Below are 515,376 nucleotides of genomic sequence, written 5' to 3' on the forward strand. Positions count from 1 at the left end.
GAGGAGGGGGTTAAAGAGAGAGTGAGAGAAGCTCAAGGAACCATCTATGAGGTCAGTGAAGTCCACTGTGGTGAAGAGAGGAGGACATAAAGGACCTTCTTAGTAGGTAGAGTTCCTGTCACTGTTTCATGCACGGTGGTGATTGTGTTAGTCTCCATAATAAACTACCACAGACTGAGTGGCTTAGACAACAGAAATGTGCTCCCTTATAGCTCCAGAGGCCAGAAGTCTGAAGTCAAGGTAGGCGCAGAGCCATGCTCCTTCTGAAGCCTTTAGGGGAGAACCTTCCTTGTCTCCAGCTTCTGGAGGCTCTACATGTTCCTTGGCTTTGGCCACATCTCTCCCATCTCTGCTTCCATCTTCACGTGGCCTTCACCCCATATTTCCCTCGGTGTTTTTCTCTTCTATCTCTTATAAGGATACCTGTTATTGGATATAGGGTCCACCCTAATCCGGAATGATCTAATCTAAAGATCCTTCACTTCCTTTCACAAAGATGGTGCCGAAGCTGAAGAAGGAAGCCACTGCCCCCCGCAAAGCCGAAGCCAAAGCGAAGGCTTTGAAGGCCAAGAAAGCAGTGCTGAAAGGCATCCACCGTCACACACACACAAAAGATCCACAGGTGACTTACCCTCCTATGACCCAAGACACTGCGTCTCTGAAGGCAGCTCGAATATCCTCACAAGAGCACCCCCAGGAAAAACAAGCTTGACCACTATGCCATTATCAAGTTCTCCCTGATTCCTGAGCCAGCCATGAAGAAAATAGAAGACAACAGCACACTTGTGTTCACTGTGGATATCAAGGCTAACAAGCGCCAGATCAAACAGGCTGTGAAGAAGCTCTAGGACCTGGACGTGGCCAAGGTCAACACCCTGATCAGGCCTGATGGAGAGAAGAAGGCATATGTCCAAATGGCTCCTGACGATGATGCTTTGGATGTTGCCAACCAAACTGGGATCATCTCAACTGAGTCCAGTTGGCTAAATCGAAACATAGACTTTTTCACCATAAAAAAATTAAAAAGTTAAAAAAAAAATCCTTAACTGAATTATATTGGCAAAGACCGTTTTTTCCCCAAATAATGTCACATTCACAGGTTTGTGGAGTTAGGACATGGACGTATCTTTTTGGAGCCACTATTCACCCGCTTACAGTGATGTACATGGTTCTTCCACCCCTCCCTCTCTCCCAGGCCCAACTCCCAGGTCATTAAAATTAGGAGGAACTTTGCTACAGTTGACTTTGCTGCTATACATTTTGTTTTGCAAACAGAAAAGAGAAGTTGAGTTTCACACTGAGTTCAGAATGGTAGAGAGAAGCAGTGACTGACATGAGGCAGAAGCAACTATGAGATGTCTCTAGGATCTCGAAGAATCTAGGCAAGGCTTTGACGACCCCAGGCCACAAGATGGGGAATTCGAGCCAATCTTAGCTGGATCCCAACTAGGAAGTTCCAGCTGATATCTGTGTTATAAGGACATAAAATGTGATCATACGACAGATTCTCCTACTTTGTAACCTGCTCTCCTTGCTCAAAAAATATTGCAAACATTTTCGCAAGTCATTAAATATTCTTCAACAACATGATTTCTAATAGCTGTATAGCAGTCCATCAAATGAAAGTACCGTCATTTATATAACAAATCCTTTATGGTTAGCCATTTAGGATGCTTCTATGTTTTACATATGATAAATAACACTGAAATGAACAACTTCCTCTATAAATCATTGTGCACATCTTTGATTATTTTCGAACGGGCTCATCTTAAATAACCATGAACAATTTTGCGATAGCAATTTCTGCTCATTGTTTTCTTTATGAACGAAAAGTTTCCCTTCAGGCAAAAGAAAAAAAAAACGGAGAAGTTGTTCCTGGAACATCTGGCTTATAGTGTAATTTACTTTTGGTATTCAGCTGTGCTCCCAAATTTTGAAATGCTGTCTTCCTAATAGGCTCATCCAAGATTTAATCTCCCTTCTGGAGACACAGATGCAAGTGTGTTTCCTTCTGTGAAACTTCAGCCCGGGAGCCACGACTATATGAGACAAGCCATGCCAAACTGTACATTGGTTGCCTTCGGCCCCTGCTTCTCAATTTGCAGATCCCAAGAAAAGGGACAGAAACCGAAAGAAAGGAGCTCTTGTTGAGACCAAAAAGATTCTTGTGACAATGGCTGCCATTGAGAACTCTGATATACCAGGTCTTTTACGGAGATTATCTTTATAACCAACATGAGGCACAAATTATTATCCCACTCTTGGTCAGAGACTGTGGCTCGGTCAAGTAACCAGCAGAGCTGGATTTCCACCCAGAACTTAGCTAACTCAAAGCTACCATACTGTCTACTAGTGGGGCTCCCACGTTTTTGAATTTTGAACACTGGTTAAGATTTCAGACCCAAATCTGGGGAGACATGTAGGCTTGCCAGCTTTTAATTTTGCCAAGTAAGGGCATCAACACAGAAACAACAACTAAACTGTGGTATCCTCTCACCACCATTTCATTCACCCAAATATATTTTAATGCCAAAAAGAGAGGAAGGCTATAATCCTTGAAACTGATGAATTCCATCTTATGAACACTCAGCTGATGTGCTTACTGGTGACCATCATCTCACCGTGGGCCAGTGAAAACTGGTTACTATCTCTGGAGCACATTTAAGAATTGCTTCCAGAAGTTGTATTATCATCAGTGCCTTGGCGGAACGGTTGCTCGGGCTTGGCCACCCCACGTGGAAGGAGGTACGCGGACTTCCTTCTGCCTAGTGAGAATGGGTCTTTCTTGCCGTTATCCCCCTCAATTCAGAGTAGAATTTTCACACTCTGGCCCTTCCCACGAGGGAGGAAAGGAAGTGATGACAGAGGATGTAGACTAATTTCAAGGCATTTAAGGGAGAATAAGAAAGGAGAGTGATTTGGAGGCATGGGCAGAAATATTTTTATACATGTTGATTCCTTAATGTATTCATGAGAAATAGAGCTGTATAGGTAGAGAACCCGTGTCAGTAAAAAACGCGGATAAGTCAAAATACAACTCAGGGATCTTTCAAGCTGGCTCTTTACTAATGTTATTGGGTTGGGGTTTTTTGTTTTTTGTTTTGTTTTTTTTCTTTTTTGGGTACTTTTAAAAACATTTATTTATTTATTTATTTATTTATTTATTTATTTATTTATTATTTTCACCTAGCCAGCATACAGTACATCATTAGTTTTTTTTTTTTTAAAGATTTTATTTATTTATTTGACAGAGATAGAGACAGCCAGCGAGAGAGGGAACACAAGCAGGGGAAGTGAGAGAGGAAGAAGCAGGCTCATAGTGGAGGAGCCCGATGTGGGGCTCGATCCCAGAACGCCGGGATCACGCCCTGAGCCAAAGGCAGACGCTTAACCGCTGTGCCACCCAGACGCCCCAGTACATCATTAGTTTTTGATGTAGTGTTCAACGATTCATTAGTTCTGTATACACCCAGGGCTCATCACCACAAGTGCCCTCCTTAATACCTATCACCGTTACCCGATCCCCCCACCCGCCTCCCCCCTCCCTATTGTTATTGTTTTGACACACAGTGTCAAAATAGAACTCAGGGATCTTTCAAGCTGGCTCTTTACTCATGTTATTGCTTTGATACACAACGTAGGAGAGGCAAGGGAAATGGGCTAATGAGCTTATGTTAATGTGTGTGTGTTTGACTTTTCTGTCCTTGATGCTGTTTTGTTCTTTGCTGTGGTTTGCGCTGAGAAGAGAGAGAAATGAGCCCAAGAACAAGAGCACAGACAGAAATATCAGGATTTAGCATGCCATCTCCTGTTCACAGAATCTAGAACTTATTCCCTACATCTCATGAGTATGAAATTCTATTGTCTTAGGAGCAGGGCCCTATAGCTTTCTCACTTTGGTTCCCAAATGGCAATTCATTCCCTGTTGACAGTTAGTGACAAAACTTTTGCCATCTGCGGGGTGCTCTCTGAAGAGTGAAGACAGCATAGAAAATTTCTCATAAAGCTAAATTTATTCAGTATGAGACCACATTTCATTCTGAGACTGTGTGCATTTTTGGGTTTTTTTTTTTTGTGTTAAAATACCTTTTCTTTTGTAGACTGTTGATAGTTGATTTTTAAATGCATTCTCACTTGGCAAAGTTAAATAATGGAGACTCAATGTACATCTCTCTCCTTTTAAAAAGATTGTCCTGGTTATGAAGTACGAAAGTTGGGAAGTACTGATCTAGGCAATTTTATTTTTTAGTTGCAGTCCGATTATTTAATTACACACCCAGGAAATTATCAGCCAGAATCACACCAAAGATTTGTAAGAAGATTACACAGTATAGAAACTAAAAAATGTAAAACATTTCTAAACTTAAAGGTAGGATAACTTTCTCTATAATGCTAAAATCCAGATTTGGATTTTATCAGCAAACACCTTTGATGTCATGAGCATATTTATAGATTAATTACTCTGAGAAGCGCTTCTGAGCTCTGAAAGCCCTAAGCTCCTAATTTTTGTCTTTTTTAAAAAGAGAAAATGTCTTCTGAAAACCATGGAGCAGAGGGGAAACTGATTCTCTTCATGGCTCTTAGAAAAAGAGTGGTTTGGGTAATCTTAGAAGAGGACTGGACAGTTACTAGGACCTAACATGGCTGACCAATAAGTAAATATGTCGGATTAGGATGACCCTACCGATTAGTGGAATGAGTAAACACAGATTTGGGATTCAGCATGGGATTTGACAAAGTCACTTTTGATATCATTGTTGGCAAGATAAAGAAATGTCAGATGAGTAATATCAACCTGAAAGATTTCCAGAGATATGTCTCTCATAGCTATATTGTAATTGTCTGTTTACTGGTCTGTCTCCCGAATTAGAATTTAGGCTTCTCCGTGAGGACAGGAACCAAGTCATTTTACTCACTGTTGTATTCTCAGCACCAAGAACAGCACCTGGAACATCATGGGAACTCTGTAAACATGTGGTGAAAGAATGAACGTCTTATGAAACGTCTTGCTTCAACACTTATAAAGCTATGGAACATTCCCTTGGATTTTCCCATGATATGTCACCAGGAGGAAGGGATAGTGGACCCAATCGTAATAACAAGAAATTTAACAGGGTTTTAATTTTGATACAAATAAAATATCATAGAAGGACAGGGAGAGCTGAGCCTTACCAGATGGTATAAGAAAGACTTAGGAACTTTGCTTCTGCTAATGGCAAGGAAGATAATTAGGATCGCTTCTCTTGCTGAGAGCTTATCCAATAGAGCCAGATAAAATATAAAAACATATTTCCTCAAAGACATCAAAATGCTGAAAGAAAACAAATGCTAACTTGAACTTCTATGCCCTTGAAGTTAAAATATCCTTCAAAAATGGTGAAATGAAGACATTTCCAGAAACACGAAAACAGATTTTATCACAAGCACCCACGTTAAAGAAATACTCAAGAAGGGGGCCCCTGGGTGGTGCAGTTGGCTAAGCATCTGATCCTTGGTTTTGGCTCAGGTCATGATCTCAGGGTTGTGAGATCAAGCCCTGCTGCGGGCCCCAAGCTCTGCTAAAGTTTCTCTCTCCTTCTGCCCCTCCCCGTAGTCTCTCTCCCTCTCAAATACATAAATAAATCTTAAAAAAAAAAGAAAAAGAAATACTAAAGAAAAATGACCTCAAGGGCAAGCATGGAGAGAATGGGAAGGAATGAGAAGCCGCAAAAGGGTAACTACCTTGTTGGAAAAGCCAAATGAATGTTGACTGTATAAAACAAATGTAATAACATCCTGTGGGGGTCCCTTTATAAGGACTATAACATATAACTCAGGATGGTGGGGCGTGGTGTGCAAGGGTTCAAAGGTCCTGGCCTGATCTACAAGGGAGCAAAAATACCAAGTCATGGTGGACGTTGGTAAGTCAATTAAGCAACTGTTTAAAGAACCACAAAGAGTGCATGCATGTCAAGGTAATGAGGGGGATGGGTGGAAGAATAACAAAGAAAAATTAATTCAAAGGAAGTCAAGAAAGTAGAAGAAAAGTAATAAAGAATAGAAAAAACTAATAGAAGGTAACCAGTAAAAGGATAGCTTTAAACTAAACATATCAATACTTACATGAAATGTCGATGAACTAAGTTGTTTGCTTAAAAGACAAAGACTGTTATAGGGAAAAAGAAAACAAGTACCCTAGTATCTGGTGCTTTGAAGAGACATATCTTAAATGTAAGAATACAGCATAATTGAAACTAGAGGGATGGAAAAGACCTAATTGATATGCAGGGATAAGTGGAACCAACCACAGATTAAACATTCTTTCTAAGCACATGTGAACGTTCACAGAAATCAACTATGTGATGGGTCACAGAGCAAGACTCAAGCTATTTCAAAGGACTGAAATCACACATAATATACTTTTCAACATGAGTAAAGTTAAGCTAGAAAGTGCAGTAAGATATCACTAAAATTTCCCATACAAAATTATAAAATACATTTTTAAAAAGATTTTATTTATTTATTTCAGAGATAGAGAGAGGAGAGAGAGAGCACACAAGCATGAGCAGGGGGAGGAAAGATGGAGAAGCAGACTCCCCACTGAGCAGGGAGCCCAACTCGGGGCTTGATCCCAGAACCCTGGGATCACGACCTGAGCTGAAGGCAGACACCTAACTGACTGAGCCACCCAGGCACCCCTGAAATTATAAAATACATTTCTAAATAATCCATGTAACAAAGAACAAATCCTAGCAGAAATTGTAAAACATTTTTCATTGAACAATAATGAAAATAGTACACACCAAGCATGGCGAATGCAGCTCACACATACTTAACAGTATTGCACAGCCTCAAAATGCATATAGTTGAAAAAAAAAAAAAGGTTTAAAAAATCATCCATCTAAAAAAGTTAGGAAAAATTTGATAAAGCACTTCCCAAAAAGAATATCACATGGCCGATCAACATATGAAAAGGTTTTCAAAATTATTAGTCATCAGAGAAAAGAAATTTAAAACTCAATTAGATCCAACTGCAGACCTATCGGAATAGTTACAATGAAGAAGCCTGACAACATCAAACTTGAGGAAGGATATGGAGCAACTGGAACTCTCAAAGTCTACTTGGAAATGGTGCAATCATTTTTTTGGGGAAAACATGGCACTAAAGCTGAATTCATGCATATGCCATGGATTCCATAGTTCCATTCCATTGAATGTACTCAAGGGCAGTGGATACACATGTGCTTCAAGAGATGTTTATAAGAGTATTTATAGCAGAGGCACCTGGATGGCTCAGTCAGCCAGGCATGACTCTTGATCTTGGCTCAGGTCATGATCTCAGGGTCGTGAGGTTGAGTCCCGCCTCCAGCTCCGTGCTTAGCATGGAGTCTGCTTGAGATTCTCTCTCCCTCCCCCTCGGCCCCTCCCCCAGCTTGCATGCATGCATGCACTCTCTAATAAATAAATAAAATCTTAAAAAAAGAATATTTATAGGAGCACTATTCATGATAGCCAGCAAAGTAAAGAACTCATTTTCCCATTAATACAATGGAGAAACAAAAAGAGGTATATTTATGCAACAAAATACTTTACGGCAGAGGTTCACAAAATGCTTATGTAAAGAACAAGATGGTAAATATTTTTGGCTTTCCAGGTCTTATGATCTGTTTCTCAACTAACCAACTTTGCCATTGTAGCAGGAAAGCAGACACAGAAATAAGTAAATAAATGAGCATGGCTGTACTCCAATAAAACTTCATTTACCAAAACATGTTAACAGACCAGGTTTGTCCCATCGGCTGTAATTTGCCAACCCTTGCTTTCTGCAATAAAAATGAGTTATCCATACAACATGGATGAATCTATACAGTGTTGAGTGACCCAGCTGACATTAATATCATATGATTCTGTTTATATAAAGTTTAAAAAAACAGGTGAAGCTAAATTATGCTGTCAAAAGTCAGGATAATCGTTACTTTTGAGGAAGAGAGGAAGGAGAGTAATTGGGAGGGAGCATGAGAGGGGTTTCTGGGGGTTGCTGACAATGTTCTTCTTCTTGACAAAGGGGGTGTTAAAATTTCTTTCATTCATTGGGATATATACATATATTATTATACATGTAATTATATAAAAATTTATATACATATACTGCTACATATGTATATGTATAAATAAAACTACTATCCTCAGAATTTTTTGTAAATTTATTCTAAAATAAAAAGTTTAAATTATATCTTCATATGGAAGTATAAATCTAAAACACTAAATTATATTATTTTAAAATTATTAGTATTTATCATACTTATATATTATTAAATAGTTAAACTTTTAACTTCAGAATAGCTTTAGGCTTACAGAAAAATTTGAAGACAGAATGGAGTTCCTGTATACCCACACACACTTTCCCGTTCTCACAGCATCTTCCATTAGTATGGGGCATTTGTCACAGCTAATGAACTGATTCAGATACATTCTCATTAAAGTTCATACTTTATTCAGATTTCCTTAGTTTTTACCTGATGTCCTTGTTCTGCTCCAGGGTCCCATCCAAGGTCTCGCACGGCATTAACTGCTCCTGGCTCCTTAGTTTCCTCTTGACTGTGACCATTTCTCAGAAGTTCCTTGTTTCGGATAACCTTAAGAGTGCTCATCAGACTTTTGTAGAATGTTCTGCAATGATAAAGTGGCCATTTTCATCACATGACTTATCACTGTCGATGTTGACCTTGATGACCTGGTTGAGGTTGTGTTTGTCAGGTTTCTCCAGCGTCAGATTACTCTGTTCCCTGTCTCCATGCTGTGCTCCTCAGAAGGAAGCCACCTGTGCAACCAAACTCTTTCAGTGTGAGTTCTGTGTCACTTCCTTGAGTGCAGAATATCTACGTAGGTTACTTGGAATTTTTCCATGTGGGACATTTGTCTCTTTTCCTCCACTTATTCATTTATTACATCATTTATTTATGTCAGTACGGACTCACGGGTATTTATTTACATTTATATTTTGGGCAATTTCTCCACATGTATTTTACAACAAAAAAATTTAAATGATGAAATTCCTACAAAAACTGGGAATTTTATTTGATAGCAAACACAGTGAGAGTCAACTGAGCAAGAGTCAATTGTCAAAAAAGCGAACAAGTCTTCGGACACATGAGTAAAAATGTAGCTTCAGGGCCAGGGGAGGTGATAATTTTGCTCTATTCTGAACTGTTTGCACTCTAGTGAAAAATACTGTGCCCGGTTCTTGGTCCAGCTTTTCAGGGAAGAAGTAATTGGATCCCATTCTAAGAAAGGCCAGGCTGCTAAGGATCCTTGAAACCCTATACAGTACATAAGATATGAGACCTATTTGGAATTAATGATAATTGTGGAGTTTCGGTCTTCACCCCACACGTGTCAATGACAGAACAAAGACTTGATCCAGCACCAACTTCTGGTTGTCTTCTCCTGGCATTTTTCTCTCCCACTGTATGAAATAGATAATGAGATATATAACATTTACACAATTAAAAATCAACACTTAAGACATTAGTTATCGTCTATAAGTGTGAAAATCACAACAAAACTTGTGTTACCAGCAAGACCACCCTGATGTCTGTGAGACAGATGATCTCTTATTACCTGTCCCACCCTGTCCATACCTTGAAGTTTGGGTTACCATGACTTCAACACGTGGTCATTGCCTGCTTGGTGAATCACGCCATCACCATGCCACACTCACCATAATGACATGTTCTTCAGTTACGGCAACAACATCATTTTTTAAGTGTTTGAACTCCGTTTTTTTTTTTTTTTTAAGATTTTATGTTTATTTGAAGAGAGAGAACACAGAGGGAGAGAGAGGGAGAAGCAGACTCCCCGGTGAGCAGAGAGCCCGATGTGGTGCTCGATCCCAGGACCCTGAGAGCAGCCGCTTAACCGGCTGAGTGTTCCAAGTGCCCCAAGTGTTTCAACTCTTAACCACGTGGTTACTTCGGGCACTTTGCGCCAGATAAGACACATTGTGATGTCTATGAGGGGCAGTTAAGAGAATGGAGGACTCTCAGCCTGGAGCAGGAAGAGCTCAATCTTCAAATACCTGAAAGAAATAACGACTAGATGTGGTCTGTGTGACTCCAAGTGGCAAAGAAAAGACAGATCCCAGGATCAAACTTGGTCTAGAGGAGAACTTTATAAGAATATCCTCAACTGGAAAGTCAGCCTTCAGAGGCTTTGCTGGGCCTGTGATCAGCGGTGTACTGACAAGATGACCACTTGGTGGAGATGTTACAGAGAGAATCTAATGCAAAGTTACTTCAAACTCCCTTCCAAACTCAAGGGCCACTGGTTCTAAGAAAGTGTTCATTTCAGGATTCTCAGAAATGTTTGTTTGTTTGTTTGTTTGTTTGTTTTGGCCCAGGTTGGGACTCCTTTCTTATGGGCAAGATATCTTGTCTGCAAAGGTGACTTCCGAAAGGCGCTCTGCCAGCAGAAGGAAGTGGCACACTGAGCTGCTGGCATCATTAGTGAGAATAACTTGGTCCACTTGGCTCCTTCCCCTGGGAAAGTTAAGAAGAAGCTTGCAAAAAATGGGACACTTGCAAGCAAGGATGGTGTCAAGGACAGCCCTAAAACAAAATGATGGGGATAAAAAGGAGATACAAATCAGCTCAGCCAGATGGGGGAGGTCCTCGTTCAGAAGCAGAGCAGTGCTCAGGTGGACCAGGACCCTAAGGTCCTCACGCAGGGATCAGAAGGGGTTGGGCTAGTTCTCACTGGAGAGTTCTGCAGCTCCATCTGTCTGCCCAGCTGGTAAAAAGCCTTCCTTTCCCCCACCACCCAAGCCCCGCTACTCACTGCTCCTGCGGCAGCTACACTCAGGGTCAGAACCTGGGTCCATACTCTCCACTGCTGAATTCCCCCAAGGCTGGTGCGGAATGTGCCGCCTAGAAGGCGCCCAGGAAAGATGTGCTCTTTCCTTTATTCCTTCAAAGGATGTTAATTACGTGCATGCCATGGGACAGGCACTAGGCTAGGCATTTGGTGCACAGTGAATAAAAACCAAAAAACAGATATGGGTCTCACCCTCATGAAGTTCAGTTCATTGTCTAGTAGGGGAGACAGAACAGTCTTTTTTTTTTTTTTTAGATTTTATTTATCTATTTGAGAGAGAGTGCGTGTGCACATGCAAGGGAGCACAAGCAAGGGCAGCAGCAGGCAGAGGGAGAAGCAAGCTCACCGCTGAGCAAGGAGCCCAACGCCGGACCATCTGAGCCACCTAGGGTCCCCTGAACATAGTTTATTTTTAAGACAGTTCTGTCTCGGGATGCCTGGGTGGCTCAATCGGTTGAGCATCTATCTGCCTTTGGCTCAATTCATGATCCCAGGGTTCTGGGATCGAGCCCCATGTCTGGCTCCTGGCTCAGTGGGGAGTCTGCTTCTCCCTCTCCCTCTGCCTCTCCCCTGCTCATGCTCTCTCACTCTCTGTATCTCTCTGTTTCAAATGAATACATAAAACCTAAAAAAAAAAAAACCCTATGTTCAGAATTATGAATGGAGCTAAGAGCAGGGAAGGGGTGAATATGGTGGTGATGGAAGAGATTCATGCTGGGTGGTAAAGTGACAGGGAAGCAGGTGTCTGAAGGATGGCAAGGGGAAGAATGAAGAAATGAATGTGTGATGATGGGACTCGCAAGAACCTCTCCCTCTGCCCAGAAGAAAAGGGCTAAGAGGCAGCGTGTGCTCCTAACAGTGAGAAAAGTGGCTGTCCTCCTGTCAGCGCCAGGTGTCTGGGCATGTGCGTGGCTCTGTCAGTTGAGTGTCTAATTCTTGGTTTTGGCTCAGGTCATGATCTCAGGGTTATGAAATCGAGTCCCACGTCAGGCTCCATGCTCAGTGCAGAGTCCACTTGGATTCTCTCCCGCATCTGCTCCTCCCCCTGCTGGTTCACTCTCTCGCTCTGTCAAATAAATAAATCTTGAAAAACAAACAAACAAACAAACAAACAAACAAAAAAACCCAGCAACAACAAAAACCCAAACCCTAGGGAGCTGGGTTCCCTTTCTTTAGAAAAGGAAATGGAGCCTCAGGAAGGGCTACTAAGTGGCAGAGTCAGGGTTTGAACTCAGTTCCACGGGGCTTTGCAACTCACCATCCTAATATTGTGCACCCCTGCCCCGTCAGGGGGCATGGAGCAGCCCTACCTAGACTTCCGTGTCATGGCAGCTTTTGGCCTCTCCTTGGGAACCCCAGGACTGAGCCGCTGAGAAGCCAAGTGGGCTGCCACCGGGAGAAGATTTCCTTCATTTTCGGTGGATGTGCCCACATCAGGAAACCCGCAGGGGTGTTTGACCCCGGCCCCGGTGTGGGAGTCACTGGGAAAGTGCCAAGGCCCACAGCAAGGAGCCATCACCAGTCCTGCACCCTCACCTGGAAAGCCATCCGGTACCAGAGCTAGCCTGACGGAATCCTCCCGGGGTGGTGAGTCCATGAGGCCCAGGAGAGGTTCCCGCTCCCGGGATGGGTATGCACGCAGCCGACAGGAGGGAACGGGGTGTGCGGAAGGAGGGAGATCTCAGGTCTAGTCAAGGGAATTCCAAATCCTCACCGATGCTTCCTGGCCTGGAGCCAGCAACATCTGCCCACCTCAGGTGTCCATGTGGCTGGGCAGGCAGAGAAGAGGAGACATTGCCCCACACAAGACCAAGGTCCACAAATCGTTGCTTCCCACCTGTCAGGGCCTGGAAATGGCCCTGAGCCCAGGAGGGCCGCCTTTTAACGGAGCTGGCCGAGGGGAGGTGAGCAGGGCTCATCTGAGGGCAGAGACAATTTCCCCAACTCCCTGTCCAAAATGCTCTCTACCTTCCTCCATGATAGACAGCTGGGTACGTTTCCCCCAAAGTCCTGCCTCCCCCACACCCCTCGTCAGTGGAGTCCTTGCCCTCTTCCTGGCCCTTCAGCCCATGCTGACTTCTGCCATATCGGGAGACAAGTATATATCCCATTGGGCACTTTATTCTACTCCTGAAGTTCTTCCTTTCCTGTTTCAAAAGCACAAATTGGGCACCTGGGCGGCTCTGTCAGTTAAGCATCCGACCCTTGATTTTGGCTCAGGTCATGATCTCAGGGTCCTGGGATCAAGCCCGGCGTTGGGTTCTCCCCTCAGTGGGGAGTCTGCTTGGGGATTTTCTCTTGCTCTCCCTCTGCCCTCCTCCTTCTCCCTCTATGAATAAATAAATAAATTAATTAATTAATTTAAAAAATCTTAAAAAATAAAAAGCAGGAATTGCCAGCATTTATAAGACTCCTTCTGGTGTGCCAGGCGGGATGAGCTAAGCGCTTTACCTTGGTACCCTTATTATTTTACAGCTGAGAAGGGGTGTAGAGAGGTAGACCCTCCTGACTTCCTAGTTAGTAAGTGGCAGGGCTCAGGTTAGATTTGAATACAGGTAGTCCGACTTCCAAGTGAGATCTTTTCTCGTCTCTCCAGATATGCCAACACCCAGCCTTTATCAGAATTCTGTGTGCCTCTGCGCCAGGTGCCTAGCACACATAAGATAAGCCATAAGCCCCGGGGCGGTGCTCTCTGGGGCTGTCGGTGTTGTCACTGGTGGTCAGTAAGGTGGCAAGTCTCCAAAGTGTGGGCTCTTTGTTGAGCCAGTGGGTCACGGGCATGGTCAGAATGCACCTGCTCTTTCATAAGGAATGTACCCTCTGGCGGCCGCAGTTTCCCTCTCTGTAAGTGAGTACAGTGATCCACCTTGGAGTGTTTCATGAAGTTCAAACGAGGCTAAAGCAGGGAAGGCTAGTTCATAACATACTGACTGTGTTTTATTTTTTGCCTAAAGCAGGTAGAGGAGAGGCTCAGAGCCACTGAAACAAGGCTGCTTGACTCCACTGCTGTGTGATCTTGAGCAAGTCTCTGGTTTTTTTTAAAAAGATTTTATTTATTTATTTGAGAGAGTGGGCGGGGGAGAGAGCACACAAGCAGGGGAGGGACAGAGGGAGAAGCAGACACCCCGCCAAGCAGGGAGTCCGATGCAGGATTCGATCCCAGGACCCCGGGATCATGACCTGAGCCGAAAGCAGGCACCTAATTGACTGAGCACCCCAGGTGTCCCTTGAGCAAGTTTCTTGACCTCTCTGTGCCTCGGGGTCCTCCCTTATAAATCACTAACGACGATACAACCTCCCTCATGAAGATACCGTATTCAAAGAGACTGGGCATACTGATGCCTGAGTCCCAATGCCTGGAGCCGAGTGTGGCAGAGAATAGGGTCTCAAAAAAGAGAACGAATGAATAAATAGTGGAATGTGGCCCCTGGCCTAAACGATATTGACCATTATAACTGTATTACTGTTGTTCGTATCTCTGCCTGGCATACCTCCTTTCTGGCAAGACCAGCACACTTGTCATCTGCCAAGAATCTCTTCCTCTGTATTCTATCTTCCCTCACCGTCCAACACTTCAGCCTGACACAGGCGGGAGATGGCATGCAGACACAAACAAAATCAGAACGGCCTTCCCCTTCCAGATCTTCCGAACCTCTCTGGTTGCCTGCATTTACGCACGTGGGCACACACGCACACACACGTGCCCATGCTCCCCCCCCCCCCCCCCCGTCCCCGACCCCCAGTCCGAAAAAGAACTTGACAGTCACACTTGGGCTCCTAAAGCAGAAGTTTCCTGTGAGCTAAAAGGTTTTGTTGTTCACCGTTCAGATTGAATTCTGTCAATTATTATCCAACTAGTTATCTCACCAGAGGTCACGAAAAAATAACATGGGTGCGTTTGTTGTGGGTGTGTGTACATGTCATGTGTGCAGGTGGCGTTGGGGGAGCTCTTGAATAGGAAGTGCTCTGGTATTTATATGAAGCCACTCACCGGCTTCAATGACCCACTGGAAAAAACGTGCCTGTAGGAGTGTGCTTAATCCATTCTCATTCGAAGGGTGCCGGAACTGCCTTCTCCCCCTCCCTTCTTGCCTCTCTGTTCATATAACCCAGGCTGCCTCCAGCCAGCCTTTGCCCACTTGCCTCACTGGTCCCGAGAACGCAAAGGTGCAGCGTGTCTCTGAGAATGGGCACGTCCTTCTCTGGGACCGCGTGGCTCTGCCTGGCTGTCACCGTAGTGCTGGGAGGACTAGCTCTTTGCCATCTCAAGAGCCCAGGGCGGGCTGGCAGAAAGGTGGTCTGCCTGGCTGGCTTCTGGGGAGGGGCTTACCTGCTGCTCAGCCTGCCCCTCTCCTGGGGCTTGCTCCTCTGTCTCCTGTGCTGTTTCCTCACGTACACTTACCTGTCCGGTCAGGAGCTGTTACCTGTGGAGCAGAAGGCGGTGCTGATCACAGGTAAGTGGACGGCACTGCAGTCCTCACTCAGGGCAGAGTCTGGTACTGGCTTTGCCATCGCGGGGCTTTCTCAAGTTAGCTTTGAAGAGAAAATACTTGGCACATCCCAAGTGTCTTTCACTGTAGTGTTTTGGTTTGCTTTTTTTCACGAGAGGAGCTGGAAGGGGACAGAGGTAAGAGGGACTGACGAGGCGAAGCGCACCTCAGCCATGATTTTGTTCATCCCCCAGGATAAGGAAGAATAAGCAAACCTCTGGTATTTCGTGTGCTTTGTTGTACCCAGGAAAGCCACATAGGTTTCTTCAGGCTTAAATGGAATTTTGCTCTGAGATTAGGGTTTGGCTGTGTTCTAGGCTTGGGCTCTTCTTGTTCGTTAGATGTGCAAGAAAGCCTGCAAAGCCAGCCTCTCCTTGTACTTTGCTGTACTTTTTTTAAATATCGAAGGGACTCTTACCCGGGTTGGAAATTTCACGGTTTGCCTGGCTGCGGTCACGAAACTGTGGCTCATCTGAACCTTTTGTCTTCAAATCTGTCATTAGACCGCTGATGTTTCTTAATTGAATCAGGCTGGCAGTGTGTCTCAAGGACAGTTAGCTGCCTTGTTAGCTCACCTGCCAGCGTTTTTCTTCTTCTGTGTTTCTTTTTCCACTGCAAGTGTGAGGCCAAATTAAATTCCTCCGTGTTGTAAAACTGGTTTGTTTGGTTGTGAAGTTTGAGCTCGGATGGGGCTTTAATTAGGATTACCCACCTGATCACCTAACCCAAAAAGTCCTGCCAAGGTGGGGCATCCATTGCAGAAGCATTTACCCCCGAGGTCATCACCCCACACGCGGTCCCAAGGCTGTGACCCGCTGGGATGAAGGCAAACTTGTGTGGACGGAAGCAAATCGGGGCTCTTCTCATTTCACTGAGAAAGGCACTGTCAAGTGACTTGTCCATTTTGCCTTTTACAAAGTTAACCCAATAATGAAATTCTCTCTTAAGATAAAATGCAGGTTGGCACTTGTCAGAGTTTTGGAATGCAAGGGAAAACAAGCTGCTTCATTGGGGCGGGGAGGTGGGGGAAAAACCCAAACAGTTCAAAGGTAGAAAATACAGTTGATCAGTGGGATGTTTATCTAATGAATGTCTCGTATCGTCTGGAATCATGCATCTGGAAAATGGGGTGCGTTTTTCCACTTTTTCACTAGAATTCTTTTTTTTTTTTTTAAGATTTTATTTATTTATTTGACAGAGAAAGAGGCAGCCAGCGAGAGAAGGGACACAAGCAGGGGGAGTGGGAGAGGAAGAGGCAGGTTCTCAGCGGAAGAGCCCGACGTGGGACTCGATCCCAGGACTCCGGGATCACGCCCTGGGCCGAAGGCAGACACTTAACGACTAAGCCACCCAGGCGCCCCTTTCACTAGAATTCTTATGGGGGGCTGAGCGAAAAGCTGTAATAGCAGTCTAAAATTCTCTCTTCTACATGTAGTAGCAAGTACCCCTGGTCTTCAGAATAATTGCAGGTTTTTATTTATTGTACTTTCCCACTTGCCCGAAAGAAGATGGAACAATTAAGCATGCTCAAAAAAAAAAAAAATAAATAACATTCATACTGTGCTTGACGATAATGGGACACGATCTCTTGGAAGTCCAAATCGTCCTGGAAAATCAATTTCAGGGAGCAGTACTTCTCAGGTTAATAAGTACAAATACCAAACTTTGGGGTAAATTCTGGCCAACTTCAAGGTGACTGAGAAAACAGGAATTCTCTCTTGTTTATTTATCTTGTCAATGTACTTTATCCTCTGTTTTTGAAGATGTAGGCATTCAGAAACGCACAAAACACACACCCAAGTCAGTTAGCCTCCATCAGCCTTTGAAATGTCCTGACTTGTGTTTTGTTGCATGTAAAATGACTGATTCGGTTAGGAACTCAAGCCCAGTGACTAATCCCTCCATGAAATGCTTAGCAATTAGACAGCTTAGAATTAAGAAAGGAGCCATATCCATTTAAGGATGAATGCAATGTCCCCTTAAGGTTCTTAGTCATTTTCACGAGGGATGCCACAGGTTTGGTATAATTCTAGAGAAGGTTTCCAGACCTTTGTACTAAATGGAGAGACTTAAAATGAATTCATCTAGTTAGAGCAGACCTCATTCATTAACAAACAAGTCACCATGACTTGGGATAATAATCTTTGTTTCAGGTCGGCTTATAAGTGGGTACGCACTTGAGTGTGGTTGAAGACCTGGGGTAGTGTACTTCAAAAGCCTCACGTTTTATACCTTTATCTGCTGATTCAAGATTTGGAAACTTCTCTTAAAGAAATAATCTGAAATATGGACAAAGGGTAGACGCCAAACAACACGGCATATTCACAACGCTGTTCGGCGCCACCATTTACAATCATGAAATATGAAAAGGGATAAAAATGGTGACAGGCTACCATCTATCCTCTGGGTGTAACAACAGGCAAGCATTAAAGATGACAACCACAGGACTGTGTCACAAAATGAGAAATTAGGCTAACGGGAGACCCAGGGGCTCCACGTGCTTGAATAAGACTGTACCCATGTCAGAGGGATAGGAAAACACTGAAGGGAATTATGAATGGGTGGGTTTGAGTACTTGGATTCGTTTCCCCCCTAGAATTCCTCCAATGCAGTTCTATTCCTTATATGATGAAAATATTTTAAGAAGAGATCACGTTAAAAGATGAAGTCCATTCTAGTGCCTATTTAATTACGGACCCAGGTATAAGACAATTACGAAGACAAGTTGAAAACAGTAACTTTTTTCTTGGAGTCCCTTCCTTCACTTTGCTAAGATAGTCAAAGGTCTTTTGTCTCAGAGACATATAATTATAGTAAAAAGAAATAAGCAAGCATAGAGCTTCTGAAACGTCATATTTGTCTGTAAGGCACCTGAAGTTACAGTGGCCGTTCAATTTTTTTTTAAACATTTTATTTATTTATTTGACAGAGAGAGAGAGACAGCGAGAGAGGGAGCACAAGCAGGGGGAGTGGGAGAGGGAGAAGCAGGCTTCCCGCTGAGCAGGGAGGCGGATGCAGGGCTCCGTCCCAGGACCCTGGGATCTTGAACTGAGTCGAAGGCAGACGCTTAATGGCTGAACCACCCAGGCGCCCAGCCATTTGATTTTTTTAATGACTGTGAAATTAGTGAAGAGCAAACCATACGTTTGCAATAGCATCTCAGGCACAATATAACGGAAAAAAAAAATGTTGAAGTCTGACAGGCGTGGGTTTGAATCCTGCATTTAGCTTTCCTTAGGCTGCATTCTCCAGAAGCAGGGCTTGAGATGAGGATTTGTGTGAAAGGGATTTATTAGGAAGGTTTCCAAGGGACACTGGTCTGGGAGTAGGGAAAATGGGCAGGGAAGAGGAGGAAGACAAGCCAGGGTGCAGCCTCAAGGGGAATTGGCTGAGGGTCATTTTGGCTTAATCGCCTGGGCTGATCTGGGGCCAGTGGGGGTCACACAAGAGAGCTGTCCCCATGGAAGGCCAGGGGGCTGTAGTCCCAATGCCCTCACACCTGTCAGTCATTAGTTAAGGGCTGGCATCCCACCTCAGGGGTGGGGAGGTGGGGAGGCTTAAACTCCTGGCACTTGTGGCTTTCCATGTCCACTGGCAGAGGGAGCGCTGGTGTCCTGGGGCAGCCCTGGGAGGAAGTTGCAGGTGCTGGCTGCTGAGAGGGGAGAACTCCATGGATTAGAGCACGCAAGAATGGCCAAAGGATCTGGGGCAATATGACATTACCTGTTACACACCTCTTAGTAGCTGTGTGACCATCGGTACCCAGATTTGGGCTTTTGAATTTCCATTTTCTCCTCTGTAGACTAGAAATGACACTTCTCTCTCTCTCTCTCTCTCTCTCTCTCTCTCTCATAGATGGCTTTAGTGGGTGAGACAGAGGGAGAGGGAAAGAGCGAAGGAGGAAAAGAGAAAGGAAGGGAGGAGGGAGGTGATTTTGTGCATCAGGTGGAAAGGGGAAAGGCTGAAGAGTGGGGTTAGGTAGAACAAAGAAAAGTCTGATAAAGAAATGGAGAGAAAAAACATTCATTCATTTATGCAACAACTATTTATTGAGTGCTCAGTGTGTGCGGTGTACTGTCCAGAAGCAATGGGGGGAAAAATTAAATCCCACGCAATTGCTGTGTTGTCAAGTGATGGGATCAACGTTTCCAGTTTCCCTTGACCTTTGACCACTGGGTTTCTCCTTCTCCTCTGAGGTGGTGCGTTATCCTTCTCAGCCTACTCTTTGAACTAGGTGGAAAACACAAAGGTAACTTTGATTTTCTGCCCTCGGGCCTTTCGTCCTGGCCCCTCCATCTTTCCCAGTCACCTCGATTCAGCATCTGTTGGGTGCAGGGCACACACCTGGAGGGCTTCACAGTCTGCTGGGAGAGGTGTGGCCATACCTAAGCTCGGCTGTGCGTTGGCTCACAGAAGTGCCTCCAGGAGGAGTCCCGAGCTCCTGGAGCCCAGAGGTGGGCGAGGCTCTTGTGTCGGAGGCTGGGGAAAGCTTGACCCAAAAGGGATCTCATTAGGAATTAAAAAGTAGCTTTCTAGAGGGAAAAGAGGAAGGTCTTCCAGGCTAATTGGTTAAGCAGCTACCGCACAACACAACTAGCACTCATTAAAACTTGTTGAGTTGGATAATTTTTAATTGGAATTTTCAAAAGAGCGTACAATGGGGGATGGGTGAAAGGCTGGAAGAAGGATCTGTGTTATGTGAAAGTCCTTATTTTATGCTCCAAACAAAGGGTCCTAGGTGGCTAGTGACCCCTTCTGGGACTTATTAAATTGTCCAATTAAGGTTCTAAAACTGAATACTGTTGGCATGTGCTTGGGATTTGGGCTCCTTTGGAGCTAACATTAGATTACTAAGATGGATAAATATTGACAGCGGGCCATGGGGCTAAGAAATAACATCTCTCTGTGCTCAGAGCTTTACTGTTATGTTTGATTCTCGCAACCCTAATCACTAACATCTTGTGAACAAGGGCACTACGCGTCCAGAGTCACTGAGCTCCCAGGTAGCAGAGGTGGGCTAAAACCGGGTCAGACCCACCTGCCACCCAAAGCCATGCTTTTTTTTTTTTTTAAAGATTTTATTTATTTATTTGACAGAGATAGAGACAGCCAGTAAGAGAGGGAACACAAGCAGGAGGAGTGGGAGAGGAAGAAGCAGGCTCACAGCGGAGGAGCCTGATGTGGGACTCGATCCCAGAACGCTGGGATCACGCCCTGAGCTGAAGGCAGACGCTTAACCACTGTGCCACCCAGGCGCCCCAGCCAAAGCCATGCTCTTAACCACTGTCATTACCGGTGTTACTGACTAGCCGTGGTGTCTAGGATCTAAAATGTGTTCGTTCAATCAGCAAGTCGATGTTGAAGATCTATTCTGTGTACAAGACTCTGCTTGATGCAGATCTTGGAAATTGTGTAGATGCAAGAGACCCAGATGACAGAAGATAAAATGAAGGGGCCACGGAGTACAGACGGAGGCCCCGGTTAGGTTTAGAGAAGGAGCCTGGAGAAACATGGGCCACATAGTGATGGTTGATGCTACGAGGGAAGAGGTCGTTGAAGTCCATAGTAAGGATCGATACGGTCGGTCGCGAGCCTATAATCCAGTCAGCCTATGGAATTTTTTTTATATGAGCACATACCCTGTTTTATTATTCAGTTTAAGCTTTACCTTAGCCCTCTACAAAGAAACACAAAAAGGTATTGCTAACCCAGGTAATGTTGTGGAAGTTGGAATGGTGATTTTATTAGGCATTCTAGATGGCATGTTTTGATTAGGGGAATGAAAGCCCCCCCCCCCCAGGTCTCTTTCCTGCCCATGTCCTCCTTCTCAGTCTGAGCCCAGGAGAACTAATACAATGTTAATGAGCGAATGAGCCATAAGCGAACAAACCAAGCTGGTGTAACATCCTCCCCTTTTTGTGGTCATTGGCTGGATAGAATGACATTGCCTCAAGCTGTCCACGTGCTTAGGTCCTTAACTCTGCTCGTTCTTTTTGCTACGGTCACCTGTGTAGAAAGGACAGCGTGACATGGCCGAGCTCTGAAGGCCCCATTGTTCTACAGTGACTTAATCATCGGCTTGTTTTGGACAGAGATCTGCGATGACTTGGTTCTAAACGCTCCTGCTTACCCAGGATGTGGAGCAAACAGAACATCCTCTGGCCCCGACCAGGCTATTAAAACTGCTTTCCCCAGGGTCACAGGTGTCCTAATCCCTGGAACTTGACTTCCATTCCGGCGCTGCTGACCGTATTTTCCTTCCTGACATGGCCTCCTTTGCCTTCCAGGATGCTACATTTCCATGCTTCCCCCCACTGCTCTGTCCCTTGACTCCTCCAAGTTCTTCTTCCTGCCCCCCACCCCTCATAAGATGGCCCGCACAGCTCTCTCTGTCCGTCTTATCCCACTACACTCTCTACCATGGAGCTCCCACGTGCTTCTGTGCTCTCGACAGTCTCGATGTGAGGCCTGCTGGATCGGTGTTTTGTGTACCTGACACTCTTTTGAACTCCTGGCTCATGCTTGCAGGATTTTAAGCTAAAACTTTAAATCTGGCATGTTCTAAAACAAACTTTTCATGTTCTCCCCTAAACCTTTTCCTTTTCTTAATTTTTCGGGTTCTTACCTTTCCCCCAATTCTGTCTATTCTACCTCTTTCCATGCCTGCTTCCATGTCTTTATGTCGCCACTTCCTGTAGGTTCTTTTTCTCCCTTACTGATGATTTCTTCATAAAGTCATTTTCCTTGGTCTAGCGCCCTATGTGCCAAACCTCCCTACACCCCCAAATTCCCTGCATTTCCCTTTAGGACCTACTTACACCTCATACTCTCTTCCAGTTTCCAGGTATGGCTCCCCCTGCCACCTATATTCGGGTGACGATCAATCTCCGTGTCCTCCCCAGACTGGTTTCCTGCACTCTGCAGCCCATACCCACTTCGTCCTATCTCTCCCGAAATGTACAAAAGTCCACCTGTCCCTGACTGCACTCGCTAATGGCCCCTGAAATCCTGCCGTCCGCCCAATACTCGCTACTCTGTTGACGGCACTATCCCCATCCACCTTTCTGCCCAAGTCGGAGAATTCATAGCCACCTTTGAATCTTCCCATCAATCCACCCAAATCAGAAACTGGAGAGTTCTCCCTGACTCTTTCTTCTCTTTCTACCTTACCCAGCCAGTTTTTATTCATAACGTGGTGACCTTTCACTGCCTTTCGAATTTCTCCCCTCCTTTTCCTTCCACTGCCACTCCCGGTATTCAAAGCTTCTCAAGTGGACTCTTGTAATAGCGTCTTGGTCATTATCACTGCCCCTCATTTCTCCTTCTTCATCCTGTATCCAGAATAACGCTTCTCTAAAATATAAAGCTAACTGGTCCACACATCTGCATTAAAATGTCTGGTGTGCAAATGTCCTGGACAATAGAGCTCATATCATATACTACATCTCTACTCTCCCAATATCCAGGAGAGCTATGCATACCTATTAGCTTTTCAAAAAGTTGTAAGCTATCCAAGCCACTGTACTTTTAAAAAAAATTTACTACCTTTAAGACAGGTCAGGAGGTAAAACCTGAGTTTTTCAGAAGGTTCTTGGTGCAAACAAGTTCTTATCTCAAAAAATGATCACATTATCTGTCTATACCCTCAAGGCCATAGCTGCTTTGTCAATTGGTTTATGTCAGTCTCAACCTTAATTACCCTACAGAGTATAGAATTCTCTATGCTCCCAAGGATGAACCTTTTCAAGGTGCTGCTCCTTTGCCCCATACCCCAGCTTTTGGACTTTGGTGTTCGATGCTAGGCTCTCTGAGTCCGGAATTAGATTAGATCATAGGGTGTCAGTATGTATGTGCTAGGACATGGTGTGGGAAAAGGTTCTGAGGCAAAGCCATTGGCATCCGGTTAGCAGGTAGATGGTTCAGATAGTTCTGTTGTACTGAACCAAAAAGACAGAGGCAGATGACCTGGAATGAGGGAACTCAGTAAATCCAGGTCCCAAAGAGGACAAGATGGGGGCCAAGTAAGCAGGGAGCAGTGATGGAGTGGAGTGGGGGAACCTGCCCGGCTTGGACGATCCAGTGACCCCTGGGACTTCCATCCCACCCATCATCACACAGTGGTGTCTCTTCTTAAACACAAGACTCACTACAGGCAATACTCTGGCACTCCCTGACTCCGCTACATCATGAGATCCTTCCTCCGTGCTCAGAAATACCAACTCCCATTAACTTCATGCCATAAGCAGGACATTGGAAAGATATGTGTCCACTGAGAAACAATTCTAAAATTCAAGAACAGAAGCCATTAAGAACCTTGTGTTGAATGCAGAGGACTCAAGGTCGTGGCCCAGGGGCATTTTAATTTGAGTCAGTGCCCAACATGGCTTTAGACCGAATAGAACCCAAATTCCACTTTTATAAGTCAAAGGCTCTGATAGGTCAATGAAACACTGGAAAAGGCCTGGGTTTCATTGAATCCTATTTTCTAAAGACTTGTGTTACCTGAAGTCCTGAGGCCTACAGAGTCAAACCAAACCCAGGCATCACTAAGAAGGTGATTAGAGAGGTATGTGGGTGGCTCAGTCAGTTAAGGGCTGACTCTTGATTTCGGTTCAGGTCATGATCTCAGGGACATGAGATCGAGCCCACGTTGGTCTTCAAGCTGGCTGTGGAGCCTGCTTAAGATTCTCTCTCTCTCTCCATCTCCTTTTGCCCCTCTCCCCGCCTTTCCCTCTCTTAAAGAAAAAAAAAAAAAAAAAGGATGCAATTAGAAACAAAACCAAAATTCTATTCCTTTCTTAAAACAGAGCCATAACATATGTGCACCTAATTGCAGGTCTGGTCACTGTCATTTGCGGTGGGAAGGAGGGTGCAGTGGTTAAGACCACACACTTTAGACAGTGACCACTCTGGCTACCAACTCCTGCCTTGCCACTCACTAGCTTTCTGACCTAGGTCAAGTGAGTTAACCTCTCTGAACTTCAGTTTCTTATTTGCAAAATGGAGCTAATCATAAGACCGATCTCCCTGGGATTACTGCCAGGATGGAACGAAATCACACACATAAAGGGCCATCTGTAGGTGGTAAATCTCATCCTGGGCCAAACAGGGCTGCCTGAGGGTACTGATCAGATAGTCAGAAGATAAGGCTGCTGGAAGAGCCCCCCAACTCTGGAAAGAGAAGAAAGCGAGGGAGCATGATTGCAACAGGCCCTGGAATATGAGACTGAGGAAATCACCCCCTCAGAATCCTCCTTCCCAGCACCCACACCTTCTCTCCCTTACAGTTTGAGAGCAGCTTTAGACTCAGCGGCAGGAAGTGTGTGTTCACACAGATAGTAAACCAATAACCATCTGAGGGGAACATCATTACAGGACAACAGTGTAGGGATTGGGGTTTCACTGCATCCTATTGCCCAGGCAGGGTTCGGCCACGTGCAAGGGGTCTCCCCTCACTCGCTCCCCTCATTACAGGTCAGTTGTGATATTGGGTTGGTGGGGGGAAGTGGTGAGGGGGAAAAACATCTCACTCTGCTATTGTGGGGTTTACACAACCAGTCATCTCCCATTGTTCTTTTCAGGATCACCCCTTTCATCCCGTGAGGTTGTTTGAATAGCCCCAGTGATGGAAAACTCACTACCTCCTCAGGAAAATCATTCTGCTCTTATACAATTCTAATAGTTGTAAATATCTTCCTTCTAATGAGCCAAAATATGCCTCCTTGGAACATTCATCAATGCACTTAGTTCTGCCCTTGGAAGTCACATAATCTAATTAAAGCACTCTTTTGCATGAGAGCCCTTGAAAAATGTGGAGACTGTATCGTATCATGGCCAAATCTGCTTTGAGCTAAATCTTCTCATTCCTTTTACCATTCTCCCCATGGCTGGGTTTCCAGAACTTTCATTATTCTACTCAGTCTTCTCTGGACCATTTCCAGTTTCTTGTCACTCCTTTGAGAAGTTGACTCAGACTTAACGTCCTATGCCATCTTGGTATGAGCAACACAAACGAGACTGGAGCTAATGAGGTGAAATGAAATTAGAATAAATGCGAGGTTCTTCATTGGATGTTGTTGCTTTGTTTGGTGGAGTCAATCCATAACAACCCTTTCTCCCCAGCTGGGTTCTGAACTGATCAAGATAGGGAAGCAAGGCAGGCGGGGATGGAGACGTCAGCTTTATTCCCAACAGAAGCATTGGAGAAAGTTCTTGGACGTGTGGTGTTCATGGTGTACCCACTCAGGACAGGGTTGAAAGTCTCAAGCCTCGCCCGCAGGGAAGGGCTTGCATTGAAGGGCTACGCCATCCCAGCCCAGCGGCATGGGCGTTTTGCCAGCTGGGGGATCCTGAGGAAGAGCAGAAAGCTTCCATGTGACCCTCTGGCCTCTTGAGTTCTCTGGGCTACTCCTCAGTCCCGACTGAGGTGGTGAGTTTGTGAATTGTTCTGAATTGTCCTTTTGGCTCTTCTCCTAGAAAGACAGGAGACCTTTTCATCGACTGAAACATTCTTGTCCTTTTTTGTCAGACTCAGCAGCTACTTCGCTCCACCTCCGCGGGGGAGGAGAGAGCAGGCGCTAGAGAGCCGTCCGGAGTGTCACACCGATAGAGATCCTTCCATACCGAAGGAAGCATAGCAAGTGGGGAAGAAGTGTTCCCCCTACTACTGGGCTCTGAAAACCAGCTCTCTGGATGGAGGATGCTGTCTCAAAACCGCAGCTTGTATGACAGAGGTCCAGGGAGGTGTGACTGCAAACTTAAATGGGGGTCAATGGCGAGCTGTTTGCCCACAACCTCTTCCCCCCAACCCCTACAAGTCCCCCAAGTCGGACTCTTGGTTTCACTTCAGGTAGTGATGTCATGGGTTGTGAGATGGAGCCCTGCGTCTGGCTCTGCGCTCAGGCGGGAGTCTGCTTCAGATTTTCTCCCTCTGCCCCTCCCCCACTCATTCTCTCCTTTCTCTCTCTCTCCCTCTCTGTTTCTCTCCCTCTCTCAAATAAATAAACAAATTAATAAATCTTTAAAAACAGAGAAACACATACACAAACCTTCACTCTTAAGATGCACAGTATCTAAATGAAAGTATTAGACCACTCACTGGCTCTGGGTCCTTGAGTGAGCTGCCTCACCTCTCTGAGGTTAATTGTCCTCATACGTAAAGCAGGAATCATGACTAGTACCTGTTTTCAGGATCAAATAAGATTATGATATATGTATGCTGTGTGGCACATAGTAGATGATTCATGAAATATAATGACTTTTCCCTTTTCCTCACCTTGTCCTGTCTAGTAATCTTCTTGGCAAAGAAGACACAAAAGAGGAGTTTGGTAGCTCTGCCTTCTCTACTGTTCATGAATGCCGGCTCCCTGGCCTCATGCAGTGGTGTCCTGCCCCTTTGTTCATTTGTATTATGACCTTTCACTGACTGCCTAGTCCTCTTTCTGTGGTTAACTGGCTTCTGCAGGCCTGTCTAATCTGGGCGTCGTTATTGTTGCTTTTTAAAAGATTTTATTTATTTATATGAGAGAGAGAGAGAGCACGATCGGGGGAGGGACAGAGGAAGAGGGAGAAGCATACTCTCTGCTGAGCAGGGAGCCCAACTCAGGGCTTGATCCCAGGACCCTGAGATCATGACCTGAGCTAAAGGCAGATGCCTAACGACTGAGCCACCTAGGTGCCCCTAATCTGGGTTTTTTTTTTTTTTTTTTTTTTTTTGTCTACAGATGCTTTTCTCACAGGTGAGTAGGGCTTCTCCTGCATTGGGACCCTTGCTTCTATGCTATGTCTATGTGGGTCTCTTGCGCTGCTAAACTCTGGCCTCATCTGAGTGTTCCCTGTGTAACCACTCTGGTCTCTTGAATTTTCTCCCTTGATTCTTCTCAGTCTTGACCCTTTTCTCTGAGTTGTCTTTTCAGTTTTTCTATTGGAAAGAGAGTCTTTTGAGGGCATTGAGTTATAAAGATCTTGCTTTGGGCAAAATGTCCAGCAACCTCCTTTCCTTCTGAGTCTCCATCTGTGTATGGGCCGTAGTGGGGGTGGCGGTGCTGACGGACGAGGGTGTGTAACTGTTCTGACCTGTGGCAGGAGACGCAGTTGCTTGTTTTCACCATTAGCGTGTTTTTTGTTGTTCTTGTTGTTTTGTTTTTTACATATTGAATTAAAACTTATTTTAAAATGTAAAGTTTCATATATCCTAGGAAAAAATGAAAATTCGAAAGTCATAGAATTAAGTAATGAGTCTTCAACATTATAAAGCTATTTATAACAGTAATTAGAGACGTGGTGCTGTCTTACCCTTAAAAAATGTTACAGAATTCAGATTACAACTTGGATCCTCAATTATTCAAATGTCTTGTCTTACACAACAAGGGTTTGGTCAGTTTTGAGATAAAATTCCTCCAGGTACGTGGTCCTCGGGTCATCCAATAACACGGTCCGTCAGCTCACACAGTGGAGAGCCAGCTGCTGTGGTAATTGCCCAGTGCTTGTTCGGCTCTTTGGCCATTGTTACGTAGCCATTCCAGCCCCATTCTGGACCCCTTCCTTTCTCGACAATCCAAAATGTATTGTTATTTGAATCTGTTCCTTCAAAGCCATAGCCAACCACCAGAATACCAGGATCCAGGTTTTTGCTGCTGCAGCCTGGATCATAATAAATGCCTGATTTATAGAACTGGAACGATTAAGGGTCTGCAGCAAGCGCAATAGAGATGGGCTCTACAGTTGCCCTTTTCACAGGGGCTGACGCAGTTCACGTTTTACTAACCACTTGTCGATTGTCTACTGCGCGCACTTGAGATACAATGGAGAGTAAAGATAGACAATGTCTCTGCCCTCATGAACCTTCATTCTGGTGAAAGAAGACATACAACAAACATACCGATAAATAGGTGAGGTACTGTCAGCACTGAAAGACTTTGAAGGCATGGGTAATGGCTTTACTGTATATTAAGAGCTACCTTTTATTGGAGGCTTCTATGTGTCAGGCACTGTGATTAGCATTTCCATGCCTAATTTCATTTAATTCTCACAGACACCTTATCAGATCATTTCTTTTAAATATGAAAAGCTTTAAATATGCAAAAAGTAGAATGAATATCGACAACATACCCAATATGTATATTTGAGAACAACTATGATCAAGGGATCCATGAGATAATTTCTATTACTAATCCCACTCAGAGATGAAGAAATTGAGGCTTTCAAGAGATAACTAAGGTCATATAACATAAAATAAGTAAGAGGCAGTGCTAGAATTCAAGGGATGACACATGCAGTGCAGACAGGGGAGTGGCAGGTGCCCCCCAGAAGAAAAGGGGTAACGACTACCAAGTATTTCTGCTAAGCTGCCCCAAGCATCTTTGACTTTCACATTCAGACCCAGGGTCCTATGGCAAAGCTGGCTTTCAGCAATAAAAGGAGAACTCTGTCACCCAGCAACGCTTGCCTTGGCAGCTCCAGAGAACCCTAAGGACTGAACGACCAGGGACCTCCCTGGGTCTGATCTCCATTAGCAGGGTATTATGTGTCCAATGAAAAGCCATCGGTGCCCCGTGCAAGATGCCTTCTCATTTCTCATGGACTCAGTCACTGTTTTCCAAATATTCCCAGCTGTGCCCAGGGGCTGTCACTTGGCTACCTTCAGGTTATTACTTCAAATCTACCTTGTGTATTGTTGAGTTTTATGACGTTTTTGGTAGTGGGGAAGGGGGATTAGAATCCATCCATTCATTATTTCATGAATAATTATTGAGCGCTCTGTGCCAGGTACTGGGAATACAGTAACAAATAGCACGCATTCATTACACTGAATACACTTCTAGTGTAGTGGGGGAGATAGAAAGAAACCAGGACATTACAAGGCAGTGCAGCATGTGGGCAGAGTGAGAGGAGAGAAGACCACCCAGGGGGCTGGGGCAGAGGTCATGGGTTTAGAGAACAAGCAGTGAATTAGAGGGACTTCACGGGAGGAGAATCAGAGGACTTGCTGGCTCATTGGATCCAGGTAGAGAAGAAGAGAAGAGATCACCACACACTGGACTTGCCCTCCTGTAATCCTCATCGAAGGCCTTTGTAGTTCCTTTGGCCCATCTGTCTTGCCAGATGGACGGTGGACTCCGCGAGGGCAGCAACGTGCAAAGCAGGGTGCCCACAACAGCCTCAAGGAATGAATCCATGAACAGATGAATGTAGAGAATAATTCTGAGGCTCTGAGAATGGTTCTTACAACTAAGAAACAATCGATTTTGAGAGACTGAGGGGGAAGATGCTGACTTGGAAGAAAAGATAAAGCCTTTTGTGTGAGAGACATGTTAAATTTGAGATGCCGCGGTTGTATCCAGCTGGAGAGGTCCAGACGGATTTGGAGAAGGGAGGCTAAAATGCAAGAATGAGCCCAAGACTGGAGATACAACTGGGTTAATCTTCCACATAGGTGGGAAAAATGGAAGCTAAAATAATGCGTGAGAGAAAAACACAGATATAGATTAGGACAGTGGAGGAACTGAGCAGTGGAGTCCACCCAAATCTACGGGATGGGATGTAGAAGGTGGACCTGCAATAGTGTGGGGTTCCAAGGAAGAGAACGTCTCCAAGGAAAAGAGTGACAACATTCAATATGGAGGAGAGGTGGAGTGGGATGACAAGATAGCTCTGGCTTCAGTGCCCTGGGAAGTACCGATTGGAGAGAATTGCTTCAGTAAAGGGTATGAGAAGGAGCCCCAAGGCCGAGACAGTGAGGAGACGGTGTTAGTGGGGAACCCTGGAGTCTTAACAATACTGGTGGAAAAAGCAAGAAGCGGGATGGGAGATGAGCTCTAGGGAATAGTAAGATCAAAAGAAGAAATGTGAAGGACGGAGAAATTTTGGGGAGTGATTTTGGAGACCCCAAAGGAAGGACTCAATGAAGAAGGCCATGACAGTGCAAAAGAGACTGTGGTAATTGATAAAGCAGGAAGTTGTTGCCGAAGGGATAAAGAAAAAGTAGAAGCCCTGAGCGTCTCAGCTTTTGTTCTAGTTAGTTGACAAGACGGATATGCAAAAAGATTGGTTAAAAAGGCAATTTACTTACACAGCGAATCTTCAATAGTTTGGGGAGCCAGTTACGGGTATAGGGTAGTGACGAGAATAAAGGGAAATAAGGCGTTTCAAATGCTTGATACGGCACCTGGCTGCATAGAACATAATGGGTGACTGCTACTGAGGAGACCGGAAGAGACAAAAGACAATAATCAGAGAAAGCATCACGGTGGAAATAATACCAGCTGTTTCCTGGGCTGGAGCACGTAGTCTCCATGCTGGGCTCGTATCTCTCTGTATCAAGTTAAATTAGATCTCTCCTGTTGATGCCCCTTTCATCACCTTTATCAACCTTGACGAGCATTTGTTTAATATCTTCCTCCTCCTAGGGACTTGCCTTTGGTTTTGCTGTAGCTTGCTTGTCTCAGAGTGCCACGCTCTGCTATTCCTTGCTATTCCTGAATAAATCCGTTTGTGCTGCTAAAACGACAACAACAACAACACTCCTTCCTCGTTAAACAGTTCTTGATTGGGAGAAATGTTGCTTCTCAGGGGACATATTAGCGTTGTCTGAAGATATCTTTGGTTGTCACACTCAGAGGCGTGGGAACATGCTCTTGGTGTCTAGCTGGTGGGGGCCAGGGATGCTGCTGTATACCGCAGGTCAGCCCACCCCAAAGAACTGTGTGATCTCAGGTGTCAATGCTGCTGAGTCGTAACACCCTGTGCTACAGTGTGAGTTCCCTAGATCAGGGCCATTTCATTCTCATTGATCATGGGATCCCCAGGGGCCAGGCACAGAGCAAGTTCCGTGATGGGCACCCAATAATAATAAAAGGAAATGGGGACTGGACTGGAGCTTGCAGAAGAGGCCAGGTCCGAATGTATTTCTCTTCTGCTTTGAGTACACAGGGGTGGGGGTGCTGGCAGTTACTTAGAAAGAAAGTTCACAAAGGAGACTGAATATATTCTATCCCCAAAGGGATGGAAAAGATGAACAGCCCTGGGGCTTCACCAGGAGACTGACGCAACAAAAGAGTCATAGAACAAAGGGTCTGGAACCACACGTAACACAAGAACACCCAAGACTATGAGCAGTTCGTTGTTTTGACAGATAGAATTCAGCCAACCACTGAAGCAGTGAGACAGAATTTTAAATAGACACAAAGTAGAGAGTGTGTCTTGGGTTATGCCCAAAGTGAGGCTTCTCAGCCCACTGCGGGCTGCCGAGAACACCTCCACCTTGGGAGTCTGGTGGGTGTCAACCATCGCTGTGCATTAGAAGTACCTTTAAAACATACTGATGTTTGGACACCAGCTCCTGGAGCTCAGGTTTGCCTGATGTAAGGTGTGTGTCTCGAGCACTGGTGTTTTTTAGAGCACCCCCACCCCAGGGGAAGCCAAAGTGTAGCCCCAGATGAACCACAGCTCAAAGCGTTATATAAGCAATTCCTCTCTCTAACACCTTACGTATCCAATCCCGCCAAGCGTCTAGGAATTTACGGGTCTGAAACTGAGCTCTTGATTTGGGACCCCCTCCTACTTCCTGTTGGTGAGCCATGCTACCCAGCCCCCTGCAGAGACCAGAATCTCTGAGAGTCACTGTTAATCCCTGTTTCTCCTCCTTCTCTCTCCATTTCCAACTCATTCCCCCGCACCGTAACCGGTACTTCCAGAATGCGTCTTGATAAACCCACTGCTCCCTTTTTCCGAGGCCTCTGCGTTAGTCAAAACTGCTGTCATTTCTTCCTGGGCTACCCTGGCCTTTGGGATTCCACTCTTGCTTCTCCAACCCGTTCTCTGCAGAGGAGACAGAGTGCCCCTCTCTGATTAAAGACCCATCAAAGGCTTTCGACTGTAAAGAATAAAAACCCAAACTTCTGCCCACGACCAGAGGCCCTGCATGATCTGGCCTCTCTTATCTCTCTCCCCTCTCCTGTACTCATTACCTTGAAACACCAAGCTTTTCCTGGGAATTACTAGCCTTTGCTGTTCCTTTCACTTGGAATGCTTGGGTGGGGAACCCCTTTATAGGGGTGTTCACGCGTTAGTCTAAATCAGGGTTTCTCAGTCTTGGCTCCATTGACATTTTAAGCCAGGAAATTCTTTTTTTGTTGGGGCTGTCCTGTGCATTGTAGAATGTTTAGAAGCATCCATGGCCTCTACTTACTAGATGCTAGTAGCATCTCACTCCCCAACCAAAACGTCTCCAGACATTGCCCCATGTTCCGTGGGGGCAAGATTGCTGGCCAGTCGAAAGACTACTGGTTGAAATTACCTTCTTGAAGAGGTGTTCCCTGGTGTCCAGGCTTTAAGTCTCCAGCTGGCATTCTCAATCTCCATATTTTTGTACTACTTTCATAACACTCTTCTCACCTGGAAATGAAATATACATTTATTTCTCTAGGAAGTGTCTGTGTCCGCACTCGCCCCACTAGACTTCCTTGACTATTTAACCCAGTTCTGTACTACCAGCTTCTAACACAGATGCACAGAGCACATACTCAGTAAACATGCACTGAACAGATGCATGTATGAATGAGCAAGCTGGTACTGCCGGGCATGCAAGTGCCTCCCCTCAGGGAGCAGGGTGATCTAGCTTGGCATAGAGAGCGTGGGCTTTGGAGCCAGTGAGTTCTGGCTTCCTGGCTCTGTGTGACCTGGGACAGCTTACTTAACCTCTCAGAGCCTCAGTATAGTCATCTGCAAAATGGGGGTGCTATCCTTGAGCATCTGATTGGCTGTGTAGTCCTTCCTACTCTCTCCCAAATCCCAGGTGATTTTGATGCTTTTTCACATGCCCTTGGCTGCTGGTGCAGGCCTCCGTCAGAGCTCACCATCACCGAGGATGGCAATCCACAGTGTACCCACAGTGCCCAAGCATAATGCAGGTGCTCAGCCCATGAGCTCTGCAGAGTATAACCAGGAGTCAAGTTGTATCTGTGCTTTAATCGCAGCACCACGGTCAGTCTGCAGAGATGATTCTTATGGGGCTCATCCCTGGGGCAAATGACCAATCCCAAGTCCCTCCTTGGTGGGTCATGGTGCTGGGGAAGCCGCAGCCCTCTTTGTTGTAGGTTCATGTTCAGGTGGGCATTCTGGCTTCTTGCAGAAAACTGGGAAGCTAGGCGAGGGTCTTCTTACCTCTCTATTTCTTCCTTCTTCTCTAGGCTTTGGTCAGAAAAGCTCATCTTCATACCTTCAAAATGGTTCTAGCAAAGAGCTCTCATGAGCAGAGTTGACAATGAGTTCCCGTTTGCTCACAGCACTAGCTCTCTCAGGAGGCATCCCTTTGAGGTGTCCTATCTGCTCAGAAAACCTCTAGAGGAGGCTTGCCCCGGGGTGTGCATTTCCCTTGGAACTGGCTCATCCCATTTCTGCTAGGCAAAGCTGGGATCTGAATCTAGGTCTTGTCCATTCCCCTATTTTAATGCTCAAAATCCACATTCCAGGGGAAAAGCATCCTTTCCCTCAGCCCAGCCTAGACCATATGCAGTAGAGAAGGGGTAGCCCCATCTGTAGCGTCCTAGGGCTGCTGTAACAAAGGACCACAAACAACGGAACAGTTGTTTTACATCGTTTTAGAGTTCTAAAGCTAGAATTCCAAAATCAAGGTGTCAGGCAGGGGTTCTTTCTATCTGAAGCCTTTAGAAGAGGATACTTCCTTGTGTCTTCCAGCTTCTGGTGGTCCCCAGTGATCCCTGGCCTGTGGCAGCATTCTTCCAATCTCTGCCTCCATCTTCGTATGGCCCTCTTCCCTTCGTGTCTGCATCCAGATGTCCCTCTTCTTATAAGAACACCAGCCACATAGGATTAAGGACACACCTGGCTTCACTTTGACCTCATCTTAGCGGAGTCCATCTGTAACTACCCCATTCCAAATAGGGTCACATTCTGAGGTAGTAGAGATTAGGACTTCAACATATCTTATTAACTTATGACACAATTAACTTATGACATTCTCCCAAACCAAAGCAAGATCCCATTAGCAGAAGAGGGGACGGGAGATGAGCAGATATGCTGGTTGTGGGTGAATCCATACTGTACCCTCCCTTCCCCATTCATCTTCCCCTCTCTGCTCTCAGTCCTGGGGGCCAACTTCAGCCAATGGAGAGCATGGGGCAGAGGTTCTGGGAAGGGGAAAATGTGAAATCAGATTATTCCCCTTGGGACCGTCCCTTCGGGGTCACTGTGAACTGCCCAAATCCCTTGCCTGAAGGTCACTGTTTACCCTTTTTAAATTCCAGCAACTCCCCTTCCAGTAATCCCTCCCCTTGCTCCATCAGGCCTAGGAAAGTGTATCCTGATTTTTCACGTGTGCAAGGTACTCTAACCCCTCCCACACCCTTTACTGAATTTTCTTGCAATCGCCCACCATGCCATGTCCTTGCTCTAGGGATCCTGACTGATGCATCAGGAAAAACAACAGATGTCCACTACACTTCCAAGAAATGTTCATTCTACTGTATTTCCTCATTAAATCAGCATTTGACTAAATGACAAGACCTTGGTCACGACTTCCGTTTCTCAGCGTTACTTCAGGGCTGCATTGTCATCATTCCTTGATTAAAGGTTCTTTCTAGGAACTCGTTTTCCTAACAGCAGAGGTACAGAAACCGGCAGAATCAGGGAGTTAGCGTACCTGGACTGTAGAGAAAAGAAGCCTAACCAAAAAATATTAATAGTGGGGGAGATTTGGAAGAGGCACACAGTCCACAGGTGAATATGAACGCACCCCTCGTGTGGAGTTTGCAGAGGAGGGAAGAGGTCATTGAAATCATTACCATTTTTCATTCTCCTGAGTTAAAACAAACAAACAAACAAACAAACAAACAAACAAACAAACAAACAAATGACAGAGATTGCCAACTAACACAATTACCAGCATAACCAATAAGAAATTTAACAGGGTTGGGAAAAATTCAAAGTGCCAGCCATAAACTCTGAGTTCCTGTAGTCCCTTCATGGCAGGGACCGGGTCCATCTTGGTCATCATGTGGCCCCTAGTACCAAGCTCAATGTGGGGCAGAGAGAAGCTGTGTGAATTCATGAGTGAGACACTTTGGTCGGAGCTGGCTTCTGAAGATGTTCTAATCAACTCTGAGGCTGTGCACAGAAAACTCTTGATTGCGTGTGCTGTTGCCCCTGGAGAGGAAGCTTATCTCAAGGTCATTGCTAGATATGGAGAGTGCCCAATGGGCACAGTATCCTTTTTACATTACACAAGGGAGGTTCTAACCTAGGACGTATAATCATAGATAGAAGTTCGCATTTTGATTTAATTAAAAACTTGTTCGTAATAATCAAAGTGACTCAGATATCAGGGAAAGTCACTCTCCCCAGCAGTCTCCATATATTGTCTGCTTGAGTCCCCATCATACACCCTGTGAGAGGTCCTCTGGTGCTCTCACAACATGTTTGCAAATTCCTGAGCTCATTTTCCTCCAAGTCACTTCTGACCCTGATTTTTAGTGAAGGTGATTTCTGGTTCTTTCCCTGCTTTCAGCCAAAACACGTAAGAGTTCTTTTTCCTTAATTACCCTAACACACACACACACACACACACACACACACGCCCCAACTGGAAGTAGAATCTTCCTGAAAATTCAACGGTCTTCTGTTACAGCAGATGCTGTAGATATTAGACTGCCCCATTCTTTTTTATATTGTACTTTTTATTGAGCTATAATTCACATACCATGAAATTCACCCTTTAAAGTGCACAGTTCAGTAGTTTTTAGTATATTCATAAGGTTATGCAACCATCACCACAGCCTAATTCCAAATTTTCATCACCCCCAGAAGAAACCTGTAACCATTAGCAGATTACCCATTCTTAAAATGTCAGTAATTCTGCCAACTTGACTTCCCAACCTCCCCCGCCATATTGGTCTCCATTCCCACCTTACCTTGCCTCTTCGGGGAAATCACTCTTTCCTTCCGCACTGGTGTCTTTAGTGGAAAGAGAATAGTATATGGCAATGCTGTCCAATAGGAACACGATGCCAGCCACATAAGTAATTTAAATTGTTCTAGTAGTCACATTATTTATTTATTTATTTATTTTTTAAAAAAGATTTTATTTATTTATTTGACAGAGAGAGACAGCCAGCGAGAGAGGGAACACAAGCAGGGGGAGTGGGAGAGGGAGAAGCAGTCTCATAGCGGAGGAGCCTGATGTGGGGCTCGATCTTAGAGCGCTGGGATCATGCCCTGAGCCGAAGGCAGACGCTTAATGACCGCGCCACCCAGGCACCCCTAGTAGTCACATTTTAAAAAGTAAAAAAGAAATGGCTAATATTAATTTTAATAGTATGCTTTATATAACACAATATATCCAAAATATTATTTCAATGCATAATCAGTATAAAAGTTCTTAATGAGGTGTTTTTCAAGGTACTAAATTTTTGATGAATTGTTTGTATGTCGCTTCCTTACAGAAGTCCTCCATGATTTGCCTCTTCCCTGACACCTCAATCATTCATCACGACACTTGTTTTCCTTTCCATAGTTCCTTGTAGCGCTTACCACAATTCAGGATTTTCTTTTTTACATCGTGCACATACTACCATCTATATCACACACTGGATGGTAAATTTTGTGAGGATGATGCTATAGATTGAACAGTGTTCCCCCAAAATTCATCTGTTGAAGCCCTAACCCCCAGTGAGATGGCATTTGCAGGTGGGGCCTATGAGAGGTAATTAGGTTTAGATGAGGTCATGAGGGTGAGGCCCCAGCAAAAGGATCACTGTCCTTATTAGAAGAGATACCAGTGGGCTCTCTCTCGCGCTTGCTCTCTCTTTCTCTCCCTCTCTCTGCCATTCAAGGATATTGTGAGGCTAGCAAGGTGGCTGTGGCCAGAACGTGACCATGCTGGCACCCTGGTCTCTGATGTCTGGCCTTGAGAACTGTGGGAGAATGGACTTCTGTTGTTCGAGCCAGCCAGTCTTATGGCAGGATAACCATAAGATGTGGATTCGCTCACAGTTGTGGTTGAGGCAACAAATGCTGAAACTCAGTTTTCTTGTCCGTGTAATGGGGATGAACAAATTGATCCTAGAAACCATTTATTCATTCAACAGATACAGAGTGCCCAGTGTATGCTGGGCACTGTCCTAGGTGCTGGAGGTTGAGCAGGTCACCAAGTGACGTTCTTGCCCTCACCTAGTGTGCATTCTATTGGGGAAAACAAATATTTAGAAATTAGTGGGCCAACATGTAATACAATGTCAGGCGGTGGTAGGAACAATGGAGAAAAATACCGTGATGTCTTAGATCAGGTGTTTAGCACAGTATCTCAAATAAAAGTGCTCAGAAAATGGTTTCGCTCTTTTATATCACTCTTATTATTCCAGGTGTGATGTACTACAGTATCTAAAGGGATCCTTTATTTTTTAAGAAATATTTTATTTATTTATTTGACAGAGAGACATCTAGTGAGAGAGGGAACAAAAGCAGGGGGAGTGGGAGAGGAAGAAGCAGGCTCCCAATGGAGCATGGAGCCCAATGCGGGGCTTGATCCCAGGACCCTGGGATCACGCCCTGAGCCGAAGGCTGATGGTTAACAACTGAGCCACCCAGGCACCCCTAAAGCGAGCCTTTAAAAATTTAAGCTAGTCCATATCACCCCTTTGTTCAAAGTTTCTAATGACATCTCATAACACTTTGAATAAAAACTATAGTCTTTGCCATGGTTTAAAGTAAGGCTGCTCAACCTTGGCACTGTTGACAGTGGGGCTGGATGCTTTGTTGTGGGGCTGTCCTATGAGTCACGGGATGTTAAGCAGCATCCTTACACTCTGTGCACCAGATGCCAGTAGCACCACCCAACTGTGAAAACCAAAAATCTTTCCAGAGATCATTAGATGTCCCCTGGGGGACAAAATCACTGCCTTTGAGAGCCCTTGGCTTAAAGACCCCACACGAACTAGCTTTGAACTACTGCTCTGATTTACCTTCTATGATTCTCTTTTGACTTACTCTGCTCTGGCCAAAATGGCTTTCTCGTTCCTCCTCCAACACCATGTCCCTGTCAGAGAGCCTTTGTCCCTGCCCTTCCTTGTGCCTGGCGTAGCCTTCCCTGGGATATCTGTTCAACTGTTCCCAGCTCAGGCTGCCTTCCTTGACTTCCATAAAGAACATGGCATTTTCCTCCCCAGTCACTATTCTGCTTCATAACACTCACCACCACTTGACACCATATGCATTTTTTGCATATGGAATGTGTTGCATCTTCCTCTGCAGTGTAAGCTCCACAGGACAGGGACATGTATGGTTTATGTACTGCTGCACCCCCATGATCTAAAACAGTGTGTAGCACATAGTAGGCACTTAATAAATATATTGAAAGACTGTGACAAGTTTGAAAGGAATGAATTAATGCATGAATGTATGACGATTAGAAGCCTAGGAAGGAACACACAAGATGGAAAAAGCAGGACACAGCTAAGATGGTGAAGAAACCAGCCGAACTAGAATAAAAGGAGGTCTGAAAGTTGGGCTTGGTTGGGTGTGAACAAATCCAGCTATTGTTGAAATCCAGGCTGGGTACTTCACCTATTACCTATCACACAAGTAGGAGCCAGAGTAGTTTCACAAAGAGGGGAGAGATGTGATAAGGATGGAGTAGAGATGAGATGCCTGAGTCCAACTGGAAAACAATGCAGTGAAAACCTGGATCCAACTAGAAATTAACATAATAATTTGTGGCAGGGGGCAGGGGTGGCATATGGGTTTTCTCTCTTGTGCCAGCTCTGCTTGGTTAGGAGTGTTGGGGCAAGTAGGTTCTAGGGGAGAGTGCTTCGATTTAACAATGTCCATGGTGGCATCAGAAGGGTGTGGTGGCAGAAGCATCAAGGGTTTGCCACCCCTGTTGGATCCAGGAACCACGTCAATGGGAAAATGGCGGTGATTGTTACTGAGACAGAAAACAGAGAAGTATAAATCAGGGATCTTTTGGGTTTCTGCATAGCATTTTAGTCAAATTTGGCAGGTAGCGTCTTGTACCATTACATGGTAGAAGCAGCCGGATGAGATTTGGGCTATATGTTGGCACGAATGTCATCCTGTCACTCAGGAAACACCTTTCCTGTGAAAAAGACCAAGGGAGATGTTATTAAGGCAGCCCTTCGTAGATGAAACTATAGATAATGATAGGGAGGAGGAGCTAAGCCACCTCAGGATAATGGGGCAGGTTAGCTACGTCTCTAGGTAGTTTTCCCTTCTTTGTGTTATGTTCGTCTTAAGTAAATTTACTTTTTATGTGACAGCGTGGTATTTTTTATGTAGTTGCTTAACATGTTTTTACAAGTATAACTTTGCTTGTAACCTTTCTTGTGAAATATATAGTTGGAACCTTAAAAAAAAATTCCACTAACCCAACCACATGAAAAGAGGAGAATGAGCAAAACAATTGAGCCTCTAAAAGGACTAAAGTATGACTCCTTTTATTTAAGGTAAAAATCAGGCACAACTGATCTGAGCAGTTAGAAGTCAGGATAGTGGCAACCTTGGCCATGGGAGATGACTGGAAGGGGGCACAGGGAGGGTTTTGGTGAACTGGTAATGATCTGTGTCCTGATCTGGGTGCTGGTTGTATAAGTGGATTCACTCTGTGAAAATTCATCAAGGTATACACTATAAAAAGCCAAAAAACAGCTGAGAGACTTCCCCTACAATGTACACAGAGCATTGATAGTCTCAAAACCATTAATGCCTTGAATAACTCCATCAGGTGAACTATACACTAGTTATTGACTTATAAAGATGGACTATATTCAGAGGAAATGTGATAAATGGAAAACAAAAAATAAAACCAAAACCATGTACTGTAGAATCTTATAATTCTCATTGCACCTCTACTCTTGTTCGTTGAACGATGTTGGAAACATTATATTCTTTGAAGCTTGGTTCCCTCATCTTTAAAATAGGAATGAAAAGATATACTTTCATAGGAGCCAACTGAAAGAACTCCAAATGGCCAAAGTTGGAACAATATGAGCAACAAAATGGTATTGGATTATAACCCAAAGTATAAAATGAATATCCATGAGTCCATAATGACAAAATAAATAATGGAATGAATTAATAAATGAGGGAGAAAAGACAAATCTCCCATGAGGAAAAATTCCAAATAATTCATGTAGATACTTCATTCTAAAAGAAGGAAAGAGGGGCGCCTGGGTGGCTCAGATGGTGAAGCCTCTGCCTTTGGCTCAGGTCATGATCCCAGGGTCCTGGGATTGAGTCCCGCATCGGGCTCCCTGCTCAGCGGGGAGTCTGCTTCTCCCTCTGCCTTTCCCCTGGCTTGTGCTCTCTCCTGCTCACTCTCTCTCTCTCTCTCTCCCTCAAATAAATAAATAAATAAATAAAATCTTTAGAAAAAAATAAAAGAAGGGACGACAGCTCCTCACTCCTTCAGTGTGAGCTCTGCACAGAGACTGCCTTCTCAACAGCTCTGTACAGAAGGGAAAAGAGAGTAGCTTTATAGTAGAGAAACCTGCCAACATTGCTTCACCCAGGTGATCAAGGGTAACATCGACACTCATAAGTCATGCTGATAGTATGTACTCTTCATATGGTGTGATGAATGGCACTTTATCTCTGTGATCTCCTTGCCCAAACCCATAACCACAGTCTCATTAGAAGAAAAACATCAGACAAATTCCAGGAGAAGAGATCTTACCATACACCTGACCAGTACTCTTTAAAACCATCAAAGATAGCCAAAACAAAACAAAATAAAACAAAACAAAACAAAACAAAACAAAAAAAGCCTGAGAAACTGCCATGGCCAAGAGGAACCCAAGGAGACCTGACCACTAAATGGAATGTCCTAGAACAGAAAAAGGACATTAAGTAAAAAGTAAGGAAATCTGAATAAATATGGGATTTAGTTCATGGTAATGTATCCATTTCGGTTCATTGATTATAGAAAATGTCACATACTAATACAAGATGTTGATAATAGGGGACACTGTGTGGGGGGTATACAGGAACTCTATACTGTCTTCCCAATTTTTCTGCAAATCTTAAAGTGTTCTAAAAAATTAAAATCTATGTTTGTTTATTTATTTTAAAGATTTTATTTAAGTAATCTCTACCCCTAACATGGGGCTCAAACCTACAACCCTGAGATCAAGAGTCACACATTCCACTGACTAAGCCAGCCAGGTGCTTCAAAACTTAAAATCTATTTTTTAAAAAGACCCACTTTACCTTGAGATCTGGAGCGTGTGTGTGTGTGTGTGTGTGTGTGTGTGTGTATTTTTTTTTTTAAATAGGCTCTACCCCCAGCATGGAATCCAATGCAGGGCTTGAACTCAAGACCCTGAGATAAGACTTGAGCTGATAAGAAGTTTTAGGCGCTTAACCAACTGAACCACCCAGGCGCCCTGATAGTAAATACAAACGTAAGGCTCTCAAACCTTTGAGACCTAGTTCCCTTAGGTGGTGCAAAATTCATCAGGGCCTGCCTGTCCACCGATTGCCACACCAGCCTTGTACTGGTTCCTACATGTTCTACGAGTAAAGCAGATTTTCAACCAGATTCAGTCGAATGCTGACTTAGAGTCATTTGTGTACTCTAATTTCATCTGTGAATATAAAACTTGACAAACCTTTAATAAGTTTGGTGTAGGTTAAAAAATGAATGGATGAAAATGATCGTTAAAAAAGGATCTGAATTTCGGGGGGGGGGTGTCTTTTTGTGGCCCATCAGTACATCATTGGTTATACTTGGAGAATTTATTTTTATTTTTAAGAAAGTCATTGAATACCTATTACATGTTGACCACTGTGATAACACAGGGATATAAGAACAGTATCTGTGCATAAATTGTCACTTCATATTCTACTAAGAGAATTTTTTAAAATGATTTATTTATTTATTTATTTATTTTAGATGGGGGGAGGGGCAGAAGGAGAGGGAGAGAGAATCTCAATCAGACTCCCTGCTGAACACGGGGCTCCATCCCAGGGCATTGAGATCATGACCTGAGCCAAAATCAAGAGTCAGACACTTAACCGACTGAGCCACCCAGATGCCCGTCTACTAAGGGAATTTTTAAAAAAGCAATTCAGTCAACAAATACAATCACTTTTGAACTGAAGGAAACAGTGAAAAGGCTGAGATAAAGATTAATGGGGTGTGTGATTTGGGATGGGGGATGGTGCAGGTTGGGTCCCCTGGGAAATGGACTCTGAGGCAGAGCCTGCAAGGTGTCTCCTCGGGAGTGTCCGGGGATGTGCACTTGGGGGAAGGGGAGAAGGAAGCAGGCCGGTCAGTCCCTTGTCAGAAGCATCCCCCACAAGAGGTAGAGGACGTCTGCTTCATTTATTTTTTTAAAGATTTTTATTGCTTTATTTGAGAGAGAAGAGGGGGTGGCAGAGGGAGACAGAGAGAAGCACAATCCTGTGCTGAGCATGGAGCCCGAAGAGGGGCTCAATCTCGTGACCCTGAGATCACCACCTGAGCTGAAACCAAGAGTCAGCCGCTTAATCACCTGAGACACCCAGATGCCCGGGACATCTACTTTAAACACAATAGTCAGGAAGGTCTCTCTGAGGTGGTAACATTAAGCTAAGGCCTGGAGGATGAGAATAAGCCAACAAGGCCAAAAACAAAACAAAACAAAACAAAAAGAGAGAGAGAGAGAGATAAAGAAATATTGTATGTGTGAAGGTCCTGAGGTAGGAAAGAATTTAGTATGGATACCTCTGACATGAGCCACTAAGAATAATAAGTTAATATTCTTTTTCCTCCCTGAGGTACGTCTTTTCTAGGTTCCTAATAACTGACTGCAGGTTTCCTCAAGCCACTGGGTGCTTCCAGTGCTGGGCTGGAGAGGCAATTGTTAAATATTTAGAAATTTGGGGAGCTGATTGTTAAACCATTGGCAGCTTAACAGTGTCTTAGCTCAGGTTGCTGTAACTAAATCCCACAAACTGGGCAGCCTATAAACAAGAGCAATGTATTTCCCACAGTTCTGGTGCCAGCAAGGTCAGGCTGGGGGAATGGCTCTTTCCAGGCGGCTGGCTGCTGATTCTCCTAGTATCCTGCCCCCCCCCCCAACCCCTGGCAGAAGGAGAGCAGCCTAGCTCTATGGACTCTTCTGGTAAGAGCACTAATCCCATGCACGAGGCTCCAACCTCATGACTTAATCACCTCGGAGGCCCCGCTCCTAATGCCATCACATTGGGATAAGGGTTTTATTTATTTAATTTTTAAAATTTTTTTTTATTATATTATGTTAGTCACCATACAGTACACCCCCAGTTTCCGATGTAAGGCTCGATGATTCATTAGTTGCGTATAACACCCAGTGCACCATGCAATACGTGCCCTCCTTACTACCCATCACCAGCCTATCCCATTCCCCCACCCCCCTCCCCTCTGAAGCCCTCAGTTTGTTTCTCATAGTCCATAGTCTCCCATGCTTCATTCCCCCTTCTGATCACCCCCCCCTTTCTTTATCCCTTTCTTCCCCTACTGATCATCCTAGTTCTTATGTTCCATAGATGAGAGAAATCATATGATAATTGTCTTTCTCTGCTTGACTTATTTCACTTAGCATTATCTCCTCCAGTCCCGTCCATGTTGCAGCAAACGTTGAGAACTCGTTCTTTCTGATAGCTGAGTAATATTCCATTGTATATATGGACCACATCTTCTTAATCCAGTCATCTGTTGAAGGGCATCTCGGCTCCTTCCACGATTTAGCTATTGTGGACAGAGCTGCTATGAACATTGGGGTGCATATTTAGGGTTTTAAAATACAAATTTGGGCGACTATTATTGCTTCAAAGCCTTTGAGGGGACAGAACTAAGGAATATGTGATGTTTAGAAAGGGGAAAATAAATCATGAATTTGTCCTGATACTTTCAATTGAAATTTAAATATTTTCTTTCTTTATTTGAGAGAGAGTGAGTGAAGGTGAGCGAGAGCACGAGCGGGGGGATGGGGAGGGGCAGAGCGAGAGGGAGAAGCAGGTTCCTTACACGGGGCTCAGTCCCAGGACGGCAGGGTCGTGCCTGAGCTGAAGGCAGACACTTAACTGACTGAGCCACCCAGGCGCCCTTCAATTCAAATTTAAGATGACAAGACTTTTACTGAACTCCTTTGATGCTGAACATCTTGGTTCCTAATAAGTTAGCGTAATACTTCATTTGCTTTATTGCTGATACTCACATGACAGTTCAAAATAATAAGAATTACAATAATAAGGCTAACAAACGCAATTTAAAATTTTCGTCAGTCTTCACAATTTTAGCTAACAAGTGCAAAAGAACTGACAGAAGTAGAAAAAAAAGTGTTGTTGTTGTTTTTTAATCTTGAATGAAATGTGAACAGAGGCAACAATCATTACTGTTATTCGTGGAAGCTAAGCCTCATGTGAAAGGTCGATGGGGAACTTGGAATTATATGGTTGGGTTGACAGCACCTGAATTCTCTGATCAGTCGTCATCATGAAAAGTGGGACACGACTCATCCTTGTGTCTTTTGGCGGTGCAAAAAGGAGGCACCCCAGCACCACCTACAAGGCAGTCCTGGGTGGGGGGGAGTGAACCTAAATCGAACAAAGCCTCTAGATCTAACTTTACCAGAAATACAGAGGACAGAGGAACAAATTAACGGACAGCACAAGGAAGCAATTCGGGGAATTTAGGATGTGGGGTATTCAAAAGGACAAGCGCCGTGTGTCTTCAACAAATAAATGTCCTGGGAAAAGGGAATAGAATTTTGCAGAATAGATGAGACTTAAGAGACATGAAAACCAAATGTGATGTGTGGAACTTGTTTGCACCCTGAATCAAATAAAAAAAATAGTTTTGAAATAAACAGGGAAATTTGAATACACCCTGGGTATTAGATGACATTAAAGAAGAATTGTTCATTTTAGCAGACTTATAATGACCATATACTTGGGTTTGAAAAGTCCGTGTCTATTGTTGGTGTATACTGACATATTTACAGGCTTATGGATAACATGATATTAAGGGGGGGGGAATTTGGTTTAAAATGCAGGAAAAAGAAAAAAAGTGTGTGGGGAGGAAATAGATAAAATATTGATAATTCTTATAGATGGAAGACGAGTACATAGTCCATTATACAATCCTCTATTTTTTTGGTAGGGAATAGTTTTTAAAAAATTAAAATGGCAAGGAATGGTAAAAACATGAGCATTCTAGGCAGAAAGTCCAATGTCGTCAAAGATGTGGGTAAGGAAGCACAAGGGACATTCCAGGTATGGCTCTGTGTGACATTCAGCATGCACGTGGAAGGACGGGGGAGATAAACTTGGAAACGTAGATTAGAACCAGATCATGTAGTCTTTGCTGCTGGATTTAAGAACCTGAATTTTATCCCATGGTCACTGGAAACATTTGAGCTGCGAAGCAGAGGAAAGGTAAGCTCAGGGACAGAAGTGGGCACTGTGGGCCAGACAGATGGCAGGAGGGGGCTAGCAGGCTGGGGAGGACAAACGGTGAGTGCAGGGAATACATACAGAGCAAGGTGACGAAAAAGGCGATGGTGCCTGACGCCTCCATTTAATTAGCTGGGCGTTTTGTCATTCGGCAAATATTTACCGAGCAACTACGGAGTGCCCAGCACTGTTTTGGGCACAGGGCATAGAACAGGGAACTAGACAGCACAAGAGAGTCCCTGCCTGATCGAGGTGACCTTGTTCCTTCTCTTTCCTGCCTGTATTCTTCTCTGATGGAGTGTTTACTAAAGAAGGGACTTGGAGTTCCCTGTAAATATAAGCTATGGCCATAGTTTCTAGAACTTCCTATGTTTAACATTCACCACTCTGTATTGTAATGATGTATCTAATGTCTGTCTTGCTCCTGGGTCAGCATATCTCAGCCTCGGCACTACTGCCATTTGGGGCAGGATGATTCCTTGTGGTGGGGACTGACTGCCCTGTGTGCTACAGAGTATGTCAAGCAGCATTTCTACCATCTACCCACTGGATGCCAATAACACCCTCAGAGTTGTGACAAACAAATGCCTCCAAATATTGCCCAATATCCAGGGGTACAAAGTCACCATCAGTTGCCTGCCTCAGATCAGTGTTTCTCAACCTTGACTGCACACTGGAATCGTCTAGAGAGCTTTAGAAACTGTTGCCAGTCCTTGGCCCCATCCCAGACTAATTAAACAACACTGTCTGCACACGGGGCCTGAGCACTGACATTTTTTTAGAGTGTCCCAGGGATTCCAGTGGGACTCGGGATTGAGAAGCTCTGTCTCCTAGGTAGCAAGCTCCATGAAGGTGAGGAGATGTCTCCCTTTTATGGTGGTATTTCTAGGACCTAACACAATGATCTCTGAATGAATGATGTATGTGCAAATGAGTAAATATGTAGAGAGACAGGAAGACATGTAAAAGTGGCATTTGGGGACAGCTAGGGCACCACCTTTTTTTATGGTCATGGATACTAACTGTTGGATAGTCTTCTTTCTATTTCCTGTCTTCGTGTGAAGGTGGGCATGAAATAGGGATTTAAAAAAAAAAAACTACTCTCCAAACATCTGCAAAGACACCCTTAGAGGAAATGGGACTGAGAAGTCTTGGCCCAGTCCCCTAGTACTGCCAACAGAGAGTTTTCCCACCCTAATCTGGATACTTCAGTTCCCTCTTTCTAATAACTTCTGGTCCTGGCCAAGGATTTCTGAAATTCTGATCATTTCAGCTGACCGCACATTCCCACCAGCATCAGTCTCAGGGACGTCAGACTTATGGAGAGTCATGTCCGTTGTTTCTTAACTGGTATAATCTCAACAGATATAATATGAAATTTTGGACAATTGTGATGTCATCTTTGGCCGCACCTGGGAAAGCATATCCCCAGCTTGGTAGCAATCTGATGGTGGGCTGAGCTGAGTTGACCTGGCTCTTTTTGTCATGAGATGCAGAAAAGGAGATACGGAGACAGCTGTCAACATCTTAGGATGGAAGGCAAGGGTACTGAATGGAGGTGAGGATCAGAAGAGAAGACATCGGTGCTGGGTAACTGCAAGGAGGGGGTTGCCAGTTAGGAGAATAAGGAATTCCAGAAGGTGAAGCAATCAGTGACAGACTGGGGGTGGCAGCAGGTAAAGTTCAGGAGAGGCATCGGGACTGGACTGTAGTCTGGGAATACAACCTCTTGTTCAAACCCAGCAGAGTTTGACTGGTTGCTTATTTTGTGGCCAGGCCAGGAGCTGTTCCCTCATACACCCCTGAGAACAAAGCATTGCATTTTCCCTTCTGGAAGAGGAGCTCTCAGTAGTTTGTGCTGTTGCAAGACGACAGGAGTCTGTCCTCTGTGAAGGGAGCTGGCACCAGTGATGGGGACCCTTCTCTGGCAGACAGCTCTCATCATTGGTGTCCCCACTTTGTGCATCCTCCTCCCCTCACCCACCCTACCCAAGGTGCTCAAGGAGACAACAACTCATAGCAGTAAAAGAACATGGCTTTAGAAAGAGCAAATCTGGGTTCAAAAGACAATTCTGGGCACGACTGGGTGGCTCAGGTGGTTGGGTATCTGCCTTTGGCTCAGGTCATGATCCCAGAGTCCTGGGAGTGAGCCGCATGTCAGACTCCCTGCTCAGTGGGGAGTCTGCTTCTCCCTCTCCCCCTTCCCTCTGCTTGTGCTCGCTCTCTCATCCTCACATACTCTCTCTTTCTCGCAAATAAATAAATAAAATCTAAAAAAAAAAAGAAAGACAATTCTGGCATATCCCAGCTGTGTAACTTTTTGGCATCTCAGTTGCCAATCTTAAGATAGGAATAACAATAATATTCATTCATAAAGGTTATGTTCCAGGAAAAATGCATTGATTTCCATTAAAAAATTGACTTTTCCCAAGGCCTCACCACCCAACAATTATTACCCTTTATGAATGCAACAGGCACAGGAGGTGGGTGTTGGTGGTACAATTGTCAAGTATTTGCCCTTCTTGGATTTGGAGCTGAGCCTTAAATGGCCCTCAGGGAAGTCTTAAGTGCACTAGAGTCTTATTTTATTTATCTACCATTTTATCATACCCTGATCTATTTTATAGGGAACAGGCAGTGTCAACATGAGAGTGGCAATCTGATGGACTGCTTAAGTCTTAAACAAGGGAGAGGAAAGTCCTTTCCTCCTTAGTTTTCTGCAGGTTTCAAGATAAACAGCTCTTGACCCAGATGACCTTTGTAAGTGGGACAAAGCACACTAGCGGTTGGCTTGAAAGGCTACAGGGGTGGGGCCGGTATCATTAGTGAGGAATGCTGGCAGTGGCCCCGTGCCCAGCACAGAGCCCTGCTCTGAGAGTATGGCCCATGGAAGGGAGCAACCATCGGGATCCTCGCCTTCAACTCTTGGGCTCCTTGTAAGATATGCAGGCCTGGAGTTGGCCCATCTCCTGGTTAATCCAGAGAAACCACGGACCTGGATTCCCAGGTGAAATCACCTGATTCTAAATGTGAATTTAGATTTCTACAAAATACCCTGTGCAAGCAAAATGCATATTCAGACCATGTCTTCTAAACATACATAACAGATTTTCAGTTTGCGTTTGTGCATTCCACTAAGAGCAAACATCCCAGATGTTTATATCCTGAGCCCTGCCTAGGTTCCAACCAAATTCTGCCATGTCCCAGCTGAATGACTTCATCCTCTTGTGTCTCACTTTCCTGCTCTGTAATTGGTGACAGTAAAAGGACTTCCCTCTCAGAGTGGTTGGGAGGATTTAATGAGTTAGTATGTGGAAGGCTGGCTGGAACTTGGTAAACATGGAAGGCCCCCGCCTTGTCTTTGGGATTCCAGAGTACAGAATGGTTATCCTGTCTCAACAGGGAACGGCTCTTTCCCGGGGCCCTCTGATACCTGCACAGGCCCACACCCTTAACACAGCAGGGCTAAGACAGCCTGATCGTTAGCACTGTAAATCACAGAGGAAGTCTGGGTTAGAGTCACACTTCTGATAACAGCCACTTACAATGTGCTGGGTCTTGTGTAAGACATCCTCTGTGTGTTACCTTGCGACATCAGCCTGGGAGGGAGGTACTGTCACAACCCCACGTCCCATACAGATAAGTGAAGGATCCACACAACTCCATGGAACATTCCTGAAGGCTCATACCTAAAAGAGGCAGATGAAGACAGCCTGGGTCTTAACTGAGATGTTTAGCTGATTCTCACTAGACACAAATTCCCCATCTACCAGTATGTGCATGTAAAGACCTGAAAATCAGGAAGGATGACAGTTTTATTAAAAAAAAAAATCTATATAATAATTACTGGGAACAGGCACTGCTAAGAACATCACAAATATTAACTGATATAGGTACCATTATTAAGCCCATTTTATAGATGAGGAAGCCGAGACACAGGGAGGCTAAATAAACTGACCAGGGTTGCACAGGTAGGGATGGTGGGACCCAGGCTCACCACAGGGTCTCTATGCTATGCTTCCTTACAGGTAAGGACAAGCAGGTGGCCGCCTATGAACTTCGGCTTTATTAATTCACTATCGAATAAAAATAAATACAGATTTAGTAAGGAGAGACTTTATTTGAAAGGGTTATTGTGGGGGATGGAATTATTGCAGTATGGGGAACACTCTGACTATAGGTCTGCAAGTATCTTAAGAGTTAGACGAAGAAAGAATGTTGCTTTCATAGGGGGGAGTAAACCTGTCCCCACAGAACCAGGTTAGGGGAATTGGGATGGACAGGAGTGCCATGACCAGACAGCAGAGGAGAGAATGTTCTCCCTGTTCTCAGGAGGGGCTTTGTGCTGGCTCAGGCTGAGGGTTGGCCAGGACCTGGGGAAAGGAGAAAATCTGTACGGAAGTTTAATTAACAAGTATTTTGTTCCAATGATTCATTGGCACCAGGCAGTTCGGCTAGTCATTTATGAAGCAATGAATGGAAGTTAGGAGGGCTCGGGTCTGGTCTTATTGGTAAACAAGGAGGTCGTCCATGAGTCTTATCTAAGTCACATGGGGAAGGTGACTTCTTTGCACTAAGGTGTTTCCCAAAACACAAAGAGTAGGGGTATTTCTGTCTGCCGTTTCCAGGATCACAGGGCCTGGCAGAGATCAATGTGTCATCACTCAGTTTGCATCCAGTACAGACACACCTCCTTTTAGTGTGCTTGGCTTTAGTGTGCTTTGCAGATAATGTGATTTTTACAAATTGAAGATGTGTGGCAGCCCGGCACTGAGCAAGTCTATTGGCCGCATTTTTCTAACAGCATCTGCTCACTTCATGTCTGTGCATCCCATTTGGGTAATTCTCACAATATTGCAAACTTTTTCATTACTATTTTATTTATTATGGTGATCTGTGATCAGTGATCTTTGATGTTACTATTGTAATTGTTTTGGGGTGCCACAAAGTGTACTCATATAAGACGGCAAACTTAATTGATAAAGGGTGTGTGTGTCCTGACTGCTCCATTAAATATCTGTTCCCCCATCTCTCCCCCTGTCCTTGGGCCTCCCTATTCACTGAGACTCAACAGCATTGAAATTAGACCAGTCAGGAGTCCTATGATGGCCTCTCAGTGTTCAAGTGAAAGGAAGAGTCCCCCATCTCTTACTTTAAGTCAAAAGCTAGAAGGGATTAAGCTCAGTGAGAAAGGCACGTTGAAAGCTGAGACGGGCTGGAGCCAAGCCTCTTGCACAAGTTAACCAAGTTATGAGTGCAAAGGGAAAGTTCTTGAAGGAAATTAAAAATGCTACTCTAGTGAACACACAAATATTAAGAAAGTGAAACAGCCTTAGTGCTGATGTGGACAAAGTTTCAGTGATCTGGATAGAAGGTCAAACGAATCACAACATTCACTTAAGCCAAAGCCTAATCCAGAGCAAAGTCCTAACTCTCTTCAGTTCTGTGAGGGATGAGAGGTGGGGGAGCTACAGAAGAGAAGTCTGAAGCTAGCAGGGGTTGGTTCAGGAGGTTTAAGGAAAGAAGCAGGCTTTACAGCCTAAAAGTGCACGGTAAAGCAGCAAATGCTGGCGTAGAAGCTGCAGCAAGCTCTCCAGAGATCGAGCTGAGACAAGGAAGGCAGCTGCCCTGAACACAGAGTTTCGCTCAACAGCTGGACTGGTGTAGCTAGAGAGGAGAAGTCAACGCCTGGCTTCAAAGCTGCAAGGAACAGGCTGACTCTCTTCTTAGGGGCTAATGCAGCTGGTCACTTGAAATTGAAACCAGTACTCATTTACCATTCTGAAAATCTTTGAGCCCTTCAGAATTATGCTACATCTACCCCGCCTGTGATCTATAAATGGGACAAGAAAGCACGGATGATAGCACATCTATTTACAACAAGGTTTACTGAATACTTTAAGCCCATTGTTGAGCCTTATTGCTCAGGGAAAAAAAAGTTTTCTTTTCAAAAGAACTTTTGCTCGATGACAACACACCTGGTCACCCAAGAGCCCTGATGGAGATGGACAATGATATTAATGTTGTTTTCATGCTTGCTAACACAACATCCATTCTGCCTCCCATGGATCAAGAATTAATTTGGACTTTCATGTCTTATTATTTAAGAAATACATTTTGTAAGGCTAAAGATGCCCCACAAGTAGTGATTCCTCTGTTGGATCTGGGCAAAGTCAATTGAAAACCTTCCAGAAAGGATTCACCATGCTAGATGCCATTTAGAACATTCATGATTCATGGGAAGACGTCAAAATATCAACATTAACAGGAGTTTGGAAGAAGTTGATTCCAACCCTTATGCATGACTTAGAGGGGTTCAAGACTTCAGGGGAGAAAGTCACTGCAGATGTGGTGGAAAGAGCAGAAGAACCAGAATGAGAAGTGGAGCCTGAAGATGGGACCGCATTGCTGGGATCTCACAAAAAAACTCTCAAGGGGTAGAGGAGTTGCTTCTTATGGATGAGCAACGAAAGTGGTTTCTTGTGAAAGTGGTTTCCACTCTGGGTGAAGACGTTGTGAAGATTGCTGAAATGACAACAGCGGATTTAGAATAAGACATAAACTGAGTTGATAAAACGGCAGCAGGGTTGGAGAGGATTGACTCCAATTTCGAAAGAAGTTCTACTGTGAGTAAAAGGCTATTAAGTAACATCATGTGAAACAGAGAAATTGTTCTCAAAAGGAAGAGTCAATCGATGTGGCAAGCTTTATTGTTACCTTATTTTAAGAAATTGCCACAGCAACCATCACCCCGCTTGGTCAGCAGCCATCAGCTTTGAGGCAAGACCCTCCAACAACAAAAAGATCACGACTTGCTGAAAGCCCAGATGATGGGTATCATTCTCTATCAAAAAAGCATTTTTTCAATGAATGAATTTATTTTAAGCAGGCCCCCACACCCAATGTGGGGATTGAATTCACAAGCCTGAGATCAAGAGTCGCATGCTCTCCTGACTGAACCAGCCAGGTGCCCCATTAAGCTATTTTTGAATTAAGGCATGTACATATTTTTTTAGACATAATGCTTTTGTATATTTAATAGACTTCAGTATAGTACAAACATAACTTTTATATGCACTGGGAAACCAAAGCATTCATTTGATAGCTTTACTGTGGTTTGCATTACTGTGGTGGTCTGGAACTGAACCCACAGTATCTCTGAGGTTTGTCCATATCTATTATATGCCAGGCTCTTCCTAGGAAATTTCTCCAGAGAGAGTTAGGTCCTGGATTCACGAAGCTGGTCAAAGGCACTACCTTCAAAAATATCTTCCAGATTGTTCTCTGCTCAGAGAACATGGGGTCAGGATCAATGTGTCTCCTTTTTCTCTCATTTAGCATGAAGTTTTCAAGATTCACCATTGCTGGAGTGTGTATCACAACTTTATTCCCTTCTATGTCTGAATAATATATCACTGTATGAATACACCACCTTCTGTTTATCCATTCATCAATTGATAGACATTTGGGTGGACAACATTTTCTCACCTTTGTCTGTACATACCCTGGCTGAGTTTATGTGCTGCATGGAACCAAGGGCCACAGCCTTCATCTCTGCCCTGCAGAACGATTCTCTGTGCAGAGAGGGAATGTGCTAGCACCTGGTAGGACACAAACCTGTCAGGGGAACTGGAAGCTTTAAAATTCATGCCCCAATATGTCCAGCGTGACAACAGGAAGCAGAAGCAAAGGGTGTGGTACTTTACAAGTGGGAGGGGCCCTCCATGAATGCCTGGCCTCACCCAGCAGAGCTGTATAACCCAGCTCCTGACCTTCACTCCAATCTGGTTCTAAGTTAGTTATTCTTAAGTTAATCATACCCTTCTTTGCGGGTCCACAAGAGGACCATTCTGGAGCTGGCTTCCCCATACCTCCTGTCTCTACTTATACATGTAAAGGAGAAGTTGGCTGGTCCAGCAAGATGAAGAGGCATGGACTTGGGTTTAGGCTCTAGCAAAGAGTCCAAGTCCACTCGGACTATCTCTGTGACCATGGTCTCTCTCCTTTTCAGGTTTCCCATGTGTGAAATGGGAAAGGTAATCTTGACTGTTGATACTTGGAGGATAATTTTGCAAGACATTGTAGATCACCAGTGCCACTGGGGTTTCCAGAAAAGGGTTGCACACATTGTACCCACTATCTCACGAACTTGCTATTGTCCAGGATCTGGCCTCATCACTGTAGACTCAAGTTGGATTTGTCCAACTGTAGGTCTATTTGTACAGGGCAAAGCCACATTCCCTGGGCTCACGAAACTGTTATACACCTATATTATTTTATGTTGGAAGAACCATAATTCTAATATGCTAATTTACACCAAGGCAGAGATTGTCACATGGCCCAGATGCACGTGTGCCCCAAATGCCACTGTCTGTTCCTCTGGCCAGGCCCAGATGGTGAACTATGCATACACAGGGGCCTGTCTCCTGTGCACAGATGCACATGGACACACAAGGAGGAAGGAGATGGAGCAAAAGTTAAATGCAATCAGCATTATTTATAGTAGCCAACTCATGGAAGCAACCCAAGCGTCCATTGATAGATGAATGGATAAAAAAGATGTGGTGTACAAACACACACACACACACACACACACACACACCACGTGTACACGCTGGAGTATTATGCAGCCATAAAAACCAGTGAGAGCTTGCCATTTGCAACAACGTGGATGGACCTAGAGGGTATTATGCTAAGTGAAATAGACCAGACAGAGAAAGACAAATACCATTGGAGTTTAATTATATGTGGAATCTAAAACACAAAACAAACGAATAAACAAAAAATCAGAAATAGATCCAGAGAACAAAGTGGCAGCTTCCAGAGGGGAGGGGGCTGGGGGCTGGGCACAATGGGGGAAGGGGAGTGGGAGGTACAGGCTTCCAGTTATGGAAGGAGTGAGTCACGGGGATGAAAGGGACAGCATGGGGAATGCAGTCAGTGGTATTGTAATAGTGCCGTGTGGGGACAGACGGTGGTCATACTTGTGGTGAACGTAGCCGAAGTATAGAGATGTGGAATCTATATTGTACACCTGAAACTAATGTAACTTTGTGTCAACTATAATTTTTAAAAAGTTAAATGCAATCAATTATAGTAACTAGGTGCTTTCATTTCATAATAGGGGTACCTGAGGAGCAGGAGTGCCCATACTTTTTGCCAAGGCTGACACTCTTTCTTGGGCAGTGCTCGCACACACCAGCCACATTGGCTTCTCTGTTGTACCTTTCTCGACACTTATGGGGCTAACCAATCTCCATTCTAATGGGAATGACCTTTAAAAGAAGAGAAATTAAGGGTGTCTGGCTGGCTCAGTTGGTTAAGTGGCCGACTCCTGATTTCAGCTCAGGTCATGATCTCAGGTTCTGGGATCAAGCTCCACATTGGGTTCCCCACTGAACAGGGAGTCTGCGTCAGGATTCTCTCTCTCCCTCTGGCCCTCCCCCCCCCACTTGCTCTCTCTCTAAAATAAATAAATCTTGAAAAAAATAAAAGAAGAGAAATTATACAAGAAAAATAATTACTTTCTTATAGCGAAATGGAAGACATTATAAATCAGACCCCCTCCATCCTGCCTCTCCTCCCAAGGGCAACTTTCACATTTCCATGCAGACAGGTAGAGAATTAGCTCCCTCCCTTTTTGGAGGGTCTAAGTTGGATTCTATATAACAAGTGCTATACTGTAACTTATTTTGCTTAACAAGATATTGTGGAGCGATATCCATGCTAGTTTATATAGTTCTTCCCCTTTTTTAAAAATTGCTATGTCATATTCCATTATAGGGACCGTAATTTATGTCATCATTTTCCTATTCATGGACATGTAGGCTAGTCCCTTCTTTTGCTGTCATATACAGTGCTGTAAAGAACATCGCTTATGTGTCTCTGAATATATGTTTGTTCTCTGGGACAGAGAGTGAGACTCTTTGGGGCAAAAGATATGCACATTGAAAATGGTCACAGATTTCAGTCCTTTACATTTATCAGCAGTGCGTGTGAATGCCTGCTTCTCTATCCTTTTGTTTTATTTGTTTGTTTATTTATTTATTATTTGAGTATAGTTCACACAATGTTACCTTAGTGCACAACTTAGTGATATGGCAAGTTTATACATTATATTATGTTCACCACAAGTTTAGCTCCCATTTGTCCTGTTACAAATATCACTAACTGCATTCTTTATGCTGTGCTTTTATCCCCATGACTTATTAATTTCCTAACTAGAAGTCAGCACCACCCATTTTGTCCAACCACCCCCCTGTCGACAACCATCAGTTTGGTCTCTGTATTAATAGGTCTGATTCTGCTTTTTGTTGGTTTACTCATTGTTTTTCTAGATTTCAGTTATGAGTGGAACCATTTGGTCTTGGTCTTTCTTAGTCTGACTTCTTTGATTTAGCATAGAACCCTCTAGGTCCATCCATGTGGTCTCAAATGGCATGACCTCATTCTTTTTTATGGCTGTGTCATTATTCCTCTGTGTATGTGTGTAACATATTTTCTTTATCTATTCATCTATTAATGGACATTCAGGTTGCTTCCATTTCTTGACCATTATAAACAATGCTGCAATAAACATAGGGATGCGTATACCTTTTCAAATTAGTGTTTTTGTTTTCTTTGGGTAAATACCCAATAGTGGAGTTATTGCATCTATGGCATTTCTATTTTTAATCTTTTGAGGAACCTCTATATTGTTTCCACAGTGGCTGCACCAATTTGCATTCCCATCAACGGTGCATGCATGTTCCTCTTCTTCCACATCCTCACCAACACTTGCTATTTCTTGTCATTTTGATTTTAGGCATTTTAACTGATGTAAGGTGATATCTCATTGTGGTTTTGACTTGCATTTCCCTGGTGATGAGTGATGGCGAGCATCTTCTCATGTGTCTGTTGGCCATCTACATGTCTTCTTTGGGAAAATGTCTATTCAGTGCCTCTGCCCATTTTTAAACCAGACTGTTTGATTTTTGGTGTTGAGTTTGTCCTTTTGCCTTCTGATGGTAATCATCCTCCTCTTAGGGACAGTAACACTTCCATTGAGCTTACAAGCAGGTCTTGCTAGCTTGGAAGTCAGATGGCTTTTCTGATCACTTACGTACTGATCCTTGAGTTGATTGTCAGTGTGCTCTCTGATTTCCTATATATTCCAATTCTCAGGTAGATGCCTGACTATAGCCCCTGACTGCTGATAAGAGAGACCCCTCAAGGTTTACGGTAGAGACCACGTGACACAGCCAATGTGAAGACGGTTTCTAGGGACACATCAACTGTTACGTGTTTATTCTGCTATGACGCAATGGGTGATTTTTAGGTCCATGTTGCCTTCATTCAGAATTTCAGATATCTATTTTTTGCACTTGTGGGCGTAAAATGACTTGTCCAGGGTCCATCATATCCTGCAGACTGGGTTGGGTAAACTCCCATCTCAAATTTTGAGAGATATGTTACATATTATGTCATCCACTTATTTACGCAAAGCAATACATTTAGGGCTTGCTTCTGGTTTCTGTTGCAAGCTTCTAAGGTCGATGTCTGCTCAATGGTTTGGGAGAAGGCCATCGTGAGGGGGAAAGGTCTGAGGAGATGAGACGTGCAGGTAGGTACGAGCCACCACCTTTCATAACCTAGAAGGACCTCGGAAGCCTTTTGGTGTTGACTTGTGTCCACTCTGAAGCAGGACCCGGCATTTTGTTAGATTCCTAAAACCCCAAACCAACTCCAAAGTATTGATTTGTAATGAATGACTCACTGAAGATTTTATGGAGTGATGGAGGTTACATCAAATATGACACAACAGAGATTAATAGAAAAATCTCCAGTAGATGTCTTCGTTCTCCCTCCTCCTTAGGTCTTTGGCCACCAACCAGTCCTAGACCATCCCTCCGTCAGCAATTCTCCTTCTACTTATGCCACCATTCCAAATTCTACCTTACTTTTCTTCTTTTTATACAGAGAAATATGTATAAAATGGGCTTCTCTGCCCATTTTCCCACTTAGCAGATAAAGAAACTTCCTCAAGTCCCACCCTCTCCAGAAAACCTGGAGAATCATACACCGTATGCAATGTTTTCTTTATTAATTTCTCCTGCCACTTGGGTTTGAACCCACTTTGTATTGCCTTAACCCCTTGCAGGTGGCGATTCCGGATTTGGCCATGCTGTGTCCAAATATCTGGATGAGCTCGGCTTCACAGTATTTGTGGGAGTTCTGGATGAAAAGGGATCAGGAGCAGAGGAATTGCGCAGGACCTGCTCCAAGCACCTCTCTGTGCTCCAGATGGACATCACTGACCCGCAGCAGATAAAAGACGCCCACAGCAAAGTGGTGGAAAAGGTGCAGAACAGAGGTACTGCCTTCACCTGTCCAAGCCCTCAACTGCCCCCACGCTCCTCACAAATGACCGACACTGGTTCCAGCCTCTCCTTACTGCTCCCCTCTAGTCCATTCTGGCTGCCGACCACACCTTGAGGACACCTGTACCGGGCCCTATCACATGCCAGAGCCTCTTGCAGACATAAAGGTGGTATGCGTGAGTCAGGAATGGCCCATCCTCAAAGAACTTGAAGAATTTTTAACCCATTCGTCCAACATCTGCTTGGTCACTCTCCCGTTACTTACCCTCACGCCCGCACCCCTCATTGCTTTCCTCCCACTAATATTAACATCAGACTTAAAAAAAAAAAAAAAAAGGTTTAACAATCACTGTCTTCCTTTAGCCACAGTTGCTTTTCTTCCCCTTCCTTTGTAGTCAAGCTCTTTGGAACCCCACTGCCCTGTTTTTACTTCTTCACCTTCAATCCCATATTGGCTAACTGGACTGGCTGAGCTAATAAATATCATCCTGAACACCAAGCTCTTTACCTCTCAGCAATATTAAAATGTGTTCATTACCTTCCCTTGTCTTAACTTTGGGGTCTCAGTCCCCTACACTGCCTCCCTAGTTCTCTGATCATTTTTCTGCTTTTCCTGCACGAACCCTTTCCTCCATTCCTCCCATAGTTGTGAATGTTTCCAAGGGCTCCATCCCCAAACTTCCCACTCCACATTACCTGGGCTAAGCTGTTCTCTCTCAGTGCTAGGAACTCTCAACACAGCTGCACATTAGAATCACCCGGGGAATGTCTAAAAATACCCATGCTTGGGCCCAAGAGGGCCTACATAACTTGGAGGACCCAGCTGAAAATTATGTGGGGCCCCTTGTTTTAAAAAATGATTAAGACTTTAAGATGATGCTAGCAGAAAATCAAAACAAGCATGAGGCCTTTCAGAAGCACAGGGCCCTAGGTGGCTGCACAGGGGCACACCCATGATGCCCACCCAGCCTGGGCGCCCTCCCCCAACCAATTAAATCAGTGTCTACATGCAAGGACTCAGCTGATCCTGCAATAAGGGGGCTGCTACTATTGCTCTCCTTTTGCTAGGAATGTCAGCTGTAAAGAAGATCCTATTTGGGGGTCCAGGCCTCAGTATATTTGGGAGCTCCCTAGGTGATGCGGATATTCTGCCATAGTTGAGAAACAGTGAGATGTATGCCAGTCGCTTCCAAATCTGTATTACCAACCTAGCCCTCTTCTCAACATCTGGACTTCTATGCATGTAAAATTGTCTTCTAGGCATCCCACCTCAGTTTGTCAAAACCTGACCTCATTATCTTTTCCCCTGTTGCTGGTCTGGAAATGAGCTTAACCCTGCTATATCCCACAGCTCAGACGCTGGTACTGCCATCTAGTCTGTCATCCAGGCCAGCAGCCTGGGGGTCCCTGAGACCTGCAGCTTACCCTCAATCACTGAATCCTATTGGTCCTGAGTCCTTCAGTTCTATCTCCTAGACCTTTATCATCCCAGTCCCTTTCTGTCATCGCCAGGCTGCTATGGCTTAGTGCAGGCCTTCACCTTCCACCCGCACCCCCTCAATAGCTTTCCTTTCCCATTACTTTCCAATGGACAGTAATCTTTATAGTGTGCACTTTTACAATGTTGCCCATCTCCTAAAAACCCTTGGACATACAGGGCCTCCATATCTTGGGTTCCTCCCATGAGCCAGGCCTGTGGTAGGTGTTTCGCTTTCTCTCACTGAATGGTTCAGTGGTTCTCTATCTGCCACCAAATAAAATCAAACATCTTCACAAGGATTTGAGGGCTTTCAGGATAACAGCTCTGGCCAAACCCTTAATTTGCAATACCTAATGGTCTACTCAGTAAATTCTGATTGGTTTCCAGAATAGAATGTGCTAAATGTGCCACATCATTGCACATCCAGCTTCCCCTTACCCAAATTTCCCTCTTGTCTCTATTCTGTTTTTCTAAGACTCTCGCCTTTCTCCAACTGCAGACTCTACTCCCATAGGAGACCTGGCTCAAACACTACATCTCTTGCGTGACCTTCCTGGTGATCCAGGTTACGTCATTCCCTTCCTCTTCTGGACACTCACTTGTTTGGCCCTGCATACACCTGTATTACTGCATTATTATAAATATCTGTCTATCTCCCATTCCTCACCACTAGGTTCCTTGAGAACCAGATCCATGTTTCCATTAGGATTCTTTCAGATGCCAGTGACAGGACCCAATTCGAAATTGCTCACGCATGAAGGAATGTATATGCTTAATTGAAAAGACCAGTTGGCTTCAGGCATGTCTGGATCCTTAAGCAAGGTCATCAGGGTTCAGTCTCTGTTTCTTAGCTCTGCTTTCTCCCTTGTTGGCTTCATGCTCGTCTCTCTTATGAATGTGACTTCATGGTGTCTTACTCAAGTTGGTGTTTGATACAGGCCCCTCTAGTGAGGCCCAGAGGGGCAGCATTGACCATATTCCATATTGAATGATAAAGCAATGGGTTCTAGATATGGAAATACCATGCCAGCATCCAGGGATGAAGGGGTCTGGTGAGTATAATTTCCAGGGAGTGAGTCCACACTGTCTCGTGGCCAGAATTCTGGAGAGCAATCCTCTTGTGAGACAGAACTGCCAATACACCGTCTACCTGCTTTCCTTGAGAGTCTCTTAACCTCAGCCTCTCAAGCCAAAGAGAAAGGGAAGCTGGGAAACAAGTTGAAAATCACTGAGAAGGATGTTTCCTGAAGAACCCTCTGGGACCTGTTGATGAATGACAAAATCTGGCCCTGCCCTGTGTTTCTATGCAGCATATTATTACATAAGTATTAACCTATTTTTAATAATTAATATTATTTTTAAACTTAATAAGCCCAGCAGGTATGATGAGCTTATGGGCCAGCTTAAAATTCTATGGCAGGGGTTGGCAAACTATGGATCTGGTTGATTATTATTTTAACATTTTATTTAGAAAGAACTGTAGATTCACAGGGAGTTGCTAATAAATGTACAGAGAGTTTCTTTGCATGCTTTGCCAAGTCTCCCTCAATGTTAACATCTTGCATAACTAGGGTACAATACCAAAACCAGGAAACTGGCATTGGTATAATCCACGGAGCTCACTTAGATTTTGCCAGCTATATATACAAGTGTGTGTGTGTGTGTGTGTGTGTATAGCTTTGTGCAAAAGCACCACAATCAAAACACAGAACTGTTCCATCCCCACCAAGCTCTCTCATGTTACATTTTTATTTTCATTTATATTATTATTATTTTTTTTTCTTTTGAGAGAGAGAGTGCCAGCAGGTGGTGAGGACTGGGGAAGGGGGGCAAAGGGGGAGGGAGAGAGAGAGAGTCCTAAGCAGACTCCACGCCCTGGGGAAGCCTGACATGGGGCTCGATCTCATGACCCTGAGATCTCCACCTGCGCTGAAATCCGGAGTGGTACGCTCAACCGACTGAGCCACCCAGGCGCCCCAGTTTTTACATTTTTAAATGGTTAAAACAATCAGAAGAGGAATATTATTTTAACAAGTAAAAATTAAATGGAATTCAAATGTCAGTGTCCATAAATCAAGTTTTCTTGGAGCCCTGCTCCCATTTTCATTCATTTACAGATGAAGTCTGTGGCTGTTCTTCCACTAGAATGGCAGAGTTGAAACAGCAGTGCCTGCAACTAAAATACTCACTATCTGGCCTTTCCTAGAAAAAGTTTGCTCACCCCCATTCTAGGGCATCCTCAAGCCGCTGCCTGCTTGTTGCCTGTCAAAGGTGTGCATCAGGCTGAGCGAATTAAAACCATCACCTGGAGGGGCTAGCGCAGGCGTCCTCTGCTCCCACCACCATCCTCCTAATAGCTGTTGAGCTCTTACTACGAGCTTGGCATTCTCTCACTTCATGCTCCCAGTCATTACTGTGTGTAAATGTCAGACCTCCAGCTCAGGTGCGTGAGAAATGTAATTTTATTTTCTACACCTCAACTTTGTTTCTATTTTGAGCCATCTTTCTGCCATGTGGCAAAAACCATTCCAGTGTGAGCTTCACCTCATTCCCCCAGGGCAGTATCTAAATTCCTGGGGATGAGACATTTCACCACAGATTATCAATGCCTCCTGCTGCCCCTGCGAAGATGTCCAATGCTCTGTCCAGTCCCTGTGCAATTTGGCTGCCACCTACCTCCTTGATGCCATCAAAGGCTGGACCTCCTGCCATTTGTGTCTCTGTTAGCACTGAGGCTCGTTCGGCTTCAGTACATACCATAGGCTCTCCCACCAGAGCGGTCATGTTCTGTCACAGATGCTGAGACTCAACAACAATTTCTGATCACCAGTTTCTGATTCAACAGGTCTGAAGCGGGGTTCTAGAACTTGCATCTTTTTTTGAGAAAGAGAGAGAAAGAAAGAGAGAGAGTGCACACATGCAAGAGGGAGGGGGAGGGGAGAGGGAGAGGGAGAGAGAGAATCTTAAGCAGGCTCCACACCCAGCACAGAGCCCAAAGCAGGGCTCCATCTCAGGACCCTGAGCTCATAACCTGAGCCGAAACCAAGAGTCAGATGCTTCACTGACTGAGCTGCCCGGGCACCCCTGGAATTTGCATTTCTAAGTTCCCATTTGATGCTGCTGGTTCTGGACCACATCTTGAGAATCATTATTCTAAACCATGCTGAGCCTCAGGGAACTCAGAGAATCTGCTTCAGGTCTGCCTAACTAAACATACCCCAGATTTTGTCACCTCTGTCGGGTAAAGAGGACCCAGGTCACTCACCTTTGCTACAGGTCCTGCCCCCTGAAAAAGATCTGGAGTTCTTGTATTACCTCTTTCCCCGCCTGTTAGGGCCATGGTTCCCAAGCTTGCTTCTGCATTGGAATCACCTGGGAAATTTTAAATTCCATGTCAAGGTCCCTTCTCTCCCCTACCCCAGGATTTCTGATCTAATTGGCTGGGATGTGGCTGGGCACTGGGGGGTGGGGGTGGGTGTTAAAAAGCCCCCCAGGTGGTTCTAATGAGCAGTCAAGGTGAAAACCACTACTTGGGGACAGAGGTTCTCCAAGTGCGGTCCAGACCTGTGGCATCAACATCACCTGGGAACCTGGTAGAAATGTAGATTCTCAGGCCCTATCCCAAACACCCTAAATAAGATTCTCTGGAGGTGGGGCCCAGCAATCCGTTTGCACAAGCCTTCCTGGTGATTCCGATGCAATCAACAGGAGTAGGCTGGTTGGGGAAGGGACTAGGGCTCAGGGACTCTGCAATCTTAGTTCTTGGCACCTCTCTAGTTTTCCTGTTTCCCTGGATTAGGTGATCTTTTCTAGCCTAGGAATAAGGCTTGTATATCATCCTGCGTGGTCCTAAAGATATTAGACTGTCTCTACACAGTCCTTTGAGGGAGAAACATGATATAGGCTCTTATTAACCTCCCCCTTGCTGTGTCATCTGGTCCCAGAGAGCGCATATATCTAGCTGTACCTAGGAAAGTGCTTTAAGGAAGAGAAAATACCTCCCAAAACCCATCGCTTAATATTTCAAATTTACTCCCCACACAACCCCCCGGAGTAGGTAGTTTTAAGTATTCAAGGCGATTAGGGTCCAAGAGTTTGAGTAATCTGCCTAGATCCTAAATCTCAAAGGGGCCCTTTAGACTCCAGAGCTTCAAGTGTTAAAAATCCTCCTGCTCTTCAGCATCACTGGACATCAAAGCCATTCCTTTCTGTCCTCAGGACTGTGGGCTGTGGTCAACAACGCTGGGATCATTGGCTTACCAGCCGACGGGGAGCTCATTCCCATGACTGAGTACAAAAAATGCATGGCTGTGAACTTCTTCGGGGCTGTGGAGGTCACGAAGGCATTTTTGCCTCTTCTTAGGAAATCCAAGGGCAGGCTGGTGAACATCAGCAGCATGGCAGGTGAGTTGGCCTTTTCCCACAAGGTTGCGCGATGCCTGTTGTGCAAGACGTGGCTCGTCGCATTCTTTGTGGGCCAAACAAGAAAGCAGGACACACTCCTGCAGGGCTGGGTCAAGATTAGTCAAATTGTATGTTTACCGTTGATCTTAATACAATAAAACCTTGCCTTTCAAATCCTTTCATGTACAAACTATTACCTCTTAACTCATCTATTCATTACTGGGGTTTTAGGGTTCTACATATCTTCATAGGACATAAACGTCATAGATTTGGACAGGAAATCCCACATAGAGTTACCAGTAATCTGTTTTCAACCCTCTTTGAACTGGGTGCACTGTTGTTTCCTGTGAGATGAGTAGGCAAGTGTCTCCGCTGTTGGCACTGACAGAGCTCCCAGTCTCAGTTGGCTGCCCACGAGAGCTTTCCCCAAGATCCTTCCCGTCATTTTGCAATCTCAAGACAGTTGAGTCGGGTGTGACATTTGATGACTCATCTTTTTCCATTTCAAAGAACAGTCAACAACTTAGTCCAGGGTTTAACAACCTCCTTTCCATAAGCAATGCCCATGTATGCCATATCACATCCTTTCTTCTAGGACAGGTTTTATTTTCCAGCTGGGGTTCCTCAGATCCTGACTTGGCTTTGGGAATGTCCATGGAGCTGTCTTTCAGGCTGCTGCATGGGTGAAAGGGAAGCCAAGGGGGTGGGGGCTTGGACTCCAGGATCCTGCCTTTGAATAGAAGAACACCGCTCTTTTCTGTTTGATCAGTTGGGTCCAAAGAATATTTTCTTTTTTTAATGAGGCATCCAATAGTTATTTTATTTTGTTTCACTGTTTTTTGAGGGGATGTTCTTTGTATTAACTAGGCAATTATCATTGTCCACCATATCTCCTTTCCTGGCTTTCACTCAGCAACTTCCTTGAACTTAGCTGCTATGTGAGTGTATGTGTGTGTGTGTGTGTGTGTGTGTGTGTGTGTGTGTTACTAAGTTGTTGGTCGGCCTGCGGAGGAAGGAAGTGAGGAAGGAAGAAAAAGAGGGAGGGAAGAGGAGAAAGAGGGTGGGGAGAGAGAAGTCTAAGGTGGTAAAGAGCAATGAGTATTATATTTTAAATTGTATGAGGAAGTATTCCATATCCTAAAGTATTTCCAATTTCTTGCTACCTGTGGAAGCAAACAAATCCTGGGAAAACACATCTGCAATATTTCACCCTTATCTTTCTCCAGAACACCACCTTCAAATTTTTACATCTGTGGAAACCTCACCTTTCTCAGTGCCCTGGCACAGCCTGGTACTTCTGAACAAGTCTCCCATGTTCCTTGCCTCACTCATTCAACAAATATTTACTGAAATAACTGATCATTGCCTGCTTTTTGACACATTGACAAGAAAGTTTTTCTCTCTCTCTCTTTTTAAGATTTTATTTATTTATTTGACAGAGAGAGAGAGCACAAGCAGGAGAGCTGCAGGGGGAGAGAGAGAAGTGGGCTCCCTGCTGAGCAGGGAGCATCATGCAGATCTTGGTCCCAGGACCCCAGGATCATGACCTGAGCCGAAGGCAGACACTTAACCACTGAGCCACCCAGGTGCCCCAGTGTTTCTCTTTTCTCTCTTTGTTCTCAACTTGGAGCAGCTCATTCAGGAGATTTTACTTTAGTTATCACCTAATGTGCACACTACTTGCTATGGGCCTGGTGTCTGGTGTATAGGAAGCTCAATGAATAAATGAAGATATGCAAGTGTGAGAATAAATGAAACATGGATGAATGAATGAAAGAGTGAAGAATTTACAGTGCAGAGGATGCCCATTCATACATCTTCAACTTGGCTTCTAAAGCTCTTTTTTTTTTTTTTTTTAAGATTTTATCTATGTATTCAGAGAGGGAGAGAGAGTGTGCTTGCTTGTGTGAGTGGGGGAGGGGCAGAGGAGAGAGAGTGGGAGAATCCCAAGCAGACTCCCGCTGAGCACAAAGCCCCATGCAGGGCTTGAACTTAGGACCCAAGATCATGACCTGAGCAGAAATCAAGAGTCGGACACTCAACCGACTGAGTCACCCAGGCACCACTTTAATGAAATTTTTAAAAAGATTTATTTATTTATTTGAGAGAGAGAGAGAGCACGAGAATGTGAACAGGGGGAGGGGCAGAGGAAGAAGAAGAAAGAGAATCCCAAGAAGATTCCATGCTGAGTGCAAGGCCAGATGTGGGGCTTGATCCCACAACCCAAGATCATGACCTGAGCTGAAATCAAGAGTCTGACACTCAACCGACTGAGCCACTCAAGGTGCCCTTCTAAAGCTTTTTCTAAGCCATGACTCAGTACTCTCTTCTCATATATTTCCACTGGAGGGAAATTTGAGTGTTAAAATAAATCACATACTTTCACTCTTATTCTCACCACGGATGTGCAAATTCTTTACATCCAGCCTTACTATTTCCATTCTGTCATCTTATCATCATCACCAAGTCTACATGTCGGAAACCAAAGTTGTTATCAGCAAGTCTAAGCTTGCGCCCCTTCTTTCAGTTCTTCCCCTTGTCTGTTGAATTTCAGAGCTTTGAGCTTTCATGGATTTGTTTCTCCCTCTGCCTTTCCCTCCTTTTTCCCACCCCGTCAGTCACCGAGATGTACGGAGTCTTCCTTTATTATATTCAGTTTTAAATCCTTATGTCCCAAAGAAATTCCAGAAATAAGTTCATTTGTAGGACTCAGAAACCACCTATTTTATAAAGTTGTTAAAGCAGTAGCAAGAAATCAGAACAGATGGGAAGCATATGTACCTGATAAAGCAGGTGTTTGTGAAAAGATCGGAGCAAAACTCTTAAATGATGCTTATAGGTTCCTTCCGTGATGAGGAGCAGAGAAGTTCAGCAGAAAACAAAATAAGGGAATCCGTAGCACTTGGCTGACAAGAATTTTGCAAAACAATGGAAAAGATTTTGAGCAGGGTGATGCGGAGCTGGAATGTAACACAGGAAAGTGAAAGCATGTATGAAAGCCAATATATAACCAACCACGTTGAAGTTAGCAGCCAATTTAATGCCAACTTGATGCGTCTCTTGGCAGAATTAATAATATAATAGCAATTATGGAAAACATGCTTATCTGGGAATTCATCCCTGGTATTTTTCTCATTTTGAAATAGGGGTCATGGAGAAAGAGAGACAGGTAATCAGTCACTGGTAAGAGTTCTCTAAAGGAGCTTACGGTAGCCCTGACCCATCAGGTTGTCTTGAGCCTGACCCTACCACCCTCTGCATGACAAGAATTTCAGTGGGATAGGATTTATCACTGAAGTTTGCATCGGCCAGGAGGAGCTGAGTTGGGATTGATCATTCTGTTCCAGTTATCCATTGCTACATACCAAATAATCCCAAATCAAGTGTCTCAGGCTGGTGTGAGTAGGTAGGTAACTGGTTTGGTAGACAGTATAGTGGTTCCTCAAATCCATGCACATCCTAATTCCTGGAACCTGGAATATGTGACCTTACCTGGCAAAGGAGGCTTTGCTGGTATGATTGAGGTAAGGAGCTGGAAACAGCAAGATTATCCTGCATTATCTAGATGGTTCCAATACAAGAGTCTTTATAAGAGGGAGGTAGGAGGGCCAGAGTCAAAGAGAGATTGGAAGATGGGGGAAGGGACCCGGAGCCAAGGAATGCAGGCCCCTTACAGAAGCAGAAAAAGGTCAGGGGAACTGATTTTCCTTTGGTGACTCCAGAAGGAATGCAGCCCTGCTGACACCTTGATTTTAGCCCAGTGAAACCTCTGACCTTCAGAACTGTAAGATAATACATTTTTATTGTTTAAGCCATTAAGTTTGTGGTAATTTGCCATAACAGCAGTAGGAAAGTAATACCTCCGGGCCTATCCCAGTTTCTTTCAAGGTGGATGGCGTTGTATCTACCCACCCCCATCGCCTTCCGCACACTAGTGGGGGTGAGGAGATGGTGGTGGAGGGGGAGACTGTAGGGCTGGCCTTCCTTTCTAATACCCAGCACTGGCTCTCCTATCAGAGCTCACTCTATGCCCAGCCTTCCAGGCACTTCTGGAGGATATCTTTTGGCAGTTTGAACTCCCAGACAGACATCCTTCCAAGTTAGGCATCAATTCTTTTTTTTTTTTTATTTCAACTTTATTTGGCCAATGTGTTCAATTCCAATATTGCAGTAGAAATGCCTGAAGAACTGTCAACATTTGATTCAGCTTAGGCAACAAGGCGCCAATTCCTGCGGCAGTGATAAGGACATGCTTTGCAATCCTCATTTGGCTCTTTCTCTATGTCAAATGATTTCTGTTGAATAACTTACCACATGTACCTAATTTCCAAACATTTTACTTTCTTGAAACCTTAACCCACTCACGCAAACCAGGGTGCCGTGTACAGCATTTTCTCCTCACCCTTCATGTCGTGTGGAATCAACACTTCACACTTCATTGCATTCCCCCAAAGGCAAAGCCAACATCAGATTGGCTCAGATCTTTAGCATAGATTTTATTAAAGATTTTGTGCACCTGTCAGAACGGCTAAAATTAACAGCGTAAGAAACAATAGGTGTCGGCGAGGATGCGGAGAAAGGGGAAACCTCTTGTATTGCTGGTGGGAATGCAAACTGGCGCAGCCACTGTGGGAAACAGTTTGGAGGTTGCTCAGAAAGTTAAAAATAAACTACGCTACGCCCCAGCAATCGCACCACTAGATATTTACCCAGAGGCTACAAAAATACAGGTTCGAAGGTGTACATGCATCCTGATGTTTATAGCTGCATTATCAGCAATAGCCAAACTATGAAAAGAGCCCAGATGCCCATCAGCAGATGAATGGATAAAGAAGATGTGGTATATATAGATGATGGAATATTACTCAGCCATCAAAAAATGAAACCTTGTCATTTGCAACGATATGGTTGGAGCTAGAGTGTATTATGCTAAATGAAATGACTCAGCCAGAGAAAGACAAATAGATTTCACTCATATGTGGAATTTAAGAAACAAAACATGAATATACGGGGCAGGGGGAAGGAGAAACAGAAACAAGCCATAAGAGACTCTTAACAATAGAGAACAAACTGAGGGTTGTTGGAGGGAGGTGGGGGGTGGGGGAATGGGCTAGACAGCTGATGGGTATTAAGGAGGGTACTTGTGATGAGTGCCGGGTGTTGTATGTAAATGAAGAATCACTGAATTCTATTCCAGAAACCAAGACTGCACTGTATGTTAACTAACTAAAATTTAAATTAAAAGATTTTGTGCAAAGATCGAAGAAATGGTTATATCCTATACCACAAAACTCATTTTATTTATTTATTTTTCCCTCCCTTCCTTATTTACTTATTTTTGGTGCGAAAAGGTGATTTTATTAAAGCACAGGGACAGGACCTGTGGGCAGAAAGAGCTACTGCTCTGCAAAACTCATTTTAATGAAAGCCCTTGTAGATGCTTCTTTTCTCCTCCCCAAGATCTTCAGCTGCTAGCCACCTCTCCTCTGGTTGAGTAGTGTCCCCCTCACCATCGCTGGCTTCACAGTCTTTCCTCATTCATCTTTTGAAGGTTCATCCGTCTTGTAGCATGTATCAGAATTCCATTCCTTTTTAAAGCTGAGTAATTTCCCGCTGTATGCACAGACCACATTTTGTTTATCCATTCATCAGTGGATGGACATCGGGTCGTTCGTGAGTAATGTTGCAATGAGCATTCACGTCCAAGTGTTTGTGGCCACACGGAAAATTCTATGTAAGAGTCAGCTATTACTATCACTTTCTGTGACCTTGGTTGTCAGGTTAAGCTCTTTGCACTTTGATTTTTTTCTCTTCTCAAAAAGAGTTAATGAGGATAATAACTGAACCTACCTCACAGGATAGTCGGGACCATTAGATTACATCAACATTACATTAACTAATGTTAAAATACTCAGAGCAGTGCCTGGCATGTAGTGGATATCTAGTAAATATTAATAATTGTTATGAAGCATTCCTTATGCTTCAAGCATTTGTTGGGTACTATCAGACACATGATCCCAATAACCCTGCATAGTATTAGTATTCCCATTTTGCAGCTGTGAAAAGTGAGGTTCAGAAGACTTATGTGACTGGCCCTCCAGCTAGAACTGGAATTTGAGCTTCGGCTTCACGTTCTAACTCACGAAGCCACAGCCTCCCCTGCTGACTTGGCTGGTTCAGGTGTCATGTCAACCACAAGGCCAAGAGTCTCAAGGGATCTTCCCAAAGGTCTCACCTCCACCATCTTGCTCTTCCTACTAGCCCCACCGCTGGATGCGCACTCCAGCCTCAGCCCCATTCCCAGGGGGGAATGAGGTCAAACAGCCTACATCTAAATCCACTCCTGTGGTGGGGAAGTTCCAGGATCTGGGCAGGGAAGAAACCTAGCTTCTTTAAAATTCTTTTCTAGGAGATACACAGAAGGGTCAACCACATTATAAATACGCCCTTCCCTCCCCTATCCCGCATCCCTGAAGAAAGGAAGAAGAAACAGAAAGAGTGAGAGAGACACCATGTAGCTATGCAGGTAGAATCAGATTTCAAAATGAAGAGGAAGCCAGCCACCCAGCGTGGAGACAAACTGCCCAGGTTCTGGTACTGTCTTTACCACTGACAACTGAGAGACCCAGACCAAGGTCCTGAGCCCCTGGGTGGAAGTGTCCTCTTAGGACGATGGGCATGAGACCTGCTGCTTCTGAGGGCCACGGCGAGACCACATGCAATGCCACACGCATAAGCAGGAGCCCCACACCTGGCAGATGGCAGCCTTCAAGGGCCTCTCCGGGGAGGGGCTGGCTGTATGTGTGCCTGTGGCTTGCTATCCCGCCACGTACTGGCACCACCACCCCTGACGGTGACACTGAGTTACCTTCCATCCTGCTGCTCCCTGTCACACGCTAGCTAGCCCCCGGGCAGGTAACTCCCAACAGGTCACTGTGGCTACCTCAGACCACACCTGCTCCGGGAGAATCTTAACCCTGTCAGCCTTTTCATCATCGCTCTCACAGACACGGAAGAGCCCTTTAACCCAAGCCCTGCAAGGCAGTGGGATAAATCTTTAACCAAGTTGGAGGAACTGGGAGGTGGCTCTGATTGATTGTACAAAGGGCAGTTGTTTGAGAGGTCTAAAAGCCTTTTCTGGCCAGTTTTCCTGTTCAATTGCAGAGTAAACAGTTGCAAGCTGTGCTCCAATAAGACCGGTTGAAAACAAACATTATAAAACAACTCCGGCCTCAGGGATTTGGAGCCAGTTGTGGTTTGAATTCTGCTCTTCTATCCGTAGCCGGGTGATCGCGCCAGGTCACCCCACTTCTCTGCGAGTCCGTTTTCTCATCTGCCTGCGATTGGCTGATGCGGCCCCCGAGTGTAGGGCGGCGTTTCTCAACCTGAGTAGTGCTGGTATCTGGGTAGAGGCGAAGTCTTTCTACGTGGGGCTGTCTGATGCACTAGGATGTTCCACGGTGACTGTGTTCTCCACCCCGTAGATGCAAGGAGCGCCCACCCCCAGTGATGACGAATCTTCAGATGTTGCCGCATGTCCCCTGGGGGCAGGGGTATGTGTGTGCATGCGCAAAATGGCCCCTGGTCTTGGCTGGAGATTTAAATGCATTGTGGGTTCTGAGCGCTTAGAAAGTCCCTTAGTAAAAGGGACAGCTTTGCTGAGAGACGGTAATATTTGCCTAGCCCCACGGAGCTATTTAAAATGCGTTAAAATTACTTTACCCCAAAAGTAAGTGCCCCTAGAAATTCTTACAAGTCTATAAATTATAGGTATCCCACAGTTCAGCCTTGAAAGAGGTCCTACTTCGTCCAGGGAAGTTGACTATGGGATCAATCCTGAACTTCTTGCCAAGCTGGCCGCCTTAAGAAAATCATCTGGCAAGTCATTTAGCCAGTCCCCCAGCGGCTCATTGACGTGACAGGAGGCCAAAGCTGAGATTTGCTTCCCTAAAACGCTCACAAAATAACCAGGGCTAGTGTAGGGCAAGGGGAGGAGGCAGAACCAGATTGAGTGAACTTCTCCACACTGAGTTGAATTAGATGCTCTAATGGGTGCAGGAGGCAGATATTAATTCCTTTTCTAGATTAAGCACCCTAGCCTGGGGTCATCCAGACCCTGAGCAATAGAGTTAGTGGTGGAAACTGGGTTTGGCTGTTTTACTCCAAGTTCTATGTTCTTCTCACTTTTCCAGACTGTCCAACAAGAATATACTAGACAAATGGGGCATTAAAAACACAGACCCTAACTCTAACATATTTAAATGAGGATTAGGAAGTGTTAACAATTTAGGGATGTCTCCTTCACCAGCCTTCTCAAACACCAAGGTACGCGGTGATCCCCTGGGGATCTTATTAAAATGCAGAATTTGAGTAGACTTAATTGGTCTAAGATTCTGCATTTCTTTTTTTTTTTTTTTAAGATTTTATTTATTTATTTGACAGAGATAGAGATGGCCAGCAAGAGAGGGAACACAAGCAGGGGGAGTTGGAGAGGAAGAAGCAGGCTCATAGTGGAGGAGCCTGATGTGGGGCTTGATCCCAGAACGCCGGGATCACGCCCTGAGCCAAAGGCAGACGCTTTAACGACTGAGCCACCCAGGCGCCCCCCTGCATTTCTAAGACTAGTTTCTGAGTGGACGCTACGGGCCCCTGGACAACTTTTTCAAATTCTAGATGCATTAGAATCAGCAGGAGGGTTACTTAAAAACAACTGCAGGAAATCAAAACTACAGTGAGAGAGCATTTCATATCTACTAGGATGGCTTCAAAGCAAAACAAAACAAAAACCAGGAAACAACACTTGATGGCAAGGGTGTGCAGACATTGGAACACTCGTGAGTTGCTGGTGGGAGGATAAAATGACCCAGCCTCTATGGAAGCACTTGGCGATTCCTTAACAACTTAAACATAGAATTACCATATGACCCAGCAATTTGACTCCTACATATACTCAAGAGAACAGAAAACAGGTGTTCAAACAAAAACTTGTACACGGATGTTTATAGCACTCATTATTCATAATAGTGAGAGGTAGAAACCACCCAAATGTTCAGCAACTAAAGAAATGATAAGCGAAACGTCATCTATCCATACAATGGGATATTATTAATCCATGAAAATGAATGAAGCACTGATATATGGTACAGAATGGATGAACCTTGAAAAGATTATAGTGACAGAAACCAGGCACAAAACACCACACATGGATGATCCTAGTTATATGAAATGTCTAAAAGAGGCAGATCCAGAGAGATGGAGAGCATATTAGCATTTGTCAGGGGCGGGAGGAGAGAGAATGAGAAGGGGCTGCTTAATGGCTATGGTTCTCTCCCTCCCTTCCTTCCTTCCTTCCTTCCTTCCTTCCTTCCTTCCTTCCTTTCTTTTTCTTTCTCTCTCTCTCTCACAAGATTGTTTATTTGAGAGAGAGCGCGCGAGCAGGTGAGTATGGCAGGAAGGGGCAGAGGGAGAGGGAGAGAGAAACTTAAGGAGATTTAGTGCTGAGTGCGAAGGCTGACGCAGGCCTTGATGTGGGCCTGTCCCAGGGCTCGATCTCACAACCCTGAGATCAGAACCCTGAGATCACAACCTGAGCTGAAACCAAGAGCTGGATGCTTAACCAACTGTGCCCCTGATGGTTATAGGGTTTTCTTTTGAGGCAATGAGAATAAGCTACGTAACAGCAGTGATGGTTGCATGGTATTGCGAATGTACTAAATGCCACGGAACTGTATACCTCAAAAAGGTTAAGTGGTGAAATTTTATGTTATATGTATTTTACCACAATAAGAAAAAAAAAATTATGCCCACCACCAGATTTCTGATTCAATAGCTCTGGAGTGGGACCTGAGGATTTGCCCTTCTAACAGCTTCTGGGCTGCTCCTGGCTCCCAACCACACTTTGAGCAACAAGGTCCCAGACTTTGACTTTGATATTCAAATAGTTTGTCACATCCCCAGGGACTGTCAGATTACAAGGAACAACCAAATACTATGAGTCTCAAATTTCTGCTAACCATGCCTGAAGGAGATTAGTAAACCTGCCTCTCTTGGGGCCATGTGCTTGGTCTGTATTTTCAGCTTGGAAAAGCTCAATAAAAGAATGGACCTTGTTACTTGAGTTGACTCCAGAAGATGTTAGAGGTGGGAGAAACTGGCTGGGAGCCCTCATTACATTTTCCTAAAACAAGGTCATCTGAGTTCTGGCTTGGGAAGGTATTAGAGAATGAGACAACTGTTGTGGGCATGGGACTTTGGGACCACCCCTTGTTAAAGAACAAAAATGCAACTGAGCAAATTTCTAAGACCTACTTGGCCTTATTAACTGATTCATGAATCAGGCAGCCCCCCATCTAGCAAGTAAAGGGGAGCTCTGAGGAGTTGTACAGAACGGAAGGTTTTTATAGGAAGGAAGGTGGGGCGTGGGATTATTAGCAAAAGAAAGGATTGTTTCAGATAAATTCACTTTTTCTTAGGGGTAAGAGTAGAGGGTCTTATCAAGACTTCATCTTCCTTTGGGGGTAGTAGTGGGGAAATGGAGAGGGCCCACATGACAGATTACCTCATTGGTGTTGACCAGAAAACTCCTGACTGACCCAGTTAAGACTACATTTCTGGAGGATGTTCACACTGTAATTAGGTTAGCTATCAAGCCTTCCTTTGGTGATGTGGCTTAGCATAAGTGACTCCATTTTGGGCCTATGGTTTTTCTTTTTGCCACCCTATAAACATGTCCTATGCCCAGTTCCACTGTGGAGTCCCATAATTCAACTCAATTCTGACAATATGTACCTGGAGATGACATCAGATCCTACAGGTTAAGGGCTCAGTCTTACAAGACGTCCCTCCACCCCCACTTCAGATTCCAGTTTGTCATCTGTGCTTCTGGACCCACCAGGTGTAGAATGGAGGTTTCACTGACCTTCTCCTTGGGTTCGATTAATTTGTTAGAGCTTCTCATAGAAGTCAGGAAACCTGCTTACTTACTGGATTACCAGTTTATTACATAGAATATTAAAGGATACAAATCACCAGCCAGACGAAGAGATACTGAGGACAAGGCATAGGGAAAGGCCAGGGAGCTTCCATGCTCTCAGAATCTACATGTTCACCAGCCTGGAAGCTCTCCAACTGTCCTCCTTTTAGGTGTTTATGGAGGCTTCACTACACAGGTGCTATTAATTAAATCTTTTGGCCAGTGGTGATTGATCTCAATCTCCAGCCCCTCTCCCCTCCCAGGGCCTGGGGGGGTTTGGGGAAGAACTGAAAGTTCTGCCCCTCAAATTACCTGGTTGGTTTCCTTGGCAACCAGTCCCCACCCTCATTAACATAACACAAGACATCTGCTGCTGTCATCACTTAGGAAATTCCAAGGGTTTTAGGAGCTCTGTGCTAGAAATGGGTCCAAGACCAAATAGGTATCTCTTATTATAAATCACAGTATCACACAGCCTCAGGCTGAAAGGTTGCAATATTTCCATTCCCTGATGTCTTAATAGGGCATTCACTTGCAAAACCCTTTGACTCCCATAATTCCTATGTACCCGCATGCTAGCTTTCTAAAACTACATCAACAGTATCAACGACATGAAAGCTGAGTTAATTCACTTGCCAGGGAACAAAGTCATTGAATATTTCCCTGAGACAGATAAACTGTGTGGGGGAATGTGGAATCTTCGGGGGAGGGGGTCATTACAGTCATGGTGGCTACACTAAGTAAGGATAGAAAGCGTGCAGTTAGAAAGTGTGGAAATGATGTGTTTTGGAGTAGTGCTGGGGTCTGGAGTGGACAGCCAAGAAGAGTTCTTGAGACGTCTTTGTTGCAAAAAAGTGGTTTTAGTAAAACAGGGGGACCAGACCCAGGAGCAGAAAGAGCTGCCGTCTTGGAATTGTGAGGAGCAACTGATGATATACTTTAGGGTTGGGGAAGTAAAGACAAAGAGAAGTTCTGAAGGGATTTTCATATGCTAAGGAAGACTCCTGGGATACTGGAGGCCTTGCCAGCGTCAAGCTAAAGTTGTTTTTCCCTCTAGCAAGGCTTAATATTAACATTAAGTTTGCTGGAAGAGCCTTACACTCTGCCTGCCTCAAGCATTTGTCAATGACAGTGGGTTATAAGGACCTTTAATTTTATCTACATTTCCTCTGCTTTTGTTTCCCACATCAGAAAGAGTCCATACGTCTATACATGGTTGGTTAAAATAAGTCCCATTGTTGACTGGGTAAGTAAGTCACCCCAAGTGTTTATTAGAATTAGCTACTTAGAATCTGCTGTGGGAACCCTAACATTCAGTTTTGATATGTCCTAAGTAAGTACTGCGCTAAGCGCAAAGTTTTGTTTTTACATTAGCTGCGTCTGTAATGGGGGTACACGTGGGGTGGAGTGAGAAATGATATAGTTTTGGAATATAGGTGAGGTTTGGTGGGGTGAGATCTGGAGCTGATGGCCAAGAAAGAATTCTGGAGATGTCTTTGGTGCAAAAAGGTGGTTTTATTAAAGCACGGGGACAGGACCCGTGGGCAGAGAGAGTTGCTGGACGGGGTTGTGAGGGGTGACGGGTTATATACTAGGGAGTTGGGGGAGGTAAGGAAAAGGGAGGTTTCAAAGAACCTACAGAGGATCTCCAAGATACTGGAGGCCTTGCCATTGTCAAGTTCAGGTTGTTCTTCCCTCTAGTGAGGCATTAACATTAAGGCGGTTGGGAGCTTCCTGGAGGAATGTCACACACATCCTACCCAGGAGGGGGGGGGTTTGTGGGGTGTCAGCTTGTGGTTTGTCCTCAGCTTGCCTTCTGCTCCCTCATCAGGAAAGAAGTATGCCGTCACTTTAAATGTGGTTGCAGCCTTGGCAGATATTTCTAAAGCTCTAGCTCGTCCAGGAGGCTTTTCTCATATTTTAAGATTTCAAATAAGCCAGACTTACTTTTTGGCCTCCAATGGCAAACTTCAAAAACTTACATTTTTAGTTTTATTTACCAAAGGTTTAGAAGACTTTATGGACCTTTATTCAGCCAAAGACCTACACGGGACCTAAGCAATTCTCCCTTGTTAAGCCTGTCTTCAAGGGAGTATGTATTTTTTAAACCTTTATTTGGAAATAATTACAGATTCACAGGAAGTTGCAAGGATATGTACAAGGAAGTCCTGTTTACCCTGCAACCCACCCCCCTAATAACATCTTGCATAACCACAGAATATCAAACCACAGAATACCAGAATGTGGAGCAGCCACTCTGGAAAACAGTATGGCGTTTCCTCAAAAAGTTAAAAATAGAGCTACCCTATGACCCAGCAATTGCACTACTAAGTATCTATCCGAAGGATGCAAACATAGCGATTTGAAGGGGCCCCTGCACCCCAGTGTTTGTAGCAGCAATGTCCACAACAGCTGAAGTATGGAAAGAGCCCAGATGTCCATCAACAGATGAATGGATAAAGAAGACGTGGTTTGTGTGTATATATGTATATGGAATGTTACTCAGCCACCAAAAAGAATGGACTCTTCCCATTTGCAACGGCCTGGACGGAACTAGAGGGTAGTACGCTAACTGAAACAAGTCAGTCAGAGAAAGACAAATACCATATGATTTCCCTCATGTGGAATTTAAGAAACAACACAGATGAATACAGGGGAAGGGAAGGAAAAATAAATAAGACAAAAACAGAGAGGGAGACAAAGCATAAGAAACTCTTAACTCTAGGAAACAAACAGGGTTGCTGGAGGGGAGGTGGGTGGGGGATGGGGTAACAGAGTGATGGGCATTAAGGAGGGCACGTGATGGAATGAGCCCTGGGTGTTAATGAAACTGATGCATCACTAAATTCTACCTCTGAAAATAATAATACAGTATATGTCAATTAAATTGAATTTAAATTTAAAAAACAAAACAAAACAAAACCTATGTCACAGACATTGCCGCAGTACACAGACTTATTCAGATTTCACCAGTTCTATCTGCATCTCATCATAGTTCTGTGAGCTTTATCACATGTAGAGCTTCCCGTAGCTACTAACACAATCAAGACACAGAACGGTTCCATCACAGGGATCCCCCAAGATACCCCTTTTTAGCCACATCCACTCCCTCACCGCATTCCAATCCCGACAACCATGAATCTGTTCTCCATCTCTATAATTTTATTTCAAGAATGTTATAGAAATGAAACCATACAATATGCAACCTTTTGAGACTGGCTTTCACTCAACTAATTTGAAAGGAATATATTTTGATCCAGGTTTATACAGCTCACAAAAACTCTCCTTCTTCCAGCCCAGCATTAGAAAGTATCTTTAATTCCAGTTCCCAAAACACAACGTATCTTACCCCCCACATCTGTGAGATTTAGATCAAGGGCAAACACTGCCAGGTCTCTATTCAACCTCTGAGATCATATACTCCTTCTACAGCCAAAACAAGAGATTAGGTTTTTTCAGATCTCAAGCTGTTATTAGCATTTACATGTCCAGAGGATAGAAATATACGGAAAATTTTCAGAAATGTTCTCTAGAAGTATTTAACCACCCTGTCTGCACATTAGAATCACCTGGGGAAGCTTTTTAAAAATTCCAGTGCCTACGATGAACCATAAACCAATTAAATCACATGGGAATGGGGGGAGGAATAGACTTTCTTTAAAGCTCCCCAGGCAATTACAGCTAGCTACTAAGTGTGAAAACTATTGCTCTAAAACAATTAGCTGCAATAGATGGTCTCAAAATTTGGGCTCACAGGAGTAAACCAGGTTCACCAGGGGAATGTGGGAACACAAAAGCCCAGGCTCGTTCCTCTTTGAAGGACCCTGACCTCTGGGTGCTTCATTAGCCCCCCCAAGTGATTCTGATCCCCCCAAAGTTGAGAACCACTGACTCAGAAACACTGTCCTCACACTAAAATGACCTGCAGAGTTTTATTTAAATACTGATGTTCAGGTCCTCCTGCCAGAATTTTTTTATTTCATTGCTCTAGGGTAGGGCCTGGGCATTAGTTTCTTTGCTTTTTGTTTTGTTGTATTTTAATGTTCCTAAGGTGATTCTAATGTGCCCACTGAGTTATATACCGTGGATCAGGAATTAAAAAACAAAATTTAAGGGGCACCTGGGTGGCATGGCGGTTAAGCGTCTGCCTTCGGCTCAGGGCGTGATCCCGGCATTCTGGGATTGAGCCCCACATCAGGCTCTTCTGCTATGAGCCTGCTTCTTCCTCTCCCACTCCCCCTGCTTGTGTTCCCTCTCTCGCTGGCTGTCTCTATCTCTGTCAAATAAATAAATAAAATCTTTAAAAAAAAATTTTTTAAAATAAGCACAAAGTGTATTTTCATCTCTCTGGGCATTCTGGTTTTATTTAATGTCAGCTAGGGGATGAGTATGTAAGTGTCCAAGACTTGGCCTTCTTGGAATTACATCAGTACTCTGTATGGTCATTAAAGCTGTAACCCACACATTTACCCAGGGTCGTGCGTTCCTTACCAGTTCTCCTCGGTCCCCATAGATAAGCCCCCTGTTTTGGGAGTCAAGTTTTCCCCTAGAAATGGAAATAAACTTACCAAGTTCTTGGCAACCTCTTGGCTTGCTGCCTTCTGGCAATAGGATTTTAACCTGAATGGAGCAAAACCAGAAATTAATCAGTCTATCCGGACAGGCAATGAAGGGGTGCGTAAGGTCAGGAAGGGAGCATGTCCTGAGACCCTGTGAGGCTCTTGGTTAGTGAGACTTGGACTTTGCACTTACTTCATCTTAGGCCCCCCAGGAATCTTAGACACTACTAGGAAATGTTAACAGCAAGGTTGAATCTATGACGTTGAACCTTACAGAACTGCCATTTTGTAGGTCAGAAATGGTCTAATAATGGCAATTTCGCAGGGTTCAATGTAATACAAAAGACAAATGTGTCTTAACTGTTTTGTCCAAAGCATATTTTGTTTAGATTGATAATATGGGATATGATAAATTCTTAGCACCTGTCATATCATCCATAACACCGAATGTCACCATGAAAGCACATATTCAGAAATATGTAACCAAAACCCTAACATAATAGTTCCAGGCTTAGTATTCAAAAGAATCACTTGGATTGGTATCAGTTGCAGATTCTGATTCACTAGGTCTAGGGTGGGTCCTAGAAATCCACATAAACAAGTACTGTTGTGAGAGCCTGAAACAGGTGCACTCACTACTCTAAGAAATACCAAACATATGGAACCTTTTGGGCTATTGAGAAATTCTGAAAGCCTTGAGTAGCAGTAACACAAGAAGGCTCTTATAGCGAGCTTTGTGCCAGGCACTATTCTGTTAATATATTTGACCTTCGCAACAGCTCCGTGATGCATATGCTATCATCATTCTCAGTTTCCAGATGAAAAGACAGAGGTACATAAACATAAAATGACTTTCCTAATTTTAATTGATTTTACTTATCAGTGACAGAGCTGGAATTTGAACCTAGGCAGCGTTGGCTCCAAATCGGCTCTTCGCCACGGCCCTCTGCTAACTGACACGGTAGCCAGCCAAGCTCCCCTCATCTGTAAAATCGTGGAGAAGTGAGAAGGGTGTAACTCTGTAAACTGGGTTGCAAATTAGAACAAGTTGCTTTAACTTCTTGGGCCTTTCCCACCAGTAAAAGGAAAAAGTCGGGTTTGGAACTCTTTAACAGTCTGTGAAACTAACACTTTAAAAAGTATCAGCTGGAGGTGCCTGGGTGGCTCAGTCTGTTAAGGGTCAAGCTCTTGATCTCAGGTGTGTGAGTTTAAGCCCTGAGTTGGGCTCCATGCTGGGCGTGGAGCCTACTTAAAAAAAAAAAAAATCAGCTGGTTATCTGAGGCAAGACAGGAACCAGAGTTTAATGGGGTTTTGTTTGTTTGTTTTTTGGTTTTTTTCCCCCTGCCCCCTCCAGAGTTTAATGTTTGATGCCAGATGCTATATTGAAATTTCATCAGTTAAGCCTCAGGACTCTTTCTTTTAAGTGACAGGGTCAAACCTCAAACTAACAAAGACAGAAGAGGGAAAAGGAATTAATTATCTCACCGACTGACCTGAACTCTTAAGATGGGATCATCATAGCTCTTCCCCCCACCTCCACTCCTGCTTCCCTTCACAATCCCCAACTTACAACTCTGTTCTCCCGTTCTTGCTCCTCCAGAGGAGCTCCTTTTCTTACCTTCTCCAGTGTAGTAGCAGAAATGACTCCTGGGAGTTCTGGTTTTCCACCATTATCATACTTACAGAGCCAGGAATAAACAATAAGGTCATCTCCCTTCCACTGGCCTCAGGACTCTGGCTCAATTGAGGTCACATGCTCAGCTCCAGCCCAATCTCCTAGTCCAGGGAATGGAGTATTGTGATGGGTCAGTCTGCCTCTTTCAATGAGAAAGACAGACCATTAATTGATAGTCTTCCTACAAAAACAGGGAGGTAAGGGTGAGTATTTCCCAAAAGGAAATTATGTGAGCCAGACCAAAGTTTTAATAATCATGTACGAATAAGGATGATATTTGAATTTTTCTAGGTCTCTTTTCTTCCATGCCTATGTTCTCCCCATCCCCCCCACAAGTTTTATTGAGATATAGTTGACATATAATTTTAGTTTAAGGCGCAAAATATACTGATGTGATATGTGTATAATTGCAAAACGATTCCCGCAAAATGTTAGTTACCACCCATCACCTCACATAGATACAACTTTTTTTTCTTGTGATGAGAACTTCTAAGATTTACTCTCTTAGCAAATTTTCAAATATACAATACAGTATCATTAACTATAGTTACTATGCTGTACATTATATCCTTGGAACTTATCTACGTTATAACAGGAAATTTATACTTTTTGACCACCTTCACCCATTTCACCCCACCCTCCACCTCTGGTAACCACCAACCTTCTCCTTACATCTATGAGTTTGTTTTTGTTAGATTCTACATCTAAGGGAGATCATACAGTATTTCTTTGCTTTCTGACTTATTTCACTCAGCATGATGCCCTCAAGATCCTCAAGGTCTATCCATGTTGGTGCAAATGGCAGGATTACCCTCCTTTCTAATGGTGGAATAATATTCCATTGCATATATATACTAAGTTTTCTTTATCCACTTCTCCACTGGTGGACACTTGGGTTGTTTCCATGTCTTGGCCATTGTAAATAATGCTGCAGCGAACACAGGGGTGCAGATGTTATGCTCTTTTTTAATTGATAATTTTCAGATTATCCATAGATTTACCTAAAGTATTAAGAAAGAATAGAGAGAGATCTTATGTACCCTTTACCCTGTTTCCTCCAATGGTTAAATTTTGCAAAACTATAGTACAATACTATAAGCAGCATAATAATAATGATAATCTACCAGTGTTATTCAGATTTCCCCAACTTTACCTGTACTTGTGTGTATTTGGTTCCATACATTTTATCACCTCATTTTCCTTTTAACTGCATTGTATGCTTTCAGATCAAGGCTAGATAATCAGATTTAAGGCATGGAAATAGCTAATATCTCTACTAGGATTGTTCTTTAAGAAACCAGCTCATGATCATTGCAGTCATGCTTTCTTAGTGTGCAAAAATGAATTCAGTGTTTTATAGGGGTCCAGGAAGAGGTAGCAGAAAGCCTATCAAAGAAACAATGGTTTGTTCTACCCACTACAGATCAGAAGGTGATGCCTTCAGTAACCCCTAATAAATGATCTTTAATAAATGTTAGATGTGACTATGAGCCATATTTTGTTGTCTCAAATACACTGCCAACTTTAATTTGAGGATAGAGGTAGGACCCAGGCCAAGAGAACTCAGGGCTAGGAAGATGTTCTCCCATGGATGAAACATACCTAACTAGAAGAATAAAAGAGACTCTGGCAGGGGAAAGGAATCATTTGCAAAGTTCTGAAATCAGAAGAACAAAGACAAGCACATATAGGAAACTGGACCCATGTTTAGTTTGCTGAGAAATCACCAAAGGCTGGGAAACCTGGTGGGACAGGGATGCCTGTTAAGAGCAGGGAACACAGGAAGTCTTCCACCCATGCCTAGATAGTTGCACAAATGTCCTGGGGGAATTAGGCAGAGAAAAATACCCGTGAAGTCATCTTTGCCTGTTCCTGATGTGTCTATGGTCTCTGGAAGCCAGGTGCTGGTGTTTTCTTTCTTTCTTCCTCCCTGCCTTCCTCCCTTCCTTCCTCCTTCCCTCTTTTTCTTTCCTTCTTTCTTTCTTTCTTTCTTTCTTTCTTTCTTTCTTTCTTTCTTTCTTTCTTTCTTTCTTTCTTCCTCCTTCCCTTCCATTTCTTTTCCTTTCCTATCCTTTCCTTTCCTTTCCTTTCCTTTCTTTAAAAAATTGAGATATAATTGACATACGATAAACTGTTCATACTCAAAGGACACAATTTGTGGGGCTCCTGGGTGGCTCAGTTGGTTAAGCATCTTACTCCTGGTTTCAGTTCAGGTCATGATCTTGGGGTTCTGGGATTGAGTCCCACATCGGACTCTGCTTTCCATGGGTCATCTGCTTCCTCTCTTCCTCTCCCCCAGCTCATGCATTTTCTCTCTCTCTCTAAAATAAATAAAATAAAATCTTTAAAGTACACAATTTGGTTAGTTTAGACATGTATGTACCCAGGAAACCATCACCACAATTAAGATAGTGAACATGTCCATCATCCCCAAAAGCTTCCTTGTCCCCCTTTCTAATCCTTCCCCCACCCCACTGCAGGTAACCACTGATCTGTTTATGACTGTAGATTGGTTTGCATTTTCTAGAATTTTAAATATATGGAATCATATAGCACATACTGTTTTTTTTCTTTTTTCTTTTATTTAATTTATTTTATTTTATTTTTTTTTAAGATTTTTTTTTATTTATTCGACAGAGAGAGAGACAGCCAGCGAGAGAGGGACCACAAGCAGGGGGAGTGGGAGAGGAAGAAGCAGGCTCATAGCAGAGGAGCCTGATGTGGGGCTCGATCCCATAGCGCCGGGATCACGCCCTGAGCCGAAGGCAGATGCTTAACCGCTGTGCCACCCAGGTGCCCCTGTTTTTTTTTTTTCTGGTTCTTGCATTCACCATAATTATTTTGAGACTCCTCTATGCTATTGTGTGTCAAGTTTATTCTTTTTTAAAGATTTTACTTTTAAGTAATCTCTACGCTCAACACAGGGCTCAAACTCACAACTCCAAGATTAAGAGCTGCATGCTCCACCGACTGAACCAGCCGGGCGCCCCTCAAGTTCATTCCTTTCAATGAACTTTTTAAAATGGCTGAGTTGTCTTGCATTGTATGGCTGTGTCTGAGTTTGTTTAGCCATTCACCCAGGGCTTGCTTCTTTGCCTAGAGAAATCTTGGCCAAAGCTGGTCCAGTCATCCTGGGCTCCCCATGAGGTCCCCTGCCTGTTGTGAGCCCTCACTGTCTTCAGCCCTTCCCAGTCTCAGTGTCTTCCAGTTCAAGAACATCAGGAACACATCTGTATTCATTTCCTAGGGCTGCTGTAATAAATTACAGGGACTTGAAACAACAGGAATTTGTTCTGTCACAGTTCTGGAGGCCAGAAGTAAAATTAAGGTGTTGGCAGGGCCAACTCTCTCTAAAGGCTCTAGGGAAGAATGCCTTTTTGACTCTCCCAGCTTCTGGGGGCTCCAGGCATTCCTTGGCTTGTGGCAGCATCCCTCCCATCTCTGCCTCCAACCTCACGTGGTCTGTTCCCCCGTTTCTCTGTATGACTTCTTTTCTGTCTCTTACAAGAAAACCCATTATTGAATTTAGGGCCCATCCTGATCTGGGGCGGTCTCATCTTGAGACCTGTACTTTAATTACATCTGTAGAGACTCTTATTCCAATTAAGGTCACTTGACTTCTCGGGATCCCTTTGCTTCTGCTTTCCATAGCTCCTCCTGAACACGAGGTGCAATGATAGATCCAGTTTAAAGGATCAGTTTCTCCCAGCTTCTAAGCTAAGTGTGGTCCAGGTGCAATAAAGAGCATCATCCCAGCCCTGAGTAGCCTTCCTAGAATAGGCCCTTTCTCCACTCCAAAGATACCCCGCGGTTTCCTATGGTGTGCCTTACTCCTTGTTTTGACAAGTATTAGATCCAAGTTGTTCAACCACAGGTGCTGGAATGGGCTGACCAGTACCCCTCCTCTGGATATGTCCACCCAGAATCTTAGAATAGTGGTTGGCCAAACTGGAAGTTCGGCGGGGGTGGGGTGGGGGGGTGGGTAGAGCCTCTTTATCTCACCTGAATCACATTTAGCTTAGAAGCCAGGACAGATTGACGCTTGGTTGTCGTTGGACCAGCTGTGATGGAGCAGCTATGGAAGGCAGAAGCAACAGAAGCCAGACCATGGTTGTGACCAGAATAGGCACTAACCTGGGTACAGCGGGCCCTTGCCTGCCCTTTTTCTGCCTTAGTCACCACTGATACCAGTTCCTGAAATGCAGTAGGTCCTGTTTAAACACTTAGTAGATTGGGTGCCTGGGTGGCTCAGTTGGTTAAGTGTCTGCCTTTGGCTCAGGTCATGATCCAAAGGTCCTGGGATCGAGCTCCCTATCTGTTTCCTTGCTGGGCAGGGAGCCTGCTTCTCCCTCTCCCTCAGCCTGCCATTCCCCCTGCTTGTGCTCTCTCTCTCTCTCTTTGTCAAATAACTAAATAAATCTTAAAAAGAAAGTAAATAAACACTTAGTGGATGAACAAATGAAAACATTGGACTGATTTTTTTCTCTCTTATTATTCCCATAGGAGGGGTCCCAATGGAAAAGCTGGCAGCCTATAGCTCATCCAAGGCAGCTCTGACCATGTTCTCAGCAGTCCTGAGACAAGAGCTTTCCAAATGGGGAGTTAAAGTCTCTGTCATCCAGCCCGGAGGCTTCAGAACGAGTAGGTGTCTAAGCCCAAGAGCCCCTCAGTGTTCACCCTGAAAGGGATGCTGAAGGTCCTTCTGAAGTGGTTTTGGAATCTAGGTGAAGTTTGGTGGGGTGGGGTCCAGAGCCAATGGCCAAGAAAGAATTCTGGAGATGTCTTTGGCGCAAAATGGTGGTTTATTAAAGCATGGGGACAGGACCCATGGGCAGAGAGACCTGCTGCACGGGGTTGTGAGGGGTGACTGGTTATATACTTGAGAGTTGGGGGAGGTAAGGAAAAGGAGGGTTTCAAAAGGATTTTCATAGGTTAAAGACTCACAGGATTCTGGAGGCCTTGCCATTGTCAAGTTGGGGGTTGTTTTTCCCTCTAGCAAGTCATTAACATGAAGACGGTTGGGATCTTCCTGGAGGAACATCACATGCATCCCACCCAGGAGTGTGGGGACTGGGGGACTGTTGCAGGATGTCGACATGTGCTGTGTCGTCAGCTAGCCTTCTGCTCCCTCATCACTTTGTTCTGACAGAGTTCAAAGTGAACCCCTCAGTGGTTGGCCAAAGAGGGGTTGGGATGGATGGGCCTCTTTTAAGAATAAAGGGGCAAGGGCCAGGTTCTTCAATGTTTGGTTGCTCCCCTGGGTCCTTCCACAAGGGAATTAAGTTTGTTTTGTTTTGTTTTTTTTTAAAGATTTTATTTATTTATGTGACAGAGAGACAGCCAGTGAGAGAGGGAACACAGCAGGGGAGAGGGAGAGGAAGAAGCAGGCTCCCAGCCGAGGAGCCCGATGTGGGGCTCGATCCCGGAATGCCGGGATCACGCCCTGAGCCGAAGGCAGACGCTTAACGACTGCGCTACCCAGGCGCCCCGGGAATTAAGTTTTGATGTCATATGTTTTTCAAACACTATCCTCTCTTCTCTGAAACATATGACCTGCCTCCTTTCTACCCTGGAAGGAGATGGCCTTCCTCTCCTCTCCCCTCTCTGAATTTCTGAACCTTGAGCAAATGCAGACTGCCCCTGTGGCTCAGTCCTAAGCTCTGGGCCATCAAACTTTTTTGATTTAAGTGAAGATGTAAAAAAAGCATGCTTATAAAAAAAATAGGAAGAAAATTAGGGGCGCCTGGGTGGCAGAGCGGTTGGGTGTCTGCCTTCGGCTCAGGGCGTGATCCCGGCGTTATGGGATCGAGCCCCACATCAGGCTCCTCTGCTGGAAGCCTGCTTCTTCCTCTCCCATTCCCCCTGCTTGTGTTCTCTCTCTCGCTGGCTGTCTCTATCTCTGTCGAATAAATAAATAAAATCTTAAAAAAAAAAAAAAAGAAAATTAAAGGAAAAAAAAAAGCATGCCTAATAAAAGACCACAAACTGGGAAGGATTGCTAACACTAAAGAACAAACTCTGAAGATCTGAATGTTAACAAAACCCACAAGATAAAATCTGAAAAAAAGCCCTGAACTTTTGTCCTGAAGCACTTGGCAGCCTGGATCCCACAGAGTTGTCCAGGAGGAGCACGGCTCAGTTGAGGAGTGGTTCTGGGAGGGAATCAGAGAAAGAAACCAGTGGCACACAGGTTGTCAGGCTAGACCACTGCAGCTGGAACGGGGGGAGGAGGAAGCCTTGAAAGGGGCTTCCAAACTGGGGGCTCCCTGGGCAAGGAGAAGAATGGAGCAGAGTTGTTGGAATAGGAGAGTGGGCCAAAGGCAATACCAGATGTGACAGATTGAGAGACTGGGACAGAAGGCGTGGCAGAGAGGAAAGCCGGCTGACAGGTAACATAAGGGGAAAGTGATGAATTTGACTTTGAACCTGGCGGGAAGGTTGAGGGTTTGATGACACAGCCAAAGAAAACTTCCAACACAGATGTAAGACTCCATTTGGACCAGAAAGCAACCCTGCAGTTAAGTTACAGTTTTGAGGATTCACCAAAATTGTTAGAGCTAACATTTTGAGGGAGCTGGTCTTAAAAGTGCTAGTTACTTTCCATACATTATTCCCTGACGTTGTTGATTTTATTATTACTACTGTTACCAGTAGTAGTAGTAGTAGTATTTTTAAAGATTTTATTTTTGGGACCCCTGGGTGGTTCAGTTGGTTGAGTGTCCAACTCTTGATTTTGGCTCAGGTCATGATCTCAGGGTCATGAGATTGAGCCCTGCATCAGGCTCCACACTCAGTGAGGGGTCTGCTTGAGATTCTCTCTACTTCTTCCTCTGCCCCTCCCCCCAACGCATGCATGCACGCATGCACTTTCTATAAATAAATAAATAAATAAATAAATAAATAAATAAAATCTTAAAAAAGAAAAAGATTTTATTTTTAAGTAATCTCTACACCCACACTGTGGGGCTCAAACTTTCAACTCCAAGACCAAGAATCGCATGCTCTATCACTGAGCTATCCAGGTGCCCCTTATTTTTATGTTTATTTAAAAAACTTGTTTATTCATCTGTTTGTTTGTCTTTAAAGATTTAAAGAAATTTTTAGATACTTTCTACACCCAGTGTGGGGCTCGAACTTACAACACTGAGATCAAGAGTTACATGCTCCACTGACTGAGCCAGCCAGGTGGCACACCCCCCCCATTTTTTAAAATTGAGAAATATATCATATACAGAGTTTAACAAATTACTATAAAAACTCATGCACTTAACACCCAGATCAAAAAGTAAAGCATTGCCAGCCCCCAGAAGCCCCCATATGATCTCTAGTCTTAGCCCTCCCTGTCCTCAACATGTACCCACTTTCTTACTTTTTGTAACAACTTTTCATTTGCTTTTCTTTACAGTGTTACATCCATACATGCATCTCCAAACAATAGAATTTGGCTTTACTGGCTTTTGAACTTTGAATGGAATCAGCATGTATATGTTCTCTTGAGTCTGGCTTTTCTCATTCACCATCATGTTTTCACGGATCATCTATGTTGTCTGTAGCTGTAGCTAATTTATTTTCATTGCTATTCAGTATTCTGTGAACATGCCACAATTTTTCTATTATTGATGGGATATTTGGGTCACTTTGGGACAGGTATGAACAATTCAGCTCTAGACCCTTTGACACATGACACATACCGTGGTGTACGTGTATGTGACTTTTCCAGTGACACATTCCCAGGAGTGGAATGACTGGATCATGGAGTTTAATTACCCTCAGCTTTATTGGATAATACCAAAATGATTTTAAAAACATTGTTCCAATTTATACGCCCATCCTTCCCCTATATGTCTTAATCCACACCACAGCCCTGAGGGATAGGCTTAATCGCCATCATTTGCCAGGTACGGACATTAAAGTAGGGTGGGTGATCTGTACCCCAGTCTAGGTACGTGGGACACTTTGGTGGTGGGCAATCTGAAAGCTAGATCCCCAGGTACAGTGCTCAGTTCTTTAGACTGCCCTCAGTCTAAAGGTGATTCTGATGGGCTCTCTGAAGGCAAAAGGCCAGACAGTGGAAGGCTGAGGACTCCAATTTGGAGAATGATGCTCAAAGCCGGGGTGGGGTTAGGGGTGGGGATACAAGAGGAGGAATCTTCAGGGAGACAAAGAGCCTCTGGAGACATTCAAGGGGACAGAACAGATATTTTAGTTCCTGCAATAAATAGCTAAAACATGTTTCATGATTAGCAGATTTTAAGCACTTTATATACATAATCTCACTGAATCCTCACCTATGACGTAGACATCGTAATAGTCCCATCTTGTAGGAAGAAAACTGAGGCTCAGACAACTTAAGAGCCACAGAGGTGGTATGAGTCAGAGATGGGATTTGGATCCAGGTCACCCTAACAATTTCATTGTGTGTGGCCCCAAAGTGCCAGGGGTTGGGTTTGTGGGTGTCAAAAGTGGCAGATGAAGGTTGACAAAAGTCTGGTGGCTCTGTCACCGATAAAGAGAGCTTTGGGGACTCTGCACAGAGTACCCGTGAAGTGGTTAGAAAGTCCACGAGGTGTTTAGAGAAGGAGGAAGTGGAGAGGAAAAGGAATCCCTCAGCCTGGGAAAGCAGAGACTGGGGGAAAGTTAGCTGGAGGAAAAATAGTTCACACAACATGCTGTCCAAGATCCAGAAGCCTCTGGAGTAATTGTCAGGGTAATCGTTTCTTTAAGTGTGGTCTCGTGCCGTCATGAGAAGAACCAGGCAATTGCAATCCCTTCGCATTTCTGTTAGTTTAATGGGACGTCACTGGCTTACATTTCACAAACAGTCTCCCCAGCAGACCTGATATCCTGGAGTCACCCAAGCTAGTAAACCAAGGCTCATCCCACAGCAATCCCAGAGCGATCACACACTTTGCAGGAGGGAGCATGGGGTGCTGCAACCTTTCTGGAAAGTAATCTGGCAGTAGGTATTGAAATCCAAAATGCAGGTGTCTTTTGACCAGCTAACCACATTGTGGGGGCTGCCTGCAGATGTAAAAACAGTGAAATACAAAAGGATGGATTGTGCAAGGCTATTTATGGCAGTGTCACCGAAATGTTGAAACCTAGGAATGACTGGAAAGACCTTTGATAGAGAAGTGGTGCCTAAAAGCTGTTCAGTGGGAAATTTCTGCTGCTCTGGTTTAAATCTGTAGCCATTGACTATGAGAGGCAGGTCTGTGATTTATTACTAAGCAAACAATCACATCTTTAAAAACATGTATAGTATGATCCTTTTTGGTTTTTGTTTGTTCCTGGTAATATACAGTTAAACCAAAGCCTTCTATGTGTATATATGTTTGTATGAACAAGGAGGGAATATAGAAAGACATAAAACTGTAAGTTACCTTAGAGGAGATTAATTTTAAAAACATATACATCTCATTATTTACTTTATTTTATGTAATGAGCAGGCATTGCTACTATATCTTAAAGTTAATTATATAATTAAATTGTATATGATAAGCAACCATTGCTTCTATATTAAATGTTTATATTTATTTAATCACAGATAATTTATATGTTAAAATTTAAATGTACATTTAAATTATATTTATTATAATTTGTTTAAAATTATATTTATTAAATAGATAAGATGATAGTCAACATTGTATATTTAATTTTATACATAGAAATAGGTATCACTTCCATATTAAAAATTATACATGGTGAATCTCACAGTGTAATATATGATTCCATTTACATAATGTCCAAATCCAGGCAAAACTGCTCTATTCTGTTAACTTGGGACAGTGGCTCCTGGGAAGGGGGCTGGGAGTGGGGCTTTTGAGGCTGGTTTGCCTTCTCCTTCTGCTGCACGAGCTATTCGGTTTGTGGAAAACCAGTCATGTGTGAACTTGTCCATACATATGTTGAAAAAAATACATTAAATACCATTTAAAGCGCATTTTTTAAAAAAAAGGTGTTTGGGAACGCCCATCCTTCCCAACAGAAGCCAATTCCCAAGGGCCTGCTTCTCTGGTGGGGTCGGACATGCCCGATCTGGCCTCCCCACTATCTGAGTCCCCCTTCTTCTCGCATCACAGATATCGCAGGCACGAGTGAAATGTGGAGCAAGCAGGAGAAGGACATCCTGGACCACCTTACCTCCGATGTGCAGGAGGATTATGGCCAGGACTATATCCTTGAGCAACGGAATTTTCTTAAACTCATCAACACGATGGCCAACACAGATATGTCCCCTGTGCTCCTGGACATCCGACATGCCGTGTCTGCTAAGAGCCCCTTTGCCTTTTATGCACCAGGGCCAATGGCTTATTCATTGCTCTGCTTTGTTTCCTTTAGTCCTACTGGCATATTTGATTATTTTATCAAAAAATGGTATCGCTCTATAGGGGCCTTGCCCAGAGCGCTTATTAAGTAGGCCTAACTGAAGAATAAGCCACATGGGCAAATATGTGGGAAATGTTAGTTTTGGAACGAAAGGGAAACTTGAACTTCCCATTAAAGTTGTGGTTTCCTACCTCGCATTCCTTGTGAATTCTGTTGATTGAATAGGACTTAGTGGTGAGAAGGCTGGTGGGTAGAACGGACCACCATGAAGGGCGTTAATCGAGTGCCTGCTCTGCATGGATACATTTCAGATATTCTCTCATCTAGTTCTCATCAGAGAACCAAGGTAGGTAACTCCACCTCTACTTAACAGGTAAGGGAATTAAGGATCAGAGAGGGTAAGTTCCTAGTTCATTGTCACACAGCCAGCAAAAGACAGTTAGAATTGAAATCCAGGTTGGACTTCACTGCTTACCAGGAGAGGAGGAGGAGAAAGAAATGGTGGGAAAAATGAGGTAGAAAAGGGAAAAGAGGAGGAGGAACTGGCAAGGACCACAGTCAAATGGAGTTTTTCTCACGGTGAATTGATATCCTGCTGTACCTACTGTATACAAGGTATTGATTCTTGTGTGTAATCAACGTTCTGTGCACCTCGTCTCCCTTCCTCTACCTAGAGCCCTGGAGATAATAGGATGAGGTCTCCCATCTCAAGCAGAGGGCCTTTTGGTAGACCCAGGGCAAGTGAGTGGCTGGTTTGTTGACCATAGTAACCATCACTGTCACCTCCATCTGAGCATCCCAGAATGGAAAAGCCAGCATCGTTACCTGGAGAAGACAGAAAAAAGGGAGCAAGGTCAGATACCAAGAGAGGTGGGGTCAAATTCACCTGGGGGAGGCAGAAGGGGAGGAGCTGGTGAACAGGGCGCACATAAAAGGAACTAGAAAACATAGCAGCTGACATGAGGGTAGCAGAGGTCCAGACATTGCAAACCTCTCTTTGTCCTGTTTCCTTTCTAGAATGCACAGGTTCTCTTTCTGTTTTCCAACCTCCTGGATATTTTAGGAGAATAGAAAAACTGACGATGTTCTGTGGTTTACCCCAAAAGAAAATAATAAATAATAAGGTGGTGAGATAAAGAGTTATGAAATTATTCATATGATAAAGTTTTAAGGGCTAGTCATGCCAACTGCCCAGTAGTTCTCCATAATTGCTTTACGGCAGAATGGAAAGAAAGGAAAAAAAAAATTCAGGGTTTAGCCATTGAGTTCCCAAATAAGTACTTTTGGAGATAACAAGTTGTCAACACCAAAGCTTTCATTTGCATGCCTCAGATCTTGAGAGAGCAAAGAGTTTATGTAACCAGAATTTGGAGGAGGACTGAGGATTATGTGTTTCACTGTAAACCAGTGGTTCTCAAAGTGATCCCTGGACCACAGCATCAGCATCAAATGCAGATTCTCGGGGAGCCTGGCTGGTTCAGTCGGTTAAGTGTCTGCCTTCGGCTTAGGTCATGATCCCAGGGTCCTGGGACTGAGTCCAAAATAGGGCTCTCTGCTCAGCGGGGAGCCTGCTTCTCCCTCTCCCTCTACCTGCTGCTCTGTCTATTTGTGCTCTTTCTCTCTCTCTCTGTCAAAGAAAGAAAGAAAGAAAGAGAAAGAGAGAAAGAGAGAAAGGAAAAAAAAGAAATGCAGATCCTCAGGAGCCAATGTAATAATATTTTAGTTTCTTATGGCTCCGGTAACAAATTATGAAAAACTTAGCAGTTTAAAAAAATACGTTATTATTTAACAGTTTGGGAAGTCAGAATTATAAAATGGCTCCTACAGGGCTAAAATCAAGTTGTCAGCAAAACTACGTTTCTCCTGGAGGCTCTAGGGGAGAATTCATTTGTTCCTTCTTCCAGCTTCCAAAGGTCTCCTGTATTCCCTTGCTCATGGCTGCATCACTCCAACCTCTGCTTCCTTGGTCTCCTCTCCTCTGACTCTGCTTCCTTTTTATAAGGGCCGTTGTGATGGCACTGGGCCCACGCATAATTCAGAATAATCTTCTTATCTCAAGACCTTTAATTTAATTGCATCTGCAAAGTCCCCTTTGCCACATGAGGTCACATATTCACAGGTTCTGGGGATTCATGTACCATTATCATTACTAGGGACCTTTATTCTACCGAATCAGAAATTCTGGGGGTGGGCCCAGCAACTTGTATTGTACTGAACCCTCCAGGTGATGCACACCCATGTTTGAGATCTCCTGCTCTAGGCCACAGAGTAAGCAGGTTGGCCACAGAAGGAAGGGGAAAGCTCTTTGAGTATAGTGGGAGGGAGCTGGAGACATCAGGTGAAGCAGTGCTGGGCAAATACACCAGCCCTTAGGAATCCAGTGAGGGCCCTACTTTCTGTTCTGATGAAAACTCCATGATTCATGGGGGGAAGGTGCTAGATATAGACCCAGAGGGTCTGAGAATCCCAGATTAGAGAAGCTCCTAACTGGTTCCCTCCAGGAGGGCTTCCATACTGCCTTGGGGTTACCTGGGAGGGAAGTATTCCACAAGGTGGTCTATTTAGCCAGAGAAAGACTGAAAACCTCTTCCCACCATTCCCATCCTGACTCCTTTGGGTCTGGGTGGAAGTGGGGAGGTCTGGAAAAGTCACTGAGGCTCCTGGAGACAATAGGGAAAAGAGCTAAGAATGAAGTATGAGGGTGCCCTTGGGGCAGGTGGGGTTCTGCTGCAGCAGAGGCCAATTGTGGACAGCCTTGGGCTGGGGGCTAAAGTGGGATGAGAAATCCAAGGGAGTAAGAGACGATGTCTCATCCTTGGTGCTGGGCAAATACACCAGCCCTTAGGAACCCAGATTCTGAGGACGAGAGAAGGCAGTGGGAGAATCTTGCATGCCACCGCATGTTCATTGGGAAGACACTGTTTTAAACTAGTAGAGACTATTACCTGAAAGTATCAAGAAGCATTTAAACATATTCCTTTTCTTTCTTCCTTTCTTTCTTTCTTCTTTCTTTCTTTCTTTCTTTCTTTCTTTCTTTCTTTCTTTCTTTCTTTCTTCCTCCCTTCCTTCCTTCCTTCCTTCCTTCCTTCCTTCCTTCCTTCCTTCCTTCCTTCCTCCCTTCCCTTCCCTTCCCTTCCCTTCCCTTCCCTTCCCTTCCCTTCCCTTCCCTTCCCTTCCCTTCCCTTCCCTTCCCTTCCCTTCCCTTCCCTTCCTTTCCTTTCCTTTCCTTTCCTTTCCTTTCCTTTCCTTTCCTTTCCTTTCCTTTCCTTTCCCTGTCTTTTCTTTTTTAAAGGTAGACTCCATGCCCAACATGGGGCTTGAACTCACGACCCCAAAATCAAGAGTCACATGCTCTACCCACTGAGCTAGCCAGGTGCCTCCAAACATATTTCATTTTTAGCACAATACCTAAAGTACCTATAGTTTACCTATAGTTTACCTATAGTATACCTATAGTTTCTCAGAAAACAAGAGAGACAAGTATTACATACAAAGCACCTCCATGCCCTGACCACGTCTGCCCAGTATTGGTGTCCCTGATTTACCATAAGAAACCAGTAAGAGTTGGGGCGCCTGGGTAGCGCAGTCGTTAAGCGTCTGCCTTAGGCTCAGGGCATGATCCCAGCATTCTGGGATCGAGCCCCACATCAGGCTCCTCCGCTAGGAGCCTGCTTCTTCCTCTCCCACTCCCCCTGCTTGTGTTCCCTCTCTCGCTGGCTGTCTCTCTATGTCAAATAAATAAATAAAATCTTAAAAAAAAAAAAAAAGAAAGAAACCAGTAAGAGTTAATGGCAGAAGGAAGCCCCCAGTATGCCCACAATTTGACCAGCATGATGAACAAACAGGCGATTCAACAATAGGACTCTTGGCAAAAAAATATTTCATCCTCCCAGTCCTGCTCTTCTGCTCAAGGGTAAGTTACGAGGTACGTGTAATACCTGGTCACACAGCATCACACACAAATTGCATACAAAACCTCACCCACTCCTCTTTATCTCTTCCTTTTCTACAGTTTCCCAAGGCTGGAAGCAGTAAAGTGGGCAATCCTTACAACATGCCCAGGATAAGGGGGAGGAATTAGGGAAACATCCAGTAAAAATATTTCTTTATTACGTAAGGAGCTGATAAATGCCTACAAATAAACCTCACTGTATTATTTGAATGGAACATTAATTTCATCAGTTTCATTATATTGGTGGCAAAGACAATGTTTTAGAATGCTGTTCTGGATGGTGTAATTCTGAGGAAGAATAATTTCTGCAAACAGCTCCGTGGAGTGGTGGTATCTCCTGCTCAGTTAAAGTCCCCAGTCTGGTCACACACAGAGGTCCACTCGGGGGCTTAGGACCCCTGCTCTGGAGTGGCTCAAAAAAAAAAGTGTTCCTCTACCCATTTGTCTTGTAACCCAATATTTCCCTCCAGGATCTCAGGCTTGGGGATGACCATGGCAGAACAGGATGGGTGTTTCTAAGTCTTGGTTCAATTTCCAGCTCAGAATTCCACATCAAGCAATAAGAATCACAAAAGGAAGAGAGATTGGAAACTGATTTGAAGGCTGAAAATAGGGAGATTTCAATATGTTTATAGTCTGAATTTGCCTTCTGCCTGCTCAGTATTCCTTCTGGGGGGATTTTATCTTCAAAAGACCGCACCTCCTCACTATAGGGGTAGTCATGTGACCTAGGCTGGCCAATCAACTTACACCCTTGGCTTCAGAGATTGGTTCAGGGGTAGGCTCCCGAACCAATCTTGGCTCCCAGTGGTGGAAGAATTGCTAAGGCAATGGGAGAAAAAGGGTAACCATGTTGACTGAAGCTTCTAGAGCCCACCAAGAGCCCACAAACAATGAAGCCAGGATAGAGGAAAATAGAGCAGAATGGTGAAGGGAAACCAAGTTCTAATAACACAGTTTGAGCCACTTCATCTAGCTACACCTGCAGATCTACCATTTAGATTGATTTCCAAGTTGAGTGAGCCAATACCTTTCCTTTAAACTATTTCAGGTTGGCTTTCTGTCTTTTGCAACAGAATTAATTCATGACAAATACATACTTTAGGGAAGAGTTCAGTGAAGAATGAGGAAAATAATGCTTGGCAGAGAGAACAGGCATGGCTACAGTGTTCTAGGGCAGAAAGAGATTGATGAGACTAAAGAAAGTAAGACAGAAGTTAGAGTGGGTATTACCATTCAGTGGCTCTCTCCCACAGAAAAGCAATTTTTCTATTAAAATTTCTTTTGAGGTTTTTTTCCACACAGTCTGTGTGCGTGGTCCCTCTGGAATAAGGTGAAACAAAATCCTTGCTGAGCCTCATGGTGCAAACCAAATATTTCAGCTGATCACTGGCAGTCCTAAATTACTGGAATGATGTTCGGCTAGGATAATAGTGTAAGGTACATTGCGTCTAGGGTGATAAGACATTCTGTCCTGGTTCATCATCAAACTTATTTACCATATTGCAAAATGTAGAGATGACTAAAGTGAGAATCCCAGCTTACCATGGGAAACAGGAAGATTAAGAAGCAAACTCAAGGCTTTTGTCCTAAATTATTTTACTTTCAGGATATTCCATTCATGTTCGGGGTGTTCTAGTGACCTGGTAATCATCCCATAAATTTAACCTGTTTACCTCCACTTTCTGTGCTTCCTTCTGTTTTCATACTAGGTAATGATCCATTGATGGACATAATGTAACCTCTCTCTTTGGCATTGTCCTGTGTTCTCTCTCCTGACAATTCCAGATGAATTCCATACAGAGTAGGTCCTAACTTGAAACATATATTCTTTGGTCTGAGTGCGATTTCTAGGTAAGACTTACATATTTGCGCAAAAAGATTTCATTGATAAACACAAAATTCACACTTTCATCTTAAATACCCATGGTAAATAGCAAAACAGGTCTGAAAAATCACAAGAGTCTAGGCCGATACATGTCATTGCCATTGTAATGCCGGATTTTTTGGGGGGCGGGGGGGGCACTGTCCAGCATCTACTTGCCTTCCTATTTGGAAGCCACTCCCTGTGTGCGAGATCTTGGTGGAAAACAATGCTTTTCCTCCAACTACAGAAGCCAGAAGATCTAAATCTTGCCTCTGCCCACATCTCAGCCTCTAGGATTTGGGTATAATGCACAAATGTTATGACATTCCTAGGGCATGGAATGTCAATTGAGGCATATGAAGAGTGATGGTGGCAATCTCCCACAATGATAGTTGTATTTCCTGTTGCTTAGCCCTTTGGAGACATTTGGTCTTGTCAATCGGTTTTTCAAGCCTGATCCTTCAACCTTTCCTTGATGATGTGAAATAAAATAAATAAATAAATAAATAAATAAATAAATAAATATTGTTAAAAGATGGAGCTCAGAGTCTGTTGCTTGCAACCATAAGCATTCTAATTTACATCTCTGCCTCCTCCTCATTACCACAGCATTTTCAAAGACCCACTCCCAATACACAGCTCCACATCTTCATGGGTTCTCAGGGTGAATGGCACCAAGGAAGATGCAAACTTTACGAAGAGCGATAGCATGCGTGTTTTCCCTGTATACCATGCCGGTGGCCCTCTCCTCCTCTCCTGCTCTGTCTAGGGCTCTCTCCCACCTGTACAACCGCAGCAGGATGGGGCCCCAAGCAGGCCCTGGATTCCCATATCTTCTTTTTGGTTTCTACTGAGAAACATCTTTATAGCCACCAGACAGAAGGCTTTGGGCTATGATGTAAGGGACAGGTTGGGAGAGATGAAAGGAAGAGGATTTTGGAGGGAACCCTTTTCCAGGGAGGCTTATGCAAAAAGCTGGTGGCTCTACTAGTCTTTCTTTGCTTTAAAGTCAAAGGGCCACTCTCTCCTCCCCTGCACAGTGATTTGTTTTTGTTTCATGTTTGGAATATTTGTTATTATTGCTTCAAATATGTCACATTCTTGATGTCTGAGTGGTCAGGTGGTATGCTGTGGGCATTCTGGAGTTGCACAGGGTTATGGGTTGGATGTGTCCCCTTAAAAATTCTGATGTTGAAATCCTAACCCCCAATGTGATAGTATAAGGTAGGGCTTTGGGAGGTAATTAGGTCATCAGGGTGGAGCCCTTGTGATGGGATTTGTGCCCTTCACAGGAAGAGAAAGGAGAGAGCTTGCTTTTCTCTCTCATCATGTGAGGATACAATGAGAGATAGCCATCTCCAAGCCAGGAAGCAGACTCTCTCCAGTCACCAGATCTGCCAGCACCTTGGTCTCGTCCTTCTCAGCCTCCAGAACTATGAGAAATAAATGTTTGTCACTGAAGTCACTCAGTCTGTGGTGCTTGACATAGCAGACTGAACTGACTAAAACACGCTGGCTTGAGTTCCAATCTTGAGTCACACGTGCCATCTTAAAGTCAATAGCTAGATGACCTTAAGTAAGCTGTTTAACTTCTCTGCATCTTAGGGTTTTTCTTTTTCCTCCAAATGTAGGGGCAGTGGTAATGTTAATCTCATGCAGTTGTTGTGATGATTAAATAGGATAATTATGCAAAGGATTTAGCCAGTGCCTGGCATTTAACATGGGCCCCCTAAATGGAGTAATAGTGGTTGTTTAGTTACCCTTTCCACAGGAGTGCATTTACCATGAACGCAGGTCATATTGGTGTGTCCTTCCTAGGTAGAGGTCAGATGGTGGGAAGGCTAGTATCGCTCTGTGTTTTTGCAGCCAGGACTTTAGGAACTTTCTGATCCAAATGGGACTTTCAATGCCATTTGACTAATGCTCCTCCCACAAGAGCACAAGGGAATCTTTCATGGACAGACAATGAAGTTCATACTTCTACTCTTCCTGATAAGAATCCCTACTGTCTTCCCTTTTTTTAAGCTAACAATCATTTATGACTTGTTATGTGTCAGGAACCATTTAATCCTTACAATAACCCTATGACATATGTACTATTATCATCTCCATTTTTTTAGATAAGAAACTAGGCTTACAAGGTGAATTTGCCTAAAGTCACACTTCAAAGCTATTATGTGGAATTATTTATTTATTTTTAACTGTGGTAAGATATACACAGTATAGGGGTGCCTGGGTGGCTCAGTCTGTTGTGCATCTGACTCTTGGTTTCGGCTCAGGTCAGGATCTCAGGGTCCTGAGATCAAGCCCAGTGTCGGGCTCCGCACTCAGTGGGGAATCTGCTTGAGGTTCTTTCCTTCTCCCTCTCCTACCCTCTGTACCTCCCCCCTGCTCCAGTGCATTCTCTCTCTAAAATAAATACATAAAATCTTTAAAATATATATACACAATATAAAATTTATCATTTTAACCATTTTTAAGTGTACATTTCAGTGGCATTCAGGATATTCACAATGTTGTGCAACCATCACCCCTATCCATTTCCAGAATTTTTCATCATCCCAAGGATTGAGCTTTTTAAGCCAAGTTTGTTCAACTTCTAATTTGTGAAAGGAACTGTCATGCAGCAGTTAAGAGCACAAAATCCTCCAAGGTTGCAATCTCAGTTCTGCCTTAATATCTCTGAGATCTTGGAGAAGTTACTTGATTTTTGTAGTGCTTCCATACCTTGGTATGTACGCGGAGAGGGTGATTATCAATGGTACCTATCTCATAGAGTGGTTATAGTATTAAATAATTTAATCTATATTAAGTACTTAGAATCTACCTGGGAAATAGTAGGCACACAATGAGTATTAGTTATTATTACTCCATATTGCTAATTATAGGGCGCTGTAGTAATGATGGGTGGGGAGCTAGAACATGAGCATTGTGTGAAGGAATGAAAGATAATGATGTGCAGACTGGGCTTGGGCTTGGGGTGATATATTGCTTCCTGACATAACACTGATGGGGCTTCGGGGCGCCTGGGTGGCGCAGTTGTTAAGCGTCTGCCTTTGGCTCAGGGCGTGATCCCGGCGTTCTGGGATCGAGCCCCACATCGGGCTCCTCCGCTGGGAGCCTGCTTCTTCCTCTCCCACTCCCCTTGCTTGTGCTCCCTCTCTCGCTGGCTGTCTCTCTCTGTGTCAAATAAATAAATAAAATCTTAAAAAAAAACCCCAAAACACTGATGGGTTTCATTAGGTCACTAAAATCTCTGATGTTGAAAGGCAACAAGATCTCTCTCATCACTAGATCACCAGGTAGCCTGAGCAGGATACTGATAATGCATATGTTCATCTCTACCTGCAGAGTGGATTCCTTGCAGATGGAGAGCCTAGGATGAGCTGGAGAATGCAAGCCAGTGTAGGTACCTTATTCAAATCCCTCTCCTCCTCTGAACTCCAGGCCAGGAACACAGAACTCGGGACTTCCGTGCCACCTCCCTCCTCCTTCCACAGGGGCAAGGAATATTTTTCAGAAGATATTAAAATCTCATACAAGTACCCAATGAACACACACCAAAGTTTTATTTAACTCATTAATGAGAGGGCCAGTGGAGAACTAGAGAATCAGCAAAAGCTCTGGCTTAGCCACGAAGAAAGACCTAAATAAATACCATCTCTCATTGAAGGAAGGTGAAAGAGCAAAGAAAATTTGAGGTCAAAGGGAGTTATTTCTTTTTTTTCCATCCTAGACAGATATTCACTTGTTCTTCCTAAGTCCGGATTTTATAGATAAGCTTCATGGCTTCAGAGCTCTTTATCTCACGTTGCTGGGTTGTTTTGGCTGCATTGGGTGTAGAGATGTATGTTAAATGTGTGAGGAACTTGGAAGTGGATGGGGAATTTGGTTTTAGTTATGGTGGGTGCTGCTAGTGACCTTACAGAGGTGTGTGGTCCATCCATCTAGTAAATGGACCTGCTGTAATCAAAAGAAATGGGAAGATTAGGACCCAGGAAGAGAAGTAATCATCCATTGTCACCTACGGTGTGTCAAGCTTCATTGAAGCCCATTGGAAGCTGTCAGAGAGTGTCTCCCCCAGAAGGATCATGAGACTTCCAGGTACTACTGTGTAATGAGTTTCCTAAGGGAGCTATAGCAGGGCCTATGTAGTTCTTCCAATAAAGGCATGTCCATCTGTAGTAAGAGAGAAGACTTAAGCAGTGGGTCCGTGTCCTTTGTTGAAATGTTCTTTCTTATAATTATGCACCTTAAATTGTCAAAATTTCCTGCTTGAAAATTACACTTGACATTTATACTTCTATGCAGAATTGGGAAAAAGATGGTTCACCCATGTGTCAAATAAGGCAAAAAGAACAATAATTCAGTGTCATTTAATACCATTTGGGGCAGCTATACTAATACCAAAGTAAACTCTAAGGGAAAAAGTATTTCATACATTATCTATCCCACACACCGCAACTGGAGCCCGAAGGTTTCTGCTCTGTGACTCCTGGCTGCTCCACCTTCTCTGATCTGCTCAGGTCACTTTGCCCACCCAACCCATACTGTTAGCAGGCGGGGTTCCTGATGTAACATCAAACCCTAGCTTTTCTTTTTCATCTCTCACCCACTGCATTAATAACTCCTTCTCCCACTCAAGTTTTCCCTGAGCTCCTACCTGTGTCAGGCATGGTGCTAGGCACTGGGGGCATATCTGGGAACAAGTCAGATGGATCCCTGCTGTCCTGGGAAATGACAGTCTGATGGGGAAGACAAACATGCAGCAAATCAATAAATGGTTGTTTGATGTGAACGTGTGATCAGTACTATAAAGTGTGAGTGCCCAGGGAGCTCCAGAAACCTATTACAAAGGGTTCTTGATTTTAGCTGTTTGCTACCAGAGCTCCAACCACCAAGCCAACCACCACTGGCTCTTCTGAAAAGAAACCCATAAATAAATTTGTTGATAGTGGGCCCCAGGAGGTGTAAGAAGGACAGCTCTTCCCTGAATAACTGCCTGACACCTTAGGCTGCTCAGGTCACTCGAACTCAGATGTCCGCTGCTCCCACACTCTTGAGGAGGGACTCTAGTCCCCGTCTGGCACCTGCTAGGGACACATGATGCTGCGGGGCTTGATCTTAAAGTCAGCCCCAATGTAGGGGCTCAGCACCCAGGTCCACAAGCCCTGGACCACAAGGAGGAGCCAGTATTGTCTGAGGTGACAAGCCACAGAATCAGTTTCATCCAGGAATTGGTTTTGAAACACCAAGACACAGCCAGGTGGCAGAGGTCCAAGAAGGGGTGAGGTCATCTGTGGCCAAAACTGAGTGTATCATGGAACTTGGGCTCAGGGGCTGTGACTGATTTTACATTGTTGCTGAACATGAGATAACAGGCCTCATCGAAAACTGGCTCCTGCCTTTAGGCTGCCTTCTTTCAGATTTACCCAGAGAAGCCTGTAAAACTTTGCCATCGCCTTCTGGGGCCTCAGGACCCTGAATCTAGCCAAAGCCAAGGTCCCTCCTCATCTTCCCCAGGCTAAGTTTCAGGGTGGATACTAGCCTTTACGGAGCCTTTCACAAATTAGCAAACAATTTAACATTGTCTGCCAGGTAGAAATAGTCCCAAGGATTCATAGCTTGGTAAGGGGGCTGAACGCTGGCTATCAGGCCCCTCTTACTGCCTTAGCAGGGTATACTGTGAAATGCGTAACCTGCGTAAGCATGCCTTACAGTCTCCAAGGATAGTTTCCACCCCATCCCTTCTTTAGAACGCATCCTGCAATGCCCCAGTTAGTGCCAGATTCAAGAGGATGAACAGTTGCTCCTAGAGAAGAAAATGTAGCAGTCAGCTTTGACTCTAACTCCCTGAGAGGCCTTCTGCTCTAGGGGCAGCAAAAATGATTTTGGATCCTGAGTGGCAATTCATCAGGTAAGGAATAATAGCACAGACTCTGCTAAGACACCCAGAAGACAGGCCAAGCAAGTTTGGGGTTCCAAAGCCCAAACTAACAACGAGGAGTTGTTGCTCTTACCTCTTGCCTTGCTGTCCTCAATATCTTGCAAGATGCAGCCTAGCAGGCATTTCCAGTGAAAGAGGACGAGGAGACTGGGATGGGAAGACAAGAGAATGCGTGGAGCAAGTTGCTGGAGGTGCTTGGAGGAAACGGTGCAAACATAAAGGGGAAGTGGCTCAGCAAGGATAGAAGAGTGAGTGAGCATGAAGGATGGGGGAAGGCTGTAGAGCAGGGGGACGAGGAATCTTGGCTGGACATTTTACTTTTTCCAAGTTGGAGTTAGCACAATCCAGAATGCTGAAGGTGCCGGAGGTCTAAAGTGGTTCTAGAAAACCTCTCTGAGGAGGGAACATTTGGGCTGAGGGAGAATGTTGAGGAGGAATTAGACATAATCATTTCTAACAGAGATTTTTAAAATTGAGTATTGTTTTATGTAAGATAAACACACATGCACGCATGCACACACACACACTCACCTCAAGTATGTGGTTCAGTGAATTTTGAGAAATGAATGCACCTGTGTAGCCCACCCTGGTGAGAGTAGGAATCAAGATTCACTTTTGTCCCTATGGATATCCTATTGTTCCTACACTGTTTGTTGAAAAGACTCTACCTTCCCCACCGAACTGCTATGACACCTTTATAAAAAAAATTACTGACTGTGTAGATATGGGTCTATTCCTGGATTCTCTTCTATTCCATTGATCTGTTTGTCTATCCTGTGCCGTTGCCATGTAGTTCTTATTTCTTATTTTTCTAAGTCTTTTATTGAATAAGGTTTTTTTTTTTTTTTTACCTCTTCTTTTTAACTTGACTGTATTCTATTTCAATTCCTTTGATGGTTACTCAAAATTTTTATCATGTATACTTAACGTTCTACTTTAAAAAATAATATTCACATAAATTTGTATTTCTAGTCTTTTCTTGAATAAGATGAGGATCTTAATATAATTTAACTTCCCTGAAAATGTTGCCTTCCCATTTTTCATGTTTTTTTTTCTGGTATTATTGTAAAAACCAGATAATTAGACTCTTTATAATCAATACACATTTAAATTATCTAAATAATTACACAATTTACAATCAATGCATATTTAGATTTTCCAAGCAATTTTTGCTGATTCCTGTCCTAATTCTTCTTGTATGACGCAACTTTAATTTTTCTAAATTCATTCTTTAATACTTCTTTCAGGGAGGGTCTGTGAAAAATAATCTCTCTTGACTTCTGGGTATGTGAAAAAAATTTCAATCTAGAATTCTATATCTAAATGACCTATCGTCAAGACTGATTCTGTTTCTAAACCCGAGTTCAAGGTCTACCTCCTAAAGGGTTCATCTTGTCCAGATCCTCACATGAACTACAGTTTTTTGTTTTGTTTTTTTTTGTATTTTTTTGGAAGATTTTTTTAAAGAGAAGTTTTAGGTCACAGCAAAATTGAAGAGAAGGCCCAGAGATTTCACATGTCGCCCTTTTCCACACTTGCATAGCATCCCCCTCTATCAACATCCCCCATCAGAGGGGAACATCTGTTACAATTTATGAGCCTGCATTGACACATTTTTTTAAAAAGATTTGATTTGATTGATTTATTTAAGAGAGAGAGAGAGAGAGAGAGAGAGCATGTGCATTAGCGGGGGGTGGAGCAGAGGAGGAAGGAGAGAGAGAATCCTTAAGCAGACCCTGTGCTGAGCATGGAGTCTGATGTGGGGCTTGATGTCATGACCTGAGCTGCAATCAAGAGTCTGACGCTCAACCAACTGAGTGACCCAGGTGCCCCTGCATCGACACATCATAATCACCTAAAGTCCACAGTTTACCTCAGGGCTCACTCTTGGTGTCGTATATTCTGTGGGTTTGGAAAATGTATCATGACATGTGTCTATCACTGTCGTATCATACAGAGTATTGTCACTGTCCTAAAAATCCCCTGTGTCCCATCAATTCATCCCTTTTCCCCTCTCTCCGAGCCCTGGAGACCACTGATTTTTTTAAATTACTATTATTTTTATTTTTAAGTAATATCTACACTCAACGTGGGGCTTGAACTCACAACCCTGAGATCAAGAGTCTCATGCTCTACCAGCCAGGCACCCCAACCACTGATCTTTTACTGTCTCCAAAGTTGTGTCTTTTTTATAATGTAATATAGGTGGAATACAGTATGTAGTCTTTTCAGATTGGCTTCTTTCACTTAGAAATATGCATTGAAGCTTCACAATATATTTTCATGGCTTCATAGCTCATTTCTTATTAGTGTTGAAGAGTATTCCATTGTCTGGCTATATCACAGTTTATGTATCCACGCAACTACTGAGGGACATCTTGACTGATTGCTTCCAAATTTTGGAAATTATGAATAAAGCTGCCATAAACATCTGCAAGGAGGTTTTTATGTTGACATAAGTTTTCAACTCCTTTGGGTAAATACCAAGGAGTGTGATTGCTGGATCATATGGTAAGGGTATGTTTAATCTTTAAAATTTTTTTTTTCGGGGTGCCTGGGTGGCTCAGTCAGTTGAGGTCTGCCTTTGGCTCAGGTCATGATCCCAGGCTCCTGGGATCGAGCCCCACATTGCACTCCCTGGTCAGCTGGGAGCCTGCTTCTCCCACTTTTCCCTGCTTGGACTCTCTTTCACTATCTCTGTCATCATCTCTCTCTCTCTCTCTCAAATAAATATATAAAATATTAATTTTTTTCTGTGAGCATACTGACACACAATGTTACATCAGTTTCAGGTGTACAACATACTGATTCAACATCTCTATATGTTATGCTGTGCTCACAAGTGTAGCTACCATCTGCCACCATACGATGCTATTACAATGCAGAGTAAATTTAATTTTCTAAGAAGGTACCAAACTGTTTTCCAAGACGGCTGTACCATTTTGCACTGGGGCCACACAGTTTTGATTTCTGCTTATTACTGAGGCTAAGTTCCCCTGGTGGCCACTGGAATATTCACCTCTTGTTTCTAGGTTTGATCTATGTTTTTGAACTTGGGGAGCAGTCCGTTTAGACTTGGACACAAGCACTATTGAGGCAGAGAAAACAGCATGTGCATAAACCCTACTAGTAGTGCAAGGAGAGGAACTCATGAGGTGAGATCTAAAGGCAGGTCCAAATTACACAGGGCCAGTGTTTATTCTCAGTGTAATGGGAAGCCATGGAAACATTTTCAGTTCAAACATGATCAATTCCCAGAATTAAACATTAATTTGGCATTTATTGCTGGCTTTCTCCTTCACTTTACTTATCCAGCTTCTCAGAGCCCTTGATTTACTTTCATACACATATGTCTGCTTCCACAGCCTCCAAGCATTTACATTTTGAGAATGCCTTCCATAATACAAATACAAGTTTCCAGCATTAGTCTGCAAAAAAAAGAAGAAATCATGTCAAAGCACTGGCTTTTCCCTGGGTAATAAATTGCATGACTCATAGGAAGCAAAAAAAAAAAAAAAGTAATTTGCATGAGATTTGACCAAGTTTAGTTAAATTAAAATTTATCAAGTAATTATTCCACAAATGTATTACAAGAAAAAGAGGGAGATGGAGTAGGGAACATACGGATTAAAAGAAACTTAAAGAGGGGCGCCTGCGTGGCTCAGTCTGTTAAGCATCTGCCTTCGGCTCAGGTCATGATCCCAGGGTCTTGGGATTGAGTTCCAGACTGGGCTCCCTATTCACTGAGAAGTCTGCTTCTCCCTCTGCCCCCACCCTGCTCTCGCGCTCTCTCTCACTCTCTCTCAAATCAATAAATAAAATCTTAAAAAAAAAAAAAGAATCTTAACTAATGAATCATCGAACCTTGCATCAGAAACCAGGGATGTACTGTATGGTAACTAACATAATGTAATAAAAAACATTAAAAAAAAAAAAAGAAACATCCTACATTGCTTGGGTTTTCTGCTTCTGATTAAAGAGGACTGGAACAAAAAAAAAAAAAAAAGAAGAAGAATCTTAAAGAAATATCAACCAGTCACAATATATAGACATACCTATCAGCCATCTATCAGTCATCATCTGCCTGCCTGCCTGTGTATCTATACTTACCTTATCAATAATACTTGTTTACACACCTGGTTCAGAGATACTGTCTTACTTTGAGTTCTCCAGAAGCAGACCCTTGATTGAGGATTCAAGTGCAAGCAGTTTATTTTGGAGGTGCAGGAAACCCGTGTAGGAGAGTGAGGAGAGAGGAAAACAGCCAATTAGCTGCCTAACCAAACAAGTCAGCACTGAGGGCAACTGGAGCTCAACTGCGGGGAAAAAAATCTCTAAAACGGTGTTAAACACATACCTCCAGAGGGTCCCTCCTGAGTGGTGACGGGGTGTTTTGATACTAACTCTGAACAGTGACTGGTGGAGGCTGCTCCGAGAAGAAGCAGTCCCTGGCACTTCGAGCGTGCTGTGCCCAGGCAGAACACCAGACAGCATTTTCCTACAACTTTGGGAAAGTCCCACGGAGAAGTGGATCCAGTTGGCTGGAGCACCATGAAGTGGGGATGTAAGGGAAATGGGCAAGGCACCAAGAGTATCTGCCCCAGCGTGCACCTTACACCATCTTGACCTGCTTGTGTTTTGCATTTGTGCCCTCCGTCCAGTCAGTGCTTCTTCAAAGGTGGTGGCGAGTCACAGTGTAAAAAATAAAAACTCACAGCTGGAGGATTAGTGAGACAAATGACAGTCCTTGCTGCATTATTTCTCTCTCCTACCACTCATTCTAGCGTCCTTTCCCTTGTCAGCACTTGTGGTGATCTAGGTTGCCTTTCCAGGGAGGTAACTCAGAGCTTCATGTCTGGAAACTGCAAACCTTTGGTTACCGTGCCCTGGTGAGGTGACAGTGCGTCCAACGCCAATTTTTTGTTTTCCCTGGACATGGAGACACTAAGAGGAGTCCCAGTGAGTTCCTGGAGTACCATACATACTCCTGTCTGTCCCCATTCTTCAGCAGCAACCTTAGACTCCTGTGGGATAGTCCTTGAGAATTACTCCTGCTGGTAGAGTGACTCTTTCCTTTGCCTGCTGGCCTTGTTCTGTACCTACCCTCCTCGTGATGACGTGAGGTGACATGCCTACATGATGAGATGGAATGAGGAGAGGCACTTGTGACGTATTGCTGGGCTGCTACTGACCTTCTGACCATACATCAGAAGGAGGATTATCTGCTTCTGGACTGCCACTGACTACAGGTAACTGAAGGAAGCGTAGCCCCAGTATCTCTGTGCTGACTAAAAAGGATTTGTCTTAGTGGTTGACAGAGTGTTGAAACAAAACAGACCTATGTGGTGGAGATTTAGCGGTCCCAAACTTTTAAAGGAGTTCCTTTTAGAATCTTCAGCTTGAAGCTAATCTCTCCCTGGTCCTCCTCGTGGGTAAGTTCAGTAAAGAGCTTTCCATTTTTCCTCCTCCCTTCCTTTCTTAAGAGTGAAAGTATTTACCATTCATGCAGGAAATGAAGAGTGAGTTTATATTAGAATTTTTATACTCGGAGTTGATTTAATATGAATTGGAGTTTTTGGAATAAGACAATAATAATTCTTTTTTATTTATTTACTTATTTTTTATTTTTAGGTAATCACCACACCCAACACGGTGCTCAAACTCACAACCCTGAGATCAAGAGTTGTATGCTCTACTGGCTGAATCAGCCAGGCACCCCTAATTCTAACACTTTTAAGTATTAAAGCCAATAAGCTTCTGATGTGCATAGTTCATATTCATATGAAAGCTTTTCTTAGCTTCCTAATTATTTCTTCCCACCTTTGAAATCGCTGATGTCTACTTAGTGACCTTGTTTTTTGCGATCTCTTCATCTATGAGAAGCAAGCACAGGGAGACTTCAAGCATTTCTTAGTTTTGCTCTTCTGCTCTTAGGTATAAAGTATGGAAATACTTAATTTCTCATTTGAAAATTGCTGTCAATTCATGAGTGCTGGAGGGTGTTTTGAAGCCCTCTGCTATCACCCAGCTGTCTCTGCCCCAACATTAGGATAAATGTCCTGGCCTTTCTTTTTCCATTGTGGCTCCTGACCCAGTGGGACCTGCTTGATTCCTGCTGGAGGCCTTCAGATGCTCCTGCCACTTTTGGTAGTGATGATAGTAGCAACCTCAGAATTGTGCACTTGACCATTTGGACTGTCATTTCTAAAAATCCATTGGAATGTCAACTTTCCAGAATCAAGGGGATCCAAGCCTTAATCTGTTCAGCAATTCTTCTGAAGGCAGCTGCAGTGTTACCACAGTCCTGAGTCGGGATGGGCCAGCCAGCAACCTAACATTCTGGCATTATTTTCTTCCCTTGAAATTTCTCTCCAGCAATATCTACATTGTAATTTATCCTATTTGAGGGATTTCACCTGGCTAATTCCGAGAAACTTTTTCCCTCCTTCCAAATCTTGTCATCCAATTCACAAGGGCAGGGGTGGGGGAGGCAGGGCAGGGAATCACAGGTATTCAAAAAAATCTTCCCAAACTCACTAGCAGCCAGAGAAATGCAAACAAACGCTGAGATGCCGCACTTGTGCATGTAGGAGTGGCGAATGTTTTAAAGTTGGTATTTCAGTAGGCATTGCTACAAGGCAAACTACCCCCAAACTTAGCGACAACACCCTTAAGATTCTTGGAATCTCCTATAACAAAAAGGGTCTAGGAGATGCACACTCCTGGTATCTTCGGACATCTCAAAATCAGAAAATGGTTTCATAGGTGCACCTTGAATTTGAGGGCTTACTTCAAAATTTACCCTGAGACTGAATTTTATTGACAACACTCCAGATTTGATCTCTACAGGTCCTTATTTTGAGAACTGTTTGCTTGCTAGGAAAGACCAGCCTGCCTCTCAACATTTCTCTAAACTGCTACATTACTAAACGGTTCCTTCTATCGTTTATCTCTGTCTTGTACTTTACCAGAGGCAGCCCAGAAGCAGCCATTTGTCCCTTTTAAGGTGCTTCCTGCCAATTTCCCTGGCCAGATCTTACCAAATGTGGCGAGTCCTGGAGTTCATTTCTGGGAAGAACCAGCCTCGGATGCTTTGCATCTTACATTTGACAATAGTGAGCAGAATTTGGTACCTGGATTAAATAAGAAGGGAGCAAGCGGTTCATCGCAAACTAAGGGTTTTATAGTGAAGATCTCCTGGGGAAAATAGTGTATTCTACTTCATTAGTCTTAAGGCTTGAAGATTTTGAGTTTGTGAATATATGCCTGCAGATAGAATTATCTTGCAAAATCTTTGAGGAGTCCAATATGTGTTAGGTGGATTTTCAAAAGAGTCACTAAAAATGTTTATATGAGGTTGGATAAATAGGAGAAAATTTTCATTCAATTCACTGTTATCTATGAAACACCCTTTTTTTTTTTTTTTTTTTTATAAATCCCTGCATGAGGAATGTGGGGTTGGAACCAGACAAAGTGTGAGGCATAGTCCCTGCTTTCAAATTAGGTAGTATTTTATACAATGATCTAAAAGTATGTGGTTACATACTGTTATATTTCAAGTGAGCACTCATTAAATAATTGCTTTTTCAATTTTTTCTTCTACCATAGATTCACATGTACATTCTTTCTTAATATTGGATTACTAATACTGAGAATACCCTATTTACAAAATTAGCCTTTTGTGTTATAAACTGATGGTTAATGTGAATTTAACTCATATCATCTGTAAAAGCAAGATTATAAAAAAGGAAATAATTGAAAATGTAGTACAGTAATACTATGTATAGGTAGTATAGTAGGATTCTGAAAGATTCTGTTTGGAAAAAAGTATGGTCGTATTTTGGGGCCAGGCTATTTCCTGCCTATTTCCCAATTCTATTCTTCTGCTTCTCTACAGGGTGACATCAGAGAGCAAGCATGGGTTTTGTCAGTAGATCTGGATTTGAATCCTGGATCTAGCACATAAAAGCTGTGCGGCAGTCGGTGAGTCACTGAAGGTCTCTGTAACTCAGTTTCTTCATGGGTAAAGCAGAGATGGTAACTTTACAACCCCTGCCACAATTCAGTGCCTGGCCAAGTGTAAGAACTCAGTGTGTGTTAAACAAATGAATGTCAGAGCTGTTGCTGGCATATGGCTAACATTTAAGGGCAGATCCCCTCCAGAGGCAGGGTTGTCACAGTGGTTATTCATTTGGAGAACATTCACCAGAACTGCTTCCACCTTGCTTTATTTTCCTCTGGGTAACATCTTGGTCCAACCGCTGTCAGCTCCCTTCGTGTTTAAGTGCCTGATATGATCTCCAATGATCAAGCATGGGTTTCTGCTTCATGCTCTTGATGGAGTTCAGGTTTTCTGATACTACTGCATCTGGAATCCCGATACCGTGGAATTCAGGTCTGTGGGTTGAACTGCAGACTTGACTTGTTCCTATGTTATTCTCCATTTTTGACTTGTGGCCAATCCCATGAAGTTAAATGAGAATTGGAGGCAGGAGCAGAGACGTGTCAGGTTTGAGGACAGAATCCATTTGACACAGATGTTATATATGCTAAAGTGACCAACCGACTGTCAGGGACAATAATTAGGGCAGAGGTCAGACAACGGGATGTGGGTGTGAGAGCCTGCTGTGGGTGGGAGAGAAGTCACAGTAAGTCATAGCCTGCCAATATTTGTCAGATTATATCCTCTTTACTACCTGAATGGTCTTGTTTGATTCTGCTGCAATTTTGCAACAATACAGGGTTACCCCTGCTACTCCTGGGCAGGCAGAGTTTTTTTCCCATCCAGACAATGCTGATGGAAGAGATACTAGCAGGAGATACCATTCAGATTAAATATGCCTTAGGGAAAACACTGTGACTTTGCAAATCTGGGCACTCCTACTTCATAATGAGTATCCTAAAACCCAGTGCACTTTCTCTCCTGGGACCAGTAAAAACATAGGGCCCCAAGGAAAAGCAGCAAAATATGGAAAGAAACTCTAGGATATACAAGGGAGCTGCTGACTTAGAAATGGTGACTTCTTCGTGCAAATGATTTCTTTGTCCAAACAGAACTAAACAGGGTACACTTATGGGTTAATGACTTTCATAATGATTAAAATAAGAAACTGATGATTGTTTTTGACCCATTAAAGCCAATTTCTTATGGTTCAACTTAAGACATTACCATATTCTCAATTAATGACTGTTTTTTTAAAGTTAGCATTTGGATAAAAGTTCCATTACTGAATTGGACAAATACTATTATTTGAAAGTGTAAGAGAATAGAAAAAGTATACGAATAATATTTATTACAGAACAATTTTTATTAATAAAAGCTTTCAACAAAAACCCATAATTCCACAAACTAACAGAGACTTGGAAGCATGCAAGTACTTCAGGCTGGAGAGGCATGTTTGTTCTTGACGAATTTATATATGATAAGTCCTCATGACATCCAATTAAAAAATGTATGGATAAATTGGCTTGGCATGATTAATAATTTAAAGTAAAATACAGACATAAGGGCAACTTAAACGTTGGTTTAATTTATGTGTGTCAATTCAAGGTCAGCGACTAGAAAGCCCTATTAATAAGAAATCTGAGGTCAAAAAGATCTTTAGGAAGCAACCACATACCTCTGTATATTTGAAGATCGAGGGCTAAAAATCCATTCCTGATGAACACCATTAAGCAAAGGATGTATAACATCCACGACACATCTGTTTCAAAAATGGCATATTTCCAAAATTATCCATTTCTTTACAAATAAACATTATTGTATTAGTAACTACAGAGAAGACTTCAGAATGATGTCCACAATATGCTAACTCTCACGAGGCTTCCCCGAGCTCTGTCTCAAAGCATCCACTTTAATCCTGGGGCTTTAGAAACATCTTCTTTACTTTAACTGTTGGTTTGATGTGTCCATTTTCATCTTCTTCATAGTTGGCACGGTCTCTTTTTTTGGCAAACTTTTTCCCAATTGTTCCCACCAAGGTCTCATATCTGTTAAGACGGTATGCAGCACAAGTTTAATTAAACAAACAAAAAACAAGGGAAGAGTCAAGTCTTGTCAGGACTATCAAATCAAAAAGGCAACAAGAAATATCAAAATGATGATTAAAAGAAACTGATTTAAAATTTAAGAACTTTTCAATGGGGGCGCCTGGGTGGCACAGCGGTTAAGCGTCTTCCTTCGGCTCAGGGCGTGATCCCGGCGCTATGGGATCGAGCCCCACATCAGGCTCCTCCGCTATGAGCCTGCTTCTTCCTCTCCCACTCCCCCTGCTTGTGTTCCCTCTCTCACTGGCTGTTTCTATCTCTGTCAAATAAATAAATAAAATCTTAAAAAAAAAAAAAAAAAGAACTTTTCTATGAATGATTAAATTCTTCACTGTTTTGTTTTTGCAGTATTCTAAATAAACTGAGACGTGTATCTTAAAATATGTATTAGAAGCAGAGCAGCACTGGACAAGAGCTCTCAACTGCCAGCCTCTGACAGGTATGAACTGCCCCCAGCCCAATTTAGAGAAAGCAGAAAGTCACTTTCCCGCTGGGGCACTCCATAGAAGACTGTGGGGAAGAGGAGCGCCCATGTAAGAGCCAGTGAATGCTGGGCCCAGATTATAACGTGGTTTTGAGGTGACTGTTACCTTCTGGCCATTTCTTCATCTGACACATCGAGCTCCACTGCCTCACCTTCAACTTCTTCAACTTTGTTCTTAGCATTCATCTGGAGCATTAATTTCTGAAAAATATAACAGCGCTTTCAGGGCTGGACCAGGCTTATTGAAGAAACTGGTATCAAATGTATTTGAAGGTAGAGAAACAGAAGTCACAATCTAGAGGACTAAACAAAATTTATGAAGGGGTTCTCTGTAATACCTTCCTCCACAATGTGCCAACAAAAGTCAGCTGTGAATGGAAAAAATAGTAAGACAAAGCCCCACTAGATTAGACTTCCTATTAATGAATTTAAATTGTATTTTAGATCGTAAATCTTATTTGTTACTTACATCTGAAGCAGGCACACTGCTAACACACTCTAGTGAGTGGGGGAAATAAAAATCAAACTTTCAGATTTCCTCCAAATTTCCCACCTTTGAGCCAAATGGAAGAAAACTACACCCAAGAATGATACTAAATGCAGTTTTTGGTGGTGGTGGAAGGGGGGTGGCAAATTACAGGATGGACGGGCTGGGAGGCTGGCTTTGACCTTATGGGGAGGACCGGCTTCATTCCACAACATGAGGGTGGATAAAGCATTCTACACGATGTCCATGTGCCACATTCTCACCTCCATTTCTTTTTCTCACATTATTAACCCTTTCTTGATCATTACCCCCTGACAAAAAAATTTTTTTTTAATGTACAATACCTTCTTTTTTAGCAAAGGCAGGATGAGGAAGGGAAAGCAGAAGAGAAACCAGTTTCAATTAGCTTTTCCAACACTTAAAGGACTGAAGAGAAAATAATTCTAGGAATACAAGCTCTGTGAGGGCACAGAATTCTGTTTCCTGCTGCATTTCCAGTGCCTCAAGAGGGCTGATGAACCTCAGGTACAGAATAAGTATTTATTGAATGAATAAGCTCCATGCTGGGTGTCACTAAAAACACATACAATACTAAAAACACGTTCTAGGGGCTCCTGGGTGGCTCAGTCAGTTAAGTATCCAACTCTTGATTTTGGCTCAGGTCATGATCTCAGGGTCCTGGGATTAGGCCTGTGCTGGGCTCTGCGCTCAGTGGGGAGCCTGCTCAAGATTCTTTCTCTCCCTCTCTGTCTGACCCCTCCCCACTCTCTCTCTCTCTCAAATAAATAAATCTTTTAAAAAAGTAGACTTTTATAAAAATGTGTTCTAAGTACATTCTGCTTATAATGAAGTAAGTGCTCTCAAGTTGGTATTTTTTTACAACCAGGTATACATACATAACCCTTACGTTTCATGACAGCTCAGATCTGCAAGCCAAACAGTTCAAAAGCTTTCCCCAGAGAGAATGTATTCAGTGTTACAGAGCAGCTGCCATGAAAGCCATCTTCTAATAGCCTCCCACATCAGGATCCTTTTCCCACGGTATGGGACATATCCTGGAGTGCTTGCCTGCGCCCAGCCCTAGTCCCTGGGCATCACACACTCATCATCTTTGCTCCCCCCTGACTCCCCCTTCACCCCACTGCCTTCTCTCTTCCTAATCTAAAGCTTTAAGCAGGCTAAGCCGAGGAAAATACCTATTATAAACAAAAACTTTTAGTGTTGACTTTGTGTAAACAGAACACCTTAATTATCATACACCCTCAAAAAAGGGGGAAAAAAAAAAAAGAGAAAACCCATAATCTTTAAATAAACTCGGGCGATTAACTTGGTTAACTATGATTCTCTATAGGCATCCTCAGAGAAGTGGTTTTCAACCAGGGGTAGTTTTGCTTACCAAGGGACCTTTGGGAATGTCTGGATACATTTTTGGTTGTCACAACTGGGGTGTGTGTGTGTGTGTGCACGCACACTACTGGTATCTAGTGGGTAGAGGCCAGGGATGCCCCTGAATACCTAAAAATACACGGGACAGCCCCAGCCACAAAGAATTATCTGGCTCCAGAAGTCAGTGGTGCCAGGGCTGAGAAACCCTGGCTTCAAGTGACAGTTCTAAAATGCAGCGTTATATCATATACCTCCATTTCATTAGTAGAGTACCTGACAGGATGGCTTTCAGTACATGTGCCAGAATTCTAATAAACGAAGGTCTGTGCTTCTCTACAAACCTGACCCAGGAAAATTCAAATCAACAGCTCATAAGGTGAATATTTACTTTTCAACAAACTTTCCAAAAGGTTCATTTAAAAATCTACTTACAAGCTTGGATTAAAACCTGCCCATTAAAAAGTCAAATTACTCAATTTTTAAGTCACATTTTCCATTAGAAAAGATACATTTACAGGCGCCAGAAAATAATTTTTCATAATAGCATCATATGAACAAAATCTGGATGTTCCTGTGAAAGAGTTGAGCTGAAACTCTAACACTCGCAGGGCACTGTCAGGGAGCGTGTGCTGCTGTATGAAACCATCTACTGACTCCACCATAAAACCAGGCTGCAAGGGCTGCAATTTCTTTAAATAGCTCCACTGGTATTTCAAGACTTATTATTTTGTATATATGAGAAGAAACGGTACCTGGTGGGAAAAAAACCGAAACCCAATTATTAGCAGAAAGAATTCAATTGGAAAATTTTAAAATTTGAAGCAATTATATTTAATACCTCAACCTCAGGATTAAATCCTCTGAATGACATTCTTCCATAGAGAAGATCTTCACATAACAAGAAACTCTGCTCTTCTATTATGAAACACCTAAGCGGGAAAATAAACCTGTATTAATAGCATGTCTACTTATAACAAAGCGCTGCAAATAAAAGTCAAGATTTCAAATGAAAAATCGATCTCACTTACGGTTCTTAGTAGAATCGAGTAAAAGTAAGGTAAGACTTTGAACACAGGGGTAGAAATAAAAAACTGATTACCTTGGCCGGCAAAGGCATTCGATGACAAGAGCTGGAGGCTGTAGGCACAGCCTCCTCTAAATTACACATTTAATTTGCATAAATGCCTACACAATGGAGAGACCTAGACTATTTATAATAAACCTGGATTTTTCTAAGCTGAAGCAGTTTCCTTGACGTTTACATCTCCCAACCCCACCAATTCTTACTAAGTTCTTATTAAATACTCTGAAATTGGAGTCCCAGACAGCTTTAAAAGAGTGTATTAGCTGGTGCTCTTAGCTGTAAACAATAATGACTGGCTTCAGCAAAGAAGGAATTCATTGAAAGGATACCAGGTATCTCACAGAATCACTGGGAAAGCTGGATGAGCAAGAATGGAAACAGGCAGAAATAAGGGTAAGCTAGGTTGTTGCCCCAAAACCAAAACCATGAAAAAAATCTACCCTAGTAAAAATGACTCTGCACCTGAGGGGGCTAAGCTCTGGACAGCAGAGGGCACTGGGAGGCCAGTGTTGCCCTGGAAAGAGGCTGCAGGTGCAACATTTCGGTCCCTAAAGGAAGTCTCCTCTGAGTCACCAGTTTATGACCCCAGTCCCAGGTGAGCATACCTGACCATAGTCTGAAACCATAAAACCATCAACCGTGAAGCACATTAGGAAAGTAAATACCTGGCCTTTAGGGCTTCTTTGGCAGAAAGGAGGCACTACTTCTTGTGTCAAGATTCACTCATTCACTCACTCAGCCAACACTTACTAAGCCAAACTGTGTGCCAGGCAGTGTTCTAGAAGCTGGAGAGTCAGCCGCAAATAAGGGTCTCTGCTCTCATGGAGGTCACATTCTAGAGTGGTGCCAAATGATAAATAAAAGATTTACTGCACAGTGGGAAAAAAATGAAGCAAGTTATTTCACACCTGGCCATAAGAAAGCAGCTGGTACCAAACTAGTGCTCCTACTGCAGCCAACGATAAAATAGGACTAAGTAGGGAACGATGAACAAATCAAAGCACAGGGTTGTGGTGCCTGAGAGAAAAAAACCAAAGTAAGTTTTCTGAGTGAAGGCAATGGATGTACAACTTCTGACTGGAGGCAACTTTTAAACTGTGGAGCAGGGAGTGGGAGCTGAAACTGAGCCCAGTCTCACCAAACTGAAGAGAGAGACAAACTGAAGTTCAGAGCTGCAGAGGGGGCTGAAGTATATGGGTCAAGATACCAGAGAAAGGGAGATACATAAAGAGATTCTGGGACCTGCATACATGGTCCCCTTGAATGTCTGGCCGAATACTAGGCTGTCTATGTGCAGGGCAAGTCCAACAGTGTCAGGGGAAAAAAAACAATTTCCAGAGAACAATTACCTGGTGCATTAGTTTCCTAGGACTGCTGTAAGAAATCACCACAAAATTGGTGGGTCAAAGCAACAGTACTTTATGCTCTCAATTTTGGAAGTCTACAGTCAGTTTCACTGGACAAAATCAAGGTGTTTGCAGAGCTGCGCTCCCTCCAGAGGCTGTAGGAGAGAATTCATTCCTTGCTTCTGCTGACAGCTAGGAGTCCTTGGCTTGTGATTGCATTACCCCAACCTCTCTCTCCATAGTCACACTGCCTTCTCTCCTATCTCCCTTTTATAAAGATAGATGTGATTGTATATACGGTCCACCCAGACAATCCAGAGCAATCTCCCCATCTAAAGATATTTAACTTAGTTACACCAGCAAAGTCAATTTTTGCGATATAAACATAGGTTCCAGCGACAAGGACCTGAATATTATTTGGGGGACCGTCTTCCAGCATACCATATCTGAGAATGAAAATATACCCTAAAACTATACGTTGAACAAATACAAGACCTTGCACAAAGGAGGGAAATGTCTGAGTTGTGTCTATCTAGAGTGGAGCAGCCAAGCTGAATATCCTGCAACAATGAACAGAAAGGTCACACCTCAGGAGTAGGGCACATCTAGGAGAAGTCAAGGCTGTAAAACAGGGACCAAGCTGATTGGCATGCAAATTAACTGCCTAAGGGAAAATTCAACACTTCATTAAGGAAGACAACAAAATCCAGGTACTAAACAATGCCATACATAATGGGAGACACACAATAAAAAGTTGCTAACATGTAAGGTGGCAAGAAAATGTGACCCATAAACAGAGGAAAAACAAATTATTAGAAAAAAAAGATGACGGCATTAATAGAAAAGGACCTTAAAACAGTTATTTTTTTTTAGATGGGGGGAGGAAGGACAGAGGACAGGGGAAGGGGGGAGAGGGGAGAGAGAGAGAAACTTCAGCAGGCTCCATGCCCAGCATAGGGCTCAATTTCACAAGCCTAAGATCATGACCTGAGTTGAAATCAAGAGTTGGACTTTTAACTGAGCCAACCAGGAGCCTCTAAAAACAGTTATAATAAATATGTTCAAGGATTTAAAGGAACACAGGAATGTAATGAAGACACAAATAGGGAACCTGAATTAAAATATGGAAACTATGAAAACTGACCAAATAGAAATTTTACAACAGAAAAAACAGTATCTGAAGTGAAAAATTAGAATAGTCTTGTATCTATTAAAGAAACTGAATTCATTATTAAGAATCTTTCCAGAGAGAAAACTCTAGATCCAGATGGCTTCACTGGTGAATTTTTTTAAAAAAGATTTTATTTATTTATTTGAGAGAGAGAAACAGAGATAGCAACAGAGATAGTGAGAGAGAGCACAAGCAGGGAAGAAGAGGGGGAAGCTGGCTCCCTGCTAAGCAGGGAGCCAGAGGCAGGGCTTGGCCACGGGTCCCTGGGATCATGACCCGAGCCAAAGGCAGACTCTCAACCTACTGAGCCACCCAGGCACCCATTCACTGGTGAATTTTATCAAAAATTTAAGGAAGAAATAATACCAATTTTACTCAAACTAAGAAATGAGGAGGGGACACTTCCCAACTCATGTTACAGCCCAAAATAAAGACATTATAAGAAACCTATAGAATATGCTCTATGAATATGGATATAAAAATAATTACTAAAATATTATCCAATTGTAAGAAATATATATATATATTACACACACACACACATATATATATATAAGAAATATATATATATATATTAAGAAAGTAAGAAATATATATATATATTACACACACACACATAAAACATGAATGCCAAGGGGTGTTTCAGAAATGTATGGTTGTTGTGACATTCAAAAATCAAGGTAATTCCCATGTTAACAGAGAAAAGAAGAAAAATCATATGATCATCTCATTAAAAGAGTCGTGACAAAACTCAACATCATTTATGAAAGTCTTCAGGAAACTGAGAAAGGAAAATCTCTCATGCTGATAAAGGACATTTATGAAAACACGTGAAAATTTATGAAAAATATTTGACACACAGAGAGAGAGCACAAGCAGGGGGAGCGGCAGGCTCCCTGCTGAGCAGGCAGTACCATGTGGGGGACTCGGTCCCAGGACTCTGGGATCATGACCTGAGCCAAAGGCAGAAGGTCAACGACTGAGCTTCCCAGGGGTCCCAGAAGTATGTAAGTTTTATCTCAAGAAACCAAACCAAACCAAACCAAACGCTATACAAACACTGAATTCTAGTTAACGATATGCATGTGCAACTTACTCTGAAATACACTAAAAATAAAATGGATTGACATGTATAGAGGAATGGATAAATATGTAATGTAAGATGCTAGAAAAAAGAACCATCTCATTTTTAAAAACGGGCAAAAGATTTGAATAGGGACTTCACAAAGGGAGATATGGAAATGCCAATAAGCACATAAGAGTTCTTTAACATTATTAGTCACCAGGAAAATGCAAATTAAAAATCATGAGATACCACTAGGATGACAGAATAGATAAAATTAAAAAGGTAACACCAAATGTTGGAAGGACATGGAAAAATCAGAACTCTTCTTTCTTAGTGAAAGTGTAATAAAACGGAGCAATCACTGTGGAAACCGGCCTGAAAGTTCCTCATAAAGTGAACTATACGCCAACCTTATGACGCAGCAATTCCACTTTTACCGAAGAGAAACTGTAAGCAGAAAGAGTTAAGGGTCCCTCCACAAAAAAAGACAAGACACAGCACAACACCAGAGAAGTCAATTTAGGCCCCCAGTTATTTTCCAGCACTTCTAGCTTGACTTTGTAGGAGGTGTCAGAATCACAAAGAAATGCAAAAACCTCAGTAGTTAAAGATTAAAAAAAAAAACAAACAAAGAGAAAGCAAAAACTAACATTCTACCATGCCAGGTATCGAATCAGAGACAATAAACCACTGGTAAGACTCCCTGTGCTGTTTCAAAAGTAAGCAAGGCCTTGCATCAGGAGCCCAAGACCCCGCCCCATCCAGTTTCTGCCAGCTCTAGGAGCACTCCCATTAGCCCCTTCCCCTGGTTGGACAGTTACCTCAGCTTCACTGTAAAGTTAGTCTCCGCCCTCAGAGGAGCACAAGCTTCATTAACATAACAGGATACATATATAGGCATGTTTTTTAAGTATGCCTACACGACCTCCTGTCTTTACACGTGATGACAAAGCTCCCCTTTCTGAATATTCATCCTAACCCTAAATAAAAGAAACCCACTAACCCTCACTTGGGAGAATCATGGCTTTGGAAGGTATTCCCCGTCATCTCTATTTGCGGCAAAACCTTCCCTTTGTGTGACAACTCCACCCAGAGTAGTCCTTATCTGTAACTCAGCAAGGAGTGAACTCACGTTAGTTCAGCTACAAAATGAAAACAGGATTCTATCCAATTCATTCAAATTTTTTTTAATCTAAAGAATTTATCTTTGGTTGCTGTATGAAAAGTGGTCTGGGCGGGCTTCTTGGGTGGATGACATCTGAGCCAAGTTCAGAAGGCAATGAGGAACACAACATGATGCCTGGGGAAGAACAGTGGGGGACCCGTTAAAGACCCTGAAAACTGAGTGTAAGGGGCCCACCTGAGAAACAGTGTGGAGGCCTCCGTGACCTGGAAGGAGTGACAGAAGGGAACACTGGTAGGAGATCAAAATTATTTTCACGGTGAGACTAAGATGTTGTCTTCTTGGTTGACACACAAAGGGTGCAAAAGCAATTGAGTCAGAGCTCATCTTGGCACGAATGAAAGTAGGGACACCATACATGCTAGTAGTCACTGTTGGTTTTCAAAGTCTTTTTTTAGAAAAGGGAAAGAAGCCAATAAGAATGTTCTCGATGAGGCAGTAAAAAAAATTAATTTTCATTAATCTCGATCCTTGATTACACTTTTCAAAAATATTCTGCATGCAAAATGGAAAGTACTTCTGCATAGTGAAGCATGATGACCATCTTGAGGAAATGCACTTGTGTGATCGAGTTCTGAGTTGAATTAGCCACTTTTTTCATGGAACATTAGAACTATGGTTATTCAGACTTGGGTACCTGGCAGAAATTTTTCTGAAAATAAATCAAATGAACTTGTTACTTCAAAGGAACAACTAACAGTACTTGTTGCCAGTTACAAAATTCAAGCGTTTGAGCAAAAATTAGAATTCTGAATAGCTTGTTTATGTCATCTTCGGCTTGAGAGCTTCTCATACTTAAAAGATTTTTCTGATAAAACCCATGGTAATATTAATGAATATGGTTTTTGATACTATATAAGGAAACGAGTTAACATTTAGAAAATCTATACAACTCGCTGAACTAATATTTTCCAAATGAGAAATACATGATGTTATGAAATCATGCATGGATAAAAGATCTATTCCAAATGCAAGGCAGACTAATGATTATGAAAAATGTATTGACACTTTGAGATTCCATACTGCAGTTAAAGAAGCTACTAGTTATTGGGTTTTGGAGTAGGGTCAAAAAGTTATCCGAAAAGGCTATTTTAATACCCCCCTTATTAAAAGATTTTATTTATTTGACAGAGAGAGAGAGCAAGAGAGGGAACACGAGCAGGGGGAGTGGGAGAGGAAGAAGCAGGCTTCCTGCTGAGCAGGGAGCCCGATGTGGGGCTCGATCTCAGTACCCAGGGATCATGACCTGAGCTGAAGACAGATGCTTAACGACTGAGCCACCCAGGTGCCCCTACTCTTCCCCTTTCAATTACATCACCTGTGTAAGGGCGGATTTTCTTCATGCGCCTCAACCAAAACAATAGACTACAACAGGCTGCGTGCAGGACTTAAGAGACTCTACCCAGAGAATCAACCCATCTTCTGTTAATGCCAGACATTAGAAGATTCACAAAAATGTAAGATAATGCTATTCTTCTCATGAACATTTTTTGGTCTTAGGAAACAGTTATTTTCCTTCCTTCCTTCCTTCTTTTCCTTCCTTCCTCCCTCCCTCCCACCTTCCCTCCCTCCCTTCTTTCCAAAGATTTTATTTATTTATTTGACACAGAGAAAGACAGAGAGAGGGAGAGAGCAAACACAAGCAGGGGGAGCAGCAGAGAGAGAAGAAGGCTCCTCACTGAGCAGGGAGCACAATGTGGGGCCCAATGCCAGGACCCTGGGATCATGACCTGAGCCAAAGGCAGATGCTTAACCAACTGGGCCACCCAGGCACCCTGGGAAACAATTATTTTTCATGAAAAATGTGTTATTTATATTAACAACACGAGTCTGCCTTTAAAGTGAGCATTTAAAAAATTTTCTTGTAATTTCTTACACAGTAAATATCGACATGAAAGAAACCACACAAATAGAAGCTCTTCAGGGGTTTAAGTAATTTTATAAAATGAAAGAAGGTTCTTGAGCCCAAAACTTTGAGAACCACTGTTCTTTGGGTTCTTCTTTCCTTGGCTCTCTAGTTCAGCCAGCACCTTCAAGACCCTTTAGGAAACCCCCTCCCTGAGGGCACACATTCTCCAGAACCTTCTTCCTTTTCCATAAACATGGGATTCCCTCTCAGTTGCCTAATCTGCAGCTGATAAAACCTCATCCCTCTCCCAAATCCATCACCCCTCAGGAAAGCACCACAACTACACATTTTATGCACTCACTTAAGACAAAAGACAGATCCAAAGGCTAGGAATGGATGCACAGCAGGACCACACTCCCGTCAGAGGGCTTTCCCAGAGGTTTCCACTGACACAATAATATAAAAAGGAGCACAGGTATTTTGTTATCTATAAGCAATTTCAATAATTAGGAAAATTAATTAAATACAGAGTTAGCAAAACACTAAATATTCTAAAACTTAACTGTAAGCATTACATATTTTAATATCCTTATTTCTGTTAATAAGGATCCATAATTTTAGAGCCAAAACACATCCAGGATATTATCTTATTTCATCTATTTTTAAAGATGAGAAGCTACTACTCAAAAAAACAAAAAAAACCCAAAAAACAAAAAAAACCCCAGACTTGTCTTAAAGCCACAAATAACATGCATGGCAAAGCAGGGGAAAAAAAATCACTGTAGGGAAACAATTCTCTATAGGTTTCTTCTGTGAATGAGATACTAACTGCCCTTTTGGTCTGGAACATCTTTTGAGGGATGTGTGAACCACTCTGAAAGGCAGAGCTATTGTCTTCCTTTGGAGCGAAGTGCAGACTTGCTTAATGTCCAATATAAAATGTCTTTCTTGGGGGCTCCGGGCAAGTCAGCTTGCAGTCCAGTATTAAAGATACAGGTTTCCAGGGTGCCTAGGTGGCTCAGTCGTTAAGCCTCTGCCTTCGGCTCAGAGCGAGATCCTGGCGTTCTGGGATCGAGCCCCGCATCAGGCTCCTCTGCTGGGAGCCTGCTTCTTCCTCTCCCATTCCCACTCCCCCTGCTTGTGTTCCCTCTATCACTGGCTGTCTCTCTCTCACTCAAATAAATAAAATCTTTAAAAAAAAAAAAAAAAAGATACAGGTTTCCTAAACTGAAGACTGCTCAGCTGTGACACAAACCTATTATGGGCCACACATACAGGTGGGCCTCGCCACATCATCCCCCATAAAATTTGAGGGACGAGGGGGAAATGATGCCAAAGAGCTGCTCATACTGTCTGCTGTGGTGTGAGGAATGAAGTCCTGTGTCTGACCCAAAAGTCTTGTACCTTCCACCATGAAACCGTGGCCCACTAACCTGTTCATTTACAAGTAGGGTACAGTCTCAGATCTCACAATTCCTGACATTCATTAGGCCACAATATGCAAGCACAAGAAGATGGTAGCCAAATATACTTTTAAAGCAACATCCTATGGCAAAAAAGCAATTAAACTGGCTATTGTCTGGACGGGAGCACATTCTTTGGAGAAAAACAATGTGGCAAAAATACCACACAATCTTTGATCTGGTAAATTCTACTTGCAGGAATTTATACCAAGCATTTTCTATCAGGTTCCCTGGAAACAGGCTTTGAGACAGGATTGTGCACATAAGTATTGTCGGCCAGTGCTATTTGGGAGATGCCCCTCTATGGAAATGAGGACAGCAGGACTGGGCGGGAGGAGGTGACTTGCAATGTGGCTACACTAAAGCCTCAGCCTCTATGAGGAGCTCTGGGGGGTGGGGGGCAGGGTTCAGAAGGCCCTGCTGGTGTTCCCAGTTGAGGCAAAGCAGTTAAAGCAGTTCCTCACCCCCCTCACTGCTCAGGCACTGGCTAGTGGTAGCCTCTCAGGGGAGCTGTGGACTGAACAGCCCTAATGTCCTCACTGAATTACAAGGTGATATGGCTGACATCACAGATGGCAACCTCTAAGACTTCCAGAGCACATACACTGCAAAGCCTCCAATTTCAAAAAGAGCAGTAACCTTCTGGAATAATTCAGATGATACTACCAAGGAAAAACTTGCAAATACAAAAGAGCAGGAAGGAATGGGTGAATTTAATAATATTCAAGTATAAGGCAGTACACATGCCAGCAGTGTTTATTGCACTTTGTGCCTGACATGTTGTGGTAAGGGCGTCACATACCTTAGCTTATTTACATCTCGAAATGTATGTGATAGACACTGTCATCGTACCCAATACACAGAGGACAAAAGAGGAGATACACACCTTGCCCAAGGTCACAAGTAAGCAAGTGGCAGAGCTGGGCATCAAACACAGATCTGCCCGATTCCGGAGCCCATGCACTTAATTAACCAATCCATGCCAATGGCTCCCTATTTGGGGTATTAAAAACCACACATTCTGAAGACATACCATCCATTTTTCTCTCCAGATTTACTTCTCATTATTTCCCCCCACTCTGTATCCTGGGACGCTGATTTGAATGTTATACGTAGAAGGGGTCCTTTGCAGTCTGGAACCAGGCTTCCTTCCTGTGGGATTACCTCAGGGTGGCTATGCCCTCTTAGGAATAGCAGCTCTTGTAAGATGTCTTCAGATTCAGTAACCACTCCCTCCCCTTGACCCTCTGGGCCTGGAGTGGAAATTGCTCCCACCACACAAGCTATGGGGTATGCACTGTCCTTGGTGGCTTCCCTGTGCCCTACTCTGTTATACTCTCAAATTACCCAATTTGACAGTGTCACCTTTTCCTGCCAACGACTTAAACCTAATATACACATCTATACACAAACAGGCACTGAATGGTGGCAAAGGTTTATTATTTACTGCTAGGGTCAGACCCTATACAGTACAACATACGTATTACAAATACATATGTTGAAATCTTAACTCCCATAGATGATGGTATTTGGAGACGAGGCCTTTGGGAGGTGGCTGAAGTCAGGCGGGTGGGGCCCTCATAAACGGGATTATCATTTTACAAAAGAGACTCCACAGACTTCCCTAGACCTGGGGCACCTGGGTGGCACAGTCGGTTAAGCCTCTGACTCTTGGTTTCAGCTTAGGTTGTGATCTTGGCATCACGGAGATGGAGCCCTGAATTGGCTCCACACTTAGCATTGAGTCTGCCTGAAACTCTCCCTCTGCCCCTAACACCCCACTTCCCACCCCACTCACTCTCTCAAATAAATAAATAAATAAATAAATCTTAAAAAGAAAAGAAAAGAAAAGAAAAGAAAAGAAAAGAAAAGAAAAGAAAAGAAAAAGAAGCCCCTAGCCCCTTTCACCAGGTGAGGACCCAGTGAGAAGGTGCTGGTTATGAACCAGGGAGATGGCCGTATCACGAAAACACGACCTGGGTAGCGCCTCAATTTTAGATTTCCAGCCTAGAGAACTATGAGAAATAAACTTGTTCTTTTTTAAAAAAATTGATATTATTTATTTTTATTTGTCAGAGAGAGACCAAGAGAGAAAAAGCCTGCACAAGCAGGGGGAGTGGCAGGCAGAGAGGGAAGCAGGCTCCCCGTGGAGCAAGGCAGCGATGCTGGACTCCATCCCAGGACCCTGGGATCATGACCTGAGCTGAAGGCAGAGTGCTTAACTGACTGAATCACCCAGGCGACCCTCTGTTCTTTATAAGCTACGAATTCTGTGGTATTTTGTTATAGTAGCCCAAAAGGATGGAGACATTTGCCTCCTAGGAAAGGAATCTAAAGGTCATTTTTCTGGGAATATGTTATGTTGGGGGGAAAAATACTGAAAACAAGACAGAAACCATCCTGTCCCTCAATAAAAGTAAAAAAAAAAAAAAAAATCTGGAATACTTTGTGCAAGATTAGTCAAGGCATAAAATTAAATTATAGCTCCTTACCAATAATGGTCCCTTCCTACACCATCCTGCCCCCCAAATCCACACCGTCTCTGTCATTGTCTTCCCCTTCCTCATGGCCACCTTGCTTCCTTGGAGAAGCAACAGAGAAAAGCACACAGAGAAGCAAGCAGAGAAGCAAGCAGAGAAAACAAAGTACCTTCCTTCCAGAAAAGATCCAGAGAAGGTCAGCCAAATGAACAAGGGAATACAACATGTTAAACACAAAAAATTAGGTATGGAAAGAAAAAAAAAACATAAATGTGCCTGAATAAGCAGCATCTTCCACCATCTGACAAAGTTTAAATAAAACTACCATACCACAGAGCTCACTAAGGTAAGAACACCACTGAGGAGACATGATAGCTTTAAGAAGAATTTAGGTAAAAATCAATGGATGATATGAATCTATCACTCCTTTATTCAAAATTATTCTCAAGCACCAACCACGCTTAGAGGTGGAAGACGAACAGTCTAGTATGGTATCCCAGCCTTAGCCGTGACCAGTCGGCTGACTGGGCAAGTTACTCTCTCAAGCTTCAGATTCCTCATCTATAAAACAGATGGAATGACAGTAGCCAGCTCCTAGGTCTGCTCTGAGGATTACATAATTAAGAGATTTAAAGTGCTTAGCTCTCAGTTCCTGGCACATGTTAGACTCAATAAATGTCAGCTAAGATGACTGGTATTAAAAGCAGTAAAAATTAAAAAAAAAAAAAAAAAGAAAGAAAAAGAAAAAGGAAAAGAAAAGAAACACACCAAAAACTCTTGACTTGCTTTTAAGAAGCCCAGATTAATGAAGAACGCTATTATTCAAACAAAACTGGAGAGGCCTAAAGTACACACCTTCTAACTTAATCTTCAAACTTCAAACTGTGACAAGGAGCACACCACAGATTCTCATAAAAGCTCCCCAGTTATTACCAGAGATGAGTGGGCTAGATTCCTTTATTCGTTATAGAAAAAGAACAATGGTATCAATGAGGACCAGTAAAAATGTATAAATCCAAGAAGAACTTACATAGATTTAATAATTTTAGAAAATTATTTGCAAAGCTAATTGAAGAAACTGAACAGATATTATTTTACAGGCTTTGTGTCACTGGAATGATGAGTCCCATTTACAGGGATTTCCCTCTGAAGGCCCAAAGCATCATTAATATAATTTCTAATTAACCTACTCTTTTTCTTTAAGCTCTGGCAAATCCAAATACCAGTGCTCTTCACTAATGATTTTCTTTTCTTCCTCTTCTAGTTGCTTCTTGGTCTCCGAGTCCAGTCCCCTTTGCATGAACTGTCAAAACAAAACAAAATCAGTGTCAGCAACTAGTTTTCTCAACTTAGAGTTGAAGAAAACTCCAATAACTTTATTCCTCCATGTGCTTCTCTCATTTCTTCAGGAATACCATCTCAGGGGTGAGGGTGGAGGTGCCGGGACCAAAGTGGCTTAGCTCTGCCCTTGAGAACGTCACACCAGGATGGCAGGAGCCCACTAGAGCACATAAAAAGGAATGTGGACTTCCTTCAGAAGACTTCGGAAAGATCTTTGCTGTACTTTAGTTTGTCTAATTTAGTAAAAACAAACAATAAAAAACTGTATTTGATAAGCAGCTCATAAATATTTCAGTTTTACATAGTAGCCAGTCTGGAAGGGCTAAGACAAAAGACACAGATCAGGACAGGCAGGTAGAGACGGGAAGTGAGAGCAGAAAGAGGAAAGACTCAGTACTTTCTGAATCTCTTGATGATCCACGAGCCCACTGGTCTTTGTACTTGTTGTTCTTGGTCTGGAATGCCTTTTCTCATGCTCCTCCACCTGGGCAATTCCTAGCCCTTCTGATATATAGGAAAAGCTACTCCATCTCTGTGAAATAATCTCTGACACATTTAAGCCAAATTGGCATGTCCTGGCTTTGCACCATACTCTAGCAATATAAGACAGGGGTACATAGGATCTCCCTGTACGTTTTTTGCAACTTCCTGTGAATCCACCATTATTTTAAATAAAAGGAAATGTTTGCACTCTACCTAAAGTGTTTTATAGTCTTCATCCTTTTATCTGTGTCTATACTCTTACCCAGGAAAGAACTGGCAGTTTCTGGAATGCATAACTTGTACTTCCTAGTCCTTCTGCCTCTGCTACTCAACATCATGTTTCCATTTTCTACCTGGCAAAACATTCACTTGTAAAGGCCCAGAGCACATGTCCTTTGGGCCTTCCCTGACTGTTGTTTGGCTAAGCTCTTCACAGACCTGTTCCCATAAAAGAACATCTTTCCCTACGTCTAAGAGCCTTATAAGCACTGGCTTATTGTTCATTATGCTTCTTCTGTGTCTCCCAAAAGACAGAGATTCGGAATAGCAGACCATGTCTCTTGCTCATCTTTTATTACTAGTACTCAAGCTGCGGCTGGTATATAAAAGTTCAGTAAAGGTTCTCTGAGGGTGGTGAAGCGTCTGCCTTCTGCTCAGGTCAGTCAGCACTGGGCTCCCTGCTCAGCGGAGAGCCTGTTTCTCCCTCTCCCTCTGCTGCTCTCCCTGCTTGTGCATTCACTCTCTGTCTCTGTCAAATAAATAAATAAAAATCTTAAAAAAATAAATTAAAAAATAAATGTTCTCTGCATGTAAATCCAGACTTCTCTTATTTTTGCAGACTCTCTTTCTTGGATGGTTCTCTTTAAACCCAGATGCCTCATTTCATCACTTATATTCTTGGTGATACAACTCACCAATCCTACCCAACTGCCTTTTTATCTCCTATTTTTAGTCAAGTAGGTATTATTTATGGAATATAAAATAGCTATATATGTATGTGTGCGTGCATGTATTATGTACCCATGGGAAGGCTAGAACACCCTGTAGAATATGAATCAAGCAACTCCAGATTTAGGTAGCAATCCAATTCCCTGACTCTACAGGATCTAAGAACTATCTATTAAAGCTTAGTGATTTGCTTTACTCAAAGTGAGGGCCTACAGCAGGTATCACAAATTACAGTCCTTAGGCTGGACATCAATTGTTGTAAATAAAGTTTTTTTTTTTAAGATTTTATTTATTTATTTGACAGAGAGACAGCCAGCGAGAAAGGGAACACAAGCTGGGGGAGTGGGAGAGGAAGAAGCAGGCTCCCAGCGGAGGGGCCTGATGTGGGGCTCGATCCCAGAACGCCGGGATCACGCCCTGAGCTGAAGGCAGACGCTTAAAGACTGTGCTACCCAGGGACCCCTTAAATAAAGTTTTATTGGACCAAAGATATGCTCATTTGGTTCTGAGCTACAAAGGCAGAGGTGAGTAGGTGCAATAGTGACAGTATGGCCCACAAGCCTAAAGTATTTATTATCCATCTCTTTACAGAAAGAGTTTACTAACTCTTTTCTTAAGAGCCCCAAAGAGCTAAAATCACAAATAAGTGTCCTCTCTACAATCATTCCATCACACTGACAGAAATAACACCTACATCCTTCACTTTCTACTTGCCATCAGGTTCACTTTCCAGTCCCCAACAAGTGACCAAGTCAGAGGATTTCAGGTACACTTGAAAACAAATGTATTAGTATTAAATCCTCAACTCTTTCATTCTTGCTCTATACTGAGCTCTGGCTGAACAGCTACGCTGGATACAGCAACCTAATGCAGCTGCTCCATTCATTCTCACAGGATACTCCACTCTATCTGTATTTTTATTATCTCCTGCTATCCTGCCAATAAATTCTCGTCAATGACTGAGGCTGCTAACCCAACTAGAAAATCTGTGTAATTTCTCCCCCTCTCCTTTGCTTCCAAAGTCCCGTTGAGTCTTCCCCTCAGTGGGGTAGGGGTTGACACTTTTTTTAAGGTAACTTCTTCCTTCCTCTTTAGTCGGATCTTTGGTCTGAGTCCTAATCACTCAAGCACATCTTCATTTGATGTGCCTGCTTTGCCAATCCACTCTACTTCTCTGATTACAAACCATAAGTCAAAAGAAGAATCTGTTGGGTAAAAATTCAAGTTTTGCTAATATGTATGAAAGAAGTACTTTAGAAACTGTAAGTTATATGATTTACCCTCCATCCTCACTCACCCTATTCATCCCTAGTTACACCCTAGCTCAGCTACAAATCTGGCACAAGCAACATTTACTCTCCAATCTGTCAAAACATTCTTTATGCCTTTCTTCCTTTTTTTCTGGAAATTACTCTCTAACCATGACCAGTTAACACTGTGCTGTAGTGTTCAGCAACAAGCAGTACCAAGTAGCAGTTAAGAGCAGGGGCTTTGGAGCCAGACTGCCTGAGTTTGGTTTTGTCTACTACCACTTGTTAGCTATGTAACTTTGGCCAAGTTACTTAATTGTCTGTCTCAGTGCTTCAGCTGTAAGACAGGTGTAATAACCGTATCTACCTCATAGTGTTATCAGATGGATTTTATGGGCTGATATATGCAAAGCACTTAGAACAGCTGTCTGGAACCTGCCAAAAACTATAAGTGTTTGCTATTATTATTATTCAAGTTTTTAAGGCCTGGCTGTTTTCCCTGTTTTAAATCCTGTATTCCTTTTTAAATACCCTTGTCTTTTTTTTTTCCACTTTAAAATTATTAAAGTGATTCAGTTTAGAATCTAAAAATCAATTTTGCTTAAAGTCAATGACATTCACCTTAACTGTTCTAATTCTATTCCTACCGCCATTGCGACCAGATCATCAGAACTTCTAGCTTCTGAATGCAATTTTGTCCCCTGTCAGGTCCCTCTTTCATCAATGTATTCTCCACAGGGCAGTTAAAGTAACTTTGAAAATTAAGAAGGACAGCTAAAATGCTGTTAATCCGTGCTCAATCGCTTCCCCATGTTCACAAAGGAAAAAAAAAATCCTTAATCTGGCCAAAAATCCTCACCTGTTGTGGCCACTGGCTACTTTTCCAGGCCCACTTTTTGCTACTTGCTTTCCAGACATGCTGAATTATCTTTAGTTCTTGGAAATCCCAATGGATTTCTTGGGGTTTGCGTCTTAGACTTCTGAACTCGCTTTTCCCTGGGTTTACCTTGCCATGCGCCCACCCTCCCATCTACCCTTCAATCTCTACTTTAGGGCCACTTCCCGCAGAAGCCAAGTAAGCGCCTAGGGCTTCAGGCGCTCCGAGCATCACCGCACTCAGTGCCACGGCATCCTACTTGCTTACGTGTCTCTCTTTCCTATCCCACCGCGGGCTTTATGAGGGAATCCCCCGGATTCACAATCCAGTTCCTAGTGCCTGAGGCAGAGCAAGCGCTAAACGAATGAATGAATGTCCAAGCTGGTGGCCCTCGTGCCTTTCCTGGTGCCTCCCTTCGTCTGCCCCCGCTGCCCCGGCCAGGTCCGGAAGCCCAGGTACCCCTGTTTCCCCACCCGTCTCCCCGGCGTCCCCGCACCTTCATGCGCAGCAGGTTCTTGGACAATTTCGTCTTGCGCTCGGCCGCCATATTGGCTCCTTCTCGGAGCCGCGATTCACCACCAGCTCCCAATGCGCACGCGCAGTAGTGCGTGCGTCGTGGCGTCATCTCACGCAACTCACGTACTCCTGCCCCGTGGCCCCGCCCCCGTTTCTGGCGCCTTGGCGCGTCCCGGGATCTCCGCTCGTAGCCTCAGGGAGCGCTCGCCTCACGGAGGAACTCGGGGTAAGAACACTGTCGACCAAGGAGGGGTGAGAGCGACTTGACGTGGGGAGGGAAACGTCTAAGGAGGCCTCAGTCGGAGGAGGCCCAAGTTCTGGCCCCTGAGAGCGGCAGGTGGCGAGGGTCGCCGCGCGTCGCCGACCCGGTCGAGCTGGTGGGACTTTTGAGACGCTCGTCGCACCGTCTCGGCTGGACCGCGTCTGTCACGCGTTTCCGTCGCGGACGGCGGGCATCCCCGGCCCCGCACCACGGCCCGCGTAACTGTTCCTCCCACGTTGAGGACACTGAGGCATTTGAGGGCTGCTCCGCTGGCCCGGGAATCGGAGGGAGGGAGGCGGGTGCAGACTGAGGCAGTGCGGGCTCTGGAAATGCGACGGAAAACCGTGCTGGAGTCACCGTTTGCAGCTGTGCGCGTCTCTGACTCTGAATGAGCGTTCTGTGAAACAGCCCGAGACGAACTCGCGGGCACGAGAACGGGCGGCCACCTGTCCCAAAGGACAGCTTCAGTGCTGCGCGGCCCACCCGAACACGAGGTCCACACGAGTCGCGGGAAAGCACCGGCCCTGACGCCGTGCCAGCGGCTGACTGCCCCACGCCGCGTTCTTGGCTCTGGCTGCCTCGCCTGCGTGGTTTTACATACGCCTCCTACATACGCCTTCTTACAGCTCGGGACACCATGGTGTTGTTATCGTGTCCTTAGGGACCCTGAGACCTCGGGAGGGAGGTTAAGGCACTTACCACTTTCGCACAGCTAGTAAGTGTGAGAGCCCAGAGTCAGAAAACTTGGTGGAAAAAAAAACAAGACAAAACTGTGGCCGTGCCCTAGCAGATTTTCTCAGTGGAGTCCATACATAAAGTCATTATGATATGGTAAGTGGTTATAGAAGCTTATTCATAACTGAGTGTGAGACACTGGGCTACATGCATAAAGACAGGCGACCTCCCTTTCCTGCAGCGGACCTTAATGGTGAGTGCCATGGAAGAAAAAATGATGATGTGATACAGTGACTTGTGGGGTAACTTTGGGTACGGTGGTCCAGGATGGCTTTTGTCAGATGATAGTGCTAACTAAGGCTTAAAAGTTGAGAAAAACCTATTCTACGAAGAGTTGGAGATAGGGTGTTCTAAGACGAGGGGATAGCAACTGAAAGGTCCTGAAATGAGAACAAGACGAGAGTTGTCATAATTTTCCTAGTGGGAACAATAGAGGTAATCATGTTATGGGTTGAATTGTGTTCCTCCGAAATTCGTCAGAGTTTTGTCTTGGAATGTGACTGTATTTGGAGATAGGGCCATTGAAGAAGTGATTAAGTTAAAACAAGGCCCTTTGGGGGTAGGTCCTAATCCAGTCTGACTGGTGTCTCTATAAGAAGAAGAAATTTGGGCACAGAAAGAGACCCCAGGGTTGCACGCATCCAGAGGGAACACTATGTGACAACATAAGAAGATGGCCATCTGCACACAAGGAGAGCGACCTCAGAAGAAATCAGTTCTGCTGACACCCTGATCTTGAACTTAGAGCCTTCAGAATTGTGAAAATAAAGTTTTGTTTAAGCCATCCTGTTCGTACTGTTTCTTTATGGTAGCCTCACCAAATTAATACACCACATAATTAGCGATAGATAACAATTGTAATAAAAAGAACCCTGTAAGAAAAGTATGGGGTTTATGAGGGCACAGCAAAGGCACCTAAACCTTTCTGGCCTGGAGAATGGAGGGACTCTTAAAGGCGTGACATTGTAGTTGAGATCTGAAAGGGAACCATTTAGCCTGGAGACTAGGCTTCCAATCAGTCTTAGTTTTGTGCTACCATTACCCCCATGCATCCATGGGACACATTTGTAGGAGTTCTGACGATACTAACTCCATCTTTGTCCCTTCATCTTCCTTAGTTCATGTTACCTTAGTCACCTGTCTTGGGGTTCTATGTTCCAGCCCCCTTGGAGATGAATATACATACCTTAGAAATGCCCACAAAGGCTGGGATGAGGAGAGGCTTGTTTTGGCCTCCCATGAATTTGTTAGAGATGATGGTTTCTCCCCTTCTTGACACAGGTGGTGCCATTGGATCTAACTAAAGGTTAGCTGTCAGGTTTGTGCAAGCCCTTTGAGGTGCGTTTGAACCCTTTGATCTCAGTACAATGCCCCTCTGCATGTCTCTTCCCTTTATAAAATCTGTAGGTTAAGGTCTGCATTTTTCAGAGAATAACTGCAGCTGCTGTGGATTGTTCACTACCCAATCACCCTTGTCAGTAAGTCACCCTGAATAAAACTAAACTGTGTGGAGTGACCTGCTTTGTTTTCCAGTCTCAAAGTGCCTTGTCAATTTGGAGGACACTCTTCTAACATTTCAACCTGCAAAACTGAAATTCTGTACCCATTAAACAATAATTCCCCATTTCCTCCTCTTCTGTCACTACCGTTCTATTTTTTATCTCTGAATTTTGAAAGAAGTTCTGGGGGACCAGAGGTGAAGAGGTGACCCAGTCTGCTATCTGCATCTAGGAAACAGTGCCTGCCGTGAACTAGATCTTGAAGGATGAGCACATGTCTTGACAACAAGAGGAAGACAATTCCTGGCAGAAATAAGAGCATATGTACATCAGCTAGGGATACTAGGAGCTCTACACCTTCCCTAAGGACCTCTGTTCTTACCAGTCTACTTGCGCACTGGACTCCGATTCATTTTCATGAAACATTGGCTTCAACTTGTCACTCTCCAGCTCCAAAATTTATAATAACTTCTTGTCTGAGGGATAAAGGTAAAATTCTCAACCTGACACTCAAATTTCTACATTTTCATTTGACAATAAAAATACTTACAATTAAAACTAGTCACCGAAGTCTTTTCCCACCCATCAAAATGTAAGAAATGAGAAGTGACTTAAGAGTAATAATGTAATTTTAACTTTGAATTAAACCATCTGACTGGAAAGATAACTCCTTGATTGCTCTGTTCTACTAAATTATAGAATACAGAGGCTAAGTCTCACACTCAATGTGTTGATTTAATTACAAAGCCAAGGAAATGTCATTTGGGGGGAAGAGAGAACTTCTGTAGGTCTTTACACAATTCTGAATCCGTTCATAATGGAATTTGTTGGAAGTGTGGAAACTTACCAGTTCTTCCAGTTACTAGGTACATCAAGAAAAGTTCCCCTGAGTCTCTTCACTCTTGTAGCAAATCTTATCTAAGGCTGTGCAGCCCAATACCGTAAGCCTAGTCATATACAGCTACTGAGGAACTGAATGTTTATTTTAGTTAAATTTAAAAACTAGCAGTGTAAAATATTTTCTCATACACATTTTAGTTTTGGAAGGACTGCATTTCACTTTAACCTTTGAAAATTTGTCCAAGTTGAGGTGAGCTATACGTGTAAAATACATGGTACATTTCAAAGACTTGGAACAACAAAAAGCAAAATATCTCAGTGTTTTTTCATATCGATGACGTGTTGGAATAATGGTTCAGATGTTTTGGTTTAAATAAAATATAACATTAAATTAATTTCATCTTTTTTAATGAGGCTGTGATAAAATTTAAAATTACATGGCTCATATTTCTTCCTATTTTTATTTTTTTGCAACTGTCAAAAATTGATAATGGCTTCTTAAATGGGGACTTATTAGAAGAATACTGGGTAGTTTCTAGAAGTAATAGTGGTCTGAGAACAAGGCCAAGTTAAAAAGTCAGAAACGAGGGCAGCCCAAGGATCTCGGAAGCAGGAATTAACTTAGCGCCACTGCAACAATGACAAACACGAACTGATTTCTCTGCTCTTAGGACACTCAAGCTTTCAAAGTCTAAGACAGAGTCAAGACCTGATTACAGTTACTGTAGGACTATACAAAATGGGGGAGGGTAATTCTTTAGAGAGAAACTGGGTGCTGTAACCTAGAGAAGAGAGAATGTTTGTAATAGCCAAAACAGCAATGTCAAGTACAAATACCCATTTGAGGCAAGAAGGAAGAGAGTTCTGTTGACATAGCCCTGAAGGACAAATAATTGGTAGAGCCTCAAGTTGGGAAACTCACATCCAATATCAAATCTACCCTTCCTCTTACTGCTCACCTGGTTCTTTTGATAAGCTAGTATTTATCGGCTGCCTTTTATATGCAAATTGTGACTAGGTCAACCCACCAAAAAATTCTAATTAGTATAATGCTCTTAGATTTAGTTACTTACCAAGTCCTTTTACCAATTACTTGTTTGTGGATATCTTGGTTAAGTTAGAACTCAGTACTGAATGTTGCTTTACAGGACATCCACGTAAATAGTTCCTAAACATTGGTTAGATGTGGTTATGACAGAATTATCAGGAAAAATTAAAACACTTAAAAACCAAAAATCATTCCTTATTCCTGGATGATTCTGATGATGAGTCAGGATTTGGAAACTGCTGAGTTAGATGAATCTCCTAATTGTGTATACCAAATTGCAACAACTCAGTCAGAATTCAGGTTTGTGAACTTTCCATTTAACTTCTTTATTAGCCCCTATTCATCCTTTCTTTTCCATTGTCATAAGCCTATCCCTGAATTTAATGGCTAAGTCTTACTACTTTATGATTGTATGATAGCCATAGACTCCTATTTTTTATACCCCCTGTCTTTTTTATTCTTTAACAAATATTTTTGAGCATCTGTTTTTGTTCCTGGCCCTTTGATAGGTGCTAGGGAAACTACGCCTCCCCTTAGGACATGCCATAGACAAGACATAGGTCCTAAAATATGAGTTATGGCAGGGAACCTAATCTGGATTTGAGGAGTTTGGAGAGACTTCCTTGGGGAAGTGACTAAGCTGAGACCAGAAGGGAAAGGGCTGAGAGGAGTGAAAGGAGTGTTTCAGTGAGGTGGAAAGGGGTTTGAATGATGCCTATGGTATAAGTGACAAGTCTGGAGAGGCAGGCTAGGGCCAGATCTCTAAAGGCCATATGTTAAGTCGGTAGGATTTTCAAAGACACTGTGAAGCTATTGAATTGTTTTAAGGAGGAGAAAGACACTTTAAAATTGTACGATGGAATTATGTCATTCTTGAGATCACCGGCTGAAAGTGAAGGAGGGAAATGGAGAAAGGAAAAACAAAAGTCTTCTCAAATTCTTCTAGATTACTCTTACTAATTTATCTTTTAGACTAATTTCTTTTTTAAACTAGTTAATCCTATTATGAGATAAAATCCAGGCTGATGGTCAAGGCTTCCTATACCTGTCCTCTAGGCTTACCTCCTAGCCTTGTCCTGTATACCTCTATTTAGTGTCCTCTAGCTAAACTGATCTAAATAGTGTGCCTCTAAACATTCCACATTTACCTGCCTTGTAAATATTCTTACTGCCTTCTATTTCTGGAATGATGCCTGGCATGATGTCTTTCAACTTTTCAAATCCTGCCCATCTTTCAGAACCCAATTCAGATTTCGCCTTCCTCTTACATCAACTGAAAATGATCATTTCCTTTTTCATTCCAAATGCCAATAGGGCTGTTTTATAGTTTCAGTGTTTAGTTATACACTACCTTTTATTGTTACCTAACATGACTGCAGGTGCAGGAAGACGGTTCTGAGTTTTATAGTTATCTGAATCTTTCACAGCTTCAAGCAGTTAATATACTTAATAAATACTTATTGAGTGGATAAGTGAACTCTTTAAAATGAATGAGACAGCATCTTTTAAAATTATTCACATTCTTTAATAACATGTAAGCCCCAGAATACCTAACCAATTCTATCTAGCTGAATTGACATTTAAATTTTTTTTATTTTACAAAACAAACAAAAAAAGTGAAAGGCCAAAGATGTGGTAATGAAACCAGCTTATTTTCCTGTACTAATTCTGTTCAAAATATTCTGTTCAGTTAAAAGATGTATCTTTGGACTTTCCGTGGAAGTTTCCAAAGAAGCCAGTTGCCTTGGGGATTATGAAAAGGAAAAAAATTAAAAATATGACCAATTTGTACAAATGAAGCCACCATGTCCAAACCTGAAAGACCTTTTTGAAGGATGGAGGAAGTCCTCAGAAAGAAAAAGAATGTGGAAATAAAGTATTAGGGGAACATGTATGATTGTGGAAGGGAAGCCATAGCTAAGATGGAAGTTTATTTTCCCCAAGGGGAAATTATGTGTTTACTAATAATATGGAGGAACAAAAGGAAGATCTTAAAGCAGAGAGCTGTAGAGACTAAACAGTCTTTTTTTTTTTTTTTTTTTTTTTTAACCCATGGCAAGTTCTTTTTACTCATAAAAAAGGAGAGAACAGGTTATAGAAGTCAAAGCCAGTAGTTGAAAAGGAGGCTGTTGGGAATTTGAACTAAACCATTTGTGCTAGGAAAAACAAAACAAAAAACCCAACCCAACAGCCCTCTTTAAATAAACTTTATATTTTTTGAATTGTTTTAAGAAAGATATGTGTTTTTGATAGTAAAAAGGCACTACAAGGTGTTATAATCTCTTTCCTTTGTTGGACATGCCTGCGCTGTTTAGTTTTTCTCCATTTCACCAGAAGATTTGGCCATGACCTACAAGCACCATTGGGTGGCAGCCTAAATTTGCAACCCCTTAAGAAGTGAATTCATCCTTGGCATTGGGTTCTGTGAATTTCACCTTACAAATGACAACTTTGCACAGATGTTTTTAAATGAAGTGTTGAGTAAAATTTTCCTCTTCTTTCTGACAAGAATGTGTGTCAGACAGAGAGCAAGAGAATACAACAAAGCTAAGAAAATACCTAGTGACCAGATGTCTGGAAGAAAATCCTCTCTTCTATTAAGCCATTTTGCTCCTGCACATCTACTCTCAACAGCTCAAGAGCTATGGAACCCTCTTAACTCTGTGAGGATCAAATGAGATAACATGTGAAAACACCTTACCAAATGTACAAAGCTGTGTAGATGTGAAGGATGATTATTATATCATGAATCCAGGTTGCTTTTCTAGCACTTTTATTGGCATAGTTGTTTTTTAAATGGAGTAGCCTATATGAATTAGCAAACTCAAACCCAAATCTATAAAAAATATTGCACATCTTTAAAGTTCACTTAAACCTGAATCTAAGATCTCCTCATACTTCTGGGCTGGCAGGAATTAATTAAATATTTATTAGTGCTCTCTTGGCCCAAACATTGTGCAAAGGCTCAAGGTCTTAAATGCTGCAGAAGCATAGGTAAAAATTCCTCTGGTCACTGATCATTAGATCTCACTGGATAATATGGAGATGGCCATTGTTCAGCCAGCTTGGTCCTTTTAGATTCTGCTCCTCCACTGTTTATAGTCCATGCTTGGTGTTCAAATATCTTTGAAAGGACTGGGGGTCAAATGTCAACCTCTCTGGGTGCACCTCATAGATCCTTCTTCGCTTTTCCAGATTCTGGGTCTCACTGGGCCTTCTGAATCCTGACCTCTTTCCAATATTGGCAAAACTTTAACTCTTCCCTTTGTTGTCCTAGAAGGTACTCTGGCTATCCCATCTGTCTCCAGGATATATATATATACCTCTTTAGTCAGTGTAGGCTTTGACAAAAAAAGGAAGAGCTGTAGAAAACACGCAACTAGTAATAGGCTCTGTGCCCTATAGACAGTAAGGGTTTGGTCGCCTTCTTGGAACTATTGAGGTGTGCAAGAGCAAAACAGAAACTAAAATCTCAAAAGTTGTTCTGCCCCTCTGGCTTTCTATCAGCTTCAGCAGGGCAGAATTTTGGTGAGTGCATTCTGGATCAAATGTGTTCTGTCTGGGTGAACAGAGCACACATTATCTTCTTGATTTCTTGATTCTACATAGACTAGAGAACTGTTTTCCTTTTTTCATCCAGCTGCAGTAATTCCAATATAACAGAAAAAGGAAAACTCTTCCTCATTAACTCTAAAAAGCAACAATTATAATAGTTTATAATTTACATTTGTTGATAAATACCTCATATAACATCAGTGAATATTGCTTCTCTGGGTTGGTTATTATATTTGGATTTTTATAGTAACATTCAAACTACAAGGAAGCTAAGTTGCTTTCATTTTTGCTGCTTAGGGGATGGGCATTAGGAATGATTAATTTTGTTGATTAATCTAATCAGAAATTAATTGCTATGGGGCACCTGGGTGGCTCAGTCAGTTAAACCTCTGACTCTTGATTTTGGCTGAGGTCATGATTTCAGGGTATGAGATCAAGTCCTGCGAGGGGCTCTGACCTCAGTGGGGAGTCTTCTTGAAATTCTCTCCCTTCCTTCCTCTCCCCCCTACCGTGCTCTCTCTCTCACTCTCGTGATGAGAGATAAATAAGTAAATCTTAAAAAAAAAAAAAAGAAAGAAAGAAAAGAAAGAAATTGGGGCACCTGGGTGGCTCAGTCATGATCTCAGGGTTGTGAGATTGAGCCCCACGTTGGACTCTGAGCTCAGCACGGAGTCTGCCTGTCCTTCCCTTTGCTCCTGCCCCCCCACCAGTCTCTCTCTCTGGAATAAATGAATAAAAATTTTAAAAAACTAAATGCTGTAAATTGATTATATAGCTTTTTGACATTCAGTAGATAATTTTTAAGGATAGAAAATAATTAAAAATTTTTTATTACTGAAAACTTCAAAAATATTCAAAAGTACAAAGAAGAGAAGAGTCTAACATTAATATACTCACCGACCAACTTTATTATCAACTCATGGCCAATCTTGTTTTATTTATGTTCCCCAAATTTCCTTCTCTCCATTCTTCTTCCAATTATTTTGAAGCAAATCCTAGGCATTATATAATTTATCTGTAAAATTTTTGTAGGTATCTCTAAATGGTAAGGACTTAAAAAAATGCAACATAATCAAAATGTCACACAAGTTAAACAATGATGAAAGAACACTTTATTTTATTTTCATCATTTATCTTATTCGTTTTCTTAAAATTTAATATTAAATTTATGTCAACAGTATAAATCTAAACATGTTAACATATCCTGAAGGGTATCTAAGATACGTTGTCAAGTGAAAGAGAAAGTCATAGAATAATTTTTATAACATGGCTCAATATGTATTTTTTTAAAGATTGTATTTATTTATTTGACACAGAGAGAGACAGCCAGTGAGAGAGGGAACACAAGCAGGGGGAGTGGGAGAGGAAGAAGCAGGTTCCCAGCAGAGGCACCCGATGTGGGGCTCGATCCCTGAACTCCGGGATCATGCCCTGAGCCAAAGGCAGACGCTTAACGACTGAGCCACCCAGGCGCCCCTCAATTTGTATTTTAAAAATTATGAATAACTCTATCTATTTTTGTTTAAACATGTAAAAGGGTTAGAAACATACCTCAAACCAAGAACTGTTGTTACTTTTTAAAGTAAGAATAATCAGAGTTGGTATTGGGGATGGAAAAGGACTCTCACTTCTAACCTATTCTTCAGTAGTTTTTATTTTTTTTAAAGATGCATATTACTTTTGAAACTAAATTTTCAAGAAAGAATTTATGAAAGGAAGAACTTAAAAATAAATTATGTCAATATGTAAAATGAGAGACTTTCTTAGGTCAGAATGTGCTGTCCAGATACTGTCTCTCAGTTGAATAATCTTACTCCTGGGTTAATAAGAGTGGTAGTTAGCATGTATAGTGTGCCTGGCTATGTGCCGGTCACTTTTAACAGGTGCTTCCAATCTGATACTTCTCACCATAACTCTTTGAGGTGAGTATTCCCATTTCACAGATAAAGAAATGCAATGTAGAACAATTAAATAACTTGCCAGAAGTTTGGAAGAGGCTGAACAGGCTTGGAACTGAGGTCCAGGGATTCCTTGCCCACACTTTAATCACTTTAGTGAACTTCCACTTCCCTTGGTTCTGAAATTCTCACTGTTACAGAATGAATTTTGTTTTTTCAGTTTGTAGTGATTTGACTGGTTTGTTTTTTAATTTCCATATTGGCCTCAACAACTCTATTTTACTATAAACTCAATGGCTCAGGCAAGACAGAAAGGTATTTCCTTTCATTTCCCCCCTCATCCATAGAGTCTGACTGGCCCGAAGGACTAAGGGGAGAAAGAATCCAAAAAGAACTTCATGCTTTCCTGATTCGAGATACATTTAAATAACAGGCAGATGGTTCTTGTCATCAGTCGCTTTCTGTGCAGTTCTCCAGCTGCCTAACCTTTCTTTCTTGGTGGAAAAATGTCATAAAGCTCTTCTTAATTTATCTATTCCATAAACATAGGGCAAAGAGACTACAAGTGTATAAGAACAGAAGTGCCCAACACTTTTATTTGCAATATACTCCAAATCATAGATGTAAACAAGCTGTAACTATCCTTTTAAAAAAGTTATGGATTAGTTCTTGCATACTGTAGTAGCAAATTTATTTTTCACAACTTGACCTTAGCACCAACAATGCGTTGGGCTTGTTTTTGGTCATTTTTTTTGTTGTTGTTAGGAATAACACATTTATTACTTAAAAAGAATGCAATAAGAAAGCAAATTTGTCTGCAAAACAATATACCTCCATACATGCAAACACTATGATACATAAATTCTTTTTGTATTCACATTATTTTATCCCTTATCTATTGGAGACAATTGAGAAATTACTGTGTGCCCAAAAGAAAAGTCTTTAACTCAGAGAAATTTGATCCTTACAAAATTCTCCTGAAATTATTCAAGTGATTATTTAAGAAGATGAGTAGTTTGAATTTTTCTATCCTTTGCGCACCTTTGCTCTACCATCCCATCAAGGATCATAGGACCTCCACAGACTAGGCTGAGAAAATGCCACTGACAAGACAGGCTTCCAGAACTTAGACCACTTGATGTCCCTCTTTACACACAGTGAAAAAGTGCAGCAAGTAGGAACTTCACTGACCACAGGAAGATACTGTCCAATCCCACTCATATTATTAAAATAAGATTCCGGACTTTAATCACTTAGATTTAAAATTTTGCCCTTCGGACAAGCTGAATGGTAGGTCACTTTAGTAGATAGTTCACACTCTTTAGAGAAATAAATTTAATATTGATTCTTCTGCAAATGTATAGCTCTACTCTGTGTCTGTCTAGATTCTCCAAAGAGGATATTGAGGACTCTCATAAATACTCATAATTATGTTTGGTGAGATGGTTTAAAATAATTCAATTCTAACTCTTTTAGGAGGCTTAGACAGAGTAGAGATTTTTTGCTCTGAAGGGGGGAAAAATTTTCTACTGCCTAATGTCCAAAAATATTGTAGCATACTTTGGGAGATCTTTAGTTAATTTAGAAGCCATATTGTAGCTAACCCTGCTCTGTAGCCTGCCTTCTAAGTAGGTTTCACGCCAGTGTCTGGGGCAATTAATGAATTTAGTCTAATAAACTGCAATCTTATTCCTCCAAGGAGTTATATTTTTCCTGTGGCTTATATACCATTGTTGGCTTTTTAGTTGCTTCTTTCTCTGGATCATCTTGTAGTTGTTAGTAGAGTGTCCAGATATGGGTGTTTGGTCGTGTATGAGAAGTATAACTTTAATATACATTTTTTGGCAGAGGAGGATGTCTGTAAGGTCAAGGCTTTCTTGACATTTTAAGTGTTAGATTTGGAAAATTTCTACCCAACTTTCTGTTTAACTCATTAGGAAACTAGCTCTGACAAGGTCAAGCAATTAGTGGCAATTCCAGGACTAGAGAGGTTGTAATGCACTACGGTTAAGTGCTTTGGTTCTGACGTCCCATGGTCTGGATTTGAATCCTGCTCCTGCCACTTATGAGCTATATGACCTTGTGCAATTTATATCACCTCCCTGTGCCTCAGTTTCCACATCTGAAAATGGATGATCATAATATGTAGTTTATAGGGTTATTATGAGGATTAAATAAATGAATTATGAATTAAACACTTGGTGCCTGGTATATAATGAGTACTGAATAAATGCTATTAGAATTAGAACTCATGTCTCCTACCTCTCAGTTGATCGCTTTATAGTTGCACAACATTGTTTCTCCTGATATCCCTTAAAGATATTAAAATATTTTAATAGTGTTATTTCTTATTAAATATTTCAGTTGATTAAATATTTCAGAAAAGAAAGCATATTTAACAAATGTCATCTTGACCATTTTTTTCCATGTGAGAGATGAACAGGTAATAAATGAAGAATTTGGAATGAAATGAAAAATTAAATGATGTATGTCTGAGTATATTCAGGTATCACATTATATAATAAATTACTTTTTAATACAGCCATGATTCCTAATTTGCATAAACAATTGGGCACTTTAGTGGCTTGTTAGATAAATTGGGCCCAACTAACCAATACAAATGTATTACAAATGCATATCTGGAATGTGAAACTGTTACTGGAAACTCATTGGAACTGAAATTTCCAGTAAAGGGAACCCTTGATTTTTCAATAAAAGAGGAAATATCTATTCTGGGTTCATGTAGATGATATGGATTTAGCAATGATTTGTTCTTTGATTATAATCACTTAGTGCCTTTTAAAGAGAGATTCATGTCTTTGTAGCTCTCTGTGAAGACATAATGTTATAGCAACAATGGCTAATCTTATATGCTTGATACTGTCTACCAGTTAGACCGTTAGTGCCACTTCTAAGCATTGAGATGTGTGCAGTGAGTTGAGCTCTATTTCTATTCTTATTAGGTACATGTGGCAGACACTCTGGGCTTCTTGCTCCCCTGTCATTCTCACTAGCCTTATTTTTTGCTAGTAGAATCCTAATTTTTCTCAGGTGGCCATGTGCTTTAAGGGAAGTTGGGATTTCCCTTAGCCTTGAGGGGAAGTGCATCTTAAGTAATCCAAATAGACATTCTGATTCTAATTATTACCCTTCCAGTGATTGCTCTAGACATGGGTATGTGACATAATTTTGGCCAGTGAGAACTGAGAGAGAGTTTTTGAGGAGGAAGGTGCTTCCATGTAAAATTTATGTGTATAAGGAAACACTTGTGTCTCTGATTGTTGTCATCTTTATATGTTGCCTGGAATTGCAGAAGCCAATCTTAGCACCTTGAAGAGGTGCTAGCCTCAGGGGAGAAGCCAACATGCTTATATTTGCAGATAGACAGATGTGAGGGATCTGGGTCCTTCTTGATGTCTGTGAATTACCAGGTGAACTCACCCTGAAGCTACTCTACCTCTGGACCTCTTATTTTCTAATATAATAAAAGACATTATTTAAGCCAATTTTACTCAGCTTTCTTTTTTCAATAGAAACATGCTAATTGATGCAATGTAAAATCATCTAATTATAATTCTGGTCTCTTTGTATTCTTCGATTGTAGTTGCCAAAATGAGCTCAAGTCTGAAAATTGCTCAGTAGGACCAGACATGGGCCTCCTCGTGTGGTTTCATTTGCTGATGACCACTCTCTTGATAAATGTAAGTATTTAAACTTCTCTTAACCAGTGACATTTCTTTATACCTTGAGTTAGTGTTTTAGGTACAATCGTATAAATATTAAATGATACAATTATTAATCTCACAGGGCTCCATTTTTGTTGCAGTTTCTTTTTCCTCTTTTAAGGTCTTTGGTTACCTTCATTTTGGGACACAGTACACTGAAGGAGGCCAATACGAATGGGGAATCACCTCAGTCAGCACAAGGAATGCTGTAGACCTTTTGTTACCTTAGCATAGCCATCTCCTGTGAGCTGACATACTGTTTTCCAAATAAAAATGCTTCATTTAGATGTCTTAAAAATGAACTTTCCTCCTTCTTTTAAAGTCATGAGCACAGAATCATGCAATAACAGCTGAACTTTAGAAGACTGAATGTATGTGAATTGGGATTAGTTTTGTGATAAATGAAAAAAAATTAATTTGACATATATTTAAGATATGTTTAATTTTTCTGCTGGGTGATTACTGGACAGTGATTAATTAATTCATGTAAATCACCAGGGTTGCGGTTTATAGGTACCTTATAAAATGAATGCATTTGAATAACGATCAAGCCTATAGGGAGGTCTTACCACCTTTAGAAAATGTTCCTCAATTAATTTCACTCCTTAATAAGATACTCCATTTTTGCTACCATCCCTTGACATGCCCTTACTGTGTACAGTTACTGACATAATAGTATCTACCTTTACTTTGTGAGTAACTCTTCTTTGAATGTTGTGGTTTTATCAGGAGATTTATCATCGGACCCATTAGGGGACCAAATCGTGAAAGTAGAGGATGGGGTCTCGGTTAAGGGTGACATTATGCAGTCAGGTATTTCGGTCTAGGCAAAGCAAACTGTGAATGAACTGAACAGATGGGTCTGTTCAGAGAGACTCTTAGGAAAGTCGCCAGGTGGGGCCTGAGCCTTTGGCATTGCCATATAATTATTTCTTCTTCTCTTGGTAATAAATCCACTAATAGACTGTGATCATTGTTTTTAATCAAAGAACAATTTCCGTTTCTGGCAGACAGGCTGCAGTACATCTACAGTGAGGAGGAAAATAAGAGATATCTACAGAAAGCTTTAAAAATACCCATTTAAAAGCCTATTAATTTAGAACACCTGCCAGCCAGCACTTTTAAGTAGGTATATCTATAGAGAGAAAATGGGAAAAAAAACTTGTTTTTTCCTGTTCCATATAAGGCAGAACAAAGATGTAACTTGATGTTACTATGTGTTTCTGATTTCTGCCCATACACAAGTAAAACCTTTTTCAGGATTCTGTCTTCTTGCTGGGAAACCTTCCTCTAATTCATTCCTACAGAAACTCGCCAGTAGGGGGTGAAACTCCTTTCCACTATCCACTCCCTAATGGAGCAATGCTTGCTTTGGATAATAAAAATTCTCACCTTTAGGCAGAATCCTGAAGTACTATGAGTTATATTGAAATACTGTTTGGCATTGCATTTGATAGGAGATAAAAAGTGCATAATATTCTTTTATGAGTCTTTATCTTCTGGCTTCCTGAAATTTCCTCCCCATCACAATATAAAGAATTAAAGTACAGTTTATGTTGGAGATGAGAGACATCCCTAATTTTGGAGAATACTAGAACAAGACCTACAAATTCTATCTTTAATGGCATGCATGAGGCCCACAGCCTCAGATCAGTGGTGAATCACTAGCTCCTTTGGTGAATAAGAATGAATATTTGTGGGGGCCAAAAGGGTTATGTAGCTATTGTGCCAGAATCTATAAGCTTGATTGCTTTTATGCATCTTATGAAAAGTGAAATAATAAAGTCTTTTTGAAAATTTTAGTATGTCTCACGTGTAGTAAGGAGTACCAAGAAAATTGTGTGTGTGTGTGCACGTGTGCACGCATTGTGTGTGAAAAATCACAGGGCAGAGCTGTGGTCACTTGGTCTGCCCTCCTGTCCTTCAGGAGCAGCTCCTTCAAGTGCTGAAAGCTTCTAAGTTCTGTTTCGTTTTAATAAGGGTGGTGAAATTCTCATGTATAAATACACATGAGATATATATTATCTAATTATATATTAATATTAATTATTATATAATATATAATATAATATATTATCTAATTATATAATAGATCATATTTGTTTTCACATTTCAGGTATTCTTAACATGGTTTATAAACATTTTTGTCCAGTTTCTACCATATATTGTAAGACCTTTGCATAAACAGGTTTTCTGTATTCCAATTCTTTTATATTCTTATAGGTGACACCCACTGCAAATTGCAAGGATTAAGTAAATCCTGATAACTTGCCATTTTTAACTAATAGATAGGATAGTGCTTTAAAGGTTACAAAAAATTTCAGCAATTAACAGCAGGAGTTGTCTTAAGCTCTTTTCTTTCCTATTTTAATGAAGATTTTTTATAGGGATATTACAGACAAACATTATATTAGTTTCAGGCATGTAACAATAATTTGATATTTATATATATTGCAAAATGATCACCACAATAAGACTAGATAACATCCATTACCAGAAATTTCATTTTAGTTTTCCTGTCTAGTCAAGTAAGATGTTAAGTACAGGAGGGAGGCAGGGTCTCTGGGGTGTCAAGATTTCTTTTTTCCCTTGGCTCGTTTGATCCATTACTTGCCTTCTATCTCCAGAGTACCCACCTGACCCATAATTAGCATTTAACGGCAACCATGGGGCCCAGAGTTTCAGAGATACTCAGGGACCCAAGGCTGCAGCTGAAGCAAGAAGGAAACACACCAAAATAGATAGATCTGCCTTAGTTAATGAAGATCACAGATGGAAATACTATTTTTCCCCCCCTGTGGACATGGTGGGATTTTTTAGAACTGACGCTATTAATCAATCTGTCCGAAAACAGAAACAGTTGCAAATATGTAATATAGAGTATCAGTGGAATAGAAAACAAACCTTTAACTAAGCCTGATTTTTTTGAAGTTGGAAAATGTTGCCAGCCTGTTCTTTATGTAATTGAAAATGTTTAGAAGCTTTCCTGAAGAGTTGATTAATATATCAAAATCAAAAAAGGCAATTTTGAGTCTAATTTTGTTTGTTTACCGTGTAATACAGGATTCTTGGCTTTGAAATTCTGCCATGCAGGGTGAAAAATGACTGTCAGTGTGAAACAAAGTAGTCTATTGAAAAGAACATTGTGTCTAATAGGGAACAGCTGATACCAGCCCAATGCTCGCTATCCGAAATTACAATATCTCAATCAGTCTGATTGATTCCTGTGGATAAAGGAGAGTCCAGATGTGGCCAAGGGTGGCAAAAGTGTGCGGAGGGAGGGAGTCTTTTGCCTCACCCACCTCTTGGTGCAAGAATCTTAAAATGGGGAGTTGATGAGGAGGTACTCTGGTGTAGGCTGGAGGAACTAGGATAGTTTGGGACCTTGATAAGCTGCATAGACTGCAGTTTCCCCACAAAGGTAGAAGTGACATTGTGAGGGAACAGTTGCATAGCTTCTCTAGGAGGGCCTAGAATTTTACTGTGCTCCCAGAAGCATTTCCAAGGGCTTCTTGATTTTCTAAATCTGAATGAACTAAAATAGGTAGTTACATTTTGGTATTCAGCTTTTGGAGGAAGACACCATGGTTCAAGAAAACTTAACTGTGTGGAGAGGTGGGGGCTTACTGGCTTAGTTGGTAGAGCATGCAACTCTTGATCTTGGGATTGTGAGTTTGAGCCACATGCTGAGTGTAGAGATTACTTAAGAAAATTAAGAATCTTAAAAAAATAAAAATAAAAACTTAACTGTGCTAGAAAAAAAAATGAGTGAACTCCAACCAAGAGTTTCTGCCTATTCAGTTAAAACAGGAGTACTCAAAGAGAGAAGAATGCCTGTTCTAGAGTGATTTTACATCTTCCCTTTTTCAGGAAAGTGCCAATTTCAAATATTTTCTCATTATTTCAATCATTGACATCTCCCAGAAACTCAATATTTTGGTGGCTAATAGCACCATATCTGCTAGATGGTCTTTCAAACCCAGAAGCAACACAGACGTCTTTTTATTGGACTATAGATCTTGGCTTGGGGTTTAGAAAATAAGATCACTGTATGTAGAATGAGGTTGTACTGAAAAACAATCCGCAGATCAACCTAGTTTCTCACCCCTTTGGGTAGATACTAAAGTATCTGGGCCAGGTTGTCTTGTAGCCCCTGCTTGAATATCTCCCCTGGTAAATTGGGAGCTCATAGCTCAGAAGGCATCTGATTATGAGTAAGCTTTGAATCTGTAGCCAAACCTATTTCTTATAGCTTCACTCATCAGGGGCAACAGAGAATGTCCTCTTAGTTCATTGTGATGGTTCTTCAGTTATGCGGAGTGCTACTTCATCAAGTCAGTCCTCTCCCAGGCCAAGCTTCTCCACACCCTTATGGAGCTGACATTCGGAAGGAGAAGGCTACCACACAATGTAGGGACATCATTCACATAGAATTTGTTGGCTCTGCAAGACATACATACAGAGACAGACACACACACGTATGTATCATAGTATATATAATATTAGATAGTGGTAGGAGCTAGAGTTTATAGTATGCTATCAGATAATGGCAAGAACTATGTAGAAAGATAAAACAAGATACTCAGGGGGCAAATATTATCTTATATCAGTAGAAAACGTCTCTAAGGAAGCGACACTGGGGAGAGTCCTGATGGAGGGAGGAAGTGAGCTATGTGTGAAGGGAAAGGTGGTAGTCAGAAGGGTATTGATTCATAAATTCAAGCATGTTTGGTATGAATGGTCAATGAAGCATATATTTCCTTAAAAATACTGTCTTATCCATTAGGTTCCAAGAAGAGAGACTTTCTAAATATGCTTGCCCTAATTAGTATAAACCACAGATAGATGTGAGCTTGTTCAGGGCTTTGGGGAGGCACGTAATTTGTTTTTGTTTTTGTTTTTTTAACTATTTTAAAATATTTAAATTCAATTAATTAACATATAGTGTATTGTTAGTTTTAGAGGTAGAGTTCAGTGATTTATCAGTGCTCAGGGATGCCTGGGTGGCTCAGTCAGTTAAGCATCTGCCTTCAGCTTAGGTCAGGCTCCCTGCTCAGTGGAGGGCTTGCTTCTCCCTCTCATCTCTGTCCCTCCCTCCCCCAACTCGTCACTTGTGCTCTCTGTCTCAAATAAATATGTAAAATCTTAAAAAACAAACAAACCACCCAATGCTCATTCTATCCCATGCCCTCCTTAATGCCCATCATCCAGTTACCCCATCTTCCCACCCCCTCCAGCAACCCTCAGGTTGTTTCCTATGATTAGGAGTCTGTCTTATGGTCTGTCTCCCTCTCTGATTTTGTCTTATTTTTCCCTCCCTTCCCCTATACTCCTCTGTTTTGTTTCTTAAATTCCACATATGAGTGAAATCATATAATTGTCTTTCTCTGATTGACTTATTTTGCTTCGTATAATACTCTCTAGTTCCATCCACCTCATTGCAAATGGCAAGATTTCATTTTTTTGATGGCTGAGAAGTATTCCATTGTATATATATCACATCTTCTTTATCCATTCATCTGTTGATGGACATCTGGACTCTTTCTGTAGTTGGCTATTGTGGACATTGCTGCTTATAAATATTGGGGTGTGGGGAGGCACAGAATTTGTATCTCCTTGTCCATATGAAGGCCTTTCTCCCTCTGGTGTTTCTCCCTGAATAAATGTGTGCCTTCATGGAGTATAAAGCAAAGGGAACCAACCCATCAGCCAGACCAATCCTCTTCGTCAACCCTGGTGATGCACAGGGTGATAGGAACCTCAGACAGGGTGCTCTCACATCCCTACCTGTGGGCATGGCACCCCACTCTCACCTGTCCTTACACCTATGAAAAAGAGGCATGTAGGATCTTTGTGTTTCCCCCAATGAATCAGTCCTGGTTCCTAGTGATCACCATGTCCTATTCTGAGGACTCACAAATCATCTGCCTCATCATTTTAGAGTATTACTGTGTTTCAAAACCAAGCTTGCACATCTGTAGATCATGGAATACATGTTTTCCCCCCCATGTTAAGAAACTGGAATACTATTTTTCTAGCTCCACTGCCCCAGTAACTTTTCTGTTTTCCCTGATTCCTTAAAGATTACTGACAGGGATTCTTAGATTACATCTGCAAAGTCTCTCCATACTCTGGGATGTAATTTGTTTAGGCCTGGAGACTTGAACTCATTTAAAACAGCGAGATGGTCTCTTGCTATCACCTTACTTATCTCATACTTCAGTTTCTTCTAAACTACATTTATTCAGCCTTCCTGAGTCTAAAGATCATTCTCCTTGATATAGAAGATGGAAATACAATAGAAGTTGTGATATATGACTTTCTCTTTGTTGTTTGCTAGTGTTATATCATCTGCCCCAAGCAATGAAGTGTGTTTTTTAGGTTCATCTTTTTTACTTTGATTGTAGCTGATAAGGGGTGAGTGTGTTTCTGAGTTTGTGGATGAAAGGCTTAAGCATATTTTACATAAGCATATTTCACAACGGTGCATTGAGGGATTAACCCTCCTATCATGTTATTTCAGTTCAATATTCCTATGCACATTTTATCTTGTTTTAGTATGCAGTTATGAGCAAGGGCTCTGGAGCTATACAACCAGGGGCAAATCCTGGCTGTTCCACTTACTCTAGCAGTAAGACCATGGGCAGGTCAGTTTACCTGTCTGCATATGAGTTGCTTGTCTGTAAAATGGAGATAACGCTTACCTCATAGAATTTGAGAGGAAACAATTTAAATTTTTCTTTATTTTTTTTTTTAATTTTATTAATTTATTTGAGAGAAAGAGACCGTGTAAGCAGTGGGGGGCGAGGGACAAGCAGACTCCACACGGGGTGTGGAGCCTGATGTGGGGCTTGATCTCACAACCCTGAGATCATGACCTGAGCTGAAATCAAGAGTCAGATACTTAACCACCTGAGCCACCCTGGTGCCCTGAGAGTAAACAATTTAATACACATAAAGGGCTTACAATAGTGTCTGGCACATAGTAAGTACTTATCACCACCACTACCATCATCATTTCTAATGTATTCCTATCATCTTTCAAATATATTTTAAAAATTCTGACCTCATCAGAGAGTTTACTGGTGAGCCACAGTTTGTCCTGTGGTTAGGGCACATTCAATCCAATTTTTCATATCTTGTATCTCTGTGTTTCTAGTGTCAAAGGGTGAGACTTGGTATAAACAACAAGGATGTGAGACTCTCAAAGACCATGAATCAACAAAGAAAGGTTAAATTACATTTAGTGTACACATGGCAGGAGCAAAGTGAATGGACACATTTTTATAAAGACTCTCATTTGAGTCTGGTTTGAAATAAAAAGGACTTTCTTCTTAATCAGAGATTCCAAGTTAACCTCTGTACCCATTTCCAAGCCTTCTAACCTAGTTTGAATGATGAAGGAAAACTTACCCCAGATGGGGTCAACCAAATCCATAATACCTCATAGGAATCATAAAATATTGTTTCATAGTAGTATGGAAAGGCAAATTTGCAATCACCAAGGGAACCTGAACCTATCATATCTTTGGGCCATGTTAGGACCATTGGAATCTTTGATAGGATTTAATTGGTTGCTATACAGAAGGGTTCTTCATCCCTCTGCCTTTATGTTTTCATAATGGATTACCTTTGGCATAACAGCCATTACATTTTTGGCCTTCTCTGACTGGAGAAAGAACTAAACACACTTAAATCTTGGAGCTCTCCTTTCTACAGGATACTGATACATGTTAGAAACTTACAGAAGCAGCCACTGCCTGGGTGGGGAAGGTCCTACAGTAGTGTAGGGATGACTGTGATTGATTGGTGGCTAAATCTGCCCAATTGAGAGACAGTGTTAGCAAGTCTATTTGTACCCAGACCTCAAGCCAAATTCTGTAATTAGTTTTGTCAGTAATAATAACAGAACTGATGTTTTGATTTCTTTTTGTCTCCTGTGTCTTGTTTCTCAATAGATTTTTAACTTAAGAAGGGGTGAGAGATATTATTTATTGATTCTTTCATACATCAAATAAGGCAAACAAGAATAATGAAGGTAAGCAATATTCATTAGCTCTTCTCTTTACATGTAAGCAAGATGTGAACCAAGACAGTCTTTAGGCAAACTGTACAAAAATCTGATTGACTTCCCCCTGGGAAAATCTGCCCTTATTTCTATCTTTCATCACGGTCAAACAAATAAACAAATCTAGAAACCTATGATGAAAAAAAGGAGCTATTGGCAGCAACGAGGTAGAGGGAAAAGCTAGATTGAATTGATTGGAAAATGACTCTCAGGATTAGGGTGGGCCTCCTATTATTTAGAAAGGAAGTAGCAGAGTGTCACTGTCCTGGGGCAAAGGGAAAGTTTGAGCAAGATCAAGAGCACAGGTAATGTAGATGCACAGAAACTTAGATTAGAATTAGAATTTTCTTAAAATGGTTGTCTTGTATAACAATCCATGCAGTGCCTAGGTACATTTTTAGTCCCCCTACCTCCCTTAACAAGTACATACCAAATTTTATTCTCGGTGAGCTAGAGAGAGCTAAGGAGTTAACTAGAGGTGGAGACAAAGTACAATGTGGCCTGGATGTACAGGAGATGGGCTATGGATGCTGAGAACTGAAAAAGTTGGACCAGGTTTAAAAACTAATGAGTGTGTGGGGCGCGTGGGTGGCACAGCGGTTAGGCGTCTGCCTTCGGCTCAGGGCGTGATCCCGGCGTTATGGGATCGAGCCCCACGTCAGGCTCTTCCGCTGTGAGCCTGCTTCTTCCTCTCCCACTCCCCCTGCTTGTGTTCCTTTTCTCGCTGGCTGTCTCTATCTCTGTCGAATAAATAAATAAAATCTTAAAAAAAAAAAAAAACAAACTAATGAGTGTGGGGCACCTGGGTGGCTCATTTGGTTTGGCGTCTGCCTTTGGCTCAGGTCATGATCCTGGGACCCTGGGATGGAGCCCTACTACCTCTACCCCCTGCTTATGCTCTCTCTCTTGCTATTTTTCTCTCTCTCTCAAATAAATAAATAAATAAATAAATAAATAAAAAACAAACCCAAAACAAAAAACTAATGAGCATGATTGAAACAGATTGACCGGAAGAGAAGACCCTGGATGTGCTAGGCAGAACCTTCCAGTAGTAGAAGGAAATGAGCAGAGGAGAAATTAGAGTTCTCAAGGTGAAGAACCAAGGAGAACTCTGGTGAACCACAAAGCTAATGCCAGGACAACTTGTAGATAGTGAAGATTCTTTAGGATTCAGATGGAAGATTGGTTTTCCTCGGGGCCAAATACCACAGTAGAATCTAAATCCAAAATTCATGAAATACTTATTGATCAACTGCTATATGCCTATCATAGTACTGGGCACTGGTGAATGAATGTTGAGCCAATATGACCTATGCTTGCTCACATGAGGCTTACAGCCCAGGGGGAGGTAGAGCCAATTAAAAAGAAAAAGTGCAAGTGCTTCGTGGTGCAGGGTGCTATGGCAACACAGAGGCTGTACCTGACCTAGGAGCTGGGAGATAGGTTAGGGAAATCTTTATGGAGAAAGTTCCATCTAAGCTGAGACCTGAAGGACAAGTCAGAATTAGGCAATCAAGGAAGAACATTCCAAGCAAAATGGGTAGTATGTGACAGGGCCTGGGGGATGGGCAAGAAAAAATTAGGCATTCAGAAACCTACAAACGGGTTGACACCATACCCTAGATACTTTTTTTTTTTTTGTAGGTAATCACTTTGCCTGAAGTTTGAGTCTGAAGAAAAAAATGAAAATGGGCCTTAGCAAGGTCACCAGTAGAGAATGTCCCTTGGTGTCTGTTTCTTGGGGTATAAGGGATGGATCAATTAAAAAAAAAAAAGCATTTAGGGGGGCTTCAGGTGAGTGGAATGGGTATTGTGAGATGTTCTGGATGCTAAGGCAATGGGCAAAGGAACAGCATGCTGCCAAGTCCAGAAGAAAAGAATAATACTGCATAGGAAAGTGGACCTTGTGCATAGCCAGGAAAAAAAAAAAGACAATTTAGTTTTATATGTTACATTTTAATAATAGTCATTTGTAACGGCATAATGAAATTTGTGAACAAAAGTTCATTTCCAGAAGAATAATCTCTAACTGATATGCAATGCCTCAGTAGGATTTGGCCAGGTTTTAATTTTAGCTTGAATAAATAATGTAAGATACTAGGCTGGGTGAGATAAAAGGAAATCTCTATACTTTCATCTCTCCATGATGGAAATAATAACTACTTTATTTCAAAACAAGTTTCCAATTAGTTTCTGTGAACTATTATTATCCCCTTTTTCCAGATACTGTAGCTCATTTTGAAACTTAATTTTGATAATATATAAACATTTTAAAAACTTACTCTACAGGAATGACAGTTATATTTGGAGAGAGGAATGCTGTTGGGCTATAACTATATTATTTGGGACTGTTCTAAATAATAGTAAAAATAATGAAAAAGAATTAGTCAAAATGTAATCTCTTTCATGGCTATTCATGACCTGGTATGGACTTATCTTTAGGCCATTTTCTTTAAAATTGTTCAGTGGACTTTTTTTCTTCAGAACTAGTAATGCTTCACTTGAGGTTATAAACTCTCTTATCCCCATTTTAAAGAGCTGGCATTATTTAAATAATCAATGAGCTCATTCAGTAAACACTTGAGTACTAACTGTTTGAACCAGACACTGGGCCTGGTGCTGGGGCTTATGTAGTGAATCAGGTAGCAATGACATTTGCTTTTGAGGTGCTTAGTTTAGGGGGCTGAGAAAGTCTGAAGACTCTTTGGAGAAGAGGTCTTACAGAAATAAAGACCCATATTTTAATTTGTATTTTAAGTCAGGACTTGACCATTATCTATAAATCATTCCAGATGGATAAACTGAGGCACAGGTTATTCAGGCTCAACCCATTAGTAATAAAGTGGTGATTTCAGTTGAAAAATTGGTCCCCTGATGAGTTCTTCACTCCCCAGGCCCCATAAGCTCACTTTCCTACAATTGCAGTGTTCCATTCACTCTGTTTTTCTTCCCTCGATGCAGAAAGACAGACTGGTGATGCTGTTTTTCAGATGAAGAAAACAAGGCAGGGGAGTTTACCCAAGGCCACTTATCACTTTTATGGAGGAGCCAGCATCACAGCTCCTACCCTTTGAGTTTCCAGGCCGTTGCCTAGCTACCAAACCTCCCTGCCTCTTCCACTGCACAACATCCAAGCAGGCACTTAATAATCATAATTGATGGTGCTGGCTGAAAGGGAGAGCTCAGAGTGATTCTGGGAGTTTATGTTCACATACCAATGGATTTTATTCTTCTTGTGGTCAATAACCTAAACCCATTTGTTTTAGATAGCATCCCTGTATTGGTCCACAATGAAGCTTTCTTATCTACATTGATGATTTCTCTTTTCTCTCTTTCTCAACTGTTCTTTCTGGGGGAATCCAGTGGCTGTTTACAGGTATCACACACTTAAAAAAAAAGTCTGTCTTAAAAAAACAATGTCTGGCTTCCCACAGAGGGGTCTCACTATAGCAGTTTTAAGGGATAGAGTGCAGTTTGGTGAAAGTTGAATAAATTCCATCAGAAACTAAGATTTCTTCTTAAAGTGTTAGCTCCATTAATTATTTAACTATGTTAAAAATATTTGAGCACCTGTTTTTTCCAGATACCAGTGGGAATAAAAAGATAAATTTGTTTATCCTTTCAATTATGATTTGTTGAGTGCCTGACATGTGCCAAATACCATGCTAATTCTGGGGATTCTGTAGTTTTCCTTATGTTGCACATAGTCCAGGGGGAGTCAGACGATCTGAAATGATCACACAAGTAGAAATCTGCAACTTTCATAAGTGCCTCGAAGGACAAGCACATGATGCTGAGATTGCCCATTATGGTGGCTTTAACAGTCAGGGAAGTCTTATCAGGGAAAGTGATGTTTGAGTTAAGTTCTGTTGAATAATAGAGGGAACTAGACAAATAGGATGGAAAGAGCATTTCAGGCAGAGGAAACAACATGTCCAAGGGCCCTGTGGTGGGTGGGAACATGTGCAATCCAGGAGCCCTAACACTAGTATGGTTGGAATGAAATAAGAGGTCAAGAGGCAGCTGGAAAGGCAGGTAGAGGCCAGACCGTGCATAGTATCAGACACCTGTACTATATTATCTCATGGCCTCAAGGCTATGGTGGACAGTGCCATCAGCTCCCACCAATTCTGTGCTGACCTCATTCCAAGTGTGCCTGAGGCCTGTCTTGTCCCCAGGCCTGGGGCCCTTAGAGGAGACCACTGGCAGTCGCATGTGAACAGCTCTCAAGTGCCGGGGAGTTAGCATCCACAGGGAACCCCCAGTTATTGGTGGATGAAAGTCGATTGGGGAATGCTTCTCCCCTTTGTCTCTGGTGGACAGTTTTGAAATGCATTCCCCACGGTCCCTCAGAAGTTCCCATTGAATTGACCACAGTTGCTCACAGTGGTGGTCAACTTGCTCATTCATTTCCTCCCTTCCTGTTTCACTCACTTTCCCTAATCCATGACTCCTATTCCTTGGGGTCACTTCCCAAATGAAACAGCACAGGAAAGCGTTTGTATTCTGCTGTTCTGGGGAAGCCAGATAGAGATACCATGTTAAGGAGCTTGGAATTTTGTCTTTGTCTTAAAAGCAATGGAAAATGATTGTTTTAAACAGGGTGGTGACTTGGCACTTTTGCACTTCGAAGTGACCATTTTGGCTGCAGTGTGGAAATTGGATTGGTGAAAGGCAAGGGTAGGTGAGGATAGAGCAGTTCATGGGCTGCCGTAGTCTAGGTAAACATAGTTGGAGCAATAAAGATGGAGAAAAATAGATTTGAAATATATTTAGGGCCTCTAATTGACAGGACTTGGTGACAGATTGGCTATGGCAAGTGAGGGACAAGGAAATATTTGAAATGACTCCTGGGTGTCTGACTTTCTTAGCTGAATGGAGGATGATGCTGTTCACTGAGTTGGGGTACTCTGGAAGGTCAGGTGTCGGGGAGGGAGTATCAGTTAAGGTTCTTCATGAACCTAATACAAACTGGCTTAAACAAAAGGGGAATTAGTTTACTAACAGAAATGAGAGAAAAAAAGGTTAAACTGGCTTTAGGCATGACTTATTTAGGGGCCAAAAAATGTGACAAGGATCAGTCTCTCAGCTCTGCTTCTCTTGGGTACCTTTAGCCGCTTAGGGGAGCAAGATGACCACATTCTCAGACCACCCAGTATCTGAAGAGGGTTTTTCTCTTCAGGAGCCCAACTAAGGCATCAATCTGACTCGTTTGCTCTGACTGGATTTTATGCCTACAGGCCAAGAGACACCCTGTTTAGGGGGATGGAATATGTGGATTGGTTTAGGTTAATCGCTACCTACTCCTGGTTGTGGTTGAGGGTGGGGTCATTCTCATGGAGGCTAGACTGGCCAAGAGTGGGAAGGGTGAAGTCTGTGAAGGAAATCTGGATGTTGCTGCTGTAGGAAGGGGAAAATGGGTGCTGAGAAGGTGACCAAAAAAGTTCTCATTCCCAGGGAGAAATTTCCTGAGTTTTGTTCTGAACAAGTGTTTGAGGTTCCTTTAAGACCTTCAGAAGACAATGGATGGCATGGACTTAATTCAGAGGAGAGTTCTGGGTGGGATAATATACCTTGGGAGTAATTTGCATAAAAATAGCCATTGAAACTGAGGGAATGGATAAAATTAACTAGGAGAGGAATACATACTGAGAGGGGAAGAGGACCAAGGACCAAGTGTTGAAGGATTCTAACACTGAGTTGGAATTCTTTTAGGTAAAGGGGAATTGATCTGAAAATAGAAGAAGGAATAAACAAAGAGGTAGGAAGAAATCTTGGAGGTCTGACTCATTGAATAAACAATAAATGTGACACACGATAGCTGCCTCCTTGGAATTCACAGTCCAGTAACCTGACTTGAGTTCAAAACTGATGGTGATGTAGAGAGAACTTCGATTTTCCCAAGTTAACTATTGTATTAGAAGCATGAATCCCCAGCACATCCAGTGGGAACACAGAGAAGAGAATGGCTAATTATTCTTGGCGGGGAAAGGGATCATGTGAGAAGAATCTTGAAAGATGAACAAAAGTTTGTCATTTGGAGAAGAAAAAAGCTCAGGTCCAAGTTCAATTTACATAAAGGAGTCAGGAAGGAATCAGAACTAAAGCATGGCAACTTAAACTCTGAGAACTTTAGGAGATAAGCAAGGACCGAGTAAGGGTATGTTGGCTGAGGAGGAGAAGCTGGAGGTATCATATAGGTCATGTTTGTGGATGGCTTTTTATCTTAGGGCTTGACTCTACCACTCCACTTCAAAAACCAACTTGACTGGCCTTTATCCTAGATTGGCCGGTTGGTTGACACACATGTTGGTTTTTTTGTTTGTTTGGCATTACAAGGACTCTAAATCTAAAAGGATTTTATGGCGGATATTGACTAGTTGCTTTCTGTTCCTTCCAAAGTGAGGACAGGAATAAATGATTACATTTCAGCAAAGGCAATTTAAGTTAGACATTAGGAAGTGTTTTCTTATCAGTGACATTTATTTTACTTGTCTGCATCAGTCTTAAAATTTATAGACTCAGTCAGACAATGATAATAACAGCCAAAGAAAGGAAGGCTGTACAATAAACAAGCAAACAAACAAACAAAAAACCAAATAAGTAAAATCATTAAGTTTATCGGGGATGGGAATGTTAAGGAAATTACATCTGGAGCAATCACAGTAACATCTCCAGCTAGCTAAGGACATGTCTCTAAAGGAATTATGATTTAGGGATCTGATTAGCCAAAAAGGTTTAGGGTACACTTTCCAGGCATTCCAGGCAGAGAGTAGCTGTGATAGGCACATTAATGGCCCCTCAAAGATGTTCACGTCCTCATTTGTACAACCTGTGAATATTAAGGAAGAATTTAGGTTGCAGATGAAATTCAGGTTGTTAATCAGCTGACTTTAAGATACAGAGATTATTCTGGGTTACCTTGGTGGGTCTCATTTTAAAGCATAAGGGTTCTTTAAAGTAGAGGAAAGTAGAAGAGGAAGTCAGAGAAAGATCTGAAGATGCTATGCTGCTGATTTTGAAGATGGAGGTAGGGGCTATGAACCAAGGAATGCAGGCAGCATCTAGAAGCTGGAAGAGCAAGGAAGCAGATTCTCCCCTAGAGCCTCTAAAAAAGAAGGTTTCAGCTCTGCGAACACCTTGATTGTAGCCCACTAAAAGTCATTTTGGACTTCTGACCTGCCGATCTATAAGATAATAAGTTTATGTTTTTTTTTTTATTTTTGGTTTTAAAACTTTTTATTTGCATATGAAAAAAATTGTGCATTCCAATAATTAAAATCATTTTAGCAAAAAAGTAGCACTCTGATTAAACCGCATTTTACAGCCTGCAGGCACCTTGGGCCAGCTTGGTTTTTTTTTTTTTTTTTTTTAAAGATTTTTATTTATTTATTTGACAGAGATAGAGACAGCCAGCGAGAGAGGGAACACAAGCAGGGGGAGTGGGAGAGGAAGAAGCAGGCTCATAGTGGAGGAGCCTGATGTGGGGCTCAATCCCGGAACGCCGGGATCACGCCCTGAGCCGAAGGCAGATGCTTAACCGCTGTGCCACCCAGGCGCCCCCAGCTTGGTTTTTACTCTAGATTTCACTGTTGTCCCACCTAGCTTCTTCCTTCACCAGCATGCAAGTTCTTTTCCTTCCCTGCCACCCAAACAGACAGATGGGAGAGGCAGGCGCAGCCTTCATTGTCAGTAGTTCTTTGATATGAAAAGGGGCAGCACAGTCATTTAAATTTGATCCAACCTCTTTGCATCTTATAAAGCTAAATAGCTAAAAGAAGTAAAATAAGGCAAAGCTTGTGGAATGTACAGTGAATATTGGTAGTGGATGCCTCATTATGATTCACCTGCTTACTTCTCCCATTCAGTTGTTTCTTTTGAAGGCAGTGGATTTTTGTCTTGCATTTCTGTCTTCTTCAGTTTTGATTTATTGAATTTCTCAGTCTTAGCTATATTGTGTTTATCCGACATGGTTGCAGAGGAAGTGGAGCGAGGCACATGAGCTAGCGAAGTCTGGTCTGCAGTGGCCACTGAGTCTAAATTTGTGTTGTTTTAAGTCAGGTGGGTGAGATGGTCTAATGGATGAAAGACGTAGAATCAGTTTGCTTCTGGGATAGAAAGAAGCTAGTTGGAAATAGGGAAGGCCATGGACTCTAGATGTTATTATTATATATCTTGTTAATTTTTAAAACCTTTTATTTTGGGATAGTATTTTGGGCCTTTTAGAAAAGTTATAAAAATAGTGCAAAAAAAATTCCTGTGTACTCTATATAAGTTATCTAAATGATGACATTGTAACATATTTGCTTTATCATTTTCTCTTTCTACATAAATATATAAATAAAACATATACTATATAAATATAATAAATATTCTCTAATATTTCGCTATGTGTGTGTTTATATATTATGTTTGTGTATATAATCCCCTTTTTGAACTGTTTGAGAGCGAGGTGAAGATATGGTATCCCCCTTTTCCCCAAATACTTCATTGCGTGATTCTTGAAAAATGTAACTATTGTACAGTGATCAAAATCAAGATATTAAAAATGACACAACACTATTAGCCAATCTAAAAGCTTATTCAAATGTTGTCAGTTGCCCCATTAATGTCTTTCACAGCAGAGAGAATATTTTTTTCAGATTCAGGATCTGACCCAGGATCACATGTTGCATTTGGATCCCATATCATTTGTCTCCTTTCATCTGGAGCAGTAATTCAGTCTGTCTCTGTGTTTCATGATTTACACATTTTTATTTTTTTATTTTATTTTTTAAAGATTTTATTTATTTATTCGACAGAGATAGAGACAGCCAGCGAGAGAGGGAACACAAGCAGGGGGAGTGGGAGAGGAAGAAGCAGGCTCATAGTGGAAGAGCCTGATGTGGGGCTCGATCCCATAACGCCGGGATCACGCCCTGAGCCAAAGGCAGATGCTTAACCGCTGTGCCACCCAGGCGCCCCCTGATTTACACATTTTTAAAGAGTACAGGCCATTTTGTAGACTCTCCCTCAGTATGGGTTTATGTAATGCTCTTGCGTGATTAAGATTCAGTTTATGCATTTTTGGCGGGAGTACTGTGTCCTTCTCTGTGCATCATATCAGGAGGTACTTGCTTAAGTGTTTGGCAGTTTACTTCACTCTAAAGTTACTATCATTCTCTTTATATTTAATAAGTACCTTGTGGGGAGATCTTTGAGACGATACAAATATCTTGTTTCTCATGATACTTTCACTCACTAATTTTAGCATCCATGATTCTTCTCTGAAACAAGTAATTCTATGGTGGCTGCCATTTAGAAAGTTTCCAATTATTTAAAATTTAAATCTATGTCTTTAAGAGGTGGGGATTTTTAAAATATAACCCCAATACCTTTGTCTCATCTAGAAGTAAATTAATAGTAATTCCTTAATTACAAATTTTAAAGACTTTTATTTTGAGATGATTTTAGACTTACAGAAGAATTTCAAAAGCAGTATAGAGGGTTACTGTATACCACTGATTTTCTGTTAAATCTATAGATCACATTGGGAAGAACTGGCAATTTAATAATAGTGTGTCTTCCATCTATGAATGTGATTATTTGGATCTTACTTGTTTTTTTTTCTTTAGTGTTTCATAGTTTTCACCATACAGATCTTGCATATATTCTGTTATATATATAACATGAATGACATATATGAAACTAAATTTGATTTTTGGAGGGCTATCATAAATGCTATTTTTAGGGGCACCTGGATGGCTCAGTCATTAAGCATCTGCCTTCAGCTCAGGCCCCAGGGTGCTGGGATGGCCCCGCGTTGGGCTCCCTGCTCAGCTTCCTGCTCTCCCACTCCCTCTCCCTTCCCCCTGCTTCTGTTCCCTTTCTGGTTGTCTCTCTCTCTGTCAAATAAATGGATGAAATCTTAAGAAAAGAAAAGAAAAGAAAAGGTATTTTTAAAAAATTTGAATTCTAATTTGTCATTGCCAGTGTGCAGAACTGATTTTGTATCCTGCAAATGTGCCAAACTCATATACTAGTTCTAGGAGGTATTTTTGGTGTATATTTTGTGATTTTCTACATAGGCAATAATGTCATAATATGAATGGAGACCATTTTCTTTCTTTTTCTCCAATTTGTAAGCCTTTGATTTTCTTTTGTTGTTTTATTGTGTTGCCTGGAATGTGCCCAGTATGATGCATCCAGTTGGTGTTGAATAGGAGTGGTGAGAGAGAACATCCCTCGCTTGATCTCAATGGGAAAGCATTCAGTTTTTTGCCATTAAGCATGATGTTTTTTTCTTCTTTTATTTCTGTTACCATTGTGAATTATGTTGATTGATTTTCAAATCAGTATTCCTGGGATAAACCCTCCTTGGTTGTGAGGTACTATTTTTTTTACATAATGTTTGATTTCATTTGCTAATATTATATTCTCACTGACCTCTCTCACAGGTGTCCATCCAGAGGCATTTACCCTAGTAAATGAATGGCCATGTCTCTTCTCTCCTTATAGATATCTGCCTCTTCTTGTGTTTTGGACCAGTTGGTTGCCCTGAGACCTCATTTTCCAATGGGTTTGAAAAAAAAATCATGAATTTGTAGTTGTCTGTTTTTTTTTTTTTTTGATTGTTGTTGTTGTTTTAAGGGTAAGAATTATGTTCTATGTAGCTCTCTATCCCTGAGTGAAAACGAGAGGCTCCACAACTTTTTTCTCACAATTGTTTGTTTGAGTCAGAATCCCAATCAGATTTGTGTATGTCCCTTAAGTCTCTTTTGGTGTATATTTTCTTCCTCTTTTTCTGTCCTTTTGTTTTTACTTGCTATTTTTTTCTGTTATTGTTGTCAAAGATACTGGGTTGTCTATCTTATAATGTTTCCCATAGTCTGAATTTTACTGATTGCATCCCTGTGGGATGGCTTAATATGGTCCTCTGTCTACTGTTTCTCCTGTAAATTGGTAGTTAGATCTTGAGATTTCATTAGAATCAGGTTTATTTTTCTTTGAAAATTCATAATCTGGATATTTGTGTGTGTGTGTGTGTGATTTATCAGCTATTGATGTTCAGTGCTTACCTTTATTAACTCATTAAGGCTTTTATTTTATTTTTTAAAAGATTTTATCTATTAATTTGTCAGAGAGAGAGAGCGAGCATGCATGCGCACAATCAGGAGGAGTGGCAGACAGAGGGAGAGGGAGAAGCAGACTCCCCACTAAGTAAAAAGCCTAATGCAGGACTCCATCCCTAGACCCTGGGATCATGACCCAAGCCGAAGGCAGACGCTTCACCTACTGAACCACCCAGGCGTCCCTCATCAGGGCTTTTAACAAGTCTTTTTTTTTTTTCCTAAGCTGTAATGAAGATTACAGTAAAAATCTGTAATGAAAATTCTGTGATGAAGATGAAGAAAATGAGGCTCAGAGAGGTTAAGTGACTTTGCTAAGTCAAGATAGCCAGTTAGTAAAAGTTGTAGCCAAGCTTGGAACCTGTGTTCTAGGAATGCAAGCCCTGTTTGCTTTCTATAAGCATATTGCCTTTCTAGACATTGCATTATTAAGCAATAGGAAGATCAATTTTCCATCCCTAGGTACATGAGACATATTTATCTTTTTAAGGAAGATTGAATTCTGTTTTGCTTAGAAGCATAGGACCATACCAAATGATTATTAAAAAAAATTTCCCCTCAAGTTCTGGGTTACATTCTTTTTTATGGATACAATTAAATTTTTTTCATGCTAATTCTAGTGTCTAGAATGGTGTCTAAACTCAACTCTGAATCCTGAGCACATTTGGGCTTCTGCTTGCTTCTCTAGTGCTACAGAATAAAAGACAACAAAACAAACAGATGTAGATTAAGTACTATAGAGCAATTTGTTTTTTATACTGCATTCAAGACTTGCTACTAAAATTTCTCTTCAGCTTGGAAAGAGAGAGAGAGAGAGAGGAAGGAGAGAGGGAAGGGATAATGTTGTGATTGGTTTTTATCTACCACCTAAATTTTTCATGAGTTTGTATCTAAGGATATAGCATCTCTCTTGGGGGGCAAGCAATTCCATGAATTATTGGTTAGAGTTTTGTGGAGACAACTGAAGAAAAAGACATTTTTAACTCTATAAAAAACAGATTTATCATGTTCAAATCAACCAAGGACAGCCATCTATCTTGACCCAAGCATTCACTTTTCACCACAAGTGGATGTCCTCACGTAACCATCCTCTATCATCTGATGCATGACTGTGCCTTTCCTGAGCTTATTTTCCAAAAGAGGACAGAACTTCCCATTCTGCATTTCCTGAAATCTCTATAATTTATTAAATCTATAATAATAAGGATTATTATTGAAACAACTTTCAATCTATTTCAAATCCAATTTTTAAAAAATTATTTATTTATTTATTTATTTGAGAGAGAGAGAGTGAGTGAGAGAGAGCATGAGAGGGGAGAGGGTCAGAAGGAGAAGCTCAGCGCTGAGCAGGAAGCCTGTTGTGGGACTTGACCCTGGGACTCTGGGATCATGACCTGAGCCGAAGGCAGTCGCTTAACCAACTGAGCCACCCAGGTGCCCCTCAAATCCAATTTTTGAATTAAGGAAGGATGAATTTGGCTTTACCTTTTAACCACAGGGTTCTGAGAATCCCCAAGCAGAGGAAAGGCTCTGCCTCCTCTGCTTTTCCCACCCAGACCCAGAAACCTAAATGTGAATGGACTTTTTGGCCCATATTGAACATTTTGGCCTGTGTTGGGGCAAATGGAAGTGTTGGGTTCTGTTTGGATATAGGAGAAAATGGAGCAGAAACCCAAAGAACCTACCTAACTTTGGAAACAGTGTCAAGAGTCGAGCACAAGGACCAAAGTGAACAGATGTAAAAGCAGGAATTGAATTTAGATCCCTAGAACTTTTAGAATATTAAGGTGTTGTTGTGATTGTCTGGTCCAACCCATTTTGGTGAGATGACTTACCCAAAGTGACAAAATTGCCACTGGCCAAACAGATGTTGAAATTTTGTTCTCTTGAGCTGTTCCTTGAACTTCTCTTCCCCCAGCATCTGAAATTCAGAAAACCTGGGCGTGGGGTCTGGCTCTGATGTTAACTGTATCTGTGATCTTGTGCAAATCACTGGTTGTCACTGAAACTCATTTTCCCCATCTGAAAAATGGGGAAAATAATACCTTTCAGGTTGTAGTTGATTAAATGGATTTGAAAGCTCTTTGTAGAAGTAAAGCACATGGAGAATTATTAGATCTGTGAAATCAAGCTAAGTCTAGTCAGATCTAGTCATATTCCTTAGGAAATTTCATGCTAGATCTAGACTTGACCTCTTCTGGAACACCTTCGGTGTGAATCCAAAGCCCATTAATATTTCACGCAATAACAGGCGGTGAGGCAGTCAGCCACCACCTCAGTAGCATCATCCCCAAGGGCCCACTTGTGGTCTGGAAGGAATCTGACTCTTGGAAATTGCTGGAAGGATTATGTGGGCATCCTTTAGCATCTTCTTTCTGCTGTGAAAAAAAAATATTAATAGATTTCACTACTGTCTATAGGAGTGTTCACCAGGGATCTTTGGGAAGAGTAATCTTCACATTTAGAAGTATTTTCTCATTTTGGATAATGGGATGATGAGGTGACAAATGATCTTGGCTACTTATGATTCTAAAAAGCCTTCAGACTGAATAATGTTTGGTGAATTAGACATAATGGCAGCAAAGAAATAACTCATTTACTACAAGGTCCACTTAGTTATTTAATCACTTTAACTGTCATAGAAATACGCATTCCCATGCAAAGTGGTGAAAAGTTAGTAATGGCATAAAATGCAGTTGTATAATGACAGCTCTCCTCTATAAAGTGAGAGCTTCATTCTGGACAGTTCTGTGATTGAGCCAAGACTCTTCGTGGTGTGTACATTATAGAGGAACAGTGATTGGTATCCCTCACTTTGTCCCTAGATTATTACACATTGTGGAACAGAGAGGCATAAAATTGGCAAGTTAGACCTGGATTCTGTTTGTGCTTAAATGAGATCATTAGCATGAAAATACTTTGGGAGAATACTGGAGTTATTATTGGAGTTATTATTACCTTAAATTTTTAGATACTTTAGGCCAAAGAATAGAATGAACACTATTAGCCACATATTCTGAAAATATCACCAGAAAAACCAGTCTTAGAGTTATGACAGGCATCAAAATGCCCCATTTGGATTCTGGTGTCACCTGAAATCATTAGCAAAAAGCATAGTTGCCAAATCGTGTTACGGTTGCCAGGTGTGCAGGCAGTGATGTGGGGCAGCCAGTGAGGAGTGGATCAATTAGAGGGAGGTACACAAAGACCTTGAAGAATGAGAGGAATTTAAGTGGGGGGAGCAGGAAGGCAGATTCCAAGCCTGTTTGTGCTCCGAGAAAGTAGTCAAGGATAATGGCTGGAAGTGTATGGTTCTGAAAGTTGGGCCGGTCCTAGTGTTGTATCCTTGCCCTTCTTCTGGGTCCCCAAGGAATTTTTAACAATGAATCAATTTGAGGATCTTGCTCAAAGATGAGCACCGGTGTAGTCGTGACACAGAAGATGCCGGCAGTGGATGGTGAAACTTTTCTCTCCTTTTAATCTCATTAAACTGTAAAGCAAGTGTTCTCTCTCCTAAGAGAGCTGTAGTAATTGCCATTGTCCTCCTGGCTAAGCTCTGCTTCTTATCGAGCTGTGACAGAGAAAGTGTCTGTTAGAGCTGTGCTGTCCAGTAGAAACATAATGCAAGCTATGGATGCAAGCCACAAACACAACTTAAATTTTCTAGTAGCCACATTAAAAAAGTAAAAACAAATCTGATGAAATTATTTTAATATATATTTTACTTGACATCATATATGTAATCAATATAAAGTTATTGAGATAATTTGTATTCTTTTTTTTTTTCAAAACTTGTCTTCATAATCTAATGTATATTTTACTTTTTTAGCACATCTCAATTTGGACTAGCCATGTTCCACGAGCTCAGCAGCCACGTATTGCTGGTGGCTACTGTACTGGACACCACAGAATTTTCTTCTTCCTTTGAGGAGTGGCCCTGCCTGAGTTCAATTCTGTATTTGAGGATGTGTTTCCAAAGTGTCTGGGTGCTGTGGGGGTATCTGTCCATACCTAATGACCCATCCCAGATCAACTCCATGTGATTTAAGAAGTTAAAGTATTTACCAGAAGAATTTGTATGGATAATAGTTTTGTTAATTTTGAAAAGGAAAAAAAAAGTCACAAAAGAAAAGGTTGGTAATTTACCACCATTAAAATATAAAACTTTTAGATAACGAAAAAGCCAAAATTATCATTAAAGACGGGAATCCAACAGATTGAGAGAGATGTTTGCATTTATTATGAGACAGGTCTTAAAGAATACCCAACCATATAAAAAACTCATTCAGGGGCACCTGGGTGCCTCAGTTGGTTGAGCATCCAACTCTTGATTTCAGCTCAAGTCATGATCTCAGGATCATGGATTCAGACTCAGGTTGGGCTCCCCACTCAGCAGGAAGCGTGCTTGGGATTTTCTCCTTCTCCCTCTGACCCTCCCCACCAGTCAGGTACACACATGCTCTCTCTCTCTCTCTCTCTCTCTCTCTCTCTCAAATGAATGAATGAATGAATGAATAAATAAATAAATCTTAAAAAAACCTCATTCAAATATAAGGGATAAAATTAATACCTCATTTGATTTATGAGATATAATACAGTTTATGGAAGAGCAAAAAAAGAGAGCAAGTATTCAATTTGTTTATTCCTTAAAGAAAAGAAAATTAAACTATCATTAAAAGAAGGTAATTTTTTATACTTATTAGTGAAGCAAAAATGATGGTGCCCAGTGCAGGTAAAATTATAGTGAAAAGAATACATTGTTAAAATCCTTTTGAAATGGGATACGACACAATAGAACTAGAACCTTAAGACTATTCTTTCTTTCACCTGTGATTCCATTCCTGGCTGTATATCCTAAGGAAATAATCTATCAGAAGTAAAGAAAGTATATGTTTCAGAATGTTTATTTCTACTTGTCTATAATAGTGGAAAATTGGGGGGTAGGTAAGCAAATGATACTAGATCACCTTAACCTATAATTATGTACCCATTTAAGTGGTAATTATAAAGATTACACAGAAAAATGTCTAAGGCATATTAAGTGGAAAAGAAGAATGTAAAATTTCAAGTACATTTTGAATACAACAATATGAAACTATATATGTGGACAAAGACTAGAAGGGAGTATATGAAAAAAGACAAAAACTATGTAAAAGGTGTAGGGATTATGAGTAATTTGGTATCTTAGTTTTACAAATTCCGAGAGACTGGATCAGGGTAGTAGGGAAGGATCATATGCATGTATCTCTTCTCCTATCCGAAGTCTCATGAAATATAAGAAATGTGAGAAAAGAAGTTAAATTTATAGTCATCCCTGAAAACCTGAAGGAGCATGAAATGAACTAAGGTGATCTGTGGACTTTGGGTGATTCAGAAGTTCAGTATAAAATCATCCTTGGTAAAAGATGGAACATTCTGGTGGGTGGTGTTTATAAGGGGGAGGGTATATGAGAAATCTGTGTACCATCTCTAAATTTTGGTGTAAACCTAAAAATACTCTAAAAAAGTTAAGTCTTAAAAAAAAGGAGGTAGAGCTGAGAGTTTAGACATGGGATGGTCTCTAGGATGGTGTTGCTAAAGTGAAAAGAGCTAGTTGTAGCATAAGTAGTATGGTCTGATCCCCTTCGTGTAAAGAAAGTGTTCACCATATGTAAGTAAAGCCATGCAAAAATCATAGGAAGAGCGCCCAATGAGGAGTATGGATGGGATGGGGTCACTCATGTTCTAAAATATGTTATTTGGGATATTTGAATCTTCCACAGGATGAACATATCCCCATGTAAATTATGTAATACAACTTGAAATGAGAGAAGAAATGACAAAATTTTACTAATTTGTTACCTTTTTACTGTTAAGAATATAGAGTAATACTTTTCTATGTATAATGAGACATGGGAATTTAGAAATCATGAGGGTGCCTGAACATGTCCCTTTACAAAAGGCATCTTTTAATACTGGCTCACATTTCCAAACAGGTTGGGCTACTTTTTGGGAGCATGGTCTCCAAAGCAGTTTCTGATATCTGTCAGGATTTCCTCATTGGGTCCCCAACCCTGGGCTAGAGCTAAGGGGCCTTCAGTTTCCAGGCACAGGCTGGCAGTTGGCAGCGTTTGCTCAAAGGCAGGCTGATGTCCTAATCAGAGTGCTTTGCCTCTAGCACTGGCATTTCAGAAACATTGACAGCCGAGGAGAAAGCAGCAGATAAGCAGCGTATCACTGGCCAGAATGGGCCTTCCTATTTTTCAAATTAAATTGAAACATATGCCCAGTTGTGAATTTTAAACAGTGTTATCAGGATGTTTGACAGCTCATCCAGGAATATAATATGGTTCTTTTGAGGAGGCAGAAGCTATAATCCAAATCTCAAAATTCCTCTCTATCCATTGGTAAACAAGGGGTTATAGGTTCCAAAAACCTGGGATTGGTATGTGTGTGTGTGTGTGTGTGTGTGCGTGTGTGTGTGTGTGTGTATGTACACATGCATGCCTGTGTGTGTGCACGCACACATTCATGTGTGTACATGCATGTGCCTGTGTGTGTATGCTACAGCCCCAATCTAAAATATTTTATGCTGTTTTCCTTGAGAATCATGAAGATATCCCCCAAAGATAAAATTTTGGCATCAAGCTACATTCGCAGGGTGATGCTGAGCAGGATTGAGGGGTAGTGGGCAGGTGTGCTGGAGAGAGCATAGGGAGCAAATTCTGATGGCATTTATGCTGTTTAATGATTTCGAATTTCCATTCTAACCATGCATCATCCATCCATCCACTCAGAACATTTGTTAAAGAGCCACAAAGACATATAGTGTACTACTGAATGTAGAAAGCAATGTAAGTATCAAACTTCCATGGAATTATTTTTGAAAATGATTCCTTTCCAAGAATCTTTTAAATTTTAATTTTAACACAATTTTTAAATAACTGATGTATTTATGGCTGTAATTTTGTGTTCTTGAAGGGACTAGCTCGCGTCATCAAGATGTTGCCAGTTTATACATCCTGTGTAAGACGTTTGGGGCTGAGACAACTGTCAAAGAAGGTGGTGTTTGTGTGTGTGGTTGTAGGTATGTGTGTGTGTGTGTAGTTGTGTGTGTGTGTGGTTGTGTGTGTGGTGGCGAGTATATATGTATGTGGTTGTGTGTATATGGTTGTGGTTGTGTGTGTATGATTGTGGCTGGGTGTGTGTGTATGTGGGGGTGTGGTTGTCCGTGTGTGTTGTATGTTTGTGGTTGTGTTTGTACGTGTGGTTGTGGGTATAGTGTTGTATATGAGTGGTGGTGGTGGTGGTGTGTGTGTGTGTGTGTGTGTGTGTGTATCTGGTGAGGATAGGAAAGGCCAGGATTAGGTAAGAGCCACAGGGAGAGCTTCCTTTTCCCCCCTTCTTTCCTCCTTCCCCCTTTCTTCCTTTTCTCTTTTCCTTGCTATTTCTGCCTTCTCTTTTCCTTTCCCCATTTTATTCTATGTCCCTTTTTCACATCCACTATTTTGTTCCTTTTCCCTGTCATCTCTTTTATACACAGTTATGGAATTTTTTTTTCAGTGTTTTATGCTTTTAGAAAGCAGGTTTAGAAGAAAAACTCATGTGAATTACTATAGTGCTTCAAATCAGATTTGTTTTAGGAATATATCCCAAGGAGCTCTGACAGGAAACATTCTTAAATAATTAGTAAGTTATATTAAAAGGAATCATTATGGGGTTTTTTAGAAAGAAAAAAAATACTTTTTATTCCCACAAAATAATGGTTTTACTGGAATTATCTTTATTTACCTGAATACAAAAAAATTAAAACATTATAAGAAAATACAGCATTCAGTAGAGTCTCATATTCCCAGTTCTCAGTTTATTTTTCTCTCAAGAAATACCTGAATTCAATTGTGACATTAAATTCTCAAAGTTTACTTACGTATTATTAGTGCCTTATTTGAGATTTTGTTGCTGGTTTACAGTAATAGAAGGTATTAGGTGTGAATAGATTTTAATTGGCAGCTAGAATGGCCTGTTGCCTAAAATCCAGTAACTGAATGCCAAACCAGAACATAATAAGACTGTCTAAACTGATCAAAACAAAGATTTCATTATATGTTAGTGTTTGCGGCTGCTCTCTCCAAAGAGGATGTTGCCCTAGTGGGTTGTGTTGGTTGTTCAGGGGAAAGAAAAAAACAAATCAAGTTTAAGATTATTAAATTGTCTGACCTTCTGCTTTTTATGTGAAATGGGGAGAGTAGTAGTACTTTCTACTTCATAGGTACTCATACTATTATGAATACAACATAAGAAAGAGATGAAGTGTGTGAAAAATGCTATCTAAATATTAGCTATTATTCAGTGCTCAGAACAGAGGTCATGATTCTCAAAGGTTTTGTTCCAAGTTTCATGTTTATGTTTCTAATTTATGGTTTGTTTGTGGCAGCCATGAATAGCCACTGAATTGATGAAACCTTGGTATGTTTATTGAAAAATTTCTGGGAGAATAGTAGTATATTTATTTAAAAATTTAAATGTCCATGGTCATTATCTTCAAAGAGTCCCTGAGACTGTGTTTATTGAGGAGAGCCCATGCATTATCATTCATTTTCACATTCCCGTCACAGTGCCTGGCTCAAGGTTTATGCTCAGTAAATACTTGTAGCATGACTGGATCTATAACTCCATTTGTGGAAGAGGATGGTGGTCCAGTCTATTACTAAACAGTTAATACCTGGGAATTGAGCACAGAGAGTCCAGAATACTCCCAATGATCCTTTATCTTTAAGTCAAATGGAAACCATGGTAGAAGAAGATTTTGGAGTGGCTCCTCTTTTATCTTCAGCTTCTGTAAACTCCCAGACTTTCAGGGCTCTTAGGTTCTTCAAACCTGGCGTTTGGGGGTACCTCACATACCCAGTCCTAAACTGTTCTCTTTGTATCTTCTTTCTCTTCTCCCTCCCATTCCTAACCTCTTCACCCCCAATTTCTCCCCTTCCCAGGGACCGATTTCTTCTCCCTAGCCTCTGCAGCAGCTTGTCAACCATGCAGTTCCATTTGGCTTCACTCTACAATGTGCGGTGGTAGTAGTGGCGGTGGTGGCAGCTTTTGGTCCCAACAGTTAGACCGTTTATATTGCCAGTGTTGATCTCCTCATCATGTGGCCACTCTTTGTTATGGTGTTGATAGAGTTTCTGTCTCTTCTTTCACATTAAGTTGTATTACCAAATCCCCTTCTGGTACCCAAGCATAACGTGTGCCATGCCTGACAAGGAGGATAAAGTTGGGATCGGGCTAGAGAGAAGGAAAAGACCATCGCATCACAAATAAATGAACATATTAACATTTCAGCACAGAGAATATTCAATTAAGATCTAAAATTTTGTTCCCTGTACACAAACCACCAGAGCTCATTATTTTCAGTGGAAGCTGAAGTTACCAGCGCCACTGAGGTTGGAAGAAAGATCTTTTCTGGAAGCTGAAAGTAAAGAGAGTGAGTTGTGGAAGCAGGCAGAGTTCCAGGCTCATTGGTCGCTAGTGAAGGGGTCAGAAAGCACTGCCCAGTGGAAGAAAGGAAGGAGAGAGGCCAGTCTATGGTGGTGACAACCGGCAATTGAATTCCTTGATGAAGTTTTTCTTCCTCAAAAGCCTTCCCATGAGCAGCACAAATGGGCTCCTGACTCCACCACAGCATGGCTGTGGAATCTTAGGCAAGTCTCTTGAGCTCTCTGAATCTGAATTTCTTAAACATAGAATGAGGTGACACTAATTGATAATATCTGCTGTGCCTCTTTCATAGAATTGTTGCAATATAAAAAGGGACAAAAATAAATGACCCAAAGAATTAATCAAGTGCTTATCTTAAGCCAACAGGTCTCACATAGAAAAGAAATTATGGGCCAAAAGCCAGAATTAACATTCATTTGTAGGTCCCTGCACCAAAAAATATGTCTTTTTCCTATATTGGAAACTTAACCAATGTATTTAAAAATGATTTTCATTCTAAGTCCCTTCAACCCAGAGTTGAGCCAATAAGTTTTTGTAATAAATACAGATAACAAAGCAAAATTGGATCTTTAAAATATTCAAATTGACATTATATCAGGTTTAGGTCTCAGACATTAGCTTGTGATGAAGCATCCTTTTCAGACACTCACTGTTGTCTGTGTCAGTGTTTTTAATAACCTCTTACAAGTGCAGCCAGAGTAAGCTCATCTCTCAGGATGCCTGCCCTCTTCAGTGTGGGCCCTGGCCATTAGTGCTTAGGAAGCACGGCTGTGACACAGTCACCCTCTCCCTGTTTATTGCTGTCCTTGCCTGTCAGCATTCTGACAGGGTGGCTTTGTCATTCCATGAGCTGGCTCCTTGACTTTAACATGAAGCCTCAGTCACTTTCACTAGTCTCCAGACACCTGGAATCTGGCCTACTTAGCAAGGCCAACCACACCTCTCCCAACTCCTCTCCAGGAGCTTCCCACAAAGGCCAACTTTGGAGTGAGGTTAGCGCTAGACTCATAGCTTGCAAACCTGGCTTTTGATTCTGGCCCCTTGTTATGCAGGGAGGGACCTCAGCATTAAAGGGATGAAAACAGATCTGACTCTCAGGGAAGTTGAGATCCAGAGCTGGTGGGCCCAGAGACAGCCAGGTATGGGCAGGGGACCTGCCAGGGGGAACTGGGAAGGAAGGGGAGGAGGTGCAGGTGGCAGTGATTATGACCAGGTTCTGATAGCAGGAAAAGCAGATAAGTGCAATTAGCTGTAGACTCATAAATGTGGCTATTCTTGCTGCAGGACTGTGAGCCACAAATGGAGGGGTGACCAACAGACTGGACAGTGTGACTTGATAAGACTCCTTGGAGGTAAGCTCAAATGGATTAATAGTGAAATACAATCTTATTAGCAATAAGAGGAACCTGGCCATTACTGAGTTGTATGCATAATGATCAGTTAAACCTTATGATGATGTACTTAATTCTGATTTGGAAGAGGACATTTCCTCTCCCAGGGTATGAAAGAATGTATGAATATATCAAATTGCTTATTTTCCCTCTTTCAGTTTTGTGGGTAGGAGGATGTTGCATCCAAGTTAAGGAATACCACTGAGCTCATTTTGTTGAAAAGAAGGGGCTATTTCCTTGGTATGCTTGGGGTTGGATGGAGTCTCTATCCACAAATAGAAAACCAACTAATGAAGTCAACAGCATAAAAAAATACCATCAGTAACAGATAGATACAGATAAAATATAGTTAGCTCTCAATTGTCTGTGTGTGGCTTACATTTTTGTAAGTTAACTTATGGCTAATGAATACAAATCTCTCATGGCTGATTACAGTTATGCACAGGATGGAATGCAAAGTTGTTGCTAAGTTGGATTAAGCCAAATGCAAAGGATGCAAAATTCATAATGAAAGCAGTTGGTTACTAACAGATCCATTCTTTATTCAGCAAATATTAAAGAGCTCCTACTGTGTATCATTCACTGGAGAAAATATACAGGCTCCTTAAACTCATGGAATGGACACTCCAGTGCAGCCTAGATGACCCTACAGAAAAAAGAGTGATCAAGAAAATGATTATTGATCCACTGATTCTCAAAGTGTGATTCCAGATTAACAGGATCAGTGTAACAGAGAAGCTTGTTTGAAATGCAAATTCTCAGTCAGATCCATTGTAGATGGATTCAATCAGAAGCTCTGGGGGGAGTAGCCTAGGAATTTGTGTTTTAATAAGTTCTCCAGGTGATTCTGTTTCTCAAGGTTGAGAACCAAGCCACGCTGTGCAGAGAGGTTAACACTGCAAAATGTAGCTGAAAGAGTGCAGGTGTTTCGTTTGGATCGTGTGGTAGGGAAAGGCCTCTCTGAAGAGCTGACATTTAAGTCAAGACCTGCATGTCAGGAAAACCCACCCATGGTTCCAGACAGAGGGAACAGAGAGGACAGAGACCCTATGCTGGGAATGAGTGGGGCACGTTTGAGGAACAGAAAGGTTGGTATGACTAGAGCATAGTGGTCAACGGGGAGAGTGGTTCAAATTATGATCAGAAGTATAGGCAGGGCTCAGGTGGGGGTGGACAGGGCTTCTCAAATTTGATGGGCATATGAAACACCTGGGGTTTCTGTTCAAGTGCAGATTCTGATTCAGTAGTTCTGGGGGTAGGGACTAGGATCCTGCATTTTAGCAACTCCCTCCACAATGCTATTGCTACTCGTCCACGGACCACACTGTGGTAGTAAGAGTGTAGAGTTTTGCAATCCCAAAACGCAATCCAATACCAAAGCTCTGTGGGTGTGTGTATGGGTGCGCTTAGGGTTATTTGTTTTAAATTCTCTGGTCCTGGGCACCTGTGTGGCTTGGTCAGTGAAGCATCTGCTTTTGGCTCAGGTCATGATCCCAGAGTCCTGGGATCGAGTCCCATATCCAGCCCCCTGTTCAGTGGGGAGTCTGCTTCTCCCTGTGCCCCCCCACGCTCATGTGTGCTCATGCGCATTCTCTCTCTCTCTAATAAATAAATAAAATCTTAAAAAAAAAATTCGCTAGTTCTGGCTAGTCGAGCTTTAACTTCACCTGGGGCATTGCTCAGTCAGGGGCAGTTGATTGGATCAGGTTTTAACTGGGACAATTGAGAAGTTTTTGCAACTACTTTAAAAAGGGAGGGTATAGTTTAGTGCTTAGTGGCAGAACCTGGGTAGGTGTGGCTTGTCTGGGTCTCAAGTAGGACAAAGGAAGGATTGCTTACTTCAAAATCCAGCTGTGTCATCCTCTCCCAAACAGGTCCTGTGGTCTTGGAAATAAGCTAACAGAGCCTTTTCCTTATGCTGCCTTTTGTTCAGGGTTTCTCTCCCTGCTCAACTCCTGCCTCTGTGGCCTTTGGACTATCTAATCCTTACCTCTCTCCCAAGTCCTAGTTTCCCATTGGTGATCCAAAATGTGCAGATGTTTAGGTTTGCTCACCATCCATTAACTCCTTCTTGAGTACCAAGACCTTGAGATTGGCTGAGGGACATTCCCTGCTGGGACCAAGGCTGTGAACCTTCAGATGAAGCCATGTCCCCCAAAACACTATCCACCCAAATTGTTTTGGACACAGTGTGGGAGCCTCTTGTGTTTCCTAGCCTCATCATAGGTTCCTGGCAGATTCAGTGTCCTACCTGTGCATCCCATGGCATCTGACAATGATGTGTCCCTGATTTTTGGTGTCACGGGGACTGCCCCACTATATGGCCTTTCCCACCTGCAGTGGCAGGAAACATTCTCTTGGGAATTAGTTTTTGCTCCTTAGCTCTCTGCTGCCCTCTGCTGGGTCTCAGGAGCCAGAGCCCTTTGCCTTGCTCTACTTTGGAGCTCTTTTGCGCTTTGAGTGCTAACTACCCACCAAGTCCTCTTCCCACATTCATTTCTTTCCTTTTCCCATTCAGCAAACAATAATGAGGATATTCTATGTGCCAGGAATTGCACAAGGCCCTGGGATACAAAAGTGGACAAACAGTCCCTGTCTCTTAGGACCTTATTGTCCAGAGTTAATACAGAAAGATAAATAACAATTAGAACATGGCTTGAGAAGGGCCAGATGAGAGAAAGGCAGAAGAGGAATGAAAATGGGAGAAATAAAACCCTTAGCATTGCTTGCGGAAATAGGGAAGGCTTCAGTGGGATGTGGCATTTGTATCAGGTTTTCAAGGATGGTCAGGAGCAGGTGGGTTGCTGGGGTCTTAGATTTACAGATAAGGAGGGATGGAAAAGATACAACTAATGAAATGACATTTTGGTTCACTTAATAATGAGCCATCCAGAGTATTAGAGGACGATGTCTTAGATCATTTAAATTCATATTATCTTTGCCTTGAGGTTTAAACACTAGGGTCTTTTTATAAGTCCTGCTACCTTGTATCTAACCAAAAAAATACCCAAGAAAAATAAGCACCAGGGTTTTTCTATTTAAAATCAGGGAAAAAGGGGCGCCTGGGTAGCGCAGTCGTTGGGCGGCTGCCTTTGGCTCAGGGCGTGATCCTGGCGTTTCAGGATCGAGTCCCACATCGGGCTTCTCCGCTGGGAGCCAGCTTCTTCCTCTCCCACTCCCCCTGCTTGTGTTCCCTCTCTCGCTGGCTGTCTCTGTCAAAATAAATAAATAAAATCTTAAAAAAAAAAAATCAGGGAAAAAAACAAAAACAAAAAACCCAAAACAGCAGCAACAACAACAAAAATCTCTTAAAGAAAGAAATAGGTTTCTGTGAATTTCTATATTTTTTGAAACCTAAGAGATTGTATGCTCTGCCTCTCCTAAAAGCTGAGGAATATTTTCACTCTTGTGTTATTTGGAATTTCTGTGCTATATGCCAAATAATAACAGTAAATACATTATCCCCAGAAAGATGTTTTGTTCTTGTTGCTGGTGAAAAAAATTAGCTCACTAACACTTCACCCCCCAATTATGCTGTTCTTTCACTGGAGCGCTGCTCATCAAGATAACTGACAGCTTCAATTGTTATTTGTAAAAAGCTGACATCCAGGCTGGGCATCTTGCCTGCAGAATGGCACCAGCTGAGGATGAATGGTAAGTTAAGGAGCCTACCTACCTTTCTTCCCCTCCCAGCCCCCTCAGCAGGAAGTACAGTAAACAGCATCTGGCTTAGTAACTTAACCGGGGAGGCATTGGAACTCCAAGGAAGATGAATTTATTACATCCTTACCTGGATAAAAAATGAAAATGGACTGTTCTCAGCTTATTGGTTAAAGGAGCTCATGTCTTCTCATAGAGCATGGCCCTTGCCTTACCTCTTTTTATGTCCCTGTTTCATCTCATAGGATATGGCCCATGGTAGGTGCTTTTAAAATGTTAGTATAATTGAGTTGAATTTTATTGCCCTCTGGACAGAAGCACCATCCTTATGTCTTCCTACTTGGTAGTGGTCCTAGAAAAGAGTCTCCTTAGCCGGCTATTCCATGGTGCATGCATAGACTTGGCACAGGAATTATGGAGGGGCCCTGTTTCTTTACACTCACTCACTATGTTTGCTTTTCTGAATCTTCAGGCTGCCCTCAGTTCTTGAAAACAATCTTTCTAGTATGATTCAGAAAACCACTAATAGCCTTTGCCAGTCCTTCCTTAGGATTCATCTCTCTCCTGTAATAATTCATTGGTAACTGAGCTGTGGCCACAAAGATGAGACAGATAGAAGAAGACGTCGTTGCAAACCATAGAAAAGTCTATTTGTCCTGGAGTATGAATGCCCAGTGAAAGAAGTGTGATAAAAATTGAAGAGAAGACTCTTATGGAAAATCCATACCCCAACTAGAAGGGCAAAATGAGTAGGTCTGAGGGATTGAGCTTACTACTCAGAGAGCTTCTTGAGCGCCTGGGTGGCTCAGTTGGTTAGGTGCCTGCCTTTGGCTCAGGTCGTGATGCCAGGGTCCTGGGATCGAGTTCAGAACAGGGCTCCCTGCTCAGTGGGGACTCTGCTTCTCCCTCTCCCTCAGCCCCTCCTCCCCGCTCATGCTCTCTCTCTCTCTCTCAAATAAATAAATAAAATCTTAAAAAAGAGCTTCTTATACTTCTATAATCATAGAATATGGGACTGGAGAGTCTTTAAGAATCATGTTTGAAAATTTGTGCTTTTTATCAATGGCGTATTTGTATTTGTTCAGCCACAAGAAACAGATATTCTGACTTTCAATGGCTTAAAGAGAATAGGGTTTTATTATTATTTTTTTTATGCAAAGAAGTCTGGTAGTATTGGTTTAGTGGCTCATATATGTCAAGACCTATCATCACTGCAATTCTCTTGACCTTTCTCTGTTGCCCATTGCCTCACAGTTGCAAGAAAGCTGCCACAGTGTTAGACCTCGTGGTTATATTCAGGTTAGGAAGAGGGGGTGGGGTGGAAATGCTTGTGGCCACATTTGTGCCTTTTATAGGAAAGCAAAATTCTTCCAGAAGTTCTTCGTATGCTTTCCTCTTATATCTCTTTAGCGAGAACTGGACACATAGAGCCTCCCCTAGACATAGGAGGAGCAAATAAAGTGGGGACTGGATCCAGGGCTGCCATGGACAACATTGAGGGCCTGTTAGCAAGAAAGAGGTAGAGGTGCAGGCAGTAACAGTGTCTACCATAGATGGAGAAGCATATCAGTTCTTAACTGGTGAACAAAATATTTTTAACAATACCTCAATGTTCATATGATGTATGCAAATGAATGCTAGACTGTTATGCCAATTATTATGCCCAATGCCCTGGCAGAATGTAAAACAGATATCGGTTACCTGGTTTTGACCAGTCTGGGTACCTGCAAGTGGCTCTGGTAGTGAGGTAGGGTCATCCCAGTGAGGTTTATTTGCATTTTGAGAGGCAATACGCATTTTTGCTTGTTACAATTCTAATACCTAATGGTATTGAGCTATATAATAGACTCTTGGCATCTGTCCTGAGACTTTCAAGAACCATCTCAGATTTATGAAAAATACTGGTGAGCAACAAACTAGCATCAAAGTGCAGGCACTGGCACATTCACCACCTAAATGACTAATTCCCCACACACTAGCTCACAGTGGGAGTGATTCAAATTAGTGCCTTAGCAAAACTACAAATTGCTACATGTCATGGTCCTCCAGGATCTCTCACAAATCATCAAAACCATGAATGTTAAATTTGCAGATGGAAAAATGCCTACTGTGCATTCTTCAAAATGCTTTCATATCATTAGTGAAATATTGCAGCATAATGACAAGTTTTTGGTGTTTAAAAAATATCAAAATGGCTACAGTTTTACTATGTTATTTTATTAAGAAGTGATAAGAAGCCATTGTCTTCTTCTACCTGTGCCCTCAGACATTGTTCCACCTGAGAGATGACCAGGCTGAAGGTTGAGTTTCCTTTGTCTTATAGGCTTGAATCTGTCCAGGTAGGATAGTTGGGAACCAGAGTCCTGCTTAAAATAAATGACCCTGGGATAGCTGGGTTCAGGCCATAATAGGCAGGCAGGTAGCCAGGGTAAAAGAGAAGCAGAAAAAGTTGGGTTATCTAGCTCTGAATAAAGAGAGATGGCTAGCATCAAGGAAAGGGCTGGGAGTCTCCCACCTTTCTTTCTGCACCATCCCATAGTCCCTCTCAGACTTTCTTCTTTTCTTTTCTTTTTTCTTTTTTTAGTACCTTTCCTCATGGACTGCACTCTGGAAAAAAGGAGTATACTAAGGTGCCTGGGTACATATATCCATACTCATATACATACTTCTACCCATACTCATACCTATACCTCTGTATGTGTATCTATTGGTTTTAGACCAACAGAATTTCTGATATAATTATACTTACAAAAATGGCAAGGTATATCAAAATATGATTGGTATCACAATAACAGATTTTATCATCTAAATGTAATGTGTTCAACAACTCTGTAAGACTGGAAGTCCATGCTTTACTTTAGGCATTTCCTTGGTGTTACACACAATGTTCTCTTGGAAATTTGTGGCAAGTGAAATGTATAAGACTAAACAAGATCACATGTGAGTTTTGTTATCAGCTGAAAAACATTCTTACACCTAATCATACCTTGCCTTTTAGGCATTGTCCTCAATGATTCATATATTTTGTACATGTTCTTTCATTTTGCTCTTTCCCTTCGGAACATAGCACAGGGTTGACCAGCTTGAAGTCAATGAGCATCTGATTGAGGCTAATGACTTATCACTTTCCACAGGCCTAATGATTTCTATCTTTGTCTCAATTGTATTACGTTAATAAGACCTCTGCTTCTTAACATGGTATCAGCACTTTCATTTTTCTTTTCTCCACTCATTTTTGTGACCTAATTAGGAAAAAACACAATAAAATATTCATATAATTGCACAAACATTGCTTTAACCTTAAAAAATGGGATGCATCTGGGCAGCAGTGCTACTGTGAAATAGCCAACCATGTACAGATGCAAAAAAGTTCTTATGGAGTTAAATCAATAAGGTATCAATGTATGGATTGCTTAGAAGTTGAATGCATGGAAATGAAACACAGCCTATCACAATTTTATAGTTGGCCCTCAGGCATTAGACTGTGTGTCCAAAGCCGGGACCAGGAGCCAGTACTCCAAATTAGTGTTCTTTAATTTATCCATCAGATAACTTATTGAATACCTATTATATGCAAGATGCAGTTCTGGGTGGTAACACTCTGTTTCATGTGATTCTGAACTGGAGCCCTTAGTGACAATCCTCTGATTCCCATTTGAGTTTCATCTTTGTAACCCCTCTAATTAGCTCTTTGTCTTTTTTGTCTGATTTTTTCTGCAGTGGTGCTGCTTTTGAAAGAAACTTTCTGCTTATAACATGTGCCCTCTTAGATTTTTCTATCATCTGGGAGTAGAAGCGAGGCCATATCAGAGTCCAAGCATCTCTATTAATGTGGTTGCATTATCCTGCAATGCAGACTAGGAATCTTGGAAGAATCTCTCTTGAGTGATAATGACAAATGTTTGCAGATCCTGCAGCCAAGCATAAAATTTAGCACTTCCAAGTGATGACCAAATGGCAAGAGAAGTTCTTTCCTGTTCTACCTCTAGTCCCAAGGTTGTTTGTGAAGTTGATGGTCTGGTAGGAAAAAAACCCCACTGTGTCTTTCATGAAGCGGCATGGAAAATGAGTTTTCTTTGTAAATAGTCACAGGTTGCATTGTTAGAAGTAGGCACCGAGGTAGAGTTTAATGTGCAGGATGTTTATTAGAAATCAATACCTATGAAAGGAAGGAGGAAGAAACAGGGTTGGGTGGTGGGAAAACTTGAACTGAGATACAGTCCTGGCAAAGCTTTGCCTCACTCCATCGAGGAGTCTGAACAGATGTTATCCATCAGAGTTGACTCTCAGTGGCCTGAATAGCTGAGTGTTTACACCACACCTCTATTAGTTACAGAATGTGGGCTGCTCTTGGGCAAGGGTGGGTCTCTGTAGTTGAGGCATACCTTGACGGAGCTGATAGCTGGCGCACAGTTGTCCCTTGAAGGGGTATATGGCTATGCATCTCTGTAAGATAAATATCTCAGCAGACTAGGAATAGAGAGGAACTTCCTCAATTTGATAAAGACTATTTATGAAAACCTACATCATACTTAATAGTGAGAAATTGGTTTCTTCCCCCCTAAGTTGGGGAGCAAGGCAAGAATGTCTTTTCTCATTGTATTAGTCAAGGTTCCCCAGAGATACAGAACCAGTAGGATATGTATGTATCTAAAAGGAGATTTATAATGAGGACTTAGCTCATGCAATTATGGAGACTGAGAAGTCCCATGATGTGCTGTCTGCAAGCTAGTGGTATAATTCAACCAGAGTCCAAGGCCCTGAGAACCAGAGTTGCTGATAGTGTAAATCTCAGTCTGAGAGCCAGAGCAGATGAGATGTTCCAACTCAATCAGTGAGGTGGGGGTTGAGGGGAGGGTGGGAGATGGAGGGGAGTGGGATAGGGTGGGTACAAATTCTTCCTTCCATTGCCTTTTGTTCTGTTTAGGCTCTCAAGAGATCAGATGATGCCCACCCATGTTGGGGAGGGCCATCTACTTTACTTAGTCCACTGATTCAAATGCTAATCTCATCTGGAAACACCCCTTACAAACACACCCAGAATAATGTTTAATCTGGGCATCCTATGCCAGCTAAGTTAAGACATACAATTAACCATCACACTCACCAGCCCTATTAGCATTGTACTAGAAGTCCTAGGTAGTGCACTATGATAAGGAAAAGGAAACAAAAGGTATATGGATTGAGAAGGAAGAAGAAAAACTGTTTTTGCTTTTGACAACATGATTCTCTAGAAAATCACCAAGAATATACCAAGAAACTCCTTAACTAATGAGTGGTCTAGCAAGTTCACAAGTTAGAAGGTAATATACAAAAGTTGATTGCTTTCCTATATACCAGAAATGAACAATTGGAATTTGGAATTAAAAAAAAAAGTTATTATAACACCTTAAAATGATATACTCAGGTATAAATCTAACAAATATGTGTAGAGACTACATGAGGAAAACTACAAAACTCTGACTTAAGAAATCAAAGATCTAAATGAATGGATAGATATTCCATGTTTATGGATTAAAAGACTCAATATTGTTAAGATGTGAAATCTTCCCCACTTGATCTACAGATTCTATGAAATTCCTATCAAAATCTCAGCAAGTTATATTATAGATATTAAAGAACTGATTCTAAAGTATATATGGAGAGGCACAAAACCCAGAATAGCCAACACAAAGTTGAAAGAGAAGAATAATTTGATTTTAAGATTTACCATAGTGCTACAGTGATCAAGACCGTGTGATAAGGTGAAATAATAGATAGGTTATTGGAACAGGATACAGAGTGGAGAAATAGACCTAATATAGATATGGATGGTCACGTATAGATATATTTATAGAGGTGTGGAGATACCTGAGTTAGTACAGACATGTATTTCCTTGCCCGTTTAGTTACCTGAAAGGGCCTAACAGCACCCACCTCCCCACCAGTAGTAATGAGCAGACCTGGTATCTAGATCATGGTTTTTAATACCATTTTCCAATACAAGAAATCGGATCTTCTGAGACTGAGGGCAGGAAATATACCGGATGAGCCTAGGGCATCTGGTAATGCTAGAAAGTAAAAAAATGCTAAACAGGGGCGCCTGGGTGGCGCAGTCGTTAAGCGTCTGCCTTCAGCTCAGGGCGTGATCCCGGCGTTCTGGGATCGAGCCCCACATCAGGCTCCTCCGCTGGAAGCCTGCTTCTTCCTCTCCCACTCCCCCTGCTTGTGTTCCCTCTCTTGCTGGCTGTCTCTCTCTGTCAAATAAATAAATAAAATCTTAAAAAAAAAAAAGCTAAACAAACAATCCTCCCCTCCCCCCACATAGTGATGGGGGACATGTCAAAGGGACATAGGAGTCCCAAGGGAAAGAGATTCCAATGACCAAAGCTGGAACAATTTGATCAAGAAAACAGTATTGGAATATAACCCAAGGTATAAAATCAGTATCTGTATTCATACTGATGTAAATAAATGATTGAATAAATAAATAAATGGAAGGGAAGAATACAGATATGTCCTATGCAAATGAAATCCAAATAATTTCTGTAGATAATACACCTTCGAGGAGGCGGAGCCTAACTCTTGATTCCTGTGGTGTGGGCTATGCATTGTGATTTCTTCCCAAAATAAAGTATGGAGAAGACGGGATGGGGAGACAGTAACATTGCAGTGAGAAATGTGACAAACACAACCTCAGTCAGATGATTAAAGCGAAAATTAACACCAATAACTCATGTTGTGTGTAGACTTGATATGATGTGATGACAGTGGCACTTAACGTCTGGGGTCTTCCTCCCCAAAATCTATAACCCTGGTCTTTTCATGAGAAAAATATCAGACCAATTGCATTTGTGGGACATTGTACAAAAAACCTGACTAATACTCCTTAAAACCATCAAAGTTATAAAAAACAAGGACATTCTGAGAAACTGTCACAGCCAAGAGGAGCCTAAAGAGACATGAAGACTAAATATAATGTGGTGTCCTGAATGGGATCCTGGAACAGTAAAAGGACATTAGGTAAGAACTAGGGTAAACTGAATAAAGTATAGACTTTAATAATAATGTATGAATATTGGTTCAGTAATTGTGATAAATGTGCCACATTAATGTTAATAGTAGGGAAAACTGTGAGGTTTGTGGGAACTCTATACTATTTTAAAAATTTTTCTGTAAATCTATAACTGTTCTAAAATATAGAGTTTATTATCAATTAAAAAATGCATGGTAGGCATTGTGGCAGGGACCGGGATGAGTAAGACATGACCCTGTCCTTAAAGATCTAAAGTTTGTGAGTCCACAGGAGTGTTAACATACAGTTTAGTGTTCAAGTCAGGAAACAGATGCATAAGCAGAAGGCTTTGGAAACTTGGGGTCTTCTTCTTATTATTTAATTTTTACTTTTAAATTTTTATTTACTGTTTAAATTTTAAGTATGCTCCATGCCCAACATGGGGCTTAAACTCACAGTCCTGAGATCAAGAGTTGCGTGCTCTACTGACTGGTCTAGCCAGGTGCCCCTAACCTGGGGTTTTAGAATAGTTGTCTGAAGACATCTATTCCACATCCTCTGAAAAAGCCAATGTTCTCCCTAAAATATCTGTGAATACCTGGTTTGGCAGTTACCTTCTGATTTCTAGGTCTGATTTTCTGTTGTGGGTGAGCTCATGCACTTTCTCCTCCCACTAATGTGATGCGGCCAGGAGCAAAGGTCAAGAAAGAATTCTTGAGACATTTTGCAGTGCAAAAAGGTATTTCCATTAAAACACAGGGACAGGACCTGTGGGCAGAAAATGCTGCACTGGGATTGTGAGGAGGGATTGATCATATACTTTTAAATTGGGGGGTGGGTAGAGATAAAGGAAGTTTCCAAAAGGATTTTCATATGTTAAAGAAGACTTTTATGTTCCTGGAGATCTGGCTATTGTCAAGCTATGGTTGCTTTTGCCTCTAGCAAAGCATTAACATTAAGGCACTTGTGAGTTCCTTAAGGAATGTCATATTCCGCCTGTCTCAGTATTTGTCAATAGGTGGCAAGTTGTAAGGAAATTTAATTTTATCTATATTTCTTTTGCCTCATCACTGCCACTATCCTCTGCTTGTATCTGTGCTATGGTACGATTTCCTGCAGCTTGTTTTCCTTCTTTTTTGGCCACCCACGTGTGTTGTCAGGCTTTATTAAAGATTGAAGATATGGAAGATACGTGTCTTAAAGACAAAAAAATTAAAAGTATAGATTTGACATCCTGTTTTTAGAACTTCCTTGGCCATTCCACTGTAGGGAGCTTCTCAGTGATGCTCCTAATTTGCAGACTCGGCTTTCTGCCTTTTCTGGTCCTGCCTCTCTTATCTCTTTATCTACCTCCAATACTCTGGATGGTTTCTTTGGCAGCAAAGTTTACCTCTCTTTTCATGTCTTTTTTTTTTTTTTTTTAAAGATTTTATTTATTTATTCGACAGAGATAAAGACAGCCAGCGAGAGAGGGAGGAGTGGGACACAAGCAGGGGGAGTGGGAAAGGAAGAAGCAGGCTCATAGCGGAGGAGCCTGATGTGGGGCTCGATCCCATGACGCCGGGATCACACCCTGAGCCGAAGGCAGACGCTTAACCGCTGTGCCACCCAGGCGCCCCTACCTCTCTTTTTATGTCTTGTTCTTATAAGGCAGGTTTGGGAAATCACTTCCTCTACCCTGAAGCAGACTAGCAAAATATGTTTCTTAGTAAAGACAGGTTTTTCTAAAAAGCAAACAAATAATAAAATTAAAAAAAAAAGTAAGGTAAAGTAAAAGGAAAAGTAAAGTAAAATAAAATAAAATATAAAATGAAATTGTAAGAGGTGCCTGGGTGGCACAGTCGGTTAAGCTTCCGACTCTTGGTTTCAGTTCTGGTCGTGATCTCAGGGTTATGAGAACAAGCCAATGTCAGGTTTTGTCCTCAGCCCAGACTCTGCTTAGGACTTTTTCTCCCTCACCCTTTGCCCCTTCCCCCGCACTCCTGTGCGTTCTCTTCTGTCTCTGTCTCTCTCTAAAATAAATGAATAAATAGTAAAAAAAAAAAATAAATAAATAAAGTACTCTCCTTCTCCTTCTGTCCCCCCCCAAAGAAATAAGTAAATAAATCTTAAGGAAAAAAAAAAAAGAAATCTCAGGTGCCAACTGTTAAAATAATAGTTTCTATATACTGCTGCGTCAGGTCAGAAAACAAATTGAGTATTGCAAAAAAGAAAGAAGACTTGCTAATTAGGTACAGGAGAGTACCATCTACCTCAGTTGCAGAACATAAATTGGGATGATTTTAGCTGGACACTGCGAAGAGGGAATGTGTAGTCTCTCCCTGTCTTCTCTCTGCCTTTCTGTAAGGAAGTGCCTGCTTCGTTCTTCTCTCCTCAGAGTTCTTAGACAGCTCATCTGCTTTCATCTGGTCCATTGCAACACCCCAAAGGGCAGTTCAACTCTTCCTTGCTGTTGCTATTTGACCTAGTTTAATCAAAGCTTCCCTGATGGCTCATCAGTCAGCTTTCACCAGGGAAATAGAGTCAGTTTCCATGGCCGTGGCTAGAGGTGCTCACAAATGTTAGTTGTTATCACTGTATTAGGGTTATTATTCATTTAATTGTTTAGGACATTTTCCCTCAACCAGCTGCAGCCACACTCTATAGCAGTTATGTAAGAGTCTGTACTTTTATACATTCCTCTTCCTTCTATTCTGACTCTTTTATCCTGAATTGATTAAGAAGATCCATATTTCCTTAAGTGTCTATCTCAGTTGGAAGAAAGGTCAGGGAGTGGACTAATCATGACTTTTTGTTGCAAGCTATAAAACCCCGAATTCAACTAGCTAAAGCAAAAAAGGGAATGAATAGTGGAGTAGTTTCAAGATCAAAGGCAAAACTAAAGGATTCAGAGCAACTTGACAAAATATTTATGTATGTCTCTCCGTTTCTCATTTTTTTTCCTTTGACTGCTATTTGCAGGCAGGTCCTTGCTTACAGCTGCAAATTCCCATCCTCCTAGGGCAGCCACCCCAACAGGAAAGAGGCTGTTTGTAATGTCTGTGAATCAGATATTACTGCAGCCCACCTGGAGTCACACACTCTCTCCTTGGATCAGCTACTGTTGCCAGGGGTGCAGAGACTTATGACTGACCTAGTCTGAGACCCTTGCATCTCTTAGGGCAGTGCTTTAGGGCGCTATGACTGATGGCATCAGAATGACAGGAGGTGGATATAGGGCAGACAAATCAGTCTATGTCCACTACTGAAAGGATGCTACTTTTTCATGCTGGGATAATGAGTGTAAATAGATTTCAGGAAAGGCATTGGGAAGAGAGGAGGTTGGTGGGTCTTACAGGTAGAAGCCTTCCTTCCTCATGACCACTTAGCCTGTGCCCCTTTCTCAGAAGCACAAGAAAGCAAAACTCACCTAGGCATGATGGATTGTGTGGTTTGGAGGGTATGAGGTCCAGGTAAAGTAGCTTGGAAATACCTTCAGGATCAGTAGAGACTCTCACTGGGTATGGGGTCTCACCTGGACCTAGAACCTCAGCAGGGATGGGTGTGGTATCTTCTGTGTGCTTCTACTTTTACCACTAAAACCTCTGTGCAGTAGGCTCCTCATTCTGAACTGGTCTGGAATCTCTCAGCTGGCCACCATTGGTAGTACTCTCATTCTGGGCTTTCACAAGTCTGAATAAAGAGTTTGAAAAGGTCTTTATTTTTCTCCTGTGCCTGAGAGGTTGGAGGCCCCACTTCCTGGGGGCCATTTCGAGTTCTGAATAAGGAAGTGGCTAAAGTGGTAGCATATGAGAGTCTTTTTTCTTCTTATTAATGGTTGCAGTGGATTATAAAATGAAACCCAGCAGGCTTGGAAGGGCTTGCATCTGTTTCAAAAGCACCAGTACATTCAGAGGCCAAAGAAATCTTTTGAGAGTGCACTGTAAAGAGTGTTGTCGGTAGTTTTTGTTGCTGTAAGCCCTGGCAGGGATTCTGGAGCAAACCGATGCCATTTCATTTTCAGTTCCAATCACAGTCTAGTGGAGTCGAGTCAGAGTCTGGCTGGGGTCTCTTCTTAGGCTAAGGAGAAAGCTATGCAGGACTCACTCAGAGAACATTTGTGGCAGGCTTTCCTGTGCAGGACCAGGGTCAAGGCCCTCCAGGCTGCACATCCCTGCCTTCAGGGAGCTCACAGTCTAAACAATAGAAATTCATCAGTCACACACAACTATAGTTTAGGATTGAATAGCGAGGGAGGTAAATCCTGAGGTAACCCTGAGGGAGATAAAAGCCAAAGACTTGGGTTGGAGGAGAGACACTTTTCTTTTAACCAGGTAAATATGAAGGGCAATTGGAGTAGGGATTAGAGAGGGGAAGGATAACAATCTTGTCACTGGGGACCGCTCCTTGGAGTCCAAAGAGAAACATCAGAAAGAAATATCAGGAGTCTAGTTGCCAAATCTTGTAATACTTCAGTGATTTCATGATATCTATCAAATAGACAATGAAACATCTCAAGATTGGCTTAGAGCAGGGTATTTTGAAAGAGCTATATACGAATTAAAATACCTTTCTCCTTATTATAGTATTTCACAATACTTTTCAAATCCAGACTTCTTTCTTCTTTCTCCATAAGTCCCCTTCATTTAAGAAACTGGAGGAATGGTACAAGGGGTGAACCTGCCAATAAAATCTTTCTCCCCTGTTAGGAGAGAGTAACCACAGATCTCTTCCAGTAATCTTACCTTCTTGTGACATTTGGATCCCACTCATCAGCACTGAAAAGTTTCCAGATAGTCTAGGCTAGAGTTGCCAGATAAAATATAGGACACACAATTAAATTTGCATTTTAGATAAAGAGATAAACAATGAGTAATTTTCTTATGTAAGTGTGTCCTGGCTTAATCCAGGCTTGCTTGGCATCTTGGCACTAAATGAATAGTTTGTTTTCTTCTCCATATCTAGCTATATTAGATCAAATTATTATCAATGTCACATGTTTGTCAAAACAAGTCCAAGTACCCCAGTCCCTGTCCTAGCTCCCCATAGTATAACAGAAGGGGGACTCAAGGCAGAGCAGGGGAAAGACACTGGCTGAGCATATATTCTAACAAGAAGTTAATCTTGGGAGCATTTAAAGTCTGATTTCCATTCTAAACTCCATCCCAGGTTTGGACCTTGGTCAGGGCAACTTGTCCTGTTCTCTTCCACTATCCCCTTAGTATTCATAGAACCACCTTCATGTCCAACGTATGCAAGGAGAGAGCAGAGTAATTGAGCAGAGCTCACACTAGAGGCTGAGCTCATGGGAAGTAGGACCCAGAGGAGAGTGAATGAGGAGGTTGACAGGATGAATTGAAATGAGGTAGGGCATAAGGCAATGAGTCTCCTCAGCTGGTTATGAATTGTTGGCCTTATGAAGGGGGATACCCTGAAAGTATAGAATTAAGGGCCCACAAGTATTGAAGGAACTGGGGCTATGTTGACAAAAGCAGTACTTCTTAAACTTTAATGTCCAAACAAATTACCTGGGGATCTTGTTAAAGTGGAAATTCTGATCCAGCAGTTCTGGGTGGGTCCTAAGATTCTGCATTCCTAATAAGCTCCCAAGTGATGCTGATACTTCTAGAACATGGTTCACATTTCAAGTGGTCTTAAAGAGAAATTGCACTGGACATTTGTTAAAAATGACAAGGAAGACTTTATTCAATGAGGAAGAGAGTTTGAATTCAATGTTGAATCCAGCAAGCGTGGGTGGAGATTTATAGCCTACAGGCAGAGTGAGGGAGAGGTTGGAAAATTACTAAGAGGAACTTGATTGGGTATCAGGGGGCATTCTTGCTCAACTGGCTTAGAAGGATTTGTGCTAAAACCACCAGGCTTTTTACTTCACAATAGATTGTCAAATTGTGAACATTCTCCCCTCCCCTCCGATCAGGATCATGCATTGCTGTTGTTTTATAAACACTGAGACAAAATTCAATACCTCAATGTCTTTCCAAAGAAGAGGGCCCAGTGCATGCAGTGATTTGCCCATTCAGCAACAGGGAGCTCAGTTCAAGGTCATCTCATCTCAGGGGCTTAGCCACAGTATTTCCGTGAGGCCATGATGGGCAGAGACTCTTCTCTTTTAACGACTTTCATAACCCTCCCCATTATCTTTCTCTGTAACCTATTCCCAGTAGACAGACAATACCTGGAAACCCTCTTCTGATTCTTCAGGGAATCCCTGCAGGCTCTCTTGGGAGGAGAGTTGTCTAACTCTTAGGGAAATATGGGCAGAGGAACATGTTCAGGGGTTCTTTTTCTTTTCTGGTTAGGGCATGAGAAGGCTTAGCAGAGAATGCACAATTAAGGAGAGGCATCTCCCCAGGGTCTGGGGTCATCCTCCTCGCTTGCTACCTCACCCTCCTTCATCCCATGCCACTTTCCACAGCCCAAAGGCCCCTGTGACCCTTTCTTTCCCGCATTTGCCCAGGATTTGTTTTATTTGTCCTTTATGTAGAACGTGGTGACTTTGTTGCTTTTAAAAATGGAAGCCAGTCAGGATACAAAATCAATGCTCAGAAATCAGTTGCATTTCTATACACAAACAATGAGACTGAAGAAAGAGATATTAGGGAATTGATTCCATTTACAATAGCACCAAAAATCATAACGATATCTCGGAATTAACTTAACCAGAGAGGTAAAGGAGCTATATTCTAGAAACTACATATCACTCTTGAAAGACATTGAAGAAGACACAAAAAAGATGGAAAACATTCCATGCTCATAGATCGGAAGAATAAACATAGTTAAAATGTCTATGCTGCCCAGAGCAGCCTACACTTTCAATGCCATCCCGATCAAAATACCAATGACATTTTTCAAAGAGCTGGAACAAACAGCCCTTAAATTTGTGTGGAACCAGGAAAGGCCCCAAATCACCAAGGAATTGTTGAAAAGGAAAAACAAAGCTGGGGGCATCACGTTGCCTGATTTCATGCTATACTACAAAGCTGTGATCACAAAGACAGCATGGTACTGGCACAAAAACAGACACATAGACCAATGGAACAGAATAGAGACCCCAGAAATGGACCCTCGGCTCTATGGGCAACTAATCTTTGACAAAGCAGGAAAAAACATCCAGTGGAAAAAAGACAATCTCTTCAATAAATGGTGCTGGGAAAATTGGACAGCTATATGCAAAAGAATGAAACTTGACCACTCTCTCACACCATATACAAAGATATACTCCAAATGGATGAAAGACCTAGATGTGAGACAGGACTCCATCAAAATCATAGAGGAGAACATAGGCTGCAACCTCTACGACATCGGCCACAGCAACTTTTTTCATGACACATCTCCAAAGGCAAGAGAAACAAAAGAAAAAATGAACTTGTGGGACTTCATCAAGATAAAAAGCTTCTGCACAGTGAAAGAAACAATCAACAAAACTAAAAGGCAACCTACAGAATGGGAGAAGATATTTGCAGATGACATATCTGATAAAGGGTTAGTATCCAAAATCTATAAAGAACTTATCGATCTCAACACCTAAAAACAAATAATCCAGTTAATAAATGGGCTGAAGACTTGAATAGACATTTCTCCAAAGAAGACATCTAGTTGGCTAACAGATGCTCAACATCACTCATCATCAGGGAATACAAATCAAAACCATGATGAGATACCACCTCACATCTGTCAGGATGGCTAAATTAACAACACAAGAAACAACATGTGTTGGTGAGGATACAGAGAAAGGGGAGCCCTCTTACACTGTTCAGGGAATGCAAACTGGTACAGACGCTCTGGAAAACAGTATCGCATTTCCTCAAAAAGTTAAAAAGTAGAACTACCTTATAATCCAGCAATTGCACCACTAGTTATTTACCCAACAGATATGAAAATACAGATTGAAAGGGATATATGCGCCGTGATGTTTATAGGAGCATTATCAACAGTAGCCAAACTAGGGAAAGGGCCCAAGTGTCCATCAACTGATGAATAGGTAAAGAAGATGTGGTATATATACAATGGAATATTACTCAGCCATCAAAAGTAGTGAAATCTTGCCGTTTGCAATGATGTGGATGGAGCTAGAGAGTATTATACTAAGTGAAGTAAGTCAATCAGAGAAAGACAAATACCATATGATTTCACTCATGTGTAATTTGAGAAACAAAACAGATGAACATAGGGGAAGGGGAGAAAAGAGAGAGAGGGAAGCAAACTGTAAGAGACTTTTAACTATAGAGAACAAACAGGGTTGCTGGAGGGGAGGTGGGTGGGGAATGGGCTAAATGGGTGATGGGTATTAAGGAGGGCACTTGTAATGAGCACTGGGTGTTGTATGTAAGTGATGAATCTCTAAATTCGACTCCTGAAGCCTATATTATACTATATGTTAACTTATTAGAATTTAAATAAAAATTTGGAGGAAAAAAGTATTTTTCTTCAAATGAATAAAACAAAGATATGGTAAAAAACACAGAGTATAAGGGTTATACAGTGAAAAGTATGCTTCCTTCCCACCAAACGTCCTTTCTCAGAATATTAGCTACTTTTAACCAGCTTCATATGTTTTCTTCCAAAAATATTCTCTGTGGGGCGTCTGGATGGCTTAGTCAGTTAGGCATCTGACTCTTGATCACAGCTCAGGTCTTGATCTCAGGGTCATGAGTTCAAGCCCTGTGTTGGGTTCCACACTGGGTCTGGAGCCTACTTAAAAAGAGACACACAACCTCTCTGCATATATATAAGCATCTGCATATATGCATGCCTGTGTATGTTTATATATGTAAATTTGTATGTACTTATTTTTAAACAAATGATAACATACTTCTCCATCTTTCTTTCTGTTAACTCTGTAGTTTAGTGATTATCCCATATCAGCATGTTAGATCTTCCTTATTCTCTGTCACAACTACACATTATTACTATTATTATTATTATTATTATTATTTTAAAAAGATTTATTAATTTTTAGAGAGAGAGAGAAAGAGAGAGGATGTGGGGGGAGGGGAAGCAGACTCCCCGCTGAGTGGGGAGCCTGAGGCCGGGCTCATTCTCAGGACCCTGAGGTCATGACCTGAGCCAAAACCAAGATTTGGGTGCTTAAGCGACTGAGCCACCCAGGTGCCCCATAGCTACACATTATTTGATTGTGCATCATCACATACTAATTACAATTTATTTAGTCTTATTTCTAATGATGGACATTTAATTTATTTCCAGTGACTGGCTACTTCAGGTTATGCTGCAATGACCGTCCTGAGCATTTGTATATCTGAGCAAGTAGATCTGTATCATGAAATATCAGAAGCAGGTTGTCTGGGTCCAAGCATATGAGTACTCTATATTTTAGTAGAAATTACCAAATTGCCCTGTGGAAAAATATCAACAATTTACATTTGCACCAGCATGGTTTTTCCATAAACCTTCACCAATACTGTGAATCAATCTGTGCTAATATGAATTTATAATCTATCTCATTGTTTGGTTAATTTTATACTGCTATAATTCTGAGTGAGCTTGAACATCTATCTCTTCATAGGCTTAAAAACCGTATTTCTGTGCACTGCTTGAGTATGCTCTTTTTCCATTTGAAAAAGCATATATTATAAGGGCTGGCCCAGATTGTCCTGGCTCAGCAAGTCCACTCTCCCCAAGGCTTATCTGGGCTCCGTCTCAGCTCCTCTAGCTCCTGTCTCTCTGTTTTCAGTGTCTGGATGCCACTCTGGCAGTCATAGAAACCCTAGGCTTCATATCTGTTCCAGTGCACCCATCCATTTGCCCCTGATAAGTGAAAGCTGACTGCACAGTTCTGTATTTATTTATGGCTTTTCTTCCAGCTACAAGAAGTATTTTATTCCTCTTCACCCAATTCCTGAGAGTTGGTGTGAAGCAAGTGTCTTCTCAATTTTATAGGATAGCAAATGGAGATGTGAAGACATTTAATTGGTTGTCTGAGCACCTAGTGAGACATCTGCCAAGTCTATGAGTATAAGATGTTTGGCTGTGTCACTGGGTGGAGCATGGTGCTAGGAGTGTAGAGATATGTACTTTCTGCTTCTGGTTTTTGTATGGATTTCTTGAGAGAGATTGGGCAAAGTATACTGCATCTCTCAAGTCAGTTTTGTCATCTGAAGGCCTTCAGACCAGAGCAAAGTTCTGACACCTGTGGAAAGAGGAGGAAAGAAGGATTGGGTAGGAAGAACTTCAGCTAGTAGAGCAAATCTGAGAGAGACTCAGCTGTGGGGGGATATGGGGAGATTCAGAGCAGAGATTACCCAGTGGAGGATCATCACATACAGAAATTGTTGGGCCCTAATACCCCTGTGTTGTGCAGTCATTGACTAGGAGCTGTTCAGGCAGACATTGGCCTTGGCTTGAATACTAGAGTACCTCCTAAGACTGCAGTTGGAGGCTTTCAGCTACCTGCACTCCTCGTGGCAGTCTGTCCCTTGCAGGGAGCTCTGTGACTGCCACAGCTGGTTTGTTTGGGTGGTTTCAGTCAGAAAAAGGGGATGGTATGCTGGACCCCTTCAAAAGCATTGCAGGTCTGGAGACATAATTACTCTAGGATTAAGTAATATTTTACTTATCTCCTTCCTATATTTCTTCATTTATTATTAAAATTGCTTGCTGGAGATAATCTGTTTTCCTTTACTGTGGAACATATTGTATATAGAATCTGCATAATTCGGTGCTCATCTGGACACAGGGGAGGGACCAAGTATCAAAACAATGAGAAAATCCCATATCCTTAGATGTTTATGGGAAGAGAGGCACAATATGCCCAGATATCCCAAAAGGAAAGAGGTACATGGAATTTTTCAGTGGTAACCCTTCTTATTTGAGTTTTCTCAGGACCCTGAATGTCCATATAGCAGACACTTTTGGTGTCCCATATCTCATGCCTATTTCTGATTTCAGCCACAGCTATGGAGGACAGTTCTATGGAAGCTCAGATTCACCTGGTAGCATCGTACCTGAAGCAGAGAGGTACAGAGTTCCTTTCTGTGTTCTGCCCTTGGGTCCTTTCTGAGCTGTCAGAGTCTACTTGGGTCCTGGAAAGCCTCCCTGGAAATGTCAGGGAGTTGATGATGTGTCTGAGGTCACTCTCAACCAACAGGTGATGAGTGTCTGTGGATGAAGGCCCAGCCCCTTGTCCTTCAGGTAGGCAGTTCTGGGAGGCACTGTGTATTTATCTCTGGAGCTCCCAGGAGATGGAACCCCTTTGGCCAACAGCTGGAACCCCAGTTATGGGGTCCCTTATTTGGTCTTTTCCTTGTTGCTTGTCTTACTTTCCTTGGTTCCTCATTTCCTTCAGTCACCTGAGATTGCCTCCAAAATAAACTACCTACACCCACTCTGTTTCAGGCTCAGCTTTCAGGGGAACCCAAACAGGGTTCACAGGCCACAAAACCCTGAAAGATGGGAACTAATAACTTAGGCAGCTATTGGACCTTTTTGTGAACTGTGAGTGAGGAGGTAGTGGACTTCTCTCCTTTCTGCTGATACCTTCTTTATATCTCTGTTAAATGGTATGGTGAGTTATGGTGCCTTGTTGGGAGTGGCCTGGAATTACTAATATTAGGGTGGTTGGTGCAAAGAAACAAAGAAGATTTGGTCAAGAACCCATGATTCCCAGGTGATCACCACATATGAGGCAGCCTAGATACTCTTTACTCCCTGCTCTAAACTAATATTCTCTTCACCTGGCTTTTCTTTAGAAAATCTCAGCCTGGGACCATTTCCTCCTCAATAGACTCTATATAAAACTGGGTCTGAACTATGGAGCTACTGTAGACATCAAGGTTACATTGTTCTGAATAATTGCCAGGTACCCTCAGATCTCTTGCTTCTTGACTCTGCTTACACTTGTGATCATTCTTAATTTTGGCTTTTATTTATGTCTCTCCAGTTCTGTCTTCGACAAGTTCAAGTAGGACCCAATCACTAAGGCTTACTTAAAAATTAAAAAAAGAAATTAAAAATTGTGGTAAAATACACATAACATAAAATTTACATCTTAACCATTTTTAAGTGTACAGTTCAGTGGCATGACGTACATCCACATTATTGTGCTACCACGACCACCATCCATCCACAGAACTCTTTTCATCCTGTGAAGCTGAAGGTATATATTCATTGCACAATATCTATCCATTTCCCCTTCCCCTGGACCATGGCAGCCAGCATTCTACTTTCTGTTTCTATGAATGTGACTACTTTAGGTACCTCATGTAAGTGTAATCCAACAGTATTCATCTTTTTGAGGCTAGCTTATTTCACCTGGCATCATGTTCTCAAGGTTTATCCATGTTGTAGCATGTATCAGGATTTCCTTCCTTTTTATGGATGAGTCATATTTCATTATAAGTATATACTGCATTTTGTTTATCCGTTCATCCATCTATGGACACTTAGGTTGCTTCCACCTTTTGGCTGTTGTAAATAAAGCTGTTATGAAGATGGGTGATTAAGACTCACTTTTGATGCCCCTTCCTCTGAGAAGTCTTCCCTTGTGCTTTTTCTGTCCTTAATAGATGGGGAGCAGTGATGTGGCAGTGTTTCACTCATCCTCATATCCCATTGACAAACAGAGAACCTATCAGATATTGGGTACTTAAATCAATGGTCGTTGAATTCCTTGATTCCCATGCATTATTTTCCCCAAAACTACAGAGATCCTGAATCACCATAGCAGCTTGCTCCAGCTTGCTACCTGGTTCTCACCATCCTCCACCGTCTGTAGCCATCCTGAGTATCTGTTAAATCAGCGTGTGCTCCTGGACTCAGTGTCTCTTGCTGCCCTCTGCCATCAATTTCTGCCTAAACTCCTGGTCCTGACCTAGAAATTCTGATTTAGACTTGCCATTAGGCTTTCTTGTTGAATCATCCTCATCTACTGACAATAAGGAACAGGATTGTGAGGGGATTAAATGAGATGGTGTGTGTAAAGCACCTAGCAGATGCGCAATAAGTAGTGATCATTAATATTACGCATAGCATTCTTTATTATATACAATTATATATTGTGTATATATATGCATATATATTTCATTCTTTTTACTTATATTCTTCTTCAAAAAATCATTTAAGTCTAATGATAATTCAAAGTTACATGTATAAAAGAATTATTGAAATAAGACCAAAAAAAAATCAAGAGTAATGTTTTCGAGACAGGAAAATTATAAAATCAGAATCCTAAGTTAAGGTTAGCTGTGGTACTTAAGCATCAAATTGAGCTCTGATCCTGCAGTTGCACCATAGAGAGCATGAGAGACCTGAGTTTGTCACCTACCTCCATCTCCACAACAGGTCCAATCCCTTTTCCTGGGGAGGTGGTAACCATACTCTATAACTCTCAGTGAATCCACTTCTGACTGGCTATAAATAGGAATACAGAAAACCTGGACCACTACAGCACTGGTTTGGACCATTCCTTTGTACATGGACAAAAAAAAAAAAAAAAAAAAAAAAAGCAAGAAACACCTCCATTATCTCTTTCTTTCATATTTCAGAGAACAGAAGAAAGAAGATAGACGCCTTTGTCTGAGTAATGAGTGCTAGTAGGGGACCTGACCACTTCTTTCAATGTTTGCTGAAGAGAATGGAGTAGAGCAAGGGAGAAAGGGATTACAAAGAGAGTGTTTGCTTCTCTATTATACTTGTTGGAAAGGAGAGGTTAAGATAGAATAAGGGAAATAACTCCTTTTTGGATCAGAGTATAACTGTTCCCTTTGCAATGGTCACAGTGTTCAGAAGACTTGCCTGGGCAAAAGAGTTATGAGAATGGTAAAAACAGCATATGCGTGAACTGATATTGCTATACTGGGTAGGGCCTCAGAGCTGATGCAAGTTTCTCAGTCTAATTGGTGGATTGCTCTCCCTGATCACTAATACCAATACTTAGTTCAGGCATTTATCTTCCCAGTGTCTTTTCCTATGAAGTGTTGCTTAGGTATGAAGCAGTATCTGATAAGAGCAGATTGAGCAGTTTGTATCACCAAGGATGTCAGAATACTTCTCATCTCCCTATTCAATAAATATCACTTAAAGCATGTCTGAGGGCACTTTCACTGCTATGGACTCAATTGTGTCCCCCAGAATTTATATGTTAAAGCCCTAACCCCCAGTATAACTGCGTTTGGAGACAGAGCCAAAAGGAGGTAATTAAGGTTAAATGGAGTCAGAAGGATAGGGCCCTGATCTGATAGGATTAATGTCCTTATAGGAATATACACCAGAGTGCGGCTCTTTCCTCCTTCTTTTTTTTTTTTTTTTTTAAAGATTTTATTTATTCATTTGACAGAGATAGAGACAGCCAGCGAGAGAGGGAACACAAGCAGGGGGAGTGGGAGAGGAAGAAGCAGGCTCCTAGCGGAGGAGCCTGATGTGGGGCTCGATCCCAGAACGCCGGGATCACGCCCTGAGCCGAAGGCAGACGCTTAACCGCTGTGCCACCCAGGCGCCCCTCTTTCCTCCTTCTTCTCCCTCTTCTTTTCTCTCTTTCTCTGTCTCTGTCTGCCTGTCTGTCTCTCTCTATATATATCATACTGGGACACAGTGAGAAGATGGCTGTCTTCCAGCCATGAAGAGAGCTCTCACCAGAAACCAGATTACCTGGCATTTTGGTCTTAGACTTCCCAGCCTCTAGAACTGTGAGAAATAAATTTCTCTTGTTCAAGACATCCAGTCTATGGTATTTTGTTATGGTAGCCTGAGCAGACTAATATACTCACTGTGTACCCAACTCAGGGACCAGGAGAATTACACCTTCACTGCTACCAACCTCAAGATTACCTGTGCGATCATACCTGGCTTACATGTTCTGCTTCTTTCCTGATCATCCTCACCCAGCTTCAGTTAGTCAGAGCCATAGCTCTTCTCTATGACGTGAGGTCCTCAACCAGAAAAGGATCAGCTCACTCCCAGCACAAGGGAGCCTGTGGACTATCCTGCATGGGCAGCTCTAGGTCTGCTGAGACAAGAGAAGGGGCCTTGATGCTGCTCAGTCTCCTCCATGTATTGTAGCTTCTGGAACAACAGTTCAAAATACACTATTAGTTTCTTATACTTCTGTATAGGAGTTCCTGAGAATGGGGGAGGAAATAATTACCTCTGGGCATTCTAGGGTTGTAGCCAAACTGTCTTCTGTATCCTGAAATTCCTGGGGAGCCTCTTTTATCTTAAAAACATTCTTGGTATTTTGCCTTATACTTCATAATATTTTTGTGTTAATTTTAATATGCTATGTTTCCCCAATCGAGTGTGAATGTGTGTGTGTGTGTATATGTGGTGTAGTGTAGAATTTGTACTCATGGGATTCACATACTTTGGCACAGCTCAAGAGCCCTTAGGGGATATGCATGCCTCAGTCTGAAAAATACAATTTTATATAATTGTTAGAAAAGGGATTGCTTTCTTGTTAGCTTGGCAGAATAAGGTGACATCAACCTTATATATATCATAGTTGCCATAAATGCCTATGGTGTGCCAGACATTGTGCTATTTGATTAATATTGTGGCCACCTGTAGGGGTAGAATGGACTCCTATCCCAAATTCAGTTTGATGTTGACTGATGACAGCACACACACCAAGAGGGATGAAAAGATTTATTACTTGTGTAATACAGAATTCTGGGGTGAGCAGGGCAGGCATCCTAAGCTGATCTGAAAATGGCTTGTGAGAACAAGGAGAGGAGACTGGTTTGGGGTTTTTACTGTGGTTGGGGAGTGGGGCCTCGGTGAGGGGTGTCAAAGGAGGGAGTACCTGGGCTTTCCATCAGGTTGTGTAGAGGTGAGGCAGCAGCGGAAGGTGAGGGGTGAGCTTAAAAGCTCAGAAAACAGAGCCTGATTATTGGAGTTTGATGTTTGTTATCTTACTGAATTATTATCACACACCAGGAGGAGGGTTCTATCATGATTCACATTTTACACATGAAGAATTGAGGATCAAAAGTGTTAGTTAAGTGACTTGCCCAAAGTCACAAAGTTGGTAGACGTGCTCAATTCAGGCCCAGGGCACTCAGATCTAGGTCTATGCTCTTAGCTACTGCAGACCCATCAGTCATAATACCTAACATAACTTGTTTCTCATTTCAGGCTTTTTTTGGATATGTATGTCTATGTTCTCCCCATTCCAACAGTGAGCTCCAGAAGAGGAGGGACCAAGTCTATTCCATCTTTGTGACTCTCCCAGCCCCAACTAGGACCACTGTGTTCTATAATGGTAGCTCAGTGGCACATGTTAAACTGAATCGAGTTCAAATTATAGTGTTATCCCCAAGGAAAAAAGGAAACATCCAACTAATAGAAATCATTAGAGTATCAATGGCCACCTTTTAATGAGCACTAACCATGTGCCAGGCATGTATTAGGGGCTTCACATAGTACTTCCAAAAAACATGCACAATTAGTGGATTGATGCTGACTTAGAGGGAGGATAAAATTTAACAAGGATAAATGTAGAAATCTGCATTTTGGCTTATACATCAATTACGTAAGTAAAACTTGGGATGGACAAGCTGAAGAGAAGTTTCTGTTAAAAAGAACTTTAAAACATTGTTGACTTGATTGCTTACTAGGTCAAACCAGCCATGCAATGTGACTGGTTCCTTAGAAGTAAATGCATTCTCAAGCTGAATTCATGGAAATTCAGTGTTTGGAGCGAGTGGGATGATAGTCCATTGAATTCCGTACTGGATCTTCAGACTATTATATGTGGTTATGGACTGCAAGTTTTAAGAGGGATATTGATAATCTGAAATTTATGCAGAGAAGAGATCAGAGAGGGGAAACCCTGAGATCTATGCCACCTGAGGGCTGGCTAGAGAAGCTGGGACTCCATTTGGGCCCAAACTAGAGGATACTCGGGGATGGGGATGACTTGCCAACATCTGGAAAGTTATAACTGAAGCCCCACCAGGGATGGACTCTCTTCAGTTCACAAATGTATCCTTAGCACTCAAAAGATACCTCATACAAAAATACAGATTTGATAAAAAAAAAAAAGTACAGATTTGACGTTAAATGAACGAAGGGCTGAATTGCCTAATGGGTATATCTGGTTGATTTCATTTGGTAACAAGGAACAGAGGTGCTTACTTTGCACTTAAATATTGTTCAAGGTTAAGTGGACTTTACTGTAAAGAAACAGGACAACAGTGTCCAGTAGAACTCTCTGTGATGATGGGAATGTTCTTCATTGCGACTGTCTAGTGTGGTAGCCATTAGCCACATACGACTATTGAGCACTTCAGATATCTAAGTGAAACTCTGAATTTTTAATTTTAATCAATTTAAATTTACATTTAAGTCACTAATGGCTGCTATATCGCAGAGCAGATATAGATTTCAAGGACAGGATCTGAAGGGTGGTTCTGGATTATGGGTGTCTCTAAGTGATGGCTTCTGTCAGACTTATTCTCTGCCTTGTTCTCTCCCTCTCTGTTTCTCTCTGTGCTTGTTCTCCGTTCCCTTTTCTCTTTTGAGTTCCTCATAAATGTTCTTTGTGTAGTATTCACCAGCATCTGGCAACTCTCCACTGTGTGTCTTATTTCCAGTTCCTGGTACAGCTCATCTTTATAGAACATCTGGATTGGCTACCTTTGGGTCAGGTGTCTTGTTGAGTCAGTTATGTCTAGGCCTAAGGGTAGGGCCCTGCAGTATGAACACAGCCCAATAAGTAGTAGGACTGTGGGTGAACAGATTCCCCTAGAGAAGGTTGGGGGAGTCTATCGGCAGAGCAAACAGTGATCGGCATTGCTAGTAGAGATAGCGCTTTTGTGGATCTCCAGAGGGCAGTGGAGTTTACAAGAAGGTAGATTGCAACTTATTCTCTGCAGAAGCTCTTTCCCTTTAGGGGGCTTCGAGGATATTGACTCTTCTGGCTATTCTCTTGGTCCTCAGATGATGCTCCTCATCTCCCTATATGTGTGCATCTTGTTTACCCAACTGAGCATTGGGCTTTGAAGTCAGGCTTGGCTTCTACTATTAACCAGGTGGTAATCATGGACAAGCAACTTAATTTCTCTGTGCCTCAGTTTTTTTTTTTAACGGCAAATAAAAATTATATTACTTACTGCATAGGATCCTGGAGGCTTAAGTGATATAAATGATATTATATCATTTTGCTGAATGTTCCAGCCAAATAGTGCTACCACATGATAAACACGTATTACCTTTTAAGAATAAGATGGGAACTCTACTTGTTGTTCTGGATTTTATATTAAGTTTTATCCTACAACTGTTTTGTTGACGTAGGGTTTGACTATCTCACAGGATAACATCTTTCTCTATGATGTATTATTTCCTGATCTTTTTGAGGTTGCAATTCCTTCCTTCATTGTTTCTATCCCTCTTTCCTTCCTTCCTTCCTTCCTTCCTTCCTTCCTTCCTTCCTTCCTTCCTTCTTTCCTTCCTCCCTCCTTTCCTTCCTTCCTTCCTTCCTTCCTTCCTTCCTTCCTTCCTTCCTTCCTTCCTTCCTTCGTCTTTTTGTAACAGCTTTACTGACATATAAAGCAATGCTATACAATTCATTCAAAGCATACATTTCATACTGTTTTGATTATTTTAGCTTTGTAGTATACCTTGAGATGTGGAATTGTGATACCTCCAGCTTTGTATTTCTTTCTCAAGGTGAAAGGGAGTGGGAGATACAGGCTTCCAATTATGGAATGAATAAGTCACAGGAATAAAAGGCATAGCATAAGGAATATAGTCAATGACAGGGTAATAGTGTTGTATGGTGACAGATGGTAGCTACACTGGTAAGCAAAGCATGTTTAAACTTGTTGAATTACTATGTTGTACACCCAAAACTAAGGTAACATCATGTGTCAACTACACTCAAATAAAAAAAAAAAAAACGAATGGCTTTAGTATATTCACAGGGTTTTGCATCCCATCACCATGATCAGTTTTAGAATATTCCTTTTTTAATTTATTTTTTTATTATTATGATATGTTAGTCACCATACAGTACATCATTAGCTTTTGCTGTAGTGTTCCATGATTCATTGTTTGCATATAACACCCAGTGCTCCATGCAATATGTGCCCTCCTTAATACCCTTCACCGGGCTAGCTCATCCCCCCACCCCCTCCCCTCTAAAACCCTTGGTTTGTTTCCCAGAGTCCATAGTCTCTCATGGTTCATCTCCCCCTCTGAATCCCCCCCTTCATTTTTCCCTTCCTTCTAATGCCCTCCATGTTATTCCTTATGTTCCACATATAAGTGAAACCATATAATTGTCTTTCTCTGCTTGATTTATTTCACTTAGTATAATCTCCTCCAGTTCCATCCATGTTGATGCAAATGTTGGGTAATCATCCTTTCTGATGGCTGAGTAATACTCCATGGTATGTATGGACCACATCTTCTTTATCCATTCATCTGTTGAAGGGCATCTCGGTTCCAACGTTTCTATCACTCCAAAAAGAAACCCTGCACCCATTAGCAGTCTCTCTCATTATGGACTGAGTATTTGTGTTTCCTGCATATTCATATGTTGAAGCCCTAATTCCCAATGTCATGGTATTTGGAGATGAGGCCTTTGGGAAGTTATTAGGTTTAGATAACGTCTTGAGGGTGGAACTGCCATGATGGGATTAGTGTCCTTATAAGAAGGAAAAGATACTAGAACTTGCTGTCTATCTCTCTGTTTGTATATATCAAGGAAGGTCATGTGAGGACATAACCCGGAAGAGGGTCCTCGCTAAGAGCTCGACCCTGCTGGCACCCTGATCTTGGACCTCCAACCTCTAGAAGTGTGAGAAAAAAATGTCTGTTGTTTAAGCCACCCACTCTGTGATATTTTTGTTGTAGTGACTCAAACTGACTGACACCCCATGTCCCCTCACCCATCCCCCACCCCTGTGCATGGCATCTAGTAATCTACTTTCTGACTCGATGGATTTGCCTATTTTGGAAATTTCACATAAATGGAATCGTCATATGTGGACTTTGTGACTGCCTTCTTAGCATGATGTTTTCAAGTGTCATCCATGTTGTAGCACGTGTCAATGCTTCATTCCTCTTTGTTGCTGAATATTATTCCATTTATGGATTTATCACATGCTGTTTATCCATTCATCAGCTGATGGGCATTTGGGTTGTTTCTGCCTTTTTGCTATTGTGAGTAATGCTGCTATGAATAATTGTGTGCAAGTATTTGTTTGAACATCTGATTCTAGCTCCTGTTGGTAGATACCTAAGAGTGGAATTGCTGGGTCATATCATAACTCTGTGTTTAATATTTTGAGGACTTGCCACAGTGTTCTCCGCAGTGGCTGCTCCATTTTACATTCCCACCAGCAGTGTCTTGTTTCTTTCTTTGACTTATTATTACCTCCACCTGCCAGCTCATTTGTAAATAGGGACCTCATGGTCTATTATTGATAAATGTTTATTTAAAAAACCAAGTAAAGTGAAATCTAGCTTCCTTTGAAAAATTCCTGGCACATACTCAGATAATTGTGTTTTACTGAAGAAACAAAACAAAATAAAGCAAAACAAAAATAGATTGGGTGGGGAGGCAGCAAATGTTAGCCGTTACTGTTAGGTTTACCTAGACTCTAAACTCCTTGCCATCAAGGCCTAAGCCTTTTTTACCTACATTTCCTTCATGGGATTTAGCAAGGGATTGGGATAAATGTGCATTTATCATTCTTCCATTTGTTCACTTAATATTTCATCTAGGGTTATTGTGTATGCCTTTATAATGGTGTGCAATGAAAAAAAGAGGAAAATCATTTAAATGCCGTAGTCAGTCCACCATTCTACTCAATGAAGGTGGGCCCACAGGCAGTAGATGCACTCAAGCCTGAAACAGTGAATGTAGGCTTGAAACCCGTGGAAATTATTTATGAATAATTTTAAGGGCTTGTCATCCTTTGACAAAAGAAGGGAGATACATGATTCAGGTAGCCAGCTAAGTTGGTGGTGATGGGTTTTCTGACAAAGAAATGGTGGAATTAGTGGAGGGCCAAGAGAAACTTTGAGCAAGGGGGCATGAGAGGAACTGATAGGCTTGACCTCAGAAGACATTGTTGGGAGATTTAAGATTGTAAAGAGCAAGTCTGACTTTTTGTCATTTTGCCCTTACCCTGCTAATAGCCCTGTGTTCCCTTCAAGGAGATGTTGGAACCTGGCAGAAAGTCATAGAAGATAACATCCCTACTTTCGGTGGTGGTGGGGGGGCGGCTTAGGGTCTACTATGGAAAGCAACAAAGTCATATAGCAATTGCAAAACCACATGAAAAAGGAAAAGATAGGTGTGTGCCCAGGGTTGGGAGTAATGCAGAGTAGGGAGAACCTGAAGGGAGGTCAGGTGTATTAGTTTCTTGGGGCTGCCGCAACCAGTTTCCACAAACCAGGGCCTCCAGCAACAGAATTCATTCTCTCACAGTTCTGGAGGCCAGAAGTCTGAAATCAAGGGGCAGGCAGGGTTATACTCCCTCTGAAAGCTCTAGGGGAGAGTCTTTTCTTGCCCCTTCCAGCTTCTGGTGGCTCTAGGCATTTCTTGGCTTATGGTTGTATCACTCCAATCTCTACCTCTGTCTTCATACGGACCCTTCTCCTCCCTGTGTCTCTCCTCTATCTGTCTTTATGGACACGTGTCATTGGATTTAGGGCCCATTCAGATAATCCAGAAAGATGTCATCTCAAGATCTTTTACTTAATTATATCTGCAGGACCCTTTTTCCAAATAAGGCCACATTCACAGTTTCTGGGAATTAGGACGTGAACATATCCTTTGGGGGGCCATCATTCAACCTTCTACATCAGAGGAGGCTCCCTGAATGCAGTAAAACAGTGGTGCTAAATCTTGACGAAATTAGGTACGTGAAAGGGTGGAGAAAGTTCCAGAAAGAAGGGAAGAGAGTGCCAGCGTGTGCAAAGGTCCTGTTGGAAGAGATTCTGTGGTCATTCATGGGTACTGTGATACTCTTGGAATGTAGTTGGTATGTGTGGGGGCACACTGTGGAGTGAGGAGAAGGGAGCAGTTTTGGGCCATAGAAGTAGGCAAGGTCCAGATGTCAGGATGACATGGTAAGGAGAACATGTAGACACTACTAAAAAACTTTAAACAGGGAGGTGATGAGCTGATTGGGATTTTAGAAAGACCACCCTGGACTCTGTGAAGGGTGGGATGCAGCAAGGCTGGTGGCAGAGAAACTAGTTAGTAAAACTTCTGTTCGGTAAATGCACTTTGACTTAAGTCTGCCCTCGCCTTACTTCTATTTGCCTACATTAGATCATGATTTTTGCTGGGCTGTTGGATGCAATTTAACATGCTAAGCCAATCTATTTACTTGTAATGCTCATCACTAATAGGAAACAAGATGCTGGCCTCACAGGGGAAGCTGGCTCGGCTCAGTTAACAAAGTCCTTTGCATTGATGATGAAAGATTGTAAATAGATTGAGCAGGTTGATGGTGTCAGTTCCAATTTGTTGAGCCACCGAATCATGTTGTCAACAATTAGCATCTACAAAATATGAACACATATACATCACCCTTTCAGTAAAAGAATGAGGAACTCTGGCTGTTGCTCTGGATTTGCCACAAAATTCTTCCTTATCACTGCTTTGTAGTTGCTGCTGAACTTAGGTTTGAATAATTTAAGAATATTTACTGAGCCCCTTCTAGTCAGGCACTGTGCAGGGTGTCCAGAATGCAAGCAGGGAGGCAAGTCAACAGCCTGTGCTCCAGGGAGCTCATAGTCTAGAGAGGAACAGACAAGCAGACAATGATAAGGCAGTGGGGGTCGGTAAATTCTGTACTAGTGGAAAGTGGGGGCGCTTTGCATCACCTAAACATCCTGCAACAGGGGCACAAAAGGGGAGGCTTGCAGAGGCCTTCTCTGTTTCTGTTTCATGCTACAGTGCTTGACTGACTTGCAGTTGACAGATTCCATGGTTAAAATCTATCAGTTTTTAGCGACACCCCTGGGTACAGAGCTCCTCTCCTGGGGGTTCTTTAGGTATCCTCTCTGTGCTATACCTCTGCATCCTCTCCTACTGTCCACTCCCTACTCCCTACAGTGGGATTAGCCCCTCCCCCAACCCAGGAGGTTTCTTACAGAGTGGCAGTGGATTTCTTAAGGTCCATATATTCATTTGTTCATTCAGCAAAAGCATGCTGGCTGCTGACTGCTTGCAATGTTCAGTGCCAGGTAGTGGGGTTACTATAGGTACAAATTAGATATGAGTCCTGCCTTTAAGATGCTTACATTCATGCCACTCAAAGCAAGGGTAGTCCATGGAGAGGTAGTAATAAGTCAGGGTGACATTTCACTGGCAAGTGGCATTGCTGTCACTTGGAAGGGCCTTTGGTTGGTGTGGCAGTGTTGGGAAAAGCAAGGCAGGAGGAGAAAACATTGAAGCTATGCTTTGAAGGGTTTGAGTAGGTGGAGGTGGTCAGTGCTCACGCTGACCTGATTCCTGGTCTGGAATCAGACTGCCTGGGTTCAGACCTTAGCCCCAACACATGCTACCATGAGATTTTGGGCAAAGGTCCTCCCTCACCTGCCTGAGCTGCAGATTCTCATTGGTGAGATGGGATATGAATTGCTCACCTGCCTATTGATGCTGTGGAGACTTAGGCATTTGCATGTAGTTTTCTGGGCACAGGGCCCAGCATGGAGTAAGCACTCAATTAATACCAGCTGTTATTGCTCTTAACCAATCCTTGTGAGAGGAGGGACTTTCCCGACACCGTTTGCTTTGAAAGGGCACCTAGGACCATATATTACGATTGGAGATTGGAATGGAGGGTTTGGTGGACTATTTCTCTAAATTGTAAACTTGCCCTGTAGCAAGAAGGGGGAAAAGGTGAGCCAGTCCCACGTCCAAAGCCCTTTTATAGGTACTTTATTTTTTCCTGGCTCTTGGGCTGGGTTTTCTGCCTGTTATTATGAAAACATGGACTGGAATATCTCTAGCCGAGAGGTCCAGAGCCCATGGGAACTGTCAAAACTGGGATTGAAACATAAATATGAAATGACAGGCAGCTTCATGTGCTGTTATTAAACTTCACAGCTAGAATTTTTAAGAGCAAATTATCATGTAAAAATATTCTTGTTATGTTAAACTGGAAATGAAAATAACTTATTTATTTGCTTAGATCAAATCGTTGGAAGCAAAGTTAGGCTGTATTTTTTTTTCCTGCCAAATGCTTTGATGCATTCCTTTAACCAAATGGTTTAAATATGAATGTTAGTTAAGATGCATCAACCACAGTGAGGTTATCAGCCTCCTAAGGATTGTGTCCTTTCAAATGGTTCAGTGAATAGAAATTTAGAACAGGAGTCAGAGGATTCAATGTTTTTGGCATTCAACCAAGAGAATAATTTCCTCACAGGTAGTATGGGTAAGCTATAGATGATTGAGAAATGGGCTTATTTATGTGAATTTAGGCACCCCCTTTGTGTACCATAGTCTTCAGGAGCCTGTGTGGGTGTTACCAGGATCTGGGACTCACCTTGATGGCCACCAGATGTCACTGTTGAGTCACAGAAGGACAGGCAGAGGTGCTGAGCATCCTTCCAGGGGAGGACTTTTAGGAAAACTTCACCTGGCCAAACAGCTCCTTCTGTTCTTCCTCCCACCCTCCCTCCCTCTCTTTTTATTTCTTTCTTTCTTCCTTCCCTTCCCTTCCCTTCCCTTCTCTCTCTTTTTAAATACCTCTCAAGATCAGGAGTCCAGGGCAAACTTAAGTCAGAAGAATACGTAAGAGTATGGAAGAAAATTAGAATATTAGGGCAGTGGGAAAATAAATGGAGTATTTGCTCCTCTGTATTCTAGAGATTGTCCTTGTCATTCAGTCACTTTTGCATGCCTGGTCTCTCCCCATTCCCAGCCCACAACTAGGCAGTAAGTGCACTGAACTGGTTAGACTTGGCAAAGTCACAGAATGTCAGAGCAGGAAGGGCTTTTAAGGGTCATCTAGCAAATGCCTCAAGTGGAGGGACACTAAGAGGGAACTCAATCACCCCAGGTCACAGTTACCTTTAAACTGAGAATCTCTCAAAAGGCAAATGAAGGTATAGGACATTGGTTCTCAAAGTGTGGTCTCTGGGCCAGCAGCATTACTAACTGCTGGGAACTTAGGAGAAAAGCAAATTCTTGGGCTCTATGCCAGATCTATTGAATCAGAAAGCCTAAGTTGGGAATCAGCAATGTGTTTTTTTTAACAAGTCCCCTAGAGGATTCTGATTGGACTGAAGTATAAGATCTATCAATAGGAGTAGGAGGGCTCTAGTTCCTCCTTCCTTGTGCTATAAGCATCTCTCCAGGCTCTGGGCTCTAAGTGCAGCCAATTCTCAGCTTCTCATTGGAACTTGACCTCATCTACACATTCCCTGAGAGTTAAATGTATTATCATGAAAACATAAATCTGAATAACAATGATCAGTGGATAATTTTAAAATTCTCAATCTCTAAGAAAATTTTTGCCAAAACATTCCAATCCCAAGGGTATATATATGCTTTGTTTTACAAAGCTCTTAGTATTTTCATTTGCCTTTCACTTTTCTTTTTTCCATTCCAGGAGAGAGAAGTTAGTGTTGTTAAGCATCTATGTGCTTCCACGTATTCTTGGAGTTTTCATGAGAAGTCCCGCAGAAGAGAGTTCCATCATCACCATATTTTTTATAAGCAAGAAATGGCCAAGGTCACACTAGTGAGGAAGCGTGTAGACAGGGAAGATTTCAATGGCTCTGCTTCAAGTTAATGGAGCTTTATTTCCCTCCCAGCCTCTCTTTGCATTTTAAATGGACCTTCAAGTCCCAGAACGGAGGCGTGTAAGAATTCCAGATATCCCTGCTGGAATGTGAGGACAGAGATTTCTAGGGGGTAAGAGACATTAAAGAAAAGAGCCCCTTTGATTCCCTACAAGGTGCACCCCTGTAAGATATCTTCTACCGCCCATCTTCTGTGCTTGAAAAACAGTTATATCCTGGTTGGGTCTCCCACAGAGAGGAATATTCTTTAGCTTCAGCCCCCACTTCATGACATCTTTTTTCATATATGTTCAGGACTGCTTGCTCTTCTTTGCCATGTGTTCTTCTAGGGTTTAACCTCAAGCTAGATTAATCAAACATATCCTCTCACAGACAAGGTTAGACTGGCTTCCCCACAATTTCTAGCGGTCTCCTATCTTCCCTTGTTTGTATATAGGGAAAAAAAATACTCGTTCATCTATTTTTGCTACTGTAGTTCTTAGGAAAAGCCTGATCCACGCAATGGTTTGGCGTGCACTAGGAAACTACTACTTAACCCTTGTCTTGCCTTTTCAAGGTCTACCTTGTATTTTCTTACAGCAGAAGCTATGGAGGGATTGTGATGAAGTTGTGGAGATAAAGGTAGATGCACAGTAATGACTTCCAGCCTCTGCTGTCATTAGCTTTTCCTCCCTAGCAGACACATCTTTAGAGTTCTAGAACATTTATGTTGTTTTATGCTTCATCTCATTTTTAGGCTTTCCTCTTTTTCTGTGCTATTTCTTTGTGATATAAGACTTAATTCTGCTTTTTCATTTTTGAGCACGAATTTCATTTCCCTTTACGTTTAGGCATCCACTCAGCCTAACTTATCGGTGTGGTTTATTCTGCTGGGAGAACTGATTGCTCATGAGAACACTGTTCTCTTTGCCTTTTTCTCATTTGTTATTCTTTAAGTGTGGACTTTGGAGTCAGGCATGCTTGTCTCAAATCTTCACTTTGCTTCTTGCTGGGTTGTATGAACTTGGGTGAGTAACTTCACCTCTCAGAGTCTCACCAGAACCAAGCCAGGCTCAAGAACACACGTTCAGACCCTGGACCACTGGGTCCTGGTGATGCCACAGGATCGCTGCAGGGTGTTGTGTGGGTGACACAAGGAGGATGGACTCCTGTTCTCCCCAGGAGGCTGGCATCTGAGGGGCCTGGGGCAATTTCTCTGGGGTGCATCAGAAGTGATGGTAACCAAGTGCAGGAATGCTGCTGCCCCAGGGTGGGACTATTCCTGGCCCAGCCATTTCCTTCCTCTCTAGTTCTCCAGCATGAGTCCCATTAAGTCCCCTCCCACTCTCTCACCCATCTCCATCCATTTCTTTCCCCAGAATTTGCTTGGACTTGGGACCCTGATGGGCAGGGAAAGTAACTGGTTAGACTCCAGACAGCTCACCTGCTGTGTTGTGCTCCCTAAAAGCATTTCCTCTTTTGGTTGCCTTCAAGTGGTGTCCTGACAGAATCAACCTAAAAACATGAAAGTATATACATTTATTCCAAGATACTTTCAGTTGGAAAGCACTGCCAGCAGAAATCACCTTGTTGGGTCTTGCTGTTTTTCTTACCAGCCCATGCATTTGAGTGGAGGTAGGCACCTTAGTGTATTTGTCTTACTGTTCCTTGCCTAAGTGTAGTGGTAGGTGCTTAACAAATACCAACTGAATGGCTGATGAAGGTAAAGACCTGGTTTCTGGGCTTGGCTTATGTGATCTTGGGCAAGTCACTCAATTCTCCGAGTCCGTTTTGTAGATAATTGACAATTATCCCTGAGTTTTAGATCAAACTCTCTAAGAATAACCTCTGACATGTAGATTCCAGTGACTTATTAAGGAAGTGGTCCTATCTAGGAGGTAGGTGGTGAGCAGTAAAGGACAGGGAGGAAGCAGAGCAAGGGTATGATCACAAGCAAAGTCTTGCAGAGGGAAGCTCTAGCCTAATCCTGCAAGGAAACTCTTGAGTATGGGTTAAGCCTCCTAGTCCTCTCTGAAGCAAGGGGGATGGGAGTTTCATACTCCTGTACCTCAGTGACTGGCTAGGAACGGGGATGGGAAGGGGCAATGTAAATTCCCAGACACTTCCAGTTCTCTACCCAACTGGGCAGAATGGTCCCCAGTGGCTTGAGGGAAGTTCTCCAAAACAGCTGCAGTCTGTGTGTAAGAGTAGAAGGGTGGGGTGCTGACATTACGCTACATCCTACCTCATTTGCATTTCCAATACATTGGTATCAGATGAGAAAATATGTGGAAATGCTTGAAAACAGTAATGTTCCATTCCAAAGTAAATGGTGGTTTTTATATTCGGTGAATTTTTTTTTTTTTTTTTTTTTTTAAAAGAGAGTCTCAGGCATCTAGAAAGACCCAGAAAAAGGATGTTCGTGTTAATCGCACATTCTGGTTCATAAAACGTCGCCTTTAGATAAAATTTCATGTCCTTTGAGAACTGGTAATCCAATGCCAGTTTTCAAAGAATTGTAATTTAAATTAACACTACAACTACAGGCAAGACAATTTAATCTCTGTTTGATGCTTCAGAAGGCATTTCCCAATCTTGTAAGGCCTCAGGGTCGTGATTATCATTGCACAGTAGACAGACACCACTGCAGTTAACAGACTGGCTAGGGGAGTGGGGACATGACATCTCTCTGTTTTGTAATGGGAGAGGTGCTGGCTGTTGCTGTATTTACAAATGGATAAATGTTGGAGTGCTGACAATTTTTTGGGCCCAAAGCTTTGATTTCCTTTAATTGTTTGGCTGAGATGGGCCAAGACAGGGACTCTTACCTGACTTAATTAGATAATCTCAACTATAAAGACATAGACTCTGTGACATGGGTAAACAGAATTTTGCTTAGCAGTTTCTTGCCATGTCCCTAACAAAAGCTTCAGGGTAGTTGTGTCCTAACACACGCATTGCCTCCTCCATCACACAATGGTTATGTTTGAGTTGTCATTTTAGTTGTTATTTTACATTGTATAGGGAACAATATATTTCCCTAGGCCTGGAGGGGGGGGCAAGGTGGGGTTTTTCTTGATGGACTCTTCTGTGAACTTGTCAATTGCCACATTTGACCATAATTGTTCAAAATACCCTTCCCTTCCACTACCAGCCATTTGAAACCACATTATTGATGCATTTTTGAGATCCTGCCCCTTCTCCTGTATTGCAATAGGCATATATGGGTATGCAAGAAAAATGTAAAACCCCCAAATCTGGGGGAAAATATGAAGAGGAAAAGAGAAGAAATATCTAGAGCCACTTAGGAATGGGGGGCAGAGAAGGGACAAGAAAAGGGAAAACCCAATATTGGACCCATTTATGTGTCGTGAAGAAGAGGGATGCTCCTGTGTAATATTCCAAGATTTCTTGAGCTTTTATAATTGCCGTTTGTTGTTTTCATTATTTTCTTTTTATTTCCTTGTCGTGAGTGGCTGGCAGTAAAACCAATGCATTTACTGACTTATTCATGAGACATTTGCCGTACACTTTCTGTAGGTCAGGTACTGTGCTGGGCTCTGAGGCTGTGGTAATAACTTAGACCTGGCCCTGTCTTCAAAACCCTGAGGAAATCAGAGTTGAGAGGGGTGGTGGATACATTAACACCCAAGGACAGTGAGCCTTGCCCATCAGAGGGAAAAGCCAAGGGCTATGAGACCGTAGAGGAGGGGGCCAAATGGAAGAGAGGGAGAGATGTTCTCTTACACAGCAACCCTAGTGGGTGAAGACCCTAGCCCTAGAAAGCAGGGAACAGAGAGCCAGCTGACTCCTTGAGGCATCTAGAAATGTTCATGGACAGAAACACAGCTCTGGCTGTTGCCTGGGAGAGAACCAGTAGAAATCTCCTTGTAGGAAGTCCTGATGAGATCATGTGACTTGAAGAGGCAGTGCTATTCTAGTGAGAGGCAGATTATACAATGGACAATGATAATGGCCAGACTACATATACAAATAGAACCCAATTACAATCTCTGTAGCAATTGGCCCCAAATAGCTAGGAATTGATCAATGCCTCCCTAATTTTGCCCCAGTTTCCAACTTAGGACCAAACAGAGAAAGTCAAATCTGCTCCCCTAACCAATTGCATAGGATGCCCTGTTTCATTACACACCCATAGCTTTTCCAGGCCAACAGCCTGCAATCAGAGCATAGCCAAAGTCTTCCCATTTTTCACTATAAAGCTTTTCTGCTGCCCTGCCTGCCTCTGAGTTTCTGCCAAATGCAAGTGATGGTGGCTGACTCCCTGGCTATAGCAAGCTCTTCTTGGTTCTCATCTGAGTGGTCTTTGTTTATTTCTAGTTTTTGATCAAGGGCATATCAAAGCGTGAACACAAGTGCTGACGTTCACTAACCGCTCAATAAATGTTATCTCCTGATGGGGCACCCCCACCATCCCAGTGACATGCCTGGAAAGCTCCCTGTTTTCTTCCAAGTTGTCAACTACCCTGGCTGAAGTGGAATGGAACTTTATAAAGTCTGTTACACTCATGCTAGGGAAGGACATCTGCAGCCCTGAGGGGACAGAGAGTTTGATGGGATAGCAGGTGAACTGCATCAGCAGGGACTGGACCGTGCTCCAGTACCATGCACAACAGCTCAAAGGCACTTTCAAGAGCTGTACAGAGAAGACCAAGGAGGGGAAAAGGATGCCTTTCAAAGGCAGACATCTGGTTCCAAGTCAGCAGTGTTTCTTCCTCCTCCAAGTGTGCTTTGTTATAATAAAGTTTCCGATGAGCTGTGTACAAATCACACTTCTATAATTCGGGTCCTACTTCCCCTATGATTTACACTTTCATTTAAGTGCTGATTTATCATCATTTCTTCCCCTGGCAACCATCCTTATGACTTGCCTCTTAATTCTAGACTCCCTGGCAGATAATTAATGAGCTCTTAATACGGCTTATGGGCACCAGAGGGAACGCACTATTTAAAGATTCCTTTTTTTTTTTTTTTTTTTTGTAAAGTGAAGAATCCCTTTGTCAAGCAAAAAACAAAACAAAACAAAAACCCAGAAAAACCCAAAACAACAACAACAACAACAACAAACCCCACACATATCACATGCATTTGGTAAATGTTGCCCTTTTGAACTTGTGGACTGTTTAAAGGCAGTTCAAGAAGTTTGGTTGAATTGAGACATGATACTTTAGAGGTTTAGCTACCAGCCATCCCTAAAAGTATTCAGGGTAGGAAAGAGGGTCTTATTAAAACTTTTAATTGACTAATTGATATTCTTTTCTTCACTTGTTAAAAAAATATTTATTGAACACTTACTCTGTGCTAGGCCGCACGCTAGGCACTGGAGATACAATGGTGAGCAAGACACACATGGCTTTTGTGCTTGTGGTGCTGCTCACAGCCTGTTGAGGGAGACAGATAGTGAGCAAATAATTGTTCCACTACACTTTTGATAAATGCTACCAAGGGACCAAAGTGGGAGGCTGATGAGGCCTGAGCTAGATTGCAGAGTGAGAGGGACCAGGGAATTGATATTTAAACTGAGCTTCAAGGATGAGTTAGAATTAACCCAGGGATAGGGCACTCCAGGCAGAACAAAATATACAAAGATCCTGAGGAGAGAAAGAGCCCAGCCTTTTTGAGGGATTGGGAAAAGCACTCTGAGTGGAGGAGAGTGATGGAGGTAGAGAGCAGGAGAGGATAAGCCTGTCAAATAAATGTGGGCACCATGGTGGCAGTTGTTATGGACTAAGTGTTTTGAATTGTATCCTTAGAGCAATGAAGAAATTATTAAGAGTTCCAGGCAGGGAAGTGACATGCTCAGATGTCCCTTTTAGAGACAGAATTTTGTGTCCCCTATGGGGAATGGATTGGATGAGATAAGGAAGGGATCAGGAGGACCTGTCAGGAGCCCATGGCCTTTGTCTGGGATAAAAGAAGTGGTGTTCAGTAGTTGTTTCCATCAAGCACAACCCACAGGAGAACAGGGTAGTGAGTGTTAGGGTTTGACTCAGTCCATTTCACAAAAGAGAGAAGAGAGATGCGTTAGTTCAAGAGCAGTTAGCAGACTGCCTCCTCCCAACAACAGGGGCCCACTGCTGAGTGCAGCATCTTCATTCCAGCCCTTGGCACTACCCCAGGTCAGTCCTAGCTTCCCCAAGGCAGGCACAGATGCAGGCATCGCTGACAGCTGCTCTGATGTCCAGCCAGCAGGCTTTAGAGAGAGGGCTTTCCTCAAGAGCTGACTTGGAACTGGGATCAGGATGATGGTCTCTGTACCTGGGCTTGATAAGGAGATTCTTCCTGATGCAGTCCCCAGTCTTCAGGGGAGTGTTTAAATGTCCAGGGCCCCCAGAGCTTATCTTCATGGCCCTTCCATCAGCCACCAGCCAGGAAGGAGTTCTTAAATATCAGTGGGCAAAGCAGTCTTTGGGTGGGGGGTGGGGGGAAGCTTCCCCAAAAGGTAGGTTCTTGGGCCCTATTTCCAGGGATTCTCTTTCTGGTTTGTGTCTTGGAAATCTGCATTTCTTAATAGGCTATACACATCCCTTCCCCATCATTTCTAATTCAGGTGACTTTTAAATCACTTTAAAACTCTGGGATCCTTTGTCCAGCAGCTCAGGCCTCCAGGATGCGGGCTTGCCTGAACTCAGCAAAACAGGGCCTCTCATTCCAGGCAGTCACTAATGCTTCAGAAGTTCAAGAGACTGGGTGGGATTCATGAAATGGGGGATGGCTTCAGAGCCAAGACTGAACCTTCCTGCTCCCCCAGATTGCCTAATTCTGAGACTTGTCAGGTGGTTTATAAACCTGCCCATTATTCTCCAGAGATTCTGATTCAGTGTGGCCGGACTAGCAGGAAGCTTGTGACTTTAGCAAGTACCTTAGATACTTGCTAAAGTACAGGTTGGAGACCTTAGTTCTGGAGGCTTATGGACAGGTCTGGCCTTCAGGCCCACAGCGAGCCCCAGGTATTCTCTGCGGACCTCCAGCATCCCCAGGTGTCCTCAGGTCCTTTGGTTCTGAGAATTTTGCTGGACCCTGGGCGGGGTCTGATACATCCTCTGGCTTTGCAGCCAAGCCCAGGGAAGGACCAGTGGAGGCAGCCATTTCAGGCTCGGGATACCCAGCTGAAATATATTATCCGTTGCTGAGGCCCATCCCCACAACAGCTTCTGCAAACCTGAGAAGTGAATAGTTTCAAGTATATACACAGTGGAGTCTGGCAAATCTGAAATCTACAGGCAGGCTGTGGGACTGCATTCTCTTGGGGAGCAGCTAATGCTGTAATGCATTGGTGGGATTTCTTTTTCCTCTGACAAACTTCAGTTTTGCTTTTAAGGCCTTTCAACTGACTGGATGACATCTACCCAGATCATTGAGGATACTCCCTTTTACTTAAAGTCAAACTGATTTCGGATGTTAAATATATGTACAAAATATTTTTGCAGCAACATCTAGACTGTTGTTTAATTGAATACCTATAGCCTAGCCAGGGTTGACACATCATAAGGGAGCTTGAAATAAGGCCCATATTTTGGGTTGAGACTGGTGTTTTAGGAGAGTGTGGGCCAGGTTAGAAGGAGAAAGTAGAACATGTGAGTAGAGTGCCTTGGGCAGAGACTTGGCAGACCCGGGTAGTCCAGAAGGAAGTGGAACTTCCTGTTAGTGGGTGACAGCCCAGGGAGTAAACTAGGGGGTGAGTGGATGGCTATTGGCTGGCAGGGAAGCAGGCAGGTATTGATAACTGTAATCCTAGGATTCTCCCTCATTATTCCATTGGTTATGTTAATGTTGGTATGGCTTTCTATTGTCCAGAGATGGAAAGTCCAATCTTGATCAATGTCCTGCCTTAGGGATTGGTATCTAGTATTCTAACAAAGATTAAAAGGAGAATGTTGACAGGTAACCTTTTATTTGTGTGTGGAGTTCTCTGAAAAAGTTAGATATCAAAAGAACATATAAACAGCAGAAAAGTAATAAACAAACAAACAAACAAACAAACAAAAAACCCCTTATTCCCCAACTCAAAAGAATAGACCTGAACTTAAAATTTCATGCTGACTGCTGGGTGTTGAGTATTTGCTATGCATCAGGAACTCTGCTAAGCAGTCTGGTTACATTTTCTCATTCAGTATTCTCAACAACCCTCTGATGTAGATATGATGATTTCTTTCATTTAGAAAAAGGGAAAATTGAAGTTCCGAGAGGTTAGGAAACTTCCCCAAGGTCACGTGGTTACTACATGGCAGATCTGGGGCACAAACCCAAGTTGGTCTGACTCTAGAGCCTCTGTTCCCGTCTTACTTCATCTAAAGCCTAGAAGAACCAAAGCTTCAGAAAGATACTAAAAGACAACTAAAAAGAGCTTTTCACTACCATTCGGGAGAGAAAATGGATGAACAGGGGAAGGACTGCTTGGGGGACATTTTAACAGATGAGAGAGAAAGCAGAGTTACTTTATTGTTGTTTGAATTCTGTCTTGTCTACCAGGGAGAATGATCTTGCTATGGGAAAAAAAGTAGAATAAAGGAGAGGGAGTCAGGGCTCAGTGTGGGTGTGAAGATAGGAAGCTATGCACGGTTCATAGACGTGAGCTCAATTCTGCAGGCTTAGATGAAGTTCTACTTGCAGGTCTGTTGGAACTTGGAAGCATGAAATCTATGGTGTTGCTTGTTACGTAGGATACAGAGATGTTACTTTTGAACCTTTCCCTTTCCTTTTGTCTGGTATCTGCTCCTTCTCAAGATATGACACTCGTATTGGAATATTTTTTTTTTCTTTCTCCACATCTGTTCCTTGAAAGCCCTTTGTAATGGGAAGCATATGTCAAACACAAAGGGTATATACACATATATATGGCAAAATTCTTTTTTAAAAAAAGATTTTATTTATTTATTTGTCAGAGAAAGAGAGCACAAGCAAGGGGAGCAGCAGGCAGAGGGAGAAGCAGGCTCTCAGCTGAGCAAGGAGCCCAATGCAGGACTCCATCCCAGGACCCTGAGATCATGACCTGAGCTGAGGGCAGACGCTTAACTGACTGAGTCACCCAGGTGTCCTATGGCAAACTTCTTAATGAGTTAAGGGTTAAAATGTCCCCCCCCCCCCCCATTTGTCCTTCTTGTATGAGCACTACCCCTAAAAGAATGGTGTATAGCAGAAATAATTCATGTAACAAGAAACAAACAATAAGCTTTTATTGCTTCTGTGTCTTGGGCCAGGCCAGGGTAGGCTGGATGGCTCTGCTGATCTTGGCTAGGCTCACTCACATGTCTGGAGGTCCATGGGGGTTTGGCTGCTATAGTCTGGCTTAGGCAGGGTCAAAAAGGTGATATGGCTCTTTTTCATTGGTTTCTCACTCTGCACACTGGTCTAGGCATGTTTTCGTAGTGGTGCTAGAGGCACAAAAGCATAAACAGAAACAATAGACCTGAGTACTTGGAATTAGCACACAGCACCTCTGCTGCATTCTGTTGGCCAAATCAAGTCATAAGTTCAGCCCAGAATCAAGAAGTGGGACGATAGACTCCACCTCTTTAATGAGAGGAAGCAGAAAATTATATGGCAAAGGAGCCATGAATGCAGGTGATCTCCCACAGGTACCTGCTTTGTGCCAAGTGTTGCTTTAGGAGTATAAGGGTAAGCAGTCTTGTCCTTACACTTGGGTTTTCTAGTTTGCTGAGGTCAGTACTGCCAATACTGAGTCATTCCTTGGGCCACAGGTGAAGTTTTGGCTAATGCATGAATTTCTAGTGTGTTCTTAGTCCATGCTGGGCACATCTTTTTTACCATCCTCTACTCATGTGTATACCTGCGGCTAACTATAGCAAATGGTTCTCCAAAGTGGAGAGCAAAAACCCTCTGAGATTTGTCCCAATAAGCATTCCTATTCCTAGCACTTGCTGGCTATTGTCTCATTATTTTTCTTAGAACTGTCAGAGAAGAGGGAGAAAATCCTTGGTGTATATGAGTGGGGCAGGGGAGGTGAGGGTGAGACAGGGGGAATACCAGGAAGATGCAGCGAAAGTCAGTAACTCAGATCTCTTCTTCTTCACAAAGATAGACCCGATGAATCACACCACTGATTCTCCCCTGTGATGTTTCCTTGATTGAAACACAGTTGTTGGCAATCTTCATTCTAATTCCATAAGAATAGCAACCTGATCTGCTTACTTTCTTCTGTATACCAAATGCCTTACATAGTAGGCATTCTTTAAATGTTTGTTTGTTAAGTAGAAAAAGGAGGGGTGATTGAAGACTGACTATAGACAGATTTTGAAGTGTTCAAAGGAGGAGGTAGGTTGTCGTAGATGCTACCAGCCAGTGAATTTGACACTAGTGAACGGTGCAGTGTCAGATGGAATTATTAGACAGCTGGATTATGAGGCGGTGGAAAAGGAAGCTGGGATTGTTGGGAGCCAGAATGGGTTCACCAAGAACTGGTCGTGTTGAACCAATTCTAATTCTTTTATGATTAAATTATGGTACTGTTGTAACAGCCTGGAGGCATGAAGTGCATGATGCCCAGCAAGGCAGCTGGCATAATATTTTATAAAACTCCCATAGTCAACAGGGCGAAACAGGGGTTGGATGAGTTAACAGGTTGATTTACAATTGAATGTTTAACCACATATGAAGATTTTTCTACTAATGTCGATTTTATTTTTTTGAGGGGAAAAGGGAAGTTTCTCCACCAGCACGTTGCAGGGCTCTCTTTTCCTTCTCTTGTTAGAATTTATCAATGGCTGAGATACAGTTGTAGTGGGCAAACCTGTTAAATTTCCAAATGATTGAAAGCTGGAAGGAAGGGGCTTATATATTGGATGACAGAGTAAGGATTCCACATCATGTTGACAGACCAAGATGATGGGCTGAAACTAAAAGATGAATTTGAATAGGAATAAATTGACAGCCGAGAATGGACCTTGAAGAGTAATTTGCAGAGGTATGAGATAGCAGAGCCCCAGCTTAACAACAGCACACAGTCAATTAGAGCTGATTCTGTGACATGGTAAAGAAAAAGCTCTATGCCTAAGCTGAATTAATAGAAGCAGAGAGTTAAGATCAAGGGAGATTATAGTCCCCCTGTCTCCTGAATTTATCAGACCACAGCCATTCAATAAGACATTTAAGCACCTCCCTGTATCAAGGTCTTAGTGGGCACTTTACTTGTTAAATAAATCGGTGTGAGTTACAAGGAATTCCTACCTCCTCACACAGAAGGTTTCAGAAAGCCCCTAGCTTAGAGCTGGGCACTGAGCAGGCACCATACAAACGCCAGGATTCACAGTATGGCCCAAGCTCTTATTTTTAGCCTGCGGAGTCAATTTGCATTTTACTCCTTCACCATTTCTAATCCCAAGCCTCATCTTACAAGTAAATGGATTTATTTGTTTTGAATTTTTTTGTTTTATTAGTCAGCATTCCTGCTCATTTGATAGCATGAGGGCTCTGTGTCTATTCCTGTTTATCCCTTTATCTCTCTTCTTTTTGGACGTTGGTGTCATTCTCTCCTAAGGTAGAGAGCTTGTTCCATATTTTTGTGGGAAATAGAAGGAGCTCAAGATTACATTATTCTTATGGCTCATAGTTTTAGAGCAAGAGAGAGACCTCCTGGTGTTTATGTATCAGAGAAAACTAATTGGTCTGACTTAGGCCTTGTGGTCACTCTGGAACTGGCCACTTCTGAGTGTTCACCCCTATAATGTCAGTAAGGTGTGTATATATGTGTGTTGGCATGGGGGGTTCTTTGAATAGTAATTTTGCCTCATGTAAAGCACATGGAATTTCCCACAGCAAAGAGCAGGAGTACTATACCCAAAGAAATGGGGGAACATATGCTAGAAGGGCAAATATATCTATAACTCTTTTCCTGAAGAAATGGCTAAGGTATTTATGGGTAGGAGGAGGAAGAAGAAATATGGCTGAGGGGCCGCTTCATCTTCAAATGTGCTAATCAGCTCCTGAATTGAAGGAGGAAGAGCAGCCGCCATTCCTTTTGGTCAAGCATTATTTTAAGACTATAGCAGAGGACAGCTTTAGATTCAGGCTGAGGTTTGCTGCTGCCTTCTCCCTGCTTGAGTCTGGGGTTTGTACTCTCCACCTCTCTTTTCCTGTTGTTTGGGTGTGTGAAAGAACATCCTGGGGGACGCCTGACGTCCTCAGGTGAAAATCCTAACGAGGAACATAGTAACAATGCCCTGGTAATTTGCGAGGAAGTCCTGGATCTGTTCTGCTGACAGTCCAGAGAGAAGCAGGAAGAGACACACTCACGTTCAGCTCAGCTCCGTTTCTGTCTCTGCAACCCATGACTGATCATTTTGAAGGCTCCCACAGAGCAAAGAAAAGGGGACTTTTCCAGCCTCACTTTTCCTCGGCTAATGGAGGAGCTGGAGGACCTGTTGTGGGGTTATGTACTCCCTGTGAGTGGATGGGAGCATGGATTTTTGGCTCTAGAGAATCTGCTGCTCAGACTAATTTGCACACCAGGGTCCCTGAGGCCTTTCCAAACCATCGCATCCTCTGCCTCTTGATTACCTGGGCTGACAAGGGAATGCTGTGTGGGCACCCAACAAAGTTGTTAATCTTGATGTCACCTGTTTTGGCTGTGGATTTCACTCTAGGGCTTGAGAGTCATTTTGCAGAAGATATTCAATCCTAATGATGTTTATCATGACTGATATTAGAATGGGTGATATCTGTAAGGCTAGCTGGACTGTAGTTGGAAATTATTTGGTATCAGAAAATTGGCCTTCAATGAAAAGGTCATTGCAGATTATACACAAAATAAGTGAGCCACAGGAGATTTGGAGTGATTATTTGTACTCAAGCTTAGGTCCACAAATGCCATCTTTTTATTTATTTTTTCTTGCCTCCTTGAAAAGCTGTACATCATTTGCCTTTCCATTTATCTGTGAGGTATTAGGAGTGAAAATCCACTGCAGTTTATCTGCTTAAATTCTAAGAACCTATCATACCTCATTGCCCCTAAATTGAGAAGAAAGGTATACAGTCAGGTATTTTTATATTTTTTATTTTAATATAGATTAAACAGGTAGATAAATAATATTCATAGATTCATATAAGTGCATAAAATATATTCAAGGATATACTAATATATATGCATTTAAAAATATACTGCATATATGGAATATATATTTTAAATATATGGCATATATTTTATTTTCTTGCAGCCTTGTGAGATAGCATTATCCTCATTTTTATAAATGAAGAAACCAAAGAAATTAGGCAATTTTCCCAAGCTCATGGGGCAGTAGGGGTTCTCAGATGCTAATAATGGAAACCAATCCTGATTAATTTCAGCAGAAGATAAAATATCAAAATGGTATTGGACAGTAGCATCTCCATGACGGCTGGGGATACATACAGGTCTAGAGACCATACAGCCCGGAATAACACTGCCAATGGCCCCACATCTGCTACCTGAGGTCCAAACCCTGAGATGTGTCCTGCCCACAGAACACCAGAGAGAGAGAGAGAGAGAGAGAGAGAGACAGTGCCTCGGCCACTGCAGCCTCAGAAAGACAGGTGAAGCTGAGGCTGCTGCCTCTGTTAGAATGGGTGCCTCAGGCTCTGCTTCTTTGGCAGACCTGTTTCCATTTCCAAGTTTGGGTGTCTGAATCTGATGGGAGGATTTTTTTTGTTTTTGAAAGGAAAACACATTTATAAATGGGAAAAAGCGGTCTCATACACGAATTCCAAAACTTGGGGAAGTTCAAGGTTATTATGTAGTAAATTGTTAGAGAGGCACTGTATTATAATCAATAACAAAAAAGGACAAATAATATTGGTTGGGGGGAGGGATGTCTGGGTGGCTCGGTTGGGCATCTGCCTTTGGCCCAGGTCGTGATCCCAGAGTCCTGGGGTCAAGTCCCTTATGGGGTTCCTTGCTCAGTGGGGAGACTGTTTCTCCATCTTCCTGGTGCTCCCCCCGCTTGTGCTCTCTCTCTCTCTCCCTCTCTCTCTCTTTCTGACAAATAAATAAAATCTTAAAAAAAAATATTGGTTGGGGGGAACCATGAGAGTTTTGGGCTTGTGACAAAGTGGAACATCACAGGGCATCCTTGCTGAAAACAGATCCACAAGGTAACCACTTAGATGTTTTTAATTTTTTCAACCACACAGGTAGTTCATGAATGTTTTAAAAAAATTAAACATTACAAACATGTCTCAAATGGCCTTGACCATTGTTAGCAGCCCCAAGGGAATTCCTCCATATGAGAAGCCATCACTCTTCTTAGTACAGATCCTTTTAAACCTTTTTGTATGTGTCTTCACCCAAAGCTTCTATCACAGACAATGGGTAGTGTTGTTTTGTGTGTTTCCTTCAGCACCATGTCTTAGAGACCCCTCCATATTGGGACGTCCAGGTTTACCTCATAGTTTATGTACTGTATAGCATTTCATGATATGACCACATACAGCAGCTTCCTCTGACGGTCCTCTGCTGATATACATCTAGGACATCTGTGGTTTTTTGCTATTGCCAACAATGTTCCAGTGAACATTCTTGAACGTGTCTCTTTGTGGACTCTGTGTGTTTCTCCAGGGTGGCTATGAAAAGTGAAATTGCTGAGTCACAGGGGATGCACATTTAAATGTTAATAGATCCTGGCAAATTGCCCTCAAAAGCTCCTGTACGAAATTATGCTCCCACTTGCAGTTTTGAGAGAACCATTTCCCCACATCAATGACATTAGCAGACTTCTTAATTTTTGCCCATGTGAAGTGCTTTTTAATTTGCAAGTCCCTGAGCACTGGTAATGATGAACATCTTTTTGTGTATTTGTTCACTATTTGTATTTCCTCTTTTGTATATCTCTATTCCTATTTCTCTGCATCAGTGTCCTATTGTATTTCATTTGTAGACTTCTGAGGATAGGAATGGTCTATCCTGTCCCCTGTTGTACCTCCCATGCCCATCTCGGTGTGTTATGAAGTAGTTGCCCAAACACTTGTTGAAATGATCCAAGTGAGTCATCAGAACCTTTAACCTAAGCATGACCTTGCACTTTTTTTTTAAAGACACAGTCTGAAATCTCTCTCTTAGAGTGAGCATTAAAGCAGAGTATTAGGCCTTTTATAGAAAAATCAGACCCCAATCACTTTTGCTGATAGACAGTTGTCCTAGAACATGAAGTCAAAGATCTCCAGGCACTTTAGAATTCATTTAAGCTTGTGTGGGGCCAAGATGGCCCTGCGCAGTGGTTTTTCTGACCATCACTTTTACCTGATCAAGACTATCCCTGCATTCAATAAAATGTGTCCCCTTACTATGTGCTTTTTTGAGAGGTAATTATTAACATTGGAAGTCTAAAATACTTTAAGTACATGTCCAGAATCTTGGCTTTCCTTGAAAAACAGTAGACTGGGGGACACTGGGCCTTTTAGAAGAGGGCATCATCTCTAGTTTACCATAATCCTTGGCTCTTTGGCTTCTGAAGACATTTGAATCTTCCCCCTCTGGTGTTCAATATAGTTGGAAGATAAAAGTAAACCTATTTAAAAATAGAGAACAGAAGGGGCACCTGGGTGGCTCAGTCGGTTAAGTGTCTGCCTTCGGCTCAGGTCATGATCTCGGGGTTCTGGGACTGAGCCCCATGTCAAGCTCCCTGCTCAGTGGGGAGTCGTCTTCTCCCTCACTCTCTGCCCCTCCCCCTGCTCATTCTCTCTGTCTCTCCCTCTCTCTCAATAAATAAAATCTTAAAAAATAAAAGAGCAGAAAATCAAAACTATGAGGCATTGTGGGATGTGTATAACCTGGGTGATGTCATATTGACTTTCAGAATGATTCTGGAGGAAGAAAGGGCCTTGTAGGCTGGAGTGGTCACAACAGATATATTGTGAATTAGCTGGGCCTTGAGGAGTGGGCAGACCTTGCTGGGTGAGGAGGGGATGAGAGTGAAGGAAGGCCAGAGGTAGCGGTGTTAGTGGAGGTTCATAATACTGAAGAGGCTGTTGTGGAGAGTGTGTGCATTTCCTTGACCTGAAATTCACAAAGACTAGGAGCATTCCTGTTGTTCAGGATAGGCTTAAAGCCTGCAAAGTGGAGTGGGAAATTTTGTTTGCATTTTTCCCCAAATGACTTGTACAAGGAGATATAGGGAAATAATGTTAGAGATGTGATTTGGGGACAGACCATAGAGGGCCTTGGCTTCCCAGTAAAGAGTCTTGATCCTGTAGGTGTTGGGGAGTCTTTGAATTTAACTTAGAAGGTGATTTCAGTTATATACAGGATTTTGTAACAGCTACCATTTATTACTACTTTTTATGTTCCTCACAGTATGTGGAGCTTTTTTAAAAAAAAATTGAGGTGAAGTTCACATAACATAAAATTAGTAATTTTTAAATCTTCAATTCTGTGGCATTTAGTACATTCACAATGTACTAACCACCACCTTCAAGATGTTTTCATCATCCTAAAAGGAAAACCCATAACCATCAAGCACTCACTCCCTATTCCCTCCTCCTCCCCCAACCCCACTAGTCTGCTTTCTGTTTCTATAGATTTATCTATCCTGGATATTTCATATAAATGGAATCATACAATATATAGCCTTTGGTGCCTGGCTTCTTTCACTCAGTGTAATGTTTTTGAGGGTGGCCATATTTTAGCACACCTCAGTACTTCATTCCTTTTTATGGCTGAATGATATTCCATTGAATGGATGTGCCACATTTTGTTTATCCATTCACCATATCATCCATTGATGGCCATTTGGGCCATCTCCACCCTTTGGTTATTGTGAATAGTGCTGCTATATTCATTCATGTATGAGTATCTGAATATTTGTTTTTAATTTTTTTGTGTAGAATTTCTGACATAAATTTCTGGCAATTTTATGTTCAATTTTTTGAGGCTATGCTGATCTGTATCTTTTCTATTAATCTTCTCACCAACTAGTGAGGAAGGGGTATAAGAAATTAGAGGCAAGAAAACTGAGGTCCAGGGAAGTTAAGTGGCTCTCCTAAGGTGGCGTAGCTGGTAAGTGGTAGAATTGAGATGTAAGCCCAGGACTGGTTCTGATTTTAGAACTTGAGCCTTTAACCATTATGCAACCCTGCCTGTCCTACAGCACCTAAGGAAGATGGTATCCTGCATCAAGAAATGGGTTTGTTTCCTCGCTCAGGGAACTGTTAATTGAAAGAAAAATTTTATTCTTGCTGCAGGAATTTACCTAATGGCAAAGCTACAAAGCCACCTATTGTTTGTTGAACTGAACAAGAGTTTTACCATCAAAGAGAAAGTGAACACAGTCTCTGTGGGCACTTTTCTGCTCACTTGTACAGGCAGACATCATTGCCACATGGAAGTAGCAGGGACACATTCTCCCAGCCTTTCCCTCTTTCAGTGTCCTTGTGGCCATCCCTTTAGTCTGTAACTACCTCTAAGTCCTTTGCCCCTGGGGGACTAGTGATTTCAATTACATTGGAACTCTCAAGCAGTGTATCTGACATCTGACTCTTCATTTCATGTAAGGCTTTCCTACTGCTTGCCAGGGAGAATCCAGAATAAGTGGTGTTCATTAGGATTAATATCCATTGAATGGAAATGTGAAATTGATCACTGATAGCCTTATTTGAAATGAGGCCCCAGGGTGACTGAGAAGTAAGACAGGAAAAACAAAATCTCTGTTGGGTTCATCACAACTGAGACCTGGTAACTGCTGAAAAGTGAAATTGATCTGTGAGATACATGATTGCTAGAAAGTGCTACCATCAATGTGGGGGCAGACAGGCCTCAAAATCTCTGTTGTATCTGCTACCCTAGAGAGGTACTGAAGAGCCTAGCTATATCCCCAAATGTTCCCATCTTGTTCTACAGTGGCATCTTTTCTCAGCCTACAACGGGGGGCAGGGTCACTTCAAACACCTGAGTATGTTAATAGCTGGCTGCTTACTAAGGTGTGCAATATTGAAGCACAAAATTGCATTTCTAAATAACTTCTTAACCCCTTTTGGTATATGGAAATCTGTTGTTCATCTCATATAAATAAAAGCCTCCAGAATGTACCATGATTTATATATCAATGTGTGTATCGTGATTTGTACTTAGCCATTAAGTTGGGCATCTTTCATTTGCTCTTCTAGACCCATCAGTGAGTTCTCTTGCCCTCTGGTTTCTCTAGTACTAGCAGGAGATTGGAAGGAAGGAAGGACAAATGGAGTTGAGCATATTTGAATTCCTAATTCACATCCTGATGGGACACAGGTTAGTAGAGGTTGTGTTTCTCTGTGGTGGGCCACAGCTCCCATCAAGTGACCCTATCCCAAGCTACAGATTTTGTTGAGTTCTGTTAACCGTTCCTCCATTTGTTGTCCCTTTAATACTAGGAGTGGTATTAGCTTCCCACTTTTTGCTGGCTCTGAGAGTCTTTGTCCTTGTGGGTTTTCTTCACCTGGCCCACAACTTTATAAAAAGTTCTTATAAACCCTCTCTCATCCTCTTTAGCATGCCGTCTGTTTCCTGCCATGACCTTTTCCAGGACCCAGTACCCAATATCTCCTGTCCCTGTGGCGGGCATCTGATAGTTGATAGAATGAAGTAAGAATCCTCAGGCTGGAACAGAATGCAGATTGACTAAGCATCAAACTGTGGTACCATCATCTTGTGCCTAATGAGACTGGACCAGAGAACAGGAGTTTTGAGAACAGGAGAACAGAAGGCTGAGGAAGTTGTTCAGGAAATGGAAGCAGTAGAGGAAACTAGAAGAGAAGTTGCCTAGGAGGAGGCATACAGAATAGAAGAATTAAAAATAACCTTCTGACCAAAGTCATTAACCTGTAGCAACTTTAGGGCCATTTGGTGAGATGATCTGTGGGTTTCAGCTAAGTGTGTGCAGCTCACTTTCATATGTGCCCTTATTGCTAGAGTAACTTTTCCCTTTTCTTAGTATGCCTTGAGAGGGGGTACCTCCCATGTGCACATAACTAGGCCATCTCCCATCCTTTCATTCAAGGATTTGAGCTCCTTGCAGGTTCCTGGAATGACCCAAGTCATTTATTACTTCTGTCCTTTCTCACTCAAATAGTTCCCTTGGACAGCTTTTCCACCATGGTAATTCTTAATCTTTCTATAAGACTTGGTCAACTATGATAATTGTTAATCTTTCTTTAGGATCGCCTGAGAGGCTCAGGAAGCCTTACCTACTCCCTGGTCTGATGGAGATACCCTTCTGTACTCCCACAGCCTCATCCTAGTTTTCTCCCCTACTCCCCCACTGCTGCAACATGAAATCTGTCCAGGAGGATTTTGGTTCCACTTACCTGTGCAAGCAGTAGTTTAGTCATTGTGATTAGGGGAAAGAACGTTAAAAATTCAAACATTTTGGAGATCTCTGGGGACAGTGGGATTAAAAAAAAAAAGAAGACTACTGATACTTTGAGAGTGGGAAAGGAGGCCCTAGAAGTTCTGAAAAATTATAAGGTGAAGACATGTACTTCTAAGTATGAAACCAAGCTTTTATACATTAAATAAGATGGATTATATCAACATTTGCTTCAAAGGGAAGCAAAATCCCCTAGGATAGAGGGGAAGGAACAAGTCTTAGGGTAAGAGGACATTTTCATCAAGATCCACTAAGCTTCTTGCCCTCAGGAGGGCCCAGATAAATACCTGTGAAGAAAACTACATGTATCTGTTCATCATGGTGTCTGTTGGAAGTCCTCAAGACCGCTCCTAGGTTTGGTGATTTGCTAGGAGGATTCACGAACTCAGCATATAGTCATACTGATGGTTATGATATATTACAGCAAAGGTTACAAAGCAAAATCAGCATAAGGGAAAGGTTCATGGGGCAAAGACTAGAGGAAACCAGGCACAAGCTTTCCAGAGTTCTCCCCAATGGAGTCATACAGTGTATGCTTATTCTTCCCAGCAATGAGCTGTGACATGTGAAATCTTGTCTACCAGGGAAGTTCATCAGAGACTCAGTGCGCAGGGTTTTTATTGGGGGTTGTCACATAGGCACTCTCTGCCTGGCACATGCCCAAATTCCAGACTTGCTGAAGGAAAACAGGTGTTCACCATAACCTGTATTGTTTTCACAGTTTAGGCACAGTGAGCCCTCTTCTCAATTCTGGGAATGGTGGGAACCTTCTCCAAATCCAAGTTTGCAGATGCGAGCCAAGGGCCAACTTGAAAGCAGGCCTAAGGATAGCAGTCCTCAATCCAGCTCACGTGGTGTAATATTTATTACCCATGGTTAAAGTAGGCATCTGTGTAGTTCCAGCAAGTACATTTTCCTTCTCCTTAGATCCCATGAAGAATTGGGGCTTCCTGGAACATCAGCTTAGATTTCTTTTTTCAGATACCTTAGCAATGATTTCCAAACCTCAAAGGCACTGCTAACAGCTGGCTTTAATTAGATGGCTACTCACAACCCTCTTCCCCTTTGCATCCCATCCTGTGGGGCTTAAGTCCAAGTTCCCAAGAGCCATCCCTGTTGCATATAATAAGACTCATCTTTCAGGGCTTTGCCAGGAGTTAAAGCCCATGTCACGGGAGGGCTCTCCATCAAATAAACTCTTTTTTTTTTTTTTTAGATGTCATTGGTTTTACTTTTTATTTTTAAAAAGAGATTTTATTTACTTATTTGTCAGAAAGAGAGAAAGAGAGAGAGAGAAAGTGCAAAAGCAGGGGGAGCAGCAGGCAGAGGGAGAAGCAGGCTCCCCACTGAGCAAGGAGACTGATGTGGGACTCAGTCCCAGGACCCTGAGATCATGACCTGAGCCAAAGGCAGACAATCAACTGAGCCACCCAGAGGTCCCAAATAAACTTTTTCCGCAATGCTTTAAATACTGCCCCTCTTTACCAAGCATTCTAGTCATACTATCTTGGTTTTTGCCTAGCCATGCTAGTTATGGTCCTGTGGCTCCTATAGCATGTAGTCCATTCTCTCTAACATGTCCAACACTTGCTCATCAGGTTAGGTTGAGCGTTAAGTCTCGGTGTTGGTCTGGTAGCCAGCAAAAGAGGTGGGAGCATTGTTTTGTTAGGCACCTACCCCATCTGAGGTTTTGCTTATTCTTCAAATAAGAGAAGGGGACTGTCTTCCAACAAGAGGGAGGAGGACACTTCAGCAAGCCCAGAGAGTTCAGTGGGATCTTAGGGTTAAAGGTAATCAAGTGCATCTTCCCAGATGGCCTCACCCCAAGTCTTGGAGTCCCATTCCTTCCCATTAGGGTCCTGCCTTTGGTGTAGGAATCCAACCTTCTCTGAAGTTCTTTCACAGCTAAGTGCTGTGTATTTTCTTCAGCTCTCTTTTCATGCTGGAGAAGATCAGGGTTTCCTTACATACTGCCAAGGAGGCTCTCTGACACAATTTGCTCTAAATTGTTGAATGACTGCCCTGAGGCTGTCATTTTTTCTCAATGCATTTGCGGTATTTACCAACAGCCACCCAAATTCACAATCCTGATCATTACTGTATCTCTTCTTCCTCCTCTCCAACACTGGAGATGTTGCACAAGGCAGTGCATCCACTTTCACTTTAGCTATCCTGGTGAAAGTCTTAGCAGTTGTGCCCATGTGCCAGGGATGGATGATGCTTCATCTCACCCGTGACAGGCTCCTTACTGCTAGGCAGCCAATCAGTGACCCAACTCCAGAATCTCTTCCTTTGAGTTTGGTTCTTAAGACTGTTCCTTATACTAACTTTCTTAGGTCCATGTAGGAGGCAGAATAATCACCCCAAAGATGTCCCTGTCTTAATCCCCAGAATCAGCAAGTTTGTTACCTGGCATGGGAAAGAGGACTTTGCAGATATAATTAAGTGAAGGGTCTTGACATGGGAAGATTAGCCAGGATTATCCAGGATTATCCAGGTGGGTCCATTGTATTTATAAGAATCATTGTAAGAGGGATGCAGAAGGGGTCAGGGTCAGAGAAGGTGATGTGACAATGGAAGAAAAAGTTGCAGTGATGCAGGGCCATGAGCCAAGGAATGCAGGCGACTTCTAGATATTGGAAAAGGCAAGGAATGGGTTGTCCCTGAGAGTCTGCCAAAGTAGCACTGCCCTACCAATGTCTTGTTTTAGCCCAGTGAGATCTGAGTCAGATTTCTGCCCTCCAGAACTGTAAGATAATACATTTGCATAGCTTAAGCTGCTAACTTTGTGGTAATTTATTACAGCAGTGATAGGAAACGGATACAGTTGGGTTCCCTAGAAACAGAGCTTGAGTCAGGGATTTGGGTACACATGATCTATTGGGAGAATGCTTTCAAGAGATCCCTGTAAGAGACTGAGGGAGACAAGATGAAAAGGATCGATAAGCAAGGGTGTGGCCCTGTGGCCTTGGCCTTGCTCAGAAGTTACACTGCAGAGTTATTCTCTCTTGAGGCAAGGAGGCTGCCCTTTGATTCTGGTTTCAGGCAGTCATTGGCACCCCTGGGTTGGTGATGGTGGTGGGCTTGGGAGGGGGAGGCAGCATGTCCCCTTCTAGATGACATGACTCCTGTCAGCAGAGTTTTTCTCTGAGAAGGGAGGCACCTGTGACCTGTTAGCAGCCAACACAGCAGCTGGCATGGGTGCACAGTCCCAGAAGTGGAGACCCTTGTACTGAGCAGAATTTGTACACTCCAATGAGACCACCTGATATGCCAGACCAGAGAGTTTAAAAAAAATGTAATCAATGGTGGCTTTCCTATCCTGATTGCTTTGGCCTCCAAATGCACGCTCAGTCTGACTTCGATGGAAGCAGGGAAGTGAATTCAGCTGCCTAGTAACCAGTTACTTGGTGGCTTTGCAGACGTCAGCTGTTTTACTGAATTTTTCCAGCTTCTGTTTTAGTTTATCCACGCAACCTTGGCTTGCCCTAGTTGATTGGTGGTCTTGCAGTTAGCATCAGGCCACTGGCCCTATCACATCTGAGTGAGAAGCCCCTTGAACTAATTGACTCACCGGGGAATTTTTGGCTGGTCTGGGGCCTCCAAGGGGGCAGCGCTGTGGTCCTTGAATACTAATTGTTCGTCTGTCATCTGACTTGATCAACACAGGAAGTGGGACACCAGTAGACAGTCTCCAGTGGAGATAGGATTTCAGCCTTAATTATTTTACCCCTTGACGGCACAACGAACGCATCCAAACTGATGGAAAATGGGATTCTTCACTGAGCCGCATCATGCCCCAGATCCGTAATTTGATACAAAAGCTTCACACAAATTGAAATTAAAATGAATTTTAGATGCTTCCTCCCATCAAAGCAGTTTGCACCAGCAGGCTTCTCTCTTTCATGAGTTTGCTATAGAAATAGGAGGAACTGGGCGGCTCTGCTGTTAGTGACTGTGGAAGTAACACAATCTCCCTGCTTGTCAACTGCAGGCAAGAAAATGAAATAAAATGAAAACCAATTGGAGGTCTAATTATCCTTTTCAAAATGACTTCATCCTGTAGAGTGGCCTACTGAATACATAAAAGACACCTTTTCTTTTTCTTTCTTCTTTTCCCCTTGGGTGTTTGGGGCCACACTAACAGAGGGGTCACACTGGGATTCAGGAGATGAGGCACTCAGTGTTTGAGTCTAATTTACCTGCTTTATAACACCCACAGAGGGAGTGGCTTTCTGCCAAGCATTGTTGAAGCACTTCTCACATAGTGACACATTTATTTCTCATAAATACTCAAGGAGGTAGGTACTGATATTGTTGCTATTTTAGAGAAAACTAAGGAACAGAAAGGTGAAGTGATTTGCTCAAAGTCACACAGCTTGTAAGCAGCACCACAGTTGGAATTTGAACCTGGGTAGTTTGGCTCCAAGTTCAGGATCTTAATACACAATGTTCTTCCTTGTAATGAATCTGGTTGGAGTTTGGTTTTCACAAGGAAAACAAAAATCTCCCATCTGTCCTACCTCCTAACAGCCTCATTGGTAGGGCAGGCCTTTGGTCACAGCAGGGGCAAGAGTGCAGATCCAGGTGTGTTCACAGCACATCCCAAGGGTCATCCTTGAATGTGGAGCCCCCCATATTCTCATTCACAAAAGGGTCGTATTATGCATACCGTTCTAGCTTCTTTCTTTTAATATGACAACTTGGAGTGACCTCATTCTTGCTTACATCTGCCTTGTGTTTACCATGTACGCTATCCGTAATTTAACCAGAGTGCTGCTCCCAGATATTATTCTTGGGGCAGATTCCTAGCTGTAGGTTTGCTGGGACAAAGGGCATACATAGTTTTAGGGGATAGTTCTTGCCTCATTGCTCTCCCGACAGTTTGCTTCAATTCGTATTGTCCCCCAAAGTGGGTGGAGCACCTGTTTCTTCACACCTTGCCAGTACCGTGTATCAGGAAACAAACATTGCCTACGTGATAGGTAAAAAAATGCTATCTTGTTATTATTTTGATTAATTATGAGCTCAGCTAAGCATCTCTTCATCACTTATTGGCTAGCTGTATTTATTTTTCTGTAAACTGCTTACTTGAATGCTTTGTCCATTTTTTTCCCCAGTTGAGTTCTTTATCTTTTTCTTACTGATTTGTAGGCACCTCCTTCATTTTTTAAAGCCTTGGAGGGCTCTAGCTCTTTAGTTTATAGCTGGCCTTGTACTCTAGCCTGGAAAGACGGTTGAACTAACTTTCCTCTTTCTTTTCCTTTGCTTTTCTCCCCTTTAATCTTTATTTCCGAGTACAGTGCCGTGCACCCTGTGGACACAATAAACATGTGCTGATTGACTGTTTTATTTAACTGATTTTTATGGCTTCTTTCCTCTGAAGAGCTCCACAGACTTTATAGTCATTAACTCGATAACCCTCAAAGCGCTCTAGTGTGGCAGCTGTAATTACTGTCGGGGTTTTTGAGATCGTGAAACAGAAGAGCCGGTATTCTCCAGAATTATTCTTTGAGGGCCTCAGAAGGGAGCCTGGGGGGAGTTCAGCCCCTTCACAAGCTCTGGACCAAAAGAGTGTATGAAAGGGTCCCAGTCAGAATGATTGCAGATTGGTGGTGGGTGATCACTGGGTCTACTAAAGCTTTCTCCAAACCCCCTTCTCTAACTGTTCTTAGAAGAAAGTAAGACCGAATAGCAGTTATGTGTGCCTGGTTCAAGTCCTAGTTTGTCTTCTCAACAACTGTGCGGTGATGGGCAATAACAGTAACTGACATTTATTGGGCTCTTCCTCTATGCTAGACTGCATGCCAAACATTTTTCTTGCACTGCCTCACTTGGCCTTCAGGGCAATTTTGGGATGTGCTGAAAGGTTAAGTAACTGGCCAGCAATGCATGGAACTCACTGTTGCTCTTCGCAGTGGGCCGTTGGTGCCCCTGAAAGATATGTCTATGTCCTCATCCCCAGAACTTGTAAATGTGACTTTATTTGGAAAAAGAATCTTTGCAGATGTAATCAAATTAAGGATCTTGATATGAGATTATCCTGGAATATTTAGGTGGGCCTTAAATCTAATCACAAGCATCCTTATAAGAAACATACAGAGGAGATACAGACACAGGTGAAAAGAAGGCCATGTGAGGAGTCAGTCTCCTGATCTTTTTGTTATGTGGTTACCTATGAATTAGCTATTTTCATTTCTTTTTGTGCATCTCCCTTTGTTTTACTTTTAATACTAACAATACTTACTGTAAACTTATCTTTTTATATTTATTATTAACTTAGTGTAAGCCATACTTGTAACTTCCCAAGAGCACTCCCAAGTTTGGTGATTCATATGGAGGACTCCCAGGACTCAGGATATAGTTGGACTCATGGCTGAGACTTAGTATAGTGAAAGGATACACAGCAAAATCAGTGAAGGGAAAAAGTGCATGGGAAAAAGTCTGGAGGAAAACAGACACAGGCTTCCAAGAATTCTCTCCCAGTGGAGTCACATGTGATGTGTTTGATTCCCCCAACAACAAGTTTTGACAACATGTGTGAAGTGTTGTCTACCATGGAAAATTGTTAGAGACCCAGAGCCCATGGGTTTCACTAGGGGCTGGTCACATAGGGACCTTCTGCTTAGTATGAACCAAAACTCCAGGCTCCCAGAAGAAAAGCAGATGTTCAGCATGAACCATATTGTTTGTACTAACAGTTTAGGTATAGTGGGCACCTTTATCAGTTTTGTAGTGGGAGAACCCTCCTGAGGTCTGAGTTCCCAGGTGCCAGTCAAGGGCCAACCTTGCAAGCAGAGCTTTCTAAGGATAGCAGTCTCAAGCCTGCTATGTTTATTTTTTGCATGGCATGCAATAAAGGTTAATTATTTCTAGACATTATTTTATTTAATATCTTACAGGATGGAGAGTATTATTATTCATAATTCAGGGATGAAGAAACTGAGGTTGTAGGTGTTTAAGAACCTCACCTCAGATTGTCACTAGTAGATCAGAGCATAGGAATGTTGGAATGTAGCCACTATGCAATAAGCCATTCCCATTACAGGGAAGGGCGTTAGGGAAGAGAGGAGTTTTTCAAAGTGGCTTCTAACAGAGAGCGTGTAGGCTGAGATATGCTATAGCCATCCCCATATCTCAATGACTTATAGTAATCCATTTTATTTTCCACTCAAGCCTCATGTCTATCGCAGGTCAGCCTCGGGTGCTGTTCTCTATCGTCCTCACTCTGGGACCCAGCTATTGGGATAGCCACTGCTGCTAGTGACTGGCGTAGGAGGAAAGCACAAGTGCAGATGGTGCTCTTAAAGATTCCAGGTGGAAGTGTGATGTACATCATGTTTATTGGCCGGCAGAAGCCACGTGATCTCACCCAGTTTCTCAAGGGGGTGGGGAAGTGCGATCCTAATAGGAATGTTCATTGAACAGCACCAAGCACTGCACAGCAGCCAGACAACTTTGGCTTCTGGTTATTGCACCTCTCCTCTAAACCCTCTGCTGAGCCATGCCCTCTCTTGATATAGGTATGACTGGAAACGTGGTTCCAGTGGCCCACAGGGTGTCCCTGGAGTCTAGCAGCAATGTCATGTGTCTGTCTACTTTGACCAAAGACAGCAGATACCATGCTAGAATTTACAACAATAGTGTCTTTGGGGCTCCTCCTTCACGAAGACTCTGTCTCACCCCTTTCCTTTGCCAGCGAGCCGAAACCATCTGAAAACTGGAGGTGGAGAGAAACCTCCTGGCTCAATCATGCTTTTTGAATCCCTGCCAAATGTTGCCTAGACATCTAAAACCCTGGGTTCCTTAAAAAAGAATTCCAGGGGTATATTTATTAGCAAGCATGAATTTCGACAGATTTTCATGTTCCTCTCTCTTGGCAGGGAATGCAGGGATCTCCTGCCAGTTTCTGACAGCCTTGTCGCTAGGTGTTAAGTGAAAAACATCATCAGCCCGGTCTATTGATAGGTTCAAGTGACAGTGTATGTTGCCAATCTCAGCCAAGAATCACTTCTGACAATTTTCCCCTCCATCGCCGTGCTTGGGCAGGAACATCCCTCCACCCCCCTTCCTTAGGAGTTTAAGACACTGTAACCATATTAAGGCTGCATATGTCTGCATGGCTGCAAGCAGTAGGTTTGTGGAGGAATTAAGCAGGGCATATGGCTTCCGGCGGGCTGCCTGGATCGCTGAAGCATCGCCCAGCCCTGTGCCAAGCAGTGCTGTTGAAGCTGCTGTGCCTGGTGCTCCCAAAAAGAGGAGTTTCAGCCAAACTTGTTGATTAGTGCTCACTGAGGCTGCCAAAATGCTCTGCCTGCTTGGTGAGTCTGGCCCCTCTTGTGGACAGACCTTTTCCTGCCCTCTGCCACCACCTGGGGATGGCAGTCACTGCTTGTCTCCAATTCTTAGCCTGTAGGTCATGCAGAGACCCCTTTCCCCTTCCAGCTCTACTCCCTCCTGTTCCCTCCAATCCATTCTCCATCAGGAACTCAGAATGATGTTTTCAGAATACAAAGCTGATGATGACCATAATTATAATAGTAGTAGTAGCTATAATATTATTATTATTAGTAATAATAATGATAATAATAATAATAATAATAAAACTTCACTAGATTCTCAATGATGCTAAATGAAAAAACAAACTTCTCAGGATCCCTCCACAGTCCTGCCTGTCCCCAGCTCTCCTCTCCTGCCTCATCCACAATGAAGCTGCTGTTTTCTCTCCATGCTCAAGCCACACCAGGCTTCTTTAGGTTCCACTAAAGGCCATGTCTGTCTCTTTCATGGGGCCTTACACATGCCCATTCCTTTACCCCCACCAAGTCTCTTCATCCAGGTTCAGTGGCTCTCAACCTTGGTTGCACATTAGAATTGTCTGGGGTACAGGGGAAGGGATTCTTTTCTTTTCTTTCCTTTTTTTTTTTTTTAACATTATTTATTTTAGAGAGAGAGAGTGGAGGGGAGGGACAGAGGGAGATGGAGAGAGAGAGAGAGAGTCTCAAGCAGACTCCCTGCTGAGCATGGAGCCCGACCAGGGACAAGGGCCTCGATCCTATGACCCAAGATCATGACCTGAGCCAAAACCAAGAGGCAGGTGCTCAACCACCTGAGCCACCCAGGTGCCCCAGAGGGATTCTAAAAATACCTCCAAAGATTGAATTTTCTTGGTCTGGAGAGAGGCCTGGTAATCATTTTACGAGTGCCACATCTGGTTAATTGCTGTGTAGCCATTGGATCTCAGCTATGTGGTTCTTTCTTCAAGGAAGACTTCCCTAATATCCCTGATTAGGTCAGAACATTCCTATTTTACACTACTGAAGAATTACTTGCCCACCTTCCTTCATAGTACTTAAGAGTCTGAATTTTAGGGGCGCCTGGGTGGCTCAGTCTGTTGAGTGTCCAACTCTTGATTTCGACCAAGGTCATGATCTTGGGCTGGTGGGATCAAGCCCTGCATCAGGCTTCGTGCCCAGCAGGGAGTCTGGTTGAGATTCTCTCTCCCCCCTCTCCCCCTGCTGAGCCCTCCCCCCCGGCTCCACACATGCACTCTCTCTCTCAAAATAAACGAATAAAACTTAAAAAAAAGAGTCTGAATTTTACACTTAATTGTGGGATAATTGGATTAATATTTCTCTTTCTTGGTGGACTTTAAGCTTCGTGGGCTATGGTTATGTATTATTTTGCTCACTATTGTAAATCCAGTGCTGTCACAATGACTAATGCCTGAGAGGAGGTCAATAAATAATGGTAAAATAAATGAATGATTTTGGGGCAGTTCTAATATCTTCAGGGTGGCCCACGTAATCCTATTTAGATTTAGGACTATCTTCTGATCAGGGGCTTCTTCTTTAGTTAGTTGTGAGAATCCCAACCAGTCTCTTTAGTGACCAAGAGCAGTGACAGGGACAGGGTGGACCAGGAAGCGTGAAGTGGTATGGAGAAGTAGGTGGGCTGGTATGAGTGGTGGTCAGATCCTATAGGGCAGAAGTAGAGGTGAAGCAGGGACACGTTGGGGGAACGTCTGGGCATAAAGACATGCCTTTCTGTGAATAGCCCATGAATCAGGTGTCTAGGAATTCAATATTCTGACCCAGAACAGTATGCTTCCACTATCTCTGAAAAAGAAACAGGCATTCAAACGGGATGGATAGAACAGATGTGGTTTAGGAGGAATCAACACTTGAAGATGGGTGAAGGTATCTCAAGAGAATGTGGAGAATCACTGGATGAATTCAGAGGTCACAGGTCACCACAAGTTACATGCCAGAGGAGACAATTTTCGGCTGAAATTGTGAAACTGCAGCATGCGATCTCTCAGACATAACAAGGGGTAGGAGAATCACTAGATATCTGTAGAGGGAAAATGTTCTGATTTCCCAGAAAGGGAAAAATGGTAGAATCTTGAAATTGCAAATAAGACCTTGTGGAAGATACCTGGAAAATTACAGAAGGATTTAAGTAGAGGTTGTGATTGTTAGAAAAGAAAGCAAGAGTCACCAGATTAGCATAGGTTGGCTGAGAACCAGTCTCACTGAACTGACATTATTTCATCTTGTATAGCAAGGCTACTAGGTGGAAAGGTCATGTTGAAAATATATATGTGGCATATTTTGATTTCAGGGAGGCATTAGGTAATGTTTCCTCTAAGGTAGAAATTAGTTGAATTTGTAATTGACTAAACTGCCATATCTAAAGAATACCTCACTTTGGAGGGAGGCATCCTAGCATTGCACTAACTTCTAAATTTATCCCTGTATCATCTTCTCTCCCTTCTTTCTCTGCAGATTTCTCTCGCACATTCTCTTCCCAGTTCCCTGTGTGTCACTGATTCTCGAATCTGTATTTCCTTACTTCATTTTTCTCCAAAGCTACAGAACCACCTTTCCAGCTGGAAATCCGGTTTATTTCCAACTAATAAGCCAAAATGGAACTCATTATGTCTCTTACTCCTCACCCCAAATCTCAGTTTTATCTTTTTTTAGGCATTGGAAATGAAGAATTTGCTCTGCAACCGGGCATCAGGATCTTTCTTATCTTGGGCCATAGCTTCTTTTAGTCTTCAGTTTTGTTTCCAAGTAGACTGAAGAGAGGTTATACACTGTCATGATCATCACCACTCCTGTCACCAACACCGCGTCTACCACCACCACTACCCCCCACCACAACCACCTCCACACCACCATCACCATCACTACCATCACTGTCTTCAACACTATCAACTCTGACAACATTGAAACAGTTTTTTTGCAGCACCAGGGTGGGAAAACACATAGAAAACACAGAGAGTGAAACTGAGATATAGCACATTACCAATGTATTCTGTCATTGGATCCCCACAACCCAATAAGGTAGGTACTACCCTTATTATCACTTCACAACTGAGGAAGCCTAGTCACAGAGAAGTTAAGTCTCCAGATCATACAACTCACAAATTCAGAAGCAGGATTCATATCACCTTCAGACAGTTCACCTGCAGAGCCCATACTCTTAACCATCGCTCCTGACAGAGAGAGCTCGTAGATGAAATTTTCCTAATTCCTCAAAGAATTTTTAAATTTTGTGCTACTAAATACATTATATCATCATTGGTTGTGTAATTCATTGTTTCTGTGATTAGACTGAGATTTTTAAGGGCAGGGATTTTCCTTTTATTTATCTTAGTACCTTTAGGGCCTAGCACTGTGCTTAGCATAGAAGTGAATGTTAACAAGACGATTACTGTGTTGTTAAGGGGTTTGGATTTTATCAGGGTTCCTTTGCGGGGTTCATTGGCAACAGAATTGCCTGGGAAATTTAGAACTTGTTTTAAACATGTTTTAAGGTTTCATGCAGACCACCTGAATCAGTCTCTGGGAGTGGGGTTAGGTAATCTGTATTTTAAACACATTCTCCAGTGATTTTTGTATTCTCTCATTTGAAACCCACTATGGCCTCTTCCAGGGCTGAGATTCTATCATGATGATTTTAATTTTGTTCACATAGGACAGTAAAAGATGCCATGGAAAAAATGGTTCTGGGAATATATTTCTAACAGCATTTGATTTCCGGGATTCTATATTCAGCTGTATTGTTTTTGTTGTAAGTTTCCTCAAATCTTTTGTGGAAAGAGCCAAGCTATATAAATCAATATGAATTAATAAAATTAAGCTATACTGTTTCCCTAAGTCATCAGACAATGGAAGCCTCAGTTAACACTGCTGCCCTCATGGCCACTAAAACTCTGACCCACCGCTGACCAGAAGGCATTTCTAGCAGAGGAAAGAATGGCACTGTAGGCCGGGAGTTTTCTTAAGTACCAGGGGGTCAAGCCATGTAAAACAAATTACTTCCCAACTTTGTGTTCTCTTCCTGGAATCTTCAGATGTGAGATTGGCCTCACAGAAAAATCCCTCACTCTGAAGTCAGCAGACCTGAGCTTATATTCTGTCACCACTCTTTGGTCAAGTGGGTTACCTTTTCTGAGTTCATCTGCATATCATAGAAATGGTTGAAAAAGCCTCTTTGGTGTTTGTAAGGGCTGAGAACAATGAATACTAAAGAGCCAAGTAGTTGGGACTTGCACGTGGATATTGCTCTTCTTCCTCCTTTTACTATTATTTAAAAATTATAATCATAATTCTATTATTTTTCTTTCCCCCAAGTAGGAGGAATAAAATAATTGAATCCTTACTACTGGTCTTGGAGCCTGATAGGCAGCATGATGATAAATTAAGACTTGTGTTACCTTCCAGAGTCAATAATTTATCTCCTTGAAATGTCCCTCAAGGAAGCTCTAATCATGCATTGTCTATATGACATATTATCTGTATTTTTAACCATAGATTTTGAAATAAACCTATGAGGTATATTGCAAAAATGGCCATAATATATTCCTTGTGATATGACTTTGTGATTCTTTCCATCGAGAACTGATATCAGGAATTTCCCATCCATGGGAATTCTGGGAATCTGGGCTGGCCTGTGACTTGCCTAGGCCTTGAACTCTTGGAAATTTGTCATGGTCATGTGGCAAGAAGGATGGTCAGGATGGTCAGATGGATGAGAGACCTGTGGCCCAGTCACCTCTGAAATCTTCTCAATGGCTAGCCAACCACCAGATACATGAGTGAGGCCATCCTAGACCAGCTGGTCACCAGACAAGCTGCCATCTGCCCACGGACTCAATTCTCTTCTTTGACTTCTTGATGCTCTATGTGAATCTGAGTCATGGATGAGTTCATGTTAATCCCATGATCTTACCATTTCTCAGTTATTTACCCAAAATGTAGGTATTCAGTTGCTGGGAACATAAGTGGTTCCGATAAGTGGGAACATAAGGCCCCTAGGTTCTGCTTTTAGTCTCGGAAGTTGTGAGCTAACAGCATTTATCTGTTACTTATTCAATGTCTAAGTTCCTACTACATATCAACCATAGTATTGGGTGCCATGTTACCCCTAAAACTACATTTCCTCTCTGAGTTGTTAAATTGGATCTTGTTGACTTGCTTTTGCCTCGTGACTATCTTACCTGACAAGGTGATAGGGTAAAGTATTGCTTAGTTCTAGGTAGCTTTCTAACTTGCCTAAAGATTGTGATACAAACTCTGGGAAAAGACATCCTAAAAAATACAAGAGAGGGAGGACCAACTCATGTTCTCATCATATCCCACTCACAGTGGCTTCTGTAAGTGTTTGTCTGGCTCAACCTGTTAGAGAGAAAATTTTCAGGCAGATTAAATCCTGCCTGCTGAACTTCTGAATCTCAAACCCAGTACAAAACATCTCTTCAGTCATTCAACTCTGAGCCAGTTTCAGGGACACACGTGGTGGGTTACTTATCTCATGAGTAACTGCACTGTGAAGCTACACCCTATCACAGCCTCTCCCACAGGAGCTGGGATCACAGCCCAGAATGGAATATCTGAGATCTTCAGCATATTATCCAGAAGAAGCTTTTGTGGCACCTATCTTTTCTGCCATTTGTAGTTGGCAATAGCCAGGCCAAAGCAACTTGGATTGACTACCAGGTGAATAATGGGGTGGACGCTTCTGGGAGCTTAGGTACAATTTTATGTTTTACTGCATTGTAAATCAGGAGGCGGATGAAGACAACAGTGACTTATGCTATATTCCTTCACCTTATTGGAGGATTTAACACACCTTGGAGCAGGAGGCTTTGGCAAGCCTTGAGTCAGCCTGACTGCTGATAAGCAGGGCAAGGGCCTGAGGATTGTCCAATGCAGCATGGGCAGGTTAAATAAGCACAGCTTTTTTAAGACCTTTCTCTCATGGGAATATCTGTGTGCAGAACTGCTCCTTTTAAGATTCATTCAACAAAGACCCATTCACGCTATCATACCCTCTTGACTGAATGGTTGCGAAAGCTTTTTAACAGGTCTCTGATTCCATTCCCACCTTGCACTACCTGCAATCTATTCTCCACACAGCTGTGGAGAGACTTAGAAAAAATTGCCCCCTGCTCCAAACTGTCCAATGTTTTAGAATAAATATAAACTCCTTGCCATTGCTTACAAGACCTTACATGACCTGGCTCCTACTTCTTTTGACAGCATTTTCTGTTTCCCATCAACCTCTGTGTTGGAACCACATGGTATTCTTGTTCGTCTTCCAACCTGCCAAGCTTCAGGGCCTTTGCACTTGCTGTGCCTTCTGTTTGTGATACTCTCTTCCTCAGCTTTTAGCATGGTATATCTCCATACTTCATTCAAGTCTTCAGTAATGTGTGTCTTCTCTTCAGAGACCTCTTCCATGACTGTTCTACACAAAATAGCTCCTGCCTTCCCACCATTGTCCTCATATCAATCCTCCCCCGCCATAGTACTCTTCACTACTTGGAATCCTATTACATTATTCTCTGTTTCCTTGTATATCATGTATCTCCCCCGCTCAAACATAAACTCCAGGAAAGCAAAGGCTTCACTTGTCTTGTCTGCTACTGCAGCTATAGAACCTTGAATAGGGCCAGGCTCATTGTAGGCCCTCCATTATTGAGTGGATGAGTGAATGAAATCCAGCAGTACTATTGTGACACATAGACACATGTTTAATTCATTTACAGGGTATTGTGAAAATGCGTTCAGTAAAGGTCAAACCTATGTTAAATCTGAAAGGAAAATTCATCCATCCGTCCATCCACTGATCTAACAACTATGTATCGAGGACCCTTTATGTGCTTAGTACTCAGGATACAGAGTCATGATAGACAAGTCCTTGTGGATGGAGAGTATATCTTAGCTACTGTTAATTGAACAAAAACAATGTGCCATGAGCTCTGCTAAGTGCTTTCTGTATCATAGCATGATTTACGTGATGGAGGTAGGTGGGGTAGGAAAGGCAGCCCAGGCAGAAGGAAAGGCATGAGTGTATTCATTTTCTAGGGCTGCCAGAACAAACTACCACAAGTTTAATGACTTAGAACCATAGAAATTTATTCTCTCACAGTTCTGGAGGCTAGAAGTCCAAAGACAAGGTGTAGGCAAGGCCATTCTTCCTCCTGAGACTCTAAAGGAGAATTATTCTGTTAGTTTCTACCTTCTGGTGGATCTTGATGTTCCTAGGCTGATCGTAACATCACTCTAATCTCTGTATTTTGCCTTTTTCCCTGTGTCTTTCTTCTGTGTCTATGTCTCAATCTCTCTCTGTTTTCTTTAATGAAGACACTAGTCATTGGATTTAGGGCCCACCTTAAATCCAGCATGATCTCATCTAGAGATTCTTAACTAATCTGCAAAGGTCCTATTTCCAAACAAGATCATATTCACAGGTACTGGGGGTTAGGAGTTGGCCATATTTTTTGGGAGGACACCATCCACCCCACTACAGCAAATAAATACCGTGAGTGTAAAAAGAACACCCTGGAGAACATGGGATACTGAATCCAGTCATCTGGGAGGACAGAATGCTGGGTTGACCAGGACTCCCTGGAGAAACTCATTAACTCACAGGCAAACAGTCATGTAGTGTGCTGCACTCAGAGGGGCTCCCCCCTTGTGTTAGTGCTCTGCTGCCGTTGTCTTGAAGCCCCAGGAGGCCACGCTCTTCACTCCAGAACTTGCTTTGAACAGAGAAGGAATGCAGTGGTCTAAGAAACATGAGTAACCAAGGAGCCCTATCTTTCTTACTCATGTTACTTCCCTATATTAGGCAACCACTTACACTGAAAATGATGATACAGAAAGGAAAGGGAAAGATTGTACAACCTGTAGTTCTTATCCCGTCCAGTCCTTCTGTATTCATCAATAAGCCAGAGGTAGAGCGTTTGTAGAAAGTATGCTTATCATGAAGCGAAATAAAAGCAGTTGAGTTGGTTTGGTGCAGTGTTTCCACAGTTATGGCAAGAATGAAATTCATATGCACGCACAAGCTACAGAATACGAAGTGTGTAATTTTTGTGATTCTGCATACGAGTTTAAACACTCCCATATTTGCATTTTAAACTGGCACCGCACAATACAAAGATGAATGGTAAAATTCATGCTAATAATTTAAAATTTTAATTTTTCTTTACTTAGAATGATGTTAAGTAGCATATAAAAAGCACCACCACAAATTGAAAGATCATGGAAGAAAGGAAAGAGTTTTATATTTTAGTGCCACTAACAACATGGTTTTCTGCTTTTTGAGCAAGAGGCCTTACATTTCATTCCACTTTGCACTGGGTCCTGCAAATTATGTGGCTGGCCCTGCAAAGACAGCTGTTGGGCAAAACCTGCAAGCGCCTGATGTAGGTTGCCCCTGGAGCCCTCGCTCTGCTAGGCTGTGACTGCTCTGCCTCCAGCTTCACTTCTTTGACAAGCAGTGCTTGCTTCCTGTTTTCTCTCCCTCTCAGGTCACTGTTGTTGTGATGATTTTAAAGCAGATTCTGCTCTTTCCCCACTTCTGTACCCTCCCCTCCCACCACTGTTTTCCTAACATTTCTGGCATTTCAGGGATACAAACAAACCCATCAAGAAACTACCAGCACTGGCTGGCTTCTGGCGTCCTGCTGTGAGAGCTACCACTGTAGAACCACAGGCAAGGGCTGCCACCTCTCAGCAGGATGCATTTTCTCCAAATTGGAGGGGAAGTGGTCAAAATAGCTCTCAGCCTCAGGAACCTCTTCTTTTTAGCACGGCAGTGGACAATCTCACCCTTGCTTTCTGAAAAGAGTTTTGTTTCTTCAGCCAAGCCAACTGATGAGAACACCACGCACAGCCCACCAGAGTGCTGGCTGAGAACCTGGTTCTGTAACTATCATTCTTCATTCTGCTAGACAGACTCTCCCTCCCCAGCTCTTCTGATGTTGAAAGTACTGGGCAGAAATTTCAGCACGATTGAGAAATCGTGAAGACTAGGCTGTTCTTTTCTTTTTTTAAAAAATATATTTTATTTATTTATTTGAGAGAGAGTGCTAGCAGGTACAGGGGGAGGGGGAGTGGAAGGGGCAGAAGGAAAGGAAGGGGCAGAGGGAGAGGCAGACTCCCCGCTGAGCAGGGAACCCGATGTGGGGCTCGATCCCAGGACCCTGAGATCAGGACCTGAGCTGAAGGCAGGTGCTTAACCCACTGAGCTACCCACATGCCCCTAGGCTGTTCTTTTCTGAGTGCAGATGATGGGAAGGGAGTCGGGTATAGAAGAGGACGTGTGGAAAGGAGTGTTCTCAGACCAGGACACATTTCCATTCCATGGGATGAGGGGCAGCCGTTGCTACACTTGACTGCCTCCCAGGCCTCCTCCCTGATAGAGATGTGTGACTACTTGAAACCCTGCTCAGGACTTGGTGAAACCGTGGCATTTTCTGGGCTTTTGTTCTTGTTCCTGTTGACTGCCAGTTTGGGTCCTTGCCAAACCCTGGCTGAGAATGAGGCTTTCAGTGCTGTTGTATTGGCAAACATGGCTTTCACTAACTAAATAGTAGGTGAAAGGGAAGGCTAATATTTGTGGAACATGACTTCATCGCAACTGTAGGGCTTTCCTAGGTGCTGCCTAAGTGCCGAATTGATGCAGAATGGTCCAAACTTAGGCCACCTGCAGGTACTGTGCCAGGCCCTGTGTAGCTTCTTTCATATTTATTTATTTAGGAAGAGAGAGGGAGCACATATGCAAGCAGGAGGCGGGACAGGGGCAGAGGGAGAGAGAGAATCTCAAGCAGACTCCATGCTGAGAGCAGAGCCTGCACTGGGGCTTGATTTCATGACCCTGAGATCATGACCTGACCTGAAATCAACAGCCAGATGCTCAACCAACTGAGCTACCCAGGCACCCACCTTCCTTCATCTTATTCTCATCAAGTAGCCATGTGATGTGGGGATTATGACCCCTGTTTTGTAACAGGAAACTGAGGCTTACAAAGCGAAGGCAATTAATTCAAAATCATATAATAAGAGAAAGCAGAGTTGAAGTGTTTTCCAGAGCTTTTTTCCTTCTATATCATTAGTTCTTTCTACTATGTTACATTGTCAAATCCCAAAAGCCAGATTTCTGCCCCCTCTTCTTTCCTTTCTCTCGTTTCTTTTTTTCCTTTTTTCTTCCTTCTGTCTTTCTTCCAACCCTCCATGAGTTAAGCCACATATCTGTCCTTCTGTCCTTCATCATGAACCTTTCCAAAAAAGAAGCTGAAGTACTGATTTGTCCTTCTAGAATTTAGGTACCTTCTGAATCTAGTCCTGGTAAGAATTATTCTTTGCTTCAAAATCTCTGTAACATATCCAGACTGATTTCCTCATTGTTTCCTGAACATAATACATGCAATCTTGCTCCTCCTTACTTCCCCCATCATATCCTTTCCTGGCCATCACCACACTCATCTTCCACTATTCTAGCCCACAGTGATCTATCATTCCTGTCACAAATGGTAGCTAACATTTATAGAACATTTGCTTTGTACCAGTTACTGTTAAAAGCATGTCACTCATATTTATTTACAGTTTCCTCAGTCCCAGGAGGTGGGTGCAATTGTCGTTTGTGTGTGTTACTGAAGGAGGAAAGAGAGGTCTGGGCTGTTAGTGGTGGGTGGGGTGAGTAACCTGCCCAAGGCACATGGGTAATGAGGAAGTTGTATTACTTTTCATTGATCGTGTCATTTGTTGCTGCATTTCTTGAGATGGTGCTTTGAGATAGCCAACTGTTTCACATGGATATGTCTTATTTTCCCAAGAATATGATCTGTGGTTTGAGAATAGGCATTATATCTTATAATTCTTTATGTGTTTCCCAAAGTTAAAAGTTTACTTGCTGAGCACACAGTGACCCCTAACATGATATAAAACACCCAGACGTCCACATGCCTCATTAAGCTACTAGAAAATGCCATTTGGATACTTAGATAACAAATGAAAAAAATTTGAATTATAAGAATGTGGAACTAGAAGAGAGATGAAAAAAAAAAAAAAAAAGCCCAGCTGTATTAGTTGAGGTAAAGCTAGCTTTTGTAACGCACAACACAACTACTGATTGTACGGTACCAAATGTACAATTAGGATTTATTTTTTGCTCTTGTCAGTGAGCCTTCCTGACTGGCAGATGGCTTTCCTCCAAGAAGTGACTCGGGGCTCCAGGCTTCATTTATCCTGTGGTTCCACTATCTTTCACATGAGTTCTTGAAGACGATGATGTTTGTCTGCATCCACAGAGGGGAGAGAGGAGCACAGAAGCTTCCATGTGTGAGTTGTGGATGTGGTACCTATCACAGGCCAACCTGGGCTGTGGTGCCCATCGCACCCATACACATTCCATTGGCTGGGACTCTCACATGGCACAACTCCCTCAAAGAGGGTAGGAAGCACCTGGGTGGCTCAGTTGGTTGAGCTTCTGACTCTTGATTTTGGCTCAGGTCATGAGGATGGCTCATGCATCCTCAGGATCCATGGCTTGGGATCGTGGGATCTTGCTCCCCCTCTACCCCACCCTCTGTGCACACGCGTGCTCTCTCTCTCAAATAAATAAATAAATAAATAAAATCTACAAAAAAAGAGGATGGGAAATGTAGAACGTGTTTCATGAAACAGAGAGACTAGGTTTAGTGATCTTGCAACCATATCTGTGTCAGGGATGTTTAACACATTTGTTCTGCTAACTCTTTGGGGTTGGGACTGGTTGTTTGGAATGAGGTGTGGAGAAAGATTTTGAGGCTGAGTCCATGCTTAGAGAGAAAGGGTATGAAGGTTCATTTGTTTTGTGTGCCAGGGTTGGGGAAGGGGGAATGGCAACATATACATCACTACTTGCTGTCCCTGATTCTAGTCTGAGTTCTTCATTTAAACTTTATTAATTTATTTATCCTACATATATGGGACAACTGCCAAGTGGTAGAGACAGAGATAGGTAAGTCATGGGATCCACCTGTGTGGAGGCCAGGTGGTTCAGGAAAGAATTTATGATGGAGTGTGGTCTCTGTGGCAAAGGGACAAGTACAGAGTCCTGCGGGAACACAGAGGAAGGGGCTATGGAGGGGAAGAGAGTCCAGGAGTCAGAGACATGCTGAAGCTCACACTGTGACTATGCAACAGGTGCAGGGCAAGAACTCTAGGAGTCCTCTATAACATGGGAGACTGCCTGCTGCCTCCCAGGACTGGTGGGGTTAATGCCCACAAAGCTTAGTGCAGCTACTGTCCCAGAGTCAGTACTAAACGCACACCTGCCGCTGTTCCTATGCTTGTTCAGGAGATTCAGTCTATCTACTCCCAGCAAATGTGAAATGTTCAAGGGCCTGCTATGTGCTTTATTCATTTAGTCAACAGACATTTATTGAGCACAGCTACCATGTGCCAGGCACTGTTCTGGGAACTGGGAGTAAATCAGTGCACAAAACAGACACAAATCCCACCTTTGCTGAACTTGCACTTTGGTGTGGGGAAACAGATCATAAATATAATACATAAGGGAGTCAGAGAGTCCGTGAGCAGGTGGTGAGTGCTATGGAACTGGCACCTGGTAAGAAGGATTGGGCATGCCTAGCATGGGGAGTGGTGGCAACTAAATTTAAAAAGGGGGTGGTCAGAGAAGGCTTCACTGCAAAGTTGACCCTGGAGCTACTTCCTGTAGATGTGCAAGACCTGATTTTGTCCTGAACTCCCAAGGTAGATAGAATCATCCCCATTTTGCAGATGAGGACCGTGAGGCTGATAGAGGTGAAGCAGCCTGGCCAAGCTCACCTGAGGGCTGGGATTCAAACCAGGCACCTCTTTAGGCTGAGAAGAAAGCAGGTGGAAGGGGTGTGAGTCCATGGTTGGTGGGCTGGTTTCGAGCATAGGGTTGGATCAGGCAGCGGATTCCAATGGTATCTTTCTCCTGCCCTGTCCTTAATCATACTGTGTTCCTGTGCGGTTTCTTTACTTTTGCACACCACCCCTCTAGATGTAATGAATAATATTTGGAGCTGCAAACCAGAGAGCATTTAGTGGTCATGAAGGCTTGATAAAATGTGTACATGGTTTTAAATATTCCATTGTAATGCATGGTAAGGCTCGGTTAAAAATGAGAGCATGTAAAAGCTTGCCGGATTTGATTGATGACACGCCATCAATATTGATGGCCACGAGCACATTGGGAAGTTGGGATGCTGTATTTCTGCTGTGTCCTGCTAGCATCCAAGTCTGTAGGGATGATATATTGTGTAAAAGCCTGGGTATCACACTGCTGTTACACTGACATTAAGTAATGATAATGGGGCTCAGCCTTAGTTTGAAGTAAAATCAGTTTTGAGTGAAACGTGAGTTCACAGAACCTGTGCTGGTGGGGAGGGGCTGTTCCCAGGACTTTTGCTCAGGGGGCCATTCATGACTATGACGACATTAGCCACCTCTGCATTTGGGGCTGTTCAGAGGTAGGAGGCCAGGGGAAGTGCTTGCTCTATGCATGAGACATCACTCCATGAGATGATGTAGGCAGAGACCGGAGGGGTGTGTCAACAAGCCAAGCAACAGCATGGCCTGCTGGCAACACCAGAAGCTGGAAGAGGCAAGGAGATCCTCCTCTGCAGCCCTCAGAGGGAGTGCCTCCCTGCCAGCATCTTGACTTTGGACTTCTGGCCTCCAGAAATGTGAAAGAAAAAGTTTCTATTGTTTTTTTTTTTTCTCTTTTTCTTTTTCTTTTTCTTTTTCTTTTTTTCTTTTCTTTTTTTTTTTTTTTTTTTAAGATTTTATTTATTTGACAGAGAGAGACAGCCAGTGAGAGAGGGAACACAAGCAGCGGGAGTGGGAGAGGAAGAAGCAGGCTTCCCAGCGGAGCATGGAGTCTGACGTGGGGCTCGATCCTAGGACCCTGGGATCACGCCCTGAGCCAAAGGCAGACGCTTAAAGACTGAGCCACCCAGGTGCCCCAAAGTTTCTATTGTTTTAAATGAGCCAGTTTGTGGCAATTTGTCACAGTAGCCCTAGGAAACTAATAGAAACACTTTCTAGCTGTGTGACCTTGGGCAAGTTACTGAAACTTTCTATGCCTGTTTCTTCATCTGGGATGGTAATATTTCCTATTTCGTAGGGCAGGTGTGAAGATCAAATGAGGAAATCCACATGGAGAACACAGAACTGTGTCTGCCATGTAATAAATGCTCAGTAAATTTTGTTGTTGTTCCTAGCCATTCTCTTTCCCTTGTTATTTAGTGCTTCCATCTCTGTGTTAGGCTCGTTACACATGGCAGTATCATTTCCTTTTCTAAAGTGCCCTCAGAGAGAGCAAGGTGGTCTAACATTACCTTCATTCTACAGTTGCAGAATGGCTCAGAGAGGTGATGTGATTTTCCAGGGACACACAGCTGACGTGTGGGAGAGCTGGACTTAGAACTCAAAATACTCTGGCTTCAAACTGAAGTTCTTTCCACTAATAATGACGTCCATGTGCCAAATGCTATATTATGCATTCTTTCTAAATTTTTACAGTAATCCTATAAGGTAGGTTTCATCATTACTCCATTTGACAGATAAAAGAACAGAGACTCAGAGAGACTTGGTAAGCTTCCCTAAATCACATGGCTATTAAGTGGTAGAGTCAGTATTTTTACCCATGATAGGCTAAATAATGGACCCAAAGGTAGCCAGGTCTTAATCCCTGGAACCTGAGAATGTTAATTTATAGGGAAAAGGGACTTTGCAGATGTGATTAAGGATCCTGAGCTGGGGAGGTTACCCTGGGTACCTGGAAGGGCCTTACATGTAATCACTAGTGTCTTTATAAGAGGGAGATTTGATTGAAGCAAAGAGAAATGATGTGGTGACAACAGAGGTAGAGAGAGCTTTGAAGTTGCTCTGCTCCTGGCTCTGAAGATGGAACAAGAGACCATGAGCCAAGGCATGCAAGAATGCAGCTCTAGAAGCTGAACACTGTAAGGAAATGCAGTTTCTTCTAGACCAGCAGGACTGTGGCCCTGCTAACACCTTGGTTTTGGCCCAGTGAGACTTATTTTGGATTTCTGGCCTCCAGAACTGTAAGAAAATAACTGTTAAAGTCACTAGGTTTATTGTAATTTGTTAGGGAAGCCATAGGAAATGAATACATTATTTACCTTTGTGACTCTAGATCTGTTTGTTAACATCTCTACCTCTATTCAACATTGGTCATCAATAAACTCATGGCCTTGATGTGTCTGCATTGGTAGCAGCACTGGACACTGACAGCTGTCATGCAGACTGCAGGCAGGGGCCATCCCAGGCTGCTCCTTCAGCGTCACTGTAAGCAGCAGTCTGAGGGGTCAGTGTTTCCTGCTACTGGTGGCAGAGCACCCAAAGGGGTCTGGGTCCTGTATGCACCATTAATAGATCTGGCCGCTGGTCCCAAATATTTCTTCTTCCTCCCAGGAAGCCTTGGCCCTCAGCAGCAGCCTCTGTCTTAAGCCAGGCTAATGTGGTAACCAGACAGGATACTAAAGAAGCTCAAGTTTAGAGCTTAGGACCAGGTGACCTTCAATGCTGGTTTCTAGCTCCTACCTTGTTTCTTGGGAAGGAAGCATGATGCAATAGAAGGACCTTGAACTTCAGAGTCGGACCCAGCCTTAAATCCCAGGCCTGCTGTTGACTGTGTGCTGACCTGGGGAAGGCATTTAATCTCTCCAGACCTCCGCTTAATGTGTAATGTAAGAAACACCAAGTGAGAGGAGCGCTTGGCACATGATTGATTGGGGAAAGGCAGTTTCTTTCTCTTCTCTTTATTTATTTTGTCACCAGTTATGGAACCTGGGGACCTATCTTTGACCTTCTGGGTTGCAGTCCTGACTCCATTACTTAACTGGGTTTTTCCTAGATAGGTGTCCTGCCTTGCTTGGTCTGGAACTCAAACTCAAGTCATGAGCAGGCCCCTTGCTTGCTGACATCCGTAATTCGTGGTGATGCTTTCTCTACATTTTGTGGTTGTTGGAATGTTTTCTGGAATTCTCCTATGCCCATCTGCTGAGACCCTCTCCTGTGTATTAACTGGGAATTTTTGGCGTCAAGAAACAAAAGCCCTCACTCAGCTAGTTTGAACAGTAGAGAGGATTCTTTTTTTCCCCATAGTTAGAAGTTCTGGAGGGGATGAAAAACCCTGTTTTTTTCTTATCATTTTACTCTGACAATGTTTGCATAATGACTTATCTTTCAGCCTCGCCTTTCCAATGGTAGCAAAATGGTCCAAGTACCACATCCAAATATGTATCTAGCAGAAGAAAGGTCTGCTCTCCCTTTCTTCCCTCCTTTCCCACTGCCCCTCCTTTCCTTCTTTCTTTCCTTTCTTTCTTCCTCCCTCCCTCTTTTCCTTCCTTCCTCTCCTTCCCTCTCTTCTTTCCTTCTTGGGTAAAAGAAAACCTTCCCCAGATGCTTCCCCAAGCCCTCCTGTCAAGTCTCATTGGTCAGCATGTGTCACAGCCTAACCAATCACTGACAGAGAAAATGGAGCACCATGATTGGTTTAGACCATGCATAATTTACTTCCTGGGAGGAGAACTGGGGTCCACCTCTCTTGAGGCACATGGCTTTGTAAAGAGGGAGTAGCTACCAGAGCACAGCTGGAGCTTTTTCAGGAAGGGTGGATGGCTGTTGGGTAGACAGCCAACAGTGTTTGCTTCATGCATTTTTTGGCATATGCTTGGATTTCCCCCTATGCATCAGAAGTTCTGTTTAATCTTAAATTCAGAGATGGAGATCATAGTACTCATCGTAAATGCTAACTTGAATTGACTGGTAGTAAATACCTAGAATAAGATGTAGAGCATTCTGCCCACATCTGGACTCAGTGGGGATGACAGCCGTGATTGATTAACAATGTCTGCTGGTATGTGTGTGTGTGTGTGTGTGTGTGTGTGTGTGTGTGTGTGTGTGTCAGGATGGTACTTAGCAGGAAAATTTTCTTCCTTTAAAAAAATTTTTTTAAAGCTCTAGGCTTTGTCTTCCTAGACTGTTGCACTTCCCAAGAACTGCTTGCGAATCTAGTATTTAGAAGCCATGTTTACATATTTCATAGGCAAATATGTTGCAGAAAATTGATGGGCCATTTATAAACAGGATCCTTGTCTCTCTGACTCCTGACTCTCATAGCCCCTGAGAAAGGGCCAGAAGTCTCTGGCTTCTTCTTCCCTGAGTTCAGGCAATATTCAATAGCAAACTGAAAATCCAGGGAGGCTGCCCTCCGCTGTTCATGCCATCAACACAAGGCTGGTGATCCAGAGGTGGCAGATGTGACTGAAACAGCTCAGAGTGTTTGTTCATCTTCAAAAGAGGCACCTGAAGCCCATCTTTCTTGCCCAAAGACATCTTTCCCACCAAAGGAAAATTAGTATGCTCTTGTAATTCTGCAATTCTGGGTCAGCCAAATGAGCAGTATTTTAATTTTAAAATCTTAGCCAATTATCAAGAGGGTGGCTTTCTTCTGGGTATCAGCAGCACCATCTCTGTAACAGCCTTTGCTTCCCTCCTCCCTGCTTATCTTCGGAGACTGGCTGAGCCCAGCTGCTTGGTAGTGCCATCTCCGCAGGCATACTAATAATGGGGATTTTTATTCCAGACAAGTTTTCATTATTTTGGGTTTTTGTCTGTTTGTCACATGTCCAACTAATTTCTCTTTGTTTTTGAAACAAAGGGTATCTCTAGGAAAATGGAATTGCAGTGATACATTTATGTTGTTTTTGAATTCCTCCTTCCTCCTCCCTTTCTCTCTGTATAGTAAATGAAAAGTAGGTTTTTTTTTTCAGGTTATGTTCGACAAATCTCTGGACACAGTCAGATAATTTTGCATTTCTAGACTCAGTGAACCACATGACAAAAGTTAATTAAACTGGCTGGGATAGGAGTATCTGCTGGTAGATCACATTTCTCAGAATAATCACAACCGACTTAGACACCTGAACATTCCTTGTTGTTGTTTAATGAATATACCATTTGGTACTTAAAGATACCTGTAAGCCGCTGTTGTCTTAAATTGTCATTAAAATCATTAAATTATTCTAGATACTCATCGAGTCGTTGCTGTTTCTCTCTCTCTCCAAACCTCAGGCTGAAAAATTCTCCATGTACCCCAGTCCATATTACTTATGGTTATATTGTCTTGCTACCTAAACAGAATGATTTTGTCTTACCACTTTCCTTGGGGATGGGTCCAGGCATTATTATTTTGAATTTGTCCATATGATTCTGTTGTGCAGCCAGGCTGGGAGCCTCTACTCTAAGAGTCCCACCGTGTAGCAATCAGGATGTTTACAGTAGCAGCTACTTAAGTCTCTCTGACCCAACAGTGCAGGGCAATTTGTTGATCTTGTTACATGTCCGTAGTGGGTTGGCAGGGGCTCTGCTCTGCATTTCCTGCCCTGACACCCATGCTGATAGGGCTCACAGTCTGGAGCATCATCTGTGGCTGTGGCATGGAGAAACGAACATAGCAAATCATGTGGGCACCTAGTTCATCTTTTGTGAAAAGTTACATCAACTAGCGTGTATACTTAGAAAGTATGTGGCACGTAACTACTGTTTATTAAATACTCACTCTTGGTAATATTATTATTGCTATTCTAATAACCTTTCATTATGTTAACATGATTAAAGTGTACAATAAGGGAATGGGGGGTTTCACAATCTCTGTTTGCAGACTTTAAGAATTAGACTAGCTTTTATCCTGTTTCATTATATTATTCATCTTCTTTGGATTGAAGGTCTTAGTCTAATTGAACTTCAGAAGTTTTTTTCCCCCCATCAATCACTTAAAAAATCTAAACCCCAAGGCAGCAGTGAGACTGCCTGATGGTTAAGAAAAAAAATCACAGACAAGATTTCTAGCATTCCACATCAACCCCAGGTGACTTCCCTGATGAGTATGTCAATGAGAGAGGTATGGAAGTTAAGCCAAATAGATTTGAGATCTGGAATTAGACCATTGGATCAAGCTTTCTGTACATCTGTATCTTTGACAGCCCCCAGGGTAGATGTGCATCCAGGAAGAAGCAGCTTCTGCACTGTGTGTGTGTGTTGGGAGCCTGGTCTAGATGGTGCTTGTAAGTAGGAGAGGAAGCACCTAGGTCACACTATGAAGGAGTTGTGCATGGTAGGGTGGTTAGTGTGAAGATGCGGCTGTCCTTTTTTGGAGCTATTGCATCAGTTCAGAGAAACATTTGTAACTGTACTCCCCTGAACGTATGCAACTCCTCATCTGTATCCAGCACACCTCTTGTGCTGGGAGGTCCTAGCCTTAACATGGCTCTGAGCCATTTGCCCAATAGTTAGTGGAGATGTGATGTACTTTGGCCCAGAGTACCAAAGCAAAGTAACCTCAGCATAAGAGAAACAATGATCTCATAAGTAAGTACATCCATTCTAATAATTGAACCGGACTCCGAGAGGGAATCCTCACGATCCTACTAAGGAAACTTTTTACAAAGAGCAAGTCTACGATTGCTGATGGAGAATGCCATTTTGTGAATGCATCTCGCCCCAAACTAGGCCTGTACATCACTGTTAGTTCTGATTAGGACTGTGCTGAAAAATGAGGTGAGCACGTACAGCTTGTGTAGAGTCTAAGGCCTGTGACTTGGGGACAATGAGCATCATAATTGCATGCAGTTACCAAGCACTTGCTCTCTAGCAGACATACATTTTACATATAATAATTCATTTGTTGGTCATCTTAGGTAGATACTGTTAATGTCCTCATTTTCCAGGTAAGGCAATGAGGCACAGAGAGGCTAGGCCACTTGCCTATGTTCTTACAACCAGAAAGTGGGAGAAGATGCACTCAGGAAGTCTGACTCGAACACACAGACTCTTTGCTGCTATATGGTTAACTGATGATGTGGCGAACATGGAGAGGCACTGTGAAATGAGTAAGAAGGGGCACATAGGCAGGTACAGTCAAGGCCTTGGTGGTGAGGAGCAGAAACCCTGACTAGGAAAGGGAAGGGAAACAGAGAGAATCTCATGAGGGTTTAGGGCAAGGAAAACCGCTGAGCCATGGGGCAGCTGGAATGGTCTTACTCTTTTAGCCCTTCTTGGATCATAGATTGGAGCTCATGGAGTGAATTTTTGCTTCTCTTTGCCTGCTGGATTTTTTCTGCAAGCCGGCTCTCTCAGTCTCCTCACTTCTCTCTGTAGCTTTAAGTGGAACTCACTGAAGCCCTGGTTCTACAGACCTCTTAACGCCAGAGTCTCCCTCCACTGACAGTGGGCTGTCACTTAAGTCAAGAGGGAGAACCTGATTGGCTCAACCCACCCAATAGATTGGTTTCTCTTGAGTCAGCTGACCATCACCATCCAACTTCTATAAACATCTAGGTAGTGAGGGGGAGGTCAGAGAATAGAGGTTTCTAATTTTTTTTTTTTTAAATGCAGGGAACCCTTTAGTAGTCTGATGAAACCTGTGGATTTCTCCTCTGAATAATGTTTTTAAATGCCTAAAAATATATGTTAGATGCCAAATGCAGCCAATTCTATTAAATTATAATGATCAGAATACTAAATAAAACAAAATTTGCAATGTGTTTTTTAAAATATATACTGATGAGATATAGTAGCAAGTCTCACAGCAACTATAATTTTGAAGAACTGGTGAATATAAAAGATATTTTGATGTATCTGCAAAGCTTGTGTTATACAGAAATATCTGTGACTTGTTTTGGTGACAAACTCACGGGCACTGTTAATGCAACTATGGTCCATTGCCTATGTTCATTATTGAGGGAAACGCTAAATTTCAATGAGAAGATACTGAAAGCAAGGATGTAACATTTTTTTTCCTATCCAAGTTCGTTGTCACCTGAATCTTGTTTACAGACTCCTTGCTTACTCTGTTGCAGTATTTCTCAAAGCTCTGGGCCACCTGCATCAGAATAAATGGGGGGGGGGGCTGCCAGGTGGGGAGGGAGGCATGAGTAAATGTTCCTTTCTTAAGGTTCAGGTTTTGAAAAACTGAAATGAACTAATTTTTGTTGCTCTCCTGCTGTGTATCTTACATACACTAAATTTTGAGAGCAACTGATGTAAAATAACTAATTTAAAACCTCTTAGTGTCATTCTTTTTAACCATAAAATGGGTTTGGGGCATGAGCTAACCCGGTCATATAAAAGTAAAATATGCAAACATAGCTTTTGAAATGTTTAAAAATAACATGGTAATGCTGAATGCGGGCAATTTCAAATGCTTTCTTCAAAGATGACATTTGGTTCTTTGAGCTTAAGAGTATCTCTGCAATGGGCGGAGGCTAATTGAATTATGTGGGGCTAAAGAGCAAATATTTTTCTGAGAGAATTCTGAAGCCAGCTGCCCACTGGTGTGAGGACCTGGCTCATTTGCATGTCTGACTGGAGACCAAAGCAAAGGGTGATGTGTCATATGAGGTAAAATGGGCAGAGGAGGACACAGTACCAGCCCCAGAGCATCAGGAAAGAAGAGGCTGAGCCATTAATACTAATCTGCGGGGTGCAGGGCCTTGCTGCTTGTGGCTGGAGGCAGAGTGCAGGTCAAGAGAAACCAGTATCTGGGTAGACAAAAAGAGCTCAGAGTTATTGGGTGTAAGACACCACAAGTCTGCTGAGGTGAACTAATAGCAAAAAATGGAGAGAGAAGGAGCACTCTCTGTAAAGTGGAATATTGGCCAAGAGCAGTGACAGCTATGCACTCATAATGGAGAGAGCACTCTGGGCTTCTTGCAAAAGGATGCTTTTCTCTCTCCTGTGGCTTTGGGTCTGGGAATACTGTGGAATTTTCTGCTTGGGATTCAGATTGCTTCAGTGATGTCTAGGATGTAGGACCTCTCTTCTGATCACAGGAGATTTTGCACCTAATAAGGAGGGCACTGAGAGAAAGTAGACGTTTAATAAGTAGGGAAATGACCACACTGTCAGATTTTCTCTCTCTATGCTAGTGGCAGCATAACACAGTGAGTGACAGCACGAGGTTAGACTAGGCCGGGAGTTCCAGCTTTGCCTCTTACCAGCTCGATCATCTTGGATGGGTACTAATCTTTCTGTTCCTCCATTTACCCATTTGTAAAATGGACATAATAATAATAATAATAATAATGATAATAATAATAAGAGTACCTCTTCATGGGACTGTTATGAGGTTCGAGCCAAGTAACAAATGTAACACATGTAAAATGCTCAGGATCAGTGCCTGGTATATTGTAAGCAGTATATACATTAATGTGTATGTGTGTGTGTATACATTAGTAGATATATATTTGTTTTGTTGAATAAGGAAATTTTGGCATTTCAACAACCTCATTAATTTATTTGATGAACTATTGATTTGTTAGCATGCTCAGTAGAGTTCTGGACCGAGGTTTGAGGTCCCCACTCTATCCTATTTTGTTAACTGTGTTTGACTCCGGCTTTACTGCTTATGGATGCTTAGGCAGTCTAATTGAGCTCTCTGAGCTCCTTCATGGAGTAGCTGGAAGGAACATGTATAAGGTCTTTTGGCCCAACAATGGCCCCACTGATCCAAAGGAGACAGGATTCCTCTCCAGGAGTTAGACCTTGGCTATAAACTCACCTTTTAATTCACTTCTTTAAATCTGAAACAAACCAGATTTCAATGGAATGGTGTAGAGTTTGGGTTAGTCTCCAAGTTTTTCTAAGATTTTATTTACTTATTTATTTGAGAGAAGGAGCGCACATGTGAATGCGAGTAGGGGCAGAGGGAGAGGGAGAGAGAATCTCAAGCAGACTCCCCACTGAGTGCGGAGCCCAACTCAAACCTCTATTTCATGCCCTGAGATCATGACCTGAGCCAAAGAGTTGGACGCTTAACTGACAGCCATGCAGGCACCCCCATTTTCCAGTTATTTTTAACGTATTTATTTCTAGCAAAACTATTTGGAGAGAAAAACATTGAGGAACTGATAAATGAGTGAGTGAGTAGAAGAGTAAAATGATAAAGGGATACTCAATTTGTATTTTAAAAAAGGATTTCTTAAACTCAAGTCTCATGATAATCATAGTAATAATAGTAGCTTATATTGTTTGAGCACATACTCTGTGCCAGGACTTATGTCAGAAGCTATGCATCTAGTATGTAATTTAATCTCAAGGAGTTAGGTGCCTTTATTTTAAATATGAGGAAATTCAGATGCTAAGCCAGATTATGTGGTTTCCCCAAAATCACACAGCTGGCAAGTAGCAGAAGTGAAATTTGAACTCCGTTAAGCTCCAGAATATTTGCTCCGAAACCCTATACTTCTGTATCCTGCTAGCCTAACATCCCACATAGCCTGTCAAGAATCTCATCTAGGGGTTCCTGGGTGGCTCAGTTGGTTAAGCATCTGCCTTCGGCTCAGGTCATGATCCCAGGGTTCTGGGATCAAGTCCTGCATTGGGCTCCTTGCTTAGCCGGAGCCTGCTTCTCCCTCTGCCTGCTGTTCCCCCTGCTTGTGCTCTCTCTCTCTCTCTCTGATGAATAAATAAAACATTAAAAAAAAAGAGAGACTCTCATCTGGTTTCCCCTCTACCACTCCAGGGACAGGTAGTTTATTGTCTTCAGTGAAGCTTATTCCATTGTGAACATAGTTACTTTGGTGGAAAATTCTTTGCTCTTTGAACTGGAATTGCCTTTAAAAGTAAACCAAAAAAAAAAAAAAAAAAAAAACCCAACAATCCTAGGTACATACCCAAGAAAATGGAAATGTTATGCTTAAACATATTCATGAATGTTCATAGCAGTATTATTTGTAAAGCCGGCATGTGGAAACAACCCAAATGTTCATCAACTGATAAATTAGTTAAAAAAAATATATGATCTATTCCTACAATGGAATATTATCCAGCCATAAAAAGGAACTAAATACTGGTACATGCTATGAATACTGAACATATCATGCAGAGGACAGAAGCTGGTCATAAAAGACCACATGTTATATGATTCCATTTGTTTGAAATGTCCAGAATAGGCAAATCTATGGAGACAGAATGTAGATTAGTAATTTCCAGTGGCTGTGATGAGGGAGGAATGGGGAGTGACTGCTAGTGGGTACAGAGTCTCTTTCCGAGGTTGTTAAAATGTTCTGAAATTAGTGGTGATAGTCATACAACATTTTGAATATAATAAAGACCACTCAGTTGTATGCTTTAAAATGTGAATTTTATGGCATACGAAGTACATCACAAAAAATGATATAGGAAAGAAAATAACTTTTTCTTTCTGATTTAAAAATTAATGATTAAACCAAACAGATCTATATATATTTGAAGCTGACCGGCTTGACTTTATTGAAGATTCTCTTCTCCAAGAAAAAGAGCTCTGATTTCTTTAGCCATCTGTCTTATGATGTGATTTTGATTCCTGGCCTGAACTGATTTCTTCCCCAAATGCCCCAGGTTGACAGTACTATTTTTATGATATCCCTTTCTAGATCAAAACACGATTCCAAATGCAGTCTCATGGGGTTAGAGTAGAATAAAACCTGCCTCTGTCTCCCTGAAGTCATTATATGATTACCCTACATTGTTGGTATTCATGGGTTGAACACTCTCAATTTTGACTGATTACCGTCTGTGATTCATTATTTTTTTTCCTGAGAAACATTTAAAAAGTAGATTTTGTTGTTCTTTCGGAAAAGGTGAGTTGAGTGCTTAATTAAAAATGAAAACTTTAAAGAACAAAACATTATACTTTTTGTAGATTGCAAGAGAAAAAAATTGCAATTCTCAGCTCTTCCATGACACATGCCATTGCTGTGACTTTGCATCTCCTTCCATCAAGAGGTAAAGTTTATGTTACCATCTCTTAAATTTGGGTTGGTCTTATAACTTGCTTGGCCAGCAGAATGTGGCCAATGTGCCAGTGTGCCAGTTTTGAGCATAGTTCTTAAGACCTTCATGCTCTGGCTAATTTTGCTGTCTTGGCTGCCATGAGAACAAACTTGAGCTTCCCTGCTGAAGGATGAGATACAGGTCACCCAGTTGCCCACGTTGTACAGCTGATAGGCAGCCACACTTTGAAGTCAATCTTCCAACTTGACCAGTAGCTGGCTACAGATGCATGAGACCCTAGCGGAGACCAGAAAAGTCATCAAGCTGAACTCAGACCTAATTGCCAATCTACAGACGTGTGAACTAAACACTTGAGTGTTGTTTTAATCTACTAGTTTCGGGGAAAGTTTATTATGCAACAAAACCTAAATGAGGTGTTCCATTGGCTGGTGTATAGGAAAACGTAAAAGACTGTCACCTCAACAACACAACTACAAGTCACTAAGCAAACAAGAGCAACAAAGTCATACTTTTCTTTAAAGTCACCAAAGAGCTGTGGATGCAAAGTGATATAGCTCAAAAGTCAAATAAAGGAGAGAAATTCACAATACTGAAAATACCCAGTTTACCCAAATTAATGTAAGAAAAGAAAAAAGGAGCAGGTGGAATAAATGGAGTAAATGGAAAACAGATCCCAAAATGATGGACTTAAACATAACCTCACCAATAAACATATTAAGTATAAATGAATAAAACACTTCATATACATGGCAGAGTTGTCAGATTAGATAAGAATATAAGACCTAACTATATGACATTTGTGAAACATTTTAACTATAATGACACAGGTTGAAAGCAAAAGGATGGGAGAAGAGATACCATGTTAACATTAAGTTTGAGAAAGCAGATGTGGCTATATAAATATTAGACAAAGTAGACATCGATTTTAGAAACAATTCCTAGAAACAGTGTTTAACATACAATAAAAATTAGAGGACTTGCAAAAGATAGAAAAATGTGAGTTAACCAGAGGCAACTCAGATATTATAATTTTCAGATAACAACTTTAAAATAACAATTTAGTACAAATGTATAGAAAATGAGTCCATGAAAATATATAGAAATGAGTCATTTCAATAAATGAATAAAATGATGGGGAATTTCCAAAGAGAGTTGGGACCTATAGAAAAAACCCCAATGGAAATCCTAGAGTTGAAAAATGCAATGTCAGTAATAAAAACTTCATGTAAATAGAAGCTACAAGAAAATTACCAAAAAAAAAAAAAAAAAAAAAAAGAATGGGAATTTAACAAATTTAACAGAACTGCTCAGAGAATATCATGTAGGATAAATTAAAACAACAAAACATCTTTCTAAGATATTATAGTCAAACTGACAAAAATGAAAGTTAAAGGGGAAATATTAAGATCGGACATGAAAAATACATGTACATTAGATCCATGGGAACAATGCAAGATTTGAAGATGCCTCCTTATCAGAAACAGTGGAGACCAGAACACACTGGAATGGCATCTTTCAAGGGCTGAAATAAAAGCAAAACTCTCTCTATAGAATCCTGTATCCTGAGTAAACATACTTGAAAAACAAGGGCAAAATAAAGATATTTTTAAGTGAGGGAAAGCTGGACAAATTTGTTGTCAGCAGAACTGCACTGTAAGAAATGCTTAAGAAAGTTCTTCAGGCTAGAGAGAAATGATACAAGATGGGAACTCAGGTCTATAGTAAAGACTGAAGAATGTGAGAAAGGCTAAAGATGCACGCAGCCTGAAAATCTAATTTTTAGAAGAAAATTTTTAGGCATACTAAATATATAGCTAAGCTTTAAAAGACTCCCAACTGTTTGAAACAAACATTATAGCCATGTGTTGTGAGGTCTATAATAGAGATGGGAGAAAAAGATACGTGCATATTGGCACAGAGGACAGGCAGGGAGAAGTGGAATTATGCTGTCGTAGGAGTACTCCGTTGTTAGTGAAGTCCTAGAGTATTATTTTAGGCTAGACTATAAGAAGTTAAACTTACATGGTTTAAACTCCAGAGCTGTTCTGTTCAACACACTACCCACCAGCCACATGTGGCTACTAAGTAAGCACTTGAAATATGGCTGGTGAAGCTAAGGAAGTGAATTTGCAATTTTAATTATTAAAATTTGAATGAAAAACTAAGTGGGGTACACATTTTTCTATGAAACACCATTTTATTGTTCTTGTGGAACTACCTTTCACTTTATTTTGTTTGAAAAGGTAGTTTTATTTATTTGTTTATTTATTTATTTAAAATTTTTTTTATGATGTTATGTTAGTCACCATACAGTACATCATTAGTTTTTGATGTAGTGTTCCATGATTCATTGTTTGTGTATAACACCCAGTGTTCCATGCAACACCTTTCACTTTAAATATGACATCCTGTGGGTATAAAATTCAGATCAGATTTCAAAAGGCTTCGTATGAATGTAGAGTATCTCAAAACTTTTAGTTGTTACATGTTAAGTGACAATATTTTGGGTACATTGGATTAAATAAAATGTATTGTTAAATTAATTTCACCTTTAAAAATTTTGTCAATGTGACAACTAGAAAATTGAGATATTCTGTCATTATTACATGTGTGGTATACATTGTATTTCTATTAGTGCTACTCTAGAGAAATTTCTAAAAATGTAACAGAGTGATATAGCTCAAAAGTCAAATAAAGGAGAGAAATTTGCAATACTAAAAAATACCTAATTTACCCAAATTAATAGAGGAAAATAGGAAAAATGGAACAGATGGAATAAATGGAGTAAATGGAAAACAGATACCAAAACGATGGACTTAAACATAACCTCACCAATAATCAGATTAAGTATAAATGAACAAAACAGTTCATGTACATGGCAGAATTGTCAGATTAGATAAAAATGTAAGACCTGGGGCTCCTGGCTTGCTCAGTCAACTAAGCGTCTGCCTTTGGCTCAGGTCATGATCTCAGGGTCCTGAGATCGCGCCTCACGTTGGGCTCCCTGCTAACAGGAAACCTGCTTCTTGTTCTCTTCTCTGCTTGTACTCTCTCTCTCAAATAAATAAATAAATAAATAAATAAAATCTTTAAAATAAAGGGCTTACCTTAAAAAAAAAAACAATTTCTTAAAAAAAAAAGTAAGACAACTATATGCCATTTGTGAAGCATTTTAAATATAAAGACACAGATTGAAGTCAAAAGGATGGGAGAACATATACCAGGTTAACATTAGGTTTAAGAAAGCAAATATGGCTATATAAATATTAGACAAAGTAGACATCAAGACAGAAGAGTAATACAGAAATAATGAAAGATATATTAATTAAATTGCCAGTTTGTCAGGAATACTCATAGTCTAATATGTGTATGCATCTATTAAAAGAACTTCGATATATATGAAACAAAAAATGACATAACTGAAGTGATAAATGGAAAAATCCAGAATTGTACTGGGATATTTTATTAGTGTTCTTTAAGTAATTAATAGAAAAATAGAATAAATTAACTTCATAAATGTGGTAATAGAAGTGCTGTAGAATGAATAGAGATGGAATTCACAAATTGGGATATTCTCAAAAGTCATCAGCCAATATCCCTAAAGAATTCCAAGGACCTATTCTGTTAATGTGAATAATTTTTTTTTTTAGCTGTTACAATAGCTGCATAGTGATTTTAAGCTTATACAGTCAGCTAATAATTCTAATTTCTTTTCCTATGTGCTCTGTTAAGCCACATTTGCATAATTTATATTGGGGAAGATAGTTTGGAGAGAACCAATCTTGTCATTACTATTAGCAATTTGGATTATACTTTTCCTGACTATTGTCTATGTATTTAAATATAGATATCTAGCAATAATTTGTAAATATAATTCCTCAATATCCTTTAAAAATTTTATCGGGTATCTTAGAGGTCTTTTTATGTCGGTATATAAAAGATATATGTTATTTTTTTTTTAACTCGTATATAGTATTTCCTGGTATGGATGTTTTATACTCTACTTAGCAGTTAATCTGTTATTGCACATTTGGTTATTTCCAGATTTTCACAATAACAAACAATGTTGCAGTGAAAATCCATTTCTCACTTTTCACAGGTGGGTGAATTTTTCCCTAGGGTTGATAGTCAACAACATGGAGCGATATATGCATTCTAAAGTTTCTTAGCTACACCCAAATTTTTCACAAAACTAAGTTAACAATTTGCCCTTCTACAAATAGAATAAGAGAATAGCATTTGCATTTTCCTGATCATATAGTGAATTTGGGCATTTTCCCAGGTATTCACGGGCCATGTATTGAATACTCTTTTCAATGAATTACTTTCTCGTATCTTTTACTCAAGTTTCAGTTGGGCTGCTTGCCTTTTTCTTGTTCATTTGAGAAAAGTTTTTAAATACGTGTATTTAGATAATAATCCTTTGTTATTTGTGGCAAATAATTTCTCCTTGCCTGTCTCTTGAATTAACTTGTTTATCAGAAATTTCTTGTTGGTGGTATCTTTATTATTCTGGGTCTCTTCAGCCTTTTCTTTCCATGACTGCTTACAGATATTTCTTATGACACATGTGGGTTTCTCTGGGCATCGCCTTGCTTCTTTGGACGTGTGCTAGGGGCAAATTTTGGCTGACTTGAGTCAGCATTTCTGTAGGAAGTAATATTTGACTTGAACAATTGGCTTAACTCAGTCTTGGTGACATCTGCTTGTTGCTGGCTGGTTGGTAACATCCACCATTGAATGTGATGGCTGTGGAGCCCCTTCCCTGTGCCCACAGGAGTGTATGAGCAGATGTCTCAGCTCTGAGGCCTCCTTAAGCATAGTGGTTGCTGCTGGCCCATGTGGTGTGGGCAACTTGGCTCCCTCACTGACTAGAGATTGGTTTTTTCTAAGCATGTCCCACCCTAAATGGATCCTTTTAGAAGAAAGTGACTGGCAAGACTTGCAATCTTGGGATATCTTTTTGGCTTTTGGTAGAAGACTGAATAATGAGACTTTAAGGCTAAGTGGTCTTGCAATTATTTTCAAACTGGGGCCTGTTGGGCACTGCACACACACACATAAACAACTGTTTGTTCAAGTAGAAATCTGGGAAATGGGACAGAATCTCAAGTGTGTCACTGTTCAAGTTCTCAGGTACTTCATGAACACATTCTCATGATAAAAGCGCCAGCAACCCAGGAGTGGAGTAGAAGTCTTCCTCTTTTCTCCTGCCCCTCTCTCCAGAGGTAACCACAGATCATAGGTGGCTTATATCTTTCTAGACACACAGAGGTGCTCTTTAACTGGTGCTCACATTGTACCTGTTGTTCTGTAGCTTCATTTCCCCCACTTCATTATTTACATGCTCTTCTATAAGTTACGTATCTTTCTGTGCATTAGATCTTCTCCCTGCCTTCGAAGACATGAGTTTAGTTAGGGAACAGACCGGTGACGGTGTCACATCTTGTAGTGTGCTCAATGTACAGAGCAGATAAGGACATACAACCTTGAGCTGAGAAGAGAAGTGAATAGTGAAGTTGTCCTGGAACAACTAGCTGATGTCCAAGGTGACCACTGATAGATGTGTAGGAAGTGGATGTGGAAAGCTGGTAATGAACTCCCATAAGATACCCAGGTCCTAACCTCCTGGAACCTGAAGATATTACCTTATATAACAAAAGGAGCTTGCAGATGTGATTAAGCTAAGGATTTTGAGATGAGGAGAGTATCCTGTGTTATCCTGGTGGGTCCTAAATGCAAGCACAAGTGTCCTTACAAGAAGGGGGAGATTTCAGATACAGGAATAAGGCTATGTGAGCAATGAAGAAAATGCTATGCTGCTTTGAAAACGGAAGAAGGGACCAGGGGCCAAGGAATGTGAGGAATGTAGCTCTAGAAGCTGGAAAAGGTAACCAAATGGATTCTCCCTTAGAGCATCTGGAGGGAGCATGGCCCTGCTGACATCTCGGTTTCAGCCTAGTGAAACCAATCGAGGCTTCTGGCCTCAAGAGCCGTTAGAAAATACATCGTGTTGTTTGAAGCCACAAAGTTTGTGGTAATTTGTTAGTGGCAAAAGGAAGACCAAAAGTGACCAAATAGAGAAACACTTTAGAAAGAGAGAACAGCTTGTATGCTTTCTGGCAAGAGAGCAAGGTCTGCTCTTTAACACATGTTGAAGAAAAGTGGAGAGATGAAGAAAAGAGAATTGAGACTGGACATGTAAGTAGGGGACAGATCATACGGGATCTGGAAGGCACACCAAGAGGTTGATTTTTATATCGAGGAAAATAGGGAGCCAGAGAGGGCCTTTGAGCACTTAAAAGCAGATTTTAGTGTTGAGGACATCACCACTGGCCTCTTTTCCTTGCTCTTAGAAAAGAAACAGAATTTGGTTGCCTAGATAACAACTCTTAGTTTTCTTACCTTTTTATTCTCATAAACATTCTTCCCTCCCATCCAAAACTCTCTATCCTATAAAGAGCTGAACTCTCTCCTCAGACAAACCTATACACCATATCTTCAAGGCTGCAGGCAGATCATTTCTTTTTGGGCTTCTAAGGGGGCTGTTTGAGTTACTGCAAGGGAAGGGAGCTCACCTGAGCTGGGCTGTGGCCCAGAGCAGGCTGGAAGGAGGAGACAAGAGTTGAAAGCACTTTACTTCATGAAATCCAAACCAGCAATATCTTAGGGCCAGCTGCTGATGGAGGACAAAGGGGTAGAGAGGCCAGTCTCTGTTCCCAAGGCCTGAAGGGTGGCAATCTATCATTGGTGCTCAGATTCCTTTTCAGGGCTGAGGTCATTAATAGAAAAAACACTTCAGGTATCCTGGTTCTGTAAGGATTGTAGTTTTCCCTCCAGCAAATTTCTAAATCTCTCTAATGATTAAAGCAGACAGTCACCAAACCACTCAGTAGGGGAGAAAATAAAGATAGCCTTCAGGGTTAGGCAAAAGAACAAAAATACACCTGAGCAGGAGGCCTGTCAGGAGGTAGGAGATTTTTCTCTTCTCCTTTTAATAGTGGCTGTTGACTGGCAGAGACAAGGCTGCAGGAGATGGGAGAGTTTCTATTACTAGGGCTGCTTTCTCCAAAGGAGAGGAGTTGAAATGAGCAAACAGGGCTGTTATTGGGATGAAGGGGTCAATGGGCTTCCCATGCCTTCCAGCAACTCCATCTTATTTTGCGTTGGTCACCATGTCCCATGTAAAAGGCATTAAGACTAGCATGGGAAATAAGCATCAGCATCCAGTCTAAAGAGCAACAGCCCACTAGATATGATTGCTGTTTATTATTATTGAGTACACATAGATTGATTCTGCCCATTCAAGATCACCTGCCCATTTCCTCTGGTAATAGCACACCAGTTTTTCTCGGGGAGGCACCTCTTCCCCACTCCCAATGTGTGTGGTTTGAGTGGTCGGCCTCAACAGCTCTAGATCTCATTGTGTGCTCGAAACTGAAGCCAGGCCATTGGGATATGCTGTCCCTCAGGCCTAGAGAATGGTTCAAGGATGGGCAAGTGGTTTGAAGTGATCCAAGTAAGACCATCCTGATTTTTTGCTGAAACTATAGGGACTCTTCTGCTGGAATTACTGAAAGGATAGGATGTGAATTTGGAGCAGCCAATGGCCATCTTGCCCCAAGAAAGAGAGAGCTTGGCTGAGAATAGAACAAGATCCTAGAAAGATGAAACAAGTTTGAGATTCTAGATGAGTTCATCTAAGCACTGAGAACGAGCTGTGCCTAAAGCTGATACTCCCAATAATCTCTATGTTGTTTAAGCTGGTTTTGAGTTGAATCTATTCTCTGAAATTGAAAGAAACTAATTTTCATTTATTTTCACACCATTATAATTAATAGCTTTCATTTATTGAGTAGTTACTATGTTACACCCTGTACTAAGCACTTTTGTTTAAAAAAAGAATTAGGGAATATCATGGTTTAGAGGAACCCTAGAACCATCTCGCTGGGGCATTCTTACCCAGAATCTTTGGACTCGTGGATAGTCCCTCCTTATTTCAGAGAGCTTTTTAGACTCTGGCTTTTATGTAGAATCTTGAGTACTGGGTATTTTTTTTTTTCCCTGGAAAGAGGGTTTATAACTCTTATGCAATCCACCTATGGTTTTGGCCCTAGATCCTCTTCTTTAAACCACATAGAATCTTTCCTCTTGTCATAGGAAGATTAGATTCCAGTCCTTATTCCTCCACTGAATGAGTTTGGGGATATTGACTTGCTACTTCTCCAAATTCAGCAGAAGGATATATGGAACTGAATGTGTGGTTCTCATGAAGCTTTTACAAATGTAAAAGAAGGTGCTTTAAGTCAATTTCTCTTTTTTGGTGGCTGCTTTGGGCTTTGGCCCCGATACCAATTCCCATTCCCAACTTCTTTGAGACTCAGTTTCCTCCCACAAAAAAGAGAGATTTCAAACTGCTGCCCTGTATGCTTTACAAGGGGATATGCTGAGAGCATGACAGTAAAAATGCTCTTGGGCATTCACACTGGCCTCCTGGCCCTGCCTCTGCTCGCATTCTTCCTTACGAGGTGTTTGCTGCTTCTAGGCTGGTTGCTGCTTCTAGTCTGGGGTGTCTGCTTGCTTTCCATATTCCCAGCAGCATCACTGACATCCTGGCTGGCTTGTGTACATGAGAGCCTGTTCATTAAGTTACTCTATATAGTTCTTAACAAACACATTAAGGAAACATTCAGAATGTCGCTTGCAGAGCAAATGAACAAAAATAGATGGGCCATCTGATATGTAGAGAGATCTTCTCTTAGCTAGTGGATTTTATCTCCCCTAACACAAGGCTAAGGCCTCCAGAATGAGTTTGTTCATTAATGTATTTATTCACTCTTTCATTTGTGTGAGTATTGAGGAATTACTCTGTGCTCAGCACTGTGCTGAGAGGATGGGGGTGTGAGTGACAAGCAGTGCCAGATTCATATCCTCCAGGAGCTCACATTCCAGTGATGAGACAGAGACACGCAAATAGATAATTGCAATTCAATGCAGTGGGAGATAAGACAGGTGTTAGAAAAGTATGGTGGGAAGACAAAAGGGGAAAGTGACTAAGTTCTTGGGTGATATGTGGGAAGGCTTCAGAGAGGAGGTGACATTTGATATAGGTTTTGAAAGATGAGGAAGAATTTGCCAGGCTGAAGAGGCAAGAAAGTTCCACTAGGAAAGAGGAGGCTTCTCTGTGGACTGTGGGGCTGTGAAGAAGCAGAGTCTTCCTGGGCTAGGCGCCTGCAGTGCGGTGGGGATAGACACAGGTACAGTTGGGAGATGGCTGGGCGCTGGCTGCCTAGGAGTGGGTCTTGTGTTCTGCAGGCCCACGGTAGTTTTTTTTTTTTTTTCCCAAGCAGGCAAGTGGTGTGATTAAATGTTTTAAGGGAAAGGAATGAAGAAATATTGGCTGTAGAAGTAAAAAAGAATAAAGGAAGGAATCCACTGTTCTAAAAGTAATGAATCTCAACTCAGGCTGCACAATAGAATCACCATGGGACCTTTCAAAGGGACCCATGTCTGTCTGATCCCTCTTCATGCCATTTGAATTGCTGTTTCCGGGGGTAGGGTCTAAGTGTCCTGCTTTGTTTTGTTTTGTTTTTTAAGTTTCCTCTGTGATTCTAATGAGCAGCTCAGGGTTAAGAACTACTACTTTAGGGGGACCTGGGTGGCACAGCGGTTGGGTGTCTGCCGTCGGCTCAGGGCGTGATCCCGGCGTTATGGGATCGAGCCCCACATCAGGCTCCTCTGCTATGAGCCTGCTTCTTCCTCTCCCACTCCCCCTGCTTGTGTTCCCTCTCTCGCTGGCTGTCTCTATCTCTGTCGAATGAATAAATAAATAAAATCTTAAAAAAAAAAAAAAAGAACTACTACTTTAGGGCTTCTTGGATGCACTTGAGTATGCTGAGTACAGATTACAGGGCACCAAAGGCCAGAGATTCTGACTGAATAAGGCTGTAATTTTAAAAACTAAACTTAATTTTAGAATAGTTTTAGATTTACAGAAAAATTGCAAAGATAGTACAGAGCTTTCCCATATATCCCATGCCCAGTTTCCCCTATTAATAATATTTTACATTTGTCACAATTAATGAACCAATATTGATATATTCTTATTAGCTGAAGTCCATACTTTGTTCAGATTACCTAATTTTTTAGCTAATGTCCTTTTTCTGTCCTAGGTCTCCATCCAGGATATTATATTACATTTAGTTGTCATGTCTCCTTGGCTGCCACAGTTTCTCAGACTTTTCTTGTTTTTGATGAACTTCAGTTTTTAAGAGTACTAGTAAGGTATTCTGTAGAATATCCTACAATTGAGATTTGTCTGATGTTTCTCATGATTAGACTGTGGTTATGTTTTTTTTTTTTTTTTTTTTTTTTTTTTTTTTTTTTTTTAAAACCACAGACGTATGGTGTCATTCTCATCACATAGTATCAGGATGCATACTACCAACATGACTTACCACTGTTGATGTTGACCTCGATCATGTGGCTGACATCCTATTTGTCAGGTTTCTCCACTCCAAGTCACTCTTTTACCCCTCTTTTCTATAGTGTACTCCTTAGAAGTCACTGTGCACAGCCCACACTTAAAGAGTGAGGATTATGCTCCACCTTCTTGAGGGTAGAATATCTATATAAATAATTTGGAATTCTTCTTTATGGGAGGGTTGTCTATGCCTGCCTGCCTGCCTGCCTTCATGCCTGCCTGCCTTCCTTCCTTCCTCCCTCCCTCCCTCCCTCCCTGCCTTCTCTCCTTTCTTTCCTTGATATGGACATACATTTGGGTTATATCTAATACTACTTTATTTATTTTTTTTGCTCCGATTATTTCCACTTTGGCCATTGGGAGTGCCTTTGGTTGACTCTGTGTCTATTTGATATATCTACATCATTGGTTTTGTTTGTTTGTTTGTTTTGTTTTGTTTTTGAGTACGTCCTCACCACAAGCAGCTCAGGGCTCATCTGTATACACCTGCTTATGTTCTAGAATCAACCATTTTCCCAAGGAGGCCTGTTTTCTTGTATTGGAGAATGATTTTAGAAACCAATCAATATTTGAGCACTAGGTTTGCTCATTGCTCCTGGGGTGTCGTTGCTTCTAATAAGCCTGTATTTTGTAAATTTTAATGTTTAAGTCAATTTTTTTGAGGTGTACTTTACATACAATAAAATGCATCCACTTTAAGTGTACATTTTGGTGAGTTTGGACAGATTTCTAAACCTATAAACTCCCACAAGTAGAATTGCCACCACTCCAACCAAGGTTGAAAACATCCCCACATTCTTGTGCCATTTCCTTTTCACTCTCCACCCCATCTCCCCATGCTCCAGGTAACTACTGATGTTCTTTCTGTCACTGTAGATTGAATTTGTCTTTCCTGGAGTTTCATGTAAATGAAAACTTACAGTAAGTACTTTTGTGTCTGGCTTCTTTCCCTTACCATAATGTTTTTGAGATGCATTCATGTCGTGTTTATTAGTAGCTCATCATTTTCATTGTTGAATAATATTCCATTGTATGGATATCCCAATTTACTTTATCCATTCACCAGTTATTGGAAATTTGGGTTGTTTCTAGTTTTTGGCTACTATGGATAAATATAACTACATTTCTACTAACATTTCAGTGATTCTGATGCTGATGGTATGAAGAACCCCATTGAGAAGAGTTTTAATGTTATTTTGTAAGAAAGTCCCTTCTGGTATATCTCATCACTCTTGTGTAACATGTTCAGGCTAGCTTGGATCCTTAAACCCTGATCCCAAATTGGAGAAAATATAACTTTTGTCTTCTGTTAACTCATCTGTGATTTAAGTGATTTCATTAAACCTTTCCTGGGTCTGAAGCTCTCCAGTGTAAGATATTTCTCAGCTTTTGAAAGTGGTCTTATATCCTTCAAGTTTTTTTTTTTTTCTTAAACTCTCTTTGTGCTTGAGACTCTACCTCTAAGTTCTCCAACCAGCCTGAGGATTGCCTTTGTATTTTTCCTTTTTTCCTCCTCTTCTCTGTGAAAGAAGTCATGTCAAGCTAAAGTTATATTTTTCTTTTCTAAAACAGTGGGCATATACTCCCCTTTTGTGCTTCATGTTTTATTACTAAGCTTAGTGGAAAAATGAACCACATTTACTTTTTAATGTTAAAGAACAGAAACTTACAAGAGCAACAGAATATGATTGAATTCTCATCTTATTCATCATGCATCTTGTCTTCTTGTTTAGCTTCTCTGTTGCTCCCCGCAATCCCTTACTGCTTCTATATGTTAATATTGTATCAGCCATGATAAAATAGAACCCCTGAATTTCAGTTTATTTCTCACTCCTGTCAAACTCCAGTGCAGGTTTTCTGGTTGAGCAACCTTTTCCTAAGTGGTGATTCAGGGGCTCAGGCTCCTTCTGTCTCAGGATTCTGCTATCTTCACTAGGTGACTCATAAGTTGCTATGAGGGTCCTTTCCATTCAAGACTGCCAAAAAGGGACAAAAGCCTGGACAGCATCTCATGTTGGAAGTTCTTGTGGGCCAGGCTTAGAAACAGCTCTTACCACTTCTGCCTATGTTCTGTGGGGCAGACTTAGTCCCGTGGCTACACATAGCTGCAAAGAAGGCTCTATGCCCAAGAGAAAAAGGAAACCCTGGCAACAATCATGGTGATGCTTCTATCCTTCTGTTCTTAGCCTTAGGGCTTCCACTGAGCATGTGTGCAACACAGGGCAGGGGAGATGAGCATTTTCTTGAGTCTTTTGTCAGCCCTCAGGGTCAGCCTTTGCTTCCGGGTTCCTTGGGGGGAAATTTTGGGAAAAAAAAAAAAAAAGTTAACATAATGTAAGTTTCACAGGAGTAAAAGTCTTGTCTCCTTTATTCCATCTTGCATTCCTGTATATAACATAGTTCCTGGTATTGCATGGGTGCTCAATAAATATTTACTGAATGGATTTTTGTAAAATGAATTTATGAGTTAAATTTTATCTTGGCTGGGTGCCCCTGGAGTGTATTCAGGCCACCAGCAGGTGGCAGTGTGGTTTGAAGTGTGCACACAGGAGCAAGGGAGGTAAACTGCCTGGTGGCCTTGCTCCTGCTGGATTATGGGTGCCACATCTGGGGTGGGTATGGGGTCAGTGCACTAGAGTAATAATTATTGGGCGTTTACCATGGGCTGGGGCTACCCAAAGAACTGTGCTATATTGACCCTGTTAATTCTCCCAACAACCCTACGCAGTTGGATAGGTTGCTATCCTTATTTTGCAGGTGGGAATGCTGATTCATGGAGTGGTTAATTTATCAAAGATCATGTAACTAGAAAGGAGCAGACTCAGGATTTGAACCCAGGCAGTATGATTTGGTTAGGTCTGAGGGCTCAAGGAAATTTCTCACCCTGGGGAGGAGCTGGTCAATGTTCAGGTCAGGGGACCCTTTTTGGGCATTAAAGGCAAAACAGGGGGCTGGGGAGCACAGGGTTAGGGGCCCCACCATAGTTAGGCCCTGCCTTACTGGGAGTGGTGAGGCAGTGGGGGCCTGGAGGGAGACCAGAGCCTCCAGGCTGGTTTGGTACCAGCTACTATAAGGAATAGTGGATGCCAAGCAGGGACAGACTCACAGATGTGTGTGTGGGGATAGCCGTGAAAGACTAGAGTTGGGGACATGCTGGAAATTCTGAAGAGGGGATTTCAGCTATATGAAAGGGCTGACTCACAGTTTCCAAACTATATCAGGAAGAACTCTGAGCTTTTAGGAGACTTGGGTAGCCTGTGGTACTGATGGGGAGAGAAATAGGGAGGGTCCTGGGCCCTCCTCTCAATATCAGCTGATGAAAGGCTACATTTATCTCTTTTATGTATTGGGACTCCCTGTAGGAATTTGTTTAGTTTTTTGTTTGTTTGTTTGTTTAATATATACTAAGTCTCTGCTTTGGAAACTATCTAAATGTCTCCTAGAATCCTCCTTTTGATATCTGAAGTGGAAATGGTATTAGAAGTCCTGCTGACATAAAGATGGAGTATGTTCTGTGGGCTCACTAGAGAGTCCACTTAGATGGCTTAGGTTGAGGCCTTTGCATCTTCTCTTTCTACCCTCACCGCTTGCCCTGTCCCACACTCCTCCTCAGACATCATGCAGAGGAGAAATGGCCGTGGTGATCCCAGCCAGAGGGAAATGTGAACAGCAGCTCACAAACCTTCTGGTTTGGACCACAAAGTCTTGTTTCCATCCCAGCCTGAGCCCTACACAGGCCCAGCTCAAGAGCATGCCCGGCTCATTATCTGAAAGAAATGGCCTGAGTGGTGGCCTGCGGAGAGTGAGGAGGAAAAGGAGAAATAGTCACATTGATTTATTTGGGACAGAAAGATCCACAGACTGGGGAAACAGGGAGAGAGCAATCATAAAGCTGGCTCAGTTCTACAACCTGCCGAGGGCAGAGACCATCACAGTACATGGTAGAGAAGGCAGACGAGGTGGACACGGGGAGAGTGGTCCCTTCCTCCTCATCACAGAACAATAAAGCTGGAAGTCAAGGATGAAATAGATGGGCTCAGAGCCCCTAGGACCTCCGCTAATGGCAGGCCTAGCATCTACCTTCTGAAAGGCTGCCTGCATTTGTATTGATGTGCTCCCTGCAGCCGCTCTGTAGGAGCTGTTTGATAACAAAGGCTTGGAATGACAGGCTTTTCTTTCCATGTCAGCCCCGCCACTCAGCTAGTTGTCAGTTCAGCCAGGGCCAAGAGGCCCACCTTGCCTGCTTCCCCTGTGGGGCTACTGGAACCTCAAAGGATGGAACTTTCCAGCTGGGTGACTCCTGGGTTGCTTCTGTCTCTGGGATCAGAGTCTTCTTAGGACAGCTCTGGGACTGTGCAGGCCCAGTCTGTGGGGTGTGAGAGGTCAAGTGAAGGGGACTCTGCTTAACCAGGTCCATTTGGGGACTCAGAGACCCCATGGCCCATTTCATCACATACCAATTCTGCAAATTGCTGCAAATCAGAACAGGGAGAGGCACTTTTATTTTATTTTTTTCTTTAAGGGTTGGAGAGGTTTTTACTGTATAAATTGAAGCATCTCCCCAGGTGGTACTTTCTGTACCTCTGTGAGGCTGAAGGACATGCAGGAATTGCAGGAACTTTGCTTCCCCAACAGTTCAGAAATGCAGTAGGTGGCAGAAAAAGAGCACCCACTTGAAGAGTCTAAAATATTTTGCACTGAAAACCTTGTGCCTGGAGATTTGTGTTTGAGCCACATACAGTGACCTGGCCAAAGAGTTGATACCCACACCTGGGCTGCTTTTGTCCCATGGGATTGGGACCCTAGGAGCAACATGACTAAAATATCTGAGTATGGGTGCATGTGGGGAGTTCAGGGTCACAGGATCTGTTCTTGGTTCTGGATTACCATTGTGTGCTAGGGCACAATTGTTTCTCCTAATCCTGAAACACTGGGGAGCCCTGGTCCTCCCTTCCCAGGTGTTTATTGATCATTTTCTACCCTGATTGGGGTTGGGAGATACAGTTGCAGCCTATGGGTAGTAATTAAGAGCCAAAGAACACCTGGATTCCTAGCTGATCTCTGGCTTTTGAGCTGTATAATCTTGGACATATCTCTTAACTATTTCAGACCTCAGTTTCCTTATCTGTCAAAAGCGAATGATAATGGTCATACATTGGATATTTTTCATTTGTCCCGGCAGATTCTTTCTCCTCATGCTGAGAAGGTTGACTTATGTGGGCTGCATCACTGGGCTTTCTTGTCCTGTGGGGTCTGAATGGTCCATCGAATGGGAGTTGTCAGCAGGAAATTGGAGAAAGGGAAGAGAGTGAGGTTGGAGAATTTATTCCACCAGCTCCCTTCTTTCTGAGTCACTATGAGTTGGTTTCATCCCCTTTCCTAGCTAGGGTTACTTTCTCTAGGTGCTGGTAACTCCTCCTCCCTTTGCAAGTTCTTTCAGACCCAGGGAAGTGATGGCTATTTGCAGTTGCCGTACCTGTGCCTGCTGGCCCCCGGGACACTGCTTACACCTTTGTAAATGGTGTTTTATTAAGCTCTCCTCAATTACCTCACTTGAATGTGCCATCGGAGTCCTGCCAGCACCCTATAGAAACCTCTTATAATGATACCATCAGAGGGTGGCCACGATGATAAAATAAGTTCATGCATATAAAAAGCTGAAAATAGTACCCGACACATAGGATGGCTTGTTAAATGTTAGCCACTGTATGAGTCTTAGTTCTCCTTATATTATTGTGCTATCTCGGAATAACAGAAGCACTGTAGATGATTGGGGTGCTTGATTTCATGGCCATTTGGCTATTCTATCATGTTTATGATAGCTACATGTTCTTTCCCCTCTGAGGTTTGGGTTGATGGGTAGGTGAGCATGTGTCACTCCTGAGCTTACCAGTCCCCTACGCACACCATGCTTGACTATAGCTGCTTTATATATGTTTCTCTTGAGCCCTTTGTCATGACTGAACCTAGTCCTGAGGCCCAAACACAGAGATGGGGAGCATAACCCATTTGTAGTGATGTTCATTCAGTCACACAAGACTGAAGGGTATGGTTGGACAACCATTCCCACTTTGTGGTTTCAGAACATTTCTATCACCCAAAGATATCCCTCATGCCTGTCTGAAGTTACTCCCTCCTTCTCCCCTACTCCACAGGCCCTGAGCAGCTTTCTGTATCTGTAGATTTTCCTATTCTAGACATTTCATATAAACGGAGTTATACAGTATGTGGCCTTTTGTGTCTGTCTTCTTTCACTTTCATGTTTTCAAGGTTCATTCATAGTGTGACATGTTATCAGTACTTCATTTCTTTTTATTACAGAATAATACTCCATGGTATGGATATATCACATTTTATGTATCTATCTCCTGTGGATGAACATTGGGATTATTTCCACTTTTTTGGTTATTATGACTAATGCTGCTACAAACAGTTGCATATATTACATAGGTTAATTATTCGTTGATTGTTATTGTTGACTTGTGTGTGTCATTAGAATTTAGGCTTGGTGAAAGCCCAGTTTGTTCTATGTTGTATATAAAAAAATATATCGGGGCACCTGGGTGGCTCAGTCATTGGGCGTCTGCCTTTGGCTCAGGGTGTGATCCCAGAGTCCTGGGATCAAGCCCCACATCGGGCTCCCTGCTCTGCTGGGAGCCTGCTTCTTCCTCTCCCACTCCCCCTGCTTGTGTTCCCTCTCTCACTGGCTGTCTCTCTCTCTGTCAAATAAATAAAATCTTAAAAAAAAAATATATATATATATATATATATATCAATACATATGCAATTAGTATATATATATACAATGAGTATACATATACTATATATATCATATGTATATTACATATATATAACTGACTGTGTTTGGCATTTGGTGGTTTGGAAATCCACATTGGTAGAGAATACTTCTCAAGGGTGTCCTGGAGGCTCTCCCTGAGGATCACTTGAGGGGTGGGACCAGGGAATTTGCATTTTAGCAAGCATTCCAGGTGATTCTCCCTGATGTTGGAGAACCCCTGAGCCTTCTGTCTCTTGGAAAAGCCTGCCCATGGATGGTGAAATGAGGGAGAGTCCCTCATTTGTTCCTGCCCAAACATTTTACTTTTTCTACTTTGTTTATGAGAAAAATGGAATTACATTCCTCCCCTACTGATGGTCCCGTGTGGGACATCTCTGTCTGGGTCAGGTTGAGGCTGCAGCATTTTCTAAAAGTAATTCCAGTTTTCTTCTTTTTCTCTGTATGTCAACTCTCTCACAACTCATCTGTGAGGTACAGGTTTTCCTTTGTTATGGGGGACCATGGACAATTGAAGAGGCAAATAAAGAGGGAGGCCCAGAGACTTGGACGTGACCATGGGGAGCCATAAAGCCTTGGGGAGGGTAAGCAGGGTTGGGCGTGTGAGGACCAGCAGTCTGCATTAGCAGGAAGGGGCTAACAGGTACCCCTGTAGAGGCATTGAAAGGCAGTGCTTCCATATTTCAACATACAGGCAGGCTTGTAACTTTCCCTTGTCTTGTATTGAACCAGACACTGTTAGCTTGCTTTTCAGCTGTGCAGAGATGTACACGACTGTCTTTTCTGGAAGAAGTTGCTGCTGGTTTTTAGAGGAAAGGTTTGCTCTTTACTTTGATCTGACTTCTGAAAGAATAAGGCATATTATTTTTTACAGCAAAGGAGACTTCTAAGAACTTTGAGTATTTAAATTTGAAGTCTCCCCTCAGCATGTGAAAGCAATATTAGTGTCAGTTAGGTGTAATGGATGAATAGTTAATGTAACAAAAGACAAAAAATCTGAAAAAGATCCATATCCAAATGAAAACACATGTTTGAACTAAACTACTGCCTTTTTGCTACTTATTTTTTATTTGATAATGAGCATTAACGACATATGGGCACCGAGAGGCTCTGTGGGTTAAATAAGGCATATGTCTACCTGATAATGCATGTGGATCCAGCATAGTGCTTAGCCCTTTTCTCTCCCACAGGATCCTGAAACAGGATGAGGAAGAATGGCATGTATCTGTGTATTATACAAAGTAGAGTAAAATGCCATTTCCCCCCGTATGGCCCGTATTGTGCGTCCTCCTCTATTAGCACTTATATCACACTGTAATAATTTACTTTCTCGAAAGTTATAAGCTATTCACTGGGTACCTTACTCTGTGCTGGGCACTGTGGTAAACTCTTCATATAAGATATTTCATATGGGGACACCTGGGTGGCACAGTGGGTTAAGCCTCTGACCCTTGGTTTTGTCTAAGGTTGTGATCTCCAGGTTGTGATCTCTGGGTCGTGAGATTGAGCCCCATGTCAGGCTCTGTGCTCAGTGCAGAGTCTGCTTAGGACTCCCTCTGTCCCTCCCACACTCTCTCCCTCTCTCTCTCTCTTTCTCTCTCAAATAAATAAATATTTGTAAAAAAAGATATTTCATGTGACCCTAACCACAGTCCTATGAAGTAGAAACTATCATTCATTCTGTTTTACAGAGGAGGCAGCTGAGGCTCAGAGAGAAGGATGCCCCTTGTCCCAGGTCATGCACTTAGCACGTGGCAGAACTTTGAAAGGGGCTGCTTGTGGCCGACTCCAAAGCTGACTCTCTTAACCAGTCGCTTGGTTCCAGCAGTTCTCAAACTGTGGTCCACAGAACTGGGGTTCAGGAGAGGGTTCCCTGAAGCCCTTTCAGAAACAGTCAATGAAGTCAACATTTTTTCATAATAATATCAATTCATAATTTGTCTTGATATTTGCACTGTTGGATAAAAGCAGTGGTGACTAAAAATGTAGGCACCTGAGCATGAATCAAAGCAATGTTACCAAACTGCATTACAGATCATTGAATTCTTCTCTGCCATATACAATTAAAAAATTGATTGTTTAATGTTTGATATTATGTAATGGAATATTTCAATATTAGGAAGAGCTGCATTAACTCCTTGATCTGGTACTTTCCAAATAACCAACTCATGATGTAACAAAATCATTCATGTATAGAGATCCACTCAAAGTTTATTTTTGTGTCTTTAATGGAATTAAATTAATATTTAAAAAATTTCTCAGTCTTAATTTCTAAAATGGCAAATACTGATAGATATATCCTCATTAACAAAAGCCCTTTGGGTCCTTAATATTCCTTAAAATTGCAGAGGGATCTGGAGAACAAAACGTTTGAGAAGTACTGCCAGAGGCAGCTGGGAGCCATGGCAGGTTCTTGGGAAGAGAGTAATGTTGGTTATATCTCTTAGAGTAACTAAATTCTATGCCCTTTTTATCATGAAAAATGTCTCTGAAAATCTCCACCATTGATATAGTCACTGGCATATGTTAAGCCAGTGAACTGGGTCAGATGAATTCATTTTTGTTGACTCAGACCTAAAGCTCTGGGTCTGTGAGAATTGCCTTGTGGGTAGCACTTAGAAACTGATGGTCCACTCTATAGAGCATTTCTTGTTTGCCTGAGAGCTACCAGGTCTGAATATCTGGTCCTCGAACAGTTTGGACCAAACTGGAGAAAGCTATCATCCCTGCGGGGCCTTCATTTTTGGGGGATGTGCAGTTCATGTGTAACCAGCAAATGAAGGATCATAATCCCATGTACAAGTTGGGACAGGCCAATCTCATGGAAGAGAGAAGGTCATGTAAGTCAAATGTTCTAGTGAGATAAGAAAACCTCCTCTCCCCTCCAACCCTGAACTGCTGGGTAAGACAAGGAAACTTCGGGGGGTTGGACTTGTTGAGAGTAACACAGATCTAAAAAGCTAGCTGCTATTGAGTGTCACTGAGTGCTGTTGTTATTCAGTGCTTATCTTCTGCCAGAAATTGTGCTAAGCTCTTTTTAGTTATTATCTCATTTAGCCTCTTTAATAATCCTGCCAGTTAAGTATTATTACAATCTTCATCTTATAGCTGAGAAAATTGAGACCTAAAAAGGTGAGTGGCTGAGCCAGGCTTTGACTCCAGTGTTGCTTTTCTCCAAAGCCTCCAGTTCTTGTTTGTTCCATTTCCCCCTTTAAGTGAAACGAGAAAGTCAATTGGCTAGATGGCAGCTGGAAAACATTCTAAGTATAAAAAAAAAGGGAGAAAGACATAGAGGCAGAAATGGGGACACTGTAGAAGGGACTGGACATGGAATGGGAGGGGAGGGGGCAGTTGTGTTTGTTGCTGCTGCCGGAGTGCCTGTGCACTGAGTGCCTTATGCCCTACAGGGAGATACTGACCTGAGGCCAGTCCTGCATGTTGCTGGCTGCTCTTCAAGATGGAATATCACTCTATGGAAATCAGATAAAATCAACACCCTGATTTTCACGTAGTCAGAAGTTTGGAGGCCAGACAATGGGCCAGAAGACTCCAGGCATAGTGCTGAGAAGGGGGTTGGACAGTACATCCCAGCTGGGAAACACCCATGGAAGATCATGGGGTATGGCAGAAGCAGAAGCAGCCACAGAAGGGGACTTGAGTCCTAGCTCTGCCCTGTGGGCTCAGCATTGTTCTCTGCCCCAGAGTCCTCCTGTCTAAAATGCAAATGGTCATACCACCTTGGAGGACTGTCGGGAGAGTCAAGGGAGGCAATGTGTAGGAAGTCACACAGTACTCAAATCCTTCTTTCCCTCCCCCACGTGGTGCCTGGTGAGTTAATTCTGTTTGAGCCTGTCTCCACCATCCCTACTTTCTTTAGATTATATATATTATAAAACATTTTTTGGGGTAGTTTTTTAAAGACACCATTTATGGAGTGTTAGGATATCATTTGGGAACTAGATTGCCTGGGCTTACCTAGTGCTTGGTAGCTGCTTGGTTTTAGGCAATACACTTAACTCTCCTTGCCTTACTTGCCTCCACTATAAAGCAATAGAACAAAAGCATCCACCCGTAGGGTTGCTGTGAGGATGAAATGGCATGAAACTGGTTGTCATGGAGCACAGGGCTGAACACATTCTATGAGATCAGTAACTGTTCCTTATCCTCACTGTGGCTGATACTTGGTAAGCGTCATTCCAGGCACTTTCTAGACACCAATTTGTTGAGCCTTCAAGATGGCTCAGTGGGACAGGCACCATGATGCCCCACTTCACAGATGAGAAAACCGGGCTTAGGAAATAGGTAATCAGGATGCAGATGTAGACCTGTGGAGTTTTCTCTTCTGTCTCTCCACCATGCCACACTGCAGGCTCCCTCTTTTGTTTTACTCAGTGCTGTTACCCACTTGGCTGTGGCCTAAGTAACTTGAGAACCAGACTGAGGTGCTTTTTATTTTCCCATTTATAACCTACCTTACAACACTGAAGACCCAACAAGACTGTGCATGTGAAAAGACTGTGCAAAACTTGGAAGCACTCTTCAAAATATTTGTTTTTTATTTATGTTGGCCCCCATCAAGTTCCAGAAAGGGATTTGAAGTAGCCTATTAGTTGTCATTAGAGTGATGATGATTAATGATTATAATAACAAGACAGGCGTAATTGGTTCAAATTGTGCCTTTTGAAATGGCCTCCATGGAGGCCAAGTGGTGGGGAGGGAAACGGCAGCCTCTGCCTCAGGGAGCTGAAAAGATGGGCCTAATTGGTTAAAAGCAGCTTTGCTAATTGCTTTGGCAAGAGCCTGAGAGAAAGCTTTGGTATGATTATACATGAACCGGGGTCCCTAGAAGGCCTGTGATTTCAGGCTAGATGTATTTCTCAAAACACAAGCAGAAAAGAGAACAGATGTTCAGCCACTTGACAGAGATTTAATAAGACACTTAGAAAAATTACCATGTTCACTTTGCCCCTCCTGACCTCTGGGTTGGAAGCTGGAAGAAGGCCTGTTTCAGGCGGCTGATATTCTGAGCTGGAACCTAAAGAGGCATGTGCTATACAGTTTTCCATTTATTTGACATCCTGCTGTTTTCTGCTCCCCCAACCCCCAAGGATTTTCAGTGGCTGGAGGAGGAAAGGTAACAGGACAAGGAAGATGCTTGATTATGAACAGCATATGTGCTTTAAATTTCGGTTGAGGGTAGGTAGGCTGTGACTGAGTTATTGAAATATTCTACTTGGGGTGCAAAGGAGTATCGTCAAGCCAGCTCATAGCTCAATGTGGTAAATCTCTGTGGCATGAGCTGAAGCACTCAGGAGGGAGAGAAGCCCAAAGGTGAGATTTTTCTGAAAAGAAATTCCCCTTGTAAATGGTGTTAATCACAGCACAGAGACTGGCAGCTAGAGGGTACTATGGGACTCTGCTCTGGTAGGGGGAGGCCAGGGAAGCCTGTCAGGGGCCACCAGTAGCTGTGGGAGGTCGAGAGTGACCACCCAGCTTCAAAGCTGACTCAACAATTCATTGGTTATATACTCATGCAAATCACCTAACCACCCAGAGCCTCAGTTTCCTCAGTTATAAACTCACACCTCTAAGGGCAAAGACATGGGCAGAGTTAACAGGGAGTCCAAGGTGAAGGTGGGCAGGGGAATTTGTATGTTTCCAACAAAGGCATGGGATGATGACCAGTGGTTCAAGGTGCTTCATGCAAGTCTATACAGATCTGTCCCTGCTATGCCCCCCCCAGCCGTGGGCCAGGTACTGTGCTAAGTGTGGGGAATTCATAGTGGAGAGCTAAAAGTATAACCTGTATTCTCCTGGAGCTTATGGTTTAGAGGGAGAGATGTTTTAGACATGTTCTTCAAAAAACCAACTGAATATATAAAAACAAATTGTGTTAATTGCTGAGAAAGACCAGCATAGGGAGCTGCTACAAGGGGCCAACTATAATTGGGCCTCTGAGCTAGCTAGGAGGCGGGGGAGGCAAAGGAAGGGTTGCCCTGAAGAAGGGACATTTGAATTATGTGCTAAAAAAGGAGAATGAACGACCAGAGGTAGGATGGGGTGGAGTGGAGGGATATGGGCAGGAGTGCATGGGTTGATCTGAAGTGTGTATCAGCACCTTTGAGTGCAGCCCTGCTGTTCCTACATGTCCGTGGCGAGAGTGGTTGCCTTCTCTCCAGCCCCCATAAAGACAACCAGTCTATCTGCTCTAGTTCTTTGATTGGCAGTATGGGGCTATAGACCTGTGTATGTTGGTCCACGAAGTGTTTTGATTTTTTTTTTTTTTTTTTGGAAGAGTTGCTACCATTTAATCTTTGAAAAAGTCACATGCTATTTTGGAGTTCCAGTCTCTCTTGCAAAATCAAAAGATCTGGCAACACTGGCCTTCATCTCTACATGACAACCCCCAAGAGGAACTGTGTAGCAACTTTTGAATGCAAAATAGAGACCCCACAATCCCCTTCTCTCTGTATGCTTCCTTCCTGGCCCCTGCAGGCACTTGAGTTTGAAACCCCTGATCTTGGCTCTACTGACAATGGTCAAATGGGAGAGAACAGATCTCCTTGGTTCTCTGGGACAGATTGGTTCAAATTAAAGTCCTGACACCCAATTAGGAAGACTTTTTTTTTTTTTAACTTCCTCCTCCAGGAAAGATGCCCATCTCTCCATCTCTCTTCAAATGGGGCATGCCTGGATGGCTCTTAGATGGGTTTCCTTTATTCTTTCCCTTTCTCCTCTCCATATCTTTAAAAAAATAGCAATGATTTTGTCAAAGAATGTCTTAGGCAAAATCCCAGTGTAAGGTACAGATCAAAGTGACTTTGCTCAAACTGAATTGGGTGTGTCCATCCTGGAACACTGGCTGCTTGGCTTTCTCTTGTTCTCCCCAAGGTAGCTCTGGGGCATCTCTAGGGGGACCCAGGGTTCCTCAGAATACAGTTGAAAGCCCCTCCCTAGAGTGCTAAGGGAGAGCATGCTGCCTGTTGGAGAAACAGGGTAGAGCTAAAAAAATACAAGACAAAAGTACTGTTGGTTCCTCAGTTTGTAATTTGGGGCCAGCCTGAAATTGGATGACATGCAAAAGACAAATCTAGGTGTCTACTCTCCTGTCTCCCCCATCCCCAGACCCCTCACAGCAGGGATTTCCAGACAGCTCAAGTAGCAGCTGGCGAGCATTAGAGTCAACCCTGCAAGTGCGCAAGGTCTCTGTTTTGTGACTTTGTGACTTGGAGGGGATCTGGAACTGTACCGTACTTAGGAGTGTGTGACTTCTTGTGGCATGCGGCATAGAAGGGCCATCACTGTCTTGCTGTAGCTTTGAAATGAAGGCTGGCTCTCCTTTACCTGGTGAGGTGTGGGGACACAGAACCCTGGTGCTGGAGCACTGAGCGCACTCTGCAAGAATTGCCCAGAATATTCCCGGCAATGAGAGGAGGTTTCGGAGCTTCCTTCGCTTAGTCTGGCAGCTGCACTGTCACGTTATTACAGATGCTTGTCACTGAAGCATCACTGTCTGCAACCTTGACATGCACTGTTTCAGATTCATTTTTCAAAATTGCTTTGAAAGCCCAGGGCCCGTCCCATCCATTAGAGGAACTCCTTTGTGACAGGTGCTAGGGGTGATGGAGATGGCAGAGAACTCCGTGTGCACTGCAGACACAGGAGACACATGCAGAAAGACACAGCCTGGCTGGGATAAAGCCACCACGGAGGCTTGCAGGTGCTTTCCTCCTTCTCAGAGGAGGGCATCCTGCTTCTCCAGGGCTGCATGGCCCCTACCTGCAGAAATAGCTTCCTGGCGACTGAGCCTGCACACTCCCATCAGGGCCAACTTCTTTAGATCTCATTACTTCACCTGGCCACGCTGTATGCTCTTAGGCAAGCTGCTAAGGCTCTTTGGGTTTCTATTTCCTTATCTCTATAGAAAAATAATATAATCCATCTCCCAATCTCATCTGTATAATAGAAATCATATTACCCACCTCACAATCTCATCTGTTTAATAGAAACCATATACCCACCTCTCAACGTCACCTGTACAATAGAAATAATTATACCCCAAATACTTAATTTTGCTGCGAGAGTTAGAAATAATACACCTAAAATGCCAAGCAGTGTACATAATATATAATAGGCTCAGGAACTCCTAGCTTTCTAGAGGCTGGAAGCTTCACATTGTTGAGCCTCCAGGTATGTTTAAAAAATGAAGAAATTTCAGAGTTCTTACAAAAATGCTACATTTTAAATGTTTACTTTGGACAGATGAATGCTTTTAATAAACATACAAGAATAGAAGGACTGTGTAAATAGCCTCATTCAGGGTGACCTCAAAAGTGTAAATCCACACTCATAAAGAGATGGGGTGTGGGCCAAATGCGCCATTCCCCATGTCCATTATGGGCCTTAAGTAAGCCCTTAATAAATGATCCTCATTATAGCATGATATAATGATATTATATCTATCCCTTGAGATTATAAACAATGTTTTCATCTCCATCTGCCTGAGTCTTTCTCAGCTTTAAAACAGTTTGTGATGGACCAGTGAGCTGTGGTGGGGGAAGCTGGGATGGGCAGGCTCCAGCTTTAGGCAGCTGCTGAGAGCTGCTATGCCCCAAATGGGCCCCACATGTGTGGCTGTGGAATTTTTTTGTACTGAATGTTACAGGTTAACCCGCAGACCAGATTCAGTTTGTGCTCTAGAGGATGGGATAATTGGGGGTAAGGAAATCCCTGCTGGTTACAAAATGGCCCAGGCTGGATGGGGTCAGACTGACACTCTTTCAGCTGTTGCCTTGACAGCAGGGCAACTCCCACAGGGACATCCAGCTAGATTTCAGGTGATGGCCTTGTTAAAACAGCCTTCTCCTTACCTGAACTAGTAATCCCATACTTTGCCATTGGTGCATATGTACATGCCTTTTTAAGGAGAAGGGACTTCCATTCTTGGATTTTGCTGAGGTGGAATACCCAAGTCTCCAAGTGCTAACCCTAGGGAGGAATCAATGTCTTATCACAGACCTAGGAGAGCATAAAACACCTCCTTCTTCTTATGCAAGGATAGGAAGCTGTCCTGATCCAGGTTGGAGAAGACAAGTGTTCCAAGTCAACCGGGCTACCTTGACTTGTAAGTTCTCAGACCTTCTAAAGTTTGGGTATCAACCCTCATTGCCAGAGGCCAGTATTCATACTTATGAACTAAAAGTAAGAATCATAGTTTGGCCAATATTTGAATACTCATAAGGACGACAGGGATAGGGTATTTTAAAATGTGGGCCTCTTGAGAGAATCCAAGACTCATGACCCCAACATGTAAAAGTGAGTGCTTGGAGCCTGTCTACCTGAGGTCTGGACTACCAATAAAGAGCCTACTCTTTTGGGAGTTAATTTTGGGACCACTCAGTACTTTGTAATCACTCCTTGGACACATCTAGAATTTACTGTTAAAATCAAATGGAACTTACTACAAAGTTAATTTGAGATTATATTTAGTGATATGCTTTATCATTGTTGTAGTGAGTGGTAATTAGGAATAAAATGGGAAACAATTCCCATAAAAGATTGTGATTAGCATTGATTATGCAAACAACCTAAGCTTTTCTACTTGCACCTTGTTGCTTCTTCCTTCTCGCTAATTAGCATTAATTTTGCCTCCTCTCATGCTCTGAAACACAAATTCTAGTTCTAATTCCACACCCAGACTCCCTTGACCTGTCACTCCCTACCAGTGGCGCTGGACTGAGGATCAGAATACTGCTTTTGCTGCCCATCTGGCCGGACCCCTCCCTGGTTTCCTACTTCTAGAATCCTTGAATTTCTTTCTGCCCCTTGCCTGCTCTGGGTGGCAGATAGAACAGGGAAGGCTTCCAGGGTGAGGCAGCTAGTGACCCTGGTGTTGGTGAGGGGTGAGACGGGTCCTGAGGTCAAGTCTGGGAGAGGGGAGGCTAGATTAGGGGAGGAATAGCAGCAACCATCAGCTGGGGTCTTCCTGCAGAAAATATCAGGAGCATTGGATCTTTACTGTGTCATCTAAAAGTCCAGACGAATTAGGGATAGAGCATCAGCTAAGAGGCAAAAAGAACAGCCCTATCTTCCTCTGTCTACAAACCTCTCCACTTGTTATTTCTGATGGCCTGGAATTCCTAACTGGAGCCAGACATTGCATCGAACACTAAGAGAGCTCAGGCTTATGCTATAAAAACTGATATTGTCCACATGCTGATGTGAAGAGTTTCAGGCTCCAGGCTGATTGCCACATTAGATCCTTGTGCTTTTGGGTCAAGGTAGGGATGAGAGAACAGAGGAATGCTTAGTGTCTGAAGGGGTGGGGGTGGGGGATGCTGAGTGGAGGAGTGACCCAGAGGGAAGGGGCCTGGAGGTAATAAAGATGAAATGCTGAAGTCTGCAGAATTTATCCCAAGATGATGCCAGTGTGCTGCTTTTGCCTTGTCTAGTTTGACCACTGGGGAACTACAGCTGAGACCAGGCCCCTGGGATGCCTGTAAGGCTCTCCAAGGCTACACTGTCTTTCTGGAAGGTTGCAAGTCAGAGCACTTCTGGCCCCTTCCATCTGACATGGGTAGTGAAAATGTTTGGAAGTGGAGTGGGTGGAAGGAGATGGTATGATTGATTTCTCCACCTCAGAGGTAAAAAGCAACCCTCACTAGAACATTGCTGTTCTAGATAGAGAACACTCTATCCCTTAAATCTGTCTTCTACTTGAGCTCTGAAAATGTAAATGAGATCACACCATGCCTGCATAAGGACCATCTGATGGTTTCCCAGTGCTGTTAGAATCAAATCCTAGCTCCTTCTTTCAAAATGCTGTCTGATCTGATCTTTGCTTCTCTTTTGATGTCATCTCCTATTCCTCACTTCATTTGTCCATGCATCTGTTCTTCCTTCTACTCATCCGTCCATCCATGCATCCATCCATGCATGCATCCGTCCATCCATGCATCCATTTGCTTTGACTCAGACACAGTGGCTTTCTTGGTATTCCTTAAGTCCTTTAGTTCATTCCTTCTCTACATTGCTGCTCCTTCTGTGGGAATACGGTTTCCCTCACACCCACACAGCTCACTTGTTCCCTTCCTTTATTTGGGTCTCTCTTCTAATGTCACTTTCTCCAAGAGAACTCTCCTTCACCGTCCAGGATTGTGACTGGAAGGGGATTTTAGGGGCTTCTGAAGTATGTCCCTCTGTTTCTGGATCTGAGGCTTCTAAGATTTTTGTGTTCACCGTATTAATATTCATTCAGCCATAAACTAACACACTTCTCTGTGTGTATGTTATGCTTCAACAGAAACTTGAAAATAAATACCCTCACACCCATCTCACTCTTCTTACTTTGCTTTATTTTTCATCGTGGCACTTATCATTACCTGACATTGTCTTATATTCTTTTTTTAAAAAGAGATTTTATTTACTTATTTGAGAGAGATAGTGAGAGAGAGTGAGCGAGCATGAGAGTAGGGAGGGTCAGAGGGAGAAGCTGACTCCCCACTGAGCGGGGAGCCCAATGCAGGGTTTGATCCTGGGACTCTGGGATCATGACCTGAGCTAAAGGCAGACACTTAACTGACTGAGCCACCCAGGCACCCCATTGTCTTATATAATTGTTTGCATTGTCTATCATCCCATGCCACGTATAAATTACATGAGGTTAGGACTCAATCTAGTTTTCTGCTCTGTACCCAGTGCTTAGTCTTGTGGCTGGCATGTAGGAGGAAACCAGTCATTGTTGAATGAATGCATGAGTAACTGGTTGGATACCTTAAGCACCTAGAAGATGTAACATAGAAACTGGGACCAGGCCATCTATTTTATCTGACACTTTTAGTTAGAAGGGTCTGAGACAGCCCTCAGCTCCCACAAGGGCTCCTCTTTCCTCTTGGAAACATCTGACCTGCAATCTTGACTTTGTGACTCAGAGCCTGGTTCCTTTCCTCTAGTTGCCTCTTAACACACTGGTCTCGTATGTGAACCTTATCACCAAGGACTGAGCTTAAAGCATCCATGGCCTGCCAAGTCAGTTGCCAAATAACAAAATATCTTAGAAAAATCTTGGGCCAATGAGTCATTCCCCAAAACTCTCCTTCATCCACAGTGAATGTAGTGGGTAAGAACACCAGCTTTGAGGTCCAGAAACCTGGGTTTTAATCTTAGCTCTACTTTGTTCTAACCATGTGATCTTAGACAACGTATTTACCTAGCTAAGCCTCAGTTCCTCATTCAGATAATAGGACAGGTTACCATACCTGCCTCTGGGTTTGTTCTGAGGATTAAATGAAGTGCTGTGCATTAAGCCCTTGGCACAATTTTTGAATGTTCTTAAGCTTTCAGTCATTGTTAGTTCCCACAATGTTATTATTGATTATTATGGATATCTGTGTCCCTCTTATAATATTATAATGCCACATCTCTTTCTACTTTGTACCTTTGAATCTCACCACTGCATCCCTCACCATGCATCTGTCTTCACATGAAATATGATATTTCAAGAAATGAACTTCTGATTTATATTTTTTAATTAATTAATTATTTATTTTTAAATTAATGATTTTTTATTATATTATGTTAGTCACCATACATGACATCCCTGGTTTCCGATGTAAAGCTCGATGATTCATTAGTTGCGTATAACACCCAGTGCACCATGCAATACGTGCCCTCCTTACTACCCATCACCGGTCTATCCCATTCCCCCACCCCCCTCCCCTCTGAGGCCCTCAGTTTGTTTCTCAGAGTCCATAGTCTCTCATGGTTCATTCCCCCTTCTGATTACCCCTCTGATTTATTTTCTTATATCTTAAACAAACCGGCATGTTTGAAGGTACTTGGAAAACCATAAAGGGCTTCATAGATATACTTGTGCACTCAGAGATTTCTGTTTGTTTGTGCATCAGCTTATTTTGGAGACAGTATGATAGAACAGGACTCCTTTGGGTGTTGGTTGGAGTGACAACAAGCGATCATTTCACTTTTCAAAGACTCGGTTTCCCCATTTGGGCATTAGGGATAATAACAAGGCCCACCTACAGAGTGATTTTGTATGTCCTTGGAGGTGGTAGATATGAAATCATTTGCAGGAAGTATGGCAGAAATTCAGATGTCCTCCCCCAAAACTCCCCTTCTTCTCCATCTCATTTGTGATTTAATTATATCTATATAATGTAATCTATACATCTATTTAATTATATCTCATCCAAACTTTTTCCAAACACTTTTTTTTTTTTTTTACTAACTATAGAGAGATTTCTTTAAAAAGTTCTTCTACCTTGCCCACTGACCTTATCAGCTTTTGTCCTGAGGACCATGGAGGGGGCCCCATGGGGTGGGCAATCCCGTGCAAAGATTCTGCACTGAGCCTTGAGCTGCTCTGCACAGATATTCTCTCGATGTTTGGTGGTATTCTCATTCCCTTAAGCTTTTCTATACACAGCACATTAGGCCATCGTAATCATAGCAGCTGATTGATTTTAAACCATGGGTGTCCCCATTGCTCAGAAAATATCCAGTAAGCACTGGTTGACTGACTTCTGAGTTAGGAAAATTAATGTGTCTGGAAAGCAACAGGAAAAAGTGTATGCTATGTTTTTGGTTTTGATTTTGTATCTTTAGTTGTCTAGAGAAGTGGATTTTTTTTTAAACCCTTTTATATATGCTGGAGTTGACTCTCCTCTTCTATAGTCAGTGGACCTCTGCAACCTAGTGGTCAGACTGTGGTCTGAATTGGCAGGATCAGCAGCTGCTGCAAGCTTTTTAGAAATGCAGAATCTCAGGTTTTAGCCCAGGCCTACTGAATCGGAAATCCGAATCTTCATTACCACACCAATCCCATGATTGTGGTGCACTAGAAAGATGGAGAAGAGCTATTTTGTAGTTCTGTGGTCCTGGCTGGATCCAGCAGAGCCTAGGCCCAGCATCAGCCTTTTAATGCATTGGTGGCCTCTGGGCTCTGGGGTGACATGCGGAGGAGACATGGCACAACTGTTTAGAAGACCACCCACTGAAGTCAGATAAGACCTTTGTATCTGTGGAACCCTCACTTTTCTGCCTGGTGCCAGATGCTTTTGGCCTGACCTCATTTTCCTCGTCTCTGTAGGTCTGTGGTCCCTATGGATACCAATCACCATAGCTGCAATGTTGTTATCTCTTCTGATGCCCCAAAAGCCTCAAGAGCTTGCTGACTGATTCAGTTAGAGAAATCCAAGTAACAAGAAAGGAAGCACAAATTAGTTTGTTTTTGCCTTGCTTATCTGTCTAAAGAAAGCATCTCTGCTCTTTCAAATGTCTGATAAATGGACTTGATTATCCTCTTCAAGCAAACACGTGGTTGAGCGGTGGGAGTTGTGGGTTGTTGGAAAGTTTGCTGTCTGCCAGCACATCCTTCTCTTTCAGGTTCTCTTCTCCATCTTGATGACAGAAATTTTCTGAGACATGGAACCCCCTGGTGCAGGTTTCTCTTCTCTGCTCCCCATGAAGACATGGCCTGTGTAGAAGTTGGAGTGTCTGAGAAGGGATTGGTAATGACTGGGATTGGGGATCAGCAGAGCTATCCTTTGGTGTCAGTTTATTACTAACAGGGTTGTTGGTTTGTCAGCTTGATTTTTCAATTCATTCAACCCTTCCTCATTTAGCAGATAGATATTAAATTCACAGCATTGTGCCTCAGGGGCCATTCTTCCTGGGTTTGTATCCTGGCTTCTCATTTAGCAGCTGAGAGGTCTCTGACAAGTTATTTAACCTCCCTGTACCTCAGTTTCCTCATTTATAAAATGGGGTTAATAAAATTATCCTTTTCTTTTTTCTTTCTTTCTTTCTTTCTTTCTTTCTTTCTTTCTTTCTTTCTTTCTTTCTTGATTTTATTTATTTATTTGAGAGAGAGAGAGAGAGAGAGAGAGAGAGTGAGAGAGGGAACACCAGAAGGGGGAGTGGGAGAGGGAGAAGCAGGCCTCCCACTGAGGAGGGAGCCCAATACGGGGCTCCATCCCAGGACCTGGGGATCATGACCTGAGCTGAAGGCAGACGCTTAAAGACTGAGCCACCCAGGTTCCCCTAAAAGGATCCATTTCAAAATAAATAAATAAATAAATAAAAGGATCCATTTCATAGGGTTTTTTTTCCCCTGAGGGTTCAGTGAATTAATATTTCCATATATTAACTGAATCATTCTTGGCACCTAGTGGGTACCATTTAAGTATTTGCTGTTGTGTTAATACTGCAGGTTGAGCACATTGCTGGGTAGCAGCATAGAGCAAGGGCCCTTTTTTGACAGAGTGCACCTCTGGGGAGATGAGCAATACAGCACATTGTACCAGTGTGATATTTATAAGAAGTGCAGGGAAAGAAAGGGATAAAGAAAGGGGGGGGTAATCAGAAGGGGGAATGAAGCATGAGAGACTATGGACTCTGAGAAACAAACTGAGGGCTTCAGAGGGGAGGGGGATGGGGGATCGGGATAGGCTGGTGATGGGTAGTAAGGAGGGCACGTATTACATGGTGCACTGGGTGTTATACGCAACTAATGAATCATCGAACTTTACATCAGAAACCAGGGATGTACTGTATGGTGACTAACATAATATAATAAAAAAAAACATTAAAAAAAAGAAGAAAAAGAAAAAAGAAGAAAAAGAAAAAAGAAGTGCAGGGAGAGACATGCAGGGTGCAGTGAGGGTGAATTCAGGTGCATGTGGCCCACTAAAGGCATGACCAGGAAGTTGTCCCTTGAGGGTGACATTTGTTCTGGGCTTCAGGAGGCTAGGGGATAGCCCCAAAGGATGGAAGTAAACTGGTGTGGCTGGAAGGCAGACAATGGGGTATGGGGAAGGCTGAGAGCTGAGAAGACAGGTAGATCTTCAGATAGAAATTCTTCCTTAGGAATTTTCAACTTTTAATGAACTTCAGAATTGCCTGGAGAAGCTGCTTAAAAATGCAGAACCTCTGGAGGTTCTGATTCAGGTAATCTGGGATGGAAGTCTTAATTTTAACGAGAATCTTGGGGTGGTTGACATAGCAGATTCATAGAAGATAGTGCCGATAGCATAGTGAGGCCCTATTAGGAATATGTGTTTTTATCTTAATCTTGAGAGAATTGGAGAACCACTCAAGAAGTTCTTTGGTATAACTGTGGTACAATTTCCATACAGGGCACATTCACATTTTTAGATTCTATGGATTTTAGCAATAGTTAAATAATAGTTATGTAACCACCAACCTGTCACAATCAAGATCTAGAGTATTTCCATCAGCCCCAAAGTTCTCTCATGCCCTTGACTAAAAAGTCTAGGCCCTTCTTTCTTTCCCAGCCCCTGGCAATCCCTCATCAGTTTTTCTCCACAGACTGCCTTTTTCTCAGTGTCATATGAATGGAATCATATAGCGTGTAGTCTCTTGTGTCTGGCCTCTTTCACTTAGCATGATGCTTTTTCCATCAATCCATGTTATTTCATGTGTCAGTAGTTTATTTCTTTGTATTTATGAATAATATTAAATTGAATGTGTGTATCAGTTTGTTTATCCATTCAACAGTTGATGGACATTTAAGCTATTTCCAGTTTTTAGAGATTGTGAATAAATCTGATACAAATGTTCTTATGCAGTTATTTTTGTAGACATGTTTTCATTTCTCTTGCATAAATACCTAATAGTGGAATTGTTCTATCATATGGGATGTACGTGTTTAATTTTTAAGAAACTGCCAAACTGTCTTCCACATTGGCTTTGTATTTCCATGAGTAATGAGCAAGAGATGCTGTTAGTCTATATCTTTACCAGCACATGGTATTATCAGTTAACAAAATTTTTTTAGTTATTTATTATGGTTCGAATTTGCAATTTCCTAGTTGCTAATGACATTGAGCATCTTTTCATGTGTTTATTTATCATGCATTCATAGCTTTTCTTTGGTGAAGTGTTTGTTAATGCATTTTCACCATTTCAAAAAGACTGTATTGTTTTATTCTTATTGAATTTTGAGAGTTCTTTAAGTATTTTAACTATAAGTCCTTTATCAGTGGTATGTTTTAGAAATATTTCCTTCTAGTCTATGACTTGTCTTTTCATATAACATGTGTCTTTCAAAAAGCAGAAGTTTTAAAGTTTATAAAGTCCAATTTATTTTTTTTTCTTTTATAGTTCATGGTTTTTGTGTTTTATCTAAGAAATTTTTGCCTAACCCAAGGTTGTAGAGATTTTTCTTTTAGAAGTTTTATGGTTTTAGTTTCTAAATTTAGGTCAATGATCCATTTACATTTACATCTGTGATCTAGCCTTCAGGTGTGGTATGGGTCATGATTCTTACCAATATACCTTTATTAAAAGAATCAGTTGACCACATATATTTGGGTCTATTTCAGGAATTCTGTTTCATTAATCCATATGTCCATATTTTCAGTGATACCATAATGTAGGGGTTGGCAGACTGTGGCCTATTGGCCAAATTTATCCTTCTACCTATTTTTTTTAAATAAAGTTTTATTAGAACACAATCATATTCATTTATTTAAATATCTGCTTTTGCTCCGTAGTAGGTGTGACAGAGCCTGTATAGCCTGCAAAGCCTAAAATATTTCTATGTGGCCTTTTATATAAAATATTTGTTGACCCCTGCTATAATGTTTTAATTACTCTAATTTTATAGTATTTCTGAAAATCAAATAGTGTGAGTCATCAAACTTTGTCCCTTTTCCAAATTATTTTGGCTTTTCTAGGTTCTTGCTTTTTCATTTCACATAACTTTTAGATCCAATTTGCCAGTTTTTAACAAAATCCTGGGAAGATTTTGATTAAGCTTGCATTGGATCTTTAGATCACTTTGGGGAGAATTAAAAATATTAAATCTTCTGTACTAAACATAGTACATTTTTCCATTTATTATTATTATTTTTTATTTCTCTCATTAATATTTCGTAGTGTTCAGCATACAAATCTAATACTTATTATGTTAGCTTTATCCCTAAGTATTTCATGTTTTTGGATGTTATCATAAATGGTGCATTAAAAAAATGCAATTTTTCCAAGTGTTCTTTACTAGTGCATAGAAATACAATTGAGTTTTTCACATTGATCTTATTTCCTGTGACCTTGTTATACTCATAAATACATTCTAGTGGCTTTTTTGTAGATTCCTTGTGATTTTCTACTCAATCACGACATTTATAAATAATTATAGTTTTCTTTCATTACAACCTGCATGTCTTTTATTTCTTATTTTTCCATATTGTACTGTCGAGGACTTCCAGTATAATATTGAATGGAGTGGTAAGAGTGGACATCTTTGCCTTGTTTCTGATTTAGGGGGAAACTAAGATGTTTTAAACAAGGAGCTGATATCATCTGATTTTAATTTTGTATAGCAGCGTTCAGGCTCATGTGATCAGTTCCTACCGGTTTCAAAGGGATGATACTGTGCATGTATATCTCCTCTATCAGTTAGCTTTCCTCATAATAATGCTGTGTAACAAATAACCACAATATCTTCATGGCATGCACATCAATACACATTTAGTTTTTGCTCCATATCTGTGGATTAGCTGATGCTTAGGGGCCCGAGGCTGGGCTAGGCTCCAGGCTGTGTGCTGGGTTAGTTTATTCCACATGTTTTTCATCCTCCTTGGACTGTGTCTACCGAGGGCAGAGTATTCTTTTGTATAAGGCAGGGCACAAGAGGGCAAGCCCAGCTGTGACATATGTTTTAAACCCCTGCTGGTATTGTGTCTGTTAACATCCCATTGGCCAAAGAAGTCAAATGATCAAGTGTAAGGTCAAGTGGAGGGACGTACACTTGTCCCACCATGAGGCTATGGTGGGGAAGTGGATGAATAGTATTACTCCAGGGTAGCACAGAACTGGGGTCAATAATTCCATCATCATCTCTCTTTTTTAATATTTAAATTTAATTAGCCAACACATAGTACATCACTAGTTTCAGATGTAGTGTTCAACAAGTCATTAGTTGCATATAACACCCACTGCTCATCACATCACGTGCCCTCCTTAATACCCATCACCCAGTTACCCCATCTTCTCACCCACCTCCCCTTCAGCAACGCTGTTTGTTTCCCAGAGTTAAGAGTCTCTCATGGTTTGTCTCCATCTCTGACTTCTTCCCATTTAGTTTTCCCTCCCTTTCCCTATGATCCTCTGCACTATTTCTTATATTCCACATATAAATGAAATCATATGATATACACAATGGAATATTACTCAGCCATCAGAAAGGATGGATACTTACCATTTACAGTGGATGGAACTGGAGGGTATTGTGCTAAGTAAAATAAGTCAATGGGAGAAAGCCATCATCATATCTCTTAAATGAGGAAGGAGTCAAACTGCATGTGGTAGGCAGCTGGGAGCACTTCGAGGGCTGGGAGAGTGTCTGCCTTACTTCTCTCTGTATCCATTTGAATAGCATAAATGCCTGCCTCATCATAAGTGCTTAATATTTTTTTGTTGAATGAATGACTGGAATTTGTCAGTGGTTCACAAGTTAGCTTATTTTCTACTGCTAGTCAGGAGATTCTTGGTCCAACATGAACTTTACTTCTCATCTGTGTTTATACATCAGCTCAATTGGCTCCAGAAAACTATTTTTCAAGACAGTAAAAAGGATGAGAAAAAAAAGTAACACCTTTGTGTCTGAGGATAGGCTGTTCTCATTGGAAAATGCCTGGAAAGAGCCCAGAGTGAAAATAAGGACAGCTGGGTTTGTGTTCTGGTTCTGTTCGTTAGCTGTGTAACATCAATCAATTTATGTAGTTTTAGCTGTAAAATGTAGAACTTTACCTATAGTTTGCTCTGCCTACCTAACAGGACCTTTGTGATGATGTATATGAGACATATGAAATGCATCTACATGATATATATGAAATGGTAATGTATATGAAATCATAAAGAGCTGTAACTATGAAGGGCTATAAACTCTAGGGAATTGCTATTCTGACATTACCAGGTTATAGGGTTGATGGGGAGATATTCTCAGCTCTGAGAACAGCAACACTCTGAGGTTCTGAAGCTTGAAGGGAGGAGCCTTATAGCTTTCAAAACTCTTTTCACAAAATCACAGTCTTTTATTTTCCCACCCCTTGCTTAATGCTCTCTGATTTCCCTTTCTCCTCGGGGAGACTTCCACCTCTCTTTCTATCCTCAAGTCACCTTCTCACCCAGCCATGTGCTCCAGCCATGTGAGTTTCTTTCCTCAAATGTACCAAATGCTCTGTCTCATCTCTCAGGCTGGGCATTCGCTGCTGCTTCTGCCTGAAATATGCTTCCCCCTGACCTTGAATGTTGCTAAATCCCACTCACCTTTCAGATCTCAGCTCCATCAACAAATCTTGCCTGTTCCCCATATCTAAGTCAGTCATTCTTTTATGAGTTCCTATACATCCTGTGCAAATGCATTCTGTTTAATACCACCCTGTGCAGTTAAACGCTATTTGTCTCTGAAATATATTCTTTTTTTTTTAAAGATTTTATTTATTTGACAGAGACAGCCAGCGAGAGAGGGAACACAGCAGGGGGAGTGGGAGAGGAAGAAACAGGCTCCCAGCGGAGGAGCCCGATGTGGGACTCGATCCCGGAACGCTGGGATCACGCCCTGAGCCGAAGGCAGACGCTTTAACGACTGCGCTACCCAGGCGCCCCTGAAATATATTCTAAAGCCATATATAAATTATAAAATATTTCTATATGAAAAACCGCTACATTACCGTGTGTGTGTGTGTATCTTCTTCATCATGTCTTGCATTTTAATGTCTTTCTTTCAGTTAATGAGACCCAGGGGCAGGGCAGACTGTTCTGTATACCCATGACCAATGAATGTCAAGGTACACTTTTGGAATGTTCTCCAGTTAGCACCTACAGCATGATCCTGAAGTGAGCGTGTTTGGCAATATATGCTATTTCCTCTACAGGAGACTTTCTCCCTGCCATCTATATACTTTGTGTCCTGGAGAGCAGTTCTAACTCCAGGGACTGAGGACAAGGATGGCAGTGATGATGCTGCACCCAGCCCAGGTAACCTAAGGAGGAGTATCACACTGGAGGCTAGTACACACTTTTGACAATAGCTGGAGTTTATGGTAAGGCAAACAGAGGGCAGAGACCCAGCAGATGTTGCGGGAAGTTTGGAAGGCCTCTTACATTATGATATCATGGTAAAAACTTGGGAGGATTGCCCAACAATAGCTTGAGACCAGCCACTAGAAGAAATTATGGATGGATGGCAAGTCATGATGTAGAGGATTTGAAGACGATTTGCCATGTACAGGTCACAAATCCAAATAAACTATGGTATAAAGATTCAAGATGGTGCCAATGTAGTTACCACTCTTATTTCAGGAATATGTTCCTCCATGTGAAATGAATACAAGTGTGCATCTATAATGATACTGATTGCATGCAAATAATTGATTCTTTGTTTACTCTTCTCTCTCCCTTTCACCACTGGATAATAACCTCTGTGAGGGCAAACCTCTTGTCTATTTTATTTTCCACTGCAGTGAATGCTGTAGTCTACTGTCTATTTCCCCTTCAAGAACTTTGTATTCATTTCCCAGCTGCTGGATGTGTTCGCTGCCTGCCGATGGCTCACAGCAGATTTCCTCCCTGGGCATTGCCCTGCTATATTTGTCCAAGATTATGTCCCTTCTCTGTGACCAGCCAATGCTCAATGAGTTGTAGATTGGGTTGTGTGTGTGTGTGGGTGGGTGGGTGGGGATGGGGAGATATACAAAGGCCTACCTACCTTGCCTCAGTCTAGGACAACTCTGAAAGACCTTTCAGTCCTAAAGCTCCCATGTGACTTACTAAGGTCATTCTGGAACTGCATAACGTTTCAAATTCTCTGTCTAATCTAGCTTCTACTACCCCCTTACAGGAGTTGTTCCTGAGGGTGCTTCCTAATAAGCTTCCTGCATGCAATTCTTTGTCTCAGAATCTGTTTCCCATGAAATCCCTCAAAGCTTGACCCTTTTTCAGCCTTGCAGGGTCAGTTTGTAGTTCATCCATTTGATAGGTGATAAAATGGAGGTTCAGTGCACTTCAGCGACTTGCCCAAGGCCACCCAGATGCTACATGCTGAACTGGGAAAACACCTATTTCAAAGGGTTGATGGCTTAAATGAGAATGTATAAAAGTAACCTTGAAGGATAGGCTCTCATTAAATGCTGGTGTTCTTTTTCTAAGGGGTTAGGACTAGCAGAGCTGGAAGAGAAAGGAAGGCAGTTTACAGAGAGGCATGACTTGTACTACCTTGTGATGAAACACTGTAGGGGGCCAGTTTCCACCCTTACCCCAGCCGGAAGATTGAGCCTCTATCCCTGCTCAGCTGGTCTAGCTCCCTTTCAATAGCCTAACTTCATAGAAAGAACACTTCTTTGCAATCATATTTGGTATAAGGAGACATTAGCCTATAAATTAACTACTCCCTAAAGACTCCTTTTTCCATGTACTAGAATACTTTTTACCTTTGTCGTTAGGAAACATTTTGACCACACACTGAGCTGATTATCAATATAATTGTACTGTAATCACATCTGAGGAAACTACCTAGCAAAGAAACTCTGACAGTTCACTTACTTATGGGGAAGAGACTCAAACCTGTCAAATCAGAACATAGGAACAGGTAGCCTCATTCACAAAGAGGAATGCTCCTCCTACCACACAGCTCTTTCTGTGGATAAATAGGGAGGTTGTAGTGTCTAGAGGCATCCACCTAATACATACAGTGTTTGAAAATTTTTTAAAAAGATTTTATTTATTTAATTTTATTTATTTATTTATTTGGGAGAGAGAGCATGAGCAGGGTGAGGGGCAGAGGGAAAGGGAGAAGCAGACTCCCTGCTTAGTAGGGAGCCTGATGCAGGGCTCTATCCTCAGACCCTGAGATCATGACCTGAGCTGAAGGCGACTGAACCACCCAGGTGCCCCATGATTTTATGTATTTATTTATTTGAGAGAGCGGACGGGGGAGTGGTAGAAGGGGAGGGAGTGGGACAAGCAGACTCTGCACTGAGCATGGAGCTCCATAGGGGTCTCGATCCCAGGACCCTGAGATCATGACCTGAGCTGAAACCAAGAGTCGAATGCTCAACTGAGTGAGCCAGCCAGGCACCCTGAATGTTTGCAAATTGATAGCAAATGGCTAGTCATTTTCTTCAAAGATTTTTGGTGTAAGGGGCTTATGAGATATTTCTTTGCTATTTTGGATGTAAGGACAAAAAAGATATTAGGCTGATGAAGAATTAAAGGCAACACATTATTATTCACTCAGTATTAAACTTATAAATTCAGGAGATCTGTGTTTGGGTACCAGTGTACTGTGTCATTCTGGAAGATCTTTTTAATTAATCACATTAAACTAGGCTATGATGTGGTAACAAGCAAGCCCCTCAAATCTCCATGGGTTTACAGTCACTCACAGAAAGTACTCTGCTTATCCAAGGTCTCTTCATGTTGCTTCTCTTTTAAGTTATGATTCAGGGGTCCAGGTGGTTGCATCCTGGGGCTCTTTCTTCTTGGCAAGTGGATGCACCAATCACTGCACCAGGGGAGAAGAGAGCAGGGAGCCCCTCCATCCATTCTTTTAAGCTTTGACCCTGAAGGGTTACATGTTTTTTCCTGCTTACAACTCATCGGCCAGAACTAATCACATGGCCTTGCCTGCTGAAAGGAGGCTGGGGAATTTGGGGCACACAGAGCTATTGGGGGAACAATAAACATCTGTGCCATAACCAGGTCTAATTTTTTATATCTTCAACCTAATTAATCTATTAATTAACTAATGCATGTGTTAAAGAAATAGTACATGTCTTTTAGGTTTAGTCATTGTGCTAAGCTCTGGCCCTGTAGTGGTGGGCAAGATGCACATAGTCTCTGCCTTCATATCGCTTCTTTTTTGCTGGGAAGTCAGAGGTGCAAGCAGTCAATGACAGTAAAGTGCTGTGAGTGCTCCAGCAGAGGAAATTGAGGGTACAATAGTAGTTTATTGCTCCAAGTACCAGATCTGAGTTAAGGACAGCTTCTTCTGGAAGAAGTATTATCTTAGCTGAGATTCAGCTGAAGGACGACTGAATGTTAACTGGGAAGCAGAAACTTCTGAACAGAGAGATTGCCATTGTGAAGGCCTGAAAAATGGGAGAATATCCTTCCAGGGTGCTGGGAAGCTTCCATGAGATAATATATATTTAGAATATTTTGCAAACTGCTAAGTACTCTACATGCTTGGGGGGCATTACTATTTAGAGCTTTGAGCAGAAATATCAGTATAATGGCTACTACCAGACAGAATCAACTTTATGGATGCAGAAGAAATGGCAGTCAAGAGTTGAACCCAGGCATTCAGACTCATGAGCCCAAATTCTTAACCACAAAGTAACATTACCTGTTTAGAAAGCAAGTTCAAATGCAAGTATAAAACACATTATTGTAGGGATAAACATTAACTTGACCAAACTTATACCTTTATAGAAGGGTGGATGATATACAACTTCTAATTGTTCATTTTTTTGGTAGCAGATTGTTATGTTTTGATTAGTTATGAATCAGGTCGAAGGCAATGGGGAGGGGCACGGTAGTTGAATCTACAAGACTGGACTGGATAACTCGTCTGTTTGTCCCTAGTCAAGCCAAGGACAGGGAAGTATTTTCTTTAGACCTAGTGGATCATGTCTTCCAGGTCCAGAAATCATCCTTATTTCTATTAGAACCAGCAATGCACCTGCCAATTCATAGGTGAAACAAACATCCCCTCCCCACCACCCACTATTTGAGACTCTTGGGGAAGTAGCAGCCAAGGAGTAAAGAAGGCAGGAAGTGGGAAGGAATGGATGAAGACCATGTGTTGTACCAGGGACAAATTGGTTCTCTTTGCAAAACCCTGGCCTGTCAATTTTCCACTCCTCCCAACTCATTTTACCTCCATTGTTATGTAGGGACTAAAATATTCATTTCATGAAGAAATTGTCAAACTTTAGTGCTTTGAGATAATTGATGCATTTCATCAGCTCACCAAATTGAGAAAATGACTCGACAGAGGTCTGCCATCAGGCAGTCTCAGCCGAGAATTCTTTCATAAGAATCATGCAAAGATCCTCCTTGGAGATGCTGGTAAATGGCCCAGTAATCGGGAGACATTGGAGAAAGCACACTCACAGAACAAGACAGGGAACAAAGGGCTTTCTTGGCCAGGAAACGCTCTCACGGGGGACTTGTCGGTCCCAGACTCTGCCTCTGATTGGAAATGTAATCACTTGGCTGTGTTTAGCTGTGTCCAGTAAGAGGCCATTGGCGGCAATGCTCCACTAACTAGAAATCTCTTCTGCAATCAAATTAAACACGGCCACAGCTTCCTTGTGATTCATGCCGGTTATTCTAGAGACATTTTATTGCAGAAATGCCTTTTAAACATTAATTACGCTGCGCATAATATGACCCAGATAAAATATGGGCATATTATGACTTGTCTGTGGCTTCGGGGTGTGTTGTTTAATCCCTGGCAAGGGCTTATAGGAAGAAGGTGGGTCAGACCTTTTGTTTTGGATTTTCATTCCTGGGGCATTCTGGGTCTGCACTCCAAAGGTGGCTGCAAAAAGATTTGGGTTTTTATTGCTCACCCTGAATTAACCTTGTCTTTCTCCCACACTCCTTTGTCTCTCGGAGGGCCCACAAAGAGCCTTCAAATTTCCTGGGAAGGCCCAGAGATTGACTTGGGGACGCGTGCTGTAACAACCCTCTGTCAGTTCTAGGCACAGCCATCCTGTCTCCTGTAATGTTGACACCAATGCTCTCTGACTGGCTGCTGCCCTTGCCACACCATTTGTTAAATATTGTTAATACCACCCCTGGAGGTATGTATCATCCTCATTTTTCACATATAGAAACTGAAGCTCTGAAAACATATGTTACTTGGCCAATATCTCGCTGTTAAAAGCAGTAGAGCTGGATTCCAGTCTGTTTCTTTCTGTCTCTGTGATCTTTCCTCAGTGGTTTTAAAACTTCAATCTAAAGCACTGGAAATCTTTCTTTAGAGGCAATCTTTTTTTGAAAGTTTAATTTAAATTCCAGTTAGTTAACATACAGTGTAATATTAGTTTTAGGTGTACAATCTTATGTGAAAAGTTCAGAGATAAAGTGAATGCAGATGGAGCTGCTCTAGATGAAGGAAAGGGGCCCCCAGAACCCTGCACACAGTGACCCTTCCTGTCATTTGCTCTGGTTTTTCCCAAGATGTTTGTCTGGAACTTCTCAGTGTAAAGATGACTGTCCTACTGCACTCCCTCCTGGAGGCCCCAAGACAAATGCATCCATCTCCTGCTGGTTCTCTGTGGAGCCCATCCTCTGTCCCAGTACTCTCTTACTTTCAGGGGAAATTAATGGTTGTCCCTGCCTTCTGCGAGCTCGCCTTCTCCCTGAGCAAATGGAGACAAAAACAAACAAACTGGGTGAAAAAAGTGTACTCTCCATTAAGATGGCATAAGCACTATGAATTTAAAGCAAAACAGTACTGGGGGATGAGACCTGTGGGAGAGGAGGTGGAACAGTTTTCAGCAGGATGACCAGTAAAGGCCTCACTGGAAAGATGACATTTGAGCCAAGGAGGTAGGTTATCTGGGGAAGGACAGATCCCAGCCATGGGAAGAGCAAGTGGAGTGGTCAGTGGAGTGGAGAGCACACATGGAGTGTTGAGAAAGGAGCCCAGGGGCCTGAATCCCGATGGGTAGGGAGAGTGGGAGGAAGGCAAGCGAGGTAACAGGGTAGGTCTGAAAGACCCCGTGGGCCATTAGGTCCTGAGTGAGATGCGAAGCCAATGGAGGGCTTGGCCCTGGAAGTTGGCCCAAGGTGGCTTGCATTTCATAGGGTTTTTCTGATTCTGTGTGAAGAACAGGCTGAAGTTGGTATAGAAAGAGTCCTGGCCATCGGCCAAAGCAACATTTTTCATGACACATCCCCAAAGGCAAGAGAAACAAAAGATAAAATGAATTTATGGGACTTCATCAAGATTAAAAGTTTCTGCACATCCAAGGAAACAGTCAGAAAAACTAAGAGGCAGCCCACGGAATGGGAGAATATATTTGCAAATGACACTACAGATAAAGGACTGGTATCCAAGATCTACAAAGAACTTCTCAAACTCAATACATGAGAAACAAATAAACAAATCAAAAAATGGGCAGAAGATATGAGCAGACACTTTTCCAATGAAGACATACAAATGGCTAACAGACACATGAAAAAATGTTCAAAATCATTAGCCATCAAGGAAATTCAAATCAAAACCACACTGAGATACCACCTTACGCCAGTTAGAATGGCAAAAATAAACAAGGCAAGAAACAACAATTGTTGGAGAGGATGTGGAGAAAGGGGATCCCTCCTACATTGTTGGTGGGAATGCAAGTTGGTACAGCCACTCTGGAAAACAGTGTGGAGGTCCCTTAAAAAGTTAAAAATTGAGCTACCCTATGATCCAGCCATTGCACTACTGGGTATTTACCCCAAAGATACGGACGTAGTGAAGAGAAGGTCCATATGCACCCCAATGTTCATAGCAGCAATGTCCACAATAGCTAAATTGTGGAAGGAGCCGAGATGCCCTTCAACAGATGACTGGATTAAGAAGTTGTGGTCCATATATACAATGGAATATTACTCAGCTATCAGAAAGAACGAGTTCTCAACATTTGCTACAACATGGACGGCACTGGAGGAGATAATGCTAAGTGAAATAAGTCAAGCAGAGAAAGACAACTATCATATGATTTCTCTCATCTATGGAACATAAGAACTAGGATGATCAGTAGGGGAAGAAAGGGATAAAGAAAGGGGGGGTAATCAGAAGGGGGAATGAAACATGAGAGACTATGGACTATGAGAAACAAACTGAGGACTTCAGAGGGGAGGGGGGTGGGGGAATGGGATAGACCGGTGATGGGTAGTAAGGAGGGCACGTATTACATGGTGCATTGGGTGTTATACACAACTAATGAATCATCGAGCCTTACATCGGAAACCGGGGATGTACTGTATGGTGACTAACATAATATAATAAAAAATCATTAAAAAAAAAAAAAAAAAAAAAAGAAAGAGTCCTGGCAAAAATCAGATTTGCCTTGAGAACGTCTTGGGGGCAGATAGCGCCATATATTGGACCCCTTTTGTTTCAGGATCCCTGTTATCTTTGGGGTCCACCTCAGTTTGAAACTGAATGTGAGGTTGAAGGGAAAAATGAAAGCACGTGTGTGTGTGCCTGTGTGTGCACACTCATGAATGCATGTGTGAAAGTGTGAGTGTATGCCTGTGTGAGTGTGTGAATGTGAGTGCATGTTTGGGAGTGTGTGTGTGAGTGTGAGTGGGTGTTTGGGGAAAGAGGGTGTTGTAGACTCACTACCCAGGACCAGATCACATGGCATTTCACTCTGGCGAAGTGCTCTAAGCCGATAGTGGAGGACAGGGGAGGGATGTGGGACACAGGAAATCGTGAGGCTTTGGTCATCTCAGGCCATAACTCCGGCAGATTCTCACTGGCCCTTGCATTGTGGCATCTTGGACTCCTGCGGGGATCATTTGGGCTGTGAATTTCTGAAGCGTCTGTGTACTGCCTCGGGAGCCATTTGGAAGAAGGATGCTCTGTGTACGTGATACAGTGCAGAGGATGGTCCCCATGAGACACACAATGAAATTTGAAGTGGTGGAGGAATTGGATTAACAAGATTCAAGGCTGGAGAGAAATCGGGTCACATGTTGTCCCAGGAAGTGGGAAATCAAGTTGTCTGCCTCGGGCACAGCGTACCTGTGGACGGTCCACATAGGGAGGTTGTTGTAGTGTCTGCAGGTCAGGGGCTATCCCAGGGGAGGTGGGAGCACAATGATGTTGGAAGAGTGTGGGTTGTAGTCAAGAGACTAATGCAGGTTCCAGTTCTACCACTGCCACCTGCTTGCTACCTGTTATGGGAACATGCATAGATTAAAGACCCCTTGTCCCTCAGATTGTGGCTGTGTTTGGAGACAGGGCCTTTAAAGAGGAAATCAAGGTAAAGTGAGGTCATAGAGGGGGCCTCATCCAACAACTGGTGTCCTTATAAGAAGAGGAGACTGGGACACAGACACACATGGAGGGAAGATTATGTGAAGACAAAGGAAAAAAAATCTGTAATCCAAGGAGAAAAGCCTGGAAGAGATCCTTCCCTCACAGCCCTCAGAAAGAACCAACCCCACCAATATCTTGATCTTGAACTTCTAGGCTCCAGAGTTGTGAGAAAATAAATTTCTGTGTTTATGTCCTGTGGTACTTTGTTATGGTGGCTGTAGCAAATAAATACACTACTTGGATGACCTTGGACAAGTTATTTCACTTTGTTGGGTCTCAGTTTCTCCATCTGTAAAATGAATATAATATCGCTCACTCACAGAGTTCTGGAGGGGGCCTAGTGAAATAGCATAGGCAAATATTCTCTGTAAATGACAGGTGTTGAACAAACAATTGCTATGATTTACAGTTTTCCTTGAGATTGCACCATTTACTCATTATTTATTCTTCAAACATTATTGAGTGCCTATCATGTGCCAGACACTGTTCTTGTGGCTGTGATTACAGCTGTGGAAAATAAAGACAAAAATATCTCTGGCCTCCTGGAGATTTGCATTCCAGCAGTTACTAGATGGGGAGGTGGGAGAGTGAGAAACAGTGAACAACATAAGTGCGAGATATGGTATACAAGAAAAGGATGGCTGCAGTGGAGAAAATAAAAGCAGGGAAAGGGACAGGGAGTGCTGGAGTGTGAGTGATCAGGAGTTTTAAAATAGTATGGTTGTAGCGGCCTTCCTGAGAAGGGGAAATTTGGGCAAAGACAGGAAGTAAACGAGGGAGCAAGCCGGGTAGACATGTATGAGAAGAGTGCTCTGCAAAGGGAGAATAGCATGTGCCAAGGCCCTGGGGCCTGGATTGAGGAAGTTTCGGGTACTTGTAACCCATAGAGCCCTGATTTAGATTGTCTGAAAGGTGCTGGGCATTTTTTTTTTAAAGATTTTTAAAATTTATTTGAAAGAGAGAGAGCAGAGATAGAGCCTAAGAGCGGTGGGGAGGGGCAGAGGGAGAGGAAGCACCTCCTGAGCACGAAGCCCAATCTGGGGCTTGATCCCAGGATCCCAGGGTAACAACCTGAGCCGAAGGCAGACACAACTGACTGAGCCACCCAGACACCCCTAGAGGGAGCTGGGCAATATGGTACCTGTGTGGTTAACACCTTTCTTTAACATATGTGTTAACTGATATGGTGGTTATCCAGGATGGTACTACTACCTGTGATTGGAGAATAGGTTTAGGGAAACTATCTTCTTGTTTGTTGGGGAGGGGACTCAGAGGAGGAGTGGAGCCAGCTCAGATAGACCTTAGCAGTCAGTGGGCCTCCTCTGTGAAGCATGCTACTCCTACAATCAGGTGGTAAATAGCATGTCTCAGGGCTGGGAAACAAAAGAGTAGAGGGCCCATGTGACTTGGGGGGCCTATAACAGAGATGGGATTTGCATTTTTTTAAGGATTTATTTATTTAAGCAAGAGAGAGAGCATGCACATGCACACACATACACACACTTATGGCTGGGGAAGGGCAGAGGGAGTGGAAGAGAATCTCAGGCAGACTTCCTGCTGAGTGTGAGCTGGACCCAGGGGGCTTGATCTCACACTCTGAGATCAGGCCCTGGGGATTGACCTGAGCCAAAACCAAGAGTCCCAGGCTTAACCGACTGCACCACCAAGGTGCCTCAGGACAGTTTGCATTTTAAAAGAAAGAGGAGAGTCTGTTTAAATTTGTAAGCTCAGTGAGAGAATGCTATTATAATTGGGTCCTTTCGAAGAAATTGCAGCTTTAAGTACAAACTATAAATCACAGAGAAATATGAAGTAAAAGAGAGTAACAGTCACCCCCAGGTCCTGGCCCAAGTAGGTGTTTAATAAATGCTAAATGGTGGAAAGAGTGACTGTTGAGTGGGAATTGCAATGATGAAAGAAAGAATAAACTACTACCACAGTTTTTCCAGCTATTTTTCCTGATCTGTTATATTTTTAAAAAACTTTTTATCTTATATTTTATATCCCGATTTTTTAATCTTAAGAATGAAAGAAGCGCTTCTTTTTGTTATTATAAATGTCTCATAAATATTGAAGCATTATATTTCATTGAATGAATATATCATAATTTATTGAAGCATTCATCGAATATTAGCATGCTACTGTTGTTCCTCATATTATAAATAAGACTGTATTGAACATCTTTGTATATGTATTTTTCTTTTTCTTTTTTCTTTCCTCTTCCAACATTCTTAGGATGATTTTCCTGGAATCAATTTCTAGAGGTAGAATAGAATTACTTTATGAAAGGGTACAATTTCCTCAAGGCTGTCAAAATCAATGTGAATCATTTTTATTTTATTCTCTATTGGATCACTTAGTTTTCTCAGTTTTGTTTCCCCTGTAAATTGGAAAAGCTTTCTTTCCGTCTTCATCCAAGATGCTACTAAACACGTCCAGCAGAACGGGTTCAAGGATATGATTTACCCCAACTCGAAATTTCTTTGTGTTTGAAATTTCCAATTCTATAAATTGTAATACTATCTTCCTTCATGTTAATTTAAAATTTTGTCCAATTAACTTGCTTAAAGGGGGTTGCCTGAGAATAGCCTTTGATGTCTAAGTGTGCAGTGTGTGTTTTCCTAGTAGTGAGAATTTCTAAGCCTGATGTATTTAAAGATAGATTTAAAAAAGCGTTTAGCAGTGGTATCAGATTTATTTAGTTTTAATTGTTTTATGTGAGTTGAATTGGTATGACTAGATTTGTGATGTTCTTTGCAAAATTCATTCCTTTTTTAGCAGGGCACATTTCACAAGATAATCTTGAAATGGCTAGACATCCTTATCTTTTTTAATGGTTTTTAACTCCTATTAGCTATAATGGGATTTCCACAAATAAATTGCTGCATTTTGTTGAAAGATACTAGAACCCAGCCGACCCTCCCCCAAGCATGGGGGGATTTTGAGCCACACTCTCACACATACCATTTCTCTTTCTTCAATGCAGCACAATTTTAAAACTCCGTTAAAGAGCAGGAACATATTTACTACACAACGATGTGATTCTGGTTTTTGAAGGCTGACAATGTGCTTCCATCAGTGCATTGGTTGACTGGGAAAAACAATTCTTTAAAAGCTCCCAATAAATGACATAAATAAACCAGTGAAGAGCCAGGGGCCTGTTCAGACTCTAACGAATTATATGTCCCTGTGACAAACTGTTGTTTGAGGACAATGACAAACATTTGAGACTATCCATGGAAGTCACTGGGGGGACTTTTGTTTCTCTCTAATAGCCCCTGAAGCCTTTATGGCTAATAGTGTGTATAATGAGTCCAGTTTCTAGCCCCTGCGAGGAGAAGCTGGGATGCTTTCATATGGCCAGGGAAGGCCTCTTAAGATTTGTCTAGCAGTGGTGAAATTTGTTTTTTTGTAAGGAGGCACACAAACTCCTTAGCTGGGGAAGCTGGGGAAGCTGGGGAGAGAGGGAGAAAGGGTGAGGGTCATAAGCCAAGATGCCAATCTAGGGCCTCAAATCTGGAGCCCGAATCAGAATCAGGTGTCAGGTTTATTCAGAGCATCACAGCCAGAGAATGGAGAGCAAGTCCAGGGCAGGGATACTAACACAAGTGGAAGAGGCTTGGCAGATGCTGATGGCACACTCTGACCTCAAAGGGGTGCTCTAGTCACCCTCCCTTCTTTATTTCCCTTGGGGATCTGTGTGTGGGAATCTCTATGCTGCAGAAGGTCTGGGTGAGATTCCAGATTTCCATTTTTACAAACTCCTTGGGTAATTCTGTGGCACCTCCAAGCTGGAGAGCCACTGCTTGGGTTTGTGCCTGCCTAGGAGTGGGAAGGTGGTATCTCTTCCCGTGTCTGCATGGATCTCTTAACTAGGAATTGGTAGGCCAGAATCCTAGTGCCAGATTCCAGTATTTGTTTGTGGAACGTTGACATGCCACTCTTCCAAGTCTTGGTCTATTTATTTGTGAAATCTGGGGATGGACCAGTGGCTCTCAACCCTGGTTGCACACTGTAATCACCAAGGAAGTTTTGAAAAAATGGAAAAGCCTGGGTCTTCTCCCAGCTCCATGATTTGGAACATTTATCTGCAGGTGGAAACTGGGCATCTATAGATTGTTTATTCCAGCCCTGAGTCCTAGAGCAGTAAAGGCATTTGGCCAAATTCTTCCTAAATTGTTGTTTATACAGTTGGGCTTGAACTGAGGCCTTCTCTGTCCCAGAAGAGCTCATCATCATCATCATCATCATCATCATCATCATCATCATAAAAAGATGAATCAGCAGTACATGTGCCAAACTCAAGTTGGGAGCCTAAGATCTGGGCTTCCAGTAGCGAGAGGTACAGAGGGTTGGAACACTATCCTATTGGTTTGGTTACATAGGATTGGGACCTCATCACTGGGGCTAGAGGGCATGAAGAAAGTTGTATATGGGTGGGACAGGAACTAAGAGAATTTCACCCAATTCTAGGACAGGCCCTGAGGTAGTAGCAGCACCTCAAATCACAGTGTCCTAGAAAGTAAGGAGAATTCAGTCTTCTTCAAGGTTGGTGACCACCCTAAGTGTTGTCTAAGTAGAGATCTCACACTGAATGAGTAGGAGTCTTGAAGCTGAATCAGGATAATCCCTGCATCATGATCTTCCTGGTTTTGCCAGCTGGGGTTAAGGCCAAGGTCTAGGCCAAGGAAGACAAGGGCCTCAACCAAGGAAACTGGGATTCAGGAAAAGCTTCACACTCAAAGGGAGCTCTAAAGCCTCTTAAAGGGTGGGCTTCAGATCAGCAGCATAAGCATCACTGGGCTAATCATTATAAATGCAAATCCTAAATCAGAAGCACTGGGGGTGGAGCCTGCAATGTGTGATGCAAAGCGCTCTCCAGGTGATTCTGATATGTGCTCAAGGCTGTGACCCACTGGTGTAGAGTTTTAATAAGGAGGAAAGGCAAAGCTAGTGAGGTTGGGGAGGGCCTTTGGGGAACATATGATACAGTGGGCCTGTCATACCTAGTAACTGACTTAGAGACACAGGAGGAAACATATCCCCTTGTTACATATGGGCCTCTGTTGCTCTGATGAGGGTTATCAAGGCCTACAGCTCACCAGAGCTGGGCGTACCAGGACTATCAGAGGCAGGGGAGGAGATGCCAATGTCTGCAAATGCCCCTGGAGATACTCAGGTGGTATCTTCTCCTTCAGAGCTAGGTGAGCACAGTGTGCTCACCACACCATCTGCCTCCCTCACTGAGTCCTGCCAGGTCCAAGTGAGAATAAAGTCAAATATCTTTGAAAGGTCTGTGTCCAGCCGTACTCAGATGATACTCCTGCCACACAGATAACATCTTCCTCACAGTCAATAAAAATGATGCACAGCAGACCGTGGAGTTATTCAACACACAGTTTTCAAAGATCTCTTTTATTGCCTCTGTGTAAAACCAAACAGAGATCCTTTTTTTCTGAAAGGGCAGCAATCATACACTCACAGTGATTTGGTAGAAATAAATGAGGGATACATCATGTCAGGCACGGGAGGTCCTCCATTCATATGGATTATTTTGCTGCTTAGAAAGACCTAAATTGAACAGGCTTAAAACAGGCACAGTCTCATGACTCTGAGCGCCACATGAAGAAAGCTTGAATGCTTTTTTCTAATATGATTGTGATGGCTAATTTTATATGTCAACTTGACTGGGCTAAGGGATGCCCAAAGAGCAGGTAAAACATTATTTCTGGGTGTGTCTGCGAGGGTGTTTTTGGAAGAGATTAGCATTTGAATCAGTAGACCAAGCAATGAAGATTGCCCTCACAAATGTGGATGGGCATCATCCAATCAGTTGAGGACTCGGGAAGAAAAAGGTGGAGAAAGGGCAAATTAACTATCTCTCTTTGAGCTGAGACATTCATCTTCTTCTGCCTTAGGACTTTGGCAATCCTGGTTCTTGGACATTTGGACTCATACTGGAACTTATACTATGGCCCTCCAATTTTAGACCTTTGGACTCAGGCTTAAGTACACCACTGATTTTCCTGGTTCTCCAGCTTGCAGATGGCAGATCACAGGACTTCTCAGCCTCCATGACCACGTGAGCCAATTCTTATAATTAATCTCTTATATTTACATCTTTGTATATCTTATTGGTTCTGTTTCTTTGGAGAACCCCAATACAATGGTGGATATATTTGAAGTAGTAATGCCTGAGAAGTAGTTATTGGCATTGAAAGCCCACATTATGGAGATCTACTCCAAACTGACCACATGAGAAGGAAATGAGTAATTCCTAAGTTCCCTGTGGTTTTTGGATATATTCAAGAGGGCTGCCTCCAATTAGAAACCACACCCTTGTCTTTGACTCCAGAAGGTGGAGATATGGTGTTTTGACTTGAGCCTGGATGTTTGAGCGTAAATAGACATTTTTCTAGATCTTTGTGGCTTGATGGAATCTTACTTTCTTTAACTCACCTTGGCATGGTGTATAGAGTCTGACTTTCTTGTATATTTTTGGTGGGGACTAGACATGTCAAAATAGTTTCCACTGTGCAACTGAGTTTCCTGAATCTGGGAAATGTTAATGTAGATATATCCACTTGCTTGCCATGAGGAGGCTCCAGAACCCCAGCCTCCAGAGATGCCTAGAATTATTTTTTAACATTCTATTATGAAAATGTTCAAATACAGACAGAAAATGACAGGATAGTACGATAAAGCCTCATGTAACCATCACCCAGCTTCAACAGTCCTCAAAGAAGTGTTTTATCTCTATCCCACCCACTTCTCTCCACCTCCCTCACCCTGAGTGGTTTATTTTGAAGCAAATCTCAGCTATCATGTCATTTTGTCCACATATATGTCAGTATGTGTTTCTAAAAGACAATAACTCTTAAAAAAAAAAGCACAACCACAATACCATTATCACATGTAAAAAAATGACAGTATCTGCTTATTAGCATCAAATACCCAGTCAGTGTTCACTTTCCTGATTGCATCGTAAGTGGTGTTTTTGTTCTTGAGTTTGTTTGAATCAGGATCCAAACAATTCTATGTGTTACACTTGGTTGATATATTCTAAAGAGGTGACTTGAAATCATTTCTCATACTCAGCATGCTTTCTCTTCTATTTGGGCTCAAGAGTCCTAAATAAATGCTGAGGGGCCAAGGCCATCATGTTGTCCCTCCATAGCCTCGTGATTGGCCCAACAAACATATCATCTGCCAAATTCTGGCAGCAGAGGCCAGAGGGGCAGGTGGTAGAAAATGAGATGAGCATACGTTGCCAGGATCCCAGCCTGAGCCTAAGCTGTGTTCGTCCTAAAATCTGGGCATGCTTTTGGCACTGGTGGGGAAAGGCTACCATGCAGTCTACTTGATGGGAAGGATGAAAGAGTTGCTCCAAAGAATAGGTCACAGGGTAGGGTTGGCTACCATCTGGTCCAATGCTGATAGATCCCACTTACCCCCTGGAAGCGTACAGTGTGACTCAGTTCACATCCTGGAAGCATGCAGTGTGATGGCTCTGGGTTTGAAGGCTGGCGAAGGACAGTGCCTGTTAGTCAGGTGCTTTCCTTACACGAGTTCAGGGGTTCACTAAAATCTCTGTAGGACTTTGAGAATTCTATTTGCTAGCACTGGGAAACCAAGGCAAAGTAGCTGATGAATTTGATTAAAGTCCATGATCTATAAGTGGGGTATCCGATTGTATTGGCATCTCTGTTTCCTTCGAAGGAAGATAAGGGAGAGCTCACGTATTTATCCTTCTGTGCATTTATCCACCTAGCCACCTTTCTGTGCTCTCTATGTGTGGCTCTTCTTGTTCAGCAGACAAGTTCTTTCCATGTGACTAGGGACAATGGCTTTGGTAGCCCTAGATTGTTCAAACCAACATAAAGGGAATTTCTCTTGTCCATCATCTGCATATCTATTCCAGTGAGGAAGTGCGACTGGCCTTTCTTGAATCCTATGCCCTTAGTCACTCTGTTCAGTAAAACAGGATACTCCAGTAGGTAGGCTCATGTCAGGCATCTTTCCTGTGACCAGAGGAGAAGGGAAAAAGGACGAATATGTAGGGCAGGAAAAACAAACGAATAAACCACAGTATCTATCACACTCTGTTCCACACTTCCCCCACCCCCCAGTGATATGAGTAGAACTCCAAGTTAAAGCCTCTAAGATTGATGAAAAGTCAATATGGATAGGTATTATTCCCACTTTTCAAGTTTTGAACTTTATTGTTTGGTTTGTTCAATTTTATTTAGTGTGACTACTTCATTTCCCACCATATTGATTTATTTATTGAGTCTCTAATAGGAAGCAGGAGGTAGAGAAAATACTGTAGTTACCGGATGGAAAAATAGTTATATCCATATAATCAGCCAATACGAGCCCTTTTTCTTTATCCTTAGCTCCACAAGCCATCCCCAGGTCAAAGTAAGTATCGCCTTGCATCCCTGTCCTGTACACCTATTCACATTTCTCCATGCAGGACTTGAACTAGTGTGATCAAGACAGAAAGGAGTGAGGAGGTGGGCCGGTGGGATGGGGGTGTGTGTGAAGGAGTAGGCAGAGAAATCAGAAGTGGAGAAAGCAGACTTCTGGTTCTCCTGTGTGCATGCACACACCTGCACACACAAGCATATGCACATGCATTAGCAAAACACAGCAAAAACAATGCCGTGTTTAAAAAAAGCAATTCCGAAGTTGAGGGTAGTTATATGACAGTTGATATCATTCTGAGCACCTTATCTTGCCCCAGGAAACTTACAAGGGGGATAAACTAGCATTTGGTCAATAATTTCCGAGAAACTTTAAAAACAAAATAAGACCATTCTCAACTTTCTTTAAAAATCTTTCTAAATCTAAAGAAACAAGCACAATTGTTAACTAACAGCCAGTTTATTGATTCATACTGGATGCAGTAATAATCTTTATATTTGATATATTTATGTTAATTTTATAGACTAAGTATAATTTGTCTAAGTTTTTAATTATCCAGAGGAGTTTATGATTGACCTTTTCTTTTACAACATATTTGTTATAGCTATAACTTTTCTGATGCTCATTATTGGTCAGGAAACCTTACCCTTTACAATAGAGTTTCTAAGAGAAAAAGAGTGTTTTTGTGCAATGTTCTTGCTTAAAAACAACTTACAGGAGTATTCTGTAGCAAACAATTGGGAATTGCTGGTACTCTTCTTTAGATTCTATTATAAACATGGTCAAAAAGTCTGGGCATGAGTTAGAAACAACTGAATATTAAAAATGCAAATGGAACAGCTGAACTCAAGGGAAATGCTTCATAGGCAGACAAAAGTACCATCAAAAATGCTGTAGTGGTGTTATGAAATTTTAATTCATGATCAAGAAATTTTCTCGCAAGTCCCAATACTTCTTTCCAATATATCTTTCAAATTATAGTGGGACCCGGTGGATAACTTTTTAAATATCCCTTAAATTGCAAGTAAATGAACATTTGGCCCAAATACTTTAAAATTCTTACTGTGGCTAAGCTTGGGGATTCAGTAGGAAGAGTTACATCAGCATAGACCAGCCCTGCCTCCTGTATCTTACATCTTCTAGCAACCAGAATGTGTTTCAGGCACGCACTCTGGAGTTATGTTTAACAATCCCCAGACATCATCTCTATTCAGCCTCACAGCCTCCGGTGGAGACGAAGGGAATATTAAATAATCCAAAGGGTCTGCCATGAAATCCTGCAGCTCTTGGGTGAAGCTCAGCATTAGGGTGACTGCTTTTTTTTTTTTTTTAAATAATATGTTTGCATTTCGTTTCAGAAATAATATGCTTTAGGCTCTTAAAATGAGCATGACTGGGTGATCAAGGTCAGGTGCAACCTTGAGTATTAATGGAGTGTTAAAAGAAACTATGGCTTAACTCTGTGAAAAGTAGATTCCATTGGTCTTATGCTGAAAAAAATTTACTCAGGTGTGACTGAGCTTGCAACATATATCATCCACACTTTACAGTGGTGTGGAAAGAAAGTAGGAATAAGTAGAAAGCAAATGTTTTAAGGTTAGCAAAGGACTTGAGGTATTTGTGTGACTAGGGGTCTGTTCATGGTTGTCTTAGTCTTCTATGGTTCTAACAAATGACCACAAATTTGTCAGCTTAAACAACTCCCATTCATTAGCCCACAGTTCTCTAGGTTAGATGTCTAGTGAGAGCAAGCCTGAGCGCTCTGCTTGGGGTCACACCAGACTGAAATCAAGGTGTTGGCTGGACTGAGTTCTCACCTGGAGGCTTTAGGCATGAATCCACTTCCAGTCTCATTCTTGTTGTTGTTGGCAGAATTCAGTTTCTTGTGGTTGCAGAACTGAGGTTCCTATTTCCTTGCTGACTGTCATCTGGGCTGCTCTCAGGCTGCCCACATTCTTGGCCCTCCATCTTCAAGTCAGCAATGGCATGTCAAATTCTTCTTGTGCTTTGAAGCTTTGACCTCCTCTGTTGCTGACCTCTAGACCCAGATTTAAAGGGCTTCCGTGATTATGTCAGGCCCACCCAGACAGTCTCCCTATCTTAAAGTTAACTGGTTTGGTATGTAACTATATCTGTAAAATCTCTGTATAACATAAATAATCATGGCAGTGATATCTCCTCATATTCACAGTCTCAGGGATTATACAGGCCATCTATGCCAGGGGACAGGAAACTTGAGGGGCATCTTAGGCTCTGCCTACCATCATGGTGTTTGTCAAGATCCTCACCCTGCAACAACAGGTACTGCCTCTTAGAAGACTGAGCTTCTGATGAGGTTGTTGGAAGGAGAGGGACACAAGAATGATGCTTCAAGGGGCATTACCTAGAAACCACATATGCCATCTACCAGGTCTGCTTACTAATGCAGTAGACAGTTCATCTTGTCCTTCTTAAGACCTCAAAGAATAACATGAACTATCTAGAGATCTTAATAAGTGAACATATAAATGTAGCCAGAGATGCAGGAAAGAGCCTGAATTCCTTTTCTGCCACTGCAGGGAATCCATGAAAATTGGGAAAAGATGTCATCTAGTTGGATGCAGTTTTGTGGATGGTCAGTTATCCTGGTCAGTTATCCATGAGACCCAGGTCAGCCTCACTCACCCCTCAGCAGGGTACCTTGTGCACAGTCATGTGCGGTATCCCTAGGTAGACTACGTGTCCAATCCAAGTGGGACTGGGCTAGTTTGGGTCTGGGCAGTAGACACAGTGTTTTGTTGCATCTAGTGGGAGAGAGAAATATATTCACTGTCAGTTCACACAGCAAAGGGCAAAAGGCATAGAGAAAGATTTCTTACCTCAGCACCTTTGACATTTGGAGTTAGCAACACCTCTGGCCTCAGTACCATGCCCCCTAAATTGTGATAACCAAAAATGTTTCCAGAGGTGGTCAAATATCCCATCAGGGGAAAAATCACTCTCAGTTGAGAATGACCATAGATATATAAATATTATAACATAGAAGGAATGAAGAATTTAGAAAATCCCTCTAATATCCCATGGAGACTTTCTATCTTTTAGGACTAGAAGTGAGAAATGTGAATATTGGAAAAACTACAAGCATTTATGTGACTATAAGGTAGAATGTATGAGAGAGAAAGAGACAGAGACAGAGATAGAGAAAGACAGAGATACAGAAAGACACAGAGAGAGAGATAGAGAGAGAGAGAGTGATCTCTTTGCTGAAGTCCTGATCGAGTGGCACCCGGGTACTGGGCATCAGTCATCAGTGCTATCCCTAGCTTTTGAATTACATGAGCCAATATATTTCTTTTTATCTTAAGCTAACTTGTGCCATCACTCACTCACCACCTAAAGAGTTCTGGCTTTCTGTCACTCACCACCTAAAGAGTTCTAATTGACACAAGGGGTGTTGCAGAGAGAGTACAAAGGATTAATGATTAGGACAGACCAGGGCCTTGTCATATCATTCATGCACAGGAGAAATGAGACTGGGAGGCTGGTTAGGGTTAGGTGGTCAAAGGGCCTTATATGCCAGCCTGGGAGATTGGAACTTCGTTCTCTACCCACCACAGGGTATTTAGGTAGAGTAAAGCCATTCAGCATCTCTGAACACTGAGTTTGACTTTTATAGCCAGAAGTATATTGGAAAGCACTACTATTCGTATTGTCTTAGATGTCTCACTTCCATTGTAGTAAAACAATGGAACTGATATTAGGAATGAAAATCCATAAACATCAAGAAGAATATGGATCCATGACCCATAAAGCTGATTTATAAAGAAAAATTTGCCAAGAAAACTTGATTGGTTTTATTGATAGAATGGCTAAATTAGAAGATGAAAGGCTCACAGTAGAAGTCATAGATCTTACTTCAGTAATGCAGCTGATACATTTTTTTCACAAAATTTTGCTTGACAAATTAATTCAAATTGGGTTGGCGGAGGAGCTGTCTGCACAGATTGAGAGCTGGACGAAGACTCATAAAGCCAAGGTAGTGACAAACAGCCATAGAGGAGCTGCTGTGAGCTGCCTGATGTGCTACTGGAAGGGTGATCTGGTTCTGGCTTCATCGAATCTCTTAATTCCTTATTGAGAGGAAGGGACCAATAAATACAGGGCAGTCAGGGCTACCTGACTGCGTTACTTACTGGATGTGCTGGGGGAGGTCACTAGGAATTGAGGAGTGACACAGAGCAGGACTGAGTCTATACAGTGACACGGAGTAGGACTGAGCCTGCACTGAGTTTGCTCAGACTGAGCCTACTTAGGTTGAAGCCTCATGGGGGTATCAGTAAGCTGAGCTCATGGTGGGGCTGCGGAACAAGCTGGGAACCTTGGCTGGCGTGGTCAGAGAGAGGACCATGATTATAATGATAATTATTTCTCTGCATCAGGGGAGCTGTATGTCCAGTTATAAAAGCACAAATTCAAATGCCTGTAATAGTGCCAGGTGGAGAGATGACAGAAAGAATGCTGGGTCATCCCACACAGCAATGAAAATAAATGTAATTTGTCAACCTCAGTAAATCTTCCAACCATAATGTTGAGTAAAGTTAGCTAGACCCAAAAGAAGGCTTTTGGTCAGAGTTCACATCCATACGGCTCTCTAAACTATGTACTTAGGGATACATACATACATGGTAAAAATAAAATAAAAAGCAAGAAAATGATTATCACAAAGGTCAGCATAGTGGTGACCCTGGAGGTATGTTGAGGCTGTGATTGGAAGGATAGACAGGTCTTCTGGGGGCGCTATGTTCCATTTCTTTATGTGACTTGGTTACATAGATGTTGGCTTTATAATAGCTCTTTAAACTGTGTTGTATTTTATGCACTTTCCTGAATATATGACATATACCACAATGAACAAAGGAAAGAAAAAAGAGTCCAGGACCCCTCCAAAGGCAGCAGCCACTAGTTAGCTCCAGTGGACTGTTGCCATGTAAGAATGGGGCCAATCTTGTCAGATCAAACTTTTCAAAGAAATAAGAAGTATGGATTTTTTTAAAATGTGAAATAAACTTCTAACTAATTCTAAAATTATTTAGTCACCATGTAAGCCAACAACATGGACCAGATAAAATAGGTCTAAAGGCAAAATTGAGCCCATGACTGCCAGTTTGTGACTTCTGCCCCGATTCAGGGGATGGAGAGAAGGAGAGCATTTTTACCTGGCTGTACTTAGCAGCAGCATTTTGCACTGCCTTTTATCTGAGGAAATTTATGGGTAATTGCTAAGGAGTTAGTGGGTCCTAACTAAGCACCTCCCAGACATTTCAATCTTTATTACCACAACTATTCCATTTTAGCCGACACTCAGAAAATTTAAGAATTTTTCCAGTGTTATACAGCTAGTAAGTGCGAGGGCTGATATTTGAACCTAGGCTGATTCGACTGCACAGCCTGTGCCTTCCACTGATATTGCAGGGTCTGTGAGTAGGCAGCGAGCCTGGTGCCTCTTTCCTAGTCCTCTGCTCTGGCAGACATCATTAATCCATCAGCGCTCTTTCCTGCTGAGCTGAGACCCACCTCCAAGTGTGTTTCTCCCCAGCACTCCAGGAGCCTACTCATAATTGATTGGAGTTGGCGGCTTAGATGAAATGCATTTACTCTTCTTCTGACATCATGAACTACTCCTCCTGTGGTTCAGGGTCAGGATGGACAGTTCCTAAATGGTGTCGCTAGAGCAAATAATGCCAGCTATACTCTGGTTCTGCAGTAAAGAACTGGTCAACCTATCTCTCACTAGCCTAGCTTGTTATTTCTACTGTTGATGTTGGCCCCATTGCATCTGTCTGCTCCAGAACCAAGATGTTGGCGGGGGCCCTCCAGAGCCTGATATGCCGTCACTGCAGAGATATCACCTTGAAAGCTGTTCCTCTCACTGTTCCTTGAAAAAAGAGCATTATGAAAGGTGAATAAATGGGGTGTTAAATGATCTTTAGAAAAAAGGAAGGACAATGATGTACATGACATCAGGAGGTTAACATTTGAAAGAGAAAGGTGATGATGATCCATCCGTCTCCTGTAACCTGGCTAGGGAGGAACCCAACCAGAGGGGCCACTTCAGGAAACTGCAGACCACTGGGTCTTGATGAAGCCTGAGGGAGCACTTGGCCCGCCTTCCTCATTGCAGAAGTGAGGGCCAGGGGTGTGACATGATTCATCCGAGGAGCAAGGATGCTCCTTCACACCCTGGCCACTCTCATCATGATAAGAACAAAATGTAGTGCAGTAGTTGAGAGAGTTAGCCTTGGGTTTATATCTCGACTCTGTTATGTTCTAGCTATGTGATCCTGGACAAGTTTCTTTCTTTTTTTTTTAAATAATATTTTTTTATTATATTATGTTAGTCACCATACAGTACATCCCTAGTTTTTGATGTAAAGTTCTTTAACCTCTCATCTATAAGATGCCAATAACATCAGGACATATTTCATAGAGTTATAAGGATTATAGGAAGGAATCCAGGTAAAACTATGTATGTCTGATGCCTGGCATAAAGCCAGGACTCAAAATTTATATATATTTTAATATATACATGTATATACATTTATACAAAACCCTCATATCTAATATTACGGGAAGTAATATGCTGTAAGACCTATATTTCTAAGGGCTTCAGTAGTTAAAATTGACTCTTATTTTATGAGGTTGGATTTATATGGCCATTTTAGTTATGGCATGTGATCTTAGAAGGACAGCACTGTATCTTTTATAAGGAAATATTGCCCAAGTGTTGCTGTGAGAGGTAACACGTCCCAACAGGCCCCTTGGCCCTGTGCTGGTACTATTCTCTAAGGCATAATGCTTCTTGTACCAGAATGGCGAATATAAGTGACAGTTTCCTGATTTGGGTATCTTAATAATAGTTAAAAGTTGTTTGAAATCAGGTGTTTATAAAGAGAAAAGAAAAATTCATTTAGAATAAAACAGATACTATTCATAGAAGTAAATGAACTATGTCCTGATGACTTTCTGGGCTCCTTCTTGGACAGCCATGGCCATATTTGTCATTGGTTGGAGTGACTAAACCTGGGCTGGTTAAGGATGAGGTAGTTAGGTTCTTACATGCTGGGAGGAACTAAGCATCCAAGGGTGGCATCAGGATCCAGACCTGAGCAGGCTATTTGAGTGAAGGTCAAGCAGATGACAATAAACCGGATGTGAAGCTGTGGGAAGATATAGGGATACCAGGGCAGGTGCAGGTCAGAGGCTTCCCATGGCCTATGGGATCACCATCCAAGTTGTCACTTTGTGGTGGTTGTCGCTGGCCTTTCCCAGGAGGAAAGTATGTATGTTTGGGGGTAGAGGTGGAAAGTCAGAGAGAGAAGACTGCTGTTAAGGGAACAGAGTCAGTTCAGGCAACAAAGACAGATGAATAGTTGGATATATAGATTGCAAATATATATTACTGAGTCAGACAATAGGTAAGTAAAAGATAATACAATAGGTGATAATAGATAAGTGACAGGTAAGAGACAACATGTGACAAATGGATAGATAGGTAATAGATATGTGGTAATAGAGAGTAGCTAAATAGACTTAAAAGAGAGATGGATGATGTATTAGTGTTCTGCTGTTGCTGTAACAGATTGCCACAAACTTAGTGGCTTAAAACAACATGAATTTTTTTTTTTTTTTTTTTTTTTTTTTTTTAGAGAGGGAGAGAGAAAGAGAGTGAGTGCACACACTAGGAGCGGGGGTGGGGGGAAGGGAGAGGGAGAGAGAGAATCTTGGATAAGTTGATAAGTTAAGTATATACCAGTTGATGGGTGTTATATAATTGCCAATGATGCCATGAATAGAGTTTGAGTAGAGTTCTTACCCAGGAGCAAGCATGATGACGCCATCAAGGTCTGGACCTGAGAATTTCCTTTTTCATGGTTCTGTATTTCTGACTCAGTTGTATGGCCACCACTTCCTACAACATATCCTGGTCCTGTGACATTTTATAACTGGAGCTGATATCAGAGTTGGATAGATTTTTTACTTTTTGTAAGTAATTGTCTCATTTTCCACTTCTGCTTATTTGTTTTTAATCCACTCCAAAACATTTATTGAACAACTATTTTGTGCCAGACATTGTCAGACATACTAGTGATACAATGTATAAGGCAGCTTTCACAAAGCCTACCTCTAGTGGAAGAAACCAAGAGTAAACTGGCAATACTGATCTCAGACAACAAGTGCTGTGAGAAGGAGAAATACAAGGTGAAACTCATCAGATGGGCACATAGCCTAGACTTTGGGAGTCTGGGAAACTGTAGAAAAAGCAACATCTAATCTGAAACCCCAAGAATGTGTAGGGATTAGTCATATAAAGGAAGCGGCTGCCTTAAACACCAGAATCTCATCAACTCTAATTCAGTTGCGCTGGTTATTTCTGTTCCTAATTGCTACTGCACAGATCTGTGCATACACTGCACATTTAGGATGTGTTGGTACTTTCAAATGCAAATGTGTTCTGCAAAAATGTCCTCTGCTTGTACGACTCAGCAAAAGTTCTCTGTGACTTTGGTGGTGGTGTGGGCTTTGTAGATTTTATTTTTAATTTAATTTGATATTTTGCTTTAAGTAGGGAAAGGATTCAGTGTTTGTTGGACTAGGGGCTGCCTGGTTGATTCCTTTCCATTACTGAGAGGGTTTGGGCTCTGTCATTGCTGTATTACCAAGTATAGAGGCTGTTGTTAAATCTCTGCTTGTAGAAAAAAATGCCAAGGCAACAGAGGTTTTTGTTTAGTTCTTATCTGCTCCCTAAATATGGGGTCGCATTGTGGGGGGCAGAGCTGAAGGGACTAGCAAATAAAGAACAAGAGACTCAAGCTCTCACCCCTTCTCTCTCCTGTCCCTTAAACTCTAGTTACTGATCACTTCCTACCTGACCATAACTCCCCAGGCAGAGCTCCAGTGCTGTCCAGGGGAAAGTGGATCCTGAGAAAGGAGCTAGGATGATTGGAAATCATCTTTTCCCCAGATGCTATGTGACCTGATGGGTGATACAGGTTTTTGACATTAACAGTGTGTGACTTTGCATAAGCTACTTACCTCTCTGCACCTCCATGTCCTAATTCTGTTTTTTAAAAAAATATTTATTTATTTATTTATTTATTTATTTATTTATTTGAGAGAGAGAGGGAGAGCACAGTCGGGGGAGGAGCAGAGTGGGAAGAAGAGAGAGGGAGAGAATCTTAAGCAGACTCCACGCTGAGCCTGGAGCCCAATGCGGGACTTGATCCCAGGACACTGAGATCATGACCTGAGCCGAAATCAAAGGTTGGACGCTCAACCATCTGAGCCACCCAGGCACCCCTCCATGTCCTAATTCTTAACTCCAGGGAGAGAGTTTAAATAATATAATGGCATGAAATGTTGTTCTGGTTGAGAGCATTGGTTTTGTAGTATTTGAATCACAGCTTTGCCCCTTACTGATTGTGTTGCTTCAGGCATGTTACATAACCTTGTGAACCTGTTTCCTCATTTATAAAATGGAGGCAATATTATACCTTCCAACACTCAGAGAAACAATGCACATCAAGTAATTAGCGTCATGCTTACTAAAAGCCTTACAGTTTTAGTTATTGTCAAATGTTTTATGTGGTTCTGATTCCCTAATACAACCACTTGCTTTAAAAAAGCCCCATCATGATCTTGACTCATTAACCATGAAAAAATGGTGAGCCGTGGAAAAACGTGAAGCATAGAGATGTTAAGAGAAGTTAATAATAAGCAAACGTAAGAATGTATTTTAGATGTTTCATTTCTGATCTTATTAACCCAAGCTGAAAATTAAAGTTAGATATGGATATGGCATTATTTAATTTTGACAGTGAATTTTAAAATGGGGAGGCATTTAAAAAGCATACTTTCAAATTATTTTTGCAACAGAATTTAGGCCATCAAAATTCTGCCTGTGTGTGCTTTTGTAAAAAATGTATTTATGGATAGATAAGCTTTATTCCAATGTCTGCATAAATATGAGTTGATGTTGAACAATAGAAGGTTTCTACAAAGGCCTAACATTTGTTTATTAGACAATAGAACTTGGTCCTGTCCTTCAGTTTGCTTCTGAATTCACTTGATTGACACCTCATTATTAGCAATCCACTCTCACTAATCATTTTCACCACACGCAGAATCTTAAAGAAAAAAAAAAGTCTTTGGGTGGCACTTCCCATTTCTCACCTATGTATGTTTTTATATTAGCAATGAAAAATTGATAATTTTATATCAGAGACTAAAATGTGTCAGTAGAAAGTGATTACAGATGCCAGCAGTGATGTAAAAGGTGGCAATTTTTGAGGAGAAGGAAGATAGAGGGAAAGCTTAGTATTTAGGAAGGCGCCAGCTCTAACATATTGATACTTGACAGAGTGTCTGTAAGGAGATGGAGGATAGACTAGAAGTATAGTTGAAGGAGGAGTGGAAGGGAGAGCAAGTAAGATGGTGGTGTTAGCTTTGGAAAGAAATAAGAGGCTTTTTTTCTTTGAAACAAAAGTAATGAAAGTAAGGGATGGTGTAAATGTGCAGAAAGAGGAAATTGAGGAATGGATCTCCTGTTCTTTGGTGAATTGAGGTGAGAGTTTGGATGTGATTGGCCAAGAATTGGAAAAGATCAGTCAGGTTTGTTAGTCATTGGCAATGAAAAAATGTGGGAAACTAGAGATGATGAATAGAGTCTTATATTTGTTCTTCCAACTATTATTTATTATTTATGTTACACTAGGAGCTAGAGATACAGGCGTGAATAAAACAGAGGGTCCCTGATCTCATGGACCTTGTTAAAGGAAGCTGGTGTGTTTAGCCTGGAAATGAAAAGATCCAGAAAGAATACCAAAGATATATCCAAATATTTGAAGGGTTACCAAGCAAGTATTGAGAAGAAGACCTGCTGTCCTATGTGTTACTAAAACACAGATCTAAGACCAGTAGGTAGAATTTATCAAGGGAGAAATGGGTGCCTTTGGAGGGAGGGAGTTCGCTGTCCTTTTGAAGATACTCAAACAGAGAATAGGTAGCCATTGGCTGTGATTGATAGAGATGGTTCAGGCATTGGAAGGCAAGTTGTGCAGTCGATGAGCTTTTAAGACACCTTACAACTCTGTGGGTCTGTGAATCACCAGGTGTCATCACATGATGTCACTTTCAGAAATTATTGCATAGATAGATTGTCCTCCTGCCCAAACTGTTGTCAGTGTGCATTTACTTTATATTAAGGGATGGGAGGAACCCTGAAGAAGGTACAAGTCTGTTTCCTTTAAAGTAACTACTCTTCTATTTTCTTGTGATTAAGACATTTATTTAAAACCAGCCTTGCTAGTAAAAAGGCATATAATCACTGGTTCTCTTCAGTCCCTGTCATGACAGATTAGCATTAATAATTTAGAGAACAGCAGCATTAAAAGTAATTACAAACTGTCAGAAAGATACAAGAAATATGACATAGTTCATAGCTTCTTTTCAGACCTCAAATATTATTTGAGGGGAAAAATAATTACATTTTCCTGTTCATTTCCTAATACAAATAACTTAGGAAATCTCATAATTCTTGAAATTTGCAATTAATTCATTGAAAAACTAATGTCAGTTTGAAAAAAAAGGCCTCTTTGGTCACAAATTTCCACTGTGGAATGATTCCTTAGGGCACATTCCCAATTGCCTTGTCAAGGCTCGTTTTAAATGCATTAACATAGCAACATGAATAAATCAACTAGCATTTAAAAATATAAATTGTCTAAACTTCCTTTAATTGTGCATGCATTTAGCTCTTTCTCCTTTGTCTATCTAAATGCTATACAACCTCTTGATTTAGGTACATCTCCCTACAAATTTATCTAAGATATCAGAATTGAGTAAAATTCTTCCCTATGAACTTTTGTCCAACCTAAACCTATTTTGTTCTATGTGTCCGATCCAGTGCCGCTTCTCGTATGAAAAATGAGAAAGGTGTCAATATTCGTTTCTTAATGAAATTTGTTTAAGGCTTCTTCCATACCTCTTCTTTCTGTATTCCTTCTTTATTGAGCATACTTTTACCCTGAGAAGAAAAAAGACAGAGTGGACACTGTCACTCTATACTTCTTCATTATTCTAGACAAAGAAGGGGATTTGAAGTACCATTCACTTAGAACCTAGACGCTAATGTACCATACGTAAAATTTACAATTCATGCTGTTGAACAAATGTGTTAGACACTTATCTTGTGGTATTCATGTCATTTTATATTTTGTTGTTTTGTAAAAACAGAAAACTCTTAGCAAAATAGTTGTTCAGATTTCAGTGGAACAATTTGACCTCAGGAACAGATTGCATGTGGCCAACAGATCCAAACAGATTGGAATGGGGGCGTTGGATTGATGTCCATGATCTTTTTACCCAGAGAGGGCCTGGCATATTGCAATATATGGAATGTGAGGAGTGAGTCAAGGATGTCACTTGGAAAATAAGAAAGGGAGGGAGAATGTTATTGCATTCTTAATATTTTTTGGTCCTAAAAAGTTATCATTTTATATGGCATATTCTTTAGGTAGAGGGTCATATGGGTTAGTTTTACATACTGTCATGTGAAATGCTGGTTTGTATTAGTTAGATTTGTATCAAATGATTAGAATCTTAATTGGATTAACATTGTTCTGAAATAGAGAGCTAATCTGACATGTCAGTATTTACCATAGCATACAGATCCACTCTTGTTCTTTTTCTTTCTCTTTGGCGCCTCTGTGATAACCTGTCCTCTTTGGGAAACTTACTTTTCATATTATGGTTTATAATGACATGGATGCATTAGATCATTTAGGGATAAATATTTATACTACATCCCTTTAATAAAAAGTCTTAGATTGACATAGATGCATATATTGTGAGATAAAATTATGTTACCCTCTTTTAACAACTGATATAACACAGCTCCCTCTGAGGAAAGTCTTTTGAAATACTCTTTAATGTTTATTTATGATACAGGTCTTTTCATACCCACCATAGAACAATTAGGATAAAGAAAACCAGATGATCACAAAGAAGAAAATAAAAGTTCACTCTCCAGTGGTAAAACTATTATCAAGCTGATGTTTCTCCTTCCAGATTTTTTTCATGCATTTATATCTTTTAAAACAATAAATCATATTGTACATGCTCTTTGGGACCAGCTTTGTTCTTTCAACAATATAGAATGGATGTCTTCCCTAATCTGCAGTTTTATCTCCACTCCTAATGACTTCAGAGTATTTATTGTGTGGCTTAATTTAAGCCATTTTTATTTAAGCATGCCCAATCATTGAAAATTCAGGTAATTTCTACTTTGTTGCCATTAAAGAATTCTGCAGTGGGCATCCTTATAGTTCTCCCCACACCCCTCTCTGCCTTCATTTAAGACACTCTCAAACAGGTCCTCCAAGTGTCCTCCAGGTCTTTCAGGGAATAGTTACCATTCCAGATAGAAATGGGATCAAATCCAATTCTTGGTGCTGTGTGGGCAGGGTCTGACCAAAGGAAAAAGTGAACCAAAAGGATGAGCTGTGGGCCAAGGAGAGTCTTCAGGACATTTTACTCTTTCTGCTGAGCATCTTCCCCTTCTGTTAATTCTGTATTAATAATGGTGGCCAGGGGTGCCTGGGTGGCTCAGTCAGTTAAGTGTCTGACTTCTGCTCAGATCATGATCCCAGGGTCCTGGGATTGAGCCCTATGTTGGGCTCCCTGCTCAGCAAGGAGTCTGCTTCTCCCTCTCCCTCTCCCCTGGCTTGTGTGTTCTTTCTCTCTGTCTCTCAAGTAAATAAATAAATAAATAAAATCTTAAAAAAAAAAATAATGGTGGCCATCTATATAATCCTTTCCTTAGGAAAGTGGTGAACTTCCTCAGCTATAAGTATTGGAGTGGAAGTTGCATTTACCCTAAAGGGCAGTTAGCCTTGTTTTTGTTTTTTTAAATCTATCTATCTATCTATCTATCTATCTATCTATCTATCTATCATCTGTTTATCTATCAATTTGTCTATATATCTGTCTTGCTAAAATTTGGAAAAAAAAGCCAATAGATCCCAGCATGTCCTTTTTTTTTTCCATGCAGAATTTTATTTTACTTTTTTTGCTTTATTGAGATATAATTGACAAAAAAGTTGTAAGATATTTGAAGTGTACATTGTGATGATTTGATACTTACATATCCTTTCAGTGTCATGCTAGAGTATGAGTAACAAGCCTACTTAAGAGTTATTTGACTGTTTAGTGCAGGGATTGGTAAACATTTTCTATAAAAAGCCAGATAACAAATATGTTAGGCTCTTTAAGCCATGTGTTCTCTGTCACAATTAATCAACTTTGCTGTTGTACTGGAAGCAGCCACAGATAGTAGGTAAACAAATGTGTGTGACTATATTCCAATAAAACTTTATTTACAGAAACACGAGGCAGACCAGAATGGCCCATAGCCTTAGTTTGCTGACCCTCTGCTCTAGGGGAATGTAATTTTGTTTGACTTACTATTTACTAATAACTGACAAGGAACACATTGTTTTTGTCTGGTAGAGATGCAAATGATTTATGTGCAAAAGAAAGATAACCCCAGTGGTTATGCTTTTATTGCCTAGCTAGTTACATACTGCCTAGCTAGTTTAGAATCTGATTTAGCAAACTTCATGCAACAATCCCCCTCCTGTATATATCGATTTCTGTATTCATCTTTGTCATCCTGCTTGTTTTCTCACTGACAAGTTAAAATAAAACTTCGGCATATGCTCATTGTTTAAATGAGAATCATGTTTTTAACTTTTTGAAGATTATACTTTGACAGCCTGACAACCCTTAAAAAGAAGGACTTTGCAATGAGCATGCCCTCCAAAGGCCAGCTCAGGCTTGCATCTGCTGCTTTCTGCAACAGATCTGTCTGGCTTTCTGTTTGTCTCTCCCTTGCTATGACCAGATTACTTACTGTCCCTGTAGCCTCACCTTTTGTCCCTAAGAAGCTCCACTTTTTGAGGACAGGGCATCCTCATCGACAGAGAGATAGTCTTGTTTCTGAACATTTGTGACAGTTCTGCTAAGTACATGCTGTGGCCAGTAGAATAGTTCCATTAGCAACTCACTTAGGAAGAGTAACACATTTAGGGGCGCCTGGGTGGCACAGCGGTTGGGCGTCTGCCTTCGGCTCAGGGCGTGATCCCGGGCGTTATGGGATCGGGCCTCACATCGGGCTCCTCCGCTATGAGCCTGCTTCTTCCTCTCCCACTCCCCTTGCTTGTGTTCCCTCTCTCCCTGGCTGTCTATCTCTGTCAAATAAATAAATAAAATCTTAAAAAAAAAAAAAAGAGTAACACATTTAGTTAGATTATTTAAAAAAAAAAAAGTCTTTACACTTTTTCCTGTTACGATTTCATCCTGAAAACAAAACCAAGCCTGTTAATACTCTCAGGGCTTGGCAGAGAGCCTTGTACTCAAGGGTCACCCTGCAGCACACACTGCCTTAGGGGTTCACTTTCACCTCCAGGGACCAAGCATCTATGCTCGGCATCCCCATCTTGCTCAGAGCTTTGCTGTATTTTTTTCTTTTTAAAAAGCTTTTTTGTGGTTACTGTATACAGGGTGTGATTCTTCACTCTATCTCCGCATCATCATATTTGATCTCCTCCAGCCACCCTAAGAGGCTACTACTCCTTATACTACCACTGCCTTGCGTCTGCTGCTTTCTATCACTGTTTATAAAGGAGAAATCTGAGAACTCAAAGAGGGCGAGGCACTTGCTCAAGGTCACATGGCCAGTAAATGGCAGAGTTAGGGTTTTAACCTAATTCTGTCTACCCCCCAAAATTCAACCTCTTAGTCTGTACTCCCCAATTCCCTACTGCTAGATCTACTTTCTGGGCCTGTCTTCAGATCACACCTAGTTTCATTCTTGGGCCTTTATGACCGTGGAAGGTAAGATTGTACTAATACTGAAATTTCTTTCTTCTTCTTTTTAATCAATACTTTAGTTTTTTCAGAGTTTTAGATTCACAGAAAAATAGAAGGGAAAATACAGAGATTTTCCATATACTCCCTGCCCCCAAACATGCATAGCATCTCCCATCATGAATATCCTCCACCAGATTGGACTGGTTACAATTGATGACCTTACATTGACCCATCATAGTCACCCAAAGTCTATAGTTTACATTACAGTTCATTCTTGGTGTTGTACATTCTATGGGTCTGGACAAATGTATAATGACATGCATCTATCACTATGATATCATACAGAGTAGTTTTCTGCCCTAATCATCCCTCCCTCTCCCCTAATCTCTGGCAACCACTGATCTTTTTACTGTCTCCACAGTTTTGTCTTTCCCAGAATGTAATATAGTTAGAATCATAGGTATGTAGCCTCATACAGAATGGCTTCTTTCACTTAGTAATACATATTTAAGGTTCCCCTATGTCTTTTTATGGCTTAATAATGCTTTTCTTTTTAATGATGAATAATATTCCATTGTCTAGATGTACCACAGTTTATCCATTCACCTACTGAAGGACTTTGCTTGCTTCCAAATTTTGGGAATGATGAAGAAAACTGCTGCAAACATCCACGTGCAGGTTTTTGTTTGGACATAAGTTTTCAACTCCTTTGGGTAAATACCAAGGAGCCCAACTGCTGGATTGCATGGTAAGAGTATGTTTAGTTTTGTAAGAAACCACCAAACTGTCTTCAGAAGTGGCTATACCATCTTGCATTCTCACCAGCAATGAATGAGAATTCCTGTCGTTCCACATTCTTGCCAGCATTTGATGGTGTCAGTGGTTTGGACGTGGGCCATTCTAATAGGTATGTAGTGATATCTGATTGTTGTTTTAATTTACATTTCCCTGATGACATATAATGTGGAGCATCTTTTCATATGCTTATTGGCATCTATATATTTTCTTTGGAGTGATGTCTGTTAAGGTCGTTGGCCCATTTTTTAATGAGGTTGTTTGTTTTTTACCATGGAGTTTTAAGAGCTCTTTGTATATTTTGGAGGAGTCATTTACCAGACGTATGTTTTTCAAATATTTTCCCCCAGTTTGTATCTTGTCTTCTCATTCTCTTGACACTGTCTTACAGAGCAGAAGTTTTTAATTTTAGTGAAATCCAGCTTAGTGATTATTTATTTCATGGGTTGAGCATTTGGTGTTGTATATAAAAAGTCAACACTCTACCTAGGGTCCTCTAGATATTCTCCTATGTTATCTTATAGGAGTTTCTTTTTTCTGATTTACATTTAGGTCTGTGATCAGTTTTAGGTTAATGTTTATGAAGGGTATAAGGTCTGTGTCTAGATCCATTTTTCCACATGTGGATGCCCAGTTGTTCCGGCATGATTTGTTGAAGAGACTACTTTTGCTCCATTGAATTGCTTCTGCTCCTTTGCTCCTCTATCCAATACCACACTGTCTTGATGACTCTAGCTTTATAGTAAGTCTTGAAGTCTGATAGTGTTAGTCCTGCAACCTTGTTCTTCTTCCTCAATATCGTGTTGGCTATTCTGAGTCTTTTGCCTTTCCATAAACTTTAGAATCAGTTTGTCAACATCTACAAAATTACTTTCTAGGCTTTTGATTGGGATTGCATTGAATCTGTGGGTCAAATTGGGAAGAACTGACATCTTGAGAATTTTGATGCTTCCTATCCATGAACATGGGATATCTTCCCATTTATTTAGTTCATATTTTATTTCTTTCATCATAGTTTTGTCATTTCCTCATATAGACCTTATACATGTTTTGTTCAATTTATACCTACATATTTCATTTTTTGGGTGCTAATGTAAATGATACTGTTTTTAGTTTTAGATTCTATTTGTTCATTGTTGGTATATAGGAAAGCAATTGACATTTGTATATTAACCTTGTGCCCCACAACCTCACTTTAATCACTGATTAGTTCCAAGATTCTTTGTGAATATCATTTGAGAACAAAGACGGTTTTATTTCTTCCTTTTTAATCCATATACTTTTAATTTCTTTTTCTTATCTTACTGGATTAGGTAGAACTTCCAGAATAATGTTGAAAAGGAGTTCCAAGAGAGGACATCCTTACCTTGTACCTGATCTTAGTGGGAAAGCTTTGAGTTTCTTACCATTAGATATGATGTTAGTTATAGGATTTTTGTAGCTCATCTCTATCAAGTTGAGGAAGTTCCCCTCTATTCCTAGTTTGCTGAGTGTTTTTGTCATGAAAGGGTGTTAGATTTTGTTAAATGCTTTTTTGCATGTATTGATATGATGATGTGATTTTTCTTTTTTAGTCTCTTGATGTGATGGATTACATTAATTGACATTCAAATGTTGAACCAGCCTTGCATACCTGGGATAAATTCCACTTGGTCATGTGTATTATCTTTTTTATACATTGTTAGATTTGATTTGCAAATATTTTGTTAAGGATTTTTGCATCCATGAGAGATATTGGTCTCTTTATTTTTTCCTATAATTTATTCCTTTGTCTGGTTTTGGTATTAAGGTAATGCTGGCCTCACAGAATGAGTTAGGGGGTATTCTTTCTGCTTCTATCTTCTGAAAGAGATTGTAGGCACTTTGTATAATTTCTTCTTTAAATGTTTGGTAGAATTCCCCAGTACACCCATTTGGGTTTGATGCTTTGATGAAAACCTTTTGCTTTAATTTTTGTGTTTGGAGCTGTGTATGGGTTGAGGTATATATGTGTATGTGTATATGTATGTACATTTGTATGTATATATGAATATATGTATATTTGTATGATTACTCCAGCATTAATTTATTGAAAAGACTATTCTTTCTCAAAAAAAAGACTATTTTTCTCAATTAAATCACCTCTGAATCTTTGTAAGAAATCAGTGGTCCATACATGTGTATTTTTGGGCTTTCTATTCTCTTCCATTGATCTTTTTGTCTACCTGTTCACTGATACCATACTGTCTTGATTGTTTTCTACAAGTAGTCTTACAGTTAGGTAATGTAAATCCTCCCCCTTTTTCTTCCCATTCACAGCTATTTTGGTTATTCTGAGTCTTTTGCATTTCTAAATGAATTATAGAAACAGATAGTCAATTTCTAAAAAATGTCTGCTGGGATTTTTATTAGGAATGGATTTAATCTGCATGTCAATTTGAGAAGGTTTTGTGTATTAAATGTACTTTGAGTCTTTTGATTCATGAGCATGGTGTATCTCTCCATTTACCTAGACCTTAGTATTTCTTTCTTTTTTTTTTTTTTTAAAGATTTTATTTATTTATTTGACAGAGATAGAGACAGCCAGCGAGAGAGGGAACACAAGCAGGGGGAGTGGGAGAGGAAGAAGCAGGCTCATAGCAGAGGAGCCTGACGTGGGGCTCGATCCCATAACGCCGGGATCACGCCCTGAGCCGAAGGCAGACGCTTAACCGCTGTGCCACCCAGGCGCCCCTAGGCCTTAGTATTTCTGAGCAATGTTTTGTAGTTTTCAGCATACATATCCTACACATTTTGGTCAGTTTGTCTCTATGTATTTCATAATTTTTGATGGTTTTGTAAATGGTATTGGTGTTTAATTTTAAGTTCTTATTATTTGTTGCTAGTATGCAGAAATATAATTTTTAAATATATTGATCTTTATTGTGAATTGTTCCTGAACTCTTGCATTAGTTTCAGAAACTTTTTTGTAGGTCATATGGGAATTTTTCTTTTTACATTGATGATCATGTCAGTGGTGAATAAAGATAGCATTACTTTCGCATGGTGCACTGGGTGTTATACGCAAGTAATGAATCATGGAACTTTACATCAAAAACTAGGGATGTACTGTATGGTGACTAACATAATACAATAAAAACTATTATTATTAAAAAATAAAGATAGCATTACTTCAATCTGAATTTATTTGTTTATTTAGTTTTATTTCACTGACTGGAACTCCAGCACAATGTTTAATAGAAATGGTGAGACTGCACGTTCTTGCTTATTCCTGATTTTAGGGCTAAAGTATTTAGCCTTTCACCATTAATAATTATGTTAGCTATACTATTTTTGTAGATATGATTATCTGGTTGAGGAGTTCTATTAGTTTGCTGAGGTTTTTAAAAAATCAGAAATAGATGGTGGATTTTATTGAACGCTTTTTCTGCATCAATTGAAATGATTACATGGTTTTCTTTTAAAATTTTCTATCATTAATTACTTCGATTTTCAAATGGTAAATCAAACTTTTGTTCTTCGAATAACCCTCACTTGGTTATGATGTATTATTCTTCTATACATTGTTGGATTCAATGTGCACACATTTTGTTAATGTTTTTTTTCATCTATATTCATGAGAAACATTGGTCTCTGGTTTTCTTTTTTCTTTTTTTGGTAATGCTTCTTTTTCTTTTTAAAAGCAAAGTAAAGGGCCTCATAGAATGAGTTCAGAAGTATTCCCTTCTCCTCAATTCTCTTGAAAAGTTTGCCTAGAATTGGTATTATTATACTCTTAAAGGTTTGGTAGCAGTTCCCTTAAAGCCACCTAAGCCTGGAGTTTTCTTTGTGGGAGTTTAAAAACTACTAATTTGTTTCTTGTATTTCTATTCAGTTAATCAAGCTCTTCTTGAGTAATCTTGAAAAGTTTGTGCCTTTTGAGTCATCTAAGTTATCAAATTTATTGGCATAAAATTGTTCACAATAGTTCCTTATTATCTTTTGACTATATGAAGAATCTTTAGTGATGTCATCTGTTTTATTTCTAATATTGGAAATTTTTGTCTTTTTTTCCCCCGATGGCTGGATGTTTTCAATGTTATTGAGCATCTAAAGGAACCAAGTTTTGATTTTATTGTTTTACTGTGTGTTTTCTGTTTTCTAATCCACTGATTTCCATGCTGATGTTTATTTCCTTCCTCTTGTTTACTTTGGGTTTTATTTGCTCTTCTTTTTCTAGTTTCTTATGGTGGAAGGTGAGGTCATTAATTTGAGACCTTTCTATTTTTCTCATATAAGCATTTTAGTACTATAAATTTCCCTATATGTACTGCTCTAGTTGCATTCAGCAAATTTTGAAGAAATTGTGTTTCATTGAATTGAAAATACTCTTTTGATTTCTTCTTTGCCTCATGGGTTATTGAGAAGTGTGTTATTTAGTTTCCAAATTATTTAGAAGATTTTTGAGATATTTTTCTGTTATTGATTTATAATTTAATCCCACTGTGGTCAGAGAACATACTTGGTATGACTTGAATCCTTATAAATTTGTTGAGACTTGTTTTATGGCCTATAATATGACCTAATTTGATATATACTTCATGTACACTTGGAATGAATGTTTATTATTGATAAATGTTAATAGTTATGTCACTTAGGTTAAATTGGTTGATGATGTTGTTCAAGTTTTCTTTCTTTTTACTGATTTTCTGACTACATGGTTTATCTATTATTGACAGAGGAGTATTGAAATATTTGACAAAGATGATACTTTTTCTATTTCTCATTGCAGTTCCATCACTTTGGGATTTACTTTGTTTTGGTGTATAAATATTTAGAATTGGTATTTATTCCTGATGAATTGACCTCTATCATTATGAAGTGGCTATCTTTAACTTTTGGTAAAGTTTTTTTTTTCTCTGAAATCTAACTTTGATATTAATATAGCCTCTTCATTTTAATTTTGATTAGTATTAGCATACACCTTTATTTTAATTTTGTTTGGAATTAGCATACACCTTTAATTTTTGTATTTAATGTGAGTTTCTTATAGGCAGCATATAATTGGATATTATTTTCTTAAATCCAGTTTAACAATTAGCTTTTTAATTGGGGGATTTAAGCTATTTACATTTAATTTGAGTATTGTTCTTGGGCTTTCATACATATGTTTGGACTATATCCTTTTATTCATTTTTTATCATCTCCTTTTAAATTCCTTTTACTATTTTTCTACTTTGTTTTTGGATTGAGTATTTGTTCTGATTCCATTTTTCTCCTTTATTGGTCTGTTATCTACAACTCTTCATTGTGTTATTTTAGTGGTTGCTTTAGGGTTTATAATTTTATCAGTTTATAATTTTACATATATATCGTTATATATGTATGTGTAGGTGTGTGTATGCTTTAAACAACTGATGTTTTGTTTTTCTTTTTTTTAAAGATTTATGTATTTATTTTAGAGAGAGAGAGGGAGAGAGAGAGGAGAGCATGAGCCAGGGAGGGGCAGAGGGAGAGGGAGAGAGAGAATCCTCCAGCTGACTTCCTGCTGAGTGTGGAGCCTGATGTGGGGCTAAGTCCCAGGACTCTGAGATCATGACCTGAGCCAAAATCAAGAGTCAGACCCTTAAGTGACTGAGCCACCCAGGCATCCCAGTTGATGTTTTCTATAAAAATTTAAGTGATAAAATTAAGTGATAAGAAAAAAGAATTATTGGGGTGCCTGGGTGGCTCAGATGGTTGAGTGACTGATTCTTGATTTTGGCTCAGGTCGTGATCTCAGGATTGTGAGGTCAAGCCCTGTGTCAGGCTCCGAGCTCAGCGTGGAGTCTACCTGAGATTCTCTCTTTCCTCTCCCTCTGCTCCTCCCCCCTGCACACACTCTCTCTAAAATAAATAAATAAATCCCCAAAAAACAAAAAGAGGGATGTCTGGGTGGCTCAGTAAGTTAAGTGTCTGCTTTCAGCTCAGGTCATGATCCCAGGGTCCTGGGACCAAGCCCTGTGTTGGGTTCCCTGCTCAGTGGGGAGTCTGCTTCTCCCTCTCCCTTTACCCCTCCTCCCTGCTTGTGCTCTCTCACACACTCTCTCTCCCTCTCAAATAAATGGATAAAATCTTAAGAAAGAAAAGAAAAGGAGAAATTATTGTATTTACTGAGGCAATTAAAATTTCTGAATCCAAGTTTATATCTGGAATAATTGTTCTTCTGCTTAAAGGACTTTCTTTAATATTTCTTGAATTATAAGTCTGCTGGTTATACATTCTTTCAGATTGTGTGTGTCTGAAAAAGTATTCAGCTTAAAAATATTATATTTGATTTTAGTTGACACAATGTTACATTAGTTTCAGGTGTACAACATAGTGTGATTCAACAGGTTTACATTCAACATTATTCTATGCTTACCAGAAATGTAGCTACCATCTGTCACCATACAGTGCTATTACAATATCATTGACTATATTCCTTATGCTGTGCCTTTTATTTCTGTGACTTATTCATTCCATAACTGGAAGCCTGCATTTCCTACTCCTCTTCACCCATTTTGTCCATCCTACTATCCCCCTTCCCTCTACACCATTAAGTTTGTTCTCTGTATTTACAGATCTAATTCTGCTTTTTGTTTATTCATTTTTTTATTTTTTTTATTTTTTTTTATTTTTTTTATTTTTTATTTTTTTTAAAGATTTTATTTATTTATGTGACAGAGAGACAGCCAGCGAGAGAGGGAACACAGCAGGGGGAGTGGGAGAGGAAGAAGCAGGCTCATAGCGGAAGAGCCTGATGTGGGACTCGATCCCGGATCGCCAGGATCACGCCCTGAGCCGAAGGCAGACGCTTTAAGGACTGCGCTACCCAGGCGCCCCTATTCATTTTTTTTAGATTCCTCATATAAGTGAAATCATTTGGTATTTGTCTTTCCTATCTGACTCATTTCACTTAGCATAATACCCTCTAGACCTATCTGTGTTGTTTCAAATGGCATAATCCCATTCTCTTTTTTATGGCTGCATAATATGCTATCATATGTATGTACCACATCTTCCTTAACATTTCTTTATTGATGGACACTTAGATTGCTTCCATAAAAATCCTAGAAGAGAGCATAGGCAGTAATTTCTCTGACACTGGCCATAGCAACATTTTTCCAGATTTGTCTTATAAGGCAAGGGAAACAAAACAAAAATAAACTATTGAGACTACATCAAAATAAGAGCTTTTGCATAGTGAAGGAAACCATCAACAAAGCCAAAAGGCAACCTAGTGAATGGAAGACTATATTTGCAAATGATATATCTGATAAGGGGTTACTACACAAAATATACACAGAACATATGCAATTCAACACCTAAAAAACAAACAATCCAATTAAAAAATGGGAAGAGAACCTAAATAGACATTTTTCTAAAGAAGACATACAGATGGCTAACAGACATGTGAAAAGATGCTTAACATCACTCATCATCAAGGAAATGCAAATCAAAACCACAATGAGATGTCACCTTAGAGCTGTCAGAAGGGCTAAAATAAAAAAGAAGCATGAGAGACTATGGACTCTGAGAAACAAACTGAGGGCTTCAGAGGGGAGGGGGGTGGGGGAATGGGATAGGCTGGTGATGGGTAGTAAGGAGGGCACGTATTGCATGGTGCACTGGGTGTTATACGCAACTAATGAATCATCGAACTTTACATCAGAAACCAGGGATGTACTGTATGGTGACTAACATAATATAATAAAAAAACATTAAAAAAAATTAAAAAGACAAGAAATAACAAGTGTTAGTGAAGATATGGAGAAAAAGAAAGACTTGTATACTATTGGCGGGAATGTAAATTGCCACAGCAGTTGTGGAAACAGTGTAAGGTTTCCTCAAAAATTTCAAAAAATGAAATACCATATGATACAATAATTCCACTACTGGATATTTTCCCCGGAAGAAATGAAAGCACTAATTTGAAACAATATATACACTCCTATGTTTATTGCAGCATCAATTGCAATAGCCAAGATATGGAAGCAACCTAAGTAGCTTTTTAAAAAAAAGACTTTATTTATTTGAGAGAGAGAGAGCAGACAAGTGAGAGAGAGCATGAGCAGGGGGGAGGGGCAGAGGAAGAGAGAGAAGCAGATGCCCCACTGAGCAGGGAGCCTGGCATGGGGCTCGATCCCAGGCCCCTGGGATCATGATCTGAGCCGAAGGCAGACGCTTAACTGACTGAGCCACCCAGGCACACCGTAGCTTTTGTTTTTGAAAGATATATTTGCTGGGTAAAGAAGTCTAGATTGACAGTATTTTGTATTCCTATATATATTCTTGAGAGGTTTTTTTTTTTTTTTTTGAATGTAGTAAATTACTAGGAAACAGTTTAATTCATATAGATCTTGCTTTTAAACTTTGTTCGGTGGGACCAGAGAAGCATTTAATCTAGGGTTAATTTTTCTCTACAACTGAAGTCAGATCCTTCTTAGCCATCTAACCATTGCTCTATGAATTATGAGATTTTCATTCTGGCTGTTGGGAAAAGCCATTAATAGAGGATATTGTTCTAATTTTGGGGGTATTTTTTCCCCCTGTGCTTAGGGAAGTTTTCTCACACATTTGTTTATCAGTACTTGAAGTGGACTCTCTGTAGGCCTCCTGAGTTCTCTGTGCATCCTTTTCTCTGACACTTGGCTCTGAAAACTTTAGCCGTGTTGACCTTCTTGGACTCTCAGCTCCATCTCCCTTCCCTCCTTTGTGACCTGGAAACTTTCTCCAGGCAGTAAGCTATGGAAATCAGTGGACTTATCTCTCAGGGATCATTGTTTTGTTCTCTGATGTCTAATAGCTTGAGAATCATTGTTACATATATTGTTCATCTTTTAAAATTGAAGTATAGTTGAAATGCAGTGTTATATTAGTTTCACATGTACAGCATAGTGATTTGACAAGTCAATATGTTATGCTACACTCACCAAAAGTGTATTGTTCATTTTTAAAAGGTGTTTCAGGCAGGGTAACTCCATGTTACTCCATCTTGGTCAGAAGCAGAAATCAAATCAGGACACTATTCAGTATAAGAAAGCTCTACTAACAACTATATCTGGTGGTCAACATAAACTGGGCTATCTCAGACAAACTGGGATGTATGGTTACTCTGTATGTATTAAGTGCCTAACCTAAATTAGTTAATTAGTTTAAATAGTAACTCTTTGAGTAGTTGATATTAGTTAGCTTCATTCATACATGAGATGCATGGGGTAGGTAGAAGTTAACTAAGATTTCACAGACAAGTTTTAAGTGGTGGAGCAGGGATTTGAACTCAGGAACACTGCTCCTGAGCCCAGGCCTATTGGCACTTGTCACCATCACTACTGTCAATATACACCTTGGGAGGCTAAGAAGTGATATTACTGACCAGACCCAGTTTCCAGTAGACCCTGCATCAGCTCTGGGCACTGGAGGAGGCCTCTGAGATCCAGCTCCTTTTTCGTTTCCTTCTTTATTGATTTATTGGAAATTCTGAGCTCTGTTGCCCCCTTACCTCTTACATCCCATTTCTCCTGTCAGTTAACCTGAGGATTGACTGGAACTCAACCTAGAGTTTCCATGCTCCTCTTCTCTGACCTCAAAATTGGCATTCCCTGGTGAATCCTGGTCAACCACAGCAAGATGTGCTATGCTCGTTGGGTTTTGGGTCTGGCTTTGGGGTGCTGGTTCCCTTGAACCCATTGACTCACTGGCCAGCCCCCTCTGCCTCACTCACCCTCTCTACCATCCTCCTGTCCCAGCATGCATCATGCATATTATGACACCAGTTGTATCTCATAGACAATCTTGCCAGCTATAGTAGTGCGCAGAGAGGTAAGACCATCTTAGTGTTGAACAGACTCATGAAACTGAATGCTGTTTACATTTTGTCTGGTCTCTTCTCTCGGTCCACCAGTTGGAGGGGAAGCCACACCAAGCAGGCCGATTTAAAGCAGCACACTGATTATAAAAGCTTGAGTACTTTTCCTCCAAGTTTCTCCCCCCTCCCTTGTCCATCACTCTCTCTGGAGGCCACCCACAGTGGTCTCTTCTTTGTTTCCCTATCTCTAGTCAGCCAAGGATATGCCTTTGTTCTCTTATCTTGCCTTGTTCAGGAATGTTATCTGTGTGGAGGCCTAATTTGTTTCATCACCTCCTGTACCTCCCCAAGACCTTCACTCCACTGCTTTCTTACCAAGGTCAACTCTAGTCCCTTCTCTCAGGAATTTGCTCCTTATCTATGTAGCAGAGATGCATTTTATTCCACAACACCATGGGGCAAGGCATGTCACATTCTTGTAGTTCTCAAAATGAAGTGTAATCTGCAGTAGCAAAATTACAATCTTTTTCCTAACCTGAGATCTTCTATTTCTAACCCTATCCCATATAGTCAAAACAAGGCTCAGGAAGTCCTTGCTAGGCAGCATTTCTGGGGAAGGGCCTACCTGCCTTGATCTACATGGGCTATCACTTACAGGCTCATTTTTCTAGCCTTGGTGTTCACTTAAAGGGAAAATCCTGAGGCTTCTGTGCCAAGATTGGGCATGGCACTGCAGTTCTTGGGACTAAAGCTCTAACTGTTCAGTCCCCATCCCAGCTGCAGACAGTCACCAGTCATTGACCAGCCCATGTGGGAACTGCAAAGGACAACACTTGTTGTCTTGTTGAATAAATATTTACCTCTCTTCAAATCAAGTTGCCCAAAAAAGTCCAAGCAACTCTCTCTTCTTCTGTCTGTGTAGTATAACTCACCATAACATTTCTCAGAGACGCAAGGCTTTTGAAAAAATTAGGTAGGAAGGATATTATCTTCTCTGCCTGGTAGGCCTGCTTTTTTTTTTTTTTTGGCTCTGGCTTTCTGGGGTTGCAAGAGAAAACTCACCTGCAGTAGGGAGGGCAAAACACACATTTATATCTTTATGTTCTGGTTCCTGTCACTTGTTAGCTGTGTGACCTTGGGCAGGTCTTATTGTCTTCATCTGTAAACTGGGGATTATAAAAAATCTGCCTTCTTACTTCTTAGGGTTGTTTTTGAGAATTAAATAAATTAATAGATATAAAAATGCTTAGAATGGTGTGTAAAGTGTTAGCTGTTTTTATTATCAGCTAATTACGATGCTTGTGACATTTTCTGTGCTGTCCATTTTATACAGGCCCATCACATTTTATTTGGAAGTTTCAAAGTCAGCACTTAAGGTGACTACCTGGTATAGCCCAAATTACCTCTAAATTCCTCTGGAGACTGGCCATCATACTTCTTGATAAGTCAACCCAACTGGTTTTCCTGCCAGCACTAAATCCAATTGTGTTGTTTTGGGTTGAGCTCTGGATAAAGACGTTGCCTCCAGATTTATACTTTCCCTTTCTCTCTCACAGTCATTAAGGAGCAGGCATTCATTTAGTGAAAAACTGCAGGATAATCCACACTGCTTAATTTTTGCACTCTCTCTCTGTATTGAGTGCATATGGTTGAATTCATATAACGTAAACACAAATAAGCTCTAATTCTGAGGTTGCTTAAAGTCCATCCTATCCTAAGCATAGCCAGATAAGAAACTGAAGTCCCTTTCTTTTTTTTTTTTTTAAGTTTTTTTATTTATTCATTTTTGAGAGAGAGAGAGAGAGAACGAGCATGGACGTGGGGGGGGGTAGTGGCAGAGGGAGAGGGAGAAGCAGATTCCCCGCTGAGCAGGGAGTCCCAGCTGAAGGAGACGCTTAACCGACTGAGCCACCCAGGTGCCCCCAGGGGCTTTCATAATACCACTGGCCAGACAGGGCAGAGAATGAAAAGTTCAAAGAACCACACTTTGCTACCCTCACCATGCTCACAAAGGCAGATTATTTGCTCCATTGGGATCTTCATTTTAACCTCATTGTTCCCTTGTCACAATCTTCAGTGAAATCTATGAGTGGTTTACACTAGGCATTGAGGAGTTGTGTATTATGCTTCTATATGGGATGTTCTTCATCCTTGGTAGAGGGTGTACAAGGATTATTCAACTGTTTGTGGCTGTTGAGCATTGCCAAACTTTCTGCTCATATTAGGATAGACTCTTTTAAAGGGGGTGATGCCAGCAAATATTAGCCACATACACTTGAGTAGGGGGAAAAATAAACTGAGAAAACAATACACTGGATCAGGTACCCAGAGATTTGGGGTTTCTCCTGCCTCTGTCACTAATCTACCATGTTGTCTCTGGTGAACCCCTTTTCCTTTCTGAGACACAGTTTTGTCATCTGTAGGATGAGGGGATTATTCATGATGACTTCCCAGCTCTACCATTCTATATTCTATGACTCCACTTAGCATTAACTATTCCTTGAAACCGTCCTATTATAGGAATCACTTTGGGGAATGGATCAGAGAATGTTAATTGTTTCTTGGGAAAACTCACTTGCTGTAGGTAGTGGGGCCATTTCAGCTTCCCTTGGGGAACTACTCCTGCTCTGATTTTTATTCATATTATTGGGTGCAGTTGAATTCCCCACTCAGCTGCAAGGTTTATTCCATACCTCTTACTTACTTACTTACTTACTCCATACCTCAGTTCTTACTTCAGTGATTGGTTCAAACGTAGGCATGTGACCCACTATGATCCAGTGAGAGATACTCCTGGAAATTTCGATGGGATAATTAGAAAAGAGATACTCTCTTTCCTCTGGTACCAATAAACAGATAAGCCTGGAGTTGGTGACAGCGGTCTTTGATGTAACGTGGAGAATTAACATGGAGATAACTTGCAGGAAAATGATGCTGACCAGAGGTAGACGCAAATACAGAGACAGAAAGACAGAAACACAAAGAAATAGAGAGATAGTATCCCATTGGCATGTTGAGTCCCTTGATCCTACCCTTTTCCCCTAGACTTTATAGTTACAAGAACCATAAATACTCTTTTTGCTTAAACTATCTTTTGAGTTAGGATTCTGTTAATTGCAACCATATGATACTTGACTAACATGTTCAATGTTTCCATCATGATTTTGGACAGAAGGATTTGCTTGCCTCCAAATGGCATGGGCTGAGGCTTGGGAGTGAGAAGACGAGGTGTGATTTCAGACAGCACGGGGCTGTATGGAAAAAGGAAAGAACTCACAATGTGCCAAGCACTATGCTATGTTATGCTTTTCATTTTTTTCCCTTTACTTTCATAACCCTATGAGAACGGTGCTTTTTTATTATCCCCATTTTGCAGAAGAGAAAACTAGAGGACCAGTTAAGGACTTGCTTGAAGTCATACAATAGGTGGCAGAACTGAAGTTTAAAACCAGACTCTTGGTCTCTAGAGCTTGAGCTCTTGACTGTTGGACAAAAATTCCCTGGGCAATTTTGCTTTCCTAATTCTCTGTCTCGCTTACCCTGCAACCGCGATGGAGTTGTAATGTCTAGGCTGGCTGGACTCCAGTGCAGGAGCAAGTGAGCTTCAGGAGAAGAGTAGATGGAGGAGGTCTCTAAGTGGATGAGTGATAGGGTTAAAATAAAAGCATAGAAGATAATAACACCCTCCCTCATGTTCTATCCCCTCCCACTCAGGTGGTTATATTTTAATATTCTAAAACCCAAGAAAGAAAAAATTATCCAAAGAAATTAATTTTTTAAAATAGAAATCGTATTTTGCAACTTTGACAAAATTGTGATCTATACACACAGTTTTGAATTGTTAAATAATTTAGCAATAAATTTTGAAATGAGAATATATTACATATAACCACATCAACATTTTATGAAGCACATTGCAATTTATTTGTTATCAGTGCAATGTGTTTCAGCATATCTGTTTGTGATAGTCAAATATATCATTTTAATATTTCTTTTCACATGCAATATACATGAACCCACAGGATATTGAGGCTGCCTCTAAGAATTTCTATTATTTCTCTCTTTTCTTTTTGTTTTCCTTTATTCCCCCTATGCTTCATGCTTCATGAACTATGCATTTATTTTTATAGATGCTCCCCCATTTGACTGTAAAGGAAAGGCCCATGAATGGATGGGCATGCACTGCACATTAACTCTTGTATCTCCAAGGTGCCTGGTAGGTAGAAGGTGCTCAATAAAGTCCGTTAAGTGAATATGTTATGTAATAATTCAGTTTATTTCAAGTTATAAAGAGTACTAAACAAGGTATGAATAAGTTTTAAACTGTCTTTATTAATTGAAGTTAACATATATCCAGACAATTGTATGATTTATAAATATGTGACTTGATGGATTATCACAAAGTAACCACACTTTTATAACCACCACTGAGATAAAAAAAAATAACTCATTACTATCTTCCTATTGGCCCCCAGCTTATCTCCTCCAGATGACCACTATTTTGACTTCTACTTCATAAATCAATATTGTCTGTTTTTGAACCTAATATGATTGAAATCCTGTGATATATTTTTTCATGTCTGGCTTTTTTTTTTACTCAATATCATTTTTTGGGAAATTTATCTATATAGTTCAGTGAGGCAATGATTCATTCCTTTTTATCATATAGAATTCTATTGTAGGAATATACCATAATTTACTTATTTATTCTACAATTGATGGACTTTAGGTGGTTTCTATCTTTTTTTTTACCTATTTTGAATAATGTCACTATGAATATTTGTGTACATTTATTTTTTGTGCACATGGGTATTCATTTATGCTGGGTTTATACTTAAGATTAGAAGTTTGGGGTCACTGGGCATCCATATTTTCAGCTTTGGCAGATATTGCCAAACAGTTTTCAAAGCAGTTGTACCAATTCATATTGTTAATCCCCTGCAGTGGAAGACCACCAGGAATACACATGTAGTCAAACAAAATTAGGTTCATTGATCTGTTGCAACAAGGGAGAAGGCACACCATGAAGATTGTGGAGTGTTTCAGAAAACAAATATTATAGTCAGGGTATAAAAGCACCTTGCTCCAGGGGTCCCAAACCTTGTCCAGCCACTCGCCACTGACAAAATCAAAGGCAGAGAGACTAGTGGTGATGAAACAAGAAAAGGATATATTTCAATGAGGCCAACACTGGGAAGACAGCAGACTAGTGTCTCAAAGATTGTCTCCAAAGTGCCAAAAATATTTCCAGGTTTATATAAGGAAAACGTGGGGCAAAGGTGGGTGGGTACGTGCAGGTAGGCAGTGGAAGTCAAATTGATCATTGTCTTAGAGTCCAGTGGGGTCTTGCTGGTTCAGGGCAGTCCTTATTGCTTGAGGAAGTAGTTTCAGTTCCCATCAGGGGAGACTTTGTCCACAGGGTCTTCCCCTGGGCCAAGAGACAAGCTGGAAGGAAGAACCCAACTAGCAAGTTTGGGGTCAAAATGGAGGCGGTCAATGGCCTGTTTCAGGAGGAGTGAGGAAATAGGAACTTGGATCCTGTTCTGGTTACCACGGCTGTACACCAGACACCCCAATCTAAGGGGTGTAAAAACACCACTGGTTTATTATGCTCATACATTCTGTGGAGCAGGAATCTGGAATAGCCTCAGAACAGCTGGTTTTTCTCTGCTCCACTATATCTGGGGCCTCTCAGGGAAGGCTTGAAAACCAGAGGTGACTGTACAGCTGGGATTATCTGAAGGCTCACTTATACACATTTCTGGGGGTTGATGCTGGCTTCTGGCTGGGCCTGGAGCTCTCAGTTGGGATACCTTGCATGACCTCTCCATGGGGTCATTCTGCATGATCCAGGGGGGCTTGCTCATGGCATAATGGCTGGTTTCAGAACCAAGCTTCTTAGAAGCAGATGGAAGCCATTTCACCTTTGTAACTAGTCCTTGTGGAAATAATAGAATATACCTATAGTTCTCTGTCCTGGTTCCTGGCATAGAGCTTCTAAAACCCTAGTAATTTCCTAGGTGATAAGAGCGCTAGGAATATTTTTGTTCTAGTGTTTGGTCTTTCATACAGATTCCTAACACAGAGCTCCTAAACTTCTTGGAATTTCCTGGTTGATAGGAGTGTCTTTTGTTCTAATGAGGCAATGGTTGGTGAGCTCCTAGATTGGGGCTGTCAGAAGAAAGACCAAGCCATAATTAGAAGCTTGGAAATTTCAGCCTCTACTCTCGAGGAAGGGGAGAAGGGCTAGAAATTGAGCTAATGATCAATAACGCTTATGTGATGAGGCCTCCATAAAAATTCCAAAAGCATGGGGATTTGGGGAGTTTCTGGATCATTGAACAGGTGGAGACGCTGGGAGAGTGGTGCTCTCACAGAGAGCTTAGAAGCTCTGAGCCCCTTCCCACATACTTTGCCCTATGTATCTCTTCCATCTGGATGTTCATCTGTATCCTTTATCATATTCTTTTATAATAAATTGGTGAACATATTTCCTGGAGTTCTGTGAGCCATTCTAGTAAATTATGGAACCCAAGGAGAGGGTTATGGGAACATTGATTTATACCCAGTCAGAAGGATAGGTGACAAACTGGGACTTCAGATTGCTGAAGTGTGTGTTTATTGGGGGGGGAGGGAGTCTTGTGGGACTGAGCCCTTTAACCTGTGGAGTCCGATGCTAAGTCCAGGTAGATATGTCAGAATCGAATTGAATTGTAGGACACCCAGCTCATGTCCCAGAGAATTGCTTGGTGGGGAAAACGCCACACACGTTTGGTGACTGGATGTGTCAGAAGTGAAGTATTGCTTGAGTAGCAAAGGAGAAACACATAGGAGGTGTGTTTTTTCCTATATGACTGCGATCACCTACCGTCCTTTCTACCACAGTCACAGGCCCACCCACATTCAAGGTAAGAGGATTTAGTCTCTGCCACTCAATGGGAGGGATGTCAAGGTCCTTTAGCAAAAAGAGTGTCTGGGATAGGATGGATTGTCATGGTCAGGCTGCAAATCCTAAATCCATCACATATTGTCTGTGTGTTTCTGGAAATTCCTTAAGCCTCTCTGTATCTTAGTTTTATCAACCATAAGATGGAGAAAAAAAAACACTTCTTAAAGGACTTTATGAACAGGTAAATGTGGTAGGTAGTATACCATCACTGACCTATAGTCATTTCAGAGTCTCTAGAGCTGCAAGGCTGTGGGTGTTCCATAGTTGCTTGGTTTATGCTACTTCCTGCTTTCCTTTCTCGTTTGTGAGTGACATTGTGCAATATTCTGGAGCTGAAGACAACATCTGGCACTAGTGGGCCTTAAACAAATATGCATTGAAGGAATGGACAGATGATCCCAAACTTTTCTTGCCTTCCCGTTATGCTCACATGAAATCCAAACTTAATGTTTTGCCCTCACCTGCGTATCTGGCTCCCACTGACTCATGTAGCCCAATCCACTGTCACCCTTCCTCCTGCTTATCTCCCTCCATCCATACTGTTCTTTTTGCCTCATGGACTGTGTCACGTCTTCCCTTCCTTTACTTCTATCTTTTTGGAATAGTTCCCTTTCCTTGCTGCTTTTCTTCCTTTCCCTAATTAACTTCTCATCTTTGAGTCTTTACTTAAATGCCTGTTCTCCTTAAAAATCTTCTCTTGACTTCCCAGACTAGACTACATCTCTTGAGGCATCCAGTCATCTCCTTCTTAACAGAGTCCTTATCTCAATAGAGATCAAGAGTTATTTGCTTGAGGTATGTCTGCCCCCATTAGACTACAAGCACTTCTCCATTATGGTACCATCCAGGCCTAGCCCAAGGTAGGAGCTCAACAATATTGGTTGAATGAATGTGCGGACAGTGCTTTAAGTTTGTTTAATACAATATTTGAAGAACCAGAATGTGCACTTGTTTACATGGTCTAGAGGGATGAGGACATTTTCATCAGTGGTGTGTTTTATTTGTCTATGTATCTGGTATTGGACAGACACAGGCATAGGTCCTACTTGATCCAGCTCACCATTAACTCCCTGACCTCATCTCCTGCTTCTCTCCCTTGATCCACCCGGCTCTAGCTGCACACACTGCTTCCTTTTCCTGGAATTTTCTTTCCTTAGATATCCTTATGGCATGCATACCTCCCAGGTCTTTGCTTAAATGTTATCTTTTTAATGAGGACTCCCAATGCCATATTTTAGGAACTGTATACTCCACTCCCAGAAACCTCTATCCACCCTCCCTGCTTTATTTTTCTCCATTCCACTTTTTACCATCTGACATAATATGTGTATTTATGTACTGTCTATCTCCTCCTGGTAGAACATGAACATGAGGACAGGAGTTTTTGTTTGTTTTGTTTCCTGCTCTATACCATTACCCAATGAATATCTATTGTTTAAAGGAAGGAAGGAGTGAATGAATAGGTAGGACTGGAACCATGCTGGTCATGTGTTACTAATGTGGAATTCAAGGTCTAATGTGGGGTTTATAGACACCACTTGGAAGCTCTTGTGGGACATTAGTCAGGACTGTATTCTGAGATTTAAGCCCTAATATCAACGCATAATTGTTCTGAACCACTAGAAAAGAGGGGATGTCTTCTTCTAAGCTCCAAGACATCTCAGCAATCTGATTGAATGAATGAACACATCTAATAAAAACCATGTTGGTCAAAAGAGATTTTAATGTGTTCACAAAAGCATAGAGTAAGGATAATCTTGGAGGCAAGTTTTGGTAATGGACATCCAGACTTTTCCCTGGGGAAAAGGGCATTACCAACCAACTTGGAGGATTCTAGTCCCATTGGCAAGGGCACCCCTTATAGTGATGGTTGAAGGAAGTAGTCAGTGGAATTTGGTCCATTGGCAAGGCCATCTTCAGAGTGCATAGGCTGTATCAGGTTATCTCATGTGATGCGCCTACAAATCCAGTGCCTTTTGATTCCATTAAACTTTAAGATAAAATAGATGTGCCTCCCCCTTGTACATTGGGCTCTATGAAGAGACTGGATTAATTGGAAGAACTTTTAAAAGTTCCTATGCCAGTCATTTATCATTTTGCATTAACAAGTTGACATTTCAGTTTTATAACAAGTCTCATGAGCTTTAGTAATATGATTCCATATCTGAAGAAGGAACTGATCTTTTTGCACTAGAAAAGTCAGCTTTCTGAGTCCCTACGACTGAGGGGCCAGCCCTTGGAGGCTAGTAAATTTACCAAGGGAATGAATTCTACTTTGTCAGGCCTTTTGAGACATAAACTACTGGCCTGTTTTTTGGTGGTTGACCTGCATCTGCATTTGGGAGCCTGTGGTAATGTTTCTAGAAGTTTCTTCTGTGTGAAATGTCTGATTTCCATCTGCAGTCCTACTAGACTCACTTGTGAGCTAATACTCATTTAAGTGTTTTAGGTCTTAGTCTTAGGTATCATCAGGCATGTAACACTTTTTGTAGATGTGCCTTAGGTAAGCTCTAAGATGTTAATTTTTAAACTAAAAAATTTTTTTGTTAAGATTCATTCATTTTAGGCAAAGAGAGAGAGAGTGAGCAAGCAGGGGGAGGGGCAGAGGGAGAGCAAGAGAGAGAATCACAAGCAGACTCAATGCTAAGCATGGAGCCTGACACGGGGTTCAATCCCAGGACCCTGAGATCATGACCTGAGCCGAAATCAAGAGTTCGACACCCAACCAACTGAGCCACCCAGGCACTCCAGGAAGCTCCCAGATGTTTAGGCCTTAGGTTAACTACTTCCCCTACTCAGTGACCCCTATGTAATATTTTTAATTTGTCCCTTGACAACTTTATATTTAGATTTCTAATTTCCTTATCAGATGCAATGCTGTAGTAAAGAAAAAAAAAAGTCTTACGTTAGTTGTAGTCTAAACTGGAAACTGTGTGATTAAGCTGCCTTTTTAATTAGCAATGCCCATGGGAAATATGGCTTCTGATTCTATTCTTGTCACTTTTTCTTGAAATCAGCTTTATACTGGGGCTTTCCCCTTACTTCACAGCTGGGAATTCTAGGTTCTTTTTCTTGCCCTCTGTATATTTTACAGAGTAAGTTCTGGTCATGATACTTTGCTGGATGGCCCAGACAGGGAAAAGGGAGAGAGAGAATCACATTCTACAATATTTGGGTGTTCAGAACCATAAAGCACTAAAATATTTGGGAGTTAAGAACCCAGATATGCACTCATTTGACTGCTTAGGGGAGGAAAAGACTTTGTTCAATAGACTCAGTGTGGGAACTGAGCATCCCAAGATATATGCCTACCATTTGAGGACTTGTTAACACTTGACTTCAGTTTGAAAGTTGTTCAATAAGAAGGTGCTGCTGCCATCTCTATACACACAATTTTTAAGACAGGCATAGGGAGGGTTAAGTTTTATTTAACAGTCCACCTAGAAAACAGAGTTAGATGGTGTATCATTTAGAGTGCATTCAGCTGCAAGTGACAAAATACCCAATGAATTGTGGCTTAAATAATAAAGGTATCTACATATATCGCAGAGTAAGTGGATTTAGCAGCTTAGTGAGGTAAGAGTGGGGGTCAATGTTTCTAAGATTGTTTTTGGCCTTTACTTCATGGGGAAAAATGGTTGCCATTGCTCCAAGCATGTCTCTACATTCTGAGCAGAAAGGAAGGGAAACAAAAGGACTTTTTCCTCTTGAGACTCTATTGCCTTATCGGCAAAGAGAAGTTTTCCAGGAGATATCTTCTGATGTCTCATTGTACAGAATGTGGTTATGTGCCCACAGGTAGGCCAATTACTGGCAAAGATAAAGGAATTAACATGGTAGTCCAGACCAACCTGAAGCTCAGAAGTGGCCTAATGCCTTTCATGAGATGAAATTTCTACTCTCTTCAGCAAGGGTTACTAGCTGAGTGGGTGTAAATGAAAATTTCTTCCATAAATATGTTTTGATTAATTGTATGAACAAATTAAAACAATTATTCTTAAGTGTGTAGGGATAAATGTCAGAGATTCTTCATAGGGGAGGGGGGAAGAGGAAAGAGTGGGTGTGTGGGTGGGATCCTGGGATGGGTAGGTATCCAGGTAGAAGTTCAGCATCAATTGCCCTGTCTCTAGGAAATTCCTGTCATGTTTCCTCCAGTTAGCCTGCATCTGGGGTATAAAATACATGGAAACTTCAGCCTCCACGAGTCACACAGTGTAACTATCACTTGTCACAGATGACTGCCCGTTGCCCACTTGCAGTCCACCAGAGCTGAACCACTCAGTAAGGTTCTTGCCTATTGTTCCCTGTTACGTTATTGAAGCATGGACCACCAACTTCCAAAAATCTGTGACTCCATTCAGGGAGGCGTCCTGCAGACAAGTGTGATGCCCAGGGAATTCCAAGCTGAAATAATTTCTGTTGAGTTAAACTAGAACATTAGGTGTTGGGTGGAGTTTGACAGAAGGGAGCAACAATCATGTTTTCTGCAAAAACATGAAAAATCATGGTTATCAGATGAGCTGGGGAAAAGGACAAAATTACATAGGTATGAAGAAGAGTATTTGCCTAGAGTGGCTGAAAAATACAGATCTCATAGATGGAATAGGGTTACTCTGGAGGCAGGGTGGATATTAACAATAAATGCAGAGGATCAAGGAGGGAGGCATGGCCAACTTGCAAAAATTTGGTTCAATTGTCTCTTCTGTGGAGGTGCTTGACAACAACACCTTTAAAATGAAGGTGTTAGTGTGAAGATCTGCTGAGGCTCATTCTCTGAGTCTGGAGCCATTTCTAAAGGAGCGAAATAAAAAGTAGCGATTAATTGAGACACATTGGATGTAAAATTAGTGTAATGCCAGATGGAAGGAGTCACGTCTGCAATGCTAGTGGAAAGAGTGTTGTTTAGGGAGCATTGATATTGTACTGCGAGCACAGTACATTCATTATCTCATTTAATTGTTACAATCGCCATCTGAAGCAGGTGCTTTTATTATCTCCATTTGACAGGTCAAAAGAATTGTAGTTTAAAAAGGCTTAACTGGTAAGTGGAAAGGTCAGGATGTAGATGCAAACTGTCTGAATCCAAAATCTGCATTCTTAACCTCTACTCTGTACTGTCAGCTGAAATTAAAAATACTGAAGTGATACAAAGACATTAGAGCTCTGATTGGATTAGCTGAATACAAGGGTTTGTGTGTTTCTCAGAAGTAAAATGATGTTGTGGATTTAGGAATATGTATACGGACTCTTTCCATTGTAAGTGACAGATTCCAGCCTAAACCGGATCAAACAAACAAACAAAAAGAATATGTCGACTCCTGTGAAAGGCTGCATAGTGGCACCCCAGAGTGTCCACATCGGAATCCCCAGAACCCATGAACATGTCGGCAAACATGAACAACAGCAAAAGGAGCTTTGCAGTCCTGATTAAACTAAGGATTTTGAGATAAGGAGATTATTTTGGATCATCTGTGTAGGGAGACAATGTCATCCCAAGGGTCCTTCTAATGGAAGGATGGAGGTTTAACTGCAGAAGTAGGAGATATGAGGATGGAAGCAAAAGGGTGGAGTTGTGTGAGGAAGCATCCAGAGCCAAGGAATTCAGGTGGCCTCCAGAAGCTAAAAATGGCAAGATTCTCCCTGAAAATGGATTCTCCTCTGAAGCTTCTAGAAGGAACACAGCCCTGCCAACACCTTGCTTTTAGACTTCTGACCTTCAGAAGTGTGAAAGAATAAATAAATATGTGTTGTTTTCAGTCACCAAATTTGTGGCAATCCATGATGGTAGCCATGGGAAACTAGCACAACTCCTGTATCTAAAAAGTCCAGGGAAGCATTGGCTTCAGATGTGGCTGGGTCCAGGTGCTCTAACGGGGTGGCCATGAAGCTGTCCCTCTTCATACTTTAACTCTGTTTTCTTCTGTGATGGCCTTGTTTACAGGCAGACTTCCCCTGAGTTGTGGCCGATCAGTAGCCAAAGGCTTCCACTTGGCCAACTTTAGCAATCCTTGTAGGGCAAAGGGCACCCTTTTCCAAATAATATCAGCAAATGTTCCAGGAGTGATATGCATGGGCCTGGCTTGTATCTGAATCAAACACCCTTATTCTGATTGGCTTGGGTCACTGACCCTCCCTCAAGGAGCAGGGGAATCAACCTCAGGAACTCACCAGTTGGAAGGTGCTTCCCAAAGTGAAAACAGTAAGTGCCTAGGACAGGATGTGAGGCAGATGCACTGGGACATGGACTCTTGTTGATTTTAAGGAAAACCCAGAGAGACAGAAATGAAGGTTTCTCTCTGACCAGCAGAGACAGTTAAAAACCACAAAGCTCCTAAAGGAAATCAATTACAAATTGTAGTCATGGGGTGGATTCAGGGACTTAACTGAGATTGATGATAGGGAGGTGTGACAAGAAGAGGAGGTCAAGAGATCTCTAACAAAGGGGCAAAAGGGTTCTTAGGATTTCTATGTCAGTATATGGTCGTAAAGAGGGAGGACCACTTGCTTGTTGGACAGGAGAAAGATGGCCATGAGAGTGATCCCTTTGGATACATCCTACCTGATGGTACCCCTTTGCCCCTAGCTCCTGCATGGCTTGGCTCTGCCTGCTGGAAAGGGATTTTTCAGAGCAATCTTCACACCCCAGACAAGATCTGTCTGCCTTCTAAGTCTTTTTTTTTTTTAAGTTTTTTTTTTTTTTAAGATTTTATTTATTTATTTGACAGAGAGACAGACAGTGAGCGAGAGAGGGAACACAAGCAGGGGAAGTGGGAGAGGAAGAAGCAGGCTCCCACTGGAGCAGGGAGCCCGATGCGGGGCTCGATCCCAGGACCCTGGGATCATGCCCTGAGCCGAAGGCAGACACTTAACGACTGAGCCACCCAGGCGCCCTTGCCTTCTAAGTCTTTATACACTCCTGGAAACCCTGACAGATCTCTGGTCTCTGAAATGACCCTCAGATTGGGGCTACATTAGGCAATGCTCACCTTCTAGGCTGCCACTACTCACCCTTGGCATTTATCTTTGCAAATGACTGTGACTATTGTTAACAATACTGTATTGTGTATTTAAAATTTGCTAAGAGACTAGATCTTAGGAGTTCCCATCACAAGACAAAAATATTGTAACTACGTGGGGTGGTGAGGTGATGGATGTTAACTAAGCTCTCGTGGTGATCATTTTGCAATATATGTACATATTAAATCATTATGTTGTCCACCTTAAACTAATACAGTGTTTATGTCAACTACGTCCCAATAAAACTGGGGGAAAAATGAGCAAGGAGGCAGATGATATTATTGGTGCCATGGTAGCTAAATTCTGAAGCCAGTTCTTTTAGAGTACTTTCAAGCTGCTTTTTCTCCGTGTGACTCCCAGGGAGAGCCTCAGACATCTGTTTCTTTTATTCTTGCCCCAGGTAAAGGGGCATCTCTTTTGGTGCTTATATAACTGGACAGGATGGACACTGCAGCCCTCAGCTCTAATACAAAGTTGAGTTTTTCCTCATCCTTTAGAAATATAAGTTGGATCATATCATTCTTTGTTCAGAGCTATCTGATGGCTTTTTATCTTTCTCAAAGTCAAGGCCAAGTCCGAACAGGACTTATACTTGGTCTTACACCGTGGGGCCCCCTGTTAACTCTCTGCTTTCTCACTTTCTACTCTCACCCTCACTCACTCCACAGCAACCATCCAGCCTCCTCACTTACTGATTTTATTGTCTGTCTGCCCTATCCCCCACTAGCAGGCAAGCTTCATAAGGTCAGGATGTTTTCTTTTTTTCTTTTCCTGTTTTACTTACTGCTGTATCCTTAGCATCTGGAGAAACAACCTACACATAGTAGGTACTCAGTAACTGTCAGTTAAATTGAGTTGGTGTATTAACTCATGAGCCTGTGCACACATTCATTTCTCTAACATTTACTGAGTGTGTACAGAGTACCAGCTAATGAACTAGGAGCTGCAGTGAGCAAGACAAGCTTGGCATGGTCTCTGCCCCCAGTAGTTCATACCCTGTTGAGGAAAGAGTGGCATGCAAGCCAACAATAGCAATCTAATGTGATAATTACCAAGACGTGGTGTAAACCCGGGGTGCTAAGGGAGCCTGGAGAATGGGGGGGGGGCAACCAGGGCTGAGAGTCCTTCCTCTTTCTGTACATGTAATTCCACCTGGGGACCCAGCACATACTTACTATTTCATTGTTTATTTCCTGTTGGAACTGTCTCTAGGTGTCTATGCCTCTATTCTGAGCAAATGCATTCTAAATCCAATAGGTTTCCCTGGTCCCATGTTGAGTTGTAACTCCTGGGTCACTTAGTCTGCAAATACTGGTGTTTGCTGCTGGGAAATTGCTGTTTCCTCTCTGTGATGAGGAGATGGAAAACCAGAGAGTACAGCTGCCTCTTGATTCAAAGTAAAAGGAGTAGAGAGAAGGGCTAGGTAGTTCTAAGTGATATTCCCCTACAGGTGGCACATGCTGGGGTGGCAGGCAAGCCGGCTTAGAACTGCCTACTCTGATCTCGGCACTCGTTCTTCTCTGCGCCAGGCTCTCCCCCCAGTCACTCTCTTCCCATTATTCGAGCTTCAATTTAAATGCCATCTCCTCGGAGAGGCAGTTCTGACCACCCTATCTAAAATTGTCATCTTCCATATCATCCTAGTCATTTTCTTCATATCACTAACCACAGTTTGAACATATCCTGTTTCTGTCTATCTTCCTCATTAGAGAGTAAAGTTCTATATGGACAAGAGCCATTTCTGTCCTGTTTGCAGTTATGTCCCCCATGCACATGGTAGGTGCTCAGTAAGTACTGCATGAACAGATAACTAATAGAGGAGCTCTTGAGCTACAGCATCGTGAAGTCTTGGACTTTATAGGACTAGAAGGAGCCAATACAAATTGGGTGGTGTTTTTTTTTTTTTTTTCCACCTGAGAAAGGTGAGTCCCAAGAAAGGAAGCTTCCCCAGAAGAAGAATCCACAGCCACCTCAGGCTGACACACCACCTGCCGTTTGTATCAGGAACTATAAGCTTGTGGGTCACTACTGAGAAGGCTGAGGACAAGGGTTGTCTCTAGAAAACCTTCAGGAGCCACAGCGGCGGGGCTCGTCCTGGCAGAGGCTCCCAGGGGTGTCCTCTAGTGGCAGCTCTGTGCTGTGCACTCAGCTGTTGCAAGCTCCCTGGAGGTTCATGAGGACAGAGGTCAGAAGACACGCTCTTCTCCTTCAGGCTTACCCAACTGGCTCCTTCTGAAGGCCTATTACAGATTCCACTGGGGCCATGGTTGACAAACACCAAAACCAGTATTAGTTCCAAAAATGACCATAAACAGTGTTTAATCGTCCTTTTAGAGCCAAAAACTAATTTTGAATACTAAATCACCTCAGCCTGTATTTCCAGTGTATTCCGACTATCTTATGTGTGTTGTTTCAAGAGCTGCTCAAATATTTTAGCCCTGTATTCCTTTTAAAACTCACTCTTCTATTGAGGTATAACCTTCACAAAATAGACTGCATACATTTAGAATGTACAGCTCATTAATTTTTGTTGTTGTTGTTGTTGCATATGTGTACATCTAGGGAACTACCACTCTGATATGGACATTTCCACTACCCCTGGGGGCTGGCTTGCAGGTAATACCCACCCCCCATGTAACCACCATTTCCACCCTCATAGTTTCATAGACTAGTGTTGCCTTTTCTTACATTTTATGTAACCATCACTATTCAGTGCTATTTAAAAAATATTTGGATATTTCCAGTCAATATTTTGACTACGGCATTCAGTAGTTTATTTTTCTTCATTCCTGTTCACTATTACGTAGTGTGAACACATTGCAGTTTATTTACTCATTCTACATTTAGGACATTTAGCTTGCTTTCAGTTTTTGTCAATTATGAATAATACCACTCAGAACATTTTCATACACATATTTTCATGGACTCAGCATTCACTTAGACTGTGTATATGCCCAGGAGTGGAATTGCTAACACATTTTAGCTTTAATAAATACTACCAAACATTTTCCCAAAGTGGTCATAGCCATTTACACTGCCATCTGCAGTGATCGAGAGTTCTGGTTCCTGCACATCTTCACCAACACTTGGTATTGTCAGTCCTTTTGAATTTAACCGTTCTGGTCTCACTGTGATTGCACCTTGCATTTCCTTCATGAGGAGTGATTTTGGCATATTTTATTATGCTTTCCTAACCCTGCATTCTGAATAACTGCACATTTCTTGTCCAGACCATGTATTCCCCCAGAGTTTACAAACTGCCTTTAAACTCTTTGCCCTTTTTCATGAACCTTTCTCTGTGTTCCCCCTGGAATGTAATGCCATCACCATCCATGCGAGAATGTAGACTGGAAACCTTGACTCTATTTCTCCCCCCACCCCTGTCCACAAGAGGTCATGAAGTCCTATTTCAAAACTATCTCCTGAATTGTTTGCTTCTCTTCATTCTCATTGTGATCATCCCAGCCCAGTATTATCAATTTTTTTTTTGTCCCTGCTAGCAGAAAATTGCTCTTCATATTGTCTTAGCTGAAGAATGGGCCCCATCTATCTGAGAGAGTTTCCTCTTTGGCTTAGCATGCAACATACCTGGAATCACAGACAGTAACAACAGTGATGGTGACTGCTAACATGTTTAGAATGGGTAGTATCTTTCAGGGCTTTTAAACATTCTGATTTCCTTCGTACAATGCCCCTGTGAAGTGGGTCCTCTTGCAAACCCCCAAGTTTCAGATGAGGAAACTGAACTTTAAGGAGGTTAGGTAATTGGAGTGAAGGCATGATGGGGTTGAGCTGGGGTTGAAACCAGACCAGAGTCTGTCTGCAGAGCCGACTGCTTAGCTACTCTATTAGAGTTGCCAGTGGCATTTAATAGAAAGTTACAAGCTCATATTTAATAAACAGATTTTGCTTTTCTACACAATTATGGTTTGGAGATTTACAGTAATGCAGCTGGGAATGAGGTAGTTTTGACAGCTGCCATCTTGGCTAGAGAAACTCTCTTGCACTTGAAAATACAGTGGTATCCAGGCCAATATTCAGGTTTGAGCCTCTCCAGAGTAAGGTAGTTTCCCATGGAGGAAAACCATTGATGAGAGCAATGAATCACAGGGGAACCAGGTCAAAGAGTGTGGGTGGCACATATTGCATGGTGCACTGGGTGTTAGATGCAACTAATGAATCATCAAACTTTACATCAAAAACCAGGAATGTACTGTATGGTGACTAACATAATATAATAAAAAATATATTATTATAAAAAAAACAAAAGAGTGTGGGTGGGTCCCTGAAAACCATCTCCACTATCAGAGACCTGACTCCTACTGTAGGCACTGCTGATAATAGGGCTCCAGTACTCACTCCCTTTTTTAAGATTTATTTATTTATTTGAGAGAGAGGGTGGGGGAAGAGGGAGAGAATCTCAACCAGACTTCTCATTGAGCACAGAGGCCAACATGGGGCTTGATCCTATGACCCATGGGATCATGACTTGAGCTGAAACCGAGTCGAACACTCAACCAACTGAGCCACCCAGGTGCCCTTCCAGTACCCTCTCACACATGTGAAGATGACCTTCATTATATAACCAAGGGAATGTGTCTTTCACCAGTCTCCAGAACAGGTGCAGCAGAATTGGGTACCATTTATTCTGTACAGGTTCCAAGTGGGGCTCAAAGGAGTCAACAAGCAACAGTGACAGTTCCTGGGAGTTCCAGGGGAACATTCCCTTAGCGTCCTGCGTTCTTAGGGGGCTTCGCAAAGGATGCAGGGATTTCATCCTCTTTAACTCAAACCTTCAGGACCTAACCTTCTGGCATGTTAACCCACCAGGGATTAAATGCAAAAAAATAAGGTTTTTTTTGAGAAATTACAATGTTTCAAGCACTGGGCTGAGCACTTTCTCACCACAAAGTTATTTAAAATTCACAATAACCTTATGAGGGAGTTAATTTTGCAGGTGGGGTTTCTGAGACCCAGAGAGGTTAAGCAACAAGTCCTGGTCTAGTGCTTCTCAGAATGTAGTAGGTTTGTGAATCACCTGGGGGTCTACTTGAAATGCAGATTCTGATCTTGTAGGGCTGGGGTAGGGCCTGAGATTCTGCATTTCTAATAAGCTCCCAGCCGATGCTGAGGCTGTTGGTCCAAGGACAGCACTGAGAGCTGGTAAATGGTGGAGCTGAGATTGTCTTGCAGGCAGCAGGACTCCGGGGCTTTCTCTCTCCATCACCATGCTCTATTGTTCCCTGTTAGAGTTCTGACAACCTCCTTTATCTCTTTCACAAGTCTGGGTTACACGTTAAAACCCATGAGTATTCTCCCTTTCTCTCCACTCCCCTGTCTCACTAGTGTACTTGCAGTTCCGCTCACCTCCTGCCTTTGGTCTTCACCACGCATCCACAAGGCACATCCTGTCATGTGCCTTTCTGGTTTCTCCTCAAATGTCTCCTCCCTGGGGAGGACGCTATTTGAAATAATCCTCCTTGCCTCTGCAACCTGACCCCTTTGTCCTCGTACCCAGCAGTAGACTTCTTCCTAGCATTCATCACTCCAGATAGAACATGAAATATATGTATGATTTATTGTACATTGTCTATCTCTGTTACTAGAATTAGAATGTGAGCTCCATGAGGACAGAACTTTTCAGTTTTGTTCACTGTTTTATCTGTAGCATCTAGAACAGTATTTGTAACATAGTGAAGCTCAATAATTGTTTGAGAAATAAATGAATGAGAGGATGAATGAATGCATGGTCTAACTTTCTAATATATGATAAAAACAGAAGCACCTAACATTTATTGAGCACATGTAGTGCCAGAAAACATACCGTGTGCTTTACCCAAATAATCTCTTTTGATTCTTACAGAAACTCTTAGAGAGATCTATTATTATTATTCCCCATTTTCAGAAGAGGAAACTGAGGCTCAGGGAGGTATATTACTGTGCCCAAGGTCACACAGCTATTAAATGACAGAAGTCGATTTTTCAATGCGATCTAACTCTCTGAAAGTCACCAAAAAGTCACTCTACTGGGTATGTGACCTCACTATTGTTTCCATGGAAACAGATCATGCAGATAACTGTTGAAGATCAACTGGATGGAAACACTGAGCTTAGAGAGTGGGACCCCATGCTGGAATCACAAATATTTAAACAAGCTAGAAAAAAATCAGACGACTGGCTTAGTAAATTAATCCTTATTTTCTCTACTTTCCATTTTCATCCTATAAGCCTCCTCCTGGTCAGGAAAAATGATTCCACTTGATGTTTGCTTTTAATTTTACAAAAATGACCTCTGCTATGTGGAAGGATGTATTTTGTCATCAAGAATGTGCATGTTTAACCCCAGTACTGGGGGGTCATGCTACTTCTTACAGCAGGCATGTTATCTCAGAGTGGAAGGAGAGAATGGGGAGCCCGGATTGCATTTTGTACCCAGTGCCCTCAGCAATTTCTGGTGCATTGTAAATAGTTAAATAGGAATAACCTCTTCCTAATCTTGGAAGCAGGTTAATGGGTTTATTTAATCACTGACAAAAGAGTATATTATCTAGGTGGAAAGGAGAACAGAGAGGGGTGTGTGATCAGTGAGAATGGCAGAGGCCTAGGATTGAGGCCGTGGGCTTTTACATGCTTTGACAATGATCCTGAAAGTCATGCTTTCAAGGAGAGAGCCACATACCCTCCCTTGCCAGTGATCAGAGACATTCTCTTATATGTAAACAAATCTGTGCTTTTGGGAAGCTGGGTCAGTCCTGGGTCCCCCAGTGTTCTGCCAGTGTCACCACTTGGCCTAAGAAACTGGGGATCACCAAGGCTTTTCAGAGTATTGTTTTCTTTCAAAGACAAAGAATCTAGGTTAAGGCCTGTGGAGGTTCCTGTAAGAAGCCAGGAGAAGCACAATGTACAAGCCTCAAGGACAGCTGTGGTCTCATTCTTGAAGGACTTTTGCATTTGAATTGTGTGGGAAATGAAGGCTGACCCCAATCCAATATCCAACCTTTGAGAATGGATAGATGCTCGAATCAATTAATAATGTTCATAATAGTAGTACTAATAAAAACAAACAGCAGCAATAACAACATAGAAAACACCTTGAGCTTCCCACTTTTCAGTAGTCCCTTTACCTCCACAGGGACCCCCAGACTAAGAGTATGGGACCGAGTCTCATTTATTAAGAGTCTCCATTCCCTGGCCATGTGTATTGGTCAGGAGTCCAGCAGGATACAGATAGCATATTCAAGTTAATTTGAGGCGTATTTAGCAAGGAAGGATTTACAATATGTAGACGGGGTATGGGGAGACCAGAGGAATAGTGTCAATGCTCAAGGGTTGGCAACAGTCAGGCTGTTAAAACCCTTAGTCTGGAAGGGACAAGAAGAGGGAATGGTTACTGAAATCCGAGCGTACTGCAGAGAGGGTCTCTTTGAATGAAGCCGTGGCCTTCTGTGGAAGGATGAAGCCAGCCCGAGCTGACTGTGCACTGTCTACTCCTTTCCCCTACTGCCCTGCTGTGGCTCCCCACTGGTCACCCCCAAGCAGAAGCCAAAGTCAACGAAGGGCATGACTGCAATCCTCACAGGGCAGAGGGCTAGCAGCCAGAGGTTGACAGTAGGATCTGCAGGGGCCAAGGAAAAGGGCCAGCATGCTGAAGGTGACGGGGCCAGTGTGGACTCCTCACCTGAATCAGCCCAACCACATCTCTCTCCCAGGAATTTAAAGGCAGGGGGGAGGATCAGCCAGAGTGTGAGGTTGGGTGACTGGAAATTATTATGATTGTAGTGTATTCAGGAACTGTATTGAGTGGTCTGCAGTGCACTGTGTGGACAGTAAAACAAAGACAGCCAGCACTCAGAGAGGAAAGGAGGATGGAGATGTGCAAAAAGAAGCACAACCCAGAGATGGAGACCGGATCCACCTGGGGTCCTGCCTGTGGTCTCTTTCTGAAGATAGTCTACTCCCCTGCCCTTGAGTTCTAGCAGATTTCCCTTGTCCTTATCATAACCTCCCTCTTTTGCCTAAGCAGCTTTAGTGGGATTCTGATTTCCTAATTTATATAGATAACTACCATGTTGGAGCATTTACTCTGAGCCAGGAAATGCGCTACGTTCTTTATAAGCATTATCCAATTTCAAATAATTCTATATGATGCTTCTTTTCTGGAAGTGCATACTGGGCCCTGGGAAGGTTAAATAGCTTGCCCAAGGTGACACAGCAGGAACAAGGCTGAACTGGGACTCGATCCCTGATCTCTATAACTGTAAATCCCAGATTCCTGACTGCTTCTCTCTCCCACAATGAGAAGAGTCTTCACTGTCCTTCAGCTTGTCTTCAGGACATCAGTGCGATACCAGTGTGATGATGTGATTGACCTTGTAGCTGTGATTGACTGTGTTCTCTGTCAGCCCTTCACGCCTTCCCTCACCCTTTCTTCCTACATTCTGAGCTCTTCGAGTTGTGGGGTCTGGAGATTATTAATCTTTGCTCCACCCCTAGATCCATTCTCTGCCCTCTTTCACTCTGTACTAGTCCCAGGAGTCTGACTCCTGTGGGCTTCCTCTGGCTTCCACTGTGGTTCAGCCACAAGGGGCAGTGGCAGGGGTCGGAGGGAAGGAAGGGAGAGAGCAGGGTGTTTCTTTACCTGTACCTCCCAATGGTCTCTTGTAGCATGATTTCCTTCCTGTGCCCCTTTAGTCCTGGAGTTGGTAAAGATTCCTGCTGACGCTCCTCTCAGGTACCTGATCATCCCTTGCCAGTCCTCTTAACCCTGTCCTCACCTGTTAATAGACCCTTTCTTAAATTCTTTTCAGGATCTGAGTGTGTCTTCTGTTTCCTGAAGGGACATGGTCCTATAAACCGTGTTCCTTTCTGTCTTCAAGAATGTCTACTTTTATCTTCAGGACTGCTGATCTGAAACACAGAAGCCACGTACCTTAGGGTAACTCCACTGGGCACCTTGATCCTGCAGTTGCAAACCTATCAGAAGCTTCTCTTTTGGCTCATGACAACCAGGCCGGAGCCTTGGGTTCTGAGCATTATTAGGCCTGCAATGGCATCAGTGATTCTGGCTCAGGGCATGCAGGAAAGGGCTTTCTTTTGTAGTGCTCCTTAATAATACACATGACAGCCATCAGGACATTTCAAGAAACTCAGTGACAGCTCCCTGGATAGCTCTGTCATTACAGTAATAATTTGAATCAATAGTGTAGTAAAGCTGCCATACATTTATTTCACCCAAGAGATTAAGAGAATAATTATATAAAGCATTCTGCAGGAAAAAACTAAACACCCCAGATGCAGAGGGAGACTGTATGCTTGTCCCTAACCAAATGCGCTTCCTTTAATACATTTATATTTTCCTGCTCTATTATCAGACCCTGAATTCTCACACTCAAAAGGAATCAACTAAGGAGTGCCTGGGTGGCTCAGTTGGTTGAGAGCCCGACTCTTGGTTTCCGCTTGGGTGGTGATCTCAGAGTCCTGAGTTCAAGCCCTGCATTGAGCCATGCGTTCAGTGGGGAGTCTGCTTGAGATTCTCTCTCTGCCCCATCCCCCTTCTCATGCATGCATGTGTGCATGCCCACTGTCTCTCTCTAAAATAAATAAATAAATCTAAAAAAAAAAAGGAATCAACTTACAAATTTGCTGCATTTTATCTTCCAGCCAGGGAACTGTGTGTGTGTGTGTGTGTGTGTGTGTGTGTGTGTGTGTGTGTGTGTGTATCTGTATGTTTTGTAAGCATCCCAGAATGCACAGTGCCAGCCTCACCACCATATCCACAGCAGAAGCTCACTAAGGGCTCATGAATAGTGGCCACAATAGTCACTGTTTAAAAGAATTGCGATGGCACGGCTTCTGAGCACAGTTGGTTTCTCCTGGTGATGAGACTTCACTTCTTTCTGCCTTCCCTTTCAGCATATTGAACCACAAACGCCACTGTAATATATTTGAAACGTGCATTGTGACGGTTTCATTTTCATGGTTGTCTGAGGGAGATGCCGCTGGGAGCACCACAAGTGCTGGAGACAGCATTAACATTCGGAGGCCAGATTTTCCTCTCTCCACGCTATCTAGAGGGTTCTTCAGTGTACATTCAGTAGTTTGAACTTGGCCATAATTATAGTCTTATTATCCTCACCAGCTTTACTTATCTCATTATCTCCACCCTCTTGTGTTAGAGGTCAGTAGAACATCTCTTTTATTAGCCACTTAATCCTTCTATCTAGTAGTTCAACCATGATTGATCCACTTAAGGTCCTTCTTTGTAGTTAACTTTGCTGACCTTTGAGATTCCACCCCTTGAGTCTTTTCATTGGGCACAAGCTGCCCGGTTTTCTAGAGCAGAAGTTTATTATCATGAATTTTATCAGAGGGAAGTCAATTTCATCATTGGTCAATGAGCACTGCTTTATTTTTATGTTCTTTATCCCTCTTCTACTTTTTTTGGAGGTTGGCTCTTCTCTCTTTGCATATTTTTTTTTTTTTTATTCTCCTTTCTAAACTTTTTGTAACAGTTGGAAGAGCTAAGACTGACATCTAAGAATGTCCACTTTCATAAGAAAGGGTGTGACTTCATGCCCAGGCATAGATAGATTGGCAGAGCCTTGTTAAAATGTGTGTGGGGGGGGGAGGGAGGAAGAAAGAGAGAGAGAGAAAGATGAGGCACAGGTGTGTACTGTGAATAGTTCATTTTATTGATTCATTCAACAAATATTTATCGGACATCTCTTCAGTATTCAGTGATAAAGGCACTAAATCATCCCAAATCATCATTTCCGGCTACTCCTAACCGTGTACAACCTTTCCCAGGAGAATAAGCTCACAGTCTGTCTTTGTTTTTAACTTCTGTGTTGATGATAAATTTGCATCATATATACTATTGTAGAACAAGCCCCATCATTTTTATTTTATCTATTTTACAATTTACAAAGATGCCTTTATAGCATTTTGATAGTTCTCTCATAGTTCCAACAACCACTGTTGGAAATTCCCTGCTTGAGAATGCCAGGATGGGGGCAGGTAAGACAAATGCTACTGCCCTAAGAGACATTTAGGGCTCAAGGGGCATTGCTGGCACCTGTGCAGTATACCCTGGTGGTGGTGGTGGTGGATTTGGGGTGCAGAAGCACCGAGAGAATTGGAGAGATAAAGATCTCTGTGAATGAATAATGAAATATTCTGGAGTTATAGTCAGATACTGTCCTACTAAGAGAAATTCACAAGAGATACTCCTTCACTTTAGTTGAGTCCAGTCCACCCCACCAGGTAGGGTTGGGAAAAGTGAGATTATAGTTTCTCCTGGGCGTACTGCTAAACTAGTTCTCCCAGCTTCCCCTGTGCGTAGTTAGTACAGTTAATATGGAGAGCGGATTCCCCAGTGAGGCTGATAAAGATGCCCCCGCCAGTGGGAGCATCATTATTGCAGGCATTCAGCTTCATGGGTTACTTTGGGAACTCAAGCCACATGGTCCTTCGTTTGGTCCTGAGTGATGGCCTCTAGCACGCCTCAGAATCCCCTGTAGGGCATGTCAAAACACAGACTGCCTGGCTCAGCCCCAAAGTTCCTGATTCAGTGGGTCTGGAGCATGGCTTGAGAGTTTGCATTCCTAACAAATTCCCAGGCCTCACTGGTGCTGCTGACCCCAAGACCACACGTTGAGAATTGCTGGAAGTTACCCTGTTCTCCTCTTACTTATATCTTTGGTGGCTTCATAAGGGTTAATTTCCTTGTGAGTTGGGGATGTAATCAGAAGGATAAGCATTTGGTTGGGGTAAGTTTTATTTTTATTAATATAATTATTTAAAACCTAAGAAAATTATCATGAACACCAGTGTGCCAATTCCCCTTTCAATAAATGTTAGCAGGTTTCCATATCCATAACAGTAGCTATTGCTTTCATAGGTGATTTCCATGGCATAACTTACTTATAACACAACTGTATAAGAGAGGTACTCTGATTGTCCCCCTAAGACAGAGGAAGAGATTAAGGCCTACAGAGACTTATAGTCTCTTGCCCAAGGGCCCACAGATAGCAAGCAGGATCCTAGATTTGAGCTCAGGGAGCCTGTTTTTGAGGGAATCTGTGCCCTTCACCACCACAGTAAGCTGCCCCCAGAGATTTTAGAGCTTTCTTTCTTATTTTTTTTAAAAGGTGAAACATTACAGATGCAGTCAAAGTCCTGTCTGTACCCTGTCCCTGACCTCATTTCCAGTTATGCAGGTATTGACTCTCCTGGAGTTGGCTAAATTCTAGGGGGAATGCTTTTAGAGTCTTATTTAGGTCCTTTAATTGTGGAATTGCCTTGCCAATGTCTGCGAGTTTGGTCATTTTTTCCTCTGGCCACAGAGAAAATGGCCAGACTTGGGTTCTAAGCCTTTAACAGCAACTTTCTCACTCATGGAAACATTCTCCAGTGTCCTAGAGAATGTGATGGTCCCCTTCCCCAGGTCTCTGTGCTGTGCCCTGGGCAGTCTCTCCAAGCCCGAGCTGCTTCCATCCACTCCTCCCCACTGGCTGGCTCCACTTCACAGTCCTGGTTGTAGGGGTGGGGAGGGGGGCATTGCCTCAGGCTTGGGTAGGGCCTCCTCACTGGTCTCCTGCACAGGCTGCCTCACTCATTCATTTACTAACAAACATCTATTGAGCACCTGCTCTGCCAGGGCTATTCTGTGAGGCCCTGGAGATGCAGCCGTGAGTGACAGGCCAAACAAATCTCTGCCCTTCACTGAGTGCCTAGACTCCTACTCCCCCTTGGTTCTCTCTCCCCTGCTGTTTACCAGATTTTTCCAAGCTCTATGCTCTGCAGTCTAAACACCAGCCTGTTGTCCTCCCACATCCAGCCCTGGTTTTCTTATTCTGCTTCCACTTCTCCAGAAAGATGCTCAGGGTATAAATTCCTCTGAGTGTGAGGGTAGGCATGAGCTTCAGACATTATATAAACCTGAGGTTTTCAAATTTGGTGTCTACTTAGTAGGACAACCTTGTCTTGAAGCAAAATCATAGGTGGAAGTCTGAATTGACTGGTAGGCAAGAGAGGAGCTGCTTGAGTGTAAACGAGGCAGGAGAGCCGGGAACTCCTCACCCTCACCTGGCTCATCATTTTTTGTGGTGATTCCCAGGGCTCTGGCATGACACTTCAGGGTGCCACAGAACACAGTTTAACGCCTGCACAAGTCACATGCCCATTAAAATCGGCACTTTAGGTATACCACCCCACCCCTAGCCCTTCGACCCTGGTCCATTTTCCGAGGCCACTGTCTCAGCCTGCATTTAATTGATTTTTCCTCCTGTTGACCGACATCCCAGGCTGCTCGTTCTGTCATTGTGTTCTTTTGTTGTTGTTGTTGTACTTGTCAGGACTTATTTACTTTGAAGAAAAAGGGCTCAACCCACATATTATGAGAAATTGGCTCTGACATGTATTTCTATTCCTTTTTCCAGAGAAGTTTCCTTATACATTTTCTCAAAGTGTCATTAAACTCTAATAGGCTTCCCTCAGTACCTCCCCCCTCCCAAGCCTGACTTAACCAAGCATTTTCTGAAAACAAGGTGACTCTTATTTAAGGATTCTGAATGTATTCCAGTTCTTGGCAGTCTTAAGCACACAGCTGAATGCGTGCTAAGTCTAGCATGGATAATTACACCAGCTGTGACCTTTTAGAAACATGTATTTGGACTAAAGCAGTGTTTAGTCACTTTTGATTGACTTAGGTTTTTCTTAGTTTATGTTTGGTAAACTTCAAATATTTGCTTCCGTAGAAGCTGGTTAAACTTCTGAAGAGGAGCACCATGTGTGACCTGCTGTGTGGAATGGCCTCTCTGTGATGTCAGCGACAAAACAGGCTGTGTGTGCTTTTGCACATTTGCGTGCACGCACACACATGTGCACAGACGGTTAGAGGCAGGTGGAGTGGCGGATGACATTTGGAAATAATGTAGCATGACACTGCCACGCATGGGGCATGAAGTCCAAAGGGTACTGGCTGTCTGGAGACAGATTCACGCTGTTACTGCTTTAAAGACAGTTCCCTTGCAGCTGCCAAAGTGGCAGGAGAGAGCTCTCAGAGATGAGTCGCTCTCCCATTTGTGCTCACTAGCCTAGAGTGATCTTGGACAAGCCCCTCAAACTCTCTGAGCCTCAACATTTCCATCTGCAAAATGGGAGTGGTGTGACACCCCACTGCCCCTGTTGAAGAATTAGGGATTCTGCATATTAACTGCCAGCACACAGTTGGAGATCCACAATGGTAGAAAACACCCCTATTTGGGTTTCTTGATGTTTTCTCATCCTTCTGCAGAAACTCTGATTTGGTTACTTTCTTCTGCCACATCCCCTACTCTTGATTGCCTGGTGTAGCAGAAGCTGCCAGAATTCTGCCCATATCCCCTTGCCCTTACCATCCCAGTGGTAGCCCTTAGGACTTCCAACTCTGAAAAATTGCATTTCCCCCCCTAGATTTCCCAGGCCACCAGAACACACTCCATCAGACTGGCAGTCTTGAGGAATTAATGTCCTTCCCACCTCCCATGCCAGGGACAGTCCTCCCCCAGTGGTGGATGGTAGTTGGTGTATACACCTCAGCTTCCTTAGCTCTCAGTGGGGTCAGGCACATGTTCTATAATGAATGCCAGAGTTTCCTGATGGGAATATCTTCAGTTGCCTGCAGGGATAGCTGGCTTGAAAACATTCCCTTTATTGCTTCTTGAGTGTCTTCATGACATGGCAGCTAGCTTTCAGATGATCCAAGAGGGCAAGATAGAAGCAGCAATGTCTTCTACGACCTGTGTGTTTCCTATGGCCACTGTAGCAAATAGACAAAAACTTGGTGGCTTAAACAACACAAATTTATTCTCTTACAATTCCCTAGGTCAGAAGTCCAAAATCAGTTTCACTGGGCTAAAAGCAAGGTGTCAGTTGGGCTGTGTTCCCTCCAGAGGCTCAAGGGGAGATTCTTTATCTCTGACTTTTCCAGCTTCTTGATATCATTCTCATTCCTCAGCTCATGGCCGCATTACATCAGCCTCTTCCTCTTCGGTGGTCAAGTCCTCTCTGCCTCCTCTTATATGGACCTAGTGATTATTTAGGACCCGCCAGAATAATCCAGGATAATCTCCCCATCTTGAGATCCTTAATCACATCTGGAAAGTCCCTTTTGCCATTTAAGGTAACATTCACAGGTTCTAGGGATTAGGATGTGGTCATAATTCAGCTGACCACAACCTACCCTTAGGTATCTCCTGTCATCTCCTCCACATCAGTTAGAAATGAGTCACTAGGTCCAGCACACACTCAAAGGAGGGGATTTAGGGTCCTCTTTTTTGTAGGGAGAACTATTTGAAAACCGCTAATTAGAGCAACTCCGACTAAGACATCTTGGCACCAGCAAACAAACATATACCCCAATTTCTCATTCTTTCTCTTCCCCAAAGCTCAGTTGCTAAGAGAACTGAAGTTTTACACTGGCTTTCTGCTCTCTCTCTGGGCTTAGTGGGTTATACTCCAACCTAGGGACACTTAGTGCATCTCATTCTCAGCTGCCCTTCCTGGGACAGAGTGCTCATAAGGACACCCAAGTAAAAATAACACATGTAATCTTAAACTCCCCTGTCTGTTGCCTCTTTTGCCTTTGTAGCGGGGTCATAATTCATATGGTTGAAAAATAAATTTCTATACAAGGACTAGAGGCAACAGGAGAAGAAAAAAACTGGAATTTTACATTACTGTCACTCTTTACTCCTTTGCATTAATCAGTCAGTATTTATTGAGAGAACATACTGTGTACTAGGTGTTGGAACAGCTGGCACAGAGCAATGAGCACATGGGCACAGGGCCTGCCCTCCAGGGGCTTCCGGTCCTGTGTGACCTCCGGCAATGACAAAATGACCCCTCAGATGCACACAAGTGCCCCCTTACCCTCCCACGTCCCCCCCTCCCCTTCTTCCTTTTTCTTCTTTTGTGGTCCAAAAGCATTGGAATTGTCAAAAGTAGCCAGGAAAGGAGCCACTAGAATGCCTTTTTATATTGGCACTATAAGCCCAAACCCATTTTAACAAGCCCCCCACCCCCAGCTCCAATTCCCGAATAGCAGAGATTGAGAAGCTTATTGCAGACAAGGGACATGTAAGGCTACCATGCCACAGAATGCCTTGGGCAGTTCCGTTTGGAGCCACAATAGGAACTGACTTCCTGTGGTCTCAGAATTGACAGAATCCTAGTGCCCCAAGGGGGCCATGCAGATGAGCATCTTTGAGCCACTAAGTTTTGTCAGATGCCTCCGATTAGGGAAGAAGCAAGTTGGTCTGCTGGGTTTGGCTAACAGCCTTGATGAGGATCTTTAAGTCAGCAATCCCTGATAGCATGAGTTGTCCCAGAGAAACCTTTGTGGCATCCACTATCAGCCTGTGTTTGCCTCTGCTCCGGCTTGTTCCTGGCTTGGGTGTTTTATGCTGATCCTACTTGCATTTTTTTTCTTTTTTGTAATTGCTTTATTGAGATATAGTTCATATACTATACAATTTGCCAATTTAAAGTGTACAGTTCAATTATTTTCTTTCTGATTCATTCACAAAATGGTACAACCATCCCCACAATTAGTTTTAGAACATTTTTATCCTGCTCAAAAGGAACTCCTTGCCCTTAGCTATCAGCTCCCAATACTCTTATTTCTCCCTCCAGCACTAGGGAACAACTGATCTTTCATTCTCTATAGATTTACCTATTTGGACATTTCATATACATGGAATCATACAATATGTGGTCTATTCTGTTGACTTCTTTTTCTTAGCATAATGTTCTCAAGGTTCATCCATGTTATAGCATTTATCGGTATTTCATTCCTTTTTATAGCTGAATAATATTCCATCTTATGGATATATCAGATTTATTGATCCCTTTATTGTTTAATCGCCATTTGGGTTGTTTCTACCTTTTAGTTATTATGGATAATGCTGCTGTGAATATACGCATATGTTTTTGTGTGGATGTTGTTTTCATTTCTCTGGGAGTGGGAGTGCTGGGTCGTATGATAACTCTGTGTATACATTTCTGAGGAACTGACAAACTGTTTTCCAAAGTGGTTGCATCATTTTGCAATCCCATCAATGATGTAGGAGGGTTCTGGTTCATCCACATCCTTGTCAACACTTTTTGTTGTCTGTCTTTTTGGTTATGGCCATCTTAGTGGGTGTAGAGGGGTATGTCACTGTGGCCTGCTTGGAGTTGAGAATCTGTTAAAGTTTGATTTTCCATATGGGCAGTGTCCATGTCTCCTTTGGCACCATCTCCCTGCATCTTGCCCTGTGTCTAGCTCATGGTAAGTTCTCAGGGACCATGTGGGTTTTCCATATTTGCTATTCACACTGACATTCCATTTCATCTCCTGCTTCACAAACAAGACTTTTCATATTCTTTCCATGATCTCCTTTTACCATCTGAATATCCACCCTAACCTTTGGCTTTACATTTCTGTTCAGGGATGGCCATTTTTTTCTTGAAGTCCACACAAGCTCAGTTGTTCGAGAGAATCGATTTCCAATGTCCAGAATGCACCAAGAAATGCCCAATAAAGTTGCTGACGTTAGTTCCCCCAGCCCATTATCTGGCCCAGAGATTCTTCCTTCCAAGAATTGCCTCTTCCCTTCTCCTTGCCTTATGTATTAGTTTCCTATTGCTGCTGTCACAAATTGCAGCAAACCTGGTGGCTTAAAACAACACAAATGTTTTCCTTAGAGTTGCGTAGGTCAGAAATCCAAGAAAGGTCTCACTGGGAGAAGGAGGGGAAGAATGAAGGGGGGTAAGCAGAAGGGGGAATGAACCATGAAAGACTATGGACTCTGGGAAACAAACTGAGGGCTTCAGAGGGGAGGGGGGTGGTGGACTGGGATAGGCCAGTGATGGGTATTAAGGAGGGCACATATTGCATGGTGCACTGGGTGTTATACGCAATAATGAATCATGGAACACTACATCAAAAACTAAGGATATACTGTATGGTGACTAACATAACGTAATAAAAAATTATAAAAAAAATAAAAATTAAAATTAAAATAAAACTAAAAAAATATATAATCAAGGTGTGAGCAGGGCTCTAGGAAAGAGAATCCTTTTTTTTCTTTTTCCACCTTCTAGAAGTTACTCCTGTGCCTTGATTCTCAGCCCCTACCTTCATATTCAAAGCCAGCAACGTTACATTTCTCAGAATCTGCTTCTGTTGTCACATCTCTGACTCTCCCACCTCTTTCCTGTACTTTTAAGGATCTTTGTGATTATATTGGGCCCATCTGGACAATCCAGGATAATCTCTTATTTTAAGGTCAACTGATTAACAATCTTAATTCCACCTACAACCTCACTTCTCCTTTGGAATGTAACACAACACATATGCAGGTTCTGAGGGTTCCGATGTAGACATCACTGGGAGCCATTGTCCCAGCTAGCATGTGTTGCTTTTCTTTCTTCCCCTCACTTTTCCCCTTCCTGCCTTCCTTATGTCTCTCCCCCATCCCTCCCACTTGCTCCTAACACAATTTAATAGGGGAAGAAATCGAGCCGACTGTCACTTTACCAAATGTGCTGGAAGGTCAATAGCAGTTCTGGGGTCATTACTGAAATGCCAAAGGCGGTAGAAGCTGTCTGTCAAAGTCGGCCTTGTAACTCGTAGGTCTTTCAGAGTATATTTTTAAATGGAACGTTAACTCCACGAGGCTCATTTTTTTTTTGAGAATATTATGAATTTGCAAATTTTAGAAAGCAATTCTTTCATCGCATAATCAGAACCATTCAAAAGGCAAGTTATTCAGGCATTGTGCACAGGGAGGATACATTGCTGGGTGGCGCAGTTGCATCTTGGAGCTGGGAAGAAAACTGGGAGGGAGAGTCCTTCCGTCCTGTGACCTTCACTTCAGCCTGAGTGAATGCTGACGTGATGACGTTGAAAGAAGGGGTGTCAGGACTGTAATTGGCTTAAACCTTGAGAAAGATAAACCTGGAACGTGAACAGGGGAAGGAAAAGGAAGAAATGAAATCACAAAGCAATCTATGCTTTCTTTTTCATTTTTTCTATGAACACATTTGCAAGATGACAGATGAAAACAGTCTTATTTATTCAACAAATCTTTACTTGGGATGTGCAGTTTGCAAAGAGAAATATTATGCAATTGGTATGAAGCAAGAAGATTATAAGACAAAGAAACAGAAGGTGATACATTTGCTTTCACTGAACTAATACTGGCATAATCATACCCTATGCACCACAAGGTGGCAAGGGCATGGGCCGGCTCCTCGCTGAGCACAGAGCCTGCTTGTCCCTCTCGCTCTGCTCCTCCCTCCCACCTCCGTGCACTGTCTCTCAAATAAATAAATAAAATCTTAAAAAAATATATAATGCCCAGATACCACCTACCATGGATTCTGATTTAATCGGTCTGGTGATCAGCTGGGTCATCTGGATTTTGAAAATCACCCCAGGTGATTCTAATGTGCAGTTGAGGTAGAGAATCCCTGACCGATCACACCACCCTATTTGAATGCTCTGCAAGGCTCTTACCCTCTAATATATACATTTTCTACATTTCAGATTTGAATACTTGCTGTCTTCCTGCACCATAATGTAAGCTTGGTGAGAACAAAAGGTTTCTCTTGTTCACGTGCTTGTAGTAAATAACACAACAAATACTGAATGCATGAATCAACAACGCAAACCTCTCTTTCCTTTCCTTAGCTGGCTGCCTTCCAGGATGCTCGGATTTGCTTTGGACGGTGCCTGAGCATCCTGTTTCCATCTTCCTTTCCTCTTGGTTTTCTTCTTGACTCTCAGCCTGGGATCCATCCCTGCCATAGCTCCATGGACTTGGAGGCTCTGGGACACTGACATTCGAAGCCTCATCTTGGAGGGGCAGCCATGAGCTTTACATTTCTGAGGTGAGGTGGGGCAGGGGTGAGGCTTAGCTTTTCAGATTCTTCAGTGGAGAATTGACAAAACAACATGCTTTCCTCAGGAGTTGAGGGTGATTGTTTCTTCTGTTCTGGGTATAGGGGTTAATTGTGTGGGCTTGACCCCAAATGCCTGAGTTTAAATTTTGGCTCTGCCTCCTTCAAGTTCTGTGCCCTTGTGCAAGTTACTTCACCTCACCTGTGCCTAATTTTCTTCATGGGTAAAATGAGGATATTAATAATGAAATTTTTCTCACAAGGCTGTTTCTGTGAAATGAATGTACTCTTTCATAGCCTAACTTAAGGGTTGTGGGTTGCGCCAGAAGAGCACCAGCCACAAAGTTAAAAAAGACTGTAGGGGAGAGAGGGAGAGGTAACAAGGCTGTGTAGAGTAACTGTAATGGTTAACTTACTGAGTGACCACTAGGAAGTAGGCATGGTGCTAAGTGTTTTCCATGGAACTTCCTATTAAATTCTCACAACCAGATAAGCGGGGCACTATGATTATCTCCGATTTTGTAGACATATGAGCCAGAATCCAAACCTTAACAAGTCCACTTGACTCCAGAACCCAAGGTGAGATGTTTCAGCTGGGGCCTGAACCAAAGGGCATCTAGTGGTGGTAAATGCATTTTCTGGACTCGAGGTTGTGAGAAGCTAGGATGGAAGTGGGCAGACTTCTTGAAGACTTCAGACGGTGTTGTGAGTGACCTACAAGGAAATGGAGAAGCCAGAGAGGACACTGCAGGCATCCATAATTGTGCCCACCTAGGTGGAGGTGGGTGTGAGCCAGAAGAGGGAGGCTGCTGCAGGAGCAGCTCTTGACCAGATGGGGATACCCTGAGGGCAGCGTTTATGCAAAACCTCCCCTGTGAATTTCCACCTTTCTTCCCGGCTTATACTCTCCTCTCTGAGGATCCCCATTATCTCCCTTCTTTTCTTCCCTACTACTTCTCCAGTATGATGACTGAACAGTCAATGTATTCATCCTTCCATTCAATAAATACTAAATCTATCGAGGTTTTGCTTTGGGCCAGGTAGTTGCTAGGGGTAAAACAATGAGTACTCTCACCTTTCAGTCCTCACTCACCCTTCGCCTCCCCCCAGCTGCAGATGCCTTGGTCACAGAGCCCCCAGCATACCCCTGCCAGTCTCTGTGTGCTCACCTGGCTGAACCTCCTATTCCACATCAGAAACTCAGCTGGGGGCCAGGAAAATGCACAAAGGAAGAAATCACAAGCTGCAGGTAGACTCATGCCGGTTTCCCTCCCAAGACCCCCTTCAGACCCATTATCAGATGAAGCCATGGACCACAGGGAGCCTATGTCTTTAAATGCTGCCCAATTTCCTCAGAAGTGTTCCTGGCCACCCAGGATTAGGTAGGTGGAATTACAGATCAGAAAATGATTGTTTCTCTTCTCTCAAGGAAACATCCCACAGTGTGGTTTTCCTCAGAGAAAACTCTTGCTTTGTACCCTGAGTGTTTTAGGGCAGGCTGATTCTTTTTGGAAACCACCCATTTGCATGGATTTTTGCAGTAATCCCCACCTGAAAGCCCCCTCCCCACATCCCATTAGCAGCCCTTTGTTTCGGAAGTGGGAATCTAGGCATGGAATCCTGTCTCCACTCCCGCAAATCTTCCCAAGTCTCCTAGAAGGAGCAAGGTCAGCACCTTTCACCTGCAGGGCCTCAGGGTTGTCTCTGCTTCTCTCTGGTCTGGTTTACACCTCCCTCTGCTGCTGGAAAGCACTTTCCTCCCCTTTCTTCAGCCCATCATCCACCCTTCCAGCTCTGCAGTTAGTTCTCAGCTTAGTTCCCAAGTCCCCTTGCTATAGGCTCTTATCTAATTTACCCCAGCTGTGATTTCACCTGTATTAGTGTGGTTCTTTCATTAATATCTGTGTCTCCTGTGAGCACAGTAAGAGCCAGGAGATTTTGTTTCATTTTTTCACTCCCTCCTAGCAGAGAATTCTGGACTTCCAGCCATTTCCCAATATTCATACATCTGTCCTACCCTAATAACTGAGCCTTGAATTCTCTCAGAGCAACAACATGCCCGATTGAAAGATCATATTTCTCAGCCTCTCTTGCACTGAAATGGGGCCAGGTGAGAGAAAGTTATGGTTATAAAGTATTGAATGAAACATGTGGGAAGGTTGTTAGATGGGATATGACCCCATAGGAGAGGGCCCTTTTGACCTTCCCATTGCTTGAGATGTGGACATGATGGCTGGAACTTGAGCAGCCACTGTTAGACCATGAGGTGAAGCTGTAGCTTGTTGGAGCATCAAGATAGAAGGAGGCTGGATCCCTGATAACCCTGGGAATCCCCATACCAACGCTGGGCTGCCTGATTTCAGGCTTCTTTTGTTTATCCTTAAAATATCATTTTTGTTGATTCTTTCCCACATAAGATTTATTCAAATTATCTCTATTTGAAGTGGTAAGATAACAGCTACAGAACAAGCCATCCTGTAAGAAATCCATTTATAAAACTCATAAAAGCTTTTTTCTCTTTTGTATTATATTATGTACTTTCCTTTTTAAAGGAGCATACAACACAAAGGTAAACTTATTACTTTGTCTCCTCCCGATTTTGGGAGAAATATTTCCTAATTCAAAATCCTGTACCTGATAGGAAAAAAAAAAAGTTCTCACAGCCTGACAACTGTCCGCTGACTTCTCGCTTAAAGCATCTTCCCTCAAGTTTCTCCTCTCATAAATACCAGTTGCCATGCACACGCTTAGTTCTTACTTTCTTTTTCCAAAAAGGCAAAGCTTTAACTACTGCAACTTTATGTACAGATCTACTCATTTTAAAAAAAGATTTTATTTATTTATTTGAGATATAGAGAGAAAGAGCCAGACAGCATAAGCAGGGAGGAGAGGGAGAAGCAGGCTCCCTGCTAAGCCTGACATGGGGCTTGACCTGAGCCAAAGGCAGACACTTCACTGACTGAGCCACCCAGGTGCCCCTGTACAGATCTACTCTTAACACAGAAATGAAAACAAGAACCACAAAAAAAAAAAAGAAAAAAAAACATGAAAAAAAATATACTCCCAAAAATCACAAACCAGCTAGAAAACAGTGTTTACAAATTAATCACTGTTTTTGAAGACAGTTGTTAGGTGATGAAAATGTGAGTAGACCACATACAATGCAGATAAATCCATCTCCCTGCAGAGTCTGTCCAGGTAAACTCACACCTGATGCTGTTGGACTGCTCATGTGTTGCCATTTACTTGGTTTCTGTTCTCAAGGTCTTTTTGTCGTAATTCCCAACTAGTAACTTTTAGACACATCATGTGTGAGCTATAATAGCAGCAAGTCAATGGTACAGGAAACCTCTATACATAATCCTCGAAATAACACTGTACTCCTCAACTCTGTTTGTGTGCCTGGTGATATGATGAAAGGAAAATGACAAATGCAAGTAGAATATGGAATGGAGCTTCTAACTAATGGACATCCGTTAAGTCCCATTACTAGAGAAATCTTACGCATGAAGGGACTTTTATGATGTATTAGGATTCCTTTATTTTCAAAACCATAAATATGGCATTGCATTGCCGAAAGATATAGTGAGAAAGTAAAAACAAAACACTCACTAGCCTAGCCAGGTGAATTTGTTCATTAGACTTTGGAAAGAAGTGCTTTGTGCAGCTGGCAAAGAGAATTACACAAAACTGGAAGTAGAGGCTGCTAACTAGATGAGATCAATATGGGAAATGGGGAAAAGCTTGTATAAATGTTTCTCACACAAAAAACAACCCCACGGTTCAGTTCCAGTAGGTACTTAACACAAAGCTCCTGCTCCCTCTTCTACCCCAGTACTTGATCTCAGAGTTGTGTATCGATATTGTGTATGAAGTCCAGTATGTGTGAGAGGAAGAGGATGGCAAAGGGGGCTGATGAAGAAAAAAGGAAGAGAATCTGCCTGCTTGGGTTTCTTCCCAAACATCTGCCCATGCATACATGCACGGTTGGAAGTGCTGATGCCACTGTCTTGACCCCACCGCTACTTTGCCTGTAGTGGAAATCTATCTGTAGCAAGCTGCTGGGGCTGTCTCTTCCTTCCTTCCTCCCTCTCCTTTTCTTTTCTTTTCTTTTCTTTTCTTTTCTTTTCTTTTCTTTTCTTTTCTTTTCTCTTTTCCCCTTCCCCTTCCCCTTCCCCTTCCCCATTCTTTCTTTTCTTTTCTTTTCTTTTCTTTTCTTTTCTCTTTCTTTTTTTCCTTCCTTCCTTCCTTCCTTCCTTCCTTCCTCCCTCCCTCCCTCCCTCCCTCCCTCCCTCCCTCCATTCCTCCCTTCCCCTCCCTTCCCTTCCCTTTCCTTTTTCCTTTCCCTTTCCCTTTCCCTTTCCCTTTTCCTTTTCCTTTCCTTCTGCAGGGGATATTTTCAATTAATTAAACACATATTAATTGAGTGCTCCCTATGTGCCTAGCTTTATGTCAGACACACAGTATTTCAATCTAACTTTTCCTTTTGAGTTTCTGTTTTATGAATTCTGCTCCATTCCTACAGTCCTTAGGATCCAAGGAGTGGATCTTGAAATATAGGAAGCCAAACCTGGCATATTCCTAGTGAGAGACAGCATAGGTCATTCCCACATCTCAATGAGAAAGTCATTCTTGGGTATCACCTGCGGGATTTGCAGCTGGCACAAAGTCTCCAAGTTGAGATGCCTTCTTGTAGAGTAAATCAGGAGGTACCCTGGCATAACACTGCTTCATCTTCTAAGTGCTGACTTCTCTTGCTGAACATATTCCACAGGTGAAGGGGAAAGGGTATTGGCCAGGGCTAATGCACTACCCAATCCAGTTTCAGATTCTCTCGCTACCAGTCTCTCACCTGCTCCAGTCCTGAGAAGTGGTCCCCAGAGTGCAATATCATATGATCCTTTCCCCAGGCACAGGCGCCTGAGAAGCTCAAGGATAGAGGTGGCCCTATCTACTGCTCCTTGCTACCGCTACATCATCTGCCCTGGTCTGTGAGCTCCAGGGTCTTCCTATAGAGAAAGGAGCAAGATGAAACAAGGCTCCTTGCAGAGGCTGCAAAACTTAGCTTACACAGGCTTAGATACTCTGATGGGTGGAGGTTCTTTTCACCCTCACCATGCCCTCTTCTTAACTACTTTGAATTAGCAAAACTGTTCAAAGTAAGCAAACAAATGAAAATGGTGATGGGTGCCACAAAAATGCTTAAATGGCAGTGAAAGAAAAAAAAAGAAAGAAGGAAAAGTTTAAGCAATCCATGAAAAATTCCGAACTAGGCATTTGCTACAAATACATTATAAACTTAGAAATACATTGGGAGCAGGGAGTAGAGTGGGTTATGGAGACATGAAAATCCACAACAGGTTAAATTAGTAGAACTCTATATTTCTTCTGGATTTGCAGCAAATATTGAAAAACAGTTTCATATCCTAGAGTCCTTAGAGATTCTCTTGACCTCCTATCATGACAGACAGTACACAGCTTAAAATGAATCATGGCAGTAACATAATACAGTTGATTCTCATTATTTGTGGATTCTATATTTGTGAATCTGCCTACTTGCTAAAACTTATTTGTAATCCCCAAATCAATACTTGTGAAACATTTTTGATTATTTGCATACATGGGCAAGGCAGTAGAAAATTTAAGTTGTGTGATACATACTTTTCCAGCTGGGGTCGAACAAAGGGACTGTATGTGTTCTTATTTCAACTCTCATACTGCAAACAACTGCCCTTTTTGCTGTCTATTTGGTATCATGTTTTAGTGCATTTTTGTGCTTTTTTTGGGGGGGTGATCTTGCTATTTAAAATGGCCCACAAGTGCTAAATTACTGTCTAGTGTTCCTAAGTGCAAGGAAGCTGTGATGTGCCATATGCAGAAAATATGTGTGTTAGATAAGTTTCCTTCAGGCCTGAGTTATAGTGCTGTTGGCCATGCATTCAATGTTAATGAATCGATAATATATGTAAAATAAGGTGTCTTTAAATAGAAATGCACATAAAATAAGGTTCTGAGTTAATTGGTTGGTGAAAATGTCATGGCCAGGGCTTAGAAGAACCTTATTTCATATTTCATCAGGAGTAGTGGCTCAGTATTAGCTAGTTCAGTGTTTGTTGTGATACTATTGAACATAAGTACCATGGATAATGAGAATCAACTGTACTTCTAAAAAAAGTTAAAGAAATGCATTTCATATTTTGCTTCAAACTTGTGTTTTCTATGGTTTCATTCCGTATAGCAGACCACATAGGCATACTTTCTGCAGAGAAGGTGTGGCTGGAATTGCCATTAGGAAGACTGGTGACTTTCTATAGCTCAGCTGTGAGACACAGCAAGCCAGTTCAGGACAGAGGGAGAGTATATGTGTGAGATGTGTGATTGCCTGTTTTTCACTCACTGAGTTGTCCATGAGATCTGGGAGTTGGGGATAAAGTAAGGCTTTCCAAAGGGAGCCTGCAGCTATATAATTAGCCTAAAAAAAAAAAAAGTCATTAAGTGTTAACTTTGTTCTTAAGTTTGTAGTTTACTTCATGATAATAGGAAGAAGATAACACTGCATTACAGATGTTCTGTATCAGTTTATTTCAGTTTATAAGGGGGATTCACACCAAGCATAATCAACTGCATACCAAGTCTTCCACCAATCAGGGCATTTACAGATAATAAGCATCAAATCTCAGAAATATGGTTGCCATTTATTCTCCAGGAACCACGGAAAGATCTAAATGGGAACAGAACTGGAGAACAAAGACTTTATCTGAAGATGGCAAATATGCTCATGTTATGGGCCAGCTGTCATTGATTGGTTGAGAAGGAATCTGAGACCAAATCCAGGCTCGGTGGTACACATGACATGGTTAGTGAGGTTCACTGTGGGTGAGGAGTGTGGTAGCATGTGTGTTATAATTTACGATCTATAAGTTAAAGCAATAGAGCTTCAGCAGAAGGATCTCTCTCTCATTAGATCAGAATAGGATCGGGTCTGTTTTGGTGATCTCTCTCAATGCCATGCTTAGCATGTTGCCTAATATAGAGTAGAAGTTCAGTGAACAGTTCCTAAATGCAGGTATGTACTTATATACCAGTGAGTAAAGTGAGTGTGGAGGGAAGTGGAAGGAAGGCAGGCAAGTTTTTCAGCCCTCTGAAGTAGTCTGGGGACAACAGTTTGAGGCCACCAAGTCTTCAAGTTTGACTTGAAATCCTGCCATGGGTGACCGCCTCCCATGCCTAAGGCCTTTTAAAGATATGAAATGTTGCAGCTTTCATCAGTACCACCCTTGAAGAACCAGCTGAGTTGCTGGAGGCCATAGAGAATCAACAGGATTCAAGCTTGGGAATGGATTTTCTGATCTTTCATTTTCTTTCTTTCTTTCTTTCTTTCTTTCTTTCTTTCTTTCTTTGCTTTATACTACAGCTTCCCATGTAGAAAGAGTCACTACATAAAGTTTTCTCTGATTGATTTGTGTCCCTTTCAGGGCCTTGTTTATCAGTGTAACTGGCTTGTCTCCTAGGGGGTGCATTAAGCCTGAATAGAGCCAGCTCATCTATCCCTCCTTGGGTACCCTGCAGGGCAGAGGGTCATACCTGCAGCTTCTGTTCATGATCTGCTCAGAAGCCACACAGAAGGAACACATGTCTGAACAGCATGGAGACATGTTCTTGAGAATGTCTGTGAACGCAGCAGAACCCAAGGGCTAGTAGTGGAAGGCAGACCCTTTTCTCTCTGCTCTTCAAATGGGATCTAAGCAATAGTTTTAACTGTGGTGTGCAAAGTGACCCATAGAATTTAGTTTTAAATTACTTCAAAAACATTTCATCCTTTTATGTTATATAATATGCATGTTATATTACCCTAGTGGCAAAGTGAATTATATGTATATATATGTACAGTTCACACTCATGTATATATGTGAAAGACCACTATACTTGCTCCCCCCAGTAAATGTAGTACAAACCTTTGGATATTATCCATAAAGGAAACATAAGATTCTGAAAGATATAGAAGGAAAAGACCAGCCAGGGATTTTGAGACCTAAGACACAACAATGAATTCCTTGGGTTTTCATTTTGCTTCATACATCCTGGATTAGGTTCTGGAGAAGCCAGTAAATGCTAATGGGTTCAGACAAAATACAAATCCCTAAGAAAAGTCTGCTGTCTCCAAGGGCCATAGCAAGACAGACCATCCAAAAATCATGAGAAAAATCTGTGACCCCTACCCCCAGCCCCATCAGCAAAGGCCCAGCAGAGAGCCTAGATATATACATTGACCAAAGGGGAAACAGTAATGAGATGATGTGCCCCTACCTCACCAGCCAAGATGGTGTCAGTGGAGGCCTAATGGGGAGTCTGGAGTCCCATCCTTCAGCAATAATGAGGCACCCCTCCCCACCAAATGGAGGCTGAGTGGGGAATTGGACTTTCATCATCATGGGACAGTAATGAGGTGGCACAGAGTCAGAGGAGGCTAAAAAAGAAGACTTAAAGAAGAACAAGAGTCTCATAATATAGTAGAAAACTGTTCAATATACAAGTGAAGGAGCGCCTGGGTGGCACAGTCGTTAAGCATCTGCCTTCGGCTCAGGGCGTGATCCCGGTGTTATGGGATCGAGCCCCACATCAGGCTCCTCCGCTGTGAGCCTGCTTTTTCCTCTCCCACTCCCCCTGCTTGTGTTCCCTCTCTCACTGGCTGTCTCTATCTCTGTCAAATTAAAAAAAAAAAAAATCTTTAAAAAGAAAAAAAAAAGATACAAGTGAAAATCACCCATCATACCAAGAAGTAGGAAAATCTCAATGTGAATGAGAAAAGACAATTGACAGATGCCAACATCTAGATGACACACAGATGTTAGAATCATCTGACAAGGATTTTAAAGCAGTTAACATGAAAATGCTTCAGTGAGCAATTATGAACATCCTTGAAGCAAATGAAAAAAAAAATAGAAAGTCTCAGCAAAGAAAGAGAATATTTCAGAAAGAAAAGAAGTTATAAAGGGGAATCAATTTGAAATATTGGAACTGAAATATATAATAATTGAGTTTATAACAAAAACCCTCCTTGGATAGGCTGGACATCAGAATGGAGGGAGCAGAGTAAAGATTCTGTGAACTCGAAGATGGAACAATAAAAATTACTCAGTCTAACCAAAAATTGAAAATAGACTTAAAAAAATGAACAAATTCCCAGAGATTATAATATAGATCATATTAGTCACAGAAGGCCAGGAGAAAAATGTGGAGCTGGAAAAATATTTGATAAAACAATGGCCAAAAATTCCCCAAATTTGGCAAAAGACATAAACCTCAGATTCAAAAGGCTGAGCACACCCCAAGTAGGATAATCCCAAGAAATCCACGTGAAGACACACCATAGTTTTCTGAAAACCAAAGACAAAGAAACAGTTTTGATCATAGCCAGGAAGAGAAACCAGCTTATGCCCAAAGGGGTAAAGCAATTTGGATGACAGCAGATTTCTTTCTTTTTTTTTTTTTTAAAGATTTTATTTATTTATTTGACACACGGAGAGAGACAGCCAGCGAGAGAGGGAACACAAGCAGGGGGAGTGGGAGAGGAAGAAGCAGGCTCCCATCAGAGGAGCCTGATGTGGGGCTTGATCCCAGAACACTGGGATCATGCCCTGAGCCTAAGGCAGACGCTTAACGACTGAGCCACCCAGGCGCCCCAGCAGATTTCTTATCAGAAAGCAGAGAGGCCAGAAAGAAATGGCATGATATCTTTCAAATGCTGAAAGAAAAGATCAGTCAATCCAGAAATATATAACTAGTGAAAATATCCCTCAGGGGTGAAGGGGTAATCAAGACAGTCTAAGAAGAAGGAAAACTCAGAGACCTTGTGTCACCAGCAGACTTTCCTTATAAGAATGGTTAGAGGGAATTCCCTAAACAGAGAAGAAATGATGTACATGAAAGAAGAACTTGTGTACAAAATGTTCAGATAACCCAGATGAAGACAAGAAAAAGGAAACAAATGAAAAACAGAGGAAACAAATAGAAAACAAAAAATAAAATGTTAGACTTAAGACCTAACATGTCAATAAATGCTTAAATTTCATGGTCTAAATGCATTATTTAAAATACAGAGGTTGATAGTGGGTAAAAAAAAATGATAAAACTACATGCCTTAAGAACTTACTTTGAATGTAACACTACAGGCAGGAAAAGTAAAAGATGAAAGTAAAAGGACAGAAAAATGATTTATCAGTAAATCAAGAGAAAGCAGAGCAGGAGTGGCTGTATTGACATCAGATCAAAGAGGCTTCAGAGCAAAGAACATTACCAGGGATAGAGAGAGACCTTGTGTAATGATAAAAGGGTTGGTCCACTGAGAAGACATAGTGATCCTAAATGTGTATACACTTAGCAACAGAGCTGCACAACATGTAAAACAAATCTTGATAACACTAAAAGGAGAAAGACAAATCCACAATTATAGTGGGAGATTTCAGCATGTCTCTCTCTAGCAACTGGTAGAACAATTAGAAAATCAGCAGGGATGCAGCACCATCAGTTAGCAGGGTCTAGTCAGCTTAGCACACTCTCTCAATGATAGCAGAATCCACATGCTTTTCAAGTATCCAGGGGACAGTCACCAAGACAGACCATCCAGGGACACAAAAGAAACCTCAGGAAACTTAAAGACTTGAATTCATACAACGGTATCCTCTGACCACATGGAATCAAAATTGAAATCAGTAACAGAAAGATAATGGGAAAACCTCCACAAACATGTGGAAATGAAACAATGCAGTTCTAAATAATCCATGGGTCGAAGAGAAAGTCTCAAGGGAAATAAAATTACATTTTGAATTGAATGAAAATAAGTAAATAGAGCAGGATAAAAATTTCATGTATAATTACAGTGCAAAATATAAAGAATAAGAAGAACTAAGGAATCCATCATAACATGTAAACAGCATTTGCTTCTCCAAGCAAAGGCAAAAACAAAAGCAAAAATCGCTGGAAGAGGGTGACAGAAAATGCCAGTACTCCAAATGCCAAGTCATGCCCCTCTTCCTTGGGCATACACAATACTCTGCCTCCTAGCTCTCTTTCCTGGGGTATTAGTCCTGGTTGCAGCATGAAACAAAAGATATATTCCAGTTAGCATCATCCAAGGATGTTTAATTAAAGGGCTAATTTTAGGTGGAGGATGGATTTTAGGAAAACCACAAAGGATATTACAATGCTCTGCCACAAAGGACAATAGGACTGTTATTCATCTGAGGCCTGAAGGGGCAAGTGCAAACACAGTTTAAGAGCCTGGAGACAATGAGGGGTGTAGAGAGAACTACCTAGACACAGCTGTGACCTTTTGTCAGGTGACTCAGCATTCTCAAGGTAACCCAACAGGGGAGGAAGCTGGAGAAATAAACCTCCTTCACCTTCTCCCTCCTTTAATCTCCTCCCTGGATACCCATTGACCAAACTCAACTGGAAGCCAGAGGCTCTCAAGAGGAGATTCATATAGATCCATACAGATCAGCCTCCCAGGGCTAAAAGAAAGGTTCAGAAAACTAGATCAAGGATTTTTTGAGGTAGGAGTAAGTGGGAAGCTATCTGGGTGGCAGAGGTATCTAGAGATTGGGTGACAGTGTTTAAAATGGCAGTATCATAAGATGGACTACTTGGAGGAGAGTTGCCAAAAGGAGCCACCCAACCCTCAATTAACTATGATGTGAGTGAGAAAGAAACCTTTATTATGTTAAGCCACTGTGATTTGGGATTGTTTGTTAAAGCAGCTAGTGTTAATTACCCTGACCAATGCACCTAATAAAAGTCTGGGCCTCAAATTCTGTGTGGAGTCACATATTAAATGCACAATCCGGCACTCGGAGTAATTAAAAAGCGATTCTAATATTTACTTGTGTCTCTTGAAAAACACCAGTGGGAATACAATTCATAATTTTAGTGACTCCTCTCAAAATCTGTTTTATCACCAGTACAGTCCTTCCTTGCCTAGATACTCTCATCTATCAACCCTTAGAAACTTCCCCCAACTCCCAGTCTGTGCAGAATTTGTCCTTTCCTCCCAGTCCTTTATAACATAGGTCATTTAGCTTCTTTCTTTGCCTTTCCCTTCTCCCCTGTAGTCTCTTTTTTATCACAGAAGATCCCTGAATCTGGTTGCCTAATACAAAGGTATGTGTAGGTCTTATGTAAAATTAAGATAGGGAAATAGGAGGAATCCAGGGATATGGTTAGAACACAGGCAATGTGCTTGTGGTGGGCTGGCTTCCCTGGGATTTGCTCTCTGAGACAAAGCTGACATGTGACATGTTTATTAGGGAGCAAACTTTGGATCAACACCTGTGGAAGGGAGAGGTCAGAAGCAGAATGGGCAGAGGGAAAGCCTCTCTGTGACACAGGAGCTCCGGAGCCTATACGGCCTATCAGACTTGTCCTGCTTTCACCAGATTGGCTCGGCCTTTATCCCCTGGCCTCCGTCTGACATTGATGTGTGACTTTGGATGAGGCAATTCCTGAGAGGAATGACAGCTGAAGGCTGCCTGCTGACAGTTTTCTCAGTAGCTGGAACAATGAATCCTGCCTTGCAGGGAGACCTGGGCATCTGGTCTTGTGTCCATCACTGTGCAGAGGGTCTGTGCATGCGTGAGAGGTGGGCTGCAGCTCTGACTCTGAGCTGTCTGCCGTTTCTGTGGTCATCACTAATGTATAGATTGCTGTCATTCCATCCATGCTCTCCACACCTCCTGTGCAATGCCCTGAGGCCCTAATACCATGCTACATTTGCCTCTTCCTTGAAGAACCATATCAAAATTCTCTTCTTCCAAGGGCCTTTGATGTCTGTGCTTCTGGGCCTGCTGCATGGGAGCTGCAGCTCCAGAAGTTTCTCCCTGGGCTCTCTGAGTTGCAGGACTATAGAGAAGTGTGTTGCTGGCCTTGCTGTAATACATTGATTTTTTATTATAATTAAAGAAGAGGGTAATGACTGTAGTCATTGCAAGGGCTTATTTACGGTTCTGTCCCCCCTGATTGTTAGCTTCAGACAGTACTCCAGGGCTGTGGATAACTTGCTGGCCTTACAAGCTGATTCTTTTCCCTGATTATATGTAATTAGGGCCTGGGCAGCAATAGCCTTTTAATTTCTCTTTTCCCAGTGAGCCTGATTTTTCAATTCTTATGATGGCCCAGACCAGCCTTGTGTAAACTTGGGAGTAAAGCCTTGATGAATAGAAGAAGAAGGGAATACATGGTATAGGGCCCTGGGGCATGCCTCTGCTTGGTTTGAAACCCAGCTCAGATGTGTGTGCTGCCTGTATGAACTTGGACCAGTTTCTTTTTCCTTTTTTTTTTTTTTTTAAAGATTTTATTTATTTGAAAGAGAGAGAAAGCAGACAAGCAGGGAGAGGGGCAGAGAGAGAGGAAGAAGCAGACTCCCCACTGAGCAGGGAGCCTGAAGCAATGCAGGACTTGATCCCAGGACCCTGAGATCATGACCTGAGCCAAAGGCAACCACTTAACTGACTGAGCCACCCAGGTGCCCCTCGGGCCAGTTTCTTAATCCCTATATACCTCAATTTCCTTATCTGTAAAATATGGATAAACAATGCCTACTGAATACAGTTAAGGTGAGGAGAGAATCTCATATTATGCATTAAGCACCATGCCTGATATCTGAGCAGTGTCTGTTGTGTGATTGTCATTATTGCTAGTTCTATTTATTCCTTTGAGAAAAATGAAGCTCTGATTGCAATCAGTAATTCCGATTGGCTGACAGTAGCTTCTGCACACCTATTCCTTCACCAAGTCTTGGTTAGCATCTCCCCTCCACCCCACTTCTAGTCGTGATATTGTAGTGAAACCTTGCAACCATTCTAATTCCAACACCAACTGCAATGCTCCAGTGAGCTCAGTGAGTCCTTGGTTCAGTTTGGTTTTTCTTACTACTTCCTGATGCCACCCCTCATCAGCTCTGGACCTTCTGAGTCCCCCAGATAACTAATATTTGAGGGGAACAATGTAGACTCGGGCAAAGGTGCAAAATTATTCCAAGAGTAGTTTCTAGAGAGTTGCCAATATTTAATGAATGACCCTCTCTACCTCTTTCAGCCTTATCTCTCATCACTGAGTTCCTTGAACTCAATGCTCCAACTGTTGCATTTCCCTAACATTCCATGCTCAAAACCTCTGTGCATTTGTGAAGGCTTTTTCCCTCTGTCTTCAAATTTCCTCTTTTCATTCCCTTGTCTTCTCTTGGCTTATTTCTACATCCACCACACAGTTCAGGTCTTCCCTTGCTTAACACTCTTCTCCAAGATTGCCAAGTCTTCAGATTTCTATGGAAAATAGTCATATCTCATCATGCTCCATTCATTCTCTTTATTCTTGGTCCTGCTGCTTTTTTTTTTTTTTTTAAAGATTTTATTTATTTATTTGACAGAGACAGAGACAGCCAGCGAGAGAGGGAACACAAGCAGGTGGAGTGGGAGAGGAAGAAGCAGGCTCATAGCGGAGGAGCCTGATGTGGGACTTGATCCCAGAACGCCGGGATCACGCCCTGAGCCGAAGGCAGACGCTTAACCGCTGTGCCACCCAGGTGCCCCCTTTTTTTTTTTTTTTAAAGATTTTATTTATCTGCTGCTTTTTTAAGTATCTCTTTTAACTGCCAACATTACAACTTAGACAGGGGTTATCCAGGACTCATGGGTATGAAGAGAAAAGAGGGTACTATTTCCCTGTGGCTGACGGTTTGATAATAGACCTCTGTGCCCCATGTTTTTATGTATCAACTTTACATTTATAGAATATAAGTTCTATCCACCCATCCAACAATAAAATGTTAATTGAGTGATATAAACCTAAGTCAGGGCAAAGGTGAATCCCTGCCTTCAATGAACTCAGAGCTGAACATAGAAGATAAAGTATATGTACAAAAATTGTAGAATGAAGCAAAATTCAATTAGTATCATATGATCAAGGTTTTATGGAAAAACAAAATACCTTTTCTGTTGGAGTCATGAGGAAAGGAGTCTTTGATAGAGAATATGGTATTCTAGCTTGACCTGGAAGGAAGGGTAGGATGTCAACAGACAGCAGTAAAGATGGATTCTTACAGGCAAAAGAAGGACCAGGAGCAATGGCACCAGAATAATATTGGGGCATTTCATGTATCCACATGTAGCTTGAAGGAAGTAGTGGGAAGTGAGGGTAGATAGCTGGTTATCACGATGAAGGGGGAAGCTACATAAGTGTAGACTACTTGTGGTAGGACAAATGGAACTGTTGAAAGGTTCTGATGTCAGGGTGACATCAGCAGAGCTGTGTTTCAGGCAGCTTTATTTGGCAATGTTGTGCAACATTTATTTTAGGGAGATATCAGAAGTAGACTAAAGATTCTCAGGCAGAGAGTGAGATATCTGGCTGGCCCAACCTGCTGGCAATCGGCTCCGTAGGAGAGACGGGTATGAGGGTGTTCAAGAAATCAGATGCATACAATTTAGATGCTAGGATTGAAGGAGCTTTTGAATGCAAGTAAACAGGGAGGTGGTAGGATTCTGAAAGAGCAGCCAGTTTTGGAGAAAGACATTGAGTTTTACTTTAGAGAAAAGAATTAGAAGTGTCAGCAAGAGCATTTAGGTGGAGGATTCCAGCTTCAGTGGAAACTGGGCTGGAGCTCAAGGGCATCAGCAGAGCTGGTGCCAGAGTTTGGATTAATTGCTTTAACAGTCTATAGGGAAGAACAGCAGAAAGATGGAAAGCTGATGGTTCTGTTCTTTGGTATGTAGACTTCTTTTATCTTTCAAGGGTCCCATTAGCTAACTAACAGCTTTCCTGGCCTAAAGACAAAGTGAAAGCAATTGCTTGGATAGAGTGATTGAGGCATCCAGAAACATCCAGTGTGGAATAGCTACCTCCATCATGAGGCTAGAACATGGATTCAAGACGTTTACTTTACTAATCACAGACTTCTTCCCTTGATCACCCAATTAGTATATGGCAGCATCCCTCCTGTCCTCCTGCCCCAGGAAAGATGATAAAGAACCAGAGTGTTATTTCAAAGCACATCTCTCCCTGAAGTCCTAAAGGGAAACAGACTCATCAGAGTTGTGTGACAACCCCAAGGTAGGAACATCAGATGAAAGCCAAACTAAGTCTTGAGGCATATAGAAGTCATAGATCACTCCATCTTCTCTGGAGACTGGATGAGACCATTGTCCCCGAGTCCTTGGGAGTTTATGGTTTTTTATTAAATCGAAGTGTTTCCTTTTGATGAAGTATTTTATGATAGGTATTGTAAATTACTCTAAGGAAACTTTTAGTCAGCAAGAATTTATGACATGATAAATTTGGGCAATGTCTTTTTAAGTGTCTCTATGAATGAACACTTTCAAAATTTCCCCAGGTTCTAGTCAAAGATAGAGCCTATTGGTGATTATTTTTGTACTTTCCACATCTCAAGTGACTTCTTTTATTAAGATTCCCAAGAATAAGACTTATGATTTATCCTGATGACATATTAACAGCCAGTCATACCAAATACATTTTTCTTTCTTATGTACCAGAAAGTATATTCTTGCTGTCAGCCTTTGGGGTACAATGAATTTCAAAAAGTTCTCTGGTGTTTTTCCTCAACATTGAACATTTCTTAGCTTTGTAAGTTATCAAAATAGTTCAAGGGTCTGGAGAGAGAAAGAAACAGAAATGAAGATAGATGGTGTCTTATTGACAAGACATAAGAAAAGATGAAAGTCATCCTGTGGCTTTCATTTATAAAATGATTGAATTCGGTCAATATTATGGTGAATCCCATTAAAGGATAAGAAGGAACATCCCCCCTCAAATTGCACTCAGCCAAAATCAGTTGGTTCAGTGGCCACACTTAAATATTACCAATATGAAAGAGAACTCATATTTTGCATTAAAAGTTGTTTTCAGGGTGGTGTCATTTGGGAAAGAAACACATAAAATTATTTGAATTTCACAGGGTCCTTTATTGTTTACCTCTTATGCTCCACTTCTTAGATGTGTTTACAGCAGAAAAAGCAATCAAATCACTGGCCACTTCAGATTTTCCCAAGAGTAGATGAGTCATTCATGACTCATTAGAAGAGGAAAGCATCTTTCATCTATTGCTAAAGAAAAAAAAAAAACGCCTTTCTTCTTTCATATGACATAATTTGTCTTCATCCTCTGTATGCAATCCCTCGCATTTGAATTCAGAGGTCTTAAGAGTGAGTTAAAAATATACAACATGTCCTTTGGGTATTTTATAAGTAACATCTCCACACAACCAGCTAAGAATTTCCATGTCTCTGTCAGATATCATTTTGACCTTGAAATTTTAATTTGGGTTTTTATAAATAGAAGCCAAAAATACACCAAGATAAAAAGATAAATAGTGAAACAACAGGGTTTATGTATTTAGGTAGTATCCCCTTGATGCTTCTGTTCTATAAGGGGGGGAGAAAAGGACATAAGGTAGAAATGCAAAAATGTGCAGTGGAATTTGGATTTATTCTCACATTTTTTGCTGTGCCCACCACCAGACTGTTGATCTCTATAGAAGAAACTGCTGGATTTGTGCACAGAAATGTTCTGGCACAAATTCTTGACATAAAATTTCTGCTCTATTGATATTTAATGAGTAAATCAGATTATCAAAATAGATTTTAATGGGTCAGAATTTAAATTATAATTTTTTTTCTGAATGTAATACATACATGAATAAGTAGATAAAGGACAATATGAGCTACTGTTTTTTCAGATGTCAAGGAGACCACAGTCACTTACTTGGCATTTTTTTCAAGGAAACTGGTAGAGGCGGTTGGGTCTCCAAAGTCACTGTGGTAGGCTAGAGTTCTAGAACTTGTTTGAATGAACTAGAACTGGCTTGAAAGCAGAGTTCATCTTGTTCAGCACATTTTGTTCAATATTCATTGACCGTTCATTCATTATCTGTCACTCTTTAGTTCTACTCATTCAACAGCTTTGGCACCGAGTTGGTACTTCTTCAAGATTATTCACTGAGTAAGTTCTATTTACATATTTCTATTGTAAGTCTGCTAAGGGTTCCCTGACCAATTTCTCTGCAGCTGGTACCTCCCCACAAACTTCTTTCTTCCTCACCACCTATAACACACATGGCATCTGACCCATTTTAGACCAGTGGGGAGCAGGTTTGTGAGTGGAGTGGACTGGGTCCTCAGTAACAATGACTGGGTGTAGGGCACTGACGTGAGGTAGAGGGTCTCCCGTAAAAGTTGAAATGCAAATTCAAGGCAAGAATGGCCTTGGGAAACAAAACAGATAATGGAGCCAAATCTAACTCGAGGCTTAGAGTCCAAAATCAGAGCATGAAACAAGCATCCTGTGGAGTCTAAATGACCCCTGACAGTCCTTTGAACTGATCATGTTTTACGTATGTCACCTTCTTCGAACACACTGGGGGCTCACTTGATGTTTCCCACAAGTCATCCCTATCCAGTGTTTCCTTTGGGTCTCTCTTTCTCCCGCCACACTTTGCTCCCTCTATTCCCCCATGGTCAAGTTCATATATATCATATGAATCGACTCTAGGATGTAGACCCTGGGAACTAGGCTGTAGAGTCCAGAAATACTCAAAAAAGCTTAAGAAACAGTTAATAAGCAGTGGATCTGCAAAACAGGGTTAGGACCTGACCCCCCTTCCTAGCCCCTCCCCGCCCTCCCTTGCACTCTCTCTTGCGCTCTCCCTGATCCCTCCCCCTCCATGACCTCCTTCGCCACATTCCTTCTCCCCTCTCCCTGACCTTCCTTCCTTCCTTCTTTCCTTCCTTCCTTCCTTCCTTCCTTCCTTCCTTCCTTCCTTCCTTCTTTCCTTCCTTCCTTCCTTCCTTCCTTCCTTCCCATATTTATTTTCTGTCTACTCTTCCCAAGTACTCTTTTAGGCCCTGGGGATACAGCATCACAAAACAAAGATTTCTGCCCTCCTGGAGCTTTCAGATATTAAATAAAAGACAAAAAATAAGTAAATTAAATAGTATATTAGATTCTTTTAATTTTAGTGGATAAAAGAAAAGGCCAGCCAGGGTAATGGGGTGTGATAGTGCCCGGGGGCAAGGGGCAGGTAATGGCATTAGGAGAAGGGTTAGGGCAGGTAACTGTGAGCCAAACCTTCAAAGAGGAACGGGAGGTCACCGTGCAGATATATGAAGGAAGAGCAGGAAGAACCACAACCACAAAAGCCTTGGTAGGAGCTTGTCTGGAAAGTTCCAGGGATAGCAAAGAGGCCTGTATAGCTGGAACAAAATGAGTGAGAAAGGAGAATATAGGAGATGAGGTCAGAAAGATAAGATGGGTCCCCATTACGTAGACCCTCGAGGGCTTTGACTGTCCAAGTGGAACAGAGCTGACAGGTTGCATGAACTGACTTACAGTTTTAAGGCATCTCTCTGGCTGCTCTGTGGAAGATGAAGATGAAGGCAGGTCAAGGGTGGCAGCAGGGAGACTAGTTGGGAAGCCACTACCATAATTGAGGAAAGAGGTGATGACTGCTGGGCCAGGGTGGAGCAGTGGTCCATACGTACCTGTTCTCTGTGGTCCTAAACATACTGCACTGACTTTATAATTCAGCCAGCATGTGCAGCATTGAAAAATAGTGGTCCAGAAACCCCAGCAATGTGGCTATGTGTCTCCCTTAGTCCTTCTATCGAAGGCCATACGGTTAATGGTGGGAGTCAAAGTTTGGGTGAGAGCATGTCTTGGGCAATTTTGCTAATCCATTTCCTAGAGTTGTCTAAAAGAGAATATCTATACATTTATCAAATTTCTTCTAGTGAACATATTAATGAATCATTAGTGTCATTGTTTGCTGGTCCAAGGGTTACATGCTTTGTCCATTTACCTTTTTGGAATCTGGTAAACTAAATGTGTTGGAGATTATGAGATTCTTTTCTGCCTAATTTATTTCATAAACTGCAAATGTAAATCATACAGCTCTCACATGCAATTTCAGTTGAGGGGGTAACGGTGATGTTGCTATAATTGAGACATTCTCACTTGGGGGGTGCCTGAAGAACTACTGAGTTGGAATGCCGTTTCAATTTTTTTAAGGATGTTTCTAGTTTTAAAAATAATTTCCAGAGTGTCATTTTTGTAATTCTAATTTCAATTTATGGCCTAAACATTGCAATGAGCTTTGGGGGGTATTGCAGCTTGCTTTGGGTCTTTGTCTGCTAATGTTTCTCTTACCGCATCCATAGTAAAACAAGAACATTTTTTTAAAACTTACGATATAAGCATTTTCTGTGTCCTATGATGGGGCACCAAACCCTGCAGGGAAGCTCATTGTTGTTGTTGTTTTAGGGAGTGATCTTGTGGTGGGAGTGGTAGTTTTACATCTTGTCCACTTTTTTTCCATGGCAAGCAGAACAAGATAGGTATCTGTGGATCCTGACTGGGAAATAGTGGAACTGGAAGGAATCTTTTTTTTTTTTTATTTTTTTTTTAAAGATTTTATTTATTTATTTGACAGAGATAGAGACAGCCAGCGAGAGAGGGAACACAAGCAGGGGGAGTGGGAGAGGAAGAAGCAGGCTCACAGCGGAGGAGCCTGATGTGGGGCTCGATCCCATAACGCCGGGATCACGCCCTGAGCCGAAGGCAGATGCTTAACCGCTGTGCCACCCAGGCGCCCCAAGAACTGGAAGGAATCTTAAAGATGACCTAGGCCTAGCCTTATATTTTGCAGATGGGAAAACTGAGGCTCAGGCTAGTAAAGTAATCTGATGAAGAACTAGTATTTACATTATGTTTCCTGATCTTATTAAAATATGAATTATATCACACCTTATTATAGTCTATATCTGGCCATGTAAGGTGAGTGGCATCTAGGTTAATGGGATTCTTTGGGGATTTTATTATGAATTTATTATTTATTATTGTGAATTTTATCTTTGCTGCAGTATTCTGTCAAAAGATTAATTCTTTAGGTTTGATGGGACACATTCAGCTTGAAAAAGACAAAAGAGACAGGGTTTAAAACAACTTTTTTCTCCCCATAGTTAGGACACTAGACAAATGATGAACGGAATCATTTTCTCAAAGAGGAGATGCTCAGCTTTGTCTTTCTGAAGCTGAAGCGAGATGCTGTGTCTTGCTGTGCATTGTCATCCTGTAGAGATTGACAATCCTCCCTGGTAGGGAGCCGCAGACTTAAAATTCCCCACTAGCAGGGAGAGTCACGCCCCTCTGTAATAGCCAGTAATGAAGGTAATGAAATAAGACTGCAGCTCAGACAACAGAGAAGTATCACTGGTGGCAATGGAGGTGTAAACATAACCTCATTAATGGTCATGCCAACAGCCACAGGCCACCATGCATAATAGAGTGAACCCAAAGCTGGGGCCCCCAAGTGGGGTGCAAATTCTGGTGCTGCATGTTCTCTAGGTGATCTTGGACAAAAAGTTGGGCCTCTGTTACCTCATTTGTAAAATGGGAATGATATTGCATACCTCGTCAGGTGAGAAGGCACTGATGTTCAGAGTCAGAGAGAGGTGTTCTGTAGGACATCCCATGGGACCCTGTGGGGCCTGCTACTGAAAGTCTTCCTTGGCCTGGCATCTCTAAACCTCTGGTAGACAGTGCAGTGAGCTCCATGTGGAGCTGGGAACCCTGCCCAGGGCACTGACACCTCTGGTGAAATGCAGGGGTTGAGAGTCTGCTTTTGCAGTCATTTTTTAGAAATATTGAATTTTATCAGCCATAGTCTGGGTGTGTAGCTCTGGTGGCAACTAAAATGGGAATTCCTGATAAATTAATCCTGTGGTACTTCAATGCAAAGCTCTCCCCATTCTCCATACTGTCCTGATGATGAGCATATTAGGCAGTATTAAGAATTGCCTGTGACTTTCTCGTTTTTGGGTTTCTCCAACACTGTGGACTTCTGCCTCTGATTTCTGGGTGTATCCCAATGGCAAGATCTTGAGGGATCTGGTCACCTGTACGCCTTTTTATTCGGGGAAGGGGGCATTGCTACACTGAGACCCTAGTATAGGGGATGCTGTAACCAGCCTGGAGAACTACTGCAGCTCTGCTCACACACAATCCCTGACATCAGCCAGCTGCAGGAGTTTTCTCCTCTGAAGAGCATCATCTTGCCCAGTGCAGCCCGCATTCAATGACTGGCTGATGTAGGAGATATATAGGCCTGGCCTCCATACCATCTTGGGAAAACTGTGAAGAGCCATCCTGGCTTCACAGAACGCCCCCCCCCCCCCCCGCCCCTGCCGCCCTAGCCCAGCTGAGGACTTCGTTGAGCATTTCAGCTCAGTTTCCTCCCATACCCAATCTTGCTTCCAACCTGTCCCTGGCACGGTGGCTATTTGGTAAGCACTACCTAAGAAGCCGACTGTATGCACACGTCCTCCTCAGAGTCTGCTTCCCAGAGACGTCATACCATCATGCTATCTGTACAAAGGAGTGTGTATGTGGATGTGCATCAAGAATGTTTTCGTTGCTCTTTTAGGTCTGCTTCTGAAAATCCCGCCTTGCCCCGCACATTCTCTTCCTTCCACAGTTTCTCATTGTTCTTATCCTTGTCAGGATTTGCTGGTCACTGAATTTTAAGTTATATCACTTTCTTTTGGGAGTGGTCTGTGTGTCCAGGGGCAGGAGTGAAGGCAAGGGAGTGGGGCTGGTGACCACACTGAAAATTTCGTCTTTTTTTTTTTTTTTTTTATAATAATTTTTTATTATGTTAGTCACCATCCAGTCTTTGAATCAGAACTTTGCAATTCAGATAGATAGTTTCAAAGAATTAAGTGTTTTCTTCCCATTTCCATATTTAACCCCTTTGCAACAAGAAAGAGCAGGTTTCTCATGATAAACCATTTTCAAGTATTCAAAAGCCCAAGTCAGAAGTGAATTTTAATTTTTGTTTTGTGTGTGTGTGTAAATTTTATTTTTAAAAGAACAATCTGAAGTTACATCAGCATGTTGGCAATGTTCCATTTTAGATGGTGGAGTGGTAGGTCATATTTTTCTGATTGTTACTGTTTCTGCCCCCCTCCTCACCAAATTTCTAAATAAAGAACATGTATTACTTTTGTAAATGAAAAAAGTATATATATTTAAAGATTTAGTTATTTATTTTAGAGATAGAGATAGAGGGGGGAGGGGAGAAGGGGAAGGGGCGGAGGGAGACAAAGGGAGAGAATCTCAAGGAGGCTCCCTGCTGAGCGCAGAGCCTAGCACAAGGTTTGATCCCAGGACCCCGAGATCGTGACCTGAGCAGAAATCAAGAGTTGGCTGCTTAACTGACTGAGCCACCCAGGCACCCCTCTCTATATTTTTAAGGACACCCCTTACTATATCTTGTGCATGCCACTGGCAGGTATGGTAAGAAAGCCCTAAATGCTTCTGACCTCTCTGAAGTGAACATCCTGATGGGGCCTGGGTCAGAACACTGACTTTTTTCAGCACAAATTACAGAAAAGAAGATGTGAGCATCGCAGGCTCAGTTGGGAAATTTCGGCTCTCTTTTTACAGATGTTCATTAACATAACAAAACATTAGTGAATGTTTAGCCTGTACCCTTGTCTGTTCTAAGCAGAGACTGAATGAAAATATGTCAGAAGTAAGCCAACTAGACTAGGAAAGGCATTTTCATACAGGAAAAAAAAAAGTGAAATATGCGGTCACCAAAGAAGGGCCACCATGTTTTATTTTGTAATTATGAAAATTTGTCTCTTTTGACAAGTGAAATGAATTTAGGCACTCAGGCATGGGGAGAAAGTTGAATTGTCTGAAAATTAAATCAAAGTAAAAATGAAAAATACAAATGGTTGTTTCATATTTGCTAACATAGGAATCATCTTTTAGATCTGACATTTTGAAGCATTCCCTGAGAAACTTGATAGCTCATACCTCTGAGTAAATTATGGTCCTGAGCAGTGTGGAAATAATTGAGAATGTTTGTTGTTTTTAAATAAATGTAATAAATCTGGGATGGCGTTAGTGGTCTACGATATAGAGAGTACCGTTTTATACCCTGAGTTGTGTAATGTGCTAAGATCTGCATCACAGGGAGCATATTTATGTAGACACAGTGGATGTGGCAGGACCTGGATGCTCACACGTGTACATTTAGGGAGAAGCATGATGTTGACCGAAGAGGAGCGCCATCCAACAAACAGATCACATCTGGCTCCACCATATCCTAGAAGTGGGGCTCAGGGCAAGTCATTTCCTTTCAAAAGGGGGAACCTTGGTGAAACTGTGCCTTCCAGGGGTGCTGGGAAGATTGATAAGCACTCATGCCATTATTGCTAGTATTGTGGGTGTGAAAACACCTTCAGCTACAGTGCCTGGCATTGAGAAGGGCCTTGCTGAATGGTAGTCAAAAATTAATCTGAGCGCTTTTCATAATCTGTATGTGTGTTTACTGTGTGTGCTTTGTGTGTATGTGTGTACTTGGTGTGCATGTTTGTGTGCATGTGTGCAATTTGTGTGCATGTGTATATATATACTTCGTATATGTGTACTTTGTGTATGTGTGCTTTGTATATATGTATGTTTGCACTTTGCATGTGTTCTTTATACGTGTATGCACGTGCATGGATATAATTTGTGTGTCTGCATATGCTCTGTGGGTGTATTCTGTGTGTGTACTTTGGTTTGGGCATCTTTGCGGAATGAGGCACCTTCTAGGACCAGCACTGAATTATTCTTTTTTTTTTTTTTTTAAAGATTTTATTTATTTATTCGACAGAGACAGAGACAGCCAGCGAGAGAGGGAACACAAGCAGGGGGAGTGGGAGAGGAAGAGGCAGGCTCATAGCAGAGGAGCCTGATGTGGGGCTCGGTCCCACAACGCCGGGATCACGCCCTGAGCCGAAGGCAGACGCTTAACCGCTGTGCCACCCAGGCGCCCCATATTCTTGTATCCCTGTAAGCCTGCAGGTCCACTGAGGAGAGCTCAAGAAATGGTGCTTTGGTTTTCAAATGAGCAACTGAACGGGCTACCTCAGTTTCCATATATCCTTAAATACATTTAAATACACTATATTATTTTAAATACACTATATACTCTTAAATATATATGTATATTTTATATGTATGTGTGTGTATGTGTGTGTGTGTATTTATTTATTTATTTATTTATTTATTTATTTATTTATTTATTTATTTATTTAAGTGTGAGTATGTTTTAGCCACTACCCAGTAAAGTTTTGGGTATCTTACATCATTTAAGAATAGATGAGCCCACAAAATGGTGTCTTATGGGCAACTAATGAGGTTAGGAATCTTGAATTTTTTAGTTAGTTCCATGGAAAAGGGTGTTTATTCAAGACAAGGAGACCCTTTGACCAAACTTGAGTAAAGGGGATTCATGATTAGAAACTAGAGTGTGAGACTAAATAGAGAAAACTAGTTCTAAGTCCTTTCCCTCCCTGTCTGCTTGTCTCTCCTCTTCCTCCTGTTTTCTCCTTCTCTCTGGGTCAATGTGGTCTCTTGGCTTTCCACATCTACCCCAACTGTCTTGACTGTTCCGATTTTTCACTTTAAGCTGAATCTTTCAGCTCACTTAGTACACATGGGTGCCCAAATGACCACTTGGCTTGACCTCCTCTGACATCATTATTCCCTGTTCTCATCCATTTTCTTCCTTCCCAGAAGTTTCACTCTCCATACCTACCTCATTTATCTGTGCGTTTGCTGGTGTGTTATTCATCTTCCCCACTGGACCTATGCTTCATAAGAGTAGGTGGTATATCTGTCTGGTCTACTCAGCCTCAGAGCCTCCTGTGGCACCTGGCACGCAGGAGTTGCTAAATAAGTATCTGCTAAGTGAATGAATGGATCAAAAGCAGCCTCAGACCTACACCCTGTGTGACTCTTGTGACCATCTATCATTTTGACCCAGCCAGCATTCCTATCACATTTTTCTAGCAATAACCCCCCACCCTATACCCCATTTTCCTTTGGCTCCTGGCCCAGCTAATCGGCACATTCCATCCTCTAGCCACAATAATAACCAGTTTAGGGTTGCACTTGGGACCTGCAGTGATCCAGTGAGATTTAATTCTAACTCTTACTGGAACTATTAGGAAAAGTGTGGCTAAGTTGTGAGTCTGTGTTTCCAGGGCTTCTGGCATCCTTTTTGCTGTGCAAGGATGAAGTCAGCACAGAAGACAGCATATGCAAAAAGTAGAGGGAAACCAAGTCCTGATGATCCTGATGAAATTGTTTGAGCCCACGGATCCAGCCTTACCTGGAGCAGTTGCCTCTGGACTTCTCTATTGCATAAGCCAAAATATTCATCCTTCTTCTCGCCAGTTTTTTCTTTTTAGTAAGCCCAGCAGACTTGGGCCCCCGTTCTAAATCTCCACCTTTTTCATCCTGAATTCACGTGATAGAAAGGCAGGCAGCTGAGAACAAAGATTCCTTGGGATGAGCTGGGGCCCAGCCCAAGTTTCTGAGAGCCTCTGGGGACACTTCTGCTAAGCTCCTACTAGAGAGACCTGGTAGGGTAGGTTTTATTTTGTTCAGATAATGTTGCTAAGAATACATTTTTTTAAAGATTTTATTTATTTATTTGAGAGAGAGGGAAAGAATGAGCATGAGGCGGGGGAGGGGCAGAAGCAGAGGGAGACAGACAGGCCAACTCCCAGCTGAGCACAGAGCCTGACACAGGACTTGATTCCAGGATCCCGAGATCATGACCCGAGCCGAAGTCAGACGTTTAACTGACTGAGTCACCCAGGACCCCCACTAAGAAAAAATTTAAAAAATAAGTTTGAGTTGAGCTTATATTACTTTCAGATGGAGCATCCTAACTACAAATGCCTTCCAGGGAAGAGTTTACTGAGAGTTCAGTTGGTCATGATGGATGCCAGTCCTTTATAAGGCATCCACCCTGGTCCCAGCAGCTATGGTCTGAAGGTCAGCATCATGTGGCTTGTTCCATGCTTAGCAGAACATGGGAGAATCTTCTTTCAGGAGGTGTGGGAGCATAAAGGGCAGAAGAAACGATAGGCTTTTCTAGTATAACTGACAGCATCCGTTTATGAGACATTTTGAGGCTGAGCTGGAGGTACAGGAAGAAGTGGTGAAGTCTGTGGGTTTTTGGTTGAACTCTCAGGGAGATCCTGGAAGAACCGTGGAGCCTTCCTGGGTATGGAGGCAGGAAAGGAGAATCTGATGGCTGAACTCTCCTCCAGGTTCCTGTAGGTAAAACAGAGTTGTATATCTTCCCATAGCAGAGGACTCGGCATCCTTTCTTTGTCAAGTCTTATTTCCTTCTTGGTGTTTCCAAGTCTTTGGTGCATTTGACAATTTCTGTTGTGTAGCCCCTAACTTGGGCTCTATGCATGGATAGTCCAGCAGTAGTAACCCTCCACTGAGACCCTAATTTCCCCCTTCTGAATTTCACTTACAGAAAGTGTTCCTGTAGCACATAGCTGAAAACAGGGCCTCCCTTAGGGTGGCACCAAGCCCAAGGGTCTGAGACCTTGGAGAGACAGCCCTTTCTGCTAAGGATCCAATAGGGAGGACTGTTTAGGGGGTGTGAGATGGGGAGAGGTCCCTGACAGGTCATTGAAGCTTTTGTGTGAAAGACAGAAAGGGGTCCTACACCAGGGGAGATGGAGTCTCTTTGGAGGAGTGCAGTGCTGGGAGAGACCAAAGCCAACCAGAGCCTCCACTGCCCTTCCAGAGGAGAGCAGAAGGAGGGAGCACTAACCTTTGATGGCTGACAGCCTGATGGAAGCCCAGCCCTGCCTCTACCGGCTCACTATGCAGCTAGGGGCATGTCCCCCTGTGTCTCTTCAACTCAGTTTCATTCTTGATAGATAAAATGGTTGTGAGAAGACATATATGGCAGGCCTTTTAAAATTATTAGATGAGAAAGTATGTCAAGTGTTGTGTGGGGCTCCTGGTAGACAGGATGGGGCTGGCCAAGGCACTGCTGCTCTTCTGATTTCTCTCTCTGCTTTCTTTGCATTGAGTGTATGTACTTGGGCCCAACAGTGCCCAGGAAGATCACCTTTTTTATTTTTTATTTATTTATTTTTTTGCACTTGGTACAGTACCTAACTAATGACATGTGCTTAGTATATATTTGAGTTCCTTCCTTTATGGACTCCATGAGTTTCTATTGAACATGTCCTCTCTGCTGTGATCTGCATTAGGCATAGTTGATGCATCAGGGACAAGGCAGATTTCATCCCTACCCTCATGATTTAGCCAATACTGGGAGCTGCCCCTTGCTCATTTCTGCCTTGGTTCATGCCCTCTTTTTCCTTCCAGCTGTATTATGAAATAGGTATTATTATCCCCGCCTTAAAGAAAGGCAGCTGTGACTCAGGACAATGTGAACACTTGGATATATGAGGGAATAAAACAGAAGGGATGCTGGGCAAAGAGAGGCCTCTAAGACTCTTACCTGTGAACAGAATCTGGGCTAGGTCCTCTCGTATAGGCTAGAGCAGGCTTGAACTTCCTAGATCGAGGGGAGGGGATAGTATGGTTCAGTGAAGTGGCTGAGTTCTCTTTTCTGATTCTGGTGTGTGTGTGTGTGTGTGAGAGAGAGAGAGAGAGAGATAGGCAGAGAGAGACAGAAAGAGACATAGAGAGAGACAGAGAGACAGAGACACAGAGAGAAACAGAGAGTGAGAGTGAGAGACAGAGAAAGAGGGACAGAGAGAGACACAAAGGGACCAAGATGGACAGAGAGACACAGAGGAAGACAGAGTGCAGAGCTGTACACCGAGAGGATGGGTCCCAGTGGAAGTACTTGCTGAGCTCACATGGTTGCTAAAGCAGAGCCTTCTACTTGCTAGAAGAAAAGCTATGAACAACTGTTAGGTCAGGAAGGTGCTCCAGGACACCCCTGCAGTGCCCGAGTTCCTCAGGAGAGGATTCTCAGCTTGGCTGGGGAGGGCCTGAGCTGCTGTAGCCAGATGCACCAGCAGGGGGCAGTGCATGGGGCTGTGTGGAAACTGGGCTGAGTACTGACCATTGGACACTTTCATTCTATCACCGTGAAGGTCTGTGGGACATTGGAATGACAGACATGTGTCAAGTAAACTCCTATCTAAGAGGCAATTTCAGGTGGATGATCTCAGCTTACTTCATTTAATTGAAAGGAAAAATCAAATAGTTGTTGCAAGCCCAGGCAGGCAGACCTGGGTTTGTACCCTGACTGCTACTTAGTGACTGTGTGACTATGAGCAATTGATTTATGGCTCCCTAAACCTCAGTTTCCTCATCTGAAGGACCAGGACAGTGGTTTGGCAGTTCACTAAACACAGCAAGGCCTGTGATGTGTTTAGCACAGTCAGGTCCAGGGTGTGTGCTGTGTGTGCTAGCCCTTCCCAAGCCCACTGTGAGTGGGGGCAGTGTGATCCCCACTGTCACTAGTGAGGAAATGGAGGCTCAGAGGGCTTTGATATTTACTACGTTTCTGTGGGGTGCGGGGGTCTTCACAGCTGCTGGGGAACGCCAGAATCCAGAGCCTTCTTATCTGACTCCAAAGCCCTCTCCGTGATGGATTATTGATTTTTCTTCTCTTTTAATAACACTGGTTCGTTGTACAGAGTGGCCTGGGAGTTTGCAAGTTAGGGAGTTGGTTGCAGCATGCTGTATTGCTCCTGGGCACTGTCATTACCTTCTTGGGTTTTGGGGAAGGTCTTTCACACTAACAGAATGCCCCCCTCCCCACCAGGACCCTGGTCCTGGGGAACACTGTTGTCTGACACAGAATGCTACTTTTGTTTTATAAAAACATGTTTTAAAATTAGACTAACAAAGCCTGTGCGTGTTAAAAAAAAAAAAAAAAACAAACCCCAAAACAACCAAACAGAATAAGAGGGTACAGAGTCAAAAGCCACTGTCTCTTCTAGTCAGGCTCCCAGGTTCCTCTTCCAGGGGCAACCATGGAAGTTGTGGCAGCTTCCTGCTTTTAAAATTTTCAAATTTTTCTACCCATTTGCAAGTATTTGTGCCTTTGTGTTTACCTGTGTGTGTGTCAACCTACCCTTCATTAATACCAATGGATTAACTATAACACATACACATACACACACACCCTGCCCTTTTGTGTCTCTCAGTTAGTTGTCTTAGAGAATATTCTATATCAACTCCATTACATCTAGCTCATTCTTTATTCATCTCATTGCGTGAATTCTTTTTTCATGGTTTTATCATGTTCCACTCTATGTACATACCAAATTATTTACTATTTATTTACTCTTTATTGTTGGGTGACATCTACCCTCACCTCAGTTTTTGCTATTATAAACTATACTACAGGTAACTTAGTTAGACATACGGCATTGAACACATTTGAGAACATAGCTGTAGGACGAAGCCGTGGAAATGCACTCCTCATTGGAAGGCAGGTGTATTTATAGCTCTCACTGATACCAGGAAAGTGCCCCCCTCAGAGGATGCACAGGGTATACTCTCAACCCGCAGTGTGGAAAGAAAGACCCTCATCGTTACCTCTGTGTATTAACAAACTTGTTGATATCCATTAATCAAACGGGTGAAAAATGGAATCCCGTCGTTTTGATTTGCATTTCTTTTTTTTTTTAATTAAAAAAAAATTTTTTTTAATTGATTTGCATTTCTTTAACATCGAATGAGGTGGTGTTGTGCCTTTAGTAAGTGACTTAGTTATTAGCTAATTATTAAACTGTTACATTAATTGGTTATAATTATGTCTGTATAATTTGTTGAAACACTTGTACTGAGTCCCAGCCCAGATAGGCTCAAGGGGGTAGGACATGGGCTGATTGATGGCTTTCTCATAACTTAATTCACCAGGTCAGTTAGAAAGGCTAAACTGAATTTCTTCTAATGCAGGCTGTATGAGCCTTGCCTTTTAGAGCAAGAGTTGGCAAACTTGTCTTTTAAAGGGCCAGATAGTAATTATTTTAGGCGTTGTGGACCAGATGGTTTCTCTCAGAACTTCTCAACTTTGCCACTGTACTGCAAAAGCAGACAAAACCAATAATGTAAATAAATGGGTATGGCTGTGTCCCAATACAATTTTATTTAAAAAAACAAAGTCAGGGAGCTGTATTTGGCCTGTGGGTTGTGGTTTTCAAAACCTCGTTCTACACTGTGCATGAGTGCGTGTCTGGAGACAAGATCAATGCCTCAATTTGCTGATTCCAGGCCTAAGTCTTATATATCTGAAACGTGTTGGTTACAGGTGTTAATATGCAATGTACCTGAAGAAATGAATAAATGCAAGTCTATGCAGGCACTTGGACATTCAAGATACTAGGCTTTAAGACCATGTCTCCCCAGAGAGTGATTGAGGCTGGGAGTTCTAAAGCTTTCCCAATTCCATTCATATCTTACCCTCTTAATTGCTAATATAACATCTCCTTGCCCTAAATACACATTAACTAACTGAATTTGCCCTGCACTGGCCACCCTTATGGCAAGGCTAAAACTATTGTTTAGGAATTGAAGAACAGTCCTGCTACTCCTGGGGGTCAAACAAAACTGCTCAGGAAGGGAACTCAGGGCTGAGGGAGGCACTGCACAGCGGCACGAAGGAGGTAAGTACTTTTGGCCAAAACATGAAATAAACACTCCTGGTGCTCTGGGGGTGAAGGTTACAGAGGGTGTGAAGGGTAAATGGAGGGTTTGGAGGAGGCAGGAAGCAGCAGCAGGCTCTGAGCAGAGAGTAGCAGCCTGGGCAGGAGCTGAGTGGGGCTCGGTGGGTTCCCAGGAGAAACCAGACTTGAGGAGACCTTAGAAGGGGACTTTGGTTAAATGTGTCGTGGGCACATATGATTTGAACAAGGGCTCTGATTCCCTCGCGTGGTTTGTTGCCTGTGGACCCTGTGCCTCCATCAGGGCCTGGAACATAACGGGGCTTAGTTTATGTTTGTTGGATGAATGAATGAATGGAGGTAATGAATACTGCAAAAGGACTTTTTATAGTCACTGTGACAGTTATACATTTACATATCAAGTCATGTGAATAGTACCTGTCACGTAACAAGTACACAATGTGTGGTGGCTGTGAATGCCATCAGCTATTATCATAGTGGTCTTCAAACACAAAGATAAATAATAACTATGAGAGCAACAGCTGTGTGCTGATGGTGTATACTCTACAAGTTCCAGTTCCAAGGACTTTACATGAATTCCCACGTTTAATTTTTATAATGCGTCAGGTAGTACACAATAAGTACTGCCATTATTCCATTTTACAGATGAGAAAATTGAGTCACAGAAAGATTAACTAATTTATGTAAAACTCGACAGCTAGATATAAAGTGAAAGTATACCCCTGCTGTTTGGGGCAGTGGCTCTCAAACTCCAGCAAGCACCAGACCCCCCTGGAGGGTGTGTTAAAACACTGATTGCTGGGCCCCACTCCTAGAGTTTTGATTCAGTGGGTCTGGGGAAAGGCCCAAGAATCTGCATTTCTTTTTTTTTATAATATTTTTTTTATTATATTATGTTAGTCACCATACAGTACATCCCTGGTTTTTGTTGTAAAGTTCCATGATTCATTACTTGCGTATAACACCCAGTGCACCATGCAATACGTGCCCTCCTTAATACCCATCACCAGCCTATCCCATTCCCTCACCTCCCTCCCCTCTGAAGCCCTCAGTTTGTTTCCCAGATAATGCTAAGCAAAGTAAGTCAAAAGAAGAATCTGCATTTCTAAAAAATTCCCCTTTGATGCTGATATAGCTATCCTTTGATAACTGCTGGTTAAGAGAATTTTGTGACTTTTTTTTTTTTTTTAAGGTGATCCCAGGGAAGGCCAATTTAGTTAATTTCTGGCTCTTCTTGAGCCCCCCAAGACCCTTTTCAGTCCTTTAGTGGTGCTGCCGCTCCTTCTCCTTCACCCTTCCTCACCTCTAGGGCTCCAGCCAATTCAGCCAGCATGGTCACAAACTGAACCCCAGGGGACAGACATGGAGTTGCTTGGAGAAGTGCTATGTCTTTTCTCTGGGGAGTACGAGGGGTTGAGTTCAAGGTCCAGGCTCTATCTCAGAAATGATGTCCCAAAGTTTACTGCTGGTGGCTGGAGTGTGCTTGGGCCCTGCCTGAAACACAGGCACGACTCTTCTCTAGTTTTAGTGTCTTACCCCTTGCAAGTGCTAAATTACCCCATAAACAAAATACATCTGGTGTTTGACTCATGGAAAATATTTCTCTACGGTTGAAAAGAAGTGTGTGGACAGTCTGACTCCATTAATTTCCACTGGAGTGACTCTGAACCATCTGCTCAGGCTCTGCTGCAGGGGGAGGTGGGGGGCCGGGCCACACAGCAGCCAGCCTGGGAAGTGCAGCGTTGGCTCCATGGGGCTGTGGGGAGGTGCCCATGTCACTAGTGTCCCTCAGAGGCTGGAGGAGGTTTCCCAACACTGCTCTGTGCACTCTGGACCTGTGAAGTGCTCCAGTCCTGGTAGAGATGGCCTGGACTCCAGTGCCTGCTTCTTCCTGACTGGGGATCCACTGGGTGTGCTGCTGTGGCCAGGATCCCTGTGATGTCCCCATGAGGACCAGTACAACAGATACTTTCTGGTACCTCCAAACAGCTTTTCTGGTGTAGTTCTGGGCTCTCCCTTCAAGACTCAAAGGAAGTGAGAGGGGGTTTCTCTGGGGGACCTCTGAGACCTAGCTATTCGGGCAGAGAGGCCACCCTCTTGTACCACAGGGGCCACCAGGGGCAGTCTGGTCTTTGAAGTGACACAGATTTGGGTTCAAACCTGACTTTTCCTCACCATGGTCACACGCCCTTTGCCAAGTTATTATTAACCTCCCTTACTTTTGTATCATCATCTTTAAAACAGAAACTTTTCCTAGCCAAGGTGACAGTCAGTTGCATATCAAGTCACTTGAACAGTGCCTGGCACATAGAAGGTGCTAGAAGGATGATGGCTGTTAATATTATCAGTATGAATTCTATGATGGCCCATGATGACTGCCTGCACTGCCCATCCCACTTACCCCCCAGCGTGCATACCTAGTATAATCACCTCTCCTTGAGTGAGGGCAGAATAGGTAAATATGATGATATCTTATGATTTTGAGTTAATCCAGAAGGAGATTATCTAAGTGGGCCTGAATTAATTGGGCAAGTTCTTAAATGGGACTGGACCCTTATTGAAACTAGAAAAGCTGGAAATGTGAGAAAGTCAGTGAAGGGGGCCACATGGTAAGGATCTGACAACTACCCACAGCCAATGACCAGCAAGACATTGGGGACTCAGTTGTACCTCCACAAGGAAATGAATTCTGATCATAACCTGAGAGAGCTTGGAAGCAATCTTACCCTTGTCAAGACATCAGATGAGAACACAGCCTAGCTGACATCTTGATTTCAGTTTTGTAGGACCCTGATCAGAGGACTCAGTTAAAACATCCCCAGCTCCTGACCCACAGAAACTATGTAAGAAATGTGTGCTGTGTTAAGCCACTAAATTTGTAATAATAAAAATAGTAGAAAATGAGCCCAGAGATAACATCTGCCTCTAAGATTATGAGAAATAAATGCAATGATTTGTATAGAGCATGCAAGGTAGCCGCATAGTAGGTACTTGATGGTAGTACCTGTGGGTTTCAGATCATCTCCCCAGTGAAGTAGTCCGGCTCTCCCTCCCCCATCAGGAACTTGCTCCAAATGCCTGTTAGCTGGAATCCTGCTGAGCTCCTGCTCATCCCCTTAGGTGTTAACTCATGTCTTGCTGTGGTCTTGATGCCCAACCCTGCCCTTGGGCAGCCTGAATGTTGACCACTGTCTGTATCACCTCTTTGACTCTACATTTTTGCTGGAAGCATTTTCCCATCTGTTCTTATAAGGATGGCTCATCTTTTAGGTCTCAGCTCAAATGTCACCACCTCTTAAGAGCCTTTCCTGACCATTCAGCTGAGCTCTTCTTCCTCCGTCACCATTCTTGGAGTCCCTGTTCATTTCCTTTACAGCACTTTCTCAGTTCTGTCTGGTTTTATGTCCATTTTGCTCTGGTAGCCTCTTGGGTCCATGAGACCAGATGCATGTTAGTTTTGTTTACTGCTGATCCTGGTGCCAGCATGGTGTGAAGCATGAGCAGGGGCTCAGTCCACACATATGTGCAATGCATATGTGTACAGGTGTGAGTGTGAGGAGCACCACCACACCCAGCCCATACTGACCTCCCACCCTTGTCAGATTGCCTGAGGCCCCTGTCCTCACCTCTCTGGACACACCAATTGATTCAAAAGAGACTTCTTTTTATTTTTACTTCTGTTTCCCCCCCCCTTTCTTCTTCCCTTTCTTCTCCTACCAATCTTCCTACTTCTTATGGGGTAAACACAAGGGGGAATGAACCATGAGAGACTATGGACTCTGGGAAACAAACTAAGGGCTTCAGAGGGGAGGGGATGGGGGAATGGGATAGGCTGGTGATGGGTATTAAGGAGGACACATATTGCATGGTGCACTGGGTGTTATACGCAAGTAATGAATCATGGAACTTTATATAAAAAACCAGGGATGTACTGTATGGTGACTAACATAATAGAATAAAAAAATATTATTATAAAAAAAATACATAAAGAGACTTCTTGTGGTATTGGCCTGCATCCAGGCAACTGGCATTCCTCATCCACACAGCAGGGGGCATTCTTCATCTCAGTTCCTGTCCAAGCCTTCTCTGTGTAGCTGAGTCCTGTTCCTCAGACTTCGACCACTCCTCTCTCCAGATACTATGATGTAGCCTAAATACTTTCAGGTACTTACATACATTTCATGAGGATACAAGTCTACAGTGAATCCTGGGACCTTGAGTGATGGAGAGGAACAGATTAGGCTCTGCTATGATACAGATGTGCTATTTAAATCTAAGATCTGCTGTTGACTAGCTTTCTGACATCAGCAGTAAGACATTTCCCTGAGCCTCAGTTTCCTCATGTGTAAAATAAGACATTTACGTACCCATGAAAGGGTGGTTGTGAGGGGGATATGGGATATGTGCAGAGCATGTAGCTCAGGCCTGGAACTTGGAAGATGTTCCAACATATTAGTATTCTCCCCAGCTTCCGCTTTTAAAAGTAGAAATTTTTTACAGCAAGAAAAGACCAAGTGCAGTGCAGTGCGAGTGACAGGTGAGGAGAGACAACTGATTGTGGGACCAAGATGTGGATCCTCAGGTCAATGCCCGGGAGTCTGGGCAGTAGGACAATTCTGGTCCACACTTCTACTTTGCACTTCCTCAGGCAGGATTCTCCTCCCTGTGGAGCATGTTATCACCAATGGGACCATTTCCGTATTCATCCAAAGCTCCTGATTAGAGGCTCATGAATATTCAAATTCTTGTCTCCCCTTATTTGCCTGACTATTAGTATTCTGTCTCTAGGCTTATTTTGCGGTTTTTCTCTATTGCACATTTGTTCAGTGATTCACACTTCATCGTCCGATGTGACCGGTTTCAAGACAATCCCAACTATTACCAGTTCTCGGAAAGCCTGGGTCTCCTCCCTGCTCTGGCTGCCAGCTTTCCCTTGCTCTTTCCGCTCCCAAAGATGGGTGGGTGGTGGAACAGCCTGCAGAGTGCCACTTTGGGAACTCGCTTCTGCATTTTTAAAATTCATATTGATAATAATAATTCAGTACATGTGTCTATCACTTCAAATTTTACAAAGAGATTTCATATCATTCTGTTTTACAGTCTGGCTTTTCTGCAAATGCAAAATGCTAACATTCTTTTCTGTATAGGGCCATGTTTCTTTTCCTTCTGAATATTTAACAACGAGATATGAACAAAATAGAATCGGTTTTAAAGCCCAGCTGTACAGTGATTTCTCACAATGGCACAGTGTAGAAGGGGATTTGTCCTACTCTCTCCATGTGCTGGTTGGAGCTTTGTTTGAAGTATGTTCAGCTCTGTAGGAGATACAAAGTGTATTAGTTTCCTATGGCTGCTGTAACAAATTACCATGGACTTGGTGGCTTAGAAAAACACACATTTATCCTCTTATTGTTCCAGAAGTCAGAAGTCTAAAATGGGTCAGCAGGACTATGTTCCTTCTGGAGATTCTAAGGTAAAATCTTTTTCCTTGTCTTTTCAGCTTCTAAAAGTGACCTGCATTCCTTGGTTCACAGCCCCTTTCCCCATCTTCAAAGCCAGCATCTTCAAATTTTCATCTCTCTGTCTGACTTCCCCTTCTGTTGTCTCATCTCCTCTGACTTGTACCCTCCCTTTTATAAGGATCTGTTGATGACATCACTCCTGCCCAAATAATCCAGGATAATCTCCTTATCTTGAGATCCTTAATTTAATCATAACTTTACAGTCCCCTTTGCCATGTAAGATTACATGATCGCAGGAGGTGAGGATGTGAATACCTTTGGCTAGCCATTGTGGCTGCCGCACTATCTTTCTGGGTTAGTACAAAAGCCTAGATTGCTTGAGACTGACACTTCCTTGCTTGTCTAGGATGTGGATTCTCTGGCTTCTTTTCTTCCTCTCTCCAGTGTGGACTACTCCTAATAGCTGCCATGAATTTCTTGGCTGCAGGATCACAGTGTCTCCATGGGATACACAGAAGGCTTGTGGTGGTGAGTTTGGCAACAAATACCCAACTTTCTAGCCAGATATCTGTGTGCCCAAAGCATCTTCCTTAAATGCAATACCAATTTGATCCCTACAATCACCTCTGAAACAGGAATCACCACCTCCAATTAAAGCTAAGGTGAAGAGAAGCTAGATAATGTGCTGCCTCTCTCTTGTGCAATATGGTGCATGGATGCCGGTGCCAGACATGGATGCTGGATTAGAATCCAGGTCTGACTTTGTTACTTTGTGCATGCTACTTTTCCTCTCTGAGCTTCAGGTTCTTTATCTTTAAGTACTTAGGTTTGAGTGTTAGATGAGGAAGGGCTTACAAAATGCTTAGTCTAGAGCCTGGATCAAGGCATGTTAGCTGTTGCCTCATAATTATCGTTAGGGTTAGCTCTGTTACTGAGAAATGCATTTCTGTGCTTGCTGAAAGTCATTATAATAAAACTATTGACATTGCTGGTTTTTTTTTTAAAGATTTTTTTAAATTTGACAGAGAGAGAGAGAGACAGCCAGCAAGAGAGGGAACACAAGCAGGGGGAGTGGGAGAGGAAGAAGCAGGAGCTCTTCCCAGCGGAGGAGCCTGATGTGGGGCTTGATCCCAGAACACTGGGATCACGCCCTGAGCCGAAGGCAGGCGCTTAACAACTGAGCCACCCAGGCACCCCGACATTGCTGTTTTTAATTGCTACAGACTGGGGGCATGCACAGAGGTGATTTCCTAAGATTTCTAAACACTAAGGTTCCCTAAAACCTGGAAGGTCTAATTGATTGGACATATCCTATACAACACAGCACAGGGCAGAGTGCCTTGGCGCACTATCACATTTGATCCCCAAACCGAAGCCAGGAGGTATGTACAACTACTGCCCTCATTTTACATATGAAGAAAATGAGGCTGGGGGAATTAAAGTGATTTGTCCATCATGATACCGATGCTAATGGTTAAAATCACAACCCCCTGGGTCTGCCAGAGCCTGGACTCCTGATTCTATGTCCTCTGCCTTGCTGAGTTGGTCCCTGGTGGACATCACAGGCTGTGCTGTCCTCTCTCATCTCTGATGGTAAATGCACCCTGCAGCTTGGAGGTCTGAAAGAGCCCAGGGAGGCTGAGAGCCAGCTGTCAATTAGAGCTCATTAGGATGCCACTGTCTTAGGCAGAAATCGGTACTTGGTGACTCAGTCCCCATCTCACTGGGCTCCTGTCCCACAGAGCAATGGGAGCAGTGGGACTCCTGGGGCATTTCCTCACACCTGCCCACGGCTATTTCTTCTCATACACGCCCTTCTTGATCACCGTAAAAGTCAACATTTACATTGAGACTGATATTAATGCCGAAGCACAGGGAGCAACCGGGGGAATTTTCTTTAGAACAGAAAATGTCCAATTTCCAAAGATCTGGCTGGAGCACAAATAAGCGTTGACTTCAGTCCTTCTGGGAGCCGCTGTTGTGCATACCAACAGGGTCCCGGCACTGCGCCGAGACAACCCAGGCTTCTAATGGGGTGTTTGTCAACAGGAAGCTCTATGTGGGGCTCGTGGAGGTCTTGAATAATGTATAAAATCCACACGTTAAGGTTGATTAAAATCCTAAGTGCATTATCCAACTGGAGCAAAAGGCTCTTGAGTCTCTGATCGTTGAAAGTCATTGATCTTCAAGGACTTTTGTCTTCACACTGTGCCCCAAGACAATGAATTATGGGACCATTGGATCCATGGGGAGACCAGCATGAACACAAGAACTCATAGGGACATCTCCATGTCACTTCATATGCAATGGGAATGCATCATATACTTGATCTTCATAGAGCCAGCAAGGAAGAAAAAACATTTAGAATTTCTTCCTTTGGCTACTTTTCCTAGACAGAAAGTTCAAAGCAAGGAAGGAGTGAGTTACTAGCATATCAAGAATGATGTTCTGAGCTTCATCGTGGGCCATAAGTTTAATTATCAAGATTTCTGTTATCAGGGCACTGGGAATCTTTGACCTCTCATCTGGCTTGTGGGAAACAGACTATGAATCTGAATTTCCTGGAAGAGTTGTGTTTGAAAGAGCACCAAACAAGGGTGTGGTCCCACTAGGAAACCACTCACAGGAAGGCCTCCATAAAGGCAGATGCCAGGATATCCAGACTCCAGGGAGAAAACTTGACCCTGCCCTGGACACTGTCTATGCTATGCCTGTCCCACTATTGTGTTTTAGAAGCTTGAAATAACTTATTATCTGGTTTCACAGGTTCACAGATGGAGAGGAATTTTGCTCCAGGATGAATCATACCCGGAGTCTTACCCATACCTGATTTAGATGAGATTTAGATGAGATTTGGGGCATAGAGTTCATATGGAAATGAATACAGAATTTTGGAGATAATGGGATGGGGTGAATGTATTTTGCATGTCAGAAGGCCATGAATTTGGGGAATCAGAGGGTAGAGTGTTATGGGTTAGATCGTGTCCACTTCTAAATTTACATGTTGCAATCCTAACTCGTATACCTCACTGTATGACTTTGTTTGGAGACAGGGTCTTTATGGAGGTAATCAAATTAAAGTGAGGTCACAGGGTGGGCCCTATGACCCTATGGGCCCTAATCCAGTATGACTAGTGTTCTTATAAAAAGAGAAAATTTGGGGGTGCGTGGATGGCTCAGTCAGTTGAGTGTCCCACATTCGATTTCAGCTCAGGTCATGATCTCAGGGTTGTGAGATCAAGCCCTGCGTCAGGCTCCATACTTAGTGTGAGCCTGCTTGAGATTCTCTCTCTCCCTCTCCCTCTGATCCTCCCCCTGCTCTCCCTCTCTTTCTCTCTAAATAAACTCTCTGTAAATAAAATCTTTTTTTTTTTTTTAAGAAAGGGGGATTTTGGATGCAGAAAAACTGTACACAGGGAGAGTGCCAGGTAAAGAAAAGGTAAAGATTGGGGCGATGCTTCTACCAGCCAAGAAATGCCAAAGATCACCAAGAAACCAGTGAAAGCTGAGGGAGGGCTGGAACAGGTTTCTCCTCACAGCCTCAGAAGGAACTGACCCTGACAACACCTTGATCTTGGACTTCTACCCTGAGTCAATACATTTCTGTTGTTTAAGCCACTCAGTTTGTGGTACTTTGTTAGGGCAGCTCTAGCAAATTTTGCTGTGTTAGCTGAAGGATTACTTTGTTCAAATAAAATTTGATGAGAAGTCCATTATGTAAAGCAGACAAAAGCTCTGGTTGAAGTGGGGTTTGAAAACCTGGAGACTTAATTGCTGTGTTCTCTTTTCCCCAAGGTAGCTCTGGAGGGGCTCTCTAGAAGCCCCCAGAGTATAGTTTGAAAGTCACTGACTCCTCTAAGAATAGCAAACAATGCTGACATAACTTGGCAGTAACAATAGTGGAGGGGCAGCAGCTTCAGGAAGCACTGTGGAGGAGGATTCAGAGGCTATGCTTAGCCTCAAGTGGAAAGTGTAGTGGTTGATTCGTGATGTCTGTCACAGACATAGTAGTTGGGAGGGCAGTAATATATAACAACTGTTTTCCATCCCTGGAGCAGTAGAACTCCTTCATTTGGCAAAAAAACAAGTCCAACAGCCTAGAGAGAGGAAATGACTGACTCAAAGCCACATACCATCTCTAGGATCAGAAGGAATAGGTGGTGTTTCAAGCCTGGTTCCTATATGCATGAGATTCCTTCTCTGTCTGTGGATTCATACTGAGTCACTGAAGAGAACATGCCATCCATTCAGAGAAGTCCATGTTTCCAAGATCTTTTGACCTAGCGCTGACATTTGTGTCTGTATTTATTCTTCTCACATTGCTGGTTGTAGTCTTAGAACATCCTTTGCTCCCAAATCTCTCTGTATTGAGCCTTTTCTGTAGTTCAGTCTACTACTTCCACTCCAGGAGGCATTGGCTCTAAACCAGTGGTTCTCAATCAGGGGTAATTTGACACTTAGGGTACATTTGCCCCAATGCAATGATTGGGCACCTTTTTGGTTGTCACAGCTGCAGGAGAATGCAATGGCATCTGGTGGGTGAAGGTCATGGGTGCTTCTCAACATCCTACAGTGCACAGGACAGCCCCCCAGAGCAAAGAATGATGCACCTTCAAATGTCAAGAAGCTCTGCTTTAGAGTTATACTTCTTGCTCCTCATTCTTCTAGAAGCTTCCTAGGAATAGCCTTATTTCTCCTTTCTTCCTCTCCCAGAGCCCTACTTCCTAGAGCGTTCTCTCTGGTCATATTTCCATAGAAATTCCCAGCCCATGCTGTCTTAGAAGGGGAAGCTGTGCTGAAAGTGGCTGGGATGCCTTGCCAGGGTCTTGATCATACTTTCCTGGTGAGTATCACTAATGCCCTGGAGCCTTGAAAGAACAGATTCTGGTGAGGGGAACAATGAGGGGACTGTAAGAACAAGCTACTGTCCTGAAAGTTGTTTTGCAGATTCTGCTTCTCTCCCAGTGGTGTCATTGCCATAGTGACCATATGCATCCACCCCTGGGCATTGGGTTTAGAGTTTCTTTCATTGAGCAGGATGCTGGAAGGATATTGTCTGAAGTGGGACTTGGATAATGGAAGGGGAATTTAGTTATCCCTTCTGATTCTATTTTATAGGGTTTCTTGTTTCTATTTCTAAAGAAGAAAACTTACTTTTTAGAATATCATGCAATTTTAGAAACAGGTTCTTAGAAGCTCCAGTTATGGGCTGTGCCAGAAGGCTGATGATATTTGAAATTGTCTGTTTACATATCTGCCATCACTCTCTCCTATTGGACAAGAGTTTCTTGAAGTCAGGGACTACATTTTGTCCACTTCTCTGTCTCAGTGTCCAGCGTTATGCTGTGTGCAGGAAACCCCAGCCTCGGTTTGCTGAATGAAGGCATGAAGGCACTGATTAGATGGGGGTTGAAGCCAAAACTTTGTTTCTGTGTGTGTGTGTGTGTGTGTGTGTGTGTGTGTGTGTGTATTGAGTCACAATAACAGTAATTGCACATAGTAGGTGTTCGATAAATACTTGTTGAATTAATGGTTGAGTTTTGCTGCTGCCTTAGTGTCTGTGCTTAACATTTAACATATAGTAACTAATTTAAATATCACCACAACCACAGGAGGTGGGTACTATTTTCTCCATTTTACAGCTGGGGATGCTAGGGTCAGAGAGCTTTAGTAACTTGATCAAAGTCACACAGCTATGGAATGGCAGAGCTGACTTGAGTTTTGACCTGGCGCTAAAATCTAAGCTTACATATGCTATATCCTCACTTCGGATGTCAAGCAAGGACATTTGAGGCCTATCTTGTATTCCATGGGGCCATAGGCAGCTTCTGCATGAGAGATGAGCCTAATGAAATCAACATTTGGGAAGAGGCATCAGGGAGTAGGGGTAGATGCAGGAGGTTAGTGCATGTCATGGGGAGCATCATCTAGACCAGAACAAAAGGAAGGCAAGGGTGAGTGGCTTGAAGGAAAGATAAGTTTCAAGGATATGAATCTGGTGGCTAGGGAATGCAGAAAATGAAAGTATTTGGGGGAAAAAATAGCAAAGTTAGGAGATGTGGGTGTAGGAACAGCAAGCTATGCTGAATTTATTTTGGAGCGTGTTGAGTTTAAGGCTACTAAGGAATATCTCAAGGAAGATGCAAAAAAGGTAGTAAGTCACGTTCACTAATAAATGGGTAGAAATCCATTAAAATAACTTAGGTTTAAAGAAGCATATATTGGATTATATAATTGGAAAGGATTAGGCACTGCCTTCAGGCATGAATGGATCCAGGGTCTCAACAAAGGTGTCAGGGTTCCGCTCCTTTCCATCTCCTGAGCAGACAGGTATCATGGCCACCAGATGCCCCAAACTTATGTCCTGGCAGCTTAGTGAATTGAGGGTGGGAGGAGGTGGAGGAGGAGAGAGAGAGAAAGAATGCTTTGTTGGCTCTATCAACAGCTTCCAGACTCTCAGGCCTCTGGCAGTCAATATTCCCTACTGAGGTGGGGGAGGTAAGGGTCTATCTACTGACTGCCCTTCCAGAGTCACATAGAGTGATGGGTTAGCGCTTCAGCATCCACTGTAATGAGCAGATTCGTGTTTAGCATTCATTCTGCAAGAAGCGCATCCTAGAAAGTAGGCCATTCAGAAGACAGGATCAAAGGAGGTGGTCTGAGTTTATGACTTTTTAAAAAGTTCTTCCCAGCTGTTTCTTAAGTCCCTTCTGCTTTCCCATGGGTCTTTAGGTCATGGGTGCTTCTGGGGAGTAGGGAATGGACTTAAAAAGAGGAGCCTATGCCACAGGTAGCTGAGTCAATGTGTAGGAAAAAGCAGCAGCCCCTTTGCAGTTTTATGGCTTGTTTTGTTCACAGTTACCTGCAATATGGCAGGGCTGCAGATGGATAGAAATATGCTTCTGTGTAACACATTTACAGCAGGGGGAGAAACGCCCCCCCCAAAACACAACTGCTCAAAGCCAAAAGCAGTCTTCACATTTCCTAATCTGTGTTGCTTTCTGAATACAAAGAGACAGACGATTATTGCAATAATGGACAATTGAGCTGTGGTCAGACGCTCAAGAGGTACTTTAAACAGTTGGTCATAAATATAAAAGCAGAGTATTATGATTCACAGGAGAGGAAGATGAAAGCAGACCCTGGTAATGAAGTCTGAGATAGAGTTTATAGCTGGGATTCAAAGCTGGGGAAGTGTAGTCTTTAAAGAAAAAAAAGGGGGGGGGGCTGGGCTGGGTTGAACCTGAATTCTCTGGGGATGTATGATGGGACATGGAGATTCCCCCCTCCCCAAATCCCCCTTCAGGAAGGACTTGTGCCCTCGGCTGTGTGGTCAGCAGATGGCCTTCAGCTGTCATCCCCTTCAGGGGTTGCTTCAGCTGGAATACCCACAAACAGTGAGTAATTGAGGGGACATGGGGCAGGCTGAGGAATGGCCCCCCAAGACATCCATGTTCAGAATCTGCAAATCTGTTACCTGACATGGCAAAAGTGACTTTGCAGATTATTAATTAAGTGATTAAGGACTTTAGATGGAGAGATTATCCTGGATGATCCAGATGCATCCTAAATGTGACCACAAGGGTCCTTGTAAGAGGGAGGCAGGAGTGTCAGAGTCAGAGAAAAAGATATGATGATGGGAACAGAGAGATAGAAGAGGTGGGATACCAGGAGCAGAGGTTGGAAGGATGCCTTTTGAAGATGGAGGGAAGGCCACAAGCTAAGGAATACAGGTATCTCTAGAAGCTGGAAAAGGTAAGGAAATAGATTTTCCCCTAGTGCCTCCAGGAAGGCAACTGTGCCAACACCTTCATTTTAGCCCCATAAGACCTATAGGAAACTCATACAGAGCATAAGGATGTAGCCTTCCTAGCCCAAGACAGGGCAATGTCACAGGCAGACTGTTCTAGCTCCAGTGTGCCTTGTAGGGGCAGCCAGGGCTATGACTAGCTTCCCCTCTGCTCACTCCTTCCTGCTCCTCCCTTTCACAGGTGTTGATCCCAAGGACACTCCTTAATATGCATGCTGACCTCCACACACTGTCACCAAGTCAGTTGCCTGGGGATCCTATGCTGTGTTGATAGGTAGTGTTCCATACTGATCCAGAACCTGAGCGCTGGGTCTGTCTTGCTTCCCAGCTTGGTAATCGTGGATGTGTTGCCTTGCCTCTTCAAGACTCAGTCTCCTTGACTGTAAAATGAGGATAAAAACTCCTACACAGAGGCTTATAGTGGGGATTGACTGAGACCCCACATGTGTACCATGTGGTACAGGGCCTAGCTTGAGGTAAGTTCTTAATACCACTCTTGATGAGATTGATGATGGCAGAATTGACTCTGGTAGTTGTTGTTGTTGGTGGGAATGATGGTGAGGGTGAAGACAGTGACTTGAGGGTGAAGACAATGACTTGTGGACAGGTCTATGGCTTATAGAGGACAATCTATGTAGAAAGTTCATGGATTATTCAGCCATTAGCACTCAGGAGGGCCAGGGAGAAAAGTAAGGAGAAAGGACCTTTACAGGCTGATTTTCCATATCCCCTACTTTTCTGACTCTAGAGAGGGACTTCTGGGTTCTGGGTTGAGTTCTAGATGCTGTGCTAGGATCCAGATACACACTGAGAACCAGGTTCAGGATGGGCATTGGTTAGTCTGGAAGCTGTTCATTCTGGCTTTAGTTTCTAGGACTTGGCTTTGCTGTTCCAGGGCCCAGGTTCTGGGGCTGTGTGTCCTAAGAGACAGACTGGGGGCTGTGTTGAGGCTGGGGGCATTGCAGATCATGGCCCACCTTCCCTGGAAACAGGAGTCATGTGAGGACCATACAAAGAGAGAAGATAGGAGACAACTTCAAAATGGTTATTTGAGTTTAAGTGACACTTTTTTTTTTTACATGAAAAGAAGCATAAACTGTATTCATGGATTTCAACTATACCTCTCCCCCCCGCAAAAAAATAGCTCTTTGAAGAGTATAAAAAATGACTGTCCTGCTTTTGATTTTGGCCTTGGATTGTTCAGCCTATCAGGAAAGAACAATTTGCAGGTGAGGTAGTGAGGATGCTCCAAACAAGAACTGCCACAAAAGTGCCAGAGGACCCAAACTTGGACTTAGTTCATAGTTTGTAAGTCCTCAGCATGGAGCTGGCCAAACAATTCCAACTAAATTAAACTCCATACAGTTCTCCTGGGCTGGGCCTGTGGGTGCTAAGCCCCAGCTGTCAGCCCAACTTCACAGCTGAAGATAAATCACTGCAGAAAATGGACTTTAATGAAAACACTGACAGACCCTTCAAAGTAATGGAGCTCGAGGGTCTCCCTTTTGTTACATTCCTTATATTATGCAATTACTGCCTTGAAAATAGCCTTTTCTTCATTTCTGAGAAGTGTGTCCTGGTTTTGAAACAGAGGCCATGGAGTTGGAAGATGCCTTCATGCTTGGGACTGTAGGCATGTTGGATCCATCCTGGACCAGACCTATTGTTAACAATTGCAGCAATTTCCTGTTTCACAGAGGTTAGAATTGGGGACATCTAATCACTAGAATCATTGCACAGGGGGCTGGATAGTGCAAACAGGTCAGACATCCCTCCCATCTGCAGTTGAGTTGTTTATATCCCAAGAGATGGATTTTATGCTACTTTCCTGTTCTGTAAGTAGGTGTGTGACTGAATAAAGAACAGCTTCCCAAGGATGCTTGTTGAGGTGGTTATGGCCAGGGCCATGGTGTGGGGAGCACTCAGTACCATAAGGTCCAGGCATAGCAGATACTGTGTTAAGGTACAGCTGGGATTTTCCTTTAGGACTTGTAAGTTCTCAAGAAGTTCTGGGCTGCTGCCTCTCTCTGGCATGCCTCTGGGTTTCCTAACTACTCCAGTCTCCGGAAGCATCTAAATCCACAAGACGGCTTCTTGCTGGCAGCAAGTAAAAATGTGTTCCTGAGGAGGTACTGTATTGGGAATCTTTCCAAAGACACCCCCCACCAAGCTGACTTAAGTTAAAAAGGGAAATGTATTAGATTACATACATATGAACTCCATCCAACTTCAGCATGGTTGGTTCAAGAGGGCCACTGTGTCCTAGAGTGACCCCTTTCCTCCACTTCATGCTGGCTTCATGCCCACATATGTCCCTTGGAAATTCCAGGGTGATATGCTCTCAATTCCAGGATCAGTGGGATAAATACATCAGATGATGTCCAGTAGTTCTAACATGTTTCAGAACTGAGGCCCGCTGAACTGAATGGGCCATGGGTACTTCCCTGAACCAATTGCTGTGGTCAGTGAGATGCATTAAACTGACTGGCCAGGCTTGGGGCCATGCCTGTTTCAGAGCCAGCTGCTGTGGTGAGGCACTTCTATGCTCTGATTGGCCAAGTCTGGGCCATGCCTCCTCCTGGAATAAATGGGGGAATCAGCCCACTTTGGGACATGGGTGGGATTTGAAAGGGTAGTATGCCAAGGAAATAGGGTACAGTTACTCAGAGAACTGGATATTGGATGCTAGGCAGGCAGAGGTAAAACATGCTCCTGAGAAATGACACCAGTCTATAGAAGGAGCTGGGTAAGTATTTGGATGATTTTCTCCCCAAGCAGTTAGTTACCATCAGTATTGGACATAACCTTGTACTTTCTTGATTCCTTGGGCTACTTCTTTGGTCTTCGCCCTCTTAGTCAACCCCTTGCCTATACTGATGAGTATGATCTGCTTTGGGGTATGGGATGTGTATTCCTAGAAGCTGCCAAGGGGCTGGAAGGTGAAAACTGGAAGGGTGGAGAGTAAGCAGCCCAGGATGTGAACTTTGATAAGTAGGAAATGAGAAATATTTGGAAGCAACTGGACAGATATGTTCCTGAACTCCATGAGCTCTTTCCATAAAATTCTTCTTGAAAACTCTTGGGTTCCAAGTGAACACATCTGCTAAGAGACCTGTGTATCAAATTCCTATGGCTGCTGTAACAAATCACCACATAGTTTCTTAAAGCAACACAAATATATTCCTGAGCAGATCTGAGGGTTATAAGTATAAAATGAGTTGACAGGGCTGCATTCCTTCTAGATTATCCTCCTCTTCTCCCCTGAGGAGAATCCATTCCTTTCCTTCTTCAGCTTCTTGAGGCCACCAGCATTTCTTGCTCACGGCCCCACATCACTCCGATTTCTGCTCTTCAATGGCTGCATCTCCTTCTCTGGCTTGGATCCCCCTTGCCTCTCTCATAAGGACTCTTGTGATTCCATTGGACCCACCTAGATAATCCATGACATTCTCCCTGTCACAAGGTCCTTAACTTAGTCACATTTGTAAAAATCACTTTTGCTGTGTCAGATAACATATTCACAGGTTCTGGGGATTAGGATGGGGGGCATTACTCAGCTGAGCACAGCCTGCGATGGCTGTTTGAGGCTCATGGTGGAGCACCGGCCAGCATAGGCCTGCATTGCTTCATATTACTGTTTTCCTTGCTTCACTTCCCTTTTCTTCCTCACACTTATCCCTCAGCTTATACATCCCAAAGAATCTTTTCTTTGATCCTTTCTCCAGGCTCTGCTTTCAGAGGGACCAGGGTGAAGGAAGCATCAGTGGACTCACATGGTACCTTGTACAACCCTCTTTTGCAGATTGTCATCCACTGCATGACCACTTGTCCATTTACATGTCTGGACAAGGAGCCACATGCAAAAAAGGAGCTGGGTCTTTCTCATCTATGTCCTCAGTCCAGAGGTGGGTCTAATAAATCCATGAATCCTTGAATGAGTGAATGGATAAATTGGCCTTTCAACTCTCCCAGAATTCTTGGTTTAAAGCTTACTTACTCTGGAAATGTGCCTATTATAGTTTCCCACCAATGCTTGGTGTGTGTATATACACTTCATGCTTCATTGAATTTTATCACACATGTTTGTACTCAAGAGCAGAGTCAAAACAGAGAACTAGGTAAATAAATGTTTTTTAAAGATCTAGGATAAAGACCTGATTCTGCCCTTCCTGGCTATATGACCTTGGATTAGTCACTTTACCTCTTTGTACTCAAGTTTCTGTGTCCATGAAATGGTGCTAATAATTAAATTCATCCCATAGAATTGATGAAATGATTAATTCTGAGGATATATGGAAAGTATTCAAGGCAATATAACTCATTTGTAGTTTCCCCAGCTCCTGATTTTAAGCACTTCTTATAAATCCATAGTACCTAAATTTCGTAATGACTTTATGAATATCCATTTCTTCAGTGATATTCTCCAGAAGGACTGCTTAGCTGACTGACCCCATCCATAACCCTTTCCTTTATGCCATCTTCTAGCTAGAAGTAGCCATATGCCAGTGTTCTGGACAATTAGATACAGGCTGAAACCTGTATGACAGAAAGGCACTTCCATTCTTTATTGAGTCAGATTCAGTTGGAATGGACTATCAGCTTTTATCTGTCTCTTTTCTTCCTGTGTCCTGTAGAGAAGATGCCTGGAGTTCCTGCAGCCATTTTATAACATGAGGCAATGACCATAAGAAAAGAGAATAAGGTAATCTAATAGAATCCTGTCCTTTATTGATAGTGACCCATGAACCAACATTGGCCACCTTCTGCCTCTAGACTTCATTTGTGTCTTTTCAAGGATGATACCAGAAATTTGGGATAAGAAATGTAAAAGGAGCTAAATGAGAAGAAAGGAAAAAATAGTCACAGAGTTCTGCATCTCTCTTCAGATTTTAAAGAATTATAGGAAAGAAGGAGGAGCTCAAAATCAAAACAAACCTATACCTACCTCCTGCAGTGAACTAGAAAAAACTTGAAATCAGTGAATGTGTATGCTTGGTGTTTGGTGTCATGTGTACCTGGCATCGTGCCTGGCACAGTAGGTGTTTGTTGCAAAAACAAAGGAATCTTTCTTTCTACCTCTTTTAACTTTGGCCAAGTCTGTCTGGCTCATCAGAGCAGTTGTGACGACAGTTGTTTGGTAAGTTTCCAAACACTGTACTATTTAAGTATAGCACATGGTCTTAGGGGGCCAGGAAGGCAATTGGATGACTGAACCCAACTGGTCAGACTTCTGTTAGCAAAACTTACACATTTCATCTGAATCTTTAAGAGGAAGTGTTTCCCTAATACTTGCTCCAATATATGATTCTCCTTGGAGGATTTTGAATGAGGAGCCAAATTTAAGGTGGGGAGGAGAAGCTCACTCACTAAAGTTCTAGCCTCTGTCCCAAGTATCATATGATCCAGTGGGAGACATACACATGTCAACAATTTTCAGGTTCTTACCCAAGCTTCCATTCTGGGCACAAGGTACAACTGCCAGCATCTCATCTATACCACAAAGCCCTTCCTTATTGTGACCTCCCAAAAGACAAGGACAGGGTCCTGCTAGCCTTGGGATGTCTCATTCCACAGCACTAACTCACAACCTTGTTCACGACTGGGGTACGTAGCCAGTCTGTTGAAGAGAAGATCAACCCTTGAACATTTATAATCTCTTATGGGGGAGAAGCAAAAGCAAGGGAATGTGTTTGTGAGTAATTTATTTTGTTCCCTGGCATTGATGAAAGGGATAAAAATAAATCAGTGTTTCTACTCAACTTGTTTGAAGGACAAGCCAAAATCACACCATTAAAAATTAACACGTAAAACAGATTGTACATTACTAGGGATGAGTTCAGACCCAAAGTAGAATAATTGGCCAAATGAATCTACAAAATGTTGGATATGACAAATTCACTCTCATTTCCAGTGGTTAAGAAATAAGACAGATTATCTTCATTTCAGGCCAAGAAGGTTTAGAGCAACAGCCAGCATGTCTTATCTATTAACAGAAGAACTAGGAAAGAGGCTGTGATCAGAACTGTGGGGTTTTCCGGAGCACCAAATTCATCACTTAGCACAGCCTACCATGTCCTGTGAAATTCATGTCAAAATTAGCGGATTGATTCCCTTCTTGGAGCCATCTAAACTCTAGGTTGGAAAATTAAACCATTTGTTAAGTTTATAATGGCCAAACAACTCAATGCCTTTATATACATCTATTGATACCATCTATAGGTGTGAGATTTATATAACTCATCCAGCCAGCCAGCCAGCCAGCCAGCATTTGTGCGGCACTTGCCTGTGCTTGCCCTGTGCTGAAGCAGGTGATAGAATGATGGATTAGATGGAAAGCTTGCTTTCAAATAAATTAGTGCAGTACATGGCCTTAGAGCAGAGCTTCTCAATCTCCGCATTATTAACATTTTGGGGTGGATAATCCTTTGTTGTAAGGGCTATTGTGTGCATTATAAGATGCTTAACTGTGTGCCTGACCTCTACCCACTAGATTCCAGTTGCACCTGCCCCTCCAATTATGATTACCAAAAATGTCTCTAGACATTGGCAAATATACCCTGACTGGGAAGGGCAGACTTGACCCCAGTTGAGAAGCATTGCTTTAGAGCCAAATCCTAACTTCTATTCTTGCCTTACCCTTTTACTACTTGTTTGTTTAACTAATTGTTACTGAATTTTTCCTGATTCCCGACAGCGAACACAGTTTCCGGCACAGAATAGATACGGGATAAATGTTCACAGATTGAGTGAGTGAGTGATTGAATGAATGAATGGTATATATTTGTAAGACCAACCTTTCCTAAGGAGCTGACAGGCTGTTAGGAGGACCTTGAGTCTTGGCCATACACAATGCTAAACAAGCAATGTATTCAATCAAAATATGCTTCAGCTAAGTAGGAAAAAAAATCTACTTATGGGGTGTTTAGCTGTGTAGCCCTGACAGATAACTGAGCGGCTGGATTTTTCAGCTTCAACAGATTGGTTTGCCATTCTGTAGCCACAATAACAGAGCAAAGTAACAATCATGTCTATGTTTAATTTTCTGAAGAGTGTTGCTTCGCTGCGGCTCACAGTCTGGCCAATTAAATGTGGCCGATTGGCACTCCCACACAAGTTTGGGGGCATTGAAAATAGCTCTCTGCAAAAGAAAAAAAAAATCAAGCTGCAGAGAAAGTTGTAACTCTCCCAAGATTTCATACTTCAAAAGCAGGCTTGTGATGGTAAAATTGTTCTGGGTGACAGATACTAGACAAGCCATCCATTTTGAGTGTATTAGTGTCAAACTGAGTGTTGACTGTGTGGCTGGTGATCATGTCTATTGGTGGAATTGGATAATTTTTTACATTCAAGGAAATCGTCAGGCTTCCACTTGTGGGGCTTAGGTTATGGGGCTCTTGACCATGATGTCAGCCATTCAGAGGGAGTCATGAATGTCACTTACCAACTTTTCTTTACTTTCTAAGGTTTAAATGAGGGGTAGCTGATAGGAGTGGAGAAAGGCTCTCCTAATTCTCTCATTCTCAAATCTTCCAGATACAATCCTTGTAGATTCATATGCAGGAGGCTGTATTAGTTATCTGTTTCCACAATAATGCCAAGTAACAAACAGCCATAACTCAATCATATCAATGCATCATTGATATATGGCAATAGCATTTGTTTAGCCTAGAAATCTGTAGTATTTAGCTGATCTTTGCTGGACTCAGCTGGTTTTGGGGGTCATGTGCATATGGGGTTGGCTGCAGGTTGGCTAATGAGCTCTGCTGATCTTCGCTCAGCTTGCTCACCTGTCTAGAGGTTAGATGGCTATTGATTGATCTAGTATGGTCTTGGCTGACATAACTGAGATGACTTTCATCCTCCAGGAGACTAGGTGAAAAATATGCTTGTGGCAGTGGCAAGTGCTTGTATTGTGCTTGTTAATATCCTGTTAACCAAGTGCATCATGTGGCTGAGCCCAGAGTTAAGAAGTCAGACAGAATGCGTTTCCCAGAGTAATAGGGTCCTGCAAATTTACATGCATAGTCAAGAATGTGGGTATCAAGAGGTGTGTGTAGTTATAATTGATTAATGCATCAGTATGCTAGAAAGGCTAACCTCCAGCAGGTATTTGGGCTTCATAATCAAGCTAAATCTGATTAAAAGATCCTTTTAGAAAGATCCTTATAGAAATGTTCAGAGAGAGATGAAGACGGACGAGAGAGATTCATGACTTGGTAGTGCCTCAGCTACCACTCCTACTTGGTTTCCGTTTTCTCTAGTTAGGAAGAGTTTCTTCACACTGGACAGAAAAGTGTAGCACGCATATGAATAAGAATAATAATTCAGGGCCAAAGTAGGTGGGGAGGCAGCTAGCTCCTTTTAGAGTCTAAATTTGCCATCCCATGGGGATTCCATCCCAGGCCATTGGAAGACTTAGCCACAAAACTGCTGACAGTGATTGTGAGGCATCCAATGACAGAGGCTTCCAAAGCAGGCAGTTGGTTTCAAATGGTCGACCCTTTACATTTAAAAGGAATACCTCCACAAGACATCTGCAAATTTCTCAATTGACAAGTACACTGGACTATAAAATACCTTCCTAAAATGCAGCTAGAATAACTAAAAGTGCAGGATATTAATGGTTTTATACACACAGTGCTAAAGTAATTTCTGAAGTGATTAAAATGAATTTCTCTCAAATCATGGTTGTACCTAGGATCACACACTTCTTACTTGTATGCTCTCATAATAGTATTTATGTATTCAACATAGTAATAATGGAAGCTAATGCTTATTTACCTGGTTTTTGTCTGTGTCAGGTATTGTGCTAAGCCATTTATGTGCATGGTTGCATTTTATGCTCACAGCAGTCTTGTGACATGGGTGTCATTATCACCATTGTATAGATGAGAAAACAGAAACAAGCTCAGAGAACTGGGCCAGAACCTTGCACCCAGGTCTGCCTGATGACCTCCTGCACTCTTGGTCCCCTCCCATTGGTTACCTCTGGAAAAAGATGGGTTGTGATAGGGTGAGAAAGAAGTAGAATTCCAACCCCCAAATCCCACAGTGCAAGTAGAAGATTGGGAAACCCTGACTTGCCAGCAATTGCTGTGAATGAGTATCTTAGAGCTTCTGTTGACCACATATTCAGGAGCTGACAGAGTGAGGGTGCTGCTGAGAACACACAAGTGAGTCTCCATTCCTTTGCAGGATGTATGTGGTTCTGCCCACAGGTTGTGCCTTTCAGGGCGCCTGGTTTTATTCAGCAGTGATTATTTGATTGATTGATTGATTGATTGCACCTGCAGATTTTTTTTTTCCCTGGTGGCACATTTTAAGAAGGTCACTGACAGTTTGGAGTGTGTCCACTGTGGGAGAATTCCCACAATATGTGAGAAAAGGTTAAAAATGAAGTGTATATAACCTATGACCAAGAGGACTCAGGGATAACTTTCTTCAACCACTTGAGGGGATTCCATAGGGAAGATGGCACAGTCTTACTTAATACTGACCTGAAAGTCATGAGTAACAGTTATACTATCTGTTGCAATTTGGCAAATGAACTGATCTGGGATGTGGTAAGCTCTGTGACTCTGGAGGATTGCAGAAAGAAATGCTTCACAGAGGGCTGCTGCCCTGAGCAGTTCCTGTTCCCTGTGTTGACTTCCAAAATGATTATTTTAGTACTTATGGCCAGAAGTACTTACTTGTGTGCTCAGCCATTATGATACAATTGATATAGTTAGGAAATTGGTACTCCTGCTTATGAAATGATGAATGAAAATAACATTTTAAAGGAGGAATGTTTATTCCCCAACTCCTGATGTTTCCCTTCATTTGTGTGACGCCCATGGGCTCTTTCTTCTCCTTTGCTTCCTCCACACAATTGACGGGTGAGAGGGGAGAAACTTGTGTGCCATATGATTTCAGAATAATAAATGATTTTCTCAGCTCAGGGGATCCCCCTTACTTCTTTTGGGAGTGAGCTGCCCATAAAAAGTGTAATTTCTCCATTCTTTTTTTTTTTTTTTTTTAAAGATTTTATTTATTTATTTGACAGAGAGAGAGACAGCCAGAGAGAGAGGGAACACAAGCAGGGGAGTGGGAGAGGAAGAAGCAGGCTCACAGTGGAGGAGCCTGATGTGGGGCTCGACCCCATAATGCTGGGATCACGTCCTGAGCCAAAAGCAGACGCTCAACGACTGAGCCACTCAGGCGCCCCTAATTTCTCCATTCTTTTCTGGGCACAGAACACCCTGTCCATGCCCTCATGTCGGGAGGTTGCCTCAGTTCAATGTTGCCATTACCATGTGGATAAATCTGTCAAATCTTGAGGTTTTGTACTTAGAATCCTGTTCTCACCTTAAGCAACATCTTCCAATTTAGGCTTGTTTGGGAATAAAGGGGCTCTGGTGGCTTCCCTCTGTCATTCCTTCATCTTATGTCCCAATTTGTTTGGCACTCAGGAAAAGAAGAGGGTGCTACTGAGTAACCCCTGGAAAACCCAACCAATATGAGATGGTCTATAAGACTTTGAGGTTCCATGTATTAGATGTTTCTTCTCTAGGTCTCAGTGTGTTACACTATCTCCTCTGAGTGTGCCAACAACACCTCTGTTATTACCTCCCCCAGTTTACAGATGAGAAAATGAGGCCTGATCAAGTTAGGAAGTAAGAAAGCACATTTTAGCCCATGTCTGCATGAGTCCCAAGTCAAAGCTCTCAGTTGATATACAGTGAAGAGAAAGGTTTTGAGCTATAGAGGATATTGGCAGTCAGAGAAGGGAATGACTACCAGGGGTGCTTAGGAGGTGAGAACTGTGCTGGCCATTTGGTGCTCAAAGTAGCTAATGGACGATGAGACAGGAGTGTGGGCATTCCAAGGATACAAGCAAGGAGCAGTATTCCTTCCCAGGAGTGACAGCAGCAGCAATTCTGTCATTATTGTCATTGTCAACTTCTTCATCCTCATTGTAAAGCCGTTTATTGACCTTTTACTCTATACCACACTGCTCCAAGCACTTTATCTGTTATCCTGTCTAGTTTTTAATGACTTTGCTGAGGTGTAGTTGTCATTCAATAAACTGAGTGTATTTAAAGTGCATAATTTGATAAGTTTTGACATTAATACACCCATGAAATCATCACCACAGTTAAGATAGTGAACATATCCACCATCCCAAAAGGTTTCTGTACATTCCTTTCTAATCTTTCCCTCATTCCTTTTTCCCCTAGCCTCCAGTGCTATCCCCAGGCAACCCACAGATATGCTTTCTGTCACTAAATTTGCATTTTCTAGAATGTTTTACAAATGAAATCAAACAGTATGTAGTTTTATTTTGTTTTATTGCTTGGCTTCTTTCACTTATTATATTGAGATTCATCCATGCTGTGATGTGTATCAACAGTTCAATCCTTTTTGTTGCTGAGTAGTATTCCATTATATGAATATAACACAATTTGTTTATCCCTTCGTATATTGGTGGGTTTTTGGCTTGTCTCCAGTATTTGGCTATCACACATAAAGCTGTTATGAACAGCTGTGTACAAGTCTTTTGTGCACACATATTTTCATTTCATAGCCCCTGTTTAATCCTCACAACAAATGAATGACATAGTACTGTTACAATCCCCATTTTGCAGATGAGGAAGCTGAGGTCCACCAAGGTCAATGACCTTGCCCAAGGCCAAGGGCTAATTGGCAGCAGGGCTAGCATCTGAGGCCACATCTGTCTGACAACCCCACACTCAGAGTCCCCATGCAATGCTACATCCCCATGCTGAGAGAAATGCCTTCACTTGGAAAAACAAAGATGTTTATTTTTTGGCTATAAGAATGTATTTCTCAGGCTATCTCTACTCCCTGTCATGGTTATCCAGATTGGCCGCTGCATCCAGACTCTCAGAGGGCAAGATGAGCATTCCTACTGAGTTTTTTAGTTTACCTATCAACACGAGATAAGAAAATCCTACCAGAGGCCAGAACCTTTTCCTGTCAAGAATATGAGATTTTATCTTCATTTATGGAGTAACTTTTGGACCCTGAAAATGAGAGTTAAAAAAAGAAAGCAGATAGAAGAAACAAAGAGAGTGCAAACATCTTTGTGCATGTTCACAATCTAAAAGCTGGGAATTTTGTGGATGAAATTAATCCAGAAAAAGAGCTCAGCTACAGAATTACGGTTTAAAGTCTTCATAAGAAGTAGGAAGATTGGTAGGAGAAGAAAGGGAAGAAGAAGGGGGGGGTAAACAGAAGGGGGAGTGAAGCATGAGAGACTATGGACTCTGGGAAACAAACTGAGGGCTTCAGAGGGGAGGGGGTGGGGGAATGGGATAGGCCGGTGATGGGTGTTAAGGAGGGCACGTATTACATGGTACACTGGGTGTTATATGCAAGTAATGAATCATGGAACTTTACATCAAAAACTAGGGATGTACTGTATGGTAACTAACATAATATAAAAAAATACTATTATAAAAAAAAAAAAAAAAAGTCTTCAGAGGTTCTGTTGTTGCTGCTCTCTTGGGCTTCCAAGCAAGTATTTTGAGGAAGCCCTGCCCACATTTCCCCATGTAAATCGGGTCTGAGCCTTTTCCCTGTGCTGGGTTTTCCTTGTTCTGATTCTCCAGCTGATTGATTCATTCATGTGTTGAGCTACTCTCTGCAAGGTGGCAGTGTGAGAGGAAAGGTTCCACATGGTGCCTGCAGCAAGGAACTTACAGGCCCGTGGGGGAGGAGCGACAGGAAGCAGAGGCTTTGCAGTGCAGGGTGACAACTGCTGCTGACAGAAGGGTACCTGAAGGACATTGTGGAAACACTGAGCAGAGACACACTGGGAGAACCAGAGAAGGCTTCCCAGAGGAGAGGCCATTGAATTATTTAATATTTTTGTTTCTTTCATGTTTTTCAAAATGTGCATGCTTATTTTAAAAGTGATGTAGCCAATGGGCTGGTAAATACTTGACAAAGAGAAAAAAATATGTACATACATACTTATTATAAGTGCTATGATATAAAGAATATATAGCATACAATTTACAAAGAACAGCATAATATACAACATTCGTTACTGTAAATTTCATCTATATGGCCAATTGAGTTTTCACGGAATGCTTTCATTGACTTTTGCCAAACTCTTGTATCCTTAGCCAACCTATAGTTGTAGTTAACAAACAAATACACTTCTGACATGCGTGCTGGTTAATATTTTCATTTATGTTAACAAAGTAATAAGGTAATGTTGTAATTTTATATAATACAAAAATGAAACAGTGAAAACATGTCAGAACTTCACTCCATCAATGATGTTAGTCGTATGTTGCTAAATTGGATAATAATTTTCAATAACTTGAAGAATATTTTCTCAGTATTTATTTCTCAGCACAATATTTTTGTGCTATTCATAAACAGCTGCAGACATATCCCCTTTTCAGTTTATCTGCATTATAACATTTTCTCCATCATTTTCCTAAATCTGGAAAATTAGTGAAACCATAAGTCAAGCCTTGGCTTGTAGTTTGCCAGTTTCTAGTGCAAATACTCCCACCATGGCTGATTTCAAATTACCAATGTGATGTCACCGAACATGGTGTTGGGAAGAGATGTGCAGTTGTACCCTATTATATAGTATTTCTAACGTATAGATACTATAGGTGTAAACTGCCTCAAGAGTATAGATAATAATAAAAATAATAAAATAAGGAGTGATGAATATTGTCTATTTATTACCTTCTAAAATATAATTTATTTCACTATAAGTTTATATAATTTGATTTTTAATGATGGCTAGGTTTAACAACTGTCTTGCAAAATTCCCGAATATTTAACAATTCAGTAGGGACACACTAACAGGTACATCTATATAGTGTAATTGTCCCCCTTCCCCCAGCCAGTGTTTCCTTCCCTTTGTCTTCCCATCCTATCCCACTTGAGGTGTGTGCTGGTTTCCACACCCTTCTCTTTACACCAACACAAACAAATGCAAGCACATGAATAACATATACAAGACATCTATACACACACATAGCACATGGGGGCTTATTTAGAAGTGTCTTGTTTATTAAAGAATGGCATCATAACATGCATGCTACCTTGCTTTCATCCTGCACTCTACAATAGTTCTAATCTCAACAACTGTACTAAATAAATACCATTCTTCATTTATTTGGTTGCATAGTATAAAATAATATTTCATAATGTGAATGTACTATAATGTAATATGTATCTCTTACTGATGGGCACTTAGTATTTTCAGTACTTTCTTCTTTGAAAAATGCTATAATAAATGTACTTGAATATCTATCTTTAGATACTGAAGATTTTATTTTTGTAGGGAAGAATCATAGGAATGGGGTTTCTGGGTTGAAGGGTGTGTATATTTTTAATTTTAATAGATATATCCAGATGGCTTTCCAGAAACACTTCACATTTCTACTGGCAATAAGTGAGAGAACTTTTCCATCATACCAACCAGCAATAAGTCTTAACTCTCTGTCTAATTTTTGCCTGGGACATGACTGTAAAGTAAAAACTTATTGTTACTGTAATTTGCATTTCTCTATCAGTGACCTTGAATATCTTTTCGTATGTTTATTAGCAATTTGGGTTTGCTCTTCAGTGAATTGCCTATTCATACCCTTTGTTGATTTTTCCTGTGGGATTGTTTCTGTTTGTCAATTTTTAAGAGATCTTTGTATAGCATGGATATTAACCTCTATGTCGTCTGTATTGAAAATATTTTTTCAGGTCTTTCATTCTCTGTTAACTTGTAAACTGTTACCTTTAGTTTTTTTTAGGTAGTCTGTGGTTTATGGTTACATAGTATATGCTTTGTAGCTAATGTTCATATAGAATAAACACATCCGCTGTGTGTCTCCTTTAAAACATAGCGTTCCTCTTTTGCATATGAAGTTCTGCCCCTAGGCTATAAATATACATAGTCTTGCAATTTTTTATTTTTATTTTTAGGAACATAGGGTTCTCCTTTTGGATATGAAGTTCTACGCCTAGGCTATACATATACGTAATCTTTTTTTTTTTTTTTTTTTTAAGGGGGAGAGGGAGAGGGAGAGGGAGAGAGAGAATCTTAAGCAAGCTCCACACTCAGTGCAGAGCCCAGTGTGGGGCTTGATCTCACAACCCTCTGATCATGACCGAAATCAGGAGTTGGAGGCTTACCTGACTGAGACACCCAGGCACCCCACAGGTTTTTCTTGTTTTTGTATAACATTTTATATCTACACCTTCTTTAATCCATGTAAACTTATTTTGTATATGGTATCAGATAATAGTCCAACTCCTCATTCTTTTAATTCAATAGCCATTCATGCAGGGCCATTTACTAAAGAAACCATCCTTTTCTCATTGACTGGAGGTACCTCTTTTGCCATATTTTAAAATCTTATATTTACCAGGATCTATTTCTAGATCTTCTATTCTTTCCTCCTGATTAACTTTCCTATTCTTTTTTTTTTTATTTAAAGATCTTATTTATTTATTTGATAGAGATAGAGACAGCCAGCAAGAGAGGAAACACAGGCAGGGGGAGTGGGAGAGGAAGAAGCAGGCTCACAGTGGAGGAGCCTGATGTGGGGCTCGACCCCATAACGCTGGGATCATGCCCTGAGCCAAAGGCAGACGACGCTTAACCGCTGTGCCACCCAGGCGCCCCAACTTTTCTATTCTTATGCTAATTTTATATTGATTTGTTTAGAGTGGCTTTGTAGTATATTTTGGTGTCTGGTAAGGCAAATCTGCCATTGTTACCTTTTATATGTGTGTATATAAACGTTAGTATTTTTGAGCATTTTTTCATTTGTATGAACCAAATATTATTTTACCTTCAAGGAAAAGGAAAGAAAAATGCTATTCGTATTTTAATAGGAGTATCATTAAATTATATATATTTATATGTATAATTTTGACAGTTTTATGATATTAGTTCTCCCTAGTGAAGAACCTAGTTTCTCTTTCCATTTATTCAAAATCTGTTTTATGTCATCTAATAAGATTTTACAGTTTAATTCATATAGGTCCTATGGCTTTCTTGTTAAACTCTTTTTTCACTGTTGTAAATTTTTTTTTTTTACTATTTCCAATTTTAGGTACTTAGTGCTAGCATATAGAGAATGTATTTCCCCCTCAAATTCTTCTTATATCTTTGAAACTTACTGAATACTCTTATTAATTATATAATTAAAAACCTAGCATATATGGTAATTCTAGATATGCAATCAAACCATCAGCCAAAAAAAGGAGAGTTTTACCTCTTCTTCTCTGGTTTTAGCTCTAGTATTTAATATTCTTACCTTATTGCATTGGCTAGACCCATTTAGATCATGCTGACCAATTTATTAGTGATGGTTGGCATTTCTATTTGGTTTCTGATTTTTATGGAAAATTTTTCTTTTAAAATTTGTCATTAATTTCTGTTAAAAAGTATTCATCATATTTAAATGTTTCCTTTTTATTTTATTTTACTTGGAATATGTGTTAGGAATTGCTGCAAAATTTATCAAATGCCTTTTTGGCTTGTGTTAAAATGATCTTGGAGTTTTCTCCTTTTATTGTTGACATAATGCTTTGTGGGAACAAATTTTTTTATACTATGAATTGAGTCCCTAAGGATGAAGAGGAGTCCCTTTGGTGAGAAGGAGAAGAGCGTATCAGACAAAGTCAGGGGTGAGGAACTATTAATTAAGGGAAAGCAAGGAAGTTAGAGTTAAAGCTAGGCATAAAACAAAGCTCCCCAGAATCTGAGAGGCAGGCCACCTGCCCTGTAAAGTAAGCACATAAGGACATTCAAACTGTAAAGGCTGAAAGTTCCCAGGACCCAAGGTAGCCATTGCATATGCCAGGGTAGTGGTCACTGGGAATGTTTTCTGCTGGAGGCAGAGCAAGATGCCACAAGTCCAATAACTGAATGAAAGATCATTAGTAATGGAGAAGCAGGAAATGCTCCAATGACAGGTTGGAACAAAACATTCAGGTATCAAGTCAGATAAAATATAAGCCCATGGGTAGAGAAAGTAGACAGTTCTTTGGCTACTAAGGATAGAAAAATATACCTTATGCTAGTGTCAGGGAGATGGATTAGAAACCACAGATCTAATCAGATAAAACAGAAGTTGTTTCTTATGGGTGAACTTTTTCAACCATGTAGTCTTTGTGGGCAGACACTGCCTTTTAAGTATTTTCAGTGCTCAACATTGAACATTCTACACAGAAGGTGCTGAGTGAATGTTGATGAAGGTAGGTGAATGCAGCTTAGATAATAGGGAGAAGGAAATGAACTAGAAAGAGAAGACCACTGATCCTAAAACATTAGAGTTTGAAGAAATTTTGGAAACTTATTCCTTCATTCATTTACTTAGTATTTCATATTTGTTTGACACCTACCATGTGCCAGCAGCCAGGCACCGGAAATACAATGATAAATAGGACATGGAGGTCCCTGCCTTCATGAATCTCACTTTTCAGTTGAGAGTGAGATAGATGATTGCTAAGTAAGCAAATTAGGCAATTATAGCTGTGAGAAGTGCTGTAAAGCAGTGCTTCTCAAACTTTCATGTCCATATGGGTGGCCTGGGGAACCGTGTTAAAATGCAAATTCTGATTCAGCAGGTTGGGCGAAGCAAAGATTCTGCATTTCTAACAAGTTCCCAGGTGATGCTGTTGCTCCTGACCTGGGGGGACCACACTTGAGGATTGGCAGGGTTAGGGGGATACAGATAGAGAGCGACAGGTGAGGGGGGACACTTTACAGATTGGATGGTCAGCAGAGGTCTGTCTGGAGAGATGTTTTTGAGCGGAGTTCTGAAGGAGCCACTGGATACTCAGGCTGGGCCAGAAATCAGTATTGCAAACTCCCAGAGTTTTGGGTGTGACTGGTGTAACCCACTGTTATCCTCGGCTGAGGACCTGAAAACATGAGTGATTGAGGATGATGATGTTGAGAGAAGATGGGCTTGTTGAGGAAGTGATGTGCTCATGTGCTCGGGGCCAATGGGAGGTGTAAGTGAAGTTGCTCAGAAGGCAGGCTGGAGGGGCGCCTGGGTGGCACAGCGGCTGAGCGTCTGCCTTCGGCTCAGGGCGTGATCCCGGCGTTATGGGATCGAGCCCCACATCGGGCTCCTCAGCTATGAGCCTGCTTCTTCCTCTCCCACTCCCCCTGCTTGTGTTCCCTCTCTCGCTGGCTGTCTCTATCTCTGTCGAATAAATAAATAAAATCTTTAAAAAAAAAAAAAAAAAAAAAAAGAAGGCAGGCTGGAGGTAATAATGCTAACCAGACAGAGAAGGACAAGGAGTACAAAGCCTTGTCTCAGTCAGACTCAGATGTAGAGGATTCTGATGAGAGTGAGATTCTCATTAACTACTTAAAAATATTATACATACACAGAGAGTCTACAATGTATCCACTAGAAGGCCCTCAAGGAACTGGAGACGCTGGGAGCCTTGAGGATGGGGTGAACACTGTTCAAGATGATGCTGATGAGGTTGGCAGGGACCAGTCTATGCAGAGCCCCAGCAGCCCCTTGAAAGTTCTATTTATAATGCTGGTGTTAGGGGGTGCCTAGCTGGCTCAGTCAGTAGACCATGTGACTCTTTATCTTGGGGTCATGAGTTTGAGCCCCATGTTGGGTATAGAGTTTACTTAAAAAAAAAAAAAATATATATATATATATATATATATAAAATGCTGGTGTTGGTAGTGGGGCTGGTGTCCACTGATTAGCTGCCTCTGTTGTCCCCAGCTCTTAAAGCCTGCAACGAGCTGCCTTTTGGGAAATATGGCCGAACTCATTGGACACACCAATCCTGGTAGCCTGGGTAGAATGGGAACCCTGTAGGAAGCAGACTTGGCTCTGAGCCTTGATTACCTGGGTGATGTGGAAATGATTTTCTTTGGGAGGCTGGGGGCAGAGCCGTCCAGTTAGCTGTAACTGAGATGCATACATATGCCAGCATCATCGTTGGTGTAGTTTGAGGGGCTACAGGACAGGGGTGAGCCAGCCCCTCTGTGACTTCTCCAGCTCTGCCATCCCAGCTCTTCCTGCCTGTCCCTGAGGGCCCTGCCCACAAGTGAGCCCTGCTTCCAGTTCCTTCCTTCTTATGCAAAGAGACAAATGTAGTGCTGTCTTTACACAGTCCCCTCTTGAATGCCACAATGAGGAAGGCTCTGTTACCAGTGCTCACTCTACACAGAGCTGAATTTTGCTCAATAATAAGGGCCTTCAACCTTCGTTAAGTATGTATCATGTACTAGGCACAATGCAGTGAACTTTTCATCAGTAATTAGCTCTTTTAGTCTTCCCAGCAATGCTATGAAATAGAAAAAGGGGAAGAAAATGGTAGAGTCAAAATAAACATGTGCATAGCTTTAGTCAACAACAAAAAGTTCATTCAACAAATGTATATAGAGCCCCTGCCATGTGCCAGGTGAAGTTGACAACACTGGGGAGATATGAGACAAAAAGCCCTGTTGTCATTGGGCTTGCATTCTAGTTAGGAGAAAGAGATTATAAATCAAAGAAAGAAGCAAAATAGAAGCATTATCAGATTGTGATAAGTGCTAACAAAGGCAAAACAGGGAGATGGAGAGTCAGGAAGGAGGGTTTGCAGCTTGCACAGAAAGCCTCTATGAGACTGAGGCTGTTGAGCTAACGTTGACAATGGGTGGTGGTGGGCAAAGGAGCAGAGTGTGGCTGGGTGGAGCAAGGGAGGGAGATGGGGTTGAAATTAGAGGGGTGGGGATGGCCTTGGAAGTCGAGGGGAGGGGAGGCTTTGGCTTTCACTCTGAGCCCGGTGAAAGCCACTGAGGGTTTTGAGCAGAGGGGTGAAGATACTGGCATCATTTTAAATGCACACTGTGGCTGTACTATTAGGATGAACATCTTAAGGGAGCAGGGTCGAGAATAGACATTATGGGAAACACCAAACTTCCACTTTCCTCCACCCTCTCATGTGCTCAAGCTCCATCTGTTAAGATTCTCTGGAGCGCGCGCGCGCGCGCGCGCGCGCGCGCGCGCGCGCGCGAGAGAGAGAGAGAGAGAGAGAGAGAGAGAAATAGCAAGTTCATAAATAAAAACAGGTACCAGACCAGGATCGGTGGGGGCTGTCCTCCTCCCCTCCCGGCATGGTCTCCCTTCAGGCTCCCAGTGCCTGCACACCTGGGGTGTGTTGATAATGCTCTTGATTATCTTTGTTCTCCCAGCCTCCTTCAAGTTTGGAGAGTTTTCTATTTGCATACTTTCCCTGAGCTTTTTATGATTATCTCCCCATCTTTACAGTTTGCGCCATTATTTAAATGAGCGTGAGGTAGATGCAAAAATGCCAGCTGGATGAGCATGTTGTAGCAGTGCCGTGGGGAAGGTAGTGAGGGGCCACGGGCCTGCCTGTCTGCCGCCAGGGGTCTATACCGGTACCTGCGTCCCTGCACAGATCCCTGCTGCCCCCTGTGCAAGCTGTGCATCTTCAAACTTATGGATGCATGGGAACTTTGTTGGGAACATTGAACCAATGAGCACAACTGTCCATGTGACCTCTGGGAATTAATTTGTGGATGTACTGATTTTTTTCTTCATTGGCTTAAAAAAGTCTGTGAAATAGCTGGGTTTCATTCTCCTCTCTCACTTCCAAATTTGGCCTGTCAGAGTTGTTTGTTTGTTTTGTTTTAAATGCACATAGATGATGTATTCATCAAATGCCTGGCATCGTACTGGGTACTTTGTCACTGCGTCCAGTCCTCACAACTCTAGAGATAGGAATTATTGTCTCTATGTATCAGAAAAAAGAAGCTCAGCTGCAGCAAAGTGAAGATAATCCCATTGCCAAAATTTACAAAGCAAGCAAGTGGAGAAGGTGGGGTTCAAACTGTGGTCTGGCCTGTACCCAAGTCTGTTGCATTTTCTGTATCTCCTCCTTTGGGGGAATTGGGGTAGGCAAGGTTGGGCATGTACAGGAGGGAGCCGAAGGTATACCTTGATTCTCGCAACTTGGTTGGAAATGTGAGCAAGGCCAGAAGAGGGAGGGGCTTGCCTAGTTGTCCACCACCACCACCTCTGCCCTAGTGGGTGGCGGCCTTATGAAGTTTCTGCAGGCAGGCAGGGGCAGTGTTATGCCAAAGGAAAAAATCAGGATCACAAATATCTCAGTGGACTGGAAAGAGTAGTTGAATCTAGCACAGTGATATTTAAATTTAGTAAATATAAGACCTGGCCCTGGGGTGCAATAAAATGTCAGGTGCAATGCTTGCCTCAGGATGATATTCAAATGGGCAGATAGAAGCAAAACTAAGTAAACAAGAATAAATAGTAAGTCACCAGTGTTGGTGCATGCTGGGATAGGATGGGGACAAGTGATGAGAGGGTGTCAAATAGAGGAGGATCATTTAGTTAATCCTGGGGACTTTTGTAATCATGAAGCTCAGTGCATGTTAGTGGCTTCCAAAGCCAGGTCTTCAAAAGAGGGGAGAGAAGGCTTAGCAGTTTGTCTAATAGTTTGAGAAGGAGTTATTCATTCTTTCAGTTAATGCATACTTATTGTGCGCTAGATGGCAGATATAGTTTTAAGCACTGGCGATAGATTGCTCTCCTGGAATTTATATTCTAATGTGAGATAGAGACAATACACAAACACTGAAGCAAATTTACATGTGATATTGGGAGATAAACTGTGAAGAAACATTAAATAAGTTAAGGAGGCAGAAGGTGAGGGGGCCTCTTTTAGGGAGTATGGAATAGGGGAGAGCTCTGTGAAAACATAACACTTGAGTAGACACCTGAATGAAGAGATGGAACAACTGTGAGAATATATGGAGAATAATATCTTGGCAGTAAGTGCAAAGGCCCTGGGGCATGAAATGAGTTAGGTGTATTCTGGGTCTAGGACAAAGCCTTTGTCACTGAAGTGAAGTGAGCAAGACAAATAAAGTTGGGGAATGAGTCTGTCAGGCAGGATGGATCCTGTGAGCCCAGGGGGCACGGAGGAAGTTTGGACTTTATTATAATTGAGATGGGAAGACATTGGAAGACTTTTGAGTGGGACAGTGTCATGGTCCATTCAGAGCTTTAAAAAGTTTATACTGCTACTCTATGGAGCATGTATCCTAGGGTCAAGGAGACCAGTTGTCAGGAGGTAGTGGAGAGAGGGGCTTGGACTAAGGCGTATATTGACAGCAGCAATCCTAAAGTCCCATCCTGTGTCTCATGTGCCCAGGCAAGGCCTCACTGGGGACCCAAGCTGCTGGATTGGGATATTTAGGGCTCTGGGGGCTAAATGTCACTTCAAGAACAACTTTCTTGGCCAAGAGAGATTTTAGGCTCTTGGCTGCAGTGACATGTTGGTGTCAGCCCGTATGGTGCCGATTATTTATAGCATTGCTCACCTCACACATAGTTGTAGAATTAGAGTCAAAACAGGCTTTTTTTCTGAAGTTCAAGTCTTCATGCTTTTTGCTTAGTTGCCATTCCTTTTGCTCTGCCACTGGTATCATAGGGCTCCCTAACCCCCATGCTCAGAATGAAGATACCTCAAGTGTGTCCAGGAGTCCCTGAAGGGTGTCCCACATGACATCCCACATGCATGCTATCATGTTGCTCTGCCAGGACCTTGGCATCTTTGTCACACCCTTGTCCCGTAATGAGAGCCTGTTTTCTTCTGCTGGAAAATAGAGCTCTGCCCTGGAGGCTGCTTCTGTCCCAGGGCAAAGGGCAAGAACTTCACCTTCTCTGCACAGCCCCCAAGTTCCTGCTAATCCAGCTGCTGTTCCCCATGCAGAGTTGGGAGATGGCTCTTCCCTCTGACCCTCTGCTTCTTTCCTTTACTTCTGTCTTGTGCAGCACAGCGGATTGCTGGGTTCTAGGAGAAGGTGGGCATTATGCCATGTCTTTCTCAGTCTCCCCTGACTCTCCCAACAGGTGCATCCCGCCTTTATTCAGGAGGCTAAAAGCCATCCTGCATGTCAGTTCACGAGAAGTGATGCCTGGGGACTGATTGGAATGCCCAGCCTCCATGTGTAATTTTCACTTAGTTTTACTTAAAACCCCCCAGCTCAGTATCTCTCTTTGGAGCCATTCATTTGGAGTTAAACTCAGACCATTCAGTATTATTGATTATGTTTTTATAAGTCCCTGACTAGACTACAAACACCTAGAGGGCAGGATCTGTGTCTTATCCATCTTTGTATCCCCTAGAGAGCTTAGCATGGTGACTTATTTATGATGGGTGTTCGGTAAGTATATGCTGATTGACTGGCTGCTATGCCAGTCCCAGTAGCTGAAGGGCTTCTGTGAGGGTCCATGCAGGGACTGAGTATTTGTCTCTCTGCCTATTCAGTTGTAACAATAGATCAAGGCAACACTTCAATTATCCTTCACTTTCATTCCCAAACTCTCTCCTCTGTTCATTCTGTTGAAAATGCCTGGTGACAGAGAGTGAGACGCTGAGAGAGGCGGAAGGCTTTCAGAGCCTTAGGAAAGCTGTGTAGCAGGAAGGACATATTTCAATGGAGTTATTTCCACCAAGGCTAATATTGTGCTTCAATACTTCAGGCTCTAGTGAGCTCATCAACAATGTTTGCCTTTAATTTTACCATTGGTATCCAGTCATATGTTACTTGCGCTGTTTCTGTCTAGATCCATTTTTTCAAAGGGATCTTAGGGCTTTCGTTGTCTTTGAAAACTTGCTTTAAGATGGACATGCATGGATATCCATCACATTTAATTATCTCCTTCATCACGTTCCCTCAATCATCTGTTAAAGGATAAATTGCTTCATATACTCGTTAAAAATTGGAAGTTTTGTGATTGAAAGAGGAAGGAAGTTGCATATTGGGTTGGAGTGTGGAGAACCTTTTGCCTCATTTCCCCCTGGGAGGACCCTTGGCCTTTCCCTAAAAGAGCACATGGCCAAGGCCCAGGGAACCCATGGGGACTGTAGCTTGCAGGAGAGGGGAACTTGTGGCCTCTTAGAAATGATTCTATACAGCTTTGTGAAAGGCTTTAACTCTGGAATGTGTAGAAGAATCACCCTGGGGGAGAGACTCTGGTGCCCACCCATACTCGATTAAATAAAAATCTCTTTGTTGGGGCTTGGAATTGCTATAGTTTTTTTTTTTTTTTAAGTTTTATTTATTTTATTTGAGAGAGAGAGAGCACACAAGTGGGGAGGGGGCAGAGGGAGAGAAGCAGACTCCCTGCTGACCATGGAGAGAGATGCAGGCTGATCCCATGACCCTATGATCATGACCTGAGCTGAAATCAAGAGTCAGATGCTTAACCCATTGAGCCACCCAGACACCCCTGGTATTGCTATAGTTTTAAAAGCTCGTCAGGTGAGTCCATTGTGCAGCCAGAAGGGAAAACTACTGACCTCAACCAGTGTTTCTCAACCAGGGGTTATTTTGACCCCAGCAGACACTTGGTAATATCTGGAGGCATTTTTTTTTAACCCAGCAGACTGTTCTTTTCTTTTCTTTTCTTTTCTTTTCTTTTCTTTTCTTTTCTTTTCTTTTCTTTTAAGATTTTATTTATTTGTTTTACAGAGAGAGTCGGGGCAGGAAAGGGAGAGAGAGAATCCTTAAGCAGATTCCCTGCTGAGCATGGAGCCAGCCTTGGGGCTCAATCTCAGGACCCTGAGATCATGATCTTAGCTGAAATCAAGAGTCTGATGCTTAACTGACTGAGCCACCCATGTGCCCCATCTGGAGGCATTTTTGATTGATATTTTGATTGTTAGGGGCATCTACTGCTGGCATCGAGTGGGTTGAGGCCAAGAATGCTGGTAAATACCCTATAATGCCTAGAACAGCCCCACCACAAAGAACAACCCAGAGCAAAATGTCAACAGTGCTGAGATTGAAAAAGCCTTCCCTAGAGCATTAGAAAAGCAAATCCAGGGGCCCCTGGGTGGCTCAGTTGGTTAGGCATCTGCCTAACCCAGGGTCCTGGGAGCTAGCCCCATGTGGGGGCTCTATACTCAGTGGGGAGTCTGCTTCTGCCCTTCCCCCCACTTGTGCTCTCTCTCTCTCAAATAAAGTCTTTTTTTACAAAAAGAAAAGCAAATCCACATACAGTTATTTGAATGTAGATATTTTTGTAATTATGTGATCTCACATTTATCTAATGGTTCCCCAAGCAGTTTTATACACTCAATTTGATCTTCACCAGGACCCTACAAGGGAAATGTCATCATCATCTTGATTTTACAGATCAGGAAGCTGAACCTGGGGACAGTGAATGACTTTCCCAGGGTCTTCAATTCCTCAGTTAAGTCTCTTTTCACTAGCAGAAATGTCAGATGTGTGCACAGACATCTTCCTAGCCCCATGCCCTCCTCAAGGCAAATATTGTCACTAACCAGTCATCGTTCTCACTGAGCCCAAGTGCAGCCTCAGAATCCTTCTCAACACAGCACTCCAGGCAGCCCCAACTGATCTAGGTTGGCATGCGAGATAAATCTTGTTTGTCACCTAGTTTCTCCAACCCAAACACTGTACCTCTTCCTGAATTAAGATGGTCTTGTTGAATGAGACATGAAGGAGAGTACTTGAGAGTAGGAGGGTCCTTGAATGCCTGCAGGTGTTCAGACAATCTGTTTGAGAAATTGCAATGTTAGCAACATGCACTCCTGCCTGAGCCTATGAAGGAATAACAGTCTCCCTAACCCTTAGATTTCTTTATAACTTTATTAGTGTGCCTGGCTCTCACCATATGCCACTAATTGCTATACAAAGGAAGTGTGCACAGTTGTATTCTATTTGGCACAAACCAAATATTTTGCCTTCTTCTTGAATTCATTAGGATCTGCCTCTCAAGCCTGAAACATGAGGTAATTATGAGAACGTGTTGAACTATGATTCACAAAGCAGGCAGGACAGGAGTTGCTATGCACTCAGTTCGCAGAGTGAAGAAGCTAGAGCCGCCAGCCCCGGCTTAAGCTTTAGGCATAATGAATTGTGGCATGCACAATTAAATGCCTAATGCCTATGAGAGAGCTGCAGTGGGAGGGATGCGAGCAGAGGGAGAAAAGCAAGCACAATTAGAGACTAACTTCTCCATCTCCCAGGGAGGCAGGTGATGGAGAAGGTGCAGGCAGCTCAGTGGGCCATTTCGCCCTATCACTGGGAAACAGAAGTACAAAACAGGGCACTGAACAGCTGCTCATTGAGGTGTGTGCCACCAGTTTCAAAAAGTTGTATGAATCTTTTCAATGAACAGAGCTCTAGGGCACTGGCTGGAGGGTGGCTGTGTCACCCACAGGTGTCTGTCGTTTCAGTCTCCAGTATCAAACATGGAGACCTCATCTTATAATTCAGGTGAAGAGATAGGTTTCACCTGACTGGTCTCATTTTGTCTTAGACCCTCACCATGGGGCTTCCTGGCACATGGGTCCAAAGGCATTCATGCGAAGCTACACAGATGTTCTGCTGCTATATGCTTCCATCATGGGAAGGAGGAGGAGTCAGGGCATTGTCTCCTGTTGAGTATGCTGCAGCCACGGTGCAGAGGCTGTATTCAGGTGGCTCTTGGTAACAGGACAACTCACAGCTTTCCTATCTTTCACCAGGAACGCGGCAACAGACTTTCCATGAATGGCACCGGCTATTGCCCTAGAGTTCTGGTGCCCACCATGGCTACTCCTTGGAACCACATGGGGAGTGAATTCTATAGAAGTTTCTATCTTCCTCTGCCAGGCTGGAATTTCCCAAGGGCAAGGACTTCTGTCTGTTTTGTTTACAGCTCCATCTGCAGATTCTCGATCAGTGCCTGACACTCCATGAATGACATATCACTTACCACGTGTCAGATCTTGCCATGACTTTTCAAAGACATCCCCTACCATCATGGTTAAGTAGTCCCTCTACAGTGTCGTTGTTCTTATTTTTATGGATGAGAAGACTGAGGCTGAGAGAAAATTAATCTGCATAATGTTACACATCTAGTAAGTTGCAGAGCTGAGACTTGTACCAAGTCAGGCTCACAGCAAAGCCCAATCTCTTGACTCTGGAGCTTCTGTACTTATGAGGAGCAGATGAGGGAGTTTAAATGAACTTGAGCCTTTCTCTGTTATGGTAGACCAGTCGTTTTAATGTTAGCAAGCTGACTGGTTAAGAAAATGCAAGAATCCTCATGATTTTGTTATTCTTGAAAACAGCCTTTCTAAAACTATGTTCTTAGAACAGGCAAACTCTGGGTTGTTAAAAGGTGTTCCATCAAATATCTAAAAAATATAAGGTTTTAAGCAATAAAGAATTTGGGGATTACCATCTTTCGACCCCTTCTTTTGTGGGATCATAATTTCATATTAGCATAACAAAGGCTCTGAGCAATCCTGTGTTGAAGAACTTTCTGTTTAATGCAGTGTTTGTAAAATCTGTGACTCTAGAACCTCTCTCCTTTTCCCCCAGAGGCACCCTACCAGTAGCTCCCAAGACTCTGGTGCCCCACTTATGACAATATCATGATCTGGAAATGGTCTGGCATGTACTATCATGTCAGGCTAGTAAAAATAGAAAGCTTAACAAAATGTAAACACACTCATGTTAGCAAGCAGATGCTCCAATGACAAATCTGACCTTGATTGATAAGCTGGAATTGTTTCAACACTCTTAAAAACAAGGCTAAAAAAATTTAGAAATTGAACTAATATAGAATATTCACTGAAGACATGAAGAGTGTTGAGAATCCTAATTCATTTCAAGCTAAGTAATATTAGCTTCCATTTCACAGAAGGAGTCATTTGTTCCACAGTGATTTATTGAGCACTACTAGATGCCAGGCTCTGCTGGGCACTGGAAAGACAAGATTAAATGAGATAGGCATGATATTGCTTGTCACAAGGTGGGCACATGAGGGTCTTTTCCCTTAGGTGATTCAGAGGGGTAATGAGGAAAGAGCTACTTTTCTGTTTCTACTCATATACAGTTCACATCTCTACCAGTCCTGAGTTAATTTATCCATTCATTGATTCATCCAAGAAATCTTCACTGAGTACCTACTGTGTACAGGCCATGTAGTACACAGTACAGCAGTGAGTGATACAGGTAAAAATTTCTTCCCTAGAGAAGTTTTTCCCTAGTGGGGAAATTATTCTGATTATTCTAGATTTACTTAAAGGGCTGCCATCACTTTCAGATCTTTTTAAATGGAAAGCCAGGACTCTTTCTTTTGTTTAGGGTTTTAGATCTCATCTACTGATCTGAATCTTCCTGGTGTGACAACCCATTGTGCCCTTGAGCCCTATGGACCCCATTGTGTTATTTGCTTTCCATTTCTTCGCCCTTCAGGGTTGTCTACCTTCCCACTCCTGGACGATTCATTTTTCCAGTTCTGCAAACTTTACAGAGGTGTCCTAGGCACCAAGTTCCAGGCACTGTGCAGAAGTACAATGATGAACAGGACTTGGTCTTGATTCTTGTGTTAGAGTTGTCCAGAGAAACAGAATCAATAGGATGCATTTGAGCATACTCAAAGAGATTTATTATGAAGGATTGGCTCTCACAGCTGTGGAGGCTGAGAAGTCCCATGGTCTGCCATCTGAAAGCAGGTAGTGTAGTTTCAGTCGAAATCCAAAGGCCTGAGAACCAGAAGAGCCATTGTCCTAAAGTAGGAGAAGATGGATGTGCTGGCTCAAGAAGAGAGACCAAATTTGCCATTCCTCTAACTTTTTGTTCTGTTTAACCCCTCAATAGATTGGATGATGCCCCCCTGCATTGGTGAGGGCAGATCTTCTTTACTCAGTGTACTGATTCAATGCTAATCTCTTCTGGAAATACTCCTAAGACACATCCCAAAGTCATGTTTTACAACCACCCCTTAGCCCAGTTGACACACAAACTTAACCATCCTGGTTCTCAAGGAGCACAGAATGTTGAGGGCAAGGTGCACAGATGATAGAATGAACTTGGTGATGGAAGTCAGCAGAGAGAGTGAGCACAGAAATAGTCTGGGCTTCCCAGAGGAGGTAGCACCTTACCTGAACTTGAAGGATGGGTAAGGTGTGCTATGAAAGGACAGGTGGGCAGCTTGAGAGGGAAGAGGGAGACTTGCACGTTGAAGGAGCAGAAAGAGCCAACACTGGAAGAGAAGACAGGAATGGACAAGGAGGCAGGGACAAGATTATGGCTTTGTGAGGAGTTTGGACATGGTCATGGAGATGGAATGATGCTGGAGGGACCCAATCATATTTGCATTTTATTAAGGATAGTAATAATGGTAATAATAATAATAGTAGCACGGTGGATGATGTTAAAAGAATTATTGATAATTGTTTTGGGTATGATAATGGCAAGGTAGAGGTTATCAGTTAGCGGTTCATACCAAATTATTTTCAGGTGAAATGATGTAGCATTTGCTTTAATATGGTCCAGAAAACTAAGTGAGGGAAGAGATAAAACAAGGTCGGCAAAATGATAATTGTTGAAGCTGGATAAAGTTATATACAGGAACATCAAACTATTCTCTCTACATTTTGGGTGTTTGAAATTTTCCATAATAAAATTGTTTTAAGACTTGTGCAAAAACTTGTATGCAGAAAGTGCTCAAAAAATGGGGAATTGGTAATAGCAACGTTGCTTTTTTTTTTTTTTTTTTTTTTGGGTGAGAGGTTGAGAGGGAGAGAGAGGAGAAACTTAAATAGGCTCCATACCCAGCACAGAGCCTGGTGTGGGGCTTGATTTTACAACCCCGAGATCATGACCTGAGCTGAAATCAAGAGTCAGGTCATTAACTGACTGAGACACCCAGTAGACCCAACAATTGCTTTTTATTGAACAGCTACTGCATGGCAGTTTGTGAGTCAATTGCTTTATTATGTATATTAGCTCAGGGGTCTCCATGCTTTTTAAATTGCATACCCACCAACAAAATTTTGATTTTAAGTACATATCACTAACATAATTACATTTGATTAGTTACTTACACACTGCCAAATGGTGCTTTATGAGTACCTTATAAAACATACACAAAACAAGAAATTTTAAAAGGATGAAATTACCTTGGAATAAATAAATTTAATGTCTTGCTAATTGTGGTGGCTTTGTGCTATCATTGGCTAAGTATCTCCAGGCACAAGTTACACAAAGAGAAAAAGTTGTATTAATGATAGTGTTGTAAATCCACAGACTGGGAAATATTTGCAAACCATCTTATGGTAATTTGATTCAGGTGGGTAGGGGGCAGCACGTTGTCACCTTGCATTATATCATCATCTTGTTTACCTTGTGGGGTGGCCCATGAAAAGCCCTAATGTAAGTGAAATAAATGTGTGCTCTGCCATTTTCTGGTCGTTCACTTATACTTACCTTGTTAGTGGTTTTTTTAGTAGATTCTTAGCAGGAATGTTTTTAAGTTATTTGTCCATTTTGTGAGTTTGTCTGCTTAAAGACTGGTTATTATAAAGCCTAAATCCATTTACCCAGGCACACATAAATTGCCACATGAGACAATTTGCTAAAAGCAAGGGGATGAATGTGGGGGTGTTACCAGCCATTCGGCATTGCAGAGGAAAGAAAAGAGCTGACATATTTGTTAAATATGGGTGTCAAATGTTTATGCATACATTAAATATTAGTGGATCTTGATTTCCTTTTTTTGTTTTGAGTTGAATTAAACAAGTTAGAAATCGACATTCTGATACTTTTCTTCCCACACCCCACTTTGGAGACCTCTGCATTTGTCACGAGTTCTCACCATGACTCTACAAGGCAGACATTGTTATCCTCCGCTTTGTAGATGAGGAAACTGAGCCCAGGCAGGTTAAGTGATTTGCCTGAGGGACATAGCTGTTTAGAGACAGAACAGGATTAGAGCTCAGGGATGCCAGACTCAAAGCCCCTTACTCCTTAATTATAGTGCCAGCTGCTAGTCCTTAGCATTGGCCATGGTCCTGCTGTTACAGAGGACAGTGGGTCAGGAAAGTGAAGTAACTTCCCTGCACTCAAGCTGGTCTGGCTGGTCAGACAGTTCACCTGTCTGCATTTGAATCCTAGTTCAGTGCCATGTGGCTTGGGCAAATGACTTCCTCTCTCCAAGTCTCAGTTTCCTCATTTTTAAAATGGGCCAATAGAAATACCCACCTCATAGAGCTTTTGAAAGATCTGGATTAGACAATGGATGAAAACATGATATTATCTATAATTATTGTTCTATGGACGGGAGGTAATGACATAGAATAGACTTAAAGAGTCAGAGTTATTCTCAAATACCAATATATATTGGAATGAATGAGTGAACGAATGAATGAACAAATGAGTTGCCCCAGTGTTTCCAGCATATCCTCAAACACATTCTATGTCTGGACTCTGTTCCCGTGTGTCACCTGCGGTGAAGCCACAAGAGGCCCCGCCGTTCTCTTGAGCAGGGGGCATGTCGATTTCTGTTGCCTAGTCTGAATCTTGTCCAACCATGTCTGCAGAGGCTGTAGTCCAGCCTTTCTCCTCCTGCCACCAGGAATAAAAATCAGACTCATCCATTCTTCCTACTGAGTCAGGAAACCTGGAGTGAAAAGGGCTAGCATGGACATTGCTTCCAAATTTATATGACAGGGACACAAATAATGTCTTGCATTCCAAGAGCAGAGACAGAACTGGAATTTCTGCAAAGGTTTTCCAACTCACAACATATTTTAACACCATATTTGAGCTCTGCAGCAAAACAGTTATCTCTAGATATTAGAGCATAGCTGTTGAAAAAAAAAAGAAGTTTGGTCTACTCTTAAGATCCAGGTATGCTCCAAATTAAAAAGGGAGGAAATTTTCAGGTGGCTCATTTGAAGGAAGGGTCATCTGTTCAGAGGATGCAGCATAACAGCAATGCCCAAAGTGGCACAGTGAGAAGGCTATGATTCCCTGAACATTCACAACGTGCCTTACACTGCACTGAGTGTTTCTATCTATGATGTCACTGAAACCTTTTAACAGCCTTATGAGATTGTTACTGATATCACACAGAATCCAGGAGGAAAGAGGTTACCCAATTAGGATTATTTGAAGAGAGTTTACTTGAAATGGGGGTCTATTTACAAAGGTGCAGCAAGGTACAAAGTAATCTCAAGAGCAAGTGTGGTCTTCGTGGGGCCAGGATCAGCAGAGCTGCTACCACCCTTAGGCCAAGAGATGAACACAGGCAGTAGTTGCCAGATCCTAGAAGGAGAAAAGCCTGCCTTGAGTGGAGCAGGGGTCTACTGGGAAGGGACACAGCCAACCTAAGGTAACCCCTTTGAGTGGGAGCAAAGGGAATGGATAGCATGACCTACTCTTTCCTCTCTTGATTCCTGCTAGGGCTCCCTATCGGCCAACTCCAACTAGAAGCCAGAGGGGCAGAGAACCTATTGGCATAGTCCTGGGTTTCTCAACCTCTGCAGTGTTGTTCTTTAGGGTTGGATAATTCTTTGTTAAGGAATCCTCCTGTGCACTGTAGGGTGGATATTTAACAGCATCCCTGGCTTCCATTCACTAAATGCCAGTAACAACTTCCTTAGCTGTGGTACCAAAAATGTCTCCGTATTTCCAAATGTCCCTTAAGGGGACAAAATTGTTCCAGCTAAGAACCACTGGTATAGTCCGTAGAAGTTGGTCTCCCAGGCAAAGAGTGGGATGCAGATGTATAGAGAGTGGATCTGGAGGAAATATCCAAGAGAGAACTTACTTTAGTCAAATTTCACTGCCAAGGAAACTGAGGCTCAAGCAAACTAATTAACTTCCTGAAACACACACAGATTGCAAGTGCAGAAGCCAGTCTGCAAACCTAGATCTGTTTGATCCCAATGCCAGAACTTATACTCACAAGTTGTATTCTATATTCACAATTCTATATGTCCCAGAGAAAGAAAATGGAGCTTTGGAAGTGGAACCCCTGGAAATCCCAGGAGAGTTGGAATGCTAGCATTTTAGGGCACTTAAATTCTGGATCCAGAGTTCATGTTAGTCCATATTGCAGACCTCTCTGCAGGAGGGGACCATCAGATATGTAAGATTTTGGGCATTTTGGAAGCAGCCTTTTATTTTTATTTTTATTTTTTTCAGTATGTACTCATGAATATTTATTTATTTTTCTTTATTTTTCTTTTTTTAATAATAATATTTTTTTATTATATTATGTTAGTCACCATACAGTACATCCCTGGTTTTTGATGTAAAGTTCGATGATTCATTAGTTGCGTATAACACCCAGTGCACCATGCAATACGTGCCCTCCTTCCTGAGAAACAAACTGGAAGCAGCCTTTTAAAACTATTATTGTTCAGAAGAGAGGGGCAAGAAAGAAGGAGCTGGGTGGATCAGATTTCTATCCACTGTCAGTTGAGGAGGTCATCCCATCTCAGGTTCACATCACTATGGGACAGACTGCTAGAGGCTGCCCAGCTATATCATTTTGTAAAATCCATCTTGAACATTCTTAAGTTCATAGTTCAATAGTGGTAAGTATATTTCAAGAAGTGGAAGCAACCCAAATGTCCAACAGTGAATTAATGGATAAACAAAATGCAGTGTATACCTACAATGGAATATTATTCAGCCTTAAAAAGGAAGGAAATTCTGTCACATGCTACAACATGGATGGACCTTGAGGACATGGCTGAATGAAATAAGCCAGTCACAAAAACACAGAAAGACTATATGGTTCCAGCCACATCAGAATGGGTTGACATGATGAAAACTACCACCAGGGCTAGCCCATTAAAACTCTCCATGCATAACCCTCCATTCTGTCTCTCCGTCAGCTGCTGGTCAAATGCAGCAGATCCGGAGAAGGATGCTCAAGCCTCAGAACCACTAAATGGGAGAAGTGTGGTTCCTGGGTGTGCAAGGCTGCCTTCCAAACATCCAAGTACATTTTAACTGAATGGAAAAAAAAAGAGCTTATTGTGGAATTATCCCCCCTACTTCCTCCCCAGTGTCCCTAGAGTTCTCAGATGTCCTGTGCACACTCAAACCTTGATCAGGGAAGGCTTTTGCAGGAAACCCAACTAAGAGACTCTAGCTGTAATTGCAGTTTAATTTCCTTAAAGGAGGTTAGTCAAATTTGTAAGTGACATTTACATTATCCGAAGTGTTTATTTTGAAAAATTTGCCTATGTTCTAATAGATGATTTTAGTAAATGGAATATTGAGCAAAACACAAGTATTTGTGGTTGTTTGTAACCAGACACCAAAATCCCTCAATCATTAAAGAGTAGATCGACGTCTGATAGTAAAACTCTTAATCCATTTTCTAGAAACAGCTCAAATGCTAGGGTTTCATGGAATCCTCTAGGGTGAATTAGCTGTTTCGTTCTCTCTGCTCTCACAGCATTTGAGTCATATTTCTGAAACAGCATATACCATGCTGTATTGTAATTGATTTGTTTACATAATATGTGTCTTGAAGATTATATTCAGAGTTCCTCAGAGGCAAAGAATAAATCTCATTTGCCTTTTTCATCCCCACTCCCTGATCTGGCCCTGCCACATTGTTGACTGCAATATTTGGGTGTTGAAAAAACGAATGAATGAATAAAGGGACATCTTTCTTGTCCAATAGATTATGTCATGTGTCCTTAAGGACTGAGACTATTTTATTTATCATTAAAAACACTCCAGCACTGTACATAGGCCCTAGTACACAGTTGGGGATTATTGCTAAAAACTAAACAAGTAAGTGAATGAATGAGTGAATAAATAATGAGGGAAGCATATGGCCAACCACAGACTATTTTTGAGTGATTGCCAAACCCGGTTTTTCCTTCACTTTGCTGGTAGATTGTAGCTTAGTTTTGTTGTTTATGATGTTTTGTTAATAAAAGAACAATATACTTTAAGGCATTAACATCTATCACATTAATTTGGGCTGCTAGTTTTAGCTTCTTAGCCTAATTTTAAATCTAGAGTTTGTCATTCATCATGTTGGGTATTTTTACTACCTTTGTATCACTTATAAATGTAGTCAACCTATTCTCATTTTGCTGTAGTAGAGACTTTTTGGCGGTTCAGTCCATGACACTCTTAGGAGTGTAGTCATTCAACTATCAGGGTGGGGATTAGCAAACTATGGCCCATGGGCCAAATCCAGCCTGCAGCTTGTTTCTGTAAATAAAGTTTTATTGGAACACAACCGCACTTATTCATTACATATTGTCTATGGCTGCTTTCACAAAACAATGGCAAAATTGAGTAGTTTGACAGACCCTATATGGCTGTAAAGTTTAAAATATTTACATCCTGGCCGTTTACAGGAAAAGCTTGCTGATCTTTGGTCCTGGTGATTAAATCCAACAAATGAAATCACATTTCACCATCTTATGGGTAATGTATAAAGGGGGTCTTGTTATGTGCCCTGTTGAAATCAAGATATATTTGTTTTGCCTACAGTTTTCTTCTGTTGTCTCAGCAACATTATCAAGGAAGGGAATACAATTATGTAGTACCCATACCTGCTGGTGAACCAACGTAATTTCTAGTGATTGCCACATTAGGAAATAAAATGTTCACTGAACATATACCTAATTTTTGGAATTCTGTCTGTATGGTAATGAGTTTGGGGGTAGCCATCCTTTGCTAGAAAAAGCTTGAAAAAAATGGAGGGCGAATCCCTTTACCTCTTCTCTGGCCTAGTTCTCTTTATACCATTCCCACAAAATGAAACCTCTGAGATGCTAGATCAAGTTAACAACTGGCTTTATCTCTATGGATCATATTTTCCTCGTCTACATGATATTATTTTTCAGAGTTAATATGATGATCAAATGAGAAAATTGATGGATATGAAAAAAACTATAATTGCCTTCATCCGTTGAGTACTTTTTATCAGGCATGGTGCTAAGTGCTTTTACATGCATCATCCCATTTAATCCTTGTAAAACCCAGTGAACACTGTCCCCATTCTACAGACAAGACAGAGTAAAGACTACACTTCATTCATTCAACAGGTTATTCACTGAGCACTACAATGTGCCAGGTACTATTCTAGGTGCGTGGGAGAAGTCTTTGGACAAAATCATCAAACACCCATGCCCTGGTATGTGCAGGTACATAAGAAACAACACACTGCACGCCATAATAATAAAAGTGTTTAGTATGATAAAAGATGGTAAGTCACGTGATAAAAGAAAGGCTGGAACAGGGAAACGGAGTTTGAAAGTGCTGGTGTGGTGGACAGGACAGAAGGGGGTGCAATATAGAGGTGAAGGGGGTGGGGGAATGGGATAGGCTGGTGATGGATATTAAGGAGAGCACGTATTGTGTGGTGCACTGGGTGTTATACACAAGTAAGAATCATGGAACTTTACATCAAAAACTAGGGATGTACTGTATGGTGACTAACATAATATAATAAAAAATTATTATAAAAAAAATAGGGTGGTCAGGGCAGCCTCATTTAGAAGGTGACAGTGCGAACCAAGACTTGCAGGAAACAAAGACATTAGCTTCATGCACCTCTGGCAGAAGGGCATGCTCAAAGTCTCTAGGTTAGTTTATGGTGCAGCCAGGATTCCCACTCAGCCCCATCAGACTCCAGAGCCCCAACCAGGGTCAGGGAATGTTAGTTCCCTCGTCAGTGCTCATGGAACATAAGCTGTGTGCATACCTGATCTTTCTTTTGCTGTTGCCTACATTAATTCTGGGCTTTACCCTTCCCCAAAGCATTTGTCCAGGTCTGTCTCTGTAAAGACAGAGACTCTAGAGACAGAGACTCCCATCACATGCTCTGCCTTTGTCACCGGGCCTTTTAAGACCCAATGCCTTCAGAGGGCCACAGTGCCACTTTGCTGGCTTCACCCTTTTTCTTTCTCACCAGAGCATTCTGGAATTTCATCTCTACAACCTTTCTTTAGAATCTTTAATCTGTTTTAAGTCCTGTGATTATTTGGCCTCTAAAACTCTGTGCCCATGTTTCTCTGTGTAAAGTGGACAGCCATACTTTTATTTTCTTTGTAGTAGTTTTTGTTTGCTCAAGTAGCCAGAGTCACTCTCTGTCACTTGCAACCACAGAACTCTGTTATACCAAGTTTAAAAAAAAACTATTTTCAAGCATTCAGGACTTGTACCTGCCAGTGCTGGTTTTTCTATTCTTACATGATTAAGAACCTTAGGAAAACAGAGTTACTTTGCTGAGGCTTCTGCTCCCTCATCACGAGCTCATCTTTCTTCCTTAACACAGGCTAAGCCCTCAGTCACAGGTCACCTCATGGCTTCAGTGACACTGAAAGGATGAAACAGTGCCCAGTATGGTGACTTGCCAGACCCTCTATTTTTAGCCAGATTCCCAGCAGATGTCTGGAGAGTACAAGTCTCCCTTAATTACTATAACTTGTCTGGGTGCCATTTTTGAGCTCTGCAAAATAGACATTGAAAATAGAACCCACCTCATGAGGTTGTCGTGAAGATCAAATGCAAAAAGTGCATACAAAAATAGCACAGAGCCTGGTGTGCGGCGACAATTTGGCATGTCAGCTCTAACTGTTGGGGGAGGCACTTCATTTGTAGTGGAGAGAGGAGGAGCTCCGGGCCAGACAGGCCTGCACTCCAGCCTCACTCACCAGCTTCATGATTCTGAGGACTAACACACTCCCTGTGCATCAGTATCCCATGCTGTAAAGCTGGAATGGTAAAATCAATTTCAGTAATCAGTGCGATAAAAGGTATAAACATGCAAAAAATTATATGTATAAAAATGCTGACATAATATCTAAGTATTAAATGAGATTAAATATATAAAATGTGAACAGTGATGATGTAAAATATTGGAACAATATTATCACTTTTAAGTATTGAGATAAATGTATAAAATAAAAATCCTGTAATAATCATAATAATATCAATTTGAGTATTGAGATGTATATAAATTAATATTAATCAGAGCAATAGCATATTATTGAGATTAATATGTATAAAGGGCTGAGTATAGCGTCAGACACTTAGTAGACATTTGAAAATGGATATGTACCAATGTTACTGTTGTTGTTCATATCACTGGCATTATCTTACCATCAGCATCCTCCTCAGTGTTAGGCTGCATTGCTCTCAAGGTTGTCCTTTGCTATAAAACTCTTCTTCTTGGTGGTACCAAGTGAGTGTTTAATAGTAACAATTCTGATCATACATCATTATCCCCTAGGCATATATTTACTATTTTCAGATTGCCTTTTCTTCAACTTTCTCATGAGCTCTCATTTGAAAGTGGCTCTGAACACAAATTGGCAGTCAAATTGGGATTTTACAGACTTTATCTTCATCAGTATTTTCATACCAGAAAGCTAAATATGATCTTTGAGGAATTCCAGAGTTCTCAAAGGGAATAATTTGCTCCAAAGAAATAGGTCACATGGGGGGCGCCTGGGTGGCACAGCGGTTGGGCGTCTGCCTTCGGCTCAGGGCGTGATCCCGGCGTTCTGGGATCGAGCCCCACATCAGGCTCCTCCACTATGAGCCTGCTTCTTCCCCTCCCACTCCCCCTGCTTGTGTTCCCTCTCTCACTGGCTGTCTCTCTCTGTGTCAAATAAATAAATAAATAAATAAATAAATAAATAAATAAATAAATAAAAATTAAAAAAAAGAAATAGGTCACATGGAAGGAGAAGAGGAGTGAGCATTATACATCAAAAAGATTATAGAAAGACAAAGACTTCCTATGTGGGACAACAAGGACCAGTCATATAGATTAGAGCAGATTATTTGATTCAGATGAGACAAAATTATATACAAGTGACAAGTGACACCGTGAGAGTATACCATCCACAAGCTGTGCCTGCACCATATTAATGCTTTTCACTGGATTGTGCTTGAGGTCCCAGATGCTTGAGTCTTTTATTTTATAGTATGAAGTGAACAAGAGTATCCTGGAGTAGTTTACAGAGATAATACTTTATTCATCATCATCACTGGGTCATGACCATGTGCTGAGTGTCTTCCACTGTCCCTCCAGGTCCACTCTGCTCCTTTCTTCTCCTGCTCAGTGCCCCCAATGGCATTCCATCAATGGGGCTCCTTGGCCTTCTGGCTTCTGGTTGGGTTGGCCGATGGAGTGCCCTAAGAGAGAGTAAAAAGGGTAAAGGTGCCTCAGTATGGCTGTGTCCCCTCACTACACATGTTTTTATGGGGCCACGTTTTCTCCATGACTCTCCCCTATTGGACCCTATTTATTGAAGTAGAATTATACCCTAAACTCTGTAAGGATAGACAAAACCTGCATCTATTTTGCTTACCATTATACCCTAACAGCATGGCTGGCCCCAAAGAGACACTCAAATAATATATTTTGATTGAATGAATGCATTGGAGATTCTCCACTAAAGTGCATTCTTAGGAAAACCACCATCTAAACCTACCTTGTGCACTAGTTGCAAAAAGAAGCCATACTCTCTCTGAGCAGTGGTTCTTAGAAATAAAAGCTCTTAAAATTCCCATCCACAAGCTGTGACTGCATCATATTAGTGCTTTCCACTGGATTGTGCTTGGGGTTCCAGATGTTTGAATCTTTTATTTTATAGCATTTACTTTTCTGTGAGATTCCAATTAATTGAATTGGGAAAAGCTGTAAGCCTTGTGACAGAGGAACTGTCTCTTTGACAAAACCCACATGCTGTAAAGTCTAAGAGTACTGTCTTCTCTTTGCATAGGTCCATAACCAGTTTGACTGATTTTCTGTTTTAATATGTTCGGCTGAGTAGCTAGAAATTTTGAACTAATGCTTATATAGGCCAGAGTAGGTATTTGGAGGAAATCCTCTTAGGTGGCGTATTGAAGGAGTGTCCCTAGAACATCAAGGGACAGGATGGGAATCCCAGGGATGCTTGCTTTTACATTCCAGGTTATTTTTTCCTGGGATTTGAAAATTCATTTTCTCTGTCATTTTCTCCCCTCAAAGCATCCATCAGTGTTGTTTTCAGTAGCAACACTCAATTCTACAGTCCTCATAATTATACCTTCTCCCTACCCTCATACCTCTCAAACACCAGAAATACTGCATGAGATAGTAATTCCCCTTCTACCTCTAGCCTGTTCTGGTTCATCCCAGGAAAAGTCTTTGCATTTGAATTATGCCCACACATCAGGGACGGTTGATGTTCTTTAGAGCTCTAACAATGGAAATCTTTATTGCCCACCAGCCAGCAAAGGGTTCAACATCAAACTCTCATTTTCCCAGGACCCCCCCTGTTTGCCAGTTGCCTTGGGTTTGGTTTCCTGGAGGTCAAGTCTGACCAGGGCTTTATGTATATGTGATTTACTGAGCCTGTGAAGGAATAAGGGGCAGCAATACAGGGAAGGGGAAAAGGCTGAGCAGGGATTCAGTCTTAGGTAAACTCTAGCCTTGGTGTGATCTGTGGGGGCAAACAGCAGACAAATCCTAATTGAGTGACATTCTACAAAACACTTGACAGTACTCCTCAAAACTGTCAAGATCGTCAAACACAAAGAATGTCCAAGAAACTGTTACAGCTGAGAGGAGCCCAAGGAGACTTGAGGACTAAATGTAATGTGGGATCCTGGATGGGATTCTGGAAGAGAAAGGAAATTAGGTAAAACTAAGGAAATCTGAATAAAAATGATGAATATTAGTTAACAACTATGTATCAATATTGATTCAGTTATGACAAATGTATCATACTAATAGAAGGTGTTAATAATAGGCTAAACTTGTTGTAAGGTATATGGGGACCCCACGTATGGGAAGTATGGCATGTTGTACTATCTGCAGATTTTCTGTAAATCAAAAGCTACTTTAAAATACAAAGCTTATTATAAGAAAAAAAGAAAGTGTTCCCTGAGAAAATTGGCATGGGAGTGGGAAAAACAAGGTAGGGCAGGGAAACAGCTACTCAAGGGTTAGGTTTTAGCCTCAGCCTGATCCCTTGTGGCAACTCTGCAGGTGAATTACACAGCCCTCTCCTGCACGAAGTCGAGGCCATCAGACTTTGATACTCCCGCACCAGTCATGGACTGCAGCTGCTCCAGGCATCGTGAGCTCCCAGGCACTTCTGACTCTCTTGGTTCCTTTAGGTGAACTGGCTCCAGAAGTCCATAGTTTTCTTTTTTTTTTTTTTTTTTTTGGTATTTATTTATTTATTTATTTATTTATTTATTTATTTAAATGATTTTTTTAATTATATTATGTTAGTCACCATACAGTACATCCCCAGTTTCCGATGTAAGGCTCGATGATTCATTAGTTGTGTATAACACCCAGTGCACCATGCAATATGTGCCCTCCTTACTACCCATCACCGGTCTATCCCATTCCCCCACCCCCCTCCCCTCTGAGGTCCTCAGTTTGTTTCTCATAGTCCATAGTCTCTCATGTTTCATTCCCCCTTCTGATTACCCCCCCTTTCTTTATCCCTTTCTTCCCCTACCGATCATCCTAGTTCTTATGTTCCATAGATGAGAGAAATCATATGATAGTTGTCTTTCTCTGCTTGACTTATTTCACTTAGCATTATCTCCTCCAGAAGTCCCTAGTTTTCTGAAGGGCATGGGATAAAAGGAACAAAGCAGATCAAAGTGGGGAAATGGACATGCCGAATTAGTTAAGGGAATAGCACTCTTTCCATGTCCACTGCTCAGAAGCTTGGCAAGAATGACTAGCTGTGCACGGTCACGGTGCTAGCAGGTAGCGTAACCAGAATTCATGCCTGCTCTGTCTGGCCCCATGATGGCTCCCCAGCACTACTCTGTAATGTGCTATCTTGAAGGCTTTGGATCTTAACACCAGTCCATGAAATTGGGAAATACATTTAATGATTTCCTGCACCCTCGAAGGGCAGGTAGATAGCAGGAGACATCTGAACTATGTCCTGCAGACCTGAGCTCTTCCTGCCCAGAAATCTCCAAATGGCTCACATATCTGGGATGAAAGGTGTTCTTAAATATTCATTGAACAAATGCACCTTTTTAGCAAAAGATGTAGTGGGTCTTAGCTAAAGGTGTCTAACTGGCCACTGACTCTTTAAGCTGGGGGGGAACAGAGGACTGGTGGGATTTAGCAATAATTATAGTCAGGAATTACCTTTAGCAAAAGGGAATACAGTTTGATAATCTGAGGCCATAAATGTCTATTTCTCACATTACCCCCAATACCAAAGGTTCACATCTGTCCCATTAAACAATTGCCAAGTGACAGCTCCAGGGACAAGGGGCTGCCAGAGGAATCATTGCTAATGCAGGTTTTATAATCTCCACTTATATAATATAATTGGCTTAAGACTGTTGCTGAAGGAAAGAAGCAAGATGGTGTTTAGTGTGGGAAAACTTTTCTTTAGAAGCAAACTGTAGGATGACAGAATGGAGATTACCATCCTAATTATCTGCTATTATGAACCTGGAGGACAATTATTGTAAAAATGCCTCCTGACCAAGGTAAGACACAAATATCAGTGCTACTGTTAATGGAATGTATTGTCTAGTTCCTCATCTCCCTGGATCCTGCTTCTGCTGCTGCTTTGTTCTTATTTTGCCAAGAATTCTGAGCGCTCTTGTTGTTATTTTTATTGGTCAGCCTCAGCAACACGATGTTGCTGTAACAGTTAACCCTGCAATCTCAGAGGAGACAATGAAGACTTAGTTCTCTCCTGTGACATGCCTTCTCATATCTTTCCAGTTATGTTGTTTGGAACACATGACCTCTTAGGGGAGAGAGGGATATTGAGGCACACGAAGTCTTAATTGCCTCAACCTTAGAGCCATGTGGCACTTCCACTCAGAAATCTTTGGCCACATCTAGTCACATGGCTCCAACCTACCTGCAAAGGAAAGTGGGAAATATAAAGGAACACATGGCTCCTTGGTGAGCATTCTGTGCCAGATCTTTCCTGATCACATTTTCACTTCTAATCTCTAATCTTTTGTGCGGTTTTCTTTAAGATTTTATTTTTTTAGAGCAGTTTTAAGTTTGTAGCAACATTAAAGGGAATGTACAGAGATTTCCTATATGTCCTCTGCCCCCTGACATGCATAGCCTTTCCTGTTATACATATCCCCCACTAAAGTGGTATGGTTGCTACAATTAATGAACCTATACTGACATACCATAATTACCCAAGGTCCACAATTTATATTGTGGTTTCCTCTTGGTGTCATAACCCATATTTGTGGGTTTAGACAATCTTGTAATGACATATATCCATCATTATGGCATCATACACAGTATTTTCATAACTCTGAAGTTCTTCTGTGCTTAACCTATTCATCCCTCTCCCACATCGACTCCTGGCAACCACTGATCTTTACCGTCTCCATAGTTTTGCCTTTTCCAGAATGTCATAGAGTTGGAATCATACAGTATGCAGCCTTTTCAAATTGGCATCTTCCACTTAGTAGTACACATGTAAGTTTCCTCATGTCTTTTCATGAGTCTATTGTGTTTTGAAGACAATGAAGAAGTATGAGATAGAGGCTGGTATAATAAGACCAACTCATAATTTGTGTGGCTATTTAAATTTAAGTGTAAATTAAATTAGAAGTTCAGTTTTTTAGTTACAGTAGCCACATTTTTGATGTTCAGTAGCACACATGGCTAGTGTCAATCTTATTGGACAGCACAGAATGGAACATTTCCATCATTGTAGACTTTCCTAGATATTCTAAAATGTTCCAGAACATTGTAGTGTATTCTAGAACAAGTGACTGATTACTATACTGTGAGTCTAACAGGTTTCTAGGGGTTCACTCAGGCCTCTGACTTAGACCTCCTCTGGTGAAAATTAGCCTGATGTGCTGCAATAATTTTGAAGCCACGTTAGGCAGAGATCTATTCTGATTTTAGCTCTATTGCAGGCTTCCACATACAATTTAGCTGAAACAGTAGACTTCATGGCTGAGAAAAGTTTGACCACCAGAGTCATGTAAAGAGGCTTGGGGGCAAAGATGCCTAGTTGAAATAATGAATCATGGAACACTACATCAAAAACTAAGGATAAACTGTATGGTGACTAACATAACATAATAAAAAAGTATTAAAAAAAAAGAAATCCTTGTCTTTCCGTTTATGTGCTTTGAGATCTCAAATAAGTTAACCTATCTTCAGAGTCACAGATTTATTAACCTCTAAGATGGAAACACCCACCTCATAATGTTGTTGTGAAGGTGACAGTAGTCAGATGCAAATAGGCTGCCATCGGATCTGGTGCTTTTAAATAAGGGCTTAAGAAATGACAGATACACTGATAGTCATCATTGTAATCATGTAACTTTCATCAATAATTTAGAAGAAGACTAACTATGGAAGACGTGGAACTAGAGAAGGGTCTTAAAGAGGCTGACATTATGGGCTTAGTTTACAAAAGGAAATTTAGAAGGGATAAACATAACATCTCACTTTGGAGTCCAAGAATGGGAGTAGATAAGAATAAAATTGGAGATTACATGGTCTGATGGCAGCATGTCTAAGGAGAGTAATTTCATTTTTGTTCAACCCTGTAACAGGGCTATATTCAGAAATGAGCATGTCCTGCACCTATTTGTCCTGGTAGACTATGTATGTGTGAAGCTTTAGGTCTTGCAATTTTAGAAGAAATCAAGACAAACTAGAGTAATTTGCTTCTTTCAGTAAATATTTATCAAGCATCTCCTATGGTCCAGGTACTCAAGCTACAAGGGAAAACACAAAGAGATTGGTCATTGATCTCTGAGAGCTCATGGTCTAGGGAAGGAGGGAGATATTAAGCAGCCACCCAAAATAAATATAAGATTAAAACTATGATAGGTGCAAGGAAGTGGCAGTCCATGGTGTTCAAAGAAACTTTATTGGGAGACCCTCCCTTCTATTCAGGGAGACCATGGAAGGTTTCCTTAGGACTGAAGATTGAGTTTAGACCTAGGAAGAATAAAGGTGAGTTGGGAGAAAGAGAGGGGTGTTCCAGGGAAAAGGGTCATACTTGTAAAGGGTGGGATGAGAGGAAATGAGGAACACTCAGTGCAGAGAGGAAGCCTCTTGCTGATATAAGGTTGAAGGGGAGACATGGACCAGATCATGGAAGGTCATATAGGCTGTGTATGATTTACATCTTTATTCTAGAAGCAATGGGAAGCCCTTGAAGGGTTTTAGATAAGGAAGTAGCCTGGCCATATTTGCCTTCGAGAAGATTACTCTGGCTGTAATATAGAGAGAATAGATTAGAAGTGGGAGAAAAGTAGATTTCAACATTTGACTTTGAATATTTATTCTCCTACTACCAGTAAATAAGAGAGCCTGCTTCACTCCACCTCAAAAGCCCAGAGCATGATCATAAAATTTTGACATAAAATTATGTTATATTGTTTAATTTTGCATTTTTTTAATTGGAGAAATCAAATCATTTTTTTATTTGGACATTTGCATTTCTTTTGTAATTTGGCTTTTTGTGACTTGGAATTCTCCTTAAGAGTTTTTATTATAGATTTATAAGTGCTTTCAATGTATTGAGGCATTGTCAATTTGTTTTACTTTTGAAACTTATTGAAGTAAAATTAATATATACACAAATACACACATTCACATACTTTGTGCCAGCTTTAAAACATTTTCCCTGTATTTCGTTGCTTTTAAAAATTAAAAAAAAAGCTATAATTTTCATGGAGACAAATACATTTTTCCTTGCTTTGATACTTAGATTCTTTGAGCAAAACCAGCTAATTTTTCATTTTTTAAAAACTTAAAAATGTGTCCTGTGTATACATTTAACTCTTTATTCCATCTGGAACTTATGCAATGGACTAGAACTCCCAGAAAAATATTTAAAATTATTTTGGATGTTATGTACTCTTATCTAATTTTTGATCGGGAGGAATGTTTCACCATTAAATAAAATGATAGTTGGTTTAACTTAGTTTTTATGTCATGTTAAGTCAATTTTCTTTTATTCCTAATGTGCTAAATATTTTTTTTGCTTTCAATTATGACAAGGTATTACATTTTATTCATTTACTTTTCAATTTATCTTTAAAATTTACCTATTGATATGATGTATTGTATTATAGTTTTCCTATTATTAAACTATGCTTGCTCCAAAAGACTAAACTATGTTTGGTTGTAGCAAATTTTTCTTCCCTTGATTTATTTATGCATTCATGTAATAAGTACTCATTAACTGTCTCCTACATGCCCAGCACTTCTTTAGGGGATAAGGGCCCAGCAGTGGGCAAAAACGGACCCTGTCCCCATGAGGTTTCCAGTCTGGGAGACAATAAACTTATATGCACATAAATGTGAGAAAAGCACAACTATTTGTACATAGCAAAGGGGAGGCTCTATTTTAGCTCAGCAGGTAAGGCATTGCCAAGAAAATGACCTGAGTGATGAGAAGGAGAGAACCCTACAGAAACAGTGCCAGCTTCCTCATCCCTCCGGAGATTCTAGGCTCTCACAGGCACATCCTTGATTTAATTTCCATGTCATTGCTTCTGCTTTTCACTGTCTCTGATGAGGACCTCGGTTCACTGTCTCTGATGAGGTACTGAATGTCTAGATTCCCAATGAGCCTCAATAAAGCACTCTTGGTGTGCTGTGTTTCTCATCCTCTCTATTTGGGCTTTCCTGTGGTTCCTGGCTTGGCTCTGCAAAAATCCATGCTCTGCCCATTTTTTAAAGAACATAATTTCTAGAGCCATGTTCTTCTTTTTCCATATGCCTGTCGTCTCTTCAAGTTTGTTCTTTTTATACTTCATTCATTTCATCATTCTTTTATTCATGTGCTCCACATATTATTTTGTTAGTAGCCTCTTTGTGCTGGGTATGGTGCTGCTGTAATCCCGTAAGCACTTCCTTAGAGCGTGAAGGGTGGCTATTCAACAGACTGACTTCAGGGCCCATGTGGGGTTGGTTTTCTCTCTCTGATCAGATCTCAGTGCTGTGCACAGTCACAAGCTCATGTTTCATGCTTGCAGGCAGGTAAACCTTCAGTGAAGGCCTACTGGAGGGAAGGAGGGGCCGTTCTTACCCAACCTGGTTTCTCAGACACTGTTTGAAAGTGTGTTATTGTATAAGTGGACAAGAGAGAACACATTTCTAGTAACAGTGTTTTTCCTTAGGTAGCCAGTCATCTCAGAATCAAAGCTAATTCTTGCCAAAACACATGTCAATGTTATTGTCATGTGTTAATTATGTCCATTAATGAATGGGCATAAAGAGGAGCCACTGATGCAGAGAGAAGAAGGGACCTCTGATGACCCCAGTTATGGGTATCTCCGAAAGATGCTCCTGGGCATTGCCTTCTATTACTTTCCTGGGCACTGTGGAAAAAAGGGCACGAAGTGAAACTTAATGGACTAAGTGGCTGACGTGTTTCCTACTTTCTTTGGGGGCATTTATTGCTATTATGAATTAAAGGGTAGGACATATGGTGTGTATTCCAAGAATGTGCTTTTCCATTAATCCCCATCGTCAGAGCAGTTAGAAAAAATTCCCCTTGGATCTTTGTCATTTTTTTTTCTGCAAGGACCAGCTGCAGTCTGTTGTTCATATCTTCAAGGAATTTTAATAAAAATTTGGAAAGAGGCAGACATAGCAGGCACAGGTGTTCTGTCTCTGTGTTCGGCCAGAAGTGTCCCTAAAAAAGTTTTCTAATAGTTCTGAAGATGGAATATGCTGTCTTTATGAGAATGTATTTCTGGTCTATGGAGTTCTTCAGACAAGAGCTGGGTCATCACTTGGCTGTGATGCTGAAGTGGTGATTCCAAATGTTTTGAGTCAGAAAAATAAGTAGGTTTTACCTTGTGGACTCAATCTGATGGACAGTTACTGGCCATCTGGGCTCAATGGGAAAGGTGTCATGGTCCATTAACAAGGTGTGTCCTAGGCATGGAGAGTAGGGAGGATAGAGGCACACACACACCATGCATATGTCATTCCTGGAAAAGAAATGGAGTTAGAAGATCTGTAATGCACTTCAAACACTAAGAATTCCAAGAGAAATAGCTTCTGTATCCCTATCAGATTAATTTTATGGGAACATGATGAGGAATATTAGGGCAGTGCTTCTGGAGGGATCCAGAAGTTAAATGTCATAGGAGTTTCAAAGTGGACTATTTTAGAGATGATGAGGTTATAACTTTGCAATGGTAGAAAGTCAGCCACCTATAGGGTCTGTGGTGATTCTATTTGCTTGTCATTGAATCATTGGTTTATGTTGGCTAAATAATGTATGTATTTATTTTCACTTATTGAGCATTTACCTCATACCATGCTCTGTAATAGATCTTCTAGATAGAGATGGATCAAAGGATGAACAATTCCTAACTTTGTGGCTTCCTGAGAAGTTGGCTTACTTGAAGGTTGGCATCGAAACCCTTGGGTTATATGCAGATTTTCAGGATTTAACTTCTTTTTTTTTATAATAATATTTTTTATTATATTATTTTAGTTACCATACAGTACATCCCTAGTTTTTGATATAAAGTTCCATGATTCATTACTTGCGTATAACACCCAGTGCACCATGCAATACGTGCCCTCCTTAATACCCATCACCAGCCTATCCCATTCCCCCACCCTCCTCCCCTCTGAAGCCCTCAGTTTGTTTCCCAGGGTCCATAGTCTCTCATGCTTCATTCCCCCTTTTGTTACCCCCCCTTTCTTCTTCCCTTTCTTCTCCTACCGATCTTCCTACTTCTTATGTTCCATAAATGAGTGAAACCATATGATAATTGTTTTTCTCCACTTGACTTATTTCCTTTAGCATTATCTCCTCCAGTCCCGTCTATGTTGCAGCAAATGTTGAAAAATTGTTCTTTTTGATGGCTGAGTAATATTCCATTGTATGTATGGACCACATCTTCTTAATCCAGTCATCTGTTGAAGGGCATCTTGGCTCCTTCCACGATTTAGCTATTGTGGACAATGCTGCTATGAACATTGGGGTACGTATGGCCCTTCTCTTCACTACGTCTGTATCTTTGGGGTAAATACCCAGTAGTGCAATGGCTGGATCGTAGGGTAGCTCAATTTTTAACTTTTTAAGGGACTTCTAACAGAGCCATTGCTTTTTAACCCTGGGTTTTTGTTGGAACAAGGTCAGAAACTAGCTGGTGGAGGAAGGGAGGCTACAGCAGGGTTTAAGTACTTCACAACTATTGAAGCATAGATGTGGCAACGCTGAATTCACAACACTTTCAACTCCTATTGCTAGATAAGGAGTTGGTGTTTTCTTCTTATGTTATGGAAAAGATGTCTGCCATGAGGTATAGCATGATGGTTACAAATGTAGGCTTTGGCATGTGAAGTTGGCTTAGATCTCAAGTTTGTCACTTACTAGCTGGTAACTTGAAGCAAGTCACTTGACCTATATTTGACCTCAGTTTCCTTATCCGTAAATGAAGATAACAACCGAATTTACCCAGGTAGAGTTGAAGATTAAGTAAGGTAATGCACGTGCAGCATTTAGCACCATGATGCTGGACAATAGTAATCATCTAACATGGGTGTGTGTGTGTGTGTGTGTGTGTGTGTTAGATCCTAAAAACTTGAAGTTCCATGCAGGGATCCATTTCACTCTGTAGCCACTCTTCACTTTAAAATTCTAGTAATCTGAGTTTGAGAACAGGAACAAATAGAGGTGATAACTATAATCTTATGACCTTCTCCTGTCCAAATGCCGTACTCAAACTTACTCTAAACCTGCTGTTTCTTCAAGTGCGCTGCTCACTTCCGAGTGTATTAATAGTGCCCTCTGCTGCCCACAGCAAGGCAGCTTAATGGGAGCTCCTGGGGCAGGCGGGTGGGAGTGGGTCTGAACACCTAGCTCTTCCATGACTCCCTCTCATCCTCAGACACGTTTTCCTCCTAGTTCACAGCTCCATTTTCTGGGCTGCGTTTCCAGCTAAGCTCTGAGTCATCAGTTTCAACCTTTAATTCAAGTTTGTGCCTGGACCTGAACCAAACCATAGATAGATTCCCATAAAGGTTGTGCAGATGAGAATATACGGTTCTCTTGCTTTTGATCTGCAGCAGGCCGAGATTGGTTCCAGGGTGGCAGAAGCCAAGTCTATTTTCTTGTGTTACAACGCAGGACTCAAGTTACGCCCAGACCTGGCTGAGTGATTATCTAAATCAGAGCTGTGTGCAATGTGCCTCGCCATGTTTATCGACTGAGTTCACAGCCAAGTGCAGTCAGAGCTTCCATAGGATGGTCTCTAAATCTGCTCACTTGGTCTTTTGTGGTGGTGTGGGGATGTGGAGAGGTTAGATGGAAGCAGGAGTAAGGGCTTCTGATAAATTTAGACTCCATTTGACTGCCACCTGTTTAGACCTTTTAGTGTAATTATAACTCCTCCTATGGGAATGAGATGTGAAGACACTGGTGAGGAAATGATCAGTACATGGAAAACCCTTGTACAGCACGCCTAGTAGAGTGCAGGCTAGGAACAGGGAGATGGGAAAATGTGAGATGGTGAATCGCCTTTCACAATGGAGTATGTTCTTTGAGTTGCGAGACAAGAGGTTGAGATGGATTTGCCCTGCACCAACCACACTCTGTACTCCCATCCTGGCCCATGGCAGCTAGGGGGGTGCCCAGGATGGCACACCCTGGGTCCCCTGGGTGAAAACTCTAACTTCTGCCACATCAGAATTGGAGATCTTGGCATTCCTAAATCATATATCCCAAACACCAGACCTAGCCATCCAAGTTAAAGACAAATCTGCAACACTGTATGTAATTTTCACACCTAAAATATTCCATTTGCTTCCACATAGCCATACAGTATACTAGAGCACAGCAGTTATGAACACACCCTTTGGAATTGGATTGACCTGGATTTGAATCTCAGACATGCCACTCACTAGCTCTGTAACTTTGGATAAGTTGCCTCTTGATTTCCTTATCCCCGTTGTAGGAATACTTATCCCCATCCATCAAAGTTATTTTGAGAATTAAAGTTATTAGTGTGTGCAGACACTTTGCACAATGCCCCACACAATTAATGCCAGCTGCTATTTCAGTAATGGTGTCATGGTAGAAAGAAGCTGGTCCACCCGTTTCAGAAGGAACCAGTCAATGAGCCCAAAGAAGTGGCAGAACTGAATTACTGCCCTCACTTGCTGCCCCTCAAACAGCTTGTTCGTCTGTGTATTTCTTTTTAGTCTTTCGGGGTTTCCAGATCTCATGCCATTAGGTAAGTATCAGATCTGTAGTTCCCAGACATGGAGATTTTTTAGATCCATATAATATCTACATTGCAAAATAGTTTTAAAGACTAAATACACTATTATGTGTGGGAATATATATACAGCTCTAGGGAACTTAAATAGGATTATCAACTTCTTATCATGCCAAGTAAGGACATTCAAAGACAAATGCACACCACCATCTACTCTCACCACCATTTCATAGGGGAAATAAAAATTATCCACAGTGTTGGAGAGTTTTCATTTCTCTTTAATTTGGATGGTTAGCTCCAGTGTTTGAGATATGTGCTTCTGAGACTCCAGGATCCCCTCTTCTGATGTGATAGAAGTTAGAGTTTTCACCAAGTGACATAAGCTCTAATAACTGGGGCATTTACTCCTAACTGATACTGGTCACAGTGGTTATAGAGAGTGTGGCTGGAGCATCAAAAAGACCACCCTCTGTACTGAATAAATTTAGCATTATGGCAAAACTGAAAATGTCGTTCATTTGTTGAGAACAGGTGAATATTTGATCTCCAATGAGCTCTCAGGGAATTGTTGGGATAGAGAGCAGGAGGCCCTCACCTTTAAGGAACAACTCAGGGCTCCTCAGTGACCTCCTCCAAGAGGGTGAAACAGGAGAATAAAGAGAGGCCATCAGCTGCTCTTCTTCTGAAGGTCACCTCTGGCAGACATGCTTTCAAAAATGGCTCAAGGATAGAGAAGCACAAGGGATGGGATGGAGATGTGTGGATTTGAGCCAAGCAATTTAAGGTGATTTGAAGAGATTACTAAGGTTTATGTGTCCTTTGCTGTGGTGAATAAGCAAGGGTGTACTGTCCCCAGAGACCAGGACCAATTAGTCATTTCATTCCCTGAGGACATCCTAGACTTGCCAAAGTCTGGTCTTAGGTAGAAAGGACACATGAACCTCTGAAAAGAGCTTATCTTCATGCCTTTATTTGGTAGGGAAGGGAGCTGAGGTCAACTGTTACTCATTTTTAACAGAACAGGAGACAGAGGTCCCCTCCCCCAAATAAAGGTGTGTGTATGTTAGTGTGACAGCAGCTGGCTGGAAGAAATGGGGGGCAACCTGGCAGCTTTATAAAGGGGTGGGTTTCCAGTGACGTTAGAGCATGATAATCTTTTCACATAGAGACCTAGAAGAAATAAAACTAGGCCTCTGAGCCACTGTCTGTTTGTGTGACTTTCAAAAATTGTGGCAGGCTTTGGAACACGACATGGTTTGATTCCTGGTTGTACCACTTCCAAGCTGTGTGGGCTGGGACAGCTGACATAGCCTCCCTGATCTATCTCCATCTTCTTTGCCTGTCACTTTTCTGTTCTGTACCATAGCCAACAGCCACATGTAGGTATTGAGTCCCTGAAATCTGGCTGGTGCAACCCAAGATGTGCTGCAGGTTTAAAGTCCCCACCAAATGACAAACACTCAATATTAAAAAAAGGAATGTAAACATTTCATTAAGGATTTTTACATTGATTACATGTTGACATGTTGAAATGATAATATTTTGGATATATTGGGTTAGATAAAATTTATTGTTAGACTTAATTTCACCTGCCTTTTACCTTTTTTTTTTTTTTTAATTTGGCCACTAGAAAATTTATTTTCCTTTGTGGTTTGCATGTAAGATTCAAGGTGTCTGTTGTTTTATTTGACAGCTTTATTCTGTAGAATTAGGAGCAGTAGAATAGGATGGGGGGAGAGGGCAACTGCAAAGAGAGTCTTACTATGTGTCAGAAGCTACACCCTGACCTTAAACCTCTCTGCAGCCCGATATAGTGGATACTGTATTTACTTTACCATTTTACAGATGAGGCTTCTAGAGAAGAAATGATTTGCTCAGAGACTAACAGTTAATAAGTGCCAGGTGGTGATTTGAACCCAGGTGTTTGGATTCAATAGCTCAGTGTCTTACTATTAATTATTGCGTTTCCTGCAGCCAGGCATGCTCAATAATACCTACCTTGCAATCATTTTAAGGGTTAAATGTAATGGTCTGGGTAAAGGTCTGGGCCCTTAGTTTAGGGCCAAACTTTTAGTAAGAGCTCCAGATATGATAGCTGATATTAATGTTAAAATAGTAAGAAAAAGGAGGAGGGGGGGAGGGAAGAGGGTCATGCTGCCGTCATCACCACCACAATCAGGTGCCAGGTGCTATCTTGGGCACTTTAAGTACATTGTGTAATTTAATGCTCACAGCAAGCCTGGCCAATGTTCACCCACCCTTTCAGTCTCTAATTTTTGCTGGTATGAGTGTAGCAAAGTCTGTCTGGCACTCAAGAGCTCTCTTCCACTTCATGGACCTTGCCTGTGGTCTGTTGGGTGGGTAGGAAGCTCAAATTGGCGAAGAAGGGTGCTGGCAGGGTCTGGTAGGGAATGAGCACACTATAGAGATGAGAGGGTGGACGGGGTTTGGGTTTTATAGGAGGAGTGGAGGCTCTATTTTTAGCATCTGATTCACCCGGGGAAATTTGGAGCACTGTCCCCAGCATTCAGAAACTGTGCATACTAAGGAAGGTATGACCAGTTGTTGAAGACGTCAGTGAGGGTGGGGAAGGAAACAGAAATATGATGGAGCCTCACTAATAAGGATCATAATTCTGAACTAGTCGAATACCAGTCGGAATAGAAGAGTGATATTTTCCTTTAAGGAATTCTAGAAACTATTTCACACGACTGGCCTTGCCCCAAAAAGACGAAGAAACACAGTGTACTTTAATTGGACTAAATAAAGATCAAGCTTAAGTGGGCTGTGAGGCAATTGCACTAACACAAAAACCTTGGAAATGAGAGAGATGTGAAGGTAGTATGTATTTACCGGGGGCTTGGAAACTTCCAGTTACAGAATTTACACCCAACCCTGTCCCTGTTCAAGGGATACAAGGTACAAAGCTGGTAGCTAAGGCATTCCTGCTGCTCTCTGCTGCCTCTTGTCAACTCATGAAAGACCAGGACACCCTCCTTCCACCCTCCAGAGGCTGTGAGCAGGCGGCCAGGGTGAGCATGCCCTCAGTCGTATTTCATGGCAGGCCTGGTTCTAGCTGGATATTTACTACATGGTACCTCCTTAAATCCTCACTCTAAACCTCTAAAGTATTTATTTGTATCCCTTATTTTACAGGTGAGATGGAATTATTCTGCCAGGCCATTTAATTACAAGTTGGCAGAGCCAGAATTCTAAACCAGGTCGATCTGACTCCCAGAGTCTTGCTGATTCTACCACATCGTGTGGCCTTTCCTTTTAATCCCATGGTCACGACCAGAGATTTCTCTACCTACACTAATCACATGAAAGAGGTCTTGCTGCCATGACCTCTCAGAGCACAGGACTGACTCAGTTCAAACCACATCCCTGAAAAGTCAGAGTGGAAGGTGGGGAGTACGGAACTGCTATTTTGTTAAATGCAACTTGTACTTGTTTGGGAGCTGCTAATAAGAATAAGAATAAGAATAAGAATAAGAATAAGAATAAGAATAAATTAGAAAAGAAAGAAAGAAAAATAAAAGAAAGAAAAAAGAAAAGAAGTTTCTGGAAGAGAATCACAAGTGACTATATATTCTACAAAATGAAATTAGGTAGTTGTCAATAAATTCATTCTATATATATATATATATACTCGTGTATACACACAGACACATATGTGTGTGTAAATAGTTGGATAAATAATTGGGTTATTAAATTTTTTCAGTGTGTCTATTATTTTTTATAAAACCTAACTGTACCTTTGTAGCCTCTGAAAAATCCAGTAATTGGCCCCTGCCTTTTGAAAAATAAAATAATTGACATGATGATTTAAATTGTTTGAGTAGTGGGGTGCCTGGGTGGCTCAGTCAGTTAAACATCCAACTCTTGATTTCAGCTCATGATCTCAGGGTCATGGGATTGAGCCCCATGTCAGGCTCAGCACTCAGATGGAGTCTGCTTAAGGTTCTGTCTCCCTCTGCCTCTACCCCTCTCCCTGTACACATGTGCATGCACGCCCTCTCTCTCAAATAAATAAATTTAAAAAACTTTAAAAAGATAAATTGTTCAAGTAACAAGAGAATGCATTCTAATCATCAGAAATTAAGACAATTACCCAATTGTGAACCCCTCCATTCACTGTCCCCTGCTGCTTCCAAGCCATTTCCCCTTTCCAGAGGTGACCACTGTGATCAGCTCAGGGTAAATTTTTGTAACTTTTCTTTCTTTCTTGTATTAAGAATGGAGCCCTATACTCTGTATTATTCTGCAACTTGTGCTTTTATGAAATGTGCCTTCTTTTTTCTTGGTCGGCTACATACTGCCTCAGTGTAGGAAGGTCCCAAAATTCATTCAACCATCCTCTTCTGATAGACATTTAGGGGGTTTCTTGTTTTTCACAGTTATGAAGGCAATTATTTATTCTTTCATTCCAGGGAATGCTTGAGGTTTTACAGTCAACATATGGCTAAGTAAATATTTAAGGTTTTATGTTGACATTTTGCTGTCAAGTTCAGAACTTTTATTATGCCATTCACCTCTTGCATTATATAATATGTATTCTTACTTTCTGAGTTTTAGTTTACAAGGCCACAACTATAAATGTTGATTGTCTTTTCTCAACCATACATCTTCAGTTTCCCTAGCTAAAAGCCAGTAAACAATAGTGATGACCCTGCCTTGGATATTCGAGTGATGGTTAGGGATGTATAAACTGGAGAAAATAGAGAAGTGGCGTATTAGAGATTCAAGAACTCTAATCCTTCCCCCTCCCTCCCTGTGAACCCTTATCCAATTGAAAACAGACATGAAGAACGAAGTGATTATCAGATGAAACCTCAGATGTGTTAATGAGCAAGGCCAGTGCCAAACTCTTCAAATTGAGGGTCTTTGATGAACTGTGCTGGATAACATAGCTTGGACCTGAAATCAAAGTGAGTGTTTTTGCAGACAACTCCTAAATCTAACCTTTGTCCTATCCGAAGTGAGGCTGGGTTTTCAGCCATCATTCCCAGCAAGTTCCCAGCCAGCACAGTGTTTCCAGCTGTGTAATGACCCATCATTGGTGGGGGTAGGAGGAATGCTGCCTGCTTATCTATCCTTACTAGGTGGCTCAGAGGATGTTATACCGTCCCCAGTGTCCACAGAAAAATTGGTTTGTGACCCTCCCATAAGAATGAATGAGAGAGGAAGTGTAAAGGGAAGACGAGAACTCCAGTCCCACTCTGTCCTGGGGAATGGCATAGAAGTGCCCTTGTGGAAGCATGCAAAGAGGGGACATGATCTGCTAGGCATCTTCCTTAAAATTACAGATTTTCCCAAAAATATTGATATTAATTTTTGTTTACTGCTATAAATACAGATTTTATGGGGTTGAATAGTGGCCTCCAAAAAGATAGGACCATATCCTAATAGTAATTCCCTGTGAATGTTATCTTATTTGGAAAAAAAGTCTTTGCAAATAGAGTTAAATCCTGGATTAGCCGGTTGGGTCCTGGATCCAATGATGAGTGCTTTTATAGGAGATAGAGGACACAGAGAAGAAGGCCATATGAAGTTGTAGGCACAGATGGGAGGGATGCTGCCACAAGCTTAGAAACATCTGGAGCCTCAGAGGCTGAAAGATAAGCAAGGAGTCCTCCCTAGAGCTTTTAGAGGGAGCATGGCCCTGCTGACACCTTGATTTCAGACTTCTGGCCTCCAGAACTGTGAGAGAATACATTTCTGTTGTTTTAAGCCATCCAGTTTGCGGTTGTTATAGCAGCCCTAGAAAATTAATACATTTATCATAAGAATGAAATAAGGAAGTAGTATTCTAGTCCAAGGTAGAACATCTAGATAAGTCTGGTTGTCTTTGCTCTAAACTCAGCTGTTTTCTATCACTATTTAGAGCAGTAGTTGTTTTTCATGACCCATTTATAATTTTCTTTCACCTAAGAGCCCTTCACTGGAGTTTATTCACGGTTCCTTCCTGCTGTGCCAGGAGGCAGGCTGGGCTCTCGTGAGCAGTGCTTAGCTCAGCTCTCTGAGGTTTACCAGCTCTTCCAGGGGGATCTGACTTTCCTACATCATCGTTTTGGTTGCCCGTCTAATTTCCAGCTCAAACTTTTCATTTTGGTTAAAGCAGAGTGCGAAGGTAACAAGGCTGTCTCTGTCTGCTGATGGCCTGAGTCCTCCCAGACAAGCTCCTCTAGTTAGGGGGAATTTACTTGGGAAACTTTTATCACTGTATGTCAACACATTTAATTCTTAGTTCATCCACATTGGCCCTCTGTTATTGTACCAAATAGCTTTACTAAGAGCAAGCTTCTTCAGCATCTTTACCTTCTCTGGTCCTTTGTTATCAATCAGTGCTATAAAAAAGGATTCAAGTCCTTTACCTTCTTGGTGGGGTTGAACAAAACAGAACTGTTTGGGAACAGTTGTTCTTTCAATGTTCAGCTCATCAAACTTGTAGCAGGCCATTGGCAATCCTAACACTACTGGGGGAGATAACAGGCAGAGAGTCCTTTAAGGTAGGTCTTCCTCCAGTGAGCATTCTCAGAGTGGCTGGCAGCACTAGCTTCATGGAAGTACCACTGGACACATGTGCTCAGTTCAGTGCTCTGCTGGTGCTGTCTTGAAACTGTTAATAATCTCTGAATAAGGGGGTGTTGCATATTTTTATTTTGCACTGGGCCCTGTAAATTGTGTAGGTGGTCCTGGTGGCTACCACAGGCCTGGGATAGCTGATGTCCCTCCTGTAGCAAACTACTTCCTCCATTGTCCAGTACACCTTTGGTCTATTGTTTCCTTTCCTTTTTGCTATATGCTGTGACCTGAAAAACTTTAGGAAGCAATGCTCTAAGTTCAGTATAGTGTCAAGAAGTGGTTCTCAGGGGTGTCTGGGTGGCTCAGTCAAACAGCTGCCTTCAGCTCAGGTCATGATCTCAGGGTCCTCGAATGGAGCCCTGCATCTGGCTCCCTGCTTGGCGGGAAGCCTGCCTCTCCCTCCCCATCTGCCTGCTCATCTTCAAGCGCTCTCTCTCTCTCTTTTTCATGCTCTTTCTCAAATAAATAAATAAAATCTTAAAAACAAAAAAAGGAAGTGTTCTCAAATGGGGTGATTTTGCACCCTTGCCACTTCCCCCGCCCAGAGATATTTGGCAACATCTGGAGGCATTTTCAGTTGTCACAACTGGGGGGTTGAGGCCAGAGATGCTGCTAAACATGTTATAATGCTCAGAACAACCCCCCACCACAAAGAATTATCTGGCTCCAAATGTGAACAGTGCCTAGGCTGGGAAATCCTGGGCTAGAGGTCCAGCCACTCAAAGATGATCTTTTCACCAGCAGCCTCAGAAACACCCAGGAGCTTGTTGGAAATGCAGAACCTCAGGCTACATCCAGACCTACTTGAGTCATAATTGGCCTTTTGACAAGATCCGCAGGTGACTCATACACACATCTAAGTTTGCGATGCACTGGGCAAGAGCAAAACTTATCTGGTTTATGGGTGTCTACAAGGATTCTGATTGGAGTGCTGCCCTTTGGAGTGGAAGATCCCAAGTTTGGATCAAATAGGAGAATATGGCTAAGGGAAGAAAACCTGAAGACTAGCCTAGTACAGAGCAACAAATCTAAAAGGCAAGGCAGGAGAGGAAATAGGGGAGAGTCCCCAGGCAGGTTGGGGGCCAGGAGGGGCTGTGATGTGAGGAGTAGGATGGGACCAGTAGTTCCTCAGATCATGAAGGCCTAGGGAGGGCTTGAATCCCCCTTGCATGTAGCTGGTTGTGTGAGGTGAGTAGGGACGCTTTTAAAGGAACCATGATGGTGAACACATCTATTTGTGACCATCAGAGACCACTCTGTTTCAAGTGGTGTGTCATCTGGACTCAGGATATGGATGCTACTTGAGTCTGCCTGTATTAGTTTGCTTGGCTGCCATAACAAAGTACCAAGACTGGAGTATAAACAACAGAAATTTATTTTCTCATCATTTTATAGGATAGAAGTTCAAGATCAAGGTGTCAGCAGGGTTGGTTTCTTCTGAAGCCTCTCTCCTTGGCTTGGAGATGGCAGTCCTCTCCCTAAGTCTTCACATGGTTTTCCCTCTGTGTTTGTCTATGTCCTAATCCCCTTTTCTTATAAGGACACCAGTCATATTGGATTAGGGCCATCCATATGACCTCATTTTAACTTAATTACCTCTTTAAAGACCCTGTCTCCAAATGCAGTCATATTCTGAAGTAGTGGGAATCAGTACTTCAATATATGAATTTGAAGTAGGGGACAACATTTTACTTTTCTAGATGGCTAAAATAATATTACTGATCAGTCCAAACATCAAATTGGGAGGAGAATCGCCCCAGTATATGAGCTGATCATACTCAGGCAGGCAGTACATCTTACATTTACAAGTTTTCAGATATGAATCCATGGCCAACTCAGTGGGCCTAGCAGTGGCTGACATGATTGTGGATCCTCTGAGACACAGAATTTCCTATCTCTCTGTGTCGATGATCTTCAGGGGACAAGCACCTATCTTCATCCTGTATCAGTTAGCTACTGCCATGAAACAAACAGTCCACTTATCCCTGCTCCCAGGTACTCCTCAACGTCAAGGTCTCCCCATCATCTCCACTGGGCTCTCTTAGCCACGAATTTTGGGTCTTTTCCACTATGACCCTCCTCATTGAGACTTGAGGTTTACTAGCTCTTGGGGAGCCCAGCATCCAAATGAATATTAAATCTATGGGCTTTGAGCTCTTAAAAAACAAAGTGACTTGTGAGCCAAGACTCTGTTCTTCCCTCCAGAAGACATTTCCTTCCTTCTGTTAGTATACCACACCACATTGAGGGCCCCCAGGTTAACCAGAGCAATTATTAGTAAATGGTTAGAGCATGGCTGCCTCAAGGTTCTGATAGATAGGTCAAAGGAGCATGCATGCAAATGCATTTTTAAAGCACACTGCAGCTATTGTCGGGTATAATGGAAAGTCATTAAGCATATTAGCTGCTGATTTTATAATCAAGTGCTAACATTTTCTGGATGCTAACCTAAGTAACAGGAGATATTGGCCATTTGCAAAACATGTTTAAACAAAAAAGATTCAGAGACAAGAAGTGCCTCTCATCTTAATTATTTTTTTTGCATCATAAAAACCTCTCGAACAATGCTTTTGCAAAGCATAATGGATGTGGAGCAGCTGTAGAAAACATCTCACTTCCTTTGTTTGGAAACAACGTTTTATAGTTGGAAAGAAAAATTCTGTCCAGCAGATTTTATTCCAAGGAGAAGGCGAATCTGAGAGAGCGATCTTTGCTGTCTGAGGAGTATCTATCTGTGTCCATCAAACACTGGTAAAACTTTAGAGGGAGTGGGTTGAAACTGTGCTTGTTTTTTGTCCATGTTGCTGCTTCAAGGTCTCTGGGTGGCTGCTGAGTCTACAGGGGAAGGTGGCCTATTGAGCATCACTTCTAGTCCTTGTTTACCAACGAGTATACTTGGATGCTTTCATGAGTGGAGGGAGAACCTCTTCTCTTTTCCTGAGCCATTTATAGGCCATCAGCACCAGTCCAGACTTATTTTTCTAGATGGCTAAATAATACTACTGATCAGTCCAAACATCACATTGGGAACAGAACCACCCCAGTATCTGAACTGATGATACTCAGGCAGGCAGTACTGCTTACATCTAGATGTTTTCAGATGTGAATCCATGGCCAAGGAACTCAGTGAGCCTAGCAGTGGCCAACATGATCATAGATCCTCTGTGACACAGCATTTCCTATCTCTCTGTGTTGATTCCCTTCAGGGGTCAAGCAGCTGTCTTTATCCTGTATCAGTTAGCTATTGCCATGAAACAAAGCATCTCAAAATTTAGTGGCTTGAACAACCATATTCTACTTCTTATGAATAACTGGTAACCAGCTAGGTCTGCTGATTTGGGTCAGGTGTAGTTGATCTGGTTTGGGCTCAGTCAATTAGTAGTTTTTCTCAAGGCCAGTTAGTCTAGATGATCTTTGTTGGGATCAGTTTATTTTCCCAAACATCTCTCTCGTCTCTCCTATAGGTGAACCTGGGCACATTCTCATGGCAACAGCATGGGTCCAAGAGAGGAAGCAGAATTGCTCAAGTACTTTATCAGGCCTCTTGCCCCATTAGCCAGAACAAGTCACAAGACAGTGAGAGACTCTGCTAAGGACTTACATCAAGGAGGCATGGAAAATTAGGGTCTCAATGCAATCAATATAGACACAACCTCGTATTCTATAGACTGTCCACTGACCGTATTCAGTTACCCAGTCTAACTGAGGACCAATTGGCTAGAGGCAAAGTAATTGACATTGCTCTGCTTCCCTCCCTTTCCTGGAGCAATGAAATCTTACCTTTTGTGTGTTGGCATGGATAGGGTCATGAAATGATGGGAACTTTAGGGGAACAAGCCAAAATTGCATCCTCCATGCCTGAAACATGGTGGGGACTCAAATAGTGCATAATACGATGGAAAAAGACAACTTCTGCATTCCCAAGTTATAGCTTAAACTCAATTTTATCATTGCCACAAGTCACCTACCAGAAAGACTCTTGCTCCTCACACAGTGTGTATATTTGCCTCAGTCACACTTGAGTTCTCTGGCATGCCTTGCTTGACAGCTGTGAGTGGGTGAATAGGAGAAAACTGAATTGTCAACCAACAAGTTTCTGAGCAGTAGACATGGCTCAAGCTAAGGAGCCCTTTGGTTATCTTCATCAAGGTGAGAGAGTTTTTGGTTTCTTGGTCCACAAATTCAATTTATACATTCTCTCAGGGAGTATTAGATCTGGGAGGGCTTGGTAGGTGTTTTTTCCACTTGCTCAATGTCTATTTATCCCTCAAAATTTTGCCTAACCATTCTCTTTTCTATTAAATCTTCGATTGGCCAAATCCCTTGTGTATGTCCCATTGCACTTGTTCAATAGACTTTTTATTCTTCTTTCATTCATCTCTTCACCAAATATGTATTGAATGCTTTCTATGTGCCAGGTACAACTTAGGCACTGAGTAAAGACCTTTAAACAAAGGCAAGGTCCCCACTCTCATGGAGCTTACATTTGGAAGGGAACATTCCATAATGAATAAGTAATCAAATAAATACACAATATATCAGATGTTAATAATAAAAACAAGATTGGCTAAGATGGCTAAGCCATCACTAGCTAAGACAATGATGGTGTGTGTGTGTGTATTTGGGATCTGTGTTAGACAGTTGGTCACGGAGGCCCTTTCTATAGTTTCATTTGGACAGAGATGTGGACCACATGAGGGAGTGGGCTACACGGACATTTAGGGGAGGGATTCCTAGGGAGAAGGTACAGCATGTGGAGCAGGCTTGGCTCTTTTAAAGAACAGCAAGAAAGCCAGTGGGGTTTGATTGAACAGAAAGGGAGTGGTGGGACATGAAATCAGAGAGATAGGAGGACTGCAGATTGTGTTAGGCCTTTTAGGCTAGGGAAACAACTTTTAATTTGCTTCTAAGTGGGATAGTAAGTGTGGTAGACAGAATAATGGCCCCCAAAGATGGCCATAACCTAATCTCCAGAACCTGTGAGTATGTTACTTTACATGGCAAAAGAGACTTTATAGATGTGATTAAGCTAAGAATTTGAGATAGGGAGATTATCCTGGATTATCAGGGTGGCCACAATATAATCACAAGGGTCCTTACAAGAGGAAGGTAAGAGGGTCAGAGTCAGAGAAGGACAACAGAAGCAGAAGCTGGGGTGATGCAGGGCCATGAGTCAAAGAATGAGGGTACCTCTAGAAGCTAGAAAAGGCAAGGAACAGATTCTTCCTTGGAGCCTTCAGAAAGGAACCAGCCCTGATTACACCTTGAGTTAAATCTGTAAGACACTTCAAACCTCTGACATCCAGAACTGTAAGTCAATTCATTTGTGTTGTTTTAAGCCACTAAGTTTGTGGTAATTTTTTTACAGCAGGAAGTCACTAGAGGGTTTTGATGAGAACTATGATATGGCTTGACTTTACATTTAAAAAGAAAATCACTGGCTGATTTATAGAGAATGGAATGAGGAAAGGCCAAGTAGAAGAGTTTGCAAGGGTCCAGAGAAGAGATAATGGTGGCAGTGGTGGAGAGAAGTGATAGAATCTCCGTGTGTTTCGAAAATGGAGAACACAGGACTCAGTATGCAAGAGATTGGTTGAAGGAGCTGAGGGAGCTTGAGAAGCATGGGTGACTCCCAGACTCTTGACTTAAGTCCCTGAAAGAATGAAAATGTTATTTATTGACAATGGTTGGAGGAAAATCAGTTTTGGAGGTTTGGTGTCTATATGTGGGGTGGGGGGAGAGTGGATCAAGAATTCCATTTGGACATATTATGTTGGAAATATCTGTAAACCATCAAAGTGGAGGTGTCAAATAGGCAGTTGTATTTTTATGAATTTGGAGCTCAGGGGAGCCTTCTGGGCTGGAGGTCTAAATGTGAGAGTTGTCAGTGAAAAGATGATGTTTAAAGCTGTGGGAATGGATGAGATTGCCTAGGAAAAAGTGCAGATTAAGGAGAGCATCAGTGGGGAGAGGAAGTGGCAGCATTCCATGTAGAACTTCCTAATGTTTGCAATATTCCCTTTTGTCTGGAACTCAGGCTAGGAAAGAGAGGACTGCTAGAATGTTGGGGTGGGGAATGAACAACTAGGGAGGTTTCTTAGTTACCCATTGCCCTCTACAATGTAGAATACAACCGGACCCAAACTGATATTCCCTAGCATTTATTCATAATAGAAAGATATGATGCTTTCTTAAATAGATAGATAAAACCATATATTTAAACAAAGGCAGCAATCACATGTGTACTATGATAGCCTTTGGCTGAGTATACCCATGAAAGTGCTTTAATATGGGTTCATCAGATAAATAATGATTGTAAGAAAAGGGTAAATACTTGGGGAAAGCAGAAGGAAGTGCACTATGTGGAGGGCAAGATGGCTTCCCAGATTGATTCATTTGCTCTTGTTGACTGTCTTAATGCTATAAATCTCAGTTGAAGAGTCTTGCTGTATCCAAAACGAGGGCCCAGAAACCCCAAACAAGAATACAATGGCTCACCAGGGAAGGCATTAACTAACCCAAATGCTGCTTTCCTTCCCTGAAGAAATCTCCTCCATCTGTGCTGGAGTCGTTATCTCTGCCTTCCTTGGAAAGGAGGAAATTTGCACTATCGAAAACAGGATTTGTGTGGCCAACCTGACTTCAGAGATATTAAATGATAAACTTTCCAAATGAAGAACAGAATGAACTCAAAGTTCCCACTCCACTTACTGGGTAAATGAAGATGGAGTCACATGGAAAACTTTCTGGAGGAAGGCGATCAAGTTTCTTGGTACTCGGCCCATAGACATGCTCCAACAAGAGCTTTGTTTCAAAGACCTGGTCCAATATTAGGGCCTCTAGGAAACTCATGATAATTGCTATCCATTCTTCTATATTCTTGCCATATGGAGAGTGTATTAGTCAGCTATTGTCACCATAATACCTTATAACAAGCCATCCCCAAACCCAGTGGCAAATAACAATAAGTATTTCTTTCTTGGCCATATATCTGTGGGGCAGCTGGGGTTGGCATTGGCTCAGGGGATTCTGCTCCCCATATTTTCATTCTTGGGCCCAGGATGAAGGAGTATCAGCTATCTGGGAGGTCTTCTCATGGTAGAGGTTGGGAGCTCTCAGAGAAATGAGCAGAATGACACAATGTCTTTTAAGGCCTGGGTCCAAAAGTGGTGCACTGTGGCTTCCATCTGTATTTCATTGGCCAAAGCAAGTCATAGGACCAAGTTCAGTATCAGTGGGGCAGAGAAATTGATTCCTCCCATGAAGGCTGGGGAAAGGGAATGAGTATTTATTAAGTGATAAGCTAATTTATAGACGAAGGGATTCTCCTATTTCTGGTTTCTTGGGTGGGAAATCTGAAACACAGTGAGACTGGTGCAGTGTCTGTGCAATAGTTCTCAGTTGAATGTAGAGAAAGCATTTTGTATTGATTACCAAAATTGTCATTCACTAGGCTATTTTTTGTATCTCCATGTGTATTGTCACTAGACATAGTTATTTCTAGAAGGGACCAGAGTGACTCTCCTACTATCCCTGAAATGCCTGGATGGCATTGACCACATGGGGTTGATCAGAATGACCCTCAAATCATTAGGATGATGGCTTATGATTAGATCAAATGACACAACTTTGAATATTTTCTCTTTACAAAATGAGGGGGTTAAAACCCTTGTTTCTGGGAGGTCAAACCATAACCACATTATGGTATGAAACTATGACAACATAGAAAACATAATCAATTGTTCAAAGATCAATTCATATTTTCCCAGCTGTCTTGATAACTGAGAGTCTAACAGTGGCATGGTCTCAAAGCCAGTCTGGTTTGGCCAGCTTGCCCAAAAAAATGAGGGCATATGTCACCTCACAGCCTCACAGTGAAGACTGAGGATCCTTTGTGACTTCGAGAGTTACTCAAAGCCCAGTCTTTGACACTGGCTCCCTCTTTCTTTCTTCGCCCTTAAGAAAAGCCAAGGTCATTGTTGCCCACCTTTCTTTGATGTCATGTGTTGGCAGTGCCACTCTTTCTCGGGAAAGGACATGTCCCTCATTATTTTTCCTGCCATCTGCATAGACTCGGAATCTAAAGACAGGCCAAAAGAGATGAAGGAATTGACTAGCAGTCACATGACCATGATGAATTCCAGAACACAGGGGCTCAGCTGTGCCTTTCCACACAGAATCCCTCCGGAGCCCTGAGGACAAGCCTCCAAGAATGGTCCTGGCCTCTCGAGAAGAGACACTTTAGTTGTTCACTTTTTTCACTGAATGTGTTCACCAAAGCTCATTTCCTTTTTCTCCTGAATACACAAATATTTCCCAGGCTTCCCTGCAGCTCGATGGGGTCACGTGACTCAGTACTAGGAAATGGAATGTGGGCTGCTGTGATCTGCATCACCCCAGGCCTGCTTGATGCAAACCTCTTGTGCACTTCCCATGCTCACTTCCTTGGATGTCCTCATGCAGGGCAGCATTGGGGCTGCAGGTTAAAGATGCAGAGCTGCCTTCCAACCAGAACACCTACTATGGCCTGCTATATGAGCAAAAAATAAACTTCCATTTTGTTAAGCCACTGTTATTTTGGGGCTTGTTAGATGATTAGTGTTACACTCATTAATATGGTTTATCACATTTTTAGTCTTGTAATTAAAAGTCTTTCACTTTCCCATGCCTCTGAGGCCTTGCTTGGACATGATGGACCATTTCAGGACCCAAGCATGTCCTTCCCATCTCTAAGGCCGAGTGAGTGGCTGCATTATTGAACCTTACATTTTGTCAATGATGATGCTGATGACAGCTAACATTTATTGAGGATTTACTATGTGCCAGGAATTTTATATACTTTATCCCATTTTAACCTCAACAATCCACTGACATTTATCCTGTCCATTTCACTTTTGAGGAAATCTGGGCTCAGAGTAGATAAATAATGTGTCTAAGAGTACACAGGTAGAAACATGGGGAAGTCAGAAATGGAGCCCAGGTTAGGGGACTCTAGAGCTTATGTGTTATCCTAATAGCTGTGCTGAGCTCCCAGCCAGGTGGATTATTTGTCCTGCTGGCAAATCTTTTTTCCAGGCAGCCGTAGACTCCCACATCTGATGGCCATCTCTGGAAGCCAGTGGCCTTTTTCACTCCTGAGTGACAAAGCTGTCTATGCACAGCTCAGCCCTGGACCATCCTTGACTCTCCTGAGATTCAAACAGAAAGACACTCCTCGTGCTCCATGCTGCAATGCTATTCTTCTTTAGATCACCTCTGTTTGAAGACAGGCCTCCATGAACCAGCCCTTTCATTAAAAAACCACAGCCTGCCCTTTTGCTCACCCACACTGGGAGGCCATGACCACAGGAGAATCTCTCCTATTCTCCCTAATGATGGAGGGGACTGATTACCCGTCGCACTGCTTTCCAGATTGCTGGAGCCCACGCAGCAGGAAAAACACCATCAAGGCTACCATGTCAAAACATGGGCTTTCTGGAACAATGATGAATGGACTTGAAGAGGCCTGTGCGTACTCTCGCAGCATAACAAGGTGCTGGCTTGCCGACACCCGCCAAGAGGGGCATAGATACTCCCCTGCTGGAATCAGGCCTCCTTTCTCTTTCTCTGGCAGGGGTCTGAGCTCCTGTCACTGTCACTCAACTTTGGTGTCAGTTTCCAGGAAGTCGTCAAAGGCAGCTGAGAGAACCAGTGAGGCCCTGGGAGGTGACTTGGGGTGAGAGGGCAGGGTGGCAGTGAGCACAGAGCAGGGCTCCTGACCAGCTGAGCCTGGACTTCTCAGCATTCCCCAAGGTGGCCATGGTCTGAGCCTGGAGTTGATCCTATAGTTACAATTGAGGAGGTGTATAGAGTAGTGGTCAGAAGTCCATCGGCTTTGCTTGGGATGTTTGCTCCATCCCTTCCTAATTGCTGGACCATAAGTTAAATTTTTAATCTCTGCAGGACTCAGCTTTCCTATGTGTATAATGGAGATTTTAGAAATAATACCACCCTGGAAGGTGAGGACCCATGCAATAGGCAGAGAAAGTGCTTGGCAGAGTATCAGCTTTTATGACGTCCATCCAGGCAACTACCTCCTAAGCATAGTTTGTTTGGTCAATGGTATTTTTCAAAAAAACATTAGGGCCCTGGAATAACATGATGGAGAAGTCCATTGGTGTTCCTGTGGTCCTACTTTAGGGCTAGGATTCAGATGGAGAGGTAAGAGTAACTCTGTGAGCTTCCACACTTGTTTGTGCTTGTGAGTCTGTTTGGAGCTGGAGGGTAAAGGAGTGAGAGGCTGGTGTGTTTTTCCCACACAAATGATCAACTGGCCCATTCAACCTCAGTTGCCCGTGTCCATGTGCTTCCCCTACTGGGGTGGCATCTTTCTAAGATGGGAAAGGCTAGAGAGTGTATTACTGTAGAAGAGAGAGAGGCAATGAAGAGGGGGAGGCTGACGACCAAGACGGTGGGGAGATCACCGTGATGGTGATGCCTTAGATCCTGAGAAGGGGGAGGGGACCGGAATCAGCAGTGGAACCAGAGGGGCTCACCTCTGCCATGAGGAAGGACTCCTCTTTTGTTGCAAGAACATTTATAAAGCTCTGGCCCAGGTAGTCTCATCTCATGACAAGAATGTATTTTAAAAAGTCTAAAGTACAGAGAGAAATTCCAATCTTTTTTTTTAATGTTCTCAAACAATTAAGGGGGCTTTGGTCTGTGTTTCCACAGAAGCAGACCCTGAGACTAGGATTTGAGTGCAAGATTTTTTTTTGGGAACTAATCCTAGGAATTCCAGGGGGGGGGGGGGGGCTTGGGAAGAGACACAGGTGTGGTAAGCTGAAAAAATAGTCAACAGATTTCCATGCCCTAATCACTGAAACCTGTGGATGGTAAGGTCTGTGGCAGAGTCATTGCAGGTGTGATTGCTAAAGCTCTTTGAGGTGGGCACATGATCCTGGATCACCTGCTGGGCCTTAAACGCAATCACATGAGTCTGTATAAGAAGGAGGCAGAGGGAGATTTGATGTGCATGGAGAAAGCAGCGTGACCACAATTCAAGGAATTCTTAGCAGACACCAGAAGCTGGAAAGATTCTCCCCTAGAGCTTTGGGAGGAGCATGGCCCTGCTGATACCTTCATCTTGGACTTCCAGTCTCCAGAACAGTGAGAGAATTAATTTCTGTTGTTTTAACCTACCAAGTTTATGCTAATTTGCTACAGCAGACCTAGGAAACTCATTCAACAGGGAAGGGAGGACATTATTCAGGGTGTGTGTTATTAAACTGGTTTTCTCTGAGGGCAACTAGGGCCCAATCCCACTGGGGCCCTCTTAGAGCTATGAGGCCACACTTCCCAGTTGCCCCTCCTGAGGGGCATGGAAACTGGAGTATTTGGCCATGAAGTATTCAGTCAGTGTTTGGTGGCTACACTTGGGGACATCAACTCCCTGGAACCTCCCATCGGCTCAGGAACGAGCTGTCCACCAGAGGACACTGCTAGGCAGAGTAGTGGTTGCAGTTTGCTATAGTAAACATTTTCCAGTAGCCTTGCAATGGTGATGGTTGAGGATAGAGTCTGTCTTGGAGCTCACAATGGACCCTACTTATGTACATAATCCAGGTCAGCTTTTTCTCCTAGTGTCTGAAACCCTAATACAGCAGCAGTCTCTCACTCTCTTAGCCCAGGACTTCCTCTCTCATGTGCAGCACACTGTTCTGTTATCTTTGATACCTGAAAGTGCTGTCTCAGTCGGGAAAGGGGAAAGTTGGTGAATTCCTGTAGGTGGATAATTTTGGTGCCATCACAATTAGAGTAAGAGGCAAAAAGAAATGGATTTAGACATAGGATTGTAGAAATGAATTTCCTCCCTGCCACTCCTAATTATGGGAGAGAACATCATCTGGGCTTTCTGGTGGCCCACTCTCTCCCCCTGCCATTGTTCCTCTGGAGCACATTTCTCCAGGTTTCAGGTGTGTTTGGGTGATGAACTGAAGACATCCAGGAATATTAATTACCTATGTAGGGTGCTTGACAGGTTACAACTCAGTTTTAGAATCAGTGTTACAGTTCTGATGATGAGAGGGTAAGGATGGTATTATAATCATATTGGCCATTTTTAACCATTAACCATTATTAATCCTTAATCATTATAAACCAAATGCATTTTCTAGCAGAGAAAACTGAAGCTTATCGTCTTGCTACTTAGGTGTGTTCTGTAGACCAGCAGCATCAAATCACCTGGGAGCTTGCTAGAAAGGCAGAATCTCAGCATGGCTCCCCTGGCTCGTCCTTGCCCCCACCCCACACCCAGTCCCAAGACCCACTGAAACTGCATTTTGACTCAATTCCCAGGTGGCTCATTGAACTTCAACAAGTGCTGACTTGTGGCATCTGGGTGGCTTAGTCAGTTAAGCATCTAATTCTTGGTTTCAGTTCAGGTCATGATCTCAGGGTCATGGGATTGAGCCCCCCATGGGGCTCTACACTTAGGGAGTCTGCTTGAGATTCTCTCTCCCTCTGCTCATCCCCTTGCTCTCTCTCTCAAATAAATAAATAAATCTTAAAAAAAAAATGCTGACTTATTCATCCTGAGACTTGGCCCTCTCCTGTGGCTGTCGACCTGGGGTCTTCTTTGCAGGCTTGAGATGAGGAGATGGGGTGACCAGAAGTAGATGTCTCTATCTTTAAGAGTCCTCTTCTGGGAGATGCCCCAGAATGATCCAGCAGACAAGTCTCTCTGACCTTCCCACTCTTTTTTCTCCAAGTTGGTAGAAGAGGGCTTTTTTTTTTTTTTTTTTTTTTTTTACTGTTGGCCCCCAATTGCCAGCCCTCTGTAATTGTGCATTAAAAAGTGGGAAGTTGTCACGTGGCGTTGTGGGGGTGGGGAAGGATAAAACCACTTCTAAATTTTACTAGGGGGCCAAGAACTTAGGGTCATTTTTCAGTAAGCTGCTTCCTCTGGCAAGCTCCCCTTGCTCTTTTCCCCTCTGCCCTGAGTCTCTGAGGGGAAGGGGAGTGTGCTTTGCTTTGCTAGATTTGGAAACGCCTTGCTACCCCTCTTTGTCCCCTGCTCTGGTAGTGCCTGTCAGAGATTCTGCTCCCTCAGCCTTCAGGCTCCAAATAATCCCCTGTGTTTTTCCCATAAGCTCTTTTGAATTCTCTTGCTCATGTAACATCGAGGAGAAGAACTGTGTTGTTATGCCAGAGCCAGCTTCTCCCATGAGTCTTTGTCACACAAATAAAATAGATGTTTGCCTTTGTTCCTTGTGCTCCACTTTTTTGCACTCCCCGGCACAGGCTTTTAACAGAGTTTGTTAGAAATGGAAAAGAAAGCGGTAACGGCAGCAAAGGGCGCCTGTGCATTCTTCTGATTCTAGCTCCTGCTTTCCCTGGTGCCTCTGTTTTCCATAATGAATGTCACGGGGAGATGGGGAGATCAATGGGGACTGGTAAGTGCATACCATTATTGCATTTAGCTCTTGGGAGCTTGCAAGGGGTGCCACCACCTGAGCTCCTGCGGTGGGACAGGATAAAGCACTTCTTTTGCTGCCCTTCTATGTCCTCCACCTCATCCAGAGGGAGGCCGTTTTTGTTATAGGGCAGAGGAGTCCCAGCAAGTAAGCAGTTGGAGTCCCCATACTTGGGCTATTGTTCTGGCTTTGCCACCAACATGCCATGAAGCCACAGCCAGGTGACTGAAGCTTTCTGGGCTATGGTTTCCTCTGTGTAAAGTGAACCTATAAACTTGTGCTTCCTGGTTTCTAACATTGCACAACTACATGTGTTAAGATATTCTTCCTTGGATTAAGAAAGAAGTGCATAGCTCTGTTCGTTGATTCCATGGTGCCTACCATTGGTTGCTTTACCATGGGACTTGAGGGAACAAGGCTAACCTGATTTGATGGGATAATATGCAGAACATACAAGCACTTGGAAAACTGTGAAGTGCTGTGCCCATTTGTCAATGCCATCATCTGTGGGTCTGCTGGGGTAGTAGCAGGGTTATCATGGGGTGTTAAGGGGGAAAATGAAGGAAGCTGTGAAGGTTCTTCTGTGGGCCTGGTGAGAAGCTATTGATGGTGGAATCTAAGGTGGGGAAAAAAGTGGATGATGTGGGAGGGGAAGACTGAGGGAAGTGATTAAGTGGTAAGAAAACAGGGCAGTCAATGTGTTGGAGATAATGATTGTCTTAGTCCGTTTGGGCTACTGTAACAAAATACCACAGACTGAATGGCTTGGAAACAACAGAAACCTGTTCCTTGCAGCTCTAGAATTCTGAGGTCAAGGTCCCAGCATGGTTGGCTGAGGGCTCTCTCAGCTGCAGACCGCTTGCTGTGTCCTCACATGCTGGAAGTGGTAAGAGAGCTCTGGAGGGTCTCTTTCATAAGGACACCAATGCTATTTGTGAGGCTACACTACCATGACCTGACCACCTCCCACCTCCTAATATGGTAGGCATGGAGATTTAACCTATGCCCTTTGGACAGGTCATAAACCTTCTAGTTATAGCCATGACTGTAAAATGCTTGGCATCCTTCTTATGCTTTCCATTTGGATATTACCCCTGCTCCTTCATCTTTGAACCTAAGAGTCTGCCCTAACTATTTCAGTCATCAGTAAGATCACCACTTTCCTTGATAAACATATTCTACATCTACTAATATAGCCTCGTATTGCAGTAGCTGTTCTTTGGTCTGTTTGTGTCAGTCATGTTTAATTTCAGACCATCTGAGCTTATGGTCAACCAGTGCAACCCCATCTTTTCTCTCCTGAGCTGATGCCAATGTGGCTTTCACTGATTCTCCATTATAAATATATAGTTTTAGGAGAAGAGCTTTGCTCCAGTAAATAATGACATTTTTAATAATTTAAAATGTTGCAGCTTAAGCAGACATGATGGGTAAGTGTCCAGCCAGGTGGACAAATCCTTGTAGGGGTGTCCAGGGACTTAAAATGGGATTGGTGAAGTGGTGACCAGAAGCAGATAGGGAGGGAAAGGGTCAGATGGTAAATGTGGGAGCCAGCCTCCTTGATGGCCTCCAGGGAATTACCCTTGTGTAATCTCCTTCCATGATGACTCAGAGGACCACTCAAGTATGGTGGTTACAGTTTGTGACTTCTGAGGCTAGGTCATAAAAGGCATTGCAGTTTCCAGCCTGGCCTCTTAGATCTCTCACTCTGGTGAAGCCAGTCACCATGTCATGAGGAAGCTCAAGCAGCCCTGTGGAGAGGCCTGGGTGAATAAGACCTGGGCACCCTGCTAACAGTCAGCATCTATTTCCCAGCTGCATGAAGGAACCACTTTGAAAGAAGATTGTCTAGCCCCAGTCAAGCCTTCAGATGACTGTAGTCCTGATCCATCTCTGACCTCTAGTAGAGATCCTAAAGTCAGAGTTGCCCAGCTAAGCTGCTCCTGAATTCCTATTGATAATAAATGTTTGCTGTTGTTTGGAGCCACTGAGTTTTGGGGCAGCAATAGGTAAATAGTACAGTGGGAACAACCTTGATGTCAGAGATTGCTGAGGGTCAAAGCTAGAGAAGGCAATTTTCATTTTTTTTTTATCTGTGAAGTAAAAGTTTTTGCAAAAAATCAAGACTCTGATTATTTTTGAAATAAAAGTTTGTAGTGTATGAGAACTGCATTGCAGAGAAGAGGGGAGAGTACCCACCACTCAGAGGCCTGGGACTGTCATACCCCAGATCTTTAGTACATCAAGTTATAGGCTTAAAAATCCACATATACAGCCAAAGACCCCTGGGGATACTGCCTTGAGGTTGTCAAGGGAAGAGGACTCTTGTGACATTTGTGGGAGAAGAAGCCTCATGATGCTCAGCAGAGGAGAGGAAGGTGGTCCTTGCCATAAGTTAGCAAACATCAAAAAGGCTTTTTGGAAAGCATAGAGATAACATATCTTTAAAAGAAGTCCCTATATTTGTCCAGTGAAACATACCGTTGTCTAAATGGGTTCTAGCGCTTTTCCAAGAGAGTAAAGCTTTGGAGATCTATAAAGGGGTCATGGTGTGGGTTGAGTGGAGTAAAACCAACTGTTTTTTGGTTCTCTTGTTGAGATTTTTCAGTTTTGGAATACGTGATGTGAAGTTCAGTTGACTGTGGATTGTCAACAGCATGAGGACAGAAATAAAAGCCAGACCATAAGGATCAGGAGCTGGGCAGAGCTACGGTGGCTAGGGCCAGGGCCAGGGCTAAAGACCAAGTGAGAACATGACGGTCGTTACAAATACGGCTGCTCAGATATTTTTAGAGGGACTACTAAGTCTCTGTGCCTGGGATGAGCAATTCCCTGCTCCATCTGGAATTCTCAGGACTTACTTTTTTAAAGTTCTGGGAATAATAGGGCTCTGTTTGTGTTTCCCTACTACCAGGGTACATAGAGAAATCCATTGATTGGGCCAGGATGAGTCCACAGATGTCAGCCAGTGAAGAGGCTGGTCTTTGCCATGGGAGACCCACACCACAGAGGCAGCCTGTTGTGGTTCTCACTTCCCTTCAGAGAAGGCATGCGTGTGTGTACCCCTGCCATCCAGATGGCATGTGAGGACTGGTTGGAGGGTACCCATCACAGCTGATGACACTTAGAATTACTGTTATTTTCAAGAAATTAAGTAATGTTATATTTTCCACAAGATAGGCCTCTTGATAGTATATATTTTTTAATTTAAAATAAAATGCAACCAATTGAGGAAATTAGAGAATTTTTAAAAGAAAATAATGCCTTCATCCAATAACTCAAAAATATGGGTCATTTTTATATCTCTCATGGACAAATAATATGACCGCAAGAGAGGTATGGCCTGGTTAAGAGTGATTTTGTTGCAAGAGCCAAAATCCCCCTTGAAACAAAACAAGAAAACCAAAACAAAAGCAGGATCAAAACCACAAGAAAGGAAGAAAAGAAAGAGAAATTTATCAAGTGTTTCCATGGGACATTAACTTGATGAGTTCTCATCTTCCAATCTCCATGTTTTTTCTTCTTTTTTTTTATGTTATGTTAGTCACCATATAGTACATCGTTAGTTTTTGATGTGGTGTTCCATGATTCATTGTTTGTGTATAACACCCAGTGCTCCATGCAATACATGCCCTCCTTAATACCCATCACTGGGCTAACGCATCCCCCCACTCTCCTCCCCTCTGAAACTCTCAGTTTGTTTCCTGGAGTCCATAGTCTCTCATGGTTCATTTCCTCCTCTGTTTTTCCCCCCTTCATTTTCCCTTGTTTCTTGGTTCAGATTCTCAAGATAGAGAATCAGATTGGCAAGAGTAGTTCAGAATCCTTCCCAGGCGGGTAGGATAGCATGGTGGTAGGACCTACCTTTGTGGGTAGGATAGGGTCATTATCAGAGAGGAGGGCCATGAACTGAACAGACACTCCCAAATGTCTTCTATAAACTTCCATTCCTAGTGGGGAGCACTAGTTAGTGTATAACCCTGTACATATTGAGTGGTTATTAGAAATATAAGGCTATGGGGTGCCTGGGTGGCTCAGATGGTTATGCATCTGCCTTTGGCTCAGGTCATGATCCCAGCATCCTGGGATCGAGCCCCACATGGGGCTCCTGGCTCAGAGGGGGGGTCTGCCTTTCCCTCTCCCTCTGCCTCTCCCCTTGCTAATGCTCTTTCTTTCTGTATCTCTCTGTCTCAAATAAATAAAATCCTAAAAAAATTTTTAAAAAAAGAAATATAAGGCTATGAAGTTGACAGTTTTTTAAAAAATTTTAAAAAAAGGAAGGAAAGAAGGAAGGGAGGGAGAGAGAGAAAAAGAACATTATAAGTATGCAACAGTTGTGATATACTAAAAAATTATTTGTTGTTCATCTGAAATGCAAATTTAACTGAGCATCCTATGCTTTTATCTGGCAACCCAACCCAAAGGTTGTCCTTCTCTATTGGAGCTGTCATGGAGAAGGACTTGGGAGAATCTAAACTGAGGCTCAAACAAAATTTTCCGTGCCCCAAGGCTGTCTGTGTCCATGTTCTGTTTGTTTTCTGTGATCCATTTTCACTTTCAGGAGAAGCAACTCGGCATGATGTAAAAAGCAGAGAACCTGGCTTTGAGTTCTGAATCTGTCACTTAGGAATGGGGTGGTACTGGGCAGGTCATTTGGTTCTGAGGTACCTCTGTTTCCTCATCTAGAAACCTTAGATAGTCATGCCTATTTCAGAACATTGCTGTGGGGGAATAAGTTCATGCAGGTAAAATTAGCAGGGTACCAGCCATGTAGCAGGTGCTCAACTACTGTGTATGTTCCCTTCCCTTTTACTCCTCATCGTGTGAACAGAAACGCCTGTATCTGGTATTACGTATTGAATAGCTATAATTGTTTACATGCCAGGTATAGGATAATGTGTTGTACAAGCATTGTCTCATTTAAGTCAAGCAACAATCAAGTGAGAGAGCTATTTTATTCCCAATTTACTGAGGATGAACCTGGGGCTCAGGTTGGTAAAGGAGTGGTCCAGGGACACAAGTCTTCTAAATGAGAGAACTGGCATGTCAACCAGGTCTGTGGGTCTTAAGAATGCATGGTTTCAACTTCCACTCGGATGCCTTTCATTGTGTGCATCAAGCACACATCCCATTGTGTGGCATGCGTAACATTTGCAGAGTGGGATCCACCCTCTGTCCAAGTACGGCTGAAGTGGCAAAGCGCTCATTTCACTGATACGTGCTGTGTGTTCATGCGGTCACAGGCTTCCTTCTGAGCACTGAGGAGGAGGTGTTAATTGAGACCAAGGCCTCCTTCATAGAGTTTCCATTCCAGTTAGGAAACAGACACAAGCAACACATGACATCATGCCATGGTATGTGGTAAAAAGAAAAAGAAACAGAGAAATGACAGGTGTGACTTGGGGTTAGGAAGTAAAAGAGATTTAAGTAAGGATGTTTGTCGAAGTCTTCTCTGAGGAGGTGACGCGTGAGCCAAGACCTAAAGAACACACAAGGGGATAGGAACAGAAGGCGTGGTAAGCATAAACACTGGGACTAGAGCAAGCTGGGGCTGATGCAGCACAGGAGGGAGGCCGGCGTGAAGCGCTGTGTGCAGAGGAGGGAGGTAGGAGATGAGGTCAGACCCCAGCAAGGAGTTGGGGATTTATTCCTTAGTGATAGAAGATGTACATTCACAGGGGGTTGTTCTGCTTGTGACCCACAGCGCCAGCCACAGCTCCAGGAGAAAGGCCCCCTGTCCCCGAGGAGTGGCCATGCTTGCACAAGGAAACCAATCATGCCACTTATCGCCCCAGTTTGAAAAGTAATTGCAGACATATGTGTAAAGGGCAGGGCAATCTTTTCTGCCAATTATGTGCCCTGCTATTAGGCGATTAGAGGCTGGTAAAGTCACAGTGTGAGGGATTAGTGGCACAATTCCCTTTCCCAGAACCTCTGCATTTCTGCTTCTCCCAAGGGTGCTTCTTCCCTCCCCAGGTACTGGTCTCAGCTTGACCAGGTGCCTTCCCCCAGTTGTGTCCCCTAAACACACTTGTCTTTGTCTATAAAAGGAAAAAAGCCTGCAAGAGACCCTTATAAAACACCAGTTGAAAAACAAGGCAAAGTCTGCCTGGCTATGAGATTGCAAGCTTGTATTTACAGCAATATTTGTGAAGATTGTTTGGTCCTGTGTATTTCCAAGCTGTGCTGGTCCTTATTGCACTGTCATGCACATGCCACCTTTATTGTTTTATTTGGCTTTCATGCCTGTGCATATCTGCCCATTTCTTTTAGCCTTTGTTCACTAATCCAACTGTCCCTTGATTCTCCAAGCCATTATTGAATTAAGCACCTATTTGAAACTGCCTGGCAGAGTCCAGTGGTGAAGAGCTTAGGGTCAAACAGTCCTGAATTCAAATCCCATCTCAGGTCCTCTCATTATTTTTATAGTCAACTTTTTCATCTGAAAAATGGGGATAGTGGCAGGATGGGGCTCTAACCCCTTTTAGCTCTCTTCATGCACCTTTGTGCTTGGCCCTAGTGGGGAGGGGACTTTTTACCCAGCACCCCATCCAGTTATGGAGTGACAGGGGTCAACAACTGTGAGAGGACATTGGTTAGTTTGCAGGTGTCCCACTCTAGAGGTAGAGATCTAATGGCAGGGCAGCTTTGCTGGATGTAGGGCAGGGAGGAGGATGGACCACCAGTAACTGGATGAAGGTGGAAGCCTGGGAGGAAAGACTAGGAGGAGGGCAAAGGAGAAAGGGAGCAGAAGCAAGACAAGGGGACTTCCAAACATGCACTGAAATGAGTCTAGACCAGCTAAGCTAGCCTGTACTGAGGCTACTGCGTAACTTGGTTGGGTAAGGGAATAACTTCAGGAACCCGATTGCTTGGGGTCAAGTCCTGACTCTGCTTCTTCTTAGCTATGGAACCTCAGGCAAGGCATCTGATCTCTCTCTGCCTCATTGTCTCATCTAAGGCAAGATTCTAAGAGGACTTACCTCCTAGGGTGGCTGGGAGGATTTAATGAGTGTATACAGGCAAAATGCTTAGAATGCTGACCAACACAGAATAATCATGAAATAAATGCTAGCAATTATGGAATTGTGTCTCTTCCTGTGTGTTCTTTCTTCCTTTCGTGCCTGTGTTTCACCAGAATCCTTGCCACCATCTTATTCACATTTTTTATTTGTTTTTCATTGCCCCCTCTACCCCGCCCCACTAAAACAAGGATTTTTGTCTCTTTTGTTCACTACTGTATTCCTGGTTCTATTTTCTGGAAGTGCTTGGCACAGGAAAGGGACACAATCAATATTTCTTTAATGATTGAGTGAATGAACAGAAAAACGAAAGAATGAATGAGTTATTATCCTGTGTACTCTAATTGTATTCTTGATTAGCTCTGAGTGATAATGGGCTGGCCGCCCAACCTTTCAGATATTCTGAGAATTGTGATGGTATTTCGTGACGATAATAATGATAACCACTTTCTGAGGATTGAGGAGCATAATATCTGTAAGATAACTAGGTTAAGTACCCTATTATGTTACTCGTCAGTGACATCATTGCTTTTTATGGTGCACCCCCTTATCCAAGACACAAGCCCACTAGAGTTTCTGCCCACAGTGAAGAATCTACGACTGATGTAACTGAGAGATGGGGGGATCCAACCGAGTCTATACAATCTAGTGTTTTGAATATCTTGAGGGCAATGAAGTCATGTGGCCATGCCCTAGGGCCATAGCTCCCTGGCGTTGGCTCTCGGGAGTCAGTCAGTGAGAATTTTACCATCTTGTGACAGGCTACCACTGCTCATATACTCTCAATCTTAGATGGGACAGAATTGGCTGAAACCAAAATATTTGGAAACTTTAATTCAGTGAAAACTGTGCAGGTGCCCAGTTCTGCCACCCGGGGCTGTTTCCATACCCTTGACGATCATTCTCTTTCCTTCTTAAACTGCTGGGTGGTATGTGGGGCCCTTCAGTTCTGGCTGATTCCACAGAATATGAGGATTGGAAGATATCCATGGATCATTAATCTTATCCACTCATAACAGAGGCCAGTATGTATTTTGTATGAGTCAATTCATTTAATTTGTATAGCAATCTATGATGTAGAAACTATCAGCAACACTTTACTGAGAGGGCATCTGAGACTCGGAGAGGAGTGATCAGTTCTAAAATGTTAGGGGCAGGATCTGTCTTTCTGTTAACATACAAAGAGAGATAGTATGGTAAGTTCGTCAAGAGTTTCTTTTTTTTAAAAGATTTTATTTATTTATTTGAGAGGGAGTGAGAGAGAGAGAGAGCACAAGTGGGGTGGGAGGGGCAGAGGGAGAGTAAGAAACAGACTCCCCTCTGAACAGGGAACCTGATGCCAAGCTCAATCCCAGGACCCTGAGATCATGACCTGAGCCAAAGGCAGACGGTTAGCAGACTGTGCCATGCAGGTGCCCCATGGTCACAAGTTTCTGTTATATAGTTGAGAGGTCTGGATTCAAGCCCTTTCTCTACTTGTATTCCTTAGATGACTCATTTTAAAGTGGGACTAGAAATAGAACCCTGTTAAAATTGTCATAAATATTAAACAATTTGACACATATAAGTATGTAAACCAGTAAGTTATCAGTATTATCAATGACAGCTATTACTTAATTATAACAAATATTTAAGTAATAAAATATATTTCAAAGAAATAGTAACAATAAAATAGCAAATTAAAAAATAATAAGACAGTTCTCAATTAACGTTAGTTATTATTTCTGTAATTATTCCCACCACGCAGCTCAATGCTTGGCAGATGGCAAGTGCTCAGTGGTGATGGGTTAAGGAGCTTGCCTAAGCCTGTTCTAGTAAGTGACAGAGTGGAACTGAAGCCTAGGTTTTCTGACTCCAAAGGTTGTGCTTATTAACAAGAAAGGAAACCGAGGCTTGGAGAATACTGATTTGTTCTCAATTATGGCACAAGTAGGGTGTGGAGATGGCCTAGGACTCAGGTGCTTGGACTCCTGGGCCAGCTTTCTTCTCTTTCACCCCAGGACAGGTCATCAGTAAAAGGGGATGATCAGGTTTCATATGGAGCTGGTTAGGATTCAATGAGAAGAATTTGGAAAAGTTGCTGGCACTTAATAAACATCACAGCGCTCATGATTATTTATCATGCATGTACATATCAATGCATAGATGTTATTTTGAAGTCCTATGCATGCTTGGCACTGGAATTATTGAGGATGTAGATGAGAATAAGACTTGGTTCCTTACCTCAAGCAGCTGATAGTTCAGTGAGGGACTCAAGGAAGTGAATAATGAATGTTCTAAGTGCAATTAACCTAGCCTGGGTGGATTGAGGCAACTTCCTGGAGGAAGTGACATTTGAGGTGGTTGGTCCTTAACGATGAGCTGTGGCTCGCCAAGTGAACATAAGCCTTTGTGAGAGAAATCCAGGAAAGCAGCATGTGCACAGGTCCTATGGAATGAAGTAGCCTTACATGAGGTGGAACGAATGGTAGAATATTCCGTATGGTTAGTATCTGAGCTTTGTTGACAAAGATAAAGCAGAGCAGCTGTGTAGAATCTCTATGTGTGGCATTGAATGCCAAGTTAGGGATTTGGACTTTAGCTTAGAGGCAATGGGGAGCCATTGAAGTTTGTGTGACAGAACAAAGGCAAGACACAAACTTGCTGTTATTAACTGCTGAGTAAAATAATGCCTACATCATAGTAGACACTTGATACTTATTACCTGAACTACAAATTGTTCTGGAAAGAATATGGAAGTCAGACTGGGGAGTTGGAAGACACTGGCAATCTAGAGATCAAGTGCTTAGCTTGATTCCACTATATCTTGCTGCTTGTTATCAAAACAGTGGCTGAATGAATGAATGAAGAAATAGTTGTCCTACTCTATTTTCTTTGTTAAAAGAGGAACAGTTTATGGATATGGAAGTCATGTTAGCTGAGAGCAATAAAATAGGTAAGTCCAGAAATAACCATTTGGCCCCCGAAGAATAATAACTAGTCATGAATATCTTTGGGGAGTACACAGAGACCTGTCTCTTCACCCATAAGGCTCCATGACAAGCAACAAGAATTCTTTGTCTTCTCTCTTGACATTCTGTGGTCTTCAGAGTCTCCTGGGGACAAAAAGTGAATCAATAGATTCATTACATGGACAAGAACCTGGCAGTTTGAAAAGGCTTTAGATGAATTCCTGAAGTGTCAAGTAAGAGAAAATATGTTGAAAATGCTCTACCATGTCTTGCTCAGGTGTGCCCTGGCTCACCTGTGCCTCTCCCTATTCACCTTGGGAAAACCACATCCTTAGTTCACCCACAGCACAGCCACAGCCCATATGATCTTGGTCTTGGCAAAAAGTATAGACTGTAGTGTACATGGCTCACCCAGAGGGCCCATGGACCCTCGGTCTTGTTTTATACAACACAAGGTGTTAAGTGTGCACACTTAATCTTGGTTGTATTTTTGCACAATGGTTCCCTGTTAGTGTCTTGCCATCATTAGCCATCAGATCACTACCTGGTATTCCTCATGAGATTAATGCATCTAGAGAGCCATCAGTCCATCTCCTCTCATTGGCCATAAGATCATCTATTCATGCATTTCTTTTAAAAAATAGAATATTGAGTCCCTGTTATGGATTGGGCATGGTTCTAGGTCCTGGAGTTCGATGGCCAATAAACAGACATTTAGTTGCCATCATGAAACTCATATTCTAGTGAGGGAAATGAACATAGAAAGGAACAAACAGTAAATAAAATAGTGACGATGATAGAAAATACCATGAAGGAAGCAAATAAGGAAATGAGCTAATGAAGGATGAGCTAGTGAAGGATGGCTCTTCTTCTGAAGAGGTGACATATGAACAGATTCTGGGGGATGAGAATGATCGGGGAGTGGAGGAAAGAACGTTCCACATGGAGTTACTGGAATGTGCAAAGACCCAGGGTAGGGAAGAGCTTGGCATGTTTGGTGACTGAGAGAAAATCAGGGCACCGTGAGCAAGGGGGAGAGTGGAAATGGGATGAAGCTGGAGAGGGAGTCAGGAGATAGCTTTGCAAGGCCTCGTGGGCTGTGGTGAGTTTCCCTTTTCTGTCATGTTCCAGGAGAGAATTTTATGATTTAAGACATATTTGCTTTTGAGTTTCATACAACAGAAAGTGTAGAAATTAACATTTTGATGTGGAGTGTTGGGACTGAACAGAGACACTTGCAGGATAACACTTTGAGAACCACTGTCCCAGGAGATGGATGCTGATACAAGAAATATGTTGTTTGATAGTTTGTTTTGCTGCAGTAAATGTAAGTATGTATATATACAATGGAATATTACTCAGGCATCAGAAAGAACGATTACACAACATTTTAGCAACATGGACGGGACTGGAGGAGATTATGCTAAGTGAAATAAGTTAAGCAGAGGAAGACAATTATCATATGGTTTCACTCATTTATGGAACGTAAGAAATAGCAGGGAGATCGGTAGGAGAAGGAAGGGAAGAATGAAGGAGGGGTAAACAGAAGGGGGATTGAACCACGAGAGACTATGGATTCTGGGAAACAAACTGAGGGCTTCAGAGGGAAGGGGGGTGGGGGATTGGGATAGGCCAGTGATGGGTAGTAAGGAGGGCACGTATTGCATGGTGCACTGGGTGTTATACACAAACAATGAATCATGGAACACTACATCAAAAACTAATGATATACTGTATGGTGACTAACATAACATAATAAAAATTATTTTAAAAAATGTAAGTATGACAGACACCAGGTGTGCAGGGCTAAGCAGGACCTCTTCTATGCACCTGTGCTCTTTTATTGATACATCCCACTCATACCTATTGAATGTCTACTTGGTGCCAGGCAATGTGTGGTAAAGGGGTATCCCAAGGGGAGAAAAGACAGACGTCTTTCCTGACCTCATGGAAATAGCACACGTGCTGTTTTAATTCTGTAAAAGCTGAGCTTAAGAAACAAAAGATTCTTGGATTTGCCTTTTCTGGCTCTCATTTGGTTAAATTCTGGCAGCTGTCACACATTCAGAATCATTAAAATGTAGTTTTCTGTGCTTAACTTGCTTCCATAGATTAACTTTCCCAAACTCATTATGGTGGCCCTGACCTTGGACTATTCAAAAAGACTATAGAAACTATTAACTGGGTGGGTTGCTTTTTATAGGAGCAGGACAATTTTATCTACTAGAGGCATTGGCAGATTTGGATTACATTGTAAATAAATTTATCCAGTACAAACATTCATGGATCTGCCTTGCATTGTAAATAAATTTTCCCAAGTAATTGTTAAGTGATGGCCTCACAATTATGCTAGCATAAGAAAAACAACCAGAGAAAGATTCAGTAGCTTTGCAATAATTATTCTAAAAGGAGCCTAGGGATTTGCAAGGAGACAGCAAACTTGGATTAGGTAGGTGTAAGGAGAGGACTGTTTGGTGAGTTGAGTAATTGTTAAAGGCTTGGATTTGTGGTAAATGTTAAATGTTGGTCACGCCCATGTAAATGTCTATGCTAGATTTATGTATTCAGCTTTCAGCCTGTTCCCTGAGTTATACGTAGTCCTAAGAAGGGGGTGCATTTATGTATCAGTCAGCTATTTCTGGCTAACAAACAATCACAACAATGTCCGTGGCACAACAGTAAGCATTATTTCCTATGGAGCCATAGGTTGGCTGGGGTTTGGCTAGCGTAAGGCAAGATTTTGTTTCTCACTGCAGATTTGTGGATGGATGGGGATGGCTCAGTCTCATGTTTCTCATCCTTCTAGTACCAGTTGGATAGTAAAGACATGATCTTTTCATGGAGATGGCAGAGGTGTAAGAGAGCAAACAGACATGTGAGACCTTGTAAGATCGGCATGCTGTCACTCCCACCTCATTCTGTGAGCCAAAACAAGCCATATGGTGAAGCCCAAAGTCAAAGATGAGGAAGTTCACTCCACCATTAGTGAAGTAGGAGTAGATGCAGGGAGGGGTGAATAATTAGAGCCCAAAGTTAATCTCCTGTAATCTAATAAGCATGTTTCCTTCATCTGTTATAAGATGTATAAACTTATGTGCCAGAGACTGCTAGGCAATGGGAGAGATTACCATGAAATAGACCTCATTGCTCACTGGCTAGAAATCCAAACAAGAGTTTCTTGCTCTGGTTATATTTTTTATGGTCTGTACAATAGTCTTCTAAGAACTCTCTCTTCCTTAGTGATGGCCTTCAATGTAATCCATCCTCCAATGTGGCCAGAGTGATCTTCCTAAAATGTCAACGAGATATTGAACCTTTCCTGTTTAAGTAGTTTGGATGATTCCCCTTTGTCCATAGGATAAAGTTCAACCTATAGATGTGGACATTTAAGTTGATCCTAATCAGGACCCCCAAACTGCCCAGAATTGTCTTCTGCCTTCTGTCTGGTCACTAGCCCCTCCTCCCAGGGTCTTCTCTTCCTCATTTCCCCTTTGCTATAGCTCCAGTGTTCCCTGGTTGGGACAATAGGTAGGCAGGGGCTGGGGGTTGGTGGCCATGGTGTCATTGAAAGAGATCTTACTAAAAGTACACCAAGTATTATCTGTCAACTATAAATAATGTCCCTCCCCCTGCTGTGCATGCATGTGTGTGTATGTGCATGCATGTGCATGCACGTGCACACGGCCACACACACACACACAGGCACTGCCATTTGCAACTACGCCTAGATGGGATTGTAAAGAATAAACTTCAAATTCAGTTAGAAGTAGGTGTTGAATTTCAGGTGCCTTTTGTTACTATTTATATTTAGTTTCTTATCAACAGATAGAAAAATACAACTTCTATCAAGTAAAGATCCATGATGGCTTTTGACATACAATGGAAACCAACGGCACTGGAACCCTTACCTCTTTCTAAACCCTTCTGATCCCCCATAGCTCTGGCTACCTTGACTCTCAGCACCTTGGGTAGCAGACTGTAATAAAATGAGGTCTCTCTCTCTGTGAGTCACATTTTCTGAAGTACACAAACAATGCCTTTTTATTTCTTTCTCTGTTGCCTAGCTCAGTGGCTAATAAGCAATAGCATTTATGAATGAATGAATGAATGAATGAATGAATGAATGAATGAATATATGTAAGTGAGTATTGGAGAATTCTCTACAGTGGTGATTCTTAACTATGCAGATAAAGAGCTTGTGATACACAGATAGTTAGACCTCACCCCTGAGTTTCTGAATCAGTAGGTCTGGGGGGAGACCTGAGAATTTTAATTTTTAAGCAAGTTGCCAGGTGTGCTGATGCTACTGGTCCAGGGAGCACACTTTGAAAACCACTGTTCTACCAGATTAATGCTGAGAGGATTCTCTATGTAGAAATAACCCCAGTCACTAATTTTGGGTAAGGGAGACACCTAGAGGGGGGTTTTAATGGCTACTAGTTCACAGGATAAAATTGGTGTCTGAATGCCCAATTTTGCTACTAAGGAGGGATTGAAATCCTAAAGACAGTGAGGCCATTGAACTGAGATGGCCTACAAGTCACTCCAGATTTTATCTCTGTGCGAGTGTGGAAGTCATGATGGTATTGATTGTATTCACAGAGGACACTGTATTAATGCAGTATCCCCAAAGCCAAAAGAGTATTTCCTGTCTTATTCTTAGATGTCTGTGCTCTTCATACATTGCAGAAATTCAGAAGGATGTCACACCCTAAGTATTCTTCACCAAAGATCTCAAAGTACCAACACGCTCACAGTAGCTTCTGTGGAATGTTCCTTACTTTGTCTAATTCTGGTCTAGACTATCGTAAGGAGACCTTGCCTTGTTGTAGGATGAATTAGATGGCCACATGGGATTGGAGACTGTCAAGGTCATAGGATACTTTCCATGTGGGAGGTTTGAGCTGTCACCATTAGGAAGTATCTCTAGTAGGGCAGTATATGTGGGGGCAGTTTTCACATGAGTATCACACATTTTTCAGTACAGAAGCCACTTAATTTATATGCTCAGCAAAAGTCATTTGGACACCTACTGTATGCCAGTGTCCTAGAAGCTGAGCACACAGAAGCAGAAAGAGAGACATGGGACTTAACATTTCAGAGACATAGACAGATAACAAGTGAACAAATCAATTATTGGTTAGCTTTTGCTATATCACAAGTCACCTCCAAATTTAGAGCAATTATTTATTTTTAGTTCACATACTTATGGGTCAGATGATCTGGGTGGGGGCTCTGCTGGGCTTACCTAAGCACCACTGGGTTCACGGGGGTGCTTGTCTCTCCTCCTACAACCAATGAGCTCACCCATGAATGTTCCTTTGAAGGCATTTGTAGAGGTCCCAGCGAGAGCAAGCTGAAACACACAGGCCTATTGGGGCCTGGCTTTATAACTGCTCCCCCTCATCACTTCTGCCTCATTCCATTGGCCACATCAAGTTCATGGGGCCAAACCCAAAGTCAAGGAGTAAAAGGTGGAGATGCAGGTTGGAGGGAAAAATGGAGCAATAATGCAAGTGACCACTTATAGTATAAGATTAAGTAACATAAGGGGCCATGAAGAAACAAAACAGCTTTGTGGCTCAAGAACAATCAAGGATGCTACTTTTGGGTGGCCAGGTATTGTGGAATGGTGTATTGTCATAATCTTGGCTGTTTTTTAGCAGGCTATCCCACTGGGAGGGGTGTAGCTTCAGCATTGTGCTATGTACATAATGCTGTATGGTGTGGGCTTCCCTCCTCGCTGTCGTACTATATCTCAGTTATCAAGGGCAGCTTCTGGCATACCTGATAACTGCTGGGTCTCATAAGGGCATCTATCTGGTTTATCACTGCAAATGCCTCATTACAAAAGCACTTTCAAAGGGTACCACAATTTGCGTAAATTATCTCTGCTGGAAGATATGGCAGGTACCCCCTTGCTATGCACACACATCCATGTGTTTATACACATAATACTCAACCACTGCACACATGCACATGGCCTCCTTCACACAGCCAGAAATGATGTCTTCATCCATGTCAAATGAGAGGCTACAGTCTCGATCCCTGGCACTTCAGGATACAGCCACTGAATGTTGGATGACTTCATCAGCCCCAAAAGCCAGGGTCATGTGCCTGGGGTGTGTGAACATAGAATGTGTCCAAAGGCAGACCCAGGTTCTGGGCAAAAGCAGCCAGAGGCTTGGTGGGGGGCTGGAATGAGGGGAGGTAAAGCAGGGGCCATTAGGAGGTGGTTTCCAGCTTTAGTGCTCACTTGCCACCATCAATCCATCCATCAGCCAAAAGACTCCCATTAGGGAGTTGAAGGGAAAACAATGCAAAACAAACAAAAAATGGATTTCTTCTTTAGGGGCCTTTTATCATTGGAGTGAAATGATTTTTCTTCTGTCTTTATTGAACAAAACCTGATATCCTGTGTTTGGTGAAATGCATGTTCTCTGAGAGCAGAGGGGAGTAGGGGATTGAAGGGGGAAAGTAGCATCCATTTTTATATCCACCCTTGGAGTACTATTGTATTATCATTCCCATTTTCTTGATGAATAAACTGAGCTTTGGGGAGTAAAAGCAACTTGCCCAATGTAAGTAGAGTCTGGAGACCCCAACTAAGTCTCATTTTGCAGACAAATCTTTGCCGCCTTCCTAGCCTTCAAGGGTTTCTAAAGGTGAGCCTTAAGGCCTAAGAAGACTCTTGATCCAAACTGTGGGGATGGAAGTGTGGGGGGGGAGGTGGGTGGAGGGGAGGATGGGAGAGGCCCTTTGGGCATGCTCACTTGGGCTCAGGTGTGGTTGGCTGGAGCCAGTCTGCCTCGACGAATACTTGTGCAGGTTCTGGCTGGAGACAGAGTCAGCAGATTTTTGCAAATCTGCACTTACCTTTACTGGTACCATGAGGGGCATGTGGTCATCTGCAGTCTGGGAATCACAGCCTCCCATTATCTGTTGTGGGTCAGTACTTTCATTTTGTATGTAGATGATGAAGCTGAGGTCAGACTGGAATATTGCCCGTGGCCAAACCAAGCAGCCTCACAAGAGATTATTCCCTCCTTGGGAGGAACAGCCAACAGCTGGCCTACTAGAGACACAGAGGCACAACCCCTGACTCCATTAGGGTCATCTCGGAATGGAAGGCCTCTCTTGCCTCAGACCTCGCCTGGGATTGACTGAGGCCTCTACTGCCACTGTAATCTTCTCCCCTGCCAATCTTGTTTCCCTTCCTCTTGCAGTTTTTGCTCCTGAGAACACTCCTGAGTAGGCCACCTCCACAAATTTCCATCTCAGCCCCTAGTCTAGGGAAACCAACCTGTCTCACACTGGCCATTAAATGCTCCAGCCTTGAAGTGACACCTGTCACTTTCGCTCACAGCTTATTGGCTGTAACTAGTCACACAGCCCCATGCTGACCACAAGGGGGCTGGCAAGTACAACCCTGCATGTGCCAGGAAGGGAGAAAATTGGACCTACATGGTGAGCAGCAGTAAGGCTGATGGGATGCAGTGACCACAGAAAGGGCCTGCCAAACTATAAAATCCATAATACTGTTTCACACTTTGGACAAGTGCAGCCTTGAACATCCCACCCTAAGGACTGCTTCCTCAACCGAGTGGCTGCTTGTAAAAACATGGCTGGGTGATTTCTGCTGTCTTTATCCCTTCTAGTGGTTTATCATCTCCCAAGCTATCCTCTGCTCTCTGTCTGCCCTTGTGTCTGCTGAATCCGCAGGCTTAGGTCAGCTGGCCCCTGACTGACAAGATGACTTCTGCTGTGGAATGGAGAAAAATCGGGATATTTCAGGATGCCTTGATTTGAAGCCTGCCTAATTCCAATATCCCATTTTACTCTTCTTGGTAGGCAGCGTGGGTATAGGTCTCCACACACATGAGTTCCAAGTGGGGACAGTCATATCTATCAAACACCGTGACTGCCCTGCTCAAAGGTTCAGGGCCAGTGCCTACTTAGGCAAGAGGATGGAAAGTTGAAGAGACTAGAAGAAGCAGCAACATCCACCTTTTCTGGGCTTTTCTGGAAGACTTTTGGCCAACATTGCCATCTGTTGGACCAGCATTGGCTAATGCAGCTGGGAGGTCAGATGGCATTGCAACTTCATCCGTGACCTTGGGACCACATGAGGTGATATCGGGACTAAAAGCTGGCAATGAAGGAAATTTAAGAGGTGCATCGGTTTACATTTATTGAATGGTTATTTTGTCACTTAATCCTCACCACAACCTTATAAGTTCAGTATGATTTATATTCTCATTTAGTGAACAAACATAGGCACAGAGAGTCTGAGTAATTTACTTGTCTGTGACAGAGCTGGGGGTTAAGCTTAGGCAACGTGGCTCCAGACTTTGTGCCACCCACCCTCTGCCACTTTGATTAGGTCTAGACGCCTATTTAACACACGCTAATGACTGTCTCCATGTTCTAGGCCCTTTGCCAGATGCTGGGAATACAGCCGAATCTACTGGATCTCAGCGTGGTCCATTGCTCAGTGTCCTGCTATATTAGATGTCATATAATACATGTATTCTAGTATTCAGCTCGAGGGGTAAATTTTGTCAGTAGATATGTGTATATTTTTCTATAACAAGACCTATATAATTTACATGTTTCTCTTATTGCTTTGGCCACCAGGAAGCTCAGATCCAAATCAGAACAAAGATATTAGAGTTTAGGTTTAGCATTTCAGTTTTCTGAATTTTTCCTCCCAGCCTAGATTTTTTTTTAAATTTTGGCTTCATCACTTCTGCACAAATGTCCTTTATTTTAAAATACCTTAAATCCTTTTTAGAAGAAGGCTGCGTGGAAATGACAAAGTGAGATCTTTACTGCATATTCTTAGATTCCTACTGGGAAAGGTAGACCTATATATGCCTCTTACCCTCATTCTTATTGCACCCCCACTTATAAAACTCCTTGAGCAGTGGCTATGACTATTCTCAGTCCCTGGGGATTGGTAGGAGCTTCTGAAAAATCACATCCATATAGAAAAAAAAAGTTTCCTTAAATCATGGCTCTAAATTTGGTGCCAGATGCACATTTGTGGAATAGGCGGCCAGTCAGACTCTCACCTGAGCAGTTAA

The 515,376-nt window shown here is 42.2% G+C and overlaps 3 protein-coding genes, 2 long non-coding RNA genes and 1 pseudogene across 5 annotated transcripts; 4 read left to right on the forward strand and 2 right to left on the reverse strand.

The window, feature by feature from the left end:
- Positions 1-496: 496 nt before the first annotated feature.
- LOC125283316 (60S ribosomal protein L23a-like) lies at positions 497-1,399 on the forward strand (annotated as a pseudogene).
- Positions 1,400-14,808: 13,409 nt separating this feature from the next.
- Positions 14,809-91,764, forward strand: HSD17B2 (hydroxysteroid 17-beta dehydrogenase 2). Its single transcript, XM_026495314.4, has 5 exons — positions 14,809-15,305; positions 57,928-58,140; positions 63,846-64,031; positions 85,742-85,879; positions 91,321-91,764. Exons 1-5 carry the CDS (start codon positions 15,038-15,040, stop codon positions 91,656-91,658), a joined length of 1,143 nt encoding a protein of 380 aa, XP_026351099.1. The 5' UTR covers positions 14,809-15,037; the 3' UTR covers positions 91,659-91,764.
- An 18,980-nt stretch (positions 91,765-110,744) lies between these two features.
- On the forward strand, positions 110,745-115,156 carry LOC130544169 (uncharacterized). Its single transcript, XR_008960206.1, has 2 exons — positions 110,745-111,316; positions 113,729-115,156. It is a non-coding gene; the product is annotated as an uncharacterized LOC130544169 (long non-coding RNA).
- On the reverse strand, positions 112,623-132,883 carry MPHOSPH6 (M-phase phosphoprotein 6). Its single transcript, XM_026495316.4, has 5 exons — positions 132,775-132,883; positions 128,570-128,682; positions 116,576-116,666; positions 113,971-114,065; positions 112,623-113,323 (listed from the first exon to the last, which is right to left on the reverse strand). Exons 1-5 carry the CDS (start codon positions 132,823-132,825, stop codon positions 113,188-113,190), a joined length of 486 nt encoding a protein of 161 aa, XP_026351101.1. The 5' UTR covers positions 132,826-132,883; the 3' UTR covers positions 112,623-113,187.
- A 47-nt stretch (positions 132,884-132,930) lies between these two features.
- LOC113252541 (uncharacterized) lies at positions 132,931-323,061 on the forward strand. Its single transcript, XR_006409048.3, has 3 exons — positions 132,931-133,020; positions 146,236-146,332; positions 317,534-323,061. It is a non-coding gene; the product is annotated as an uncharacterized LOC113252541 (long non-coding RNA).
- LOC123000784 (thymosin beta-4-like) lies at positions 162,276-162,395 on the reverse strand. The gene has a single exon (XM_044382524.1). The coding sequence runs from the start codon at positions 162,393-162,395 to the stop codon at positions 162,276-162,278; it is 120 nt and encodes a 39-aa protein (XP_044238459.1).
- Positions 323,062-515,376: the final 192,315 nt, after the last annotated feature.

The sequence above is a fragment of the Ursus arctos genome, unplaced genomic scaffold, assembly GCF_023065955.2.
Source record: "Ursus arctos isolate Adak ecotype North America unplaced genomic scaffold, UrsArc2.0 scaffold_19, whole genome shotgun sequence".
Classification (NCBI taxonomy): Eukaryota; Metazoa; Chordata; class Mammalia; order Carnivora; family Ursidae; genus Ursus; species Ursus arctos.

Bases quoted from the DNA above. Each gene is read 5' to 3' on its own strand.
- HSD17B2 (XM_026495314.4), top strand. From the start codon at position 15,038: ATGGGCACGTCCTTCTCTGGGACCGCGTGGCTCTGCCTGGCTGTCACC. The intron at 15,306-57,927 runs GTAAGTGGACGG...AACCCCTTGCAG, and splicing joins GAAGGCGGTGCTGATCACAG to GTGGCGATTCCGGATTTGGC. The intron at 85,880-91,320 runs GTAGGTGTCTAA...CTCGCATCACAG, and splicing joins GCCCGGAGGCTTCAGAACGA to ATATCGCAGGCACGAGTGAA.
- MPHOSPH6 (XM_026495316.4), bottom strand. From the start codon at position 132,825: ATGGCGGCCGAGCGCAAGACGAAATTGTCCAAGAACCTGCTGCGCATG. The intron at 128,683-132,774 runs GTGCGGGGACGC...TTGTTTTGACAG, and splicing joins AGAACCTGCTGCGCATGAAG to TTCATGCAAAGGGGACTGGA. The intron at 113,324-113,970 runs GTAACAGTCACC...CCGTCTTAACAG, and splicing joins GATGAAGAAATGGCCAGAAG to ATATGAGACCTTGGTGGGAA.
- LOC123000784 (XM_044382524.1), bottom strand. From the start codon at position 162,395: ATGTCGGATAAACACAATATAGCTAAGACTGAGAAATTCAATAAATCA.